Source organism: Sinohyriopsis cumingii, unplaced genomic scaffold (assembly GCF_028554795.1).
Source record: "Sinohyriopsis cumingii isolate HCF-2022 unplaced genomic scaffold, ASM2855479v2 utg000810l, whole genome shotgun sequence".
Taxonomy (NCBI): Eukaryota; Metazoa; Mollusca; class Bivalvia; order Unionida; family Unionidae; genus Sinohyriopsis; species Sinohyriopsis cumingii.
In genome coordinates this window covers 869,172-1,340,015 of record NW_028315933.1, presented here as the reverse complement: position 1 = coordinate 1,340,015, position 470,844 = coordinate 869,172, and the positions used below count along the sequence as shown (strand labels likewise).

The 470,844-nt window shown below is 35.8% G+C and overlaps 9 protein-coding genes across 21 annotated transcripts; 6 read left to right on the top strand and 3 right to left on the bottom strand.

Moving 5' to 3' along the window:
• The first annotated feature begins 4,433 nt into the window (after positions 1-4,433).
• On the top strand, positions 4,434-7,088 carry LOC149773234 (ribitol 5-phosphate transferase FKRP-like). Its single transcript, XM_089946578.1, has one exon. The coding sequence runs from the start codon at positions 4,461-4,463 to the stop codon at positions 6,267-6,269; it is 1,809 nt and encodes a 602-aa protein (XP_089802704.1). The 5' UTR covers positions 4,434-4,460; the 3' UTR covers positions 6,270-7,088.
• A 12,981-nt stretch (positions 7,089-20,069) lies between these two features.
• On the top strand, positions 20,070-68,229 carry LOC149773233 (endonuclease 8-like 3). The gene is made up of 9 exons (XM_089946576.1): positions 20,070-20,248; positions 31,741-31,847; positions 38,670-38,813; positions 54,311-54,488; positions 56,333-56,368; positions 59,357-59,431; positions 63,089-63,255; positions 65,030-65,816; positions 67,617-68,229. The coding sequence occupies exons 1-9, from the start codon at positions 20,150-20,152 to the stop codon at positions 67,776-67,778; spliced, it is 1,755 nt and encodes a 584-aa protein (XP_089802702.1). The 5' UTR covers positions 20,070-20,149; the 3' UTR covers positions 67,779-68,229.
• Positions 68,230-112,218: 43,989 nt separating this feature from the next.
• LOC149773232 (tubulin beta-4B chain-like) lies at positions 112,219-120,311 on the top strand. Its single transcript, XM_089946579.1, has 4 exons — positions 112,219-112,412; positions 118,026-118,134; positions 118,360-118,715; positions 119,192-120,311. The coding sequence occupies exons 1-4, from the start codon at positions 112,356-112,358 to the stop codon at positions 120,008-120,010; spliced, it is 1,341 nt and encodes a 446-aa protein (XP_089802705.1). The 5' UTR covers positions 112,219-112,355; the 3' UTR covers positions 120,011-120,311.
• A 42,091-nt stretch (positions 120,312-162,402) lies between these two features.
• Positions 162,403-168,318, top strand: LOC149773231 (tubulin beta-4B chain). Its single transcript, XM_089946593.1, has 4 exons — positions 162,403-162,561; positions 163,902-164,010; positions 166,347-166,702; positions 167,209-168,318. Exons 1-4 carry the CDS (start codon positions 162,505-162,507, stop codon positions 168,025-168,027), a joined length of 1,341 nt encoding a protein of 446 aa, XP_089802719.1. The 5' UTR covers positions 162,403-162,504; the 3' UTR covers positions 168,028-168,318.
• Positions 168,319-174,656: 6,338 nt separating this feature from the next.
• On the bottom strand, positions 174,657-191,162 carry LOC149773230 (uncharacterized). The gene is made up of 5 exons (XM_089946575.1): positions 191,104-191,162; positions 180,193-180,312; positions 177,914-178,068; positions 175,996-176,204; positions 174,657-175,131 (listed from the first exon to the last, which is right to left on the bottom strand). Exons 2-5 carry the CDS (start codon positions 180,278-180,280, stop codon positions 174,657-174,659), a joined length of 927 nt encoding a protein of 308 aa, XP_089802701.1. The 5' UTR covers positions 180,281-180,312; positions 191,104-191,162.
• Positions 187,590-334,112, top strand: LOC149773229 (ubiquitin carboxyl-terminal hydrolase 38-like). 7 transcript variants are annotated; one of them, XM_089946585.1, is made up of 9 exons: positions 187,590-187,627; positions 193,824-193,912; positions 290,103-291,068; positions 293,267-293,368; positions 312,196-312,354; positions 316,094-316,284; positions 316,971-317,064; positions 322,293-323,471; positions 327,577-334,112. In XM_089946585.1, the coding sequence occupies exons 3-9, from the start codon at positions 290,136-290,138 to the stop codon at positions 327,751-327,753; spliced, it is 2,835 nt and encodes a 944-aa protein (XP_089802711.1). In that variant the 5' UTR covers positions 187,590-187,627; positions 193,824-193,912; positions 290,103-290,135; the 3' UTR covers positions 327,754-334,112. The 7 variants fall into 7 exon arrangements, with proteins under 7 accessions (XP_089802711.1, XP_089802714.1, XP_089802713.1 ...); XM_089946588.1 differs by lacking the exon at positions 187,590-187,627 and adding an exon at positions 187,634-187,797; XM_089946587.1 differs by lacking the exon at positions 187,590-187,627 and adding an exon at positions 187,805-187,920.
• Positions 334,113-338,379: 4,267 nt separating this feature from the next.
• LOC149773228 (mitochondrial disaggregase-like) lies at positions 338,380-386,389 on the bottom strand. Of its 2 annotated transcripts, none has more exons than XM_089946589.1 (16): positions 386,126-386,389; positions 384,917-384,968; positions 383,559-383,645; positions 375,502-375,605; positions 369,236-369,364; positions 368,689-368,786; positions 366,425-366,539; positions 365,127-365,204; positions 362,429-362,484; positions 361,392-361,436; positions 360,732-360,893; positions 353,458-353,614; positions 350,384-350,460; positions 350,004-350,123; positions 343,721-343,825; positions 338,380-339,135 (listed from the first exon to the last, which is right to left on the bottom strand). In XM_089946589.1, exons 1-16 carry the CDS (start codon positions 386,385-386,387, stop codon positions 338,890-338,892), a joined length of 1,893 nt encoding a protein of 630 aa, XP_089802715.1. In that variant the 5' UTR covers positions 386,388-386,389; the 3' UTR covers positions 338,380-338,889. The 2 variants fall into 2 exon arrangements, with proteins under 2 accessions (XP_089802715.1, XP_089802716.1); XM_089946590.1 differs by having other exon boundaries at positions 338,949-339,135; positions 343,728-343,825.
• Positions 386,390-386,570: 181 nt separating this feature from the next.
• Positions 386,571-440,653, top strand: LOC149773227 (glucosamine-6-phosphate deaminase 2-like). Of its 3 annotated transcripts, XM_089946625.1 has the most exons (7): positions 386,571-386,628; positions 397,496-397,619; positions 401,654-401,755; positions 403,801-403,983; positions 406,949-407,133; positions 411,787-412,011; positions 440,558-440,653. In XM_089946625.1, exons 2-7 carry the CDS (start codon positions 397,496-397,498, stop codon positions 440,561-440,563), a joined length of 825 nt encoding a protein of 274 aa, XP_089802751.1. In that variant the 5' UTR covers positions 386,571-386,628; the 3' UTR covers positions 440,564-440,653. The 3 variants fall into 3 exon arrangements, with proteins under 3 accessions (XP_089802751.1, XP_089802749.1, XP_089802750.1); XM_089946623.1 differs by lacking the exon at positions 440,558-440,653 and having other exon boundaries at positions 411,787-422,718; XM_089946624.1 differs by lacking the exons at positions 386,571-386,628; positions 440,558-440,653 and adding an exon at positions 390,077-390,201 and having other exon boundaries at positions 411,787-422,718.
• On the bottom strand, positions 428,471-469,632 carry LOC149773226 (alpha-N-acetylgalactosaminidase-like). Of its 4 annotated transcripts, none has more exons than XM_089946619.1 (9): positions 469,531-469,582; positions 466,252-466,352; positions 464,500-464,674; positions 461,914-462,088; positions 459,843-460,017; positions 457,144-457,238; positions 446,439-446,600; positions 443,480-443,677; positions 428,471-432,112 (listed from the first exon to the last, which is right to left on the bottom strand). In XM_089946619.1, the coding sequence occupies exons 3-9, from the start codon at positions 464,664-464,666 to the stop codon at positions 431,855-431,857; spliced, it is 1,230 nt and encodes a 409-aa protein (XP_089802745.1). In that variant the 5' UTR covers positions 464,667-464,674; positions 466,252-466,352; positions 469,531-469,582; the 3' UTR covers positions 428,471-431,854. The 4 variants fall into 4 exon arrangements, with proteins under 4 accessions (XP_089802745.1, XP_089802746.1, XP_089802747.1 ...); XM_089946620.1 differs by lacking the exon at positions 469,531-469,582 and adding an exon at positions 469,309-469,329; XM_089946621.1 differs by lacking the exon at positions 466,252-466,352 and having other exon boundaries at positions 469,531-469,632.
• Positions 469,633-470,844: the final 1,212 nt, after the last annotated feature.

The window sequence follows — 470,844 nt, the reverse complement described above, 5'->3', positions numbered from 1 at the left end:
TCCCACTCTTGATAGACTTGGAATAGGCGTCCAACTTGCTTGTAAACACTCTTAAAATTGCAAGTTTTGTTTGAATTATGGAACTTCATCTTACACAGTCTCGAATGAGTTTGATGACAGCATATTTTTTTAAACCATATTTACAGAGTTATGGCCCTCAAGTGATTTGTTGAAACCTTAGCAACCGTGTTTTTATTTGATTCAAGCAAAGGTTACAGTGGAGCGTCATACCGGCAAGATCTTGGATAGTATCAATTATAAGAAGGATTCAACTATATGTAAGAATCCATGTCCTTAATTTACTTACCATACCTAGATTATACACACGTTTCACTATCAAACCTTTTGGCGACAAACGATGATGTCCTTGTTAGCGACCGCCTCCTTGTATTCCAAAACTTTATATATATATATATATATATATATATATATATATATATATATATATATATATACACACACACACACACACATATATATATATATATATATATATATATATATATATATATATATATATATATATATATATATATATTAAAAATCCTATCTCATCCTATAGCTTTTCTTTGAAGTATGTGCTTTTTAATTCAATGGAAAGCAGTGTTAGGCTAACCTAAATAATTCAACAAAACAACTGTAAAAAAGTATGTCCTTTCTTGAAGAAACAAAAGAGCAGAGGAATGTCTTAAGAACTCATATGCACAATCACGCACATGCATGTAAATAGGTGAATAAACAGATATACATGTGTATGTAAGTGCCCTTTTTTCAGCGAGACTGAGTGTGATTAGTATTCAATAAAAAGGTCACGCTATAATTTGTTAGATACAATCTTTAAAAAAGAACTATGTGAAGGATTACTTATCTTTATTGAAAATTTATATTATAGTTAGGACAGTAGGTGATAATAATTCAGAATTTTACCTTGTGTGATCAGTGGTGTTCATCCAATTAAAAGCCGTTACTTGGCCTCATTTGTCCTTCACAACTTTGAGGTCACTTCTGCGGATCATACATTGAATGTATACCGACAGCTGCTAATAATTAAAATGCAAGGATTGACATTTAAGTTGCGAATGCATTGATATATTCGTAACTTCTCTGTCCATCATGTTGTTAATCTAGTCGTAGAAGTAACAGTTGTGGTCTAAATAGACTGCGGTTTCTTTTCACTGCAAACTGTATATTTTTTAATGTACTAATAGTCAAGAGAATAATAACTAAACATATGTGTTTTGACGAAAAAGTTCCTCGTTTATCATTTAAGTAAATTACAGAATAAAAGAATATGATCTACGAATGGCGCCTCACTTTCTGCAGGCATTGCTTTCCGCGCCGGGCGGTTGGCAATACGCTAGGCCCTTACGACGGCCTTGCCTGTAAATTACTACCCCGAGACATATTTTTGTTGCGCAGAAATAGTAGAGGTGGTCCGAATGCTTACTTGTTCGTTGAAAGAGGTTGTTTACTCGGTGTTTGTCCATATAGATCTTTCATCTTTGATGATTACTAAACTCCTGCAGGATCGGGTATTAGCCTTTATCCTGGCTATAAATCTCTAATTCTAAATTTATAGAATGTTCAAAGTTAAGTTGAGAAAATCTCGGGAATAAATGATAGCATGTTATTTGCTTTAACAGTACATATTAATTCGAGAGCATACATGGCATTCTGAAGGACCATAGAGTGCTCAATCCCCCTCCCCGATCCTACATCATCTTCGCTAGCCAAAGTTCCGATATGATAACCCTATCTACACCTTAGCGTATCGAGCAGATATTTTTGTGCTTCGGGTCTGTGAATTTTATTGGATACGGCGACAAGTCGCCGCATGCAATCAAAATTAAGTTGCTCAAATTTGAACACTGTTCCTAAATGATCGAGACAAGGGGAGCACACAACTTGAATGGACTGATAAATAAGCAATTTTCCGCTGCCTGTCCGTGTTTGTACAAATACCGTCGCTAGGACAAAGCACTAAAATATATCTGTTCGATTCGTCAAGGTGTAGATAGGGTTATAATATCGGAACCTTGGCTTGCGAAGATGATCCTCCATCCAACTAAGATAAATAGGTGATCAATTACGTGTCAAACATCACCTGTTTATCAATGTCGGGTGTTAACATAGACCGACCAGCAAATCAAACCACTTTACTAGATGGCACCTAAATTTAGACTCACCTTTGAAGAAATCTTACAATCTTACCCCTTTTGTTATGTAGTCTTGACCTCTAAACCAATCTGACGATCGTGTGTATATATATATATATATATATATATATATATATATATATATATATATATATATATATATATATCCAGTCAGAAAATTATTTGTGAATTTTTCGATTAGTTTGAATTTCTAAACTGTTTCTGTTTAGGAACGAATTCAATTTTTTACTTCTGTATTAAAGGAATGACTTTATGTAAATTTATAGCTTTCAAGACTGACAAATACCCCATCAGAATAGCTTAATGGTCATTTGTGCGTAGCTGTTACAGTCTTAAATCAAATAATTAATATAAATATATCGTTAATACTGTTATGGAAATGAAGATTACGATAATAATGCACAGTTTGAAATTATATGTACAATACAGAGGCGGCGTTACGAGTAAGTGGGGCCTAGGGCCGACCATGACCGCGCGGGGCCAGAGTATCGGTATCTCGATTGGTATGCTACTGCAAACACTGATTATTTCCAGACTAGATCAACTTTCGCGATTTGGCGGAGAATATAGCTTGACAAACTCATAAGGACGACCTTAGGCCTGAAGCGCGGGGCCCCCTCAGGAGCGGGGCCTGGGGCGGTCGCCCCACTTGCTACCCCAAAACGCCGTTTATGGTACAATATATTGAACTTATTCATCGTTTGTGAAATATGTTGTCTAAATATTTACGTTTAAAGGAAGATAAATATAACAATAGCCAAACATACCAGTGGTACTTCATAAAATAATGTTAAAGAAATGCGAAGACCTCCTATCCGGAATGTAGCTTGCGTCCTTACGCTTGCGTTGTGTACTTATTAAAACGCACCTTGAGACTGGTGAACGAAATTATTATTTTTTGTTGTATTTGCGGTAAATGACAAAGATAAAATAGAGAATCGTCATAAAAGTCTGCGAGCGTTAAGTTTATATGGACTGTGTGACGTTATTGTGATAAATACTGTACTTTCGGAAGATTTGGTTTCGTTTAGTAGTTTGTTGTTTTGATCTGTTTGGTGCTTTACGACACGGAAATACATGCATTTTTTATTTTTTTATTTTTTTTTATTTTATTGCCACTGACATGCCATGATAGCCGACCTGGTCTTAACCGGGTTACCTGGCCATATGCAAATACCGCAAGTACTATAGGGGACCAGTCTAACCTTGCCTGATACGACGGCAAACTGCTCGTTTTTTTTTTTTTAAGTCAGTGTGTATATGTGTTCTGGTGAGTGGTGGTGTTTTGCAAGCAATCGGGACAGTGTGCGAATACTTTAATCGAGACGAGGCCGACCCAGCGGTAACACAAGTTTTGTAGGCATTGGCATTGCACAGCAACATCACGGGGTGTGTGGGGCCGTTTTATCCTATGGTAGGATTCGAACCATCAGACTTCTGGTCGCGTGTCTGGCACATTAACCACTGAATCACAGAGTTTACTAATTTATTTTGTATATCGAGATGGATTACATATATGTTCTTCGTCAACCTATAGATATGCTGCTAATGCTGCATTTAAGTTTAGATTCCATTTTGGTCAGCGAGGATACATAATTTACCAGATGGCATCAATTACTAGGGCGTGTAGGTCTAGAACATTCCTTAAAAAAACAGTTTAGACATAGGGGATTTTATTGAATTAGTTATTTGTTTCCATTATGTTTATGCCGATCCAACACTAAACACCCGTTTAAAATATAATAAAATAAGTCCGTCGGGAAACATAACTTTTTAAAGAAGAAGTGCCCCACTTTGTGACGATTATATACAGAAGGTTATTTATATTGGGGAGGGGAAAATGCACACATTCAAACGGGTTTTTGTCCAGGCCCACGGATAATACATTCAGATTCGGAAGCAACACAAAACTATGATGTCTGATTGATAGGTACTTTATTTCAGCCAACCAATCGTGTGACGTCTGAGATGATTCTAAGTTTGAGCATGAGAATGGTTGTTTTTTTTATACAATGTTGGAGCCAGTTGACCATGTTATATATATATATATATATATATATATATATATATATATATATATATATATATATATATATATATATATATATATATATATATATATATCAGCGGCCATGGTTTAGTCATGTAATCCTTACCGCCTTACATTTTGGAAAGAGAGATAAGATCCGACTCCTTTAGCACAAACAAATCCCTGAAAAATTTTGACCTTCTATGTTTTTCTTCTTTTTCCAGAACATTCGCACGTCGAATTGAAAGACCAAGATGGTGCTCAGTTACCGATGGCAATACTTGTACCTTGTTCCAACACTTTTTATATCCTTGTTCCTTTTCGCCAAAGTAATTAAAGAAGGGACAAAAGACAACACGAACCTCTTGATCAGCAAGTTAACACATCGCTCCTTATATGACCCGATCAGGCAAAAGCTAGTTGAAACTGCCCAGCTGATGTACAAAGCCAGAAGACATGCTCGGGGAACAAAGACTAGTGATAGTCTAAAATCTGCCATTTCTCTAATGGAAGGAATATTAGATCATTTACAGGTCAACTTAACTGATCTGAAAAGTCGACCCGTCAAGGAAGCAGTCAATATTTGTCCTGAAACTTATGAAGGGACAACGTATGGTTATCCCTTCTTTTATCAAGGTTTCCAAGTTACGGATTGTCCTAGTGGCAAAAAACTGGAGGATCTTATAACCATTGTAACCTTCATTGAATTGCCAGAGCATGAAGCCCATTTAGCTGCAAGGAAGCTTCTCGATTCCCTCAAATCACGGAGCGAAAAATTCACAATTATTCTGGCTGGAAAAAATTTGGATAATCAACCTGATGACTTTAGTAGAAAATATAATAATGCTAAACTGGTCACTGCACACAACTCGGACTCGCCAGGCATTGTCTGGAACAGGTTGTTGAAGGAAGTAAGGACGGAATATGTCCTGATTGCACGAAACGTAGATATGTTTACGAATGACTCGCGACTGGATCGTTTGATTCGAGAAATTGAATCACTGGATGTAGCGGTGGCTGCAGGTTCGTACAGAGAACCAAATGGTCACTGGAGGATAGGTTGTCTCCAGTTGAACTACAGAAACTACAGCATCAACTTCTTTGATGGCTATGATGAGTCCATCCATGAATGCCAGTTTTGCGATTACGTCAAAGGGCCTTTCGTGATGAAGACAAGTTTGGCCAATGAACTTCAGTTCGATTTGAGCATTCCCACGAAAGGAGGACTGTTTGAAGATTTATTCATGCGGTTGAAAGAGAAAGGACTTGAGATTATCACATGCCCAGATGCCATGTATCACACTGTCGAAGCAAATGTGAGTGATACTTCTAGGGATTGGGAGACATTCGCAATCAAATGGAAAGCGAAATACATCCAGCCGGCGGGATCGAAAAGTATAGAAATCAATTGTTCAAATTTCAACTGCAAGAAGGAGAAAGCATATACGCTCCATCCTTGTTGTTTAGACGAACTCGCAGACATGATACTTTTCATAATGCGGACTTGTGAAAAGGAGGGCATGATCTGTGAGCTGCAAGAGGGAACAGCGCTCGGAGCGGTAAAATTTAACAAAATACTGCCATGGGAGAGAGATGGCGATCTGACGTTTTTAACTTCAAATTATTCAACTTTCAGTAAATTGCCTCAAGCTTTTACAGATGCTGGTTACACACTTAATGACCTGAAAGGAACTTGGTGTTGTGCCGACAACAGAACAGCAGGTGGAAAATTTACAGTTAATAGCAAGAATTGGGTCGTAGAAATGTATGGTCAACATGTGATGGATTCTGAGTTGTTAATAGAAGCTGGCTTGAAACCAACCAAAGTTTTATTTTCCGGGCGATGGGTGAATGTTCCTAGAAACCCGGGATTGTTTGTACGTAACCGTTATGCGCATGAAATATACCAGCATGCATTACACTGGATGGTAATGGAAAAGAAAAGCGGATGGGAATACTACAAGACAAACACGTTCATTGATTGTCCTAGGGCGGGTGACCATGCTTGTTTTGACAGATACAACGGCGACGGAAACATTCAGTTCATGCTGTCACTACCATGACATACATTTTAACGTATCCTGTATAGCAAAGATTCAGTAACCCTTATCTACAGTTATACATATTTTTAAAAATCACTGTTGCCTTCCAAGTCTCTCAATAGCTCGTACGTATGTATGTATGTATGTATGTATGTATGTATGTATGTATGTATGTATGTATGTATGTGTGTGTGTGTGTATGTACGTACGTACGTACGTATGTATGTATGTATGCATGCATGTGTGCATGTATGTATGTACGTACGTACGTATGTATATATGTATGTATGTATGTATGTATGTATGTATGGTGTGAACTCTGAATGGCAAAGAGCTTGCCTGGATATGGATTTAATAATACAAAATATCTGAGATTAGACTCCGGATTATTCATGTCAGGGCAAGAGCAGACGTGGACTCTTGATGCACACATAATTAGAACTATGCATTGAATATTACAAGCTTTTTTGCCGTACGAAGCAGAACATGTATTTATTTTGATATTAGATGTAAAATTACATGGAATATTTATACTTATTTCAAAATCCTCATCAACTTGTACTCTAAGACATATAGATTTCTCATACTCTGTAGACGATGTCCGTATTTTTTATGATTTATAGGATATCGATCAGCCGTGGTTCAATGGTAAGCGTGCCATACTCGCGACCAGAATGGTGCGGGTTCGAATCTTGACCAGACTGGGTGGGTCGACCGCTGTGATGTGTGTCTGTGCCAGATATTTTGCTCCAGTTACCTCATGACGATGTATTCTTATCATGTGTTCGTGTGCATTTAAGCACCAGTAAATCAATAATCCAATAAAACATCTCTCTCGTTCTTTTTTTTTTAAAAGACAATATCAGTGAAATTATTTTGTAAAACAAATACTGCTCCTGTTGTGTATGTTTAATTTATTCTGTGGGATTGAGAGTTGTGAATGGAGTTTTGCCTACACGACTTTTGCCATGATTTTGCGCAGTAAACAAGAAGTTGACTATAATTTTAAGCTGGAGAGTTAGTGTAATTTTCCATCGGAAATTTTGGTATAACACAAGTGTATTGCGTCATAGGTCAAGTGGGTATTTGTATATAGAGAGGTTTGGTAAACACTTATTCATTCCGGTTTCATGTCATTATTTTAGGGTCTATGATCGGAACTTATAGTTGTCTGAAGATATAATTCTAAGAATTTTTTAAAAAAATATTCATTGGAATTAAAATGTGCTCATATATTTTTTGGACTAAAACACTACTTTAGGATTATTAAGAACTCATTCAAAGATATTCTGGATTGTATCATTGTGGTACATCGTGATGTTTTATTTAATTTTTGTTTGATTTGATTTGATTGTTTGTGGGTTTTTGAATCTTTTTATTTTCTTTACATGTCAATGTTATGTAATTTTGTTTACAAGGAATTTGATAGTTTCCAGAAAATTGAGTTTGACCTGAATCTTTCCATAACAGCCTAAAAATGGAAACACTTGTTTCTATTTTTGACTTAGTTCATGGCCTTGATTGATGGTCAATTAAACAACTTTTATTCTCGGAGTAAAATGATTGGTTCTTATCAAGGACGTGATTTTTTATATATGTAAACATGATCACATGATCCTTTAATTCGCAATTAGGCATTTCCAAAATTGCGAAATACTTAGTATTAATAGTGATGTTTAGAGAGAGATCTCAGAGTTTTGGGGCTTTTAAACACTTGATGTCAAGTTGTTTTCTTCTGTTGTGACCAGTATTCAAGTTTTGAGTTTTATTTTAATTTTACAGATTCTGAAAGAATCATTCGTTTCTCTAGAAATAGTATTGCTATTTATGCAGAGTTCTTAAACAAAGACAATTCTTAAAAATTTGGGGGGATTTAAAAAACCGGAGGATTAATTATTGTTTCTACAAGGAACTGTAGACTTCAACACAGTACAAGTTACAGCACAAGTCATCGCGGTACATTTTGGATTCTTCGTCGGGACTCGAAATCATTAGAACACTTTATCATTAGGACTTCTAAAATTTTGTTCGTGGATTATTCTTGGATTATTTTGGGATTTGATTCTTAAAACCGTAAGTTCATATTTTTTCATGTTTACAGTATTTTTCCATAGGAAGAAATGATTTGTTAAATTTTCAATGCTGGTCTTTTCACTCTTTCTTGTGTTGCTGTTTATTCGAGCCTAAACACGTAACATTAGAATTGGGTAGGAATTTTGAATTTTGGCTAGAATATTTCAGAAAACTTTGTTTTTTGAAATTTGAATTCCCCATGTTTTTGAAATCTTTAGTGTAATCGGTAAACTTTTTCTAAAATGCCATTAAAAGTGGACATTTTTCTTTCAAATCCTACCCAGGAATAATTAGATCTTTTCAAAAAAGATGAATTGATTCAACTTGCCAGAAAATACGATCTTTCTGAGGTAAAGGCTTCCTTAACGAAACAAGAAATAAGAAATATTGTGGTAGAAAAGAATGTTTTAGATAAAAGTGCTTTGGTTTCGATCAGTAAGTCAGTATCAGACTCTGACGCCAAAGTAAAGGAATTAGAATTAAAATACGAGATGGAGTTGAGGAAGCTGGAACTTCAGAGAGATAAAGAAGAAAAACAAATGCAGTGGCAATTGGCGGAAGAAAGAACAAATGAAATTGGAGAAAGAGAAAGAACAAATGAAATTGGAGGAAAAAAAGAACTAATGTTATTACAAAAAGAACAAATAAAGTTACAATATGAGAAAGAGGAGAGAGAGAGAGAGAGGAAAGAGAAAGAAAAAGAGATGGAAATGCAGTTATATAAGGAAGAAAGAGAAAGAAAGATAAATACAGTTACACAAAGAACAAATCCAATTACAGAAAGAGCAAATGCATTTACATTTTGAAAAAGAGAAGCAAGAGAGGGGATATCAATGTAGAATGTAAGAAATGGAACTGGCAAATGAAAAGCACATTCATACTTCAAATCCAATTTTAAGTTTTGATCTTGCAAAGAATATTAGATTAGTGCCCCTTTTTAGAGAAAAAGATGTAGACAAATATTTTCCTCGTTTTGAAAAAAGTTGCTGAAAATTTGAAATGGCCAAGGGAGCATTGGACTCGGTTATTACAATGTGTACTCACTAGTAAGGCTAGTGATATTTACAGTTCACCAAGCTGATAACTATGATGTGTTTAAAGAATGTATCCTAAGAGGTTATGAGTTAGTCCCTGAAGCTTATCGGCAAAAATTCAGAAACTATAGAAAAGAAGCTGGACAAACTCATATCGAATTAGCTAGAGAAAAGAGCAGTTATTTGATAGATGGTGCTTAGCCAAGAAAGTTGAACGAGATTATAAAAGTCTCAAACAACTTGTATTACTTGAAGATTTCAAAATATGTGTCCATAGTGACATTAAGTCTTATCTTGACGAGCATCAGATTGAAACCTTGGAAAATGCTGCTCGAGCTGCTGATGAGTACTCTTTAACTCGTAAAGTTCCTTTTGTAAATAAGTATTCTACTCCACATTCTTTTGGCAGAAAAGTATTTCAGTCTAATACAAGCCCTTCTAAAACTCAAACTGGCACAACTTCTAAAAATCAAACTTCTGATAAGCTTGATTCAAGATAATTGTCTCTTCCTACGTGTACCTATTGCAAGAAAAAAAAACACGTTATTTCTGATTGATACAAACAGCAAAATAGGCATCAGAATCGAGACAGACCTATTCCAAATGCTCTTATTTCAGATTTCCTGATTTATTACCAGCTTGTGCAATTACCATAGCTATGGCAAAGAAAGCTCTTGAGAATGATGTAGATAAGGAAAGTATTCCTTTAGCAGACACATGGATTGGTCAGGCTTTTGATGAGGTCACTTTCACTCCTTGTTTGGATCAATCAGAAGGTATTGATCGCATATATCCTCTTTTAACGACTCATTCTCTTTATTCTAATCAGGGTGATAAACGACAATCACTTGTCGTTGAACAGGAAAAAGGTCCTGAGATCTCCTGTTTGTTTCAAAGGGCCATTAGTGAAAATGATGCTACTGAAGTTCCTGTCTGTTATTTCATTAAAATGGAATTCTTATCAGAAAATGGAGACCTCCCGAGGTACCAGCTGATAACGAATGGTCAGTGAACTTTCAAATTGTAGTTCCAAAACCTTACAGACAGGAAATACTTAGTCTGACCCGTGAAACTCCATTGGCTGGTCATTTAGGGATCAATAAAATCTATCACAATGTCTTAACTCACTTCTATTGGCCAAAAAATAAAAAGTGATGTTAGTAAATACTGTAGATCTTGTCATACCTGTCAAATGGTTGGAAACCCCAATCCAAAAATACCTAAGGCTCATCTACAACCTATTCCTGCCTTTGATGAACCATTTAGTAGAATTATGGTAGATTGTGTTAGTCCCTTACCTAAAACCAAGTCAGGTAACCAATACCTGTTGACCTTTATGTGTGTGTTTGTCAACAAGGTTTCCAGAGGTAATTCCCTTGAGGAATATAAAATTTAAAACAATTGTAAAGGCTTTGATAAAGTTTTTTGTACTGAATTTGGCCTTCCCAAGTCTGTCCAGTCTAATCAAGGCTCAAATTTCATGTCTGGAATTTTCCAGCAAGCAGTGGCGTCACTCGGGTTGGTGTCACGCATTGCGGTAGCTCATGGTGTCACCCCCATGGTCCTCCTTCCGTAACAGACCATACAGAATCCTTAGTAATGTCATTTTGGTGTCACCCCCTCTAATGGTGTCACCCGGTGCAGTCCGCACCACCACCACCCGCATCCCCTTAGCGACGCCACTGCTGTGCCTGTTAGTCATATATTTAACTATGATCGGTTATCCGCTTATGAAATCCGACTAGACCGAGCAGTGTGTGCTCTGTAAAATTTGCAATTTTTCATTTTGTGTGTCACCCCTCTGAAATGGTGTCACCCGGTGCGGTCCGCACCCCCCGCACCCCCCTAGCGACGCCACTGCCAGCAAGTTACGTACGAATCAGGCATTCAACAATTCAAATATTCATTCGGAACGTTTTATACTTTTGGACTTGTGATAGGGCATTTAGAATTATTTGAAACTTAATTCACAATACTTCGTGTCTACTTAAGTTTCACATTGTAACTTGGATCAAATCATTTCCTGAATTTACTAAACTTGTTAGTTCCTCTTCTGCCTCTTACATAATTGAAGACCTAGATTCTATACACTTCTGTAGTAGAAAAAATGTCGAAATACAGTGTTACGTAAGCAATTGCCGTTTCGAGAGAACTCAACTCCTAGTTATATATATGAATAATAAAATATATTTCTCGACACCAGTTTTGAGGAAAATAGGTGAAGTCAACGATGAGAGTGATTATGAGGTTACCTATGTTCATCAAAACATGGAATGTGTCCATATATATACTAGTAAATGTTAATAGTTCTTGACATGACAGGAGTAGCCAGTCAATTTATTAGAAACAGATACCTGCTGAAATTTCATTGCATATGTATGTGTATTTATGTTTGATTTTTTTTTTGGCGTGGCATTAGGTTGTTTGAAGATCATTGGCTGGCCACAAATTCAGCTTCGGTTATCATAGGTTTCGCAATAATATTGATATCTGAGACCTAAATTTTCTTTCGGGTTTGAGAGTAAAGGGGATTTTGGTTTACCGAGTTACAGTTGATGGGAATAAAAAGAAGGAAACAAAATTGGGACCGGAGATCGTAATCTTGGAGCTTGAGACTGAGTTTCCATAATGAACCAACTTAGAAATGACATTTGAAATGTTACGTCATTTGTGATTGGTCAAAACAGAATCACAAGCTCCTACTTCGCTAACCAATGGTCTTCAATCCACTTAGTTTAAAAGGTGGCTCCTCTATGCTTGAATAGTGAACATGGGTTAAGCTCGTGCAGCAGAGTTTAATAATTTTCAGCAAGAGCATGACTTCGTTTCATGATCACGTGGTTTTTGTTAGGTCTGGGTTCAATATTCGATGTTCAATGTATAAACCCACTTCTAATAGATTATGACGCACTCAGCATTTCGAAAACAAACGTAAATATTTAGAAGTTTTGTGTTTTGCTAAAGTAATAGATACTTATTTTAAAGGTAAACTACTGCATAAATTTCAAATATTTTACTTTGCTTTCTTTTTTCTGTTAGATCTGAAATGTCAAAAATGTTGCAATTAAGCCTATATTCAGTCTAAAAAGGATGAAAGTCTCAATTAGAAACGGGTAAACTTCGACATACGAAGGGCTTTCCTCGTCTAAAAATAGAGCTTGTACAAACGTAATAAGGTCACGTGAATAATCAGAATGTTTATGCAATGGCGGGGGTGGAAGTTGCACATTTCTTTATATGATAACAAAATACTATATACTGTTTTTCCCATGGGATGAAATACTTTTAATACAGAGTAATGTATCATCCTTTAAGTAAAACAGTTTTATATCAGTGGATAAAGGAAATAATTGGGATCTTGGAGATCATTTCAAAATGTTTCCAACTGAACGCTGACGCAATCATCTCTCTCTCTTAAAATAATAAAAGAACGAGTTCTCCATCTGTTTATTTATATGAGAAAACCTATGCTAATCCCACGTTCACCCATGGACTTGAAAATTTGAAAGGAAATATTTCGAAAAGTTGGCAACTCTTGACATTTTTCAATAAATTAAGTGAATTATAGCGTTGTTAATGAAACATACTTTAAAACGACCAATTATAGCTTACTAGACTATAATTGATATAAACGTAAATATTAAAAAATATAAAAGCAATTTGTATGTATATATTTTTGTTGTATTAAGCTCAGGGACTGTTGATTTAATTTTCAGAAGGCAGTGGGGATTGAAATGTCTTACCCAAATAATTACAAAGTCCCAGCCCTCAAGTAGCTTAAAAAATTATCTATGTGCTTTGTGGATAAAAAAAAACAACGTATGTCCATATTATTAGTTGCAAATAATTAATTAGCTTGAGGTGATAGAAAAACTTCTGGTTGAAGGAAAACTCATGGTGCCTCCATTCCCGCTGCCAAAATAAATGGTTGATCCCTTAACAGACATCTTCTAGTTCTCCATTGACACAGTTATTGCAGAAAATGCAAAACTGTTGTAACGTTTCTTTTACTTCGCAGGTTCGTGCAGGACAGGCAAGAAATTAATACTGCACAATATTGGTCGCGCCGTGACACTTTAATTGGAATATTCCTCATAATCATAGCCTATTTCACAACTATGTTCATTTGAAGATTTCTTTGCAACCAAATTTTGTGTCGTATTGAACAAAACGATAGTTATTTTCCAAGAGAGGTGTTCGGAAAGCACCATGCCAGCATGCTCCTCCCTTTCGTGCATTAACCTCAAACCGATATAGCCGTATGCACAGAAGATTCATGCAAATTCCACTTCAGTTGTGGCTAAGATGTACATACTCAAAACACCCAAAATTTCACATCAGTACCACAAGGGTTGATGGTGAAAACATGTAGAATAACCCTTTCAAAGCCTTCAAATTTTATTTTTGAAGATGGCACGAAAACAGTGATGGGTGATGCAACTTCCAGGCTTTAAGTAACAAGAAAACCACACAGCACAGTATATGCCCATCTCGTGTCCTTTTTTTGCCTACCAGTTTACCTTGACCTTTGAACTACAAACCTGCCGGTTGCATGATAAATTGTGGAGTTAGATCAAATTTCATCAAAATATATCAAGTATTTAAAAGGTGGCCCATGTTTCATTCAAATATCTTGAGTAGTTTAAAAGTTTTCATCCAGAAAATGTACAAAATAATAAAAGTTACATTTTCCTTGCCGTGTTGTGAACTTGACCTAGTGGCAGTGCGGCTTGTATAGGCATCTGACACACCGTCTAGTATTGATATATACATGGTCAGAATTCATGAAATCTCTCTAGCGGTCACAACATTATGGGTTCAACAAGCGAATATTAACTGATGGATGGACGGATATAGTGATACCATAGTTCCTGACAATTTAAGATGGCTGTAAAAATGCATCAATAGTCATATCATATTCAAACAGGAAGATAGAAGTGTTCTTGTCTGGACCTTGACCTTGAGAAATGGTTTGAAGCATGGTATGCAACTCACTCTCTGTATCACTACATGTACATTCTTCCTAATATGTAAAACCGCATCAAAGTTACAACCTGGATACAAAAACTGAATACCTTAACATCTAAATAAAACCATTTATATGAAACACTGTCAGATTATCATTGATATAAGCACATTCAGTTTCATCCCTCGAAATATGGGTTTTTAATTTTTTTAAATGGGCAAAAATTATATGTACGTTGGCATGTGATTGTACCTTTATGGCGAAGACTTAGTCACAACAGTTTCGGATGTAAATGTGTACAATGTTGGATGGATTAAAGTACCGCCATGATGTCACAAGTAAGTAACTTTGAGGTGACCGTGACCTTAACTTGTCAGATAGTGCTACAAGGCGCACCCATCACAAAATATTTTCTTCTGAAAATAGTTTTATTTTAAATACTTAAACAGGTTCAGAACTACATCAAGACCCAGTGGCGTCGCTAGGGGGGTGCGATGGGTGCGGACCGCACCGGGTGACACCATCTTAGAGAGGTGACACCAAAATGAAAAATTGCAAATTTTACAGAGCACACACTGCTCGGTCTAGTCGGATTTCATAAGCGGATAACCGATCATAGTTAAATACATGACTAGCAGGCACAGGGTGCCACCATGCAGTCTGCAGAGCGTCTGGTGCTTATTTTTGTCATTTTTATACTGTGGACTTATTTTAAGAAGAAGAAATCCATGGTGGAAGTCTGGAGGGGTGACACCATGAGTTTACCGCACTGGGTGACACCAACCCTAGCGACGCCGCCGTCAAGACCATAACAAATTACATTGACTTTTAAATTGGATCATCAAGGTGTCTAATGTGACATGGCCTTAGATCATGAGACTCGCATAAAAAGATTCCCATCTCATTACCCTTGATAATTTGAGAGCTATTAGCCGTCCACTCCGATGACACCAGTGCCATTCACAGCATCAAAGTTACTCGTCGAACTGACACGGGCAACATCACACATCACCTAACATGTAAAAGGGAAAGTTATTTCGAAGTGTTCCAATGTACGTGGTCTTAATTGGCTGTGGAATTCCATTTCTAATTAATTGGTTCAATTCATTAGAACCTCATTAAACTACCAACGAATGTGTTGAGGGATTTGAACGTATTTTAGGTGTGATTTCATTTAATCATGGATCTCTTTTGAGAGAGAGAGAGAGAGAGAGAGAGAGAGAGAGAGATGGAGTGTGATTATCCATGGATTCTAGATTTGCTCTACATACTAGCTGTAATGATGACTTTTTAAAATCTCATTATAATGGTGAACACATAACCCACTGAGTCTGTGATGATTATATATATGTATGCATTTTCTTCGGCTTGAATATTTTTTTTTTCTGGCGGAAATAAACAAGTGTTGATAACTATCGTCACCTTGTCAGTAGGTTACACGGTTCTGCGAATTTAAACATTTTTCTTCGTTAGTTTTGTAACCAGATTCCTTCGGCCATGAGGAGAAAGAGTCTTTACTTAATATATTAATAATGTGCAGACGTTGAAAGTAAAGAAATGCACGACGAATTTATGAAGAGCACTGTATTGTCGTCTTCAAAATAAGAGTTACAAAAATTATTATTTTGATGGTTAATTGATTTTATTGTTTAGTAATCTTATGTCCAGGGATAAACTTACAGACATTGCTAATTAACTGGTATTCATCGATATATGGACAAAATTCACAAATATATGAAAACATCGACTTTGGGGTGGGAGTGGGGTATAAAAACTTAGAAAGACGATTTATTTAGTTTGTTTCATAGACAACGTAGATATACTGACAGTATATATATTGAATCAGCCATTTTTAAAAATAAAAGTCACGCCGTTATATCTTACAGAACTGATACATATTTTTTTTAAACACCGAGCACTTTTACTGTTTAAGTCTATTTAATGATAATATTAAAATACAACGGTCATATGCAAATATTCTAATTTTAGATGAAAGTACATATAGAAGAATGAGCACACACGTAGCTTTTGTGTACACTGGATTAGCCTCTCTCTCTCTCTCTCTCTCTCTCTCTCATATGTTACACAATGAATTCTTGGTAATATGGTCTTTACAAAGCCCTAAATCATTTACGAAGTTACCATTCCAGAAACAAAAGAGGACGTATAACAGCACAAACAAAACTTAAAGTCATCGCTAACTGAGACCTAACAATATACTTAACAGATTAAGAAAAACTACAAGCTATTAATGGTACTGGTATAGTGGATAGATAAGATAATTGTAGAGAGATATTCTGATCTTGATTTTGTCCATGCAAGACAAACATGGATGAAACGTCAATCGTCACAGCTATTCAGTGTTTCCATGGGAACAACGATTCCAATATCAGTTATATACATTTATTTAATCTAATTGACATGTTAACATTTGTGTCATTTAAGAATTCACAAACTTAACAAAAATTGTTAACATGTTTGAGATACTTCTTACTTAAACTTTCTTTTGTTATTTTTAGCAAAATGTTGACATTAAAACTATAGTTAAATATAGAAGCATCAGAAACATTAGGATGCCAAATTTGTATATATCTATATATTTTTTATCCAATCATAATGCGGAATGACTGAAATAACTATAAGTTATTAATTTCCAAATCACACCAAAATTGTTTATACCAGCATCAGTATGGTATGACATATAAGCATATAATATCTATAATTTTGATTCTTTAATAACAAATCTAACTCAAAATATTACAGCCCTAATTTTGAGGCAAAAAACTACCGGTTTCTCTCTCGTAAGAAATCAATGTATGCATGTTCTACAATGGAATTATTCCTAAAACTACTGCTCTCAGGTCTATATAACAGTAACCGCAAACAATATTGTAAAAATGTTTCTGACGTAAATCCAATGAGATAGACAAATATCTTATTCTTTATTGATGACAAGCTATTCTTTTTTGGAGCTTGCTCGTTGATTCCCTTTTCTGCCTAATAAAATGAAACCTTGCGCTAAAGAAATTACCCAAAACATACAAATGTATCTACTATTTCCCAGTGATGTATTTCTAAATAGAAAAGAGAAACGGTAAGACCACCTTGATCTAAACTACTACTACCTTTATTTGTTTTTTTTCCCTCACCATTCATCTTAATTTCCGTTCTCTGCGGTGTATACAGAATTAAGATGGTCTTTTTCGTTATCTGCAAGAATAACATAATAGTTAAATTTCCTTGCAAAATAAGAATCAACGTAATCTAATTTATTGCAAATCGTATTGACAAGCGTTATTTGACCTTGAGTAAGTTTCTTTTTCTTCCTATCTTGTGAGTAAGAAATAATATTGGAATTCTCATATCAGGTCTATCAAATGAACTTAATGATTATATTGGATGCATATCAATCATTTCGATTTATGTTCAGCTCTCGGCATATGTTGGACTCCATGTGCCAAGGGAGAAAAGGTTGGAACAAAACAAGAAAGTTAAAATTACTGAAATTGGTATTAAAACAATTTAATTTAACCATGCATAACGTCATTCCATCTTACAGTTGAATTTTTTTAAAAAAATGTTGATACTTTTCAAAACGAGCCTCCATTGGCACACGTGATTCGTCTTCATAGACAATAAGATTACTTATATTTTTACCGTGTTTGTATTATGTAAAATTTAAACAGTAAATTGTATTGCAATGTTCTCCCCATGTTTATCTACCGTCACGGTCCCAATACACTATCAATTTAGCCCAATGTACTTTTGAACCCGACGGTATCCTGTGAGCCAATACCGCCATTTTTTGGGGTGGGGTGGGGGCTCCCTATCCCTTCAGAAAAATAATACTGTTAAAGAAATATTTTCTCACCTAATTCCAACCCCTATCACTCGAATGACACCTTTTCTTACCGCTTTTGGGGTATGTGAATAATATGATCTTAGATAATTACCCACTCACTTGGCATTTAACTTGTGTACCTGGCATGGACAGGCACTCGTTTGAAAAAGAAAAGAGAAAAAAAAAAACAATGACAGATTATAACCTAGTCATACGCGAATCATGACTGAGTGGACGCATCCAGGTCTTTTAATAATAAACTGAATGATTTTACAGAATATTTTAGCCTATAAACATTTGAAATATAAACTAACAATATACTACAATTCGTGGGGTAAGCATGTAATTAATAAAAGCTATATATCCAATATAACCATTATATTAATTTAACAGAATTAATTTTGTCCATACACGAATGAATACCATATAACTAGTAATGACACCACTAGTTGGTAGTTTTATAAGGTTCTACCGAATTAACTAGAAATGGAAAATAAATATTTTAAAACCAAATAAGACTATTTAGACTGCAAACTCTTCGAAATAACTGGTTGTGTTAGGTTATGTGGCACTGAGGTCATCGGAGTGGGCCGCTGAAGCCTTGATTCGCCTGTATTGCTTTTTATGGCGCGTGACAAAAAATGCCTGCTTCATATATAATCATTTTGACTCGCCTAATGTGCCATGTTCAGATGCTTGGCCCAGTAAATGTAATCTCCCCTTGCAGAGGCGCCCTTTGTTCTTTTCGTAAGTTGATAATTTGACTATCGTGTTTCGTTAATTTGTCTTAGTGTTTTTGCACGGGTGTTGTATATTTGTGTGCTTCTTTACTTTTGATGTTGTTACTTTGTTTAATTTTAGTTTACGTTAACCAGATTGAGTGTTCTTTGTTTTGTTTGAATACTGTTTGTTTCCTTTGGCGTTTTGTTGTGTCATAAGTGTTTGTTTCTTTTGATATTTGCCTGTTTCGTTTGTGCCTTGTTTGCTTTAACTGAGTATTGATTTCGTCATTATAGATACCGTTATATCGTTTGGCGTTTGATTGTTTCATTGGTGTATTGTTTGTTTCTTTCGAAATTTGTCTGTTTTATTTGTTACTCGTTTGTTTTATTTCAGTTTCGATTTTATTGTTTTAAAGACCATGTATTTCTTTGGTAGACCGCTCCTGTAGCCTAGTGGTTAAGTAAGTTTTTTAATTTATTATTTAATTTTTACTTTTTTTGCTAATGTAATCAAACTATAAAGTGATTTTACTATAAAAGAAATGCCTTTGGACCAATTAACCTTATTTCAAACATATTCGGAACAATGACCATTCGAACTAATCGAAATATTCAATCTTCGAACCAATAAAGCCATTTTTTTTCAAAATTCCTTCAGATCAAAGAACTTTCAAACTTGTGAACCCTTTTTAAAAAATATTTCCGGACTAATGAACCTTTCTGACAAATGAACCCCTTGTTGTCAAATACCTTCGGACTTGTGAACCTTTCAACTTTCTGTTTGGAAGTTATACACTCTTGGATTAATAAACCCTGAGAATATTGACCCATATGCTCTTCGAATTTAGGAACCTTCGAAACAACTGAACGTTGGTCTAAATGTTGGTAAAATAGAGTGTTTGTATAAAAAATATTCCGGACTTAAAGAATATTTTTTCAAATGAACCTTTGGAAACTCGAACAGTTAATATTTGCAATAATTTTACTTTAAGTTCAAGTCCATTAATGCATTTTGTAAATATTGTAATTAAAAATTGTGAAACTTAATCTAGTGGTGCAAAGTTTCATAAATATGAAATAAATGACAACCCTCGAAGTTCGTAATTTTGTTGTCGTTCCTTCAACGTTGACTTAGGAATCGGACTTTACAATGTTTAATTTTGACGTCTTAAGCGGTCCCGATTTTCAGCGGTATATGCGGTCGATTTGCGGGAGACACAAAAAAGTGGAATTGTCTTGGAGCAAATCCGCTGGACACAGTTAAAATGGTCGAAGGCCCAGGCTGTAAAATCAAAGGCGAGAAAATAAAGGGTCGACTCAAGGGACAGACAGTGAAGAATGTCAGCGGAAATGCCGTAGATAGGGTACATACAACTCTTGTCCAGTGTCCGTTGCATGGGCTCAATATAGTGCTACAATGTAAGACGTAGCACACGTTGTTTTTGTTTTTGTGCTATATCTTACTATCCAAATAACGGCTTTGTATAGCCTATTCCGATGTCGGTTGACATCTGAATGAGTTGTAAAAGTTTCAGGAATATCTCACACACTTGACAGCCTATATCGACACTCTCCACTAATTTATGTGTAGTCCTAGTCCTACATGTAAGACATGACGCTGATAATGATATTTATGTTTTGGGCGTCAGGGTCTTACAGCCTAACTAACGGCGCTGTGTAGTGTGTTTTGAGGTGGACTAACATCGTTACGAAAGTAAAATTTTCAGGAATATTTCGCGCAACTGACAACTAAAATAACGACTCTTTTCTACAAAGTAAAGTTATAATGTTTTAGTCAGACTTTACTTACTCTGATGCCTTTTCTCTTATAAATTCAAATTCTCACAAAAGAAATGGACCCGTTTTCAAGGTTTTTTTGGCCTTCATTTCAGTTGGTTGGAAAGCAATGAAACCCGAGAATGCCGAAATCGGGTTAAGTTGAAATACTATTTTTTAACAAAACGAATAAAAAATATAGTATGCCTATTGGAACTGTAAGTAACGGTCCGTTTCGTTCAAGAAACAGATCCCCAACATGAACCTACTGGAACTTAATTCAGCATAACTCGACTACTGTCGCATTGCAATGAATTCAAATGTATGTCAGCGGAATAAGAAAATGCACCCATTTGCTAGTGTCATATTTTCATTGCACCAGGATAAAGACAGCACAGTAAGTATATTAATTACACAAAAATTAGTAGAAAAATATCGATATAGGTTGCCAAGTGTGTGAGATGTTCCAGAAACTTTGATTACTCATTCTGATGTCAACGACATCAGAACACACTATATCTCGTGGGTCGGTGGTTCATTCCGGGGTTTTCCCGGGTTCTTCCTCCACCATTAATACTGGCCGCCATGTATAGCCTATCGTGTGCTGAAAAATGGCGTTAAACCCCACTACAACAACAACAACAGAACACTCTATACAAGACCGTTCTTTGGATAGTAAGACATAGCACCAAAACAAAATCAACATGTGCTATGTGTTACATGTAGGACTAGTGTAGTCCTACAAAAGGCTACATGTAAGACCTCGACGCTGATATTTATGTTGTAGGCATCAAGGTCTTAAAGCCTAACTAACGGCGCTGTGTAGTGTTTTGATGTCGACTAACATCGTTACGAAAGTGAAATTTTCAGGAATATTTCACACAACTGACAACTAAAATAATGACGCTTTTCTACAAAGTAAAGTCATGTTTTAGTCAGACTTTACTTACTCTGATGTCTTTTCTCTAATAAATTCAAATTCTCGCAAAAGAAATGGACCTATTTTCAAGTTTCGTTGGCCTACATTTCACTTAGCTGGAAAGAGATGGAAGCAGGGAATGCCAAAATCGGGTTAAGTTGAAATATTGTTCTTTATTGAAACAAATAAAAATAATATTACGCCAATTGGAACTGTAAGCAGTGGTTCATTTTGTTCAAGAAACATATCCCAAACATGAACCTACTTGCACTTATTTCGGTATACCTCAACTACCGTCGCATTGCAACAAATTCAAATGTATGTAAACAGAACATGAACATGTGTCCATTTGCTAGTGTCAGATTATGATTGCACCAGGATAAACACAGCACAGTAAGTATATTAATTAATATCAGTTTGTGGAAGAATGTTGATATGGGCTGCCAAGTGTGTCATATTACTGAAACTTTGACTATTCTTTCCAATGTCAACTGACATCGGAACACAATATACAAGGCAGTTATTTGGGTAGTAAAACATAACACTAAAACATAAATCACAACTGTGAGTCAGTAATGATGTTTCTGTTTCAGTCTGGCTTTACTTACTCTGGTGTCTTTTTTCCAATAAAATTAAGTTCTCACAAAAGAAATGGACCTGTTTTCAAGTTTTGCTGGCGGGAAAGCGAAGGAAGCCAGGAATGCCTAAAAATCGGGTTAAGTTGAAATATAGTTCTTTAACGAAATGAATAAAAATATATTAATACTGAAGAAAGTGTTTAGATAATTTCGTTTCATCCAAGATTCTTATCCTTTTAACCGATTTCAGTATTCCCAGCTTCCACCGCATTCCAGCCAGCTGAAATGTAGGCCAACGGAACTTGAAAACATGTCCATTTGCTTGTGTGGGAATTTGAATTTAGTGGGGGAAAAGATATCAGAGTAAGTAAAATCTGTCTAAAACATAACTTTAATTTGTAGAAAAGTGGATATATGGGTTGCCAAGTGAGAGATATTTCTGAAAATTTGACTTGTTGTTCTGATGCAAATGACATCGGAACATGCTACACAGTGCTGTTATTTGTGCTGTAAGACCTAAACGCCCAAAACATAAATATCAGCATTGAGGTCTGATGAGCTGCTGGATTTATTTGTATCAATATCTTTATGAATTGTTTTATCTATTCTGTATACAATGACTCGAGTGTTACTTTCATTATTGATTGTTCCTAAATGAAGTCTGTAAAAAGTATGAAATTACATCAGTTGAATACATATTTTATTTTCAATTACAGTGAGGATAAGCCTTCAAAAGATCTTATAATTTCACTTTTCATTATTAGCCATTTTTGGCCTTCCAAACTCAGCAAGTACCCTATTTTATATTCACCCATTTCTCAACATATTCGTATATGTTTGCATATAATTAGTATTATTGGTCTGTAAAGATTGATAGATTAATGAAAATTAGATCATTTATGCAACAGACACATGCAGTACATATAAATGCTAAATAAAGATGCTCTCTCCCTCTCGGTTTAATTGACTTGCCTATAGGCAAGTACCTTGCAAACTTTATTCTAGACTGAAGTTTAGCTTATCCCAGGTGTTGGGCAAATGGATTTGTCTCGCCCTGTTATCCATACAGGGTTGTACAAATTCAGTTGCCCAACAACCAGAATTAGTTTAATCTCTCAGACAGACATGTGCCCTGTAGCATGAATTTTGTTTTGGGCAAGTATGCATATTCAAAAATGGAAAAGCCCAATTTGTGTTAAAAAGTAATAGATTCATTATTTACTCATATTGAATGCTTGGACAAACGATTACTCTGTGTCCTTTATGTGCAGCTGACACAGGCCACTTATCATCCATGGAGTATCACTTGGTGGGTTTGTCCACTCCGAGATGTATTATTTTCATAGGCTATTTGAGTTTCTTGCTAATATAGCTGTTCTGTTTCAGATTGACTTGGTTAAAAATGTCAGGAGTAGGGTGTGTTATGTTTAATAGTTGATTGCATGCTCTCTATGCAGCTCAGGATACCATGCTCATAAGAAATGTCAGATTAGAAGGACATTACACAAGGTTTTGCTTTTATATTTATTTAAATATTTGAATTCCTGTAAGGTAACTGTGTGTGTATGTGCTAATTTTGTACTGTGTGATGCATATATTTAAAAAGTGGTACAGTGGGCTTTATTCATGAAGATATACTGTGGGTAATTCATGTGCGTTGCGCAGCCCACATGTTAGATCTTGCAGTCCTGGATAGTATTGTGTCTAATTTCTACATGAGAAATGTCCACACTATATATTTTAAAAGCCATATTCATCTTTCATAAGCACAGTCCCAGGAGACATAGAGATGTGAAAGCCATAGCTGAATTATGCTAAAATGAACATGTCATGGCATGACGCAGGTAAATCAATTCAGATTACAAAATAAAATGATGCATTTTTTAGAATCAGAATATGAAATAATTCATTAGATGGCCAGCAGATTATAAATATTAGTTACAAATATCCTTTATTAATATTAAATCTACATTAATTCCTATGTTAATGTTCAGTCTACATTACTTAATTCATATATTAATGTTAAATATACATTACTTAATTCCTGTGTTAATATTCAATCTACATTTCAAAATTCCTTTGTTAATATTCAATCTACGTTACTTAATTCCTATGTTAATGTTAAATATACATTACTTAATTCTTATGTTAATGTTCAGTCTGCATTACTTAATTCCTGTGTTAATGTTCAGTATATATTACTTAATTCCTATGTTAATGTTAAATCTACATTACTTAATTCCTGTGTTAATGTTCAGTCTGTATTACGTAATTCCTATGTTAATGTTAAATCTACAGTACTTAATTCCTATGTTAATGTCAAATCTACATTACTTAATTCCTGTGTTAATGTTCAGTCTGCATTACTTAATTCTTATGTTAGTGTTCAGTCTGCATTACTTAATTCCAAACAGTTTCACTTATAATTTAAAAAAAATTGCATTCTGTATCTAAAAAAAGGAAAATTATCTTTGCTTTGACAGTAAAAGCTAGTCAGAGTTGATATGAAACTGTTATAGCCAAATTTAAATAATAATTTGTGAATAATGTATTTAAAAATGTATTTTGGGTGTAATGGTTATCCAGGAAGACCTGTGCTATGAGATCCGTACAACACAATCTCAACGGATGATGATACACTTAGGTGATCGATGAAGCTTGCAGAGGTAAGGCCTGTGTGAAAGGCATCACATCTGTCAAGCTTTTTTTCTGGAGGTTACTGTATTATTATACAAAGTTACATGAATAACAAGTCAGGTCAAGTTTATTAACAGTGCGGAATAATGTCAAAATAAATAAAGACACAATGCAGTTGTTGTAACATAGACAGTAGGTGTTATTTGTGTGTCAGGTGGTACTCTACAGTTTTGTATTTTGCATATGGTTAAATGTTTAAAGAAAAAGAATATCACTGGTTTTCTTCATTTGTTATACTGTCTGCTTAAAAATGACCTTGTAATTCTTAGGTATTGTTTAAAGAACTTTTAATTCTCTTTATTTTGGTGTGTGATTGATGGGTGTATTTCGGGTTATAGAGTATACAGTTATTTCAAACAAATTTCTGATGTTGGAAATGAAGGTAATTCTTACATAAAATGCACATATCAAAATCTTAAAAACTATGAATGATAGTACATTTGCTTAACATTTTGTATTTATTGATATAGATTTATTATTTTATAAACTGTAGAACTGTTTGTTGGAAATACAGTTTCTTGAATTTTCCAGAGTTGCCATTTTCGTCATAGCCCTTTTGAAGTATTTGGAGACTGAACTACAGGAGCGTTGGTGATTAGTCCCACAGCAGCAGACTGAGAACATGTTAGTGATTAGTCCTGCAACAGCAGACTGTGAATATGTTGGTGATTAGCCCCAAAACAGCAGAATGAGAACATGTTGGTGATTAGTCCCAAAACAGCAGACTGAGAACATGTTGGTGATTAGCCCCAAAACAGCAGAGTTGAGAACATGTTGGTGATTAGCCCCAAAACAGCAGACTGTGAATATGTTGGTGATTAGCCCCAAAACAGCAGACTGAGAGCATGTTGGTGATTAGCCCCAAAACAGCAGACTGAGAACACGTTAGTGATTAGCCCCACAACAGCAGACTGTGAATGTGACTTACAGATTTGAATACTATAAATCAGAAACAAGAAACTGTTCAAAACTGAAACCTTTACAAATGCTAATGGCAGTGAAAGAACATGGACCATAATCTTTGGACTTTCGTCCAGACAGGGTTATTTCTTACTGGATAAACTTAAGCAAAGAGGACAAAGACTATGTGGAGACAAATTGTAAAGTGAGAATTGGTAGAAAATTAAATGATCTAAGGCAGACACATGAGAAATTTTGTGTATATAAAATAGTTTGTTTCTGTTATTGAAAAGTTGTTGTTGTTGTAGGGTTTAACACCATTTTTCAGCACATGATAGGCTATACATGGCAGCCAGTATTAATGGTGGAGGAAGAACCCAGGAAAACCCCGGAAAGAACCACCGACCCACGAGAAGCTACTGGCAAACTTTCTCACATATGCACATTGGCTGAATCCGAGACTCTAACCCATGCAGACAGAGGTGAGATGGCAGTGATCCGTAACGGGGAGCGCTTTAGACCACTCGGTATTTGAAAAGTAAATTATTCTATATAAATACATTGAGTTGGACCAGTCCATTTTAGACAATCCTTAATTGTGTCCTTGGTAAATCAGGTAGCTTGACTTGAACTGTATGTTAAATTTGTATTCTGTGATTGACCTTTATCCATAATTTAAGACAGGACCTATCTGACTACAATCATTGTTTTAAAAACAACATATTACATAGCTAATTCTTGTCTGTGAGCTTAGATAATATATTAAGATCATTATTACTTGGAGGTAAACATGTTTATATGGCCTTTTGACCATGGAAGTTTCTAGAAGGGATCTTATTTATGAATCTGATGGGAAATTGACCCTCATCCTGGTTCTTTTATTGTGATTTAGGTTTTTATATAGGGAGAGGTAAACATAAATTTTCTATTCATATCTTAACATTAGTCTTTAAAGGAATCAATTTTTGTTGTGTTTGGTTCATTTTTGTGAGGATGTATCTATTTTAATTATTCACTGGAATTACAAAGTGCTAAATATTACTTTCAGACTAAAATCATTATTTTGAGATTATGAATTCTTTTAGAGACATTTTGGATTGTATCATTGTGATACAACAAGACTTAGCACATCAACACTATTCCAGGCTATTGGTACATCAGCACATTCAGGCTTTTAATTCAATACACCACTGGAATTCGTTTGGAAAACTAACTTTTGGACTTGAGATTTAAATTTTAGGACTTTTTGGAATTTAATTCACAATACTGCAGCTTTGTTTGAAATTTTCATTTTGTATTTATTCAAATAAATGTGTTGAATTTTACAAAATTTGTCAGTTTTTGCTCTTTTCTGTTACTTAGTTTAAGACCATAGAGTTGTAACAAAGTATTGAGCATAAATTAAAATGATAAATAACAAAACTTGTCCCAGCTGTTCAATTTACTTTTTATTCCTTTGATTTTATTTTGCATATTATTTTACTAAAATTTCCAGTGACATGGCAGAGAGGTCTCAGAATTGGAGACATTTGTAATATGCCTGATGGTAATGGGAGAAATAAAACATTGTTCAAGACATAAAAAATTTCCACAGTCCTGTCTAAACTGCCAGATGTCAATAAACAATATCTTCTCGACTGTAACAGTGAACACATTTGTAACTTTAATAAGCTAATGTACGAACATTCTACTCTTCCATATAGCATTCCTTGGTAACATTTCATATCTTTACATACATGCACCACTGAATGATATTTTGGAAGATGTTATTTCCATTAAAAGAATTTGAATAGTCACATGACTGTCAAATCACATGGCATCCTTATTTAATTGCATTTGACCATTTCTCTTCATAGATTGGTTGCATCATGTGATCGATTGACCTTTGACATCAAGAAAAGTTTAGGTCATAAGATCACATGGTCATGCAGTGTACAAAATTGCAAAGCATGGTGTCCAGTTTGTAACACATAATTTGGCTTCTTACGTTTTATTTGTTATGAACAAGAAGCATAAGTATTTGGCATATCGATATCAGGGTTGGGTTTGATACAGTATTGCTTAATTTTGCTAACTCCTGTTTAAAGTGAATACGCTGAGCCACTACTGCATTTTGGTTATTTCCATGTTTTCCATCTGGAATGCACCCTGACCTTCCATTCAAATATAACTATCCAGATATTTAAATTAGAATGTGAAAGGTCAGAGGATATTATAGTACAGCTCAATTAACAGTGCAGTACTAATGTCTTGGATAATAACTCATGTTCAGATATAAATGTAATTGTTAAGTAAAATAAAATATAAGCAATTAACATAAATTTCTTTACTTGACACTCATGTTTTTTCTTAAAGGAAACCTTTACTATTCCAAAGTCACTGGTTTTGAAACTTGTCAGTACTTACCTTCACCTTTTTAGAAACATATTCCACTGAGTAAAAAATAAATTTACATGATTAAAGCATGTAACCTAAATGTGAGTTCTCTCATGATCTTTCTCATGCTTATAACGAATCGATCGCTTGTGACAAAGCTTGTGTTATGCCATGTTTGATGCACTTTCCATCTTCCTCTACTCACTATGCTACACTGGTCAGGCATATCCCATGATCCATTTCACTTTTGTTACTCTTGGCCTGGCTTTTAAAGTGACAGATTAAGATATCATGTTTGTTCAGGGGAGGAGTGCTCTGACTGACTTTGTAAGCAAGGTACTTTAGAAATTGTTGAACCAAACCAGTCCTAATTGTCGTTTTAGGAACATTGACTGGGTGTCAAGACTGATTAGGTTGTAGTGACTGACATAATTTTTGGGGATATTTTGTGTTTAACAAACGAATCAGCATATAAATGAGTGAAGGACATTATTTTGTGAGCAAGAAAATGGTATTTTTATTGTGGTTTGACGAAACTGAACCAAATTTGATATGCAAGTACTTCAGGGGGAGGGTGTACATGTGTCTCACATGTTTAGTTTTTCATAACCTTAGCAAATTTTCAAGGTCACAGGATGATTTTTTGTATGCAGTGGGCATTTGTGCATCATGGTATGGCAAGTTAACTTTGTTCTTATGCCAATTTGCACATTAAAGAAACTTGCTTCTAAATGACTCCATTTCTGTGTCCTTTCTCTTATATCTGTTGTCTTTTTATATCAGTATATAAATTCAATCTGTCCATTAAGGAGAAATCTAAGTAGTTCCATGTGTGTCCTTTGCAGACAGGTTTTCCTGTAACTATTATATTATCCCTTGACAGTATTATTGACATCAAAAGATGACATAATTTTGTCATCACAAATGGTTTCCGATATACTATAAAAGTAAAAGTGAACATCTGCTTCTCTTAACAAAGTTTTAACTAATAAACTTGGAAATTTATGTATGGAGCCACCTCTAGCTATGAGGTAAGCCCACCCACCCCTTGTTAGAAAGTTAAACGGTTTTAATATCTTTTTGTACAAACCCCAGATCTGCACTGTGGATATGTTTTAAAAATAACTGAAAAGAATTTTTTGTGCAAAAGGTAAAGTATTGCTTTGGGTTTAGAATATTTGAGACTGTACTCCAATGTAACTGTGTTTAGGAAGGAAGCCACATATTTGAGACAGTACTCCAATGTGACTGTGTTTAGGAAGGAAGCCACATATTTGAGACTGTACCCCAATGTGACTGTGTTTAGGAAGGAAGCCACATATTTAAAACTGTACTCCAATGTGACTGTTTAGGAAGGAAGCCACATATTTGAGACTATACTCCAATGTGACTGTTTTGGAAGGAAGCCACATATTTGAGACTGTACTCAAATGTGACTGTTTAGGAAGGAAGCCACATATTTGAGACTGTACTCCAATGTGACTGTGTTTAGGAAGGAAGCCACATATTTGAGACTGTACTCCAATGTGACTGTGTTTAGGAAGGAAGCCACATATTTGAGACTACTACAATGTGACTGTGTTTAGGAAGGAAGCCACATATTTGAGACTGTACTCCAATGTGACTGTGTTTAGGAAGGAAGCCACATATTTGAGACTATACTCCAATGTGACTGTGTTCAGGAAGGAAGCTACAGTATTGGGTTTATAGTTGAATAAACTGTTGTAACAAAAGATCTACTAGGTGCTTATCATGCCTGACAATCATAAATTATTAGATTAGGATCATAATCTTCTATAAAGATGTACCGCTCCAGTGGCCTAGTGGTTAGAATGTCCGCCTTGGATGCGGGAGGTAGTGGGTTCAATCCCTGGCGGAGTCACACCAAAGACTTACAAAAATGGTACTAACAGCTGCCTCACTTGGCACTCAGCATTAAGAGGTTAGTGTTAGGACTGGTCAGCTTGGTGTCATGATAATGTCACTGGATGGGACATCATGCTACAGGGGCCCAGAGTGGCCGATAGGTCTAAAGTGCTCTCCATTACAGATCACTGCCATCTCACCTCTGTCTGTGTGTGTTCGAGTCTCGGATTCAGCCAATGTGGTAATGTGAGAAAGCTTGCCAGTAGCTTCTTGTGGGTCGGTGGTTCTTTCCAGGGTTTTCCCAGGTTCTTCCTCTACCATTAATACTGGCCACCATGTATAGCCTATCGTGTGCTGAAAAGTGGCATTAAACCCCACAACAACAAAAACAACAACATCATGCTACATGTCTGCAGCAAGATGCCCCAGTGCTGGACATCACTATAAACTGCAACACTGCAGACATCGTAGCAATATGACTGAAAAATTGTTAAGGCTACGTTAAAAATCCAAATCACACACACACTCCTATGAAGGTAAATCCTAGACTTGGGGTCTTAGTGTAGCTGCAGTGAAGTGTGATAAAATTACATAATTCTCCAACATGCAGTAATAAAGCAACATACTTTTTTCTTCCAGACAACTTGAAAAAGATTGATATATATAAGTTAGACTGCTTACATGTGTTACTGCAATGAATTTGTGATCTAATTACATAATTCTTCTCCAACATGCAATGAAAATGCAACAAAAAACTTGATTTCAGCATTTGGTGTCCATTTTGCATTTAAAGAAAAGCATATTTTAAAAGTTATAAACATCAATATTCCTTTCATTTCTTCAAGAAGATTGATATGTATAAGGATTTATTGCAGGTAAATTTAAAGGCCGAAGAAAATGTCACTTCCTGTTTTACTAAAACTGATTCAAGGTCATGTAACAAATCGTGTATGTAGAAAAAAACTTGGATAAGAAAATATCACGTAACAGTTTGTATTATCAGTAAAAAAAACTTAACATGTATAATAAAAGAAATTGTTCTCGTTCTAGTTTAATGAACAAACATAATTTTTTTCTTCAAAACTACAGCAGCGACAGCTACTAGCATAAATACTACTGCTAATATGTTGTCTACCATTAATGCAACCACTGTTATTTTTTATTATTATTATTATTATTATTAAAAGTTACATCTGATTGACATCATTATCAAAGTCTACCTGGCAGCCTCTCAATTCTCTCTCTTCTACCTTGAAGGAGAAGTGACTGCTTACTAGTTCAGGAGCCTGTGATGGTCTCTGTTTTGTGTGATTTTGATTTTTAACGTAGCTTTAACAATTTTTCAGCCATGTCGCTACGATGTCTGCAATGTGGCAGTTTATATTGATGTCTAGCACTGGGGCATCATGCTGCAGACATGTAGCATGATGTTCCACCCAGTCACATTATCCTGACACCAGGCCGACCAGTCCTAACACTAATCTCTTAATGCTGAACGCCAAGCAAGGCAGCTGTTAGTACCATTTTTGTAAGTCTCGGTCTCTGCTTTAACAGTCATGGTGGTGAAGACAAAAAAAAACATGTTTTTGCTTTCAAAGTAAATAAATAGTTGGAAAGCAATCTAGATAGCTTCTGCTTGAGGGATACCAAGTCAGGTGCTTCAACTAGACTGGTTGGAAGAATGATCCACGTACGCAGTTCTGAGAAAGTAACTATTCATATTTATCTTTTCTGATAATTGCAGGAGAAAAAAGATGATACATCATTCCATCAGCTGATTGGCAGGAACCTGTGTGATGTACAGACACTAGGGAAAGAACTGTTCATGTACTTTGGAGATCTGTGTTTGAGGTTTGTTAGAAAAGAATGGTTGTCTCACCATTTTAAGGTGAAAAATGTGAAAATGATGGAATAAGTATTACATTGCTTACTTAAATAATGTGTCGCAGATTGTTGTGATACTGTTTATCCATCAATGGGTCAGTCTGCCTGTACATTTGTTAGTTTCTTCCAATGACATTGAATAAATTGACATCAAATATAGTAATGTACTAACCATATACAGTAAAACCTGTTATGAGAAACCACCCCTTCTGCCAACAAAAAATGATCTAAAGACAGGTGGTCTCTCATAAGAGGTTTGTACAAAAAGACCAGTGTCCAAGGTCCAGTTTCAGAACAATTTAAAGAAAAATAATCACAATCACTACATATCCCAGACCTGCCAACCTTTATAATTTTACTGTAAGTCTTACGAAAATTACTCTCAAGATATGGACTTACTGAATAAAAGCAAAAACTACAGAAAAATAATTGTTGCCAAAAATTCCAGATTCATGTTTAATCTGGATACGGGTTTCATATTAAAATTAGTGTAATTAGTCAGGTAACCAGGCTTAGTTTACAGTAGTACCTCAGACTATTTAAATTACACGTATTTATGCATGATGAAACTGTTGATTATATTTAAAAAAAATTAATGGTGTCCAGCATACAGTGCATGTTGAAGTCAGAACCAAAATTAAGCCTCTTAAAAAGTGTTAATAATCAGCACAGAAGAATAAAAAAGAATATTCAAAAGCTGGACAATCTTTACTGTTGAAGTGATCCTTGTTACAAATAATTACATAAAGGTCATTAGTGTTTGTCTCTGTTCTTGCAATACAGTTGTACATAGAGCTAGATACTGGGTCCTACTTGTAGCTGTGATAAGGCGGGGTACCAGGCTAAGTGTATTCTACAGGTACTTTAGTCTGATTTACATTAGAATATGAAACACTTTAAGCATACCAACCAAATTTCAGATACCGGTAGCCAGCCTCTTATTTTCTTTTTTCTCTTTCTTTTCTTTAAAAAATGCATAAGAGTCATTGGATTAAATAAAGGTTGGTCGAATTTATCCCTGTTTTTGCAATGCGGTCGTTCATAGCAGTGTCAAAATGCATATTTTGCTAAGACATTGTAGTCACTGGTTGCTTTCGGCAGGTGGTCTCTCACGACTGCGTTTATACAATAAAATCAATCTGTGCATTACGATTGGGGTCAGAAATGACAGTCACTCATAGCAGAGGTCACACATAACAGTTTTTACTGTAGTGACAGAGTACAAGGGTCTGCCCAAAAGTTCCCCCATTGGGGATTGAATGACAGAATGCAAGAGGGTATTGATTTGGGTCTGCCTGAAAATTCCCCCATTGAGCAATAGCATGACATCATGTAAAGAAACATCTGTTAAAGGGATTTTTGAACCTAACATTTGGGGCCCCGAGTGGCCAAGTGATCTAGAGCGCTGACCGTTACGGATCACTGCCATCTCACCTCTGTCTGCATAGGTTCGAGTCTCGGATTTGGCTAATGTGGTTATGTGAGAAAGCTTGCCAGTAGCTTTTTGTAGGGGGGCCCCGAGTGGTCTAAAGCGCTCTCCATTATGGATCACTGCCATTTCACCTCTGCGTGGGTTCAATTCTCGGATTCAGCCAATGTGGGTATGTGAGAAAGCTTGCCAGTAGCTTCTTGTGGGTTGGTGGTTCTTTCCGGGGTTTTCCTGGTTCTTCCTCCACCATTAATACTGACCGCCATGTATAGCCTATTGTGTGCTGAAAAATGGTGTTAAACCCTACAACAACAGCAACAACTTCTCATGGGTCTGTGGTTCTTTCCAGGGTTTTCTCAGGTGTTTCCTCCCATTTAAACTGGCTGCCATGTATAGCTTATCTTGTGCTGAAAAATAGCATTAAACCCAACAACAACATCAACTTACCATTTAAGACAGAAATTTTCATGTGCATACAAGAAGGAAAAGCATTTAATTTGTGAAAGATTTGTTTGGACCGGTGGCAGAAGTGGTTAGAGCGTAAGACATGGATACGGGAGGTCATGGGTTTGAACCCTGGCCAAGTGATGACAGGACTTATTTAAAAAAAGGTATTAGCAGCCGCCTCTCTTGGCACTCAGCATTAAGAGGTTAGTGTTAGGACTGGTCAGCCTGGTGTCAGGATAATGTGACTGGGTGGGACATCATCCTACATGTCTGCATTATGATGCACCAGTGCTAGACAACACCTTAAGGCATTTTGCATGGCAACTCATTATTTAAAGATGATAAAAAATCAAATAAGTTTTAAAGATTAAATTTTTAGACCATTATTATTGATTTTATTATTAACCAATTCCATTTCTACAGCAGTACAAATATATACTACAGGGCTTTCCATAAAAATTGGAAGTAGCAGTTACAGATCTTGAAGTAACATGAAGGTTTGGGGGTGCTTCAGGGGGCAGCAAAAAGCAGCAGGGTGCAAATTTTAGGCAGACATATTATCTAGCCACATTAGAGTGAATTATACCTACAAATATTCCTTTGCTGAGCATGTAGCAGTAATAGATATAACATTCATAAGCTTCATCGACAAGTAATGGTGATCAGAATCAAGACATGGGGATTTTCCTTTTGTCTAAAGTAACCATAGCAGTGAATTCTGCTCTAAATCCATCACACATCTGAGCAAAAGCTTCACTCTTTACAATATCTGGTTACCGTATCATACATGAAAAAAGAACACTGTTGACATTTACTGATATTTTTGGCTTGTAATTTCTTAACTCTTGTGTCTGTTTGGCAGTTATATAATGAAATTGGCATTATTTATGCTCTGAAAGAATGAACCAATTGTGATCTGACCCCATAAGAATGTTTGTTATACTCAGTAGGAATTATGTAGATGGTGCCTGCACAAGAAACAGTGACTTCCTTAAAAACTAAGGTGGAAAACCTATTTTTGACTTCTAGAAATAGTTGAGCCAATTTTGATGAAATTTGGTAGGAGTGTTTTTTAGGGCATGCTTTATCAAAATTTTGTCTTGGCTGGCTTCACTAAAAATGGCATTGCTTCCATAGTAACCAGGTGGAAACTTACAAATGATATTCATCTCTCATCAAGTATGGATTTTGTTATTAACATGTACATAAACACTTTTACAGAATTATGTAGGGCCCCGAATGGTCTAAAGTGCTCACCATTCTGGATCACTGCCATTTCACCTCTGTCTGCATGGGTTCGAGTCCAGAGCTCGGCTAGCATGGGTATGTGAGAAAACCTGCCAGTAGCTTCTCATGTGTTAGTGCTTCTTCACTGGGTTTTCCAGGGTTCTTCCTCCACCAATTACACTGGCCGCCATGTATAGCCTATCTTGTGCTGACAAATGTCGTTAAACCCTAGAACAACAACAACAACAACAGAATGATGTACTCTCCATAACTGTCATGTTCATACAATCTGGCATACATTTAAATACCATCAATTTGTACCAGTTAGTTGGAAATTATCCTGACATGAGTGTCTTTCAACCCAAAATGTTTGTCTTATTAACAATACTTTGCCTTGTAGACATATACCATACTTAAAATGTACATGGCATCCTAAAAGTAATTTTCTCTTGTTTTTTTTTTTGTTGTCTATTAAAGATTGTTCTCATGTCTCAAGGAACCACTCATTAAAATTTTACTTAAGCATCCCTGAAATGAACAGAGATTGTGGAAACTGGAATTAGGAATCTGAATATATTAAATGACTGTGCAAAGTAAGACATTTCTGTAATTATTAATTTATATTGTCTTAAGGGTAAATCATGCAGGACACCTGTACCACCTTTTCTATCAGTGTGACACCGATGTTGGTCCTTATATTTACTTCACTTAAACTAAACAGTTGGATGCTCCAAATTTCCAGACACCATAGTTCCAAATTTGTAACAATTTTAAATAGTACACATATTTTCTGAACACCAAGCAGGTATAATTTAAACCAAAAAATTTTTTAAAAATTCAAGTTGGATTACAAACTTGGGAATGTTTTACCTGTCCTCAGAATCTGCAGATTGAGTAGTCCCATGTCAGGCTGTGAAACTGCTCTGATAGCCTAATTTTCACATGGATTACCCAAAAGTGTTGTAAATAGGCAGCTATAAAAGCAGATGAACAAGCTGTGCAACTCAGTATCAAGCAGTTTCCTAAGCAGAACAAGTCACAAATTTTTTTCACTTTGATAACTGCAATCAATGGTCATCGGCATTACATTGAGCTGACATGGCTTTGTTTTCCTTCTGAAGAGCATACAGAAGGAGATGAAGCGGTCACTTAAATCAATTCTTTTTCTCATTAAAGTGGATTAAGTTGTTGATTTGATGTGTGCAAGCAGGTTTTATCTTTGTTTTACCTTTCCTACTCAACTAAACTTGGTTTATATATTTTTTTGTGATGAGGTGGTCAACATTTCCAACAAGCAAGTTTCACCAGCTTTGTAGTCTCAATTTTACTTAAAAATACCCCTTGATAACCTCATTCTGGATGCAATCAGTTCAGTCTTCATGCCTAAAATAGCAGTACAAATAAACTGGCATTCAAGAACTGAGGTAACTCGATGGTTAGATCAAAAGGGTGCAGGTTAATCAGATTCTACTAGGTCAGCTACTGTCACGGCGTGTCCTTATTGTTTTAGTACTTTTTAGTAACCTTGTGTTGCTGAGCCATAAAACACCAACCAGACAAGAAAAGGTATTCTGCAGTTGAATTGCTGAGCCAGTCTTGCAATTGAATTGCTGAACCAGTCTTACAATTGAATTGCTGAACCAGTCTTGCAATTGAATTGCTGAACCAGTCTCAGTAATTTGACTCATGTACATTTTTAAGGCAATCATTGCCATATTTTGAGGATGATATGAATTATCTTTAAGATTTACAGAGTTAAGATAATATTTGATGATACATTATGTCCTAAAAGACTCGCTTCAGTGTCCTAAGTGGTTAGAGCATCTGCCTCAGATGCTGGCAGTCACAGGTTTAAACTCCAGCTGAGTCATGCCAAAGACATAAAATTTGTACTAGCAGCTGCTTCATTTGATCCTCAGCATTAAGAGGTTAGTGATAGGATTGGTTGTCCTGGTGTCAGGATAATGTGACAAAAGAATATCTATATAAGAACTGGGTCGCACTCAAAGTTTCTACAGAGACTTGTCACCAATGAACAGATTGTCATACTTTTATAAAAACAAGAAAATTAAACACAGAAAAATGCAACCAGAAGTCTTTACAAGTAAAAGAAAACACTGAAACAATATCATGAGTGTTCATTATTGGCAAGCAAGAATATAATGCAGTACAGTTTACATCTTTTGACCAGCATTAAACTTGCTGGGTACACAATACTGAAGATAAATATATTAATTTTCCAGTCAAAAATATTCAGGAAATTTTGTAATTTTCATTAGTACATGAATTAGACAGACAGAAAAATATATATTTTCGATTGGATATTTAGGTTGATGATGGTAGTTTTGTTTTTTGACACTGTTGTACATGTGGTCATGCAGCTAGCTAGGTATTTATTGTGTGTGTTTAGGTCATGGTAACCTTTCTATGCTCCAGTGATTATAATATGTTTTGGCATTTAACTAAGTTTCTCAATAAATTAAAATCTTGTATAATGTACCAGTGGAAGAGAACTGTACATTACATTCTGCAGAATTCTAATGTCAGGGAAGGACATCTGAAAAAAAAACAAGCTAATAGAGCTGAAATGAATACCCGAACATTCAAATCCAGATAGTATTTGTATTCGTTTGTTTTCCTAGGGAAGAGCAACACCTACAACCAGACTCGGCAGCTAGCCATGATAACTATGGATTTTGGCAGTTTTGTAAAAGATGTAAATATGTAAACTATGCATCACTGAATTAATTTACAAGGGAATTTCTGTCAATGTGTTAAATCACACATGTCAATCATGTCAAAATTCAAAAGATAATTTGTTTTATGACAAATTGATAAAGAACATGGTATGAAACAGAGATCATATCTAGGTTAACATGCCATGGAATATATACATGGTATGGAAAAGGGATCAACATGATATGGAACAAAGATCATATCAAAGTCAACATGGTTTAGAACAGAAATCATATCATGGTCAGAATTGTATGGAACAGAGATCATATCAAAGTCAACACGGTATGGAACATAGATCATATCAGATTCAACAAAGGGATCATATCAAAGTCAACAAGGTATGGAACAGAGATCATATCAAAATCAACATGGTATGGAAAGAGATCATATCATAGTCAACATGGTATGAAATAGAGATCATATCAGTCAACAATGTCTTTATTTATCAATTAATGTATTCAGGTTTAGCTCAAGTATTTTCTGCATGCTGAATTATTGTTTGCATTAATTGTCTTCAGTTTTTTACACATGTTCAAGTTGCATCAGAAGTTGCATTATTTGATTTGCATTGTGAATAAATCACTTTCTTATCATTTTGTGAGGTAATACCTGGATTTAATTGCACTTTGGTTTATGCAGAATTTGAAGGTAAACAGGGGAAATAGTACATTCATTTGATAATTAGCTTGAACTTTGAAAAACTACTTAAGACCCCAAAAATTTAATTAATTTAATTGTTAATTTAAATGGCAGTGTTTAAAGTGCGATTTGGTGATGTCCTGGGATAAATACTAAAGTAGGCCACACAAAAACCAGGTAGAATTGCAGTCTTTATTAGCTTTTGACAAATATTTTAATTCTGTCTGAATACATTCAAAACAAAATTCTAACAGTAAAACTTTTCATTTGTTTCAGCTTCATAATCAAAACTTACGATTTTTTATTCACAGAGTTCATTTTCTGATGGCAGGCCAATTCCTTATTAATAACCAGAAAATTGACAATGATCTTGGAGGGACTACAGATACAGCAGCTCTTGAGCTGCACATGTCTGGTGACCTTTTGACCTTCAAGAAATGTTCTGTAGATGTCAGGTAGTAGAATATTCAGTGAATTTTCAAACAGTATATTACAGAGCTTTTAGATGTATAACCAATAATTATTGCATTCAACAATATCTATTTGGAAATGACAGAAAAAAATCATTTCCTTCCTTGTTATATGCCTGTCATAATGGATGCATATCATGCTGTGTATGTCACCTCATTTTGGCTTCTGCACAATAACTTTAGTTCTAGAAAATATACTTTGTCAAAACTTTGTTGATGGCTTGCACTTGGGGTTAGAAAGAAATCTATCAAGTTTGGAGTTAAAAGGTCGTGTTCACTGTGACAATAAGAACTAAAATAGTTTCTATAAAATAATTTTTGTTCCAGACCATGTACCTTGATCAAACTTTGTAGACTGCTTGTTCTTTGGGTAATGAAGATTCCAATAAATGTTGGGGTTGAAGGTCACTGACAGAACAAAGAAAATGGTTTATGCACAATAAATTAAATTCTAGGCCATTTACACTGACCAAACATGGTAGATATCTTGTACTCAGAATAAAAAAGAACCTGATGATTGGGCTTTAAAAGGTCAAAGTGTATCATAGAAGAAAAGTGTTGACTTTGTGTCCCTTGTCTTTTAACTACATTTCTATTTGTCTGTCTGTTCAATGATTGGCTTGGCTGTCACACTTTCATTTCTGCTGTATAAATGTTAAGGGATGAAACTCTTAAATCATCATTAGAAAATGTGTAGTGTAACACAGGCTGCCCAATCTTTAAGATCAAGCTCACTATTCAATGTATAGTTTTCCTTATCCTTTCCATCCAGCTCTATAACTTTCAAGCCATTTGAGATCAATGGATGAAACTCTGTATACTTGAACATCATTTTTAGAAGGTGATGTTATGTTAAACATTGGGATCATGTATTCAAGGTCAAGGCTGTGGCTTAAGTTTTTCATCTTATTTTCTTTTTTAATATATAACTTCAGAGCTGTTAGAGATTAATAGATACACTTTTTATTCTTATATATCATCATTAGAATGTGTGATATGTACCACATTGGGGTTGTATCGATAAGGTCAGGGACACAGTACAGTATTTTAATTTTTCCATCACACTTCCCTTTCCATTCTCTAATTTTTTAACCCTTTCAAATGTGGGATGAAACTTTATACGCCTATACAATATTATTAGAAAGTATCTTGTGCACCACATTCAGTGTTATTTTCAAGGTCAAGGTCATGGGTCAGTATTTTAGGTTTCCATCACAGTTGCCTTTCCTGTCTATAACTTAAAAGCTGTAGGAGATTAAGAAATGAAATTTGGTATAATTATGCATCATGATTAACAGGTGTATCACATACCACATTGAAGGTCCATCAAGATCAATGTGACATGACATTATTTTAAGTTTTCTTTTTAAATTAGATTCTTTAGCTTTAAAGCCATTTGAGATGAAATTTGGTATATTTGTCATGATCAGCATTAGAAATCCTATCTTCATGGTCAAGGTCACATACCACTATTTTACGTTTCAGTAGCATTTTCCTTTCTGCCATATAACATATGAGCTGTGTTAGATAATTGAATGAAATTTGGTATACTTGTACATTGTCACTAGGACTTATTTTATTTCACACTTGAGGTCCAATCTTAAAGGTCACAGGTATATATTTCAAAGTTGCTTCTGATCTGCTTTACATCTTAAAAGTTGTAGAGGTTCATGTATGAACCATGGCACACTTATGTTTCTCCTTATGACAGCATCTTATGTATCATATCATCAAAGTCATTGATTAATTTCTTCACTTGCACATTTCCTTCAGTGTCTATTGATTGAGACATGAAACTTAGTTACATTCTGTGTAATTATACTGCGGTCAGGTCAGAGCCAGATTTCCTCACTGTATACTTTGGATCGCCTCACTACAGTATGCAATGGAGAAAAATTAAGTGAATCTTTTTTTAGGCAGGGAAAACATTTGGCCTCTTAATCCTCCCTTCCCCCATTTGGATTAAGATGCCTCCCAGGTGGGGATTTTGGTAGGGACCTGAAGGTGCACACATTAGTCACCTTACATGCTTACTTTTTGTGGAGGCATCTAGTCACAGTACAGAGGGTTCCTTGGGATTAGCAGTCCTTTAAACAATCTATCCACCAATACCAATTTCAAGTAAGGTCACCGGTTGCATTGCTCAAGCAAGATAGCAGTCGACCTCCAAGGTTTATGATGCCTAGTAGAAAATTGTCTGTAATTGGTGCTATAAGAAATGTACTGATTCAATCTGCTCCCCTTTAACTGCAGTATCCATAATTTGAACAACCTTTTAACTCAAAAAATTGAAGTGAGTTCTACTATAGTGTTGGACCAACATCATTTAGGACTGTTCAGGCACTTTATCTCTGGAGAGCAGTCTCCCACTTTATAATGGTGAGGTGAAACCTCTTGTGTATTCTCTGGTTGCCATGTAATCCTTATGAACTTTGAGTGGAGTTTCCTTTTTTAGAATTTTACCCTTTAAATTGTTTTTCTCCTCTCCTAGCATTGGCAAGGGGAAGGAGTAAAATTCATGTTTGTCATTGGAAAGGCTTCAGTGGTAAAAACTATGATTTGTTCTTTGCCAAACAGTATTCTGGCCATAAATCAGCTACCTTTGGTAGCTTCTGTTCCTATTGAAATCTCCAGTCTCAATCCTATCTGTACTCAGTATGATTTAGACAGACCGATTGAGCTTTATGATTCTAACTAAATCAGGAGGAAAAAGAGGGCTGCAAACATCTTTTTCTTCCATTAAAAGGTACATCAAATATTGCCTCCATCTCATGGGCCATTCTAAACTATTTCTCTCTGGATGATGAAATCCACTGTCTGGCATTCTCATGGCACTTTCTCATCTTATACCATCATTTGGTGGCACACCAGAGTGAAGGTATTTTTGCTTTGAGTTCAGTTGTATCAGCCCAAAATGTTTTCAAGTCATCTTCCCATTGGCAATAGAACATCCTACTAACAACAGTGGTAAGTTCACTTGACAGTGACTGCTCCAATGGCCTAGTGGTTAGAGCCTCTGCCTCCAATACAGGAAGTAACAGGTTCGAACCCCGGCCAAGTCGTACCAAAGACTTCAAAAAATGGTACTAACAGCTGCCTCGCTTGGCACACAGCATTAAGAGGTTAGTCTTAGGACTGGTGTCAGGATAATGTGACTGTGGGGGATATCATGCTACATGTCTCTGGCATGATGCTCAAGTGCTAGACATCACTATTAACTGCCACACTGAAGACATCGTAGTGATATGACAGAAAAATTGTTAAAGCTATGTTAAAAATCCAAATTACGCACACACACAATCTCTTGACAGCTTATCATAGGTCATCAACCTCCCACCAGGCTTGGAAATTCAGCCTGGCAATAACAGCAGGTAAAATGTTTTAGGGAAGAGGGGTAGAACTAATTTGAATAATTTAATACTTCCAGCTATTATTGCCCAATACCCTATGCTGTGAAGCCTGTAAATTTCAAAAGAATACTGTTTTTGGTTGTCAGAAGTAGACAATAGGATCATGTTTTTTATTATAAACATCCAATTACTTACTGGATTAATGTCCTTGGAATGGGTAATAGTCTGAAGAAAATGTTTATCTTTGCAATAAATACAGGTAGATACTAAGGCAAAGTTAGTTTTTCTCACATTTTTGTTCTAGTCTTTATCCTCCTTTCCACAGAAAATGATGTCACACCTATGCTGCCCATTTCACACATCCCAGTGGAAAAAAGATTACAGTATTTTGCCATGGAGTGGGAAAGCCTCTGTCTGAAATATACATGGGTCTTATTTCACAATCTTAAAATCACCATCTCCACCACCATTTTTAGGCGGGAAAAATCGTTTCCTATGCACTGGTTTTAAAATTGGGTTAGGCAAGGGTTTTTGTTCTACCATGGGGGAAAATGTGCTAGGGTTGGCAGTGAGAAACAGGGATGGTTGGCCAACCAGAAACAAATTTATTTTTTGTGCCTTATCAAGAGTTTCCTTTGTGACAAACATCCCCAAAGATGCCATACAGGCAAATATTGTCTCCTGGGTGGCATCCATCTGTTTGGAAAATCGAATTTCAGCCATAAAATTAATTCAAATCTTGGGTTGTCTAATTATGACTCTGTATCTTCTCATTTTGGGCCACCTATTTGAAATCACTGGATGATCTTTCTTAATAAGTGACATTTTGGGCCACCTGTTTGAAATCACTGTGGATGATCTTTCTTAATAAGTGGCATTAAGAACTTTGCTGATTAAATCACATTTTCAAAATGTCAGATTACAAGAAGCTTCTTCTTAGCAAATGGGTGGAATTTTAATGGCTTAAGGACACACGGTACTAATTATACGGAAGAACTGTGAACCAGTCTAGAAATGGGTGAAGAAATGATAGAGTATTTACAGGTTTGGTGGTCCATAATTGGTTAATAATGAAAATTAAAATTTTAGGAAAAATATCTTTTGAGAGCTTGTCCTATATGTAATGTGAAAAAAATATTGACAAATTTCTACTGATGCAATTTTAGCATTTTTACAGGCTTGACTCAGGAGTACTCAATACTGAAAGTAGCACCTGATTCATTTGGTGCAGAATCAATAACACGTGTTTCATGCACATGTATGTAAACAAATTGCCACGGGTCATATGGTGTTCTCCACACATAAGCTTGCACCAAGGTTAGATGTGCAGGAAAAATTATAGGCGTCATTATCAGCACCCATAAATTTTAAGTTATTGAATTTTGAATATGACAGTGTTTCCATATGTTTACCATTGGAGTGGAATTAGTACCGTGAGTCCTATAAGCGACCTATACCATAATAGGAGCTTGTTGTTTCCATGGTTACCACGTGCATCCAGGGTATCAATTTGGTGGTTTTTACATATGACAGTGATAATGGAGTCTTTTTATCATGGTTTGCATGTGATTTTGGAGAAAAATTCTATACAAAAGACAGATGGGGATGGTTTTATACACTGGAGAGTGGAAGTAGATAGCTCAGGCCATAGGGAAAAGAGCACAGTATGGCCTGATGGCAGAATTTCATATGATGGTACCCATAGATTGGCCTGTATGGTTAAATACCATTTAACACATGCAATAATTCCCCAAAATGGGGTGGGGTGGGGTAGATTTTATATGTAAGCCACTTATGTCACAATCACTTATGTATCAGTACTGATCATTTAACTTTAGAGACACACTCAGCAGATCAAAGCAGAGAACATTGTAAAAATAAGGACTGTGCACAAAACTGCACATGCTGCATTGCCTCAACCTGTAAATTGAATTATTACATGTCGAGTCACATTGAATATCAATTATACCGGTCTTATTTCTTATCCTAGAATTAAACTCCTTGACACCTATTCTATGTTCAGCATGTTTCTCATATTGGTACATTACATTTTTGGGCAAACAGTATTGGAACTTTTCTGCATTCCTTTTGTTGAGGGAGCAGGGAGGGACATTTTCACTTAAAATAATAGTTTTCAACCCTTCATTCCCAATATAAGTCTGCAAAAGTCCTATCTGTATTGCATTCTTTACACAGGCAGTTTTTCTTCCCCAACTTCCCTTCATACAGTTGAAACATTCTTGATGCATAACTGCATGGTGAACATACTGCTCTCTCCCACCAAACCAGATCTCTTTTTTCTTCATGTACCAAGTCCCATGATAGAAAACCTTTATACTCAGGATGTTGCAACTTGTGGTCTCAGAACACATTATTCCAAATCTCAGCATTTGATTACTGCGTGCACTAAGTGATATGGGTTTTGTTCACCATATATGTTGTTGTGAATAAATGAAAACAAGCTTCATGTCAGAAATATGGTTTCATATTTGAAACAAAAGCTATTTATTAAACCTACATTGCTCTGTTCTTACCATCAAGTAATAGTAAGGAATCATTTAGCTGTAAATTAGAGCTTGCTATTTGGTTTGCCAAATCAAGGTGTATTACCTCCCCTTTGACTGTAATTGAGTGATTGCAATGTTTGCTTTGTTTCTCTTTTGTTCAATAATGTATGCATTTTTTCAGCTTTATATTAAAAAGTAAGTAATTTAACACTGCTTATAGTGGAAAGTAGCCACAGTAATGATTTTGAGACTTTTTCTTAACTTTTTTATGAGCTTTGGGTAAATGTAGGTATATATTTATGTATTAGACAACTTCAATATGCAATTCAATTCTATTACTTAAATTTAACAAGTAGTGTATTCAGTGACAATTTTTATCAGTGTCTGTATATTGCATAGAGACATGAACTTGTCTTGGCATAGCAAAGTTTTTCACACATTTCTCCACCTCCAGCATACTTAATAGCTTGAGTCATAACAGTTTGTGCATATACTTTCTGTCTCCAACATCAATGTCAGCATTATAGGAACTTTGGATAGCTTTTACAAATTTGTCTCTTGCTGTCCTTATGTAACATACCTCATGCTGATGTGTTATTTGGGTTGATACACATTCCCCCCTCCCCACCCCCGTTGTGGGGAACATTACCAGGCTTGAAGAAATTACTCTGTCTATTCTTTGCTTATTCACCCTTCCCCATAGTTTTATACTAAAAAGTAGCACTATGTTATTTAATTATTCAGTATAATAAAGCTTATGGAACTCTTCCTTGGCTTTTATACCTTTTTATTAACATTTGGGGGTCATGAATCACATGTGATGACAGTTTAAATAAGTTTGGAATGTCAGCATCTCTTGATGCTTCATGGGTGTGTGTATATGTTTTAGTCACAAAAGGGCAATGGCCTCTTATCATTTTGACCTGTCATGTGGCACACTTATTTGTTTTGTTTGATTGATGTGAATAGGGATGCACTGTATCTTATTTCTGTGAGAGTCAGCAAGAAAAGAAATGCAATTTTGAAATTTAAAACATTTAAAACTTGTCTTATAGCCAGTGAGAGATGAAAATACAATGCGTCATGTAATTTGATACCCTGTGATGTCATACTTGCTGATGTCAGCATGTTTGTGTTTCTTTTGTGTAGCATGCATGCCATAGAAAGATAACATGAAGATACAAAGGCAGAAAACAATTATTTTAATAACAAGAATAAGCCATTAATAAGTACAATACAACACAGCAACATGTGATGTGGATGCAATTTAACTATAGATATTGGTATCACATAAAATGCTATTGCACTATTATCCATGCACAAGCATGGCCAATTCTTTCTTACAATTATGCTCTAATATCAAGGAGTATAATACAACTTTTTAAAAAAAAATTAAATCTGGTTATAGGACACACGGTACTAATTATACGGAAGAACTGTGAACCAGTCTAGAAATGGGTGAAGAAATGATAGAGTATTTACAGGTTTGGTGGTCCATAATTGGTTAATAATGAAAATTAAAATTTTAGGAAAAATATCTTTTGAGAGCTTGTCCTATATGTAATGTGAAATAAATATTGACAAATTTCTACTGATGCAATTTTAGCATTTTTACAGGCTTGACTCAGGAGTACTCAATACTGAAAGTAGCACCTGATTCATTTGGTGCAGAATCAATAACACGTGTTTCATGCACATGTATGTAAACAAATTGCCGCGGGTCATATGGTGTTCTCCACACATAAGCTTGCACCAAGGTTAGATGTGCAGGAAAAATTATAGGTGTCATTATCAGCACCCATAAATTTTAAGTTATTGAATTTTGAATATGACAGTGTTTCCATATGTTTACCATTGGAGTGGAATTAGTACCGTGAGTCCTTAAGCAGAGCATCCTGCTTTGAAATCGTCCACTGGAAATCAGTTTGCTTTGATGCCAGTATGACTTGCTGGGGTTCTCATTACCTGCCTTTTTCAAATGAGAGTGGGATTTGGCCCAATCAGGAGCAATACATGAGCATTCTCCTAATGGAGATGAAAGTAAGTGCAAATGCCTTCGAGTTGTGGCATGGGAATCTGTTGGGAAAGATTGGCAGTCTTTCTTAAGTGTTTAACAATTCACATTAATAACCAGAGACACTCTGCTGTGTAAGGCCACCTTTAGTAGGTTTACTATTTGTTGTATATGTGAACGGGCAGGACATTAAATTGTCTGTATAGTACCTGCTTTTCATGTGAGGTTACAGTTGCACTGGCTGTCTGAACTGTTTATTCATGAATGAACTTTAATGCAAAAGTAGTTACAGTGACTGCTACTCCAAGGTTGCTATTAAGCCCTGTAATGTCTTCTCTACTCCAAGGTTGCTATTAAGCCCTGTAATGTCTTCTCTAGCCAAGGTTGCTATTAAGCCCTGTAATGTCTTCTCTAGCCAAGGTTGCTATTAAGCCCTGTAATGTCTTCTCTAGCCAAGGTTGCTATTAAGCCCTGTAATGTCTTCTCTAGCCAAGGTTGTTATTAAGCCCTGTAATGTCTTCTCTACTCCAAGGTTGCTATTAAGCCCTGTAATGTCTTCTCTAGCCAAGGTTGCTATTAAGCCCTGTAATGTCTTCTCTAGCCAAGGTTGCTGTTAAGCCCTGTAATGTCCTCTCAAGCCAAGGTTGCTATTAAGCCCTGTAATGTCTTCTCTACTCCAAGGTTGCTATTAAGCCCTGTAATGTCTTCTCTACTCCAAGGTTACTATTAAGCCCTGTAATGTCTTCTCTAGCCAAGGTTCTGGTATATTAACCCTATCTTTACCTTGGCAGATTGATCAGATATTTCAGTGCTTTGGGTCAATGAACTTCATTGGAAGTCGGCAGCAAGAAACTGCATCCAATCAATTTCAAGTTCAAATTTGAACACTACTCCTGCATCATCAAGACATGGGGAGGACTCAGCTGGAATGGACTCAAAAATAAGCAATTTTCCATTGCCAGTCCCTGTTTGCACAAATACATCCTTTCCCTCAAATATATCTGTAATGGCTTCTCTTTAGTACATAGTCATAATTTTGATGTTAAATTTACAAATGATCCTTTTGAAGTCAACTGCTTTCACTGCTTTTTGGTCAATGTACAATGCACTGCTGTTATATGTTATTGGTTAGTTGGCATTACATACTAATTTAGGCATCTCATGAAATCCAATAGATGCCACTAGGACAAAGCACTGAAATATCTGTCTGATCTGCCAAAGTGTAGATGGGTTAACATATCAGAACCTTGGCTAGCAAAGATGGCCTTACAGGTAAATCTGATTTTTGTCAAAATGATGATCACTTAAGAAAATGATTGTAAAACATACTTTCAGAATGTTGAAAATAATGCTTTCAGGTTTGTATCAGCATAATGCAACATGCACACATTGAAATTTTATATAATAATGTTCCGTATTAATTTCTGCTCATCTAGCCATAAATTCAACAGAGGTTATGGTATGGTCCTTAGTCTGTTATGCACATGCCAGGCCATTATTTTGGTATCAGTAAAATTTTCCTTTCTGTTCTTTAACCTAAATAGACAGACCTCTACACAACAACTTCTCAAAACCTGCTCAACAACATCTGAACAAATCTGATAGAAAGTGTCCAGACCAAAATGTTTTTGACTTTGACTATGTTCACTTTGCACTGACGGTAATAACAGAACCTATGGGTTCCAAGGTCATGTTCATAGTGAGTCTAATAAGAAAATAATAGTTTCTGTACATTTATTTCAGTGTGTTATCTGCAAACATAATGAACTGTAAAGCATGGGTAGGTGGGGCCCCGCGTGGTCGAGTGGTCTAAAGCACTCACCTTTATGGATCGCTACCATCTCACCTCTGTCTGTGGGGGTTCAAGTCTCGGGCTCGGCCAATGTGGGTATGTGAGAAAGCTTGCCAGTAGCTTCTCATCAGTCAGTTCTTTCCGGGGTTTTCCTTGGTTCTTCCTCCACCATTTGTACTAGCCGCCAAGTATAGCCTGTCTGGTGCTGAAAAATGGAGTTAAACCCTATAATAACAATACCAATAATAAACATGGGATAGGCAGATAATGTGCATCTGCACATTCCTCTTTCAGATTTGAGTTCTTGCTGTGTGTGTACAAAATATATGAGCAAAACTTGAGTTCTTTTGATAGATGGAACATGTATTTTGTCTTTGTTTTCTGACCTGACTAGAGATAATGCTGTCCACAACTGCAGTTTTGAGAAGCTGATGTCAAGTTGAGTCAGTCACTGAGTAATCAAGTCATAAATTTGGTACCAATTGCGGCATTGTGCACCATATAACCGAGTTCCCAACCCCCAGTTCGCAACCTAAATCAGGTTCATAAGTACATTCTTGAGGGTGGCCAGAATCTATGGGAGTGGCAAAACTTATTCACATAAAAGTTTCTTTAAATTTTAGACCCAAGCATATGTTGGTAGGAAACAAAACTGCAAAAATTGCTACGAAAATCTCATAAAGTTTTATCATCCCTCAGTGGTGTACAGTATTATTAGACCTTTGTGGGATCAATGATGTACAGTATTATTAGACCTTTGTGGGATCAATGATGTACAGTATTATTAGACCTTTGTGGGATCAATGATGTACAGTATTATATGCCCTTTGTGGGATCAGTGATATACAGTATTATTAGCCCTTTGTGGGATCAGTGATATACAGTATTATTAGCCCTTTGTGGGATCAGTGATATACAGTATTATTAGCCCTTTGTGGGATCAGTGATATACAGTATTATTAGCCCTTTGTGGGATCAGTGATATACAGTATCAGACCTGCCAACTCTTACTAATAACGAAATAACACTGAAATCAATGACTTAAAGAATGATAGCAAGAAAGTACGGAAATATGATCATTTTTTGCGGTTCCAGATATTTTTTGTACTGGTTTGTTCCGGATCTGGATTTTGGTATTAGGCTCCGTAATTCAGAGTTTCATCTTAGACTGAGTGGATTTTGGTTGGGAACCAGACTAACCATACAGTGGTACCTCAGATACTTTAAACCTGCCTGTTTTGTTTGTGAGACACGTGCATCTAATCTAGACTTCATTTTTTTTGTTTTTTGTTTTGTCATCCGGTCGTCTGAAAATGTCTTTCAAATGAAAATGCATCAAAGGTGGAGAGGACAACCATCCTCGTAAAAAGCTGAAACAGTGGTTGCAAATGTATAAAACAGATTACTCAGATACTTGGTTATGCTTAGAAAAAAGTAAAAAAGGTGACTTGAATATTTCCCACAAAGGTTGAGATGACTGTCGCCACCACGTGAATTCCAAAAAACATACAGAATATGTTGCAATGAAATCAAGTTGTAAGTCACTGACCTGTATGGGATTTGGATCTGTAGTGCCAGAATCTGAATTGGCAGTCATTATGGTCAAAGTATATTTTACAAACTTTTTGGTTGAGCATACTGTTGCAACTGCTGCATCTGACCATGCTTCTAAACTATTCAAGTGCATGTATTCCAGATCATCAGTAGCAAATAGTTATCAGTGCGGCAGAACAAAAACTACTGCTATTGTATTACAACAGTGCAAGTCAATACAGGAAGGCATTGTTAACAATATTTCATCCCACCCTTTCAGTATAGCAACTGATGGTAGCAATGATTCTGAGAAGCTGTACCCAATTGTTGTTAGATATTTTGATAACACAGATGGGGTTGTAACAGAAGCACTTTTGTCAGTTCCAACATGTGATGGAGTCTCTAATGAGGAAAATATTTTCACATTATTGGATGATGAGTTGAAAAAGAGAAACATAAGTTGGAATAACAGTATTGCCTTTGAATCAGATAGTGCTTCAGTGATGACAGGTTGCAGTAAAGGTGTATTTGGACATATAACTAAGGTGTATCTGAGTGCATGTTCATGCCATTTGATACATTTTGCAGCAAAAAAGGGGGTTCATATGCTACATTTTAGTTTTGATGACTTATTAGTGGACTTATCATATTATTTGGATAAAAGTGTGAATAGACAAATGGAACTGAATGACCTTCAGACTCTTTGTGGGAAAGAACAGAGAAAAATATTGAAGCATTGTGTAACAAGATGGTTGACTGTTGGAACAGTGGGAACCCTTACAATATATTTTGGTAAAGAAACCAAGAAGCAAGAGGTTAAAGGCAAAAGAGCTAAAGCCAAAATTACGATGTCAGAGAAGGTGTCTAGTTCCAGGGATAAAGTTCCACATGTATCTAGTAATAAAGAAGGAAATAATGACAGTTCCACATGTATCTAGCAATAAAGAAGGAAATAACGACAGTTCCACATGTATCTAGCAATAAAGAAGGAAATAACGACAGTTCCACATGTATCTAGCAATAAAGAAGGAAATAACGACAGTGCAGGCACATGCAGTAAAGCTTTGAGCTGTGATAAATCTAGAAGTCAGGCTAGTACTACCCGCAAGTCAACTTTGCCAGAAAGACTACGAAAATAAAACCCATGATAGGTTACTTAGAGAAAGCCAAATCAAAGAAATCGGATAAAAAGGCTCTGTCAAGATGTCAGACATCATTGGTTTTACATGACCGGAAAGACAGCAAAAAAAATCAGTTACAGAGAGGAAAAGACCATGAGCATGTAAGGCTTTGTAGTCCCAGAAGGCGAAGATTATTGCTTATTTCTAGACCATATAATTCCATTATTTAACAAGTACAACTTAATCATGCAACAGGAGGAGCCTATGATCCACAAACTTAGAGAAAACATGCTTGAATTATTAAAGCAATTGCTTATCAGATTTGTAAAGGCTACGGAAATTTCACAGGCCAAGGATCTTACTGATATCGATTATCATGACTGTAAGAAACAAAAGTCAGATGATAAACTTATAGTAGGTTCAGAAACTAGAAAATACTTGGCTGAAAGTGTGTGTGATTAGGATTTTTAACGTAGCTTTAACAATTTTTCAGTCATGCCACAGACATGTTGCATGATGTCCCACCCAGTCACATTATCCTGATACCAGGCCAAACAGTCATAACACTAACCTCTTAATGCTGAGCACCTAGAGAGGCAGCTGTTAGTACCATTTTTATAAGTCTTTGGTATGACTCGGTCAGGGTTCCAACCCACGTGGCTGAAAGTAAGTTGTGTGAAAGTGGCCTTTGTCAATTCTAGAGAGATGTAAGGAACTATTACACAACTGTTTGTGATTACATTGTTATGGGGTTTCCCTTGAATAATTAACTTCTGAAACAAAGTGCTGTTGCTGATGTGTCAAAAAGGATGATGAGTGATTTTAGCAGTGTGATGTGTTTCCCATCAAGGTTTATGTGTATAGAACCCAAAGAAACCAACTGGCAAGACAACTTGGAAGCAGAGTTTTTGAATTACCAAGCAGATTAATTGAATCCTGATATCTTAAACAATGAGTTGACAAGCAATGGGATCTTATTAGTAAATTCAAGGATGCTAATGCCATTTCAAATACAAATTGTTGTCCATCATCATGAAGAATGTACTTATTGTTCCTCATTCAACAGACCTGCCAACTCTTGCGATTTTGCCATAAGTTTTATGAAAATTATCCTTAAAATACAGACTTACGGCATACTAGCAAAAACTATGAAAAAATTATCATTGCTGAAAAATCTCGATAATTGGTTCATCCATGTTTTATTTGGATCAGGGTTTCATCTTAGAATTAGTGAAATTAGTCAGGGAACCAGACTAACTATACAGCAGCACTGCAGATGCTTTAAAAAGCACCTATTTATTAATGCAAGCATCTGCATGATCAAACTGTTGATTATAGAATTTTTTTAAATGACAACCAGAAAGCAATGCTGAAGACGAAAGAGAAAATAAGCTTCTAGAAAAGTGTCAATAATCAACACAGAAGAATAAAAAGGAGTATTCAGATTCTTGTGAATAAAAGCTGGAAAGGACATCACATGCCAGTTTGAGTATGTCACATGATGGGAGATATTATTGCCATCGTCATGAGAAATGGAAAAGAATTTCCAAGATTTATGTCAAGCTGAGAGATAGCAACAAGCCATTGAGCTGCATAAGGTTTGGAACTAGAGTTTGTGCAACTGTACTAGTGGGAATAAAAAGTCTGTGCGTACTTTACAAACCTTTCAGTTGAACATAATGTTTATCGTTGATGAGTCGAACTGTTAATTACGTTTTCCAGCTTTACAATAGCAGTTATTGGTATTTTGTTATACCTCACTGAAAACTGGTCAATCTTACGGAAAAAATCAACTGCCTTACTGAGACGGACTTGTCAGGGTTGCCAGGTCTGATTCAAATGCAGGTTGTGAGAGGGTGTTCTCATTTGTTGCGAAAAAACACTCAACATCTAGATCATCTGTGTCATTTGATACCTTGGAAGCAATACTAGTCATGAAATTGAAGTGGGGAGAATACTTCAAAATGGAGTTTGTCTAGAAGTTTCTTAGAAAGTGCAAAAGTACCATCTACCAGTCACATGAGTAGCTAAATATTGTAAGTTACAACATGGGTATAAACTGTAATCATTATTAAAATTTTACTTGTTGCCAGTACATACTGTAATAGTTTTTACACCTTACTGAAAATTGGTCCAACATACTGAAAATTTCGACTGACTTACTGAGAATGTCTCTTTAGGGTTGGCAGGTCTGCAGTATTATTAGCCCTTTGTGGGATCAGTGATATACAGTATTATTATCCTTTTGTGGGATCGGAGATATACAGTATTATTATCCTTTTGTGGGATCGGAGATATACAGTATTATTAGCCTTTTGTGGGATCGGAGATATACAGTATTATTAGCCTTTTGTGGGATCGGAGATATACAGTATTATTAGCCCTTTGTGGGATCAGTGATATACAGTATTATTAGCCCTTTGTGGGATCGGAGATATACAGTATTATTAGCCCTTTGTGGGATCAGAGATATACAGTATTATTAGCCCTTTGTGGGATCAGTGATATACAGTATTATTAGCCCTTTGTGGGATCGGTGATATACAGTATTATTAGCCCTTTGTGGGATCGGTGATATAAAATATATTTGGCAGGATGAATGCTTCTGCATGTTGTAAGACATGATTGATGGAAGCAGGAGTCATGGTGGCTTAGTGATTAGTATTCCATACTTGCAACTGAGAGGAGTGCAGGTTAGAATTCTGGCATCAGATCAGCCCAGCCAGCTCTGTGGTGTGTTCATGATTGCAGCACTTTACTCCAGTTGCGAGGGCACTAAATTTCTCTTGTTGCTAACCATATAAAAAAAAACCACCTAAAAATGTGTATATATATATATATATATATATATATATATATATATATATATATATGACCCCCTGTGCAGAAGAATCTAAGGTCCCAACTACCTCCCCTTATGATGAAAAAGCTAAATCCCACCCAACTACCACTATGATGGTGAACCTAAGGTTCCACCTGTCTCCATCTGTGACGAAGAACCCCAGCATACAGAGGAGTTTGAGTTACCTAAGGTCCTACCCACTTGCCCCCATGATCAGCTTGTATTTCATCTCATCAGAATAAAAGAAAAAATGCTACTAAGAAAATATTTCTTCACTTTGACTGAAATCCTGTTTATTAATATTTCATTTTTCTGGTGAATAGAAATTCAGAAGCTTGCAGACAGAAATACATCGACCTAAATGACCTTGACATCTGCTCTCCCATCTTCAACTTCAAGAGAGCAATTGCCTTGGTATTGGAGCAGTTGGGCAGATTAGTATGTGATGTGCTTCTCGACCAGTCTGTTCTTCCAGGAGTTGGAAACATCATCAAAAATGAGGTAAATATTGGTTTGGACTGCCTGTTTTCTTGTAGGAGATGAAAATAATTTTTATCAAGTTCATGTGTTATGGGTCATACTGCACTAACCTCCTGATCATAATTTTGATTTGCATTTTTAGCTCTACTGATCATAGACCAGAAGAATTTATGCAATGGCTTTTATAGCCAGTGTCCAGCCATCTGTTAGCACAAGTTACTGTTAGTTACTGCTGCTCCTCCTAAATACTTGGAAAATTGCTGTGAAACAGTACACATCAATTTATCCAATGGTTTACTTGGTCCGGAATGAAAATGGTGCCACTTTGACATCCAGTATATTTGCTGCAGGATCAATCTTGAAAAATGTGGTATCACTATTTATGGATGGTCATATAACATGGGGTTGTCAATAAAAGATTTCTTATGAGGTCAAGTTGGTCCTGATGAAAATGGTGTCAATCTTTTGTCTAATATGGATACCAGTGACCATTTTAAAATCTTATTGCTTCTTCTAATGAATGGAGAGAGTGAGTCGTGCTCTCCCCTAAGGGAAGAGCAGCACCCACTTTCATCGAGAATGGCAGAGTGAGTCAGGCCCACCATCCCCACCTATCCACTCCCATAAAGGGAGAGCAGCAACCTCAACTTGCCCCCATCTCAGTGCAGGCTGAATGTGAATCACACACCTCACCCAACCCCCCACCAACCTCAAGGGCTAGCAGCAGCCTTCAGTCTGGGGTCTGTTGTCAGCAGTGGGATCAAGCAACCTGGTAAGGAGAGAGCTCAGATCAAAGTGTTTCAAATCTGAGAAAGGTCTTTGAAGAGATGCCTGACTGGTCTTTGCCCAGTCACCAACCACTAGGTACTGGGTTGGTCATTGGAACCCCTATGGTATGGAGATAGGAATAGGGTCAAGTCTCCCCACCCTCCTCACCAGACTGCTGTTTCATCCCATTGGGAATTAGGAATGGCTTACATATGCCAAATTAGGTAAGGGGATCAGATCAACATCCTGCTCTTCCCAATTAGCCTTCTAAATTGGTACTGGATGTGAGTTCTTCCACAACCAAGAAATGATTGATGTTTCCCTGCATCCAGCTTTGGATATCTGGGCCTTGGCCATATGGTAGTGATGCTATTGCTGCATCGCATGCCGTAGACCAGTATGGTGTTACAAAGTGGGTAGAAAAATGTTTGGGGATGGACCTTCTTTCCCCAAATGCACTCGGTGGGTGGAGAATTGATCTTACTCACCTGCTGAATCCACAGCTAAGGACGGTCTGTTAGCTCCCTAGAAGGTGCTACCAGTTAAAGTTCCTCTCTCTCTCTCCCCCCCCCCAACCATATCTCCCCCAGAGACATTGGGTTATGTAGTCCTACCTTCCTGTGAGGGAGTGGTGAAGATGTCCTTTCTGTCCATTTCATTGTGCATGAGTTTTGATACAGAGTAGATTGATATGGTACACACACACACACCCGGGTCCCCTTTTCCTCTCACCTATCTGTAAAGGGGGCAGAGGAGGAAGAGAGCTGGTCTTTCGATAAAGCGGTTCAAATGTTATAATGTACACAACACGCTTTGCTATATCTCATTGTGTAATTTATGAAAATTAGTTTGAAAGGAGACTGTTGTAACTAATATTCATTCTAGTCTTTGTTTTGAATTAGTGAATGAATGAAAAGTAAATTATGTTCGAATGTGATCAGTGCTGATTCACATATTGTGCAGTTTGGATACATCCTCAGTAGTGAGATAGTCACTTGATTGCAGATAAAATTCAATTTTCCTGCAAGAAAATGCTTCATAAACTGATGTTAATAAACTTTAAGTTTGTCTTTTCACAATGCTTTTTCTCTTTACAGGCATTATTTGATAGTGGAATCAGACCCAACACAAAGGTAAGTAGAACAAAATAATTATTTAACTGATGGAGCCTTTGCAAGTGTTTTTACATTAATGTAGATAATTTGATGGATATTTTGCATAAAAACAATGATTATATTCCTTTTATAAATATTAAAGGTGTGTTATTTAAATTTAAACAAATGGCTAAGTGCAGGTGATGTGTTTGTGGTCAATCCTGATGTATTAATTTCTGACCAGAAATGTAACCACATTTTGTAGGTGGCATTCAAACTAAATTGTTTAGGTGTCACAGCTGTCTATATTTAGAAGGGAACCAAAGTCAGCTTGTCCATCCATTACACTTTTGTTTACCTAATATCTCTGGAAGCATGTTCATGAAATTTGGTAAGCTTTATGATACCTCATGTCCTGTAAAAATGGAGTCTGCCAGATCAAAACATAAAGATTATCCAATTTTTATTACAAATTCTGTCCATCTGTCATACATTTGTCTTGTTAACGTCTTGAGAACTATCTGATATATTTTAATGAAACTTGGATCATGACTAGACAATGCATCTTTAAAAGAAAGGGCTCTGTCCATTCGGCATTTTAAGAGTTGTCCCCATTTGTACAAAAAATATTGTGTCCATCCCACTATTGACAGTTATTATCTTCTTAACTATCTGAGATGTATGCATTTGTTTATATCACATATAAGAATGTCCTTGACTTGATTATTACTTTTAGAGCAGGTAGTATATGCAGGCACTTGTTTACTGAAAGATCTAATTTTGTTTTGGCTATTTGGGATTTTTTAAAATTTTGTTGCATTCGTCAGTCTTTTTCCTATGTCCTATTGAGATGCAAATCTGGTTTTGAGAACAGTATTTAATTTTGTTTTGATCTTTGCTTTGCAAATATCGATTTTGTTGGTTATACAAACTGCCATTTTTATTAGTACTTAAGTCAGTACATACATTGAATGGGGGGGGGGAAGGGTCTAGTTGTTTCTACAGAATGATAATTTTTCATTCTTTATATTTTTGGTTTGTACCAGCAATTAAATCCAGCAGAATAATTAGTCAATGACAACCAGGAATTGGCAATTCAAGTAATAAAAAAAGTATTTTGAAGCCTTTTCCACTCACTAGACTGTAGTATTCCATTGAACCTGGAAAACTAGTAAATCACTCCCTCACTATCAGGTCTTTCATTATAACATGGTTCCTGTTGTGAGGCAAGTAGAGTCATGGATTCCATTTGATTTGGCAATAGTGAAATTAGCCAACCTCAGGTAACATTGTTTGAATACCATTGGATAAGCTATGTCATGTGGAGACTTTATAAATCCTTTAATTATACCACCTGTGTCAGTTTGTATCCAGTGTAGTCTACCATATTAGATTTCGCCAGATTAACTTGTCTCCCTTTTATTGTTTACAGTAGAAACCAAATGCTTGGGAGATCTTACAATGACATATATTGCTGACAAAAGTAGGAAAATACTATTAAATCAGATTATCATGCTGCTAAAGCTGGAGTGTCTTGCTGCAAAGACATCAGATATTGGCTTTGAAATTTTGTATGAGGCCTATTTAGCAGAGGCACCCAGAATTTTGTTTACTTATGGGCATGTGCAAAACAAGGTTCTTGGATAATATATGGTAGTGCTAACAGATATTTTAAAAGTCCTAATTGTAACAAAATGTTTGACATTATTAATATTAAAGGCAGTGTTTTGAATGATGCAGATAAAATGTCAAGGCTGCCATTGTAGGATTTGAACACTTTTAAAGGGGACACTAAACCCTGTTATTGTGAAAGAAGACTATCAGAAATTATACACATCCTTGTAAATGAATCCTGACACTCCAGGTGGGCTGGTAAATAAAGTACAGCTTGATATTGGGTTATATTATTTGTACAGAGGGATGGGAAATACTTTGAAAAAGCACATTCAAAACTTTTCAAGATTCATCAGGAAAGAGATTTGTGCACAAAAAAAAAGTTTATGAACTAACCAAGTTATCAAGGTACAGACAAAGGGAACATCTCTGGTGCGATACCATATTTCTCAGAGGACAAATATTGCCCACTGTCATCATTTAAAAAGTACCTCACTTAAACTCCATTAATTATAAATTTAGTTTCTTGTTTTTCTAGCTGTTAACTCAGTTGAATGAAATGGAGTTTTGGTGAGATAAATTTGTTACATAGCTTGTTAATGATTGTATGCAAGATCTAGGGGGTCCGTGTTCATTTTGTCCAATATGAATTGCCCATGGACCCCATAAATCTTGTATATGATTACTCAGAATCATTAATTCATTATAAGGCAGTCTTACTATAGCATGATATACTCTGTGGCTGCCTTGGGCATTGTTACAGTAAGGGAATATTAATTAATACCGAAAGAGTCATTTTACTTACTCTACTCGAAATCTCTCTTGTTAATTTGCCAATCATTTTGTTGGAATTATTCCAGAGGAAAAATATACAACCAGTTAAGCACTCCTGACATGTGAGCTTTTCATCTTTCTATCCTTCTTGCCCTGCCTTAAAAGGGAAAAATGCATTTGACAACTCCCTAGGTCCGTTGTTCAGCCTTTAAAACAACTCCCTAGGCCCATTGTTCAGCCTTTAAAACAACTCCCTAGGCCCATTGTTCAGCCTTTTTCATTCAGTAATACTAAGATTAGTATCAAAGTTCATGCACTATTAATATTGTTGTGTAATGATGAATCTGTGCTTGTGTATTTAGTTTGGAATACAGCATACATTCATTTATGTTGTTTCTTGTAGTGTATTTTGTCTATATAATTAAGCCTTGGGTAGAATAAGAAAATGAGCATATAATAAAAAGGTTACTGCATTTGTATAGGAATATATGAACTCATTTTGTCGGATGGATATACTGCACTCCCAAGGTCGTGCAGTATTCCGTCCGAAAAACTTCTTCATATTTTCCCATACAAATGCAGTAACCTATAACTATGTTACTTTTCTACTAATTGTAATATTTTTTTCATGTCATTCAGGTAGAAGAATTATCAGAAGAACATGTCAGTCACTTGGTGAAGATGACCAGAGATTTTACCATGATCTTCTACAAAGTAAGACTATTTAAAAATTAAATACAGTCAAACCCTGTTATCTCAATTACGTCAGGGGTGTCCAGCAATTGTCTACATAACTGAGTCACGATATATCAGGGTTTAGTTGACAAATCTACTGCAGAACAATTATTATGCATCTGAAGCACCAAAAATCTGGAGTTTTCTTTCTAAAAACAAATGGCATTTCTAAAGTTTAATAAAAGTACTAATTAAGTCATGCCAGGCTGCCGGAAAAAAAAAATTGGAGGTCTTTTAAATAAGATTAAGTAACAAGTCACACATTTTTACAACACTTATGTTACTGTAACAATGTGTCAGTGGTTTTAAGTTGTTTTTAGTTCCCTGTGAATAGCTTCACCCTTTTGGTAGCCTCAGCAAGGCATTAGTTTTCTCACACTGACCAAAATATGTGCCAGTTTCAGTACATGTGCATGTAGGACTGTACCTTTTTAAAAAGTATTTTCTTTTGTAAGTGTTGACTTTAAATAGCAGCAAAATGTAAGTGACCAAAATTGTATGTGAAAATTGATAGCTTTTGTTGATCATCAGAAGTTCCTTTTCACTGTATGCCAGAATTTACCGATATAATTTGCCTCTGTACTGGTAAAAAATATGAGGCTGTCAATATTCATTTACCGTCAAACTGTATATGTGTTTAAAGTCTTTAAAGTTAACTGTCTCAACATCAAATTCTGTCATAAGCCAACTTATTCTGTTCATATAGTTATAGTTCCCTATCCCTCCTGACTTTGATCAATGACCATTGGCAACAACAGAGCTCCAGAAGGCGAGTTGGTATATCAGTTTGATTGATTGCAAGGCTTTGATATGCGATTTAGCTTAAAGATAGAACAGTACAAATGAAAGCACTCCTCTTTGTTTCATTGATTTTACTCCTATCAGCCACTTTCTGTTTCATTCTGTTTGGGTTGATGAATCTATAATCTTGGCATAGCGATGGACAACTTCATTTAAACAAAACAATTTGGAAGGTATGGATTTTAAAAAAAAAACATTTGTGATTTTATGTACTGTTGTTCAAAACAAATTAATAACTGTGTTTGTTTTTGAGAGGGAGGATACCAGCTTGGTTTGGAATTTTGTCGGTTTCTATTTATAGATGATTGTAAATCACATGATCTAGCCATGCTGAAGTTGAAGGCTTGCACTCAGCAAGCATGGAAACACTTTAACTGTTTACTTTATAAGTGAACTCTGAATCAGAGTTGTTAATTGTTTATGGATTCAGTATTGGTGACTGACCGTGACAATATAGGAATGGGATTATGCTATAGTTTGTTACACAAAGCATTGTGGATTTTATCCTATCTGTAATTCTGTCAATTTTCAGGTTAGCATCATTAAATGTAGCTAAAAGTACCCAATTCATTTTAAATATATAGTGTAAAACGATAAGATGAAATTCGCGATGCTGTGGAACAAACTTTATTGTTGTGATGTTGACATGTGACAGCGTCCATTATGAACACAACTCATGTAAAGGTCAGAAATGCATTCGTTCAGTTTCCTTACTCCAAAGTATTGTTTACAACATAATTTTCTCCACTCTATGCAAGTGATAAACCATGCATTGATGAGATTCATTGATTACCATTTGTACCAGTAAAATTTGGTCTTGTACTGACATTTTCCATCCTTGTCGGTACAGTGTACTGGTAGTAACGGAAATGCCGGATCATGTAAAAAATTCTCCAAGATGGACATCAGAAGTTGCATTTCATCAAATTAAGCAGGTCCACGTTACTTCTGACTGAAACTTATGCTCAACAGAACGGGGTTATCGACTTAACCGAGGTCAAGATAAGCAGGGAAAAATTAGCATAACAAAGAAGGATTTTTTGGGGACCAGAACAAAATGCTCGACATAGATGGGTTCTTGAGATAACCGAGGTCGAGATAAGTGGGTTTGACTGTAGTGTTCATTAAGAAAACTTTGATTCTGAAGATTTTGGTATGTTAAATGTTTTTGGACTGGTTATGGACCTGAAAATATTATGTGATGTTCTGTTGTCTGTCAACAAGTGTCATCATTACTCATTTTCAACTTGTTGCAGGATCACCTTGAAACCAATCTAACATCCAGCATGGTCACCAAGGCAGCCATCTTCAAAATCTTTAACCATCTGGAATGGATGTCAATATGGTTATTATTTTTAGCTCTAGAAGAATTCATGCCATGGCTTATCTGTCATGGTCAAGAAGAATTCATGCCATGGCTTATCTGTCATGGTCAAGAAGAATTCATGCCATGGCTTATCTGTCATGGTCAAGAAGAATTCATGCCATGGCTTATCTGTCATGGTCCAGAAAAATTCATGCCATGGCTTATCTGTCATGGTTCAGAAGAATTCATGCCATGGCTTATCTGTCATGGTCCAGAAGAATTCATGCCATGGCTTATCTGTCATGGTCCAGAAGAATTCATGCCATGGCTTATCTGTCATTCAGAAGAATTCATGCCATGGCTTATCTGTCATGGTCAAGAAGAATTCATGCCATGGCTTATCTGTCGTGGTCAAGAAGAATTCATGCCATGGCTTATCTGTCGTGGTCAAGAAGAATTCATGCCATGGCTTATCTGTCATGGTCCAGAAAAATTCATGCCATGGCTTATCTGTCATGGTTCAGAAGAATTCATGCCATGGCTTATCTGTCATGGTCCAGAAGAATTCATGCCATGGCTTATCTGTCATGGTCCAGAAGAATTCATGCCATGGCTTATCTGTCATTCAGAAGAATTCATGCCATGGCTTATCTGTCATGGTCCAGAAGAATTCATGCCATGGCTTATCTGTCATCCATCCACTTTGTTATCATTACTCCTCCTAAACAACTTGCAGAATTGCCTTAAAAGTTTATGCACACATTCATCCAAAGCCTAGTCGGTCCTAGATAAAAATCGTGCTGTTCAGACATCCAATTTGAATGCCATGGTGGCCATCTTGCTTTTGGTACTCTACCAGAACAGTCAGTCATATTGATAATGTGATTCGGGAATATATTTGAAGGAGAGGTCAGATTTTTCAATAAATTATGTTTTTCCAAGAATACTTACCTGATCATATTAAAACTCCACACAGTCATCCTGCCATGCAAGCATCTTTGTTGGTATATCACATTGCTTAAAAACTAGCAATACTTGGTTATGGCAAGGGGAGGTAATGGGCAATAATTAATGCTCTTTGCCAATATGATATAAACTGAAAGAAATGTATTTCAATCTTTTTATAAGACTGGATTCAGGTGGTAGCAGGCTTATATCCATAATGTTAATATGAATGGGTAAGTGTTCAGTAGGAAACATTATTTACCAAAACATTTGCTTTTTACTATTCAGAATAGAACAGAACAGAAAAGTCTCTTGTGTGATAATTCTGGTTATGTGAAAATTTTTCTTTTTCTTTACTTTCTGAGTAATTTTTGTTGCAGTATATTCATTTAGTAAAATGAAAATTCTTTTTTGTTTGTCCTTCCAGAGAGAAGCCCATTGCTCTACATTGTCATTATTGTTTTATCATTGGCTAGTAGTGTAACAGTAAGTGTTTGTAGCATTCAGAGTAAATGCAAAATGGGGGAAAATTCATCTAAATAAGAGCTAAGTGTCAATTGAAATGTTCCCCTTCTTTTTCTTAGTGTAGGAAGGAGGGAAAAACGCTTCAACCATACATGAAAATTTACAAGAAGAGAAAGTGTGCTCAGTGTGAACGTAAGGTCATCATTTGTCGCCTTGGTGATGACAGCAAGAGGGTTACCTATTACTGTGAGGCTTGTCAGACCAATGACCTGAAGAAATCTCAAAGGCAGGTATTCATTTTTGGCAATTTTTGGAGGAGGCTATCTTTCACAATTTGTAGCAACAGTTTTGTTAATGGATGTACAAAATAATATCAGGGGTCAAGCTAGACCTGAAATTTAGAGAGAAATGAATTCTCCTTTTGTACAGAATAGGTAGAAGTGAGAGCAAAGCAGTATAAAATATGTGTTCTTTTAACTGATAAAGGTACAGAAATTACAGAATTGTAATTGCAAGTTAGTAAAAGAGCTGAATCAAATGCCATTTGCAAAATTTTTTGTTTGCCTTCTGAACCTTCATTATTAAAGAGCAGTTATTTTTAAACATAGTTTGAACATTCCCTAGGTCTATAACATGTAGATGAGAGCACATGCACAAGTATCTTCACACCATAGTGTTCTTCCTAATTTCATTGTTGCCATAAAACATTACTGTAACTGTCATTGACGACAAACTGAAGCATAAAAGTTGATAAATGAATCATCTTAACCCTTCTTTCCAACCAAATCAATACAGCTAAGAACAAATATGACACTGCACATGGCACATGGATGCATCTCTTTTTAGAAAGAGTGACTTATTATAATTGCTCACTTTCTAGCTTCATTACAACAATCCATTGATAGGAATGAAAAATGTATGGTTTTAGTATTTGTCTGCATACTTGTAATAACATTGTGTATTTGATATTTGCTTCACTGCTTGTTTTTGTATTTACATGAAGTCAGAAAACAACATTGACCTTACAGCGCTTCTCAAATTCCACAATGTAGCATTGTCTCATGAGTTTCTGACCTACATAATGACAATTTAGATGGAATCTTTTTAATAATTAGACAATTGCTTTATTTATATTTTCCTTAATTTATTTGCCCACTGATTAAAAAATGCAGGACACTTTGATGAAGAACAGCGATGTTGGCCATTACTGCCCCATGACAGGGTTATTTATGGTTTCAAACTGATTTTATAATAATATAAACATGGCAGTTAAATTCACCAAACAAATTCAGACAGTTCTTTTCTATTCTTAAAATAGAAATTGTTATTTACATATTAATGTTTAAGTTTTGAAACACAAGTTGGTATGTTTTCATCATGAAATGACAAAATTTTCAAAATTTGGGCAGGGATAACTTGCTCATGAAAGGGTTTATGGTCAATCAGCGATTAAAACACATACCTGTGAATATCCTAGAGGTCCTTTATTGGCACAAATGGTATCAACACCAGCTATTTGAGGTATGTAATACATCTCACTTTGGAACTACTTGGTCAAAGGAGCATCTCAAAATCATAAAATATGGTAACCAAATGTACAGCTGAAAAGTCACAGGCAAAGTTTAACTTTATCTAGGCGACTTAGTCACCCACTTCACCTGGTAGCGTGACCCCTGCATAATATGTACTCTGCACTCTGCTATTTCCAACAAAAGTTTAAATATCTCTTATAATACAGTGTTCTACTTATGTCAGTTCATGTAAGCAATATACAAATAACGTATGTTTCAAGTGAAGCCATCTTTTAGTAAGATATGCTCCAACAAGTCTGTATCATAAAAACACAAAAATAGAAGTTATAAATCTTATGCAACTTCATTATAATTGGATATCATTGCCAAGAACTAAATGGAAAAATAAATGAAGTAGCCCCCCCCCCCATTAAATTTGACAAAATTTGTCTAATCCATGACCATAATACTTAGAGAAACAGTAACTGAATTTTTTTTAAAAAGACATGAGTGCAGTCACATTTACAAGCAAATTTCTTTTTTTTCCAGAAAACTACCCACAAAGAATAGTCTGTTAGGCTGGGTGAAAATGGGTGAAGAGACTGACTCAGAGAAAAAAGATTGGACATGCCAGCAGTGTACTCTCATCAACAAACCTGGTAACAAGAACTGTGAGGTTTGTTGGGCTCCACAGTCCAGCAATTTTAACCTGGCTGTAAATGAAACACATTCTGAAGATCAAACCTGGTTGGAAATACCTTCAGTAGCTACATTTCAGAGTAGGACAGTTAGCAATAATAGTGACTCCAGCAATGGTTCTATGCCAAGGAAGAGAAAAGGAGAAGATCTGAATGACACTAAACAGGGAGCTTCAAAATGTCCTAAGGTTTCAAATACATTTGGTGACTTTGAACAAAATGCATCTGCACAGAATGTCAAAACTAAATATAAATTTAAACGAGTTAATCAGAATACATCAGTGAGTAGTAATACACCATCAGCCATGAATAACCATGACCAAAATATACATGTTAATGTCAATAACTTCCAGTTAAATTTGAGTGGTCCTAATCGATTAGATGCTACAATCGTAAAAAATAACCAAGTCTTACAGAATCACAGACAGTCCAACATAAGAGTTCAAGAAAGGAGCCAATCAGAATCAGGTATGCAAGCACCAGTGAAAAACATCCAATCAGATTCGGATGTGATGAGTAGAATTCCATTATGCCCTGGCCACAAGAAGAGATGTACCATTATCCAGGTTTTCAAGAAGGGACCCAATTATGGCAGATGGTTCTTCAGCTGTTCATTCAGATCTTGTAAATTCTTTGAGGCAAGTCAGATCCTTAAATTCTTTGAGGCATGTCAAATCCTTAAATTCTTTGAGGCAAGTTAGATCCTTAAATTCTTTGAGGCATGTCAGATCCTTAAATTCTTTGAGGCATGTCAAATCTGTAATGTTAAATGCAGCAGCATGTAATGAATTGAAACTCTTTAAGATGAATCTTGGATTGTTGGCCATTATCAAATATTTGCAAGAAAATTTGAAAAAGTTTCTTTCTTGTCTAGACTCCTTCGCAACTGATATATATATATATATATATATATATATATATATATATATATATATATATACACACATATACCTCTCCCACGATAGGACAGCTCCATTGGCCTTAGTGGTTAGAGCATCTGCCTCAGATGTGCTAGGTCACAGGTTCAGAGCCCAACCAAGTCATACCAAAGACATATAAATGGTACTAGGTGCTCAGCATTAAGAGACAAGTCTTAGGACTGGTCAACCTGGTGTCAGGATAATGTGACTAGGTGGGACATGAAGCTACATGTCTGTGGCATAATGCACACTCCCATGATAACCTATGCACAACGGGGTCCAAAAACATGCACTGCATATTAGGCAAGTGTGTGAGTTACTACCAAGGGATCAAATAAATTAAGAATGGGATGCCTTCCCCACTGGACATCAAGAAAAACTTTGGAGGGGTAATGATGCTGTTGAATGGCCGAATACTTGGTTTATAGCCCTTAACCCATCCTCTGAAACATCATTAACAACATTTTCCAAGAGGTTCAACAGCGATAACTTGTACTCAAAAATGTCTATAATGTCACAGATTTTTGTTTTTCTTAGTTGCATGCAGATTTCTCACCCCACTGGTAAAAACTCAGAGATATTTTCTTGACAAGTACCTTGTTTAGATGTTGAGAAAGTGCACAAACAATTCTTTAATGCCAAAAAATGTCAAAAGTTAGTCAGGAACATTGTGGAGTTCCTCCTTACTTTGAGCATCTGGCAATTTTTTTCATATAGCTGAAAAAGTCACAAACAATCATTGCTGTTTTTTATACAATTCCTTCCTTTTGGTTCTCCACTTCTGTTGTGACTGAGGTCGTCGGTTCGATCACCAACTGAGTCATACCAAAGACTTATAAAAATGGTACTAACAGCTGCCTTTTTTGACACTCAGCATTAAGAGGTTAGTGTTAGGTCTGGTCAGCCTGATGTTAGGATAATGTGATTGGGTGGGACATGATGCTACATGTCTGAGACATGATGCCCCAGTGCTAGACATCACTATAAACTGCCACACTGAAGACATCGTAGTGATATGACTGAAAATTTTTTAAAGCTACATTTTAAAAAAATCCAAATCACACAAAATCTGCTGTGACATTGAATAGAGAAGTTAAGAAAGCAAGAGGCACCTGCTTCTCTTTTAGCACAATCTACTATCTCTGCACATCCCTGTTGGGGAATATAGAAGAGAAGGACAAAAGTTGGAGCTGGGTCCATTGAGAAGTTTTTGGAAAGTGGGACCTGGTGACACAAAGCATTCTTTAGAATTCTTAAGTGGATTTCAAGTTTCGATTTGCCATCTTTATTCACTTATCAGTCGAGTCAAACAGCAAACATAAAAGATCATGATCTGATGTCACATAATGCGCCTGCAGATCAGGATCTGTGTTGTTTGTTCTACTGATTACTCCTAACCTTACAGAACCAGATCTGCTGGCTCATTATACAGTGACTGATCTTGGTCTCTGCAGTTTTGCAGTTGGACTCCTAAGCAAATATGTATGGTAGATATAATGGGTTTCTTCTAAATTTCAGTGGGCTGATGTAGGATTCCCTATCTGTAGTGGCCATGGAAAGCCATGCACCATTCGAACTGTGATGAAACATGGACCAAATAATGGCAAGAAGTTTTTTGTATGCCAGTTTCCAAAGAATAAACAGTGTGACTTCTTTGAATGGGCTCGAGGATATGATTGAATTTAAAACTCGAAAATTATGTGTGTGGAATTAGTTTACAAGATGTGAAAAAGGACTGAAACTTGAAAGCTAAGAATAATGTTGTGATCCTGCGATTTATTGTGTAAATTTCAGTTGTTACTGCTATTTCTCGAAGAGAATTTAGGTTTATGTGTGATTGCAGAATGTTTTATTCTAATAGGCTGGCAGTAAAGTCAACAGCTGCAAAAACCCTTAAATGGTATACTTACCTGAAATCAAGATTTTTCAGCTAATTATATGAAAATCTGGATTTTTATATTTGTATATAATATTCTGGCAAGTAACATAACTGTATTTGCCCAGTAATATTGTCAACTTGTCCAGGGCCACAAAACACTGGATTTTTCCACCCTAGAACAATAATAGTACAAGGGGTCTAATTGTATACCTTGCTTTTAAGGTAAACAGAAATAAAGTTTCTTCATTGTCAGCAGTTTTAAGCCTCAGTTTAAAAAATGGCTGTATCACATGTTGGAAACAAAACTGATTACTGTTATTTATACATAATATATTTTCTCGCAATATAAAGGTCTTCATGGACGTCAGAGACCAGTCGAAATGTCACCATCATTTCAGATTTATTTTACTTATACTTTTGTCATGATAGTTGATAGTAATAAATAATAGTAGTTTGTGCTTTCAAAATTTAGGAGAAAAACAACTTGGGTCAGCATCTACATCAACCACCACCACAAATAATAAGACTCACTGTAAATTATTGTTAGAATGCTTCTTTTTCTCATTGTAATTGGTAGTTACAAAATGGATTATAGAATAATAATTTAGCTCGACTTGTACTGCAATTTCCATATGACAAGTCTTCATGAATTATTTTCTGATTGAAAATACATTCTCAAACTTCTGAAAAATGATCTAAATTAAATGAATCAAAAATATTTTAATACACACATTCAGGGATGGTCCTGGCTTTTAAAAAGCTGTCGCCAAAAAAATCGCCAACCTCAATATTTTGTCGCCAATTTTCAAAAAGTGTCGCCAAAAAAAGTAGTGTACATTTTTCCAAGTGTTAATTTAGTCTATTAATGTAACAGGCAATGAAAATTACAAAAGATGGATTAGTTAATACTTTAATTACAACAAGCATTAACAAAATGTTACAAAGTGTTACATGAAGATCCGTCGCGATTTTAGGGCTGCCCACTTGTTGAATGCAGTTTCAAAGTCTAATTTTTCACATCTGTACATGCTGATTCTCATTAAATTCTCGAGAGATGAGATGCAGAGCTTATTTCTGATGTCAGTTTTTATGAGGTTCATCTTACTGAATCCACGTTCACAGTCCTCAGTGCTGACAGGTGACACCAGTAGTCTCTCAGCAGCCCCCCCCTCCCCCCCCCATGGCTAGCTTCATAAAGCTTGTAGCGAATTGCTTCCTAAATCCCAAGAATGATCACTGAATGCTGTATAAATTTTCTCGACAAGAAAAATAGGATCCATTCCCACGAATGAAACTTACACAAGTCAACACCTGGCAATATTGGACCGTATATATAAGCATAAATTCACACCCAATTTAGGGATTCTTTCACTCCTGTATTTTGAGAAATAAATAATTATTATTAATTATGCAAAACTGTTCTTTTTTGCTATTTCTTGTTGCGGAGTTTAAGTCTCTGCAGCCGTAAATCAGGACTGATGGCAAAAGGAAAAGATCAATGAGTAAAATGCCGCACTGGCGACAGATGTAATTGTGATTTAGATTTTTTCCATTTGCTTTGTATTTATACACAGTAGTCGGTACTTCAAAGCTTATCAGTTTTCTATGAAGGTTCAGCAAAACTATTGTATTGGTATATGTATAAAAAAAACCAGAAGGATTAGCCATACAATTAATTGTATCTGTTCTATTCGCATCTTCAGAAGTCGGTCAGTTGTAGGTATAGTGCGGTAGCATGATTGACTGTATCACAGCATACAGTACTCAGCCCAGATGTCAGCATAAGCAGATTATGATGTAACAATGCACTGTAAAGATGGGGTTGTCAATAAGAACAAAGGATCGTTTGTGTAACAGATTGATTCCAATGCATTGCTTAGTCAAGTTTGTGGCTTCCTTTCGTTCTGCCTTTTAATTTATCCAGTCCAAATCATTGATTGTATGTACAAATTAAATAACCAAAAAGTATGTCGCCAAAAAAATCGCCAGATGGGATATTTTTGTCGCCAATAAGGGAAAAAAATCGCAATTTGCGACATTGGCGAAGCCCAGGACGATCCCTGCACATTCACACACACACACATATATATAGAGAGAGAGTTGAGACAAATTATATATACATGCCACATACATTACAAATAAAGATGATTTTAAAGTGTTACTGTTGGTATATCCAATTGTGATTTGCCTTAGGCATATAAATATGCATATAATTATGGTTTCAAGAGTAGACTTGCTTCTGTACTCTAGATCTGTGATGAATTTTGATTTATTAATTATTACTATAAAAAATTAATAAGAGAAAAAAATAATTCCCATTTTGTAATGAATTAAACATTACAGTTTCATTGAAATACCCTCTGCTTCCCTTTTTATCTCTCTCTCTCTCTCTCTTTTGCTGTAAGGGACAAAAATACATGGATTTCTATGGACTGAGACAAAAAAAGAATTTGATTGGATGAAACCTTGAACATGAACTAACACTAAGTAACTTTGAGGAATCTGGGTCTTTATAATTGTCCATGGGATTTTTCTATTGTGTTATACAATTCTTATGATACAGTCTTGCAGTAGCCTATGGAGACAAGTAGACCAGCTAGTAAATTCTGTAACAAACACATACTGAAATCTATTAAATACGTTATTTTGATTTTGGTATTTTAGGGTTTTTAACCAGTAATTAGGTTCTAAAACATATTAGTTTTAAATATTAAAATGTCTGAAGGATTCTCTCCCTTGCACTTTCTCACTCAGTCTGTTTTGGTTGCTCAGCATGTCAGTTTTACCTCAGCTGATCAAGATCACGCTGTCTCTGGGTCTTTGGTACTAAAACTGACAGACTAACTGACCAGCAAAGAAATGGAGAGTTGGACAATAAAATCTTATTGTCAGTCCCCACCCACACTCCCTGAGCTTTCTTGGTTAATTGATTAGCCAGCATATCCCAATAGATCCAGTTCTCTCACTGGATCATCATCTTAAGTCATGAGGGAAAATCAGTGAAAACGGAGTGTAGTAAACTTGTCCATGGCATGTGAAAATGTCTATGGACCTATGATGGTAAAACTGACCAACAGATTGACCAACACAGAGGGTGAAGCCAATTTTTGGGTAAGGAAGTAATGGAAAGTAAGTCATAACTGTACATAACTTTAAATGTTTGCATGACCTCTTGTTGGTTCATCATTTTGCTTAAACTATTCCCAACTTGTTTTGGTGTACTTATCTGTGATCGAATGACCATGCTTTCACTGTTTGGGATGCAAGCTGTGCAACGCTTCTAGTGTTCTACTTTCTTCATTTGTACCAACTTTCTTGCTTAAATCCTAAGCATCTCTTTTATTTATTTAGTTTATATAAGTGAAAATAAAAGCTCAAAAAAAGAAACTAAATTAACAATTTGAAAGGGCCTGAGAATAGCTAAAATAGATGCAGAACTACATTTTGTAGCAGTTACACTTGGAAGGGCTGTGGAGAGTTCACTCCCTCCATCAATATACAGTTTCCTGTTTGTAATCTTAAACTCATTTGGAACAAAAGTGTTTATTTGTTTGTGGTATAAATAAAATATATGTATAGTGTTATGCTGTACCTCTGATATACCACTAGTTGTGAGGCCCCGAGTGGCCGAGTGGTCTAAAGTGCTCACCGTTACGGATCACTGCCATCTCACCTCTGTCTGCATTGGTTCGAGTCTCGGATTCAGCTAATGTGGTTATGTGAGAAAGCTTGCCAGTAGCTTCTCGTGGGTCGGTGGTTCTTTCCGGGGGTTTTCCGGGTTCTTCCTCCGCCATTAATACCGGCCGACATGTATAGCCTATCTTGTGCTGAAAATGGTGTTAAACCCTACAACAACAACCACTTGTTGATTTAATGTATCATATAAAGGAAGCTAATCTTTACAGATAACAACTCCATAAAGCAGTATCAGTTAGCTGAATTCATCATTAACTTCCAATGAATAATACCTTCTTTTATCTACTCTTAGTAAATCAAGTGAAATAGAAACTTGGAACTTAAATATTTTTTACATTTCTAGCTTGAGGGTAATTTGTTTGCTGCAAGTTGTTCTCCTAGTATGTTTTATTTCTTGTGCAGTGAATACACCTATCATTCAATTGTGTCCATAGAATGGATATGTTATTACTGGTGGAGAATTTCCTCAACTGAAATATGTAAAAGCTACAACATGGCTTGATTAGTGAATTTTGTGAAATCTAAAAGTTACTTTCACAATTTTATGACTGTTTCAGTTTGAAATTTTTTATGAAATATGCTTTTTGTGTTAAAGTTAAGATTTTTTAAATTGACAATTGTTATGATAGGAAGGCCAACATGCCCCAGCAGAAGAGGATAATCAACTTGTTAAGGAGTTCATGGTGGGCTTCTTGTCTACAAGAACATCCTAAGTAAACGTTTGCAAATTATTTGTCTAAAAACAAGAGTCCCTTGAAGTTAGTGATGCTCTACTGTCAGAAAAGAATTGTCTGGAATTCAGGATAAGTCTCTTGCTTGCTTTTAACTGTTAAGTATTGAAATCACCTCTCATACTGAGCAATGGTATTGTGGTGATTGATGTAAGCTCGGCACCATTTTCATTAATGACCAACTAGAAATCATTTGCTGAAAACCGAATGGCAATATGATCATCCATTCAGGAGGAGTAGTGTTAAAAAAAATTGCAGATGGCTGTCATGGCAGCCATATTGGATGTAAGAAATCACACCATTTTCATTTCACACCATCTACACCATGCATTTGCAACTTCCTCCAGGCAAGTGATAAGTGATTTTAAAGCCACACTCTGTGATGTAAATAAACCAATAATACTAGAAAGCAGGGCAACTAAGCAACCAGTGCTCAGTAATAACAAGATATGTAAACTGGTCAACATGGTGACCCTATTGGTTGTCAGATTCACATCATTTTCATGTACAAAATAACTAGGCACCATAAGAAGCTTTCAGGTGAAAACCCCACATCGATATGACATTTTGTTTAGGTGTTGTTAGAGATAACAAGATTTTCCAAAGTTGGTTGGCATTGTGGCCATATTGGATGTCAGATTGGCTCCATTTTTTTATCACCATCCAGAAAAAAGTCTTTGGTGAAAACTCAGGTTCATGTGACAATCCATGGAGGAGGGTAACAAAAAGATTTTTAAAATGGCAGCCATGTTGGGAGTCAGATCATCACCACTCTCTTTTAGGACATAATTTAGATTATTAAAATGGTGACCATATTTGCTGTCAGATCCACATCAACTAGATGTTACAAGAAGTCTTCCAGTGGAAAAAATCCATATCAATATGACTTTCCATTTAGGAGGAGTGGCAAGGAAATGAGACTTAAGTGCCTTTGCCAAGGACACACAGACAACCAGTAGGGTTCTCTGCTACAATTATGTACTTCTGAGAGAGGAACTAGTATAAGGTGAAGTTGTTTGCATTGGCAACATACACAGTGAAGAGAATGTTGGCATACCTCTATGCTGTTTTCATGTATTGCGACTGAAATTCCATTACATGTGGTAATTATGGAATCTGCACTATCAAAAACAGATAGCTGATCAATATGGATACTTCCATGTGATCGTAAAATGAGACTGACCTAGTCTAAAGTACACTAAATTTAGCAGTTACAGTATTAAAATAGGAGAAATGAATTTTGCCACATTAGACAATATCAGCTTCTGAAAGCATAAATGAAATATAAAATATTGAAACGATAAAAGAAAGGTCGTCTGCTTGTTGTTGTTGTTTTTTTGGTTTTTTTATTATGCCTTTGAAGTCCAGGAAGTGAAAGTGACCAAGTGGAGCTAGAAATCTTTTTAGAGGTGCAGATCTGACGTAAGGCCAAACTGTGTACACTATAGACCAAATTTCACCCATTAATGATAAAACAAAATAAAGGTAGTTAAGAGTTATTTCAACAGTAGCAAAGATATACAAGGACTTTTTTAAAAAAAATAACCAGGATAACCTGTGAAGAAAATCTGGAAAATTCTTTTTCTTTAAAAAAGCCTAGGAGGGAAGCAATGACAAGATTTTGAAAATGGCTGCCATTGGGAGCATACTGGCTGCCAGACAGGTATCATTTTCATTTAGAACCAGCTGGACATCATAGAGCAACCCCTACCTTTTGGTGTCAACCCCTATTTGATATGTCCATTTATATCTTGTTGCTAATAAATTAAACTGTTGTTAGTTATACCTTCAGTGTGGCCATAATGGTTGCCATCTTTATGTTCTTCTTATAGCTACCAGTACACGTACTTCTCTTCTTTAAATAGATGGTCACACAGACATGGGATTTTCACTAACATAAATCTTCTCCAGCGTTGTTGGACCTTGTGCTGAATCAAGGTCACCATTTGAAAATCTTGTTACATTACTGTCTTAGTGATGCAGTTTCAGTTATTTATCCCACAAATTTAACACATTTTGCATTTTTGCAGTAAAAACCACTTATTGGATTTTTCATTGGGTAGAACTTCCATTCATTTCTGTGCCGCTTTTATTACTGGTCATACGTTAGTGAGATGAAATTTTTGTCATTGAAGTTGTCACCAATGAAGTGCATCAACCCATCATTTATGACCAGAACAAGAGTCCCTTGAGAGAACTGGTGCTTTAATTGCAGAAAAGAATTTCCAGGAATTCTAGAAAAGTCCATTTCTTCCTTTTAACTGTGGAGTGCTGAAACCATCTTTGATATTTTACAGCAATAAGATTTTCAAATTATCCGCTGTGGTGCACATAATTTATGCCAACTCGGCACAATTTTCATTTAGGACCAACCAGGCATCATAAGAAGTCTTCTGGTGGAAATACCATGTTCATATGACTTTTCCGTTTTGTAGGAGCAACTTTTAGATTTTCAAGATGATTGCCGTGGTGGCCATACTTGGTATTAGATTGGCACCATTTCAATTTAGTACTAACCTGATATCATAAGAAGTCGTTTGGTGAAAGCACAATATTAAAATGACCTGACATCTTGGAAAAGTTGAGATAAGATTTTAAACATGGCCATTGTGGCATCATACCAAAAGTTGGGTCAGCACCATTTTCTTTATGACTAACTAGACAACATAAGAAGTTTTCTGGTAAAACCCCCATGGGAATATTACTTTTAATTCAGGCTAATTAGCAAAACCAAGATTTTGAAGATGACCACTGTGGTGGCCATAGACATTAAGCTCTATTTTTCATTTAGGACCAACAAGACATCATAAGAAATATTCTGGTGAAAATCCCATAGCAATATTACATTTTGTTCTGCAATAACACAAGATGATCACTGTAGCAGCTACATTGGACATCAGATCAGCTCCATTTTCATTTAGGAACAACTTGACAAGGAAGTCTTCTGGTAAAGACTGCATGTCGGTATGACTTTTCCATTCAGGAGGAGTAGCCGTAGACAGTGCTTTAAACTTAATCCAGCTCACTGAATTTTCATTGTTTTAGGTACAACAATAATGTATGCAGAGTGCAACAATTTTTTTTCATCAAGATGTAAACACAAAACGTAACTTTAGCCAGTAAAATGTGAAATCCAGGTCACAGTGACTTTTTTCTTGTTGTGAGGTGTGGTATTAATACAGATGCATAAAATCGTTGATTTTCTTGATTCTTGCATGAACAGAGCTTGGTTTTGTTTTTTACTCCAAACAATACCTCTTTTGTACTTCATATAGATGAATTATAATGGGTCCATCATACCAAAGAAGATTGAAATGAAACGTACTTGTATCTTAAAATAAAAGAAAAATATGTTGTGTGTAAAACCAGGTGGCCTAACTTCTGACTGGTTATCTGCTAAAGGACTTAACACTGTTGACAAGTAAAATAATCTGGAAATTATCATTCGACCCTCATTCTGGTTCTGAAATTTTGTGTTCGTATTTTTTTAATAAGGAATGTTTACCTAAGAATTATTTATTCCTGTCAGTCTTTGTGGAGAGATTTAGTTGCGTTCATTTGAAAGGGTTTAATTAATTTGTTTCAATTATTCATTGAAATTACAAAGTGCTCATGAAATTTATGATTAATTAGCTCTATTTGAATTGCTATGAATTAATTTAAAAATATTTTAGATTATATCATTGATATACCTCAAGACTGTTAGCACCTCAAACTATTCCAGACTATTGGCATACCAGCACAATAGATTGGACTTCATTCGGAGCACCAAGGGAACTCATTTGGTATACTCGATACTTTTGGGCTTGTGATATAACTTTTAGGACTATTTAGGATTTCACTCATCATACTCTAACTTGTTTTTAAATTTTCACTTTCTATTTTTGGGAAATAAAATATTTATTGAACTTTACATAACTTGTTGGTTTTAACTCTTTTCTTTTACTTAGTTTAAGACTATAGAGTCGTACAAATCTCTCTCTCTCTCTCTCTCTCTCTCTCTCTCTCTCTCTCTCTCTATATATATATATATATATATATATATATATATATATATATATATATATATATATATATATATATATATCAGGGTCGCTAGGCAACTTAGTTATATTCTGTTAATGAGTTACACTCAAAAAACGTCTTTATCATTATCATTATTATTATTATTATTACTGAGATGTGTTGTAATGCAACGCACGTTGTTAGCCTTAGCAAAGGAAACAATATATTAAAGAGCATATGCATAGCGTGCTGAATAATTTGTACGGCTGGGTGGGAGGTTGGGGCCAAAATCAAAGGATGTTTATGCATACTGCACAATTCCTTCCAGCCGATGTAACACTTCCATTCGATTGGAAGCAGCTAGTATACATGTCTACATTGAGAAGAGAGTCAATACTCTGTTGAAACAAACCCAGCTAACAAGAATAAGCAGAATACAAGATTGCCTTCGGACATCTATCCATAAAAGACCAGAACAGCGACAGTTGATCAACAAAGCAAATTATACAAAAACACTCGTTGTCTTCAGTATTCGATATGAACGTGAACCTGCCATCTAAGTAGTGTTGGAAAATACTGATTAAAGAAGCACTTAATGGAAAGCGATAAACCATCTCTCTCTCTCTCTCTCTCTCTCGTACCGCCATATTCAAATATTCAAGAAAGATCACTGAAAAATGCACACCATTTTTGATTGCCTCCGGTTCGACTAACCTCGGATCGTCGACCGAATTCTCCATAAAGGCAAGAGTACTAATAGGCTTTCAGACATTATGTTGTTATAGAGTTTAGCCCCATTTTTCAGCACAAGATAGGCTATACACGGCGGCCAGTATAAATGGTGGAGGAAGAACCACCGACCCACGAGAAGCTACTGGCAAGCTTTCTCACATACCCACATTGGCCGACCTCGAGACTCGAACCCCCGCAGACAAAGCTGAGATAGCAATGATCCGTAACGGTGAGCGCTTAGACCACTCGGCCACTCGGGGCCCCTGCATCAGACGTTTAAAAGCCAGTTAACGTAAATCCAAACTGCACTGTCTCCCCTATCTGTCCCTTTAAAAGCCAGCTGACACAAATTCAACCAGCACTATGTATTCCCTAACTGTCCCTTAAAAGTCGATTGAAACACATTCAACCAGGACTGTCTTCCCTAACTGTCCCTTAAAAGTAAATTAAAAATTTTCAAGCAGCACTATGTCTCCCCCATCCAAGGCCGCGGACAGGATTTGTGGGCCCTAGAAAAATGTATCCAGTAGGCCCCTATGAATTACAAATTGTGACGGCGGTGGGCCTCCGGAATTATATCCTAGTTGTCTTACTCTGTCCGCGCCCCTGCCCATATATGTCTTTTAAGAAGCCAGTTGATACATGCTACATGTCTGCGACATGATGCCCCAGTGCTAGACATCACTTTAAACTGCCACACTGCAGACATCGTAGCGATATGACTGGAAACTTGTTAAAGCTACGTTAAAAATCTAAATCACACACACACACACACACACACACCCTTCCCAAAAATGTAAACGAGATAAACATTACACAAACATTCATATAGTCTTGCAAGACACGTGCAGCTGATGTTTCACGAAGACACCAAACTTCTGAGATCTGGACTGTAGTGCCCATTCCATTAGGGACCTGTTAGACTTAAACCAGATGCGGGAAATAGAATGCTGCAGAAGAGGCCTCATATACATGTACATGTATAAAAACGGTGTTACAAGCTTTGCCAAGTATATTTACACAGCCAGTCAATATGCTGTATTTCCTGCAACACTGCAGCATGAATGTATTGGACAAAGTACCCTGTCCATATGCACGTGATTGATTAATGCATGCACAATTCACATTGAGTTGTCTTGTGGGGCTGTGTTGACTAAAAACCTTACACTGAAATTCAATCTGTATGGTCTGAAAAAATGAAACTAGTTTGTCGACAGATATTACAATAAATCAGAAACAGACCCAGTAGAATATAATATACACTTATAATTACAATGGAGTTACAAGTAAGTAAATTCTCTAAAGTAAAATAAATGAATTAGGATAGGAGAAGAGCGAGACACAAAGAAATGTACATGTATTTTTTTTGCACCGACTATCGCTATTATGTAATTTGTTCCACACAAATCACAAGTCAGTCAAACAGGTTTCAACGCCCATAATTGTCTGATCAAATGCAGTAATCGATCAATTAGTGGGTGATGAAAGTCAATCCCCTACCAGCATATATATATATATATATATATATATATATATATATATATATATATATATATATATATATATATATGTGTGTGTGTGTGTGTGTGCGTGTGTGTGTGTGTGTGTCTCTCTCTCTCTCTCTCTCTCTATATATATATATATAATCCACGTGAGTCAAGTTTATCTTCAAAGTCCTTTGACACGTGTGATCACAAGACAGATAAAATGACTGTCTATCTGATGACGTCTGTGTTATCGTTACGTCATTCATAGTCCGAGTAAGTATTTCATATCATATACGTAAGTTTAATCGTTAAACCTTATCATGAATTTTGGTATTTAAAAAAATATCCTTCAAGGTTTTTTGTGTGTGCACATTTTCTTTCCGGAAGCATTTCAAATGTCTACAATATGTTAATATGTACTTACTGATATATATATATATATATATATATATATATATATATATATATATATATATATATATATATATATATATATTGTATTATATATCTGATTTAATATATATTTATTTAAATTTAATTGTTTGTCAGTTTCAAATTTTGTATAATTTTTAAGTATATGCTATTGTAATGTAAATTTATTCACTTGAGATGATACTTTTTTTTCAGAAAATAGTTTGACCTTGACTGTTCGTTTTATAAACACCAGGTGTTGATATAGATCCTGACTTTGTTTCAAAATTAGTAGCAACCACGTAAACAAGTTCTATTTTTATTCTAAAATGATTGGTTGTTGACGAGGTCATGATGGGACTACGTGTTTAAGATGTAAACAATTTTTTATATTTTTTATTTCTTAGAGTAAAATGATTGGTTTTCGTCAGGGCGACACTGGGTGGACGTGATCTTCAACAGGTACCTAATTTCTACGTTCTTCTAGAACATAATCACGTGATCCTTTTTGCGTTTTAGAGTACGATATAACCTTTGTTTTGGAGAGAGATTATCAGTAGAAGTTGGGCTGTTACACTGGAAGTTGTATGTTGTGCTGTTTGGAGTTATTTCAAATTACTTGGATTGTAGTTATTTCAAATTTCTTGGATTCAAAAGGATTAATTCTGTTATTTTTCTGAAAAATACGTGTGCTCATTTGAAATTGTTGCATAAGGACAGCTTTTATAAAAATTTATTCAGCTATTAAAAACCGGAGTGATAATTCTTTTTTCTACAAGGAACTGTAGACTTCAGCACTACAGACTGCAGCATACGTCATCGTCTTCCATCATGGATTTTTCGTCGGGAGTCGAACCTGAAATCAGTAGAACATTTTGTTATTAGGACTTCAAAAATTTTATTCGTGGATTATTTTTAGATTTGATTCTTAAAACCGCAAGTTCTTATTGTTTCATTTTTACAGAATTTTTTTTTACCAGGAAAATAAATTATTATATTTTTTCAAAGCTTGTTGTTTTCACTCTTTCTTGCGTTACTGTTTATTCGAGCCTAAACACGTAACATAAGAATATATATATATATATATATATATATATATATATATATATATATATATATATATATATATATATACTCCAAGTATTTTCCACCATTTTGCAGTTCGACTTTTAAACCAAAATTGTATCACCCAGACCACAATTATCTGCACGAAGTCAGTTTCCCGGTTTCCCGATGGCTCAAATTAAGTAAACTTTTCAAGGGATCAGACCGATAAGTACAAGTGTGAAAATGGGGGCACATACAGAATTGTGGAGAAACCGAGAATTTGAAAGTAAAGATTCGACATGTTGATATAATTAGTTATACCACTATATTTGCAGGTAAACCCAAGCGTATTTTTGTAAAAGAATGGCATATTAATGATTACGTGAAGATCTATAATATAAATGGTAAACAAAATTATTTCATTATTGTAGATGTAGTATTTAAATTGGTTAAATATGCAGTCTCTGGTTAAACTGTTGAGCACAAATTGGTTCTTGTGAGATTAATACCATTAAAGTACTTTCCCTGAGCTTGTTTCAGTAAAGTAACTAAAAATTCTAGATTGCTTCCAATTTTTTTCAGTTGACATTGGTGACCTTATTTTCACGGGTCATTACAAAATACATTTGACAGGAAGCATGACTTTGAAAGTGAAGATCAAAGAAGTGGGGAGGAGAGCACATTCAAGCATGAGAGAGAGAGAGAGAGACTATTTTTTTGAGGACAAAATCATTCGATTGAAAAATCATGGCAAAAAAACTAATTCATTTAATCATCTCAATTAGTAATACTAAATAAGCGTTACAAAACAAACAACAATAACACAACCATCACCAATCTCACCAGAACCACTACAACTGATAATAACAAGAATAAGGCCAGTACTTAAGAAACGTACCAATAAATGACACACGAGTGAGGGCACGTAACAAAGTTGTAACTTAGGTTAATATTGCATGAAATGTTTGAAAATGAAGGAATTTAGTTTATTTTGTTGTTTAGAATGTTTTGTTTTTGCTTGGTTTGTTTGGTTCGGTCTGGCTTGGTGGATATAATGCCATTGTTCAGCACATGACAGCTTATACCAGGCAACCAGAGTATTTGGAGAAGGAAGACAACGGGAAGACCATGGAAAGAACCACAGGAAGCTACTGGCCAGCTTTCTCATGTAACCACGTTGGTAGACCCAAGACTTACACGGACAGATGTGTGAGTGAGATGTAAAAGCGAACGCCTAAGACCACTGGGCCATCCGGGGCCCTGGCTTGTTGGTTCTGATATCATGATCTCACAATTTTAGGATATTTCAATACTGAGTCAAGGTTGCTAAATATTTAAACTTGTATTTCATCAACTAAATATAACAGACCCAGATGTTCGCCCTGTTATTCCAAAATACATATTTAAATAACAATATCAGCAAAATAAACATTTGAGTTCTTGTCAAAACTAACTGTACAGATATCTGATGTTATTTATTTGTTAACTTCAGAAAAGACATTTGTAGGACAAACCTGTCAGCACGTATCGAAATGAATAAAGATAGATTTGATGTACATACTTTTACTGATCCATCTTAATAATCACGTGTGTCTGCACGGTTTAATGACGGTTTCCGTGATTTACAAGAAAACGTATCAATAAAATTATCGTAATTGCAGCGAGTTTAATAATTATAAAGAGTGCCATGAACCATTAATTACACGTTAGTTTAAGTTTAACAGGGTGTACGGAATGTGGTGATCATCCTAAACCCATACACCATGAGCCTTGAAGGGTGTACGGAATGTCGTGATCATCCTAAATCCATACACCATGAGCCTTGAAGGGTGTACGGGTTCTAAATGTTTATAACATTCGTTAAATTAACAAGTAATACATTCATTACCTCATAAACATTTTTTAAAGAACGACAAAAAAGATTCTTTTAGCTGAAAGTGTTGTCCATGAGGAGATTTATATTTTTTATAACAAGTGCACTAACATCCTCGTTAATACATTTGATATATCAGACAACATTAGTTTTATGATTTTTTTTGGGGGGGGGGGGATTGATGATGTCAAAAAGGAGCAGATCTTGGACTGCTATTCTCACCATCATAAAAAAGATGCCTCTAATAGGAGAATATATTAACCAACATAGACACTGTAAAAATAGTATACCCTACGATAGTGGACAGTCTAGGTTAACTGACTGTCGCGAAAGATTTACTATATGGTTCGACTCTACAGTTCGGAGATACGTATGAAACCGAGACTGATATAATGTGAAACTGTGAGCATTTGCAACAGGCACAATGGAGAGAATACTGGCATACCTGTATGCTAGTTTTATGTCCTGTAATTGAAATTTCTGTATAGGTTCTTGTTAGGAAATAAGGAGAAGGAAAGAACATCGATTTGCTCCAAACAGTTCATTTTATTTGCTCCTTGGACATCCTGCTCAACTCAGACAAGAATTTTCTAATATCTGTGCACTTTCATCCGCACATTATCAATACACTGGAAAAGTTGGTATCCACTCAAAAATTATTTCCAGACATTGTTTAAAGGCAATCCAAGACTGCAATGATGGAAAAAATACACAATATGAGAGAGAGAGAGAGAGAGAGAGAGAGAGAGAGAGAGAGTGTGTGTGTGTGTGTGTGTGTGTGGATTTGGATTTTAAACGTAGCTTTAACATTTTTTCCCAGTCATATCGCTACGATGTCTGCAGTGTGGCAGTTTATAGTGATGTCTAGCACTCGGGTATCATGTCGCAGACATGTAGCATGATGTCCTACCCATTCACATTATCCCGATATCAGGCCGACCAGTAAAGGGCTACCCAACTGATTCTAAGCGATGACTATCGTCCATGTTGATAACATAACCTCGATAACCTTTAGATTTTCGGCAAGGAAGTCCGTCTTTAGCACAAATCACTTTTATTCCAAGAAGTTGCGTACGAACTCTGGATCAAAAGGCAAGGCAGTTCCCATGTATTCATCTTCACATGTAATGATAGGCAATGAGTTGACACTCAACTTTTTCTTTAAAAAGATCTTTCAAGTAAGTTGATGAATGGGAAGTTTCGGTCTTTGTTGCAAGAGAGCTTAGATGATTTTTCGTCGCCAAAAGACGAAGTTATAGGTAAGGAATGGTAACTCAAATCGTTAAACCATTCTTTCAAGATTTTTTCGTCTGGCTGTCCATGCTGCTACAGACCAGTTTGTAGTTCAAGTACAAGTCCACTCCACTGTACAAGCATTGCATGAAATTGTTGACGGGGGCTACTTTTATCTTGTTCCTTTATATCGGGACCGTCCGTCGATGTGTCAATCACTTTCACTTTCAAGTACAAGTAAATGCTATTCAGATTGATGTAATCTTCGAGCTGTCCTTTGATTTCAAGCTCGATGGGAGCTGATCCTGAGTCCTTGATAGAGGAGACATGATGAAATTCGACCCTTTGGGATTCTTGCATGTCATCATAGTGGGTGGCATGGCAAACAGATCCAATCCCGACTTGGAACTTGCAGAATCACTTTCACTTTCAAGTACAAGTAACTGCTATTCAGATCGATGTAATCTTCGGGCTGTCCTTTGATTTCAAACTCGATGGGAGCTGATCCTGAGTCCTTGAAAGAGGAGACGGGATGAACTTCTCACCCATTGGGATTCTTGCATTGTCATCATAGCGGGTGGCATGGCAAACAGATCCAGTTCCGACTTGGAACAGACGCAAGACTCTCAGTGCATCATTTTAGTTATTTCTTTTTTCTCTCTGTTTTTAATTATCAAAAACGTCTTAGTCTCGGACGGTTCTTTTTTCTTAGTCTTTTTAGCTCTGAGGGTATGAGGTTCTCTGGAAGGGTGTCTTTGTCGTCTCTTTCTGCCTTGTCCTTGCTGTGGCGTCAGGGAAGAAAGAATGTATGACTCGGCAGCGTCATAGGCATTAAAATCAGTTTCTCGTCGGCCCAAAATGTCTTTGCCCCGTTTGAATGTCGATGATAACATTTTGGAGAAATTCTATGCCGTGCGGAAACGCAGCATCTTTCAAGGCGTGCAGTCCTTGTGTCACCATCAGTCTCAAAACAGGAGACACCGAACGAAAGGTTGAGTTCAGTACATCTCCAAAACCACGTCATCGCTGTCCAGCGAGACCTCGGTACACTGGATACATAACTTACAAGTCGTTAGAGAATTGTTTTTGAAAATGGAGTCTCACCGTGACTTTCCCTTTGGAAAATGGAATATTTTGTCGCAGATCTCCTTTTATAGCAGTGTTGACAGTGTCAAAATAACGACTTACTGACGGGTAAATACTGAGGATATACAAATTCGTGGTGAACGTGATAGGTGTTTCCACCTTCCTGGTTATTGGTCGTGGTAGAATCCACTTTGAAAGGAATGACACGTAGTAACGGTACGGAGATGTGTCCCACTACGTTGTACTCCACCACATCGGAATACACAAAGATCAAATTGAGTCATTGGTTCAGTTCTACAGGGGATCCAAAAGCCCTGTAAAATCCACATTACTGTTGATCTTCGGGCTCATATTTTGTGCTAGCATCTGTGGATGTCCACCCGAAATGTCAGATAAGCTACCATTAAACCTGACGGACAACGTTTCGGTATCCTGAAATTTCATCAATAGGCGACGAGCCACTTTATGGTAATTAATCTTGGCACTTTTTTGGGGGGTGGGTGGCTCTGTTCAGGGCTTTGCCAAACGCTGCCTCGAACCCTGTCAGCAATTGCGTCCACAAAATTTTAACCGCTAAAATAGCAGCCTGCCGAAGTATTCAACGTGTAGATGCTGAATGATGGTTTGCTTGCTAATTTTGCGTCACCTGAAAACCCAATTTTATTCATTCTTCTGCAACTGGACGTTCAGGATTTCGACCTGGAAAGTGTTTTGAGTTTTAATGATGTTTTTAACTTGTGTAGGCTAAATCATTTCCACCAAAGCCACTTCCCAATAGGCTTCATGATCTAATTTTGATGGACTGAGGTAATTTGGCCGTTTAACAACACAAAGTATTGTTGGGAAACACCTCCATGGAACTGACACAGGGTAACGGTAAGTAAAATTGGTTGTTGTTGTTGTTGTTCATAATTCCAGAGTTCTGTTGCTGTCCGATGGGTCATTCGAAGTCAGAGGAGTGTCTAAAAGAGGATTGCTGTTGTGGTTATTGTTGGAGTGGTGACTGACATTGGACACAAGACTCCCGTTGTTCCCGTTTGAGAAGTATTTCAGAGAAGGATTGGGGTGAAGGTAACCGATGCAACTACTCAGTTAAATGGTCTACAATTGTTTGTCTCCTAGTTGCAAACTCAATTGGCAATGGCCGCACCGATGACACGATACACCACAAAGATTTGGCAGAAAAACACGATTTGCGTATTCGGCACACGTTCTCCACACCACATCCACAAGGGTTACTTTTGTAGAACTTGCAGAGAAGAACTCAGTGAAGGAGTTGTCACTGCGATGGTAGCGGTTGAGGCTGTATTGAAGGGCATGATAGTCACTTCTTTTTACAGTCGATGACTTGCGAAGCGTCGATCCAAGAATCAAAACTGTGAGAATATCCTTTCCAACGTATTTTGACTTCTTTGACATGAAGTTTATCCACTTTACGGGTTCTTCGTTGGAGAATACATTTCGATGTCGTTCACTTCGTCTTCTCTTTTGGTCACGCGTTGTAACTTGGGCAAGTAAAACGTTCCTTTTAACACTTCGCCGTTCATGTCTTCCAATTTATTGACGGAAGAATGATGGCCATGCTCTTGTCCAGTGACAGGAAACAATTCGGTGGTCCATCTGGGTAAGTAAGTAACCTTTGTCGAAAGTGCGTTGGGTTTTGCCAATGCGCAACCCATCTCCTGCTGCGAACACTTCACTTTTCTTGGGGACAGCTACCGCCGGGGACGTACCAAACAGGTGCTTAAAAACGGTCACTTCGTTGTCGTGAGTCACTTCTTGGGGAGCACGTCCGATGATTCGATTGTAAGATTGGTTGTACGCTTGAACCAGCTGCTGTTAGATGTCGATGTACTTCACAGTGTGTTGATGCGTAAAATATTTCCACATGTGTTCATTCAAGGTGCGTTCAAAACGTTTCACGATGCGGCTTTGGTTTCGGGATTCTCGGTGGTGAAAAAAATGAAAGTCACGTTTCTTTGATTCTTTTTGTAAATCTTGGTTCAGAAATTCGGTGCCTTTGTCGGCTTGCCATCGAAGAGGGTGACGAACAGTTTGTTCGAACATCAGTGTCAGGGCTCGCACTAGCTTACTGCTCGATTTGGAAGTCAGTGGCACGACCAGGCAAATTAGGAAAAGACGTCGATGACACAAAACAAATATTTTTAGCCACAATTGTAGGTGGCCAAATGAGAGACATCGGTTAAATCGGCTTGCCATTGATGATCGATACCCTCCACTCGGTTGCGACTTCTGGAAAACTTTCGTCGAATGGGTTTGTGTAAAGTGTACTTGGCTTGTTCTTGTAACCATCGTTGCACTTGAGACAAAGGGAGACTTTTCAGACGGGTTTTGACAGCACGGTACAATTTCTGAACTCCTCCGTAACCTCTAGGATGGGATGGATCGTAGTAAATGCTGGCTAATACCTTCTCCTTTTTAATATGTCACCCACTCTTCGGTGTTGATACTTTGGATGGGGAGAGAAGGTGGCTTGGAAATGGCTTTACGTGTCCGATGTGCCACGGGAGTAGGGGTGGCAGTGGAGGTAGCAATGGGATGGCTTTGGTCGTCTTTTCTTTCTTCGCTTCTGGTTTCCCTTCTTTCTTTTTGACTTCTGTCGAAGTAAGAGTGGACGTCATCTTTTTTAAAAAAGCTTTAAGTTCTTCTCGTTGGGGAGTGTGGGAAGGGGTCAACAAGGACGCTGCAATCTTAATAGGAATGGGAACCGCTTACGGTGTTTGAAAGACTTCTCGTACCTCTTCTTCCTCATGTATTCGTGGGTTTGCGTCTGTCTTGGCCTCTGGGGTGGTGGTGATGACGGACTTTACAACAGGGTCTTAAAATCTTTCAGAATTGGCAGAGCTGTTTCGTCTACAGCTTTCTGGTGAAAGAGTTGCAGTCGTTGAAATAGTTGACTGTACTTTTGCGATTTTTCTGTTTCGGACAAATCGTTGCGATCTATCAACGATTGCTATTCGTGTTGTACTGGGACATCTCGGTCAAATGAGGATTGGGAGGCAAATGCGGGGTCTGTTGGTCTTGCCAACGATAATATTCCATACATCGTTTGTAAGGCACTAAAGCCAGGTTTGACCTTCCATTCTATTTCATTGGTCACGTCTGAGATATTTTGAACCCAGAGGTCCCTTTTATCTTCTCGGAAGAATGAGTAAAACACTTCCCAGAAGCCCTAACGTGGGTCCTACTATTGACAAGACTTCCTAACAGGGGTAAAAATCCTCCGTGTTGGACCAACATTTTTGTTGTTGTTGTTGACGGATAGGTATTTTCTTTTGAACCATTTGGCGAAGAACGTGACGATGTTTGGCTAAACATTTTTTCTGGTGTTTAGACAAAGATGTCATGCCTTTCAAGACGTTTCAAACAACATTCGCACACAGTATCAAGGACGTCTTTGGAGGCGTTTGAATGAGGTTTTTCCCCGTATGGATGGAGAAGCTTTGGTGAGGACGGACAACATATCCCCATGTGGGACTAAACGAGGAGGAAGTCCTTTCCTTTTCTTTTACTTTGCTGAGTGAAGAATGATGTTTTCTGGGAGGGTAACATCTTTGACAGTTCCAGGGCACACACCAAACATTACACTGACGTTGATGACTTGGCACACTCACTTTTTTATACTATCGCTTCGTAAAAAATGGTAACGACGTGTTTTCCAAAATCGCCAAAGAATCATCCCCTTTGGTTGGTCCTCTTTTTCTTTGGACGATTGTGTCTTTTCTGGGGGTGATGTCGCTTCTCGTCTCCACTGCCGGTGCACCCCAATTCATCGACTTCTTAGTTTCCGTCGTGTTTGAAAACTTTGTCGCATTCATTCACTGCGCACAGACGCTAGCGCATCTATATAGGGAATGTGACTTCACAGTCAGGTCTCTTCGGATTAGAAGACAGACTCCACACTGTGACTGAATTTTGTAACGTGTATTAGGATTGGTGAAGAAAAAAACCTCAATCCGTTTCGATCCGCTGTTCCACAATAGATAACCCCAGTTCATTTCATCCCCTTCACCTGTTCTCGTCACAAGATGCGGACTAATGTTGAATCATCTACTCTCGTATCGTCGATGCTGTTCCGTACTGACTTACCCATATATGTGAAATCATGATGGACAATCATCCTGATCACAGATACGAGCGTTTGGAAAATAAGAATTTATGTGGAGAGACAATGCTGTTTGAAGAGTGTCCTCATCTACGGTCCAGAAGTCAGAAGAAGTTTGAGAAAGAGAAGAAGACCTCTGCGATGCCCTCTATGTTAACGCAATGCTGTTAGCATAGAAACTAAAGACCCTTATCAGGGCCACTCATATGCCTCGAAAAGATTTGCTTTCTTGCCTAAAACATTTTTGAGTCAATTTTATAGTTAACTTATGATAGAATGATGTTCATCAATCTATGTCTGCATGTTGTATGTGCTATATATGTCTATGTCCCGCCAAGCGTTCTATGTTTCCACCCCCACCCCCCGCTTTTTGGTCCGATTGAAGTCATCCCCTTGCTACACTGTTACCAATCTTCGGAACCGTGACCTCACCTCACCTGTTTCATTCCTATTGTGCCTATACAACAACCTCATTTTTTTGCTTGTCGCTATACAGGCCCAATATTCCCCATGTTAAAGTTCCCTTGTCGCTATACGTGCCCAGGGGGTCCGTAAAAACCTTGTCTCCATACGTGTCCACGACGTTTTTGACTGAGATTTTCATTGTCGCTATACAGCCCCCTATTACTTATATTGTTTCTTCAACGAGTCGGATGATTTTCTGTTAAAGCCATTTCCCAATAAACTTCTTGATCCAGTTCTATGAACTGATGTAATTTGTCCGCGAAACGATATAATTTGTTGGTAGGAAATACATTTATAGAATTGTCACTAGGTAACGTTCAATAAAATTGAATATTCAAAGTTTGATGATTCATGTCACCGATGAGGACCTCAAAGTCAAAGAAAAGGAGTATTTTTGTCCCTAAGCAGCAATTTCCTGCTCGCATAAGCCAATGTCAACTTTACCATATCTTGCTCCTACAGCAAAACTACTCCCAACCCGTTGTCAGAGACACCATTTCTTAAAATAAAGGATTTGCCTACATCGGATACCTTCAGTAACTGTGCATGGATCAACTTTTCTTTGAGAATAAATGATTTGCCTACATCGGATAGATTCAGTAACTGTACACGGATCAACATTTCATTGAGAATACAAAAAGCTCCTTCTTGTGATGGTCTCCACAACACTTTATTTAATTACCCCTTCTTTGTCAGATCAGACAATGAACTAGCTATGGCCGCAAAATTTGGTATAAACTTCCTATGAAATCCTATCAAACCTAGTCAGGAACGAGCCTGTGTCTTATTGAATGGCTTAAGTGAGTTTCTAATTGCATAAACTTGCTTTTAGTGAGGTTTTAACTGTCTTGATCCACGGACCCAAATACTCTAAATCTGTATAGCCAATACTGCATTTAGTGGGTGTCACTTTGCGGAATCTATGGAAAAGTTTCGTCATGACGGAAACGTGTTCACTCCAAGCGTCCGTGCACACAAAAATATCGTTCACAAAGCTATCAACGTTTACCAAACCTTCTAGTAATTTGCGCATCAAGAAACAACAAGAGGTACTGGCACCTACTAACGTTTAACTGGTATGGTCCATTCTGGGTCGCAAATGCCCTCGATGCATGGGACTTTTAAATGATGGGTACCTGTCAATATCCCTTGGACAGATCCAATTTTGCAATGTATCGGGGAGCAGATGACTTTGCTAGTAGACCCTCCATATCTGGAATTGGTTCAGCATCGAACAGCGTGACTTTATTTAACTGACTGAAGTCAATATAAAACTGTTTGCCCCGTCCTTTTCTAACTAGGTTCATGGGAGACAAATATAGCGAATTAAAGGTTCAGTCACCCCTAAATCTAGCAGTTTACTTACTTGTTCCACCGTTCCCCCCCACCCCCACCCCTTGCTTTAAAGGGTACCGGATAAGCTTGAATCCTAACTTGATCAGACGTATTCAACTGACTTTTTGGTTCTACCTCTGTCGTTCAACCCGGCACCCCTAGCTGTTAAACAAATCAACTAATGCTTCGCCCGCCCGTTCCGTTTCAATGCTTGGCAAGGTTCCGGCCTCTGGGTACATGGTTGCATAGTCGATAAGGGCACGAATGTATCTATTTTTCCCTATCGATCGCAGGTTGCATTGGTTCTACAATATCCACTACCACTCTTCAAGATGGCGTGTCAGTAGTAAATGGGGTGAGATTAGCGACAATGGGAATTAGCATTACAGAGACCCCTGGGTCAGATTAGCGACAATGGAAATTTAACATGGCGAAAAATCGTGGGTCAGATTAGCGACAAGGGAAATTAACATGGGGAATAAATCGTGGGTCACTCTAGCGACAAGGGGAATTTAACATGGAACTATAGTGTGGGTCTGTCTAGGGACAATGGGAATTTAACATGGGGAATAGATCGTGGGACTGTCTAGGGACAATGGGAAATTTAACATGGGGAATAGATCGTGGAACTGTCTAGGGACAATGGGAAATTTAACATTACGGAAACCCCTGGGGGATATAGCCTCAAGGGAATTTAACATATGGAAATTGAACATGGTGGATCTGAATAGCGTCAAGGGGAATTGAACATGGTGGGACTATCTAGGGACAATGATGGTAGAGGGTCAAACACAACAGAGACAGAAACATACATACACTAGTACAAGCGTGGGATTTATATATAAAGCATTACGAAGACCTGAAATCTTGCTGGGGTGTTCAAAAATTTGCATAATTGTAATGATGCTATAAATAGCTATAATCAAGGAAATGCTCAACGACAAAATGGATGTGACTAAAAGTAACGTTAAAATGACGAAATTGTCCCAGAATTTAAAGGAAAATAAACATATCCCCGAAAATTAAGTTACAATGGTTTAGACTAAAATGGATAAAATTAGTAACTACTTACAATATCAACTTCTGTGACGATCGTGGATAAATACCTATGTATCTATAATCAGCTGAAATTCCTATGAAATCCCACTATCTATTTATAGCTCCAACTTGTGGGGTTTTCCTTTGGAAAATCCCACTATCTTTTTATAGCCTCAGCTTGAGTGACGTTCCTGTTTATGAATTCTAGTATATATGTATAGCTACAAAATGTGGAAATCCCCAAGTCGATATTTATAGTCTCAAAATTTCCAGCCTCAGTGACGTCACTGTACTGAACACTAGGGGATAAATGGCAACAGTGTTGCAAGTGGCTGACCTGAATAAGCGCTACTGTAGGTAGGTAGGTAGAGTGTATCTGATAGGGAAAAAGTGAGTTTTATAGGGACAAACAGAGACCAATACACACACACACACACACACACACACAACATACGCGCGCAGACACACTCACACACACACACACACACACACACACAGAGAAGAGGAAAAAACAAACCCCAAATATACTATCCACACTCGGGAGGAAGAAAAAAAAAACAACCAAATATACGATCTACACAACGTACGCGAACACACACACACACACACACACACACACACACACACACACACACAGGGAAGAGGAAAAAACAAAATCCAAATATACTATCAACACAGAAGGGAGATAATACAAACCCCAAATAAACTATCCACACAAACGTACGCGAACGCATACAAACCCCAAATAAACTATCCACACAAACGTACGCGAACGCATACAAACCCCAAATATACTATCCACACCCGGGAGGAAGAAGAAAAAACAACCAAATATACGATCTACACAACGTACGCTAACACACACACACACACACACACACACACACACGCACACACACCACAGAGGGAAGAAGAAAACCATTATACACTATCCACACGGAGTGAAGAAATAACCCTTTATATATATACTATCAACAGAGAGTGAAGAAAATAACCCATTATATTCCATCAACACAGAGTGAAGAAGAAAAAGTTTTTTGAAAGCACCTAAGCCCTCACCTGCAATGACCAACTCTGCCAAACACCTACACCCCACCCCACCCCTCACTCCCAGCACTACAAAACCCATTTAACCCGTTATTTTATGGCATCAGTGTGTGCTTTAGGAAACATCAAGACACAAAATGATGGATGAATAGACTGACTATTGTTTACGGACTTGCATGCCTAAAGAGCGTGCGTGAAGGAAAACATCCTTCCATTTCAATTCTAACTAAAACATGATCCAGAGGGATAGAGAGGTGAAAGAGCACAATTTCATAAAGTGTGAGTAAAAACAAAACACGCCATCCTTATTATACAATGTCAAGACCAAGAGACACTTACGTTTTCTTTCTGGTCTATTCTCTTTTAGAATGTAGTATGAAATTTCACATCAGGGCCAACGCATCGGCTCACATTGTCAATTTTTCCATTTCCATGTCTTTACTGGCACAAGTTCTTCATCATCTTCAATTTCTTCTTCTTCTTCTTCTGAATCCCTCTTCTCTGTTTCGTCTTGTTTTTTTTTTTTCTTCTCTTTTCTCGTAGGGCACTCTGAATTCCAGTGTTCTTTCCCCTGACAACGATATTAGGTATCTTGACTTTTGTCTCTCTTTCTTAGACGAAGCAGGTATTTTGGAGACAAATACCCATTTACCTTTGCAGATATAGCAAACTTCATTAGCACACACTTTCGTATGACTCTCATCAAATCAACGACCAAAAGAGTAAGTTTTGTTGCCACTTTCGCCTGTGAATTATGCTTTCGTATGACTTTTAGCAAATATTTGACCAGCAGGTCGATCTGTGCTGACTCTTCCATCTTCGTGATCGTTTGAGAGCGGAATGAATACTCTGACGCTAAGACACTCTCCTTATATACAGGGACCTGCTGCGTATGAAACCTAGTCAAATGTAATTTTGCAATAAGATGAAACGATTTCATTGAGGAAGTAAAAGGCAATGATGTACCGTATCGCCTCACACAAAACCTGAAGTGTTAGCTTAGATCCGTGTCAGCAATTTCGAAGACATAACTGAGCTTTCATCAATGCTCTCCAAATATACCACAAAACCACGAGTCCTGATTCACGCCAAAAGAAATTTCGTTCGGTCCATAAAAAATAGTATCACATCCGAGAAACGCAAAACCGAACTTCCAGAAAACTGAGAACGACGGCTTACACCTACAACGTGAAATGTATGAGTTCAAGTAGTGCGTAAAACTTAGTCAAATTAATTTTTTATAGTCAAGACGAAACGATCTCTTTTCGAAGAAGAAAGCAGACACCAAGCGACAATGGCGATCCGTGTCACACAACACTTTTCAAAATGTATATGATCAGAGGTTTGTTCTAGCGATCTGCACGGTTAAATTAAATGTTGATGTATTTTGCAATAAGACGGACACAATTTCCATGGGATCGCCCATGGAACCATTGTTCGTGCATTAGTTTAATAATTTAAAATATTTTTTTATATAAATCGCCTATAGGATAGACCCAGTAAAGCATGGCCATTCTCGTCACTGTGTGAATAGCTACTCAAGTCAATTCGAAGTGAACGCGGTAAGAAAATAAGTATAGCCAATGAAATGGCTTACAACGGGTGATGCATTGTTTTGTTCTAGGACTGTGTGGCATAATAATCCCTATGCTCTTGCGTTGTTACCATTACAGTGCAGACAGACTGAAATGTGAACTTACAAGCCCTCTTTGTGTGTGTGTGTTGTACCATTTCTTCTTACCACATCAAAATACTGAGCGTCACAGTATTGGTTCGCGTTTTCAAGCTGACCATTTTTTTTATATCTCACTTAAACATTTTAACATAAACACTCACATCGGTAGAGTCAGAACAGACGTGTTACAGTACTGAGGGGCATGTTATCTTTTTTTTCAAACTAATAAATTTGGGGTTTGTATGAAGTAAAGAACCGAAAGTACAGTGAAACTCAAGGATGATGACCCAATCTGTCTGTCTATTGATGCGTGTATTTACTTAAGAAGAAATATGACCTCTAAAACACAAAGAGATACGGCAAGCATGATTAGAATGAACATAACGATGTTTTCCTTCACGTCCGTGTAATTTAGAGTTTCAATCCTCTTTGAAAACAAACTTGGTCTCCTTTTGTAGGGCTTGAAATAATAAAAAACCTGAAAAAATCTTAAGCACTTTGCTATAGATAATTTCATCAACAGACTAAACAACATAAATGCCGCTACAACACTAGAAAGCCTTAAATCTTCTATCAAAAAGAAATGCATCAAAAAATTAAAGATTAACGATAACTAACCAATGAAACCGAATTTAACAAAGGCAGTGACATGTGAAGAAATGTCTCTCACTTTGGAAAGGTAGGCGAATGTACTCTGTCATGCACCATCAACTTGAAAAAAAAAATTATAAACAGAGAGAAACCTGAATTCAAAATTCAGTTGTTTTTTTTTCTTCAAAATTGTTTCGTTTCTTTTTTCTTTTTTTGGAACAAATCTAAGCACTAATATAGAGTGGAAAAGGGAAAATGCACATACAAGCTTTGATATTTCTGAAAAAATGAGGGGATATTCCTAACGTTCATAACCACCTATGGACTTGGACTTGTCTGTGACTTATCCACAAAACAAGATGTACATATTTCTGGTCAAGCTGCAAGTGTGTGCGTGTTTTTGAAAATGGTAAAAATGGGATATACAATTTTCTCGTGATACTTATAAAGTGAAGAGTCTGTGCAAGTGTCAAAAGCCAAAGTCATATAAGTTTTGTATTTTGTACGGCTTGTAAAGATTTCCACTTTAGAAAATGTGAAGTATCACAAGTTATTATCACAAACAGAAGTGGAACATAGGGGCTTGCAAGAAAGAAAATAACCCAGACAGTTGGTGTCATCAAGAGTGCTAGAGACGGTACCCGAACTTGCTTGCTTGCTTACTTGAATTAAAGTGATTTTCGCCCTAATGGAGCATATATCACTGGTTTAATAACGCACCGCGTGATTTTTAATTACTCCTAGGGAAGGAAAGAGAGCCTCATCTCCCAGGCTTTTATGTACTCACAGACTACTTTTAAATTTAGCCACTCAGGTGTAGGACTAACTAGTCCTTAACAACCTGACTGAAAGGCTTTAAACATGAGTGGGAATAGTCTCATCACACACTCATATTTCTGTCCGAGCGTGGTAAAGGAGGAAAAAGGTGCTCAAAAAGACAGCCATGGGTGTTAAGTACTCAACAAAACGCTAGCCCGTACTTATTTCAAATCAAGTCCCGTTTTTGCTAATGGACAGTAAAAAGTACCAATAATGTGTTAACCACTTGTGCAATTAGTTTAAATCTAACGAGTCTGTTAAATTTCCTACTTCCTAACATATCTATCTAATATTAGTACTTAGTGTACATAAAAATAGCCATAGTGATCTTATTTAAATTATTATGTCTGAGACATATACCAGTTTGGTCACTGTTAGGTTTAAAAAGTTAAATTTGTTGCGGTGTTCCAATGGGTCAAGTTTGTTTCGAGAATAGTTTAGTCAAGGAGGGATACCAAGCCAAATATGGTTCCCTATTTAATAAAAAGCAATCTTTTGGAGCCCTAAAAAAGTTTGTTTTTTCTATTAGAAGGTAACACGTCTCTCTTTTGCTTTCACGTTCTTTCCTGCACTCCTAGTCTCATGATTCTTGATATCAGGAAATGCGTAGCCATGATGGGCGGCAATGTAAGCAGCGGCTTCTACCAGTTGACTGAGGGGGTATCCAGTGTAGGTTTGTCTGTAGAATTGGGGAAGAACTCTGACCCTAATCCCCATTGAGAAGGTCTTAGTTTAAAGGTGTCTAGAGATTTGTAGGCAACGTACTGTATGGCTCTAATAAACTGCCCTGCTTTGTTGACGTCATACAATGCTTGATCTAGTCCCATTTCGGTGTACTTCTCAACGAGGGTCAGCGTCCCCCTCTTCCTCCTCAACCGCCTCAATTTCCTCTTCTGGTTCTGATACTAATTCTTTAGTTGAGGTAGATAGTTTCAAATCCGCTGCTATGGTGTCTGTCGCTGTTATTGTTGTTGTGGTTCTTCTTTCAGCTGAGATTGCCTGTAGTATCGGAGTGAGAAAAGAACGTTGTTGTTGTTGTAGGGTTTAACGCCATTTTTCAGCACGCGATAGGCTATACATGGCGGCCAGCATTAATGGTGGAGGAAGAACCCGGGAAAAACCCGAAAAGAACCACCGACCCACGAGAAGCTACTGGCAAGTTTTCTCACATACCCACATTAGCCGAATCCGAGACTCGAACCCACGCAGACAAAGGTGAGATGACAGTGATCCGTAACGGAGAGCGCTTTAGACCACTCGGCCACTCTGGGCCCCAGAAAAGAACGTAGTGCCTCCGATAATTACATTTGAGTTTGCCATACCGTTTGTCTAACATAATTGGCCCTTTGTTTTGCCACCACTCTTTCCGGGGCAGGTTGTTTGTTAGGTATAGTCGGCTGTTGACTAGATGTTATTTGTGTTCTCGAGGTGGGTGGAGTGCTAACTGGCTAGGTCTGCATTTCTTGCTCCCGCTACTGTTGCGTATATTTCTTCCCTCCACACCGAGTTCTGGGCCTAATTCTTTTAATTTCGTTGTACCCGAACTTACATTATCCATATTATCACCAACAAAAAAACAAAAACGCACAAACCTAAAAGAAACACTCACTCACTTTTTTACAGAACATTACTATTTTTAAAATTTTGATAAGCGACGGAAACGAAGGACTTAGAGTCGCACTTTCTAACCAAGATAAAGAAATCATGTGCTGATAGACTCACTTCTGTATTTTTTCTTCTAACTGACTAACATATCATAGGCAATGGAATGTTATTTCTTTTCGAGAGTATGGGGTAGCCCTGAATTTTTTTTTTTGGAACTTGAAGCTATGGCGATCGCTTAGGTTATGAGATGGCGGCCTTCTCTGACGACAGGCTTTCTCACAGGATAAGGTCTGCTTCTTCGGAAAAGAGAAGAAGAACTCTTTGGTGTCGATACAACTGTTGACAAAGCCTCTGTTAGGTTCATGCTGCTGCTGTTGCTGCTCTCTCTGCTGTTTATGAAGTCTGTACTTCTCCATCCATTCTTCTTTCTCCTTCTTGAATTCCTCCTTGAAGAGCTTTTCTTTCAGGTCTTCAGTGACTTTTAGCATTCTCACATTTTCTATCTCTTCTGGCTTCGGTATCAGACTGTGTCTGATCCTATGTAAATTCACGTAGGCTTCGTTTAGCTTAGCTAGTTTGGAGCACATCTTCGTAGGAGGATGAGTTAACAATGGATGGGCAGACTGGAAACTTCCCCGGTTCTTAAAGTCAAAGCGCGGACGTGAAGGAAAACATTACTACACGGTTTTCTAGCCGGAACGTTCAAATAGTGTTATGGGAGGGATAGAGAGAAGTCAAAGAGCATGAATCAAGATTCCTATAGCCAAATAAACCACAAAGGCATTTTTTTCTTCAAAACACAACATTTTTTATTCATACTAACAAACAACTCTAACATTTTTTTTAACAATAATCCAACACTATAACATCAAACATTTGTTTCAAATACCAAACATTTTTTTTCAATTGACAGTCTACTTTAAACAGGGCTGACAACGTTGTGAATGAAATTGTGATTTCCACTGTCGGAAGTCATTAGGCCATTGATGGGCACTACGTTTTCTAGTTAGAGACAAAAGATAAGCATAATGGTCACAAAACCATCGATGTACTTTCACATCGTTTCTAGAAGAATGACGAGCATCAAAATGAGTCACTAAATGTTCTAAAGAATAGCCCAGGCTGCAATCATGCAGAAAATACACACAGTACTGTCCACACACCAAGGAATATGTGCCTTGTTATTTCACGTTATTGAATCGTGTGGTCTGAGCATTTCTTTTCATAAAGTCGATGATATCGTCTTCCAAAGGGGGCAGTCCATAGGAATCAAAGTATTCCACACATCCTTCTTGAGGAAAGTAGACGGCTACCCAGTGGGTTCCTGGGAGATGACTGTCGTCCGTGTTGATCACATAAGCTTGATGGTTTTGAGGTGTGCAATGAGGAAGTTCATCTTTAGCACAGACGACAGGATTCCAAGAAGCAGTGTACAAACTGTGGTTCAAAAGGTAATAAAGTTCTCAGGTATCCATTTTTTGTTTATTTTCTTCTTCACAGGTAATGATAAGTGGTCAATTCGATCCTGACTTTTTGCTTGAAAATGTCTGACGAATAAACGGTTATTCGTTCTGTTTCCTCACTCTGATTCAGGAGAGCTTCGATGCGATGGATCTCTTGTGTGGTTAATGGTGGACAAGAATGTTCACGCAAGTCTTTATACCACTGGTGCAACACGTCTTTGTTCGAGATGAGACTCCAAGCTTCGTCCAGATACTCGTCTAATTTTTCTTCTTGACTTAACATCAGGTATTTATCGTGTTGAATTTGACTGGGATGATCGTTTTGACATCCATAACAATTTTTCTTGATCAATTCCTTATTTTTTTCAGTCAAGACTATAGCATAACAGGAAACTAAATGTGATTCTTGTTCTGGCCATCTAGACTTCATCATGATGACTTCTTCGTCTTTGTCTTGGGATTCTCCTTCCTCAGGGATCTTCACATTCCATGTCCAAAGAATCCCTACTATACAAACATTGATAAAAATCCTCCATGACTTCTAATAGTCTAGAATGACTTCTCTCAAACTGTTGGTTTATATCGTATTGTCCAATTCAGCATACAGGATGACGTTCACCGTATTATCTGCGCGTAGATTTTCTGCAAACTGAAATTACACACGCATCTGGCCGGATTTTATAGGGTGAAAATGTCCCTCCTCGCTGTCTTGACTTACAATTCGTTAGAGAACCGTTTTCGAAAATGGAGTTTCACTGTAACTTTCCCTTTGGAGAATGGAATATTTTGTCCCAGATCTCCTTTTATAGCAATGTTGACAGTGTCTAAATACGACTTACTGACGGGCAAATAGTGAGGATGTACAAATTCGCGGTGTACGTGATAGGTGTTTGCACCTTCCTGGTCATTGTTTGTGGTACTATCCACTTTGAAAGGAATGACACTCAGTAACGGAACAGAGGTGTGTCCCACCACGTTGTACTCCACCACATCGGAATACACAAACATCAAATTAAGTCCTTGGTTCAGTTCTACCGGGTTTCCAAAAGCTCTGTAAAAATCCATATTACTTTTGATCTTGGGGCTCATATTGTTTGCGACCATTTCTGCATGTCCACCCAAAATTTCAAACAAACTACCATTGAACCTGAGGGACAATGTGTCCGTATCTTGAAATTTGATCACGAGACGATGAGCCACTTTATTGTACTCAATCTTCACACTTTTTTTGGCTCTGTTCAGTGCTTTGCCAAAGGCTAAGTTGAACCTGTCCGCAATAGTGTCCACCAAATGTTCACCACTAAAATAATAACCTGAAGGAATTTTCAAGGTGTAGATAATAAAGGCTGGATTGCTGGCTGGTCTTGTGTCCCCTAAAAACCCTATTTTGTTGATTTCTTCCTCCAATTTGGCATTCAGGATTTCCACCTCGAAAGTGTCTTGCTTTTCGGTGATGTTTTTGATTTGTGTTGGGTGAATGATTTCTACCAAAGCCACTTCCCAATGGGCTTCGTGATCTAACTGGATGGTCTGAGGTAATTTGACCGTGTAACAGCATAACGTGTTCTTGGGAAACACCTCCATGGAACTGTCACTGGGTAAGGTTAAGTAAAATTGGTTGTTATTGCTCGTAATTCCAGAGTTTTGTGGCTCTCCGAGGGGATATTACTGGACGTCAGAGGAGTGTCTCCGCCCAAAATGGGGTTGTTGTTGGAGTGGTGACTGGCACTGACACTGGACACAAGGTTCCCGTTGTTCCCGTTCGAGGAGAATTTCAGGGAGGGATTAGGAAGCAGGTAACCGATGCAACTGCTCAATACAATGGTCCACAATTGATTGTCTCCTTGTTGCAAACTCAAATTGGCAATGGCTGCCCCGATGACACAATACACCACGAAGATTTGGCAGAAAAAGACGATTTGCGTTTTAGGCACACGTTTTCCACACCACACTCACAAGGGTTGTGTTTGTAAATCTTGCAGAGAAGAATTGGGTGAAGGAGTGATCGCAGTAGCTGAATCTGTGTGAAAGGGCATGATGGTCACTTCTTTTTATAGTGCGAAGCGTCGATGCAAGAATGAAAACTGGGTGGATATCCTTTCCAACGTACTTTGACTTCTTTGACACGTCGTTTGCCCACTTTACGGTTTCTGCGTTTGACAATGCCTTTGATGTCGTACACGTCGTCTTTTTTGGTGACACGACTTGATTTGAAATAAGTACGGGCTAGCGTTTTGTTGAGTACTTAACACCCATGGCTGTCTTTTTGAGCACCTTTTTCCTCCTTTACCACGCTCGGACAGAAATATGAGTGTGTGATGAGACTATTCCCACTCATGTTTAAAGCCTTTCAGTCAGGTTGTTAAGGACTAGTTAGTCCTACACCTGAGTGGCTAAATTTAAAAGTAGTCTGTGAGTACATAAAAGCCTGGGAGATGAGGCTCTCTTTCCTTCCCTAGGAGTAATTAAAAATCACGCGGTGCGTTATTAAACCAGTGATATATGCTCCATTAGGGCGAAAATCACTTTAATTCAAGTAAGCAAGCAAGCAAGTTCGGGTACCGTCTCTAGCACTCTTGATGACACCAACTGTCTGGGTTATTTTCTTTCTTGCAAGCCCCTATGTTCCACTTCTGTTTGTGATAATAACTTGTGATACTTCACATTTTCTAAAGTGGAAATCTTTACAAGCCGTACAAAATACAAAACTTATATGACTTTGGCTTTTGACACTTGCACAGACTCTTCACTTTATAAGTATCACGAGAAAATTGTATATCCCATTTTTACCATTTTCAAAAACACGCACACACTTGCAGCTTGACCAGAAATATGTACATCTTGTTTTGTGGATAAGTCACAGACAAGTCCAAGTCCATAGGTGGTTATGAACGTTAGGAATATCCCCTCATTTTTTCAGAAATATCAAAGCTTGTATGTGCATTTTCCCTTTTCCACTCTATATTAGTGCTTAGATTTGTTCCAAAAAAAGAAAAAAGAAACGAAACAATTTTGAAGAAAAAAAAACAACTGAATTTTGAATTCAGGTTTCTCTCTGTTTATAATTTTTTTTTTCAAGTTGATGGTGCATGACAGAGTACATTCGCCTACCTTTCCAAAGTGAGAGACATTTCTTCACATGTCACTGCCTTTGTTAAATTCGGTTTCATTGGTTAGTTATCGTTAATCTTTAATTTTTTGATGCATTTCTTTTTGATAGAAGATTTAAGGCTTTCTAGTGTTGTAGCGGCATTTATGTTGTTTAGTCTGTTGATGAAATTATCTATAGCAAAGTGCTTAAGATTTTTTCAGGTTTTTTATTATTTCAAGCCCTACAAAATGAGACCGAGTTTGTTTTCAAAGAGGATTGAAACTCTAAATTACACGGACGTGAAGGAAAACATCGTTATGTTCATTCTAATCATGCTTGCCGTATCTCTTTGTGTTTTAGAGGTCATATTTCTTCTTAAGTAAATACACGCATCAATAGACAGACAGATTGGGTCATCATCCTTGAGTTTCACTGTACTTTCGGTTCTTTACTTCATACAAACCCCAAATTTATTAGTTTGAAAAAAAAGATAACATGCCCCTCAGTACTGTAACACGTCTGTTCTGACTCTACCGATGTGAGTGTTTATGTTAAAATGTTTAAGTGAGATATAAAAAAAATGGTCAGCTTGAAAACGCGAACCAATACTGTGACGCTCAGTATTTTGATGTGGTAAGAAGAAATGGTACAACACACACACACAAAGAGGGCTTGTAAGTTCACATTTCAGTCTGTCTGCACTGTAATGGTAACAACGCAAGAGCATAGGGATTATTATGCCACACAGTCCTAGAACAAAACAATGCATCACCCGTTGTAAGCCATTTCATTGGCTATACTTATTTTCTTACCGCGTTCACTTCGAATTGACTTGAGTAGCTATTCACACAGTGACGAGAATGGCCATGCTTTACTGGGTCTATCCTATAGGCGATTTATATAAAAAAATATTTTAAATTATTAAACTAATGCACGAACAATGGTTCCATGGGCGATCCCATGGAAATTGTGTCCGTCTTATTGCAAAATACATCAACATTTAATTTAACCGTGCAGATCGCTAGAACAAACCTCTGATCATATACATTTTGAAAAGTGTTGTGTGACACGGATCGCCATTGTCGCTTGGTGTCTGCTTTCTTCTTCGAAAAGAGATCGTTTCGTCTTGACTATAAAAAATTAATTTGACTAAGTTTTACGCACTACTTGAACTCATACATTTCACGTTGTAGGTGTAAGCCGTCGTTCTCAGTTTTCTGGAAGTTCGGTTTTGCGTTTCTCGGATGTGATACTATTTTTTATGGACCGAACGAAATTTCTTTTGGCGTGAATCAGGACTCGTGGTTTTGTGGTATATTTGGAGAGCATTGATGAAAGCTCAGTTATGTCTTCGAAATTGCTGACACGGATCTAAGCTAACACTTCATGTTTTGTGTGAGGAGATACGGTACATCATTGCCTTTTACTTCCTCAATGAAATCGTTTCATCTTATTGCAAAATTACATTTGACTAGGTTTCATACGCAGCAGGTCCCTGTATATAAGGAGAGTGTCTTAGCGTCAGAGTATTCATTCCGCTCTCAAACGATCACGAAGATGGAAGAGTCAGCACAGATCGACCTGCTGGTCAAATATTTGCTAAAAGTCATACGAAAGCATAATTCACAGGCGAAAGTGGCAACAAAACTTACTCTTTTGGTCGTTGATTTGATGAGAGTCATACGAAAGTGTGTGCTAATGAAGTTTGCTATATCTGCAAAGGTAAATGGGTATTTGTCTCCAAAATACCTGCTTCGTCTAAGAAAGAGAGACAAAAGTCAAGATACCTAATATCGTTGTCAGGGGAAAGAACACTGGAATTCAGAGTGCCCTACGAGAAAAGAGAAGAAAAAAAAAAAACAAGACGAAACAGAGAAGAGGGATTCAGAAGAAGAAGAAGAAGAAATTGAAGATGATGAAGAACTTGTGCCAGTAAAGACATGGAAATGGAAAAATTGACAATGTGAGCCGATGCGTTGGCCCTGATGTGAAATTTCATACTACATTCTAAAAGAGAATAGACCAGAAAGAAAACGTAAGTGTCTCTTGGTCTTGACATTGTATAATAAGGATGGCGTGTTTTGTTTTTACTCACACTTTATGAAATTGTGCTCTTTCACCTCTCTATCCCTCTGGATCATGTTTTAGTTAGAATTGAAATGGAAGGATGTTTTCCTTCACGCACGCTCTTTAGGCATGCAAGTCCGTAAACAATAGTCAGTCTATTCATCCATCATTTTGTGTCTTGATGTTTCCTAAAGCACACACTGATGCCATAAAATAACGGGTTAAATGGGTTTTGTAGTGCTGGGAGTGAGGGGTGGGGTGGGGTGTAGGTGTTTGGCAGAGTTGGTCATTGCAGGTGAGGGCTTAGGTGTTTTCAAAAAACTTTTTCTTCTTCACTCTGTGTTGATGGAATATAATGGGTTATTTTCTTCACTCTCTGTTGATAGTATATATATAAAGGGTTATTTCTTCACTCCGTGTGGATAGTGTATAATGGTTTTCTTCTTCCCTCTGTGGTGTGCGTGCGTGTGTGTGTGTGTGTGTGTGTGTGTGTGTGTGTGTTAGCGTACGTTGTGTAGATCGTATATTTGGTTGTTTTTTCTTCTTCCTCCCGGGTGTGGATAGTATATTTGGGGTTTGTATGCGTTCGCGTACGTTTGTGTGGATAGTTTATTTGGGGTTTGTATGCGTTCGCGTACGTTTGTGTGGATAGTTTATTTGGGGTTTGTATTATCTCCCTTCTGTGTTGATAGTATATTTGGATTTTGTTTTTTCCTCTTCCCTGTGTGTGTGTGTGTGTGTGTGTGTGTGTGTGTGTTCGCGTACGTTGTGTAGATCGTATATTTGGTTGTTTTTTTTTCTTCCTCCCGAGTGTGGATAGTATATTTGGGGTTTGTTTTTTCCTCTTCTGTGTGTGTGTGTGTGTGTGTGTGTGTGTGTGAGTGTGTCTGCGCGCGTATGTTGTGTGTGTGTGTGTGTGTGTGTGTGTGTGTGTGTATTGGTCTCTGTTTGTTCCTATAAAACTCACTTTTTCCCTATCAGATACACTCTACCTACCTACCTACAGTAGCGCTTATTCAGGTCAGCCACTTGCAACACTGTTGCCATTTATCCCCTAGTGTTCAGTACAGTGACGTCACTGAGGCTGGAAATTTTGAGACTATAAATATCGACTTGGGGATTTCCACATTTTGTAGCTATACATATATACTAGAATTCATAAACAGGAACGTCACTCAAGCTGAGGCTATAAAAAGATAGTGGGATTTTCCAAAGGAAAACCCCACAAGTTGGAGCTATAAATAGATAGTGGGATTTCATAGGAATTTCAGCTGATTATAGATACATAGGTATTTATCCACGATCGTCACAGAAGTTGATATTGTAAGTAGTTACTAATTTTATCCATTTTAGTCTAAACCATTGTAACTTAATTTTCGGGGATATGTTTATTTTCCTTTAAATTCTGGGACAATTTCGTCATTTTAACGTTACTTTTAGTCACATCCATTTTGTCGTTGAGCATTTCCTTGATTATAGCTATTTATAGCATCATTACAATTATGCAAATTTTTGAACACCCCAGCAAGATTTCAGGTCTTCGTAATGCTTTATATATAAATCCCACGCTTGTACTAGTGTATGTATGTTTCTGTCTCTGTTGTGTTTGACCCTCTACCATCATTGTCCCTAGATAGTCCCACCATGTTCAATTCCCCTTGACGCTATTCAGATCCACCATGTTCAATTTCCATATGTTAAATTCCCTTGAGGCTATATCCCCCAGGGGTTTCCGTAATGTTAAATTTCCCATTGTCCCTAGACAGTCCCACGATCTATTCCCCATGTTAAATTTCCCATTGTCCCTAGACAGTCCCACGATCTATTCCCCATGTTAAATTCCCATTGTCCCTAGACAGACCCACACTATAGTTCCATGTTAAATTCCCCTTGTCGCTAGAGTGACCCACGATTTATTCCCCATGTTAATTTCCCTTGTCGCTAATCTGACCCACGATTTTTCGCCATGTTAAATTTCCATTGTCGCTAATCTGACCCAGGGGTCTCTGTAATGCTAATTCCCATTGTCGCTAATCTCACCCCATTTACTACTCGTGTCTGTTAAAGATATCTGTCCCAGAGGAACCCTTTTGACCCTTCCCTTAGATGCAGTTTTATATCAAACGTCGCGAGACCGACAAAACAGTGTGACATATTTACACACCAGGCCAGTAGAATTCGCCTAGCACTCTGCTGACGGTCTTCTCCTTACCCAGGCGGCCCCCTTGCTAAACTCATGCGCGACCATAAGCAGATGGAGTCTGTATTTCTAGGAAACAACCAATTACCAATATGTTGTACCCTCTGGTGTGAAAAACTACCTAAGAATAAACCCCTTTCTCGATATGAACTTTAAACTGACCCCACCCTTGTAGTACTTAATGATATTGGACGCGAATTTCTCTGCAGTCGATTTCACAGATTCGACGAGTTCTTGCTCTCGTATGAATTCGTCATGTGAAATTTCAGTGATAGGATCACTGGGTGTTGCGCTCGCGTTTCGACAGCCTGGTATTCTAAAATATGCCATGGTCGAAGGACAGGAACATTCGGCATTACCGATCGTCAAAGCGTAAACGAGTTATCCATACAGTTCCAGTCAAGAACGGAGTTCTGTCTCCATCCTTGCAACGGCGGTGCGATCAATCATCTGATCGAGTAGCATACACGGAGACTCAAACCCCGAGCATTTGGCAATCTTTCATGATATTGCGTTTAAAAACCGCACCCGTACAACCAGCATAAATAATACTGCGACATCTTGACCGTTCACTGTACCACTCGCTGTTTGTACCCGCGCTTCATGGAAAAGATAAATACTAAGTGAGTGGATACCATGTTAGACCTGTATCGGACAGGCTGTCCTGTTACTTTTACTCCCTATAGCCACGGCTACTTCATGAATAGGTCCCTTCCTTTCAGAGCGTTTTGCCTGTTTATTCATTACATGGCTAACATTGTATATCCTGACGATCTGTACCCTTACCCGATATACTTGCCTCAGCTGATTTCCCAGATTTCTAGGCGTCGGTCTCCTAGACTGATTTCCAGACTTATAATCTTTTGAAACCACATTCTGGATTCCACCATGAGCTTCGGCAAAGTAATCTGCCTGCTTAGCCATGTTTGAAACATGTGCTTTCAATTCCCCACCAAAGAGTCAGGTGCTAATTCCAGTAATGAGTGTTCCAAGACTGTTAAAGGACTAAAATTCCATTAAGAAAACAATGTCTCTATTTTTTACGGTTACAACTAGGATATGCTCTCTGGAAAGTGTCAAATTTTGAATAATATTGAACCTTAAAGTTTAATGCATTGAGCATTAAAATTTTATCACATTTAAGCCAGAAAAGTCTTTGTGAAGTGTCACTTCGACCTTTCTTCTCCCCACCCATGTCAGTATTAAACCTTGAAAGGCTAGCATTTATGATTCAGTGAGACTTGACCAGGGGATTGCTATGCTGTCCTGAGAAAGTAAACATTTGAGCTACCAACCATAACCGCTTGATAGGAACCGATGCCAAATTATCATTTTCAATGGGAAATTGAGATGCACCGTAGTTAAGATATTCTAAGCCGTCTAAATCTGACGAAAGAAATGAGTATCTTGGGATAATTTAGAAACCGCTGCTTACGATTGGCCTGAGTAAATTAAGGCGCACACTTTGAAAGTTATGTGAATATAAAGTGACGACCTATGTCGAAATTCTTAAGTCTTCAATTTCCTGAGAGAGAAGTTTGACTCCGAGGAAGACTAAAAAGAATAGTGCTTTCCTCGTTAAACAAGAAAAAGAGGACCAGGTGACCGTCTTGTAAGAAAAGACAGGGTTTAGTGCTAGGACGCACAATTTCTGAAAGAGAACAGCATTAAGGTACGCAATTTAAATTTTCCACGTAATTGTCTATTTTTGATTGTTTCGTTTTGTGCAATTGTGTTTGATATGACTAGGATCCATAGTATGTATCGTTAATTCCATTTCATGGAAATCTGCTAATGCTAGAGTTGTTATGCAATTTACCTCTTTAATTTTACAGTTACTAGTTCATTTATATTATTGACAACTGCATGCTATCCAAGTTTTTATATGTGTAGGATATGAAATAATTTTCTTTGTTAGGAAAATACTGATTATTGTGAGTTAACGATACTCCATATTTGTATCTGAATTTGTAATGTTTAAATAATCTTGTAAGTCATGGATTGATGTGAACTAGAATTTTATGAATTTTATGCAATAGTAATCGAGCATGTGGTAGTGTAGATAAAGAGATACGGCAACGTTAGATAGACAGCTCACGTGTTAATTTATGGTCGGTCGCTGTGTAGCGAGAGTAATGATCTATCGGATTAAGTTGGAATTCATGCAGTGTGGATAGCTAGTATGTTTCTGAGTAACGTAAGTGAGGGATTTTATGTACGTGTAGAAAGTGGTACATATATAGATTTAGGGGTAATTTTGTCCTTTAAGGAACAGCTTTGTGGGGAGAAACGGGAAAGTCCGAAGACGGAAGTCTGAAAAAAAGAACTAACGAGTTCAGAATACAGAACTAGGAAGTCCTTAAAGGGGTGTAGTGTACAGAATAGGAAGTCTTGAGGAAATAGGAAGACGTTGATATACCGTCAAGGGAGGAAGGTGATGCAATCAGTCGTGGACATTGCGCTCTTTTCACCACTCGTTTATATGATGAAATAAATCCAAATTAGACACTGCTATTAAATTCTGTTGACATAACTTAAGTTGAATTAGAAATGTGCTATTAATTTGTTTTGGTTAAATTTGTTATTTTTCTTGTGTAAGGATGCCCGTATTGCATTATTTCATTCCAAATGTATTGCCCAGTTCTCTGTTGAAATTCTATCTTTCCACTCTCACCGGGCTATAATATCGAGGGAGGTTATCCTCTAGATAACGCCAGCCAAATCCCATTAACCACCCCTCTTACTGAGGGTGACGTTACACTCTCATAAAATTCTTTTTCCTACAAAATAACTTTCATTATCAACCAATCCTCGCCACCCAACCCCATATATACCCTATTTTATGTTTACCCATTTCCAGGCTGGTTCCCATTTTTCCATGCAATTAGTACCGTGTGTTCTTTACATTGAACCGTACGTGTCTACTGCTACAGGACACACGGTACTAATTATACGGAAGAACTGTGAACCAGTCTAGAAATGGGTGAAGAAATAATAGAGTATTTACAGGTTTGTTGGTCCATAATTGGTTAATAATGAAAATTAAAATTTTAGGAAAAATATCTTTTGAGAGCTTATCCTATATGTAATGTAAAAAAAATATTGACAAATTTCTAGTGATGCAATTTTAGCATTTTTACAGGCTTGACTCAAGAGTACTCAATACTGAAAGTAGCACCTGATTCATTTGGTGCAGAATCAATAACACGTGTTTCATGCACATGTATGTAAACAAATTGCCGCGGGTCATATGGTGTTCTCCACACATAAGCTTGCACCAAGGTTAGATGTGCACGAAAAATTATAGGTGTCATTATCAGCACCCATAAATTTTAAGTTATTCAATTTTGAATATGTTTCCATATGTTTACCATTGGAGTGGAATTAGTACCGTGAGTCCTACAGTTGGCTAACTCTCCTTTCGAGCCGCGCATTGTTATTCTAGTGTTTAGGTACTGTTTTAAAATGCAGAAATCTACTTCAAGTGTACATACCTCACTTCAATTTCAAGAACAACACGAGCCTGAAATATTTCATTCACAAATATATCGATATCTTTAATCACTAAGTAATAATAGCTTAAAATATAACACGATAGCCAGAAATTACGAAACTGTTCCACGCGTTTAGATACGCAATTAATACGAGAATAGACTTGCGCGCGTTGATAACGGAGAGCGCCAAAAGAGTAATAGTATGGTGGCGTGTTCGTGTCCAATTTTGTATTTCTAATTAAGTTTCATTCTATATTAGTTTAAGGAAAAATGCACCATGCTTATGCTATATGGTATATGCATTAAAAATTAGATACTGTAGTTTGAATCTACGTTATATTTATGCTTAAGCCAAATAAAAATTATGCTGAAGCAGAAGTGAACAATTTTGACACAGATAGCGCACCATAGTTGACATGAAAACCATAACAACAGCACTACAAAATACAATAGCATGTTCAAACATTTTGAATACAACACCGTCCAGCGGTCACGGATTTAAATTTTCCAAACGTATATAAGTCTACAAACTTCATCAACTCACATATAGTATTCATAAATCTCACTTTAACTGGATTTTATCACAGTACATTGAAATCTCAATGTAAATGGATATAAAGTGCTGCGCATTGCAATCTCGATGCTCTTGATTGCAATCTCGATGCTCTTGAAAACGCTGTACATGCAGAAGCAGACAAACGGACAGTACTGAACAGTCCCACACCTTCTCATTAAAAAGGTGAGTTGTCCTCTAATGAGGGTGGTTTCTAATAACTATTTAAGGTATTATCTAGGTCATATGGGAATCTCTTTGTTTATGAATTATGCATACCAAAAGTCATGTTGCCTCTATCCAAATTAAAGCTCGACACAAATAAGTATATTACGGAATGTACATATCAGATTAGGCCGGTAAATCAGCTCCTCACCCCGGTAATGATATTAACCGACGGTATCGTCCACCGGTATCAATACGGATTTGGGGGTTGGTGTTGGGTTAATTTATCGGACTACTACCAGACATTCACGGCTGAAATTAGTTTAGATGTTTCAGACATCAGTGAAATACAAGTACATATTTCTATGTATTCATTAAGTCCTAGGCATTCTATCGAATCTCCCTCTTCGTACGTTCGCTGCTTCAGTACATGCTAAAAAGATGGGATTCTGTTTTACAGAAACTTATCCACGAGATATGCCATTTTTATAAGCAATATGTCACAGTATTAGGTAAACCGTGCCTCTTTTCTGTCCAAGTTGGTCATTTTCACCGATTTATCATTCCTTTCTTCCTTCCTTCCCAACTTCTTTCATGCATTTAGAGCTCACTTACCCGATAGCGTACTAAGAAGGGGGATGGGGCGGTTACCCCGCGCGCCGGAGGTCTAGGGGCGCCTAAACCCGTTTGGGTCTTCATCATCGCACTGGGTGCTATTTACCCTCCTAGTACGCTACTGCACTAGCCGAATTCCCTGCCCCTTCAAGAAGTCACTGGTTCACTTATACAATAACTTACAATGGGATTTGGTGACTATTTTTAGTTATCGTAGCATTGACGTTAAAAAATCCAGTATCAACAACAGATACAATTTTATTAGTATTCAGACAAGAAATAATTTAAAGTTTTCCAATATTGCGTTATCTTCCGCTAAATATTATAATTTTATTATAAGGTATAAAACCACATGCAACTTCTTGTAATAAACTGATTGACTACACTAAATCAGCCATATATATATATATATATATATATATATATATATATATATATATATATATATATATATATATATATATATTGATATAAAAGCACTGGAAACATCTTCAACCGATTTCGTAAAGACTGACTGATAATTTAGACTTTGGACTCCTCCATCCCAACCATTTAAAAGGGGAAAAACTGGACTATTAACAATTGCTTAGCCCGTTTTGATTATGTTGCAGATGGAACTATTTAGACTGAGGCTGCATGCATGTAAAGCCATGAGCGATGACGAGTTGGATGAATTTGCTCTGTCACGGAACAAAACTGTTTACAGTCACTGTCGGAATCAAAATGCACCATCGCCAATGTCCGTTCAAATCTCTCAGATGTTCAGCCGTTTGTAATTTAAGCGATCAACACGACCCCATCGTATGATAAGGTCAAAGTAAGGAATTCTGTATCACTGTAGGTTGACTATTGACTCGTTTTTCTGTTTAAAAAATGAGCAAATGATTCATAATCAATTTTCATTAACGACATATTTTAAGCTTGATTATGTTAAATAGACCTGTTATTTAGTTATGGAAACAAAGAGGACTGAGTACTACTTTCTTGCGCAGAAATTTTATGTTGTTTGGTTACTAGTTATTTTACCCCAAAAATGGAAAAATCAATCCGATCTAGCATAAGCTGTAAGATCTAGTGTTGTCATAGCAAATTTATTGATCTTTTCTTTTAAAAATTTACAGAATTAACTTTTCAAAACTGACTGGCCCTTGATTGAAACGGTTTGTGCAGGCAAAAGCAATTATAACGTCATAGGGTCTTAATTACGTAATATTTATATTTTTAATATACGCATGCGCATAATGTACGCTATTTTCCAGCAACCACTGGTTTCAACGGGTTCTCGTTGCAATGTGAACTGATTTAGTTATATTCAAATTTGACATCAGGTCACATGAATAATATTTAAGATAAAGCACGTGAGTCACTTCTACCGATACAACACAATATAACGCTAGACCCCATTGATTTATTTTTTCCGAATAGTTACCTACATTAATTAAAATCACAGCATTTCACGTCGTTTCATATGCCCTGTTCAAGTTCATATGAATAAACTTAAAAGATCAATTAGCAAATTTTAGATACGGATAAAATATGCGCAGTTTATATTGAGGTACGCGCCCACGTGAGTGTATACACTATTAGACTTTATCGGGTGAAACCATCCTTCCTGTTGACTTGCAACATCTGGCGTAGTGCCACTAAACCACTAATCTAGAGAAGACTGCCAACTGAGGACCGACTTAGCATCATCAGTTTCTAGCTCATTTATACCAGACCATCGCCATGCGAGAGATTGTCCATATTCAAGCCGGTCAGTGTGGGAACCAGATCGGCTCAAAGGTGAGAGAGGTCACATTTAGGATGCTTTTCCCTGCAAAGAAACCATGCTTTAATGTGTTAAATTCATTTTGGTAATATACTCACTGGCTAATTGTAAAGAAATGGACGATTTTGTGGCGAGAAGTGGGAGGGGGTAGACTATTTGCCACACCCGCGTGTATAGAGTATTATGGGCGCTTGTGCACATTCCGGTGTGTGTGAATAACCTCCGTGACGGCGGCGGGCACATTGTAGAATATTGAATACGGCCATTGTTATATCGTCATCACAACACACTACCATTATTATCATTTTGAATCTGATTAGAACATGGCTGTCGTGGCATGCACGGCCATTGCTGTACCAAAATTTACACCATAAACGTGTACACTCAAATAGATTATGTAGAAAATTAATAATACTTAAAGCAAAGTGCATCACCCGAAAACAAAGCGAAATTGAGCATAAAGATTATTTAGTTATTGGTTAACATAGAAAAACAACAACCACCAGCATTAACATTGTAGGAATGGCCACGCCCCCCGCAAAAAAATTTGGCGCGACGACCCTAGACATTTTTGTGTTTGACTAAATATTAGAATTATGTATGTTTTTTCTCAACGTCGTTGGATTGTAACCCACTCCATCCATTACCAGTCCGAAGTCGTGTATCTTTAACATACTTGGAATGTCTCGATTGAATTAAAAATTCTGAAGTCCTGTGTAGCTATTAATTACGAACGAGGTTACGAAAAAATGTACAGTAAATAATATCTTAAAATAAAAAGCTGTGATCGTACTTGTGAAAGTTCTCAATTTAGATGTGTTATGATTTTATCAATAATTGATATTTAAATAATAATAATGAAATGTGGTTGTAATTAGTGATGAAAGTCGAGAGATTTTATGCATTTGTAATTTTTCATTGTTCTTTCTCGCATTTACTCTAGTTCTCAATTCAGCAAATATTTGTTAGTAAAAGCATTAACTTAGTCATAATAATAATAATAAGTTTAAATGTGTGCTGCTTGTGTAGAGATTTCATTTGAAAACAAATTAAATTATTATTATTAATCCAACTAAGAAACATTTGCTTTAAAAAGGTGAAGAACATGCACAATACAAGATAGGACACATCTCCATGTCACTTTCATACCATTCGGAATGCGCAAGGACATAATACGCGGCTTCCTCCCTACTATGCACAAGACCAACAAGTAGTTTCCCACCCTTTTGTTTCTTCGGACATTAATGGTGGTGCAGACCATTGGTGCTTAGCACTATTTTTGCTAGAGTTTTCAGCTTCTGCTCAGTCGGCCTATTGGCTACTCACTAGTAATTCATAAATTTTGTTTGACCTTTGTATGCTGATGGTAAGGAAAATTCCTTTTCTTTTAACCCATACCATTAAATCTTTCAGAACACTTAAACTTTTTAGTATTAATTCATGTCAGTACCGAATATCTGTGTATTCATCAGTCATTGACCAGAAAAATTTTAAATAGCCAACACGTGAGGAAGCAAACGGCCTGATAGTCCAACAAGCAGAAGGCTGAAAACTACACTACAGTACAGATAATGACAGGTATCGCTGGTCTTTGCCACCAGTAGTCAGAAGAAGAAAAAAGGGTGAAAAAATACTTGTTGGTGTATATTGTGCATATGAGAATTTTGGTTATGAAATGTACTGTTTGAAATCTACATCTTTCTCATAAGAAAAATGATGGTGAAATGAGTTGACTGAACAATCAGGTTGTATGGTTTGTTAGTGATCTGTTATGGGATGATGCTGGTTGAGTAAGAAAATTGCAGTGCAAGTTCTTGCGCCAAGCCTGGGTAAGTAACTCTGTATCTCTCAATACCAGGTCACTAACAAAACAATCAAAGAAATGAATGTTATTAACTTCGTATCTATTTCATGTAGGGGGCCCCCGAGTGGTCTAAAGCGCTGTCCGTTACGGATCACTGCCATCTCACCTCTGTCTGCGTGGGTTCGAGAATGGATTCAGCCAACGTGGGTATGTGAGAAAGCTTGCCAGTAGCTTCTCGTGGGTCGGTGGTTCTTACCGGGGTTTTCCTGGGTTCTTCCTCCACCATTAATACTGGTCGCCATGTATAGCCTATCGTGTGCTGAAAAGTGGCGTTAAACCCTACAACAACAAAAATCTATTTCATGTATAAGAATGGCAGAGAAGCATTGAGATTCGTGACAAAATGGCATCATTTGTGACATAAAATGTCACATTTTTCTAACTGATACTGGGAGTTCGTTTTAGGTCCTCAGATAAGTAATGTTTGGCCACTGAAAATGGGAAAACTAAGTCACACTGGCATTTTTCTTACTGACTAGGTGTGGTCTAGTGGCAGGTCTTTACATGACTCATTTTGACCAATGAAGTGGGGGGAGACAGGACTCACCAGTGGATGGTGTAATGTGCAATCAAGGTATCAAGATGCTACACTCTGATCAGAGTCTATTCCCGATTCAATTAGTGTTGGCCCGATGTACTCATGTCTCAAAGCAATAACTAGAACCAGTTTTTTAAAGGACTTGTTTCAGAGGTTAAATTGAAGATAAGGTTGGTTTGTTTTCAGTACTATAATTTACATTCTTAATCTGCAGGAATGCAAGTAGAAAGCCTTCTTTTACCTATTGGGAGTCATGGCTCAATTTTCAAGCAGACTGGCTTTGTAAGTGCCCCCTCCCACAGGCTAGATGGTTTGGGGATCGCTGTGAATTCCCCAAGCAGGCCAGTGGTGGAGCCTTGGCCGCCAATGATTTTCCTGCTTTTTATCAAATGTCTTGGCGACCCAAGTCAGCTGCCTCCCCTTCCCTCCCCATAGTATGCTATGGATATCAGCGATTACTTGTTCAAAGTAAACTGATATTAGCTGTACTTATTGGCAGTAATGTTCCATGATGGGCGTTAATTCTATCCATACAATTCCTTTTTATATTTTTTATATGTGGGTGTGAAAGTCCTACAAGACATTTACCAGCCTTGGGTTAGTGGACAACGGCAGATTTAGAATACTGCATTGTATGCCCTTAGATGAAGAACTTTTTTCTCCTTGCCTTTGAACATAATCTTCAAAGTATGGATATGCCATAATACAAAAAAGCAAACAAATCCTGTTTGAAGATATATGAGTGATATGTACTGTATGCAAATGGTCACTTTTAGCTTGAATTCCTGTAATTGTAAAAGATTGAGGAAAAGAGATGGCACTAAAAAACAAAACAAATATTGTCTATCTAAATTGTTTCATTCAGCATTAAATAACAGGAATTATCTTTTCAACAATCAGCAGTCATAGTAATGTTTCAAAATGTTCTGTGTTCTACACAGGTTTCATTCAAGGCTGCGCTGTTAACACCAGTGACCATTATTTATGAAGTTCCCACAGTGGTGTCTATAGGGTGCATAAACAAAAAAGACTCAAGAAAATAAAAATGAAGGGTCATTATGGTTGAAAAAGTTTGAATCACTGCATGCCAAGCTTAATGAATATAGTGCACTTATTGCCAAGTAAAGACAAGATTAGATTCATCGGCTAACAGAAATGTCTTACTGATCTTAATAAGCTTGGGCACCAGTCAAGAACACATGATCCATGATTATGAATGAAATCTTTTTCAAAAATAGGACTGTATTTATTTCTCAAGTAGTATAGAGAGATAAAATAATGTAAACTCAAATGTTTAAGACAAATTCTTTATAGAGGGGAATGGTTACTAGCAGTAGTGGCCTTAGAAAATGTAGGGCCTGATTTTGGCAGGACCCAGTGGATTTACGTACAGGTCCGTCTGCGAGCACAGCATTTGGAAGAAAAAAAACTTTTAAAGAAGTTTTATATTATACTGAACTTAAAATTTTCTTCCATTTAATGTTCTCTCTATGGATATTATTTTTTAAAAAATTAATAATACACAGGGCCCATTTGGTTCAAATCAGTTCAATCAGCCTAAACCCGGCCCTGGTTACTAGAGCAAGAGAATTCAAATCCCAGCATGAAAGGCTTGTGACAGGAGGGGCTGATAGGGATCACTTAGTCTTGGGTCAGGCATTGTTTCTTTTCTGACATTATATACTTTGAATCGGTCATTGAGTTGGCATATAACACAGTTTGCTACATTTTCCTTATGAATTGAAATAACTGACTGATTCACATGGCAAACCAGAAAATTGTGGAAAACCATTTTGTAGTCTCTCTAAAATTGACTAAGAGTTTATGTCACTGAGAAAGTGAATCTTTACTGCAGAGATTAGTAAATGCATGATGTGAGTGCCAATAATATGTGATTAATTTTCTTGAATAAACAAAATGCAAGGAGTGGAAGATTATTGGTGAGTCCTATTATTTTCTAAATGATGCCACTTTTTGCCCTAGTAGGGGCCTTTGGATCCCACTTTTTCTTGAATGAATACTGCCATTCTGCACTTGGTCAACAGACAATTTTCTCAATATTTTGAGTGTGTAATACGTTTCCAACATTTTACAATTTCTTATACCAGTGGCTTGTACTGAAGATAGTGTGATTCCTTTAATGTCAGTACTGTCCATCTTTGATAGGGTTTGCAATATAATCCCCCGATTCCAAGTCTTTGATAAGAAGATACATGTGCATGGTAAACAGTGCCTTTTGGTAATTTGTAATTATCCCTTTGGACTGAGATGAAAGATGTGGAATACAAAATGTCCAGAAAAAAACATACATTTGAAGTGTTGCACTTGGTCAAGATTTTGGGGATGCTTTATGAACCTGTTCATTATGATCAAGGTATTGGGATTGGTTTCATTTAGGGGGACACCAGCTGTTTAAGATAGAAGAAGTCCCCTCTGTTCAATCAAGGTGCAGCACTGTATTTTATTCTGAGAGGCACCCATTGCAAAATGAGGCTGACTTTCTATTGTACAAGCGATGTGACGATTTGCAAATCCTACAAATGCTGGTAATGAAATATTCCAACAAAGTGAACTTAAAGACTGGACATTTGGTCAAATAAACATTGTGATATATTTGATTCTAGAAGATTTATTAAGGATGTTTTTAGCATGTATATACGTTCAAGGATAATATTATAAACTGTACCTTAGACTGCTCTGGTGGTTAGGGCGTCCACCTCTGGTCGCTTGCTTGAACCCCGGCTGAGTCATACCAAATACTTATAAAAATGGTACTAACAGCTGACTTGCTAGGCACTCAGCATTAAGAGGTTAGTGTAAGGCTGGTCAGCCTGGTGTCAGGATAATGTGACGGGGTGGGACATCATGCTACATGTCTGCAGAAAGATGCCCCAGTGCTAGACATCACTATAAACTGTCACACTGCTTTCATCATAGCGATATGGCTGGAAAATTGTTAAAGCTATGTTAAAAATCCAAATCACACACTTACACACAGAGAAACAGTACCTTAAAATTTTCTTCAATACCACATCCATGTCCATGCAAAAAAGTATTATTTAACCTCAACATTATTAAAATGCAGTTCATTGTAACAGATTTTTACATTATTTATGTCTCCATTTTTTCATTACAATCCTGTTTGAAAATAAATGATAAAATATTCAGTGATTACTAGCATTCTCAGAAAGAAAATTAAAAAAACCCAACTTTTTTCTGCTTTAGTTCTGGGAGGTGATTTCAGACGAACATGGAATTGACCCAACTGGAGTATACAAAGGGGATTCAGACCTGCAGCTTGAGAGAATTAATGTCTATTACAATGAGGCACAAGGTTGGTTGTTTGGTTTACTTGGTTGATTGATTGTGCTGATTATTGCCAAGATATTCGTAATTATATAATTTAAACAGTATTTTAATTTAAGCCATTTTAAAAAGTGAACTTTGACTGTCCTGCATGGATTTTTATAAAATAATAATGTTTGTGTGTGAGTGTGTTTTTTGTGTAGAGAGAGAGATACACACACATTTAAGGACACACAATTTTCTGCCTTTGCAGGAGGACAGTATGTCCCTCGTGCAGTATTGGTGGATTTGGAACCAGGCACCATGGATGCTGTCCGATCAGGACCATTTGGAAAGCTTTTTCGACCTGACAACTTTGTTTTTGGGCAGAGTGGAGCTGGAAACAACTGGGCCAAAGGTCATTACACAGAAGGTGCTGAACTCGTGGAGTCTGTGATTGATGTAGTCAGGAAAGAGGCAGAGAACTGTGACTGTCTTCAGGGATGCCAGTTGGCTCACTCACTGGGTGGTGGCACTGGCTCTGGCATGGGAACATTGATTATAAGCAAGATTCGAGAGGAATATCCTGACAGAATCATGAGCACATACTCAGTTGTTCCATCCCCAAAGGTAAGTCTTGTTCGATAACTTATGTATTGTTGCTTTATTTGTCAATTATCTAACGTGTATTTCATTGATTCAGTAATCTCAGATTATTATTTTTAAAGGTGTCATTTTCTTAAATGAGATGAAATATTTTATATTACGGTTTTACTTTTTCTGAACAAAATAATTTATCATGTTAACTTTGACATGTACAAACTATCTCCTGCTTATTTTTGTGACAATGCCGTAACATTTGTGTCGGATTAAAGACAAAGAATATAAACTAGTTTCAAACACAGGATTTAATGGATTGTCAAACAAACAAAAATGATGTAACGAAATTATTTCTAGACCTTTTCATCTGTCCCATTAGACATTTTTCATGTTGCATTCTTTGGGTTTTCTTGATCTGTGATTAATGTTAGAGATCCTTGCCAGAGGGAACTTGTGTTTTTCTTTGTTGAAATTACAAGTATACTTACTTTCAACTTATTCTGAAGGTTTCAGATGCTGTTGTGGAACCATACAATGCCACCTTGTCTGTCCACCAGCTTGTTGAAAACACAGACTCTGTCTACTGCATCGATAATGAGGCTTTGTATGACATATGTTTCAGAACATTGAAACTAACATCACCAAGTTACGGGGACCTCAACCATCTCGTGTCAATAACAATGTCTGGAGTAACTACATGTCTTAGATTTCCAGGTCAACTGAATGCTGATCTTAGAAAATTGGCAGTCAACATGGTGCCATTTCCGCGTCTACACTTCTTCATGCCAGGTTTTGCTCCTCTGACATCGCGCGGTAGTCAAGGTTATCGTGCCATCACTGTGGCCGAGTTGACCCAGCAGATGTTTGATGCCAAGAACATGATGACTGCCTGTGATCCTCGTCATGGTCGTTACCTCACAGTGGCCACCATATTCAGGGGACGAATATCCATGAAAGAAGTTGACGAGCAGATGAACAATATCCAGAAAAAGAACTCTGCCTTTTTTGTCGAGTGGATTCCAAACAATATGAAGGTTGCTGTCTGTGATATTCCTCCGCGTGGGCTGTCCATGTGTGCCACATTTATTGGGAACAACACAGCCATCCAGGAGATTTTCAAGCGCATCAATGAGCAGTTCACTGTAATGTTCCGAAGAAAGGCGTTCCTCCACTGGTACACAGGTGAGGGTATGGATGAAATGGAGTTCACAGAGGCTGCATCCAACATGAATGACTTGGTTTCTGAATACCAGCAGTATCAAGATGTCGGTGTTGATGAGATGGGAGAAGAGGAAGACGAAGCAGAGGAAGTAGAAGAAAACTGAATATTTTTTTCAAAGCCCCATTAAGACACAGCTTAAGTACAGTGAAACATGCCTTTCTGAATATAGTAATACAAATGACAGTCCAATACAAAACAATATTTGTCAAACCCTTTTCATTTTATTTGCAGATTTTACCTCTGGATAAGGAAATCTGTTCTTAAAGTACAAAATCTTCTAGTCCTATCAGTGTTCCTTATCAACTGGTTTCACTGCATTTCCAGTAATTGACCAGGGTCAGATTTTCTTGTCATCAATTGTCATTTATAATACTCAAATGATCATTAAACTGTAATGAAATGTGTCCCAGTTCCTTCTTATTTCTCATAATGGTTGAATTTACATAGTTTAATCTTTATAAGCTTTTCAAAACAAAATAACTTTCACTTGAGATGAAAATAATCAACAAACAACGTAATTCATTGAAAATTAACCTTTATCTTTGATAACATGTTGTTCAATAATCTTTGATACTTTTATTATGTCTGTAGTATAGGTGATGAATTTATTATTTTGAAAGTACCCTACAATAAACTGAGGGAATGATATTTATTTACCTTACATAGATTATGATTTTCTTCATGTAGAATGATGGTTTTGATTCTGTAGTTTGTCAAGTAATGAGCCTTTCACCTTTGCTATTATCGTTTTATTATTCACAAAAATTCCATAAAAATCCAAAACACCAAAGTCAAGAATCTAAAAAGCTAAAGTAGAATTGCTCTGGTGACTTAGAGCATCTGCCTCAGATGCAGGAGGTTGCACGTTTCAACCCCACCTGAGTTGTACCAAAGACATAGAAATGGTACTATAATTAAATGGTTAGTGTTAAAACTGCTTGGCCTGGAGTCGGGATAATGTGACATGTCTGCAGCATGATGCCCCAGTACTACATACCACTATAAACTGGCACACTGCAGACATCATAACATGGTTGGAAAGCAAATTCTAGTCATCTCCCCATAAAATTAAATGGTGCCCAAAGCCCCACAGCTGAAAATCCTTCAGTGGTAAGTGTCAAATACTGAAATTTTTAACGGGAGCCATATTGGTGAATTTATTCTAATTTGTGTTGGAAAATGAAACTAGTCTTGAATATTTAGTTTAATACTTCATTACTGGTTGAGGAGACTACCAATTATGAGGAGTCTTTTAATAGTCCAAAAACCTCAGTAACAACGAGTCAAATGAATCTTGTCACATGTCGGAGAAGATTGATCTATGTGTAAATGAATCCATGATTATTTTTGTTACCAAAATATTTAACTTGGTTTGATTTTCGGGTTAATAATAGACTGCATCCTCATCTTTAAATAATAATTGATGCAAATTTATTTAAGGCCACTTAATTATTGAAATATTACGTGGACAAGAGCAAAGTACTTGATTGATGGTATTCAAATGAAAAGACCAGTAGCTGGACAAAATTGTTTTCTGACAAAAAATAATACTGTGCATATGAACGTGTCTTGTACACACAGTCTCTTGTACATGCAAGCACAAAATACCCGTAAGAAGCAAAGTACAGTTTCAAAAGCAACATATAATAAAGAACTGACCATTTAATGGGAGGGAGGGACAGAGCCTAGATGTTTTAAACAGATTTTGTTTTTCTTTTCCTTAAAATATGTGTTTTGTTCCAACTCATATTTGGAGCAAGAATATATAGACTAACATTACATGTAATAAAAATGGTACTAGCAGCTGCCTCACTTGGCACTCGGGTTAGTGATAGGACTGCTTGGCCTGGTGTTAGGATAATGTGACTGGATGGGACATGATACTGTGTCCTAGCAATATGACACAAATTGTTAAAGCTATGTTAAAAATCCAGATCACACACAAACACACTCGCCCATATATGCTTAGTCAAAGGATAAGTATATAATGCACATGCTCTGTGTACTATCTTGGACTACAATAATAGAACTAAATTGTGGCATTCGGCAAACAGTGAGCTGAAAGCCATGTGGCTTAGAGGATTAATCTCACACCAGAAGTGGTTGGTTCAGATCTTCATAGTGACAGTTTTTGCTGCTTCGTTTTGCAGTTGATTTTTTTTTTTTCCAGTCCTATGTCTTAATAAAAAAATCAAGTTCACATATAAACAATTAGAAGAAGCAAAATTATCCTTTGTTCGTACAATTCTTTGGGCCACGAGTAAAAAACGTGATCAAGAAGACACGAATAATTCCCAAGTCTAGAATATGTATGGCAAATTATATCGGAGGGAAAGGACAAGACATTAAAATTTTCACTGTAAATAAACATTGACTTCATACATACACAAAATGTCAATAAAGTTCAGGAAGACTCGTGCTTGCGGAAATACTTTAATTGAAACATTTATTTAAAAAATGGCTCTATTGAGCTGTCACTGCTGAAACCAGGGACTCTAGTTACATGTAGATATACCTCTGCTTTTCAAAATATCTAGGTTATACCATCGGGGGGGGGGGGGGGCACTTGACCCTTTGCTGTATATTATAGATTTTACAATACACAGCATTGTCATTTATTTACAGATAAAAATATTCTTACATGTTTACAGATTTGAAAATGCATTGATATTTTTTTGTGTGCGCTGGTTACAGTGAAAGATTGAGATGAGAAGGGCACCTTTGGTTTGGCAGAAAATTTTGCTCATTAATCGCTGGTATACACTTTTTGTTTCTTTTCTGTGTGTAACTAAGGAATGAAAAACTGCAATATTCAACTGGCATTGAAAATGTAATGTTTTTATTGAATACTTTTTCCCTTTATTAATTTTTTTCCTCGTTTTAAAAAGAAGTTACTCGCCTTGGGGATAATTTTGATACCATTTGATTTGATTTATATTTATTTTTAAACAAATCTTTACAAAATGTACTTGGAGGATTCAGAGTTTCTGGTGATGAAATTTAAAGTGCCTTTTAACATTTTTATGTTAGAATAAGGATGAGAAACAAATAAAAAAATATCCCCCTTTACACGCAACATCAAATTTGACCTTCAGAAACATTTTCAGTAATAAATACTCAGGTAAATTACCATTGGAATAGATACCAACTGTTCCTTGCATGATCATGTGATCTTAAGTGCAATAGCACATGTAAAGACCAATGTTGGTAGAGCTTGTAGACCAATCCCAGTGTAATTACCACTTGAAAACCTAAATGTCATGCTTTAAGTGGGCCAAAACTTAAAAGCAACATCTCCTATCTTAAGTTCAGCATCAAGATAGTAATAGGAAAAATAACTGTCATGATCAGGAAAAGGATAAAATGGGGCAACATCTCCTATCTTAAGTTCAGCATCAAGATAGTAATAGGAAAAATAACTGTCATGATCAGGAAAAGGATAAAATGGGGCTCAATGCACCATTCTGTGTTCGAGAGTAGGGGATACTCCTAAATGATTAATACTTAGGATATAAGACATATCCAAATTGAAGTTTAAAGCTGCCACCAACAAATGATACAATAAAAGGCTTAAAGTACTATTCAAAAAGTAGCCTTTGCAGGATGTTTATCTAATCCTGTGGGGCCCTCAGTGGTCTAAAGCACTCTCCGTAACAGATCGCTACCATCTCGCCTCCGTCTGCATGGGTTCAAGTCTCGGATTCAGCCAATGTAGGTACTGTATGTGAGAAAGGTTGCCAGTAGCTTCTCATGGGTTGGTGTTTTTTTTCTTCGGTTTCTTCCTTCACCATTAATACTGACCGCCATGAATAGCCTATCATGTGCTGAAAAATGGCGTTAAACCCTACAATAACAACACCATTCTAACCCTGCTATAGATAATTAAATGTTTGCCACTTGTCGTGCATATTTTTTTCATATATATATATATATATATATATATATATATATATATATTACATAATGCACTGGCAGATTATGCGCTTGTGTTCTTTGTTCTACTGCTTACTCATAACAAACTACATTACGTGATGACAGATCTGGATTTTTACCAAGTGTTAAACGATACATATGCACCACATAATGTATTTATGATACACATCATACAAGCAGTACATTCTCAATACACATCAACTTCATGGTATTTTCATCTTTCTAGGGACCGCTTTGGTGGCCTAGTAGTTTAAGCATCCACCTCGAAAGCGGGAGGTCATGTGTTCAAACCTTGACACTGATACCAAAGACTTTTACAAAAATGGTACTAATAGCTGCCTCGCTAGGCGTTCAGCATTAAGGGGTTAAGTGTTGGGACTGGTTGGCCCGGTGTCAGGATAATGTGATTGGGTGGGACATCATGCTACCTGTCTGCAGCATGATGCCCCAGTACTAGACATCACTATAAACTGCCACACTAGTCATCATAGCGATATGACTGAATTTTTTTTAAAAGTTACGTTAAAAATCCTAATCACACACACACACATCTTTCTAGGTCTTTTATGATCTGTTAGTGGTGGTGTGTTGCCATTCTATGTGTAAGCAGATTACAAACATGTGATCCTCATCCTTGATAACATTAAAAATCCTCAAAAACCTGTCAGTGATTTTAATTCAGCCCTTTCAGACTGCTCTATTTGATCAGACGCTTAGCTCATTTTGGTAACCACACCTATTTGCTTTGCACTGCATGAATGTTTTAAAAGCATCTTCATGTAAATTTGGAAGGTAGTCGAGTCATATCTTCAAAGAAATAGAGCAGTTTCCTTCTGCAGGGAAAATCTTATCTAGAAGGAATGAAGATGACTAACATCCAAATCCATCGCCTGCATAGGCAAGATAAATAATGCAGCTAAACGTACTCCTTTCTGTCAGTAAAAACGGATATTATTGACAACACCAACATGCCTTCTAGGAATAAGGTGACTGAACTTGTGCCATTGGCAATCTGCTTCCTTGCATTGGCTTCTTAGTTTCTTTGTATCTGTTTGGATTGTGTTTTGATGCAATGCTTCTGGTGTGTTAAGTAGTGAACAAGCTACAGTTGTGATGGGTGGTAATTGTTTCACCGTTGACTTGAACAAGCAATAACCACCAAACAGAACTAGCTTATTCACTGTGTAACAGGAAGAATTACATCAAAACACAATCCAAATAGATACAAGGAAACCGAAGCTTCATGTACAAGTGATTATTAAATAATCAGTAAAGTATTCAAATAATACAATAGGAACAAGTATGGACCATGTCCATTATGTCATATATGTATGACTGTTGAAGATTAAATGCAGTATCATTTTGTATTGATTCATCACCTCATTATCAATTTGGAGAAAGTATTGATGCATTGATATATCAGCCATTTCACTCCTAGTTGTGGCAGTTGAGTCCAACCTTTAAGCAAGTATATATGCTAGTACAATTCGGATAAATAAATTTATTGGAAAAGTATAAAGAAATTATGGCACAAGCACTATGATTTATCTTAGTGAGACTTTTGTTTGAAAAATTACATACTAAATTTTTCAAAAACTAAATCTTCAAATAAATAAAAAGTACCACAAACATTGGATGCAAAGGTCCCTTTAGTGAACAACAATAACTGTCAAGTTCTAAATTACATTTCTGGTACCACGACGAATACATTTAATGAGATTTAAATATTCAGAAAGATGCTCAGATGCAGTGACAGTTCTCAGTGATATGCCATGAGATGTAAAAACTTTTCATTAAAACAAAACGAGGCTTGCTGAATTTCCTTTTAAAGAGAGATTTATATGAGTGGTATATCATTGATGTAATGTACATACTATTACTATACATATATTTTTTTTATATCACATATTTTTGCCCTTTGAACAGAGTTAAGATTTACTACAGGCAGCTGTGTATTGACCAAGTGAATGAATGAACTCGCATCCCTGAGTGTGTCTGCTACAAAATGTAGTTCTATGCATTTGTGGCTGTTCACAATCCCCTTTGCATATTGATAAGTTACTTGTTTTCTTTTTCTTTTTTTTTCTTTTTCTTCACATTGATTAAATTGATATAATACACACTTATGGTTTTAATGAAGAAAGTAGAGCACTGGAAACACCTGCTTAGCTAGGCCATTTGCATGAACACAGCCATTCACATAAAGGTGCATGAAAATTAATGTGGAATAGAAACTAAGTGAAATGATTAACAAACAAGAGGTAATTAAAATATTTTAATATATTTACAGTTGCTCAAGGTCGTTATTCTGGTTTAATAACAATACTACCAATCAAAAAACTCTCCTTTGGTCGGTTTGACTTTAAAAGTCTTGTTTTCTCGTACTTTGGTCGGTTTCACTTTACTTTTACCATCATTCATATGTTCAGAGACAACCTGGGATGACTAGCGAAAATCCTCGACACTCTTCATAGATTTATGTCTGCATCTTGCTACAATGGTCCATAGAGAGAGAGGCCTTTGGACATTTTCATATTGAATTAATACTTTTTTTAGGACATTCTAATAAGTTCAAGACAACAAAACATTAAAGACATCAGTATGTGTATCTCATAACTGAGAAATTTACCATATAATGTTGACAGGGTTCGCAACTCTGTATCATTGATCATATAAAGACTAGGAAAGTGCACACATACCATTACGACGAACCATATTCATGTAGGTTACTTGGTGTAAGTTCAATTTCAAGGTTTTCATCCAACATAAAAACTTTCTCTCTCTCCAGATTTCTGCTTAGTTTTTTCTATTATGCATTAGAGAGGGAGTGGGAAATGGAAAGCAGAAAGGATTGCAATGAATTTTGTTCATTATGCATGAGAGGGGAGTGGGAAACGGAAAGCAGAAAGGATTGCGATGAAATTGTGTACCATATCAATTTGATTTAGAAAATGGGGATTATTAGCACTTTTTATCTTTATTTTCATATGTCACTAATGATTAATGTGTAGAAATTCATCATTGATCTAGAATCAATAGCACACGGTTGCAAGAATGTTGATATATGCGTATTATTGCGCCATGGGCAGATCACAGTTTGATATACCAGTACTACTGGTATATCAATTTGCTTTATACCAACACTTTGAATGCCATGTTATTTTTAATGTAGCGTACTAATGGGGGGGGGCTGTTCGTTAATGTATGTAATCTTGAAGATTAGAGAAAGCATGTGTATATAAATCGGGCTGAAAACAAAACAAAATCTGTAAGCGTTCACGATATCATAAGTAGGATAACATGGTCATATTCTGACCAGTATGGTAATTCCGACCGTGGATGTCCTGCTGTTTACAGCAATTTACTTGATGTGTTCTTATTTTTTATTTGTGCACATGCGTATGCAGATTAGTAAAGACGTTTCCAGGAGACAAGGGCATCATGTGACAAAATGGTATAATCGCTTCTGTATTCTCTCTTCCGTGCAAGTTCAGAAACGGCATTCGTGAAAACATTTTATTCAGGATCCTAGTCGGGCATCAATCATCCAAGATTTGTATAGCTTTCAATAACATAATAATTGTGTTATCGTAGCCTTAAAATAATATTTTTATTCACTAAAAAAGTAAAAATTGCACCAGTTTTATGACAAATAACAATAGTATGCACGATCTTTAAGAAAATGTAGAATTATACATGTAATTAGTTTGTATTAAAATTTGAAGAAAAAAATACAGGAATAAATAAGTAATTATAAACAATAAATAAAAAGTTAAATGTATAAGACTAAATAAAAATAAAATGTTACTTCTCTCCATTATTATCCATATAACAATATTGCTTTCTATCTGCTATCTCTCTATCTGAAGAAGAAGAAAAAAAAAAATTTATATCTTTGTATTTTATAGATGAAACTTGCGTATGTACAGTCAACATATGGTAGTCGGAATTGCACATATCACAGGTTGGAATAAGCCACAACACGGTCGGATTTACACCCTGCGCATATAGACATAAAATCACTTTTCAGTAAGAAGAACTCAAATTATATGCTTTTTGAATAGTGAAACTTGTTGCAAGAAGCCCGATTGACTGCTTCCTGTATCGTTTTTAGGTACACAGTAGTCGGCTTCAATAATGAAATTGTTGATCTTGCGTCAACGACCTCAGTGGTTGGAATATGACCAAATTACCCTACTGAGTCACTATGCTGGCAATTGTCATGTTAATATATAAAGGAAAGCCATATTTTTTTTTTAATTTGGGGTCATCCATTAATTATGTCAACAAAATGTGAGGGGTTGAAGAAGTTTGACATGGGGGAGGGGGGAGTTCAAGATAAATTGACGTTAATGTTACCTCTTTGTTGCTTCACATCACAAGTCGTGTTGAAGAAGCATGTTCAACAGCACCAACAACGCGATCTTGGGCCTAGGCAATTACCACGTGCTCCTCAACCACAAAGAATTCAGCCAATACGAGTGGCTATCAAAAGACAGAGAGAGCTGATGGCAATTATTGCTCATGGAGATGTGTTAAGTGCAAAATGGTTAGATGAAGATGATGTTGACTTGTCGGGTGTATTGGTTCCACAAGAAATTAATAAATCAGCCACTATGCCCATTATAACAATTGAGGAACATTTGGCTTCCCCATGGGAAGATGATAGAAGCTAGAATATAAACTCGATTTTTTCATGAATTCAAAATGTTATAGTCAATTTGAAATCTGTTAAACAAGTAAAACAAATGTATTAAAATTTATTTGTAGACCTTTTAATTTCCATAATTCTATTTTTAGCATAAAAGCTAGCCGTATAAAATATTGTTAGTTTGTGGGGTGGGGGGTAAAATTTTATTAAGGGGTGTCACAGAAAGTTTGGCAGTTGTTGACAAGGGGGGAGGGGTACAAAATTGCCTAAAATTTGTTGACATAATTAATGGACGTCCCCTTGATGTTTATGCTATTTTGATTACCTCCCCTATAACAAACAGCTTGTCTACAGAACGATATAAACTTTGCAACCAGATCTCGCGCTTCACACTGTAAAATCTCATTTATTATAGTCTGACTATACATCCCCTTCTGTTTGTAACCCCCACCAATTTCAGTAAGAAAAGTGGACAGAACTAAGTCAATTGAGTCATTGATTTATAATTTATAACCCGACTGACCAGAATGGCACTAATACTGGCATCCCCTGCACCTTTCATGCTTAACGGACTTCTACACTAATATGGCGCCAGAGAGCATACACTAGGGCTACTTTATTTCCATCACACAACATAATGACGTAGTTCATGCTATTCGGTAACTACCGGATAATTCCGTAAATTACCATAACGTTGATAGTATTTAATTATATTTCTTTGCACAGATAAACATAGAAATTAAACCGTTTGTTAAATCGAAGTGAAAGGCAAATTTGTTGTTGTCATTCTTTTCCTTTGCTTGATTCGACATTGTAAATATCGGAATAAATATCAAAAGCAGACGACATGGGTATGTACATCTGTGTAGTCGTGCAAAAACCCCTTCGCTGAAAACGGACTTGTCCAGGAATTGTTGATGGATCTCAAGCATGTCCTGTCTATTGTACCATTAAGTATGAAACGCGCAGAGAACAGTTCGGGCCACACTACTCATAGTCGGGTTATTAATTACATATGTGATTTTAAGTCCCACTACGTCAATAGGGAAACTTTATATAGCGCACAAGAGAGGGAGGGACTAGCATTCCCCAACCCAATTTGGATAAAGAATGCAGATATTATAAATAGATTTTAAAAAATTAAAGCAATACCAACATCACCATGGGAGGGAATATACATCTACCGGTTTGGGTTCACAATGAGAAACGGGGGGGGGGTACATTTATAAAATAATAAACTTGTATATAGAAAAACCAAGAAAATGTAGACATATCAAATAAATACTAACCAAATACAGGGATATAAAAAGTTTATGGGACCAGGAGGAAAAACTAACATATAGATACATTAGAGAGGAAATAACAATCAAATAAAGTAAAGTAGAACAGGAGAACATAGAGATTAACTGGAAAAGAGCATGGGGGCACTGGACCAAATTACGCTCCCTAAAAATACAAAGCCTCTGCTTCAAATACATGCACAATGCATAGTCGACAGGAGAGGTAGCAGTGAGACGGCACATGGTCAGAGTACCGCCAAAATGTCCACTGTGTAAAAAAAAAAAAAAAAAAAAGCCCCTTTTAGTAAATTACACACAATGATACAGTGCGAGAGCAGGAAAACGTGTAGATTGAAAGTGATAAAAGAAATAAACAAAGGGTGGAGATATCAAAAGGCAAATATACAAATATATTATACATGGATGCAGGGCCGGCGCTACCATATAGGCAAAGTAGGCAGCCGCCTAGGGCGCTGATTTTAGGGGGCGCATTTTTTTAATTTTTTTTTATTGTTTATAAATTTTGAAATTGATATTTTCCGGGGGGTGGGGGCGCCAGATAGTCTGACCGGGTCTGGAGCCGGCCCTGCATGGATGGAGGCTTCAGTAAAAAAAAAACTTGATACAAAATTACATAGTACATAGTAGACACCTTGATGGCATGTGGGCAAATAATTGTGATAAAGAGAAGTATAAGGGCGAAAAAGAGGGATTAATATATATATATATATATATATATATATATATATATATATATATATATATATATATATATATATATTAAAAAATACAATTCTTACCTAACTTAGAAAACTTGTAGACAAAATATACATAGATACATGGGAAAAGTAAAGACTATGACATCATGGGGCTAAGTCATATGGCGCAACGCGAAGTGGACAGGCCCATGAAAGAGTTTTGAAAAAATACCCCATGTAGAACATAAACAGACCAAACACATACATAAAACACAAACTGGGCTAATTCATAGTTTAATATTTTACTAACTCTTTATCTATCTTAAAACCATACAGCTCCCGTACTGTATGGTTTGACCAACCCGCATGTGGAAAATAAACAATTTTGGATTCTTTCTAATACAATATTTAGATAAATTAATAAAAGGAGGCCTAACTCAACTCGGGAGAAACACAGTGAAAATAAAGAAGTGTGGACCTTGAATCGAACGTAACCTACCTATTGATACTCCTAGAACTACCACGAGGAACGACACATATTAACACTCGATTAAAACAATAGGACTTTTTTTTTACAAAAAAAAAAAGATAGTGCACCGTTCCATCGTCAAAATTCAAAAACCAAAACTATTTAATCGAATATAACAATAAAATACATCGGATCCTAAATCCAAATTAGTAGAAAAGAAACACAACTGGGAAAAAGAAAACTGGATCTAAAATTGCTGTCTTAAACATATATATATATATATATATATATATATATATATATATATATATATATATATATATATATATAGCATACACTGAGACCTAGGCGACCTCTAGCAAAGGTCACAAAAAATACAAGGGAAGGAACTTCAAGCAAGGTGAAAAAAAAAAGGCTTGGACGAATAACCTTTTAGATAACACTAAGGAAACAAAAATACCCCCATCAACAATTCTAAGACTAAATTTTTGATATAAAATTCTGTTTTAAATAAAACATGCTACATATCTGAGGGGGAAACAAACAGAAATAACTTTTTATAGGGGGGGGGGGCATCTGTCTGGTACCCCCCCCCCCAACATAAAAATAAAATAAATTACGAATCAGTTAATGAATTGACTAAATTCCTTTTCCATTTTTATCACGATAACGGTTTCCAGGTCAAATTTCAGCAACGACGTACTTTCGTCTCGTCTATCAGCAGATTAAAGACGTGACGAATGCTATGTAGGGATAACAGGCCAAATTTTAAATTTCATCTCGGGTTAATAAATATGGTATTTTTTTAGGTCAAAGCATCAGAAATAACAAATTAGCAAATAAAGTATACTACTTTTCATGGTTTTTGCTCATAGCAAGGGCAAACAACTTACTTTATTGCCTGCAAAAAAGAATTCTCCAAAAAGTGAGCATTTGGGGTTAATTAATGACGCAGTCACTTTAGAATATAACCGGACTGTTTTTGAGGCATAAATTGCAAATCTATGTGCTATATAAAAGTAAATTTCGGGGAATGTGCCTCGGCCAATCCAGAATTTACAGTTATGAGTGTATGTCCAATCCAAAAGCCTTATTATGTGTAAAGTTTGTTTTTATACATGTGAAGGTGAAAAAAAGGGGATTGGTAACATCTGCCTCCTTACATTTCAAAAGAAATCTAAAAGGACAATGTAACAAGAAAATCAAGGTATTTATTCATTTTAAATGTCTACGTGTATTAGAATTTGTTTAGACTAATTGGTCTAAAAATATTGTTTTCATGACTGAAAATTTACATACAATATAAATTTTCTCATATTTCCTGTGAAAAGTTAAATGTAGTAGTGTATATACTTTTTATTTATATTTTTTATATATTTATTTTGCATTTGCTTGATTGCATAGTTGGATTGTGCTAGCATTTTTTGTCATAATAATATTAACTTATTTTTTAAACTGTAAAATTACAATAAAATCACAGACAAAAGAAGATGTTTATGCAGGGGGGTATGGATGCTACAGCAACCTGAACTGTTAGTAACATTAAAAACTTCAAAAGTGCACCGCTCCAGTGGCCTGATGGTTAGAGCGTCCGCCTCGGATGCGGGAGGTCGTGGGTTCAAACCCCGGCCGATTCGTACCAAAGACTTACAAAAATGGTACTTACAGCTGCCTCGAATTGGCGCTCAGCATTAAGAGGTTAGTATTGGGACTCGTCAGCCTAGTGTGAGGATAATGTCACTGGTGGGACATCATGCTGCATGCTAGACATCACTGTAAACTGTCACACTGCAGACATCGTAGCGATATGACTGAAAAATTGTTAAATCTACCTTAAAAATCTAAATCACACACACAAACTCCAAACGTTTCTTTTAAATTTTTACGGGGGGGGGGAATGTTTTATTCTTCAAACAGAAAACAATCACATCTCATATGTGAAGATACAAGAATAAACTTTTATTAATCTTTTTTGTACTACTACATTAATTTCATATCCAAAGGTATCAGACAGGTTTTATAATATTTTGTAGAAGTAATAATAAAAACAAACTGCTGGTTACAGGTAGCGGTAGCAACGATATTTATATTCACTGAGTATATAGTTGCTACCGAAGAAGTCTGACTTTTTGTCAGTAAAGTACCTTACAATAAATCACCTGAATGTACTATAGATATATGTATATTTATTATACTGATAAGGTGATTTCATGTGATGTCACAGATTTCGTTGTACTTTATTAATAAAACGTCAGACTCCATGGTTGATACCTCACTAGATGCTCAAGGTAGAGAACTGACACCTTTCCAGTCAAAGAGGAGACGGAGGGTATGTTACAATACAACCCTATTCCCATGAAACGAAGATAAGTACCACAATATTCTCGGCACATGCTATATTTAGATGTATAAAAAAAACCTCTCCCATGTGAAACCTCCATGATTCACACGTTTTGTGGATTTTTCATGAAAATATTCTTTAAGCCGCATCAAATTCTTACCAGTTACGTATAGTTTAAAAGAAAACCCAAATGATTTCCTTTGCGCAGGTTATCACGTAAAATTTTCCGGCTATTCATAAAATTATCCAATCAAAATTAAAAGAATGGGAGATCCGTAAAGAGGGGTACCCTCTCTGTACAAAACTAGTAAGGTGTGGCAACTCAGTCCAACTGAAGCACCCTCTAGTTACGTTGTTATCGCTATGCTATGCCCACAATTTTGAGAAAATAAATCATATTTCTATCGATTTCATGCGGGTATATCTCGATGAAAGGTCGTTCAAGTTTGCTGGACTGGCTAATAATCGGCTACCCCAAGCCGACACCAGATGGTGTCAGCGAATTCCAACTTTTCGATAGGGCATGGACTCCGACCCTACACCCCAACATAAATGTCCAAATATTAAAAATGGGGAGGCAAGGGTCAGATGGAAACTAAAACTATTTGACATATAGTTTCAAGGCTCACAAAAGCTGGACATTATTAAACTCGTTTCATAAATTCAATGTTAAATCATTACCCATCTGAGATCTTCTATATATGTATTAATTCTTGCCAGCAAAGATTCTGGCCAATCATTCTTCTACAAAAATTGCATTGCATAAATATATATCTATTGTATTGAAAAGTTAATTTCTCCAACCTGATCACGTTATCTGTTCGATTTATTTATTCTAAAAATACATGTGTGCTCAATTACATCAAAATCGATTTATTATAAAATGTTGAAACTTAATGTAGAATAATGATAAAACACAGTCGATCAAATTCTCTCAGAGCATCTCACACATACAAATGGGCGCGTATGCCCCCCTCCACCTGACTTTGCTGTCTCCTGCTGAAAAACCCCTCCCCAGTTCACACATAGTGGCTGAAAATGACAGTACTGTATAGTGATACTTCAGATGAACATTATTTCTTTAATTTACATAGTTATGACTAATACAACTAAAAACAAAAAAAAAAACGGGTGGCTACACAGCTGGCAGTAACCGAATTAATGCCATTTCCTTGCCAACACAATTATGTACGCCATCTTCAATTTCTCCACTGGTCTCGGACATTCGACGGTGCATCCCTGGCCTCATGCGTGGAGTATCAAGTGAGGCTACGAAATCCATTAAAAGATGAGATAGAAATAACCAGACTGTAAAGTAAGTTATATTCTCTTTAATGTGACGTATTTGAGGTATTGTGAATTCTGCTTCATGCTACTTTGTTAACATTGTCAGCTACGTTTCACATTTTCACAAGTATAGACTTTATTAAATTTTCCTCCTGCATATTAGGTAAAACCTTCACATTATGCACCAAAGCTTGTAGAAAGAAAATAACGCACAAAATGCAATGTGATCCACTGCCAAAATGTTTGATAATGATAGTGGGATTGTATATCCAAAGGGAAGTAACCCACTGTGAGTATGCCCATTTTCATAATAGCGGGCTACTTCCCTTGGTTAGACTAATACCACTTCCACCAAGCTGTGAATTTGATATTACATGGAAGAGCCTCTGAGCTCCAAACACAATCTGGTTCTTTCACCCTTCGTTTTGTTTGGACTCTAGTGATGTTGGACAATAGATACATGAGATGATCCAGTCAACGTGCTAGTGTATTAATGTGCAAAGTCGATTTAGATGATTGTGTTGTCAAATCAGCAGCGATATTTTGTGATAAGCAGTGATGAGCGTTGTTGTTGTTGTTGTTGTGGGGTTTAAAGCCATTTTTCTGCACATGAAAGGCTATGCATAGCAGTCAGTATTAATGGTGGAGGAAGAACCCGGGAAGAACCGCCGACCCACGAGCAGTGATGAGCGTAGAGTACGCTGTGATTGCTGACTAAACTGCAGTATCACTATGTGATTCTGACCTCCAGTGTTTGGACCCGAATGACCATGTTGCGTATTTAAGTGAAAGGACTAATTATTGCCAGATATATCTATTTTATTAAAGTCGTCGCTGTTGTCGCTAGTATAATTAGCATTAACCTAAACTCCGGGCGGAAGAAAACCTAACTGACTGCATTCAATTCAATCTGATTTGAATTTTGTGTAAAACATTTATCTGAACATTGCCCCAATGCTAGACAGCACTCTGTAAACTGTCACACTGCAGATATTGTAGCGTTGACTGAAAAATTGTTTAAGGTACGTTACAAATCCAAAATCACACACACACACACACACACTCATAATGTGTAATCTGCCATATATTCTAGATTTTGCCACTGAATAGAGAATCTCTCATGGCGCAGTGAACTCTATTCTTTTGGTCACATTATCCTGATAAAACAAAAGTTACTTCAGTATAATCAGCAAAGTCAAAATACAGACTTTAAACTGAATGCAGTAACATCATATATAGAAACTTATCAATAACATTTATGGAAGAGATTTACTGCAAATCTGCTTTTTAAATGACTAAACTGATGACAACATACGTGCACTCAGCACTGCCTAAATGTCTTTTAGTTATTGCTTTAAAAATCATTCATAGGTCATATAGAGCTAGTAAATACTAAATTATTAATCTAGATATTGGTTAAATAATATATAGCATGATCTAAGCACGTGCTATGATTACACTAAAACACACAAGTTGACGGCCTCTGGACCAGGCTGGGATGGCACATGCCTACCCCTCCCCAAAATTCCTATACGATACTTGAAATGACCTTTTTCGTAGAAATACAGAAGATTTTCCAATTCTGTTGAGGAGAGTAAATTAAACATGACTCCTGCTTATGACAAGCTATTTGGGTCATAAGATGAAAATTACTCGAAAGAGCCAATAAAAAGATACTATTCAATTACATGATCTTTGTAACTTGCGTAAGTAAGCTCTCCATTACGTGCAGCGGAGTTGGAGTTAGCCTGATATTCGTTGTCCTTTACGTTATATATATCTCTCAGAGCTGAACAACATCCAATCATCCTAGAGGTAACAGCATGGGTGTCTACGGGAGGTGGGTTTGGAAAGGGGCAGTTGTCGTCACTCCCTGTTGAATGCAATGGGTGACAGTGCTATTATACATAACATACATCTAGACTTAACAGCACTTATCCAACATTGTTGAATTGAACAGCTGAATTAAAGCTATCAAATTATGCCTCCGGGTCAATCTGATTAAAATCAGATTATTGACCTACGTGAAGATGTTACAGCGACCACTTAGGGGTCATGTTCTTGTGACTAATATTATTACCACAATCGCTAATTTATCAACCAATCAGATGAAATCCTGTATCTTCATCTTTGGAAGACTGAGCAGTATGGCTGAAGAGCATCATTGTGTGCATCCGGGTACCATGGGTGGTCGTTAGTGTATTACGGACCAGTGTACCCGAATGCAGTGTATGCTGAAAGATTTGATTCCCTCAGATTTGTGAAAGCTGTATTTCCATTGACTAATTCAAACGTCACCAGAACATGACCCCCAAGCGGTCGCTGTTAGATCCTCACTTGGGACACTGGAGATCTAATCTTAATCTGATTGACCTCCAAATGCAAACATCGGGTCAGGCCAATTCGCACACTGACCTTTTGCATGAGCACTTCCATCACACTGCTTATACAACTATAATGAAACGCATCTTAAAATATAGACTGGTTATTCCCCAATTTCTCCATGGTAAAATTTAGTTGCCGTCGCTTTATCAAAACTTCCACTTTAATCGATATGCATGGCTGGTTTATTGCAACAGTTTGGACCATAACGGGGAAACGCCTCGCGAACTCGCAGCTTGACTGCGTGAACTTGAGAGCTAATCAGAAGATATGTTTGAAACAAAGACTCTCTTTAAGCGGCGTAATCGTGTTTTCCGTTATGTTCAATCAAGTTCTCCAGTTATCGAAATTTAAATTTCCACTTGCATGGGGTTATTGGCTATTGGCAGCCATATATTTTCTGATGAAAAATATCTTGAGATAAACATAAATTGTTTTTTTATTTCTAACTTTTAACTCACTGACATCGATGTTTCTTTAGATTTTTAGCAAATGTAAGCTAATTATATGGAGAAAAGGGTTGTGCTGTAGACTATATAATGATATCGGTAAAAAAATTCTCTAATTGCGCTAATAAAGGTGATTTCTTTTTTCAGTTGGGATAAACAATTATAACAACAAAATTAAACAACACATGCACACTGGCATAGATACAAGGGACATGGGCACTGGCATAGACAATGAACATATTTCATAATAGGTCGGAAAATGTGAAATTGAGCTGTCTCTCTTTTCAGTCGAATGGATATGTTCTGTTTTATGCGGTGAACAAAAGCAAATGTGTCATAAACTGCATGAGCAGTGCTTTTTATGCGTACATTGACAGATTTTGACAGCTGTTTCATAAATCGATTGTTCTCTCTTTAGAAAGCGCTCATATGAAGTAATTGTAGCAAATAAGAATAATGTCAGCAGTTCCTTTAAATGTCAGTTTTCTTCATATATCAGAACAATTCATTGAAATTAAAAATGTTTTATTTTTAAAATTATTTTACAATAAAAATCATTAAATTTAGCATTAAAGATTTAGGTTTGAATGCTAACCTAAATGTTCCACAACACTTAGCGTTTGTTCCGCTAGCCTAACACAACGATTAAGAAAAACATTGATAAAAGTTCCAGTTAGCATGGAGCCGTGGTTGCTCAGTGGTCAATGTGCCGGATTTGCGACTGAAAGAATGGTAGTTAAAATCGTACCATCTGATCAGTCATCGTGGCGTCTTCTTGGGCAAAGTACTTTACATCTGTTGACTCAGAGACATAGACATAGCCACGTTTTATTTCGAGTCGGAATTGCATTAGATAATAGACACATTAGTTCCTTGGAGCTATTTTGCCGACTGTAACAATAATATAACAATTTAATTCAACAAACATACAGTACTTTCTATCATAATAGTAGTTGGGGGTAGTTGTAAAAGTTTGATTCTAAGCTAAAACTGCATGTCCCTCCCTATTTATAATTTATGTTTTAATAATCCATGCAGGAAAATTATTTCACTTGAAAAGATTATATTTCCTGTTCTGTTACACGTAGTGTTAAATAAGCATGCGTAATGGCAGGCCAATACACACGTAAGACCTTCCCCTATCCAGGGCCCCGAGTGGTCTAAAGCGCTCTCCGTTACGGATCACTGCCATCTCACCTCTGTCTGCGTGGGTTCGAGTCTCGGATTCGGCCAATGTGGGTATGTGAGAAAGCTTGCCAGTAGCTTCTCGTGAGTCGGTGGTTCTTTCCGGGGTTTTCCCGGGTTCTTCCTCCACCATTAATACTGGCCGTCATGTATAGCCTATCGTGTGCTGAAAAATGGCGTTAAACCCTACAACAACAACAATAACAACCTTCCCCTATCCAATTTATAATTTCTGATTAAAACTCCAATCCAGATAAGTCAGTTTACATTAATATTTATATTCTACTGTTACATCCAGTGTTAATATAGTATGGCTACAATAGCGAATGGCCAAAACTCCAATAAGATACCATTTACAGAAATACAGATTTTACATTCTAGAGACTAACCGACCGACTCTCAGCACCAAGTAAACTGTTTGTCTTTGCTGAGTCGCAAAACATCAAACCATCTTAGAATGATTAATCTGGCATTTATTTTAATTTAATGCAATTTCAGGTCTGCCGGACGATCCATTTTCGTACAGTTAAACAATATACCGCTTTCTAAGTTATATTCATATTCAAAGAGAAAAGCACTATCTTTGTGTCTGTCAATCGGCCTACCAAGGGCCAGTTTAACCCATAGGCCAACTAGGCGACCTCTTAGGACGCCTAGGTGTGGAAAAAGGAGGGGGGGGAGGGGCCTAAAACAAACTACACTGTCAGATTATTCATTTATTATCATTAAATATGTAGACTAAATAATGAAATTAGTAAATTATCAGACCGTACTCGTATTAATACTAATGAACAATTTATCTTAAGCGATGCCCCGATTTGGGGGCGGGCGCGCAATGTGGAAGGTTTGTCTGGGGCGCAAAATACCCTTGCACCAGCCCTGGGCCTACATACTACATACAGGTATCTCTGATAGTTATGTACGCATATGTTGCTTGCCCACCCCCACCCCCACCCCACCCAATAGATCCGACTGTATAATCCCGATACAAAGATAGATACCATAAATATATAATAATGTGTCAACACGTAAGTATTTAATGTTAGTCGTTTCCTAACTATTTTGTGTAGATATGTGACGAATCACACATTTCCAATTACATTTCAGTTACAACCGCATAATCCTTATACATCTAACAATAAATTAAATTTTGCATATCTATTCACATCTCAAATCAGTCTGATAAATTAACTGTCTTCTGAACAACCTATATCAGTTGTATTCATTCCAATCGACTCCATTGAAGTCACAGTAGTATATTTATTTTATTCGACGACTAATGCCCCAGGATCAATTTGTGTTCCCCTACTGAGATATTTATGCTGTTCTATTGTCAGCAGTCAATGCGAATTGAAACCAGAACACATTGGTCTATGTTCCCCTGCCACTGACTTCAATCAAATTGTCCTTCACATAGGATTCAAAGTGCTTGCAATATTGATGTTAAGGAATAATTTATATGGCCAATGGGATTTATTGCCGTCGTGGAAACGAGGTCTACAATATCAAATGTAATTTACTGGCAGGTCTGAACTAAAGTGGAAAGCGCGGGCTAACACAGACGCAGGTACATACAATCTGGATCTATGAATTTAGAGATTGATATACAATTTACTAATAGAGATAGATGAAAAACTTTGGTAATTTCTTGAAATACTGTGATCTATATATATCGAGAGAGAGAGAGAGAGAGAGAGAGAAGGTGTTGCAATTTAAACAATGTAACGGTCTAAAACGTACAGTAGATGACTGCACAGGGTCTTACACCGAAATATTTTGAACATAACTCAAGGAAATCAAGAATATATATAAACAGAGGAAGTTTCTAAGGTGCATTAACAACCGCATTGAGGGTCTAGTGTATCGAACGATGTCTTTTTTAAATAAACGGTCACTGCATATTACAAGCTGTTATTTCTTTTGTATTGCTGATAATTATTAGAAATAGCACACGTCATTTGTCGAGTAGTATACTGTTGCTCTGTTTGCCTCATTTCTGACTTTAGTCTATGTCGTGTCTATTGATCTGTGATGGGTATTATTGTATCCTCGATTAAATTTATTTGTTAAAATATGAACACATGCTCTGGCTTCATCTTGTGCAAAATAGTTCCACATTTGCGTATTTAGAGATCTGTTAAATCTTTCCACTGTTGATTCCTTTTCGATTGAGAGTTGAAAGTATTCAGTGGTTTCTTTTTTCAGGCCAGTACACAACGTTAATGTTGTAAAAGTATTTTCTTTCATCAAACTCTCGTTTCTGGTTTTCACTCTGATGATTTCTCTCTGAGATCGTCATGCATTTTATCTGCATTGTTCCTTTTTACTTCTTCAGTCTACGCTTATTTTGAGAAAACGCATATTACTGTCAAACACTACATATATCCATTATAGAGTTTTTAAATTTATTTTTTTGCATATCAACTATGTCACTCTGCTACTGATCATCCTCGTGACCCCGTAGACCCTTCTGTGGTGAAATCCTTTTCTCATTTGCTTGTATGCTTGTATAATGGATTGGAAGACTGTTAGGTTAGAGATTCTTTCAGATCAGAGTATTTTGTTTTCGTTTTCTCCAGTTCAATTTATTCCAACAGTTCAGTGATATTTGTATAAGCATCTAGAATGTTAGGGTCGTAGTAAAGTGACTTAAAGATTGTTTTGGGTCTTGCTCTTCAACGCCTGTCATTTAAAACGAAATAATAAAAAAATATCCATAGAATAATGTTTGGTGTCTTTCAAGCGAGTGAACGAAACGACCAGATACAACAGGTAATTTTTTTTATCGACAATACTTAAATTTTTTTCAAACGTATACATAAATTTATATGACAGTTAAATTGTGACATTCCCATGGTTGAATCTAAAACAGTTGCTTGGTATTAGGAGCCACCTTATGCTGTTTAAATCTAAGACTGACCTTCCTTATCTGTATAACTTTTTGCTGAATCATCGTTGATTGACCGTGTAAAGTTTAAGAGATAGTCAAGTTGTGCTTTTAGCCGAATACAATGACTTGCTCTTATCAAATGTTTAATTTATTCCTCTCTCATAATGCACTGACTTAACTAAATTACAATCATGGCTGATGATATTTATTATTTCAAAGTTATTCTCATGAAATTCGATCTTCAAATCAGCATATTTTTTAAATCATTGTATTGTACTTTTTTCTGATTTAAATCAGTAAATCAATTTTTATTCTCTTGCATGTTATTTTGTGTCACAACCAGCTTTGAAAAAATTTTTTCGCGTCCAGACTGGTAAATAAATACACAGTAGACCAACATTGATGCTTTTAAGTTAATCTTGTTAAATATTTATATTATCTCTCTGAAAACTGCTGAATTCAATACGAAGTAGCTTTGTCTCGTTAGTTATTATTTGTATAAATTTAAAATTAGTGTGTCACTGGTTGACTGGTCCAGTTATTTTTACGAACATTCCAACCCTACATTCGGCATTTTTGTCCGTCCGGCAACGACAACCCCATGTCTTACTTTACTACTGAGGTTTAAATTTTGGTTTTATTGTTGTACCTATATAAGAGATTGAAAAATTCAGCGTGGTTTGCGACACACACATCTACGCTACTGGCCTTCATTTTCCATTCACACCATAGTTTCAAAATTATACATATTTATTTGTGCCCGTTATAAATAGACACGCACACGCGGATGGGCAGTATATTTAACGTGTACATGTAAAGTCTCTGCGCGGTGACAGTTGTCCCTTCCCTAATCCAATCCGACTATGCGTGTGTCTGTGTGTGTGTTTGGGATTTTAACGTAGTTTTTATTTTAAAAAATCCAGTCATATTGCTACGATGTCTGCAATGTTTTTAGTGATGTCTAGTTGTTGTTGTTGTTGTGGGGTTTAACGCCATTTTTCAGCACACGATAGGCTATACATGGCGGCCAGTATTAATGGTGGAGGAAGAACCCGGGAAAACCCCGGAAAGAACCACCGACCCACGAGAAGCTACTGGCAAGCTTTCTCACATACCCACATTGGCTGAATCTTAGACTCGAACCGCCGCAGACAGAGGTGAGATGGCAGTGATCCGTAACGAAGAGCGCTTTAGACCACTCGGCCACTCGGGGCCCCTAGTGATGTCTAGCACTGGGGCATCAATCTGCAGACATGGAGCATCTTGTCACACCCAGCCATATTATCTTGACACCAAACCGACCAGTCCTAACATTAACCTCTTAATGACGGGCGCCAAACGAGGCGGTTGCGAGTACCATTTTATGTCTTTGGTACGACTCGGCCGGGGTTCTAACCTGCGACCTCTCGCATCCGAGGCGGACGCTCAAACCACTAAGCCACCGGACCGGTCTCATTTGGAAAGTAATATCCATATCCATTCATTGCAAAATACGTGATCGTATGCACGAAGACGTAAGTTGATTTACGAACGGAATTATTCCACATCCCCTATCTAGGGCTGCCACCTGTTACGTATTTTAAAGAACCGTTCCGTATTGAACAATAAATTCTGGTGTCATGATATGTTAATTTCTCAATGTCTCATATATGTTCAGTATTTTGGGAGTTCTTCATGTGTCAGCAGTACCCCTACCAACTAATCCTCTGTACCATGGAGCAATAAAAGTTCGACTTTACGGCAAGCAATAAATAAACAGGTGTGTTCGATACTGAAATGGACTAGTCATTCTTTGATTGAATCAGGTATTTATTGATTGAATTTTTCCTAGCTCACTTCATATTCAATCTCCATTACGCTCATGTCCAAACTTGACAAATATTTGTATTGCCCGCGATCACCTACACACATGTTTATGCATAGGACTACAAGAGATTAAGGTCTGTAAGACTTAAGGCCTTTATATTAAACTCTCACGACACTACGTAAAAATGTCATTGCATATAACCAACTATTACAGGCGGATCTGAATGCGTTTTATTTTACTGTTTTAGGTTTGACGCAAAGAGTTATATATATATATATATATATATATATATATATATATATATATATATATATATATATATATATACACACACACACACACACACACACACATGCATACATGTAGTCATATAGTCATAGACACAATCGCACTGTTGAATTTTATATATAATACTTTCTTCTATACCCACACATGTGCGTAACTGTTTTCATTCGGTTTACCATAGAAACGGTAACTCAAGGTCGGCTGAACATTGAAGTGTATTATTGTTATGACTTAAAGTAAGGAAATCAATCTGATAAGGGGACGTCCATTAATTATGTCAACAATTTTTAGGCAATTTTTTACCCCCCCTCCCCACCTTGTCAACAACTGTCAAACTTTCAGTGACCCCCCTAATAAAATGTTACCCCCCCCCAAACTAACAATATTTTCTACGGCTGGCTTTTATGCTAAAAATAGAATTATGGAAATTAGAAGGTCTACAAATAAATTTTAATACATTTTTTTTTACTTGTTTAACAGATTTCAAATTGACTATAACACTTTGAATTCATGAAAAAATCGAGAGTTTATATTCTAGCTTCTATCATCTTCCCATGGGGAAGCCAAATGTTCCTCAATTGTTATAATGGGCATAGTGGCTGATTCATTAATTTCTTGTGGAACCGATGCACCCGGTACCAACGCACCGACTAATTTTCTATTTTTTTATTTATTAAATTTATTGTAAAAAATAACATTGTTGACGTCAATTTATCTTGAACTCCCCCCTCCCCCATGTCAACAATTGTCAAACTTCTTCAAACCCCCTCCCCCCCCCCCATTTTGTTGACATAATTAATGGACGACCACTAACTGCATCTTGTTTTGGGGTTAAATCCATTTTCAGCACAATATAGGTTATACATGGTAGCCAGTATAGCTGATGGAGGAAAAACCCGGGAGAAAAAAGTCAAGGAAAGAACCACCGACCCACGGGAAACTCATGGCAAGCTTTTTCACATACCCATATTGGCGTAGCCCGAGACTCGAATCCACGCAGACAGAGGTGAGATGGCAGTGATCCGTTACTGTATGATTGTTTATAATTTACTGCATACTGGTGTAATGTCTATTTATAAAGACAACGCATATTTAAATCAAGAAAGCATTAAAAATTAATAAAAACGTGTAATATACAGTGACCGTGTAGTTAATAAAGATATCATTTATAGAGACAAAAAAGAATGTCTCTCTTCATTTTTTGTGTATTTTTTTAAAATTCATATCATAATATAATGTTGAAATCTACATTGTACGCTTTGTATATTTAGAAGGACATGAAGCTAATAGGGGGTGTAAATTATATTTCGTGACTGACATTAATTTACATATTTAATATTCACAAATACTGGCTGCTAGAATATTAGATTTACCAGACATTTACAATGGTTGCTAGATAATTAGGTGTATACGAAGCTCGACTAGGCCATTTTATATTGAATTATTGCAAAGCAATTTGCTACCAATCGTACATGTCCAATCAATGATAAACACAAGGGAATGAAACGCCGGTCCGTATCGAGGCGACATTGAATCGTCGGATATTGAGTACGCTCGATTCATCAACAGCTCCCTTGACATTTGAGTAAACACAAACATTCTAGCAAGTAGGTTGTATACGAGCAAATCGAATGTAAAGAACAAAATATGTGCTACCCCGTCCCGGTGACATCAAATGGACTTTCCGTTTTTCATAATATGTCGCCAATCGCCATGATTTCATTAATATTATATGATTTTACTTTTGAAATAAAACGCAATGCTGATAGTCACAATCACGAAAGGAAAGTTATGTATTTAGTCCCAACGGCCTCCATCTTCTAACATACATATCCCTGGGTTAGGAGATAAATAGTTCGAGTTCCCTTCCGGAACTTTCCCACCCTGTTATAGATATTTTGATAGTTATGTTGTGGTTTGAGCATTCGCATCTTTGAGGTCAATCCCACTGATCACACCACGAATATGTGCCAATAGCTGCTATTCGAAACCAGGATATACGGAGAAGTTGTAAACGCATATATATATATATATATATATATATATATATATATATATATATATATATATATATATATATTTTTTTTTTTAATTTATTTTTTATTTTTTATTTTTTGTTGTAATTTGCTACGAATGTTCCGGCGAACAAAATGTATGAAAGTTTAAGAAATATTTTTATCTCGCAGAAACAGCTGATGACGTGCTAAAGTAAATCTAATAAATATCTTGACTGCAATTTGAAATAAGTAAAATTATTTGTGAAAACGTGTTCACATGTACGTGTACTTTGCAAAAAGTAAATTTTACCATGCTTACTGGGGAAGTTGTCAAATCTACAGTTTCGGAGGAGTGTCGCTTTGGCAGATTGTCAAGCTCTTCAGTTTCAGAGCTCAGTAAATCTTGCACGTATCCCACAATCCCATAATGCATGAATGGAAGTGATCCGTTTGAAGAAAAGAAAAGAAGACCCCCCCACCCAAAAAAAGCGGAACTTTTAAAGATTGAGGTCAAACTAGGGAATGCCAAAGTCAAACGACATTTTATCCAGCCCTACTTGCCCGATATAAGCATGCGTGTAGCTGCCTATACGCAGATACGCAACTGCATACAATTTTTTTTACAAGAAAAGATAAAGCATTTCATACCAATTATTTAAATGACGTGTTAATATTGCAATCAACCTCGATAAAAATCTCTCCAGGATTTCATGACCAGTGTTTACGTTGAATATACGTAACCATCCCTAACCCCTTCTAACTAGATGAGGTAATCCCTCCCATACCCTCTCCCTCTCGAGTGGATTTGCCTATGTCATTCTATACTTTTATATAGTTACGCGCCTAGTATAATATTTATCTTCTTACTCATAACAATCGAAACATATTTCTACACTTCAATAAGCCTACGCACGAGTCAGCATTAACATTTATTTAAAAAAATAGACACCATAATTTACTATTTCTTACATTGAATTGTCACACGATCCAAATATCGCAGAAATGTTTGTTTTTTTTTTTTTTATTATTATCGTCGTAAGGACCACCTCGATTATTTCTCCTAGACATATCTCAATGGTATAGTCAGTCGAATTGACCGCGAATGATGTCAGAGGTCAAACGATTACGTGCTACAGATCTGAAGGGAAAAGGCATATTTCTCGCGAATTCTTGTGCAGCCAAATATGGCGATCTCTAAGCTATGCTGCATGAAAATGTCACTGTTCGTAACTACTGGACAATTGTTGTTGTTGTTGTTGTGGGGTTTAACGCCATTTTTCAGCACACGATAGGCTATACATGATGGAGGAAGAACCTGGGAAGAACCACCGACCCACGAGAAGCCACTGGCAAGCTTTCTCACATACCCACACTGGCTGAATCCTAGACTCGAACCCACGCAGACAGCAGTGAGATGGCAGTGATCTATAACGGAGAGCGCTTTAGACCACTCGGCCACTCGGGGCCCCACTACTGGACAAACCAACTCTGTCGGTTTATTAAAGTTACAAATTATGTGCTAGGCTAATTGCTATGTCTGAGAAGATAAGTCATCTTCTTATTGGTTTCATACATGTAGGGCTCGATGATAATTCGCTTAAATTTTTGAGACCGGTCATTAAAGGGATATTCTATGCCGACACCACCGGAATTTGGCTACTACCAACTTTTCGACAGGGAATATGCTCTGACCTGTCACCTCACCATAGCATTCCATATATCTAAAACGGATTGGAAATGGTCATGGGGAAACTCAGAATAGGAAATGCACAACATTAATTAAAATTAAAATCCGATCTCCACTGTCGTACGTGAAGATTTGACAGCGATTACTTAGTTGTTATGTTCTGATGACATTTGAATAACCAATAGAAATGCAGCTTTTAGAAATCTCAGAGTGAATCATATCGTTCGGCACACATTTATGTTCAACGGACATACTGCTCAGTTTCCCAGATCGAAAGATATTAGACTTCATCTGATTGGCGGTTACAGTTAGCGATTATGGAACATAAGTTACCAGAACATGGCCCCTAATCGTTCGATGTCAGATAATCAAGTAGGACAATTGAGATCTGGTTATAATCAGAATGGGAGATGTACAGCTATGAAAAGGAATGCAGATTATAGAATCTACGTAGACGTGGGATGGAAAATAAACTCGTTTTTAAGCAAGACACCCTAGTGTGTCTCGTATCATTCACCTAATTTATGAAAATGTGTTTATTACAATGGCAAATTATGAACAAATGCCTGCATTTTGTTAATAGTTAGAGCAGATATCATACTCGTTTGAGAGATCGGTAAAATAAGCTTACAAGCCCAAAATATATTTTGATTGCAAATACAGAAAGCTCAGCCAATAAAATGCCACAATGCCTCGTTATTATGCGCAGAAGCTTCTTGGTTTCTTGTGGGGTTTTTATATAGAGATCTTGATGATATAACTCTATATGCCGAGACTCATCTAAATTTGCTCCGAAATAAAGACTCTACAGTTATCACAAGTTTGACCAGTCAAGTGCCAGAAAACTACGTTAATACGTGCAGGTGTTGCTCGTGAGCAAGGCTTCTTTTCCTTCCCAAAATATTCGTGATAAAAGCTTAAGGACTCATGATACTAACTCAGTTCCCATAGTATACCTATGCAAAAATCATGATATTAAAAATTCAATAACTTTAAATTTCTGAGTGCTCATGATCAAACCTGTATTTATCAGTATCGATGAAACCTGGATGACAGCTTCTGTGTTGAGAAAAGGATATCAGCCGGGGCATTTTCTGAACCTACATGTTTTTGAAACATGTGCTTTCAGTTCCGCACCAAAGAGGCAGAGGTATTAATTTCAATAATGAGTGTCCCAAACTCAAGACCGTTAAAGACTGAAATTCCATCAATAAAACAATGTCGCTATTTTATTTCAGTTGCAACTAGGATAAGCTCTCGAAGATTCTTCTTCCGAGAAAATAACTTTCATTATCAACCAATCCTGGCAAGCCAAACCCATATAGACTATATTTTATCTTCCCCCATTTCCAGATTGGTTCCCATTTTTACATACGATTGGTACCGTGTGTCCTTAAAGATCAAGTGTGATACCGGTACAGCCATTGGAATGGTAACAAGCTCAGCCAGTCATGTGCCGAAAACTCGTTACTATGCAAAGATGTCACTAATAATGGTCGGAGATCTGATAATACAAGATTACGTACAAAATCAAAATGTCCTCTAGAGTAGTAACAACCCAACCCCCCAGCTGTTGATGGACTCATGACGAACGTCATACGACGGACGACAGAAGTTGGGTTATGCAATAAGCTCTGTTTAGTTTTGGGGTGGAGTGGATGCAAAATGTTAATTAACATCTGGATTTAATGCCATTTTTTTAGCGCAAGATAGACTCTACATGGCTGTCATTATAACTGGTGGAAGAAGAATATGGGAAAGCCACGATAAGAACCACCGACCCACGGGAAGCTGCTGGCATCTTTCTCACACAATGGCCGAGACTTGGAATAGAACCCACGCGGACAGAGGTGGCAGTGAATGTTAAAGGCATACACTTTAGACCACTCAGCCACCGGGGCTCCATTTCACATCTGGTAACCAAATCCCAAGCAATACAGAATATAAACAAATCTGTCACAGATCATTGAATAAGGATTGTTTGGTGTTTACTGGCACGTCAAAACGTGAATGGCTATATCTTACAGATAATATTGGAGTAATGTGTCTTGCCCAGAATCTCACCACAGCGACCGATTTGGACTCTTCTGAACAAGACTCGAATCCATGTCGCATTTACACACACATGTATGTGTATATATATATATATATATATATATATATATATATATATATATATATATATATATATATATATATATATATATACTTAAACATTTACATATTATAAAATTCCTATGTGTAGGAACAACCGTTGTCACCAAAAACATTTCACAATAACATAATTTTTTCCAGTTTCGGGCTGAGTGCGTGACATTTTCAACCCATCAAAACTTTTTATAATTGTAACATTGCATGACAGAATTTTTAAATGTTAAAACAACATTTGTAATTGAAATTGTCAACATTCTATAATATTTTCCATACATCCAGTTTTCTTAACAATTAAGACAAGAAAATGGGGGTGGGGGGTGGGAGTGGCTAAGTGGTCTAAAGCGCTCGCCGTTACGGATCACTGCCATCTCACCTTTGCCTGCGTGGGTTCGAGTTTCGGATTCGGCCAATGTGGGTATGTGAGAAAGCTTGCCAAATGCTTCTTGTGTGTCGGTGGTTCTTTCCAGGGTTTTCCCCACGTTCTTCCTCCACCATTTATACTGGCCGCCATGTATAGCCTATAATGTGCTGAAAATGGCGTTAAATCCTACAAGAAGAAGAAGAAGAAAAAGAAAATGCCGTCACTATTTCAAAACTATCGTACCCTAAACTGTGTGTGGATGATGTTCAACCTGACAACCGTGTATTTTTCTGATTTGTACAAATAAGATTGCTAGATACTGAAATATTATTACGACTGAATATGATGAATACGCCGCTGACACCGTCCACCAACGTGGCCCCTTCTTGCCCTCTTTCCTTATATGTCTTTATCACTTTAGGGTGCCTTCAAATGTTATTTCTGTTTAACCCTGCTATAATACCTCTGAGTAAACAAGTTGTAACTTCTGTTCCCCAGTATTAGCCCCGACACTAATATTGATTTTTAAAAAGGAATTGTGGATTGATTTTTGATATGCTAGACACGACCTTCGATATCGGATTTGACATTCTTAGTGATTTCTCTCAACCAGATCGATTTTGTAATGTTGATTAGACCACTAAACCAGTCTACGACCTCACATGCTGCGTCGAAAGTAGACTCGAATGCTGGTTTGATGTGACCATTGACGATATGGCTCGCTCACAATAAAACTGTTCGTTGAAATATACAAGCAGTAACCGTAACAGCAGCTTCTTTAATTGAACTGATGGTCTGTATCTATTTTGTAAGTGGACCTGTAAGAAGATATATACGGCACGGTAGATTATAACTCCGACCCGTTGTTTTGTGCACAGCGGTGAAACCTCGCCTTGACAACGGAATACACTATTTAACACTGGGATTGACTTACCTATGTAGATAGGCATTACCATGAATGAGAGAAACCTTTTAAACTTGAGCCCAGATAGTCGGCTTAAGAATGAAACAGGAAAATATTATTTAATATCGTAGCTGAGATTTGCACATGAATGGGTTGGATAGAAGTGTTATTTATCTTGTAACATACCCCATGCTGAGGCATTACTCTAATTAAATTCAAATTAAATATAAAGATATTGTGTCGAAAACCTTGTCATCACAATAGTTTTAATGCCCCCCCCCCCATTACACACCCCAACCCCGCCGTACAAAAATATATAACAATAAAACAAAGCTAATACATAAACGTGGGTTTTAAATGTTCATCTTTGCAACGAGTGGAGCTGGAATTAATGTAGATATATCCGATCACTCACATTTCAGCAAAATTTAAGTTAAACATTTAGCTCGGTTGGAAGAGCTTACACAATGGCATGTGATCCACTGTTCAGTGTCCGTCCGTTATCGCTGCTTCTCATAAACTGTATTGTGAAGATTTCCATGAAGCTCTCTGCACGTATTAGCGTGGTCTGGTTGTTCAAAATGAAAATCTTGTTGTTTTTACTTCTAAATGGGTTGCTATATCGACACGAGGATTACCCTTAAAGACGCCATATGATGACTAGTTGGCACTAAACAAAAATGGTGCCAAACAGAAATAGAAAATACTAGTCGCAGTTTTTATTTTAACTCTACAACAAAGCTAGTAATAAATGGCATGTAACTTATCCTACTCTATTCAGAAATTTGTTTGCGGCCAAAATTTTCTGCACAATCTTAAACTGCAACCATCGTAATTTTGTTAATTTTGTGACACTATGTGGCAAATACAAATGTGGATGCCATTCACTGTTTTGTATGCCATCAAATTCGTAACTGAACTTGCACATTGGTAGATATTCAATACAAACATTTATTTTATATATAAAAACGATTATTGTACTACCTACATGTTCTCTTATACGGAACAAATAGTCTAGGTGTAATAGAAGCTATTGTATATTAAAATCAGTATTTAAATTTACATTTTCTTGTAAGATTTTATCGCAGTTAAAACACAATGAAACCTTCACACAGTGTTTCACCTCTGAACCTGGTAATATATTTTTGAAATGTTTTGCTAGAACCAACGTTATTTACATAATTGATCAGATTCGGTTTTCCTTTGTCAAACCAATGCTTGTAACAAACACCAACACAAATAATACTTGTTGCACTGTATTTTGATATATTAATATTAAGATTAAACCATACCGTACGCATAATGCGCCGGCAGAGCAGGTTCTATGTTGTTTTTTTCCCCACTTAATTCTTCTACAAAAACTCACATCGATTTAGATCAGGATATGTGCAGTTTGCAGTTAGAGTCGACTTATATTTAAGCGTGAAATATGTTACATTATTGAAAACAATCAGGAAAAAAAACATGTACTCAATATATATATATATATATATATATATATATATATATATATATATATATATATATATATATATATATATATTAGTGTATATATAATCTTACGGATGTCCATCGCCAGTATGAAGATGTACATTTATCATACGGAAAACGAAAGTGAGCTCGGATCTTTAAATATTCAAGAAGAAGAGCTGGTTAGCGATATTAGTCTATTAAAAATGTTTGTTCATGCCAAACGTGTAATGACGTTTATTTATTCAAATGGGCACTTCGTCTGTTTGATCACTGACAACGAAAATTCGTTGTTACCTTAATTTGAGAGATCTTATAATTTTTACATAAATTAAAAAGGCTAAACTTGTAAATTGTCAATAAGGTTGGACAAAATAGTAACCAAATCCTGTACTCCTGTATAACTATGACATTGCAATATTGACGTTGTATGCGATAAACGAGGAAATATAGCAGAAGTTTCGAACATTTGCTATAAATTTTGCAAGTTTGTACAAACTACCGTTTCTTCAACTTGGACTTTAAATAACGTTATGTGAGAAATCATAATTTTACATAACACTTATGTGAGAGATCTTGATTTTAAATAACAGTTATGTTGGAGATCGTGACTCTAAATAACAGTTATTTGAGAAATTTTTACTTTAAATAACTGTTATGTGACAAATCTTGACTTTTAAATAGCAGTTATATCATCGATCTTGACTCTTAAATTGCAGTTATATCGTCGATCTTGACTCTTGAATAGCAGTTATATCGTCGATCTTGACTTTAAATAGCAGTTATATCGTCGATCTTGACTTTAAATAGCAGTTATATCGTCGATCTTTACTTAAATAGCAGTCATGCGAGAAATCTTGACTTTAAATAACAGTTATGTCAGAAATCTTGGCTTCAAATAACAATTGTGTCTTAGATCTTGACTTTAACAACACAACAGTTATGTGAGAAATCTTGACTTGAAATAACTGTTTTGTGAAAGACATTCACTTTAAACGGAGTTCTTTTCTGTGATCTTGTCAGAAATTCAATACACGAAACGGGAATAAGTAAAATCCTTCTTTCTGTATTCTCGTGCTCTACGTTGATAACATTTTAGGAAATTATGAAAAATGTGGAGGATTGTAACAGTATATAATGATCATTTTCAAAGTTACATGTGCAATGATTTTGGTATTATTTTGATCGTCAGCGCCAGCAGACTTCAGTTGTTCTGTTGCAAATGCATGGTAAATTTTTGCATTTTATGGTAAATAGTGACTGAATTATTGATAAACAGCGATAAATATCTGACACGCGTTATTGCAGCAATTTTTGTTTTTAAATCAGGAAAATTAATTCCAACTCACCACACTCCCATCCCCTGGGGGGGGGGGGGTGGGGACAATCACACTAGCGAGCATATGCCACTCGTAGTAAGTAACAAATCATATAAGCATGCGCAAGTATGCACGCACATGCACTTATTTATATTGTGCGTAACAAACGGAAAAGGTCTTTCATAGGTATATTTTGTTTTATAGCGCATTTAAAACACTGATGCAGTTGTTGATTATTACAATGACAAAATTATGCAAAATACAAGAAACAAATGCATTCTTAAATTTGTAACAATACAAATATTAGTATATAATCATTCATCTGGCTGTAACTGTTTTGCCCGTTTTAGATTTAATTTCATTTACCTCCTTTAAATAATGGCTTTTAATTCGTATGCACTAACGCGAAGTTCACCTCACAGCCCCTCAATTATGTTATTGTTTCTTTACGGACACGAGGAATTCACGATTAACTGCACCCCAACAGGGAACGTTTAGCGATAGTGTAATTAAATGACATGGTGATAACAAAACAGGTTAGGGATCGCATAACAAATCTGAACAACCTGCCCCCCCCCCCCACTGTTAAGAAGGCTAAACTTGTAAATTGTCAATAATGTTTGACAAAGGGTAACCATATTCTATATGCCGGTATACCTTTAACATTGCGATATTGACGTTGTGTGGGATAAACGAAGATATAGAGCAGAAAGTTTGAACATTTACGATACATTTTGCAGTTTGTGCAAGCTAATTTTTCTTCATCCTGACTAAAACAGCCATCTGTTACTTAAAGTCAAGATCTCCGACATAAATGGTACCTAAAGTCAAGAGAGAGAGAGAACCACTGAGATTTTTTTTTGTTGCCATAGCTCCAGAAGTTGCACAACATGTACGCAACAACCAAATACATCAACATCATGGTCATGATAAATATCATTTTTATTCTAGTCATCGCCGTCGTCATACAATCATTGATATCAACAATGATAATGGTCGGCGAAAGCTATATCAAGCGATTAGACACAGTGATGTTTGGTTTGTTTTTTGATCTTTTCTTTTTTCTTAGTGGATTGGGTTGGTAACGGAACTTTCAACACATTATTAGCTATCTAATGCCGAGGAAACAGGACGAAGAAAACGGAGTGACACTCATGAGACAGGCATATTGACAGACATAATATTTAAAGCATTTTGCAAATATATCTTCTTCTTCCGTTCTTAGTCATAATTTCCATTAATTTTAATTCCACACGAGTTAACAACATACTTACGAAGCATCGTTCATTTTTCATTGGGTGCTTCAGTACTAATTAACAATTACTCTTAAACTTGACCAGATAATAATTAATTCTCCTGTAGATTTGGATTGGCGGGACACTCCTGTGTTAAGACTATCTCAAAGACGAACAACTTTCAAATATCTACCATAAATCCTTGAGACAGAGGTGTCGATGTCAAAGACGAGTGTGAAGATAATAGATAAGATGTTCTTTAAGACTCACAAGATGAAAAAGTAGGTAAATAAGAATGGGTGCCCTTTATTGAGGCTCTGTCATCGGGAACATCCGTTTTGATAGATAATGCTGTAATGAGCGGGACAGCACAATAAAAGAACACTTTATTATCACACATCTCTAAAACGTCTTTGAACACTCATGTTGAAAAATTTAAAATAGTATCTTTATGGTTTTGGGGACATGTCATGTTCTGCTTCACCAGAAAAATTTTGTTGTCTACCGACATTAATTCATTGTGTCTGTTCCAGATTTGAGCTGGATTAAGAAGAAGAAGAATAAACATCCCCCCCCAAAAAAAAAAACAACAAAAAAACAACAGGTGAATAGATAAATTATCATTTTAAAGAATAAAAAGATGATCATTAAAATGAGGTCGACGATGATGATGATGATGGTGATGAATAGCAGTAGTACAGATGCAATAGGTGCATGTCTGTAATTGTCGTCATCGTCGTCATCGAAGTAGTAATATATGGAGTTTATCATAATTCTTTCTTTTCACATTGTCATTGTTCATACACCAATGACTGAATAAATTACTGAATATAAGGATTATTTTATGTTTGTAAAATTTATACAAGTTGTAGTATACGAGTTTTATATGTTTGTATGGGTGTATCAAATTGTAACACAAGGGTTTTCTGCATTTTTCTAAGATAATACAAACATATTTCAATATAAAGGATTCATGTGCTTGTGAAGGTGATACAAACATTTCCAACATAAGGATTTGCCATGCCTGTGGAGGTGATACAAACATTTGCAACATAAGGGTTTGCTATTCTTGTAAAGGTGATACAAACAGTTTGCAACATGAGGGTTTTCTATTCTTGTAAAGGTGATACAAACAGTTTGCAACATAAGGATTTGCCATGCTTGTGAACGTGATACAAACATTTCCAACATAAGGATTTGCTATGCTTGTAAAGTGATACAAAACTTTTTGCAACATAAGGGTTTGCTATGCTTGTAAAAGTGATACAAACGATGCAGACTTGTTTGTACCATTTCAAATTTGATTGAATGAACTTTCATGGTATACTAGTCTGCGCTTGGTTCCATAAATTCAGGATCAGTTTCCTTGCTATTACAGTTTAATTCTTGTTTCTTGTTAAATATGAGGTATATGTAAACTTGGTGGTGTTACAGTTTTACACACTCTACCCTTTTCTCGGTGTCTACCCTTTCTCAGTGCCGGATTAAGGCCTTCCAGAGCCCTAAGTACTGAGAATATTATGGTGCCCACCCCGCACAAAATGTGAAATTAAAACAAAAAAACACCCCACCCCCCAAAAAAGACGCCCCCCAACCAATATTCAAAGCTAAAAAGGTGGGAAAATGCCAGTGTTCAGATCAAAGTACTCGTGCATGCAGACCGAAGTGGACATAATATAATTCATTCAATGTTATCATAAGCAATTAAAAAAATATTCTGGAACCCCTGTTGGGCCGGTGCCCAGACCAAGTACTTAGTGTACTTAATGGGCCGCCGAGTGGTCTAAAGCGCTCTTCGTTACGGATCACTGCCATCTCACCTCTGTCTGCGGCGGTTCGAGTCTAAGATTCAGCCAATGTGGGCATGTGAGAAAGCTTGCCAGTAGCTTCTCGTGCGTCGGTGGTTCTTTCCGGGGTTTTCCGGGTTCTTCCTCCACCATTAATACTGGCCGCCATGTATAGCCTATCGTGCTGAAAAATGGCGTTAAACCCCACAACAACAACAACAAAAACTTAATGGGTCATCCGGCACTGCCCATCTTCCTTTCTCATATGCTCACGACTGTGGAATATTCCACTCACCACCCATGCATTTGCATATTTTACGTGGTATATAGTGTACCAAAATCATTATCAGTCTCACAAAAGACTGGCATGTAAACAACTTGCGTGTAAACATTGGCGATGGATATCCAATCTGATTAAAATCGATTTATCCTCAGAAGATACTGTGTCTGAAATATCGATTTAAATCAGACTGGATGGATTTCACATCATTAATCCCCAGTTATCTTACTGTTTATTTCATTACATGAGGGATTTATGATTAAGTTTAAGGATATTGTAATTAAATGACACGCTGAAAACGAAAGACGCATATATAAACTAAACAACAATTCTAAGTGAACAACTTGAGGAAAAACGAGAGAGAGAGAGAGAGAGAGAAAGAAAGAGAGAGAGAGAGAGAGCACTGAGATGCAAACTTTGCCATGCAATATGTTATGTCGTCTGTTTCTTGCAGCATACAACGAAACAATCGGTACCATGGATTACATAAAAACGACAGCGTGGTCAAGCTGATTATCATCATTATCGGCTTTGTCGACATTATCAACAACAACGAAAACGATGCCAAATCAAGAGACCCGGTGATGAAGAAGGATGTGGTATAGAGAACTGGATAGATTGACAATCACCAAAAAGACCGACAGAAGATAAAAGTATCTGTTATTATTCAAAACTTTGACAAACAATTCAGTATCACAAATATTCCGAAATTCCATCAATTTTACAAAAAATCACATACGTGTTAAAATTTCAACGTATCGTTAATTTTACAAAGGGTTCTTCTGCATGGAATTTACAATAAATTATTACAAAGTTCCTGAGGCCAGTGCCGGAGTAAGGTAGGGGCGCAAAACGATGTTCGCACCTCCATCTCCAGATATAGGGCTCCTCCCTGGTTGCCGTGAATAAATTACATGTTTTTAAATAAACCATATACAGGCCTAAACGTCTGATATTAGGCCTAATATAGCTATAATAATTACAAACTTATAAAGGGCCATTTAAGGACTGCCTTCAGTCTATATTTGCAGATCGATATCTGAAGTCCTCTGCCCCCACCCCACCCCCACCCCAAGATGACGTGCCCGGATCCACACAAATCCATAATCCTCCACTGTCTGAAGCTAGTCATTTTGCAAACGTCTGTCATAAATTAATAAGAGATAGAGGTGTCGATGTCAAAGACGAGTGTGAAGATAATAGATAAGATATTCTTTAAGACTCTCAAGATGAAAAATTAGGTAAATAAGCATGGCTGCCCTTTATTAAGACTCGGTCAGCAGGAACATCCGTTTTGATTGATAATGCTGTAATGAGCGGAACGGCACAATAAAAGGACATTTTATTATCACAGATCTCTAAAACGTCTTTAAAGACTCATGTTGACAAGTTTCAAATTGTATCTTCATGGTTTTTGGGCACGTAATGTTCTTCTTCAATAATCTTTTATGTTGTCCACCGATACTAATTCATTGTGTCGACTTCAGATTTGAGCTGAAGAAGAAGAAGAAAGAGAGGAAGAAGAAGATGATTATGATCATTATGATGATGACGGCAACTTCGACGATGATGATGACAGTGACGACGACGATGATGATGACAGTGACGACGATGATGATGACAGTGACGACGACGATCTTGAATGGTAGTAGTACAGTTGCGCTAAGAACATGTCTGAAATAGTAATCGTCGAGGTTTTTGTAGCAGTATTAGTAACATACAGGCTGTGTTAAATCTAATTCTTTCTTTTCACATTGTTTATGTAAAAAAAAAATGACTGAACAAGTTGCAAAAATTGCAATAGAAGAAGCATGCATCATTGGAAAGGTTATCAAAGTATGAAGACCTGTATGCATTAATGTAAAATTCGAATGTACATTCTTGTATATTCAATGATCGGAGCAAAAATTAACGGCTTTCCATTCCCATTACATTCTCTATTTTTTAGTATGAGATAGGTGTAACATTTATTTTTCAACTTTGCCCTGTCTACCCATTCACCCTCACCTGTATACCCACCAATAGTTTAATTCCATTTTACCACCCACCCATCTACAGACAGATACAAGGTGTATTAACTTCGAAAGTAAACCACCTGTCATACAAAATACTAGCGTGCTTAACAACTTGCAGTTTGTAAATAATGACCACGGAATTCCAATCTTATAAAATTTGATTAAAATGGAGACCTGCTTTTACTAAGTAGATACAGTAAGACGATGCTATGTCGGACGTCTCCATTTTATTGGGTTTGATGAATTTTAGACTTTATGACAAATTTATCTTTAAATATTGACTACGCAAAATTTGTCTCTGCAGGTACGTCTACTGTAAATAGATGACTTTAAGACCCATTTAACATGGCAACGAACATCATCAAGTTAGTCAAAAACTTTTATATGGTATTTCAGATAAATGTACAATGCATGACTGGAAAAAAAAGTATTGTCATATTTTTTATAGGCCTATATTAACAGCAACTCCGAAAGGTCACCGTAACAATTTTTTTTCAGAAAAGACCTGGAATAAAAGGCCCATAGTATTCTTTCAGTATGTATGTATGTATGTATGTATGTATCGGGGTTGGATATGTAGGTATGTTGATCAGCGTCATAAAGACTCTCATTATTTGTGACTATTGATTACTTATTTGAAAACACTGGTGATTTACTGGTAGTCATAGGAGATAGGTAAAAGAAAAATGAATCGATTATATATATGCCTGCAATTACATTCAGAAACCTATACAACCGCCCATTTACCAGCATAGTAACAGGACAAAGTGACTTTTATGCTGCTTGTAAAATAATTAAATTTGAAATCATTGCACTCAATGCCGAAAGGTAATCCCCGGCAAATGAATATATGCTCGGGCAAGTTAATAACAAAGGCGGGTAAAACTTTAACAGGTTGGTAATTATATCTTTTGAATATACTTTTCTGATCTTATTGTTTATATAAAATGAAACCAGATTAAGAAAATAATGACTACCTAGTAATTCAAAAGCAAAACTTGGATCTAAAACAAATCAGATACGGTCATTTTGCTAGGTTAGGCAACAATTCATATGTCGATACTACCGCCACATTAAGATCTCAGCCGTGATAGATTGGGGGGGGGGGGAGGGGGAAAGGTCACAAATAACTAGTATTCTGTAGTTATTTAGTGCAGAGTAAAAGGTCTCCACTTGACTACTTGACTAGCACTCAATAAGGGCGCGATCAATTGAAGTGTCAATATTTAGATGAGCAGACGACTGTTATAAATCTCCAAGGATACAAAGGTACACATTCAAGAAGCCCAAAATGATAAAATCTACATTTATGTTTGTTATATCTAGGCCTGAATAACACTGATAGCAACAATGTGAACGATGATTTCTACTTCTTAGAAGAAATGATCCAAGTTTCACTTTTGAGATACGTTTAATAGTGATTTTCTAAAAGTTGTAAATGTAACAGAATAACGTGTTCTCTTTTGTGGAGGGCATAGTGAAGAAGAAACAAAATTGTGTGTGTGTGTGTGTGTGTGTGTGTGTGTGTGTCAGAGAGAGAGAGAGAGAGAGAGAGAGAGAAATTAAGATAAACAAACGAACAGCAGGCCAAGACAAGTCGATCTTTCAGACTGAGCGAGAGAACAGAAAAAAAACGTCATTTATTTGTGTATTTTGGACAGTTTTGTGTAAGAATTAAGTGCGAGTCTTATTACTAAAAAAAAAACGTGTTACAGGTACATGCACTAAACCAGACTTGTTGAGTGTACATGTATGTTATAGATGAGGGTCATAATCACTCGCACCTGTACAAAGTAGATATATAGAGGCAAAAGACGATTAACAACATCACATGATGGCGTATGATTTAACACTCGATGCAAGGTGCAATGTGGATAGAAAGTTTTAAATGTTGTACATCAATAAATCTCTTTGACTGTCGTGGTGTCTCTGCATTCTCCATCTATCCAGCTTAAGTTATTGTTCGTGCACTAATTTTGTATATACATTGCATTAATTCTTATTTTCAAATTGTTTCACATCCAAACTAAATTGTATGCATTTAATTTGAAGTTCCTTCCGACCAGTGGCACAAATAATAAGTTCGAAATATCTCTGAATACCTAATATGACATGCCGTAGGTATGGTTTTATTATTCGTGGGTTGTTCTTTGTGCATTTGAGGAAATTTCAACTGTGTACGAGCTTTGTGCATACGATCTGTATTTCTTTTACAGCAAGGCACATGCTAGTCAAATTCATTTTGTTGCACATGGTCATATTGCAATAAAAAAAAAATCACCACCCACCCACCCACCGCCTTGTATATCTGCTGATATGCCTCAAACAGTTTTCTTGATATGCAGTTGTTATCCTAAGTACAAGTACGATATTTTTCCACTTCATAAAACACTTGGTGTATAGGTTTTAAACTTTAAACAAATAAAGTTTGTTCTCTTTGTCAGGATTACTGGTGGTCATTTTATGTGATAGTCATTAGTTATACATTTTTTCCTCCCATGTGTGTAAAGGATATACACGCCGCATTTCATATTTGATGCGTATATATTTTTCTGCAGAGTAAAATCTGTTAATCAATGGATCTTTTAATTACTCATTTGTTTCTCGTGATACCGATGCAACAAGCTGTTATGTCTGTCATTTTTGGGAATAATTCTAACGCAGCATCTTATTCAATGAATGCCACGCTTAAAATATGGCTTTAAAAAGTTGTATATGCATGCTGTTGGTGTTGTTGTTTTGGGTTTAAAACCATTTTTTCAGCACTACATGGCGGCTGGTATATCTAGTCAAGCGAGAACCCGAAAGACCGAATTAAATGATTACATTGTCGGTTCTGAACATTTCTCAAGTCCTCAGTAAATTGCATGTAGTTAAAATAATGTCAATTTTTTTTTTGTTTCTACCAACCATTGACATAATTTCAACCATACATAACCACCCACCCCTTCTCCTCTTTTAACGCTTCTTTAGTTGCTACACCAATGCTTTGAATATCATTAAAGATATATCGTGATTCTCTGTTCATCCGTTCATAACTATTTTCCGTTTGCTGTATAAATAATGATTTAATAATACCCGTGATATAATTACACTTTAATAAACACTTTATAAACAAGGATTCTATTTTTGCAGAGAACAATGGGCACACCCCAATTCCCATATTTATTTATTTTAAAATCCATTGTCCAGTGTTAGCCTCTGCCCTTTGATTTTGGCTTCGTCCCCTCCCCCACCCGGAAAATTCTCGCGGACTCCCATGCAGAGAACGATTATAGCCTTCTATTGTTTTTATACAATATTATTATAATACATTTATATTAATTTAATGGACGATTGTGAACTGTTCAGTGAAGAAAACTTCATTACACTGTTGAGGATTGATTATTCCGACACAAGGAATATAATCAACACTAATTTATTGATAGCGGATAGAATGATTTTATAAATCATTAGACAGTAGAGCGACCATGGACTTATGTATATGACGTGGATCATGGTGAATCATGTACCAACCGGCTTAATCAGTCAAAGGAAGGAAAGTTATTATAAGCAGGTGCTTCGAATCAACCAATCAAAACGTTTGTTTTGTCGTTACTACAACACAAAGGACAGATCTGATTAGTTGGTGCGTTTCAATTGAGGCCTAATATATTCAACGGCTGCCCTGAATTCGCTCACTTTCAAACTTACATCGGACGTAGAATAACGCTCACCCCAACTTCATCACCATGAGGGAGATCGTCCATTTGCAAGCTGGTCAGTGTGGTAATCAGATTGGTGCCAAGGTAATTTCTTTATTTTGGTATTTGTTACTTTTTTCTTCTTCTCGTCAGATATTTTTTGCGCGTAATTGTGGCAGTTTTTGCAACCGAATAATATCACGTGCCATGGTCTTAACAATGTATCCATTATTTGGCCGCCATCTTTTTATAATTGATACAAATTTTAAACATTGTACTTGATTCATATTGTAGCTATACATTGACGCGGAAAGATGAAGAGATAGAATGAAAATCGTTTCTTTATGGATATTCTTATTTGGCTATCAATATACATAGACCATAGCACCTTCGCGAAGCCAGCCTTATTCAGTCGGCGGTTTCAACCGGTTGGGCGGACGTTAATGAATTGGCCATTGTTCGAACTCTTGGCACGTTTACATAAAAAGTGAATTCGAAAACCTCCCGAGTCGTGCTTAAAAAAATGTTCTTTTGTTTTAATACAAGTGGTTGTTCTTGGTCATTCAAACTTCAAAGCCTATTTCGACAGCCTTTGTAATGGGAATAATTTTTATCGATTTCTTTGTCGCCTAAACCCGGCCGGCGAGTTTTTTTCTTTCTTACTAGCCGCCATTTTAAACAAATTTCGGACTTGGAAGACTGTTGACCATCAGGTAAACGTCGCTGTTTATACAGGCCCTGCCGGTCACCGATCCAATTAAACGCCTGAACGACCTATTCTGAATCATTGATGTCCGTAAGCCCCTAAAAAGCTACGTTGTTACTGCATGTTCACAAATTGTAATGGGCGAAAAGCGTTGAACTCCTTTGTAGCAAGCAATACCGAAATTTAACCGGTGGAGTTTTCCCTGACCTTTATCCACACATTTTTAAATCGAGGTAGGTGTGGAAGGTCGCCCTATTGTCTGTCAAAAAGCTAATTGCGCCAAAACCGCGCAGTGCGAGCATGGGTAAAGTGCACGTCGGTGAACTCATTTAGACACGTTCACTCGAATTAAATATTGATAATTTTTGAAAAATAATATAATGGAAGATTAGAAGATCAGACAGAAGTGTTCAATCCTCAGAATAATGCGTATACGAATATGAAGCTTGTGTGCACCAAATAGGACTAGATCAAACGTGAGAATGTGATTTGTATACTATAAATATTTCTGTATTTTTTTTTAATTTCTTGAAATTATTTTTGGACTTTACTTTCTTTAAGCTACCCTGATTTCACCTTAATTTTCTGTGTTGAAGCAAAATCCATGTGCAGATCTATCAAATGACATAGCTATCACCATCCCACAAAAGTATACACTATACAGTTGTAAATCTTGGATGAACAACAACTGATTGAATTATTGCATGTTATTTAAAAAAAAAATTCTCTTGTATTTCAGTTTTGGGAGGTCATTTCAGACGAACATGGAATTGATCCCACAGGAACATACCATGGTGACTCAGACCTGCAGCTTGAAAGGATAAATGTCTACTACAATGAAGCCACTGGTATGATTTATTGAAGTATACATGGGTAGAGTGGGATAGCATTCAGAGTATAAAAAAATTAAATGTTTCAAACATTTCTTTTGAGAGAAACATGTTTAAAATTTACAAATGCTTCTATAGCCAGTTTCCTCTGACCCTGCCATCTCTTTTTTGATATTTGAACATTTAAGTTGGGGTGTATGGCCAGTCTGTTGCCATATCGAAAATTTGGAATTTGGTGTCTGCATAGGGTAGCTGTTGACTAGCCGGCCTAGGAAAACTATAACATTTTATTGAGATATACGTGCATGAAATCGATAGGAGTAGGATTTATTTTCTCAGAAACCGCAGATATAGCCTTCATTATATATTTAATCCACTGACAGACAAGATGTAACCACAGCGTTGATGAAATTTGACATGGAACTCGCCATTTGCTTTGAGTCACATGACATCAGAGGGCCTATAGTAACGTGATATCAACAGTAAACCATTTCAAAACTTGTACCTTGAATTTGAAAATGTATAATACTTGTACATAAATATACTACACTTAATTCACAACATATTTATTCAGAGATCAAGAAACCTGTTGGTATTGCAGTGAGGTGGAGAAAACCAGATTCATCAAGTACTAAGCACGTGTATTTTGTTTGGTATAGCGTGACTACCACATTGACCTGTGCTCTCCACTTGTTGAATATGGTTTATGTCCAAGTTGCTGCAACATTTACAGATTTCTGGTTGTTGTTTTCAGAAAGTTTTAGAAGTTTGTTTCATTTTTCTGTAAATATTAGTGTCTTTCTGTTCGATTTGTTTTCCTGCAACATTATTAGAAATGGTTTATTGTTGGTATCACGAGACTATTTGAACTCTGGCATCATTGACATGTATGTCGCGATATTTGTGTAGTCATGTGACTGCGGTATATCTCTGAAATTTTGTTAGTAAGCTGCTACCCTATGCCGACACCAAATGGTATAGACGAATTCCAACTTTTCGATAGGTGATGGACTCTACACCACAAGATAAACGTCCAAATATCAAAAATGGGGTGGTAAGGGTTAGAGGACACTTGGACTAGAGCTTATAAGGAGCATACAAGTCGGAAGGGTTTGTTTCAGAGCGTTTGATTTGTGTATGGAATTTTTCTGTGACTGTATTTTGATTTACAGTTTTTACCAAGTGAAACTGCATCAAAATCTTTTATTATTATCGAATTGCATGTATTTTAAATTACAATCTGGGCATGTTAAAGTATAAATAAGTTCCAGGTCATTGGCAAATGCATGTTGCAGCATGCATTCAATAATGGCCGGTGCTTATACAGGCATACCTGGTTACCATGTGTGATTTTGTTGTCGTTGGTAACCAGGTGGATGTGAAAGTGATAATGAAGCCATTTAGTGTAGACTGACAAGTTCAGAATGCAATTGTGGAAAAGCTGAAAGTGATCTGGCCCAGATGTTAATCTTGGTCTTTTGTCTGGTTATTTTTGTGCTGTATAACATTTACCTGTTTAATACTTTTGGCACACCTCAAAAAAAAGGTCTGAAAGGTCAATTAAGCTATAGCATTAGAAGTAATCCAAGAACTGTTAGGTTTGCATGTAGTCACTACGTTTACCTGTTTGATTAATACTTTTGGCACACTTCAAAAAAAGGTCTGAAAGGTCAATTAAGCTATAGCATTAGAAGTAATCCAAGAACTGTTAGGTTTGCATGTAGTCACTACCACCTATAGTGACATAAATTGAAAAGATTGTCATGAAATTTTGTTGAGTATGAATAGAGCTGAATAGTTGCCTGAATTGTCAGATGTAGTCGTGATATTTATAATCCATCAGCTATCACTTGGCTCGCAGCTGATGAATGGCTTGAAATAGTATCGGTCATTTGTAGAGTTCATCACTTGTATAAATGTACACAGCCTGATATTTTATGACCCGCATTGTTTTTCTGATCACCCAAGTTGTAATGAACCTTTACAAAAATGTGCAATCACCTGACAATTGCAACTAAATGTTGACTTTGCTGAGAATCAGTGTTAGTACAAGATCTGGTTGGTACTAGTGGTCACTTGTGATGTAGAAACTTTAAAACTACTTTGCCTTTGGTATTATCCATGAAGGACATTGATGAACAGATGCTAACATTCACTCTTGGACATGTAGTTGCTTTAGAGCCAGATGTGCAAGAGAAGTACAACTTAAGAAAAGATAATTGGACACCAGCATGTTGGTCATTTCCATTTATATTGCGCCAGTTTCTGCAAGAGCCTTAGAATTTCTTTTGTAGTATTTGATTGGGAAGAATATGCAAAGATGTGAGGAAAAAAAAAATTTTTTTTACTTTCAGGTGGCAAATATGTCCCACGTGCAATATTGGTGGATTTGGAGCCAGGGACCATGGACTCTGTCCGATCTGGACCATTTGGTCAGATCTTTAGACCAGACAACTTCGTTTTTGGACAGAGTGGTGCTGGGAACAACTGGGCCAAGGGTCACTACACAGAGGGTGCTGAACTTGTAGACTCCGTACTTGATGTTGTTAGGAAAGAAGCAGAAAGCTGTGATTGCCTTCAGGGGTTCCAGCTAACACACTCCCTTGGTGGCGGCACTGGCTCTGGTATGGGCACCCTCCTTATCAGCAAAATCCGTGAGGAGTACCCAGACAGAATCATGAACACGTTCTCCGTTGTACCATCACCAAAAGTAAGAAAAATAAATCTATTAAATGAATCTTAACGTTTTTATAAATTAAAATACTTTTTTTTAAAAACACCTGTATACCCGAATTTTAAGACCAGTGTAAGAGGAAATATTTATTTTCTTTTGTCTGATCAATATTGCTTAAGCATTGTAATGTATAAAACACCAGATTTCTGGTCGGTATAAAGCACAAAAAGGTGCAAGGAACCAACCTTTTTGTAGATTTATCTTGTGGCACATGATGGGTAGAAAATTTGATTCCAGTACTTTCAGAAGTTTTGCAATATTGAAAATAGTTTTTGCTTCTGTTTTATTTAAACTGGAAACTTCAGTTGTGTATGAAACGAGAATTTTGAAAAGTTTTTACCTGGAATAATTGATTATTAAATTTAAAATTAAATAGGAATAATTGATATCCTCTGGTGGTGCTTTGTAAACATGTGTTTGGGTATTCTAGATTTTGCTGTACTTGGAAGTTGGAGTTTAATGCATACATTTGTTTATTTCAGGTATCCGACACTGTAGTTGAACCTTACAATGCCACCCTCTCTGTACACCAACTGGTAGAGAACACAGATGAGACATACTGTATTGACAATGAGGCTTTGTATGATATTTGCTTTAGAACCCTCAAACTGACCACCCCAACATATGGTGATCTCAACCACCTTGTGTCTGCAACTATGTCTGGTGTCACAACATGTCTTAGGTTCCCAGGACAGTTGAATGCAGATCTTAGGAAACTTGCTGTTAACATGGTTCCATTCCCTCGTCTCCACTTCTTCATGCCAGGATTTGCTCCCCTGACATCCCGTGGTAGCCAGCAGTACCGAGCTTTAACAGTTCCAGAGTTGACACAGCAGATGTTCGATGCCAAGAACATGATGGCTGCCTGTGATCCTCGTCATGGTCGTTACCTCACTGTGGCAGCCATCTTCAGAGGACGCATGTCCATGAAGGAGGTTGATGAGCAGATGCTGAACGTCCAGAACAAGAACAGCAGCTACTTTGTGGAATGGATCCCCAACAATGTTAAGACCGCTGTCTGTGATATTCCACCCCGCGGTCTAAAGATGTCGTCAACCTTCATTGGCAACAGCACAGCCATTCAGGAATTGTTCAAGAGAATCTCTGAGCAGTTCACAGCTATGTTCCGTCGCAAGGCTTTCTTGCATTGGTACACTGGTGAGGGTATGGATGAGATGGAATTTACTGAGGCTGAATCCAACATGAATGACTTGGTTTCTGAATACCAGCAGTACCAGGATGCAACAGCTGAAGAGGAAGGCGAATTCGATGAGGAGGAAGAGGAAGGCGAGGCTGCATAAATCTTTTGCCTGATAAAAAAGACATGATTTTGAAATCTTTTATCTACTAAGTTAACTTTTTATACATCTACAGACTTTTATTGTTTCTTTACATGAGAACACCATGTATGTCTAAAAAAATATGCACACATGCAAACAATATACAAGTTATGTGTTTTACATCACCTAAATGTTTACAGAATTCCACATTTCATGTCAATAAACAGCAACAAAACATGTAGTCTTTTAAATTTCAACTTAATTAAAAAAAATTGTTTTAAAAGACTACTGCAATAAATTCTCAGACAGTAAGTGTGTTTTCATTTGATCAACATGTTTGCTCCTTTATCAGATTTCGGATCATTATCATGGACATTGAAGGCCACGTTGAAGAAATTAAAAACTTTGACCTAGAAAAGCTTATGACAATTGTCTACTCCAGTCTTCATTTTAGTAGAAGTACTAAGTACATTTAAGCTTGTATGTTCATAGCTATCAACAATTGCTGTTTTGATTTCTAAATCACTTAGGATAGTTGGCAGGCATGGCATAAAGGCCTTGTAAGTAAATTTGTGTTATTTGACAGACTGGTGTGGTTGTTGTAATGAAAACTATTTTAAAAAGAATTCAAGTGGCCTGCAAGACTGAAAACTGATTTCTCACTTCCATAGAAGATGTACAGCAGAACATGATGGTGAATGCTTTCAGTTTATTGTAGATTGTCAAATCGGGTCGCTGATGAGTTTTTTCAAATAAGACTGAAATGATCCTAAACTGAAATAAGATTTAACCAAACTTTGCACGAATCCTAACTGTAACGTTTGTATAACTTCATTAATAAAACTGTGCCACTTGAAATGACCAAATATCAAGGTTGGGTAAGCCAGTGTGGGCATGTGAGAAAGTTTGCCAGTAATTTAATGTGGTTCCCTGGTCAATGTATTGCACTTGTGGTAAAAATGTTAAACCAGCAGCGTTTAGAACCCTATTTAATTAAATCTTAGTTGGTCAAAAATGACAACTCGCTCATGTGACTTGAAAAATTTGAACCAGTTAAGAGAAGGGGATTAGATGAAACTGATTTGTATGCTGCCACATGTCACAACACATTTGGTGGGATGTGTGCATATTGCTTCACAACGGGGTTGGTTGTGGATGATAACGGTTAAGTGTATATTGTTTCCTAGAGTTGCCCTCTAGCACTGCTTTTTGATTCATTTGAGATTAAGTGATTAAACTTGCGCATTATTGTTAGCAAATGGTTGTGGGGGAATTCCATCACTTGAAAAGTGTTCGACGTTAAGGGGTGAAACTTTTGATGTGGATATAGTTTAGCTAGCAGGAGTGGAGTGTACTGTAAAGGGTTGTATTTTCGTGGTCAGTGCTACTTCTCAATGTACATTTTCCATCGTTTCCTTTCACACTTTACTGTGAGCAATCCATATTTGTATGTACGTTGCCATTGGCACGTGTGTACCACACTGCGTGTTATCTTAAAGGGCAGTATCATAGTTAAATTGCAAATGCCTGATTATGGGGAAAGGAAAATAAACTTTTGAAAAAGTTTACGCAAAAAAATAAAAATAGTATTCAGATTCTTGTGAAGAAAAGCTGGAAAGGACATTGAGTGCCAATTTGAGTAAGCCGTGGCGGGAGATTGATTGCTGTCATGTGAAATGGAAAAAGAATTGCATAGGGTTTGTAACTAAAGTTTGTGCAACTGTAATAGTGGCAAATACGGTCAACGTGTACGTAACAAACTTTTCAATTGACCATAATGTTTATCGTAGCTGCGTCTAACTTTTAATTACGTTTTCCAGCCTTATAATAGCAGTTACTGATATTTTGTTACACCTTACTGAACACTGGTCAAGCTTAGGGGGAAAAATAATCTACCCTTACTGAGACGGACTCGTCAGGGTTGGCAAGTCTGAGATTCCTATAAGCTACGCGGTTTCTTCCTCCCAGTTAGTGGCCCATATCGTATGGCGTTAGACTCGAAGCCGCCTCCACAACCTACAACTAGACGAATGCTTTGGACCCCCAATATCCTTGTGTAGGTCTATATCTTCATCAATTATCCCATTAACGGCCACCAATCGCAAAAGTCTTCAGTACATGGGTCGTCTCCAATGGATTTTACGGCGTGCTCATTAGCAGAATTTGTTTTTCCACCACACTTCAATGTTGCTGTCATTTGTCTATGTAGCGTAGCACGTCCATTGCTGCAGGTTTTGGGCGTGCTTCAAATGTACTAGATGTGATGAGTAAAAGAAACTGCTCGCTGTATTTATTAATGACTTCGTAAATGTATGATTTAGAAAGAAAACGATTCCTTTGACGAGTTTTCATAATTAATTTATCACAAATTCATTTTACAAATAATAAAGAAAAAGAAAGGTGCGGTCTCTAAATCATAAATCTTACCGGTCTCCAAAACGTAATATTTTGAATTTTATAGGACAGAAGATAAATAACACCATCATTAATGGAGAAGATAAATAACGCCATCATTTATAGAAATATAAAACAAATCATTAATAGATAATGTATCAACTATGTGCTCCACGCTTTCTTTTTCGCCACATTTCGATTTTAGCAACATTTTGCATCCACAAGCAAAGGTATGTCAACTAACAGGTGAACAAGATCTGGGCATACTAGGGCCTCTTGTTTCTACGAGGGATCGATTCTGAGCAGGAATGCTTAAATTGGCCAGCTTCTATTGCAAGTCAAAATTAGATCTTCGCGGGGGTGGGGGTTCAACATGAAAAGTATATCTCTTGTGAAGTATTTGTTAACTTTATATCATGAACTAAAATATCTTATAAACTGAAATGCTTAAATCTCATGAATTTGATGGGTATCTTAACAGTTTAAAATAAGCTCATTCAAGGTTTATGAAGAATCTTGTAATATTCACATATGAAATCCGAGATATCCTAAACAATTTAGGAACTATCTTAAATAACTATGCTTCACTGATATGTTTATTTTATAATATGAGATCCTTGTATAGTTTATAAGATATCCCATAAATATTTAAGACATCTTATAAAATAAATATTTTTGGTAAACATAGTTCAACTGGGGTATTCAGCATTTTTAACTTGAAGAGCTATCGTATAATTTATGCGGCATCTTAAAATTGCATTATCCTCAGTCACTGCCACGGTTAAAGGCAATTTAACACATAGTTAACCACTCCAGCGGCCTTAGTCTTAGAGCGTCTGCCTGGGATGTGGGAGGTCGCGGGTTCGAACCCCGGCCGAGTCATACCAAAGACTTACAAAAGATTAATGTTAGGACTGGTCGGCCTGGTGTCAGGATAATGTGACTGGGTGGGACATGATACCACATGTCCGCGGCAGGATACTCCAGTAATAGACATCACTAATAAACTGCCACACTCAGACATCGTAACGTTATGACTCACATTGTTAAAGCTAAATTAAAAATCGGCCGAGTGGTCTAAAGCGATCTCCGTTACGGATCACTGCCATCTCACCTCTGTCTGCGTGGGTTCGAGTCTTGGTTTCGGCCAATGTTGGTATGTGAGAAAACCAGTAGCTTCTCGTGGGTCGGTGGTTCTTTCCGGGGTTTTCCCGGGTTCTTCCTCCACCATTAATACTGGCCACCATGTATAGCCTATCGTGTGCTGAAAAAATGGCGTTAAACCCCACAACAACAACAACATTAAAAATCCAAAACACACACATGAACATCCAGTAGTCCACAGCACTGCCGAGGGGGTGGTATAGTTTGGTTTGTTTCACCACAACCATAAAATACATATTACTTAATTTTAGCTAAAACTTACAGAAAAACTGGAAAATTATAGAACTTCATTTTATTTATCATTGTTCGTGATTCATTATAGATATGAAGGATTATAAATGCATGCACTAGTGCAAATAATTCATTAATTTGCGGTGTATTCACTTGATTAGGGAAGCGAATTTTGAGAGCGAGGACCGACCATATTCACCAAGGGACGTAACTCAGGATAAGCGAATTGTCTCCCAAACGGCAATTCTCGCCAAGGTATATTTTGCATTTGTATTTCTTTAAGAAAGAAAAAAAAATTCTTAACCAAGTAATCAGAAGGTTATGATGTCTTGGTCACGGTCCTTAAAATTTTTATATGATAATAACAGTCAAACTGGAAACATTAGCAGCATCGTCCTATGTGTTTGGTAGCGTTATTGCTGTAGTTAAGATGGTCCAGACTGTGACTTTTATCTCTGTGAAATAATTTAATAGAAAAATAGCCGGTACATACATATATCTCTAAATAAATTATTTTTATCAAGCATATACAGGAAGTGGAGACTCCAGAGAGCTGTCAGGAATCATCCGTTATCTTTTGATGTGCAAATGAAGTTCCGGAGATCGACGGCACCGCGGAGGCAAATTTGCCCCTGGATGGAAGCAGGTGGTTAACTAGGTCACATGTTCAAGTTAAGTGTAAACGGTGTATTAAGGGACATAAACTCATTCTTGATATATTTCCTATCTTACGGTAGGATTTCAAATGTTGCTAAGCTCAGTTATGATATATTTTGGTGTAATTTAATGATTAAAAGTGACCAGCATAACGTAAGTGACAAATAACCGGTTTTAAAATGCTCTGAATACAACTTAAGTTTTTGATTTGAAAAATTAAAAGTGGGTCAATAAATAAAATTGAGTTCAAATTATCGTATAGCAAGGTATAGACATGTCAATTTAATTTTACATACAAATGGTGCAAAGTGGTTTCTATTCAACATTCATATTTTATCTCGCATCTCTCCCCCCCCCCCCCCCCAATATTCCTTAAAATTGTACCATAATATCACACCAGTGCGCTCCAGGAGTCAAGGAAGGTGGTGTATGGGTAAATAAATTTCAAAAGGGCCCTGACTTTCCTCGAAAGTGCACCAAAGCAAAAGTATGTGTCTATTTATTCACACTGCATAATACTCAATAGACACCCGTATGTGGTGGGGTGATGGACTCCACCCACCCATTTGGCCATGCGCTCTCGCACCTTTTTCTAATAAAAGGATATTATTGCTTCAAACACTTTTAATGAAATCTGTGGTGTGGTTTACGTTATTTAACATGAATGAATTTCTCTGGCCCAAATAAATCCAACTTTACACAGTGTATTGGTAGCCTCATTTTTCATAACAAAAGGCAACGGGAGAAATTAGGCTAGATATTAATCTAATTTTATACAAGTTTTATAGCAATTTATTCAGCAATTTACGACCTTCCGTAAATGAAATGTAAAGGTTTTCTGTTTCTGACATTCTGTGTAATGTGGATATGTTTTGTCAAGATGAAACCATACACTCTATATATCTTATAAAAGAAGTCGATGGTCTTCAAGCTACAACATTTTAACAAAATTATTTAATACTAAATGGTCTAGTATTTTAAATGCTATATTTCTTACTTTGTAAATTTTCTGATATTTCACAAAGCCATCGCCTTTAATCACACGTAAGACCGAATAAGTTCGTTGCATGTAACAGCAGCTAAATGACGACGAAACAGCACGTAAAAATCACTTCACGTCACACTATGTATTTATCCGTTATTTGGTCATGACATTAATTAGCAAAACTATCTTTTCAATTAATAAAATATAATATAATAATTTAATACATTGAATAATCGCGGTATGTAATTAATAAAATATAGCGTTTGAAGGATACTGTGGTCATACCAGCAGCTCCATCATACTTTAGCCTCATCATCAATATTGTATGAGTTACCTTTATCCATAACTGAGGGAGGAGATTGGCCTATATGTTGTGTAGGGTAAACACGCATACAAGGTTTGAGTTCTAAATACAGCCTTGGTTCTGCCTTGGAATTTTCTATGAACAAAATTTGTTTACAGTTTGATGTCAATGTCCATTAAGATAACCCTCATCCTGGTCCTCAAATTGTGTCTTAGATGTTTATATTATTAAGGATGATTGTATTTTAATTACTCATTCCAGATCTTCACATCAGTTTTAGTTTAATCAATTTTAGTTGTATTCGGTTAAGGAGATTTAATTTATTTATTTAAATATTATTAATTGGAATTACAAAATACTAACTGATTTAGGAACTATATCACTATTTTGGTAAATTCATTCAAGAATATTTTTGGGATTATATCATTGCGATACATCACGATATTTGGCACATTAGCATATTCGAAACTACTGGGCATATTACCGTATTCAAATAGGAATTCATTCGGAGCACTAGTGGAAATCATATGGAATACCTATACTTTTTGTCTTGCGATAAAGCTCTTAAGACTTGAGTCGCAACAATTATTGTTATTATTATTATTATTACAGAATACTCTAAAAACTCGTAATGCATACTTGTGGTCGTGACTAACTTAACATTACGTTCGCAATCCATTTCCCGTGTTGATATTAAAGCGCGGACTCAGTCGTACTATTAACCAATGTAACTATGTACCATTATATCTTTGTTGGACTGCACTATAAATAGCTTTACCTGGTGTTCTTCAGCTTGGTTAAAGTTTGCGTTCACGATTTTAAGACATTCTCAAAGAACAAGAATGCATTTTACTTAAAGTAAACGGATAAAGAAAATTTCAAATAATAAAAAAAACCATTTTAATTATCAAAGAACTAAAAAACACCAAAACTGCTACTTAGTACTTGTTTTCTATCAAATATAGTTTTGAGAAATCCCTCAGGACCACCATGTAAGTGTATTGATGACAACAAGATGAATATAAATCCTGCGATAATGATCGCATAAAGTATGGTCGAAAAGTTTATCCCTTGAAGCCATTTTGGACATCGAAATTCGAACCTTATTATCTCAGAATTAGTATTTTGAAAGGAACTGGTGGATGTATTGGTCTGTTTATGGGTATAGGACTCCTGACTGGCAGAACTGGGAGAGGGACTGGGGTCATATATGAAGTTCCCGCGGTGTTCCGGTTGGTTAGAGGTGGCTAAGATGGATGGTTCAACGGCCATGTCGGAAAGAGATCTGTTGTTGGCTAGATTCCTGAGAAGGGTCAAGGTGTCTGGGGCCATGTGGGCATGGCAACCCTCACTGCAGCGCTCAACCGGGACTACAGAGGTATCATTGCATCTGTAAATGAATTGTAATTCTTTTTCATGTTAGCGGCCAGTAGTAAACAGTAACCTGTGCTTAAATACTGTTTTACAGATGTGTTGAAAACAAACATAAAATTAAATGCTGAACCGGAGTTTTAAAAAAGGCGTAAATTTAGCATTTTACGGGGAAAATGCCTCTCTATAAAGTGTCGAGCCTTTTAGAAACTCTTCAGTTTAAATTTTTCATAAACGTACTTTTTATGATATTAATTCATATGCCACATATTGTTCGTTTAACTATCTATATATAAATTATAATATGGATATAAGGAAGGCCAAGGGACCCTAAAATGAGTTCGTTACACCCGGATTTTGCTGTAAAAAATATCATACATTATATAAAGTGAAGGAACCGTGTGATGTATTGAGTAATGTCGGATATTACGCTACAGAGTATTTAACTTCGTTATAAAAGGATTCTACTTTATATAGAACATTTTCCCAAAATCATTGAGTCCAGAAACTGGAGGTCCAGAATGCCCGGATTGGCAAATCTAGACAAACAAGTAGAATTCAAAAATGTCAGCGCACACGCAGCTTGTCACATGTGTTTTGAACATGGCCGATGAATCATAGGAAAATCATTGCATCGAACCAGTCGGCTCGAAGTAAGTGTGTGCATGCTGCAGTTCTGTTTGTAAATGACTGAAAGTCACCTGTACGATGCAGTTTTGCTTCAGAACAGAATGAAGCGACTGACGTTCATAGTAAAAAAATGTCGCATAAAAAGTAGGACACATAAAAGATTAAAGATTGAATAGTGCCATCCTGTAGTATGAACAAAAGAATGTTTCAGCAGAAGATATAAAATAAATATATCGTTATGAACAAAACTTACTTTTCAACAGATGTTTTAAAAAAATATTCTGCAATGTTTTTGACGGCTTTTAATGCTGTTTCCATTTCAATGGCGATACTGACGTCAACGTAGCACGCGCCAACCTCCAGGGCCCTTGTCTCCAAGATGGAGATTTTCTCGCGCAGACTAAACACGTGCTCCTGAAGTTTTTGTCTCTTCAGATCAGATAGGTCTTGAAGCAGCCGGGGCTTGAAATAGTCATAATAAATTAAATCAGTTACAGTAAATTATTTATGATATCAGACATAACTGGTAACGAAAATTGATAGTTCATTATAATGAATTACGACTTCGAGATTGATCTATCGTCACTTGTCAATCACACTGTTCGATTACCCAATCAGCAAGTGTAAATTAGATACAACTCCATACGCTGCTTATGGCCGCCATTTTCCTCCAAAAAGCTGACTGTCGCGACAGTGAATTGGTTATCGTAGATATTTACAAATTTTGCAATGGTTAGTCGATTTTGCGATAGATAATAGTGTAAAACAGATAAATGCGGGCTTGATAATTCTAAAAGTCGATAGACATCCAGATCGTTTAACGGAATAGCTAGGTTTAATGCTTTTCCGAAAGTTAGACGAAACTTGGATGGATAAAGACTTTTGGTCGCCCGCATCATCAGCTAAGCAAAGACACGATTGATAGCAATTACCACCTGTTGTAGAGAGCTTGAAGAACATATAAAAAGAAATGGTATGTACAAATGATCGTGTCCAGAATATGGGTCATTTTTTGTTGTGTGTATCTCTTCTTCGGTAGGAAGCAAAGAACCCCATATTGCATTACTTCAAGTTTTGAATATGTACTCTTTAATGTTGGGCGATCCAAAATGTAATTCTTCATCGTTTCTATCATTTCGACACTTTAGAGACTCTTTACTTTCAGCTGCTGAGCTGGAGGTGGGATCAAAATTGTAATTAATAATGAAGAAATTAAAAGACAAGAATTTCAGATATTTATCTCCTGATATATTAAGCATGCTTTTTTACATGTTCACATCAGCGTACATAACTCAACAGTTTTATTAATTTACCTCAAATGCAGCATAAACGTAAGTCACGTCAAATTAAAAAGATAAGAATGCGAACTAAATGGATTAAAATTGTTTGGAGTGAATTTCCCCTTACATCAATATATTCTAAAACCGCTTTAAATTGAATTTCAAGATTTACTGAAATAAAATACGTAAGTTTTACTATAAGAACTTGAGATAACGAATATTAATACTGTATACTGCTGTATAATTTATGCCTCTCGGTAATTATATATTTTTAAGAATAATAAAAAATAATTTTTAAGAAATATATAACTGAAAGTGAAACATATTTCTTTGCCAAATACTGGATGAGGTTAGCAGATCGACATGTCACACGATTAAGCAGGCGGGGCGATCTGCATCCTACGAAATGGAAAATATCTTAAATGTATTATTTTGACATACATTAACCCAATTTTAACGTACTATATTTCCTTAGACACCCCCCCCACACACATCCCTGTAAGCAGAATGATATAGAATTTGGAACAAAATCAGCCAATTCATTATGGCGACAAAACCCTTTTGGGCCATCATCGTCGCCCCTGGCGCCATTTACTCTTAGTACACCACTGATTTCTATATAAACAAAATGCACTTGTAAGATTAAAATTCGCATGAAAAGACGAATTTGCGGCAGACTGAAGTATACTCGTGTATTTTAAAGTAACAAGAAATATTTTTTAAACGTCTTGGATTTTAACAAAATCATAAATAGCTTCTGTGCCATTTCACACTCCAATTCTACAACAGCAAATGATAAAACAACAAATTGCGGAAAACAATTCTGCATAACGTTCGCCCTGGGGATGTCTCAATGAACTTACTTAAGATTAATAAAAGATTCAATCTTACATTACTCCTGCACAGCTCCTTGATGGCGGTCAGGTCAGCTTGAATGCCCGCTTCGTCCTTTTCGAGTAGTAACCTCCGAGTATCCAGTTCTCGCGCTGACGCCATGCTGCATCGACTTATCAGTGGCCTCAGTGCATTTAACTGGTTGCATGTTTCTACGCATGCGAAGGTGAGAATTCGAATAATCATATTAAAAAAGCTGTAATACTTTTATCACAGATAAATAAATAAATAAATAAATAAATAATAAAACAAAATATATGGAAAATGTTTGTTTTTTTATTGCACTGAGACAGTGCTTACACATATTACATGGCTCAAATACAATTACGTGCATGAAGTATCGTTCCCTTAAGCTTTTCCCAAATACTTCTATATGTTGCCTTGCTATCATTCAGAATATTTGTTTTTCGATTTTAGTGCAGTTAAACGCTATTTATAAGGATGATTTATTAATGACAATTGAATGGAAAGTCTGTAATAAAACAAAATGAATTTAGTCGAAATTTACGATAGTGAAAATTTCTGGTTTCAAAATGTAAACAAATTTCATTAAAACAACATTTTTTTTCTAACTCTTTTATAAACGTTTCGCGTTAAGATTGATAAAGTGTATTATAATCCGGTTACTTATAAAATGTGGAGATGCAGACATAAAGTGGAAGTCGTGAGAAATGTTAAACGTGTCTAATGTTGTATCCACACTACTGTTGGTCCAGTAATGTAGTTGCAACGAATTGATTCGTGTTTATAGCTCTTGCATTAGGTTATAGATATGTGTCTGAACTTATCTTTATGCTGTAATTCATCGGTTGTTACAAGAAGAAGAAGAAGAATAAATATTGATTATGTTCTTATTGGTGGCTGTGAAGATATCGACATTTGGCTCGTGACTTAAAACAGAACAGATAAATTTCGATCAAATGTTCTTTATTATTATTATTATTACCTTCCAATTAGTAGCTTTTGGGCATGTAGATAAAACGAATTTAATACAACTAACGAAATACCTTGCAAAATCTGAACCTTTTCTTTTGCTGAAAGTTTTGCTACCACTGATTCTCCAACAACTGTCAACAGCCTCACCAGTGATTTGACTGCTAGGACCCTGTGAAGCTTTACGTTTCCGAGACCATTATGCTTCCCGCCAGCATCCTTTTTAAAAAGCCGAGGCGCAGCCCGAGTTTGGTTATTTGGATTCGTATTCAGCCTGAATTGGTCTTCTTGAAGCATGGTAACGAAGTTTTAGCGACAGACATGTACACTGTGTTTGATTGAACGTGCTTGTTACGATGTAGTAACTTATCTTCTATCAAAATATTACGTGTCAGTGATCCACATGACTTCACATCACGAGCAATGACGTCATTTCTGCTTCTAGGCGATCGATGACATCACTGACGTTGAACCGACATGCGCAGCCACGGAATGTGTGTTACTGTGCGTGAGAAATAGCGAATTCAAGTTGGTGATTCGTTCTTATGACATTCTTTGTTTTGGTTGGTTATTATTTAAACATTTATTTTATAACTGGTTGTGCAAGAATAACGATGATGATGATGCATTTCACAACTTCGTGGAACAAATATGGGTCGACGACCAGCAAAGAAGCATTTGAGCACTCGAAACCTCGCGTTAGAACTATTCACTTGTGATCCGCGTACAATCGGTACATTTACCGAATGAAGAGACTGGCGGAACAGGAGGGAAAAAAATTGGAGAGTAGTGATATGTGGTAATCGAGATCCAAGCGGGAATTTACAATTTAACATCACACTGTAGGTCTACAATGACGACCTGATTGTCGGATTACCAAATAGGCAGAGTACGCACTGGCTTATGGGCTCCACGCCTTTTAGGGGCCCCGCGACAGCGTTTGTTTAATAATATTTAATAATATATTTAATATTTTGTTTAATAACATAACATGTTAATTTGTTTAATAACATTAAAAGCTGTTGATATTTGTTTTGTGTAATAAATTGGTTTATTAAAATTGTTGGTTCGTAAAATTAAAAACGTATTAGAAGATAATTTGCGAGGGCAGCCCCAAGATTTCGACTGCCTAAGGGCCTCCACAGAGATTAATCCGGCACTGTGTGTTGTCCTCGATCATTGATGTTTATCTATATCCAGGACAACTTCTTCTCCCCAGACAGGCTTAAAAAGGGTACATCTGGTCAAAGTATCCGGTGAATCTGCAGACAGGCTCATTATTCTGATGCTGCTGTTGCTTGAGGGATACTAGTGGTAAATGCGGTAGCCATTCCTTTCCTCACCTCTGCCGCATATTCTCATGGATCCTCGTCCAATATGGGCTGATGCGTGTGAATTTCCTCTCCCTTCCCTATTGCTCATTCGCCCCATGGGTGGGGTGGGTGGGTCTCTGCCCACGCCCTCTAGATAATAATAATAATAATAATAATAATAATAATATTATTATTATTATTATTATTATTATTATTATTAATGAGGACTTTGTATAGCGCCTAATCTTTAGAAGTTCTAAGCACTTTACAACATGAGACAACACCTATAAGATAAAAAAATATAATAATATTATTACAAAAACAAACACCATGAAATTAGAAAAACATTAAAAAATAAAACACATGCTGAGAATATTTCAGGTAGGAAACATTATTAGGTCTTTAAGTTTGTTCTTGCAGTCGAAATAAGTGAGTTTTGAGAGCCCTCTTGAATGTGATCACTGTGTGTTTGTGTCTAAGTTCAGTGGGCAATTCATTCTACGTTGATGGGCCCTGGTATGTAAAAGAACACTGTCCATATGACTTTGTTTTCATAGTGGGAATAATGAGTATACGATTGTCAGAAGAGGAGCGTAAGTATCTTGCTGGTGTGTACACATGGGTGAGGTCGGATAGGTATGTTGGACTAGAGTCCGACGGGGGCCCCGAGTGGCCGAGTGGTCTAAAGCGCTCTCCGTTACAGATCACTGCCATCTCACCTCTGTCTGCGTGGATTCGAGTCTAGGATTCGGCCAATGTAGGGTTCTTCCTCCACTATTAATACTGGCCGCCATGCATAGCCTATCATGTGCTGAAAAATGGCGTTAAACCCCACAACAGCAACAACATCTAGAGTCCGACAGTGAAACGTAGCACAGAGAACAAATTTGTTGTTTGATCCTGGATCGAATGGATAGCCAGTGTAGGGTACAGAGCAGCGGGGAGGTGTGCTTTGATCGTGGTACTCTAAGTATGATCCGAGCAGCTGTGTTTTGAACTTTTTGAAGTTTCTGGAGCAGATATTGAGATGAACCCAGGGCCGGCGCTACCATATAGGCAAACTAGGCAGCCGCCTAGGGCGCTGATTTCAGGGGCGCATATTTAAAAAAAAAATATTGTTTATAAATTTTGAAATTGATATTTTCGGGGGGGGGGGGAGGGCGCCATAATCTAACTTTGCCTAGGGCGCCAGATAGTCTGGCAGGGTCTGGCGCCGGCCCTGGATGAACCAGACAGAACTGAGTTACAATAGTCCAGTCTTGAAAGTACTAATGAACACACAAGTGTTTTAGTGGCATCAACTGAAAGATATTTGCGAATTGAGCTGATGCGTCTTAGCTCGACAATTCTGCATCTAACACTTTCCTTACTACGAGCCTCTATGCTGAATTTAAAATCATATTTCTTCTCATGTGTCTGAAGTTTAGGTAGACCTGTAACTCTTCCATAGGGTAAAGAGATGTTGCACTGTCAATGAGTGACATAGCTTTGGTAAAGTTACCAAGTTTGCAGGTCTGTCTAGCCATACTTTATGTGAACGATTCATCACTGTATGGCTACAATGACTGATTGACTGACTTGGATTTAGGTCGTGTTCGGCCATGTACGACTGGTTAACTGACCAGGTACTACTCAATTATTCGACACTTGCGCACAGACGGGCAAAATGAGGAAAACAGCGACAGAGGACGCATCTACGTCCTTGGAGGGCTTCAAGTGGTGAAGGGTCATTTTTAAAAGTTTTATTTGGCATATATAGGGACAGTCGTGGACTTGTACCTTATCATTAATGTTGTCTTTATATAGAATTTTGATAATAAACTCTGTACTTGTGTTTGTAAATAAGGGTTAGTTGTAGAGTGGTTAGAAACGGATTATACAATCAATCAATTAAAGGATTTAAGTCGCCTACGCAAGAATAATAAAAAGTTAGAAAATCAACTAGGGAAACAACTGCCAATCAGATTAGGGTTTACAAACCTGGTTCTCCCGCGTATAGGTGCGAGCCGAGTTTTTCGATTTTCAATCAGTTTTACCAAGTGAAGTTGTAAAATTTTACCAAGGGATTGAAAGGCAGAAACGTCAATTGCCAATCAAATTTGAGTTAACAAAAGTACCAAAATTTACCATTTGAGTCCGATTTTGTTGTACAGCCGAGCACAGCACTTTTGTAGCTCTGAGACGCCTTGTGTTTATTTCAAATCGAGTCCAGTTGTGCTAGTGGACAATAAATAAATCCAGTAATGTGTAAACCACCTCTGATTTTGTCAACTTGTTCGAGTTTTGAATTTTCCTACATCTTAACCGTTCTAAAGAAATCTAGTACGTAGTGTACATTGTAATGTCCTTAACTTAAATTTGACTAATTATTATGTCTTAGGGACTGAAAAGATCATTTCTCTGTAGGCATTGTTAGGCATCGTAAGTTGTTAATTCAGAAGCGGTTGTAAAAATTATCAAATTAGTTCTGTGGTTTTATGGAATCGTGATTCCAAGCCAAAGTGGAATCACTTTGTAAAGCGGCAATGTAAAGCCCTAATAAGGGCTATTTTGGCAGGCTAGTTGAAGGTTCCCCTGCGGTCTTCTGCTGTTTTAATTTTTACCCAACTTCCCTTTTCGTTTTTAATGGGATCTGGGAAGTGGTAGCCATATATCATTGCCACGTAGTTTGCCGCTTCCACAAGCTGGTAGGTTGGATATTGCGTATTGGCAATGTCATAGTACTGAGTGAGGATTCTTATACCGTAAAACCATCGTGCCGGTCGGGGTCTGTTGGTGTCGAGTGATCTCCAGACTTGGTACTTTACGGCATCGGCAAAGTGACCCGCCTTTCGCACATCGTCTAAGTGCTGGTTCTAGGCCCATTTCTTTGCACCGTTGTAGCTCTAGGTCAGTTTTCTCTTCTCCTACCTCTGTTTCTTCCTTTAGTTCTTCGTCGATTTTTTCTTAACTAGAGGAAGACATTTACAAATCGGCTACCAGTGTGTCGTGTGGTGGGGTTTCCTGTCTTGGTGAAGTCACTGGGGTGTGGGGTACTTTACTCGCATATGTCTCCAGTGTTTTCATTATTTCTTCGATCGAGTCATTGATCGACTTATCCTGGGGAACCGGATTGAGAGAACTGGTGTCTGTGTTTGCTGTTTGTTCTACGACTGCTGGAGGTTGTTTTGATGAGTTGTAGTGGGTGGACTGCTAATCTGGGTCTGCGGCGTACGCTCCCTCTGTTGCCGCCTCCCCCCCCCCCAACGTCTTCTGATTTTTTTGTTGTTGTCTATTTCTTCTTTTCCTTCTCTGTCGTTGTTATCCCATATTAGGAGCAGGGTCGTTCGTTTGTCCTGCGCTCTAAGGCTCCAGCCTGAGGCTACTATGAGGCCAAGACCCCTTAGTGCATTCATTGCTGGAGCGGGGATAATTTCCGTCGCTAGCTCCATTTCTGATGTGTTGTTCGCTGCTCTGTTCGCTGCTGACTCGGATTATACATGATAGTGATAATATAATTTTGGTCGCCTATGCATCTAGTGCTTTCGCGACCGGTTAAGTCCTGAAGGTCAGGATTTTTAATTGGTCGGGGATGTGGGTATGGTGCCACCACAGCCCCGTTTTATGTGCAAATGTCGCACTCTTTAATTCTGAGATTTTGGACATGTCTAGGCGAGGCAAAGAGGAAAGGGACCCCGGTGACGCAGCAAGCCATTGGATGTCGGTACGCCCTGGAACGCTGAAGCTCGTATGATTAAATTTTAGTCCAGTTTTGCTTTTGGACACTTACTTTCCCAATAGCGTGTAAGCCACCTGTGCAATTTTCCAATTTCATGAGTTGTATAATTTCCTTTACTATTTTAACGAAAGATTGGAATCTTGTGTACATAGTGTACTTTTAATTTTCTAAATGGTGCCAATCAGCTGGGTGTCAGGCACCCAATATACTTTTGTGTCCTGCTAGTATTCTTTGGTTTTGAATTTTGATGGTAGTAATCAAAGGATCAGATTAGGATTTTGTGGATGGAGCTTTTATCAAAAGAGGACTTCATAACCCAACAGAAGAACCTCATTAAAGAAGGCAGTTTGTTATTCTGGTGTTGAGGTGGGATGTTTTGGTTCCGACTCGACTTTCAATGTCGTAGTCCGGTATGATGTTTGCGACTGGTCCATCTGGTTCGTAGGCAATTGGTCTTATTTACTTGATGGGATTTGGGAATTACATTGTGTCTCTAAATGTTGTTATTTATAAATATGTTGGTCTTGTGGGTAATGATGGGTTCAAAATGTTGTGTTTTTAATAGTTTGAGGTCTGTATATCTGTTACTACGTACTTTATTTCCGCTTTGTGCGGTGGACCTGATGACTGGGCTTTTGTCACCTTACATTCTGATTTCTTATTGGGACCTATGGCTAAATGGTGGTTTATTTCAGAGGCGTAGCTGGGGGGGGGGGAGGGGGCAGGGGGGTACATATGTCCCCGGGCGCGAAGGTACAGGGGCGCCAAAATGAGGCTTACAACGTTACATTATAATAAGTAAACAAGGGTAATATTCAAAAATGTGATTAAACGGGGAGGGGACTGGGGCGCTAATTTTTTAGTTCGTCCCCGGGCGCAAAATATCATAGCTACGCCTCTGGTTTATTTGCATGCTGCCAATCTTTGTCGCCTTGTACAATCCGACCTGATGGCAGGGTTAGCCACCTTATATATATATATATATATATATATATATATATATATATATATATATATATATATATATATATATATATATATATATATATAATTTCTTGTGGAGTTGGAGTTGTAGAGTTATTCAGATCTGTGTGTTTATGATTGTGTTAGTTTCCAATACACATGCGGACATGCAGTGAAGAAATGTATTAATATATACACACACACACGCACATACACCTGTAGTTATAATTTTTAAAAAAAATTTTTTTTAATAAGTAAACTTGGAGTGATATGGACTTGCCTTTTGGCTAGAGATCTTACCCTACCTCCTTAGTCCAGTCTGGTGTGGATGCAGTTAATCTTGGATGTTATTTTCAGATTAGATCTATTTTTGTTTTAGTCTATTTATTTCTAATTTAGATTAAGTTATTTAGGTTATTTCTAATTTTTTATTGTTATTTATATGATGTTAGTTTTTCCAGGCTAAATCTATTTTGATAAGACAGATGTCTTTGTCGAATAATCGGTTCGCTATGACTTTTCAGCGTTGGATAGCGGAAAGATTACAGTCCTCACCCTCCTTGATTTGTCTGCAGCATTTGACACAATAGACCATGATATATTACATCACCGTCTCCAGCATGTATTTGGCATTCATGATACAGTCTCACTGTGGTTCAAGTCCTACTTGGTCAACAGAACACAAATTGTATCTGCAAATGGAATACACTCCAGCCCAGTTTATCTATGTTGTGGTGTTCCACAAGGGTCTGTTCTTGGACCTGTTCTCTTCATTCTGTACACTCAGTCGCTCTCAAGTGTCATAGATCATCATCCAGTGTCTCACCAATTGTACGCTGATAACATCCACATATACAAATCTAGCTACCCAAATGAAGTTGATGCTACCATCCAAGGTGTAGAGAGGTGCATTTCTGATGTGAAATCATGGATGACATGTAACATGCTGCAGACGAATGATGATAAAACTGATGAGGTAATTCTGATTACAACACAAAGACTTTCTCATTCACATCCTTTACCTCAAACAATAAATATCAGCAACACCAACATTAAATTCACACAATCAGTACGAAACCTAGGTGTTACTCTGGACAGTACTCTCACATTGCACCAACATGTCATGAACATATGGGGGCCCCGAGTGGCCGAGTGGTCTAAAGCGCTCTCCGTTACGGATCACTGCCATCTCACCTCTGTCTGCGGCGGTTCGAGTCTGGGATTCAGCCAATGTGGGTATGTGAGAAAGCTTGCCAGTAGCTTCTCGTGGGTCGGTGGTTCTTTCCGGGGTTTTCCCGGGTTGTTCCTCCACCATTAATACTGGCCGCCATGTATAGCCTATCGTGTGCTGAAAAATGGCGTTAAGCCCCAAAACAACAACAACAACAATCATGAACATATGCAAGGCTGCATATCTTGAGCTGAGATGCATCAGCTCAGTTCGCAAATATCTTTCAGTTGATGCCACTGAAACACTTGTGTGTTCATTAGTACTTTCAAGACTGGACTATTGTAGCTCAATTCTGTCTGGTTCATCTCAATATCTGCTCCAGAAACTTCAAAAAGTTCAAAACACAGCTGCTCGGATCATACTTAGAGTACCATGATCAGAGCACACCTCCCCGTTGCTCTGTACCCTACACTGGCTATTCATTATTCCCACTATGAAAACAAAGTCATATGGACAGCGTTCTTTTGCATACCAGGGCCCAGCAACGTGGAATGAATTGTCCACTGAACTTAGACACAAAGACACAGTGACCACATTCAAGAGGGCTCTCAAAACTCAATTATTTCGACTGCAAGAACAAACTTAAAGACCTAATAATGTTTCCTACCTTAAATATTCTCAGCATGTTTTTTTTTTTAATGTTTTCTCATTTCATGGTGTTTGTTTTTGTAATTATATCATTATATGTTGTTTTTTTTAATCTTATATGTGTTGTCTAATGTTGTACAGCGCTTAGATCTTCTAAAGATTAGGCGCTATACAAAGTCCTCATTATTATTATTATTATTATTATTATTATTAAATAAAAGACATGATAATGTTAGAGTTTCCTTTTTTCTAACACGTTTTTGTATCTCATCAGTTTCACTGTGCGTTCAACGATAAAAGACTTTGGAGGTGACTAAAAGTTAATATTTTTTTTTTTTACCGCATAATTAATCTTAATTTAATATTGTGCTCTAGAGTATGAATAATCTGTATTATGCATTGCAAAGCGGGTAAGTGTAATACAGTATATAGATAGTTGTAAAAATTTAAGATATGTATACAATATAGTATATAGACCTATACGACATATAGATTATAAATATGGAAATGAAATAATTACAGTCATAGTAACATGAGATGCTACTAATTTAAAGGGAAACTGAAAATTAATTTACAATTTATACCCAAAAAGAAATATGAAAAAGAAAGAAAAAAATATTTTAGCAGAGCGTGGTTTCGATCCACGGACCTCTGGGTTATGGGCCCAGCACGCTTCCACTGCGCCACTCTGCTGTTGTACTACAACAACAAAATTTACCTCTTTTATCAATGTCACTTAATATCAACTCGTCATGTACAAAGAAAGATTTAAAATCCTCGCATTATTTGACTTTTTATATTATATATGACTTGCTTTTGTTAAATGTATATATATATATGCATATGCATTTGATTTTTTTTGATTTTGAAATAGATAGAGCAACCAATTTTATTTTCTTACATATATTAAAATATACTGACTTAAGAAATTTTTTTTCAGAACCAGTCTATGTTTGTAGGGAAAGGTAAATTAAATTTTCCGTTAAATTTTCTCATAACGTATACGTTACCAGGAAATGGAGATATAAACAGATAAGTGACTCCATATTAGTAAAGGCAGTCTCCGAAAATCATAGAGGCAATTTAAATATACTCATAATAATGTGTATCCAAGAATCATCCATTGACTTGTTTGGTAGATATCCTATTTTCGAGGTCGAATTCCAGCATGTTAAAAGACCCTACATTGAGCGATGACACAGCAGTGTTTAACAAATAAGTCGTTATCGTCGACTTGTAATTTTATCCTCAAAAAAATGTAAGTCTGCAACACTACGTAAATTCGTAAAACAAAAGTAAAAGCCATTGGGTAATACCTTAATTCCATTTTAAACACGGAATCTGGAAGTTTGATGTCATTGCTGAGTCATCTGATTATCGTAATATTCAGTTTTATTTTAAACTGAAATCACGAGGGATGCCACTGTTCATAGGATAAGTGGGTGGCTAGTTCTAAAATCGGGCTAGGTACAATTTTTTTTTTTTAAAACGAATAATTGCCGACAAAATGTTTGATATTTCACAGATTGGCTCTATCTTGTCATTCCGTTTTATTGGTGGAAAAGATAGTTTTGAAATGTGTGAACTGATGCAAAACATTGTTTATTGGTGAAAAAATAGCTTTGAAATGTAAAAAGCAGTGTATTATATCATTTTAACATGTGAAAAATTAGCCTTCAAATGTTGAAGTGATGCAATACGTGATTTTTTACACCGTCCAGTCACAGTCAAGCTACTTACATTTGCGAAGGTTTGATTTGTAAAAGTATAAAATAGCATGTTCAAGCATTTTTCAAAATTTAGTGAAAGAATTGCTAAGGAAATCAATATGGAAATCAAGCTTGATGTTTTGACAGGGACATTATCATCAGTTCGTTCTGGGGATGGTATTCATAAATATTGCTGTGACTTCAAGTATGAGTAAGAAGCAATGTTTTGTAATGATACAGACATTTCAAAAGGCACCTTTTCAGGCATAGATAAAGCTAGGTAACTCCACTTTAGAATGAACCACCCACCCACTTTGAAAATGGTATTTGATCTTATGATTTTTTTAGATATAGGGTAAACATACATGCATAGTACTTTTAATTATAATACTATTTTAGATATAAAAATAATAAAATAACAAAAACTAAAAGTCCATTAACAAATATTTGTATACATCAAAACCATGGTACCTGGACGTTTCGCCCCATGGACGTTTCGGCCCAAGACATTTCGCCCCACTTCAGTGGACATTTCGCCCCACTTCAATGGACATTTCGCCCCACATGGTACATGGACGTTTCGCCCCATGGACGTTTCGGCCCATGGACGTTTCGCCCCACATTAAATAAAGTATGAACCCTCACTCGAGTACAGCCTGTCTCAGTATAATGATAATGCGAGAAACGACACACATCATCAATCATACAAAACAATATGGTTTATTTGTCGTTTAAATATAATACACTATTTATTCACCCAAATTCTAAACTAAATTTAAAATAAAAACCGGACTAGGATTAACAACCCTATATATTACACTAGGGAAATACATAAATACCCCGACAAAATTTTGAATTTTTTTGTTCTGAAATCTTTTATAAAGCAAACAAATCTCATACCTTTGGGGAAAACATACACATATAAAACAACTTTATTTTTTTTTTATAAGTAGGGGTGTATCTGTCTGGTGCCATAAAGAAAACAAATGTTCTGGCGTTCACTATTGCTCCCAGCAAGTGTTAATATGACTTAATTACATCCAGGTAACTTCATGCATTAAAAAAGAAATCATAGATAGTTGCTGTTTAGAAGTATACTTTTGCACATCATAATTTGACACCTATACCTTGTCATGAGATGTAATTTTGATTAGTGATGTGTTTTTATTTAAAAATGCAAATACAAGCTTCATATTTCAAAAACATAAATCTCTGAAACCATTTTTATATCTCTTTATTGTTAATTACAATTAACATTCCTCGCCCCTCCTCCTGTCTTTTCATTGCTCGCGATATGTCGGGCTATTCTGTGCACAGCTTTGAAAAGATGTAATGTATAACGATCGGGCTATAGAAATGAAATACATTAATTTGGACTGTTTCTGTCAGCAATTCAGTCGAGTAATTAGGACCCGATTTATAGCTAGTTTTACAAAATTCAAAGTAACAATGCCAATAAATGGCAGGAGATAAAAAGTTAATTAACCCGAGCTTGAAAAAAAATGAGTAAAGTTCAATATTTAAAAAAAGTTTAATGATAGATTTTATTACATAAATGAAGAAAAAAAAAGGAAAATATTGTCTGATATAACGGCACGCTGAATGTAATTGAAATGGATGAGAGTGATGGGATTATGGGGCATGAAATTAAATCATAACAGCAGGCCCCTAAAGTAAAATGAAGATAATGGTGTAATGCTTGTGAATTTCTATAAATGTCCGATATTTCCAATGATGTGGGGCGAAACGTCCATGGGCCGAAACGTCCATGGGGCGAAACGTCCATGTACCATGTGGGGCGAAATGTCCATTGAAGTGGGGCGAAATGTCCATTGAAGTGGGGCGAAACGTCCTGGGCCGAAACGTCCATGGGGCGAAACGTCCATAATCCCAAAACCATTAGTCTTATTGCATTTTTAGAATCTGCCTTGGTCACTAATTATCCACTGTTATCCTCTGTTAGTGTAAAATATTGTATTCCAAAAAATCTAGAGCACATCCTAAATTGTGTGTCACTTTTGTAATTAGTGTCTGATATTCAGTAACAGTCATACTGATATATTGCTGTGCATCATTATACTAACTGTGCAGTTTGTAATGGTACAAATTCTTTCATACTGGTATATTCACCCTAACTGTGTATTGTCTTTTCATTAGACTGGTTGTGGAACTTTCTTTGCAGAAAAGAGAATACATGGTATTATGAAATAAGACCACAATCAATCTAAGTTATGGCTGACTTTTAATCACTGTATGATAAAATCCTAAGCAAGCTCTTTTACTCAATAAATTTGCAAAGAGTACTGTTTTGGACTCAGTTTGGTTTGAAATGCAAAGAAGATGGTGCAATTGGTAAATTGCTGGTGGTAAGCCATATATACTTTAATGGAATAAGATTTTAGGAGAGACTTCTAGTAGTCTAGCCACCTATATGCAACACATTATTCATTTGTCAAAGTTGGCCATTATTTATATTTTTAATGTAAACTCTTATCCCATATCTGGACATTCACAAAATCCTCTATTTTGTTTTAAAAAATAAGGAGAAATGCAGATAGAAGAACACATCCTTTTATATTAAATAAAGACTGCCTGACTCAGCAAATCACACTGAAAGTTGCTATGCCATGAGTTTGCAAAATGATCTTTTTAGCAATATGTTTTAATACATATTGAAATACAGTAAATATATTGCATTATATCCATGTATGATTTGATCTGGCAATACTCACCCCTGAGACTGCTGAAAATTTTGTCTCTAGCAATCAAGCCACTCCAGCAGGCCAGCCACTTCAGCTAGACAGACACACATCACTCATCATGCAGATGCACAAAACCCTTTCAAGCAGGCCATCCACTTATGTGATGTAGAAATACCTCACTTATCATGTGGATGCACTAAAGCTTTTCAAGCAGGCCAGCCACTTATGTGATGTAGAAACACCTCACTTGTCATGCAGATACATTAAGGACACACAGCAGCTAATGCCTTTCTGATCTGTGTCATTTGTGTGATGAGCTTTGTTGAAATTTTCACACAAAACTGGAGACTGAAGTGCTCCAAAGCAGCACAGAGTGAATTATTCAGTCTCTGGACAGAAAGGACCAGTCTCTGATAAATACTCATTTACATGATGTATCTGCTAATAAGGTTCGTTAAAATAGTTACATGTCATTTTATTGTAAAATCGGTTAGGTTTAAGAGTGAACTCAAAATAGCAGGAATTCTGTTTCTTTAGTATGTACCTAGTGGTGAGAGCATATGGAGTGGATTATGTTATGGAAGCCAGGAATACACATCATGTTGAGTGAACTGTGCTAATTTTATTTGGATGAATATGTTTTTTTAATGAATAATTCTGCTTGTTTTTGGCATCATTTGGATTTAAAATGGAGTCCACATATGTTTGTAAGTTTGTGATTTCTTTTATTTTATGCTTTAAATTTGCTAAATCTGTTTTGTACTCAGTCATTTAGTTGATAATCATTATAGGTAACCAGTTTTGAAATGAGATATTTAAGTTACAAAAATGACTTGATACTATAGGGGGTTTCACTGTTGCAACGGAGTTACTGATCGTAGCGCCTAAAATTACCTCCCTTAGCTCCAATGCGCATGCCCACAAATAATTTTCAGTTCCAGATAGTTCACCGTTCTACACTTGGTTAGCGAAACATAAAGTCAACAAAGGAAGGTATCTTAGCTGTAGATTGTTATGGTTAAACCTATGAATCAATTATATATGTCAAACATCTTTTGTTCATACTAGGAGAATAATTATAGACATTAAATCAGATAATTAGATTCAGTGTCTATAGTTACATTCATCAGATAATTAAATAATATTTACTTTCCATACTTAAATGATATCAAATAATTAAACTAAATACACTGTCCATACCTGATAAAATAGATTCATTATCCATAATTTCAGATACATTTGTAGGAACATTTCACTTTGCTCTCCGATTTTAAACATTTATTACACATTTTTGGTTATGTAACTTTAATGAAAACAATCTCTACCATTTGCATTTTTCATATATTGATATATCCTTCTTTCTCAGTTACTTTTGCAAGGCTAATAGTTCATTTATAACACAAGTTAAGAAAGTTATAACACAAGTTTGATAAGAAAATTATAACATGAATTCGATACATCAGCTGATTTGTAATGCTGAATATTTTAAACCAGAATTTAAAAAAAATAAAAATGGAACACAGTATTTTAATGTATTCAGAGGAACCTAACAAAGCAATAATTACATTAGTGATCATACCGATAAATGAGTGTAATTAATGCAGATGGAATATTTATTCATATTTGGGTGTAAATATCATACAATATTCAGATTAATTAACATGCCCAATGACGTTTCTTTTTTTCCATTTTCTTTTTGACTTTTGAAACATTAAGTATCTGACAGTACATGCAATAACTTTCAGCATGATTTTTCTTTGCTGATGCTGACACATAATAACTCTCAAATTCGCTGGGGTCTTTAGACAACATTTCTGATTGCCACCAGCAAATTCATCTAGAACAGCCTTTTTAAAATAAGTTTAATTCTGTTTAACTTTCCTTGATCAAATATGTAAAGATCCAATTTTTTTCACAGATTCCGTCATATTACTTTGGTTCGCCTTTTAAATCAATATTGATCCATGTGACTGGATGTAAAATTGCAAACAGTATGATTTAAAAAAGAGACTGCTTGTAAGAACATACTCTACAAGTCAATAATAAATGGATACTCACAAATATTCATATTTGTTGTCTTTATCTATCAGTCACTCTTTCTAACTTAGCATCCATTTTATACTCGTTTTTAACCAGAAGTATGTTTATGTAATATACATATGCGAACACACATTCATTCAAGGATATACATACCTATGCACCAGATGAACTGAGACAGACACACATACAGACAGGCAGATAGGTGAGAGCCACAATAGTCCTATACATGCATAGTGTGTCTAACATCGATATTTCTCCAAATTGTATACTCTAAAATTTCCAACCGTTCAAGGAAATAAAATTAAAATGATCATCAAGGAGATTCGTATGTGCGCCTGTCTGTTCAAGTGTGGTTGACATTTGTGCATTTTGAAAAAACTCAAGTTATTTCATGAAAAATATAAAGAACATTAATAGAAAAGCAAGTCTAAATCAATAATAAAAGAACTTTAAGAAGTTAGAATTTTTTCTCGATGTTGTTCAACCTCCATTAACTGCTATGATTGAAGCTGTACAAAATAAACACATTTTCATTATTCTTCAAGGGAGATAAATTGCAAGAACTTTTTATGCAGTGATACACTTTCGCACAAGTAAATCCTGCAGACTTTTAGTACTGATAGTAAAAAATACTTTTTTTTATTGGGGTAGGTGTTTGTTGGGCTGGAAATTTTGAAGTAGAGATTATGATCATTTATGATTATTTGCAGATTCACAAGTCTGACATTAATGAGGCAAATCTGAGAAGAAAAGAAAAAAGGAAAAGAAACATTGGAAAACAAAACAGATACAAGACAAGGTAACAATGCACAAGATAATTTGACAAAGCAATGGGCATTGATGCATTTTAATGTGGAATATTGATTGACCTATCCTCTTGATATACTGTATTCAGTTAGTTGAACATCTTTATTTTGTAGAGCTTTTGAAAGAATGGAATAAATTGGATATTTTACTGGCTGTTTTTTAAAATTACTGCATTTTTAAAATTTTGGTACAGTCAAGCCTGTCAATAGTGGCAACTGGTGGGAAAAGACTTTGTACACAGGTGACCAAAGCACACATGGGTTTTGAACAAATACCATGAATCAAATATATGTTTTTCTCTCCAAAATTTATCTTCCATGCAGAGTTATTATATACTGTTCACTTTAGTCTGTTCTATAAATTAAATTATCACAGACTTGAAATAAACTATGATCTTTATTTTGTGCACCATGACAAAACAATAATTTCACTTCTGATTGACAGCTTACATTTGATTTTAAAACAGAGCAGTGACTTAAGCATGGCTATCTTGTGTAAGTTTTACTTGGAAACAGGTGTTCATACTATAAAAATAACACCTGGATAAATTGGCTCTCTTTGTAAGTTTTACTTGGAAACAGCTGTTCATACTTTAAAAATAACACCTGGATAAATTGGCTATTTTGTGTAAGTTTTACTTGGAAACAGCTGTTCATACTTTAAAAATAACACCTGGATAAGCCAGTTATTCACCATGCTGAGATCAAAACACAGTCGGCTTAAGTGAGAAGCCTATGATGCTACAAGAGATCATAAGAATCGTTATTCTTTATGACCCATTAACATCACCTCTTTTTGCAGACAAGGTTTAAATATTGAATAGTCCCAGATCTTAATTTAAAAAAAAGGGTGTGACTCGTATCTCTTCACAAAGAAAAATATTTTTCTTCAGTGATAGCTTAAATTCATGGGCAGATGAATGACGATATCACACTATACCTGTCACATGGCACAAAAGGCAACTTCCATTTCTGTTGTTAAAACAAGACTGCTTTTCCTGCCATCCAGTAAACAGATTGCATTGACCTTTTACTCTAATTATAAAATCTGCCTTGCTTTCATATTTGACATATTGTCACCATTACATTGTTTACATGATTGGAGTACAAGTACAAACAAGATATGAAATGTTTCCATATCAATTTATATGATGTTCCTTTATCTCAACAATGCCTTAATCATGAAGGAGAAATTTGGTTTGTGTAGATTGAATTGTTACTGTAGATATGCACCACTGACTGCTTATGGCAGGGGTAAACTATTCTTTGCTCAGGAAACTCCTGGCTGCTGACAGTATAATGCAGGTAACCATTAAATACAGGACATGTATATAGAATGGCTGTAGTGAACAGGTGATAACTGAGTAAAGGTGAATATTAGGACAGGTTATACTGTATTTTGTAAACACTGCACAACACAAATTTATGATACTGGGAATTATATCATCAAGACGTCAACCAAGTTAGTGACCAAGACCATTTCAGGGTGCATTCAATTTTATGACTTGAGTGAGTGTTCTCATAGTTGTCAAGTACGATCATTTCAAACATGCACAAAATATCTGGAAATATCACACTAGCATAGTTTACATTAATCAAATGTGCCATCATCAAAATGTGCATTGTGCTTATGGTAGGAGTTACACACTGATACATGTGTTCTAAATGCTTACAGTTGAATTGTTTTGTGTAATTGGTATGCATTTAAGGTTTCTTTATATGTTTCTGGTTAAATTGTTGGTGTAAAATATGCAGCCAAGTTATACCATGCAAATTCGGATATAACATCATTGTGGTGTGGTAAATGAAGTAACGCAGTTTTAGTGTGAAACTAAACAAGCATTTAATTTAATAAATTGGCAAGATTGTTGCAGTTTTGATGAAGAAAATGTCTTATCACTGTGTATATCTTTATATGTGTAAAAATTTAAAAAGTTTCTAGTAGTGAATGATCATTTCAAGTTCATTTGAATGGTGTCATTAGTCAGTCACTGAACATTTCATTTTAGCTTATGTTTGGAAGACATAAGTTCTTTAGAAAGCTGTAGTTGTTATTCTGATTATTATTGAATCACGATCAGGAAGGCTGTTAAGTCTTTTTTATGTTTGTCTTCAGTGCATTCAGTGTACAATTGCTGCCTAATCCAGGGTAGACAACTGCCTACTGGCAAACACCAAACAATGCACAGATCTAAAGAAAGCTTTCTCACCTGAATTTATAAATCATTCAATTTACCTGCCTACTTAAGTGGCTGCTAATCATCAGTCTCATTCCTGCATCTTAAGATTGTTGAAATTATCAGGTATTGCTTTATGAAGGCATGAAAAAAATGGAGCCACATTCATGTGCATATGAATTAACCGTGTTGTCAGTTGATCAGTCAAACAGTGATCATGTTGTTGATTTCCCCCTCGCTAATGAACCCATTTTTTCATTATCAATTATTCATCCAGTACTGGAAAGAACATACAGACACCGTTTAATGACCCTGACTGTTACCATGCATGCATGTTAAACCGTGCACTTTCTTTATCATTTTTGGAATTTGTTTTGCAATTAATTTAGACACATCATGATATGTGCTGAAATGACTAAAATGTATGCTTCTTGGTGCATATTTTGAATTATAGATTCCCTGTTATGGATGTAGTGGTATTGCACAGCGAGTACATTTACCGATTCTTTAACCACAGTATTCATCCTATACATGTATATACAAATGCATGGTAATCAGCTAAAGTCAAATATACAATCATTGTATTTTCACTATTTCTTATTAATATGCATTGGTAACTGTACCATAGAAGCATCAGCTCTGCGCCTTCATTTGTATCTTGCCTAATTTTTAGAGTCTAGGATGTGCATGCATCAATTTAGTTAGTTAACTGACTTGTTGCACACTTGTATCATACATTACATAGTATGATGTGCTGTAGTGGGCTTTCATTGAATGTGGTTCTTATTTAGATTTCACGACACTTATGAGCATACATTTTACAAGGTCCAAAAATATTCAAAATCAGATAGCAGACTGGCATGGTAGTTCAACTTAATATCATTTGCCTCAAGAATGTGTTTTCCTAGTTAATTGACTAGAAGAAAGCATTGGCTTCAAAACTTCCCTTTTTCTTTCCCATTAATAGTTAATGATTTTCTCTTTGATGAAATATTTGTATAGGGATTTTTTTTCTTCTTAAAATTTGTAATATACTATTTCATTGTATAGGAATAAGAAATCTGCTCTCCAATCTGATTTGAATTAAAGTCTACTTATAATAAGTAGATCTAGCAGGTACTGATAAAGGTTTGAGTTTTGGTGACCATTGGAATTTAAGGTAGTAACCTATCAAATAAAGCATTTATTTCGTGTTAGTGAGAATTCTCTTTAGAAATGTTGTTCCAAATGATGTTTGAACTTTCATAAATATGAAAACTGTAATTTGATTGGTGAATTGAAAGGTCAGCAGAACATGACCTTGTATCAGTGTTATTCAGATCTATGATGTAGATCTCTATTTTAATTATATGGATCTGCCCTCCTGCATATCCACTAAGCAAAAATATCCATCAATTAATGCCCTCAGCTTAACAGGGAAACAAATCTTGATTTATAATTACAAAATGGCATTTCAAGTTATCTCCCTTATATATAAATGCCGCTCCTGCATAAAAAAAACTTCTAGAAAATAGCAAAATATGCTCTCAATGCATTTGTGTTTAATACTGTTGTATCTGCTGTTATAAAACTTGGCTTTAAAGATTTATTAACTGTTTATAAAATGTGGGATTTTGTTTTCTTTTTACCTTTCCAGGTGTTAATGCAAGCATATGTGTGTGTGTGCAATCACATCAGCATTTTTAAAAATATAGAAATGAAAACTTGGGATATGATTGTAAATGGGTTGTATAGGTACTTAAATGTTCAAGAATTGAATCCACTGTCAAGCAGATCCATGGAATGGTTCCAGCAAGGTGGTTTTGGTGTTTCATGTCACGGCAGTGTCAGTAGGTTATTTAGTACCTAGGCAATTGAAGTATGGTGCCTTGCCCAAAGTCACACCATGGTAGCCAGTCTAGGTTGATCCAGTGATAGGGTTCAAACCTGTTCACTTTTGGTCATGAGTATGGCATGCTGACCACTCAGTCGTCACACCACAGCCTGTGTTGATGAATGAATAACTGCAGATACACCTTTATGCAGTATGTATCCAGTTTAATTTAGATGTACACGATTGTGGAAATTGTTTTTATTGTGTTCATTTTGTGCTGTCTTTGGAAATATTATTTTCGATGATGGCAAAGGTGATTTTTTTTTTACGTTGACCATGAATATATGCAAGGGCTGTTAATTGGACATTCTTTCACTTTTAAACCTAGCCAGTGCAGTTCTCATGTCCATTATAGAGGCAGGTTTACAGTTCCACTTGTTGTAGTAGGTAGCAAAATGTTGTTACCTACATTTTAATTCAATAGTTAAAGGGGGCCCCGAGTGGTCTAAAGCGCTCACCGTTCCAGATCACTGCCATCTCACCTCTGTCTGTGTTGGTTCGAGTCCAAGGCTCAGCTAGTGTGGGTATGTGGGAAAGCCTGCCAGTAGCTTCTCATGGGTCGGTAGTTCTTCCCTGGGTTTTCCAAGGCTCTTCCTCCACCATTAATACTGACCACCATGTATAGCCTATCTTGTGCTGAAAATGGCGTTAAACCCTAGAACAACAACAACAACAACAACAACAATCAATAGTTAAATTGCTTACAGTGAGGCAATGGTGTCATGGGGTGTGTGTCTTCTTTTCATAATTCTTGTTTGCAAAAGTTATCTGAATGATTTTTCACCAAGCAGCCGAACCTTAAAGTAGATAACAAATTTGATACTTTGTAATTTGAACTTGGAAAGGGAGAACTTACATAATCTCTTTACAAAGACTATTAGGTTATCGGCTGTTCTAATTTGTGTGTGTGTGTCTATCTGCAAAGGATAAGTGAGACATAGGTTATCAGTTTTTCAGAAACTATTGCAAGAACAATAATTCTCAGAAGTTGTACACATTACTAGCTAAAGTATATCACAGTTTCATGTTTTTTTCAATAAGGTTATCTTAAGTTGGGTATATTATATTATGTTGTTATCTTCTATCTGTCCAACTGTGCATCCATCTGTTAATATTTGCTTGTCTGGCCCATAAATTGTAATTGTTTTAGAGATTTTCTTGTACATCAACAATCCAGAAATGCAGTCTGTTTTTCTGGCACTACAAGGGTGTTTCATCTGCACAAAGCATTCCTGGATTATCTTAAGTAGATATCCAAGAACAAATAAGAAAAAATATTATTTGAGTGTTTTGGACTTGAATTGGTTGACAGAATGTTTATTTAAGAGAATAATTTGTAAAGGAATTGCTGCAGTGTAGGGATCTACTGTTATAACACAGAGTCCCTCCTGCATAGCACTCCTTAATCTGTCACCATCACACCTGTACCAAGACCATTTGTCTGCAAGGTTGTCAGATTCATCACTTGGGCTAGAAGGCAATTTACCTTCAAGTTTTACACTACCAAGAGGAGAATAATCTTTAATTGGTGCAGTAGATGTGTTGATCCTACCAGCTCCCCATTGACTGCAGTTGCAGATTTTGTTCTTTTTGTCCTAAAAGAAAAAGATTGCTTAGTACCCACCCTTAAGGGTTATAGAATAGCCCTCTGATTGGTTCTCTATGGGCTTTACTATTGGACCCTCAGAGCTGATCAGGTACTCTAAGCTCCAGAGTCCTCTCTCACACATTAGTGCCAAGGTGGAACCTCTTGAGTATACTTTGGTCACAATCAAAATTCATTATGAACCTTTGAGTTTAGCTACCGTCTTGAATCTTACCCATAAAAAGTTTTCCTGCTCTCCCTAGCATCTGCAAGAGGAGCGAAAGTCATGTTTTGTCAGTGGGAAAGAGTTATTTACATTTTCATTGGAAAGAATTACAGTGTATTTACATTTTAATTGGGAAAGACTTATTTACATTTGAATGGTAACTAAGATTTTGGTCTCCTTTCTTTGCCATCTGTGGTTTGTGGCCAAGGATCAGATGCCTTTGGCAGACCTGCCTACTTTAATGGTACTGAAAGTGGGACTGTTGGTCATTTCAAGTGGGAGACTGGGTTATTAACTTTACCCCAACCATTATAATCTATTAATGACATCGTTTTGTAAAAGTTTTTCTTTTTCAGAAAGCAATAACCTTATTGTGTGTGTGTATATATATATATATATATATATATATATATATATATATATATTAGTGAATGACAGATTGTACTTTAAATGATCAGCACCATTGAAGAAAAAACAAATTGATAATATTAAAGACTGAAAATTAGCGTGTATATTTTTATTATACATATTTTCCCTCTAAATAAAAGGAAAAGTTCTGTATATGAAAGTTAAGTAATAATACTGAAAACAACGTTACATTCTTACAGATTTTATTTACCAAATATGATAAAACTTAAAAATCTACATCTGACTAGTCACTACATCTTAATTTTTTACTCTACCAAACACAAATTTTTTTAACTTATCTGTTCATTTCTTCATGCATATAGCCAACCATTGATTCACCAGCTTGTTGGATTCAAGCAGTGGCTGCAGAATGAAATTCAATAAATGGTAGAAGTGAAATTGTTCATCATTCAGGTTGTTTTTACAGCTGAAAACTCATGAACACGTTTTTCAGCATCTTCAGGGCTGTGGTATACCTTCAAAGCAGGCCACTATTGCAGTGCTCTTTCCATGAATCTGCTTAGAGAGAGCCACTGTGTTGGAGAGTGCTTCAGTAATTTTGCTTATGTGTGTCTGTTGAAATTCTTTATATTCATCTTTTCATTTTGCATAGTTAAGAAAATAAAAGGCATCAATTAACAACTCAATATTGCAAGGCAGCATCTTCAGGCTGTATGATAGGCATGTGTTAGCCAAATGACACGCATCTCAAATCATACACATGGTGCAGCTTTTCTCTAATTCTTGATAATATGGAATTGTGTTTCCCTATCATGGCATTTGTGTGGTCACTTAAGTAGCCAACAAAATATTTCCATGGAAATTTACTGTTAAGAAAGACTTGGTTTAGGCAATCCAAAGATTTGAACCTGTACCAATGTTACAAATCAGCATTAACAAGAAGCCAGTAACTACTTTTTTCTCTGAATAACCAAAAACTGAAATAACATGACAACACATTTTACACTACTTTGGTCATTGATTAATCCATAATGATACTAAACTTATCTTTGACACATTTCCATAATTCTTGAATCACAGGCTCGCGTAAGAGTGTGTACAGTGATATTTGCATGGGGTTTTGGAATCTGAAACATTGGAGCAACAAATTTTGAAAAATGGTCTGCAATAGTAAACAGCAAGTTGTGTTCAGCAATGAAGCCCAAGAAAAGCATTTCAGCATTTATAACCGTTGCCAAATTATCATCTATTGCTGACAATAATGAGGTGAATTTTGGCATTGACCCAGCCATTTTATCATAGCTATAAGAGTAGAATTCATGCAGTGCTTTTTAATCTCATTTTTCCCTCCATAAAATATTCCGAAGTTGGAATTGCAAAGTACACATAATGCATATTGGTCACCTTGTTTGCTTTTCCTATTTGCCTACATTGCATTGCCCATGCACAATTATATTTATAGATATATTTTTTTCTTCTTTCCATCTGGCTGAAGAGAATTAGTATCAGATTTCTAAGCATTTTTTTAAGCCTCATTACAAGTAGTTCTTTGAAAATAGGAACATATCGAGATATTTTGATTGGTCTGTATCCCCAGTTTCACTTTTTTCTGTGCTTGGGATGATCAAGATAGACTCCTTTGCTTGACCATTCTATCAATTTGATACAGCTACACGTATCAATAGTCTGAAAGTGGGGAGGCACAGGACAATTTTAGCCTGCTGGAAAAAAAGAAGAAATTATGTGAGTGCAATGAATAAATCAATATAGAAGTTGACAGAACTGATAACAGTGTTGGAAAATTAAGGAAGGAAAATTACACGTTAATATATAGTAGAGCCAATAAGTATTGTATTAAGTATGTAGCGTTTCTTCACTTATAGACTGGTACCCTGTTTAATTAAGAAGTGACAGCTTTGGTGGCCTGGTGGTTAGAGCATCTGCCCCATATGTGGGAGCTCATGGGTTCGAACCTCGGCTGAGTCATACCAAAGACTTCTAAAAATGGTACTAACAGCTGCCTCGCTAGGGGCTCAGCATTAAGAGTTAAGTGTTAGGTCTGGTTGGCCTGGTGTCAGGATCATGTGACTGTAGTGTATCCCCTAGGGGTGCAAGACTGAGAGTCAAAAATCTCCTTGGTGTCAAAACTGGGGGTCAGACTGAGTAAAAAAAACAAGCTTTGGTTTCAAAACTGGTGATCAAATTAAAAATTTGGGGGTCTCTGAAACGCAAATGAGGGTAAAGGGAAACACTGTGACTGGGTGGGACATCATGCTACATGTCTGCAGCATGATGCCCCAGTGCTAGACATCACTATAAACTGCTGCACTGCAGACATCGTAGCAATATGAACAGAACATTGTTAAAGTTACGTTAAAAATCTAAATCACACACACACACACACACAATTAAGAATTAGTGGTCCTACAGCAGTGCTTAATGGGGTTCAGTTCTGTATAAAAATTTATTGCTAGACGTTTATGTAATTTTAAAGAAATATGCAACCATGTAATTATCGTTGAGGGTAATAAATGGAATCAAATGTGTTATCTAAATAAATCTGGCTGTGAGACCACATTTGCATCCGACAAATCAGGCAGTGATATACCAGATATTGCCAGAGGCTAAAGAGCTGAATTTCAATTAGTGTCTTTGTGATGCAAGAAGTACTACATACTGACTTTCCCTGGTTCAGAGTTATGCAGATGTTTTAAATTTATGACATGACATCAGTGAAAGAGCTGTTGTTGACCTTGTATGAGAAGACATCAGCTCTTTCACTGATGGTTTGTCTTCACTTACTTTAATTTTACTTAGAAAGCCTTGTCATGAGATTTGTATTGAGAATTTGGTCATATAACTTAATGTGGGTTTGTGGTTGATGGCCCTAATAGTTAACACTGATTACAGTAGGTTTTATCCACACGGATTTTGAAGAAAAGGTAGGGATTACATGTATGTTATCAAGCTTATTCAGGCTATCCATGCATGTGTCAATAATGTTGTACAACTCATTTTATATAGATGGGGATAAAGACTTAAAACTTGGGGGCTGGATGGCAGATTTGTCTAAAGTGCTCACCTTTACCAATCACTGCCACCTCACCTCTATCCATGTGGGTTCAAGTCTCAGGCTCACCCAATGTGGTCGTGTGAGAAAAGGTTGCCAGTAACTTCTGATGGGTCGGTGGTTCTTGCTGATGTTTTCCTGGCTTCTTCCTTCACCAGTCATGCTAACTGCCTTGTATAATAGCCTGTTGTGTGCTGAAAAATGGCCTTAAACCCACAACAACATAAAATTTGGGGATATGATGAGGGTGGTCTGCAAATGTGCACAATGGTTTTAGGAATTTCAGTAAAAGAGAAAAAGAGAAATCTGTCTTGAGACTACATTATATTTCTGTAATCCAAATAAACATTAAACAGTTGTTTAATCTCATGGAAAACTCACCTAAGGGCAGTTTATACAGTTGATTGTCATATTGTTTATTAAAATGTTTCCAAGTTGGTCAGCGATAAACACCCACTCTTGCACAGATTACTTAACTGGACCAGTTTGCATAGGTAAAGTACACAAAGTGGAACAACCCAATTTGTTTGATGTTAAAGGTCACTGGCCACCTATATTGTACAAATGTGTGATATTATTATAGTCATAAATAAAATGCATTTGTTATGTATGAACTACATAAAAATGTTTAATTAGACTTAAAAACAGCTTTTTTAAATGTGATTGTGCTTTTGTACAGCAAATATGGTGCACTGTGTTGCATATGGATGTAACCAAAAGAGTGATGATGGGACAAAAGTTTTTTTTCTTTTTCTGAAAAGACCCTGTTTACCACATAAAAAGTAGACTGAAGCTGTGGGATTGAATAGGGTGAGGGAGGGAAAGTCCTAAATCCTGTAGCAAGCTCAATGGTGCATACGAGAAGAGGGATAGAAAGAGCATAAGTAAAATATATCAGATAAAGGATTACAGTACAGTAATGTTACTGCAGATGTAAAATATTAATGTTTAAAATAATCATAATACGTTTTGAACATGCAGAGTGTAGACTTTGATCAAACTCTTTATTTAGGATTATTGTAGCCAATATGAACTCAAAATGATTTTAAAAAAGAAATAGGAGGTATTACTCTGGGACGTCATTTATAGGTGTACAAGTCTGTAGAATCAGTCATTTATATATATATATATATATATATATATATATATATATATATATATATATATATATATATACACATACACACACACACCTTATTTACTTGTATACAAGACATGATAAATTAATTAAAAAAATTCCTGTCCCAGATCTTATGGTGAAACTTTTTTTCATCAAGATATATGTCCCAAGACTTAAGAAAAGAAATAATTTTGTGTTGAATTTGCGCCGCCCTCTACCCACTGCACGGTACAGTAAAATATATAAACAAAACTTTTAATTGAAAATAAAATGAAAGAAACTAATTTTGCGTTGTTATCATTTATTCCTTCTTTTTTCATCATGTGAAATTTATTAGAAAAATAAATATATCCATGAACTCCATATATGTAGCAGATGCTGGCTGGAGGAAGCATCCTTACTGTAGTGTGTATCGCTTACTTCAAAATAGCAAATGAGATGGAAATATCACCTGCTTGCTTGAAGGCACCTGCCATTCACACATGATACATTATAAGGTGCAAAATGACCAAAATTGTATTGTATCAAGGTTAACTATATGACAGTATCTCTCAAATAAAAATCATTATTTGACAATACATTCACTGTGAGTGCAATGATAATCTTTTCACTAGCATGGGTTACAAAAGTATTATTAAGGCAAGTTATTGCTGTGTACACTATTTACCCTACATTTGAACACTTGTATCAATTAATATTACATATGGCAAACAAATGGAAGCCTGGGTGGTGAATAAATACAACTGGCAGCGAGCAATAAACTCATTACTTAAACTTATTAACAGGATATAAAATACAAAGGTTATTTTATTACAAAGCAAGCCAACCCCAGAAACTAAATTTGGGCTCTTTTCAGTGTGCAGATTTTTTAAAATAAAGTAGGCTGACATAAGGAAGCCAGCTTTGGTCCCTTTGGATTCTTTCAAATGTGCTGATTTCTTCCTTTTTACAAAGTCAGCCGACATAGGTAAGCATTGATTCCTTTTTATTTGTATACATGGTAGTTTTGAAAGTGACACAATCTAGAGCGACATGTGCGCATATTGATATAAGGCTGAACAGTAAATTAGTTTTCAACAGTTTCATCTAAATGTTCCCTATCCATAGTTTATAGTGTTTTATTTTTCATCGACAAGAAGCATGTACTTTGTCTTGTGGGGATAAATGTACGTCATTTCCGGTTGGCATATATGGTGGGAAATCGTAGCTATGGGGAAGTAACAGCATTGTATACTTCTATTTTGAGTAATTAAATTATTATTTATTCTTTACACTTGATAACTTTTTAATTCTTTTTGTGCGAGTATAACTACTTTTAATCATATAATGCAAATCTGACGTAAAAAGAAAAATGTTAAGTATGGCCACCTTTAAGTAAATCAAAGAGGTTTATGTTGGACAAACAAGTATCATTACTCATCATTGCCCTGACTCTGTTGAAGATTCTTGGCTAGATCTCTAGCAACATTTGTGTCAGATTTTGTTCCATATATTATTTCATTACTTGGAATAGTGTTGAAGTTTGGTTCAATTTTTACGGCAAAATGTTGAAAAGCAGCTGTAATTCAGTGAAGGATAGGCTGATGACCAAGCAAGCAAGCAAAGTTTAGCAAATCTAAATTTTAGAACTCCTGTTTAATGGAGTGTGACCTTATGAAGTGCTGCATAAAGGGGGTGGGGGGTTTGATTGTTTTGTTTTTGGCATGTATATGTACTGCATTCACCATATTGACATTGGTGACTCGGGACTGCATGACATTCATGTACATGTTAACACCACCCAGCACTGGGATAACTGACATTCATGTACATGTTAACACCACCCAGCACTGGGATAACTGACATTCATGTACATGTTAACACCACCCAGCACTGGGATAACTGGCATTCATGTACATGTTAACACCACCCAGCACTGGGATAAGCAGATGCAGAAAGATTTTTTTCTCTGCTGAGAAAAATCCAACGAGCTTCAAAGAGATGACACATGCATCACCTTTAAAACCTGCACTGAACTATTGAGAGTGGCAAAGACTGTTTCATTATCAAGTGGATTTTAAAGACAGAAACTTATATTTTTTTTTGTCTGTGTAGTTGGATTTGGTTATACATGAGTATTATGGTATGGGCCTTTTCCAAGGACACACCAAAGCCACCAACTTGGTGGGTATTTAGCCCAGAACCTTTGGATCACAAATCTGATGCTCTTCTACCTGAACTACCATGGCTTCCATGTTGTAGTGAGCTATAAAAAGGACCTTTCTGTTTTGCTATCACTGTAGTGTTGCCCTCATTAACTTGCAATGATCTGTATCATCCTAACAACAAAGGAAGTTATTTCATATACATGTAACCCTATGAACATTTGGGTCGCATGCAATCAATTCTATGAACTAATAGCTGTATAATTAAATGGTAAATTGCATAACAATTCTAGCAACAACACTTTCCATGAAATTGAATAAAATAAATTGCATGACAACTCTGGCATCAACACATTTCCATGAAATTGAATAAACGATACATAATATGGAAACCTAGTCATAGCAAAGACATTTGCATTAAACATGCAATCAAATAATAGAATATTACGTGAAACTAAAATTGCGTACCTTATCGCTGTTTCTTTCAGGATTTGCTCGACCTAGCACTAAACACGCTTTTCTTTTTACACGACGACCACCTGGTCCCTTCCTTGTTTCACAAGGAAAGCACTAATCTTTTTATGCTTTCCATGGAGTCAACTAAATTTCCTCTTCTAGGAAATTTTCAGATTTACGAATTTCGACTAGGGTCGTCATTTTAAAGTCAGATTGCTCTAAAGTGTGTGCCCTAATTTATTCTACCCAATTGTAGGCGGTGGTCCCTAATCTTTCCCAAAGAAATAATTCCTTTCATCAGGTTTAGACAGCTCAGAATCTGTGTATGGCAGTGCGTGACAATTTCCCTTTGAAAATATAAGTGGACATAAGTTCCTACCTAGTGGTTAGGGTTGGTAGCTCAAGTGTTTACTTTCTGAGGACCTTGTTAAGATACCCCGGTCAGTTTCACTGGTTTGGAATGCTGTCCCTTTGAAGTTTACACTGACATGGGGGGAGATGAATGAAGAAAGGTTGAAGTGACCCTTCACAAAGACTTTCCTGGCTTAACTGCGATAAGACTTTAATTGCTCAATGCATTCAATTTTAAAAATTTTTGTAATTCAGAATTTGACACTTCACAACCACATTAGAAGAAAACGGTTCTAAACTTTTTTGCTTTCTGGACAACAGACTGAAAATTTGGTTGCAAAAAGAAACATCTGCTTGCCTAATTAAATGTAATGTACCATATTTTCCATATATGTTGGGACATTGTATTTGTTGGGACACCATAAATTAATTTTAAAAGTAACTTTTTTGTGCACTGTACATTCTGGGACAGATCGTTTTTTTTGAGCTGTAAGTTGTAGGACACCTTTTAAATCATTCGAAAATTACATATCAGAAAATGCACTCCAACTAAAATTTTATTTTAAAAAATTTAAAACTGTGTACTTGAGTTAAAACTCTTTAATCCACTGCAGCAGCATCTCATCAACATAACCCTTCTCCCACACGTGTATGGTCCATTCATTCGGTGCATATTTTTTTCTTCAGCTTTCTCATACTGTGAAAAATTGTTGAGGCAACACATGACCTGAAACAGAAATTGCAATGACTAAAGTCAGATTTGTTCAAATCTGCACCAGTCTAATTCTCACTTTTGTCCCCCATCTTATCATCAGTCTGTTCAGGAATGCGATCAAAGTACACTAGAATTTCATGCATGTTAATGATCACATTGTTGGTGAAATCATCTGCTTTTCTTCTGGCCTTCATGAATTCATCACATGATTTTAATTTCTCCAGATCTTTTTGGGTGACGCTAGGTTATCGATATTTGTGCATGAAGCACTATATTGTGTCACTTAAAAAATTCTTCCATTGATTCAATTTGTTTTGAAAATTACTGTGAATACCAGTGAAAAGGAACCAAAGATAGCTTCCATATCTCAGTTGTCTTTGTATATTCAAACAAATTTTAAAAAAAATAATCAGCACACTTAAAAGATACCAGTCAACTTCCAAGGTCAGCTTGCTTTGCACTATAATAACCTTTTTATTGATATCCTTTTACAAAGAAAAAGGTGGCTTCAGAGTATCCAAGGTTGGCTTCCAAGGTTGGCTTGCTTTGTAATAAAACTAACCTTTGTCTTGGATGTCCTGTCGATAAATTCAAAGAAGGAGTTTACTGCTTGCTGCCAGTTGTGTTTATTTACCACCCTATGTGCTTTGCATCTGTAGTTATACTTAATACAAAGGACCATTGATGTCTGTGGGTGAATAGTAATGATACTTTTGTAACCCATGCTGGTGAAAAGATAGTCACTTACACTCAAGTGAATGTGTTTCCAAATAATGATTTTTTATTTGCAAGATACTGTCATACAGTAGACCTGGATATAATTCAATCTTGATTATTTTGCACCTAACACTGTGTCATCTGTGAATGACAGCTGTCTTCAAGATATCGGTTGATTATTTCTCTTTTGTTTGCAATTTTGTTGGATCCAGTTTTAAGTCGGATAACATAATCAAACCATTGAGCACAACTAAACACAATTTGTTTTTCAATGTTCATGTCAATGAACAACTTGGCGTGTGTTGTCGGTCAAAAGCAACACACAATACAGGATTGAAGTCTACGCTACATATACAGATTTTGTAGATATATTTTTTTTAATGCTCATGTTGAAAAAAAGGATTAAATGATAACAATACAAGGTTAGTTGCTTTCTTTTTATTGTCAGTAAGCATTTTGTTTATCTATTTTATTGCAACATGCATTAGGGTGGTGGTTAGCACAAATGCAATAAAGTTATTTCGTTTCTTAAGTCTTGGGACATATGGCCTGGTGAAAAAGTTTTGCCATAAGTTCTGGGACAGAATTTTTTAAAAATTTTATTGTGTCCCAATACATACGGTAAATATGGTAGGTGATTGCAATTAATAAATGATTACTCCATTTTTTTCAGAATTTAATAAATTACTGGAATTACATTGAGTGTATATTTACATGTGTAATTTAATGCGTGTTTGATTTTGCATGAAAGCATAGATGCTTATTAATGAAACAATTGCCATTTAAAGCTGGTTGCTCAACTTGGCTTTGAATGATGAGGTTGCCCATCATTAATTTCAAATTGTCTACCAGACAGTGAATTTTTTTCCCCTGCATCAGATGGCTGTCAATTTCTCTTTACGTCATAGGCTTGTGATGTGTCATTTTGTATTTACTTTTTTATGTAACAAATTGGATATCATTATGCACATACAATTCCCATAGAAGTACAAATTAATGTATGAAATATAAAGGGGAATTTTAATGACTTACATATACTTGCAAAAATTTGAATTCCTGTCATATACATTCACTCATGCATTCTTTGATCAAAGGTACTTGTCACATGAGCACTGTTTAGGATTGGACTGTGAAATGTACACATTTGTCTTTTATGTAAAGATTTAATAGGTTTCAGTCTGCTGTTGAACATAACATCAAGACGGGTGTGTCTAGAAATTGTTTATATTCCCAATTCCTCGTGGTCATGATTCATTAAGATACCTTCACAAATAGTTCTCTTGCTAATTGTTAACTAATTTCCCTTTTTTTCAGGAAATATTATCTTTAATGAATGGTATCTTTGTTTTAACCAGGCAACACAGATTAAATAATCAGTGAAAAAATGATGCACTTTTTATTTTAATAAAAACAGACATCATAGAGTAAATATTCAGTGAAAAAATTCTGCTTTATGCACAAAAAATTTTTAATGAGAAATTTTATACTGATGGTGCAAGGGACAGTTTTTATGCACAAATTTAATGTTACACTTGCCTAATATAAAAATTCATAAAAAATAAAATGCAAGGCAGGTAAAAAAAAGTCCATATTTTTTATAGGTATAATAAAGCAAAACAAGAATATCAGCAGCAGAGGGACTGGACAGACCAACCTATTTTGTAAAAATAACACTTATAAAAATAATAAAACAAAATAAACCCTTATTGTGATAAAATAACCCTTATTTTTAGTAAATAGACAATAGAGATGTCTATTTGCTGAATTACGGGGTTTATCTTATAAACTATAATTGTTTTTGCTTGATTGAAAAAGTTATACGGTAATAAAAAATTCCGTGTTGGTGTCCACAGTCCCTCTGCTGCTCTGGGAATCTTCGATTCCTGGGAACGCAATGCGTTTCCATGGGAATCTTCGATGGGAATCTTCGATTCCTGGGAATGCTTCGCATTCAAATGCAAAAAAGAACTTTCAGTGAGAATACTTCGCATTCTCGGAAACTCAAAGAGTTTTCAAGTTAACCATATAATGTATCAAGGCCGATACGGTATCGTGTCCGCGGATCGTGTAAATTTATTGTAACAAATCCGTGCGGGATTCTTTGGGCGCGACTAAAGAAATTCCTGGCGCGTTAACGCGCTCAACTTGACAATATCCATATCACCGCGGAAACGCTTTGCGTTTTCAGAAACTCTGAGAATCTTCGATTCTTTGAGATCCTTATTTTTTGATGTCATGAACCGGTTCCCCCCCCCTGCTGCTTTTGCTAGCAAAAAAATAAAAATAAAAATAAAAATAAAAATGCTAAGCATTTTCGGAAATGCTAAGCATTTCCACGCTCACGCGTTAGCAGCGAAAAAGGCACTCTGTTTTCCGGGGTTTTTTCTGTGATATCGCTCTCGGATTCGTTTTCTGGCGATATCGTCGCGGGTTTGCACGGTAGTGAAAATACAATCATGAGTTCTGTAATATCCGCCGGTGACAACTTTGAAGTGAAGCTGCGGATATCTGCGCTTGTATTCTGCGACGACGTCATCTGGGGTTTTCGCGGTGACTTCAAACATATACATAATACAAATATATAATTGAGGCAAATCAGTTTCGGTTTCGGTTGGGAATCTTCGATGAGAAACGCAGAGCGTTTCCTGATGAGGAAAGTGGTAGTATTACTATAAAAAAATATAATTCTGCCAGTTTCCTCAAACTTTTTTTGTTATTTATCATCTGAAATCTCTGTTTCCTTGGGGGTCGATGAGCGTGTTAACGCGCCAGAAATGCTCGCATGCTCATCATCTGATATTTTTGATGCAAAGAATTCTTCCTCGGATACTGGAATACGACCGCGACTGCGACAATAACTACAATAATTACGATATCGTTGAGCACCGCATCCGGCACAGACTTGTAATTTGCCGCTCACACCGACGTTACAAATCAGGCACGGATGAGGGCCTGGCGATGCTGTTGTTCGGGAAACCCAACTGTGATAGCTACATAACTCTTTCATACAATTTTTATTACACCGATTGGTTTTTCCGTAGAATAGCCAGTTGCATTTATTAACTGCGAGTTTGTGATATGGCATATTATATACTATGCTATTTTCAATTAGATTAATTATTTATGATATATATGTTCGATATTGACAACGATAACGATTACATTTACGATGATAATTTTGATGAAATTGAAAATTATGATGATCTGGTCAAATATTATTCGGGAATCTCCGATGAGAATGCTTCGCATTCCAGCGACGTTAATGTGATTTCCACAAGAAAGAAGAAGACTGCTGTGAAATTACTAACACGAGAATCTTCGTTGCAGCCGGGAGTGATAATACAATCAGGAATGCGATTTTATGTGTTTGTAAACAATCCAGATTTGACACAGTTCCACGGAGGGATTCTTGTTAATGAGATAATACCACGATCGCGATTAAGATATCCCATAATTGATATTGATTCGAAAGTGCCATCACAGGATGATATCCTGGAATATTTCGGCGAGGATATCTACATTTTCACGACAACGCGTGGATATCATGTGATGAAACGCGACTGTGCAATCAGCTTTGACGATCACAAGAAATTACTCGACAAAACCGCTCAGGATAATCCTGATTGGAACATAGACATCATTGCAGGATTGCATAACATTAAAGTCGCCGGAACAAAATCGTACAAACCAGGAAGCGTCTGCAAAACTCTCGTTTACGGTTACAACGAAGATATCCCGGTTGACATCAACGATACTTTATCATGTCCTATGGAAATTCAGCACGTGGAAATAATTTCTGATGAAATCAATTCTCAAGAAGTTATCAGCGATATTCCACAGCGCGATCTTGAAAAGATTTCACTCGCGTTAAGTAAAACCACAGATTGTTTTATCGGACCAAATAATGTCAGCGGGGATTCAGTAGCGTATCAAAGAAAACCTGGCAGTTATTGTAGTATTTGTGATCGGCGACACGGAATTGATTTGTACGGGAATATCACAGATAAATGTATTGATGCTTATGTGGTCACGCACAGTGATAGTTACGTTGTAGGTTGTTTCCGAACCAGCGGTAAAAAGATTGTGATACCGCGCGAGGAATCTTCGATTCCCGAATCTTCGATTCCCGAATCTGCGATTCCCGAATCTGCGATTCCCGAATCTGCGATTCCCGAATCTGCTATTGTCGAGGAATCCATCAGTGAAAATGAAAAAGAAAATGAATTACAAAGGCGTTATCAGAAATATCTGCGCGGATATAATTATCGTAAGACTGATTATCCGGGTGAATTCGTAACAAAAACTCCTGATGATATTTACAGTGAGCGTCCTTTACACGAAAACGGTCCCGGTTGTCGAATAATACCAGAAGATGATTACGTGGACGGATCTCCTTGTGGTTCTGGTAAATCAATCGCGGCTTGGAAGTCCATCAGGGAAACCCAGTCGGTGTTATGTTTGTCTTATCGGAAAACATTTACTGATAAAACGAAATCAGATTACGGTCTGAAATGTTATCGGGATATTATCGGGGAAATAAAATTCGATCCTGATGATGATACCCCACTAAGAATTATTACTCAGATAGAATCGGTGACAAGAGTTACAGGTATCCCTGATAATCTTATCCTTGATGAGTGGCGAGGTATTCGGCGACAGGCCATGAATTCTTGTAACCGTAAAGCCATTTGGGAGAAACTCATCGGATTGATTTCTGCGGTGAAACGTGTTATAGTGTTGGATGCACTAGCAGACGACGACGATGTAGCGCTGTTTCGGCGATATCGCCCGGATATAAAGTTTGTCATCAACGATTACAAGATCGACCACGATAAGAAATTTATTGTTGCAAAGTCACACCGGGACAATCTTGAGAAACTAATAACGACCATCAAGTCTGGTACACGCGCAGTTGTATTCACGCATAACAAACGGCACGGACAGTATTCCGTGGAAGAACTGGCGAAAACGCTGATGCGACAAAAAACACCGACAGGAAAATGTCGCGTCAAATATTATCACGCAGATACTGACAGGACTACGAAGCAGAATGACTTCGCGAATACCACGACCGCATTCGCAGATATTGATGTGATCATATACAATCACACCATCGAAGCAGGAGTTTCAATCGCGGATCCCAAATTCACAAAGTTGTTTTGTTTCAGTAACGAGATTGGATCGGTTGAAGCAACCAAGCAGGCGTTGCACAGATTCAGATGTGTAACGGAAATTCATTACTCGTTTACGAAGTCGCCAAAGATATCACTGCCGTTGACTCGCGTGGATATCTCCGAAGCTGTTCTTGCTCGTGAACGATCCTGCAACGAAACAGAATTAAAATTCAGAGCACCAAACTTTAATGATCTCGGTACCGGATTCGGCCACGCATTCATCAGCGTTACCATCGACGAGAATAATTCTCGATGTTACTTCACACCGAGATTGGTTGCGATCATGCGCGAGTCAGGATTTGATGTCACGTGGGATCTTCCTGACGAATACGAATTGTGGTTGGAACAAGAAAAAAAAAATAATACCGAGAATGTTTCACATTCCGAGGAAAAAATCACTGAGAATGCTTCGCATTCCGAGGAAATCACTGATGAATTTCTGCTGAGCACAGTCGGAGAAAGAATTGCCGAAGCGGGATTAACTCTGGGAATCTCCGATTCCTCCACGAAAACAAAAAAGTATTACAGTTACAACAACGAAGATGATTATGCGGAACCGTATGTGAAAAAATTAAAATATCTCAATAACTTTTATCAGACTGATATTAGTAAATGTCCCGCAGATGAAATTGAAAATATTAGTAAGAGTATTCCCAGATTGCAGAGATATTTTAATGCCGCTGTTGATAAACTTAATTCTGGTACTGCTGTGTCACAGCAACAATTCCGATCCGATAAGATTAGTCCACGGTCGCAACTAGAAATTATCAGAGAAATTCTGACGATGTTAGATTTACCCGATATTGTCCCTGCACGACTCGATCAAGACCCGGTAGTTATTCAGCGACAACAATTACACGCGAATATAACTGCGATGTTAGCGTCGCCGACACAGCTCGAACGATATGAGAATTTCTTAAAATATTTCCCTGAGATATTTCCTCAGGTGAGATATCGCCGAGGCAGATTAACCGTCAAAGGTGTCATCGAAAAGATTAAAATAATTTACAAGAAATTTTCGAGTACACTGAAATCCAAGGACAGTAGAAATCCTGATCGAGATAATTATACGCTATCGTATCCTAATTGGCCTAGATCTGACTTTGTAGATGACCAGGAGTGGCTTCGCATAAACAGAATCGAATCAGGACCAGCAGGAGATGATATCCACGTGAATGAATCTTCGACGGATCATGAAAAATTATTAAAATTCTTAACGTGGAAAACTAATGGTTGGTTATATTCGCTGTGAGTGATGTAAAACATCACCAAATATTCTGATTTGTAAAGTTATAGAATAATAAAAAAGAAAAAAAAGATAAAATATTATTTAGCCGCAGGTGGGGCACGTGGTAGTGATACTATAATATTATTATATTTCTGCCAGTTGCCCCATTTTTATTGTTATTTTATCATTCTGACACTTCCTTGGAATCGAAGAGTTAGTTTCGGTTTATGTGGAAAGTGTCAGAATTATTATTTTATATATAATAAAATTTATCACTGACACTTTCCACACTTTATGAAACTTTGGGTTTTTCCAGAAATGGGAATCCCCCTTGATTTTGAAGTCTAAAGACTTTCAGTTTCGGTTTATGTGGAAACTGTCAGAATTATTATATTATATAGTAACACTGACACTTTCCACACTTTATGAAACCGAAACTAAGAATCAAAGATTTCTCTGACAATCAAAGATTTCTCCGCAGATAAAATATTAATTATGGCCTGAACGAGTGAGGAAAGTGGTAGTGATAAATTTTATTATATATAAAATAATAATTCTGCCACTTTCCTCATCAGGAAACGCTCTGCGTTTCTCATCGAAGATTCCCAACCGAAACTAAAAATCAAAGATTTTCAGAAATGTGAAACATTTCCAATTATATGTTTCAAGTATTATATGTTAGAATATTACATTATAGTATAATGTCATCCGGGAGATTCAAGTTGGCATCACAATCTGAAATATCCACGCGCCCGAAACCTGCAAATTTTGACATTTCTCAGCAAATAGAACATCTAAGAGAATTTCATGCACATATGCGTGATCACGTTGTAGTATATAACGTCGACAAGAATTCTTTTTCTACTTACCCGCGTGATTCTTTCGAAGATATAGTTGGCATGGAACCGGATTTCAATGCGATTATTATTTCGCCTACTGGAATAATCAGCACCACAATCAAAACTTATGTGAAAGATATCGCCCGAGGTGCTGAAGATTCTCCTCAGGAAGTACTCACGTTCACATTCATCCCCGGACAAGAAAATTTTCGATGACCCTAAAGGGTTCTGTGAATCCCCCAGGTGTACAAAAATAACAAAAATGCACTCATGACAATCAAAGATTTCTCTGGAAATCAAAGATTTCTCTGGAAATCAAAGATTTCTCCGCAGATAAAATATTAATTATGGCCTGAACGAGTGAGGAAAGTGGCAGAATTATTATTATAATAAAATTTATCACTACCACTTTCCTCATAAGGAATCGAAGATTCCCAACCGAAACCGAAACTGTTTTACATCGCGGTAAAAGAATCTCTGATTGTCAAAGAATCTCTGATTGTCAAAGAATCTTTGTGATTCTCAAAATCTTTTTCAGAATCTTTGTAATGCTGCAAATCTGTGATTTGTAAATCACTGAGTGAGAAATCAAAATCTGAGATTGTACTCAGATGAATTTTATTATTGTCACCGCCAATCAAATATTCCCCACCACCAGAAATGCCTTGCATGGGCGATGTTAACATCGTCGCGTGAGGAATGCTGAGCGTTTCCAAGATCGTATCAAGTTGCTGTTGTATCGGATCATCATTAAAATTATTTAATGTTTCCGTGATATCCTTGTGAGTCGTTTCAAGTTCAGCAATTAATTCCCGTTTGTCATTTATCTCGGATTGCAGTCGCGTTATTGTTTCAGTCTGCTGTGTTATCGTCGCTTCGTATTCGGTGATCTTCGCGGTGAGTTCCTCAATCGTGACAGTTCTTGATTGTGCAGCCGATTCAAGCTCAGATAATTTTTTTTCTTGTTGCGTCAACGATATTATTTTACCGGCGATGACCGACAATTGTTTTTGACGTGCATCTACACTCGCTGATATTTTTTTAGTCCGTGTGATATATTCTTGTAATTGAGTCCGTGACCTGTTATAAGTCTCACGAGCAGTTTCTATTTCCGTGTTAATCTTCGATATTTCCTCGGATAAATGTTTCCCCGCGACAGTCCCGGCAAGTCCACCAGGGAATTTCTTATCCGCGGATGCATCAGTCCATATCTTATATAACCGGGTCAATCCGATTTCGTATTTCGCTGCGATGTTTTTCGGTTTATCCTGTCCTCGCGCGTCAACTATGTTAATAATATCCGTCGGTGACAGATATTTGGCTCGGTTTGGCATCTATAGAATATCATCACAAATACGAGCGCGTCCTAAAATAATTTTGAAACTGCAATGACAATTATTTTATTTTTTTTTACATCGGAAATAATCTTGAAACCGCGCAGTAAAAAATAAAAATTAATAATCACCGCAGAAATACAAAGTGTTTCTCACGGTAACATGCGATAATATCACTGATACCTGGTTGACAGTCCCAGTTTGATAAAAGCCTTTCAGGGATCGATGATAAAAAATAAAGAATACAATCATGACACACTACCACGTTTGAGTAATCACAGACAAGTAATTATCGCCGCCGTAATTGTAGTACACGAATGCAGCTCATAATAACCCTTGCATGTGAATCAGTAATAAGGTTATTATTATTTTATCACCGGGTTTATTATTTTCCTGACACAATTATAATCTGTTATTGTCAACGATGATTTTTCAACTATAATTATTTTTCAATCTCGCAGGAAAATTAATTTATTTTCTCTTACCGATTATTACTGCGTGGATCGTAATAACAAACCTGACCGGGAATTAATTTTTATTATTTATTTTTATTGCCTGATTAATATATCAGGTGTTTTTAAGCACCTAAGTACTTGAAAGTTTACTTAAGCAATTTTTTGAAAGGTGCTTAAAAACACCTGATATATTAATCAGGCAATAAAAATAAATAATAAAAATTAATTCCCGGTCAGGTTTGTTATTACGATCCACGCAGTAATAATCGGTAAGAGAAAATAAATTAATTTTCCTGCGAGATTGAAAAATAATTATAGTTGAAAAATCATCGTTGACAATAACAGATTATAATTGTGTCAGGAAAATAATAAACCCGGTGATAAAATAATAATAACCTTATTACTGATTCACATGCAAGGGTTATTATGAGCTGCATTCGTGTACTACAATTACGGCGGCGATAATTACTTGTCTGTGATTACTCAAACGTGGTAGTGTGTCATGATTGTATTCTTTATTTTTTATCATCGATCCCTGAAAGGCTTTTATCAAACTGGGACTGTCAACCAGGTATCAGTGATATTATCGCATGTTACCGTGAGAAACACTTTGTATTTCTGCGGTGATTATTAATTTTTATTTTTTACTGCGCGGTTTCAAGATTATTTCCGATGTAAAAAAAAATAAAATAATTGTCATTGCAGTTTCAAAATTATTTTAGGACGCGCTCGTATTTGTGATGATATTCTATAGATGCCAAACCGAGCCAAATATCTGTCACCGACGGATATTATTAACATAGTTGACGCGCGAGGACAGGATAAACCGAAAAACATCGCAGCGAAATACGAAATCGGATTGACCCGGTTATATAAGATATGGACTGATGCATCCGCGGATAAGAAATTCCCTGGTGGACTTGCCGGGACTGTCGCGGGGAAACATTTATCCGAGGAAATATCGAAGATTAACACGGAAATAGAAACTGCTCGTGAGACTTATAACAGGTCACGGACTCAATTACAAGAATATATCACACGGACTAAAAAAATATCAGCGAGTGTAGATGCACGTCAAAAACAATTGTCGGTCATCGCCGGTAAAATAATATCGTTGACGCAACAAGAAAAAAAATTATCTGAGCTTGAATCGGCTGCACAATCAAGAACTGTCACGATTGAGGAACTCACCGCGAAGATCACCGAATACGAAGCGACGATAACACAGCAGACTGAAACAATAACGCGACTGCAATCCGAGATAAATGACAAACGGGAATTAATTGCTGAACTTGAAACGACTCACAAGGATATCACGGAAACATTAAATAATTTTAATGATGATCCGATACAACAGCAACTTGATACGATCTTGGAAACGCTCAGCATTCCTCACGCGACGATGTTAACATCGCCCATGCAAGGCATTTCTGGTGGTGGGGAATATTTGATTGGCGGTGACAATAATAAAATTCATCTGAGTACAATCTCAGATTTTGATTTCTCACTCAGTGATTTACAAATCACAGATTTGCAGCATTACAAAGATTCTGAAAAAGATTTTGAGAATCACAAAGATTCTTTGACAATCAGAGATTCTTTGACAATCAGAGATTCTTTTACCGCGATGTAAAACAGTTTCGGTTTCGGTTGGGAATCTTCGATTCCTTATGAGGAAAGTGGTAGTGATAAATTTTATTATAATAATAATTCTGCCACTTTCCTCACTCGTTCAGGCCATAATTAATATTTTATCTGCGGAGAAATCTTTGATTTCCAGAGAAATCTTTGATTTCCAGAGAAATCTTTGATTTCCAGAGAAATCTTTGATTGTCATGAGTGCATTTTTGTTATTTTTGTACACCTGGGGGATTCACAGAACCCTTTAGGGTCATCGAAAATTTTCTTGTCCGGGGATGAATGTGAACGTGAGTACTTCCTGAGGAGAATCTTCAGCACCTCGGGCGATATCTTTCACATAAGTTTTGATTGTGGTGCTGATTATTCCAGTAGGCGAAATAATAATCGCATTGAAATCCGGTTCCATGCCAACTATATCTTCGAAAGAATCACGCGGGTAAGTAGAAAAAGAATTCTTGTCGACGTTATATACTACAACGTGATCACGCATATGTGCATGAAATTCTCTTAGATGTTCTATTTGCTGAGAAATGTCAAAATTTGCAGGTTTCGGGCGCGTGGATATTTCAGATTGTGATGCCAACTTGAATCTCCCGGATGACATTATACTATAATGTAATATTCTAACATATAATACTTGAAACATATAATTGGAAATGTTTCACATTTCTGAAAATCTTTGATTTTTAGTTTCGGTTGGGAATCTTCGATGAGAAACGCAGAGCGTTTCCTGATGAGGAAAGTGGCAGAATTATTATTTTATATATAATAAAATTTATCACTACCACTTTCCTCACTCGTTCAGGCCATAATTAATATTTTATCTGCGGAGAAATCTTTGATTGTCAGAGAAATCTTTGATTCTTAGTTTCGGTTTCATAAAGTGTGGAAAGTGTCAGTGTTACTATATAATATAATAATTCTGACAGTTTCCACATAAACCGAAACTGAAAGTCTTTAGACTTCAAAATCAAGGGGGATTCCCATTTCTGGAAAAACCCAAAGTTTCATAAAGTGTGGAAAGTGTCAGTGATAAATTTTATTATATATAAAATAATAATTCTGACACTTTCCACATAAACCGAAACTAACTCTTCGATTCCAAGGAAGTGTCAGAATGATAAAATAACAATAAAAATGGGGCAACTGGCAGAAATATAATAATATTATAGTATCACTACCACGTGCCCCACCTGCGGCTAAATAATATTTTATCTTTTTTTTCTTTTTTATTATTCTATAACTTTACAAATCAGAATATTTGGTGATGTTTTACATCACTCACAGCGAATATAACCAACCATTAGTTTTCCACGTTAAGAATTTTAATAATTTTTCATGATCCGTCGAAGATTCATTCACGTGGATATCATCTCCTGCTGGTCCTGATTCGATTCTGTTTATGCGAAGCCACTCCTGGTCATCTACAAAGTCAGATCTAGGCCAATTAGGATACGATAGCGTATAATTATCTCGATCAGGATTTCTACTGTCCTTGGATTTCAGTGTACTCGAAAATTTCTTGTAAATTATTTTAATCTTTTCGATGACACCTTTGACGGTTAATCTGCCTCGGCGATATCTCACCTGAGGAAATATCTCAGGGAAATATTTTAAGAAATTCTCATATCGTTCGAGCTGTGTCGGCGACGCTAACATCGCAGTTATATTCGCGTGTAATTGTTGTCGCTGAATAACTACCGGGTCTTGATCAAGTCGTGCAGGGACAATATCGGGTAAATCTAACATCGTCAGAATTTCTCTGATAATTTCTAGTTGCGACCGTGGACTAATCTTATCGGATCGGAATTGTTGCTGTGACACAGCAGTACCAGAATTAAGTTTATCAACAGCGGCATTAAAATATCTCTGCAATCTGGGAATACTCTTACTAATATTTTCAATTTCATCTGCGGGACATTTACTAATATCAGTCTGATAAAAGTTATTGAGATATTTTAATTTTTTCACATACGGTTCCGCATAATCATCTTCGTTGTTGTAACTGTAATACTTTTTTGTTTTCGTGGAGGAATCGGAGATTCCCAGAGTTAATCCCGCTTCGGCAATTCTTTCTCCGACTGTGCTCAGCAGAAATTCATCAGTGATTTCCTCGGAATGCGAAGCATTCTCAGTGATTTTTTCCTCGGAATGTGAAACATTCTCGGTATTATTTTTTTTTTCTTGTTCCAACCACAATTCGTATTCGTCAGGAAGATCCCACGTGACATCAAATCCTGACTCGCGCATGATCGCAACCAATCTCGGTGTGAAGTAACATCGAGAATTATTCTCGTCGATGGTAACGCTGATGAATGCGTGGCCGAATCCGGTACCGAGATCATTAAAGTTTGGTGCTCTGAATTTTAATTCTGTTTCGTTGCAGGATCGTTCACGAGCAAGAACAGCTTCGGAGATATCCACGCGAGTCAACGGCAGTGATATCTTTGGCGACTTCGTAAACGAGTAATGAATTTCCGTTACACATCTGAATCTGTGCAACGCCTGCTTGGTTGCTTCAACCGATCCAATCTCGTTACTGAAACAAAACAACTTTGTGAATTTGGGATCCGCGATTGAAACTCCTGCTTCGATGGTGTGATTGTATATGATCACATCAATATCTGCGAATGCGGTCGTGGTATTCGCGAAGTCATTCTGCTTCGTAGTCCTGTCAGTATCTGCGTGATAATATTTGACGCGACATTTTCCTGTCGGTGTTTTTTGTCGCATCAGCGTTTTCGCCAGTTCTTCCACGGAATACTGTCCGTGCCGTTTGTTATGCGTGAATACAACTGCGCGTGTACCAGACTTGATGGTCGTTATTAGTTTCTCAAGATTGTCCCGGTGTGACTTTGCAACAATAAATTTCTTATCGTGGTCGATCTTGTAATCGTTGATGACAAACTTTATATCCGGGCGATATCGCCGAAACAGCGCTACATCGTCGTCGTCTGCTAGTGCATCCAACACTATAACACGTTTCACCGCAGAAATCAATCCGATGAGTTTCTCCCAAATGGCTTTACGGTTACAAGAATTCATGGCCTGTCGCCGAATACCTCGCCACTCATCAAGGATAAGATTATCAGGGATACCTGTAACTCTTGTCACCGATTCTATCTGAGTAATAATTCTTAGTGGGGTATCATCATCAGGATCGAATTTTATTTCCCCGATAATATCCCGATAACATTTCAGACCGTAATCTGATTTCGTTTTATCAGTAAATGTTTTCCGATAAGACAAACATAACACCGACTGGGTTTCCCTGATGGACTTCCAAGCCGCGATTGATTTACCAGAACCACAAGGAGATCCGTCCACGTAATCATCTTCTGGTATTATTCGACAACCGGGACCGTTTTCGTGTAAAGGACGCTCACTGTAAATATCATCAGGAGTTTTTGTTACGAATTCACCCGGATAATCAGTCTTACGATAATTATATCCGCGCAGATATTTCTGATAACGCCTTTGTAATTCATTTTCTTTTTCATTTTCACTGATGGATTCCTCGACAATAGCAGATTCGGGAATCGCAGATTCGGGAATCGCAGATTCGGGAATCGCAGATTCGGGAATCGAAGATTCGGGAATCGAAGATTCCTCGCGCGGTATCACAATCTTTTTACCGCTGGTTCGGAAACAACCTACAACGTAACTATCACTGTGCGTGACCACATAAGCATCAATACATTTATCTGTGATATTCCCGTACAAATCAATTCCGTGTCGCCGATCACAAATACTACAATAACTGCCAGGTTTTCTTTGATACGCTACTGAATCCCCGCTGACATTATTTGGTCCGATAAAACAATCTGTGGTTTTACTTAACGCGAGTGAAATCTTTTCAAGATCGCGCTGTGGAATATCGCTGATAACTTCTTGAGAATTGATTTCATCAGAAATTATTTCCACGTGCTGAATTTCCATAGGACATGATAAAGTATCGTTGATGTCAACCGGGATATCTTCGTTGTAACCGTAAACGAGAGTTTTGCAGACGCTTCCTGGTTTGTACGATTTTGTTCCGGCGACTTTAATGTTATGCAATCCTGCAATGATGTCTATGTTCCAATCAGGATTATCCTGAGCGGTTTTGTCGAGTAATTTCTTGTGATCGTCAAAGCTGATTGCACAGTCGCGTTTCATCACATGATATCCACGCGTTGTCGTGAAAATGTAGATATCCTCGCCGAAATATTCCAGGATATCATCCTGTGATGGCACTTTCGAATCAATATCAATTATGGGATATCTTAATCGCGATCGTGGTATTATCTCATTAACAAGAATCCCTCCGTGGAACTGTGTCAAATCTGGATTGTTTACAAACACATAAAATCGCATTCCTGATTGTATTATCACTCCCGGCTGCAACGAAGATTCTCGTGTTAGTAATTTCACAGCAGTCTTCTTCTTTCTTGTGGAAATCACATTAACGTCGCTGGAATGCGAAGCATTCTCATCGGAGATTCCCGAATAATATTTGACCAGATCATCATAATTTTCAATTTCATCAAAATTATCATCGTAAATGTAATCGTTATCGTTGTCAATATCGAACATATATATCATAAATAATTAATCTAATTGAAAATAGCATAGTATATAATATGCCATATCACAAACTCGCAGTTAATAAATGCAACTGGCTATTCTACGGAAAAACCAATCGGTGTAATAAAAATTGTATGAAAGAGTTATGTAGCTATCACAGTTGGGTTTCCCGAACAACAGCATCGCCAGGCCCTCATCCGTGCCTGATTTGTAACGTCGGTGTGAGCGGCAAATTACAAGTCTGTGCCGGATGCGGTGCTCAACGATATCGTAATTATTGTAGTTATTGTCGCAGTCGCGGTCGTATTCCAGTATCCGAGGAAGAATTCTTTGCATCAAAAATATCAGATGATGAGCATGCGAGCATTTCTGGCGCGTTAACACGCTCATCGACCCCCAAGGAAACAGAGATTTCAGATGATAAATAACAAAAAAAGTTTGAGGAAACTGGCAGAATTATATTTTTTTATAGTAATACTACCACTTTCCTCATCAGGAAACGCTCTGCGTTTCTCATCGAAGATTCCCAACCGAAACCGAAACTGATTTGCCTCAATTATATATTTGTATTATGTATATGTTTGAAGTCACCGCGAAAACCCCAGATGACGTCGTCGCAGAATACAAGCGCAGATATCCGCAGCTTCACTTCAAAGTTGTCACCGGCGGATATTACAGAACTCATGATTGTATTTTCACTACCGTGCAGACCCGCGACGATATCGCCAGAAAACGAATCCGAGAGCGATATCACAGAAAAAACCCCGGAAAACAGAGTGCCTTTTTCGCTGCTAACGCGTGAGCGTGGAAATGCTTAGCATTTCCGAAAATGCTTAGCATTTTTATTTTTATTTTTATTTTTATTTTTTTGCTAGCAAAAGCAGCAGGGGGGGGGAACCGGTTCACGACAGCAAAAAATAAGGATCTCAAAGAATCGAAGATTCTCAGAGTTTCTGAAAACGCAAAGCGTTTCCGCGGTGATATGGATATTGTCAAGTTGAGCGCGTTAACGCGCCAGGAATTTCTTTAGTCGCGCCCAAAGAATCCCGCACGGATTTGTTACAATAAATTTACACGATCCGCGGACACGATACCGTATCGGCCTTGATACATTATATGGTTAACTTGAAAACTCTTTGAGTTTCCGAGAATGCGAAGTATTCTCACTGAAAGTTCTTTTTTGCATTTGAATGCGAAGCATTCCCAGGAATCGAAGATTCCCATCGAAGATTCCCATCGAAGATTCCCATGGAAACGCATTGCGTTCCCAGGAATCGAAGATTCCCAGAGCAGCAGAGGGACTGTGGACACCAACACGGAATTTTTTATTACCGTATAACTTTTTCAATCAAGCAAAAACAATTATAGTTTATAAGATAAACCCCGTAATTCAGCAAATAGACATCTCTATTGTCTATTTACTAAAAATAAGGGTTATTTTATCACAATAAGGGTTTATTTTGTTTTATTATTTTTATAAGTGTTATTTTTACAAAATAGGTTGGTCTGTCCAGTCCCTCTGCTGCTATATCATTCACTTGATCTGAAAAGCAAGTCAAAATTTATAGAATAAAAATTTGATGCACCCAACCCCCAAATTTATACATGCAGTTTTCATGTCTGAAGGCCATTTATTTAAGCATGTGATGCTCACAGTGCAAACACAAGCCCTTCCCCTGGGTGGTAATTTTGAAAACATGTACTTAATAGTTTTGATGCCATTCAAAATAGTTGTCATCCATTCAGTTTTTGAGATATACTTGTCTTGAACCAACATGTCTATTGCTGTAAGTGGCTAGCTCTGCTTCCTAGCCGATTATTGGTATTTCACTGACTACGTACTGTGCAGTGACTACATGAGGTGTACATGATTCACATCAATTTCAAGAACAACACAAGCCCCAAAGACCAAATTCACAAATATATCCATTTCTTTAATTATTACACAATAATAGCTCAAAAAATTACACCATACTCTTAAGTTAAGAAATTTGCCATGGGCCAATATACAAAGAAAACTGTCCCCTGCCACCTGAAGGCAGGAAATCTTTCTGCAGAGAAGTCATCACGGAGTCATCTTTTGCAAACATGTGAATAAAGGCAACACCTAATTTTGGGCCATGCATAGGTTTGAAACTAATTAGATTTGCGAAAGGATATGGCCAGGGCAATCTTAAGACCTTCTCAGCATGGCAGGATAGGAGCTTAATGTTCAATAGTGTTTACATTTTTTCTTCCTGGATCATAAACTCTGTATAATAAGTTTTCATAATAGATAATATAATAGTATGACAAAAGAAATACAAAAATAAAATATTGTAGACATTAGCTAAAGTCTAGCTTTTATGGAGGAAGATGGTTATTAGTACCAGAAATTTGGTCCCTCCTCGACGTATGGGCTAAAGTCCCTTCAACTTTAGTCTTAAGACATATGGACTAATTTAAAGTACTATATTTGACATAATGTTCACACATGCCTTAATAAATTTACATCCCACTTTTTGGTGAAAGTTCACATAAAATATTGACCACTCTGGTGGCCTAGTGGTTAGAGCATCTGCCCCGAATGCGGGAGGTCGTGGGTTCATTCCCTGGCCAAGTCATACTAAAGACTTTTAAAAATAGTACTAACAACTGCCTCGCTAGGTGCTCAGCATTAAGAGGTTAGTGTTAGGACTGGCTGGCCTGGTGTCAGGATAATGTGACTGGGTGGGAAATCATGCTACATGTCTGCAGCATGATGCCCCAGTGCTAGACATCACTATAAACTGCCACACTGCAGACATCATGGCGATATGACTGGAAAATTGTTAAAGCTATGTTAAAAAAATCTAAATCACACACACACACACACACATAAAATATTAATTTTATGTTTGTTAATACATATTTATTATTGCCTGATTTCTTATTACAACTTAACTTTATGGGCAAGATTGGTGCAAAGAGGATTCCTGATTTGACATGTTTTATTGGATGTGACCATATTGGGTAAAAGAACGAACCTCCATTGTAGAGAGCTCTCAAAATATGGGGATGGAGCACATTCTTGTTTCAAATACAGGATAGGGCACTGTGACCTCATTGATGTGAACTTACTACAATGATCTGTTATGTTATAAAGTTTACCCAGATAACAATTTCTTTAACACATGGTGTTAGTATTATATGAAATATGGTCAATATGTGGATGGGTTATTTTTACTTGCATTTGGATTCAAATCAAATCTGTTATGTAAACACTGGGGTGGTCCATGGAGTTGTACACTTGTTGAGCTGGTTAAGAACCTAATTTTTTTCAGTACTCTTTCTGATATGTAAGCCAGTACATAGAATAAAGTTGGGACATAAATTCATGATCAGATAGTGGAAAAAAAAGCTACTGTTCTTATGTGAACATACTCAGTGATATTTTTAAGTCTATCAAGGTCATCGAAGGGACTTGCATAAAAGTGGTCTTTATGTGCAGTTGGCCCTTATATGCAGGTACTAATTACAGTGATTCCCCACAATAATTATGTTCATGGATTACAAAAAAGTATGAAGTTCGAGATTGTCACCTTATTATGGGGTACATTTCTTAGTGATTATCACCTTATTATAGGGTACATTGCCTAGTGATCCCTCAGAATAATGCGATTCATTGGATTTTAAAAGAATGCTGTTAAGAGTTTGTCACCTTATTATGGGGTACATTTCATAGTGATTATTCACAATAATTCTGTTCATTGTATCATAAAAGTATGTTGTTATATGTTGTCACCTTAATTATGGGCTACATTGCATAGTGATTGTGACTGTATTCTAGGGCGCATTGTATAGTGTTCCCTCACAATAATGCTATTAATTGGATCTTAAAAATATGCTATTAGGGGTTGTCACCTTAATATGGGGTACATTGCATAGTGGCCCTTCACAATAATATTGTTCATGGTATCATAATGTACCTTAATTATGGGCACATTGTATAGTGATTGTCACCTTATAATATTATAGGGTATATTGCATAGTGATCCCTCACAATTATGCTATTCAGTGGAGCTTAAAAGTACAAGATCCATGTCCATATTAGTGCTAAATCAGGGACAATGTTATAATGGGATCTATGTCCATACCTGTGTTTCATCAAGGGCAGTATTATTCCAAGGTGCTTTTTAGTGAGATCCATGTCCATTCCTGTGTTATATGAGGGATAGTGTTATAATGAGAGCCATGTCCATACTTGTGTTACATCAAGGACAGTGTTATACTGATGTTTTTTATAATGGGATCGATGTCCTTGTCTTTGTTATATCAAGGGCAGTGTTATGCTGCCTTACAATGAGATTAATTTCCATACATGTGTTACATCAGGGACTGTTATTATGGGATCCATGTCATACCTGTGTTTAATCAGGGACAGGGTTATAATGGGATTCTTGTCCATACCCATGTCATATCAGGGACAGTGTTATAATGGGATCCATGTCATACCTGTGTTTAATCAGGGACAGGGTTATAATGGGATCTATGTCTGTTCCTGTGTTACATTAGGGATTATGTTATACTGAGGTGCTTTATATGTAGACCCATCTATACTTGTGTTATATCAGGTACAGTTGTATACAGATGTGTTTTATAATGGGATTCATGTCCATACCTGTATTATGTCAGGGATAGTGTTATGCTAGGATCTATGTCCATACATGTGTTACATCAGGGACAGTGTTATATTGAGGTGTTTTATAATGAAATCCATGTCTGTATATGCGTTATATCAGAGACACTGTTATAATGAGATCCATATCCATACCTTTGTTGTATCATGGACAGTGTTATACTGAGGTGCTTTATAGTGAGAGGCCACTGTATATTATACTTTTGAATCATAGTAATTTTTTTAAACCTGACCGTTATGAAGCTGTAGTTGACAGGGTCTATTTTACAACACATAAATTGCAGAATTCAGGTTTTTTAAATTGCACTGAAAAATGAACTGGATTCGCAACAATCCCAGATCACAGTCATTTTGAAATTCTACAATTATTTCACTGTTAAATCCCACCTGTATTAGAAAGTTAGTTTCCCTTTTTTCTCAAATGGAGGGGGAGTTGCACCTAAAAAAAATGGACCAGTGCAGGTTCGATCAACATTTGACAGCAGTAAAGGAAATTGTCTCAAATGATGCAAGTTCTTTGTATGTTATTAAATTTAATTTATTTAAAGAGTTATTTGTAGATACATATATAATAAAAAATTTGAATCTACATTGTTCTGGTTATATCTCGTATCATTGTCTGTACATTCATTGTCTTTAAAGATTCACAACTTCACTACATTAAATTCCCAGGACAAACTTTATGATGACAACCAGTTACCCTGTTTGGATAACAGCAGTTGTAACATAAAATCACTTTCTGACCTTAGAAACAAAAATATGGCTCATAGTGCCAGCATTCTTAACTTGAAATTCCCCAAGTGTCAGCAGATAGTTGTGGATATAAATTTACCTGTGACAGTAAGGGTCATACATTCCTGAGTATGTGCATCTAAGGGCATTATCTACATGACCCTGTGACCCAGTATTCAGATTGGAACAGCAAAATCATTTGGTCACTAACATGTTAATGGTGTTACCTAAGTAAATTCTGATGCATTGGGGTGGGTGGGCAGGTGGGGGAATCAGTGCATGTATACTTCATAATCTTCATATCTACATTTCTGTCAGGGTTGCTTATACAAAGTATGTGAATTGTATAATCACAACATGGAGATGGAATGATTGGATGTCCTTCCATAAATGTTATGGGGCTTATAATTTTTCCTCGTCCAGTCATACATTCTGACTTTCATCCATCACACCTTGGTCTCAGTTTCGTGTTTAGATCCAAGTCTTGTGCACTTTTGCACAACTTTTTGTGTGGAGGCTTGATGGTAAATGCAGCACTCTTCCACAGTGTGTGTTTGTGTGTATGCACGTGTGTATGCATGCAGTCATGTGTTTTAAAAGTTGGTTACTGTGATTTGTACAGACAGTTTTGAGTATTTCCCCTTTTGGACATTTTAAATAAAAATGGAATTTTGAGGTTGCAGAAAATATGTTGTATATATGAAACTTATTACGTTTATGAGGATATGACTTATTTGAATTTTACATTAACCAGGGTGTTTATATTTCCTGTATAATTCTGCAGAATTTTTTCATAGGTAGATGTTCAAGTCATTGACATAAGAACAAATTTAAATAGTTTGGTTTGCAGGTGAATTTTATTTGACTATATATATGAATATGAAATAAAAAATGTTTTCTGCACAGTGACATTACTTTTATATCAAGTACTTGGTTTAATAGCAGCAATACCATATCCATTGCAATTGCATAGCTGTTCCTTTTTTTTAAACCAAAAACCTTATCAGTTCGATGTGAAATCCTCCTCCTACGGACTGGAGAACTATCAATAAGACACAGTCTTCTCATGCATCTTGCATGCCCATGTGCAGAACAGTAATATTTTCAAGGATATTATGTTAACAGATGTGTTGTAGAATGTGACCAGAAATGTTGTTGTATTTTACCATATTTTTCCATTGAAGAATACTCTGTCAGTATTACATTCCATATTCTGTTTATATGCTTGTAACCTCTTCCCCCTTTAAGAAATTAGTTCTGTAATGGACCTCTTAGGTAATCACACTGTATGTCTCCCTTTAGGGGTTAGGATATACCCCTCTTCTTATCACTATTCATTTGGTTATAGGTAAGTCTTGTGTTTTAAGAAATAACATAACATAGGTATCAGAGATTGAGATGGTGTGTGAAATCCCCCACTCCTTATGGTGCTCCGGTTATCGTTATCTAGGAGATGATTGACCCTGTTGTTACCCAGATCGAGTAAATAATAAAATAAAACATGAAATTAATGGATGGAATAACAGAAATCTGATAAGAGATATAGAATAGAACAACATGAGCCCCGTATATAAAATATAACAGTTTAATCAATTACATAAACAAAATGAATTGAACATTAAATTTCAATGATTCACTTTGTCTTAGAAATAGTTATAAAATGTATGCAAAATTCAATTAGCAGTTCTGTTACACCGATAAAACAAATTTCATCATATAATTGAGTGACTGCTTTAACTCACATTGCTGGCATTTCAGCATCATCTGGTGCTTCCTGTCTTTTCCAAATCATTGTTGATGATAGGTTGGCGTTGCTATGTTTCTTTTCCTTCTCTCTCTCTCACATTTTAGCCTCTTCGGATCACCAACTGTCTTGGTTGTAGATTGTGATCTTTCCACAGTGCAGTACAGTATGGAGCTATTTAGAACCTTAGAAAAAAAATTATAATATGCAATCTAAATACATGACAGGTTTTTCTTTTCTTCACTAGGGATATACAATATTCCCACTCTTCACATCAGATATTGTCTTTCGTAATTAAACAGAGCGAGGCTTTAAATGTCAGTTTCCCTCCTAATATACACTCACCCTATTATCAGAAAATTAATATCTTTCTAGTCACTTCTCACATTTCTAACTGAGAACCTGACAAAATTAGACCGTATTGATAACTATTAGCATTACTGTGCCCCAGTGGGCTGTAAATCACCATCTGGACTATGCCTTTCAATACACGTTCCTAAATGATAATACCCTCGATTCTCAGTTAAAAGCATTCACAACTTAATTACACAAATGAATCAATGGACTTGACTTCTTGTCTTAACTATGTTACTTTACTAATTAGCAATTCATTTACATCTATATCCAAACATAGAATTTATTGCTAGCCAGCCCATATATCAATTTTAATGCTTACATGTCATGCTGACCATGACAGAATGTACCGCAAAATTGTCTCCACAAAATGTCATACCATTACAATAGGCCTTTCCCTAACTTTGTTGGATTTGATATTCCTTTTGTTTAACTAATTGATTAGACATCAGTTTGGCGTTTTTGCCTTTTCACCATTGTATAGTATGTTAATCATTATTCATGTGATTTGCATCACAGTGTTATTATGCTTGTCAGCATTGCTTATACTGTATTTAGCTTTTCATATAATCTGATTAGTTGGCGTTTATTATGCAGTTACAACTCCTCATAAAAATGCCATTAATGTTTGGTTGTTGTAATTTAAGGAAGTACAATAGTGCTGTGCATGTCAGATTTGATAGGTGTCTGACAAAGAATGCTAATGACATAAATGTTAATTACATGCACATTGCACAGAATTGCTCTTGACTATATCTTATTTCGGCACCTGAGGTAATAGCCCTTGAGCAACAGTGACCACCACATTTTGTTTCTGTTTTTTCATCATATTTTAAAAATTTGAAATTTTGTAGTTCTCCTTCTGAAAAGGAGGCATTGAATTAACACATTACAAAAAATGTAAAACTATGCAGGTTTTGAAATAGCTTTAAGACAGACTTTGTTGCTTTGTTACCCTTAATCAGCTGTTAAATTTTGAATAAGCAGTTATTACAAATATTTTTTTTGAATCTTCAGTATGGGATTTTCATATGTGAAGGCATGAAATACATTTTCAGCTGTGAATAAAAAGTTAAAGACATCTTGCACTGAAAAACATTGTTACAATGGCAACATTGCACATCTTATTTTAGGATCATTTCTAAAACTAAATGTGGGAGGGGTAAGAAATTCCTTGATCAGTTGAGAAAAAAATGAGTGTTTAAATTTCAGGGAGATTTATTGAAGGAAACAGATGTAGAGCTTGTAAATGTTATGTGATTTTTGTACAGTTCAGTTTATTTTTTAATGATTTTAAAAAAATGTTTTTATACACCTGCCATAAAGTGGAGCATTATTGTCTTTTTTCTGTTACCAGTTTTGTTTCAGTCTTTAAACTTTAGTTGTCCACATCAACAGTTACCAAACTTTGTGAATGGCTTACACTGGGGGTAAGATATTTTGTGGATTTAATGGTTATTGTAGGACAAGGTCAAACTGCAAGAAGATGAAAGGTTTCTGCACAATAAATTGATTTTGCCATCAACTGCCATTTCTAAACATTGTAACTATCTTGCACCTGTTGATTTTTGGAGTTGAAAAGATTAAAGGTCAAGGTCAGTGTCTGAAAGAATAATATGGTTTTTGTACAGTAACATTGGATCTACATAATATACCTCAAACCAATTTTTATGGTAGGTTTGCACTTCCATAAAAGAAGACTGCTGTTGATTTGGGGGTCAGAAGTTCAAAGATCAAGGCGACTGACTTGAATAAAAATAGTTTTTTGCAGAACATTAGTTCTACATCACATATCTGGCCCAAACATTGTGGACAGCTTTGCACTTAGGGTAAGGAAGAAGCCTGTCAGTTTGGATGGGTGGGTCGAAAGCCAAAGGTCAAGATCACAGTACACACTAACTGAACAATCAAAAACAGTTTTGCACAAAAGCTAGGCTATCTATATAAAGGACTATTAAATATATGTTGGGCAATGTGTTGTTCTTAGCACTTTTATTACAAATTACTGTGAATTCCAGAATCATACTTCCTAGAATAGACCATGCAATGAATGTAAAGGTATTCAGGGTAAAAACTTTACAATGTTTTCTGTGCTGTTGTGAAATATAAAAGTACATCATACTTCATATGTCAAGACATCATGTTCTCATTTGGTTTTGCAGCTTACCTGTCCCAGGTGTACATCTGTGCATCTCAATCACCATTTGAAATTTATTCTACAATAATGCTGGACAGTTTTTGACCAAATTTGGCAGAAAGCATCCCTGATGAAGGTTTCAGATTTTTAAAATGATGTGGTCACTCATGCTAAAAATGGCACAAACTCTTTAAACAACATCTTCTCAAAATATTGATAAACAGTTTGGTCAAATTTGAAAGTAAACATCCTGGCAAAAGACTTAAAATTTTCACAAATGATGTGATCTGCCTTTAGACATGGCTTCATTTACTAATAAGAGAAAAACTCATGTTGCTGAAAAGAGAAAAACCTTTGAACGGTTTCATTTCTAAAATTGCTAAATAGGATTTTACCGAACTAAATTTATAGAAATGATGGCAATATGCCATCAGTTATTGCCACTAAAAGTAGATAACTGTTTAAGCTTCTTTTCAAAAACTGCTATTCTGTTGTTGACCAAAATGTGATAGATTGCATCAGAGGGCTTTGATAATTTGTACAAATGATGCCAATCCATCACTAAAAATAAAAACTAATTACACAACTGTTCTGTTTGCTGATGAATTGATTTTGATTAGGGCCATTTCAGTATCCGATAACTTATGGTGATGTGCCATTAGGTATGGACAAAGATATGAAAACTAGAGAAACCTTAAAACAATTATTTTTATATACAATCAAAAGAATTGAAAGAAATTTCAACAGAAAGAATGCTATTGATCAGATTAATCAGCTGCTCTTGCATTTGGTTGTTATGATGATTCAGCCATTTGAGTGATCTCAGAACCACCTGTATAATGCAAGATGTGTCATTATGGCCATCAGTTTGCAAACATTTGCTGTTTTTCATGCCCCCCCCCCCCCCACCCAAGAACAGAATGAACATGATATAATATCACAGTAAACAAATTGTGACTTACTATTTATTTCGCAATTAATGCTGTGGATACAAGAATGGACAAATTATTATATCATTCGCTGATGAATCACTATAAGACCCAAGAGCCGCATGGCAGAATCTGGTTGCAAATGATTAATTGACACGAGAGAGAGAGAGAGAGAAAGAGAGAGAGTATTGCAGTTTCTTATTTCCAGAATCTTCTTTCTTTATTTGTTTTCCCACAACAGTATTCTTCTTTTTCTAATTTATCATTCCATTAAAAACAGGTCAAACAGCAAAACTTTATTCATTTACTTTTCATCAGAATTTTTAATTTTCAAAACATTTTATCACATAGCAATTTTTAGCTCTATTGGTTCATAACCAGAAATGCTTTGGGTATGCCTGTTGTCCATTTTTGTGTTATTATTCAGCTGTCCATTATGCACAAGTTTGCTATCATTACATAAACAGTAAAACTACTGCAGTATTGCCATGAAACTTTACACACACTCATGCTATGGTCTCGTTGGTCCTAAATGAAAATGGTTCTGCTCAGATGTCCAGTATGAATACCAAAGTGGCCATCTTGGAAATCTTGCTTTATTACTTCTGAATGGATGGTTTTATCAACTGGAGTTTTCACCAGAAGAGTTATTATAATGTATAGCTAGCACCCAAATGAAAATGGACCCCAGGAGGCCATTGGTCAAGGGCACTTGCCATTACAAATCATTAACATCTTACATCTGTCTACATGGGTTCAAGTCTTGGCTTAGTCAACCTGAGTGTATGAGAAAACTTGCAAGTAGTTTTCCATGGGTCATTTATTCTTTTGGGCTTTTTCAAAGATTCTTCTTGAATCAGATATACTGGCCACCATGTAAAGCCTATCATGTACTGAAAAATGACATTAAAACCCAGAAAATCACAAAACCTGAATGAAAATGGTGCCATTTTGACATCCAAAATGACTTCATGGACAATGAGATAGTACTGTTTAACCATTAAAGCATAGGTAAATGTTCGCTGCTCGAGAACTTCAAACCCATCATAGGAGAATGGTGTTGCTCGTATAGAACAAATTGCAGAGATGAGATGGTATTTTAGTGATGAATATCAGACATACACATACAAATCTTATGCATGCCTCCTGAAGCATGAATTTTGACCAGTGTACATACCTGGACAGTGTCCAGTGCATTGACTTCCACATTGCCAGAAAGAAGTTTCTTGTTAGGTATAAATGAAGAACCCATTTTTGATCATGTACCATGAAAGAAAATCTTTGCATTTTTTTAGGAGGTGATATTACTTATGTGATAAAGTTTGAACATAATGTGTCAAAGATATTTATAGTTTTTGCTTTTACTTGTTTTTGTATATAATTTACATAATTTTAATGCCTTTGTATATAGTAGCACTTCTTGTTTTCATTTTTTGGAAGGATTTATCTTCCCAAAGTTTTACACATTTTTTAAAATATTTTGACATATCCTAAACTTTGTCATCATGGGGCTGCAGTGCTGTTAATGGCTTATATATGCATACGTCACCTTTCCATGACCCAGCCTTGTTAGGAGATAACATCAGTCTGTCTTACTTTTTTCATTTCTCCTTGACTGAACAAGCTTGATCTATACCAACAGCTATTTTGTTAACACCTTCAGCAATCTTTGCACTTAATATTTATACACTTGACCTTGATTTGATGATGTTTCGTGTACATCAAATCATATAGGATTTCAAAGTCACTCTCTTTTTTTGTTCAGTGGAGGATGGATACATCAGAGCAGATTTTTCCCCCTCCCTAAATAGATACATTGGTGTCCTCTTTGTAACCCCCTATCATGTTGACCTATATTATATATAGAGTAGTGGAGTGGCTGGGACCCTGAGCTTTTATAAAGCCCCTACTGTACCTACTTGCATATAGGTTGAATCCAACACAAACTGCATATACCCAGATCTGCCAGCACATAATACACCAGCAGATCAGTCTCTATTGGTTCTGTTGATTACCCCTTACAAAGTGCATAGATCCAGATCTGCCTGCGCATTATGTGATGACTGATCTGGGTCTGCAGTTGGACATAATTTGTAGGTGAGTATATATGGTACAGCAAAACTAAACCTGTATTATATTGTAGCCTTGCTTTTTCTGATAGGAATAGAGTGTTGAGTTGACCCATCAAAGACTAATATAAAAATTGTTGCTGTTTTGCTAGCAACTAGGCAAAAAAATAAATGGAAAAAAAATTGTTTTATAGATGATTCAGATTTTGTGTGACAAAGTATATCTTCTTTAATTTTTTATATATCCTGATTTGAATAGGTATTACCAGCAAAAAACCTTAGTAAAAAGTTTTTGATGGAGAAATGTCTGAAAACTTATAAATCCTTGCTACTTGACTGTAAAATTTCAAGTTTGATGTCAAAGGATAAAACAAAATTTGCTGTGATTATTTTTTGCCTTCAGTTGATAAAATTGAGAAGTAGTTGGATGTTTTTGGAAAAGAAGCTAGGTTTTAAATATTCTTAAGCTTTCTTCCGACACTAAAAACGTGTCCATGGAATTTTGTTGGTCTCTTCGATCTAGTCAAGACCATTTGAAGTTTGTGGCATTGGATTGTTGGTAGCAAAACTTCATCAGTAGGGGTCCAGTTACCAATTATTGATTGATTTCATATTTTGGAATGCAAAAATTGTGCTTTAGCTGAAAATTTATGTTTCTGATAATGACAATAAGACATGTTGTTTTTGGTGGAAAGTGGGTCAGCATGACAAAAATATTTCTGAGGATGACAATAATGGGTGGAAAGTAGGTCACCATGGCAAAAAATAGAGATGCTTATCAAGCAGAAGGCTTGTGAATCTACTTTAGAAGAGCTGAATAAAAATCAATTTAAAAATAAGATATATTATGACTTCTGGTGATGAAATGATACAAACTTCATAGACTGAGATAGAGTGCATTATGTAATGCAAGATCTGGGTCTGTACCCTTTGCAATTGGATTCAACTTGCAAGTGTGTGTGTGTGTGATTTGGAGTTTTAACATAGCTTTTAACAATTTTTCAGTCACTGTCATATCGCTATGATATCTGCAGTGTGGCAGTTTATAGTGATGTCGAGCACTGGGGCATGATGGCGCAGACGTATAGCATCGTGCCCCACCCAGTCACATTATCCCGCAATCGGAAAATATACAAATGCAAAATAATAACATTACATAATGCACTCTATCAGGATCTATGAAGTTTGTTACAGTAATCAGTATAACAAACAACATAAACTGCAGGTACATTATGTTAATGGTATGTGTTGTTGGTATAGGCTTGGTGAGACTTGATTTAATGTTACATAGCACTGCAACATTGCATCTTAACAGATAATACAATATATTTTATTGAATATTGATATCAGGTGTATGATGCAACACTTTTGTGAAATTTTGTCATGTCTCTAAGAAGTCTTTATGACTGATTCAGTTATTTTTTATCTTCTCATTCTTCATGAGCAGGGTCCCAGGGTGGCCGTGTGGTCTAAAGTGTTCACCTGTATCGATCACATCCATCTCACCTCTGTCCATGTGGGTTTGAGTCTTGGGCCTGGCCTATGTGTGTATGTGAGAAAGCTTGCCAGTAGCTTCCTCTGGGTCAGGGTCTTCCTGGGATATTTTTTTGTTCTTCCTCCAGCAGTTATAATTGGGTATCATGTTTAGTCTATCATATACTGAAAAATGGATGTTAAGCCCACAGCAATACCTTTCAGAGCAATAGTGAAGCAAATTATGCCCTGTCTAGATTCCAGATTAGAACTCTTGTTCTATCATATGCAAAAATAAAAGGTTCCTATGTTGTTTTATTACAAGATTTCTTAAAATGCCACTCTAACTTCTCTTGATGCAAAATTGAACCATATGGAAAAAAAATTTGAAAATGCTCAGTCCATTTATCAGCAAAGTAGAACCTGTTTTGAAAGACCACCCCTTCTGCCAAAAATAAATCGTCTCTCAAGACAGGAGGTCTCTCATAATAGATCATAACACTATATAATGAATAAATCTGTGCATGGAAATCCTGGGCTCTCAAAACACAGTTGGTCTCTCATAGCAGTGGTCTTTCATGACAGGTTTTAATATATATATATATATATATATATATATATATATATATATATATATATATATAAATAAATTTGTGTGTTTTCATTTTGAGAATTATTTCAGATTATTCATACAAGATATAACAGCTTATTGTGTACATTTCATTGAGATTGGATGCAATTGTTTCAAGTTATGATGGGTTATGGTTGTCTAGATTACATAGTAAATTCTGTCCCACTCTGTTGGACAAGTTCTTCTCTGGCCACACATTTGTCTATTTGCTCAACACATGCTGTATCAGGTCAGTTATGTAAACACTGACACTTAGGTAGTGACAATATCTTGGCAAGGGATTGGATTGTTGTTATATGATAGTTGACAGGTGCAACGATAGTTGACAGGTGCAACAAGTGGCTTAACTGGTCAGTCCTCACCTGTTGCAGTCTTGCTAAAGGGTTTGTGAATCCATCAACATCAAAGAGAAATCTTTGCCAAAATCTGCAGTTTTGAAGTCTATGTATTGGATTTGTTTTTTTTAATCAGCCACTGAGTTTGACAGAATTATTAATCAGCACCAAATTATGCTTCTTGCATGCTGATTTATAATAGTCAATGTCACTGATATATAATAGTCAGTGTCACCAGATAAGCAACCAGTGTTTGAAATTACTGGATATCAAACTGCCCACCATGAACTTTAATAAAAAAAAATTCTGTTTGCTTGATGGTTACCAACTTGAAGTCCAGCAGGTTTTAAAAGTTGATCTAAAACACTAGGAGCATCATATCAGTAAATGGCAGTGCTGGACACTAACTATTTATGCACAAGCACTGAGGTTTCAGATATGCAAGATAAGATGACAGCCGAGTTGTTTATAGTATGACAGGATTGACAAGTCTCTGTGTCCTCACTGTTGGCACTGTGGATAGGAATGGTCTATATCTATAGGTTATGGATCTACTTTTAATGTCTTCTCCATCTCCTCACTGTTGGCACTGTGGATAGGAATGGTCTATATCTATAGGTTATGGATCTACTTTTAATGTCTTCTCCATCTCCTCACTGTTGGCACTGTGGATAGGAATGGTCTATATCTATGGGTTATGGATCTACTTTTAATGTCTTCTCCATCTCCTCACTGTTGGCACTGTGGATAGGAATGGTCTATATCTATGGGTTATGGATCTACTTTTAATGTCTTCTCCATCTCCTCACTGTTGGCACTGTGGATAGGAATGGTCTATATCTATAGGTTATGGATCTACTTTTAATGTCTTCTCCATCTCCTCACTGTTGGCACTGTGGATAGGAATGGTCTATATCTATAGGTTATGGATCTACTTTTAATGTCTTCTCCATCTCCTCACTGTTGGCACTGTGGATAGGAATGGTCTATATCTATGGGTTATGGATCTACTTTTAATGTCTTCTCCATCTCCTCACTGTTGGCACTGTGGATAGGAATGGTCTATATCAATGGGTTATGGATCTACTTTTAATGTCTTCTCCATCTCCTCACTGTTGGCACTGTGGATAGGAATGGTCTATATCTATGGGTTATGGATCTACTTTTAATGTCTTCTCCATCAGTTCGTGCTCATGTTTAATGCATAGTGGACACTCAATAGCAAGAGATTTTATTAGGAGTCTGAAGTTTAGATTTATGGCTTGGTCATAAGTTTTAGGTGATATTGCACCCCTCTAACCAGCCTTTTTGGTGATGTTGAGCATGTTGTGGGGAGGGTGTGTCCTAAATCTATATGAAATTAAAATGATCTGAAATGTTTGCCGATATTGCTGTTGCATCAAATTCAATGAAGATGTATCTTCATGACAGTTATGGTGTTGGTGGTGTTGGTTATTAATGGCTAGAGTTATTGCCTTGATCAAGGCAATAATAAAAATATGAAATTGATGGATGGAATAAGTAGAGATCTGATCAGAGATATATAATAGAACAACATGAAGCTCAGTATACTGAATATAACAATTTAATCAATTAGCCCAACAAATAAAATTGTCCAAGACACTTGAAGGATACACTTTACTGTAAAATAATTACCAAAAAGTTATTTTTAAAAAAATGCAATTAGCAGTTCTGTTTACACAGATGTGACATATTTCATCATAAAACTGAGTCAGCGTTTCAAACTTAATTGTCTAGAATAACCTGATCTGGTTGCTGGCCATCCTCCAGAATTATCAGCAATGCTCTGTTCCTTCTGGTCTTCACTCTTCATTCAGGCGTGGATTCTTGAATCTGTCATGGATCCTTTCTGTTCACAATGGAATCTTTCTATCCATTGTTTTCACATACTGATTCTTCTGTCATTCTGACATGGAAGCTTGTAATAGTGCAAAAATGTTTAGAATAATTTTGCAGTACATTCTTTCACGGTTAGCATGATATGTAACCATTAAGCTTGATGTATGGGTTAGACTCGGCCGAAATTGTTGATTGCTAAGGATAGAATCAGCTCCGTTTGGAGGCATGAATTGAATTTTAATTTGGGTCTGTTTGATAACGGTCTGGGACATGTTAATGCAAGGTCATTAGTGGAAAATGACCAGAGTTGAGGCAAACCAGGGGAAATTGTAGGAAGTCTCAGGCCATTTGAGACAGGTGTCATAAAATGACATTTTCCATAATAGGTATTATAGGAGTAATTCAGTTTTTTTGTGGGTGAAGAAAGTAATCCTGATTGGCCAAGCTAAATGAGAGAGCATGTATTCCCAGATGGAATTCAGGTTTTTAAGAAATTCCCAATGTGAAATTAGTCAGTCTAAGTTCTGAGGCAAGCCATAATTTTAGCTCTAGGAAGTGATAAGTATTTCTCATTAGATTTGCCCAGGATGCATGTCAGAAAGCGAGGGACATGAAAGGTTCAACTTATAGAAAGGTTTGAGTCTTGAATAATGCACAGTGTTAGTCTTGATTGCATACAGTACATGTTCGTTGATGTAAATTTTTAAGTATTTGTTGAATTTATTCATTTTAAATTCATACATCAATTTTTCCTTGAGTTCAGAAGTAATTGTTTGTAAGCATTTTGTCTCAAATGTTATATGACTTGAGTAATATATGAATGAGTTCAGATTTAATTGTTTTGTATGTAATAGAAATCATGATCATAAAGGTTTCATGTATTTCTGGTGAGAAGTAAATTCTCTCTCTTAAATGATTTTTATCGTGTATGCTGAGAATTGATTTTTCTTTGTCTGGAAATGTCTGTCAAAGTAACATAGCTTGGACAAGGATTGATTAATTGCTTGTTTAATTAAGCTGTGAATTCTTTACAACAGAGAATCGAGAGTGTTAGCATTGGAGACTGTGTTGACAGGCATTATTATGTCATAGTTCCAGTTAAGAATGCTAGAAGCCACTAGAAAAAACATAAATTTGTGTTTATTAGATTTCAAACTGACCATAAATCAGTTCTGTTGAATTATAATAGATGATATCTGACATAAAAAGAGTGGAAATTCGAGGGTGTAAGCATTGGAGACTGTGTTGACAGGCATTGTTCAGCTAGTAATTGATAGCTGCAGTAATAGTTTAGTGAGAAGTCATAGTTCCAGCTAAGAATGCTAGAAGCCACTAGAAAAGACATAAGTTTGTGTGTATTAGATTGCAAACTGACCATAGCTCGGTTCTGTTGAATTATAATAGATGATATCTGACATAAAAAGAGTGGAAATATTATTTCATCCCAGGAGAAGAAAAAAAAACTGACATGTATTTAGGTTGGTATTATATTTTTTATTTGTGGAAAAAATAGCTCCATACTGTATTGCATAGTAGGTAAAGATCACAGTCTACACCCAAGACGGTGACCTGAATATGACAGAAGGAGAGAGAAGGAAATGACCCATCACCGACAGGAATTTGGAAAAGACCAGAAGCACCAGGTGATGTTGACATGCCGACATTTGAGTTTGATCAGTCACTCGATTACTGTATATGATGAAATTTGTTCTTTTAGTATAACAAAATGGCTAATTGAATTTTGTTTTAATTTTGTAACTATTTCTAAGAAAGTGGATCATTCAAATATCATGTTCAGTTTCATTCTGTTTATGTAATTGATTAAATTGTATTATTTTACATCTGGTGGCTTATATTGTTCTTTCTATATCTCGGCTCATTTTAATGTTACTCATTCTGTTCAATAAAAACCATGGTTGATCATCTTCAAGATAATGATAACCAAAAACCATGGGAAATGGAGGATCTGATACATCATTGCCAGCTCTGAAAATAAGATAATGCCAACTAGATTCCTTTTCTACATAACTCCCTGGATTGAACTAACATTCCATTTCTCATCCCCATCAGAGTTTAGACATTATATTGCATACTAATGCTAAGTGCTAACATGGTTTTAAGACATGACCTTGCATACCAGAGCGTAGTTTGGTTTATACATAATTTTATTAAATAGCAGAGGAACTTATTGTATTCTCCTAATACATCCAGTCACCATTACTAAGTGATCAAAGCATAGTGAGCTCTCGCCTGTTAACAAATAGGCCCCTGCAGTGTGAATTTGACTAATGTCAGACATGTACACATATGGTCAACAATAAAAAAACATATGGTCCCTATTACTGCCCCAGTTCTAATTCAACCAGTTCAGAGGTTAAGAAAATTTAAGTCTTAGTTATCATGTTTTAGTTATATAAATTAAGCAAAATTTACTTCTTGTCTTAACTACATTGTTTTTTAACTTATAATTCAGTGGCATAAACACCATACAGACCTAAAAACAATCAATTCTTAGCATACATGATTCATATAATTTAAGACAAATAAAATCAGTTATCATAAGTTTCATAAAAAAGAATGTATGAAATTCTTCGAATAGATGATTCATATAACATTCAAGACAGATAATTCAAACAATTATCTTTAGACTCTTATAAAAAAATTGCATGAAATTAAGATAAACTGAAACAGTTACCTTCAAACTCGCATCAAAAAAATCTTTTATGAAACTAAGACACTGTACCTTGCTCTTTTTTCCCTTCTACTGAATTAGCTCTAAAGTTAAGACTCCTTAATTTTCATGGAAAAGTGTTGGATCATCAGCCTCCTATCAAACTAACAAATTCAGCTATGCAGTAGTAAAAAAATGTTGGGGGAGGGTACTGATTTTAATTATGTAACATTTACCAGTTACTATTGCCTGACTCCCACTTGCCAATTGCACTGTTGTCCAACCAAGTTAGGCTGCTTCCTTGAAAACAATGAATTGGAAGTACGCATGGGCAAGAATGGAGTGTCCTGGAGGTGACAGGTGTTATTGAATTTTCTGGTTCCCCATAATTGGATGATGAATTTTCATCATATGATGGGGGTATTTTATCATGAAAAAGTACATTAGCTATGCAATAGATCATTTACAGTGGATGTGTCCTTACAGTACATAAGTCTGCTTAACTGGTTGATAGCTCAGCTGCTAGACCATTAGACTTGTAATCCATGGGTTGTGGGTTTGATACCCACCCAGGACAACAAGGGTCAGTTGCCTTATGTTGTTGGATAAGGCATTTAGCTCTCATTTCCTCAGCATGATGGGTAAAAGTGCTGTTGAAACCAACCAACCAACCAACCAACCAAGATTAGCTAAAGTTTATGTTATGACAGGCAAGAAGTTTAGATTTGCCCAGCAACTCTATATACTTGCTTATAAGATGAGTCCGGCTGCAAACAGCACAGACCCAGATCTGCCACACATAATGTGCCAGCAGATCTGGGTGTGTGCAGTTTGTTAGGAGTAATAGTATATCTAATAGTTATATACACAACAGAGACCCTGATCTGCAGGTGCATTATGATCTTTGAAGTTTGCAGTTTTACTCGACTTACAAGTGAGTATATACAGCAGTTACACTGGTTACACTGACCAGCATACTGATGCAGATGACACTCTAGGTTCCATTGATCACTTTTAAAAAAATTATGAGTGAAAATTCTGGAATGAAACACATACAGTCTAGGTTGGAAACAAAACTGTGCAATAACGAATCATCGGACATGATCCTAAAACCAGTAAAGTACATCAGCAACATTTTTTGTACATATTGCCCTCATTTGTGACATTAATGAAGGACAGACACATCTTTTGGGACTATTTATGGTAATTTATGTAGTCTTTATGGAGTGTGGGTGTGTTTCACAGTAGTGATTTGCATCAAATGAAATATGAGATTCATGTGAATGGTCAAAGTTGATTGCATATGATGTGGATTGATTTGACACCTTGAATGGATAAAACATCTTGTGTGGGATACTTAACATTTGAATATCTGACAGGTAATACAGGTAATACAGTAAACATGTTGATATAATGTTCAACTGCATATCAACACAGTAATGGTTATATAATGTTCAACTGCATATCAACACAGTAATGGTTATACAATGTTCAACTGCATATCAACACAGTAATGTTTATATAATGCAGAGTCAGTTTAGGTGTACCAGAAAGGCGTATAATACATAGATACAGGTAAATATAAGTAAATTCCTTAAAATAGAAAAACATTTTTTTGGTGTAATAAACCACATTTTTAAATTGCCCAATACCTTCTAAGATTGAACATCTTTTCCTGGGATGTGTCCTTTTGCAAAAAAATGATTGCTTCCATTTATGTTAAAAAGAAGGAGTATTGCTGTATTACAAGTTGAGTCCAACTGCAAACAGTATAATTTCGAATCTGCCACAGCATAATGCACTTACAGATCAGGGTCTATGCTGTTTGTTCTACTGATTACTCCTAACAAACTGCACAGACCCAGCACATTATGCAGTGGTAGATCAGGGTCAGTGCAGTTTGCAGTTGGATGCATCTTATACTTGAATACGTAAGGTGTGTGTTATTCTGTTAGGCAAAGGGCAGAGCATAGACCATGTTCAAAGACAATCTGTGGTCAGCAGAGCCCATGTTTGTTGCCAGTTAACCTGTATTATCATAATTATGTGCTCAGGAAGCAGTAAGAAAGGTGTAATTTTAAGTGACAGGGTTTGGAATTAGGCATTACAAGGTTTATTTACCAGTATAATTATTAAAGGAGAGAAGGAAACAAAAGCATATCGGTACAGTGTGACCCCGCTATAACATGGTAGTTGGGAGCCATAGAACCCAGCTCTGTTATAGGCCAACTTGTGTTATAAGCAACCATTTCAGTTAGCTGAAGAACATGATGCATGTACACCAAAGATATTGTGGGGTGGGGAATAAATGCAGGGTGCAAAAATACGTGCTTCATTGGCACAGTTACCATCTTAAATCGATGCATATTAAATGAGAAATACACCTGTAGTGAAAACACAGAAGGCATATTAAAATTTGACTTTATTTAGAGAACCACGCATTGGTACATACATGTGTATACTGTACCACCATGTTGACCAATTCGGCTTGTTGGGTAATTTTACGCAATGAAACATCATTTCTGTAAACATTGGATCATGTGTTATTTTGGGTAAAAAATCCATTTTGTATCAAGAAAGAATGATCGTACTTTAATTAAGAAAAGTGATATTCATAAAGTGTAAAAAAATATCCCACATTTCGACTCAAAATGCATATGAAAATGTGATTTTAATGTCAGCATGAAGACCCATTCCGTGACCTTGAACCTGTAACACAGAAAATCCTATTTATTATGTATCTGTTAGAATCATACAAATAAATACATTATATAAAAGATGGAAATGTATACCTTTAAAAATAATTTACACCTTAATCCAAGCATCTTAATCCAAGTTTCCAATTTTGTCGGTTTTCCCACATGCACAAAATTTTCTGCTACCCAATGTGTCAACTTGCCGCTAGAACGGGATTCTCAAGAAATTCCACGGCATATAGTCTGTTTCTAAATTCTTTAGTAATTTTCCCCCATAAACAAGACATTGTAAACACGTGACAACCTATTGATTGTTGTTTCTCCTTGACATAATAGCTTATTTTTTTATAAAATGTTGAACTTTACTAATTTTTTAACAAGATCAGTTTAGTTTGCTTAATATCTCTTGCCATTTATTGGCATTGTTATGTTGAATTTTGTAAAACCAGCTATAAACCTGACCTAATTACTGTCACAAAATTGTGTACGAGTTATATACATATGTATATGTTGTCAAAAATGTACTCGGGTTTCGTTGCCACATACAGCGTCACCCGAGGGTGGCATATTTTTTTGGTTCTAGTTATTTCGAAATCCTGAGCAAAACTCAGACCGTGCTGCACGTGCAAATTGCCTGCAGCGGAAAACCCAAGTACCTAGCTGCGCATATCTGTCACAGCTAGTATACATAATACATGTAGAGGAAATTCTCTATAACCAAATTACATTATAATGAGTCTTGTCATAAAGCTTACCCCTTTACGGGAGCAAATCTCCACCTGTTAACGGTAATGAAAATTAAGTATTCTTTATTACTAATCGTTTTATATGACAGAATTGTTACATACTTTAGATGTTTTAGAATTTATTCTAAATTCTAAAGAGTCAATACCTAGGTTATACAACGCCATATTAAAAATACTATAGTTTGGTTCAAGTTAGCTATTTGTTGTAACTGAACAGGCAAATTGAATTTAATTATATGCTGCATGCATTTAACGATTAATGGGTAACAAATTCATGTGCACGCATGCGCAACATATATCAGTGCAGAAGTACTTAACCGTGTCATATGTACTACACAGTTTAGTTATAATTTTAGCAGCCTTATACATGCCTTGCCATGCCTTATACATGTTTTTATGTGGAGTCACAGAACTCTGTGGTTTCGTGTGACCTATACGCTGTGTCTGGTGACATTGGTTTGGAAGAAGGGTGTACTGGTTTTCTCGATGCGAGGGACCAGGGCTACGCGACCATCGGGTCTGTGTTAAATGTGAGGGCTCTTGAGGGATCCTTCAACAGACTGAGAGGGGTGGACCATGCATGGGCGAGTGGAACGGAGTTACATCTTGGATATCAAATCGGCGCCACGATAGTTATATATATTGTGTTCCATGTTGTTATTTTTACTATTGCTGTCTGAGCAAATTTACATGCATTTGAATATCGTTATTTGAACAATACATTCAAATTTACATGCATTTGAATATCGTTATTTGAACAATACATTCAAATTTACATGCATTTCAATATCATTATATGAACGATACATTCAAGACTTTATATTGGGGTGTAGATCATATACTTTTATTTCGTTGATTGGTGATGGGACTTAATACACGTTTGTTTGAAATTCCATTTGTTAAATTCATGTTTGAGTTTTTTCTCGTTGAGTTAATTGTTGTTGATAGTTCCATGTTAGGAACTTTATGATTTTCCTTATCTTTTTGTTTATAATGGTGTCAGATTTGTTAATATTTAATTTGCGTTTATAAATAACATCTTATAAACGCAGTTGCTTTTGGTGTCTTCCCTAATCCAGTCCAAACCCAGCTTCATCTTGTGACAATTACTCGACCAAAATGCTGACAGAAACAGTCCAAAGTAATTTATTTCATTTTCATAGCCCGATTAATAAACATTACATCTTTTCAAAGACGTGCATAATAGGAATAGATTTTGATTTGAATATAAATGTGCCATTCTGATATTTCTTCCTGAGAAGCAAAGTCTTTCTTTATCATTGGCAAAGGTACGTACAAAGCAAACAGCACAAAAGTCCACCGGATTCTGAAATAGGAACCAAGGAATACACTTTCGATGATACAAGATGGATGAGTTAAGAAGAATCACATGAAACAAAATTAATACAATATTAATACAAAAATACCACAGAAGAATGAACAGTGAAAACATGGGACCCACGAGACAAAATGGCAGCCAACAAAGCAACTAAATCAAAAAACTAGAGAGATACTTCAAGACGAGATGGACAGAGATAAACAATGTATCCTTCCAGACAGAAAAGGGACACAGGAACTTGACATGTCTGGAATACCAAGAGAAAGAATACCAGGGATATCAGCAGTGATGGTTGCAATAAAAGTAAAAAATCTGGAATACTTGCAACAGATAGACTCAATCAACCCAAAGGGTTATCAAGGGTACATTGTATGCGGTAGAGGAACCCATCCCATACTACCATTTGGGGAATTAAATATTGCTGGGGAAACAGTTACAGTTAAAGAGCCCACATCCATTTTGCGCAGAATAAAGAAACAAACTGGAGAATTACACTTCTGATATACCACTTGAGATACCTCTGGCGGCAACGGTCAAAAAGTTTGAGACAAAATTGAATGTCAGGGTGATTTCATCAAGATTAGCAAACAATTCCCCTGACATCAATCTACAATGGAACAAGGATTTTAGAGATAGAAAAGAGCAAATTAATTTAAGTGAAACAATCGTTTTTTCTACACTGTTTTTTGGCTAAATTGTGGTATTAGGGGTGTATTTACCACAGAAAATGCAGTAGATGTGAACAGACTGAACACACTCCACATAAATGCCCTAAAAACCAAGAGACCCCATCAGAGATCAGAGAGGAGAATAATGAACAGATAATATTGATGGCAAAACACCACCAACAACAACCCTGCAAAAAGCAACAAGATGAAGAAACACAAACCCCAAAGCAACAGCAGAGAGAACAGCAAATACAAGTTAGACAGGAACAAAAATTCTAACAACAGCAAGAAGATAAACAGAAGCAACAAAAACAACAGCAAAAGGAAACCAAACAGAAACGAACTCAAGGGCACAAATTCTCTCAAGGAAAAAAGAACCAGAAAGTACAAGCACCAACAACAGGGACCGTAACAACAGAAAATTCACAATTAGAATCAACAACATGAACAATAGTAGAATTTAATCAGAAACAAACAACAAAAGGGAACCCACCAATAACAACTAAAACAACAACAGCAGAGCAAATAGTAACAGAGAATAGAGAAACAACAGAAGCAGCAAATAACCAGAAGCAAACAAAGGTACAAGAGAGAAATCCACCAGGGGAAACAAAATCAGGAAAAACAATTACCCAAGTCATCAACCATAACAGGGATAAAACCAACAGAATTATCGCCGAAGTACCTGGCGGAAAAAGAAAAAGAAGTAGAACAAGACAGAATTAGAAGACAAGAAAAAAGAAGACGGAAGAGAGACGAAGAGACGAGGATGGCTGAAGAATACCTACTAGCAGATGGTGAATGTTTAAAATTATATATATATATATATATATATATATATATATATATATATATATATATATATATATATACTTTCACACAAAAAAATTAACAACAACTAATAGTACATTTAAAATTAGGACAGGAGGGCCTCCCTAACTGGTCCGCAAAGATCAAACAGGTGACATGCACCCTCCAAAAAAAAAAAAAAAAGAATAGGCCGATATATCGCGAGTCATGAGAACACGGGGGTAGTGTGTCCAAAATTAATATTATTTTGAACAGAATATTCTGGTGACAATTGCCTGTTTTCAAAGGGTAAGCATAGCAGTATTTTTTTTCCGTCAATGGGTCGAATTCGGTATGTAGTTTGCATCGTTGATGGAGACGGAAACGTTACGTGCGCAGAAATGCCGGACATCAATAGAATATCAACACCGTGTACTCACCCGCGTATCGTATCAATACTGAATCCACAGTACAAGTAATTCCATCGAAAATATGGACACGCACAGATTTAAAATATTCAATAATTTTGTCTCAGGTCATAGAGGTGTGAATTCAGAGGGGAAAAAATAGCAGTCGTGTAACGAATGATGAAGCACGTAAGCCGCCGTTGATAGCGTTCGTAATCATATATTTTTTTCCTGCAAAAAGGAAACTTTCATGACACAATAAACATGTTCCAGTCACGTTGGAAAATGAAACAATCCATCAGATTTCATTGTTTTTATTTAAGTTTGGTACTGACTTCTTTTCAGGAAAGGTTCCTTGTATTTATTGAAGATTGTCGTCGGCTTTCTTTGATTAAGGGTGCATGCGTCATTGAAGTCACCGCTAAAGGACAGCTCTGGAGAACCAAACAAATGCCCGTTTCTTGTTGTGGCGGCAACATCAAATAATTGTATTGCATGATTGAGACCGATTTCTTTTCCATTTGCTTAGTACGTTTTCAAAACAATTGGTGCTTCAAAGGTAATCTTTCTTTGAAATTTCAACAAACTATTTTATTTGGGTACATTTTAAAAACAGGAATTGGCCGTCGTTTGGTCGATTGTAGATAATGTTCCTCCCGGCCTGCTGAATAGACCACGAAGCAAGCGCTAGGGTTTTTATTTTTTTAATTTATTTTACATTTGTGGTAGCGGAGTGATGCTGCCATCCACGCATGCGTCAGAAATTTAAAAAGTGTCAACGGACGATATAGACACAGGTTCTTCTGGTCTGATGACAGGGATTACTATAAAAAATGAGTGTTCTGAAGGATTTAATTCTGTGTGAAAAGAAGAGGAATTTTACTTACAATCCACATACAAATGTCAGTCTGTGTAAACATATTAATTACTAGCGAGCGGCCGAAAATCCGACGAAAAATTGATTATGAATTAATGCCTCGTCTGGTTGATCTCGCACACAAAAAAGCCGATATCTCACAACATTCAGTACTCGTGCTAGATGTTAACATAGCGGATTATGATATAACAGTACACTGTTAAGATGGTTTATCAATATGGACAAAGAATTTGTAACAGTAGATGAATTTCAGTGCATTTTATATCAAGTTTACGGTTTCCTTTCATGTGACCACTGAATTTCTTCACTCCAAACCAATGGTTGTATATACAAGTTTAAACAGCCAACAATGTCGCCAATAAGAAACAAAATCGCCAGTTGGTAGATTTTGGGGCCAATAAGGAGAAGAAAAAAAATCGCACTTTTCGACATTGGCGAAGCTCTTCACGATCCCAGAATAAACTTTTTACACGCTATTTTTCGTACTTTTAAGAATAAAAAAGTATTTTGTACGAGGCAAATACATATAACATTTATAGAGCCACACCACGATTGCCTTGTGTTATTCATGCGCGATCTCTTCCCCAAAATGATAAACTTGTTTGCGTTTTTTTTCGTGCTTTTAAGATTTTGTTTTCGTGTACAAAAAAATACACGTATATGAAATTTCGGGAGCCACACTAAGACCGTGTTGTATCCGAATTCGTGTTATAACGGACCGCGCTATAGCGGGGCCATACTGTACTGAGCTGCAATGATAGGCAAATTGGGACTGTGATGGTAAATTTCCCTATTGAGAACACTGCATTAGTCATGTGATAAAATGCTAGTTATCTTTGATGAAATTTCATGTTGCAAATATGCTGAATTTACTATTCGTGATAATGTTATGATACTAACATCCGTTAGAATATCATGATTTACAATACACTGTACATAAATAGGCATGTGTGTACCAATTACTAGGCACGTTTTTGCTCAAATTTGCAATTTACTGAGAAGTGTGTTTATCTACTGAACAAAAGAGAATGAAATAGAACTCTCCCATAATACAAAATATAATAAACAAGGACTAAATTGTAAGTGACAAAAATTGTCCACACATTGCATTTCATGTCCATAAGTACTTGAATTCCCAGTTTGAAAGCATGGAGTACCATCCTGCATGTGAATCAATCATTTTAACATACGGGCAGTACCTGGTAGACTCCTGTTTCTGGTACCATAGGTGAAAACATCAGTTTATTCAGGTCTTACTGTTCAGGTTATCTCAAAATTCTCAAATTTCATTATCACAGAATTTTGTCAAATAAATCTTTGGCATAAATTTCAAAATGTTATTAGAAATTGAACATTTAGTTTTAAATTAAAATGTGCCAGGCCAGAAGGATTTTATTCTATATAAAAGTCAAAGGCCTATAATATAAAAGTAAAAATAGGTCATAACCTACTGGAGTAAGTCAGAGCTGTTTTTCATTAATATGGCAAGATTGACTGTCTAGGGTTTGTGTGTGTGGAATTGTGTAAACTTCAGTTACTAGCGTAATTGCACAAGTATAAAATGTTTGTTTTTTAAGACTTCATTGCTCAGCAATTGTTGTTGCAATGATAAAGGCTTAAAAAACCAATAATGTTCTATTTAACAGCCAGCCATGTAGATGTTAAAAGCATTCCATGAAAATTACTGTGTAACAGGTACATGTATTTCCATGTACATGTGTATTATGTGAGACCTAAAGATTTGTGGAAATTCTTGCAAGGGGAATTAAAAGCACAGCTAACCTTAAATGCCTTGCATATTCAGTTGTATGTTCCTTGTCATGTATCACTGGTTTGTGTACTAAACGTGCAATCAACGGTTTTGTATCCTTCCCAAATCACATATGATCAGTTGCCATTGGGCATCTCAGGACCAGGCACTTTACTTATTTTGTCACTACATTGGTACTAATAGTCTTTCATGTGCGGATGTGATATTATGCTGTTAAACACCTATAATATAATAATTTATTTAAATTTTGTCTTGAATAACGTGGTGTGCAAGTATTTGAATTAATAAGTATATTAGGAGATTAAATGAAAATGTTATCTTTTCATATACCTACAGGATGTATTCATAACAAATTTCAGGCACCATGATAAATAGTAAGATTTTATCTGCGGAAGAATTTAGTTGACAGATTTAATTGAAATTGTTTGGTACAAGGAAGAAGAGATAAGTAGAATAAGGCCTGCTATTATTTAAAAGAAAGCCTTATTTGCTTGTTCCTTGACATGCATTATTAATATTGAAGCCGTTCACAATACGGCTTTTTAAAAAAAAATCCACACATGAACAGATTTAAAAGAGAAAGATATCTGTTTTTTTTATTGAGAGAAATAAAGGAAGATAGTACAGAGTCGGAGCAGTATGAGTGCCAATAAATAATCATTTGCACTGATCACCAAATTAGAAACAGAACAGTAATCATTTGCACTATTCACCAAATTAGAAACAGAACAATAATCATTTGCACTAATCACCAAATTTGAAACAGAATAATAATCAGAACGTAGTATACTTTAAGATTGTTATTTTTTATGTCCAGCATTTGGGTTGTGGGTGGATTGTTGTGGGTGGGTGATGTGTATGGACAGCTTTGTTTAAAGTTTTTTAAATAATATTTCTATCTCAATAACCCGTTAAACTGTTCACTTCATATTTAGCATATACTACCATAACATATTGATCCTTCCCCTGGGTGGGGCCATGGGTTAGGAACTATAATGGAGCCTCATTTTAGTTAAGTTTTTTTTTCCTTACTTATATTTTTATAATGCCTAACCTGATTCACTTAAATTTTGGAATAGAATATCATCACATGCTTCCCTTTTTTTAGGACTACTCAGGTCCGTGGCTGGGGCCATGGGTCAGGAATTACAATGGGTACATGATTGGTTTAAGTTGTTCCTCAAAAGTTTGTTTTATTTCTCACTCCTATTTTTTAACCAGCTTGCTTCATGTTTAGAATTTAGAATCTAACATTTTCACACACTGATCTTAATGAATTTACTCCTAATCCTGAGTCAAATCAGGGAGTCATGGTGGGTCATTGGTTAGTGTGCCTGACTCTACACTGAAAGGATGCGAAAAGTACCATGGGGCCAGCTTGTGTCATCTGCCAAGATGTGAATTTGGGCAAGACACTTTACTTCAGTGGCCTTGGCACTAAAGAACCAACATGTGTTGCTGTGCTATAAAGCACCGAACCAAATCAAAATGAAAGCGTTATTCAAATCCCAGGGAGGGACCCAAGAGTCAATATGTAGTTCATCTTTTGGTCACAGTTTTGATTCTCTTTCTTATGTTTTAATGATTAATTTAAAAAAAATATACAAGTCAGCAAGTTTGCAATATTGTATGATCACAAACTACCCATTTCTATCTATATTGCTGTTGACTACAGATTTTTGTTTCTTTTGAGTCACTAAGTAGGACACCATTTTGTATTTTCCTAATATTTAAACAACTGCTCCCTTAATTAACTTTACATTTGAAATAATATGTGAACTCTCTTTTGCCCTATACCACTGTTGCCCTGGTATCATATCCTTGGGTGGGGTCATGAGGCCTAGAAGTATTTGACACTTTTTGATTGATGTCCATTTAGGATCAGTGGTTGAAAATTTGTGTACTTGTATATTATCAGTAGATGAACTGCATTCTATGCTTGAGGCTCTATCTTCAAGGTCAAAAGCACAGGTTAATTCTTTCAGATTTATCTCTGATTTCTTTATTTCGACTTTTTCATCTTAAAAGCTATATATGAGGTATGGAGATGAACCATGGTGAGACAGAGGTGTGAACCTTGTATACATTCCATAAATGCCCAGTAACTGTGCACCTGAGTCACAAAGGTCAAAGTTCTAGTTCAGCTTTGTATACTTTTGCGTTACCTTGGTAGATGGGGGGGCACAAAAGAATAAAATGAATGTGCTTCTGGAATATTTTTACCTGCTACAGCCCTTTGCAGTTTATGAAACTAAAAAGAGATACTTTTTTCTTGCAAAATACGTTTTTTAGACTCCTAAGTTTTCGACCTTTTCACAAGGCATTCGTCAGGAATGACTTCTGGACTGGAGTCACATGATTAATTTAATGTCCATCATATGAAGAATCCTTCTGTACAGTGGCGGGAATTCCAATATGGAATCACAGTTCATCATTAGCTGCCCTTCCATGACTTAAATAGCTTCCCTTATTATTCTCCAGCACGTGATAGGCTATTATTCTCCAGCACGTGATAGGCTATACTTGGTGGCCAGAATAACATTGGCCAGGCCCGAGACTCAAACCCATGCAGACAAAGGTGAGATGGTAGTAATTGGTAAAGATGAGCACTTTAAACCACTTGGCCATCTGCAGGGCCTCAAATCAAAAAGAATAATAATACCATACTTAATAAAAATCATAAGAGGTCAGTGAGTTGTTGAAATGCAGTTTAGAAGCAATCCATTTAAAATCTGCTGGGTGTTTACAGTATTTTGTCATATGATACATTCACTTGCAAAGACAGAAAGAGGAATAAGCTCTATAAAAATATGGCAAGGACAGTAATTTGTGGATATGCTCATCTTGAAATGATGTTACAAATTTAATTGCCATCTACTGAAGACTAGGGCTAGTTGTGTCCATAAGATTTTTCATACATTGACATTGTATCCAGATGCAAGTAGAAAGGAGGAATAACTCTGATAAAAACATGGGTGCAGAGTGATTTGTTCATTTGCACATTGTTTGGTGATGACCATAACATTTACTAAATTTGATAACATTCCATAAAAACTGCGGTACTAATTCACACACTCACAAGATTGTGATTGTCTGGAGAATGGATGGACAGACATTAGGATTTCTAGACACCCCTGCCTCTAAAGGGAGGAGGTATAAAACCACAGAAGTGAATAATGACATCTCTTTTTCTGTCACTTCTCTTCCACCTCTCACTCATACCACAACCCCCACACCCAACCCCTCAACTAAATATAATCCAGTCCTTTTGGTATGTATTTAAGATATGATATCTGGGTTCTGCTGTGCCTCTAAATACAAGTGCAACTTGTGGCACACCCGTAAGCAGCTAAGCAAATATTTTACTTGAAAGATTATGTGGTCATATTGTCAGGTCTGATAATAACCAAACAAACTGAGTGTAGTCTTGATTAAGTTAACTGGGTCTCATGTACCATCTACCGTATTTCTTCTAGTTTAGATCTACTCAGATCGGACACCACAAGATGGCACTGTTGAAAAAAAAAATATATAATAGATTCGTGTGGAACATGCTACAGTTATCATCTGAAGATGTACACATCAATGAGCTTTTTAGATCTGGTTTAGAATTATTACCGTTTTTTAATCTAAACATTGAGTATGACAAAATATTGTTGTTCGTGAGGTTTAATGCCGCCATAAGTCAGCACTTGATATGCTATACATGGCGGCCAGTCTAATTGGTGGAGGAAGAACCTGGGGAAACCTCATGGGAACCTATTGGTAAGCTTCCTTACATACCCACATTAGCAGGACCCTAGAATCAAACCCACATGGACAGAGATGGCTGAGATCGGTAAAGGTGAGCACTTTAGACTACTTGGCCACCTGGGGTTTGTAATGTGAATTAAAAGAAGTTACAGTTTTAAATGGATCATCATGAAACAGTTTATTGTGACGTAAAACAGAATTTTTATCTGTATCTTGTTTTGCAATTTTTTAACGCATTGCGGTTATGCTTATTACATAATAGTGCCATTATCAAAAGATGTTGTTATGGACAAATCTTCAATGCTACTGTGATTTTTTGTAACGGTTATTACCCCATTTAACTTACAGCTCGATGAAACATGATGGAATTTTGTGAATGAACCTACTGTTGCAGTTTTCAGTGGATTGCTGTGAAACTTGTTGGATACTGTGGTTGTCATCAGAAGATGTAGTGTTGACCTGTCATTATGCATGAACTATTTTCAGAAACAATATTTTTAAACTATTGGCTCACCACATGATTGGGGATAGGCATGGTCAGTGAGGGAGGTGTGGGTATATTTGTCCCAATTTGAACTTCCTTTTGTATGTGCAGACATGTACTTCAGTTGACAGAAATTTTTAATCAGTTCCTTATATTTACATTTTTAGAATTGGGGAGGGTGGGCCAGCTTGGCTGAAATCAGTGACATCTCAGCCATATCCATGTGGGTTCATCTTGGGCTTGGTCTTTGTTGCTGTGTGAGAAACTTGTTGCTTCCTATTGGTCGATGTGTTCCCCCCCCCCCCCGAGTTCTTCTACCAGATATACACCATACCCTCGATAACTCGCAATCCCACTTATAATGCAGGGTCTGGCATGGATCCCATTTTTTAAAGCCAGAATATAACCCAAAAATTGATCCCTATTTGTTGAACTTGAAGAAAATTGCAATCAAAAATGGTAACGGAAACTTTGATGTATTGCCCGTTTTATCGTTGAAAACAGTAGATATTACCTGGAAATTTTAATCAACACTATGAAATATCAAATTTACAAATGGGTCATACAACTTTTTTACATTTTCTTTCCAAGCGACATTCTTAGTACACAGCAATTAATGATATGTAAGGAAATTTCAATGAATGAAAATGTCACTTATGCTGAGTGGAGGCAGTACTTTAATAAATAAATGCAAATTAAATAATTTTGTAAAACCAGCTATAAGCCTGAACTAATTACTCGACCGAAATGCTGACAGAAACAGTCCAAAGTAATGTATTTCATTTCCATAGCTCGATTAATAAACATTACGTCTTTTCAAAGATGTGCATAATAGGAATAGATTTTGCTTTGAATATAAATGTGTCATTCTGATACTCCTTCTTGAGAAGTAAAGTCTTCATTTATCATCGGCAAAGGCACGTACAAAGCAAACAGCACAAAAGTCCACCGGATTCTGAAATAGGAACGAAGGAATACACTTTCGATGATACAAGATGGATGAGTTAAGAAGAATCACATGAAAAAAAATTAATACAATATTAATACAAAAATACTACAGAAGAATGAACAGTGAAAATGCTCACATGATACATGGGACCCACAAGAAAAAATGGCAGCCAACAAAGCAACTAAGTAAAAAACTAGAGCGATACTTCAAGACAAGATGGACAAAAACGAACAATGTATCCTTCCAGACAGAAAAGGGACACAGGAACTTGACATGTCTGGAATACCAAGAGAAAGAATACCAGGGATATCAGCAGTGATGGTTGCAATAAAAGTAAAAAATCTGGAATACTTGCAACAGATATACTCAGTCAACCCAAAGGGTTATCAAGGGTACATTGTATGCCGTAGAGGAACCCATCCCATACTACCAGTCGGGGAATTAAATATTGCTGGGGAAACAGTTACAGTTAAAGAGCCCACGTCCATTTTGCGCAGAATAAAGAAACAAACTGGAGAATTACACTTCTGATATACCACATGAGATACCTCTAGCAGCAACGGTCAAAAGGTTTGACCACTAGCAGCAACAGTCAAAAAGTTTGAGACAAAATTGAATGTCAGGGTGATTTCGTCAAGATAGCAAAAATTCCCCTGACATCAATCTACAGTGGAACAAGGATTTTAGAGATAGAAAAGAGTAAATTAATATAAGTGAAACAAGCGTTTTTTCTACACTATTTTTTGGCTAAATTGTGGTATTAGCGGTGTATTTACCACAGAAAATGCAGTAGATGTGAACAGACTGAACACACTCCACATAAATGCCCTAAAAACCAGACTTTTCTAGACTTATATACTGTAATTGCATGTTGAAATTAATCTGTATAATTGTCAACAAGAAAAGGATGCATCTTTGCCTGCTATGAATATATATATATATATATATATATATATATATATATATATATATATATATATATATATATATATATATATATAATCACATTTATATACATGTACTTGCTTATAAGTTGAGTCAGATTGCAAACAACAAAGATTCTAATCTGCTGTAGCATATTTTTGTCTATGATCTACTAATTACTCCTATCAAACTGCATAGACCTAGATCTTCTGGTGCATGATGCTACAGCATATCTGGATCTGTGCAGTTTGCAGTTGGACTCGACTTATAAGCAAGTACATATGGTAGTAATACGGTATTGACCTTTCTGGTTATATTAGGGATGATAAAGGTATTCGACTTTTCTGGTTATTTGGGTAAGTGGTACCTGTCTGGTTAAACTGGTTAGTGGTAATAGAGGTGCATGTTTTGACCTATCTGGTTAAATGGTGAAGTGGTATTACAGATGTTGACCTTTCTGGTTTTATGGGTATTCTTGGGTCATGCTTCAGTTTTTAGGGGAAAGAACTTATATTTAAATTGCTGTTGTATCAAGAAGTTATTACAGATTAATATCTACTTAACCCATTATTATGGCATAAATATTTCTCTGTACAAATTGCTACTTACAACTATATGGTCATTTTTGTTCACATATATCATTCAATGTTCCAAGGATCATTAATATGGTATAGAATCAGTGTTCACCCAGATGCTTTGAATTCACCAGCTTTTTTATGGTTTACCAATTTCTGTGGATTTATGATTCCTACAAAGCATGAACTTCAAAACCAAATAAGTCATAAGAGTCCTTCCCCTTTTAACACATTGACCCTTGGAGGTGTTTGTCATTTTCGCCTGAAATTCGAGTAGGAAACACATTTTGAAAGCTATTTCTGAATACGTCCTAATACATAAACTTCCAGGTGATATTCCAATAACGTAATGCCTAGTTGTTTTAGAAACATCGTTTTTCATTGGCTATTTGACTCTTGCATGAGCAGAAGGGTAAATGTTAATTTTTTTGTTTTTGTGTTGATTAACGGACCCATTATTTTCATATAGAGACCACTCTTTATTCAAAATGCGCATCTTTTCTTACTTTTTGCAAAGGTTCATCTGTCTGCTTGCAGTTCATATTGGTCTGCCATAGATCTGAGACCAAAAGGTCTAAAATCCAGACACAAAATCGAATTCCGACCACGGGGGAATTTTGGGTGGAAAAAATCGGGTCCAAAAAGGAGGTTTTTCCCCATGTATTTTGTAGTGCAACTAGAACTTCAGATGATTTAGTATCATTGTAGAGCTAGGTCTGTCTATCTTTCTATAATACCACCCACTTTAGTGTATCATACATGACCTTGATGCTACGGAGCTCAGCAGTAGGCTACTACCTCCTGCCACATAAACTTGTCACCAGGGGTTAATGTGTTAAGCGTACACTGATCCTTCACTGGAAACCATGAGTCATACCCTTTTCACAATCCACATTGATTCTTCAGTGGAAACCATAAGTCATACTCCTTCCCAATCCACATTGATCCTTCAGTGGAAACCATAAGAGTCATATCCCCCATTCCCAATCCACATTGATCCTTCAGTGGAAACCATAAGAGTCATACCCCTTCCCAATCCACATTGAATCTTCAGTGGAAACCAAAAGATTCATACCCCTTCCCAGTCCACATTGATTCTTTTGTCGAAACCATGAGTCATACTCCTTCCCAATTGTCATTGATTCTACAGTGGAAACCATAATAGTCACTCCTTCACAATCCACATTGTTCCATCAGTGGAAACCATAAGAGTCCTACTCCTTTGCAATCCATATTGATCCTTCAGTGCAAATTATAATAGTCCTACCCCTTCCACAAGTCGCAAAATTAAGTACGAATGGAAATGTAATTTTGCAAGACTACAACATTGATTCCTACTGAAGACAAGAATTCACAGTACATCATTTCTTTTATAGGAAACTACAGACAGTCATGTGTGACTATGAGCCAGTTTCTGTATTTCTGTCCTATTTCATCATCTTTTTCAGTTGGCATAGACCACTCTGGTGGCCTAGTGGTTAGAGTGTCCACCTCGGAAGTGGAAGGTTGTGGGTTCCAACCCTGGCAGAGTCATACCAAAGACTTACAAAAATGATACTAACAGCTGCCTCACTAGGCGCTCACCATCAAGAGGTTAGTGTTAGGACTGGTTGGCCTGGTTTTAGGATAATGTGACTGGGTGGGACATCATATTACATGTCTGCAGCATGATGCCCCAGTGCTAGACATCACTATAAACTGCCACACTGCGGACATCATAGTGATATGACTGAAACATTGTTAAAGCTAGTTAAAAATCCTAATCACACACACACACACACACACACACACACACACACACACTCTCTCTTGGCATAGACCGCATCGGTGGCTAAGTGGATAGAGTATCCACCTCAGATGTTGGAGGTTGTAGGTTCAAACCCCATCTGAGTCGTACCAAAGATTTATATGAATGGTAGTAGCAGCTGCCTCACTTAGTGCTAAGCATTAGGACTCGGGTCGGCCTGGTGTTAGGATGATGTGACTGGGTGGGACACAATGCTGCATGTCTGCGGCATGATGCCAGAGTGCTTGACATCACTATAAAACTGCCATACTGCAGACATCATAGCAATGTGACTAAAACTGTTAAAACTATGTTAGAAATCCAAATCATACACACACACTCACATGGCATAGCCCTCACAGAGCCAGAATCTTCACATCAAGTTTATATGTGTGTAAGAATGTGTGCATTTTTATTTAATGGTTGTAGGGGCCCCGAGTGGCCGAGTGGTCTAAAGTGCTAACCGTTTCGGATCACTTCCGTTTCACCTGTCTGCATGGGTTCGAATCCAAGGCTGCCAGTAGCTTCTTGTGGGTCGGTGGTTCTTCCCTGAGTTTTCCAGGGTTCTTCCTCCACCAGTTATACTGGCTGCCATGTATAACCTATCTTGTGCGGAAAAATGGCATTAAACCCTACAACAACAACAACAACAACAACATTTAATGGTTGATTTGAACATAGTTGAAACTTTATTGAATATTGAACACTTGCCTTCACTGAATTTTGTTGTTGTTGACATATTAGACACTTACTCATCATTGAATGGGTTTGTGGCTTGATGGGTTGTTATGCCACCACTGTGGTAGGTGTGTTATGGTTGGGGTGGGGTGCTTCCAAGATTTTATCTAAACATTATGGAAGTCCCACCCAGGCTCGATTTTGGTTGGAAGTTAAATTAGTGAAAGATAGATATAAAGCTCCAAGCCCCCAGTCAGTAATTCTGATGGTTAAATTATTGAATATTATAAGTGAAATTCAATGAATAACAATTTAATGACAATTGAATAGACAAATGATTAAAATTTCTCAAGTACTCTCCTTCCACTCGACCTTGTGATAGCCTATTGCATCATTTGATTTGTAGTGTGAGATAGTTTTCCACCTGTCCTTGTATTCTGCTCATATGTGTATTTTTCTCTCCTATTCCCCTAATTCCTTCTCCTTTTCCTCCCAACTTTCTCCAAATTCCTTCTCCTCCTCGACTTCATTATACTCCTCCTTTTCCATTTTTTCCTCCTCAACTCCTTTTCCTCCACCTCCTCAACTCCGAATACTAGACTTGTCAACTATAACTGTTCTTCTAGTCTCACTTCTGTCTCCCCTCTTGGAGACTTGGGACTTAACTGAACCAGCAGTTCTGTCCCACAAAAAGCTTCCTTTACAAAGCTTTGTCTTTCCTTAGAATCTCCTAAGTTTTACTACCAAATTAAGAGTGGCATCCTCGGAGTAACCTCATATTGCACAGCAATCTTCCTAGGCGAGACTGAATTTTTGCTTGCTAGTTAGAAGTTATGATTCGGATTGAAATTGTTATCACAATTCTGATTGGGTGTTGTTTTGACCTGATTCAATCAAACTTAGTGGACAATGTCCTTCTCGCTGTTTGTCCATGTGGGGACGGATTTATAACATGCCTTGTTTCCCCCTTGTGGGTTCCTCTGATCTTAGGACTAAGCTGTAACACATAGGTGGGAAGTTGCTAGATTAAAGCCTGTGCCAATCCAAGATGCTGGGTCATCTCTCTGGTCACAGTAACCTTGCGTAAGAGATTAATTCTAGCCTGTGGCAATGTTCAGACCTCAAACCATGGCATATAATAATACCTTAGTTTGTACACGACTTATGGACTTGGGCTTAGCAAATATTAACAGGGTTCTTTGTTTTTTGGGCATATTAGATATAGCACTTCATTAAAATGTTCTTGTATATTAGACATGTATTTCATGGACTGGTTTCACTAGACATAGAACAGACTCGCACTAAATTAACTTGTTTTTTTGGGGAGGGGAGCATATTAAACACTCAGACTTGTAAAAAGTGTCTTTTGGCATATTAGGGATGCACATCATTGAATGGTTTATTTGGACATGTAACAGACATGGACTAAATTGAATACTTTCTTTGGAAAAATTAGACGCTTGGACTTTATTGAACGATTAGTTCGGACATATTAGAAACATGCACTTCATTCAGAGATTTCTTGGTGTATATTAGAAAATTGCATTTCATTCAGTGCTTTCTGTAGACATATGAGATACTTGCACTTGGAATGATTTTACACTTGCAGTACATTAAATGGTTTTGTTTGGTCATATTAGAAACTTGCATTTCAATGAGTGGTTTCTTAGGCATAATAGACACTTGAACTTCACTGAATGGGGTATTTTTGTATATTATAAACTTGCTACACTTCACTAAATCGATTTCTTTTGATGTATTAGACACTTGTACTTCATTTAATTGTTTCTTCGGACAAATTAGAGACCTGCACATCATTTAATGATTGTTTGTTTTGATTTTTTAAATTTATAGATTGGTATTTTGATCATAATGATAACAGAGATAGGAACATTTTTTGGAAAGCATTCTTGCCCTCTGGACAATTAGACTGAAAACTCTGGTTGCACAGAGAAATCAACTGGTTGTACATTTCAAAGTTTTGTCATATATTCGCAATTGAGAGTTTTGCGATTACTTTATTATTTAAATTCTACATTGGATTTGTTTCAGATTCCATGAAAATTAGTGCCTAAATATGAATTTGTATCAGCCATTTCATGTATCCAGCCAATTACATTGATTTGCATAGTGAAAGACCTACATATTTTAAATTTTTGCCATCAAAAGGTTGATGTCCTGCTGGTCTTTGACTTTTAGTCACTTGGTTGCCCAACCATAAGGCCAGCTAAGCAGATCTTTGGTCCTTTGTCCGTCATGCATCATGGTATGATTCTTTTTTAGATGGGAGCTGCAGTAGCTCAGTTGGCAGAGTATCGGATTTGTAATGCAAGGATCACCAGTTTGATACTGGCCCATGTCAGCCTGGCACAGTTCCGAAGTTTGTCCCTGGGAACGGCTCTTAGATTCCAGTTCCTTGGCTTGATATAGCCATGGAGGTGTTAAAAGTGCAGTTAAAACCAAGAAAAACTTGTTTACCTTTGCAATAAATTTGAAATCCTAAACCTTTTTAGGACACTTGAGTACAATGACCCGTAAAATGTCACAATAAAAGATGTAGTATCTTTATTATATTCCTTTTCCACACTTCTGACTTGTCACATGTTACAACATAGTTTTGTTGTGATTTTTTTAGTTCTCTGAATTTGAGTACAGAGAAGTATATGCTTTCATGTTTCAAAAATTGTATGTACTGAAGAAATGGTAATCAATTTTTTACCTTTAATTATGTGTACACAGAACTAGATCATTTGATCAAATACAAATAATTGAAGAATTTGTTTACCGAAAAAGATTTTTATTAAAAATGAATAAGCTTGATCCTACACTTAAGTGACTGGTTTTGATTATACAAGAAGTGAAATAAATTAGGTAAAAATTGTACATCTAATTCGTGCCAGCTTAACAGGATCCATGACCCTACCTGTATTTATGCATTGGTAGTTGGGTATTTTTCACATCAAAAATGCATACACAATAACTGTAGTTGATATTTCTCTCACTGCTCATTTAAAATGAAATAATGAATAGAAAGTGTTCCACATTGAAATGTGACCTCTTTTGATCATTAGTGAGATGGGCTGAATTCCTGTTACTGTTACATACATTTTTACCTTATATACAGTGCTGATTTGGAGGAATAGTTAACACCTGATGACCCATTGTTTACTAAAACGTTGTTTCGGATGTTCATATTTTTTAATGTTCCAGCCTTATAATTTCTATGTTATATATAATTGTTAATATTTTAAGGGTCATTGGTTATTTCTAATGGCTTTATTGGTTGGTTGGTTGGTTGGTTGGCTCTGTGGTCCATTTTTTAAATATGAACATGCAAATGACTGACACACCCTGCTCTGTCTAATCAGTGGACGCAGTTTTATTTTGGGTTTTTTAATGAAGTACAGGGATATTGTGATATTCATGGGGCGCACTGTGGATGAGTGGTCTACGGCCCTCGCCTTCACAGATCAATGACATTTCACCACTGTCTGTGTGAGTTCAAGACTCTGATGGACCAATAGGGGCATGTGGGAAAGGTTGCCAGTAGCTTCTTCCTGTTTGGTGTTTCTTCCTGCGGTCTTCTTGAGATTCTTCCTCCACCAAATATACTGACCTCCATGTATAGCAATATCATGTGCTGAAAAATGGTGTTAACCCCACAATATTGGATAATACCATTCTTACATACGTTTTGTTATGGTTTGTTGTGTGATGACTTTGAACTTGTCTTACACCATATGAGCTGGGCAAATGAAACTTGGGTCATTGATAAATCTGTTGGTATAGATTGTACCCTGAGGTTTGGGGGTGGGAGTGATTTTACAGAAATGAGAGATCACTGTTATGAGAGAGCACCTGATTTGAGAGACCCGGATTGCCATGATTTATTGATTATATGATGTTGTGACCTGTTTTGAGAGACTATTATTTTTTGGCAAAAGAGGTGGTCTTTTAGGACAGGTTCTACTGTGCTTTCATATGTGACAGTGGAAGATTTCTCATCATGCCATACAATGCTTGATTGTGTGTGCCTGCAAAAGTTGTACCTGCAATGACAATAATTAGTATTTTGTCAGCGAGAACAAATAAATAGAAACTGCCTTACATTTCAGATGTGGAAATTAATCTTTGATAAAATAATTTGACCAGACACCATATGCGTGTCTCTGCAGTTATTTCCCCTTACTTGACAACACCGACAAACCCACTGTGATGCATTGCTGAATTGTGCCTGCGTTGTTTTAAGATAGGATCAGATAGCTTACAAAATGACAATAATTTAATTTACTGCAGCAGATTATGTTGATCCAATGCTACAGCTTTCCTAAGTCCCATATTTATATGATCAGGCTATGAAAGTGAGGTGGATTTACAAAAAGTAGGTGGTGGTAAGCGTGTTTTGTCAAAGAATGAGTATGATGTTCAAAACTTCTGTTTTGGAGCAAGTTTGGTATATAATGAAAATTTTTTTTTCTTCCTAATTTAATACAGGCTTTATTTCATCTTGCGGTGGGTCCCAGAGTGGCCGAGTGGTCTAAAGTGCTCTCCGTTACGGATCACTGCCATCTCACCTCTGTCTGCCTGGGTTCGAGTCTTGGATTCAGCCTATGTGGGTATGTGAGAAAGCGAGAAAGCTTACCAGTAGCTTCTCATGGGTCAGTGGTTCTTTCCGGGGTTTTCCCGGGTTCTTCCTCCACCATTAATACTGGATGCCATGTATAGCCTATTGTGTGCTGAAAAATGGCATTAAACCCTACAACATCAACATCAGCATCAATTTGCGGCACTAAAAACTGTATATTTTAACTCATGGCTTTACTACTCATTAAAATATAATGTTTTGGTACCACATGATGAAATATATCTGGTATTAAACATAGGAAAAGAAAATATCTTCTATATACACTTACTTGGCACGAAAAGGTAAATGTATACATGCATCTGACATTTGTTAATACTTTCTGGGATGTAATCTCTGGGTCATAGACAAAATATTGCCGGAAACCCGTGAGCCTGCGCTCAGTCTTCATTGCTGATTAGATTGTATTCCAGAATGGTACATTACAGAACAAAACACATAACATTGAATTTCAAACTGATTGGGTTATTGGATAAAATGAATATTTTCTCTGTGATTAATTAAGTAAATGGATATGAAAATTTATTTTAATTTTGATACTGCCAGTCCTGAGTATGATATTCTGGCAGGCGTGATCCTGAACTCAGGCACATAAAAGAAAGTAAAATGGCAGCAAGAAATATGCTGAGAATCGACTCAAAATCAATGGTACAAATGTTGGTCACTAGTAATTGTCTTTGTGACACCTAATGAATTTCAGGAAAGGAAAAACTATTTCAAGCAGAATATCCATGCAAGAATTTTCATCTTGACCTGGGGGTCATCAAGTGGCTGTGATGTAAGGATGTAAGACACTTGCCTTTCTTGGCTTGTGTATATGTGAGAAAGCTTGCAAGTAGCTTCCCTTGGGTTGGTGGTTCTTCCTGTGGATTTCATAGGTTCTTCTGTCACCAAATATACTGGCTACCTTGTATAGCCTGTCATGTGCTAAAAAATGATGTTACACCCACAGAAACCAAATCATCTTGACCTAGAATTCCATCTGTGAATCTTTTGTGTCCTAGTTATATGAATATTTGTTCTACTTTAATGAAATACCTTGTGTTCAACTCTTAAAATATGTCTCACTCCCCATCTCCCTCTCTCTCTCTTTTTCTCACTCTGTTGGGGTGGGTCTGAATTTGAGATGTTAGATTTATGCATTTCAAGTCCAGAATAGCGTTCAGGGGTATAGAATATGTTAAAATTGTATTATACCAAAGATTTTGTTGTTGCTTATTTTAAACCCTCCCCCTCCCCCTATTTATAGCAATACTGAAAGGACCTAGGGAAAGCACTCAGAACCCAGTAAGCTACAATCAGTCATTTTCCCCCAATGATGAAGAAAAAAGCTACAATCATTCATTTTCCCCCAGTGATGAAGAAAAAAGTATCACCTTAAAATATTCCTATTATGTACCAGGAACAAGTGTTTAAAATACTTATTGATGCATTTAGAAAAAAACAAGCAACAAAAGAAATGTTTTGGGTTTAATGCCATTTTTCAGTAAAGGATAGGCTGTACACAGTAGAACAAAAGAAATACTCCACTGAAATGTAAGGTGGAATTTACTATGTTTTGAAAAGAGTATGATCAAATGATCAACAAAATCATCTTCCATGTGTTGTGGGACATGATCGGGATAGAACTTATTTAATTTACTGTGGGTGTTACAGGAGTTGCTATTTTATCAGGGTGTGGCCAAGTGGATTATTTCATCAAGTGGATTGTTTTATTAAGTACACACACACACACACACACACACACACATGCACACACAACTCGGGTGACCAAGCCACACTTGTCAAGCCTAATCAGCACAGTGGCCTTCTGGGTAGATGTAGATAGGTAAAAGCATATCTATTGGAGGCATCCAGTATGGGGAGTAGTAGTAGTAGTACAAAGGTAAAGCCTATTTATATCAGGAAACTGTCTGAATGAATTGGACTAAGCGGAACTAGAGTATACTGTGACAGGGCCACCAGTTGTGAACAGGGTCTCTGCACAGGATTGTCTGTTATGTCAGCTGGAACAGTCATCAGCATTTAGTGTGGGAAGCCAGAGAATTTCATTGGAAAGAAATGCTTCAGTGAATTTGATAGGAAAATTACCACTGATTTGGAGCTCTTTCTTCATCACTTAAAACCGAATTTTTGTGTACAGTTACAGGTGGGAACTGTTAATATTGCTCTACTGACACAACAACTAAGTCCTCTGGCTGGTCAGTTTTGTTACCTTTAGTGGACAGTACATCAGTTTACAAAAAAATTTAGTCTGGAATATTATTCAACACTGGAGAATTCAAATGTCATGGAACTAAGCTTAGCAAAAGGACACTCAAGAATTTCATGTATTGTTTAATCCATTCAGAATATTAAGGTGTACTTACAACTCACGAGCAGCTGAACAAGAGGAATTGTTCCATTCGTTGTATGGAATATTATTACATTTACACGTGAGAAAAAATCAGAATACACAGTCACCATGAGCTGGTACAAATCCAAAAAGTCGTATAGTTTACAGGTAGGTAAAATGCAATAAATGATGAATTTTATAATAATAACAATGTCATATTTTTCTTGATGTGATTTTTGCTGGTAGACGGTTTACACCTGGACATTTGTCACTATCTCTTATCAGTTGATCTTGTCTCTCATGTTGTTTGATAAAAAAATAATTAGTATTTTGTATGCAGAATCACAAAATGGTTATTCATTGATTGGTTTTGATTATACAAGAAGTCAAATAAATTAGGTAAAAATTATGCAACTAATTCTTGCCAGCTTAATAGGATCCATGACCCTAACTGTAGTTTATTAGAGACCATGTTTAATTGAGTTACCACATAGTGAGGTGCAGCTAATAAGTTGCGTTATGTACCATGAAAGATGTAGATGTAAGATCGTTGATATGTAGCATTTTTTTCCATTTCTTGATAAATCATACTAAAAAGCACTCTGATTTTTTCAAAGAGATCAACAATTCCAGTCAAGTTTTGACATTGATGCTACATGACACTGTCACTCCTAAAAACAACACCTTTGTAATGAACTCGGTTGGTTTTCTTATTCAGGTAATTTGAACTTGCATTTAGTAGCACAAAATGTGTTTACCTTTAGACAGTTACAATAGCTTGTGTGATAAAGATATTGATTAGTTGGTGTTGAACTGCTCTTTGAGCATGTTATTGGCTATATAATGCCAAGGAAATGTAAGCAAAATGCCTTTCCCAAGGACACACAGGCAGCTGACCTGGGCTGGCCTTGTTGGGCATCAAACCTGTGACACATAGGTAATGAATCAGATGTTTTACCGTCCGAGCAACTGTTGCTCGCAGTTATGATAAAGAATTTTAACTTTTACCTTTCGTCTTTTATCTTGTACAATTACCATTCATGTTTACATTTATTTGGAAAGGCACATTTTCCTTTAAAAAAATTTCTGTTGCAATTTGTTTATCAAACTTTTTGGGGGAACTTTTAATAGAAACCATTTAGCTGGTATTGTGCAGACATACAGTTAAATATGTACATACATAAATTTTTAGCCCTTATTAGTGCTTTGGCAATGATAAATGCAGATATGCACAAATCTACATGTTTATCCTGCCAAAATACATTACAGCAGCTCAGTTTATGGCACTCAATGCCAATAGCTACACTGATTAAGAATTTATGATCTCCATGACTTGTCACTTACTTTGTATTCAGTATAGATATGACTTTTTGAGAGGAGGTGGTGGGGAGAAGGTTTTGACCATGCTTTTAGATAGTTGCCAAGTACAGTTAAATTAGTTTCATTCCTGTGTATCCATGAAAAATGAGGAAATCTTGTCACAGGTAGCCATGGGTGAAAATAGAGCATAGTAAAGTTTTGCTTGTTGCTTATACTAGTGTTCATTTGCAAACTAGGATCAAAACATAAATTATGTCTGTTAAAATAACCTCAGATATGCAGTGTAGACCTGACATGTGTTGTAAGCAAGCTCATAATTTACATGGGAAGTATGCTCACCTACCATATATGTTTGCTTATAAGATGAATCCAATTGCAAACTGCACCGACCCAGATCTGCTGTTGCATAATGTGCTGGAATATCTGGATCTGTGCAGTTTGTTAGAAGTAATCAGTAGAAAAAACAATATAGACACTGATCTGCAGATGCATTATGCTTTTCCATATCAGGATCTTTGTTGTTAGCAGTTTCACTCGACTTGTAATGGCGTATATACAGTATCTTTGAAATTAATAAAATATACGGAGCCAGTGCTGCATGTACAGCCATGCTAATTGTGCAGAATTGTAGCCTCATTAGAAAACATTGCATATTCAGTCCTTGACAATGCTTCCCACTCTGGATTCTGTGATGTAGAATAGGCCCAATGCATCCTCCTACATGATGTAAGAAGTGACTACTGGGGGTTGGGATGCAGAGCTCAGTGGTTAGAATGCTCCAATCAGATTAGCCAGCACTTTACTCCATGCCTCATCACTAAATAACTTATTTGTGTTGCTGTGCTGTAAAGCACCAGACAAAACCAACTAACAAAATACCCAAGTCCCCATATTACAAGACCACTCTCAAGAGAGACCATCTCACGAGAAGCCATCTTGTCCCACACTGATATAGTAACAATTTTTACCAATTTGTTCCCATAAGAGAGACCATCCCTTCTTATGTGTCCAGCTTTTTGAATAGCTTTACATGCATTAGTTTATAGTAAGCAGAAGGCATTCTGATCAAAGATTATCCTAGAACATTAAGGATTATTTCAACTTCAGAATTTAGCATGTTGGAGTGAGAATGCAGCACCATATGGCATTGTGCATTGGCTTCAACTGTTATGCTCATTATATATATTGCACAATATCTACCTCTTTTAAGCAAAACCTGAGGATTTATATTCTCTAAACTTTTTGCAAGAAATTGAAACAACGCTCAAAACGGCAAATCAGATATGATATCTTGTGTGTACCTATATCATGTAGAAATTTGGCATTATAGTAGAGAGTCCAAATTTCAATACACCCCCACCCCCACCCCAATAGGTCTGTTATTGAAACTTTATTCTTGGGACAATGAGCTTGAGGTTGAGGTTGAGGTTGAGCTTCTTCGTCAAAAAATTTGAGAATAAGTGGTGAGTCCTTGAAATAACGAAACTTGTGAGCTAGATCGAGTTTAATTATTAGCCAATCAAAAATATTCAAGAAAGTAAAATTACTTTTGGTTGTTTGATCACAAACCTCAAGCTCAAGACTTTTATGATCTTGAGATTTATTCTGTTTTCTAATAATGTGCATGCAGAATAAATACTGTAGTAGTATTGATCCAAGTCATGGACATATCAAATACAACTAGTACATTTGTGTAGTTGAGGATTTTAATGGTATTGTACTGTAAAGAAAGTATAGCTAGCGCATGTAAGTAATGTAGTCTTTGATATCACTGGCTATTATCTTTTGTACAGTTTTTGAGTCGACTTTTAAAACAAGTCAACCTCTGGGGCACCATTCAACAGCCAAAACCTTTATTACCATTTCTCCGTCCTCATTAAACAACACACATAGTTACGTGTAGCTTCCAATGATCATTGTAGATCATATAATTTAGTTTATGAGTTCAGGTCACATGAACTGACTGACATGTATGGGGACACACGAAAGAGAAATAATTTTGATCTGTCACAGTATATTTGCCAAAAAAATAAATAGTAATTATGACTAGAATCAATATATTAGGGTGTTTAATTGTATGTCTCAGTGACTAGAATCAGTATATTAGGGTGTTGTATGATCAATGACTTGAATCTATATTGGGATGTTGTATGCATCATGAACTTGTCATGCAGTTTGTTACTCACTAGTCTGTTACATACACATGATCCACACCCATTGATACACAACTTGTACTGGATGGTCATTTAGATTACTAATTAGCTGGGCTGTGACAAGTTATTTTTATAGTTGTAATAACTACTGCAAGTCACTGTATTTTCCAGAGGTATATTTATTATGTCCAGAATAGTTCATTGAGGTTTGAACAATTATCCTATAAAACTAAACGTATAAAGTCATGTCTGTGGAACAGATTATGCCAGTATGGATTGATTTGATCTTGTAATTCACGGTATACACCCCTACATAAATGAACTAATGAAGTTGTGTATGGGGGAACTGAATATACCAGTATAGAATGAATTGAGCTTGTAAATCACATACACATCCCTAAAAAATTGAATATATTAAGTCATGTTTGTGGAATTGAATATATGCATTTTTGATTAAATTTATCTTGTAATTCACAGTATACTTTTCTAAAGAACTGAGTGTATACATTCACATAACTGAATATATACCAGTATGGAATATTGTAATTCATAATATACACTCATATAAAACTGAATATTGAATGTATGAAGACCTATATATAGAAATAAATATATCAATATATAATGAATTGATACTGTAATTTATAATAGAACTTAATACATTTTTGAAAGTGAATGACAAGGCTGCATGTACCTGTTTTTGATATACCCATCAACTGTAGAACTTGTGGGGTTGGTATATAAAAAAATCAGTGCAAATATTGGATGATTATTTAAAGATTATATCATTTCATAAATTTCAAATTGAAACCTCACAATTAAGACCACCATATGGGCCTGGAAAATGGTCCACTTGGGAGGTGGTCTTATTTCAGAGATTCAGTTTTCTCTTTTACATAGTGACTGGAACTAAACAGAGATGAAATTGGGGAGTGTTCTTTATTCTGGGGTGGTCATTATTGTGAGGGTTGTATGTATATATATAATAGCATTATACAGTATCACATAAGAACCAAATATACTCTGACCCACCCTTTTCCGTACCATAACCCAGGGTCATAACCCAGGTTATGTTTTATTTATCAGTGTAATTTTAAATGTTGGAACCTGTGACCTGCTGACCCCTTTTCGGGGCACGTAAGCTTCCAAGTGTAGTGAAATAAGATGAGAGTTAAAGACAGACAGACAGATGGATGGATATATTGAGGGTGTCAAAATGTTCCCAGTAGCTTTTAGAAAGGTTTTGCGATAATAATAGGGACTACATTTGCACGCCCTAATGTACAGGAATGATATATCACATCTCTGCCACATAAATATGACAGTATTGTCATTGATTTAAGGTGTAAATGACATCTCTATATAGATTGAATGACTTGGCCGATGAGATCATTATATATTGTACATTGTCAGTTATTACTCACACCAAACCATGCACAGCATAGACTTTAATGTGCGATGATTTGTTGGGGTTTTTGTTTTGGTGTGTGTGTGTGTGTCTCTTGCATTTTGCAGCACAGAAACACTTGCAAGGTTATATCTCACCAAAGCAAGTAAAGTGCATTGCTTAAGGTCACACCACATTGACTGATTTGTGCTGGTCCGACAGTGAGAAATGAGCCTACACCCATGTGGTCAGAAGTCTAATAATTTAACCACTGAGCCACTGTGGCTCCTTGCACAGTCAGCCAGCAGATTAGTATCAATATTGTTAGTTCTACTTGTGATATTTGCTAAACAGCATAAACCCTGATATCTGCCTATGTATTATTGGATGGTCGATCTAGGTCTATTCATGGTTGGGTGCGCTTTATACAATGGCATATTCAGTATTATGTAGCTTCTGGGTTACATGTAGAACATATATGTGGCCAGTGGGTTAGCTGTATAACACATGTAGCTTGTAATTTGCATGTATAACATAACATATATCTGGCCAGTGGGTTAGCTGTTTCACATTTGTAGCTTGTGGGTTACATGTATAACATCCATGTTGCCTATGGGTTAGCAGTATAACATGTACCTTGTAGGTTGCATGTATAACATCTGTGTGGCCTGTGGATTAGCTGTATCTCATTTGTGTGCTACATCTATGTGGCCCGTGGGTTAGCTGTTTCACATTTGTAACTTGTGGGTTACATGTACAACATCAGTGTGGCCTGTGGGTTAGCTGTATCACATGTGCAACTTGTGGGTTACATGTGTAACATCTAAGTGGCCTATGGGTTAGCAGTATAACATGTACCTTGTGGATTACATATATTACATATATGTGGCCAGTGGGTTAGCAGTATAACATGTACCTTGTGGATTACATGTATAACATGTGGAGTGTGAGTTAGCTGTATAACATATGTATCTCGTGGGTTACGTGTATAACATGTTTGGGTTACATGTATAACATGTAGCTGGTGGGTTACATGTATAACACAATGGCCTGTGGATTTTTATATAATATATTTTCAAACGGATTCCTCCAATCTGAAGTTTAGGTCTGTATGTGAAAGCTGTTTGTATGTTACCCATTGACAATATGGTTACAAGATTCACATAAATGTCAAACAAACAACTGAATACAAAATATCACATATTTTTAAGCCCTACCTTTCTTTCTTCATTAAATCCCTCTTCTATATAGAACGTCTTCCCCTTTTTTAATTGTAGGGGAGAATCCACACACACCCATTATTAAAATAAACTTAGCAGACATTACCATTGCATCATAAAAGTGGTTCAAAGGAAAGATAACAGTTGATAATGTGTCAGGTAGTGAAAGCTCAGGAAGTAGAGAAGGGGCATTTTGACATTAATGCCTACTTAATACAGATTCATTTCCAGAAGCAATTTAAATATTAAGAATACAGCCATTGAAAATGTTTCTAATTATAACCTTGGCATTCATGTCGACGGTTTTCTTAATGGGGTTAATAACATATGCAGATTGCTTTCTTTTACAATAGTACTGCTTACATAAATTAAGAAATACCTTCCCACTGATGTCAAAATTAAATTTTTAATGCATTAGAATAAAACATTAGTTATCTACTTTTAAATGTTTTATTAATTGATACTGACTACGCTGTAGAAGCTGGTTACATGCTACACTCTGAAGAAGTTGGTTATGCTGTTGCATTTGGTTATGCACTACACTGTTAAAGCTGGTTATGCACTACACTGTTAAAGCTGGTTACACTCTACACTCTGTAGAAGCTGTTTATGCATTACACTCTGTAGAAGCTGGTTATGCACTACACTGTTAAAGCTGGTTATGCACTACACTGTTTAAGCTGGTCATGCACTACACTGTTGAAGCTGGTTACACTCTACACTCTGTAGAAGCTGGTCTTGCCCTATACCCTGTTGAAGCTGGTTATGTACTGCACTCAGTAGAAGCTGGTCTTGCCCTATACCCTGTTGAAGCTGGTTATGTACTGCACTCTGTAGAAGCTGGTCTTGCCCTATACCCTGTTGAAGCTGGTTATGTACTGCACTCTGTAGAAGCTGGTCTTGCCCTATACCATGTTGAAGCTGGTTACACTCTACACTCTGTAGAAGCTGGTCTTGCCCTATACCCTGTTGAAGCTGGTTATGTACTGCACTCTGTAGAAGCTGGTCTTGCCCTATACCTTGTTGAAGCTGGTTATGTACTGCACTCTGTAGAAGCTGGTCTTGCCCTATACCATGTTGAAGCTGGTTATGTACTGCACTCTGTAGAAGCTGGTCTTGCCCTATACCATGTTGAAGCTGGTTACACTCTACACTCTGTAGAAGCTGGTCTTGCCCTATACCCTGTTGAAGCTGGTTATGTACTGCACTCTGTAGAAGCTGGTCTTGCCCTATACCTTGTTGAAGCTGGTTATGTACTGCACTCTGTAGAAGCTGGTCTTGCCCTATACCATGTTGAAGCTGGTTATGTACTGCACTCTGTAGAAGCTGGTCTTGCCCTATACCATGTTGAAGCTGGTTATGTACTGCACTCTGTAGAAGCTGGTCTTGCCCTATACCATGTTGAAGCTGGTTACACTCTACACTCTGTAGAAGCTGGTCTTGCCCTATACCCTGTTGAAGCTGGTTATGTACTGCACTCTGTAGAAGCTGGTCTTGCCCTATACCTTGTTGAAGCTGGTTATGTACTGCACTCTGTAGAAGCTGGTCTTGCCCTATACCATGTTGAAGCTGGTTATGTACTGCACTCTGTAGAAGCTGGTCTTGCCCTATACCATGTTGAAGCTGGTAATGTACTGCACTCTGTAGAAGCTGGTCTTGCCCTATACCCTGTTGAAGCTGGTAATGTACTGCACTCTATAGAAGCTGGTCTTGCCCTATACCCTGTTGAAGCTGGTAATGTACTGCACTCTATAGAAGCTGGTCATGCCCTATACCCTGTTGAAGCTGGTTATGTACTGCACTCTGTAGAAGCCTGTTAAGAGCTACACTCTGTAGAAGCTGGAAATCTCTTGCAACCAAACGTACAATAAATCGGTTGAAGAAGAGTGCTACAGTTTTAGTTTTTTTTACAACATCTGGAACATGATGCTTTTCAATATAAAACAATCAGATTTTCCAAAGTCCCATTTGAAAATAATGTTTTGACTACATGTTAAACATGAAACAAGTATTCTGTTTCTATTTTTGAACTAGTGCTCAAGTACACAAGGCCTCAAGGGAGAATACTTTTGTATGAGTTGAATTGTCATCCATACATGAAGCAGTATTGTTATTATTATTATTATTATTAATTAAATTTAGCTTATGCAAAACCTGGAATAACATTGTTTTGTCCAGGATGCACAGTTGCATGAATCCTCCTGAAATTAATGAATCCCTCCTTAAAAATGAGTGAGCATGTGCAATCACAATCAATTTTGCCATGCAAATAATGAAATTTGTAATATTCACAAACTAACTGGGTTAGAACTTAAAGATCAATCGCCATAATCAAGCACTTACAAAATGACTTGCATTTGATCACCAGGACAATTAAAGCTAAAATGGGGGGCCCTGAGTGGCCGAGTGGTCTAAAGTGCTCTCCATTACGGATCACTGCCATCTCACCTATGTCAGTGTGGGTTCAAGTCTTGGATTCGGCCAATGTGAGTATGTGAGAAAGCTTGCCAGTAGCTTCTCGAGGGTCGGTGGTCCTTTCCGGTGATTTCCTGGGTTCTTCCTCCACCATTAATACTGGCCACCATTTATAGCCTATCTTGTGCTGAAAAATGGCGTTAAACCCTACAACAACAACAATAACAAAAAAGAAATGTATATCTAAACATTTGAATTAAAATACAGATTTACCTAGTGACTGACAGCATTGGGCAATAGAAACAAATTAAACATGATGTAAACTATTTAACGTTAAATTAATTAGTTTGCAATGGAACAACTTAAAACCTGTTAGACTGCCTGAAGTTCAAACTTGCAAGGTGATCATTTTGAATAGTCACACCGCTCACATTATTGCCATGTCTGTTCATTATACTCTTGAAAAGAAAACGTGAAACACAGCAAGATGCCGAAGAACATGGAATTGAATAGGGGTCATATCAAAGACAGCAAATTATTTGATACCAATCAACCAAAGTTCTGAAATATTTTTAAACTGTTTTTTTAAAATGATAAGCGGTTTTGGGAATGCCTTTTTACTGATGAAATTGAATGGTTTACTTCCAGATTTGGTTGAGGTGGGACAATAATTCCAAGGCACCTGTCTTTGGTGAAGTACATTATACTACAGTGTAGGTATTTACAGAAGCCACAATGCCTTTCACACCTGTTGCAATAGCTTCTCGTGGGTCGGTGGTTCTTTCCGGGGTTTTCCCGGGTTCTTCCTCCACCATTAATACTGGCTGCCATGTATAGCCTATCGTGTGCTGAAAAATGGCGTTAAACCCCACAACAACAACAACAACAACACACCTGTTGCAATATATGTATTACGTATGACAAGATGATGTCTATGCAAGTGTATTGTTTTCAGTTAAAATGATCATTTACCAAGTCTAGATATGAATCTTTAGCAGAAAATCCCAATATCCAAGTTAAGCTTTTTATTGTTGGTCAAAAAGTCTGTCCTGTCAGATGTGTCATGCATATATTAGTATGACTGATTAGATAGACAGAAATCAGCATATACAATTTTAATTGCATTGAATTGTCTGCGTGATTATCATTATAATGTTTGCAATGTTACATGCAGTTCTATTGCATACAGTATTGAGTTATTGTCATTAAGTACATGATCAGTAATGATCTGACAGTAATAAAGATGAACAATTATAAGTTTTATCTTTATCAATTTCAAGTTATTTATGACACACATTTGTGAAACATGCTATTAAGGATCTGTTTATTGGTACAGTTCTTAACATGTATAAAAAAAAACAGTGATTACTTCATTGGGGTGATGTTTTGTATCATGGGGTAGGTTTACTGTATTAATTTTTTGTTTTCCAGAATCCTTATATTTGTCATCAGCTTAACCAGTTAAACTGAAAACTCTTCCTGTTTATTTTGAATGTTTCATTTAAAGATTAGAAGCTGTCATGACCTATATATTTGTAGGTGATGACTATGCCGTCCAGTGCTAGACTTCACCTATATTGCTTTAATGGGAAGAGCTACCTGAAAAAGGTCACTAGACTAGTACTATCATCGTGTCTGTCTGCATCCCATTATTACCTGAATGAAAAAAATATTGCCAGGGTCATCAAAAGGTGAATCTCCTCAGACACAACTGAATGGTCTTTTTTACCAGGTGCAGGTGCAGACTTGTTAGCTGAGGGAGGTGGTTAAAAATGGGGCAGATTTTATTAGACTGAAACCTCAAACAAAACCTTGAAACCAGAAACTTTAACTGGTACCTACTTAACTATTTTTTTAATAAAAATCCTACCCATGCTCATTAATATTCAGTCTATTCAATACTGGTGATCATTTCTGATTCCACTGAGTCATTCAAGCATTGTGTATCCTCGGCACGAGGTAATGTTCACTCTGAAATGACATAGTGTTACTGACATTCATTTTTCTTGGATCTAATTCAGATTTCAGATCTAGATGTCAAACCCAGTTGCACATGTTAAATTAATCCTGAATTATTGTTTGTTGATAGCTCTACTGGTTATAGTGCAAAAGCTATGCAGTGGCCTTTTGTCCAGCATCTGATGTCCATTGGCATAAGTTTCTTACTGCTACTTTTGCTAAATTACTGGAATAATTGCTACAAAACTTTACACGTTCTTCCAGCCCATTGGACATCCAGTATGGCCACAGTAGCAGTGATCTTGAAAATCTTGCTATTGCACAAGAATATCAGAGATGGTTTCTGCAGTGAAAAAGAAAAAGTGGTTTTTGTCACGGATTTGTATAATTTTTTTCAGATAGGTGAGCATCAGATCCATCAAAGGACTCTGTTTATATATAGGGATTTGTAACAGGCAGAAAGTTTTGTTTCATGACCATTAGATATAGCCATCATGATTTTTCATCTGTTTATTTATATTAGTGTTCTTTTGATCATCTGATCACAGAGTAGTATAGGTCCAGAAAAAGCTATGGAGTACTGAAAACTCTATCAAACCTTTTTGTATCAAGATGCCATGTCCTGGCCCTTCTGCCATAAAGATAAGAAATGTTACTCCAGATTTGGAAATCTTACTTGAAAAAATCAATGAAGGATTTTTAGTTTAATCTTTTAGATTTATGTTGGTGAGTTTGGGTCCAGATTGGACAGAATTCAAAACTGACTTAACACATTAACCCCTAGCAGTGACTTAATGGGGCAGGAGGTAGTAGCCTACTGCCGAGCTCTGTAGCATCATTGTCATGCATGATACACTAAACTGGGTGGTATTATAGAAAGGTAGACAGATGTAGCTCTACAATGATACCAAATAATATATAGTATCTAGTTGCACTACAAAATACAGATAAAAAAACTCATTTTTTGGACCCGACTTTTTTCTACCCAAAATTCGCCTGTGGTCGGAATCCAATTTTGTGTCTGGATTTTAGACTTTTTGGTCTCAGATCTAAGGCAAACCAGTATGAACTGCAAACAGACAGATGAGCCTTTGCAAAAAGTAGGATAAGATGGGCGTTTGGAATAAAGAGTGGTCTTCATACAAAAATAATGGCTCCGTTTAGCAAAAAAAAACAACACAAAAGACCTCTAACTTTGACCCTTCTGCTCATTTGCGAGTCAAATAGCAAATGAAAAACAATGTTTCTAACACAACTAGGCAGTATGTTATTGAAAGATCACCGGGGATTTGGTGTTTTCGAGTCTGTTCAGAAATAGCTTTCAAAATGTGTTTCCTACTCGATTTTCAGGCAAAAATGACAAAAAACTCCAGGGGTTAATGTGTTAAGTGTCAGCAATTAGATATTGTAAGACATGCACCAGTATGGATGAATTATTTTCACCAACAAGCATGCAGTTTATCTTAAATCCAGCAGTCTGATTGTCTGAAATTTAAATTGACTACTAATTGAACAAATAAATTCCTTAAGTCCAGACATAAAATTACATCTTACGATTTTAAAATGGTGCGGATAGGTTCATATACTGTATTGTTTTTAAAAAAGCCTCTGCTGCTAACAGTGGGGAACATATTGATCAATCCACCCCAATGGCCTTATCAAAGAGATTGTGTGAAAACCATTCAACTTAGACATACAAAATTTGATGTGTATATTTGTCAGCATAATTGTTATGACATCTTGATTAGACTTTCAGTCCTTTTACAGTCTTGAGTTTGGAAAACTCCTCAGTGAAATCAGCCCCTGACTCTGGTTGGGAATTGAAAACACAGGTTTCAAGGCAATGCAGAAACAGAAAATGCCATGGCGCATATTGCTTTCACAACAGACATATATCTGTACTGATAAATATTGACTTGATCAGGAGAATTAGGAAGTTTAAAGTTATTGAATATTTAATATGATGTTTCCACTGTGGGAGCTGAATTAGTAGATCTTTGTGTCCTTTGGTGAAGGTGGGTCTTGTAAAGTGGGCTACTGCACCGTCACTGTTTTCTCCCAAATCTTCACAAAAATAAATGGTTCTCCATTGTATTGGTCAGGATAAAAAATATCTTATTACTAGACCTTTGGTTATCAGAAGACAAGTTACAATAACCATGGCATGTTAGCACAACTGAGTCTGCATTTATTTATTCAGGACAGTCAGTTTTGCATTATAATTAAACTATCACTGATGGGTACCAGTCTTAGGCTGGTTCAGTAACCATTATTTCTTGGTGAGCTTTAATTGACAAAGATGGTACACATCTAACTCCAGCCTTGTTTAACAGGTGGAATCCCTATGTAGTCACTTGAATAACTTATAGCATTAGAACACTTGTGACTGTGGTGGGCTGGCTCCTGTTGTTTGGACTTTGTATCTGACATCAAGTGAATTTATTATCTATGGTTCTGACCATATTTACTCAAATATTATACATACATTTACTCTTGTATTATATATATATATATATATATATATATATATATATATATATATATATATATATATATATATATATATATATATATATATATATATTCTTAATACTCTTAATTTTAACTTAATGCTCTTGTATTATATGATGGGCCATACCGAGAGACACAGTACAATAGCTGACTTGGGTTATCCAATGATAGGATCCAGTCTTGCACCCATTTGGTTACAAGTACAGCATGCCAATCACTGAGTCACCACAACAATTAGGATACATAAGAACTTGTCAAGAGAGACTTCTTGTGGGAACCCTAAAATCTGGTTGATGATGACTGGTGGTTCCTTAATATCAAAGGTGTTAAACAGTGGTTGGCAACCTATGGCATGCATGCCACCAGGTGGCATCTCAAGAGTTTTTGTGTGACATGCAAAGGGCAGCCAAAAATCTTGATTTTAACAGTGTTACTCTCTTATTGGTGGCACGTGCTTGTTTATTTTATAGTTACAGTGGAACCCTGTTATAACGCGATCATTGGGATCCAACAAATTGGATCGCGTTAATAGCATGGTTTTACAGTATTATACTTTTTCAGAGAACAAATGCATTGGCACACATGTTTATTCATGTCTAATGTATATCATGAATAGGGTTTCAACACCATTTACTATCATGCCATAATGGCATGCCATTCATCCATAATGCATGTAATTCCATTGAAAAATTGCACAAAGATTTAAAATATTCATTAATTTTGTCACAAATCATTGTGTCTGAATTCAGCATCTAATATCTAGCATGAACAGAGTATTAACACCGTTTATTTACCGTCTAATATCGTACCCTGATGTCATGCAGTTAGTCCATATTACATGTAATGCCATTGCAAAAATCTGCATACATATTTATACTATACAGTAATTTTGTCTCAGATCATTATGTGTCTGAATTCAGTGGGAAAAATTAACAGCAAAATTGGGTTAATGTTGTTGTTGTTGTAGGGTTTAATGCCATTTTTCAGCACAAGATAGGTTATACATGGTGGCCAGTGGTGGAGGAAGAACCCGTGAAAACCCTGGAAAGAACCACCGACCCACAAGAAGCTACTGGCAAGTTTTCTCACATACCCACATTGGCAGGATCTGAGATTTTGTGAATATGGAAAGAAACATGTGACAAATACTTTTATAAAGATTTTTAAGCTGATTGCATGTACAATTTCATACCCTTTCAATTTCCAGATAATAAAGTGGCCATTATTTACTGGACAACTGATTACGTCTAATAACACTGCCAAGCCCAGCAAACATGTTGACGGCTTTCGTTTTTTAATGTTTATTAAATTTTGAGAATCTTTTATCAACCACCGCATTGTCTGCTGCTTGGTTGTGTATGCAGTTAAAGAAGAAAAACATCAGCTATTGTTTGTGCAACGATTGAATCCAGAATTAATTGAAGACAATCACAAAGACGACTTACTGGCTTTACTCATGGATCAGTAATAAGTAACATTTCCAATAATGTTTATTTTGGCATAATACTTCAAGAACCTGATGAAATTGTTACAGTTTGGAAACCATGCCACGATTGTATTATATTCGAATTCATATGTGAACTCTTCCCCCAAATGATAATTAACATTTTACACACTATTTCTCGTACATTAAAAAAAATATTTTTCTGGGGTCGAGAAAAATACACTTACATGTATTTAAAATTTCAGGAACCACACCACGATCGTATTATATTTGAATTCATACGTGATCTTTTCCCCAAAATGATAATAAATTTTTTGTACACTATTTCACAACCTTTAAAAAAATATATTTCAGGGTACAAGAAAAATACATTTACATGTATATAAAATTTCAGGAACCACGCCACGATCGTATTATGTTCGAATTAATGCATGATCTCTTCCCCAAAATTATAATACATTTTTTTATACACTATTTCACGTACTTTGAAGAAAAAAAAAATTGTTCGTGTGCAAATGAATATATGAAATTTTTGGGAGCCACGCCACAACCGCATTATAATCAAATTTGTGTTATCACGGGGCGCGTTTTAGTGGGGTCGCACTGTTATCCAGAAAAAGTGGCATTGTGTAAAATAAGTTGCCGATCCCTGTTGTAAAAGACCGCTCTGGTGGCCTAGTGGTTAGAACGTCTGCCTCGGATGCAGGAGGTTGTGGGTTCGATCCCTGGCAGAGTCATACCAATGACTTACAAAAATGGTACTAACAGCTGCCTCGCTTGGCGCTTAGCATTAAGAGGTTAGTGTTAGGACTGGTTGGCCTGGTGTCAGGATAATGTGACTGGTGGGACATCATGCTACATGTCTGCGGCATGATGCCCCAGTGTTAGACATCACTGTAAACTGCCACACTGCAGACATTGTAGCGATATGACTGAAAAATTGTTAAAGCTACGTTAAAAATCCAAATCACACACACACACACACACACACACACATGTTGTAAAATATAGAATTTATAGAAAAAAGAATTGTATGGTCTCCTCATTATCTTAAAAAGAGCACAGTTTTACTGGATGTAAGTCTTGTGGAACTAATTGGATACCTGTAAGATAATACACAATAAACATTGAATACAAATTACGGCTTTTTGTGTTATCTCATAGGTATCATATATACACGCTTATTAGACAAGTCCTAGTGCAAACTGCACAGACCCAGATCTGCCATTGCAAAATGCACTAGCTGTTTGTTAGGAGTAATCAGTAGAACAAAGAACATAGACCCTGATCTCAAGATGCATTATGCTCTGGTAGATCAGAATCTTTGTTGTTTGAAGTTTTTTCTGTAATTATAAGCGATTATATATGATATTCAGTTAGAATTCTCTCAAGAAGTTCAGAAGGATGATCAACAAAAATACAGGTATCTTTCAAGAATAATCAGGAATTTTCTGAGTGAATCAGGAGTTAATGGTTGGTATGTCAGTATATTCAAAATGGCATTCCTCGAGACTTATTCAGTCAATTGAAAGAAAAGGAGAATAAATTGTAATAATTTGTCTGGCAGCTTAAGCTGAAAGTCTTTGTTAACCAAGTTGCCAAATTGGATTTCAGGGAAACATTGTCTATTTATTATGTGTGTGCATATTTAAAGTCAAGATCTGAAGTGTGTACCACCTCTTTTCTATTGAAACATATGGTTATGACTTGACAACATATTAGCTACATAGTCAGTAAATCAATCCAGTAGATAAATTACCATAGTTGAGGTTTGCTAAATGAAGGGCACCTTGATTTATATGCGGCAGGTTTTTATGGCTTTTAGGTATGACATGAACCAGAGTTACAGAAATAAAAGAACCTATAAAAAAAGACAAAATATTTTCATTGGAATGGAAATGGCCAGTATAAAATGCTGGATATTAATGAAAGTTTAATATCTACTGTTTGGGGAAAGGAATCTTTAACTTGGATTCATACATATCAGAAGAAAAATCTTTATAGATTTTTTGCATTTGTTACCAGCTATAAAGTGCATAATATGGATTTTATGGGTACCACAATATTACTTTGGAGTATACATCAATAATTTTAGTATTTTTGAATTTTTTTTTTAAGAATGTGTTTCTATTACATATTTTGACCACCTGTTGAAAGGATTTTATAATTTTTTACTTTTATATGATGTAATTTTTAAAGAATATTAACATCTTTATACTTTATCTTTTATTGTAGAACTACATATTTGCATTTATTTGAAGGGGTTTTTCTTCCTACATTTTTGTGCAATTTCCAATGTCAAAAATTTGGCTGTCATTACTAAGTTAAAAGATTTTTAACCAATTTTATTTATGAAAAATATGCTTATAACAATTTGACCAGCTTTGACACAGTGCATGCTGGCATAGGGACCATTCATTTTTGGATGAATGATCCTGTTTGCCAATCAAATAAGAATAAGGATTTAAAAACTTGAGAAAGCTTGCAAAAATTGTTTTCATAACATGTGGAATCCACAGCATTGGGGGAGATTTCAACAGAATGCATTCTTATCCAGATTTTTCCCCAGCTGCTCTTGCATTTGGTTATTAGGCAGATGTCAGATGGGTGAGCATTCTTGGGCCCACATGAAGGTCTTGTCAAAAAGAGTGCAGCTTATTTAATTTTTTTTAGACCTTATATTTCTAAGGATTGTCCTCTTTAATGCCATTATCTTTGTTTTGCATTTTCCTATTCACACACACACACACACACACACACACACACACACACACACACACACACACACACACACACACACACACACGTGTGTAGTATTAGTATACAGGTTTACTGCAGCATTTTTCTGTTAGTATGTACCACTGTACTTTTTAACTGTACTGGTATTTTGGTAGTTTCTGCAGTAAGTAATATATGGAAATCACTGAGTAATCTTAAGAATTTAATTATTTAACACCATGTTTTTATTTTTAAAAATATTTTTCTTTTGCAAAACAGATGAATTAGTCACAAATTATTTTTTATTTACTGGCCCTATCTGATAAATATTATCATGTCCAGGTGTTGGCATCCCACTCAAAGTTTCTCAGCCAATTATATCAGTGGTGTAGCTAGTAAATCGAAGGCTTCAGTGTCATTTTTATCAGCAAGCTCACAATTGGTTAAAGAGTGTCAGCTATAATCTCAGCTGAATCCTCCCACTTTAGTTACACTTTAGATTACAACTTATACAACAAGCAACTTATACAACAGTGAATTTATCTCCTATAAGGTACTTATCAATTAATATTTACAGTGGGGTTGCTATTTTCTTCTGAGTTATTTCATTTTCTTTTGTCTCAAGACAAAAGATTATTTTTCAGATAATATAATGTGTATAGTATGGTGTTATTTTGCAAAGTATTTTTTTTACAGCTATTGACAGATGGAAATTTTCAAAATTAGCCACAGGCCCCTGCCTCAGAATTGTAAAGTACGTGTCCCAAATACAGTTGTGGTATACTGTGGTACATATTTTGCTACCTTAATAAATAGCATGTACACTGTGGTACAAAATTTTGTTCCAGGTATTAAGCTGTACATAAGCATAGATGCACACATGCACACACACACACACACACACACACACACACACACACACACACACTCTGGAGCCAACTGCAGTTATTGTCACCTTAATCTGTAATGGGTAGATCTGGGTCTACACTGTTCATAGTTGAGTGTTTTTTATTCAGCATACTCACTGTAAAGTCGTTCATTATAACATGGTTCCTGTTATTAGGTGAGTGTGGAAATGGATTCCATTTCGTTAAGTGGTAGTGAAATTATATGTATGATATACTTCATTACAAGGTAGTTTTTTTTCTTCTCCACTATCTGCCATTACCAGACTTTGCATATATTTCTTGCACTGGGGTAAACGATAAGCCCATCAGTTTTGGAGTCCATAGGTCAAGGTCATGAACTTAGAGAATAAGAGAAACTGTTTTTGCACAATACCATTAATTCTACTTCATAGATTTGGATAACATTTTGTAGCTGGCATTCACTTGGGTAAGTAAGTAGATTGTCGATTTTGGGGTCAAAAGAATAAATAGCATGGTCACTATTACTGAAAGAAGAAAAATGGTTTCTGTACAATGATATTTTGCCTCACAGACCTGGACTAAACTTTGTAGATACCTGTTGAATTTGGAGTCAACAAGTCATCAAAGGTTAGGTTCACCATAGCTGAAAAATGACCTCTGTACAATAATTTCAGTTCTCAGCCACGTATCTTCACCAAAGTTTGTGAATGTATTACACTTCGTGTAAGGAGGAGTTCTGGGTCAATAAAGTAATCGTTTCCTGCACTTGGTTGGCCAACCTTGTTACCACTCTTTGGGCCATGTTTCAGATCTGATTTTGATCAAACTTAGAATGTATAGACACAGAGTTAAGATCTTAGTGAGAAAGATACACACGTATGATTGAGACGATCTTGCGCCTGATTAGCTGAGCTTGTTACCCGATTGGAAGCCATATTTGTCAAGATCTTGATCAGACTTGCAATAGTGGCAGATTTGTCTAAAGTGCTCACCGTTATGGATCACTGCCATCTTACCTGTGTGGGTTTGAGTCTCAGGCTTGGCCAGTATGGGTATGTGAGAAAGCTTGCTGGTGTCTTCTTGTGGGTTGGTGGTTCTTTCTGTGGTTTTCCCGCTAGTTCTTCCTCCACCATGTATAGCTTATCCTGTACTGAAAAATGGCATTAAACCCTATGACAACAATAACAACAACAGACCTGCAATATGGGCTTATATCATGATGATCTTGGACGAGTTTGATAAGGAGTGTTGTTGTTGTTGTTGTTGTGGGGTTTAACGCCATTTTTCAGCACACGATAGGCTATACATGGCGGCCAATATTAATGGTGGAGGAAGAACCTGGAAAAAAACTCGGAAAGAACCACCAACCCATGAGAAGCTACTGGCAAGCTTTCTCACATACCCACATTTGCTGAATCCGAGACTCGAACCGGTGTAGACAGAGGTGAGATGGCAGTGATCCGTAATGGAGAGCGCTTTAGACCACTTGGCCACTCGGGGCCCCTTGATAAGGAGTGAGATCCATGCATATTAGTGAGATGTTCTTGCATCTAATTGTCCGAATTTGTTACCAGTCTGTAAGTCATATTTGTGATCTGATTTTGATCAAACTTGGAACATATACATGATGGTAATAAGCAAGATCCATTCATGTTTATGAGGTGATCCATATGATTGGCTAAGTTTTATACCACTCTGAAAGCCATAATTCTACTCAGATTTTGATAACAATTGGAATATTGACTTGTATCATCAAGTGTGCCTATTATTGTGGTGATCTTGCATCAGATTGGCAAGTGTCATCTCTATTATGGACAACACAGCTTAGACAGACTTTTTCTCCCAATATATTCTAGTGCCTGCTCGAGACTAAACCATGGGTACTCTTTCTGCTGTTTGCTTGTTATGGTCACTTCAGATTTACACCAAGGTACACCAGACAGAATGTGAATTATTTATTCCGTTTTATTGAGATTGTATATATTAAAATAATATGTTGTTCAGGTAATAATGACAAAGTCTTTTCTCAGAGGAAAACAGGAAACATTCTTTTTATTTTAGACCTAAAAGATTATGTGGCAACTAAGTGCACCAAACTTTTCTTTCCAGTCATCAGTTTTACAACGTGTAGGAATTTGCATTTACAAGCTTACATTTGTCAGTTTCTCAAGGGAGTAGTTTAAAGGGCAGTAGGGTCTCTTGTCAGTATAACTTACAGTGGCTATGTTAACTGTTAATAGTTCAGGTAGTATTTATACATGAATAAACAATCCCATACATGCATTCCTAGCTCAACATCATGTTGGACAAATATGTACACAAATGTCCGGAATGATATGAACAAGAATTATGTAAAACTGATCAGCGGGGAAAGTGCAGTATATCTCATATGTCAAACCCAGGGAGCCAGCCTGATACATTTTTAACAAGTTACAGTGGGCTGATAATTACCATATGTACTTGCTTATAAGTCAAGTCAAACTGCAAACTGCGCAGACCCAGATCTTCAGTCACATAATGTGCCAGCAGATCTGAGTCTGTGAAGTTTGTTAACAGCAATCATTTGAAGAAACATCATAGACCATGTGATGGCAGATCAGGGTCTATGATGTTTGCAGTTAGATTCAACTTGCATGGTAGGCAAAATGATCTTTTAGTAAATATTTGCTAAAATTATGTAAAAGTGAGAATAGGCTTATTGTTAAACAGTCATCTTATAAACAGAGTAATACTACTTGTTTTATTATCTTTCGATTATTATTGCTAAATGTACAGTCTGTCAAATGTTGATCAAGTGGAGTGCAAAACTCCAACTTACCAAGAGGATATAATGATGGATATAAGTTAGGTGCAACATAAACCCAGATGGCAAGTTAGTTTAACAATAACAAGCAAAGGTAATACCATATATATTCGCTTATAAGATGAACCTACTTGCAAATGGTGCAATTTGTTAGGAGTAATAAGTAGCACAAACAACATGCACCCTAATCTGCTGGTATGTTATGATAAGGCAGATCAGGATCTTTGTTGTTTGCAGTTGGACTTGACTTATAAGCGAGTATATATGATACTCCTTACAATCTGCATTAGAACATTTCAAACAGAGGTGTAAAAGTTGATTTCTTTTTTTCAGTCTACTGTAAAAGAGAAAAAGAGCAAAGAGAAGATGGATGCTATACTGAAGGGAATCCTAATGTCCAGTCATCCAGACAGTGTCAAGAAACAGCTTATGGAAAAAGTTGCAAGCCAAGGTTCGAGTCCACAGCCTGTTAGTGTGGTCAGTTCTGTGCTTCAGCTTATGTCACAGTTCTACATAGAGGGCCAGTCAGAGTTTGAGAGAAATCAGGCTTTGTATGTATATATTAACTGGGCAAAGTTCAATATGACAGTATTTGAAGAGTTCTTCAGCAAGGACTTCTTACTTGGCTTGCTTAGCAAGAAGTACAAAAGTGAACCCAATGCTGTCAGTCTTATTCATTGTACTTTTCATCTGCTTCAGTCGACCCTTGGTTTCACAAATTACACGACGATTGTAGAGGCAAAGGCTGTTGAATATGTTCGAGAGCATCCGTATATGCCCTGCTTGAAAAACTTAGCTGAGCTACTGATGGAATTCAAGGACTGCGTTCCTAAAGGAAATGTAACCAGTGGATTTTGTTCCTCCCTTATTCATGCCATGAGTCTCTGTAGGCCTCCTGAAGATGAGAAGCATATTTTAGGGTACATCAAAGATGCTAACACAGTTGCATCTCTTCTTGATCACATTTGGAGGAACATGGATTCTACTGGAATCACCACCTCACTCCAGGTTATCTTTCGCATCATCTCTTCCAATGAAGACCTTGAGCCATCCCTGTGTCTTGGATCGCTCGTTCCATACATCCCACTTCAGCTTATTGATCAGATGGTGAACAATGCCATACAAAGCGATGCTATTGACAATAAGAGCATGACCTTTGCCCTCCAGCACATGATAGATTGGTTACAGTGGCCCACAGCTAGATATGTTGACCATTGGGTGGTGGGTTTCTTGAAGGGTCTGGCATCTGTTCAGAAGTACAGCATACTGATTGAAGTGACCGAGTCAAAGATAGAACAAGTAAGTCCACTTATAGATAACTTATGTATAATTTTAATTATATTTTTCAGATTTGTAAAAAATATTACACTTTGTTCAAGTCACAGAAACATATAAACTTTGAACCCATTTACCTGAAAGGCATCCATTAAGACATTTGTTCCTGGATAACTTCCTCTAAGCCTTTAGGAGGAAGAGGGGGTGTTGGTGATGGCAGTGATGATGAAAATGATATGATGATGATGATAATGATAGTCATGTGTCAAAAGATGTCAAACACTGTTTAATGAACTTAAAAACAGCCACCCAGCTGTATTTACCAAATGTTCAAGTTTTTTGAGGCATTAATATTACATAATTTACATTACATCACAGGAGTATGACAGAATTTTCAAGTCTTCTAAATATTCACTGAAAAGTTGGCAGTTATAGCCAGACTGAGGTAACAATGCCATATATACTCTTTTAAGTTCAGTCAAACTGTGGATAACAAAGAACCTGATATACCATGGCATAATGCACCTGCACATCAGGGTCTATGATGTTTGTTCTGCTGATTACTCCTAACAAACTACACAGACCCAGATCTGGTGGCACATTATGCGACAGCAAATCTGTGTCTGTGCAGTTTGCAGTTGGATTTGTCATATAAGAGAGTATATAAGGTATAGATTCTGTGATCAGGTGAACTGGTTTTGGTTAAATAGTAGGATTTCTTACTTATTTTTGAGAAATTTAAACAATCTTTTTAAAAAAAGTTCGAATTCCCACAAAACACCTTAAAACTAAAGACATTCATATCAATCAAAAACAAACTTTTTTCTCTAAAATTGAGCTGAAAAAATGTGATACTTATGCTCAGTATGACAGGCATATGACATCAATATAAATCATTGTAAAAGGTCAAGTTTGATTAACATTACTCTCCTTTAAATCCAAGGAGGTCTCAGTCTATTGTTTACATGTCTGAGTACAGACATTAAACTGACATTTATTACTTGAAGCCTGATTGGAAATAATGAACTTGAATCAGAGTTGATATAATATGGTTCATAAAGTTTTGATTTTAATAAATGATTTATTGACTTGTCTGTTAAATATATATTGAGCACATGAGCACTTTAAGATAAATAGGCTGCATTTATATGATAGCTCATGACTGATATATCTACACCTAAGTTCCGAAAGTGGTAAGAAAATTGTGTTATTGCTTTGCTACAAAAGAAATGACAATTTTGAGAAATAAAACGAATCTTCCCTAAGTGACCTTTCTGTAAAAGTGCTTTCTTTGCTACATTATTTGGTTTTAGTAAGACTGTTCAGATACTAATAAAACCATGTCTTTGTTACAATTCTCCACCCTGTAGGAGGATGTAGTCACATGAACAGGAAGAGTTTATTTGAAATTGAAGTGAGTTTTTTAAGTATGAAAAAGTAAAAGTTATGCAGTAGCAACAGGTAAGTGTTGCATAATTAAAATTAGTTTTATCCCTCCAGAAAAATACATTTCTGTACAATAACATCAGTTCTGTATCAAAGACTTGGAGTAAGGGTTAAGCCTGTTGATTTTGGGTCAACAGCTGAAAGGTTAAGGTCACTGACTGAAAGTAGAAAAATGGTGTCTGCACAAAACAGTTCCTTAGTTTGTGATTTAATTACATGCTGAATAAGAAAAAAATCATTTTGATTTTGGAGTTGAAAGTGCAAAGGTTGAGGTTACTGACTGAAAGAAGAGACGTTTTTTCATAATAGTTAGACACTACATACCTGACCAAAAATTTTGGATGGCTTACACTTACTGTATGGAAGGGTCCATATTTATGTTGGTTTCAATAGGTCAAATGGTCAGGGTCATTGTGACTCGATGAAGAATGGGTTTTGCAGGAAAACTTTTTTTCTAGAGTACCTTCCTTTATCAAAAATGTGTGGATGGTTTGCACTTGGGGCAATAAAATCAAGTAAGAAAATAAAGCTTTCTGTTCAGTAAGTTTAGTTCAAGACCACATACTTTGTTGGTTAGTAGCCTGCAGAGATGATCATGCCCAACATGTACCTTCAAAGAGGAAAGCTGAACATATGATATATGTAATAATATGCCATTCATGGTGCTTTTGTTATTCTTCTGGGAGGAAATAACCTAGGTCATCTTAATTATTTTTACATATATGTTATCTTTCATTCATTACAATTTGTATCCTTCATCTTGTTATGTATTTCAGATATTTGAGAAGCTGCAATTTGCTCCAGTAAGGGAGAGTGGTCTGAACATTGCCAGTCACATGCTTCAGAGTTTCCAGCATTCTCCTGATCCCTTCCATAAGGTAAGTGACTTGGGCCCATTCAAGTTTTGGTCAGCAGCTTGTCCAGTCAACTAAGTAAAAAATACCATCCATACCCACTTATTAGTCAAGTCCAGCTGCCTTGATCTGGGGGCCTACGAGTGGCCAAGTGGTCTAAAGCGCTCTCTGTTACAGTTCACTGTCATCTCACCTCTGTCTGCGTGGGTTCAAGTCTCGAATTTGGCCAATGTTGGTATGTGAGAAAGCTTGCCAATAGCTTCTCGTGGGTCGGTGGTTCTTTCCGATTTTTTTCTGGTTCTTCCTCCATCATTAATACTGGCCGCCATGTATAGCCTATCATGTCCTGAAAAATGGCGTAAAACCCTAAAACAACAACAACAACAAGGCCTTGATCTGCTGTTACATGATGCACAAACAGATCAAGGTCTGTGTTGTTAGTGCTATTGATTACTCTTAACAAGGGGCCATGAGTGGCCGAGTGGTCTAAAATGCTCTCCGTTACGGATCACTGCCATCTCACCTCTGTCTGCGTGGGTTTGAGTTTCAGATTTGGCTAATGTGGTTACGTGAGAAAGCTTGCCAGTATAGCTTCTCGTGGGTCGGTGGCTCTTTCTGTAGTTTTCCCGGGTTCTTCTTCCACCATTAATACTGGCTGCCATGTATAGCCTATCGTTTAATGAAAAATGGCATTAAACCACACAACAACAACAACTACTCTTAACAAACTGCAGAGACCCAGGTCTGCCAGTGCATGATGTGAGACCAGATCTGGGTCTGTGTAGTTGGACTTGACTTAATAACTGACTATATTCTGAACTAGGACACATGACCAGATGATCCTCTCAGCAACCATTGGAAGCATTAACAGACAGTGGCTGTGCAATATTGTCTGTCACTCCAGGGTTGCCCAATACCTGTTATTTTCACCCATTGAAATCTGCCCTTGAGGGTTGCACATTGATAACTTCTATAGCCAGTTTTAAGAACAGCGTTTTTTTTAAAAGTAATAAACTATTAATCTTTGATTTTATCAAGTCATTAAAGTAACTCGACTTTTATAACATGGAAAATATTTTGTTTTACATTTTTGTTTTTTATGCCCAGGCACATGGGCCAACATTTTGTTGTCAAGTTCAGTGATAATTAATGTTTTCATTGGTTGCCCTGGACAGCTTTATGAAGAGGAGCTGTGTAATGGTTGCTTGTGATACATTCTAACTGTAAAGTGACAGCTTTTGTTGCTTTCATTGCTGCCTTGATTTATGACTTATTCTAATTTCTTTGCAATTTTAATATTGATAAAAAATGCAACATTCCTTTCTGGTTTAATCCCATACAGGATGTAGTTAAGCAGGATATTGTAAGGTAGCAAGTACAGCCATCATGTACAGTTTAAATGGTGTATGAAGTACAATTATCCTGTTCATTTTAAGTGATATCTTGTATACACAAAGTACAGGTATCCTGCACAGTTTAAATGATGCACTATATACACAAAGTACAGTTATCCTGTAGTTTAAATGATATATATACACAAAGTACACCTTTTCTGTTCAGTTTAAATGATGTACTATATACAAAGTTGAGTCATCCTGTACATTTTAATTGATGTTCTGTATATACAAAGTGCAGTTATCCAGTACAGTTTAAGTAGTTATACTATACAGTTTAAATGATATACTATTTACAAAGTACACCACTCCCTCGATAACTTGCGCACATCGGGGTCCATAAACATCGACCGCACTATAAGTGAGGCGCGAGTTATCGAGGGACCTATAAAATAAGCCCAAAACCAATAAAGTGATTGACGACATAAAGGAAAAATAAGCGGGGGTGGGTAGGCAGATTATACTGTTGAATACTCACTTTATAATCGTTCTGAGATTAACTGTTAATAAATATCTCTTCATAATGGTGTACTTTATTATTTTCTCATAGGACAACATTAATTTCAGGATAAATTACAGTATATTGAGGCGATCATCGTAAACATTATTCCACGTGGTTTCCATTCGCTTAACATGTGTACCACTTCACACATTGTGTACTACGTCACTAATTTTTATGTTGAATTGGATACATTCTAGTTTTATTGTTTGATCCAAATTAGACGTTTTTTTATATACAAAAGATTGACTCTTTTCGAGAAACAGTGTAGATTGAACGATAGATAGATAGATAGATTTGAATGCGATAGAAGTAAAATGGAAAACACAAAAGAACAAGGGTTAATCAGTACTAACATATTTTATTGGTCTACAAATTTAAAACAACGTAAATTAGAACAAGTTAATACTTGCCGTTTGTACCACGCTTGACAAATGTCAATTCACTTTTTGAAAAAAATCAGTTAATTTTTTTGTTTGTGTGTTACTCCTTGGTTTCTCTGCCGCCGAGCAAAATCCCTCAGATTTCTCAACTGCATGAGCTTTGCATAGTCAACATTTTGGGTCTCCAGCCACCTTATGGCAATATCAAAATATTTGATTGCTTCCTGTGCAGAGGGGTGGGGGTGCAACGTCTGCGTCTGCATCACTTTCAACACTTGTGTTACTCTAGTTAGAATCGTCTTCTGCTGCAAAAATTTGTTTGTTGTAGAAATAATTATAGTTTCATCTGACATGTATTTGGCTGTGGGGCAATCATTGTCAGCACAAATCCACTCCTCCATATCATCAAGAGAAACGCCCATCTCAGGACCATGAGTCTGTACGAATTTCTCCCAAACAGCCTCAGCATTAATGACATCAGTTTCACTGAAACATTCGAAGTCACTATCATCGTCGTCTCTGTTACTGTTTTGCTTTACGTCAAAGGCAGCTCCAAGACCCTTAATCCAGCACCCAAGGTCTCTTGTAATCGATTTTTTTTTAAATGCAACAAACACTTCCCCAAGTTGTTGATCAAAACAAAGCTGACATGTACATGTAATTAGGTTCTCACAGAAGTACTCACGGGTTTTGATGTGACGGTCGAGTGACTCTTTTCATGTTTTCAATGAACAGAATATGTTGTGATTATAATTTTTACACTGAAACGGATTATAGTATTAGAACGTGACTTTCACACAGGAATACGTTTAATTGGTGTTTATTTCATTCTCTGTTGCCACCTGTTAGCATTTACCAGAAGTTTTCATTGATCGCTATTTCACCAGACTGTTTATTTACAGTATAATGACAACTATTTATCATAAAAACTTACATAATATATGATATCTTTAAACAGGTCTCGCTAGGATTTTAAAACTGGGTCTTTCTGCCTCTGAATTCAATCACTAAATATCAGTACATTTTCTCACTCGGCCTTTGAACTAGCCGCCTAGCAGTTGCATCATGTTCTTTTTTTTTTTTTTAAATGTACTCTTATAAAATGGCAACAGTACATCAAAGAGTCTTTCAGTCACTGAATTCTGTCATTGTAAATATCAGCACAGTTAACTGATCAACACATTTTCCCACAAAGCAGGTGGCTGAAACAGGACTGGCAAATCTTTGAATTTTCCCGCGCACCTATTGCATGTGTATGGAGGACTCCTGCCTCAGTGATGTTCTGCGTCAAAGATAAAAAATTGGCATCCAAATACGCGTAATTAAGCGTTTTCGAGATCTCTGAAATTAATTCTTCTTTAGAACTTGCAAATTTCAAAATATGGATTATATTTTTACGGGCATTAATCACCATTTTCGATGATAAAACGAGCAATGTATCAAGGTTTAATTTGTCAATTCTTATTGTAATTTTTTCATGTTCAGCATATTTTAAAGATATTTTAAATACATTTTCTCTGGAAAAAATCGGGAGCCAAGACGGACACCGCATTATAAGCGGGATCACGAGTTATCTGGGCGCGAGTTATCGAGGGAGCGGTGTAATTATCCAGTACAGTTAAAATGATGTACTATATGCAAAGAATTTATCCTGTGTAATTGAAATGATGTACTGTATATACAAAGTACAGTTATCTTGTACAGTTTAAATAATGTACTATATACAAAAAGTGCAGTTATCCTGAACAGTTTAACTGATATACTGTATATACCAGGCATGGGAAACTTCTGCCACAGCATGGGCCAGTTATGAAATTTTTAAATCCATACCCTATGATGTACATTAACAGATAAAACCAGATTATGAGCCAGATGTGATCTAATGGGCCGTATTTGGCCCACCCTGATATATTCAAAGCTATATGAATAGCAGTTACTTTAGTAATTGATCATATGCCTAATTCAGACTGGAACTCAGATGATGTGAGTGTTGAATAGAAGCATATTCGACTTTTTAAAAATGCGTACTTTCTTTGATAGAATACTGTTGATTCTGAAATTAATTTTGTCCTTGGACCTGACATTCTTTTTGTAAATAAAGTGGCAGCTCTGAGATGGAAAATTCAGACTAATTTTAACTTTGTAGAAGCAGATCTTAAATTTTACACAACTCTTGGCTAAATGGAATGACTTGAGCTTGCCATGTGACTTGTAAAGAACAGCAATGATAATGGTAGAGTGATCTGAGTAACAGAAGTATGATGTTTGAACCATATGGAAATCAAATGGTCTCAAGTACAGTTATAAAATTATAATAATGTTTGAACCATATTCCCCCTATTAGGAATGAATTTTAACCCTTGTAAAAAATTTTCACCCATTGTCACATAAATGTGATTAACAGGAAATGACCTTTGCTCTTTTTCTTATTAAAAAGTCAAATAATATATTATTAATGCAGCAAAAGTATATAGAGCTGTTCTTTTTTCTTAAAATTAGTATGTCAAATTAATTTAAGACAAACTCTAAATACCAAACTGTCAGATTGCATGACAACCACACAATCCTATTTGTATGACATGGTTTGCTTATAAGAGTGCAACAGTAAGAACAAGGATCTTTTGTTTTTCTGGTTCGTTGATTTTGGGTCTTTCTGACCACATTGAGGTGTTCTAGAGGATGGAATGCTTCCCATCCTATTTTTTAAAAATAAATCTGACATCTTATAAGTTGAGAAACTACAGGCAACTGATATTTTGAATTATTAAACCCAGATTTGTTATTTTCATATTTATCTTTAAGGTGAATAATTAATCCAGTATTTTTACCAAGATGGACTGCTAGTTTATTAAAATATTCCTGTATTGTAACTATGGCCTGATTGCTTGCAGCTGGGGCATACTGATTTGGTTATGTCTATCCATCCATCATTCCTTCTGTACATCCATACATGTTCTGCAAAGTTTTAAAAAAAACATTCACATAGGAAGATAAAAATTGTAAGCATATTTATATCCATATGTACGATAGCTTGGTTTACTTGGCAATTTTTCACATTCTAAAAACATGTTAAAGAAAAATCTTGTTTGCATGATTAATCAAGATCCACAAGAGGCTAGCAAATAACATTTGGTTGACATGTTTTGTATTCATATTCAGCAAATAACATTTGGTTGACATGTTTTCTATTCATATTCAGCAAATAACATTTGGTTGACATGTTTTGTATTCATGTATACATTTGACCCATTTAGGTATTTTGTTCATTACAGCAATTAAAAAAAATATATGCCATTTTAGACTTTTTGGTGTGCTTTGAGGGCATATAATTATGTTTTGCAAACACAGTTCTAGTTTTACCGTAACATGCATGGTGCATCCAAGCATCTAAAATTTTCTATAGATGCAGTTCAAATATTGCATTAAAAAGCATTTAGCTATTTTCTAATGATGCAGTTCAAATATTGCATTAAAAAGCATTTAGCTGTTTTCTAATGATGCAGTTCAAATATTGCATTAAAAAGCATTTAGCTGTTTTCTAATGATGCAGTTTAAATATTGCATTAAAAAGCATTTAGCTGTTTTCTAATGATGCAGTTCAAATATTGCATTAAAAAGCATTTAGCTGTTTTCTAATGATGCAGTTCAAATATTGCATTAAAAAGCATTTAGCTGTTTTCTAATGATGCAGTTCAAATATTGCATTAAAAAGCATTTAGCTGTTTTCTAATGATGCAGTTCAAATATTGCATTAAAAAGCATTTAGCTATTTTCTAATGATGCAGTTCAAATATTGCATTAAAAAGCATTTAGCTATTTTCAAATGATGCAGTTCAAATATTGCATTAAAAAGCATTTAGCTATTTTCTAATGATGCAGTTCAAATATTGCATTAAAAAGCATTTAGCTATTTTCTAATGATGCAGTTCAAATATTGCATTAAAAAGCATTTAGCTGTTTTCTAATGATGCAGTTTAAATATTGCATTAAAAAGCATTTAGCTGTTTTCTAATGATGCAGTTTAAATATTGCATTAAAAAGCATTTAGCTGTTTTCTAATGATGCAGTTCAAATATTGCATTAAAAAGCATTTAGCTGTTTTCTAATGATGCAGTTCAAATATTGCATTAAAAAGCATTTAGCTGTTTTCTAATGATGCAGTTCAAATATTGCATTAAAAAGCATTTAGCTGTTTTCTAATGATGCAGTTCAAATATTGCATTAAAAAGCATTTAGCTGTTTTCTAATGATGCAGTTCAAATATTGCATTAAAAAGCATTTAGCTGTTTTCTAATGATGCAGTTCAAATATTGCATTAAAAAGCATTTAGCTGTTTTCTAATGATGCAGTTCAAATATTGCATTAAAAAGCATTTAGCTATTTTCTAATGATGCAGTTCAAATATTGCATTAAAAAGCATTTAGCTATTTTCTAATGATGCAGTTCAAATATTGCATTAAAAAGCATTTAGCTGTTTTCTAATGATGCAGTTCAAATATTGCAATAAAAAGCATTTAGCTGTTTCCAGACACAAATAAGACTAAGAATATGACATATGTTCATGCTTGACTGTAGCTGATGAATATTGAACAAGATCATTAATAAAAATGTGTATTGAAGTTAAATGAGAAACACTATGGACAGAATGACATTGTCTTTGTTTAACAAAGTGTTTGATCTGTTTTCGTTATCACCAACTAATTCCAACTAAAATGCCCTCCCTAACTGAACTTATCTACCTGTACATTTTTAGAACTTTTAATAAGCATTATGTAACTACAGTTGACTGGTATGTACTTTGAACCCTATGCATAGATACACGTATTGATCTATATACTTTAAATGTTTCTTTGTTGGTCTGCTGGTTTTTTAAAACACTTCAACACCATATGGCTATATCATAAGAAGGAAATTTAAGCTAAGTGCCTTTCCCTACGACAGACGAAGCCAGCCAACCCAGGCTGGACTGTTTGGGCATTGAATCAGCATTCCTTCTTTTATATATTCGGATTACGAGTCTGATGCTGTACCAATTGGGCTACAGTGATTTCCTTGGACTTTGAGTACCTGTCCTACAATAAACTGATAAACAGAAGCAAATTTATGACTGTCATTAACTTCTTTGATATTTGGGTGTGCTTACTTCAGTACAAAAATAGCATCATTCCTATATGGTATGTACCATAGTTAACGGTTTGTAAGATACACTCAGCTGAACAAATCATAGATCTATATTTCACTGTTGCAATTAGTAATGGTATGTGCTATTTACTGAGAATTAAAGAACATTGTTGAACTAGATTTGCGTGTTTCTTGATTAGTTGGCAAATCTGAGTCTTGACTGTTTATGATTGTATGTGTCTTAAATATGGGTAGATTAGGTATCGTCTATGCAATTCCAACTACAAGCTGAACAGACCCAGATCTGGGTCTGTGCAGTTTGTTAAGAGTAACCAGTAGAACAATGTAGACCCTGATCTGCAGGCACTTTATGCTAAGGCAGAGCATGATCTTTTTTATTTGACTTTTACTTGACTTAAAAGAGAGTACATATGGTATAACAGAACTTTGAAGAATTTATATACATAGAGCTGGTTAGACAAAGAACTTAACACATTTTCAGTTTGCTTGGAGAAAAAGATAATAGCATGTGTGCAGCTCATGAGTTTAAGCAGGTATGCAAAAAGGTGTTTGCCGATTGTTTTTTTGTGTGTTTGTTTTAATGGCACTTTTGGCACTTTAGTGGCAATATGGAAATGGGAAATATCTGCCTTTGTCAAGGACACTCTGAAGCAGCTGAGCACGGCTGCCCTAAGCGGGTATTGAATCCGCAACCTTTCAATTACAAGTTCAACACTCTACCAACTGAACTACCGTAGCCTTAAAAAAATAATTACATACATAAAAATCTGGTTATTACATGTTAAAAAAAAAGTCATCTAGTTAAAATACTTAAGTGTATTTTTGTCATTTTTGTTTTCGAAATGACCTATGCTTGGAAGTAAGTTTTATGGAGTGTCAATATCTATGTACCACATTTTATTCACATATTATCCAGTATTGCTTTGACTAATTTATTGTCAGCTAGGACTTTATATGGGTGTCTTTTTTCAAGCTTGTACGTTGAAGCGTGTTTTTACCCCCTTGAGAAATAGGTATATACAATAATGTTAGAGTAAGTTGGACGAGCCTTTGGCTAAGAAACGGTGTTCAGTTAGATAAGCACCACAAGAAGGCTATGGCATTTATTTGAATGACTTTCAAGTGTCTCGTAGATGTCGTCTGTTGACAACTCTTGGTCTGTGATTTCAGTTTTCAGATACAGTAAGTATGTAGGGTGTCTTCATTATGGTGACATCAGAAAGTAGCAAGCTTAAACATGCATATATATATGCATTATACAGGATTATAGCATTTTGGGAATCAGAGACTGGATTACACTGGACAAAGAATATTGATATTTTATATACAGCTTGTTACATAGGGGATAGTTGCACATTAGAAAAGAGTAGTGTTTATAATTATTTAAATTGGCATGTTGTATCTGGGATAGATTACTGGAAAAGTGTCTCATTTGTTGATTTTAAAAAAAGATTTGCTTGTATTGTGTATATTGACAGGCCAATGTGGGTGCGTGAGAAAGCTTGCCAGTAGCATCTCATGGGTCATTTGTTCTTTCTGGGGGTTTCCCTGGTTCTTCCTCCACCATTCATACTATCTGCGATGTATAGCCTATCTTGTGCTGAAATATGGTGTTAAACCCTATGACAAAAATAACAACAAATCAAGTTGCAAACAAAATCATGATCTTCAGTTGCATGCTAACAGGCAGTTCAGGGTCTGTTTTGTTTGTTCTACTGATTACTGCATACAAACTGCATAGAACGAGATCTGTCAGTGCATTAAGTGATGTCAGCACTGGGTCTGTACTGTTTGCAGTTAGACTTTATTTGTGAGTGAGTTTATTGTATACTTAATAAATAGTCCCATTAATTTAACATTGTTTCCACTGGCGAATACCCCACATTATTGGCTGTAGTCAAATAAAAACATTCACTTTTTCCTTATATGGTAAAAACATGCCTACGTTCAGTGAACTACTTCTGGTTGCGACTAAATAAAAATGTTGACAGAAATGTGAAATGGTGATCACATCATAAATCAGATGGTTGCTAGACAATGACAGTGACCATTACCCTCTTTGCCTGACACCAGTTCAGGAAATTCAGAATATGTAGATCTCATCCAAATAAAACTATAATACATACAAATGAAATAAAGAAAATGTAAATATATTTATAGATTAAAATTGCAAGGAGAACAAATATTGATTTATGAAAATATTGAAAATGGATGGCTCGTGATTGCTTGTTGCTATTTATATGAGAGTGGTAATCTGACCCTTGATTCACTGTATCAGTAAACAAAAACAGTGCACTTTTATTCACTCTGAATCATATTTTATTCTTTACTCGAAATTTATTGAAATACAAGCGACTCTGAAATTATTCTGTATCCCGTTTTTTATAGGTATTATCCTAGATTGATGGACCACAATACCCTGAAAAAAATCATAATGCACATTATACTTTCAAATTTACCTGTCACCATGATAGCATTGAGAGAATCAAAACAAAAACCTTAGACTTAATTGTTCCGACTCATCTGTTCATAATAGTAACTTGAATTTTCATTCATGTATTGTGCCATTATTTCATATTATTAATACTTCATTATGGCTACATGTCATTCAGACCTCTTTAACAATATCAATTTCATTTATTTTAGAATGAAAATCACTCTGTGTACATGTGCACTTCCATATCAGAAGTGTGTATTACTGCCAAATACATTAATCAGGCTCATTCATTCAAAAAATGTTCATTAAAAATTAAAATATCATTTTCTTTGTTTCCACCTTGGATACGGAAGGTTGTTGGTTCGAATCCTGGCTGAGTCATACCAAAGACTTATAAAAATGGTACTAACAGCTGCCTTGCTAGGAGCTCAGCATTACGAGGTTAGTGTTAGGACTGGTCGACCTGGTGTCAGGATAATGTGACTGGGTGGGACACCATGCTACATGTCTTTTACATGATACCCCAGTGCTAGACATCACTACTTCTCACCCATGCCACAGATAAATATAGCTGTTTTGCTAACCTTACTTTTCTTATCTCAGTCTAGTCATCTCAGACCAGTCACCTCATTCAAGGTGTCCATGCACTCAGAACTACTTTTAAAAAAGAAGCCCTTGACTTCTGCTGTGCCTGACATAGTTGTTTTAAAATCAAACAACTACAACAACAACAATAAATATATAATAAAAGCATAGTAACTTAAGGTAAATCCATCTTTGAGCAGACACCACACAAAAACATTTCAAGAGGGACAAAGACACAGGCATACAATGTCGAGCTTTTTGGTATTATGCTAGTTGGTTCCACACAGCATGGTCAATTTTATCATATATGCAGGACTAGCTCAATACATTTTCAGGTCAGCGTCATTAAATGTAGCTAAAGCTATGTAACTAGTTTTATATACTTCGTGTGAAACAAATTATATACTGTTAGCTACATTTAACGATGCTGACCTGAAAAATGACTGCTACAGGTAGGATAAAATTCTCAATGCTGTGTGAAATGAACTATGACAGAAAACAACGATCCAAGCACATAGACTATAGACCTATACACTTCATAGCCTCCCAAATTGCTTATCAACTTCAGAAAACTTAGTAACAGCTAGAAAAGTGTTATGTCAAACCTGCTTTATTCTAATTTTGTTAAGCATCTCCATTGTGCCCCAGTTGAATCAAAAATATACCTATAGTATTTAATGACAAATAATGCACTTACTAGCCAGAAGGAATCATTTATCTGTCAATACATTAATCCATAAGCAAATTTCATGGTAGCACTTACCATGATTCTGAGACAGAACAATAAATTTTCAGAGAATCCGTGAATTTGAAAGTTTAGCACATGGTTATCTGCCAAGGTCCGTATTTGGAGGGTCTTTTATACACGGGGGGTAATTTTACAATCAATATTAAGGACAATGCAAGTATGTCACAAACAGTTTCACCTCCAAAAAAGAAAAGGAGCTATATACGATAGTGACACAGATCACTAATTACCCGTGAATAACCCAAGCATGGACACTCATGCTACCTGTAACTTTTCGGTATAATAATAGCCTATACACTGCAAGATAGGTGTGGGCCCATTATTGTTTCATTATTTAAATATCATTTTCTAAAATGTAAATGATGAAAATAAAACATTTTCTTGTAATATTAACTATTTATTGTTAATTTCATATAACATCCGTATATTAAATGTGATAATACCTCAATACTATGCAACGTTTTATGTTGTTATTTTGTTTGGCTCATGCATAAAAACTGTGTCCTTCGGATTACACGGTCACGCCACAGTCCTCATTAACTTATTTATATTAATGCACCGCATGTAAACATTGGTGCGTAAACTCGCTTGCACAAGTGAGAAGTTCTTTTTTACTTTAAAGGAAATTATTGGGTGAGAAAAGAATCTACGTTGGGGTTTGGACAGAGACAAGGAAATCCCAGTCGTGGGGTTATATTATTATATGTTTCTCTCTCCCCCTCCCCCGCAAGCCTCGTGGGGAGACAAATAATGTAACCCTTGGCTGGGATTTCCGTGTCTCAGTCCAAACCCCAGCATAGATTCTATATAAACTGGCACAGTGCAGACATGGTAGTGATATGACTGAAATCCAAATCACATACACACACTTTCTTTGTTTCATTTGTATTGTTCCTATAACATAACAGAATGATTAATATGCTTGGTTTTAAGTATGTGATAAAAAGGTTATTGACAGTAATAAAAATATTGGGCCCTCATTTATGTGGCATAGAATTCCCATGCAGGCTTGGCATCCTGTGCCACATGTCATGATGTTGTTGTTGTTGTTGTTGTTGTGGGGTTTTACGCCATTTTTCAGCACATGATAGGCTATGCATGGCGGCCAGTATTAATGGTGGAGGAAGAACCCGGGAAAACCCCGGGAAGAACCACCGGCCCACGAGAAGCTACTGGCAAGCTTTCTCACATACCCACATTGGCCGAATCCTAGACTCAAACAAACGCAGAGGTGAGATGGCAGTGATCTGTAACGAAGAGTGCTTTGGACCACTTGGCCACTAGGGCCCCCATGTCATGACATCCAATATCTTTTGATACTCATGTATACATGCATGGTTGGTATTTTATGTACTGTGAGTTAAGTCCAGCACCTATAAGCTCCAGTTATGTGTACTGGGAAGTAACTATTTTTCATGGAGCCCCACTTTTTTGTGAATTTTGTGGTTCCCACAAATCAGTGTTTTAAAATCCAGTGAATAAAATACACCTATGGAAACAATAGGACACTTCCCAGATCCATTAATTTAGCTGTGGAAACAGGAGGACACTTCCCAAATCCATTAATTTAGCTGTGGAAACAAGAGGACACTCTCCAAATCCATTAATTTAGCTGTGGAAACAAATTTACACTTCCCATATCTATTAACTTAGCTGTAGAAACAATTGGATACTTCCCTAATCCATTAATTTGGCTGCAGAAACAAGAGGACTCTTTCCGAATCCATAAATTTAAGTACCGACTAAAGTGTAGATTTCCCCCAAACCATGAAAAAGATACAAGTGTTTAGTAAAATGCAGTTTTAATGTGGAGTAGTCACATATATCATTTAGAAATTTGTATTCTTTTCATATGAACTCCTAAGTAATCAAAGTACCCTGGCATTGGAGTACCCTGGCATGTATTTGTAAAAAAAGTGCCTCCCTTTGGTACCTTGTATGCTTAAATTGTACAGCTTCAGAGCATAATTATTAATAGGTCAGTTTCACTGGAAGACTGTGGCCAGACTTGAGTAAGCAAAGAGAATGCCAAGGATTATTTTGTCTTCTGGTTATTTGACAATGAACAGGGTCAAATGGTGTAGCAGTGACTACGGTCAATTTCAGAACACTGTGCACATGTTTGTTCTGGTTTGGTTTTGTGCATTTAATGCCCCTTTTTTAAAGTAATTTATTGGCCATACATGGTGGGCAGTATATAACTTGGAACACCTCACCACCAACCCATGGGAAGCTACTGCCAAGCTTTCACTTTCTCACATACAGACGTTGATTGAGCTGAGACTTATAACAATGCAGACAGAGGTGAACTGTGAGTGATCTTTAAAGGTAAACACCTAGACCACTCAGCTGCGTGGGGCCCCTAAACTCACCTTGGACCACTTAGCTACCTGGGGCCCCAAAACTCACCTTGGACCACTCGGTCACCTGGGGCCCCAGAATTCACCTTGGACCACTTGGTCACCACGGGCCCCTAAACTCATTTCTGGTTGCATGATAAGTGGCTGGAGCATATTTATACCTTGATCATTAGGAATTAGGCCATGGTAATAGATTGATATGTACCATATTTTTCCCATGATAGGACTGGTGGGCTGGCTTACTAAATTTGTGAAAGAATAAGGGGTAGACTATTATCTGACAAATATATCCTTGATAAATAATTGCCAGAATTTAGTAAAAACTGAATTGGCTTATCATGAAACATGGGGTTCTCATTGGATAAGTATGGTAAATACTTTTTGGTTCATTGCTTGTCATCACTTTGTTTGGCCTTTTCATGCTGAGGAAATGGAGTTACTTGCCATTTCCAAGATGCACCTAGCAGCCAACACATACTGGCCTTTGAGGGTATTGAATGGTGACTCTTGGATTACGGGTTGAATGATCAGCCAACTGAATGCGCGTGACTTCCCACAGTAATCATGATAGATACTTTATGAAACTAAAAATAGTTACCTTTCTGTCGCAAAATAAGTTTTTAAACTTCTAAACTTTCAATCTTTTTACAAAAGCCGTCATCAGAGGAATAAATTAATGATGACAGCCTTGTGAAAAGGTCAAAAGCTTAGGAGTCTAAAATCTTATCTTGCTAGAGAAAGCTATATATCTTTATGTTTAATAAACTGCAGGTAGTAATATTCATTCTAGAAATATAGATACTGTATTTGATCATGGTAAAAGGACGGCAAAGTTGTCCCATATCTGCCATCACATAATACACCAAGAGATCAACATTTAATTTTTTATTTGAATGTAACAATATTTGACCCCCGTCACCTCGTACCTTGATGACAGATCTGGATCTTTGCTGTTTACAGTTGGGTGTACTTGATAAGTGAATAAATATGGCATAAGGTTATGAACTAAAAGCTAATTGACTTTAGTATTTTTTTATATTATGTGTGACTCACTGTCGGCTGATCACATTTTGGCTTCTTAAAAGTTTAGCCTGGGAGAAATAGCAAATATCATAAAAAGTATGGTAATGTGTTTTTGGAGCTTACCTTTCATTCAAGTAGGCCATGCAAGAATTCAAGGATTTGTATTTTAAGATAATGAATCTTGCAAAGCATTATCAAGATATTGTGTTTTACCCATTTATGGCCTTAACCATGAGCTTTGCAATAGATAGGTACACAGAGCTTTCCATATTTGTTTGCTTCCAAAGGCATGTTTTTTTTTTCAATAGCTGTTTGATTTTAATAGATACCTATGCTACCTGGTAGTAAATTCAATACATGGAACTCTGTCTCACCTTTTACAATATATTTGCAGGTTACTTGAAAAGCATTCTACTGTACTAGGTAAAACTAGCACACAAATATGTATTAGCATTCTGTATCATAATAGTGAAAAAGAAGTGCACTTAAAAGTGAACAGAATGTAGACTATTTTATTTACCTACTACATAAGTGATAATGAATTGTTGAAAATGTGTAAAAACTCTCAAGTTCCACTTTTTGTACATAAAATCCATTTCCTTCATGCTTGTACACTACTTTGGTGTTTCACTTGCAAACTATGCAAACTTAGATCTACCATTGCATAATTCCCAGACAGATCATTATCTGTGCTGTCACATAATGCACTGTGGATCAGGGTCTATGTTGTTATGGTAAACACTATCACAAACTGTTCTGGCGGATCAGTCACAGAATGCATTGACAGATCATGGTCTACACTGTCACATAATGCCTTGGCAGGTCAAAGTCTATGCTGCTGGTAAATTATCTGGCAGTTCATGGTCTTTTCTGTCACATAAAGCCACAGCAGATCGTGATCTTCTCTGTTACTTAATTTCCATGCAGAACATGGTCAACACTGCCACATAATACCACAGCAGATCATGGTCTTCTCTATCACTTAATGCCAGAGCAGATCATGGTCTTCTCTGTTACATAATTCCCTAGCAGATCATGGACAACACTGTCACATAATGCCTAGCAGATGATGGTCAACACTGTCACATAATGCCCTGACAGATCAGAATCTATGCAGTCACATAAAACACTGGTGGATGAGGGTTGATGCTGTCACATAATACCCTGATAAATTGTGGTCTGGACTGTCACATAGTGCCCTGGTAAATTATGGTCTATGTTTCAGAAAATGCCCTAGTATATCAAAGGTATGTTGTATCAAAGCAGTGTCACATAATGCCCTAGTATATATCAAAGGTATACTGTATCAAAGCAGTGTCACATAATGCCCTAGTATATCAAATCAAAGCAGTGTCACATAATGCCCTAGTATATCAAAGGTATACTATATCAAAGCAGTGTCACATAATGCCCTAGTATATCAAAGGTATACTGTATCAAAGCAGTGTCACATAATGCCCTAGTATATCAAAGGTATACTGTATCAAAGCAGTGTCACATAATGCCCTAGTATATCAAAGGTATACTGTATCAAAGCAGTGTCACATAATGCCCTAGTATATCAGAGGTATACTATATCAAAGCAGTGTCACATAATGCCCTAGTATATCAAAGGTATACTGTATCAAAGCAGTGTCACATAATGCCCTAGTATATCAAAGGTATACTGTATCAAAGCAGTGTCACATAATGCCCTAGTATATCAAAGGTATACTGTATCAAAGCAGTGTCACATAATGCCCTAGTATATCAAAGGTATACTATATCAAAGCAGTGTCACATAATGTTTTGATGGATTAACTGTCACATAAAGTACTGGCAGATCAGGGTGTACCTAGTGATGTAATGCCCTGTCAGATCATTATCAAAAATTTCCCTGGCAGATGAGTCACATAATATTCTGGCAGATTAGGGTCTACACTGTTGCATAATGCCTAACAGATCACTGTCGCATAATGCTCGGGCAGATCAGTCACATAATGCTCTGGCAGATCACTGTCACATAATGCTCTGGCAGATCATTCATATAATGCTCTGGCAGATCACTGTCACATAATGCTCTGGCAGATCAGTCACATAATGTTTCGTTGTATTAGGGTCTGTGATATTCACAGTTGTTATAGATAATCAGATGTATTATGTATCTGAATATGCAATCAACAGTTGGAATGCAACTTCACTAGCATCTTAAATTGTCAAAATCTGAGATAACATTTTACCTTTTTTGTCTTTGTTTTGTGTGCTTTGTTTGGAAACTTAAACTTACTTGGTACTAAAAATATTGCCAAGATTGTGTTATTGTACCATTAAACCTACATACATACTTTGGTTGTTAATTGCCAAGCACTGTTTACTTTACTTTCTCATACCTACCATATTTGCTCGCTTATAAATTGAGTTAAACTGCAAACAACCAAAGATTTTGATCTGCCATAATATATTGCACCTGCAGACTTGGTATATGTTCTTTGTTCTACTGATTACTCCTAACAAAATTCACAAATTCAGATCTGCTGGCACATTATGCAATGGCAGATCTAGGTTTGTGCAGTTTGTGGTTGGACTCTATAAGCAAGGATTGATGATACATTGTTTGCTACAGGTAATATTGACTTTGAAATTGAAACTTGGTCGAACTGAAAACAGATGATGGAATTTCTTTAATTATCAGGGCTGTCCCAGCTAAGCAATCAAAATATAGTTATTTAAGATTACTGTGCTAAAAAAATTCAAAACTTTGAAGTTATGTTTATACATTTATAGTTCAAAATGGTACCACATGCTTTCTAAATAAAAACTAATTTCCATCTGTCTGTGTGAATTTAACTGGTTCAAGCCTTCAAGGATAAAAGTACCTTATTGTGGGAAGTTTAGTTCTTTGTCAGCAAATGATAATAGCTGTAATAATAATATAATAATAATGATATACAGTGTATTTATACAAGATAAATCAATTAGTATAAATTGTTTTCCTTCAAGGCCTTATGTACAATCTATAGCTATAAAAATAATTCATATGTAGTGTTTTTTCTAGCTGACCTGGCCATAAGGTTAAGTGTGTTTCTGGTACAATTGTTCATATATGTACCATCGGTCTGACATCCAACAGCAATTGTTGTTTTCAACTTTTTCTCAAAACCTGTTCCAATTCACACAAAAAAAAACTTTGCACAGAGACTTTTAAAGGTTGTGCAAATGATGCTGATCCCCATCATATTTGGTGCCATTACTAAAAATAGAAAAGCTTTTAAATGATTTTGCCAAAAAATGCTAATAACTTTTGATGGAAAGCATCCTGATGTGAATACCTTTCAGCCTTATAGAAATCCACCCATCAAATATGGTCACCATTGCTAATAGTAGATAATACATGTACATCATCAATCAGTAGTACAAACAACATAGACCCTGATCTGCAGGCATAGAGCAGGCTTTCAACCTTTTTTTCTTCTCCAATTGATGCTCCATCATAAAGTGTGGCCACCATTTCTAAAAATAGAAAACATTTAAATGCCTGCTGAAAAACTGACCAAGAGAATTTGAGTAAATTTTACATAAATCATCTAAAGAGCATTTAAATTTATACAGTATATACAATAATTCTGCCATTACTAAGAATTAAAAAGTATTAAAACAATTTCTCAGAAACTGCTCAAAAGGATTTGATCAAATTTGACAAAGTTTTATGGTATTAAGGGGTTTCAGATTTATAAAATGGTATTAACTTGCCATATACTAAATATGGAACATCCATTAAATGACTTCTCAAAACTAGTCAACAGAATTTGATAAAATTTGACAGAAAACATCCTGGCATAAGGGCTTTTAAATTTATACAAATAATACAAATCTGTCTTCAAATATGTCTGCTGTTACTAAAAAAAAACAGAAAACCTTTAATAACTTCTAAATAACTGCTGAACAAAATATGACACAACTGACAGCTGAACAACCAGTTTGGTAATAGTTTAGAGTCAGATTTGGATTGGTTGTAATAGTTTAGACTCATATTTGGAGCAGTTTTATGACATGGGAAACATTAGCTATTAGAAGTATATGATTTATGTTATTAGAACTTTTATGGCTTTCTGAAGGATAACAAAACAATAATTTTGACTTTGAAATGGTGTCACTTGATGTTATAATGACAGGATCAGGTAGCAGTTACAGATTGTGATTGTTTTAACTTGAAAATTTGATATTATATATTTAAATAAATTACTTGACTGATATTGATTAAGATAAACACTTTTAGTCTATTTACACCTTCTCTTCAACAGGTGCTTCCCTTGGTGCCCGACATCCTACATAAACTGAAGCTTGAGAACACAGATCATAGTCGTAGCTGTGCAGAGCGTTTGGCAGAGCTGATCCACATCCTCATGTATCTCCATGCAGGCTTCCCAGATCTTTATGACCCCATTGTGGAAGTCATCAAGGTTTGAAGTAGATCTTGCCCACTTTATTAACCTTTGGCTTTAGCAGGAAATATTATGATAGCTTTCATCTGTCCATCTGTATGTAACTCTGTCTTCATATACTACTGAGTGGAAAATCACAAATTTTTAAGAGGTGAATAGGTTTTTCTTGTTTTTCCAGTTGATTCAACGTGAGGAAATCAAATGTCAGATTTACCAACTTTGCAATTACAGTGATATTTCTAACTCTTTTGGTAATGATGGCTTGTTGGTCCTAAATGAAAATGGTGTTGATGTTACTTAAAACATGGCCACTATTGTGCCCATCATGAAAATCTTACCACTCCTCCAGAGTAAATGGTCATATCAACATTGGTGTCAAGTAGGCCCTGAATGAAAATGGTACCAGTCTGACATCTAATATGGCTACCATAGCAGCCATCTTGAAATTCTTAGTGCTATTCTTCCTAAATGGAAAGTCATATTGAAATAGAGATTTCATTCGTGGACTCCTTATGATATCCTAAATGATGGTCAGCTAAAAAATCTTGCTGTTGCTAATCCTCCTGAATGGATAGAAATATAGATATGGGGTTTCCTCCTGAATGGCTACATCAAATAAAGGGTTTTTACGAAAAATGATTCTTACGGTCCTAAATGAAAGTGGTGCTATCTGACATCCAATGTGACTACCATAGTGGTCAGTTTAAAATCTTGTTATAGTTAATTTAAAAAAATATCAGAGATTGTTTCAGCACTCAGGAGTTTAAAAGAAGAACTAGTCTTTTTTTATTCCTGGAAATGCCCCAGCATCCTTCATATGTTATCCATCCATCAACAATTGTTATTTAAGCTTCTAAAAAAACAACCACTGGATCAGTTTTGACCGAATTTGGCACAGAGCATCTTCGCATAAAGAGCTTTCAGATTGATACAGATGTTGTTATCTACCGTCAGGTGTGACCACCATTGTTTTAAAACTTTAAAAATCCAGAAAGCAGGTTCTTCTAAAAAAAGTCAGTGTTCCAGTTTCTTTATCAAAGTTGACAGAAACCATTCTGGAAGGAATACCTTTCAGTTTCATACAAGTGATGCCAGTCGACATCTAATATGGTTACCATCACTCACCCCCCTCCCCAAAATGCTGCTGTTACAAACAAAAATAAACAACTTTAAATGACTTCTTTTCCAAAACTGTTGTTTAAAATTTGACCAAATTGGAAAGAAAGCATCCTGGCATAAAGACATTTCACATTTATAGAAATGATGCTCATCTGCCATCAAATATATTCCCTGTTATTTCAAATATAAATGAACTTTACACGAGTTTTTCTGCAGAACCACAGAATAGGATTTGACAGACTTGACAGAAAGCATCCTGGATTGAAGACTTTGCTTGTATAAATGATGATGATCTGTCATAAAATGTGGCCACGGTTGCTAAAACTAGAAGTATACCTTCAAATGACTTCTCAAAACCTGCTCTGGAGAATTTGACCAAATTTGACAGAAAGCTTTCAGGTTTATACAAATGATGCTGATCTGTCATCAGATATGTGTACAGTCACTAAAAACTGAAGAAGACTGTTCTTGCCATTTTGCATATGAAAGCAAGGGATGTAGCCCAGTAATGAGGATTATTGGAACTCAAAATTTTGGATTTATCCTGAGTTCTCTCCCTTGAGGAAACGATAACAGCTTCTAAAAATCCAAACAATGTACATGTTATTAAATTTTGTAAATAAATACACCTTATTGATTGAACTGAATAATATATAATTTGAAACTGAAAAAAATTAGAACTTTAATAATTACAAGCAACTCTTTAAGTAGCTGAGATAAATTATGTATAAGATTAACTTGGAGAAAAATGGAGACCAATAGTCTTGTATAAAAATTTGCTTTATTGTCTCTCTTTAACACAACAAGTTTTGTCAGGAAGCTTTCCACTTCATGGAGGGTTTTTTGAACAAAACAAAAAGCATGAAAGGCAAAATATTGTACAGCTGGCTCTGCCCAACTAAACCTGGTATTGATTGTGTGTCTGTAACATTTGTTGTTTTGATCATATAGTGTGTACATGCATAATTTTATGACATTTCATATATAAAATGCCATTATTCACAAAATATTTTACATTTCTATTTTGTATTTTAAGCTTTTATTTTGTGTTTTAGCTTTCAATTTGAACAGAGAAAAAAAAACATAACTGTTTCTTAGCTCAAACATTTCCAGATTTAATTAGTCATTATTCCAAATATTCATGTCCTCCAGATTTCTAGAATTTGATTATAAAAAATTTCTGTCCATAAAAAAGAACAAATTTGAGAAACAACAACTAATGGATGACAGATTTTCTGTATGGTTGTGACCAGATTGCATTTAATTTTTGTTCATGGTTGCCATAAGTACTCGCTTATAAGTTGAGTCAAACTGCAAAGATCCTGATCTGCCTAGTGTGCCTGCCAATCAGGGTCTATGGTGCTTCTTCTAATGATTACTTCTAACAAATGGCACAGACTGAGATCTGCCTGCACTTTATGTGATGGCAGATTTGGGTCTGTGCAGTTTGCAATTGGTCTCATAAGTGAGTATATATGATAACAAAATCAAACATCATGTTCATTAAGATGCTTTCTATTTGTTCCACGATTGTATGGCTACTTGTGCATACTGTTTCCTAATTGTAGTCAGTTAAGTTCTGTCATAACGTAGAGTACCACATATGGTATAACGTCATGTAATGCTAACAAGGCCTTTTGTAAAGGAATAATATCTAGTCAAGCAACTGTGGCTAATTTTCATGGATTGGAGACGAGAAGAAATTCGTTTTTAAACAAATGTATTCAGACCGACTAACCCAAGTTTTCTTCATCTTAGACCTGTAAATGTACATTTTATTTGTTAATGATTAAAAGATATTTTGATAACTTAATAACTAAGTGCTCCATACTTTTCTTTACCCCTTATATTGACATTATATGGAATAAATACATTGTATACTGTTCTTTTAATGGAGATATGTTATTTGATTTGTTATGTGTTGTCATTTTTGTGATATAAGGTTTGCAAGGGTATCTTGTTGCCAAGAATATATCATGATATCTGATACTTATCAATGTGTTGCTACATGTCTATAACAGTTAGGTAACTCTACAGAATGCATATTCAGTGAACATTACAGGAAACTGAGGAAAAATAGAGCTACACAAAATCTGAACAAGGCATGTGTGGTTGCTGTGGAAATTCACGAACATAAAATGCATAAAATTAGTTTAATTGTTGGTTGTGTCAATTATAAATTTGCTTTACAGGTAGGAAGACAGTCATATATTTGTGAGCATTTTTTGTGAATTGTAATTATTTTCTCCAATTGTTTTGTATTAGGATGTATTGGCAGCCAATCCTTTATATTCCACTTATGTTTGCTCTCAAATGAAAAGGTTTTCCTGAATGATATTTGTAAGTTTTATCAAGTGATTTGATATCCATATGGAAAGAACATTTTGTGATTGTGTATAGTTATATGGTCAGTGTTTTGGTTTTCAATGAGACATCTTTCTTTTTGAAGAAATTAATTTTATAAAAATAGTTTCTTGGTACATTATATACATTTTTTGAACAAGTTGACTTTCATTTATTGTGGCAGAAAAGTTGTACTATTTACTGCTTAATGTTTCTTTTGAATTATACTTTTAATGTAGTTAATCCCACTTTTTAACTTACACTTAACAAATGAAGTTGCTGCATATTGTTTCAGGACTATCCAGCTCCTCCCTTTGATGTCATCACATTGAAACTGACCCAGTCGAAATGGACGACTCACAGGGCTGGCCTGGCTAGCACATCAAAGGTTGCCCAGAAGTTTGAAATGGGCAAAACTGGGCTGTTTAATCTGGGCAACACGTGTTATATGAACAGTATAGTACAAGCTATCTACATGTGTGACAGGTAATTTAAAATGTCAACTACATGTACAAGTTGGTTTAGCTTTTTAAACAAGTAGGTTGAGAAAAATTATTTACGTGAACATATGATTAAATAAAGTCTGTCTGACCTTTTGTTCAAATAGAGAAATAAACTGAATGTGAATCTTTTAGCTTTCTTTGTTGTTTTTAAACAGCAAAAAAATGTAATTACATTTTTTTAATTTAAGAGATGTATGTAAATATTTCATTTATTGTCCTTAAGCTAATGAATAAACAAAATATTCAAGCCCAAGCAACCAAACCCACACTTGTGATATGTGGCTATCATGTAAGTCACACAGCAAAGCAATCACTTTATATGTACATTTATAATTGAAAACCAACATTACTTGATATTATTTCAAATTTATTTAAATCCACAAGAAAATGCAAGCCTACTGAAAACCACAACTTCATACATGAAGCAAAAGAATCTGGCATGTTATAATCTCTTACTATCACCTACCACCAGTGAAAATCAGCATAAATAAACTCTGGTTGGTTGCTGAGTGAAACCAAAATAGGAAGAAATAGGTAAAGCTGTTGTATATTTTGGGCCTTTTGTTATTATGTCAGTTTTTCTTACAAGAAATCAAAGATAAGTACATGATTATTCATAACAACAATTTTTTCTGCAGTTTTCTGGCACTTGTGATTTGTATTTTTCAGTTTCCGCCATGATGTGTTATGCCACACCCCAACACAGTCTCAGAATCTAGTGGTGAAGTTGCAGCATGTGTTTGCTTTTCTGAGCTATTCAATGGTAACTATCTTGATACATGCACTTTATTGTTTTATTATGACAGGGAGTGTAATATTGAAATGGGGGAGTCTGCTGTGTGTTTGTAGCTATAGTAAATGTATAAAGAAAGTACCTTAACCAAGCATTCATTTGATATGAAGTTTATTAAACAACTTGAATGCCATACACTGCTTTCAGTGGTTGACATTCATTTGATATGAAGTTTATTAAACAACTTGAATGCCATACACTATTTTCAGTGAGTGACATTCATTTGATATGAAGCTTATTAAAGAACTTGAGTATTAAATGTCATGCACTATTTTCAGTGAGTGACATTCATTTGATATGAAGTTTGTTAAACAACTTGAGTATTAAATGCCATGTACTCCTTTCAGTGAGTGACATTCATTGGATTTGAAGTTTATTAAACAACTTGAGTATTAAATGCCATGCACTCCTTTCAGTGAGTGACATTCATTGGATTTGAAGTTTATTGAACAACTTGAAAATTAAATGCCATGCACTGCTTTCTAATGAAAAATGACCTCATATTTATATATCTGCCTTGAATGAAAATACTAAGTGAATGAAATACATATCATAGTTTTATTCAGATTGATTGAGCAGTTTGAAAGACAGTAACAGGAATAGATACTTTTTTATAGCAAAATAAGTCATGACTCCTTAGCTTTTGACCTTATCTCAAGTCCTCCATCAGAGAAATGACTTCTATACTGGAGTCACATGACCGAGTAAATGTCGATCATATGACAGAATCTTTTTGTACAAAGACAGAAGTTCCAATCCAGCATCACAGTTCAACACTGGTTCCCCCCTTCGTGATTTCAGTAGCTTCCCTTATTTTTCTCCTAGGGTGGTGTTCTGTCTGTTGAGTAATCAGATATTATCCCAAGAAGAAGTATGCCCTGATTCTTTGCAGTGTTCACCAACTGCTGACAGGGATTCTCTTTTAGTGCATAAATGTTCTTTAATTCTTGTTTCTAGGGTGGCTCAGTGGTCTAAAGTGCTAACCGTTACGTATCACTGCCATCTCACCTCTGTCTGCATGGGTTTGAGTCTCAGGCTTGGCCAGTGTGGGTATGTGAGAAAGCTTTCCAGTAGCCTCTTGTGGATTGGTGGTTCTTTCCAGGGTTTTCCTGGGTTTTTCCTCCATTTATACTGGCCGCCATATATAGCCTATCTTGTGCTGAAAAATGGTGTTAAACCCTACAGCAACAACAACAACCCCCCATACTGCTTGTACAGTCCATACTCTAGAATTGTTACCAGATGCTGTGCTAAAAGAATGCAGTAATGGGTTTTGTGATAGATTGGGACAAAGTATCAATGATATTGTAGTGTCTCAGATCTTCCGTCATCAAGTCCCTTACCTTAATGGCAAATCCAGATTAATTTAATCTCCATTCCAGTTTGATTAGATGATACTGAATTTCATTTTGGGATGAAAATATCCAAATACTCTACAGACACTTGATTTAGACCTGTGGAAAATATCCATATACAGATATTTGATATAAATCTGTGGAAAATATCCTTACACACATTTGATTTAGACCTGTGGAAAATATCCTTACAGACAGTTGATTTAGACCTGTGGAAAATATCCTTACAGATATTTGATATAGACCTGTGGAAAATATCCTTACACACATTTGATATAGACCCGTGGAAATGTCCTTACAGATATTTGATATAGACCTGTGGAAAATATCCATATACAGATATTTAATATAGACGTGTTAAAATATCCATATACAATTATCTGAGTTAGACTTATACATACATGCCAACCATTATGCTTTTGGTGTAATCATTAGGCTTTTTTTCACTAAATTACATCTTATGTGTAAACGTATTTGGATTATACGTTTTCAGTATGTCCCCCTCCCCAAAAAATTGATAATTTGTTTTCTCATTTTTATTAACATCCCATTAATCTTTCAGACTATTCTAGAAAAGACAGCTTCTACATAACTATGAGATAAGAGTATGCTTGTCCCTGGCCTTGCATGCATTTTTATAGCTGTATTAAATTGTATTTATAGCAGCTGCCCTATTTCCAAAAAACATGCTGCTTTTGACCTTGTTTTCTATTTATAGCAGATGTATGGCTTAGTTGGGAGAGAACAGACTGGTTTTCAAATTTTTAATCTTTGCTTGCAGATTATTTGTTCTAACTCATATCTGGTATAGAACCAGTCTGTAGGCATTTGGCGTTAAAAGTAAAGTCAGATTTATTCTAGTAGATGCGTGTGTTAGAGCAAAAATGTTTTTCAAATAACTTCACAGATGGAATAGAAAAAAAACAAAAAACCAATTCAAAGATGAATACATGAATTACATAACACAGCATTCCATTCTAGGACAGCTTCACGCCCACTGCAGGCTGTGTTTAAATGATTTTAATATTGGTCATGATGGTAAAACAAAGAAACATTGAATTAGCTTGTTTTACTAACTCCAATACTAAGGTAACTCATAAGTTCTTTTTTTACAGCAGAATTAATAAATGCAGAGACATTATTTACCGAGTTCTAAATAGAACATGGACTACCCCCTAGCAGTAGAAGAGTATGTTGTTCCTTTGTTCAAATGGATGTTTCCTGATTCCAAAATTGCAGAAATATGCATGTGCAAGAACAAAATCATCTAATATTTTTGGGTGTTAATCAGAAGATAATTTGCTTAAAATTGCAGAAGGAATGAAAATTGGGCCATTTAGTATTATTGCACAGACAGGAGCAGTGATTATGATGACAAAAAGTTGTACCCAGTCTGTGTAAGAAACTTTGACAGTGAAAAGGGCAAAGTCAGAGTGCTCTTCTTTCATTACCAGAATTAACAGTAGATTCCACTGGAAAAAACATTTTGTATATGCTTGATAATGCTTTAAATAAACACAAGTTGGCAGAACTGTATGGGGTTTTCAGCTGATAATGAATCAGTGATGACTGGAATTCATAAAAGAGTTGCATTCTATATTTTGAAAAATGTCCCCATCAGTGTGCATATCAGGTTGCTCCTGTCATATGATGCACCTTGCTGCAGTAAAGGCTGCTGTTAAATTAGAAGGAGAACCCCTGAAGTACCAAGTTGTCAGTCTACCTGACAATGTACTTCATGTGGACAGAGTTGATGTGCAGTGGCACCTTATTTCCCAGCTAAAAGATACAATAACTGGAAGATATATATTTCCTCTTCTTTGTCAGGTTATGAAAGGAATACTGGTTCTTTACTATTCTAGTGCTGACAGAGAGATTGATCAGTATTGTTAAGAAAAATAAAACTGAATTCAGATCCAGGCTCTGTAACCCAGCATTTGGTTTCTCTGCTGGTGTGCAAAACATTCATAATCTGAGCTGGTACAAAGTGTTTTGAAATGCAGTATGAGAGACTTTTGCTTTTTAAAACACAAAGCGCTATTATATATGAAAATTTGAAGCAGTAAGTTGACCAGAAGGGGTAAATATTTAATTTTGTACATATGCTCATTGAATTTTATTATATGTGGATTATTCTTTCTCTGCTTGGATTACACTTTTTCCTCGCCAGGGGTTGGCATGTATACTTATAGCAAAATATCCGTTACAGACATTTAATTTATACCTATGGCAAAATAACCATTACAGACATTTAATTTAGACTTATGGTAAAATATCCATTATAGACATTTAATTTAGACTTATGGTAGAATATCCATTATAGACATTTAATTTAGACTTATGGTAGAATATCCTTTACAGACATTTAATTTAGACTTATGGTAAAATATCCATTACAGACATTTAATTTAGACTTATGGTAAAATATCCATTACAGACATTTAATTTAGACTTTGGTAGAATATCCTTTACAGACATTTAATTTAGACTTATGGTAGAATATCCTTTACAGACATTTAATTTATACCTATGGCAAAATAACCATTACAGACATTTAATTTAGACTTATGGTAGAATATCCTTTACAGACATTTAATTTAGACTTATGGTAGAATATCCTTTACAGACATTTAATTTAGACTTATGGTAGAATATCCTTTACAGACATTTAATTTAGACTTATGGTAGAATATCCTTTACAGACATTTAATTTAGACTTATGGTAGAATATCCTTTACAGACATTTAATTTAGACTTATGGTAGAATATCCATTACAGACATTTAATTTAGACTTAAGCAAAATATCCATTATAGACATTTAATTTAGACTTATGGTAAAATATCCATTACAGACATTAATTTAGACTTAAGCAAAATATCCATTATAGACATTTAATTTAGACTTATGGTAGAATATCCTTTACAGACATTTAATTTAGACTTAAGCAAAATATCCATTACAGACATTTAATTTAGACTTAAGCAAAATATCCATTACAGACATTTAATTTAGACTTGTGGCAAAATATCCATTACAGACATTTAATTTAGACTTATGGTAAAATATCCATTACAGACATTTAATTTAGACTTAAGCAAAATATCCATTACAGACATTTAATTTAGACTTGTGGCAAAATATCCATTACAGACATTTAATTTGGGTCTGTGGCAAAACACACAAATTTTGCAATTAGGCATCTATTTATAGCAATGGTGGTTATACATGTAATGAGCAAGTATGTGCAGTAATCTTTAAACAATGTCTTTCTTAAATTCCATCAATTTGTTTGATTATTTAAGAATTTTTATTTAGAATAAGGGCATAGTTCTTTCTTCCTCCTTGTGGTAGGAAGATCTAGTTAGCAGTATTAATATATGACAGTATCAAATTATATCTTTTGAATATGTTGATTTTAAGAATCTGAATTAAATAAAATTTTCATTTTAAAGCATGATATTTCACTAGTTCAATAAACTTTTATCGAGCTCTGTGTGGCCAAGTATAAAGTGCTCACTTTTTATGATCACTGCCATCTCACCTCCGTCCATGTGCGTTCAAGCCATGAGCTTGGCCAGTGTGGGTATGTGAGAAAGCTTGCCAATAGCTTCCCAGGGTCAGAGGTTTTACTGTGATGGATTTTCTCTGGTTCTTTCTCCAACAGTTATACTGGCCACCATGTATATGATGTCATGTGCTGAATAGTAATGTTAAACCCAAAGCAACAACAACAACAACCAAATTTTATCTGCGACTCTTTTTCAGTATGAATAAAAAGTATAAAGGGTTAACATATTGGATCACTTGTGCTTGACTGAGATTCTTACATTGTGTTTTTCAGAGACCTTCCTATGCCCCAATGACATTCTTGAGAGCTGCCAATCCTCCTTGGTTCTCCGCTGGTTTTCAGCAGGATTGCTCCGAGTTCCTAAAACACCTCCTGGATCATCTTCATGAGCAAGAGGAGAAGTCACCTGGGACATCCCAGAGCCCTGAAGCCACCAAAGAGACTGGTAGGAAAAGCCCCTCAGAGAAAGCCATTAAGCCAAAGCAGACTTTGATAGAGAAAAATTTTGGTGGGAAAATGGTAACCACTGTGAAGTGTTTAAACTGTGGCACAGAGTCAAGTCAGAGTGAAATGTTCACAGATATTCCATTAGCTTTTCCAGAGTACCATGCCACAAGTCACAAATCATTAGCAGGTGGCAGTGCAACACCACAAAAGAGAGAGCCAGTACAGAAAACTGTCATTAATCAGATGGATTCTGAGCCCTTAAAATATCTACATTTAAGTGACTTGTTGAGTCAGTACTTGAAACCAGAGAAGCTAAGTGGTGACAATAGGTATTACTGTGATAAATGTGGCGGGCTTCAAGAAGGGGAGAGAAGCATTGAAATTGTGAAAACTCCAGAATACCTTATTCTGACATTGCTCAGATTTTCATATGACACAAAAACTCATTCCAGGTCAAAAATATTTAGAGAGGTGAAGTATCCTAAGACACTGCTAGTTCCTAAGAAAGATGATAGAATTAAAAATGAATCAGAAAGAGAGCCAAGAAGGTCCTTGAGAAGTTTTGTGTCTTCTCGTTTGGAACAATGTGGTGTGAATGTGGATATTGATCATGCCGATGTGTTTGGTTTGTGTTCTGTGGTGGTTCACTCTGGAACATCGTCAGATTGTGGCCACTATTACTGCTATGCACGGCATTCAGTTGTGGCCAACCCAGATCAGGTCTGTGATAATATTGAAGAGTGTAGTAATGAAGATGAAATAGACTTTCTCCAGGACAAGTGGTACATGTTCAATGACAGTCGGGTCTCGTATGCAAGTTACAGTTCATTCTGTAATGTTACACAAAGGTTCTCCAAAGACACTGCTTATGTCCTAATATATCGTAAGGTGGATGCAGACAATATTGAGATCAGCCAGATGGATCAGAACAAGTTACAGATTGATGTTCCCTTAAGAGCTGATCTCAGGGATGCAGTCAACAAGGATAACAAACTGTTTCTTCAGGTAAACATTCTCATTTTCTTGTGCAGTTTGATGGTATAGATTTTGTGAGAGGACAACATACACAAAATTAAGTAAACATGAATGACCTCTTTTGAATAAATTATATTTCTGAATAGTGATAGATATGTGAAAGTGAATTAGTGCCAAGATGTTTTGCATGGAAAAACTTGTCACTTAACAGTTTTACAAGGAAAGTAACTACTCCCTCATTATAATGCTATCCACGGGAGCCACATAGAATAATGTTATAGTGAGACTACCTTAGAAGGAGGTACATAATATATTCCTCATTATAATGCTGTCCATGAGTCATATAGTATACTGTTATAGTTAGACTACCTTAGGAGGAGGTACATAATTCATTACTCCCTCATTATACTGCTGTCCATGAGTCACATATACTATTATAGTGAGACTACTTTACAAAGAGGTACATAATACATTACTCCCTGATTATAATGCTGTCCATTAATCACATAGTATACTGTTATAGTGAGACTACCTTACAAGGAGGTACATATTACATTACTCCCTCATTATAATGTTGTCCATTAGTCACATAGTATACTGTTATAGTGAGACTACTTTACAAGGAGGTACATTACTCCCTCATTATAAAGCTGTTCATCAGTCACATATACTGACTTACTGTGAAATACATAACACAGTATGCCCTCATTATAATGATATTCATGGGAGCCAGAGTTTACTGTTGCTCCCACATTATAATGCTGTACATGTATACTTCGTTATAGTGAGTCTTCCTTACAATGAAGTAGATATGTATAATTTTACTACAGAATGCAGTATCCTTAAGCACACCAATCTTATAAACAGGAACTATGTTATAATGATGGACCTTGTCGTCAAGGAGTGGTATAAATTTGGAGTTTCTGATTTTAGATGTGTTACCTGTTAGAAAAAAAGGGGGTTTGAAGTAATTTATTACAGACTGATAGGATTTTTCTTAAATGTGATGGGAAGTTTTTTTAAAATTTTATCGGTATTATTATCAATTCAATATTTTTTTACACAATCAAAGCTTCTTTCATTCACCACCTCAGCCAAGTACTTTTGACAGTTACTGTTAAATATTACATGGGTTTGTATCACCAGATGTCGGGTACAAAGCTGCATGAAATAATTTGCAGTAAAGTATACAATGTTACAAATAGTGATTCAAACAATTTCTCTTGTTGAACATGAGTATTTGAACTCAGTATTTCTGTATTGAATCTTTTGTACATGTTCATTCCACAACTATTATTGATCCAAACATAGGAAAAATAATATGAAGAAAGTTAATGCACTTCTGTACCAGTATTTCAGGACCGTTCAAGTCCTACTGGTCTACAAATCATTTCAGAAAGGTAGACTCTGTACAGGTAGCAGCCGAAATATTTAAGTTGGTGTAAAATGCATTGAAACTCTTTTTTTTTAATCAAAACTACTTGGAAATAATGACATACTGCATTGTAAGAAATACAAATGCAACAACTTTAGTGACTTTTATGTTACTATAAGAGGCAAGGATAATGCACTAGTAACACTTTTGCACCAGTCCATGGTTTCTGCACTTGCAATGGTTAGTGGTCACCATTTAGGGTTCATGGTTTCCTCCTGGTCTGATAATTTTTTCCACTTTGAGGGCCTCCTCGGTCCACTAGCTGTGCCACTTCAGTTCACTAGCTGTGCCATTTCTGTCCACTAGCTGTGCCACTTCAGACCACTAGCTGCGCAACCTCAGACCACCAGGCAGGCCATAGAATAGTACAATATGAGTCACATAAAAAGACCAGATCTTTATGCCTCCACTATTTGCAGAATCCCTTCCTTGATCCTTTAAAGTTTGTTAGCATGGTTGTGTAAAAGCACTTGTCATAGACAAATGAAATTTTGAAAGTGTATTTTGTATCCATATGTGGATGTTTCATTAGATTTTCAGGCCATTATAGCAATTTTTCCATTTGTTTTCACATTTTTGGGACTTTATTCACATTAATCTTGTTAGAATGATTAAAGCCCCATTTACTGCTGTTTATTATAAATTTCACCATTCTCCCAATCTAACTTAAGTTTGGAAGGAAGGAAATGATTTGTTAAGAAAGGTTATCTTACATAACCCTGTTATGAAATAATTAAGATGTCTGGTTTAAATGACGTTCGAATATTCAGAATTAAAAGGTGCCCATTCCTTAAATCAGTCAACAAAGTCGCTAGTAATTCTGTTCTTTTCAGGAGTGTTAACAAAGTAGCAATGTGATACATTTGACAAATTCCATTAATGACTAATAACAACAACATTTGCATGTGGCACACCAATTGATTCAAGAGGGAATGAAGAGAGGTAGGACTGCTTGTTTTAAGCAAACCTGAGAAGAAAAGTGTGCATTAGATAAAAGTAAGACTGGTGAATATTGGTGTTCAGCTGGGGTGCTGGAATGATTTGAAGTGCAAACTTGGGCTGAAGACATTCTGATATGGCATGATGTTAACGTCTTATGTTTACAATGGTGACATCATTAAATCTTGTGTTCCTGCTTTCGACTGAAATCAATTCATCCATGCATGTCATTGATCAACATAGGATTAATTCATTCACATGAAAAATGGCTGGGTTTCTCTGTTCAAGGAAATAATTGCATGGCTTATAATGTGACAAAACATCAGTATCTGACTTAAATGGAACCCAGTGATGTTTAGAACCAATATCTTTCAAGATTCAATATTGTTCAGATTATTTAGCATTTATGACTTTTTACACCAAACAATGGCATTGGGGCTTTAAGCAAAAGCTACTTGACATAGAAAAATTCAATTTAGTAGACATGTTTAGAAGATTTGATTATATATTTAGGTCATTACAACAATTTTGAAATTGTGGGGACATGACTGTTTTACAACAACAAATCTTGTTCATAGAAACTTTCCACTTAACGTTCAGAATAGAAAGATAATACACATTTTGCTACATTCAAATGTCTGTCAGAGCAAGAGGATAGAATTTGAGTAGGAGTGAACAGCCTGTGGATTCAAAGCTTTTCCATGTGCTTAGCAAATGTTTGAACTTGGCAAACAATGTACAGCGGTTCCTCACTATAAAAAACCTCAGTATAACACTGTCCTTCATATCAAACAGGTATGGTGATAGGTTCCATTGTATTTGTTGAATTCTATTTTTCAACACAGTTTACCTCCATTTAAGGCATTTGCACACTTTCCTGGCTCCCCATAACAGTATTATAGTGAAGGATCACATTATGATGGTCATTTAATTAAACGATCTGTTATAAAATGAATACACATCTTACAAAATATCTCAAAAGTGCCACTCCGGTGGCCCAAGTGGTTAGAGCATCTGCCTCAGATGTGAGAGGTGACGGGTTCAAACCCAGGCTGAGAAATACCAAAGACGTATAAAAAGATGGTACTAGCAGCTGCCTCACTTGGTGCTCAGCATTACGAGGTTAGTGCTAGGATTGGTTGTCCTGGAGTCAGGATAATATGCCTGGGTGGTACATGATGCCATATATCTGTGGCATGATGCCCCAGTGCTAAACATCACTATAAACTGCCACACTCACACTACAGACATAATAGCGATATTACTAAAAAATTTTGGAAAGCTACATTAAAAATCAAAATTTCACACACACATCTACAAAAAGTTGCATAGAAATGAATCAACTTGTTTTTAGTGATCATTGCTTTAGGAAAACTATCATTAAATTACATGCATCAGGTTTGCTGGATCTGGTCTTATCAGCTACAGTAAAATAGTACAAGCATGGCTACATCATACTGGGGGAACCCCAAGTAAATACACTTTATTATAAAATAAATTCATAGAAAACATGGACACATCATGACTCCCAATGTTTTTTGTCTTGTCCTTTATCCCCTGACACTGCTTTAAGCATTGGCAGAATTGACAAACTGAGCTGGAACAAGATAATATATTGCTTACATGAAAACCTCTGACAAACATCTGGCATAATAGGGATATAATAATGTCAGTTTGAGGATCTTGATATAAATTTGCTGTGCAGGATGAAGGAAAGGTATTTGGTAGAGTTATCTGTAACCCATGTGTTTTTGTTCACAGGAGCAGGAAAGTTCTGCCAGGAAGACAAACCGTAAACGAGCTAACCCCAGCAGTACTGCCAGTTCGAAGTCCTGGTATTACTGGAAAAAAGATGATGATGATGACAATAATCCCCCAGGTTGTGGAGGTGGTGGCCTCGGTGATCTTGACACTTCAGGAGCCCGTTTTGTCTACTAGATAAATATAATGAACTGTATTACCATGACTTTGTATCGAAAAGGTCATTTCATCTTCTAGATGACTCTTATGGACAAAGTTAACATGGCTTTGTACTAAAATTGGCCAAACTTTTTAAGAGTTGCCTTATTTTGACATCTGTTTGTACATACATTTTGGGAATGTTGTAATAGCATGGATATAAAAAAAATACCAACAGTGACCAAAATGCTAATTAAATCATTAAAACTTTCCTGATGTAAGTTCAGATTGTATAGTAGAACAATAAAAGAAAAGTATGTGTCAAGAAAGATGTAATTTGGTTAAATTTTATAATCGTTGTACTGAATATGCTTTTGTGATCTAAATATTTCTGATATTTTTGTTTCCATTAACATTCAGCTACAAATTTAAAACAATCTGCAGCTATATGCTAGAGCTGAAGAGCTTTTTATTGTGCAGAGAAGGTCTTCTTAAATAAGCCTACAAATCCAAACAAAACTTAATTTTCGATATTCAAATTTCACTACAGAAATGATAAATAGTACATCTATATCAGTGATGAGTGATTTTCCATTAGGAAAACAAGTCTCAAATTCTTGGCACACCCTTGGATATAATCTGCAGTGTTTTCCAATTTTCGACAATTCTATGAACAGATTTTCATTTTTGGGTATCCAAATTAGAAAAGCATGCTGTACAAGAAGGGATCAAATTCTGCAAGTCTGAGGTTGTTTTATCTTTTACATGGACTGTTTACGGCGCTGTTATAAAAAAAAAATTGTTTTTTAACTGCACTTTTAACACGTTATTGGCTATGTCATGCTGAGGAAATGGAAGGTAAGTGCCTTTCTAAAAGACATACTGAGACAGCCAACCTGGGCTGGTCTGGACAGGTTTTGAACATTTGACCCTTGCCTTACAAGTTTGATTCTCTGTTATCAAACAGGCTAATAACGTGTATCAAATGCACATTGACATGTGTATAGTAAAATAATTTGTTTTCCCAACAGAGTAAATAATTTTATAAGCTTGATAATTGTAAACAGATTACAACACAAAATCAGGGGTCACGCTACCACACAAACTGGAATGGCCGAGTGGTCTAAAGTGCTCTCCGTTACAGATCACTGCCATTTCACCTGTTTGCTTGGGTTCAAATCTTGAATTCAGCCAATGTGGGTATGTGAGAAAGCTTGCCAGTAGCTTCTCGTGGGTTGGTGGTTCTTTCCGGGGTTTTCCCTCCACCATTAATACTGGCCACCATGTATAGCCTATCGTGTGCTGAAAAATGGTGTTAAACCCTACAGCAACAACAACAACCACACAAACCAGGAAAAATAGTCACCTGTACTGGTGAAGGTTTTAAGAGGGCCTCAAGAGAGTATAGTCCTTGACTAATGAGTCACCCTCTATAAATAAAGCATTATTATTATTATTCAGCAAGCCAAGAAAGTGAAGATGACTTTGCCTTGCCACAAATAGGTGCTTCCTTCCCTTCTTTCATTTCCTGTTTGATATTCTGTCCCAGATAGTGTTTATAGGTCTAAAACTGTAGAGACATGCTACAAAATAATCTTGTATTAGATTTTGTAGCTTCTGGTGCCTTTAAATGTGCACAGAGTTATGATTTTACCATCAATCTTACAGATGCAAAAACCCTAGGAAATGAGTAAATCTCTGAGATTTTTCAACTTAAAACTGAATACAATACTGTTGAAGAAGTTTTGAGACCAAAATATGAAGAAATTAATTCATGTATCCAATCTTTCACTTGAAAAACATAATGGAATATGATTTGCCCTCAGCTAAGACTAACATACCAGTGGATTGAAAACTTCCCACCTAACCCACCAGATGTCACCCATTCCCTGCTGTTATGAAGATGAAGTTCCCAGTGCACTCTGAGCTCGCAAGTTGGATTTGATTAAGGGGCATGAGAAGATGATTCATATTTTGTAAACCACAATGTTCCCTCATGAATGTAAGAAATAAAGAATAGTTGTATCGGCATAAAATGTTTACTTTTATTGGCAAAAGACGTGAGTGCACATTCGTGCAATTTATTTGGATAAGTAGTCAAAATGTTTGGAAAATGAGAGGCAATAGATAGATCTATAGATTAATTTTGAATTTGCCTGAAAAATTTGCACCATGGGACGTTAAACTTTGTTCCTTTATATTATAAAGTTACAAAATATATACTAAAATCAAGAGGAAAAGTTGTTTCTTTTGGTACTGTTATTAGAAATAAATAAAATCTTAATTTCAGATAGGAAAAATAGAAAAAATATAAACATGTTTTTAACAGTACATTTGCAGCTAACTTGAATATATCTACCAGGTAGGGACAGGTAGGTATCTAACCTGAAGGCAGATTTAAACCCCTATTGTGCCTTTGATCTTGCTGTCGAATTGACTTGTGGAACCTTGTTTGTATATCAAAAGAACATGGGTGACATCTGGCTGCTGTTTAGAGGTTACATTTTTTGGAGATTAAATATTGCCTGTCCTGGAAATATTGTAACTCTGTCCCCACCCCATACAATGTTGTTCTGAAAATCTTGTTGATTCCATAATTTTTTGGGGTTGTATTTAAAACTTCCAATTTTTGAATTATGCAAATAAAACTTTTAATTTTTAAAATTAATAATAGAATCAACCTAGTCTGGTTTCACGATTGCTGTATGGGGATTGGGATGGCGTGATGATAGTGCCCCTCTCTCAACAAGTATTAGTGACCTATTTTTGTGAACAGTTACCTGTTCAAGGTTGTCATTTAATGCTGCTGTTGAAGTTATGCAGGTGTTTTCAGTTAGAATTTATAAAAAAAAGTATTTTCATAAAATAGGATCAGTTTTTGTTGTATTTTAATACTGTTTGACTTCAAGAGCCACAAAAAATACCATATGTTGGTGAACTCGTTGGACCATTACAAAATTTGAAATTTCACTGACCCTATTTTTCCATCACTTTATCCTATTCCGACAGGAGAAGTCACTTCACTTGAAACCATGTCCAGCATGACCCTGGCAATGTATATTTAGTCATGCACATTATCAATATAAAGCTTTTTTCATCATAGTTTCATGACATATCATTGCATAATGAAGTATGAAAGTGCAATTCCATATTTTTTCCCCAAATATTTTCACATTTATCACTTGTACAGGTTATTATCTTCTTTGTATATTCACATAAGAAGTTACCATTTTGTAGTTATTAGCTTTTGAAGTAACTACAGTGAAATACAGTGAAATATTAATTTCATCAAGATATTTGGATTTCATCATGAGTAAGTTTACATGATATAAATTGTGCATCCATCGAATACTCCATTTTTCCAGATTATCAAGAATGTCTGGAGATGGGGCATTGATATAATTAATGTTTTACTGTATCACTGCATAACTGTTAATTTTACTGTGATATGAGCACTGCTACCAGTATATTGAATGCTAATGAAAAAGTTGCCAATGCAACAAGTGCTATGTCTCAAAATTTTATATAGTTTATAAATCCATTATGAGAATTGACAGGGAAGGTATGATATGCAGTCTGTTTTGAATCAATGCAATACTGTTTAACATAATAGTTAATTTGTATATACATTATACAAGGTGTTTATTAGAATATCAGCTGTAAAATGTCAGAATCACAACATAAACAAAGCCACCAATTTTTTTTTGTCTTGGCTGTCAGAATAGTGAACAGTGAACACCAGCCACATATATATGTGTGCCAGTCAGAACCAATTGTGAACAGCGTAAACAGATCTGCCATTGCATTATTGTGTGGCAGATCTAGGTTTATTCATTTTGTTAGGATTAATTATTGGAACAAACAAAATAGAACCTGATCTGCCATGCTTTATATAATGGCAGATCAGGGTGTGTGTTTGCAGTTGGATCTGATGAATATGCAAGTATATTTAGTAAGTACACGTGGAAATCTGTATCAGTGATCACAAAATTTACTGGCAAATCATGGTCTTCATTGGTCGTTCTACCTGCGATTAAAAGCATAGACTGTGATCAGTTTTTGTATCCTCTGCCTTTCCTTAGAGTGCTAGAAAAAGATCTCAGATGTAAATAGTGCAATTTTTAACTGTCCTCAACCCATGGCTGTTATTACATCATAATAACATTAGTAATTTCAGAATGACTCGATACGTCATTGCAGTGTAAGCGATAGTTTGAGGCAACTGAAACCAATTATTATTTTCTTTGGCTTCAGTTTCCTCGTATTGAAAAGTTGCAGCAATATTAAAAATTAAAATTGCCACCATTTCAATGATGGTTGAAACATGAAGTGTTATTTTCAACACCTACTATTCTTCACACATCTAGCCAGAAGTTACCGGTAGCCTGCCAAAAACTATAGTCTCTGTTATTGAGTCAAAGTTATTCCACTTGCACCAGGGAGTGACAAGAATGTTTTATTTGATACCCTGATCTACTAGTGCATTATGCAATGACTTATTTTAATATATATATATATATATATATATATATATATATATATATATATTTTATTTTGGGTTGATGGTGTTCCCAATTGGTGCTGTTTTATGTACTAGCAAACTGTGATATCTGGATAATGCTTGTTTACATGGAAATTAATGTATATGGAACTTTATTTTGGCTCTCCAGTATTGTTGTGGCAAAATAAGTACATAACATGTAAAAGAAAACAAAAGTCCTTGCTTTTGTATGCAATTACCTTTAGAATGTCACTGATAAGCACATACAGCAATACTTTACAAGTACTTGTATCAGATACATTTTATAAAAAATAAGCACATATAACCTTCACTAATTTAAGATAAAAAAAAGCATGTATGCTTATTATCCAGATTTTACAGCATGGTATTTACAGTTACAAGTTATGTTAAAACAAAGCACATTATTAAAGCTCATTAATTTGGGATTCACATGTATTTAGTCACAAGTTATGTTAAAATAAAGCACATTATATTGGGGTTCCCCAGTATTTACAGTCACAAGGTATGTTGAAACAAATCACATTATTATTGGGGTTCCCTTGTATTTACAGTCACAAGTTGGGTTATAATAAAGCATGTTTATATTGTAATTCCTCTGTATTTAGTCAGAACTTATAAATTGCTTTCATTTAAGGATAAATCTAGCACTGCCTTAAATACATCTGTCTCAAAGGGAGCCTATCATTTCTAGTCTTTACATACAGAATGTATTGGTGTATACAAAACCCTAAAGAGTTCAGTTTAACATGTGCAAGAAGTCACCTTTCGTAGACAAATGCATCTTAAACAGTCACTTTATAAGAGGTGAAAGAGAGAGGTGGGACTCTTAGCAGTATGCCAAACTCTTTACTGGCAAGGTGCAGGTTTGAATCAAAGTGTCGTCTATTGTTCAGTTGACTCAAATTAGGCACATATACAATTTTGCAAAATTTCAAATCATTTGCAATCTGTATCAACACATCAGACCAGAGACCTGAACTTTTAACTTGAGTTGTGTTTACAAATTAGAATGATGTACATAATTTGTAGTGTTGTCAGTTTTGATGTAAAGATATTACTAGCTATCAATATTCAGTTTCTCTTGTATCCAGTTCATTTCTTTTTCATATGCAAAAGGTTTTTAAAAGTTTATACTGTTTTCATTTCCAAGAATAACTCTTTGAAAGTTGTGATGCAGGCATCAATTAATGATTATTTTCTTTGTTGCTAATTTGCATGTTTCACCTTATTTCTATTTCTTCAGTTCCTTTTTTGTTGTTGTTGTTGTTGTTAATGATATTATCTTATGTAGCATTAGTTAAACAAGTTAGATACATAGAGTATTTCAATAATTCATGTATGTTAACTACACTGTACCCCCTCATTATAACACTGTCCTTGAGAGCCATAGAGTATACCACCTTATAGAGACTACCTTATAATGAAGTACATGATACATAGAATTGTACTGCCACAAAATGAAATAGATCCATGAACAGACTTGTATTAGAACAGAAATTGTGTAATAATGAAGGGCCTTTTATAACAGAAATTGTGTTATAATGAAAGGCCTCATTACAGAAATATGTTATAGTGAAGGGCTGTACAACAGAACTGTGTTATTATGAAGGGACTTAAAACAAAACTGTTATAACAAAGGGCCTTATTACAGGAATTGTATTATAATGAAGGACCTAATAAGAGAAATTGTGTTATAATGAAGAACCTTAAATAAAATGGGATGGATGACCATATTTGACTTGTAACTGGAACTGTGTTGTAATGAAGGGTGCTGTAGGGAGGGTCATATTACTATTGCATCTTATTTGTTATGTTTAGAGTCCAGTACAGTGTAGATATTAAAAATTATTTACTCAGATTAAAAAATTTAATTACATTTTAAGTTCTGTTGTTATTTGTCTCCTTTCTTCATCACTCAACATATGAGCAAAGAGATAATTCATGCCACACCTTCAAATTCAGGATACATTTAAACTCTGCCGATATAAATTAAAGTGCTGTAACATTCAGTACTGATATAAATTATAGTGCTGTAACATTCAGTACTGATATAAATTATAGTGCTGTAACATTCAGTACTTAAGTGTCTCCATTAAAAAGATGAGGTCTAGTGCCATATTCATGCAACTCCCCAATCAGAGTGTGCAGTCTTGGTTTTTTAAAAATATTAAATAGTAAAAAAATTTTATAAATAACATCAGAATCACATATACAGGTTTATTTTGTGCTCAGAAACTCCTTTTTGGAAGTACCTGTTACATAATGTATCTAGTACATTATGTAGGAACTGATTATGTAAGAGTAACAATGATACATTGTACACTGTATCAAATCTCTATATTATTGTCAGTATCACAAACTGGGCCTTGAATTCATCAAGCTGTATCTGATTTCTGTATTGTTTACTATCACACATCAGGCCATAAATTCCTCAAACTTTTCAAGTAAAAGATTAACTTTTTTCCAAAAGAATAAATTATTGAAAATCGTAGTTCCATGAATGTAGAAAATGTCAAGTTCAAGATAAATATTGTAAGGGAGAGAACTGCCCAAAGCAAAATATCTCAAGCAAGTACTGTATCAAAGTATTTCAAAGTTTTGTGTAAATTCTCCACCTCGGTCTTTAAAGTTGTTTTTATAAACTAGTCCCAGTCTAAATTATAACATGATCGAGTATATTTACAATTCAACATCTGAATTTCGTTATTATTAATAAGTTTGCATGAGAGTCAATGAATGATGTGAATAAAAAGGGTAACAAGGCTGGCATCTGGTTTTGAACCTTGAATAGCTGCATGTACAACAGACCCTGCAAATATAGATGTTGAATATATCTACTAATTTGCTTCACATCCAATTTCTAAAGCATTTCTGTGTAGGAAAGTCAACCATGTATTTTGGCAGCTATTAAAATTTTCAAAATTTTCTATAAAATTGTTCTCTAATATCTCACCTCAAATATTTAAAACAAAAGTTATGGGAACAAAAATAACAAGAATTTTTTCAGTCCATGGCCAACTAAACTAACTTGTTACATATTTGACAAAGGAGGTTTTCCATGATGTAGCTACTGGTATTTTCGACATAAATCACATAGAAAATATCAATTTTTTTAAAAACCGTGCACAAACCTTACTTTGATTTGCATTACTTTTCAACTCGGCTGCCTCTTTGCAATCTTGTATTGTTTTCAGGCTACATTCACTTAGAAAACTGCTTATAAAATAAACAGTACCATGTATTCTCACTTATAAGTCGAGTCCCAACTTCAAACAGCACAGACCCAGATGTGCCAGATCTTGGTCTGTGCAGTTTGTTAGGAGTAATCAGTAGAACAAACAACATAGACCCTGATCTGCAGGTGCATTATGCTACGGCAGATTAGGATCTTTCTTTGGAGTGTAACTAAAATTATAAGGGAGAATATATGGTAACCATTTAGCGCATGTATTCCCCAGCAGGTTGTTCCCATCTTGCACTGTCATTGACTTTATCCTTCTACCTCATCTGAGGTATGAGAAATAAGTTGATGGAAGTAATAGAACATGCAGTTCCAGTCTAACAGTCGGTACCTGTCAGCAGTGTTATCAATGATTTGATTCACAAGCTACTGTATGTCTATACATTAACTTAATAATCAAGAAAACATACCACAGTCTGTATATCTGATGTAAAGTCTTTCCATCAGCAAATGTAAAAACCACCGACTGTGCAGCACCATTTGCTTTTTAAAGCTGTGGTAACCACTGGCTAAGTACATTAGTGTGTTGGACAAAATGATCATCTATGAAGCCAGCAAAAGATGACCAATGAAGTTTCATATACACTACCCATGCTTAAGATGTATGTGTGTCAGTAAGACAGGTTTGCTTTTAGTTTGATTGCAATCTCTTTTCTTCCAAATTGTGGTTACTATAACAAAGTTCTACAAATCTACAGTAAACATGTAAAGAAACATTACCATGAAAGGTGGATTGGACTGCTATCTTTATTCTTGCAGTTTTCGTTTAATATACTAAAGTTCTGCACAACTGTAGTAAACATGTATAAAGGAAATTACTATGAACTCTAAAAGGTATATCTCTTCTGTGAATTATGTGATTACAAAGCAAGTTACTGAATATCTCCAGAACCATCAGAGATATTTTTATGAAACTTGGTATGCATTATATATCACGACAAGAGTTTGTGTCCGAATTTAATATGTATTATGTATCATGACAAGAGTTTGTGTCCCATACAAGAATTGGCTTTGTCAGATTAGTAATTCTTTTTCTTTCAGTCAGAGTGACCTTGATCCTTGGTCATTTGACTTTAAAATCAATAGGGTTCTTTATACCCGACAACCTCCAGGCAGTGTTGCTGTTTTTGAGACTGAAATAGTGTTTTGTGGTCGTGGGAGAGAGGCAGTGTGTCTGTCCCAAATAACTGATGTGGTAAAATTGAGAATAAGTTATTCACTTATTTATGCCTACATAAATAACTGGAAATTCACATCTGAGTCAAAGAAAATAAATATTCTGTTTACTGTTGTTGAAACTTCCCCAAAGACCTTGCTGAATTTTTCTCAGCATTGAAAATGATATTTCTGCATCTGCTCCACTGCAAGGTGGTGTTACTTTGTTGACAGATGTAGTATGCTTCAAAATAACTAATGTCAGTATGGTGTTTGCAGCATGTTCAAAGCATAAAATGCTCATCCTTACTAATGTGTATTGTAAGTCAAATGCTGTCAACCAAGAGTTCTGAAATTTGGTTTCCTGGGCTTTTCTTAATTCACAGATGGCTCATCTTTCCATGAATTTTATAACTGCCTCAAAAATGAACCCACTTTTACAGTGATACTGCTCCTAACTGAATCATATGAACTATAAAAATACCCAAATCACACTTTGCATTTTATTTATGAATCAAAATCTGAATTCAAAGAAACTTTGCTGCTGTTCATGAAATAGTTTTAAATAATAAAGATAGCTTAAACATTCTCATTTAAGGCAATGAAGCATAACAATCAGTTCTTCAACACTCGTCTTTCATACCTCTAACATGAAATGTATTGGTTTGTTCCACTTGTGTACTGTACCTATGCAAATTTAGGGATCTACCATAGCAATGATGAAAGAACTATCAAATACAAAATACTAAATCACCCTGGCTATTGTCCATCAATTAAGTAAACAGTGAAATCATGGTTGTTTATCACTGACCACCTTTATTGTATAATCGCTTCTATGACAGTTAAATGTATAAACTGCCCAGGTTTCTTTCGCTTAATATTTTACAAGAGTTACTGCAAATCATATTTTTATCAACACAATCATGATGGAGGGGTTTGGGAGTTTAAAAAATTATGTTTTTGTGTGACATGATGTGATACCTGCTTCCTTATCCAAAGTGTATGCCGTCCACAAAGTTTGTTAACTTTAAAAAGTGGAAAACTCAAGGTGTTGCATTTCATCTTTGTCAGAGTAACCTTGATTTTTGGAGCCCAGATTTGATGTAGTTCTTTCTAACCACATGTGCAAGCCATCCAAAAAGTTTGGTAAATGTAGATGGTGGAGAACTCAAGTACTATTATCTTGTGGAAACCATATTTCTTCTGTCAGTAAGTGACCTTAATGTTTTGATCCCAAAATCAATAGGGTTCTTCCTTAATCCATGTGCAGCTATCCATTAAGTCAGAGTAATTCTGACCTTTGAGATTTTGCATCCAAAATCAATCAAGTTTTCTTCCTAACCTCCAAGTAAAATATGCAATAGTTATACATTGGGAACTGTAGATGATAAACAACTCGACAAAATTTGAACATAGTACACTCAACTTATGGCAGAATTATTAAAACTTGGGTCAGTGGTGCTTAATTCTCTATCATTCATTAAAATGGCAAATTATTGGCAATTTAGACTGGAAGAAAGACTTTTTAAAGAATATACCAAAGGCGGCAGATAATCAGCTGAATTTTTTGTGGGCTTTTTATTATGATTTTTATGACCTGCTCTTGTCTGTGGGGAGGGCATATAGTATTACCCTTATCTGTCTGTTACAACTTCTACATCGAGTCAGTATTTCAGGCACTATTGCCTGAAGAGTCATGCAACTTGTTATGTAAATGCATCATGGGAAATAAATCAACAGCTTAAAATCAGGTCATCAGAATTTATTATACACTTTAAAGACTTGTGTAGGTTTTGAGGAAAGTTTCTCACACATACCATAGTTACCTTCAGTCATAAAACTTTTTGTGCGGATGTCTCTTGGCAAGTGCAACACCCTTGCAAGAGCAGAAAACTGGATCTGACAATAAAACATAATTGTTCTTCGGACCTCTTTTTCTACAATGCATAAAAAAATTTGAAGGTACCCATATGTAAATATGGATTGAATGCCAAAAATCACATAAATCTTTCTTTCATACAACACAGGGAATCTAAATAATGGTCAAAAAGAAATTGACAAGTATGAAAACAGAAACATAATGTGACTGCACAGGATATTTTGGTACTTTACTGTAAAGTTATAGAGGATAAGAAAAACAATTTATGTATAAACCTAATGTCTAAGGCCTTTATGTGCTCCACTAAAAGTTAAAAGTTTTCGTGCATTTCTCATGGAGTCTAATTAAAGATACAAATGTGATGAAACTGCACAGACTTCATTTAAATCCCATTGAAAATGGATTGTCTACCTTATCAAGATTAATATCAATATATTCATTTTTGAAGGTCCCTTTCCTGAGAAGCTGAAGCTTGATAGCAGGCAAATGTTTAGAACTGTCTTCTGCTTTGTTTGATTTGGTCATCTCTTCACCATGTGTCACTGTCAATTTAACCGTGCAGCCATTATCAATCAGCTGTCTCTCATGGGCCATAGCAAGCTGTGACACCACTCTCCGTTCCACCTGCAGCAAAGAAAGATGAATATAAAATGCACATAAAAATGGGACAAGGAAAATAATTTTTTTATCTTGTCCCAAGATTTATGGTAAATACAGTATGACTTCTATAATAACAAAAATAATAATAAAATAATATAATGCTAAATAATGTCCAATTTTTTTTTATGTAGCCAAAGAACCTCCATTTTAAGTACAACACAAATGTAGTTTTGGGGGTGGGAGCAAAACAAATTTCAACTATGTAATACTTATTACACATTGCTAATGATTGGCTTACTCAAAAAAAAAAACTTGTGCGTTTGATGTGAATACATCTTGGCACAAACTAATGCATTGTCAATAAGACATGGTCCTCTCATGTACCTTGCATGGTCATGTGCAGAACAGTTATCTTTTCCACAGACAGTAATTATACGGTGACCTTAGAGTGAGATGCAAGGATGGCATTCAGCAATAGTGACAGGTAAGTATTACATAATTAAAACTTGGTTTACCCTACCCAACCCCCATCTACAGGTTAATAGCAGTATTATATAATCCATCACCACTGCATATGTGAATTTGACAGGTGGGTAGATTGATGTGTTAACACTGATCAAAAACAGAGAAAATGGAATGCACTCACCATCTGAGGGAGAGGTCCATTTTACTGAATGTTGGTGTACCTCTGGGCCACATGTTGTGCCACAGCTAAGAGTTCTGGATAAAAAATGGTTTGTGCCAAAAAGCAGACAAGGTAGCATCTGAGAGACAAAATGCCACCTTCATGACATCCTTCAAGGAAGGATGATTTAAATCGGTCCATGAGTCAGCAATGGCTTGAACCTCATGAACATCTATTTTGATAAAAGAAAGGTATCAGTAAAGGATTGACAATCTCTTTTCTTAGTAGTGACAATCCACTGTGTGATGGTGTAGGTTGAAATATTAACAGAGCCCTTATGAAGAAGTGAAAGATTTTTCCTACTCTTCCATTTGGACCCACTGAGACAGATATGTAATGTAGTAACAGGAGTGTGATGTCCTGGCAGGAAGCTACACTCAGTAGTTCGCAAGCGTTTTTGTTAATTACCTGAAAACATTAGATACTTCCATCTAGGCGTAAGAAAGTGTGAGACAGGTCTCCGTAGCTCAAAATACCTCATGAGATCGGCAATGTGCAAATCTGAGGCATTTGCCATGCCATGAGAGAATTCAAGTATGATGGACATGGCAAATCAAAAGCTCCTGGTAGCTGATACTGAACATCTTTTGAAAAGAAACAAAAGGAAATCAGTGACAGAACTCACAGAGGGACAGCTAGGGTCAATGTTTTGCCTACAGCACCAATCATAGAAAAATCTCCTGCTGGCATAATTTGACCTTGGATGTAGAATCTCTTATGGCCTAAATGATGCAACTTGCAACCCAGCATGACAACTTGTTCTGGCGGAGAGATTGCTTGAGACGAGCCAGGCATGAAGGTAGAAAATATTTGGGTTTGTTTTGGAGGAGGAAGCCTCTGGGTTACAACAGAAGAGACCTCCTATGTGGTAGAAACCTGGGTTTATCTCTCAACATGTCTAGAAGATCAATGAACCACAATGGTTTGGGCCACAGTGGGAATAAGACAATGATATGACTAGTGAAAGTACTGATTATTTGTAGAACTTGAGGTCGCAGTTGGAATGATGGGAAGGCTTATATGAATAGATGATCCCACTAGGAGCTGAATGTGTCCACTGTTGTTAAGCCTGGTTGCAAATGAGTCCACCAAAGGTTTTCTCCAGTGTAAAAAGGGACTGTTATGTATGAGTGGTCTAGAGTCCATAAGGACTATTTTGCCTGCCCTGGACATGCTGTCTGAAAAATACATTTTTTTTGTGTGGAATGTGGGTCATGTTCTCTAAAATTGCCCAGCAGAAAAGATTCCAAAACCTCTGCGCAAAGAAAAAGAGCATGTATGCTTCTTTGACATCAGAAATATGCTACGAAGGATGTGTTGTGTGAGGAGACCATGTCACATCAATTCCTTACTCTGTCAATGCACGATGCACCATAATAAAGCAATACTAATAGCCTTCATTTCTAGATTATTGATGTAGTGGGATGATTTGTCCAATCACCCTCAAGGATTAAGCTCTCTGATTCTAAATTAGTACCCCAACCAGAATGCAACACATTGGCAAACAGATAGGAGTGGAGGTCAGATGGGGACCCCAGTCAGGAATCTGCCTCGATTCATCCTCAATGAAAATTGGTGATGAAAATCTGATCCTAGTGGAATCAGAGCTGATAGAGAATCTCTTTGTGGTTGCCACCTTCTGCATAGGGAACCAGATTTACAGAAGTGTTCAAGGCTCCCAACAGGGATAAGTAAAAGTAAGCTGACAATGAAGTCTTTGTTCATAATGTCTCCAGAAGTGTCAGGATTTGTTCTATCTGGTCCCATGGAACCCAGACTAAGTTCTGGTTCATGAGGAAGTTCATCATCACATAAATGAAGTCCTGAGATGGAATGAGCTCTGACTTTCTGAGGTTCAGAAAAAGTCCCATTGGAGTGACTGTTGACCAAATCGGATGGAGGGACTCTGCATGAACATTGTGGGTCAGCCAGTCATTAAAATACTAAAGAATCAGAATTTCAAGTAAACAGGTGTTTTCCACTACTACTCCCATAACTCAGGTGAATAATTTGGACATGGAAGTGACTTTGTATGGCAGAATTAGGAATTGGAAAACTTCCTGTTTTAAGTACAAATTGGAGGTATTTGTGATGCAGAGGAAATACAAGTAAGCATCCTGAAGGTCTATGGAAACCACACAATCTGACAGACCTGTTGCATTCCAGATTGAGAATGTGATCTCAGTTTTGAAAGGTTTTTCCAGATGAAACTGGTTTAAGAGGCAGAGATTGATGAGAGAAAACTGTCTCCTTTTCTTGCTGACCAGGAGAAGAAAATGGGAGACTGATTTTTCATAATCCTCTCAACTGCTCCTGTCTGTAAAAGGGTGTGCATCACTTTCATTTCACAGACTGGACTGACGAAAAAACATTGGAGGGGCAAGGGGGCTGTTCCCAAAATTGAAGATAGTGACCCTCACTCAAAAAATGGAAAGGACCTGCCTATCATCTGCGATGCTTGACCAGGAGAGGGTTTGAGTCGCTAGGGTGGTCCTCCCCATCCACTTCAGTTTTAAAGGATACAGGGTTAGAGAACTTCTTCTTTGGGGTCTTTGGCAATTGCACCTTGATCCTGATAGGTTGTCAAGGTGGTTTAAACTGAGGTTGCATCTGTTTAAAAAACTTTGTGTATGATCCCTGAGGTTGATTTGCAACATCATGCTTTATGGTCGATTGTGAAGGGCCAGGAGCAGTTGTAAAGAATCTGTATTGATGATCCTTCAGATCTTGCAAAACCATGGTAGGAATGAGTCCTCCTAAGAGGGTCTTGGCTTCCAAAGAAGCAGTTCTGAGGTCTTAACCAAAGTTAAAGAAAACCTTTGAAGAGTCCCATACAACATCATGGCAGATGAACAGAAGTTCCAATGATGATGCCACTGCAACAGAAAGTACATGTCAGGTGGTTGTGGCCACAGCTTCCCTCACATGATGCATATTGGCAGGATTCACATAGGCATCTTTCAGCCTATGGAATGAAGAAGCTGAGAAGAGGTCGGCATGAGAAGCTAACAGCCTGACATTCTGTACAATAGCTTCAGTTGTCTTTATGGGAAGGCATGCCTAGGCTCCAGATGAGATACCCACTTGAAACAAGCACTGAATTGGGGAGTTTTAATAGATTGCTTTGGGAAATTAACTAGAAGCTTGAGGCAGACACCATAGGTCCCAAAGTGGAGGGAGGAACAGACCACCCTCTGTGTTGCTGAGAACATATAGAGAACCTCTGAGATTTCCAAATTCATGGAGGAATGAGAAAGAAGCAAGATATTTGCTTGTGTTTGAGCCTAAGATCTTTTCCCAAATGTAAAGAATCTTCTTAGACTGTGCACATGATGGTTTTGGTCAAAAGTCTATGGGTAAGAGGCAATAAATGAAGTTATCAATGAATCACATCTCCTCCTCCAACTTAGAGGAACTAGTGGGCTTTATAGGAAGTGTCATGGGAACTGCTTCCACACCAAAATTATTGGAGTCAACAAGGATCTCATTTATCATGTCATGACATATTACAGGCAAAGGCATAATGTCAAAGGCATCTAAATGATTGTACTTCAAAAGTCACATTACAATGTTATCTGATTTTTTAAAATAATTCACTAAAATGACAGTATGAATGCCTCAAACTTTTCTGTATATTCTCAACTAAAGTCATCCTCAAACAACATATATTTGTTCTCTCTGGCTAAAGTGAGAAGAAATGTGATATAAAAAATAAATCCCACGTGGAACTTGTTGACCTGACACAAGAAAAACTGATCTCTACACAGAATGATTATATATATATATATATATATATATATATATATATATATATACAGAGAGAGAGAGAGAGAGAGAGAGAGAGAGAGAGAGAGAAAGAGAGAGAGAGAGAGGGAGAAAGAGAGAGAGAGAAAGTGAGGGAGACAAAGATGAATGGTGCATCACCTCATACTTGATGGATCTGGCTCCATAATGAACATCATATCCATCTGCTAGGACATCCACAACTTTGTGGTCCCACTCTAAATCCATTTGGTGTTTCTTTTTGGCCTTTTCAAAAATGGAAAAGGTTAGAAATATTTAGTGAAAACAATCATGTGTTTACATTTATTACAGTAATAAATTATGTGCAGTATCCCAAATTTTTTTTATATCACACTATGTAACACAAGCATGACACCTTGCAACAATGTTAAATGACAATCTCTGTACTCGTATCATAAATACAGTGTGACCCCACTATAACACGGTAGTTTGGAGCCATAGAACCAGACCGTGTTATAGACTAAACTGTGTTATAAGCAACCAGGTCAGGTAGCTGAAGAAAATGATGCATGTACCACAAAAAATTGGCGGGGGTGGGTGGGAGGTTAGGCAATAAATGCGGATGCAAAAATACGTGCTTCATTGGCACAGTTACCGGCTTAAATTGATGCATATTAAATGAGAATAATATTGTCACAGGTCATATAGGTCATATAGGTCTGAATTCAGTGGGGAAAAAATAGCACAATCACAGAACAAATGAAGCACATTTGCTTTTCAGTACATCCCAAGTCGGTAAAAATTAGTTTGTTTTTTAAGCTGCTGTTGGTAGCATTCATAAGCATACACTTTTTTCCTGTAAAAGAGAAACCTTCATGGCACAGTCATATTGGAAAATGAAACAATCATTCAGATTCCATTGCTTTTATTTAAGTTTTGTATGGACTTCCTTTGAAGAAAGGTTTTGTTTTTATTGAAGACTGTAGGCGGCTCTTTTTGATGAAGGGTGCATGCATTATTGAAGTCACCACTAAAGGAAAGCATTGGAGAACCAAACAAATGCCTGTTTCTCACTGTGGCGGCAACATCAAATAATTGCATTGTATGACTGAGACTGATTTCTTTTCCATTTGCTTAGTACATTTTCATAACAATTGGTGCTTCAAAGGTAATGTTTTCCTACTGAATACTGAATAGACCAACAAGTAAGATCTTGTTCTTTCTTCTTTTTTTTTTTTTACATTTTACATAGCAGTGTAATGCTGCCTTCCATGCTTGCGTCAGAAATTTAAATAAGGGTCAATGGATGATAGAGATGCAGGTGTTCTGGTTTGATGACAGGGATTACTACAGAAAATGTGAGGGTTCTGAAGGATTTAATTCTGAGTGAAAAGAAGAGGAATTTTATTTACCATCCACATACAAATATCAATCTGTGTAAATATATTATTAACTAGCAAGCAGCTGAAAATCCGACTAAAGATAGATTATGAGATAATGCCTCGTCAGGTTGATCTCCATTACCAGAAATGTCAACAACAACAAAAAAATAGCAGATATCTCACAACATACAGTACTCGTGCTAGATGTCAACATAAGTAGATTATGATATAACAATGCACTATCAAGATGGTTTGTTAATATGGACAAAGAATTTGTTTATGTAACAATAGATAAATTTCAGTGCATTTTATATCAAGTTTGCAGCTTCCTTTCATGGGGCCTCTGAATTTCTCCACTCCAAACCAATGGTTGTATATACAAGTTTAAACAGCCAACAAAGTCGCCAATAAAAAAAAATCGCCAGATGGTATATTTTGCCACCAATAAGGAAAAAAATTGCAATTTGCGACATTGGTGGCGCCCTGTACGATCACTGAATAAAATTTTTACAGGTTATTTTTCGTACTTTTAAGAAGAAAATGCTTTTTCATGTATGAGAAAAATACATATAAAATTTCAGTAGCCACACCATGATCATTTTGTATTATTCATATGCAATCTCTTCCCCAAAATGATGACAAACTTTTTGGTTTTTTTTGGTACTTTTAAGAAAGAATTTTTTTTGTGTGCGAGAAAAATACATGTATATGAAATTTCAGGAGCCACAACACGACTGTGTTATATCTGAATTCGTGTTATAACGGAGCGTGCTATAGTGGGGTCACACTGCACTGTCATGTTATTCTGCTCACTGCATGCGAAAATTACTGAACAATATAAGAAGTGCATGTCATGAAAATTTATTTAATTACTAAATTTAATAAACACCATTTGTAAATCTTGTTCAACCAGGCTATATCAATGCACTGTGAGATCTCTGCTATACAAGGGTCTGGCTAAATGCTTCATTCATCATTATTACCTATAGATAATGCTCTGATAAAACTTTGTACAAGCAACAAAAAATGCCCCAAGACATTTATTGTTATCCGAGAATTTATCTAAATGTACTATCTGTGGTCCTTCTTTCCAAAATTATATTTTAGGCTTAAAACAGATGACCATTGCGTGAGGCATGACTCAATAAATAACTGAAACTGTCAATGTTTATGCAAAACATGATATCATCATTATGTATTACATTACTTCATCTCATCAGCCAATGAAATCACTTTTCCAAATCCTCAATTTGGCTTTATAAGGAAAATTCAGCTTTGACCATGAACCTGATATCCTGGATTAAAAAAATTGATGAATTTGTCTCTGTGTCAATATACACTCACAATCTAAGTTTGGTCAAATCTATAATTAGCATTTTTTGAAGAAACAAAAAAAATCAACAATTAACTGAACTGGCATCATTTAAGGTATTTTTCAGATATATCCACAAACTGACACTGATAAAAAAAATCTATTTTATACTTGTCTGACTTATCAAGTTTACAAGCCAGTACAATTAAAACCTCAGTCAAGATGTTTGACCTTTAGAATCAATATCTGACCATCAATTTGTTTTCTGGAATGCAACTAAATACAAAGTCTGGTCTAAATTCATCTGTATATACATACAAGTTACTATGGTTATAAGCTTAATGAAGTATAAAAATGCAAGAAATGACCTCTGACCTGATGTGAAGGTCATTTAAGTCTGGTTTTCAAACTCTTTCACAAAAGTGCACATATGCTGATGATCAGATCTCCACCATTTCATTTAGATCCCATGACAAGACCACCATTTATTCAAAAGGAGTAGTGATAAAATGATCTGTAAGCTTGCCACAATGGCACCATGTTGCAAGACAGATGAGTATCACTTACATTCAGAGACATCAAGTAACAGCTAGAGTAATTTGTTAAAAACACCATGCCAATATTGCCATCTGTTCAAGACATGAAGCCTGATTGAGATTTTCAAGATGGCCATGCAGGTTGGATAAGCATTTTGTCCTTTTCTTTATGGAAACAACTACACATTACAAACAAGAAGAGCTTTTTAAAAAAAATTTATATGACCAAAACCTTGAGGAAAAGTAGCTGTAACAAGATTTTCAACAACGGCCATTTTGGCAGGTCATGTCAGCAATGTTTCAATTAGAACCAACCATAGATAGTGTCAAGGATGTCACTCAAAACCCCATGCTGATATGTGTGACTAGAAACAATAACAAGATTTTCAAGGTTGCTGCAATGGTCATAATGTTCTCTTTTCTAAGTTCAAAGCAGCCAAAAAGTTTGGTCCAGGTCTGTAATGTACAACTAATGTCATTGTGTAGAAACCATTTTTGTTCTTTCAGCCACAATGATCTTGACCTTTGATCTTCTCACCCCCAAATCAATAGCACTGATTAACCTTGAAGTGACAGCCAGTATAACTATTACAAATACAGTTCATGCATCTGTCATTACTTTTAGTGGCGTGAAGTTAAATGCGAAAACATGACCTGAGTCAGCAAATGTGAAATATAATTCACATTTCTGAAGCCACATCTGGATTGGAGAAATGACTAATCTGGTTAGAATGCCATGACAATGAGCCTTAAATGATTATGCAGCTAAGCAACAACGTACACTCTGTGAAAAACGAGAAGCTAAGCTGACCCAAGATGACACACCTGGCTGTCAGCTGCCTAACAGCAAAATGCAAGTCGAGCAATTGTCCAAAAAATCTGGGGCAGTAGAATGTTTTCTGTTTAAATTTTGTCCAATGATGTTGATTGCTTGTGTTATGAAAACAATTATTTCAAGTTTTCTCTTTACTTCATCTATATTTCGTGGCACATCAGCATCATCTATACAATATTAAGGGTCCCTATGCCATTTCACTTCACATCAAAGCTAATAAGCTCTATGAAGAAATTTTTGAGATATGGTTCTGTACAAGTTTTTCTACATTTAGTGGTGGACTGGCATAATTTGTAAATATCTGAAAGCCTTCTATTACAGAAATGTTTCTTTAAAACTTGTTTCAATTCTGCTAAGCAGTATTTAAGGAAACAAAGTTATTCAAATGTTTTTGTATATTTTGCAAAAGTAACCACATCTGATGGCAGGTTGGTATCATTTGTATAAAATTTGAAGTCCTGTATGCCACAATGCTTTCTGTCATATTTGGCCAAATTAAGCTTTTTTGGAAAAGTAATTTAAGTTTGTTTCTATTTAATTATTTTAACTGCGGTTCAGCATCATTTTTCTAAATGTCCAAAATTTTCACACAAAGATGCTTTCGATAAAGATTGATCAATTTTATTCAGTTGTATTGGGGAAGAAGTTGTTTACAGGTTATTCTATTTTTAATGATGGCAGCCATATTTGATGGCAAATCAGCATCATTCGTTCAAATCTGAAAGTGCTTTACACCCAAATGATTTCTGTAAAATGTGGTGAAATTATATTCAGCATCGTTGGAGAAGACCTTGTTTCAAGTTTTAGTAATGGCAACTACATATGATGGCAGATTGGAATCATTTGTACAACAATGAAAGCCCTGTATGCCAGGACGCTTTCTTTCACTTTGGTCTATTGAGCAATTTTTCAGAAGAGGTATTTTGAAAGTTTAAACTGTTTTTAGCAACAGCCGCCATATTGGATAGTGGGTTGGTATCATTTGTATAAATTTTTACAAATCTGAAATACCTTCATACAAGAATGCTCTATGCCAAATTTGGTTAAAACTGGGTTGGTGTTTATTTTTTTTTATAGGAAATATTCAGAAGAATTAGAGATAAGGCTTTAAGATGGTCACCACTGCAGTTATGTTGAGGTCTGATAGGCACCATATTTATTTCGGACCAACTAAATATTGTAATATGTTGGTGTTTTTTAGTGTGAAAACCCCATGACAATATCAGAAGTAGTAATAACAATATTTTCAAGATGACCACAGAGATTCTCACAGGATTTTATCATGAGGGGGAATTTTCCCCCTTGTCCCAAATGTAAGGGGGAAGTAGAACAAAATTGACAGGGAGAAGGAAACAACCATACTTCATTATTTACACAACACTTGCATATCCATCTCTCTTTCTTCTTTATCCACTCTGTAAGAACCCTATTAAAATCAAAAATCTTTAAAAAAGATGTTGCCTCTAGTAGTATAGCATTAATCTGTTCCTTGTATCACTTCTTAATCAGTTTCATATCTGTGTAAGAATACTGAACTGTACTGAAAACACCCTTTCACAGCTCACAGGGATTTTTCACCAACATAGGCTGTCAAAGTTTAACTTTCTTGAATTAGCACTCTACTGACTACAATGCCAGATTTACTATTCTGTAATGCTGTATTAGGATTTTAAGTCCATTAATGACATAGTCTACTTGTTCAAAGAGAGGTATTTTAATCAAATAAATATCTTTACTTTTTCATTTCATTTTTAGATTGTTATTTATTAGATTTATCCAAACTTTTATACTAGGGCTATACAGTTTTGTAGCACATGATCCTGTTTGGGTATATTGTCCCTAGAAAAGAAACAAAAAGCGCACTCTACTTTTAAATTGTCTGTATTTTAATTTGGCTTGTTTGTCTGACTTTTCTACATTTAATCTCGAAATACCCCTGAAATGATGGGACATGCTATCTGTTTTGGTCAATTCAGCATGTATTCATGTGGAAACCAAGCCATCCATGAAATAAGGTCAAGGTTGAACTCTAGCACTATACTTGCCATGTGGAAACAATGCCATCCACAAGTGACAATGACTTTTACCTTTTATATTTTCAACTCACAGTAAACAGGCTTTTTCATTATCCATATTAAAGCCATCCACAAAGTCAAGGGATGTGATCCAGAAATATAAGTTATTGAGCAGACACCAGTTTTTTTCTTTCAGTCACAGAGACCTTAACCACTAACCTAAAAATCCATAATGTCTTTTATTGAAAAACAAAATCAAAATGCAAGCAACCTACATGACTTAGTCAAGGTCCATGATCAAGAGCTGAAAAACTAGTGCATGGAACTTAAATGGACAGCTGGAAAAAAAATCATTAAACCTTATCCTTATAAAAATACCGTACTCTTTCAGCCCAGAACTCCAATTCCTTGACAACTAATTTGCTTAATTCAGATCTGCAGAAAGGCAAGAAGTAGACAATTTCATTGATTCTGCCCAGAAATTCATCTCTCCTAAAATGCCTCTGGAATATAAAATAGCATAATTATATTCACTAATAACTGCTACTTAGCTACGTGTAAATACACATCTGTCTTCATTATTGAATCTAATTCAGTGTATAATGCAAGTAAATAGAAACAAAAACCTAACAAGTTTAAATTAAGTTAATGTACTATATAATATAAGTAGTCTTAAAAAGGTATATGGTTTAAACTAAAGTCATTGTGCAGAAATGAAAAGGGTAACAAAAGGATGAATAATAAATAAAACATCTTTTCTCACCTTTAGTATTGGTCGAATCACAACATCCTTGAACTTCCTCGAGATTGTTATCTTTTCTTCTGCAAGCTCAAGGTAATCTAATAATTAAAAAAGTTTATCTGATCATGAGTAAAATCATCTTTGCATGTTTAATTAACAAATCCCCATAATAATTTTATTATAGTGAAAATATCATGAATATCATAGGCCACATTATGCCACAACACCTGCAATGTCACTGAACTATGCAAATTTAATGCATTTTGTCATAAATGGTCATTCTGATGTGAAATGTATAAAACCTTTTCGAAATATACAATATACAATATCCACATGCTGACATCAGATCAAGGCAAAATCTTTTCTTTGGTTGGCCCACAAATGTCATATCCAATGAAAATTCACACACAGTCCTCTATAGTGAGGCATTTAAAATGTACCTCTCATGTTCCTCTGACAAATATATAATTTTTGTGCAAAGTATCATTCCTAATAGTCCTAAATTGTAACAATGTAAAAACAGATTATAGCTTATTGCTACACAAATTAATATCATAATTTTTGTACAAAACAAATATCAATAATTTTTGTGCAAAACATCCATCCTAAATGGTAACAATTTAAAAAAAGATAATAGCTTATTGCTACACAAATACCAATATTTTTTGTCCTAACAGTCCTAAATTGTGACAATGTAACAAGATACAATAGCTTTCACTACAGGAGCAAAAAAAGATTGCATATGTTTTAACGATTCACTGATACAATTAGTGATTAATAGAAAATCCATTAATTACATGTGGCTTACATAACAAAATGGCCAAAATGGAACTGATATTGCACAGCCAGTTTACAGTTTTACTACGTAAGATCTGCATGTAAACAGCACCAACTCCAAAGCTGAAATAAGTATCAAAGTTGTCATGAGAGGTAACTTTAAAGCATCAATATTGATTACTGGAGTGAGAATAGACTTTCCATCTGGTATAGAAAATTAATGCACAAGTCACTGTTGATACAGGTGAACCCAGTCAAGCGTTTCTTTATAAGTAATGAAATAGAGACAAACGATCTCTTACAATGTCTGTAAAAATTTACCTGTAAATTCAAAAGGCATAAGTAATATCTTACAAAGGTCCATGAAGCATTGCTTATAACTTTACTCCAAGTGCTACAGAACAATTCAATTGTTTTCTAAGGAAAAACTACCTGCTTGACCTAAGAGTCTAGTTATACAGTCAATGATTGAAAAATACCAAAAGGTCATGTGCACTTATTGAATTCAAGTATCACAGACTGTGGCACAAAATGGTGCCAACATGTATAACACATGACAAATATGTTGCTCAAATAAAGTAATAAGCTAGAAAAACTTCATCTCTGACAGAAAGTGATAAATAGTTACATGTTTACATAGAGTATACCCTCCCTTACATGAAAAACTCCTCTAACTTGCTCTGTAGTGTATAAACGTTGCAATTGGATTTTTTGCAAGGTCTCTAAAGAACATGCTACTGAGCATGGGTGGAAGTAGTATCTAGAACAAAGACAGGATTTGGCACCAATCTCTATATCTAGTGGGAGATCACTCTGACTACCACCTATGTGGGCAAAAACTTTTAGCTTTCACAGCTAAAGTGTTAGCTCAGAAGGGCTGGATTTGCAAGGTAGAGGTTGTTCTCCCAAGTTATTTGATTGGGTAAAATATTCAAATAAGAAATTAGTTTGAAAAGAAAAATAATTCAGAAACATAGAGATTATTAAAATAAATGTTGGCAGATAGTGAGTAACACTAAAGCTATAAATTAAAGCAAGATCCAGAATGGAAAATTCAATGGTGCCGGTCTTTCAAGGTGAACCAGATATTCTTACATGTAAATGTTTTTTTATGGATTAGCTATAATATAAGTGTCCAAGAAAATGAAGATAATCCAGTGCAGATTTTTTTAAGAATGCTAAATAAACTGTAGAGAGCTGGTAACTGTGATCAAGTTTTGAGACATGACAAAGTTTCAACTTAAAAAGCAGCCACATTACAATTTTGGTGCCAGTAAATAAGATGATTCTAAGGAATGTTGAATAAACCATGGAAGGCATGTGACATACCTTCATCCAAAGATGTACCACAAGAGTGTTTATGTGATTAGACATATCTTTTATTATCATCTTTACATAGATCTGACAGTCATATGTGGGACACATTTCCACAAAGTAGCACAGGTGGAGGTGAGACACATTGCCCCAAAGGAGAAAACATGGAAATGGGATACATTGCCCCAAAGGAGAAACATGGAAATTGGACACACTGTCCCAAAGGAGCAAACATGGGAATGGGACACACTGCCCCAAAGGTGCACACATTGGAATGGGACACATTGCCTCAAAGAAGCAGAAATGGGAGAGGGCATGCTGCCCCAGGGAGCACACATGGGAATGGAGACATTGCCCAAAAGTAGCACATATGGGAGAAGGAACCACTGTCACAAGGAGTTCACATGGGAATGGGATACAATGCTCCAAAGGAGCACACATGGAAATGGGACACATTGCTCCAAAGGAGCACAAATAGAAATGGGACACATTGCCCATGCAGCACACATAGGAATGGGTGACATTACACCAGAGGAGAACATATGGGAATGGAAGAAACCTCCCCCCAAAGGAGCACACACTGATAATAACTGTTATTAAGCAGCACACTAAATGCTGTCATTTTATAAAGACTCACTAAAAAAAATCACGTAAAACAAATGAACAGACATTACATATTTCCCCCAAGAAATTTCAGAAGGCATACTGGTAAAGATCAATGATGTGTGGTTTTGCAACACCCCAAAAATCAACATTACAAATAATATTTACTGTTGTCCATTATTTCAAAATTTAGAACTAAATGTTCATGTAATGTATTTTCTTTAAGACAGGGTCTTGTAATTTTTGGTGGATGCTTAAAAGTTATGATGAATGAATGGCAATATTAATTAAGGTGAAGTGGTGCATATGAGGTGTACATGTAGTGGGGATAAATAAGCTGGCAGAAAGCTGCGGTTATGATGATTCTACAGCTTACTGGCTTCCAGAGCACACTTTATTACCCATGTTTCCTGCATTTAGCTGTTCTTTGATGACATCTGCCTCCCTTCTAAGCTGAAGTGCATGGCCGGCTATTTCATCACTGGCCAGGTTAGATGTCATGATGAAGATAGCATCCTTACAGTTCACTGTCTTCCCTTTACCATCAGTCAACCGGCCCTGATTTAGCAATTACAGTATGCATAAGTATTGTTATGTACATCTAGCCTCATAAAACGATTCCTAATTAAAACCTTGCCACCATATATTTATTAAAAATCAATCACGTCGTAGGTAAGGCTGTATAATATGCTCATGGATCCCATTGAACCTACTGAGCATAAAGTAACCTCACTTTATAACAGTACACTTTAATGACTCTTCTCAACAGTGTTATTCAGTATAAAACCACTCATTATAGTGCATCCTCTCATATATCATGGATATGCTAATTGATCTCATTGAACCTACTTCAGTATAGAGCAATCTCACCTTATCACTGTATACATTACTTTTCTCATCCCCTAATCAGTATCATAACTCAGTATAAAACCCCTCAATATAGCATATCCCTTAATTATCATGGACATGCTCATGGATCCTATGGAACCTTGCTTTATAACTGTACACTTTATGACTCTCCATAAACAGTCTTTGCTCAGAATTAAACCCCTCATTATAGTGCATACATCCAATATCATGGACATGCTCATGGATCCCACTGAACTTACTTCAATATAGGACAACTTCACTTATAACAAGGTAAACTTGTATGGCTCCATTAAATAGCATTATAGTAAGGGACAGCTGTACTAAATCATGTTCTACATGAAAACATGATATAATTGGTTATAATCAATTTAAATTTAAAAAGCACAGTACACTGCAGAATACTCTGTCTAGATAAGATTCTCAGAGATTATAAAATAAAACCAAACAACACTAATGGCAGCATTGTCTTTCATGGAAGTATTCTATACATGTCTCGCTGACAAATTACTCAGGAAAGACACAAATATTCAAAAGAATATAAAGATTTTAAATTTACCTAAAGTATACCAAGTTGACTGATGTGTTATAGGAAAAGTATCACCTTAACAATAACTGTCTTTTTAAAAACTTGTATTAATTGTACTTGAAAATGATAAAAGATGCATGTTAATGTTAGTGATACCTAATTCTTAAGAATTAATATTATAATTAATAATTATAATTAATTAATAATTAATCAAGGAAACTGGAAAAATAATGTGTTGTTACCATGTATGTTGAAACTCTGTTAGTAAGAACATGGACTGAAAAAAGTTATTCAGCATGAAGAGAATTAACGTACTCAAAAAAGCATATAAATACAGTGGTCTCTCAAAATGAAGAGAATTAACACACTCAATAAAGCATATAAATACAGTGGTCTCTCAAAATGAAGAGAATTAACATACTCAATAAAGAATATAAATACAGTGGTCTCTCAATATGAAAAGAATTGACATACTCAATAAAGCATATAAATACAGTGGTCTCAAAATGAAGTGAATTAACATACTCAATAAAGCATATAAATACAGTGGTCTCTCAATATGAAGAGAATTAACATACTCAATAAAGAATATAAATACAGTGGTTTCTCAAAATGAAGAGAATTAACATACTCAATAAAGCATATAAATACAGTGGTCTCTCAAAATGAAGAGAATTAACATACTCAATAAAGCATATAAATACAGTGGTCTCTCAAAATGAAGAGAATTAACATACTCAATAAAGAATATAAATACAGTGGTCTCTCAAAATGAAGAGAATTAACATACTCAATAAAGCATATAAATACGTTAGTCTCTCAATATGAAGAGAATTAACATACTCAAAAAAGCATATAAATACAGTGGTCTCTCAATATGAAGCACCTTTGTTCAGAAATAACACTTTTTTTTCCCCACATTCTATCTGCACATTATGGTAACCAGCCAGAACCAGCCTACTTGAGATCAGTACTGTTCTACCAGTGCAATGACTGATGCAGTAGTGATGCATGCCAAGTAAGCTGAATTTAGAATTGTTACATAATGGTTGACATGTGTACACAGCAAACTGTAAATTGATTCCCTTACTGTTGTAATTTGGAGAATTTAAGGCCAAGGAAGGATAAATAACAAGGAGATCAAAGGTGGTTCATGATAGCTTGTAAGGTTTTGATTAAGAATCAGATGATCTTCGGCAGATGTGAGATAAAATTGATAGAAATACAAAATAAATTATTTTTGCAGAAATACACTGTCTTGTTTACTTGTCATGTTTTTCAACTGTTTTAAGAAGAATGTTTAAGGAAGCTCTTATATCCAGATTTAGTTAATTCATCTAAATATGTTGCATTATGTACTTTCTCCCAATACTAAAAAAAAAATATCATCAAAGAAATATTACAAGTTTAACAATGCATGGAAATCTGACAAAAGGTGAGTAGCAAAGGTCTTGAGTTTACATTGTGCGTTTCCTGCAAAAAGGATTTTTTGATAGTATTTTGTGAAACATGACAGCACCAGGCATATGCAGATATCATCACATGAGTACTTGTTAAGTGTAAAAATTAATAATCACAATGAAGATCATCATTGGTCACCAAGCAGTGAACTTGGGTTGGAAACTAAAAATCCTGGTGGATTTGATAAAAATTCTTTGCAGTAAACAATAAGATACACAACTCTTTCATTTAGTTTAACTGACAATACCCTGATTCATATTAATCAATTATTATTGTAACATACATGATCAGAATCTGATTCAGGTTCAAAACTTGTGATTTTATTGTAATATGAATATAATGCATTTTACAGCAAAAAATACCATTATTTAATCTCCTTAAAGCCTATAAAATTTATGTCGAAATGAAATCCTGCTGATTTAAAAGCCAATCTTCTTATAAAATTGTTTTTATTTACAGATTTTTTGTCCTAGTTTTGTCACATGTATAATGTGCCCCTGAATAGTGTGAACCCGCCTAAAACACAGTATACTTGTATGATTTCCTTTAAAGGCAATATAATGAGGGATGATTCTATACCAAATGATAGCAATGTAACATTTTGGCAATATAATGAGGGATGACTCCATCTAAACCAAATGGCAGCAATGTAACATAATGGCAATATAGTGAAGGATGACTCTATATATACCAAATGGCAGCAATGAACATATTATAGATACAAAGAAGTAATTTAGAGACCCTTGACTTATTGTACAGTTTTAAGCTGTGTGCAGGTTCTGATCCTGCTTTTTTGCAATTTTTGAAGTTTTAGTAAACTCTGACCCATTAGGTGCAGTCCGTGTGACCTATTTGGGTCTTTCTGTTGACTTCGGGGTGAAGCGGGGACCAGTGGTATACTAATTAAAATACTAAGTCATATTGTAATCTACTGTTTATATCCAAATACACACTAGTTCTGTCCACCTCTCCAAATTCTCTACACTAATGTTTATCTACATTGCTTCTCACTATATTTGTCCACTCAGAATATCTATCTATCACTCCATTATGTGTATTAGGTATCCTTTCTCTTAACTCCCCATCTTGTATATCTCTGTCTGATTCTAATTTCCAACTACATCTTATCTCTACTCTCCCTTTTTCTTTCTCTGCCCTCCTTATGATTTTCTTTCTGCTTTGTGTCCTTCTGCCTTCTGCTTTCTACCCCATACTACATCTTGTATCTATCTATATATACATGTCGTAATTCCACACCCTTTCCCCACATACAGAATATGATCGGCTTACCATTACTAGATGAATAACAACTCCCTTCCCCCAGATCATAACTAAATGGTGCTGAAACAGCAGGAATATGACACAGTTATCCAGATATGATGCTGACTCGTTTACCCAGATTTGTCAAAGCCTTCCTGAAACCCAACAACTTGACTGCTGTTGATATGTTCTCACACCAAACTTACATTAGCTTCTATGATGCTGACCTAGTTTCCCAGATTTATCCTTGCTTCCCTCACATCTATCTCTAAAATTCCCATAGTCATGCACCCCATATTACTATTTAGAAACCTGATATTGGTACTGCTATACATTTTACTCTTTCCCACACTAAAATCCCTTGTCACATGTACTAAGAATCCCTTTGGTCATAAAACACTCAGTTCAAATTGTGCTTGTTAATTTTTTGACGTATTGGCCCTAAGATAATTTTACCCTAGACAATTTGGCCCTAAGTAGATAGATGTTTCAGCCCCAAAAAGCAAGATGTTTCAGCCCTCAACACTTTCCCTTAAAACATTTTGACCCTAAGTATACATATAATTTGACCCCCAAAAAGCAAGATGTTTTGGCCTTTACCATTCATTTTGATAAAATAAATGCAATCGATATAATTAATTTTGTTTCTAAGAAAACCTGGTTCATACAAATAATAATGAAATCTTTTAAACAATTATTAATAAATCGATGACTCATAAATGGTGGGTTTTGTGTAAATTTGTTTGCAGTATATGCTAATTAAAAGACTTAAATGGCATGACTAATCTCTTGATAATTATAAAAGTTTTTAAGAATGAAGACTAAAGGCTACTTGTAAACAGAGGGGATTTTGTAATTGGCATGAGGTGTCTTTCTAGTCTTTTGCAGTATACGCTATATGATACTTAAAGACATTATGTTACAACTATTGACTAATAGGGTTTTTTTTTTGACAAACAGTCTTTCTGGTCAGAACAGGCCACCATTCTACACGGGCGTCAACTGTACGCATGTATGGAGAGAAGAATTGAGAAGGCATAAGATACATATTACAGTGGAAAGTTGAAAATATTTGATTTCCTCATGGAAATTGCACAAACTGTACAAATTTATATTGGAAGTATCACCACATGAAAGACATGATTTATAACTGACAGACATTGTGTTTATGAAGTGTGTGGTGAAGTGACTTATAAAGTTTGTTTATATATTTGTTGCTATCAAAATTTACAAAAAAACTAGAATTATTATATTTCTCACTTTTATATATTTAGCAATTCAAATATGTATTGGAAAAACTTTGCTCAATCGCCAACACTAGTTTTAACCCATTGAGGCATGTCTGATAGATTATTTCTCATTTGTTCATCACCACCACCCTCCTCTGCCAAAAAAATATTTAAATTAAAACATAAAATATTCTAAATATTTTAAGTTTGTAAAAAAAAAATTGTTAAAATAAATTACAATAATACTGAAATGCCAAGAGACAAATTGCCTTTGGGCCTTGACGTCTTAGGGCCTAAACAAATGCTTTTGAGAGAAACTGGGGTCTAACCAGAAATTTGCTCCGTGCATGCGTCACCAACACTGATTTGAGTTACCGCTCAGCATCGCATGTAAGATCTTGAAAATGTCTTCACCACCAATGAAAAAGAAATGTATTGCTCAAAAAATGAAGTTTAGTTTGGAATATATCAAAAAATTGGCCATGCATTCTGCCATTAAACATTGATATACATCATGCTTTTTGCACTCAGTGTGCCACATATTGTAGTATTGGGCATGGTCTCAGAGAAGACATGAGGAAGCACATCGGTTGCAAGAAACACGTAGAAGTTGGGAAAATTAAGAATTCGCAGATTTCAGCTCTGGAATATTTTAAGCCATCGGCGGAAAACCTGCAAGCTACCAACGCTGAAGCATTATTTGTGAGTTTTCTTGTCGAATACAATCTACCTTTATCAGCTGGAGACCATGCTAAACATTTGTTCCGACAAATGTTCCTGGACTCGAAAATCGCTTCCAAATTTTTTTGTGTTAGAACCAAAAGTGTTGCTGCTCGTGTGCATTCCTCACAGCAACAGTGACAGTGAAAGAGTATTTTCTCTAGTGAGGAAAAATAAGACAGACTTTAGGGCCTCCTTAGCTGCAGAAAATGTGTCAGCAATTTTAGTCCCCAAGATCAACCAGCAGGCAAGAAGTCTGAACTGATTAGAAAAACAAATGTATGATCAAGCAGTTGAGGAAGTTCAAGTCTGCCACAGTATCATGTCTTGATAAATAAATATTTCTGCATATATGTAGTGATTTAGTTTTAGATTGTGATCTTGATATAGTGTAGCATTGACGGTCAGAGTGGATGGAGTTATTGTCATGCTATTTTTCACGAATTCTTGTCCAAATTCACGAGTTTTTATCCCTATTTTGACTAATTGTGAGCCTGGAAGGTTGGCAGCTATGTAAGATGGTCATGAGGAAAACAAATGCAACCACCATTTCACATGTCAATTAATTTGCTGACAATTTCTAGGGTGATGTGCTATGTCCCTATAAGACTGCTGTAGGAAAGCCCATTAGGCTAATTTGCACAGATAATGTTTAAAAAAGTGTTACAACACAACTCATTTAAAGCTAGGTAAATCAAAGAGACAAATGCTGAAATACAAAATGTGTTACACATCAGTGCCTTGAAAGAGAATGCTGAAGCCATCTTTATTAAAGATTATTGGCAAGTTCATGAACAGTTGCGACATTTTCAGACTATGGTCAAATTATATCAGATACAGTTCTGACAATACCAACAGTCAACAACAGCAACCAAGTTCTGACCAGGATTCACACAAAGAAGTCTGAACAAAGATACCATCCCATCTCTAATGAGTGCAAAGATGAACAAAAAAGACACTTAGATTACATTTAAACCTGCTACTGAACTAATGACAGAAGCAAAGACTGCATCTAATTAAGACTATAGTCTACCATCCAATGAATTTTAAGGACAGAAGTTTGGTGCATTTTATATAGAATATCATTGTCGCTATGATTATTTGTATACATTTTTATGTTTGTGGTGATGATTATATCTGATAATGTCATGTCCACAACATTTTTGTTTGTTTGTAAGTGTATTCAATGATTTGAAGAAAACAAGTCATTTTCATTTATTCCAATTTGAATTTCACTTACATGACTGGATGACATTTTTTTGAGGTCACATGTACTGTTATTCCCATACCTTTGGACCTGAAAACACACCTAATGAGTATCAAAAACTCTCAACACTGTCTGGGAATAGGTCTGATGTACTCAAATTTGAGAGTTTTTATGAAATCAGGACTCTGAATATAAACAAGAGTTATTCCATGAGAAAAACAAGTTCTTCTATGCTTTTGTACTGAAAAGGAATGCAGTAGTTTAGCTTGAATCTTTGGTACCAAAGTATAATATTACAGTGTATAAATTGGTGTTAGACTACTTCACACATGACTTTATTGTCACATAAATGCATCTAATCTTGTGTAATGAGCTTCTGATGTGAGAACATTTTTACCATACCTCATCAAACAGTTGTAGCATGATGGTCAGTACGTCAGGGTGTGCCTTATCAACTTCATCAAACAGGACAACAGCCTTTGGAAACTCCGTCAGTTTCTTGGTCAGCTGTCCACCCTCCTCATGACCTATGTACCCAGGTGGAGACCCAATGAATTTGGCAACCTTTTTAAAAAAGGGCATGCAATAAGGACACAAAATGATACAAAAACCAAAACAATGTCATCTGGTAAAGGTCAGTGAATGCTAATTTTTCAATGGCTTGCCACACTGGTCCATACTCTTTTGTTACTTTCAAGCATGTCTGATGGACACTGATTACTGACAATCTAAATTTTTTAATACCTTTTCGCATCTTCATCATCAACAATTTTGGTGCATTCCACATCTGGTCCCTTTACCAGTAATTGCAAATCTGTGTACAGCCTTTCATATTTCCATGCAAATGATTGTAAATATTTTCCTGTTTAAATTATTTGAACATGAAGTTCTGCAATTAAATCTAATACTGCAAAATGTTAACTCTTTAACTTTAAGAACTGAACAATGGTACTATATATCAACATTTACATATAGTTATCATCTAATTAAAGCGTCTTTGCTAACTGCTTCTATTCCAGAACTGGCAAAACACTTTTCTGCAAGCTCAGAATTTTCACATACCTCATGTTTTTCTTGATATTCAGACATGTCAAGTCGAATAAATCCCTAGATAAAAAAATGAAAACAATTATTTCACATTTATAAGTTTCCTGCTTGTAGAACTGAACCAATAATTTAAAAACTAAAGAAATTAGACTGAATGTAGAACAAGATTAGATGAATGCGAATACGGATTAAAGACAAATAATATATTACATACCATACCATCCTTAGGAGTAATCAGAAACAAGCAACATAGACCCTGATCTACCACTGCATTATGTGAAGGTAGGTCTGGGTCTGTGCAGTTTGATCCAACTTTAAAGTGAGTATATATGGTAATTTATGTGAAATTTGTACATCTGTGAAAAAGCAAAGAATACACAAAAAGCATTAAACAAATTATACTGATTTGGTCCTAGATACATGTCTTGAAAGTATTACGACTCTAGGTCTTAAACTATGTAACAGAAAGAAGCAATACCAACAGATTTAATAAAATCAACAAATAAATTTATTTCTCTAAATTACAAAGTGCAATTTAAGAGTCACTTATAGTACTGTGAATTAAATCCAAACAATCCTAAATGTCCTATCATAAGTTCAAAAGTGTAGACTGTTGGAATGAATTCCAATAATCTCGAATGTCCTCATGTGCAACAATGATACAATTCAGAATGTATTTCACCGAGTTTTTAATAATCCCAAAGTATTGTTTTAGTCCAAAATGTCAGTGAGCACTTTGTAATTCCAATGAATAAGTTAATAAATAATTCCTCTCAAATCATATCTGAACACAACTGTAAATGATAGACTCATCTTAAAATGGGAATCAATAATTGTTTACAAAACCTTTTTTTATAAACAAACTATCACCTGACCTATCATGCAACAGAATGTTCTGGAAAACTAATCATTTAAAGGGGAAAATTCACTAACCCATAAACAAGGTCAGGTGTTGTTTACTTCTTAGAATCATAACAAAAATCAGGTAGGCACTACCCTGAATCATTATAAAAGTCAGGCACACAATGTAAATGAAATACATATAACAATACCTTCTTGTCATCTTTATGCAGATATTTGGCCACCTGTTTTGCCAGTTCAGTTTTACCTAAAAGCAAGAAGAAGAAAATAAAACCATGTAGACATAGTTTTTAACTGACCAAAATAGTTTCAAACTAGTTTAAGTACATATCTATTGCATGTTTAAGTCATTCCAGATAAGTAATTTGTGTAGTTACACATATGGCTTCAAAATTAAATACTATAGTATGAACTTGCAATAATTTTGTGTAAAAAATTACTCTCTACTGTGAATGATTCCAGGTTTCAAACTTGTTTACAACAACACTGACATTTGGTGGTAGGAACTGTTTTAATGAAAACTCCACATCAATTCCACCATTTCTAAAATAGGAGTTATGATAAGATTTTTGAGGTGGCAATTATGGTTGCTTTCAACTTGATTCCAAGGACAAGCAGGTCCGGTTTACAAACTCATTTACAACAGCATGGACAATTAGAAGGTAGATCAACGTCATTTACATTCAAAGATCAGTTTACAAACTCATTTACAACAGCATGGACAATTAGAAGGTAGATCAACGTCATTTACATTCAAAGATCAGTTTACAAACTCATGTACAACAGCATGGACAATTAGAAGGTAGATCAACGTCATTTACATTCAAAGATCAGTTTACAAACTCATTTACAACAGCATGGACAATTAGAAGGTAGATCAACGTCATTTACATTCAAAGATCAGTGACATATTATTGCAGTGATTAACTGAAAGCCCTACCTTGATACAATCATCCTAGCAGGATAAGTTTTATCGAATTTTGTGAGGTCATATTGGCATCATCATTTAGTTCAAACTACATATCTTGAAATGTGTTTAGTGAAAATCCCCATACTGATTTGACCATCCCTGTAACAAGATTTACATGGTAATCATTTCATGATAACCGCTATTGATCAGCACTAGAGAGGACCAACAAGACATCATAATAAATCTTTTAGTGAAAATCTCATGTCAGCATGACATTACACTCATAAGCAGTAGCAAAAACAAGATTTCTAAGATGGTTGCCATATTGGATTTCCTAAAGACACTACTTTCATTAAGCATCGTAAAAAGTCTTTAAGTGAAAACCCTACATCAATGACTTTCAATTTAGGAGCAATAACATAATGTTCAAGCTAGCAGCCATATTAGATATCGGTTATGCATCATTTTCATTTCGAACCAAATAGACATCAGAAGTCCTTTGGTGATGACTTTATGTAAATAAAACCATTTGTGAACAAGGAGATCCAATAACAAGATTTTCAAGTTGCCTGCCATGGTGGCCATCAGCAAGTAGTTTAGGAGGAGTAGTGATAACAAACTTGTGTTAATGGACAGAAAAAGACAACAAGTCATCTTATAAGCTAATTGATTTAATATCAGTAGATGCTAAACACTGGAAGCCTGACTGATGGATCATTGCATAAGTTTGGTTAATGAATACATGTTGATCAAATAAGCTTTGGATTTAGAGTACAGGGCTATGATTAAAACAGTGGCACTGCATAAGCTTTGGATTTAGAGTACAGGGCTATGATTAAAGCAGTGGCACTGCATAAGCTTCAGATGACGAGTACAGGGCTAATGCATAAGATCTTGATTATCAGTATAGGGCCACTGCACAAACTTCGGATGATGACTACAGGTCTTTGATTAGTACAGGGCCATAGCATAAGCATTGAATAAAAAGTACAGACAGGACCACTGCATAAGCTTTGGATGATGAGTACAGAGCCACTGTATAAGCATTGGTTGATGAGTACAGGGCTACTGCATATGCTTTGGATGATGAATACAGGGCCAGTGCATAAGCTTTGAGTGATGAGTATAGGCATGACCAATGTGGTACAGGGTCATCGAATAAGCTGTGGTTGATGAGTACAGGGCTACTACTGCATATGATATGGATGATGAATACAGGGCCATTGCAAAAGCTTTAGATAAAGACTACAGGGCCATGATGAGTACAGGGCCATATCATAAGCTGTGGATGATGAGTACAGGGACATTATATAAGCTTTGGATGAAGAGTACTGGGCCATCACACAAGCTTTGGATGATGAGTACATGCAGGACCACTGCATAAGCTTTGGATGATGAGTACAGGGCTATAATGAGTACAGGGCCAAAGCATAAGCATTGGATAATGAGTACAGACAGGACCACTGGATAAGCTTTGGATGATGAGTACAGGGCTATGAAAGTACAGGGCCATAGCATAAGCACTGGATAATGAGTAAAGACAGGACCACTGCATATGCTTTGGATGATGAGTATAGGGCCACTGTATAAGCTTTGGATGATGAGTACGGGGCCATAGCATAAGCATTAAATAATGAGTACAGACAGGACCACTGCATAAGCTTTGGATGATGAGTATAGGGCCACTGCATAAGCTTTGGATGATGAGTACAGGGCCACTGCATAAGCTTTGGATGACGAGTACAGGGCTATGATGAGTACAGGGCCACTGAATAAGCTTTGGATGATGAGTACAGGTCCATCACCTAAGCTTTGGATGACGAGAACTGGCAGGAAAACTGCATAAGCTTTAGATGACGAGTACAGGGCTATGATGAGTATAGGGCCATTGCACAAGCTTTGGATGATGGGTACAGGACCATCACATAGATTCTTCTGGTCTTTAACCAGTTACGTTTAAAATGACAAATACTGCTTACCAATACCAGATGATCCAAGAAACAAGAATACCAAAGGATGATCTTCATCATACCATCCATTCTCTTTCCTTCTAATTGCTATTAAAAAGAGATGATAGGAGGAAATATACTATCAGGGCTATTCAGTGTAAATCTGCCAGGATTCAATGGAATGCCATGTTTATTCTTACCTCACTTGCCCCACATCATAACAGAACAAAAGTAAAGGTGATTTCATGTCTTTTGCTGGATCCTTAGTTTACTCCTCTCCCCAATCTTTTTTGTAACTTCAATTTGAGTAGTCCGCAAGAAATGTCATTATGTGTAGTTTTGTGACTCATATCTACCAAGTTCTTAAAGGTAGGGCAAGAAAGTAAAGGCGAGTTATATGGAAAATATTGAAGTAGAAAACTGCATAAGATACTGACATCAATTTTCTGCGAGTGATAATCTAAATGATCATGAAAAGAACAAACCAGGTTTAACGAGACAGAATCATTTATGCATTACTGATGACCTCAGACGAAATTAAAATTTATTTTTAACTTGAATTTTCTTTTCTTAGCAAATTAAGATTGTGGGGAATAATTGAGTCTCTATGACTTAAGCTAGTAGTAAATTAAATCATGTCAATTTTTAACAATAAATTACTCATAATTTCATACTTTTGAATAATAATAATAGTACTTTATTTTCAGAGGGTACAACTCATTTCGGTAAATATTATTTAATCTCTCATGAAACCCTATGAGGCATTCAATGTTCTATACATGCACACAATATTTATATACAGAAAGAACAAAACTATTAATTCATTACTTAGTGTCTCACAAATGTACAGTATTCTGACCTAATGACAATATGACCTTTATACAAAACATATGTATTTTATAATAACCTTCTGAAAACATTAACAATGGCATATGAAGGGCAAACCCAAGGGGACCTTGTATCAAACTGCCTTTTTTCCTCAAGTTAATAAATAAAAGTAAATATTTCCTGTTTGTCTTTAGAATTGAAGAAAATAAAAAAAATGCAAATAAAGTCTCATAGCCAATTAAATTTTGGTACAACATGGTAAATATTCCCTATGTATTATTCCTATGCTTCCAAAGAAAACTCTGCAAATCTAAAAAAGTATAAATTTGTTTATGAAGTAAATTATATTTTTATTTGTAATGAATTTCATGAAAAATAGCTTTTGACTAAACTGGGGTTATATTTGCTTCACTTTGCCTTAAATTGGTCTCAAGAGACTAAAATTCACAAAAATTGGTGTTCTAAGCATGAAAATAAATCCCAAGTATTTTCCTGAATACCTGATGCCACTGTGTTAATGGCCCCTTCCTGACCAATGATATGTTCCTTCAGCCTCTGTTCTAGAGGAAATTTCCTCCTCTCCTCTGCTGCAAGCTTCTCTTGTATTTCTTTGTACTACAGATAATAATGTGATTTTATTACAAGGAATGTGCCATAGTTCAATTTTTGATCTAGACCTTTAGCACTATGAAATGCAGAAGAGAATGTTAAAAATAAAAGCGCCCATATCATAATAGACTATATAACAGAATGTTGCCAATCTGGATTGGAGTAAACTAACTGGCTAATAAATGAAAATGTAGTTATGAGGTGATTACAGCTTGATTTAATTATGTAATACTTACCTGCTACTAATGCACTGCTTTCCTTTCCTGTGACTCCTGGTCCCCAGTCCAAGCTAATTATTCCCACTTCCAGAATTAAAATGAACTTGATTCTTGTTTGACTCCTTAGTCATAGCTGATGTACAGAATATTTACCTCTTTAGCTATAATAGCAGGTAGGTAATACACAATTACTGGTAAATTTACCACATTTTATTAGCAGTAATATACACCTGATACTACTGCATTACCGAATTTACCAGTTAGGAGGAAAGCTGATGGCCACCACAAAACTGGTATAGAAAACTATTGCATTTATCCTAATGGTAAGTGTTCACTACTGTAGACTGCTGGGCTGCACGCTGTACTGTCACTATAGACCCCCCCCCCAAAAAAAATGCCTTCACTCTGATGAACCAAGGATTGAAGGTAAAAGGAACGCATTTAAAAAAAATAAAAATATTTGGTCTTTTTATTAATAAGAGATGCAGTAGTCTCCCTCACTTGCAAAGAGTACCATGAAGAGTACATTAAAAGATCACCATGTGTTAACATTCCTCCATTTAGATAAATTAAATTTTTATGCAGCAACCATTTTTCTTCTTTCTGCCATGGTTACACTGACTTTGACCTCTTGACTCCAAAATCAATACACTTTTTCCTTATCCCAAGTGTAAACCATCCACAATCTTGACAAGGTCTTTTGTGATTTAGGACAAAAGTTATTGGGCAAAATGCATTTATCTTCTTTGTCATAGACCTTGACCTTTTAACTTTTGACTCCAAAATCAACTGACTTCCTCCTTTCAAAAGTGCATGAGATCCAAACAATATCATCTAGGAATACAATGTAGAATTACTGTTTTTGTTTGTAGAAACCATTCTTTTTATTTCATCCAATGACCTTGACCTAATACTCCATAATCAATAAGGTTCTTCCTTATTCCAAAGGCAAAACATCCACAATATAGCTATGGAGACCATGACTTATTCCGCTGAAACTATTTTTATATTTTCAGTCACAATAACCTTGACTTTAGATATTTTGACCCCAAAATCTGATATGGTTCTTCATTACCCAAAATGCATGCCATCCACAACATTAGATTGTATATGGTGATGAACTTGAGTTATTGTGCAGAAACCATCTCAGCTTGCAATATTATATGCCAGTTATTGACAGGAGTTGCTGTTGTTGTTGTGGGGTTTAATGCCATTTTTCAGCACATGATAGGCTATGCATGGCAGTCAGTATTAATGGTGGAGGAAGAACCCGGGAAAACCCTGGGAAGAACCACCGACCCACGAGAAGCTACTGCAAGCTGTCTCACATACCCACATTGGCCGAATCCTAGACTTGAACCCATGCAGACAGAGGTGAGATGGCAGTGATCTGTAACGGAGAGTACTTTAGACCACTCGGCCACTCGGGGCCCCACTGACAGGAGTAAATAAATCAACATCTAAGGCCAGGCAAATACTCATCCACTTCTTCTTCATTCCTATTTTGGGGATGCAATAACTCAGTGGTTAGTGTACTAGACTCACAAATGAAAGGGTGCAGGTTTGAATCCTATCTTCCGATTACCTCAGATGGGCTACAACATGTCTTACTACAATTGTGTCGGCACCAAATAACCTACTTGTGTTGATGTGCTGTAAAACATCAAACAAAATCATCTCATAAAACCTTTCAGTACAGAATTCAGTAAACAACTATGATTTCCTATCAAAGTGAATGTTCTGGCTAAACAATGTACGAGGAATTTCTAAACCCAGAATTCTTGAGTAATGTACACTCTGACAAATAAACCAAGATGGTCCCACAGATAGGTCAGTCATGGTTACCAATGTATTATTGTACCTGGTAAGAATCTACAAACTGAGAAATAGTCACATTAATTTCAACAATTAAGATCATGGAAATTACAACTACACACCTTGATCTCATGCTCTTTCAGGAGTTGTTTCAAGGAAGGGTTGGCAACATAATCAATTGGTCTATGTCCATATCCATTTTCTTTGGTTGGATCAGCTCCTGAAGATTAAACGTGGTAAGAAAGCCAATTATTTTTAATGTCAAACTCATCTACAGTATAAAATAACTGCAAACTATTTATTTTCAAGGTATTTAATAACCTATATTTATTATCCCTACAAACTATGAAACACTTTTTAAAAAATGTCATGGTTGGAAGTTTATCCTCAATGTATCATTTATGCTAAAATTAAAAATGTGTGCTCTACTAACAAATATAGGTTTGCAGTCATGTACATTATAAGTTTTTTCCAGTTGAATTTGATATCTTTTCTTAATACTACTTTTTAACTAGACTGACAAAAATAGGAATGATGCAGAAATTATGTGACAGCAGTATTTTTTTGGTAGATTTCTGTCAATCGGTCAAAAGACAACTTTAAAACTACAGAAAAAATCAAGACTTCATTTTACAGAGGATCATTTATCTCAGTATTATAATTCCTCACCTCTTTGTAGAAGCATCTTAACAGTTCCTTCATCTTCTACCAGAGCTGCATAGTGAAGAGCTGTGCATCCCCTGAAGTCTGCCTGGGAACTAAGCCTGTCACAAAACTCCTCCTCCCTGCTAACATGAACTGCCATACACAAAACAGTTCAGTACACATGAAATGGTATGAATCCATTAGAGACCTAACACTATAACTTGTAACATGAGATTGAATGAATCCTCTATCTCTCTCTTTCACTGTCTCTCACACACACACATATGCATACACACACATGCTCCCATCTTAAATCAACTGTTGGTTTTAGTGTGTATTATGATTTCACAATGAAATAGTAATCAATTGTAAGTGCAATAAATTAATCTAACAATTTTAACAGAACGGTTGGCAAAATGGGAACCTTTTACAACTGAAGAATGTTTTTGACTGTTCAGAACACTTCTGGTAACAAGGACATATTTACTGTAACCATCAAAGGAATGAAAACTGACAACAAAATTTTGTTGGTCATTTTGTGGGGAAAGTAAAACAGACGAAAGCAAATTTACTGTGTATCCAGCATGAAATACATATAAAAATATATGAACAAAAAATTGCATAGTTTGAAGGTGCATGTGATTGATTTAGATTTTTAATATAGTTTAACATTTTGGTCATATCCCTACGATGTCTGCAGTGTGGCAGTTTATAGTGATGTCTAGCACTGGGACATCATGCTGCAGATGTGTAGCATCATGTCCCACCCAGTCACATTATCCTGACACCAGGCTGATCAGTCCAACAATTAACCTCTTAATGCTGAGCGCCAAGCGAGGCAGTACACAGTTTAAAGGAGGTATTTTTTTAGTGATCTGGAGAGAGAGCAAAGGGAAGAACCATTAAAAGACTTAAGGAAGGGTCTAGAAGGGCAGAGGCTGGGGGAAAAGGGGGAGATCACTAAGGACAGTCAGGGAGGCACTCATAGCAAAAAGGGTGTGAGGTCCCTCTTTTTCTATCAAGTTGGCATATTGTTAAGACGGACCCTGTGAGTAATCCTGAAGTGTAAGTGCCAGGTCTACCTTTGAATCAGCATGGTTAGACAACCATATAGTTTTCATTCTGAAATATAACAAATAATATTTTTTAACTGTCATGAACTTATCCAAGTTCAATGAACTCTGTGTCTGTGTGATTTCTTAATACAATGTACCTTGATTTAAGCAACAGCTGCTATTTGCAATAAACTGTGACTAACAACCAAATCCATTAAACACAGATAGATTTGACTAAATAAATGCACTGATGTGACCAAAGACCATGATTTTAGGGTAAGATATACATCTTAACACTGATATGAATGATTGTTTTGCAAATCCATACACAAGTAATAAAGACTATATTCAATCATTTGTAACCAGAATTGCCGAGTAGAGTCTACAGGCAAAGTGCATACAGTAGTCCCCCTCTTGAACGGCCCCTCTCACCAACGACCACCCACTCCTTACGGCCAGAATCTGTTGGCACCGACAAGTTTGTGTGCAAAAGTACCCCTCACAAAAGGCCACCCGGCTAACGTGACCAGCGGCCAACATATTAGTGCAATAATATAAACTTTACCCCTCACAAGCGGCCGCATTTTATTTTAATATGTATCCAGAACCAGTATTTTATTCATAACGTGTTTTGAGTAATCCGATTTCTGTTTCCCGATGTCAGGTTTTCGTTACTGAAAGAAGTGCTGACTAAATTACATATACCACTAAGGTTAATATTATATCATTTACGCCTTATGAGAAGCCACATTTATTCCATAAAGCCAAGAAAGACTCAAATTTTAATCCATACAAAAGGGTAAGTACATGTAATCCATATGGCTGTGTTAACATAAGATGTCCAGTTTAGTCACTCTGATAATTGTTAAGATTGAAATTATTGAACAATAGTAACAGCTGAGAAGTGGCAGTATCAATGTACATACACAAGTCAGCAGTAAAATGGTTTGATAGTCTTTATGACTTCCCTTAGTAAGATGTTGTGCTTGTTCACTTTGATAATTAGTGGCTATTACTACTGACAATAATTGTCAAAATTACAAATCCTAGCAGCCGCAAGGTCAAATCTGCATGATGTTAATGGTACATATCGAAGCCATTTTGGATTCTCTCACTTAGTGTAAAGAAATGTATAAAAACAATAGGGTACCAGACTGCGACTAATGAGTCACGTGACAAGATAACTTCCTTTAAAAACACCGCAATTTGTTTAGATGCATAAAAAATTGTTTTATCAGTATTGTAGTTGGCAACATAACTTACTGCAAAAAGATCAACATGTTATCGAGGAAAAGAAAAATTCTCAGTTTAGAAGAGAAAGTGAAAGTAATTCAACTGACCGGGGGTGGGGGTGGGGTGTCGAGGATCCTTGCAGAAAACGAATGTTGGAAACACTCAGATAAACAATATCGTGAAAGATATGGAAACAATTCTGCAGAAGTGGGAAGGTGAAATGGACGGAGAAAGGAAGATTGTTTGAGCCAGGAGATGTTTGTATCCTGATTTGAATGACAAGAAAAAGCAACAATTTTGTCAGTTGAATTGGGATATGACGACTTTACCACAAGTAACGGATGGTTGACCAGATTTCAAGTGCAACGCAATATTAAGTGTTCTGTCCTTAGTGGAGAATCAGCTGATGTTAATAATGAAGTTGTCGAAGATTGGAACAAAAGACTAAATGATATATGCTGGGAATATGACTGCAAGGATATTTTTAATTGTGATGAGACTGAGGTTTTTTTTAGACTGTTGCCAACAAAGTGACAGATGATGTGATCTGTAACATAATTATAGTTTTAAAACTATATCAATGGTTATTCATAACATTCTTTTGAAAATGATGAAACAGTTTGTTTTACATTTATTTCACAACATGCATGTGATTTTTTAATGAAAATATTAAATGTTTTAGAATTAAATGTACTTGCGACTTTCTTCATATGTATTTACTATTCGCATTTGTCATCCCCTCTAGAAAGGCCACCCTCATTATAAGGCCACTTCCCTGCTGCATTAGGGGTGGCCTTATAAGAGGGGGACTACTGTATTGTTTCAAACTGAGATGCACAAAAAATGACAGACAAGTTGAGAACAGTTACTGGTTTCATTAGATGTATAACGTAAAGCTGTTTGCCAAAGACTGTAAACCATACTTATATGCATATGTCACAAACTTCCATTATAGTGAAATAGTCATGAAAATGCCTATAGCATTCCATCTTGAAAGGATTAGCAATCATGTACATAATCAGTTCAAATGTTAGTGTTGTTTGTAAAACCCTAAACAATACTGATAACATTGTAATAGAGAATTTTTCATCTCACTTTCACATGAATGCAATGATTATTGTCTTAAATTATTTTTTGAGGAGTTATAATATATAATTATATCATAAACTGTTTATCTATGGAGTTACAATATATAATTGTGTCATAAATTATTTGTCTGTGGAGAAACAATATATAAAAATGTCACAAACCATTTGTCTATGTAGTTACAATATAGAATGACCAGACAATGAAGTCTTTTTTTTCTCTCACAAGGGGTTGTATACTTTTTGCAGACAAGTTGATTCTAAAGTCATTGCAAAGGCCTGTATTCTTTCTTGCTTTATCAATGGTACTGGTATTAAAACCTGCATATGAGGTCAAACATGCTGTGGTCAAGTGACTTGTGGTCTCTTCACTTTTGCATCCTTTGATTTACTGAACTGATCCAATTATTATTTAAGTTTTGGCTTTAAGTAAGTTGATAACTTGTGCCCTGATTACTTGTGAACCCGCTTATAAAATGAGGTCAGGAGTGTATCCCATTTTTAAAACCAGAAAATACCCCAAAACTGACCCCTATTTGTTGAATGTCAAGAAAATCAAAATTTGTAAGTGAAATCTTGAAATATTGCTTGTTGAAGGTAGACAGGACCTTGAAACTAGAATCAATATTACAAAACTCTCAACTCCTAATAAGAAGTCATCTATTTTGTTCAATTCTTAATACACTGTAAATAAAAATATTAAACAAAATTTTGATCAATAAAAATTTCACTAATGCCTACTGGAGGCATCAATTCAATAAATAAACATCTCCATTAAAATATGTTTTATCTAGTGAAATTCAGGTTTAAGTTCTATCTTTTAGTTTGTTTTAAGTGTAATCATAAAAAATGCAACATGTCCTCATGTATTCAAACATGAAATATGTTTATCTATCATAACAACTATGCGAGTATTTCTGAGACCCTAAGTAAGTGCTAACCATGTTTTGATATCTGATTGGCAGAAGTATTTGTTGTATTGTTGCACTGAATTAAAATCAGATCTGCTTTGTATTAACACATTAGTTACATCTTCTGTATCATTCAGAGAGGGCGGAATAAACAAAAACTTAAAAGCATATAAATGCTACTTGTACAAGAGGTAGCAGCCTCTGTGGTGGGTCAGGACGATTCATTTCAGTTGACCAACTGAATGCTCTTATAAATATTGTGTAAATTTCATAATTAAAATACATTAAATTGGCCTACTCATTCACAAATGTGATCAAAGAGAGAAAGGCAACAAAGCAAAATGAATATTTTGTGAAATAAAAAGCATTGTTTCAAAAGTATGATTCACCATGGAGAAATGAATTTTAGAGTTTGCATTAAACTTAAAATTACTGAGTTGGCATTCAGAGATTTCCATAAAGGTGAGAAGAAATTTCACTGTTACTTGCAATGAAATCCCCACGTCAATGTTTTACTAGCAGAACAATAAAAAGAATGAGTTTTGACATTGATCATTGTTTCACTAAATAAATGTCCCTAGTTTTATTTAAAAAAAGGAACCTTGTTTGTTTTGAATCAACAACTAGTCTACTTCGCTGCTTTGTTTGCTCCATTTGTTGCAATGCAGGGTGCTTATGAAGCAGTGAACCAAGCTTACCAAAAACAACAAAATGCAGTGACATAATACACAATGCTTTCGCATACATGTAAACATTGTTCAAACCACGCATAATAATGTTAATGATCTTTGGGAGCTTGGGCATCTTGAAAATAAATATAGTTGATACAGAAAAATGAACAACTGCATTATAAAAAGAACTTTACTGACTATTACTCCCAACGTGATTATAAAAAAAACTATTTTGCCATTAAACAGCCCAGTTGCCATGCGACCCACCCTTGTGGTTTTCTTGATGTTCAGCGGGAATACCATCCTTATTTTCGGGAGGTTCCATGGTAACTCATGACATCACTTATAGAGTGGTCTATTTTTTGGACCCCATTGTGTGCATGAGTAATCAAGGGACCAGTGTAGTTACTGGCCCTCTGGCATGGGAGACCATCTGCTTTAAGTGACCACTTTTTGATGGCAGAAGGAGTGGTTTTCTCAGGTTCTGTAGGAGTTTACTGTGCCTCCAAAAGAAACACTTTGAGTTAACTGAAGCAAGTACTAAGCTAATTAAAAGCATAATTAACAAGAGACCCAAATAGGCTTTATGGCTCACATGGCCTACATAACAGCTGACCATGTACAATGGACACAGGGCCATAACATAAGTAAACTTGGTCGTACAACCAGGTGAGATAAAAAAAAAATCTTAGTTCTAGGCATTAATTACTTAGTTGTTCAGAAAACAAAACCTTTCCAGCCACATCACCTGCATTTATCTACCCAGCTTCTATTAAGTAAATAGAATTGGACCATACACCATACGAACTGCACAATTTTTTTTGTCTCATGAATTTCTTTTCAAAAACAAACCCAAACTAAAGATATAGTTTGGGACTTGTGATACACCATCTAGTCATGATATATACTTGGACAAAGTTTCATTAAAATATATTCAGTTATTCAAAGGTATGCTACAAAAATGCTACACAACTCAAAGAATTACATTTCACTAGCTGTGACCTTGGAATTCAGGTTACAGTTATAATCTGTCACTTGTGGATATCAAAGTTTTATTAAAATATCTTCAGTGGTTCAGAAGTTATACTCCAAACAAGGATACAATTCCTAGAGTTACATTTACCATTGATATGACCTTGACACTGAAGCAACTTGAATAGCAATGGTGCATGACACATATATGAGCAAAGTTGCATGACAATTTCTCCAACCGTTACCAAGTTATGGGCAAGACAGATAAATGGCAATGGACAGATGGAGAAACAACACCATAACATAAAACACCTGATTTAAAACATGGGAAAAAGCAACCTTCAAACTTTTAGAGAAACCTACCATGCAAGGGATGAAGATGTTTCTCTCTTGCTACTCGGTTGGATGTACTAAATTCATCCCCAGCATTTATATCAGCACCAGCATCAAGAAGCAGTTTGATGGCACTGAAATGGCATAATGTTTTGACCATATGTTCATTCAGATAAGATGAGATTTATTTTATGTCGGCATGATATATAACAGCAATTCAACATAAGCTCTATGCTTTTTACCAACATTATGCAAGTACTATGCTCAGACATTGAACTATTCTGGTAAACTGCTATTAAAAATTCTTGAATGACCTCCTTGGATGCATAGATATGCTTCATTTAAATATATATCACATAACAAAATAATCCCACAGACTACAACTTATTTGGTGTAGCTAGGCACTAACATGATGACCAACATCAGAATGATGACTACCATAATGACAACTACAGAAAATATGATCATGACGGAGGATCTCATGGACACAACAAATTGTCACATATCAGTCATTTTGTAAAAGTAAAATAAACAATTCAGGATGAATACTGATCCTATGTTCTTGTAAGCATCATGCAAAAGCAGGGATTAGTTTAAATTACTGCTTGAAAAAACAAAAACAAAGCTATTATTAACCCTTTACCTCACAGAATGTATGGCTTTGTAGGCAGGTAATATACATGCACCAAAGTTAGACAGTGCAGTGTTCTATAAACAGAACAACTGTTACCTTTTTGACCCCAGACACATAGGCCTGCCTGTTAACTGTTAAGCATCAGTTTTAACCATTTTACATTTTTGGTACACATCTATTATGTATCAGATGATTTAAGAGTAAAATCTGATTGTGATAGCTGTATAATTATTTTTCATGGAAGAATTTGTTATGAGCTTACAATCTTAAGAGGGGCCCCGAGTGGCCGAGTGGTCTAAAGCGCTCTCCATTACGGATCACTGCCATCTCACCTCTGTCTGCGTGGGTTCGAGTCTCGGATTCGGCTAATGTGGGTATGTGAGAAAGCTTGCCAGTAGCTTCTCGTGGGTCGGTGGTTCTTTCCGGGGTTTTCCCGGGTTCTTCCTCCACCATTAATACTGGCTGCCATGTATAGCCTATCGTGTGCTGAAAAATGGCGTTAAACCCTACAACAACAACAATCTTAAGAGAACTCAGTCACCATCAAGCCAGTGAAGCTGTGTGACCAACCATAGCAGACCTTTCTCATAATCAAAATTTACAAGTTCTTTGTCTACATCTACATCACTAAATGATCTGAATTTTATAATTTATAAAAACTAACTGTTGTCTATATCAATATCAGAGTATTTACCTAAGTTACTAAACCTTTCATGGTATTGACTCTAATCATGCAAATTCAAGAAAGCAATGAACGAAATCTGCTGCCTCAATTTTGGAAAAAGGAGAATATAACCCAGTTACTTCAGACAGCAGATTATGAATAGAGCTTAAACAGCAACCAAGTGATCTGATGTAATGGTCATTCACATCAATGAATGTGGTATCTAATAGGGGGTTTTCCCTGAGGGTGGAGCTACGAAAATCAGCTCAAAATGGCGATGTTTACAGCAGGCGTTGAAATGCACTTCCATAAGAATGGTGTAGAGGCACTGAAATGCACTTCCATGCAAATTGGGTAGAGGTGTTCAAAGGCACTTACATGTGGTAAAGTGTTAAATGCATGTTTCGAACATGAGTTGGGGGGGTATTATGCATGGTAGAGAGAATCTTGAACCAATCATTAAATTATGGATATATTCAAAGAATCAATGCAAAAGATATGCAACCAAAAATGGTAGCTTTATTAAATAGTGTCTGCAATGAAATAATTAATTTGCTTCAAACAGCAACCAAAGCAATATGACACTAATTTAAGCAAGTATGTTTAAATGTATTATGTAAACAGAGGTTTACATTAGGGGAAAGATTTTTAGTCCTCAAAGTACCAAATAAATATACAAGCATGCTATTATATTAACATAATATATGAAATGATTATCTTTAAACTAATAAATAGGTGTTGTTATTAATAAAGGACCAACTGCTGCCCTCTTCACCCCCTCTCCCACAAACACTTCACCTAGCATGTTAATTCAGCATCAGTGTATTATATGGGCTCTAATAGTACACCATACACCAGTATATTACATGTACTTCAATAGTACATGGTACATCAGTATATTACATGTACTTCAATAGTACATGGTACATCAGTATATTACATGTACTTCAATAGTACATGGTACATCAGTATATTACATGTACTTCAATAGTACATGGTACATCAGTATATTACATGTACTTCAATAGTACATGGTACATCAGTATATTACATGTACTTCAATAGTACATGGTACATCAGTATATTACATGTACTCCAATAGTACACAGAACATCAGTATATTACATGTACTTCAATAGTACACCATACACCAGTATATTACATGTACTTCAATAGTACATGGTACATCAGTATATTACATGTACTTCAATAGTACATGGTACATCAGTATATTACATGTACTCCAATAGTACATGGTACATCAGTATATTACATGTACTTCAATAGTACACCATACATCAGTATATTACATGTACTTCAATAGTACACCATACACCAGTATATTACATGTACTTCAATAGTACACAGTATATCAGTATATTACATGTACTTCAATAGTACACAGTATATCAGTATATTACATGTACTCCAATAGTACATGGTACATCAGTATATTACATGTACTCCAATAGTACACCATACACCAGTATATTACATGTACTTCAATAGTACATGGTACACCAGTATATTACATGTACTTCAATAGTACATGGTACATCAGTATATTACATGTACTCCAATAGTACACCATACACCAGTATATTACATGTACTTCAATAGTACACCATACACCAGTATATTACATGTACTTCAATAGTACATGGTACATCAGTATATTACATGTACTCCAATAGTACACAGTATATCAGTATATTACATGTACTTCAATAGTACATGGTACATCAGTATATTACATGTACTCCAATAGTACACCATACACCAGTATATTACATGTACTTCAATAGTACATGGTACATCAGTATATTACATGTACTTCAATAGTACATGGTACATCAGTATATTACATGTACTCCAATAGTGCACAGTACATCAGTATATTACATGTACTTCAACAGTACATGGTACATCAGTATATTACATGTACTCCAATAGTACACCATACATCAGTATATTACATGTACTTCAATAGTACATGGTACATCAGTATATTACATGTACTCCAATAGTACACCATACATCAGTATATTACATGTACTCCAATAGTACATGGTACATCAGTATATTACATGTACTCCAATAGTACACCATACACCAGTATATTACATGTACTTCAATAGTACATGGTACATCAGTATATTACATGTACTCCAATAGTACACCATACATCAGTATATTACATGTACTTCAATAGTACATGGTACATCAGTATATTACATGTACTCCAATAGTACACCATACATCAGTATATTACATGTACTTCAATAGTACATGGTACATCAGTATATTACATGTACTCCAATAGTACACCATACATCAGTATATTACATGTACTCCAATAGTACATGGTACATCAGTATATTACATGTACTCCAATAGTACACCATACACCAGTATATTACATGTACTTCAATAGTACATGGTACATCAGTATATTACATGTACTCCAATAGTACACCATACATCAGTATATTACATGTACTTCAATAGTACATGGTACATCAGTATATTACATGTACTCCAATAGTACACCATACATCAGTATATTACATGTACTCCAATAGTACATGGTACATCAGTATATTACATGTACTCCAATAGTACACCATACACCAGTATATTACATGTACTTCAATAGTACATGGTACATCAGTATATTACATGTACTCCAATAGTACACCATACATCAGTATATTACATGTACTTCAATAGTACATGGTACATCAGTATATTACATGTACTCCAATAGTACACCATACATCAGTATATTACATGTACTCCAATAGTACATGGTACATCAGTATATTACATGTACTCCAATAGTACACCATACACCAGTATATTACATGTACTTCAATAGTACATGGTACACCAGTATATTACATGTACTCCAATAGTACACCATACATCAGTTAATTACATGTACTTCAATAGTACATGGTACATCAGTATATTACATGTACTCCAATAGTACACCATACATTAGTATATTACATGTACTCCAATAGTACATGGTACATCAGTATATTACATGTACTCCAATAGTACATCATACACCAGTATATTACATGTACTTCAATAGTACACCATACACCAGTATATTACATGTACTTCAATAGTACATGGTACATTAGTATATTACATGTACTTCAATAGTACATGGTACATCAGTATATTACATGTACTCCAATAGTACACCATACATCAGTATATTACATGTACTCCAATAGTACACAGTATATCAGTATATTACATGTACTTCAATAGTACACAGTACATCAGTATATTACATGTACTTCAATAGTATGCAGTACATCAGTATATTGCATGTACTCCAATAGTGCACAGTACATCAGTATATTACATGTACTTCAATAGTACACAGTATATCAGTATATTACATGTACTTCAACAGTACACAGTATATCAGTATATTACATGTACTTCAATAGTACACAGTACATCAGTATATTACATGTACTCCAATAGTACATGGTACATCAGTATATTACATGTACTCCAATAGTACACGATACATCAGTATATTACATGTACTACAATAGTACACCCTACATCAGTATATTACATGTACTCCAATAGTACATGGTATATCAGTATATTACATGTACTTCAATAGTACACAGTACATCAGTATATTACATGTACTTCAATAGTATGCAGTACATCAGTATATTGCATGTACTCCAATAGTGCACAGTACATCAGTATATTACATGTACTTCAATAGTACACAGTATATCAGTATATTACATGTACTTCAACAGTACACAGTATATCAGTATATTACATGTACTTCAATAGTACACAGTACATCAGTATATTACATGTACTCCAATAGTACACAGAACATCAGTATATTACATGTACTTCAACAGTACACAGTACATCAGTATACTACATGTACTCCAATAGTACACAGTACATCAGTATAGTACATGTACTTCAATAGTACATGGTACATCAGGATATTACATGTACTCCAATAGTACACGGTACATCAGTATATTACATGTACTCCAATAGTACATCAGAGGTCTTGCTAGGATTTTAAAACTAGGAGTCCAGGACTCCCATTCTGGTAAAAATAGGAGTCCCACCATCAAAAGTTGCAGTCCCTTCTTTCCCACAGAATCAACAAAAACGTGAGTGCATCTATTTTTAGATGGAGAGGTTTTCGTAATGTAATCACTCACTATAATATAGCTTCATTACAACAGTCCATTGACAGGATTGCAAATTTATGGTTCATTTATTTGTATACGTAATTGTAGCAATTTTAGGCAAATAAATAGTATCTGATTTGCTGTTTTTTGCCGTATTTTCACAAATACGTGTCAGTTCAGAAAACAACTTAGATCTTAAAGCGCATCTCGCGAATTCCACAACATAACATTGTCCCATACGTTTCTGACCTGTATAATTTGCATTTTAAAGTTAAATCTTTAATAAAATAATACCTAGGCTTTGGTTTCAATGATTTGTATATTTTTTCTGAATATATTTACCCGATGATTTAAGAAAACAGACAATCTAATAAACTGGTACATCGCAGACTTAGCAAAGTCCGCCATTATTTCCTGTTAGGCCTAATGATTAACTTGCAGTTTCAAACTAAATTTATGACGAAATAGTGTATAAGAGGCAGTTAATAAATATACAGATCACTAATTCTGATCTATTAAAACACGTTTGTTTTATTATCAAAGGATAGCATGTAGGAAATTGATAGTTGTTACCTTACTCAGAAAAGGGTTAATGGTCAATCAACTATCAAAACATAATGCTTGTGAATGGGCAAGAGTTTGTTTGTCAATGTAATTGATATAAAAACTAGGCCTAGCTACTGATGCCTTGATGAATACATTTCGCTACAACACTAGAACTAACCGGGCTAAGGTGAGAGGCATTTAAAAAAAATATGGAATGGTCAGTCAATGTACCTCTTAAATAATCACAGGGCAATGTCGTTTTCGCTTTCCTAACAGAAGGCGGCAAAATTTACATTTTTAGGTGACTTGTCATCCACTTTAATGAATGGCATTTTGTCTGAGTCTCAACATGTCTTGATTCTGAGGTCACGTGCAGTGCTTATTCCGCTACATTCGGAAATGAACACAAAAACGAAAGCTAAAGTTGTTTATTTGATGTACTTTTATAAATGACCACACGTACACCTCTGAGTCTTTCTGCCTCTGAATTCAATCACTGTAAATATCAGTACATTTTCCCACCCGGCCACCAGTCAGAGCCTTTGAACTTGCCACCCAGCTATTGCATCAGGTTCTTTTTTATGTACTCTTATAAAATGGCAACATGTATGTACATCAAGGGGTCTTTCAGCCACTGAATTCTGTCATTGTAAATATCAGCAAATCTAACTGATCAACACAGTTTCCCACGAAACAGGACTGACAAGTCTTTGAATTTTGCCGCACACCTATCACATGCGTACGGAGGACTCCAGCCTCAGTGATTATTTGTGTTCCAGATAAAGAATTGGCATCCAAATACGCGTAATTAAGCATTTCCGAGTTCTCTGGTACATGGTACATCAGTATATTACATGTACTTCAATAGTACATTGTACATCAGTATACATAGACTCCAATAGTACACTGTATATCAGTATATTACATCGACTCCAATAGTACACTATACATCAGTATATTACATAGACTCCAATAGTACACAGTACATCAGTATATTATATGGGCTCTAATAGTACACTGTACATCAGTATATTACATGGACTCTAATAGTACATGGTACACCAGTATATTACATAGGCTCTAACAGTACACTGTACTTCAGTGTATTACATGGGCTCTAATAGTTCATGGTACATTAGTATATTACATGGGCTCTTATAGTACACCGTACACCAGTATACTATATGGGCTCTAATAGTACACCGTACATCAGTATATGGGCTCTAATAGTACACTGTATATCAGTATATTACATGGGCTCTAATAGTACACTGTACATCAGTATATTACATGGGCTCTAATAGTACACTGTATGTCAGTATATTATATGGGCTCTAATAGTACACCGTACATAAGTATATTACATGGGCTCTAATAGTACATATTACACTGGATAAAATAGTACACTGTACATCAGTGTATTATGTTGGCTCTAATAGTACACTGTATGTCAGTATTTTACATGGGCTCTAATAGTACACTGTTTTGTCAGTATATTACATGGGCTCTAATAGTACACTGTATGTCAGTATATTTTATTGGATCTAATGGTACATTGTATATCAGTATATTACGTGGGCTCTAATAGTACACTGTATGTCAGTATATTACATGGGCTCTAACAATACACTCTACATCAGTACGTGATGCCTTGTCTAAAACACCAAAGTACGTTAAACACATGCCTGATAATGACCATTAAAAAAAAAGTATTGGTTCCTTGAAATGAGTGCAAAAATTTTTGAACTGGTTACCTACCTACTGTTACGCTTTGTAGATTTCATTACAGTGGGAGATAATTATAATTTGCTTTTTTTGCCTTTGAATAGTAAAGTATTTACTCTATAACCTAACAAATAAAATTTCCAAAATCCTCTTTTATTTTATTCAGTGATCTATCACTTTATTGTAATTACATGTTAAAGAGGCTCAGTCTGAAAACTCAAAGGAATATAATTTAAATTATTTTCATTACTTCAATAGCAAGGAACACTAACTACAGGAGAAAACAAAATGAAGTTTAAATTCATTACAAATATACCTTCTATTTTTATTCACTGCAGCAACATGTAAAGCTGTCCAACCCAACTTATGTCTCTTGTTGACATCTACTCCCAATTTTAGAAGTCTACAAACAATCAAAAGAAACAAGATCAAAATAGCATTTTCATCAGTCAGAAAACATTTTATAGCATTCTCTTCCATTTATAACTTGTCTCAAGTTACTCTGGTAATTATGAAGAATTGACATTATTCTTCCCCTGGTAATTAGCAAAAGTATTCTTAACTTATTAGTTTTCATCAGCATTACTTTTTCTTGGCCATCATCTTTTTCCTCGAGTCCAAAATTTATAAAATAAAATCCAAACAATGCAAAAACATTTTAGTATTATCTTGCACAATTTCCCTCACTGACTCATTGATTTCTGTCCTTTTTTGCACTCAGGATCCATCAGGATCAAAATTATGCACTATGTCTAATATGTACTAAGTACAAGCTAACGTGACCCATGCAGATGTCAAGAGACAGGTAATTTACTATATTGCACATTTACTCACACAGTAAAATGGTGATATCAATGAAGCTATGATCATACAATTCCCTTTTTCTGAATTGTTTATTTTTTGTTTATGTGTCTCAGTGTGATGTTAAATTAAATGATAAAAAAGTTTGTAACATGGCACATTACAGAAAATTTTAAACTTAATCATGGGCAAGTACCAAATACAAATAAGAACCAAACAGAACTGGAACTACGATTCAAGTTCTTTCACCGTGGCACTGGAATTTTTTAACATCTACTAAATTGAAGATATTGCTTGCTTCTTTTATTTCTTAATTCTAATGTTCTGAAATCGGCTTTTCATTGTTAGTAGTAATTATAGCTTATTGGGCAACTTATAAGCAAATTGAAATAATTATTTAAATGAAAGTATGCCAGCTGCTAAGATGATTTTAAATGTATGTGGTTGTCATTTTCTAGTCATTTTGGTTTAAAGCACTTGGTTTCAAAGTTCTAACTTGGCATATCGACTAAAATTCCTTTTCTTTCCTGGTTTCATAATTCCAGTTGGAGTTGTGAGCAGTTGCAATAAGTGTTACATCCTTGAAAGTGTGGCCATGGGGAGAGAAGTGTTCTGCAACTGGACTTCTGTCCAGCTTCTGTTCCATCTTTTACAAACACATGCACACTTACTTGTCATTAAATGGGAAATTTACTTATTATCAACAAAGAAAGAGAGAGTCCAAAATACAAACAAACATGACAGTTTCATAGTGTTTCATGGAACTAATGTATAAATGTATACAGAACCCTTGTGGTGATCTTTGGGGAACTTTAGGGCAATTTCAAAACTGCATGGGACAAATGTGGACACTGTTCTCCACATGCAAACTACCTTTCCACTTCTCCATAGTTGTTCTGCTTTACTGCTGTCAACAAAAATTCATCTGAAAAATAACAAACATGTATGAATGATATTCCATTATCTACATTCTCAAAACACCATAGCTTTTGTATGCATAATGTCATAATTCATTAATTTGGATGTTTAGTTATATTAAATCTTATTTGTCTTGTTCCCTCCCAATATGACCAATAACATTAGGTAGTGTAGCGTGTGTATGTGTGTGCTTTGGATTTTTAACGTTGCTTTAACAATTTTTCAATCATATCACTACAAAGTCTGCACTGTGGTAGTTTATAGTGATGTCTAGCACTGAGGCATCATTCTGCAGACATGTAGCATGACGTCCCACCCAGTCACATTGTCCTGACACCAGGCTGACCAGTCATAACACTAACCTCTTAATGCAGAGTGTCTAGCCAGGCAGCTATTAGTACCGTTTTTATAAGACTTTGGTATGACTCGGCCGGGGATCAAACTCTTGACATCCCTCATCCAAAGCAGAACCACTAGGCCACTTGAGTGGTCTGAAGGTATCTAGCGTATTTACTTCAAATTGTGAAACATAATAAAGACAAGAAATTGGATTTAGTTGAAGTATGTTTCTTTAATGAAATGAAAATATATCAATACTGACAAAAGTGTTTTGACAGCTTCATTTCTTTCAAGATACTTCTCGTCCTTTTATAGGGTTGAAGCTAGACTTGAATATTGGGGAGAAGTGACTTCTCCTTTTGGAAAGAACAGGGAGAAGTCAGAGCTCAACAGGGAGAAGTGGATGCAAAGGAAGAAACACACACACACACAGACACATATATATATATATATATATATATATATATATATATATATATATATATATATATATAATGAAGAGTAAGTAAAGTCCGACTATAACGTTATAACTTTAATTTGTAGAAAAACACAGATATGGGCTGCTAAGTCTGTGAGATATTCCTGTCAATCGACATCGGAACGCGATACACAGCGCCGTTATTTGGGCCGCAAGACCTCGACGCACAAAACGAAACTATTGAGGTCTTACATTGTAGGACTAGTAGAATACAGCATGATGCAATCGGCTTGAAGATTTCTTAAAGACGTTTATAAACAGTTCTAGCTACCCTAAATCCTATCAGAACAATTAAGAAATTCCGGGTAACTTTAACTTAAATTCTTCTGCAATTAAAAAAGCCTCACGATTCTTGTCCTCAACATCTGCAGCGCAAAATGCCACTAGGCTGTAAACAGTTCCACCAACTCCAAAACAGGTTAATAACTTTGTAACACGTGGTGATATCCTTAGATATGACACAACTAGATAAGTATGGCTAATCAAGGGTAATTTTTTGTTATATCTTTGTATAATTTTTTCTTGAAATTCTCTTTCATTATGTGAAATTCGCCTGCATTGCAAGGCAAACAACTTGCGAATCAGCTGTCTGCCGCTTCTAGCGGCCATGCTTAACGTAAGTTGATTCACTTTTGTTGTTTACGACATATTTACTAAAGTATCTCGAGGTGTTTCTGCTCTACAACTAGAGCAAACATATTTTAGGAACCACTGTATGAAAATTATCGTAGTATCATTTATTCAAAATACCGATTAAAGTACTTTAATTACGTAAGTACAATGTTGTAAATTGGCGCCGCAAATAAGTTGGTTGAGTGCAATCAGCTGATTTTTGGAACTAGCAACAAAGGTATTGTACTCCTTTATAAAGCGTTTTTGAGTATAAAAAAATTATTTGAACCATTTAATACTAAACTATACATCATCTCATTAGTAAGTAGTCATTCCAACGAGTTTCATGTTGAAACAAATCTCTCATCCAGTTTGACATCTAATGCTAATGCCGTAGTAAAGGTGCGTTCAGCATGGCCACGATGGGCAGCAAGTTTCTCGAGAATTTCACGCAGTAACATGTAATTCGAAATTGTTGGGCTCGTTCTTGAGAAAGTGCATGCTGTATTTTGCGTGTTGTTTTAGTCGGACATCATCAACATGCTCTTTTAAATACTTTCTTTGGTGTTTGTGTGCACTTCGAGTTTACATTTTAGAACTTATCCCAGCTATCTAATTATTTCGTATAGTGTGTGATTGATTAACATAAATACAATAAACTGACATCGAACAATGCAAAACTAGTTTATAGTGGAATCAATTTATATTATTGTTGTGTCCAGAAGTTAATTTGGGCTGGAATTTGTATTCAATTTATTTAATTCAGTGATTATTTTCTCTGAAAATACAAAGTGCACATTAAAAGAATAGTGTCATTGAACAGAGACATTCAGTGGAATTTATAGTGAATTAAAACCTGGAATTGTATTACTGTGTTTCAATAAAAGACTTGGTACAACAACACAATACAGGCCCCCACATGCACATCAACACCTTTAGAGTTGGACTTAATTTGGATTGCTGCTAAAGTTTATTCAGAACTTTAAATTATTAGGACTTGTGTGTGTAATTCTAGGATTATTTTGGGATTTAATTTGTAATACCATAAGTTCTTTTTTTTCTTTTCATTTTTGCTTTGTATTCCATCCAAATAAATTATTTGTTGAATTTTACAAAGATTGTGCTTTATACCTTTTTCTGTTACTTATTCCTAGATCATTGATTTGTAACAGAGGTCTCACTAGGATTTAAACCTAGGAGTCTAGGACTTCTATTTTGGTAAAAATAAGAGTCCCACCACAATAGTTGCAGGCCCATATGGATATTGGCTGAATTGTTCCTATGAGAAGAACCAGTGGTTGTCGTCGAGTTTAATTTTTCAAATTCATTACACCACTGACATGTAGCTCTTGTTTGTCCATTAGAGTTAGACTGAATTTGGCAGTTTAAGGAAAGACATTATTCCAAACGCTAAGCCAGACATCACACACTTCCTTACCCTTGGGGGGGGCCCCGAGTGGCCGAGTGGTCTAAAGCGCTCACCGTTCCGGATCACTGCCATCTCACCTCTGTCTGCGTATGTTCGAGTCCAAGGCTCGGCTAGTGTGGGTACGTGGGAAAGCCTGCCAGTAGCTTCTCGTGGGTCGGTGGTTCTTTCCTGGGTTTTCCAGGGTTCTTCCTCCACCAGTTATACTGGCCGCCATATATGGCCTATCTTGTGCTGAAAAATGGCGTTAAACCCTAGAACAACAACAACATCCTTACCCTTGGGTACTATTTCGTCCGAACTTACAGTTTCTTGCAACTTCAGCGTGCTTCTGAATCTCATTACAGTCTTCTTCAATTTGCCTTTTAACCCCAAAATACTTATCCAGAGTTTGCAGATGGCATTTTGTCTGTGTCTCAGTGTGTATTGATTTCAAGATCAGCACACTACTTATTCTGCTACACTAGGAAATGAGCACAATAATGAAAGCAAAATTTGTTTGTTCAATGTACTCTTATAATGACCACATGTACATCTGTGTCTCTCTGCCTTTGAATTCAGTCACTGTAAATATCAGCACATTTTTCCCACCACTCAGCAGCTAGTCGAAGTCTTTGAACTTGCTGCCCAGCCATTGCGTCTTGTTCTTTCGATGTACTCTTATAATGACATGTATATCTGGTGGGGTGGAGCCTTTCAGCCACTGATGTTTATCATTGCAAATATCAGCACAGCTAAAATGATCAATTGATCAACACATTTTCACAATCAGCAGGTGGTTGAAGCAGGACTGGCAAGCCTTTGAATTCGCCACACATCTATCACACGTATATATGGAAGACTCCTCCATGATTTTCTATGTCCCAGATAAAAAGTTTGCATCCAAATACACATAATTAGGCATTTCCAAGAGTAATGTTCCTAAACATTTTTCATAAGAAGAGGTGAGAAAATGTATTATTTAATTGGAATGGTTGGTTCCAGTGTTACAGACAGCTACATGCCTGATTTATACTTGTAAACATTGCAGCCTTACACTGATTCATTATTGTCGGTTCAAACTGTCTGTATCATGGGATGAATTTTGATGATAGTTCTAATGACATCTAAATTTGCTTCAGTCGTAATTTAAAAAATAATAGAATATCTTGGCAAATTTGAATAGTGATAGTTTATTGCTGTCTGTGGATTGTATTAAGAGTATATGTTGTTGTACGTTTATGATTATCATGTAAAATTTTGGGGCAGGTCATTTACATTCTTTCCTCAATTTATAATTTTTTTGTAAGACATTACCTTGGGCTGTTTTGCAATGAAAGGGTAAAGAATCATTTTGTGCTGATTTAAGAATTTCTTTTAACATGCAGAGATGGCAAAATCATTGTTCAGTGACCTTGGACAGGTTGAAAATTTTGCTGGGCTTGTAACCTTATTGTTACTTGACCCCAGTTTTTGTAGTGACTCTTAACTGAAAATAAGATTTTTGTTCAATTTGATGAAAATTTCCATTCCATGCAAATCATGTTAAAATTTTATACTTGAAACATTTACTTATTAAATAAGGGAGAGTTTGGTTTGATGCTTTATGGAATTGCAAGAAAAATAGGTTATTTAGTGCCAGTGAGACACTACTGTAGCTGACATAGGCTGGTCTGATCAGTGTATTAACCCACATGTTTTTGATCATGAGTCTATCATGCAAACCAGTGCCGCCGATCAATCATGTTTGTGAAGTTACATTGTAGTGATATAAAGTTTTGTGCATATACCTGTATTACACACAACAAAATATTTCTAATGTCACCTGTTGCCAAGTTCTGTTTTGCATGATGATGCCTGTCCTTGTATGACCCATTTTATAATTATTGATTTTACTGTAGTAACTCTAACAGTGAATTCATAATCTCAGACATAGAGGAGTTTATATATATATATATATATATATATATATATTTATATAATATTCTTAAGCTATTTATATGTAGTTTGATACAACACATACAAATGTTGATATGACCTTGCGTTATAAACTGTGTTGACTTTATAGAAGTTAACATTATGGGTAATAAAAAAATGTTTTTTATTTGGTTAAGGATTTTTATTGGAATTTGTATGGCAAGGTAGTGTTGTTGTATGTTATCTTGCTGTTTACCTAGCCAGATTTTGAATTGGAATTTGAGGCGAAGACCTGAAATTTATACAAGGTAAAGTGGATTTATGTCTTGCTATACATTATCAGCATGGTGTTTTAGACCCCAAAGTCAGTGCTCATCAAGGGTACAGGTGTGTACTCCCAATGTAAACTTTAATTTCTGCATGTTAAAGGTGTGCCGTAACTTTTATGCTGGTTTTGGGAATAGTAGCTAAAGTGAACTATAACAGAAGGTACATTTTGATTCTCTATTGTTTATGCTGTCATTACCTGACAGTTATATTGCAACCATTTTATTATCAGTAGGTCTCTTGTTGTTGTTGTAGGGTTTAACACCATTTTTTAGTACACGATAGACTACACATGGCAGCCAGTATTAATGGTGGAGGAAGAACCTGGAAACCCAGTAAAGAACCACTGACACACGAGAAGCTACTGGCAAGCTTTCTCACATACCCACATTGGTCGAATCCAAGACTTGAACCCATGCAGATGGAGGTGAGATGGTAGTGAACCATAATGGACAGTGCTTTAGACCACTCGGCCACTCTGGGCCCCAAAGGTCTCTTGAGATGATATCATATTTGTTATTACCTGTATTGATAATAGTGTAGTTGTTATTACTTGTATTGATAATAGCATATTTTATATTACCTGTATTGATAATAGTGTAGTTGTTATTACCTGTATTGATAATAGTGTAGTTGTTATTACTTGTATTGATAATAGTGTAGTTGTTATTACTTGTATTGATAATAGTGTAGTTGTTATTACTTGTATTGATAATAGCATATTTTATATTACCTGTATTGATAATAGTGTAGTTGTTATTACTTGTATTGATAATAGTGTAGTTGTTATTACTTGTATTGATAATAGCATATTTTATATTACCTGTATTGATAATAGTGTAGTTGTTATTACTTGTATTGATAATAGCATATTTTATATTACCTGTATTGATAATAGTGTAGTTGTTATTACTTGTATTGATAATAGCATATTTTATATTACCTGTATTGATAATAGTGTAGTTGTTATTACTTGTATTGATAATAGTGTAGTTGTTATTACTTGTATTGATAATAGCATATTTTGTATTACCTGTATTTTATTTCTGTTTGAGGGATAGTAGGACAATGCCACATCAAGGTGTACATCTGGCAGTTGTCAAAATTTAGGTGCCATTGTGGTTGTGGTTAACAGTTTTCATTGTGATTGTAATTATTCTCATTGAACCTTTATGCGATCTAGATGCATCCAAAGGATGGAAGATTTTGATTCACATAATTGGACATGCAGATTCTCTATACTTACAAGTCAGGTTGAATTGCAAACTGCACACACCCTGATCTACTGTCACGTAATACACTGGCATAACTAGATCTGTGCAGTTTGTTTGGAGAAGTCATTAAAACAAACAACGTATATCCTGATATACCGTCACATAATACACTGGCATAACTAGATCTGTGCAGTTTGTTTGGAGTAATCATTAAAACAAACAACGTATATCCTGATATACTGTCAAATAATACACTGGCATAACTAGATCTGTGCAGTTTGTTTGGTGTAATTAAAACAAACAACGTTTATCCTGATCTACTGTCACGTAATACACTGGCATAACTAGATCTGTGCAGTTTGTTTGGAGTAATCATTAAAACAAACAATGTATATCCTGATCTGCTAGCACATTATGCAGTAACATTTTTGTAATGATTGCTTTGGAGCTTGTAAAAACATAGGGGCCCCGAGTGGTCTAAAGCACTCTCCGTTACGGATCACTGCCATCTCACCTCTGTGTGGGTTCAAGTCTAGGAATCGGCCAATGTGGGTATGTGAAAAAGCTGGCCAATCGCTTCTCGTGGGTCGTGGGTTCTTCCCTGGGTTCCTCCTCCACCATTAATACTGGCCGCCATAAACCCCACAACAACAACAACTTAAAAAAGAGTAGAATAGGTATTGTTGCAAGGGTTAGGATTTCAGAGCCCCATACTCATCAAAGAGAATCAAAGAAAAGCTTAAATTCTCTTTTCTGTCTTTTTAAAAAATAGATTTTTATACATGTATGTCCCCAATTCAAATTCACAACAGAGGCCCAGCTTAAGAAGACTCTCTGTGTTTGAGGAGGCCGGCATTCCCCACATCTCAGTAGTACATGTATATTTTTACCATTTCGTTCCCTCTTTAATTAGTATACCTTTTCACCACAGAATGAATCCAAATGTACTTGTTCTGAACTAGTCTGTATTTTAGTGCATTATTTGATAGAAAATAATGGCTTGATTATCTTTTAATTACCCTCTTGAAAGACAAAATTTCACTGGTAACAGCTAAATATAATATACAAGGGATGGTCTTGTAACAGAGTTCATTACTGTGGAATGATGGCCTTGCATTATAGATCATTGCTGTGGAATGATGGCCTTGCATTACAGATCATTGCTGTGGAATGATGGCCTTGCATTACAGATCATTGCTGTGGAATGATGGCATTGCATTACAGATCATTGCTGTGGAATGATGGCATTGCATTACAGATCATTGCTGTGGAATGATGACCTTGCATTACAGATCATTGCTGTGGAATGATGGCCTTGCATTACAGATCATTGCTGTGTAATGATGACCTTGCATTACAGATTATTGTTGTGTAATGATGGCCTTGCATTACAAATTATTGCTGTGTAATGATGACCTTGCATTACAGATCATTGCTGTGGAATGATGACCTTGCATTACAGATCATTGCTGTGTAATGATGACCTTGCATTACAGATCATTACTGTGTAATGATGGCCTTGCATTACAGATCATTGCTGTGGAATGATGGCCTTGCATTACAGATCATTGCTGTGTAATGATGACCTTGCATTACAAATCATTGCTGTGTAATGATGACCTTGCATTACAGATCATTGCAGTGGAATGATGGCCTTGCATTACAGATCATTGCTGTTTAATGATGGCCTTGCATTACAGATCATTGCTGTGGAATGATGGCCTTGCATTACAGATCATTGCTGTGCAATGATGATCTTGCATTACAGATCATTGCTGTTTAATGATGGCCTTGCATTACAGATCATTGCCATGGAATGATGGCCTTGCATTACAAATCATTGCTGTGCAATGATGATCTTGCATTACAGATCATTGCTGTGGAATGATGGCCTTGCATTACAGATCATTGCTGTGGAATGATGGCCTTGCAGTACAGATCATTGCTGTGCAGTGATGGCCTTGCATTACAGATCATTGCAGTGGAATGATGGCCTTGCATTACAGATCATTGCTGTGGAATGATGGCCTTGCATTACAGATCATTGCTGTTTAATGATGGCCTTGCATTACAGATCATTGCTGTGGAATGATGGCCTTGCATTACAGATCATTGCTGTGGAATGATGGCCTTGCATTACAGATCATTGCTGTGTAATGATGACCTTGCATTACAGATCATTGCTGTGTAATGATGGCCTTGCATTACAGATCATTGCTGTGTAATGATGACTTTGCATTACAGATCATTGCTGTGGAATGATAACCTTGCATTACAGATCATTGCTGTGTAATGATGACCTTGCATTACAGATCATTGCTGTGTAATGATGACCTTGCATTACAGATCATTGCTGTGGAATGATGGCCTTGCATTACAGATCATTGCTGTGGAATGATGACCTTGCATTACAGATCATTGCTGTGTAATGATGACCTTGCATTACAGATCATTGCAGTGGAATGATGGCCTTGCATTACAGATCATTGCTGTTTAATGATGGCCTTGCATTACAGATCATTGCTGTGCAATGATGGCCTTGCATTACAGATCATTGCCGTGGAATGATGGCCTTGCATTACAGATCATTGCTGTGCAATGATGATCTTGCATTACAGATCATTGCTGTGCAGTGATGATCTTGCATTACAGATCATTGCTGTGTAATGATGACCTTGCATTACAGATCATTGCTGTGTAATGATGACCTTGCATTACAGATCATTGCTGTGGAATGATGGCCTTGCATTACAGATCATTGCTGTGGAATGATGGCCTTGCATTACAGATCATTGCAGTGGAATGATGGCCTTGCATTACAGATCATTGCTGTTTAATGATGGCCTTGCATTACAGATCATTGCTGTGGAATGATGGCCTTGCATTACAGATCATTGCTGTGCAATGATGATCTTGCATTACAGATCATTGCTGTGGAATGATGGCCTTGCATTACAGATCATTGCTGTGGAATGATGGCCTTGCAGTACAGATCATTGCTGTGCAGTGATGGCCTTGCATTACAGATCATTGCTGTGGAATGATGGCCTTGCATTACAGATCATTGCTGTGGAATGATGGCCTTGCATTACAGATCATTGCTGTGGAATGATGGCCTTGCATTACAGATCATTGCTGTGGAATGATGGCCTTGCATTACAGATCATTGCTGTGGAATGATGACCTTGCATTACAGATCATTGCTGTGTAATGATGACCTTGCATTACAGATCATTGCTGTGGAATGATGGCCTTGCATTACAGATCATTGCTGTGTAATGATGACCTTGCATTACAGATTATTGCTGTGTAACGATGGCCTTGCATTACAGATCATTGCTGTGTAACGATGACTTTGCATTACAGATCATTGCTGTGGAATGATGACCTTGCATTACAGATCATTGCTGTGTAATGATGACCTTGCATTACAGATCATTGCTGTGGAATGATGACCTTGCATTACAGATCATTGCTGTGTAATGATGGCCTTGCATTACAGATCATTGCTGTGGAATGATGGCCTTGCATTACAGATCATTGCTGTGGAATGATGGCATTGCATTACAGATCATTGCTGTTTAATGATGGCCTTGCATTACAGATCATTGCCGTGGAATGATGGCCTTGCATTACAGATCATTGCTGTGCAATGATGATCTTGCATTACAGATCATTGCTGTGCAGTGATGATCTTGCATTACAGATCATTGCTGTGCAATGATGACCTTGCATTACAGATCATTGCTGTTTAATGATGGCCTTGCATTACAGATCATTGCTGTGGAATGATGGCCTTGCATTACAGATCATTGCTGTGGAATGATGGCCTTGCATTACAGATCATTGCTGTGGAATGATGGCCTTGCATTACAGATCATTGCTGTGGAATGATGGCCTTGCATTACAGATCATTGCTGTGGAATGATGGCATTGCATTACAGATCATTGCTGTGGAATGATGGCCTTGCATTACAGATCATTGCTGTGGAATGATGACCTTGCATTACAGATCATTGCTGTGTAATGATGACCTTGCATTACAGATCATTGCTGTGGAATGATGGCCTTGCATTACAGATCATTGCTGTGTAATGATGACCTTGCATTACAGATTATTGCTGTGTAACGATGGCCTTGCATTACAGATCATTGCTGTGTAACGATGACTTTGCATTACAGATCATTGCTGTGGAATGATGACCTTGCATTACAGATCATTGCTGTGGAATGATGACCTTGCATTACAGATCATTGCTGTGTAATGATGGCCTTGCATTACAGATCATTGCTGTGGAATGATGGCCTTGCATTACAGATCATTGCTGTGGAATGATGGCCTTGCATTACAGATCATTGCTGTGGAATGATGGCATTGCATTACAGATCATTGCTGTTTAATGATGGCCTTGCATTACAGATCATTGCCATGGAATGATGGCCTTGCATTACAGATCATTGCTGTGCAATGATGATCTTGCATTACAGATCATTGCTGTGCAGTGATGATCTTGCATTACAGATCATTGCTGTGCAATGATGACCTTGCATTACAGATCATTGCTGTTTAATGATGGCCTTGCATTACAGATCATTGCTGTGGAATGATGGCCTTGCATTACAGATCATTGCTGTGGAATGATGGCCTTGCATTACAGATCATTGCTGTGCAAGGGATGACCAGAGATTCCTCTTGTGGAGCTTACAGATGTTAAATCATTAATTAATCAAAACAAAATTTCTTACAAACATTTTTGATATAGTTTGCTGTCATATAAGCATTTAGCCATTAAAATTACAGTGGCAAATGAAAAGTTCAATGTATGGTTTAAAGTTTTTGAATTTTGTTTTTCAATAATAAGGTAGAATCATAAAATTTGCAGAACTAAATAAATACTCTTTGGTTTGCACCACATATCTACATATTATCACTGTGGGGAAAAAAGAACTAATTTAGATTTATAATTTTGGTGTTCTTGATAGGATGTCTGCTTTCATGAATATTCACAGATTTCTTCATCATTTAGCTGATTAATGATAAATCAAGCAAATCACTCTGTAATTAGCTCATTTATTTCTAGTTGACTACTACCTGAATATGTAACCATGGAAATAGAAAATGAATCCAAAATAAGAAGCTGAATCAAAAATACATGTACACTGTACCAGCAATCTGAACATGTAAGAATTTAGAAAATGTTTTTTCCCTATGATCTTTAATTTTGGCATCACTTAGTAATAAAATAGAACTGTAAATATCTCAATGTGATTTTTATTTCTTCTTCCTTTTAAATCCAACAACCTCATAATAAACTGGGCCTTTATGTTGGTCCATCCTATGTCCTTCCATCTCTCTGTCCATCTGGCTTTTATTTCCTTAAAATTTTCCTTAACAATTTCATGCAGATTTGGTCTATCACTTGATATAAATGCTAATTGTCATCACTTTTCGTCATTGTTTTGTTATGGGCCCTGATCTATCAGCTTTCATTTCTACACACTAACTGCTTTTTAATTGACTGAATTTCAACAATATTTTAGTAGATGACTTGATATTAAATGGTTTAATTTCCTGTGTTGTTGAGTTAGATTTTCAGCATGCTGCATCATGTTTGCAGAGTTGTGGCCCCTGATTGTCAGACTTGTCCACTTTACTTTCCACACCTAAACTGTCATAGTTCTTAATGGGTTTCAACCAGATTTATTATGTTGCTATCAGCTTGATAATTTACTGCTCAGCATCAGAAAATTTTAGCATTTTTGAAGACTGGCATGGAACCACATTACACTCCACTCAACCCCACCCCACCCAGAACCCAATTAACATTTCGTCTCACAGGCATCTTCCTTAAACAAACAGCATAGAGCCTAGCTGATTTTCATGAGAAACACTCAACTTCGTTCATTCTAAAGTCCAATTTTGGATGTCATGTCTACTGGATTCAGCTAAAAGTTAAATGTATAGAGTGGAGATTCCACCCTCATTTTGAATAAATGGGTGTGATTTCAGATAATAACAGTGATTGAATAAGGAAAAATATATATGGCTTGAAAATATGATGCACAATTTGCATGCGTTGAGTTGATTTTTCAGCATCTTTGTTTACATGTTAGTGTAGACCCTGCCACTGTTATTCTACATCGACCAGTCGTGTCTTGCTTTCCAAATGTGCCTTAACTCATTTGACCTTGCAAAGTGTTAAACATTAATTGGTGAAATATTCTTGTTGACCATTTTTCAGATGAGGTTAGTGATTGTGGATGACTACAAAGCAGTTAGTGACTGGTCAGCCAGATACATCAGGCGTAGAATTCTGGACTTCAAGCCAGGACCAGATAGATATTTTACTCTTGGTCTTCCTACAGGTAATTAGATAACTGTAAAAACTGCTATGAGTGACTACCTGTCATTTCCGACCACAAATGTAATGCATGGATCGATTTTATTATATAAACACTGTTATAAGCGACCACCTGCTGAACGCAACCAGAAATCGTAATGTCTTGGCAAAATATGCATTTTGACACTGCTATGAACGACCGCATCACAAAAACAAGGATAAACTCCACCAACCTTTATTTAATCCCTCTAAGAACTACGCATACCGTTCTAACTTTTAAAAAAAATTGAAAAAATAGCATATCTACCGATGTTTGTTTTTTTTTTTTAAAAGCTATGCTTATAGTGTTTTATAGTTTCTGTCGTAAACCATACTAAATTATATGTAGATTATTTCCTTGTCTGGTTCCCTGCTTCGTATGATCCTGGCATTGTTCTCTGCTGTTCGTATAGGGGTGAGCAACACAGGGAGCATACAAAGCAGGGAACCAGACTAATTATTCCCGCACTTAGCCTGCTTCCCTGCCTTATCGTAGGACATGGCATCCCTATGAACAACTGTATCATGAGAACAGACATACGCCCCTGACCTATATATAATCAGTTGTTACAACGGCCGCTTGATTAGTAAGAATTGTTCTGATAAAAAACAAACATAAAAGGAATATTTTTTTAAAAAAAGATTGTAGCTAACAGTGATAGATGCTATAGTCTGTAAAACAGGCTAGTGTACATGTCACAAATTGCTGTTGTAGTGCCAAAGTTGATGTAGTGTTTGTCTTTAGAGTTAATCCATATTGCCAGGGGTGAATAAGTTCATTGTCTATAAAACCAGCATGAGAGAATCATCTGCAGGAATCATTTGATAGTGTTCAGGACTTGTGATGGTTTTTTTTCTTTCCCACCCAATGTTAAATGATTACATCCCAATCACAAAGCTGACATTTATTCAAGTTGATGTGACTAGGTTACACACTTTGCTTTTATAGTTAATCCCTGTATGTCATCTTTGAATGAAGCCGTTGTAAATGGTTCTGTTTCTGGATGAGATAATTGTTTCTTTTTATTCATTAATTGTTAGATATGCAATGCACATGTATAGATTTTTTTATGTTTGATATTACAACTGAGCACTAATAATTTTAACACCTAGAACCTTAATAACAATGGACAAATCTCCAACTAAACAGAGACAAATTTTAAAGCTGGAGAAAATAATTTGAAAAGATCAGACCACTCACAAAAAAACGGTTTAAACATCAGTAAAACAAATTTATGTTGTTATAAAGGAAAAGGAGTAATTCAGAAATGATTGCATATGCTAAACTATGTGATCTTCAAATGTAAATTTGATTTCATATTTAATGATAGAAGTATATCTATATTGCTGGATAATTTTGTTTTTAGATGATTGCATACAATATTTTAGTAAGAACTATTAATATTAATAATGAATAGAATATATATACAATGATTGTGGTTATTTTTCTTGAAATTGTTCTGAAACTGGACCTTAGAAACTGGTCTTTTTTTAACATATCTGCTATGAGAGATCTCCTGTCTTGAGAAGACGCTTTTTGTTGGCAATAGGGGCAGTCTCTCATAACAGGTTTTCCACAGAACTGTACATGTATTTTTTCAGGACACTACATGACACTAGTCTAAGATGAGTACTTATTGGGTAGCCAGTAATTCAAGTATTAATGAAAAGTATATGACAGTGTTGGGAATGTGCGTTTGTATATATGTGTGTGTGTGTGTCTATACATATATTAATTAGTGAATAAGGGATACATTTCATCGAATGGGTGAAAAACTCAGTATTTTCACTTATAGTGGGCAAATTTTCTTTTATGTTTAAATGTATTGTTAAGCAAGGTCTACCACATAAAAGATTGAAGTAGATGATTTTTTTAATACTGGATCCTGTGTGATATCAGCAGTTTAACTTTAAGATCTGCAGTGTTTTGTGATTATTTGCAAAAATAATATCAATAATAATATCAGTAGTTATATAATTCTCCTTCTCAGATCAAAGTAAAATAGCAAAGTGAGGGATAAAAATAAATCAGTCCTTGTTTGATTCAAGCATGGGTCATCTTTAAGGGGAGGTAGCCATATTTACCACTCTGCTAAATAAGTGTCAAACAATAACTTTGAATTTCATGGTTATAATGTTATCCATGTCTAATGATGGCCAGTGACAAAGTTTGATATTTTTCACTCCAGTAAAAAATGAAGATTTTTCTCTTAAAAAATCTAGTAATTCATGGCCTAGCCTAAAATAAATGTACATATGCTGTATATTGTTTAACCCTAATAATCTGGGCACCTTTTGTCCCAATAAATATGTGCGGATTAATGTATTTTCTGAATAATTGAATCATGCACATTTTTATTTTATGTCATCATACTGTATACAGTAAATGTACATATGTATACTGTATATTAAATAATGGTTTAAATAAGTGAATACATCTATTGACTTATGTTTATTTCACTTTATTATAACATGCACCAACATGTCTGAGAACCACAATAATATGGCCTCATCGACTTGTTGATATATGGCATGGCAAGCACAGATTAGGTCTGCTGAGTTGGCAGGTACAGACAACCATTTGTCCGTGTTTTTTAGGGTGTCTGCAATTTTCAACTTGCCAATGCCTAATGATGAGTGATATATCTGGCAGATACATTGTGAATGGTAGCTTTTGGGTGATCTTTGTTCTTTTTTTGAGACTGATTTAACCCACAAAACAACAGGTGAATGGTGGTGGATTCCAAGAACTTTGCATGTGAATTTTATCATCTGCTTTTCTCATGTACCTAGGATTAATACATGTACACTGTATGTTTAGAAATGGTCAGTATTTGACCAGTGGTACCCGGTCTTTTTGAGTATAAAGACTCCTTCTTAACTTCAAAAGAATCTGCAGACCCCCGCCACATGCTGTTAGTTGTATTTTAGTCTCCAAAACTATGTGAAAACTCTATGAATTTGTAGACTCTGTTCAATGACCCCAAGGTCCACAGATCCAAAGCACACAAGTTGGGAACCACTGAAGTAGAGGAGGGCTACTGTAAAAGGCATGTCAGTGTCTGCACACATAAAACCATATAAACATTGAACCTCTGCCATTGATTCTAATTCCAAGGCAGCAGTTTGGGGATAGATAAAATCATTCAACTTTGTGAGGGACTGTACGTGTATCTTGTACATCCTTGTACACTGGTAGGTGACAGCAACACGAGTTTGTTTGTTTTATTTGTTCACACCTGAATTGTTAATGTAGATGATTGTGTTAGTATCACACCTATGCAATAGAAGGTCACTGTGACCTACATCTTTTTCTTTACTAACATAGGTTAGGTATTTTTATTGTGCTCATGTTTGCATAGATTTATCTAACCTACACAGAAGGCTCTTACTGAACAACTACTGCAAAAATGAAAGAAGAAATAAATGCAAAGTAAACATTCCATGTCGATGAATATACTTGATATATTTTAATAGCAATTTTACCCTGGAACCCTAGTGCAGCAGGCCTCCAAATCAGGGGTACACACGTACTTTCCATGGGACCACAAAAACAATATAGAAATTACTTGATGCACAAGTAATGGTAAAAAATGACAATTGCCTTTGCTTTAATATTTTTTCAGCTTGAATTAAAAGGCATCTTACATTTAAGTACCCAAAACTCTTCACAAAAAAAGAAAAAGCAAAACCCCACTGATATGTATTAATTGCTTGTTTGCCTGAGAAGATCAACACTGTAGAATTTTCCATTCTGGCTCTCATTTAATTTTAGTATTCATTATTTGTCAGTGTTTTCATTGCTATATGGAAATGAGTATTGGAGTTAGATGAGTGCACTGCATACAAGTTTCATGATTCCAGACATGTACTTTATGTGACATGATTTTTTTCATTTCTAGTAACTATGATTATAACTCTCTCGTTTTAATTAAAAGTCCACAGAGTTTACTTGCACTAAAAATGGCCATTATTTTACAGATCTGTCTTTGTCTAAATTCCTTGTGTAATGCTTTACAGGAAGCACACCCCTTGGAACATACCGGAGATTGATTGAGTTCCACAAAGCTGGACTGCTTTCATTTAAATATGTCAAGACTTTCAACATGGATGAATATGTGGGTAAGATAAAAAAGTTAATTTAGTCATTCAGAATTGTAAAGTCCATTCATCTGTTTGCTATGGTGTGAAGTGGGTGGGTATCAGATTATGAAGAATGTGTTTTAAGTATAATCAAATAAGCTTTTATGGTTGCATCAATGAAGGCAATGTTTTTTAAGATCTATTCAGTGAAACATTCCTCGATGGATAATTTTTTTATTGATTTAAGGAGGTGGCCAATGTTCAAAGGTTTTATTTCTGTTAGAATGGCCCATTGTCATGGCTTATTTATAACCAGTGGCCACCAGTGCCTAGATTTTCTAGTTTCCCATGCATATGCATAAAACCAATCACTGCAAGCTTAAGTAAAATTTGATGCCGTTGTAACTCAACATAACTTTCACACGGTTTTAATGAATTAATCAGTTTCAGTTTTGAACACAGGAACTTGTTGAATGATAAAACTAACACTCTCTGCGATTGCAAATGATTGATACATTGTGTTGTTGATGATGCATTTTTGTTTATGCATGTTCAGGAAAAATAAGGAAATCTAAGCAGAGGCAGCAGTATGTGATAAAGTAGTGTAGGTGACTGTCATCCTTTGTGACAGTGAGAATGGACTTATTGAGAGCAAACTATGTGTCCAGTATGTAGAGGAAACCAGGCTACAGAGGGGTCATTTAGACAAGTTTTGCTATACATTAGAACCCCTTAATCTATAGAGTTTTACTTTCACATATTTAATTTTTGATTAACTAGAAATTTTGATTATCATTTCAGTAAATATTACAGATCATCCATTTCCAGAAACTGTTGGTTTGGATAACAGGATGTTTTGATAAACTGAATACATATAAATGAGATGTTCCTGTTATTACAAGATATAGTTACTTCTTAAATTATCTATCTGTAGAGAAGTACAGCATATGTTAGCACTGTAAGCAAATGCATTTAACTTGCTTGGGGGTTTGGTTTTTTCTTCTTCTTCTTTAAAGCAGATGAACTTTGGTGTTTTCAGCACAAGTTTTATAGGGTTGTTGTGGCATGGAAGCAATACTGAATGTTTAGACTGGTTTCAAGACACATATTAGGATATAGTTTAAACTCAGAAATATCAGTTTGGTTCCTGTCTTCAGTTTTGCACTTTCATAGGCTTTGATTTATAAAGAAAAAGAAATTGCTAGGTTTTCCTCACTAGTTGTCTTGGTTATGTAAAACAGACCTTGTGTATTTTATTTATTATTAGAAGAACATTTAATTCCCATTGTTTTGGTGTATGATTGATGGATGTATTTTGGGTTATAGAGTGTACATCTTGGCCGTACATCTAAAAAAAGACTGCTCACTTCACTTGGTGATATTCACGGGGGAAAAGCAATACAAGCGGATTATGGATAGTTTATTTTTCACTTTTATATGTTATCATTTATTCAGTGCACATTCAGAAGCTGGTATTGTCTAATCTGGCAAAATACATTGTACCTATTTTAATAACTGCTAAATTTAGTCTACTTGGGACTAGTTTAGGCTCTTTTGTTGAGCAAAGGGGATTAGCCATTTTAATCAGCTGTCTGCTTTAGATTGTCTCCATAATTATCACATGCAAAGGAATTGTACATAAAAAGTGCATAGACCTATGCCAACATTCTCTTCCTTGTGCATGTTGCAGATGCAAAGAACTTCAACTTTTCTATCTCTCAGAAGTACATACTAACCATTGCCGACTTATTTTTCTGCCTTTTCAGTAAAAGATTTATCACCAAAAGTTCATTTGAAAAATCTAAGTTTGTTCAAAGAAAAATGTGATAAAGAGGTTTTATGAAATACCCAGGGGTTATTAAGGGCTGATTCTTCCTGAAATACTGGTAATATTTATTTCCTTGTGTTGCATTCATTAAATTCCGCAATTGCATGGGCAGAAAGTTTACTCATTGCATATCAAGTTTATTTGTGTTTATTTTGCATAATATTTCAGTCTTTTACAAAAAGAGGTTGTTAGAAAAGGTTTAATGGCTTCAAGGTTTTCATTTGAATGTAAATGATATTATGTTTGTTACTTTTAGCACTTCCACGAGATCATCCAGAGAGCTACCATTCCTTCATGTGGAATAACTTCTTCAAACACATAGACATCATTCCAGAGAATGCCCATATACTGGATGGTAATGCCCCAGATCTGATCAAGGAATGTGAGCAGTATGAGAAAAAGATCACAGAGGCTGGTGGGATTGAGCTTTTTGTTGGAGGTATCATATATTATGTCTTTTGTATACTATATGGTGGATTAGTTTCAAAATTATGTCTTGTGCATACTATATGGTAGATTAGTTTCAAAGGGACTGCTCCGGTGGCCTAGTGGTTAGAGCGCCCTCCTCGGATGCAGGAGGTTGTGGATTCAATCCCCGGCAGAGTTATACCAAAGACTTACAGAAATGGTACTATCAGCTGCCTTGTTTGGTGCTCAACATTAAGAGGTTAGTGTTAGGACTGGTCAGCCTGGTGTCAGAATAATGTGACTGGGTGGGACATCATGCTACATGTCTGTCGCATGATGCCCCAGTGCTAGACATCACTATAAACTGCTGCACTGCAGACATTGTAGCGATATGACTGAAAAATTGTTACAGCTACATTAAAAATCCAAATCACACACACACACACACGCACACACAGAGTTTCAAAGGTATACGTCTTTTGTATACTGTGGAAGATTAATTTCAAAGGTATATGTCTTGTATACTATATGGTGGATTAGTTTCAAAGGTATATATCTTGTGCATACTATATGGTGGAAAGTTTCCAAATGGTTTTAGTCTTGTTGCAAAATTGTCTCGTTGGTTTTCTAATACTAATAAATAATAATGTGCAGTCAGCAGAATTGTAACCTCATAACGTCATCATTAGATGGAAAGTGTGAAATATTGTTGGCCCCCATAATCAGCATTATTGTATTATTTAAGCACATGGTTGTTAAACTTGTTATGCTTTATAGATTGAAAGGGAAATATCATTCTTTAAAAAAAAAAAAACTTTTCACCGTCTAACAGTCGGTAATTAACCTCTGCCATTTCTAGAGTTTTCAGTGTGATTCTATGAGAATGTATTCATTATGATAGAGAATTGTGGTTCATTTAATTTATTTCTAGAATTTATAGTGATCTAATTTTGGCCCCACATCTAGGTACAGGAACCCTACAAGTAATTAGCTTTCTTCTAGTTTGCAAATTTACAGTTCTTATGAGCAGTGTGACTCTGAAACCCTTACACTTTTGGAATCATTTTGGTAAATGAATTGCATGTTATAAGGAAATAATGCCTTTAAAAGTTTTCATCTTTTCCAGTCCAATTTTGACAGAGTTATTGCCCTTTTTCCATCAGTATTACATGTCTACTACAACAGATCATTCTAGCTAGCATTCATTGTATGCTGATTCACTTTTGATGTATAGCTCTAGATTTGCCCTTTATTATTTGTTTTGTCATCTTGTTTAATTAGGTTTTCTCATGTTAATGGAAACCAAGCAATCTAACTACAGGCATACAGGGAATGAGAGCTTAGCGAGTTTTCGTCCTCGGCTTGTGACAATGCATTTTTTTTAGTAAATACTTGTAGAGATTTGTTAATTAAAATTAACTTTTGTCGTTGAATGTGCAGGTCTCATTAAATGATTGTCTGTTAAATTGATTATATGCCTATCTTAAGTTAGCATGTTGGGGCATTGCTCATCTAAGGGGTTTGTTTTAGCCATGGTGACTCATTGGTTAATGTGCCACAATCCCATCTAAAAGGGTACAGTTTGGATGTTTTCACTGGACCAGCTTGGATCACCTACCATGATTAATGGTGTGTCTTATACAATAGCCATGTACCCTTCCTAAAGGTCATGGTCCCCACAAAAAAAGAGTATGTGAATGTTATCCTTATTTGAAGTATATTTTTTGAATCACTGAAAAAAAAATGTTGAAATTTTAATGAAACTTTGCGCAAGTATATATCATGGCTAGATGGTTTTGGGTCCTGAGTGGCTAAGTGGTCTAAAGCGCTTTACTGATCACCGTCATCTCACCTCTGTCTGCATGGGTTCAAATCTTGGTTTTAGTCAGTGTGAGTATTGGTAGCTTATCGTGTATTGAAACATGGCATTAAACCCAACAACAACAACAAAAACAACATGAACATATTTTAATTAAACTTTATACATTTTAATATCTTTTGATAGGCTTATAGTGTATTTTCATGATTTTACACCCTGCCTTAGGGACAAGGTCACAACAAGAAATAATACAAGGCAGTGGTCAGTCTCCTTGGTCATTTCAATCCAACATATTTTAATGAAACTTTAGCCATTTCCACACCTTACATTACAATAGTCAAGGTTATTAGATGGGAAATGGTCATGAGAAGGGATTTTTTTGTGTGCTATTTATGGTTCCCTTATTTTATAATACACAGCGACGTTTTAAATTGATATTTGTACTTAAGCTCATAAGTTTTATGCAAGTGGGGTCAGATCACAAATGGTATTTAAGAAGTGCATTTTGATACTACAGTGATACTATTATAGTCTAATGTGGCTCACATTAATTCATTTGCTCCAAACCTTACAAATCCCACTGATATCAACAAATTAAACACTTGTATGTCTTCTCAACAAATTAAACATATGTATGACTTTCCAACAAATAAACACTTTTATGTCTTTTCAACTAATGAAACACTTGTCTACCCAATAAATTAAACACTTGTATGTCTTCTCAACTAAAGAAACACTTGTCTATCCAACAAATTAAACACTTGTATGTCTTTCCAACAAATTTAAAAAAATTGCACCTAATACATACTGTAGGCATAGTAGTTGATATGAAGAAGAAAAAAAACACAACAGATTGGAAATTGTTTTCCTCAAAGGTCTACAAAGATTAAAATTCTAGAAAACACAATTGCAGCTCCCCCTATAACACTTCATTACATTTGTGACGTATAAGGCAAGTAAAATAACAATGGAGAAAACAATGTGGTTTAATTGCTTTCGCATGTTTTGTGCAACAATTGTTTCACATATTCTTATGGTTGATCTTACTGTCATTTATATTCATTGAATAATTGTTTTTTGCAAAAAGTAAAAATTTTCAACATGTTTCATGATCTCAGATGTAATATCTTTTATACTAAAAGTTTGGTTATAATATCATCTTTGTGTGCTTTTTCAGGTATTGGCCCTGATGGTCATATAGCTTTTAATGAGCCTGGATCTAGCCTGGTGTCCAGGACACGTCTCAAGACCCTTGCCCATGATACCATCATTGCCAATGCTCGCTTCTTTGGGGGTGACATTTCCAAAGTTCCTACCCAGGCCCTGACAGTTGGGGTGGGCACTGTGATGGATGCAAGAGAGGTAAAAATAGCTGCTGAAATCGATTGATGTAACTGTAATTTTGCATACAGTTAAACCTGTTGCAGATCCCCAGGACACTGTAAATAAAATTGCAGCATTGTCAGAGCTCAATATAAATCCATTGCCCTGTCACCTATTACACTTTAAAAAATTATAGCATTGTCAGAGCTAGATAAATCCATTGACCAGACACCCAGGACACTTTAAAACAAAGTAGTAGTGTCAGAGCTAGATAAATCCATTGCCCAGACACCCAGGACAGTTTAAAACATTGTTGTAGTGTCAGAGCTAGATAAGTCCATTGCCCAGTTACCTATGACACCTATAAACATTGTTGTAATGTCAGAGCTAGATAAATCCCCATTGCCCAGACACCCAGGACATTTAAAACATTGTAGTAGTGTCAGAGCTAGATAAATTCATTGCCCAGACACCCAGGACAAGTTAAAAAGTCTGCTGGCAAGTGCAGTTAACAATGAGCATGCTTTTATCCAGTAAATTATTTATTTGTGCTTTCTTTCTGGACAACATCTGTCTCTGTCAGTCATTATAATTTTAATCAAATTTTTTAATTTTAGCAATTGCTATAATCAACAGGTTTGTGTTCATTACCCAAGTCTGAGTTGTGAGAATTGTATTTACCAACAGACTTCACTCAGTATCATATATAAACTGATGGGTAATTTTGTTTACAACACATCATACATTCTGGGAAGACATTTTCATTTACTAAATATTGGATGGATAAGTCTTTTATTTTACAGAAATTCGACCAAAGTACTCTGGTTCAACACACAAGTCATGGACAAACTGAAACCAGTTTATTAAGAGTTTTTTTTAAATAGTCAATTAGATAAGAAAAAAGTAAACAAAATGTACAGCTGTTTTTATATATTTGACATTGTCTTAAATATAAATGCACTTTGTTTGATTTGGTTGATTCCAGTCTTAGCACCAGATGCATGTAATAGGATTGCTTAATCAACAATATTTTGGCTGACCAGAAATATGCTTTTTATCAAAATTCATTGTTGCAAACAGAAGGTAAACACCCTCTAACTATGTTGACAGTCAACACTTGACAATTGAATCAGTGAATGAAGAACAAGAGAATTATCTGTAAAATCCTTTTTGAGTTTTTCTTTAAGCATTATCCTCATTATTATGTTAGTGAACTTCTTCCCATTAGGTATCCTCATGATTATGCCAAAATAGCTTTTTCCCAATGGGTTTCCTCATGATTATGCCAAAATAGCTTCTTCCCAATGGGTTTCCTCATGATTATGCCAAAATAGCTTCTTCCCAATGGGTTTCCTCATGATTATGCCAAAATGGCTTCTTCCCAATGGGTTTCCTCATGATTATGCCAAATAGCTTCTTCCCAATGGGTTTCCTCATGATTATGCCAAAATAGCTTCTTCCCAGTAGATATTTTCATGATTATGCCTACAAACTTCTTCCCAATACATATCCACATGATTAAGCCAACAAACGTTCTCACAATCCCTTGTTTTGATTTAGGAACACAATTTACAAAAATGAGCTGTATGTTGGTGGATAAAATGCAATAATAATATGAGCAATAACCACAACAATGAGTAGAAAAGAATCGGTGTTCAGTAGTCAGTGCTAAATTTAATAAACTTATTTGTTTATTGCATCTACCCAACTGGGGCCCCGAGTGGTCTAAAGCGCTCTCCGTTACGGATCACTACCATCTCACCTCTGTCTGCATATGTTCGAGTCTCGGATTCGGCTAATGTGGGTATGTGAGAAAGCTTGCCAGTAGCTTCTCAAGGGTCGGTGGTTCTTTCCGGGGATTTTCCGGGTTCTTCCTCCACCATTAATACTGGCCGCCATGCATAGCTTATCGTGTGCTGAAAAATGGCATTAAACCCTACAACAACAACATCTACCCAACTAGGTATTTTTTCAGAAACTTAAGAGTCAAATCATGTGAAGGTGCCTCCAGACTGAAACCCTGAATAATTTTACTCACTGTAAAATTTTAAGTTTTGGCATATTTTTAATGGATAAAAAAATGACGGGAGATAAAAAATGTTCTTTTTTTTTTTATTGCGTGGAGAAAAATCTTTATCTTGTTTATATATGGAAATATTATTTGGAGGCAAGTTGATTTTGATTCTAGTCAAGTAAGAGTTATTTTCATTTGTCCACTGTGCAAATGGGAAAAAAATGTAATTTTTCTGGGCCTATGGATTCTTATTTGACATGCAGAGACTGATGGTTTAGCTGGAACAATTACACTGCCTTATGTCAGTGTTTTCGATAAAACCACATGTAAATACATGTCTTCATGAGAAGTGATTGCAAATGTGTGATAATGTCGTCTTTTTTTTTGTTTGTGGAAAATCAACCAGATGAATAAATCATAGGGATACTATCCAGCTGAAATTGTCAATATAGGATCCACATTTTTAACCAGTTCACTGATGAAACCAAATAAAATGAACATTTGGAAAGAAATTTGAGTGGTAATAAAGCCACCAGTATACTTATTTTGATTTGCTGAGGCCACGGTAGTATCATTGGCAAAGTGAAATTTTTTATCTCTGATTTTTCATGATAAAGATGGTACAACAAAGTCATCGTAGAGGTAAAATTGTCACGTTATTGGTAGATGAATTTGAAGTGATTCTCATTTATATGTCGCTAGATGTTTGCTTGTACCATGGATTCAGGTTTCTATTTTAATACTTTGTAAAAGAATACATCAACATTGTGTAACAACTGCAGCCTGATACAGGAGTAAAGCATCCTAACAAAATTTAACTCAGTATAGTAAAAACAATGGAGCAACATTTTGATTTCTTGGACCTGACTATCTTTCACGGGCTTTCCATCGTAGTGTTTTCTTCAGGACGTATGATTGTGCAAAGCCTCCCTAAATTTTTTTAATTCCCCTCCCCCCTTGAACAATTAGCAAGTGCAGTAAGTAAACAGAGTTGCATGAGAATTGTGCAATTTTATGTTAGCAAAACTAATTATAACAATACTATTATTAAAGCACAGTTTCATGACATAAGCACTTGACTTTCAGATTGACTGCCATGGTCATGTGCTTACTAAATGACTTTTTGCAACTTGCCAATGAGATACTTAATTATCTAGTTTTTACGAGCTGCACTTAGTGAGGGGGTCAAGATAGCTTTTGGTTTTCTGTGGTAATATTTCTCATCTTGTATGTAATTATAATGCATATGATCAAATGCCATTGTCATTGCACATGATCAAATGCCATTGTCATTGCACATGATCAAATGCCATTGTCATTGCATATGATCAAATGCCATTGTCATTGCACATGATCAAATGCCATTGTCATTGCACATGATCAAATGCCATTGTCATTGCACATGATTAAATGCCATTGTCATTGCACATGATCAAATGCCATTGTCATTGCACATGATCAAATGCCATTGTCATTGCACATGATTAAATGCCATTGTCATTGCACATGATCAAATGCCATTGTCATTGCACATGATAGCTGCTGTCAAGCCAATAATGAAGTTGAAGAATGGAGTTTAATCTTTAGTCATTCCAAGCTATTTATCACACATTTGTTGACTATGCTATAAAGGGTCTGTTCATATCAAGCAGCCTTCCCCCACCACACACATGCACAAAAAAACCTGAAAATCTCCCTGATGCAAATATCAGAGGGGTTATTCTTCCACACTGAAAATCTTGGAGAAAAATCTGAAGATCTAATTTTGCTGTGAATTAATAACAGTAACTGGAGAATTATGTTCACTATGGGGAGAGTTCTGATAATATCACATGAAGATTTGACTCCGATGAAGAAAGAATTTTTAATTTTAATTTATTTACTTGCAGTCTTATGGATTCCATCATGTGAAATAATAAAAGAACAAAAAGCATATTTTTTGTTTTAAAAAGAAGCAGAAACCACAAAAAATATTGGCCCATCAGGAACTCACCTAGTAACTTTAGAAAATATTTTTTCTTTTCATATGGAAAACTACAATGTTTATCTAACAAAATTACAAGAAAGTAATTTGAAAAACATTTTGATACATCGCTCATGATAATTTTGTCTTATATGAAGATGCTATTAATGACATTATGCTGTGCTATTTATTCATATGTAATATAGAAACAATATTATATGAGTGTAAGAGACAACATATACAGTATTTAGACAATAAAATGATTCAACACTGCCAGGGTTATTTCTAACGAATACTGAGTTAACCACAAAATAGGAATAATGCACTGTCTCTTTGCATGTGTTAACTCGGAAGTAACTGAACAAAGGTTAATGCATGTTGAAACAATTTTTCTGTGTATATTGTAACATTTGTCACATGAATTGCAGTATACAGTATTTAGACAATAAAATGATTCAACACTGCCAGGGTTATTTCTAGTGAATACTGAGTTAACCACAAAATAGGAATAATGCACTGTCTCTTTGCATGTGTTAACTCGGAAGTAACTGAACAAAGGTTAATGCATGTTGAAACAATTTTTGTGTGTATATTGTAACATTTGTCACATGAATTGCAGTATGCCAGCTCTAAACTGAACTATGGCAATGATGGAGTTCTTGCCTCCAGTGAGTGTGAATATTTAATGTTAAAATGTTAATTCCTGCATTTACAGGTGATGGTCCTGATAACTGGTGCACACAAGGCCTATGCCTTACATAAAGCAATTGAAGATGGGATCAATCACATGTGGACAGTATCAGCCTTCCAGCAGCACCCTCATGCCATCTTTATCTGTGATGAGGATGCCACCCTTGAACTCAAAGTCAAAACCGTTAAATACTTTAAAAGTCTTGGTTATGTTCATCACAAGCTTATTGAGGACCCTGATGAAGACGAGGTATCTTTCCAGAGGCTAAATAGTAGTGCATAATAATTGGTGCTTATTTTCTTTCAGTGCTTCTAAATGTACGCAAATTTATGCTGAGGTCATATTACTTGCCGGACTTAGAGTTGTGCTGATATTATAGGTCTACACAGGTCTGAGCTTCTGTGTTTTGAAAATGGGTGTAAATTTTGGGGGTAAACAGGTGACATTGGCTATAAACAGTATGTACACAAGAATTCACTCTTATGTTACAAATTGATTTTTGAAGATGTACATACTAAATCAGCACAGTAAGATACATAGGGGAATAAAAGTACTGCAACATTTGTGCTTGTTTTCTCAATTAAATTTTAACATAGCTTTAACAATCTGAGTCATGTCACTATGATGTCTGCATTGTGGCAGTTGATAGTGATGTCTAGCATTGGGGCATCTTGCCGCAGACAAGTGGCATCATGTCCCACCAAGTCATATTATCCTGAAACCATGACCAGTCCTAGCACTAGCCTCGTAATGCTGAGCGCCATGCAAGGCTGTTGCTGGTACCATTTGTATACGTCTTTGGTATGACTCAGACAGGTTTTGAACCCACAACCTCTCACATCCAAGGCAGATGCTCTGACCACTTAGGCTACAGGAGCAGTCTGCAACATTTGCACAGCAATATCTCTAATGTACTTGTGTTTAAATAAGAAGTGCAAATTTGGCATTTGATACAGGTATATGGAAGCTAGCCACCCCTTTTTGTAGATGATACCATTATTTTTGTACATACAGGTGATGCTCGATTTATGCTATGCTGAGGTTATTGTGTAAATCAGTATTAGCATAAATCAAAAGTAATATAAATAATGCAAGTATTGCACTGTGCGCAAATCACAGCATATGGCTCCATTGATGACATAAAAATGAGCACAGTGGCACAAACTGAATGTTATTTATAAATTATAAATGTTGTTAAAAAGAAAGCACATAAATTGAATTGTTGTAAATCGAGTGTCATCTATATATACAGGTAATTCATTTGTTTTTGTGGGTATCATTTTGTTTTTCTTTGGAAAAAAATTACGTGTTCATTAGCACTTAAATTTGTGGATTTAGAAGGAGTCTCAATTGTTTTTGAAAATATTTGGTTCCCAGCAGCCAGAAAATACATGAAAACTGGTAGCCCATGAAAAATAGTAAATTAATAGTATATTTTGACAAATATAAATTTGATATGTGTAGACCTATAGCAAATGACCTAAGAAGTCAAGATTTGCCTTATAATATAATGTATAATGATAATAATTTATGGAGATTGACTTGATTAGTTAATGAATAGTCTGCAGTGAAGTCCTCTTAAGAAGAAAGTGTAAAGTTAAAAGTAAATATAATCTTTTTGAACATATTCTGTTTTAATAGTTTACACATACATGTTCATTATATCTCGAATACTGTAATATTTTCTGCATATTTTACACACAGTGGAAGCTTATTTCACAAAACTGTACCAGAGTAATGGAACTTTTCTTAAATTAATGTTTTGTATTTTAGCAGATGAAGATTTCTGTGAGATTGGTCTAAATTGGTCAAGTGTTGAATAAAGCAAAAATATTGGTCTATCACACAGTATTTAAACAGTTATGTAAATTTACCATATTTGTCCACATACAGTTTGCACTGGGAACTAAAGTTAAGAAGTTTAATAAATTGGGAATAAATTGGGTATTTTACTCAACAGTTTAAAATAATTAATTTTTTTAAAACTTGCTCGAGTATTTTGTGAAGATTTCAAAACACAAACTTTTGATACCAGACTTAAGAATGCATCAAATGTTTTGGTGACAAAGACTAATTTCCAGATGTTTCCAGCTGTATAGATCTACTCTAATTGAGTGTTGAAACATTTATCTTCCATTATCATTTCAACAGATATGGAACATATGTTAGTGTTTAATGGCATGTCAGCACAATACTGGCTATATGGTGATGATTAATAGTACAGCACTAAAAATGGAAACATAAAAACATAAATTTCAAGTGATCTAATGTATGAAACTTGTTCAGGTAGCATTGTTTAGACAGGGACAGAACCTATGGCTGGAGCAAAAAATACTGAAAACATTTTGGATTAAATTCTTCAAATTGTTTTGTGTATATTTTAAACATTTGATTATATATTTTAGTTAATTTGTTTGCATAATCAATAAAGTCAGCTAACATGCTGGCATATCTGGGTCTATGATGATCTATATATGATTTCTAGCAAATGGCCTTGATCATAATCCATTTTTTCAAAGAGCAGATGATTACAGTATATTGTAGGTTCTCCACAGATAAATCTGTATAAAATGGTCTCCATATTGGCCTGTCCTTTTGTTTAAAAGGGAAAAAAATCTTAGCCCTCATTCTCAAAAATCTTTTTTTTTCCTAGTGTTTTTATCACTTTATTTCTTATTTAAAGAAAAGCAGTTATATTTTTCTAATTAATCTCGAAAATTGTCAACTATGGCTCCACAGTTTTTGTTCCTAGTCCCCTCTTGTTCCTATACCTCCATTTGCTAAAATTAATGAATCCTGTACATATATCTTTATTGAGTGATTAATCTCTGAAAATTTTTGGAAATTTAGGCAGGGAGAGTATAGTTCACTGTACCTGTACAAACTGATCCGATTTTCATTATCATATGAAAATTAGCTATACAGTATAAAAAGATCCCCAAGTATAAGAAGAACTATATTCATTTGGGCTTAATAAATCATTTCACTTAAAAATGTATATTTCAGGTTTAATCAAGAGAAAGAAAATCTGATCAATAATGACGACTTCTGGCATTATTTACAGAGGGACAGAGTGGATGCAAACTAAAACCATTTAAGCATAGATTAGTCTAAATAAAAATTGCCAGAGTGTATTGGTCATATTATTATTCAGAATGTAACATAATTCAGTAGGTACCGTTTAACATTAGTACCTACCAAAATATTTGTCAAGGAGAACATAATTCAGTCAGTGTTATTATAAATGCCTCCTTTATGCATTATATTAACAAGGAACACACCTGATTGGATAGGTAAATATTTGAGGTTTCTCTTTGGGAATATTTCTTCTGTTTTAACTTTTTTTCTAACAGTTGGTTAGAATTTCTACTTTCAACAGTTATATCACTTTTAAGGTATCATATTTGTGAGTGTCCCTGAAGAAAGTTCTGTTTCTGACACCCATTTTTCATTCTACTGGTCACAGACCAAAGAACTTATGGGGTCGTCTTTTCAACATCCTTTGGTCCATCAGTACAAGTTTGTTATCTTCTAAACTGAATTGTCTTGAATTATTACAAACATATTCATCCCATGGTCGTAGCTGAAAATGTTACAATTTGAAAATGGAATATTGCCACCATTGTGGCCTTCTTAAAAACTTTTTAGCACGACTGATCTTGAACGGATGGTTGTATCAACATGGAGTTTTACTAAAGAACTTCTTGTTATGTCTCTTTGGTTACTAAAGAACTTCTTGTTATTTGTTATGTCTCTTTGGACTTAAATAAAATGGTGACTATTGGACATCCATAATGGCTGCCATAGTATCCAACATGAAAATCGTGTCACTTTTTATCCTGAACAGAAAGTTATATTGACATGGGTTTTTTCACTAGAACCCTAATTGGATTTCTTATCAGTAATGAATTTTCACCTAAAGAATTCTTATGATGTCGAGTTGGTCAAGAGTAAGAAGGGTGTGATGGCCATCTTGAGAATTGCGTTATCACAACTTCTAGATGGCTGGTCTTACAAATATTGTGCTTAAACCAGAATGGGATTTTCACCAAAAGACTTCTTACAACCTCTAGTTGGTCCTAAATGGAAATGATGCCAATCTGATCTTCAGTATGGCCACCATGGCAGCCACCTTGAAAATTTTGTAGTTGTTACTCCTGCAAAATTGAAATTCGTATCAACACGGGGTTTCTACCAGAAACCTTCTTATGTCTTGTTGGTCCTAGATGGAAATGGTTCCAATCTTACATCCAATATGTCCATCAGAGCATCCATTTAAAAATCTTGTTATTGCAGATAATGTTAGAGATGGTTTTGATACTTAGCAGTTGAAAAGATGAAATGCTCTTATCTTGAATTCCTGGAAATTCTGTTCTGCCAGTAGATCTTCAGTCTCCTTGTGGGATTCTTATTTATTCATTTTCTTTTTGGCCATACCCAAGCTTCTGTTCTCATAGATACACTTTCAAACAAAATCATATTGGTAAATGTTACTATACCAGCCATCTCTAATTGCTAAGTAATTGTGTTTGGAATTTTCCCTCCATCCATAATTACTAAGTAATGGTGCTTGGGATTTTCCCTCCATCCATAATTAATATGTAATTGTGCTTGGGTTTTTACCTCCATCCATAATTACTAAGTAATGGTGCTTGGGTTTTTCCCTCCATCCACAATTACTAGGTAATTGTGCTTGGTTTTTTTTAAAATATATACAAAACTGCAGTATTAAGAAAATTACATGATGAAAATGCAAGCAATAAGGAATTGTCACATTTGCTGAGTGTAGTGTAATTGACATGACATTGACTGAATGGCTTCAAGGTGCTTTTGTTGCATTCAAAATCGGTGTAAACTGTAGATTAGGTTCAGATTTACAGATTGTAATGCAGAATAGCAAGGTGTCTCAGTACCGAAGGGATGAAAAGTGAAGGTACTGAAGGAAAATCAAGTTCTTTTGTTGATATAAAGGGTGTCTTAGATCTGATGTTGACTTTTTGCAGGGATGTTAAGTGTAAATTTGTCAAGTTTGTTAATTAAACATTCTGTAAAGCAATCCAAGCAAAACTGTAAGCACTTTTTACATTCCATTGGTTAGACAGTTTGTGCTCAGTTATAAAATGTTTTCATTATTATTTATTCATGTTGCTGCCGCTGTTGTTTTTAATTTAACATGTCATGCCATTCAGTTTAATCCACATTGAAAGGATCTTTTTGTGCTATTTTTTAACACATGTAAGGCATCCAGAATATCCATGCTTTTGGCAACTTTTTTCTGTTCCTGCCATAAATTGATTTACCTATCCAGTATGTATATATGGATATATATATATGCTCAAATCCTGCAATTCTTGTGTGTAATGCTATTTCTTTTTAGTACATACCCATTTAAATTTACATGCTTGATCTGGCATTTGATACAGCCATTTATTTGATATTTCTGCATCACACACCCAGATTTGAACTACTTAGGTTTCTTCTGTTAACATTTACATATGGATATTTTAAACACATTGAATCAAAATTGAAAAATTTCCAATTTATTTGAATTAAAGTAAAGTTACAAATATTTACATAGCATAAAAGATTGAGTATGTAATAAATACAAAACCACATTCTCATTTTGTTCCCAGTCATGGAGAGAGCTCATTTGATTTGGCTAATAAGTACATTTCTGCCAAAACAGCCCTGACGTATCCCTAAACCCATTTCAAACTCGTTCTTGCCACCAACTCAAACAAAACACATATGCAGTTTTTGTTTATATATTTACATAGACTTTATTGAAACTTGGCAGATATTATTAACATGGGGTCAGCGAGCACATATATCTTTATGTCATGACACTTTTGATATAATTTCTAGAGTTATGCCCCATTTTGGTGCTAACTGTATCTATGCCCTTTTTTATATTATTGGGATCTATATATGATACAAAAATTTGTGTGTACAACTAGTCCTATAGCACCATGTGTATATCATTCTGTTGTTTTCTGATGCATTGCTGTGCAACTTTGAGACATTATTGACATGGGATTATTGTTATGCATTTTACTAAAAGTATTTCCCTTTGGGTTGTTAAAGATATATATACTGTATATGAAAATTACTGTGTGCCATAAGCCCATGGCTTTTAATGAATTACCATGAAACATGGCAGACTTTACTGACAATGCAGGGGGCCCCGAGTGGCCGAGTGGTCTAAAGCGCTCACCGTTACGGATCACTGCCATCTCACCTCGGTCTGCGTGGGTTCGAGTCTCGGATTCGGCCAATGTGGATATGTGAGAAAGCTTGCCAGTAGCTTCTCGAGGGTCGGTGGTTCTTTCCGGGGATTTCCCGGTTTCTTCCTCCACCATTAATACTGGCCGCCATGTATAGCCTATTGTGTGCTGAAAAATGGCGTTAAACCCTACAACAACAACAACAACTGACAATGCAGTCAACACATGCACAATGTTCTGTAATCATGCTGTGATGTGTTTTTCCAAACTTATGCCCATATTGGTATCAAATGTACATAATATATACATTATGTTTTATATATGAATCTAGTCGTAAATATTTTGATTTAATGACCTAAAACCAAGTAAACATAATCAGCATCAGATTAACATATGTATATTATTCTGTTGTCCTTCACAAATATTTTAGTTTTAGAAATGTGCCACTTTCTTTTATCATCCTTTTTAAATATACATGCATACATTCAGCCAGCACTATTTATATTTCCACTTGTCATTCAAGTGGTAGAGTTTTGGGAGGGGCATCTGTGTCCTATAGATTCACAATACAAGGAGATAGTATTTTTGGAACATATGGTAATTCATATATCAAATAACATGAAATCATGCTTTCATGTAATCATACCTCACACTAACTGTATAAACTCTTTCAGTATGGTACATAGAAAATATGCTGAACACAGAGAAAGGCAATTTCACAACATTTTGTGTGCAAATCATTGGATTTGAGAACTTGAATTCTAGTTATTCAGTTTAAGCAGATTGCATCCCCTCTCCTTTCCACTTTCTAACATGTGTCTGTATTTGTTAAATTGGGCAATATCATCATTGTTGACCCACTGGATTATAGGTATCACCATGTTTACTCACTTTAATGTCCCACTGCAAACAGCATAGACCCTGATCTGCCATCACACAATGAACAGATAGATTATGGTCATTGTCATTTGTTCTGCTGCTTAATTATAACGAACTGCACATTGCATATACCTGTAAGTCTAGTCAAACAACAAAGATTCTGCCATAGCCTAATGTGCCTGCAGATCAGGGTCTATGCTGTTTTACTGATTATTACTAACAAATTGTACAGACCCAGATCTGCTGGCGCATTTTGTAATGGCATATCTTGGTCTGTGCAGTCTGCGGTTGGACTTGAGTATTTATGGTACTTAAAATAATTGTAGTTGACATTTGATGTTTTATTAAATGATACTTTCAGGAATAAAATGAAATGAGTCGTTTCTTGCCTGTATGCACGACTGCTTTTAAGATTCTACCTCATTCTCTAGTTTGATATGTCTGATTTCTGTTAGAGCAGTCTGAATTTGATAAATTTATATCTATGAAGAAGAGTTTATTTGTTTGTTGGTTGATCTGAATATGAGTAGTTATATTGTGAAGAGAAAATATTTTTTGCCCCAAAATGTACCTTAGTGGTCAGCTTGACTTGGTCTGGGCAGGGTTTAAACCAGCATCCTTCTAGTCACAGTCCAGCACACTGACCACTAAGCCACTGCAACTCCTTGTAAAGGATGATATCACACATGAGTTATTTTCAATATTCAGACAACTGCTGGGTTATTTGAGCTGTTTATAAAAGATAAACATTATGATAACTACCTGACTTGAAACAGGCTAATAATTACTCAATACATACTACAGTGTACCTGAATTAATACAGAATACACATCTGTTTAGATAAGTATAAATTACAGTGTACCAAAATCAACAGATTAACTGACTACTTGGTATAAACTAAAATGTACAGAATAAATACAGATTACCTGAATAAATACAGATTACCTGAAGCAATACATATTACCTGACCGCTCAATACAAACTACCAGAAGCAATACAGATTACCTGACCACTCAATACAAACTACCTGAAGCAATACATATTACCTGACCAATCAATACAAACTACCTGAAACAATACATATTACCTGACCAATCAATACAAACTACCTGAAACAATACATATTACCTGACCACTCAATACAAACTACCTGAAGCAATACAGATTACCTGACTAAATACAGGTTAGTGTACCTGAATCAATACATATTACCTGACTACTTAATACTGAAGTGATACAGATTACCTGACTAAATATGGGCTACAGTGTACAAAATTGATACAGAATACCTGCATACTACATACAAACTATTGTACCAAATTAAGTACAGATTACCCGTCAGGATGCCAAGTACAAACTAAAGTGTACTTGAATCAGTACAGATTACCCCATTACTCAGTACAGATGTACCAGAGTTTACACAGTCTGATATATTTGCCCCATTGCAAACAACAAAGACCCAGATCTGTCTGATATATTTGCCCCATTGCAAACAACAGAGACCCAGATCTGTCTGATATTATTGCCCCATTGCAACCAACAGAAACCCAGATCTGTCTGATATATTTGCCCCATTGCAACCAACAGAAACCCAGATCTGTCTGATATATTTGCCCCATTGCAAACAACAGAGACCCAGATCTGTCTGATATGTTTGCCCCATTGCAAACAACAGAGACCCAGATCTGTTTGATATGTTTGCCCCATTGCAAACAACAGAGACCCAGATCTGTCTGATATATTTGCCCCATTGCAAACAACAGAGACCCAGATCTGTGATGGCAGTCTCATTCAGCCATACTCAAAGGACAGAGGTAAACAGCAGAGCTGTGAAAATTCTTCATAAGTCTATAATAAAAGATGTAGGTAAACAAAAAATTTAAATATAAAATCCTTAAAATGTATGGTTGGAATTGTGAAAAAAATAAAACTGAATTCTATTCTTTTTTTAAAATCTAGAATTTTTTTAGCGGTACATGTACATCATCAAAAAGCTTGGCTTCATGAGATCAGAACCACACAAGGGTCTGGTCAAATGCATCACTGATCTCTGTTACCACTAAAAGATGTTTCAGTTGACTTAAAAGTGGAACAAAAGACATTTCTCATCATCTCAGTTTTTTATTGCCAAAATCACTGCAACTAATTTAAACCAAAGTCCATTGTAATCTTGAAGAGTTGTCATCAAATAACAATTTGTGAACAGGTACCAAAGAAGGAGTTGTCTTATTAAGCCCACTACCCTTCCCAGCACAAAATATATTATTACAGCCTATTACATCAGCCAGTAAAATAACTTTTCCAAATTTTTGGAAAACCTCATTGTTTCATTACAAGGAGAACTCATATTTTTATATTTTTGCAGACTATTTTTTAATTGGTCAGAATATTTTGTTGTAAGATGTGTCAAGTTTTATGTTGGAATGGCCTGGTCTGCTGGTCAGAGTACATACTGTATATACTAGTATGTTAGATGTATGCATCTGAAAACAGCATGGACCTTAACCTGCCATCCCATAATGCACTGAAAAATTAGAGTCTACGCTGTTCATTTTATTTTTTGGCCATCAAAGTAGACTGATCTGCTAGTGCATCATGGATTGGCAGATCTGGGTCTATGTTAATTGCAGTTAGACACACCTTATACTCGGATGTATATGTTACTCCATTCACATTTGTTAGAACTGCAAGTTGTGTAACACCCATGTTTGTCACTTACTGTTAAACTCCTGGTTTCCACTAAACACTACATCTCATTTTTTTTGTGCCTCTGTCTTTTTATTTGTTTCCTTCTGTTTTCATTATTATAATTATGCACGTTAAGTTTAAGGTCAGCATGAACACTCATGTTGGCTGTAAATTTTATTGTATAATTTATGGACATTATGAAAAAATCAACAGTGAACAAAATCTGTGACTTTTAACTCTCAAAATCATGGTCCATTTTGTATAGAGTACCATGCAGTTTATATCCCTAAGAAACTGACATTCCTTTGAGAAAGGTTTTTATATTGGTGATAGAAAACCTGTTATTATTGTGTAGCTGACATTTTTCTTGTTGTAAAATACCCTGGCCATATGATAAGAATTTGTCCTCCCATTAGGGTGAAGCAGAAGATTCTAGAACACGCCCCTGGTACATCCTGCAGATAGCTATCCATGTGCACAGTCCTTTTAACTTTTTCTGGTTGCAGCCATTGTGGGCTGCTTAAATTTTATGTCACAGAGAAATTGCCTTCATGTTTTGTTTTTTTTTTTGTTGAGATTTTTCTTTACGTGCAGTGTTTTTATCATGTGGGATTACATCTGATTAAGATTTTTTTCTTTTCAGATTGAGTTCTCATGTTTGCTTTTCTCACTTATTTTCTGGTTATGTTTGGTACTACCTTCGATTTAAGCTCTTACCCAACAGAGGTGTTAGCATAACAATTATTGTTGAGAATTAAAATTAGTTTACCCCCCCCAAAAAAAACCTCCATTTCCATGGGGGGTGTGAACAATTTTCATACATTCACATATGACAGGATGTTTATGTTCTAGTTGCCATACATTTATTGATTTCATAGAAAAAATCTTTGTTCTGATTGCCATTATTAAAATTATCTGTTAATTATACATAATTAATACCTGTAATGAAAGATAATTACATGGAGCTATATGTTGTTACTGTTACATAGACATGCATATTATAGCATTACCACATTGAATTTTGTTATTGTTACATCGACATGCATATTATAGAACTACCACATTGAATTTGTTACTGTTACATCAACATGCATATTATAGCATTATCACATTGAATTTTGTTCATTTAGCACTTGGTATATCAATTATAATCCATGGCTTGGGATTCTTTTCTTTTCAATTTTTAGATATGAAGAGAATGAAGTATTGAAAATCATATTGACGGTGATGGTATGGTGGTGGCTAATGTTTTGCAAATAGCAAAAAGACAATGTACATAATCCTGTTATTCCATCTATCTACTGTCTGTTAGGAAAGACTATCAGTATCACTTTACTGCAGTCTTTCACATTCATATCCTTTGTACACCCAGATTTGGCTTGTCTTCCTGTCATTTTAGCTCAGTGCCAGAAATGTTAATTGTGATGAACTTTTACCTCTGAAATTAGAAAAGATGTTTATCTTGGTAGTTTAAATTCCATATTCATTTGTACACTTGTAACCCTTTATGGACTTCAAACTTGCTCATTGTTATTGGCAAAGCTGCATTTGGTTCAGTTGCAATTACAAACACCATTATTAGTAGTATTATTAGCTCACCTGGCTGTGTCTGGCATCTGTCTATCAGCTATTTTGAAGCAGGGATGGGCATACAGACCAAGTTATTGGGCCACACTTAGCCTTCCTTTACCATTTCCTACTTAAATAACATCTAAAAACCTGCAGGACTCCATTTTTACAAGATCCCATCTTTTCTCCCACTAGCAACACAAAAACTAGGTATGTTTAAATATGCTTATCTTTTGGGTGGCCTCTAAGGGCCAATCTACTCCATGCTAGTCTTTAGCAGTGCTTCACTATTTTGAAGAAAAAAAAATGTCCTCCCTATTTGGCTGGCTTACAATTCACTCTTGCCACTCACTTGCAGATGAAGTCAAAATGAGGAATGACTGCACTTAAACAGGCACATTAATATCAGTTGTGAAAATGTTTGTTGCAAAAAATACACGTGCCTGGTTAATGAATGAGAGTACAGATCTTTACAGGGGGACCTCAAACAAAACTAGAAGTAAAAATAGTACACAACCATATAATATTGTTTTAATCAATTGAACACATCAGTTCAATTGTTTACCCACTCATATGTGAAAAGAATGTTTACTCGCCTTTGCATGCATTAGCTACAGATGAATTAGTAAAGTGAGAGTTTGACTGAGCTCCTTTAAGCTCAGTAGACTCTGGACTCTATACCAGTTAGTTTGCTCCAATAGGCAGGCATTGACTTTTTGTTCCAACAGTGACTGGACAATATATTTTGTGTTCATTTAAGGTACATAAGAACTTTCTGTAGTATGTCATAAAGTGTGACAAAACTCAAAAAGTGGAGGCAGTGCCCGTGTGCAATGAAGACTAAGACCAATGAAGACTAAGACCAATGAAGATTAAGACCAATGAAGACTAAGACCAATGAAGACTATGACCACAGTGCTGACAAATCACTACTAGTTGTGGCTGGTATTGCATCAGGGCTTGTGGCCATCTGGTTTATCCATTAATGAGCAACTAGCCCACTGTCTTAGTGTTCACTCTGCTGGATATGATTGCTAATGTGAGAGCATAAAACAGCAAAGAATGAACCACTGTGGTGACTATTAACATAAACAGATTCCTGGCCAGCCAGGCAATGGCATTGGCAGCCATTTTTACAAAAAAAGTCAAAATAACACTGGGCAGCATGAACAAAACCTTTTCTGCAAGTGTTTTCAACATTACAGCTTTTTTACCCATTCTTTTGCGATGCTGTGGCCAGGTTAAGGTGTTGGGATGACAAAAGGTGGCAAAACTGATAGGCTATGCCCCTTTGTGTGTGGGGGGGGATGGGGACAAGAATTTACTCCAATTGTTTTTCTGTGTTAGCGAGATCCAGTTTCACCCTCGATCTCAATTTACTATGAGGGGGCCAGACTTGTTTGCTTTAGAATGGAGATAGATGGGCATTTTTTCAGAACACCCTGTATCTTCTTTCTTCCACTTGACAGTTCACTGCTGCCAGCCCATGAAGGGGTTTCCATTTGTTATTCTTCTTGCCTCATTAGCTTTGGTGGTGAGTGGTTTTATCATACTCTTCACGACCACCATGGTTGGTCAATCAAAGTCTTTAGTCATGTTTTCTATTGAGCAAAGCACCAGTTCAACAAATCTTAACATATTAAAGGAAAGACATATAAACTCCAAATGGCACCAGACTTGTTAAACTTTTTGCAAGCATGTCTTGATATGGAAACAGACCTGACCCACTCCATTCCCACTGCCACTTGCTTAGTGTAAAGGAAATTGGGAATAAATTTGCTGTGACCAATATCCTGAGCACGGTAGACCAAAATCGTCAATTTATTGTCAGAATATCCAAACCTCACCAACAAGCATGTCATTGTGCCCCGCATTGTTAGCCTGGCATTTTAGGGCCACATGGATTTTACTGTTGTCGTCTGCCCTAGTATATGCTTGAACAAAGCTGTGAGACCATGACTAAGCAAAGATTTCTGATCAACCCTGAGGGCTATGATCTGGATGACCTGCTTTGTACACTTGATTAAAAGTATAAAACCACCATTCTTTTTCTGACAATTTCCTGGTGTTTGGGATAAGGAAATGGCCTTTATTAAGCTCACCTGTGTTGGCAGCCATTAATACAAAAGTATAATGCCAATGACTGACGTTTGTGAGTGAATCTCAAGGATAGCTCTCTTTGACTGCCAAGACAAAGACTTTCAATGGGGTCATATCAATAAAGCTGAATGTCCCATGAGTTTCTTGGAAAGGAGAGTTTTAGTAAGTTACTAATGTGCACAGACCTATCAGTGTCCTCCAAGTTTGTTTATGCCCCCCTCTAGATGTAGGGTAATGTGATGGCTGCAATCTAGACATCACCAGCCATGCTGTAACACTCCAGACTTTGTAACCAAAAACCTAGAGATAGGCACTCAACTGACCATATCCAGAACTTTTTAAGAAAAATTGCAGTTGCTGTAAGGACATGAATTTTGACGAGGTACTTGATGTACTGACAGCTTGAGGATGAGAAATGGACAAGCTGGAAGTAATGACAAGTGCAGCAACAACCACTAAATACCACAATACCTGCACCTGACAAATCAACACTAGCACAGCAGCATGGTCTCCTGACCCAGTCTGTGGCTTCTGGAGTAATTAATGAAAACATGTGCTGACATTTGTGGACCTTATAGTAATGAGTAACAAAGAGATGGCAAAGACCTTTGCCACAGAAGAGGCTCAAGTGGGGGCCAGGATGACTGCTTCGCTGAGGTCATCTATGTGCCGACTGTATACAGCAGTTATATGCCACTTTCAGCCAATATATAACACTGAACATCTTCATCTAAACCTCTTTCTCAAATTTATGCAGCTACCTTTATTTTAGGTATTGTCAGGTGCAGGCACCTATTGCTGCTGGCACGAATATGTATAAACACATCAATTTTGAAAAGAAACAATGAGAAGAATTACAAGCACAACTGATTTTGGATATGTTGGCACAACCGACAAAGGATGTGTCAGCAGGACTGATGATGTATGCATTAGCAGAACAATCTTGGGAAGTGACACAGGTCATTAAGGTTAAACACCCAGGTAGTGTTGCTGCTGGTAAAGACTTACTAAGGTGATGAAACAATGCACGGCTGGAAAATTAAGTCCATACTGCTGTCACAGATGCCACTCCAGAAGCAAACAAGTGCAACAGCAGCTCAGGAAAATCAGCAGAAAATACCATCTTATTTCTCTGTGGCAGCCTAGCTTTGGTAGCTGGCCTTCTTTACGCTTCATCCCATGCACCAACACCAGTTCACAGAACACATTTGTCTGAATGACAGTGAAGGGCAATGTCTGAATGACAGTGAAGGGCAATGTCTGAATGAAAAGTACCACATCTATTAGACATAAGCCTGACCTTCCATATGAAATAGTAGTGTGTGACGCACTTGTCATTAAAAATAACATACACTTGTTATTAGCAGAATGCAGATGTAAAATGCCTACATCACCATATCCCGAGGACCACAGAAATCTTCTTTGCCATGGATTAGTACTTCGTGGCCTGGAAGCTGGATATTCAATGAATGCCAAATTTAAACGATCTGACCTTGGATGCCTAGACTTCAAAGACACAGCAAAGGCCCTAACCATCACTCCTGCAAATATCATTATGTTTGTCGAATGGCTACAGGTGCAAAGCTGGTTGGTGGGGCAGCTGTTAATGCCTTTACATTTGTTGGCTCAAACTACCTTTTTCTACATTAGACCCAGAAGCTGACATCAATTGTAAAAACCATGAAAAAGCTATGAAAAATTACTTTCAAGGTTTTATCTAGAAAGCTAACCAGTTCTGATTCAAATTCATGTTTCTCTGAACACGCTAATCAAAATTTTGTCATTGGAGGCTCCTTTATAACCTATATGGATAATCTATTTTCAACTTTTTCTTGCCAAAGCCCAGCCAGTTTGGATCAGACCTGTTAGAAATGTTTCTTAGTATATGATCTATTCAAATTATGTTTTGGATGCTCTAGTAAAGGTGTCTTCTATAGCAACCATCTGGAAAAGCTATTTTCAACTTCTTTACATGTATTAGCATTTAATGGCACCTGAGCACATGATTGGCTATATGATGTGATTTAAAGGCCAAGTTCAAGTAAAATACAAAACGAAGGATTCTAAAATTTCCCAGGAAGATAAACCATTCCAAATAAACGTGAATGACAACAAGATTAAATTTAAAACCTAAATAAACTTCTAGAATGACTAAACAAAGTTTGATTAAACCTGGTACTTTTTTGTTTTTTTAGGACATGCTCTATCATTGTGATGTCTGATGTAGCTCTTGTGTGGTTTCCATAGCAACCATGGAAAACAAAATTTCAGCTTCTACTTAGAATGACCTTGCCACTTTAAAATAAATTCATTATGAATGTTTTGTAGGACATGCTTTTCCAAAGTTGTCTTCAGGTGGCTGCCATAGCAATGGTGTGGCTTTCTTAGCGACCAGGTGGAAAACCTACAAATGAGACTCGTCTCCAAGAAAGTATGGCTAGCTGTTACTAATATATATTAAAAGTGGCAAGTTATTACTTGTATACAAAAATTTATAGAACAACTTTCAGTCCAAAACTGCCATACCACATCAGATCATATTTGCTAGAATCTTAGCATGAACACCATTTCATATTCATATAACTGATGCACCATTTAGTCCAGTTAGTTACTCAGAGCATTAACACAGTTAAACAACATGTTGAATACCGCAAAATTTCTACCAAATAAATGGAAATTATCTTGAATGGAGCATGACCTTCAGTTGAATGTACTTGTTGAATTACATTTTACTGATGATGTGTTTAAACAACACAGTAAATGTGATGGGGTCATAATAAAGTTAAAACTTTAAAACCAGTCTAGATAGTTTGCTAGTGAATGTGACAGGGCCATATAAAAAAAAAAGAACCTTAAAGCAACCTAGACAATCTGCTGGATGTGTGTATGATTATAAAGCAATCTAGACAATCTGCTGGATGTGTGTACAATTATAAAGCAATCTAGACAATCTGCTGGACATATGTGTACAATTATAAATCGGATCTTTTCAATATAGCTGTTTAATATTTTTAGAGTAAAGCTTCATGAATCAAGACTCCATTTTTCCGGATGTTTCTGTATCTGAAGCACAATTTCTGGCAACAGATTTTATCTATTCATCCTTTGAATAGATCAAGTTCATATTCTTTATCTATCAGTACCATCATGGTGGGACAATAGTGCCCATGTTACTGGAGTTTCACTGTAATGTAAGAGGCTTATAAACAGATCTGACTGGACATTTTTGCTGAAATAATAATAGACAATAAGAAAATCAGACTTTATTAATAAAGTAAGTAAAACATGGATAAAACATTCACTTTCAAAAAATAATTAATGTATAGCTAATATGCCTGCAAAAACTGGGAATTCATATGTTAATGCAAAATACCTATGGAATGTACTGATATCCTGGGGTTGAAAATCCCAGTCAGGCAAGTGCTAAAAAAAACGTTACTTGCTCAGAATAAACTCTAACTCAACCATCTATATTCACATATACACAAGTTGACAATACTAATGACATTAACTTGATCATGTGAAAAGTTGTTTTCTAGAACTTGTTCTGCGACTCTTTTGAACACCAGCTGTAAGTAATTACAAACTGAGACCAGTCTGCTCTCCCTCTAGTAAAGCATGTGATTAGTGTTTAACTCATTAACCCCTGGTGCCTTGTTTACAAGACAGGAGGTAGTAGCCTACTTCCGAGCTCTGTAGCAGCAAGGTCACTTAATACACTAAAGTGGGTGGTATTATAGAAAGTAGACAGATGTAGCTCTACAATGATACCAAATAATCTGGATGTTCTAGCTGCACTACAAAATACAGATTGAAAAAAGTAATTTCTGGGACCTGATTTTTGTCCACAAAAAATTCGCCTGTGGTTGGAATTCGATTTTATGTCCAAATTTTAGACTTTTTGGCCTCAGATCTAAGGAAAACCAGTATGAACTGCACACAGACAGGCGAACCGTTGCAAAATGTAGGATAAGATGGGCATTTGGAATAAAGAGTGGCCTCAATACAAAAATGATGGGTTTGTTAAGCCACGCCCCAAAAAAAGAACTCCACATTTTACCCCTTCTGCTCTTGCACAAGCAAATAAGCCAATGAAAAACAATGTTTCTAACACAATTAGGCATTAGGTTAACTGGAAATCTCTTGGAAGTCGATGTATTAGGATGTATTCAGACATAGCCCCCAAAATGTGTTTCCTACTTGCATTTCAGGCAAAAACAACAAAAACCTCCAGGGGTTAATGAGTGAAGAGAGAGAGAACAAAGCACTTCCTATTGTATAATCTTGAGCAAAACAAATAGGAAAGTAGTGGAATGGTGAGCAACCATACATACATCTGTGCCATAATGACTTTTTAAAAGCTGACCTAAACGTTATCAGCTTCCCTATTAAACAGTGTTCCTTCCGTATTAAACAGTGTTCTTAAATACCCGATTTTTAAGATTCTTTAGTTTCTAAAATCAGTAATATGACCTTGATGATAGCCATGTTCAACACAATTACTGACATTACTGGGTACATGCCTATACAATCAACTAACAGAATATGCCCACATAAGAGTTCTGCTTTCTAAAATTCCATAGGATTTTATTATAGTGACATTTAAATGATATTATCAAAATCTTTTTACATCTTCAATTTTCTAGTATCAAAACAGGCCAACTATTGGTTTTGATGAATATTTTTCTGCATCAATGAAATAAATATATTTTCACAGCTTTTAAACAAATAAGCCTGTTACTATAGAAATCTGTAAGAATTTGGGAAGTGGAAACTTGTTTATGGTAACATACTGTGGATTGTCTATGAAGGCGCTTTTGTTTTTAAGGCAACTCCATATATTGTCTGGGAATGGACTGTTGAAATGGAAGTTTTCTGGGCACAAGTTGTCAAGGGAAGGGTATATTATGATATATTAATTCAAAATTTTCACTGGATGAGAGTAAACAAATTTTTGAACCAACAAAAAACTGAAACACTGACAAGCAAAATTGCAGAAGTTACTAACAAGCAAAACTGCAAAAGTTCTCTTGGCAGTGATCAAGGTTTGCTAAATATTACTCTTCATATAGTAACTCCATAATACCTGTATCTTTTTGTGATACAGTTTGATATATGATGGGAATGTTATAAAATATCCTCAGATTTTACAAAAAAACATTATGAGGAGGAACATTTGATCGATTTCTAATTATTTCCTGTAGTCTCTTTTTTTATGCCACAAGAAGTTCCAACATGACCAGTGTTCAACTTATTATTAATAAGAAAAAGCAAAATATTGGAATTACCATGGTTACCTGCTTATAAGTCCAATTGCAAACTGCGCAGACCCAGCTCTATCACCACATTATGTACTGGCAGATCTGGGTCATAAGGTTTATTAAGAGAAATCAGAAGAACAAACAAAATAGACCCTGATGTTACGGCACATTATGTGAGGACAGATCAGGGTCTATATTGTTTGCAGTTAGACTTGACTTATATGCGAGTATATCTGGTAAATATTCCATAAATTCCATTCTGATTTGTAATGAAGGCTATCAACTTGTATGAAGAAATGATGGCTTGACCTAAGGATGCAGAAACCCATGCATGGAAAGTTACTCGCTATATATACATATATATGTTATATTTTCTCATATGATAGTTCCACTTGGTGGAAAAATGTCAATCAATCAAAGGAAAATTGATACACCCACCTAGGAAAATATTGTGTGTTACTAAAAACAGAAAACTCGTAATAAAAAAAAAAGAGAAAAAAAAGTGGAGATTTAACAATTCAATTTAATATGCAATCTATAAGGAAAATTTTATTTTACTTAATCCTTTACCTCATAGTCTGTTGCTATGTAGGCAGTTGATATATATGTACGAAAGTCACCCAGTGCAGTGTGCTATAAATAGAACACCTGTTACCTATATGATTCAAACACATAGGCCTGCCTGTTAAATTTATAGCAGTAAAGTATATATGAAGTTCAACATCAATTTTAACCATTTTTCCTTTTATGACACATCTATTATCCACAGAAAGGTTTAAGAGTAAAATCTGATCTTTATAGTTGTATAATTATTTTTCAATGAAGAATTTTTTATATCCTTTAAATTCTTGATCAGACCACTGAAGCAGTGTGACCAACAACAGCTGACAGTTTTTTGTCTATGTCAATGTCACTAATTAATCTAAATTTGATAAATTATAAAAAAATCTGTGTTACCTATATCAACATCGGAGCTTATATCTGACTTACTTAAGTTTTCATAGTCATAATTCCAATCATCCAAACTCAAGAAAGTAATCCACAGCCTCCATTTCAGAGAGTTAACTTAAATAGCAGATTACAATTAGATCTTAAATAGTAACCATGTGATGTGACATAATAGTCATTTACTTCAATGATGTAGTATTTAATAGGGGATTTTCCCCAAAGAAGGTGCCACATAAACGACCTCAATAAGGCTGATGTTTACAGAAGGTGTCCAAACATGCTTTCATGTGGATTGTGCAGAGACATCCAAACACAATCCCATGCAACCTGGTTATAAGTGTCCACTAGCGCTTCCATAAGAACTGGGTAGAAGCGTCCAAACGTGCTTACATGAGGTAAAGGGTTAAATATCTATATGTTATGTCAAAGCAAGTTAGCAGTAAACATGAAAACACCAGTGGGGTTGACAAAGCATGTAAAACTGTCAGCTGGTTTGTATTGTCCAAGGTTGCCACCATCAAAGGTCTCTGTGAACCTGTAACCCATTGGGTCAGTCAATCCAAATGTATGAAGAGGTAAAGTAACTTGGGCTGGAGATCCACCACTGTCCAGGTTGACAAGAACAACTGCCACACTACCTTTTGGAAGAATGGGTCTGGTCCACACCTGGATGCTTCCATCCTATAGGAAGATAAACAAGAATACAATGACAAAATGAGACATAAATAGAAATTACATGACAACAATCAAGGAGGCAAAAACTCTACCCTCAATCATGGACAAAGGTCAAACACACAAAATAAATTAAATATACATAACATTTCCCCGCATAAAGAAAAAGAATTTATACAATGAAACTTTCTTTTACATATTAGTCAAATATACATATGATACTATAACAATTAAAATTGCATAGAAAGATGCCTTATGAATGGCACAAAATACACTAGATATAAAGCAATATAATATTTCAATACATGTGAGACTGCATCTGCAATCACATTATCTTTTTTCTTGATATGCCTAATGTCAGTGTTGTATAAACTCCTCAACAATCTCTGACTTTTGTTTTTCATTTTTGCTAATCAAAATTAAGGGTTGTGATCAAAGAATACAATAATCGGAGAAGAAGTCGGTCTAAGATATGCTTCAATGTGTTGCAAAGTTAATATCAAAACCAATCATTTCTTCTTGATTGTGGAATAATTTGTCTGATGTTGGTTTAGGTTTTTTTTTAGAAAAATAACACACCCATATAAAATCATTGTTGGGGCAGAGAAGAAAAGAACACGTTGGATGATAGCAAAGGTGACTGTATGGACATATTCATTCTTGATATACATTTCTAACCAGGTGCTTTATCTTTCACCATACTAATCCCACAATACCAACATAAATATAATTCAGAAGATAATATTGCTTATATTTTAAATTCAATATTACAGAGGTAATGCAAGGTGTGCTGTGTGCAAATGTTTGCCAATGCGCGAGGAAAGAGTTTAGAATCTCGTCCTATGCTCAAGCAAACCTATGCAAAAATAGTATGTTACTGTTATTTTTATATGATCAATTACTAGATAATTTCATTATCTACCAAATACCTACAAAAAGGAGTTTTGAAGCACATAAAACAAAACTGTGCTCGAGTACCAAGGAAACTTATTTTTTCTGAACACATGCCATAAAAAAGTGCATAATGTCAAACCAGTCGGACCTGGCCTGATCTTGCAAGAATTACTCTACACATCTAACAAATTGTCAGCATAAGTTACAGATCTAACAGTGGACAAGAGCTTAACAAGGAATGACAACTAAAGAAATAAACTAATTTTTAAAAATGACCACAGCTGAAGAAAATAACTTAAAAGGCTAATACAGGTATATGATACAAAGCAAGTTTAAGAAAGTAGATGAAATCTTCAGAGGTAGAAAGATAATTCTGATCATTCCTTCTCCTGATTCTAAGGAGAGCAGGAAAACAATTTTATGTGTAAATGAGTTATCAGGATCAACTGAGAAGTGGAGATCCTACCTTGGTGGAGCACCTGCAGAACTGTTAAGTTTGGTGAGATGTATGGGTACGGACGATTCTACTTCAGAATGAAAGTGTCAACTGACCCAGTCCTCTGATCTAATACTGGACAGACATAAATGGGCAGCTTGCTTATTTTGTTTCACAGGGAACAAGTTCATGAAGGACTTCTCCCCAGTTGAAAAACTGATTCTGCAACTGACCTGTGAAGAGATCATTCCATGAGGTCAACGCTGTGCTGTATAGGCAGGCAGTATGGCCGGATATTCATTTTGCCCTGAACGTGTTGGACTCTATGATTTCCTATAAGGCTGTCCATTGGTGGAGGTTCTAGATTCCACACAAAAAGAAGGAGCATGTGTAACTCCCAGATATTGGATGCTAGTGACATGTTGTCTGAGCTGACCATAACACAATGACACCTTGCCAGGCTAAGAATACTGTCAATGATTCCAGGTTGTCTATATTAAGGGTCACATATTTCTGAGACCAAGATCCCTAAAGAACCAACCCCTTCTGCTCCAGGTGTGCACCCCATCCCAAATCTGACACATTATTGTACAGAAAGGAGTTGGGTATGCAGGTGTCAATTAGTGAGTAACTGGTTCCTACATACCCATCAATACAGGTGGTGGAAGTCAGATCCTCAGTGCGATCTGAGCTGATACTTGGTCTCTGAGTGATCTACAGTTTGCTAGAATCCATAACTGGAGTGGGTGCAAGAAAAGTCTCCTTAGGGCAGGAGTTTCAAACACATGGCCACAGGCCAAATGCAGCCCAACAAACCATGTCATGTGGCCCACAAAATGATTGGCATCACAAGGAGTCATAGGCGATAAGAAAAAAGGTTGTGCAGCCCTTGGATCATCAAAAATGACTTCATGCAGCCCTCAGGGTGGTTTGAGTTTGAGACCCCTGCCCTGGGGGAAATAAACCTGCAAAACATATTTGCTAGGAGAAAGGGGTCAAGTCAAAAGACCCATTATGAGGGACAAGATTATCACAGTCCAGTCCAGAGGAACATGAACCCTCCCAATTCTGGAGAGAAAATTAATCTGCACATATACAAAGTTCTGATTTGACTTATCTAGGTTGAGAATAAGACCAAGACAATTCACCATCAACCAACAGAAGGCCAGGTCCTTCAAAAGAGAATCTCTGAGGACACTGAATCAACCAGTTGTCAAAATAGTGGAGGATGGGGATGCCATAAGACCTCAAGTGGACTGATGCTGCCCCCCTCACCATGGTCAAGACTCTTAGGATAAAGATAAAGCTGACTGGATTATTTGTGGATTGGTTTTGTGGAATTTAATGCTAATTATCAGCACATGATAGGCAATGCATGGTGGCTGATATACTTGGTATAGGAAGAACGTGGAAAGATCCTGGGAAGAACCAGTGACCAATGGGAGACTACAGGCAAACTTTCTTAGATACCCATGTTGGTAGAACTGAGAAGTGAGATGTTTGTGTGCTGCAGAACCAAATGACATTCCTGAATGAGACTGTAGTCTCCATCTTAAAGAAATCTTCTCCAAAAAATATGTTTAAGGATTATAGGTTCATTATGAGCAGAAACTTTCATATTTGTTTTTAATATCAGAAGGCTACAGTAATAGATACCCAGTGTTTGCTTGTTTTCCACCCTCTTGACTACATCCATCCTGTATACTTCCTTCCTTAATTGAGCTTGTTTGGACTTTTGAAAGAAGATGGGGGTTGTGAGAGGGGAGAATGCTCTCACAAAAAAAAGCTGGTATCTGTCCTTTAAAGTGAAATGATCCCACACATGATCCATGATGCCTACCAAACTCCTGAAAAAATGGTTAAATAAGCACCTATTAGGATACTGGGAATAGGAAGACACTGCAAAAGACGGTACAACTCCCTAAGTCCAACCCTGTCCTTCTTTGGTGAAGGAGGAGGAGTCTGAAAACTTTCTCCATTATCCTCTCTGGCCACCTCATCTTGTGATCAATGGGCTAAGGGAGGTTTCAATTGAGGCTGCTTGTAAGACTGTTGAGGCTGCAGCTGTTTGAAGAACTTGGGAGAAGGGCCCATACAGCAATCAGAGTGGGTGCACTTCTTGGCTGGTTGCAACAGGACTGGAATAGCTTTTAAGGACATGACTTGAGTTGCTGGTCCCTCAAATCTTCTGATGTTACTGAAGGAATGACGTCTCTGAAAAGTGTCTCTGCCTCGTGCAGAGAAGCCCTTAAAAAGGATCATGCTATGGTCCAGCAAGACCTCAGATGTCTCAATGGCTGCATCCCTATGGACACAAAGAAGTTAAGCTGAGAGTGCCACTGACATGGTGAGCACAAGGTGTCATGTCTTCATGTGCTGAAGACAATGAGTCCACTTTCAAGAAACTGAAGGAGACTGCCGAAAAGAGATCAGAATGTGAGGGATTGTCATCATGGTTGCATGTCTTAAGCTCCAAGGCCTCCAAGGCTTTTACCAGGTGGCAAGTCCAATGGAAGGAGCCAATGATTAATCCTTCACTGGCACTGACAGCTTTGTCAGAATTACCCAGGATCCCTGGCCTTTGGGCAATCTCTAAACCACTGAGTTCATGGTATGTCCAACATGAGAAGCTGAATTTTCCAACAGTGAAGAGATCCAGACCCCTCCTGTGAATGGAGTAGATGTCCAGAGATGAAGAGGAGGAAGAGGGACCTTTCTTGTTCGCTGTATATGTGGCAGCTGTCCAGAGAAGACAAATTGGACATCCATCCATAACATCCAGTGCATGATAGTCAGGTGGGGTACATATCCCACAGGGTCTTTCTTTGCCTGCACCAACCAATACCCTGCAACAAGTTATTCATTGAAAGAGAAAAAAATCACAAAAAACACACGGGAAATAAAATCCAGTAACCAAAAAAGGGTAGCCAGTACTTACCCTAGCATCAGAACTATGAAGGAGTTTACAATTCAATCAAGCACTGCATGCTAAGGAAGCTGCAAAAACTCTTAAACATTTGCAAAATGAACACAGAAAACACTCAAATAAAAAGTAACGACTGTGAGGAGATACACACTCAATCAATACAAAAATGGTTGGAAGACTACTGACTAGGACTATGGAGTCCAAATTTTATATCATGTTCTTTCAATTCTATCCCTCCAATACTAACTGGTGATGGATGAGAAACTAACTGGAGGAGAGGAAAAATCAGCTTGGACTGGGGACTAAGAGTCCTGCAAAAGGAAAGCAAAGCAATAGCAACAGGTGATGTATTATGCTATTTAGAAGTCTACCAATGTTGGGATGGAGGTACTTACAGGGAAAATACTGTTGACCTTGCACCAGACTGAGCAGACCATTCACTAAGAACTAGTTCTACCAGAGACAGGCTATAAGAATCCCTTTGCATTTCTGATGTCTCAATTTCTGTACTTTTCAGTACCAAAACCATGGGGGGGGGGCTATTGGCATAGGGTGAAAATCCCTCTGAAGAGACTAATAGTGCATCTACAGACAAGTGAATTGGGTCTGGAACCAGAGAGACAAAAGGTGGGCAGTTTGTAATTCCACCTTGTTGCAAAAAAGTGTATCACTCAACAACTTCAAAGTGCAAAAATCTGATTAAAGACAAACTGATAAATAAACCATTTGTTGTGAATAACCCTTTCTTTAAAGCAAGTCAGCCAGGACATTGAGCCTACTAGGAATGTGTCTCATCTACATGGCTATCTTTATTTGGAAGCACCAATGAAGATACTTCTACATAGGTCAGGTAATTATGTCAGACATGATAAAGGCTACTTTCCTGTATAGATGATCCTTCCAAGACTCAAAAGAATTAATTATTATCTTAATTTTCTGAGGTAATTTCTATGGACCCCATTAACCAATTACTGTGATGAAGCACAGCAACAGATGGGCTCCCCAGCAATATGAACTAGTGTCTGTACAAACCATAGCTTCATCTTGTGGCTTTTGTTTGTTGCACCAATAACATAGCAATGGTACTACTTCATACATGCCAACCCCTGGCGAGGAAAGGTGTAATCCAAATGGATAAAAAGAGTAATCGGAGCAGAAAATGAGTAATCCACATATAACATAAAATAATTCAATGAGCATATGTACAAAACAATTTATTTACCCCTTCTGGTCTTTTGACATCAATTACTACTTCAAATTTTCATATATAATAGTGCTTTGAGTTTTAAAAAGCAACAGTCCCTCATACTGCATTTCAAAACACTTTGTACCAGCTGAGATTATGAATGTTTTGCACACCAGTAGAGAACCAAATGCTGGGTTACAGAGCCTGGATCTGAATTCAGTTTTATTTTTCTTAACAATACTGAACAATCTCTCACAGTCAGCATTAGAATGGTAAACAGCCAATATTCCTTTCATAACCTGACAAAGAAGAGGAAATATATATCTTCCAGTTACTGGATCTTTTAGCTGGGAAATAAGGTGCCATTGCACATCAATTCTATCCGCATGAAGTACATCGTCAGGTAGAATGCCAACTTGGTACTTCAGGGGTTCTCCTTCTAATTTATCGGCAACCTTTCATGCAGCAAGGTGCGTCATATGAGAGGGACAACCTGATATGTACACTGATGGAGACATTTTTAAAAATACAGAATGCAACTACTTTATGAATTTCAGTCATCCTTGATGCATTATCAGCTGAAAACCCCATACAGTTCTGCCAACTTATGTTTATTCAAAGCATTATTAAGCAAATAAGAAATGTTTTCTCCAGTGGAATCTACTGTTAATTCTGATAATGAAAGAAGAGCACTCTGACTTTGCTCTTTTCATTGTCAAAGTCTCTTACACAGACTGGGTACAACTTTTTGTCATCATAATCACTGCTCCTGTCTGTGCAATACTAAACGGCCGAATTTTCATGGCTTCTGCAATTTTAAGTAAAGTATCTTCTGCTAAACACCTAACAATATTAGATGATTTTGTTCTTGCACATGCATACATTCTGCAATTTTGGAATCAGGAAACTCCCGTCTGAACAAAGGACCAATGTAGTCTTCTACCGCTAGAGGTTGTCCATGTTTTATTAAGAACTCGGTAGATAACGCATCTGCATTTATAAAATTTGTGTCCACAATTTAGTTCTGCAGTATAAAATGAAGTTACCTCAGTACTGGAGTTAGTAAACAAGCTAATTCAAGGTTTCTTGTTTTACCACCATGACCAATATTAAAATCCTTTCCATGCAGCCTTCAAGGGGCATGAAGATCCCTTTTCGTCTTTTCCTAATCCATCTGTGAAATTATTTGAAAAATGTTTTTGCTCTAACATGCATTGACTAAAATAAATCTGACAACTTTTAATGCCAAATACCTACAGACTGGTTCTGTTCTGAATTAGAACAAAGGATTTGGAAGCAAAGATTAACAAGTGTACTCTTATGTCATAGTTACATAGAATCCGTCTTTTCTAGAATACAGTCTGTGGATTAATGGGATGTTAATAAAAATGAGAAAACAAATTATTAATTTTTTGGGAGGGGGATATACCAAAGACATATAATCCAAATACAGTTACACATAAGACGTAATTTAGTGAAGAAAAGCATAATAATTACGCCAAAAGCAGAATGGTTGGCATGTATGCTAGTTTAGTCTTGTTCATAACTCAGTGATCATGTCAACCAGAAATCAAGGTGTCACTGGGTAAACAGGGCCTTCTGCAAAGGGTGCATGAAAAGGCGGACACTTCTGCATTGTGCAAATTGAGGACTTGCAAAAATTTGTGCTTATATCCACTTCCTGTTTGAAAAACATCTACAGGAATCCAATAATCCTTACTACACATACACAAGAAAAGTAAATGAGATTGAAACCGGTCAAAAACTCCATTCCCAGGTTGACAAAATACTGAGATGGATTGAGATCCAACTTTACTCAGTTTGCTACAAAGCCTAGATGACCTAAAAGGGACAGATTATTTCTGTCCTTTACCAAAATTGCACTTACTATATATTTTTAGACAATGTTGTCCTGATGTGGCACAGTCACTGCTGAAGAATCTGACTAGAAAATAGTGATGACTTTTAACAATGTTGAGACCTAATGGGAGTGCATGAAACTGTTACATTTCTCTACGGTAGGCAAACCAAAGGGAGTTGCAAAATGCCAGGTGAAAAGGGACATGAAAATATGCATCAGTTAGGTCTAAACTGACAACCAATGTGTCCCATTTTATGGAAAGCCTAATTGACTGCATTGTTTCCTATCTGAACTTTGATACAGCAGTGTGTTCTCTGAACCCACTGAGGTCTATGTCAGGCCTGAGTTTTCCACTGGATTTGGGCACTAGAAAAAGCTAAAAATAAAACCTACAAGAGTTCAATCTTTGGACGATCTCTAAATTTCAGTTTTCTCCAAATCTGACAGCATGTCCATCTCGAAAGGAGAAAATGAAAGGGATAAATGAATAGATGCTGCTCCACAACAACTTGTTTCTGAAAATATTTCAATCCAATACTGGGGTAAATGAAGGAGTCTGGTGTCAACCATCAGGCTATTGGCTAGCTGTCCAGGTGGCAAGTCAATGATGGTTGTTGGCCAAAAATTTGGCAAAGGGGAAATAACATGAAGAGACGCACCATAAAAATGATTTTGGCGAACACACTGGAGCAAGTATTTAGACTTTTGTCTTGTTTGATTGTTACTGGATTGTTCAAGATATTTTAAGAGGAATATTTAAGAATAGCTCTTACATTTTTTGTTAAATTCATGACCAAAGTAGAAATTTGTGCTTTGTCCCAATGGTAAAGAATGACTGGCTAAGAAAAATTACAAGTTCAACAATGCTTAGATATCAGAGTTTAAGCATGTACAGGCAAGTAGCAAAGGTCCTGAGTCTGCATGGTATGTTTCAAAGGTATGCATCTTCTGTGCTTCTTAAACAGTTTGAAGTCTTCATGCAAATGAATTAAGTTCAAGCCCTAGATAAGATACAAGTTAAAAATATATTACAAGATAATTAATTGTAAAACGGGGATAAATTATTCATAAAAACATGAATACATCACACATTTTTTTCATTTTTGTTTCAAGTCTAAATCAATTTTTATTTTTAAAATTTGTATTTACAGTGGTGAAAGTTACCAGCAATTTTTTGGATTTGAGCCATGAAGAGAATAAAGCCCTTAAGGCTGAAGCTCAGGAATACATCTAAAGTCCAAGTCTGAAACCTCATCTGTGGAGTTAACATAGCTTGAAGGAATAATGAATAGCAGCCAGCAACCTCACAAACCCAGCAACAGGAAAACCGAAGAAAGAACTTCTTTGTAGGCTGAACATGGATGGGTGTCCTGTCATTACAGCATTCTAATGCTGACACAGAAAGGGCATTCTCCATTCTTCACAAAATACATAATGATTTAAGGGGGAAATCTGGACCAGAGAATTAAAGACAATCTTTTACGTGTAGAGCTTCATAATTATAATGAATGTCATCAGTAGTCATCGGACACTGATCTTGTGAAGGAAACTAAAAATGCTATTAGATTTTATTTAAAAAATCTTTGCAGTGAACTTAAGACAAACAATTCTTCCTTTTTCATTGGCTGACAATATACTGACTCAACAATTATTATTGTGACATTTCCATCAAAATCTGATTTATGCCCAAAACTGGCCGATTTATTATACTATGAAGAGAATATATAATATGGCAAAAATTCATTTTATTTTTCTCAATCCCCTTGGAATTTAAAATCTACCAGTTTGAATTCTGATTCTGTCATATGTACGATGGTGGTTGATAATGATTTGGCCCAAATACCAGTCCTGGTGGCAAGCCATACCTCCTCTATTCTACAACCAAATAAAAACAGCAACTGAATGGGTGTGGCTTGAGTGATCACAAGCAAAACCAGTCATCTTGTTTTACTCAATCTAAGTGAGATGAGGCTGACATGGCATTAGCCATGGAATGGTACATAACCCTGTTGATGACCATGGCAATCCTGAACATAGACTTCCATGTACGATTGCTGCCTGATATTTCTGTCAGTTAAACAATTGCCAGGTTTAACATGGAAGATGTAGCCATAATGGTATGCATAAACTTAGAGATAGCATGGAATACCCACCTTGTAAAATAGCAAGGTCAGCATATTCACTGCCAAAATATTTTTATCTAATTTCAGAAGCTCATAACTGTGTCCAAATAGGCTTTGATACCAGCATAATGAAAACATTGCTTGCCTAGTAGCTAACTTTTAAAAAAAGAATGCCTCAGATTTGCTAGGATCATGTATCTTGTGCAACAGATGGTCTAATGTTTCCCATACTTGACTGACTGCAGCAGTAGACTGAAGAAGGAATGTTCACTCTAAGTCTAAATCTTCATCTTAAAGACTTGGTTTGCAATTGGCAGTAATGGGTACTGAGAAGTTGGCAACACTCTATATAATTTCTTGACTGTAACTTTAAAGCTGAACTCAGTCCATTCTATTGTATGATCTAAGTGTGCTATGTCATCAAGGATATCCTCATACTCACAGCTGAGGTTGTCCTCCCCAGGCACTATCTCCATGTCTGTGTAGAACATTCCTGGAGGCATTTACAAAGCACTGTCATCATCTCTAAATGTGCCACACTACTCTTCCAACTACAACTGAGCAAATGAATTACCAGTTGTATCATTACCTGGGAAAGTGCCATGCCTTGTCTTGCCGATATAGATGGCTGAAAAATATGCCAGCAGGCTGATTGGGCAGTCAGACCAGTTGCTGGCTTAAATGTAAGCTCTGGAACCTTGCATGCAGAATCTGTGGCAAAATTGACAGATCAGTCAAACTGTATCATATATTGTTCCACAAACCAAGGAACTGTGGGCAGGTATTCAGCACAGCTTGTCATAGTGAGACATGCCTGGTCACTAAACAAGTACAGCTGGAAGGACAGCTTCACTTATGAATGCTTAGGAAGAATATGGCAACTCCACAACACTTTGTTCCTCCTATTTGCTGATGTAGCAATCACAGTCAACATTGTACTGATAATTTTGATTTGGGGGGAAGGCTCAAAATGTTGCATTCCATCCAAGACTACACTCCTTGCACTGGACGTTTTTGCACAACACACTGGACTAGATGCCTTCTGACTAAAATGCACAGGCATGGCAGGTTGAGGATAATGAACACCTTCTGAAAGGAAGACACATCTCATGCTAGTCTTCAATAGCTCTACATTTTTAGCAATTACTGCTTTTTAACAGAATAAAAAAGGACTACAGAAATTCTGAAAATTAGAACTTGACAGCACAAATCACAATAACATCATTCCATACTTAATATAAGAGAAAAATATAAATAGTCATGTTTGCTACAAAGCACAGATTTCTGGCCCAGATTTAATCAAATATATTAAAGAGGCTAATATCATCAAGATTAAAGCATTAATTAGTACAAAATCTGTATCAAGATTAAAGCATTAATTAGTACAAAACCTGTATCAAGATTAAAGCATTAATTAGTACAAAACCTGTATCAAGATTAAAGTATTAATTAGCACAAAATCTGTATCAAGATTAAAGCATTAATTAGTACAAAATCTGTATCAAGATTAAAGCATTAATTAGTACAAAACCTGTATCAAGATTAAAGTATTAATTAGCACAAAATCTGTATCAAGATTAAAGCATTAATTAGTACAAAATCTGTATCAAGATTAAAGCATTAATTAGTACAAAATCTGTATCAAAATTAAACATTAGTGATCTTTTATGTATACTTTTCCTTCCTCTCCTGTCATTGCAGCAGCAGTAACATGGTGGCTACAAAGCACACATTTATACATCCAACAAAACAATTTTCCATCTGCAGAATCCATAGGACCAACATTTTGCCATTAGGGGCATATTCACAATCCAATGAACTGATATCTTCTCCAAGGAAAGTCTAAACTTAGAAGTCGTCTTTTTATCATAGGAAATAAGGTGATAACATTTTCTCAAGACAGACATATTCCATACTAACCCAGATGGCAGAAAGAATTTGGATACTCACCTTATATACAACTCTGCCAGCAATCCCCATTGGGTCCTGGTTGATTGCAATCAATCTTTTGTTCTGAAGAAGAGCTTTGGAAGAAGGACGGATGGTCCTCAGGTCAACTGACATGATGAGAGGAGCAGCAAATATTGTCCACATGGCCATCTGGGTTCTCTCCTGGTCTGGACTCAGACCATAGTTTCCAATCACCAACTGAAAAGGTCAGAGAACCTAAATTGCAATGTTTTAAGGGTTGTACATTCTGTTCTCATATATACACAGATCTGCCCACTAATAAATGAAATACAGAGCAAACATTTTTACTCCTTCCAGTAAAACTATCAATGCATGATGAAATTACTGTGGTCAATAGATGATCTTCAATTTTTAAAATTTTTTATAGTTAAAATGGAAAGGCCATTTCATTAGTAATGCAAATTTCAGCATACTGCTAAACAGATCTACTATGAGATAATAAAATCATCAGAAAGACTGGGCAGGGTACTGCCATAATATCATTCCATACAACTGACCAATACAACAAACCCTCTGACCAACAGGTACAGATTTTATCTGCAAATTAGCAGCCATGCTTTTATTTTCTTTACATTTAACAGGAAATCTAAAATTATTTTGTGAAAAACATTATTGAAAATGATCTATGCAAAGTCATGTGGCATAAAGAAATAAATGATTTAGTAATACCTCAAACTATATACTTACAAACTCACTTTTACACAGATACAAAAGAATTTCAAAATTGAATTTGAATGTGCTCTCCAAAGAGCACTAGATTGAGTTTGTCTAAGCTTGTCTAGACATGGTGTGAAGAAAATGACATGGTCCTTAATACTGCCAAAACCAAAGTCGGACTTGTCAGAACAAAACAAAGGCTTTCAGGACTAAAGCATAAACATTTTAATCACGATAATGGCAAGAAATTTTTGTAAAAGTAAATAATAGTTTATTGAGTAATGAACATATCAATCGCATCATTATGAATGTTAACACTTACCTTTGGTCACATATGAAAATTTGAAATTTCATTCTTGTGAAACATCACAGTGTTCTACACAAATTTTGTTAACACATCATTTGACTATGGCATTAGTTTTTGGGTTATTGTATATTTAAAAGCCTATAAAAACAATTACAATTACAAAAAAGGGCCTGTAAAATTATACTTGATGTTCCATATAAAATAAATATGAAAAAAATGGATCAGCTGATAAACTGATGTATGCATAGATATATATTTCTCATAAAAGCAAAAATTCCAATAAGTCAAAAAGTCAAACTTCTGAATATTTATGCTATTCTTCCAGTCAAACAAAACAGGACACTATGTGTGTGTGTGTGTGTGTGTGTATGTATGTATGTGTGTATGTACATACATACACATGCATGTATGTATATACACACGTGCAGACGCCACTTGCAATCCAATTTTCTTATAACAACAAGCTTACAAAACAAAAAAGAAACTTCTTAAAAGCTTTCAGTAATCAGATGACCTTTATGGAATAATATATTCCAAAGGAAATTGAAAAGGCTCAAATTGCACGGCCCTTAATGAAAGGATGATTACCTGGATATAATATATCATTAAACATTCAGTTTCCACAACTTTCAGCAGGCATTTCCCCATGTCATATTGTACATACACTCTCCTCATATGCACATTTATTTCTTGATTTGATTACATGTAATGGAATGGAATGAACATGACATAGCTGTCTTTTAGTGTCAGGACCATTCCATTCAACCTAAATGGTACCCAGGGAAGGCATCTTGTTAAAGACATATAATAGAGCACTCTTATTACTCAAATAGTTCATAAGAAAATGATACAAAATTCTAAAACGCATCTATGGATGACTACAGTACACTTTAAGCCCCCTCCCTCGCTACCATGTATGTTTTTCCTGGAAGAGAACAGTATACGTTTGGATCCTTTACCACCAATTTACTAAGGTAGATCTGTGTACAAGCATATTCTGTGATTCATGCTTATTCTTATATATTGTTACAATCAGTTCAAGTATGCATACACAGGTGTGTGTGTGTGTGATGTCAAGGTACTAATGTGAGATTTTTTGTGTAAATACTGTACATAAATGATGGCCTCAAGAAAGATCAGTTCTTCATAGCTAATTGAGTTACCCTCTAATAGAAAAAATATTATTATTATTACTTGTAGTTTCATTTACCCCTTATCCTATTCTTTTACTACTATTTACTGACTTACTTGCTCCCGCCTAAAACCACAAGGATGAAGCAACAATACCAGACCACATACAAAACACATTAACCCAATACAGCATAATCATTCAGAAACATTAACACAATTAATAGTTATTTTCAGTGAAAAGATAACATTACCACAATGTTTTGAAAGATCCATTGAGCTTAGGAGAACCAGAAATTTAAACATGAGAAAATCAAGAGTGTTATGTGAGTTTTATTAAATTCACACAACATTCACTTTACATTCATATAAATGTCACCGATACTTGATATTGTAATTTCTAACAAAGGGACTATGTTTGAATCTTAATAAGCTGTATGAAATGTTTGGAAATTAAATAGTTGCCTGACTGTCATTATTAATTTTCAACTTACCTACTATCAGTTAAATGCAAAATATTTTTATTTCAAATAAAGGTGAAGAAAATTATTAATGCTTATTTTCTAATTATAATGGTATGCTGAAAAAATTTCTTTTTGAAATATCTGGATAACAATTGTGGCAGAGAACTAAGTTTGCATCTCTGCAGTACAAAAATTCAGTTTCAACTATAATAAAGAATTCATGTTATTTTTAATTCATGATCAAAGATTTTTCTAACTTCCAATTTTCTTTCTTTTCAAAGGATTATTCATAATACATCATAACTTTTAACTTGTTTTCCTTTTAAAATCCAGAATTAAGACTTGTCAAAAATAAATGTAGTGCAAGTTCATGTAATTTTACCATATCTGGATCATTCCAGGCTCCAGGTCCAGCAAAAGATAGGAAATTTTGATCATTATTAGCATAGTAATTGATAATGCTCTTCATGCTGTCCCAATCATCATTCACGTCATCAAAATTTCTCCACGCATTGCTATACTTTTGGACTGCTGCATAATCAGACTGAAATGGAAATTGATTGGCATTAATATTAAGACAATCATCGACATGCTAGCATAAGCACCAATGAGAAGCAAGAAATAGACAATTGAAGACATACTAAAATAATCACCAATGAGAAGCGAGGAGAAATAAAGACAACTGCAGACATGCTACAATAATCACCAATGAGAAGTGAGGAGAAATAAAGACAATTGTAGACATGCTAATCACCAATGAAAAGCGAGGAGAAATGAAGACAATTGTAGACATGCTAATCACCAATGAAAAGCGAGGAGAAATGAAGACAACTGCAGACATGCTAGAATAATCACCAATGAAAAGCGAGGAGAAATAAAGACAATTGTAGACATGCTAATCACCAATGAAAAGCGAGGAGAAATGAAGACAACTGCAGACATGCTAGAATAATCACCAATGAAAAGCGAGGAGAAATGAAGACAATTGCAGACATGCTAGAATAATCACCAATGAGAAGTGAGGAGAAATGAAGACAATTGTAGACATGCTAATCACCAATGAAAAGCGAGGAGAAATGAAGACAACTGCAGACATGCTAGAATAATCACCAATGAAAAGTGAGGAGAAATGAAGACAATTGTAGACATGCTAATCACCAATGAAAAGCGAGGAGAAATGAAGACAACTGCAGACATGCTAGAATAATCACCTATGAAAAGCGAGGAGAAATGAAGACAATTGTAGACATGCTAATCACCAATGAAAAGCGAGGAGAAATGAAGACAATTGCAGACATGCTAGAATAATCACCAATGAAAAGTGAGGAGAAATGAAGACAATTGTAGACATGCTAATCACCAATGAAAAGCGAGGAGAAATGAAGACAACTGCAGACATGCTAGAATAATCACCAATGAAAAGTGAGGAGAAATAAAGACAATTGTGAAATGAGAAGAAATAAGTCTTTTATAGACAATTTTGAATAATGCAAGTTTATTTTTATTTGTGGGTAACAATATTTAGGGATTTCATGGTTGCTATGAATATAGACCTAAAATACCAACACCAAATATCTTCATCAAAAATACTTGGTAATATCCAGAAATTGAAACTTCAGTGGTCCCTCACTATAAAGTACCTCAATATGGCATGACACCTTTCATAAGGTAAGAATGATCAAAGATCCCATTACATTATATAAAACCATGTACCCTAGTATAAGGGTGACCCCACCTACACACTCTTGTGAGGAATTACTGTAACAAAAACAATTTCAGTTGCAAAACCATGAAATGCAACACTCACAAATATAAATTAACAGAAAATAATTTTGCATGACTTTTGTACATTTTCTAAATGTAAATAAGCTGTAAATGTAACAGGCTGATGTAACCATGACTTTTGTACATTTTCTAAATGTAAATAAGCTGTAAATGTAACAGACTGATGTAACCATGACTTTTGTACATTTTCTAAATGTAAATAAGCTGTAAATGTAACAGACTGATGTAACCATGGCTTTTGTACATTTTCTAAATGTAAATAAGCTGTAAATGTAACAGACTGATGTAACCATGGCTTTTGTACATTTTCTAAATGTAAATAAGCTGTAAATGTAACAGACTGATGTAACCATGGCTTTTGTACATTTTCTAAATGTAAATAAGCTGTAAATGTAACAGACTGATGTAACCATGACTTTTGTACATTTTCTAAATGTAAATAAGCTGTAAATGTAACAGACTGATGTAACCATGACTTTTGTACATTTTCTAAATGTAAATAAGCTGTAAATGTAACAGACTGATGTAACCATGACTTTTGTACATTTTCTAAATGTAAATAAGCTGTAAATGTAACAGACTGATGTAACCATGACTTTTGTACATTTTCTAAACGTAAATAAGCTGTAAATGTAACAGACTGATGTAACCATGACTTTTGAACATTTTCTAAATGTAAATAAGCTGTAAATGTAACAGACTGATGTAACCATGACTTTTGTACATTTTCTAAATGTAAATAAGCTGTAAATGTAACAGACTGATGTAACCATGACTTTTGAACATTTTCTAAATGTAAATAAGCTGTAAATGTAACAGACTGATGTAACCATGACTTTTGTACATTTTCTAAATGTAAATAAGCTGTAAATGTAACAGACTGATGTAACCATGACTTTTGTACATTTTCTAAATGTAAATAAGCTGTAAATGTAACAGACTGATGTAACCATGACTTTTGTACATTTTCTAAATGTAAATAAGCTGTAAATGTAACAGACTGATGTAACCGTGACTTTTGAACATTTTCTAAATGTAAATAAGCTGTAATTGTAACAGACTGATGTAACCGTGACTTTTGTACATTTTCTAAATGTAAATAAGCTGTAAATGTAACAGACTGATGTAACCATGACTTTTGTACATTTTCTAAATGTAAATAAGCTGTAAATGTAACAGACTGATGTAACCATGACTTTTGTACATTTTCTAAATGTAAATAAGCTGTAAATGTAACAGACTTATGTAACCATGACTTTTGTACATTTTCTAAATGTAAATAAGCTGTAAATGTAACAGACTGATGTAACCATGACTTTTGTACATTTTCTAAATGTAAATAAGCTGTAAATGTAACAGACTGATGTAACCATGACTTTTGAACATTTTCTAAATGTAAATAAGCTGTAAATGTAACAGACTGATGTAACCATGGCTTTTGAACATTTTCTAAATGTAAATAAGCTGTAAATGTAACAGACTGATGTAACCATGGCTTTTGTACATTTTCTAAATGTAAATAAGCTGTAAATGTAACAGACTGATGTAACCATGGCTTTTGTACATTTTCTAAATGTAAATAAGCTGTAAATGTAACAGACTGATGTAACCATGGCTTTTGTACATTTTCTAAATGTAAATAAGCTGTAAATGTAACAGACTGATATAACCATGGCTTTTGTACATTTTCTAAATGTAAATAAGCTGTAAATGTAACAGACTGATGTAACCATGGCTTTTGTACATTTTCTAAATGTAAATAAGCTGTAAATGTAACAGACTGATGTAACCATGGCTTTTGTACATTTTCTAAATGTAAATAAGCTGTAAATGTAACAGACTGATGTAACCATGACTTTTGTACATTTTCTAAATGTAAATAAGCTGTAAATGTAACAGACTGATGTAACCGTGACTTTTGTACATTTTCTAAATGTAAATAAGCTGTAAATGTAACAGACTGATGTAACCGTGACTTTTGTACATTTTCTAAATGTAAATAAGCTGTAAATGTAACAGACTGATGTAACCGTGACTTTTGTACATTTTCTAAATGTAAATAAGCTGTAAATGTAACAGACTGATGTAACCGTGACTTTTGTACATTTTCTAAATGTAAATAAGCTGTAAATGTAACAGACTGATGTAACCGTGACTTTTGTACATTTTCTAAATGTAAATAAGCTGTAAATGTAACAGACTGATGTAACCGTGACTTTTGTACATTTTCTAAATGTAAATAAGCTGTAAATGTAACAGACTGATGTAACCGTGACTTTTGTACATTTTCTAAATGTAAATAAGCTGTAAATGTAACAGACTGATGTAACCGTGACTTTTGTACATTTTCTAAATGTAAATAAGCTGTAAATGTAACAGACTGATGTAACCGTGACTTTTGTACATTTTCTAAATGTAAATAAGCTGTAAATGTAACAGACTGATGTAACCGTGACTTTTGTACATTTTCTAAATGTAAATAAGCTGTAAATGTAACAGACTGATGTAACCGTGACTTTTGTACATTTTCTAAATGTAAATAAGCTGTAAATGTAACAGACTGATGTAACCGTGACTTTTGTACATTTTCTAAATGTAAATAAGCTGTAAATGTAACAGACTGATGTAACCGTGACTTTTGTACATTTTCTAAATGTAAATAAGCTGTAAATGTAACAGACTGATGTAACCGTGACTTTTGTACATTTTCTAAATGTAAATAAGCTGTAAATGTAACAGACTGATGTAACCGTGACTTTTGTACATTTTCTAAATGTAAATAAGCTGTAAATGTAACAGACTGATGTAACCGTGACTTTTGTACATTTTCTAAATGTAAATAAGCTGTAAATGTAACAGACTGATGTAACTGTGACTTTTGTACATTTTCTAAATGTAAATAAGCTGTAAATGTAACAGACTGATGTAACCGTGACGTGCAAGGGAAGTTATGACCGTAATAACATTGCTAGTATATTCGGCACAGAATAAGTCAGAATAAATCTATGCCCAATAATAATAGGAACTTAAACAAAATTAACTAAATTTTCATGAGACAAGACCCTGATACAGTGTGACCCTGCCATAGCACACACCATTATAACATGAATTCAAATACAACATGTTCATGGCATGGTTCCCAAAATTTCATATCCATTTATTTTTTTGTACTTGAAAAAAATAATTTATCTTCTTAAAAGTACAAAAAATGATGTGTAAAAAGTTCATTTTGTGTTAGAGATCATATATGAATCCTAATATGAAATGATCGTGCCATGGCTATTGAAATTATGTATGCATGTATTTTTCTCATAAATGAAAAATACATTTTCATCTTAAAAATATGAATAATGTGTAAAAAAAATGTTCATTCACGGATTGCATTGGGCCTTGCCATTGTTGCAAATTGTGATTTGTTTTGCCTTATTGATGACAAAATCTAGTGATATTTTTGCAATTACATTGTTAGCTGTTTAAACTTGTCTATACAATCTGGGATTGGAGTGGAGAAATTCAAATGCACCAAGAAAGGAAGTCACAAACTTGGGTATAAAATGCACTGGAATCTATTGATTGATAAGTAAACAAATTCTTTGTTCATAGTGAAAACCATCTTAACAGTGCATTGTTACATCATAATCATCTTATGCAGACATCTGGCCTGATTACTGTATGCAGACAGCTGGCCTGAGTACTGTATGCTGACATCTGGCCTGAGTACTGTATGCAGACATATTGCCTGAGTACTGTATGCAGACATCTGGACCAAAATGAAGGCTAATTTTTTTAAATTTACACAGAAAATATTTTATTTTGCTGAAACTTTACAGAAACTGGTTTCCTCTGAAGTACCAATCGTTCTGTATAAATACTATGCAAATGAAAAAAAAGTCAGTCCCAATCAATACTCTACAATTATTTGACATTGCCACCAGATTAATGAACAGGCATTTGTTTTGTCTTCAACATTTGTTCTTTAGCAATAACTCTAATAACACATGCACCCTTCATTAAAGCAAGCCAACAATAGTCTTCAATAAAAACAAAGCACCTTTCATCAAAGGAAATCAGCACCTAACTTAAATAAATAAAATGGGATCTGATGGATTGTTGCATTTTCCAAAGTGACAAGAAGACGTTTGTTTTGCAGTGAAAGTTTCCTTTTTGCAGAAAAAATGTTTATGCTTACAATCACTACTAATGGCAGCATAAAGCGCAAATTAATTTCCAATCTTTTGAAACCATAAACATGTGGCTGTCAAGTTACTTTTAATTTGTTCACATGTTTTCATTTCTCTATGAAAATCTTCATCCCTTGGGTAGCCTTGGCATAATAGCTGTCTCCAGCTGACCATAATCTATATGTACATTTAGCACATCAATAGCTACAACCGCATGCTATGGGCAACAATATCCTTGTTAACTGTTTAGTGACACGTGTTTGTTGACATTTGGATACAGATCAAACAAGACCTACCATTCATTATATGTCTTGTTTCTATTTTCAAATGGGATGTGACTGATACATGAATTTTATAACCTGTGTACTATACTCCAATTCATGGATTTTTCATACACATATATGGTACTTAACACATTATGGATTATGCTACACAAATGTAAGTTGTCAATATACAAGTGTATTTCAGAACAGTCTTGTCTTCATTTAATCAAATGCACATATTTTTGTGCCCGCTTGTATTACACTCCACCCCAAGCCATCTTTTTTTGGTACATGCATCAGTTTCTTCAGCTAACTGACCTGGTTCCTTATAACACAGTTTGTCTATTACACGATCCAGTTCTATGGACCCCAACTACCATGTGATGGCGGGGTCAAGCTGTATATTTAAATCTATACACATTAATCATGGACTGCAGTCTGCAGAATACAAAAGATATGGACTACAGCACATGGGATGGCATGTAATAATAAGAATGACATAGATCTGGTTGCATGTTTGAAAGTTATCCAGCTGCAAGTTGTGAAAAGGTCTGCCAAGTGAATAACACACTAGTGACTGAGAAGAATTCATAATTCATTAAAAGCTGGTTTCCTCCATCTTTTTAAGGAACCCTGGGTGGCAGAGTGGTCTAAATTACTCATACAGATTACCTGCTGTCATAGTGGTTTTGAGTCTCAGCTTGACCAATGTGTGTAATATGAGAAAGCTTGTCAGTAGCTTCCTGTGGGTCAGTGGTTCTTTCCAGGGTCTTTCACCACCAAATATACTGGCAGCCATGCGTAGCATATATCATGTGCTAAAAAATGGTGTTAAACCTCACAGCCCCATGCCTTCAAAATCTATGTTTTTATTTTGAGAAGTCCAAATGTACAAAGTCTGGTCTAAATCCATTATGATTCTATATCTGTTTGATGTACAAAAATTGTGAGTAGTACAGAAATCCAAGTTATTATTTGATCCTGATGTCAATGAAAGCAGAATATCGAGATCTTCACATATATAGTCATAATTGATCCATACTTGATTAATACTTGTTTGAATTATTATATTTATAAACCATTTAATTTGCAAACTTAAGTTATGAGAATTGCCTTAAAACAAATATCACAAGAGACTTCATTACACCAATTAAGTTATTTTTCTGCAAACATAAACCAGGTTTGATAACAAGATGTACAAGATGGCCACTGTGGTAACTATGCCATCTGGACAATATTCATTCAGCTATACTTACATATTTGTTGGATGCAATATCACCAGTTTAATTGAAGGCAAACTACCATTCTGTAACATGACAAACTACAAGTTGTAGGAAGGTAACTTTTGTAGGAAGTGTTTTCATGAAAATCTTATTTCAATATTATCATCTGCTTAGAAGCAATGATGAGAATTTCAGGATGATTACCCTGATGGTATGATGGTGGTAAAATTAGCACAACTTACGTCTACTACATACAGAAAAAAGGCATTTTTTTTTATGAAAACCTGATATTCATACGACCATCCCTTCAGGAGGAGTTTTCAACATGTCTATCATGTCAGTCATGATTACCCTGATGGTATGATGGTGGTAAAACTAGCACAACTTATGTCCACTACATACAGAAAAAAGGCATTTTTAAAAAATGAAAACTTGATATACATATGACCATCCCTTCAGGAGAAGTATCAGTAATATTTTCAACATGTCCATCATGTCAGCCATTTTGGATATCTGAGAGGCACCATATTTATTTTGGACCAACAATATGTCATCAAAAGTCCAAGATTACAAAGAAAACTCAAGTTCAGATTCAGCTTAAGATTCTGACATGTGATTGACAAGTACTTTGATACAAGTCAATCAGGTATCAGAATTTAGAGTTTACATATGAGCACCTGAACAAGAATATTTTTTTTATCTTAAGGCCTGGACTGAAAACTCAATGTGGTTGTCACGAGGATTGTTCAGATAAGAAGTAATAATAAGATTTTTAAGATAGTTACTGTGACAGTCATGTTTGTGTCACAATTAGGACATAAAACATGTAGGAAGTCATTTGGTAAAAATCACATGTCAATATGACCATCCCTTCAAAAGGAATTGTAATAATATGGTTTTCAAGTTGGCCACCATGGCAGCCTTGCTGGAGGTCAGATCACCACCATATTCATTTAGGATTAACTATATTTCATATGTACCTACCTGAAAATTCATTGCTGAATATTTGCTTCTCCAAAAAATGTGAGGGGGGAATTCCCTTGTTGATATTGGTACTGTGTGATTTTTGCTACATGATTTATGATCTTTGAAATATATGAAAGAAGTACAAGTCTAACTCAAGTGCATTGTCGTGTTGTTTTTTTATATACTGAATTAATTTGGAATTAATGTAACAAAGTAAATTGCCTCTTTTGGACTGTAAACCTATATACATGTAAAGGTTTAAAATTACTGACATTGATACCTGTAACTGAAAACAATCTGATGGGTGAAAACAGCATCACACTACTCCATGACCATTGCAATTGTCACCAACAATTCAGGAAGACGTGGGATAAAAAGATTTTTTGAATGGCCAAAGCAAAATGGCCACCATGTTCATTTTCATTTAGGACCAAACAAATTTTATTACAAGTATTTTTTAACACAACCATACAATTTTTCAAGATGACCACCACTGTTGTGGATGTCTAAGAAAAAAAAATGTAATGAATACTATAATATGAACTTGACTGAAAACTCCATGTTTGGAAGAACAGAAATAATATAATTTTCATACTTGCTGCCATGGCAACAATGTTCAGTATCATATAAAGTATTCATTCAGGACCCACTGCATTTCAAAGGATGTTTTGTGGTGAAAACATCATGCTACTATAGTCATGAAGGAGTAGTGATCATATTTTCAACATGTTTACTATGGAAACTCATTTGGAGGTTAAATCAGAACTTTCTTCATAATAGGACCAACTAAGAATCAAAAATATAATTTAATAAAAATCCACATGGGCAGGTTGAGTAATATTAACAATATTTTCAATATGATCACTCTGGCAACAATAATACATGTTGAAGGGAACCAGTTTTCATTTAGTACTAATCTGACCCAGGCTGACATTATGTGCCAAGTTTTGTGACTTTCCATCTAATTGCTTAGGGACAGCAACAATAACAAATACTTGTTATGGGATACTGTATGCTGGGAAGATGATAGACAAAATACCACTGCATAAGCTCTTTGACCAATAAAACAAACCACTACATCCAAAATCTTATTGTTGTTGTTGTTGTGGGGTTTAACGCCATTTTTCAGCACACGATAGGCTATACATGGCGGCCAGTATTAATGGTGGAGGAAGAACCCGGGAAAACCCCGGAAAGAACCACCGACCCTCGAGAAGCTACTGGCAAGCTTTCTCACATACCCACATTGGCTGAATCTTAGACTCGAACCGCCGCAGACAGAGGTGAGATGGCAGTGATCCGTAACGAAGAGCGCTTTAGACCACTCGGCCACTCGGGGCCCCTCAAAATCTTAATGCAACTGTCAAAGATGATGAGTGTGTGTGTGTGTGTGTTGTGTTAGATTTTAAACGTATCTTTAACAATTTTTCAGTCATATCGCTATGATGTCTGCAGTGTGACAGTTTAGAGTGATATCTCGCAGACATATAGCATCATGTCCCACCCAGTCATATTATCCTGACACTAGGCTGCCCAGTCCTAACAATTACATCTTAATGATGAGCGCCAAGCAAGGCAGCTGCTGGTACCATTTTTATTAGTCTTTGGTATGACTCGGCCGGGGTTCTAACCCACGACCTCCTGCATCCAAGGCGAATGCTCTAACAACTAGGCCATCGGAGTGGTCATCAATGATGATAATGTTCCTTCCTCCATTAATGTGACTGTTGTGTCTTGGATTTCCTTTGAGGACAGAAGAATACACAACAAAACATGGCAGACCTAAATCAAAAGATGCCCAGATAGTACAGGGATAATTTGCTTGTTTTACAATTCCGCTATTCCGAGTTAAATTACACAGTACATCACTTGTAAGATTATGTTGTCACAATATATCGCCTTATAGTGAGACTGCCTTATAACAAAGTGTAGGATAAAGTTCTCACAAATTATAACAATGTCCATCGGAATCTCAGTGCACAGAAGTAAGAGTTTACTGTCTAATAGTGAGACTGCCTTATAATGAATTGCAGAAAACAGGACTACCTCATTATGATGCCAGGCATGGAAGCCAAAGAGTATACTGCCTTATAGTGAGACTGTCTTATTATGAAGTGCAGGATACAGTGCTCCCTCATTATAACACTTCATGGCAGTTACAGAGTATATTGCTTTACAGTGAGACTGCTTTGTAATGAAATACGATAACTTTATATCACATAATAAAATGGGATATATGACTGTACTTGCCTCGTAACAGAATGGTGTTATAACAAAGTACCTTATAATGAGAATGCCTTATAATAAAGTGCATTATGAGCATAAATTTACTATTACATAATGGAATTGATTCCATGACTATACATGCCTTATAACTGGAACCATGTTATAGTGAGGGTGTGCTGCATATTGTAATGTAACATCCTTATATTTTAAGTAAAACATTAGTTAACAGTATCTTCTAACTATAAATTCAGTATTACTAATGCTCTTTTTACTGGTTGGATTGTAATAAATATCCCAAACAAATAAGCATGTAGTCATCTGGTATACAATGAAATTTTTGTAGAGGCATACCAATCATAATGTCCAACCAAGCACTGAGTCGGGTTAAACATTTGTAATGTTGGAAATATTGAAAATGGTTTTTTACTTTATGCCCAAATTACCTTTCTTCCATGCAGCCTGTCATCCAAAGGCCATTCGTTGAAATAAAGGATTGGTCTGCCTGTTTTGTTCAAATAAAATGTCATCGCTGGGTAACCTGCACATACAAAAGTATATGTACACAACCAAAGCCAGATAATATGAAATTTAGCAGACAGGTTGGGAAAAACATTCTGCATTACTATGGTGTCGTAAAGAAGTAAAAATCTTATGTTTCTTATACAATTGTCATAAAACAAAACAGCTGAACACTTTCTCATTAAAAGATTAATTGAATGTTCATTTTCATCAAAATGTAGAAGTCTATTTTCTTGGTAACTATCTTATAATATTATATTTTTTTTTTATAAATATGATAGGTCTGATTAAAGCAGAAAATATACTCATAAACAGCAAGTTCATGAGTTGTGTCACAGCATCAATAAAGGAAAAACAAATGCTCCTTGTTTTTTCACCTTAGTGAAAAAACAAAGAACAATTGTCAGAACTATTTTGCATACAGAAACAAATCTATTAAATAGGAACCACTATTTCTTTATCTTAGTAGCTCTCACAACTATATTTGATATTGAAACAAATCAATTAAATAATAACCACTACTAAACATGATTTTGTAATTCACTTTATGAAATGCTTCAAAATGATCTCCACTATGGCTTTTAGGCTAATATGCCTTTTTAACACGTAAGTCATTTGCTATGCAATTAGGATTTAGGCAATATGCTACTTTGTTTATTAAACTTATTTATTCTCCAAAGGCAGTTTGCCATGGCTTGCAAGTTGAGTCAAAATATATTCCAAATCCCAAGAGACTGGGATAAAACTAAAATAAAAGAAAAAAACTTTAACAACGAGGTTAATTAAGTTGTGGACTGAAATAGGGTCACTCAAGAGGATGCCAAAGTGATTGCTACATTGCAATTCTGCAAAGCCGAACACAAATCATTACTCCTTGTATGTGGTTGGAGGGGGCCCTGGGTGGACACGTGATGAAGGTCTTTGCCTTCACAGATTACTCACCCATTTGAAATAATAACTAGAGTACCTTTCTGTGCAGTATGTAGGTGCTCCTGATCTGTGTAAAGATTTATTTGTAACTGAATGTTGCCCAAGATCTTAATCCTGTTTCAGATCAAAATAATGACAAGATCTTAATCCCATTTCAGATCAAAATAATGACAAGATCTTAATCCCATTTCAGATCAAAATAATGACAAGATCTTAATCCCATTTCAGATCAAAATAATGACAAGATCTTAATCCTATTTCAGATCAAAATAATGACAAGATCTTAATCCCATTTCAGATCAAAATAATGACAAGATCTTAATCCCATTTCAGATCAAAATAATGACAAGATCTTAATCCCATTTCAGATCAAAATAATGACAAGATCTTAATCCTATTTCAGATCAAAATAATGACAAGATCTTAATCATATTTCAGATCAAAATAATGACAAGATGAAACTTTTGGTGCTGAATCACTGTCCATCCAACCTGGTTATATGGGTGAACTTTATCAGCAGCTCTCACATGTCATGTTAGTCTGAAAACTGTCAAAGTCTTCATCATCATCAATAAATCAATCCAGCAAGTTACTGTCCACTCAGTTCATTTCAATATAATCAAATTCACAATCCCCAATGCCTCTAATATTAATTTCTGAACAAAGATTTGTCTATATTTTCTTCAAAATCTGCATCCGCATCGCTGCCATCACTTGCTGCTTCAGGACTCTCTGCCATTTTGATATCCACATGTTAAAATTCAGCTTTAAAACCAAAGTCTCTACTAAACAGTTATCATGATCTCTGCTTCGTTGACATCAAAATTATGATCTGCACTTCCTAAAACATTTTTCCCCACAAGAATTGTCAAACTTTTCAACAAAATCAGCAACCACATTGCTGCCTTCACTTGCTACTTTAGTGCTGTCATCCATGTTGGTTCCCACATTTTAAAGTTCATGTTTGAAATCAAATTTTCAAACGACTAGTTACCATAAAATCACATTATTTTTACTAGTAAAGATAATGATCCGCACTGTTTAAAATGTCAACTTTCCACACGAAATTGTCTATATTCTCAAATAATTTAAAAAGCATATTGCTGCCATCACTTGCCTCTTCAGTGCAGACCACCATTTTGATCTCTTTGCCATATTACGTATTCTCTTCATAGTATAATAAATCAGTCAGTTTTGAACTATGTTGTCACTAAATGATACAGCATTTGTGTATCTTCTAACTTTATTTCCTTCTTTTCAAAAGAATACACATAAAATAATGATGAATTACAAAGCTAAATATATACTTTGGCAAAGTGGTAGATGGACATACAAATGGAATCGTATACACATTAAAAGGTAAAGGCCTAGAATCATTATCCTGTACTAAATAGCTTACTGGCAAGCTTTCTCACATACCCGCACTGGCTGAATCTGAGACTCAAACTTGCGCAGACAGAGGTGAGATGGCAGTGATCCGTAACGGACAGTGCTTTAAACCACTTGGCCACTTGGGGCCCCCATATCCTGTACTAAATAGCTTAATATGTGGAACCAGTGAAGAATGGGATGCACTTCTACTTAACAAAACTCAAGATGCATGCCTAAAGTAGCCACAACTGTATTTCAAACAGATATTTCAAAAACATGATACAAAGAATAAAAATTGGCTTTATGTATAAACTGTACAAACCAAATTTTGCATCATCTGGATCCGAGTTACAGCCATCAAACTTCAAAAGATCAATTCCCCAGTCCGCAAATGTTTGAGCATCAAGCTGCATGTAGAACTCGCTGCCAGGATAACCAGCACATGTTTTGATGCCAAAATCCTCATATATTCCCAATTTCAGTCCTCTTGAATGAACCTGCGCATAACAATGCAGTAGCGTTTAAGATAAACTAGAAATATAATGTGAACGTGTGCGAGTGTTATAAATGTAGACCATGCTATACAGTCTAACATTAAGTGCAACAATGTGTAATACCCAATGTTATAATTGTAGCCAGGACCATGCTACACTGTCCTGTGGGTGCAGATTGTAACCAGTTTGCTACAAATGATGATACCACTTGCAATGAGTTCCTTAGTGTTAGAATGAGAGTTACATACAAAGAGATTAAATTAAATACATAAAGTTGACCAAGTGGACCCAAATTTGTGTATGTGGTGTTTATTGTAAATAAGTATACATACTAAGTCTCTGAACAACACTCAGCAACACACAAGAAAACTAAAGTACAACATCTGTTAACACATTAACCCTGGAGCTTTTTGTCATTTTTGCCTGAAAATCGAGTAGGAAACACATTTTGAAAGCCATTTCTGAACAGACTCGAAAACATCAAATCCCTGGTCATCTTTCAATAACATACTGCTAGTGGTATTAGAAACATTGATTTTCATTGGCTATTTGACTCGCGCATGAGCAGAAGGGTAAAAGCTGGCCTTTTTTTTAATTTTTTTAATTTTTTTATTTGCTAAACGGAGCCATTATTTTTGTATGGAGACCACTCTTTATTCCAAATGCCCATCTTATCCTACTTTTTGCAAAGGCTCATTCGTCTGTTTGCAGTTCATACCGGTTTGCCTTAGATCAGAGATCAAAAAGTCTAAAATCCAGACACAAAATCGGATTCCGACCATGGGTGAATTTTGGGTTAAAAAAAGGCAGGTCCAAAAAATGAGGTTTTTCTATCTGTATTTTGTAGTACAACTAGATATTCCAGATTATTTGGTATCATTGTAGAGCTACATCTGTCTACCTTTCTATAATACCACCCACTTTAATGTATCATGCATGACCATGATTGTACAGACCTCAGCAGTAGGCTACTACCTCCTGCCCCATAAAGTTGTTGCTAGGGGTTAATGTGTTAACTGTACACTTTCTGTTACCTGTACATTTTATACTAAGACAAATTATCCATAAACAAATATATATATATATATATATATATATATATATATATATATATATATATATATATATATATATATATATATATATATATATATATATATATATTCTGTTATGTTTTCAAAGTTTCCTAAAATGATATTCAAACCCCTGTTATCATACTCTTGTTGGCCAAACTACATATAAATTTATCCCAACACTATTCATCATTATGCATTAATAAAAAAAACTAATGCGAATTTGTTTTGGTTTTTTTTGGGGGGGTTCCTGTAAACCAAATTGTAATACTGACAATTATCCCTCTGTACAAGTTTCCATACAGCATGAAATTTGATACCCTTGAAAACAATTGAATTCATGGTATTTATATGCAGGGTACCAATTCAACTTACCGTCAATGCTGTTATAAGCCACAAATTTAAATACCTGATGTATGTTTTAGTTTAGCAATAAATATCACTTTATGTTAGATGCACATCCCCATACTGAAGTGCAAATGAATATCAATTAATTCTTCAACAAACATCCAAAATCTATCTGCACAAAAATTATAAATAAATTTACACTATACAATTTATCCTCACTAAGAATTTTTTTTTAAAACTATAGACAGAATACTTTGCGACTATGCCAATTTAATTTAAAGTACAGTATAAGCTTTAAAAAATCCAGGCTTCATTTTATATTTAATGACTGGAATGAATTACCTTTTTCATACAGCCACATCATCTTTTCTAATTTGATCTTGTAACTGTGCAGACAAAATAAGACTTTATGGCAAGCTTTTCTCACAGAATAAAATAACCAAAGTAGTAAAAGTTTACAGTAGTTTTGTCTACACACATAATCTGAAAGGTTTTTCATTCCACTGGAAAATCGTTTAGGATCAGGCTGCAGTCTTCCATTTGAATCCCTGTCCATGGCAGGCCAACAATCATCTATGGTAATGTATTCATATCCCACATCACGGTAACCATCTGCGGCCATTCTGTCTGCCATAACTCGAATCAGCCTTTCACTACAAATAACATATTTGTTTTAATAATTAAATAATTTTGTAAAATATAAAAAGCACATACATGTGAACATGTAGACCAATTACCTAATCCACACCTAGCCCATCCTCACTACTGTACCATTCTTATCATTCAAACTTCATTCCAAAAGGTTGGATAAAAGAATACCCCAAAACTTGCACACATCAACAACTGTGTTATGATATTATCTCTTTGTCAAAAGTCTCTATCTTTAAGCTGAACATAGGAAGGGGAATTATGTGATGCTGCAACAAGAACATGCATACAGACATATATACATCAATCATACAATTATGTGATGTAATATGCACACAAATGCAGACATATGTTGTACTATGTACATGAATGGAGACATATATATATCTATCACACAATAATGTGATGTGAAAACATGTACATGCATGTAGACATACATATCTGTCAATCAACAATTTGAAAAGCATACACAAAATTTTAGCCAATACACTAAGTAAACTATTTTTTGCTATGCTCAGCAAAATTATGTGATGAAATATAATTAGGAAAGCAATTAAATTTTAGCATAAATTGCAAGCTCCAAGACTACATACCTGATCATATTTATGTTAGGAACTTTTTAACTTATGCTACCTCACAAACTTAGATCTCCCCCAAATAAGAAAATTTTGTCCTTCCCATATACAGGCTATATCATATCTATGGGGAAAAACTCGTCCAAGATAGTGTCAAAATTACCTCCCCTGTCTCTGCTTAGAAACTATATCTTGCACCATGTGCTTATTGGTTTAAATTTCAGTGATACATCATTTAAGATGCCTGCATTTGTGGGGAGGTTCTAAGGGTTTATTTTAATCACGGTTCATGAAGGTAGTCTTGGAGAAATATAATTTACTATAAAAATATCCTTTCTCCATAAAATATCTTACATCGGGAGAATAGGTAAGAGCATGAGAAAATGCAAGAGCAGTCAACTTTTACCACAGTCACACTCAGATGGGAACAATATAATTACTGGGATCCTATTATGAATGGTAAGCCCATTCTAATTACAACCAGAACCGAAGGGATAACCATGAAACTGAGCAACACTTGGCAACTATATAAAGCCTTAACTACCAAGCAACAGAAATGTGTGGTTTCCTTGCTGAAGACAACAAGAGTCCCTTGGAGTGACTGATAAGAATTTCCTGGAATTAAAAGTAAGACCACTGGTTGTTTCTAAGTGCTGTGTGTTGACATCATCTCTGATAATATTATGCAATAAGATTTTCAAATTAGCCTCTGTGGCAGCCATATTGGATGTAAGATAAGCACCATTTTCATTGAGGACAAACTAGACATCATTAGAAGATTTCCGTAAAATCCCATGATGATACGACCAAACATTCAGGAGAATATGTGATAACATTTTCAATATGTTCATTGTTGCAGCCATATTTGATGTCTGATAAGCACCATTTTCATTCAGGGCCAACTAGATATGATAATTAGTGTTCTGGTGAAAACCCCATGTCAATATGACTTTCTATTTAGAAAGAGTTGCAATAACAAGATATTCAAGAAGTTTGAGCAGATGGATGTCATGTGGTCATACTGGATGTCACATTAGCATCATTTTCATTTAGGACCAAGTACAAAGTCTTTAAGTTAAACTCCATGTTAATATGACCATCCATTTAGGACAGGGGTGCACAACCTTTTTTGGCCAAGGGCCAGATTGCATTTTCTAAGACCACTTGAGGGCTGCAAACACTAATATCTTTAATATAATTACTGTTCATGGGCCAGATTTCTGTGTTGTTTTAATCTGCCCTAGGGCTGGACAGAACATGTTCACGGGCCGGATCCAGCCCATGGGCTTGGGTTTGTGCACCCCTGATTTAGGAGGATTAGCATTAACAAGATTTTCAACAAAAACCATTATTGTGGCCGTACTGTATGTTTGAGTGGCACCATTTTCATTTAGGACCAACGAGACATCTAAAGAAGTCTTCTGGTGCAAACCCCATGTCAATATGATTTCGATTTAGAAAGAAAGGCAATAACAAGAAAGATCAGCACCATTTATATTTAGGACCAAGTAGCCATTATAAAAGGTCTTTTAGTGAGACCCTTGTATGACTATCCATTCCAAAAAAGTAGTTGTAACAAGATTTTCAAGATGGCCATTGTGGTGACAATATTAGATGTCTCATCTGCACCATTTTCATTTAGGATGAAACTAGACATTGGGAGTAATGTGTATGTAAAGCTTCACAGCATTTAGGACAGACAGACAGACAGACAACTGGCCATCCCATAATGCCCAGCTGAGCTTTTATTAAGGCTGCAATTCACAAATGTAGTGTCATTCACCTAAGTACATGTATTTCAACATTAATCTTTTCCCCAACACAATGAAGACAAAAATCACCTGATGCAATCATCTGGATATCTTATGCAATCTGTCTGACACCTGAACCGTTGCCATGTCAACCAACCCATGGGTGGAGTCAAAGCAAGTCCATTATTCAATCCAGAAGCAAGATTTAATATTGTAGCATAAGCCAGATATGTTAACACGAGACACCTCTGAATCATCTCTGGGCCTATGCAAATAAAAAAGGAAAGCATAAATTAATTTGCAGTTTCTGCAAGATATATTACCCTGATATGATAATCCTCTATCAAATTTCAAGAATACAATAAAAATATTAAACTAAAGTAGGTCAGTCCAATAAACCTTTAAGTTATTGGTACACAGACGCCAAAGACAATTTGCACAATGTTATACTTACTTTTAAAACCTGATATTAACTTTTACAAAGCATAATGTTATATACAGTACACTCTTATTATAAGGTCCCTCTTTTATGGTGGATATGATATGGTTCCTATTTCATTATTACATGTAGGTATATTATGTACTTATTTTTAAAATCAAAGGCAACCTCACCTATAAAGCAGCCCTTAGTTAAGGCTACTAGGAACAGTGTTATAGTAAAGAAGTACTGAATGTGCAAACTCAAAACTCAGCAGCAGTACAGACTACAGCAACCATTCCTTTACTTTTTGTACCCAGACCATTTTATAGCCAAGACATTTTTGAAAAAAAGATCTTAGGAACCCAAATCTTTCTGTACACAATTATTTTTACTCAAGACATTGTATACCCTGGCACTAGAATCTTTTTCCCTCCCTTAGCCAAGGAGATTTGTACATATTGGCCATATATATAGGTTGTACAAAAATTTACAATCTTCACGACTACTGGTTTACTATAATTTATGTTATTTTTGTACCTGAAATAATAATATTCCTTTCAAAGTACGAACAATTATATGTTAATTATTGTTACTTTGAAGTAATGACCAGGTAAAAATAATGAAGAGTTTTACTTCAACAGTTGACGTACAATACGAACCAACCCAATGGTACTGACGTAGAAAATAAAAATTCTTTTTCTGAGTGTTAGTCCACTTCTCTAGAAACAAAGCGTCCCTCAAGGGAAGTCATGTTCTACTGTCCGAAAAGAATTTCCAGGAATGAAAAGACGACATTTATCTTTTTACCTGCTGAGTGCTGAAACCATCTCTGATATTCACAAGTGATATAATGAAAATTATCCACCATGGCAATGATACCGGTTGTAACATCAGAACCATTTTTAATCTGGACAAACAAGACATCATCAGAAGACTTTGCAAAAACCACATGCCACTATAACCGTCTTTGTTCAAGTGAATTTGCAACAAGGTTTTTAATATGCTCATTGTGGAAGCCAAGTTGGATGTCTGCAGAGCTCTGTTTTCATTTAGTACCAGCCAAATATCATAAGAAGTCATCTGATGAAAACCCATTAAATAGGAGCATAAAGATTTATAACATGGCCAATGTTGCTGCCATATTGGAACCATACTGGAAGTCAGATTGGCACAATGTTGATTTAAGGCCAGCTTGATGTCATAAAATGTCTTCCTGTGAAAACCAAATGTTGATAGGACATTCTGCTCTGGAGGAGCAGCAACAACAAGACACTGTGGTGGCCACACTGGATGCCAGATTGGCACCAATTTCATTTAGGATAAACTAGACACAATAAACAGTCATTCAGTGAAAATTTGTGTTGACACAACAATAGGAGGAGTAGCAATAAGAAGATGGCCAATGTGGTGGTTATACTTACTGGATGTTTGAACAGCACTGTTATTTAGAACTGCATGTGTAAAGTTTCATGGCAAGCCTCCAAGGAGTTTAGGATGATTAGCAAAAACAAACTTGCGCAAACTGAAAAATGGAAACAGACATACAACAGGCCATTCCATAAGCTCTTTTGGTCTATCACCAGCGGAGCCAAAAACTATAAATCCAGCATTATTTACAGGTAGGTGGTGGCAGAACAAAAGTAATCTTTTGGGGCAGTGGTTTGAAGAAATCAATAATGAAGATATCTTGAATCAACAGCAGTACAAGCACTTACCAAATATAAAAGATTCAAATTCCCAGAGTCAATGACCTTTGCATTTATGACAGAAAATGACAAGGGTTTTCAAATTTAATTTATTTTACTAAACAAAATAATAAGACTACTCGAGCAGTGGTCTGCGGTCTTTGCTTTGCTATTTAATGAAATAAAATACTGGATAAGAAAACATCAATGAAATGCATGGTGCTTTGTGAAAGTGACCAGTTTTATAAATGGCACTCACTAATAGCATATTTGTTAAAAATGATAAAGATAATAATAGAAAAGTAGATTAAAAATTGGAGTAAATTTCCAATTAGCAAAACAATTACCCTTTCAAAATGTGATGATCAAAAGCATTTCTGTATCATTATAAATGGAGATAATTTATTTCTGAATATCCCATTTCATTATTCAAGTTTTAATTAAATACTAACCCAAGATTTTCATACAAGATTTGTTTTGATCACATACTTAACAAACAACACATTGGTTATTTAATGTATATAAATCAAACATCAGCATTTTTGCAAGGCATTTTGAAACAAGAATCTGTCTTTGTGATTAAAATACATAGCATCAAAATGTGAGGGTCCATGTCACACCCTTGCAGCACATCATGTACATTACACTGCTCCATCTCCCAAAAATAACACCAATTCAACATTATTGTTGCTGACTAGATTCCTCCAAATTATAAAACTCTGGAGCAAGATATGGTTGGATTTTTGTGTGAGGGGATACAATGATTCTCTGCATGACTTATGCCATGTAAAATTTTATGCAGGCAGATGGTCGAATATGATTTGTAATCAATTGGAAACTGATGAAAAGCATGCTGTTGACACAATAGTTTTTCTAACCTTTGTATGTATAATCTTTGTATGTTTAATCTTTGTATGTGTAATCTTTGTATGTTTAATCTTTGTATGTGTAATCATTGTATGTTTAATCTTTGTATGTTTAATCTTTGTATGTGTAATCTTTGTATGTTTAATCTTTGTATGTGTAATCTTTTTATGTTTAATCTTTGTATGTGTAATCTTTGCAGCACAATATACACATAGCTTTGGACATGTATAAGTTATTCTCTGATGCTGGACCATCCTTCACTGCTTTTATGAACCAAAAGTGAGTCCAAACATGTGACCTGGTGATTTTCTATGACTGGAATACAGTGGTTCATCTGACATTTTATGGCTAGTCAGGCAGATGTAATTTATAATTTTTCCAAGACGTTTTAAAGCCTGCTTGAGAGGAATTTTTAGGGCCCACTGCCAACATTTCTGAAAAACAAGTCCTGATAAAATTCTTTGAATAATTTATAAAATGAATGAAAGAAAATTATCAAAATTCACTGCTTGCTTCTAACAGAAATCTACAACTAAACTGGTAATGACAACTTATCATAAATGATGCCTGAAGTGATCAAATTGTTTCTAAAAACTGTTTTCTACTCTTTATCAGTACTGTTTTTGATTAATTAAACTTGCCTCTATGATAATTTGCTGTATAAACTACCCCAGTGATAGTTTTATAGGAGCTCTAAGCATGACTGTTTACCATTTACATGGTTCTGTTTAAATTTTTTTTTTTTTTGAAGATTACTGTAAATCTTGTTTTTTAAACATGGCAATAGAGATTTAGGGAGTAAAGTGTTTTTAGTGTGACATGTCATAGTATGGCCCACATGTTTTGATTTTTAAAAAAAATATCAATTGGAAATGTGGATATCTGTTTTTGGAACCTGAAAACTGTCTTGCATTCTTCCAAAATCATTTCTCAAGAACTCTAATATATCACAGGTCATAGGAGCAGGGTTAAGTTTCAATTTAATATTCTTATTCTTGTCCACAAATTAAGAAAATAATGGGTGAGAAAAGTTAAATCTCAAGATTCTCTTAATCAGATAGAAAATCTAATACTTTAACACAAATAAAAACAATATAGATGCTGATTTAATTGTGAAATGTATCATAAATGTTTTTTGTAAATAAGCACAACTTCATGTAACACATAACCACCTCTGATCATATGTCAAGATATCTCCACATGAAACTTTATCATGGATCCAAATATTATAAATATTATTTTACTGATGCGGTTATCAGCTGTGAGTCTTGTTGCTCCTACATGTGTAGCAACACACTGGATGCCTATTGTAGAAAGTTCATTTGCCCCATCAATAGCAATTTTCATTTATGGTACTTTAAAGTTTTGCATGGGTTAAAAAATTCACAAGATCATTTTCACTTCCTGGATTTCAAAGGTACATTGTACAAAAAATATGAACCAATAACATTTTCAATTTTCACATATTTTGTAATCATTCATTACACTTTCAGCAGCTGATATTGTCTAATCTGACAGATTTTCCCCACTATTTTAATAAATGCTGAAGATAGCATACTTTAGACTGGTGCTGGCGGAGTTATCGAGAATGTAGGTGCAGCCATTTATGGTTAGCACTGTGTTTAGATCATTTACAATTTCCACAAATACAATATCCAAAGAAATTTTAGCCACAGTACATAAAAGTAACAGGTATGCCAATATTCTCTCCATTGTGCATGTTGCAAATGCAAACATCTCCACCTTACACCTGTCACTGTCAGAAGTACACAATATTTAAAGAGGGCCACCTTTAGGACTTGCCGATTTGATTTTTTTATATATAGAGAAATGGAGTTTTTTCATGATATATATTTTTGTTTCAATTTATAAATGACACTAATAGCATTTTCGACAATTATTGCGTCTATGTAAAGCGATGTTGACCTGTAAACAAACGGTGTACTCTCGAGACCGCTATCATTGTTTACGGCACGGCGTCAAAACAGTGGGCGGGACGATAGTACTAAACTACCTAATGTAGATTAGCTGACCTGCTTCTACTGCCCCCTGACATTTTTTTTTTCACAATGTTTTTGTTTCCAAGCCAAAGAATCGGTTCAACATAGCGGAGACTTCAAGCTTTTGGAAACTTAATGTTTGCGTTACCTTTATTTTCACTTTGGTCTTATGACTTGTAGTGTCTACCTCATCCGTGAAGAGTATCACGAGGCATTCGCTAAAATATTTTTGTTTGTTTTTATAACAAAATTACAAACTCAAAACGCTGACAGAACAGAGGGAGTATACCGAACAACTTAATAGGCGACGAAATTTTTATACTACTTTTTTAGTTGATCGAGAGAATATAATTTTACAGCGCAGCTGAAACAAAATAAACCTTATTAAATACAGCAGAATAACTGAGAAAACATGAAGTTGGATGTAAATTGACTTTACCGACACGTAAACAACAATACATATAACAATTAATTCAAACATCAGTCAAAGTACTTGCGATCCTGCGTGGGTTTAAAAAAAAAAATGTTAATATTATTTTTAAAAAATAGTGAGGTACACATAAATAATGGTTGACCAACATATATTTAAGCTATCCTCCCCAACCCAATTTATAATTTCTGATTAAAAATTAAACGCAGAGAAGTCAGTTTATATATATATATATATATATATATATATATATATATATATATATATATATATATATATATATAAAATCTAGGCTTACATGCAGTGTTAAACTATTACGGTTAAAATAATAGCAGGCCAATAAAATCCTCAAGACACCATTTACATGCATACCGATATTAAATATACAACAAGGGCAGACTATGCAAAACATACACAGCTAACGATAGAAAATCCATCCATAACCACTTGTAAGCGACACAAGTCAACATATACGGTTTCATTTCATTATTCGTAAACCTCATACAATCAAGGTATTGCTCTCCGTTTCTAATATATATATATATATATATATATATATATATATATATATATATATATATATATATATATATATATATATATATATATATATATATATTAAAGTGATGGTGAACGTAGGCAATTATGTTGTCATCAGCATAGTTGTATATATCAGAATCATTTATTAAAAATAAGATGTCATCAAAAAAAAAAAACTAGTCCAAGAATTAATCCCATGGGTACCTCGTTATAGATATTTTCCTACTAGCTGAGTTTCCGCGTTACCCCGTTGTATATATTTTCCCACTAGTTGAGAGTCTTCTTTTTCTTCTTCTTCTTCTTTTTTTTCTTGACATGCTGTCTTTTGTTGGAGAGGTAATGTGTTACAGAAGTTTCTGCTGAATCTGAAATTCCATACGCTGCCAGGAGGAGGAATTAGTGGAGTAAGCAGTCGAATGCTTTTGATGAATCCATCAAAATAACTGCAGCATATTTGTTTTGGTCTAGGGCTAGGCAGTCGTATAAGTTGTT

Excerpts from the sequence above, each read along its gene's own strand:
- LOC149773231 (XM_089946593.1), top strand. The coding sequence starts at position 162,505 with ATGAGGGAGATCGTCCATTTGCAAGCTGGTCAGTGTGGTAATCAGATT. Across the intron at positions 162,562-163,901 it reads GTAATCAGATTGGTGCCAAG|TTTTGGGAGGTCATTTCAGA; the intron begins GTAATTTCTTTA and ends CTTGTATTTCAG. Across the intron at positions 164,011-166,346 it reads CTACTACAATGAAGCCACTG|GTGGCAAATATGTCCCACGT; the intron begins GTATGATTTATT and ends TTTTACTTTCAG.
- LOC149773230 (XM_089946575.1), bottom strand. The coding sequence starts at position 180,280 with ATGGGGCGAATGAGCAATAGGGAAGGGAGAGGAAATTCACACGCATCA. Across the intron at positions 178,069-180,192 it reads CATGAGAATATGCGGCAGAG|AAACATGCAACCAGTTAAAT; the intron begins GTGAGGAAAGGA and ends TCGCATGCGTAG. Across the intron at positions 176,205-177,913 it reads AGGAGCTGTGCAGGAGTAAT|CCCCGGCTGCTTCAAGACCT; the intron begins GTAAGATTGAAT and ends GACTATTTCAAG.
- LOC149773232 (XM_089946579.1), top strand. The coding sequence starts at position 112,356 with ATGCGAGAGATTGTCCATATTCAAGCCGGTCAGTGTGGGAACCAGATC. Across the intron at positions 112,413-118,025 it reads GGAACCAGATCGGCTCAAAG|TTCTGGGAGGTGATTTCAGA; the intron begins GTGAGAGAGGTC and ends TTTCTGCTTTAG. Across the intron at positions 118,135-118,359 it reads CTATTACAATGAGGCACAAG|GAGGACAGTATGTCCCTCGT; the intron begins GTTGGTTGTTTG and ends CTGCCTTTGCAG.
- LOC149773228 (XM_089946589.1), bottom strand. The coding sequence starts at position 386,387 with ATGGCCGCTAGAAGCGGCAGACAGCTGATTCGCAAGTTGTTTGCCTTG. Across the intron at positions 383,646-384,916 it reads AACTATGGAGAAGTGGAAAG|ACTTCTAAAATTGGGAGTAG; the intron begins GTAGTTTGCATG and ends GATTGTTTGTAG. Across the intron at positions 339,136-343,720 it reads CCAGATCCATCAAGTATGAG|GTGGAACGGAGAGTGGTGTC; the intron begins GTGATGCACCAT and ends TCTTTGCTGCAG.
- LOC149773226 (XM_089946618.1), bottom strand. The coding sequence starts at position 469,345 with ATGATAGCGGTCTCGAGAGTACACCGTTTGTTTACAG. Across the intron at positions 460,018-461,913 it reads TGAAAAACCTTTCAGATTAT|GTTCATTCAAGAGGACTGAA; the intron begins GTGTGTAGACAA and ends TGTTATGCGCAG. Across the intron at positions 457,239-459,842 it reads TCCAGATGATGCAAAATTTG|GTTACCCAGCGATGACATTT; the intron begins GTTTGTACAGTT and ends TTGTATGTGCAG.
- LOC149773234 (XM_089946578.1), top strand. The coding sequence starts at position 4,461 with ATGGTGCTCAGTTACCGATGGCAATACTTGTACCTTGTTCCAACACTT.
- LOC149773227 (XM_089946623.1), top strand. The coding sequence starts at position 397,496 with ATGAGGTTAGTGATTGTGGATGACTACAAAGCAGTTAGTGACTGGTCA. Across the intron at positions 401,756-403,800 it reads CAACATGGATGAATATGTGG|CACTTCCACGAGATCATCCA; the intron begins GTAAGATAAAAA and ends TGTTACTTTTAG. Across the intron at positions 407,134-411,786 it reads CTGTGATGGATGCAAGAGAG|GTGATGGTCCTGATAACTGG; the intron begins GTAAAAATAGCT and ends CTGCATTTACAG.
- LOC149773233 (XM_089946576.1), top strand. The coding sequence starts at position 20,150 with ATGGTCGAAGGCCCAGGCTGTAAAATCAAAGGCGAGAAAATAAAGGGT. Across the intron at positions 63,256-65,029 it reads GACCTGAAGAAATCTCAAAG|AAAACTACCCACAAAGAATA; the intron begins GCAGGTATTCAT and ends TTTTTTTTCCAG. Across the intron at positions 65,817-67,616 it reads GATCTTGTAAATTCTTTGAG|TGGGCTGATGTAGGATTCCC; the intron begins GCAAGTCAGATC and ends TCTAAATTTCAG.
- LOC149773229 (XM_089946581.1), top strand. The coding sequence starts at position 269,100 with ATGAGCTGGTACAAATCCAAAAAGTCGTATAGTTTACAG. Across the intron at positions 293,369-312,195 it reads CTCCTGATCCCTTCCATAAG|GTGCTTCCCTTGGTGCCCGA; the intron begins GTAAGTGACTTG and ends TCTCTTCAACAG. Across the intron at positions 317,065-322,292 it reads CTTTTCTGAGCTATTCAATG|AGACCTTCCTATGCCCCAAT; the intron begins GTAACTATCTTG and ends TGTGTTTTTCAG.